We start from the raw sequence: 576,716 nt of genomic DNA on the forward strand, positions 1-576,716 counted from the left end.
TCAGTAAAATTGCAAGGTAATTGTTTTCAAAAGCTTGCAGTTATACATTGCCTGCAAGTCACCAGTCTAACATTGTTTCTGTTGACAGCACTGAGAGTCTACTTATGCTTATTAAAATTTTCTGTACCTCCTAAATTGTATTCATTTTTAATACTAGGATCAGAAATTGGAAACCATATTCAAGAAAACCCACACAAGTAACATGCAAGAATACATAAATTAAAATAAATAAGCAACGTTAAATGAGAACTTGAACTATTGCAAAGCTTCCAAAAGTTTTTCAGGCGTATTAACAAAACTATGTCTCAGATAGACATATATATTCCTTCAATTGCCTTATGGTGTATCTTTCTGATGAGAGATTGATCTTTTGTAATCTTTCATGAGAAGATGTGCTTTTTGATATTTTAAGGACTTCTATGGCTTTTGTCTCAAGCACATCCCAGATAATTCTGTCTTCTTTTACAGATAACTTAAGAGAAAAAGAAACCTTGAAATTTCTGACTCATCCTGTCATGTTATGAATTTATTCCTTTTCATACTAATTGTTTCTCTTAGACACCTCCTTTCTAAGGCATCCAGAGACCTATCTATCACTATACTGGATTTCCAGATTTCATTTCCATAAATAGAGTCAGAAAAATAATTTAATTGAAGACCTGTAAGGATTATAGATTTTTCAATTATTAATTCCTGGTTTATACTTTAAAAAATCTCCAGTTTTCATATCAACTTAACACCTGCTCTTCTTCTGGGCATGGGTACTTACTAACATGTTACTACCAACTGTATGACTTGTTTCTCTTTGTGTTCTTTTGTCATCTTTGTGATAGCATCTGTTGTGGGCCTTTACTGAAGAAATATTTTTTTTTTCATAACTGACCATTTGTTCTATCTTTTGTGGAATGAGAAGAATTTGTGATCTTTATTTGCATGGTGGCTGAACTGCCATGCAGAAAAGCTGAGTTTTGCTAATGACATGCAATTTGTCTTTTCCTCTTCACATCTTTCTTTTTTTTTCTCTCATGCAAAGTCAATGGCAGTCCTAAAGAAGAGAAGTAAAGGAATGCATTAATATTTTACAATTACATCTATGCCAAACCATTCATTTAAGGCTACACTTCCTTGAACTGTGAATGTTGAATGTTGAAGAAAACATTCCTAGTGAAAAAAGACATCCAGCTTTTCAAAGGACTCCAGCATAAAAAAAAATTTAAAATTTTTAAATGGCAGGAGAAACTCCTTTTCTATGCTCACATAACTCAAATAATTTGAAAGGATTCTCTTCCAACTTTCCCATTAAAAATAATCACCTTTGATGAACAAGAAGCAGGAAAATGCCAGGTGAAAAAGTAATTTTGGGGAGGTCATAAACCACAGAAGAAGCTTTGAACAAAACTATTGCCTGACCTATAATTATAGCACTCTGAGAACAATGCTGTACTAAAATAAACCTCACTGCCAAATTGTGAGACAAACTTGTTGTTATACTACTGTGGAAATCATTCTTTGTGCAATACCAGCAGACATAACATTTTGCTTTCAGTGCCCACCCACAGCTACTCAGAAGAGAAAGCACATGTACTGCACTTGTACAATTAGCCAGTCAGATAGATTAGGAAAAACTGTTCAGCTCTGCCAGCTAAGCAAAATGGCATTATAAATATGCCTAACAAGGGTATAAATATAACTTTCCATTCTCTGCATTTGCAGTGAATCTTCGTAAGTCCTCTAACACAGGACAGAATCAAAAGTCAAGAGTGGTAAAGTTACATTGCAGATTTCTTGCCCTTTAAAGGGCAGGGGATAGTATTTGGCATTAAACAGACTCCCTGCAAGGATGGTGATTCAAAGTGGAAATTAACTGAGAGTGGGAATTCACAGTGAGAAATCAGTCTTTATTTTCTCACCATTTATGGAAGGACCTAATGCCATTAATGCAGCAAGTATTTCAAGAAATGCTAATTCTGGAAAAGGGACAGATTTTGGTGTCTCATATAGCCACAAGCCTCTAGCAGTTATGTTGTAATGCCCAAGATAGGAAATTTCTTTAAAGAAATTATGAACCCATGAGGAGAAACTCAACAGTAATGACAAGTCTGCCACAAATAGCTGTGGAGAAGCCACTCCAAGATCTTGCTTTTTCAGTGTCCCAAAAAGAATGAGGAATTTTCCTTCCAATTACTGAGACGAGAAGAAAATATTTTCCATCTTTCTTTTTCCTTATTCCACTACAACACAAGTCTATCATGTGCAGAGTGAAATAATCAAAAGAGCACATTTTGACAGACTTAGTGCCTGTGGACTTAGGTCTCACAGTCTGACAGAGCAATGAAGAATTCACATTATCTACTGACAGCTGTTCAGTGCTGCTAGGTTGTGTGTCCTGTTGTCTACCTACTAGAGGTACCTTAATCTACGAACACCATAAGCTCTCTTAAAATTAGACGTCACAGTGTCTATACATCTATAGATGATAGAGCTGTGTTAAATGCCATTGTAGGGAGTCCAATTCTATAGATCTATAGGGAAGTTACAGCACATATTTATTTACCTTGCTTCATGGTTGTTTTACTTCCTGTGATGGCTACACTGTTGCCAGGACTAATTATTTTAAAATTAGCTTAATTTACACTGCTGTTCTTTTCACTGCCTCCGATATGAGCATACCTATAGTTAAAATACTCTCAGCAGAGTTAGATCTTTTACTGGCCACGGCAGTCTTCCCACTATGGGATAATATAGCTGGAACAGATAGCAGAAAACTAGTATTGTGTAATAAAGTCAGGCTCATGCTATTGGCTTAGAGAAAGTATTGCTATACTAGTAGGTCTAAAGGCAAGTTTCTCCAGGATCTGCTTGATAACACAGCTACTTAGGAGAATTTCCAGAAGTAAATTCATGAAAATCAGCAAATTCAGCATACAAATAAGACAGTCATTATGTTTCATCTGTTGTCCCTCTTATCCCAAATGAGAAGAAAAGAAACTAGTTCTGTGCTCATATACCAAGGTGCAATATTTGTTAACAGAACTATTGCAGGGTTACAAAATTATTTTTTTCTGCTGAATATTTTCAAGGGATCAAAATTATGGCTTTTTTGAAAGCAGTAAGTTATTACTTAGCAAAACTGGGAAGAAATTCCGATGACACTTCCATGTTTAAGGTCCATGTTGATGGACCTTGATGATGATGATGATGATGATGATGATGATGATGATGATGATGATGATAATCTATGGTTCAAGTTCCTCACTGCTCCATTAATGCTGGACAAAGTGCTTCTCATTGCTTAGAAGCTTAAATTTCCCAGCTGCTGGTTACCCTCCCTCACTTTTTTCTAATTGGATTTGAGTTTCACTGTTACTGAAATTGAGCTTAAGCAGTTCCTTTCTCACTTGAAAAAGCCTCTGCCCCCCCAGAATGTGTCTTGAATTTTTCTGGTTAATTTTGTTAAGGACTGTATCCAACCTGTCTTATTTGAGACATGTCCTTTGAAAGATGGGACTGTCTGCATGAATAGCAACTGACAGGATCAAATCCCTGATATGTAAATTCTTCAAGCTTTTGAAGCCAGTAACACTAACTCTATGAATAAGGGTTCAATTATGTCAATAGGGAGTTCACGGTCTGACCCAATATCTGCTAAACATCTCACAGGCAAATAAAAACAAAAATTTCTTGATGCAGTATTTAAAACCTAAGGTCTATAATATGTCTAGGTATAGTACAATTATGATGGGAAAGAATGGAAAAGGGTCAGAAAGAGAGAAGCAGAGCAGAAACTGCACATCCATTGTTCCACTATCCATTAAAAAAAGCTGCATCTAACTATTAATCCAGTACCAAATAAACAAACTGATAAAATAGGAGGCAAAATACCAGACAGGGCTGAGCATTGGTGGTCTCAGTTCTGCCTAGTCCCATGTCAGAAGGGAAGCAATGGGTCTTGCGGAAAACCAGTGAATATGCTGAAGGGCAAGTTCTTGAGGAACAAAGTCCCGAAACACCTACACAGATTAGAGGAATGTGCCAAGAGGAATTGCATGAATCATGAATTTCAGCAAGGACGAATGCAAATTCCTCCACTTGGGCAGGAGGATCTCCTTGCAGCCATAGGGTAGAGACAGGGATCTGACTGTCTAGGGAGTACCTCTGCAGTAAAGGCAGCTAAGATGGTCAACAGCATCCTGGGCTGTATCAACAGGAGCACAGCCAGTAAATCAAGGGAAGTGATTATCCCTCTACTCAGCACTTGTTGGACTGCATGCAGAAAACTGTGCCCACTGTTGGGCCCCCCAATACATGAAAGACTTGAGTCAGCTGGAGCAAGTTCAGTGGAGAGCCACCAAGATGGTCTGGGAGCTGGAACACTTGTCCTATAAGGAGAGGCTAAGGAAATCAGGCTTGTTCAGCATGGAAGAGAGAAGGCTTCAGGCAGAGCTAATAGCATTCTTGCAACACCTGCAAGAGGCTAGGCCAGTCACAGTGGTGCATGCTGGGAGGATGAGAGACAGCAGGTGCTAAAACAAGAGAGGTTCAGACTGGATAGAAGGGAAGAAAAATCATTATGAGGACAGTGAAATGGAACAGGTTGCCCAGAGATGCTGTGCAGTCTCCATTTTTCGTTCCCCTTTCTAGTAGTGGGGAGCTTCCCCTGGTACAAGAAAGATGTGAATTTACAGGAGCAAGTCTACTGAAAAGCCAGAAAGACAATTAAGGAATTGGAGCGTCATTCATACAAGAACAGGCTAGGAGAGTGGGGATTGTTTAGCCTAGAAAATAGAAGGCTTACGGTAGTCTTATCAATGTTTATAAATATCTGATAGCAGGGTTTAAAAATTAAGCAAGACTATTCTCAGTGGTGCTCAGTGATAGAAGAAGAGACAATAGGCACAAATAGAAATACAAGAAATTCCATGTGAACACAATAAAAACCTTTTTTACTGTGAGGGCAATCAAGTACTAGATCAAGTTGCAGAGAGAGGCTGTGGACTCTCATTCCCTGGAGATACTCAAAACCCAACTGGATGTGTCCCTGAGCAAGCTGCTCTACCCGACCCTGCTTTGAGCTGGGGTGGGGGTTGGACTAGGCAATCTCAAGAGGTCCCTTGAGACCTCACTGGTTTGTGATTCTGTACAATTTGGTTGGAATTATGACCAGACTGGATAAATCCCTGAGTATGACTCTCTGATGCTCAACTGTAGAAACCCCATGAGTTACTGCAACACTGCAAATAATTTAACGGCACAGTCATGTCTGAACTTTCTTTTACATCTACTACTGTCAAAAGATAACAACCACCAACTATAAAGCATTACACTTGGAGCCATGAGAAGCAACTGAGACAAGTACACTTATCAGTAGACTTCAGAGCAAACTTCACAGTAATACTATTTGATGAAAACATAACTGAAATAATGAAGTGAACAGTTTTACTTACCCTTATATGCAAAGCTGTGAAAGATATGGTTGAGAGAAGATGGAGAGATGATAGTAATATCTAAAGAAAAGACTACAAGGAAATTATGAGGAATATCTTTGTGAAAGTTTTTTATTTAGAGAAACAGTTTGTCTGCAAGCATAAAAATGAATGGCAATAAAATGTTTGTCACATATTCAAAAAGAAAAAAAAAAGAAAACTCCAATTGCTGCATACAACCTATGTATAAAAAAGGTACAAGTGGGCTAAATCTTGCTCAGTTATATACATCTGGAGTCCAGATTTTATAAAATATATCTGATGATAGAAACTATCCTGTATAAGGAAGAGCAGGCCCATCATGATTGCCTGTTCAGAAAGAGACAGACAGACATGTGCTCATCTAGCCTAGTTAATTGTTTTAAGTTAAGGAAAACAACTGAAAAATGACAAGTTTTCAAGTTTCCATCATGAGGGGACATCGACTGACTAACAGCTTAGCACACAAACCCAAACCAGTAACAGCTACCCTTCCAGCAAAGCAATAATTCTATATATAATTAAACACAAGCTTACAGGAAAACAAAGTCTGCATACCCATTTGAATGTCCTCCAAATTAAAAGGGCTTTGGAGAATAGCTTCTAAATTCTTGGTTCATCCTTGCTAGAGAGAAAAAAGGTTTGCACAAGCTACAGGGAAAAATCAGTCCCAAACACTTCTGAAAAAAAAAGCCACAAAATAGATTGATTCAAAACGGTAAATACTGAACCCATGGGAAAACCAAAACTGGTTTCAGTTAGTTTAATGTGTCTATGTTAGGGCAGCATTATCTGTGAAGGAACAATAGAAGAGAAAGCCATTACAAGAGAAGTGATTAACTGAAAGTTAGAGATCCTCAGCATCAGCAAAGAGAAGGAAATCCTGTGAAAAATTGAAGATGAGAAGGAAAATATTCAAAGTATTCTTCTAAAGGTCAAGGAAAATATCAAAAAAACTACTCAATGGAAATGTCATTAGCTTTAAAATCCTGAGAGTAGCAGCAAATAGAACTTGCACTATATGCTTGGTTGCAAACATACCCTGAGTGGCCCTTACTACAACTACATTTAAATGATGTATTGCAAATATGATTTGTTTAAAAAATAATTTTAAAAAAAAGTTGTCCACCACCAACATTGTTTCATATTTCAGTGAACAAGAGAGAATACGTTTCAATAGCCCAATAAGCTATACATTATAAAGCAAGAAAATCATTGTCTCAGTGAATATACATCTCTCAGAGATTAAAAGAGTTTAAACTAGAACCACAGTAAATCAGATTTATTTCAACGTTTCAAGTTTAGCCAGAAGGTTCAGATCTATTTTACTGGATAAATGTCAGCTCCTGCTACTGAATATACTTTCACTGAACATGGGCTTTGATCTCTTCTTGTACAATTGCTATAGTCTCTTTTAGAACATTTCAGTTTTTCTAGAAATATTTTTGGTTTCTACAAATCCATCTTTTTAAATCCTCGTGGTAATCCTCAGCAGCCATTTATCCAGATGAATTATCAGTTTCTGAATAGAGGAAAAATAAAGGCTAATATTTTCACACACTTTCATTTCCTGTTGGAATATGGACTACGTTTCATTCAGTGCAGATGAACAAAATGTCAGAAAAAAAAAAGAGAATAGTGAAAGAACATATCTGCCCCCCAATACATTTTAAAACATATTAGTACTACTACTGTCTAGGAATATATCAAATAGCATAAACTGCAGCTTCTGCATGGATTGGGAAATCCACATCCAAAAAAAAAAAAAAGCAAGCTATTTTTATTGAATATACTGATGCTGTAAAGCCTAAGATTTACTTCGAAAGAAGGATGCAATAAAACAAAATCAATTGGTTGCAATATTGCTTCTGTTATTTACAAGCTATTAGTAATATGTAGTAACAATTATAATACTGTAATTCTAGCAATTTGTGATTGCATGGTTTTAAAAAATTAAGGTTAAAAAAAAGCAGGAAAATCATATTAGTAAGTATTCTGGGTGACACAGTCATTAGACCTAGGGATCTCATGGTCTGTCCAAATCTGAAGAGCACTAGGTTTTAAAACAGAGAATGGAATTCTGTGTTTGCTGAAAACAGCAAAACTCATTTAACTTCACTTGGATCAATGTTTCACCTACATATAGCTCTAGTATCTTCAGTGGAAACAACTCCCTGAAGTGTAGGCTACAAACTATGACTTAGGCTTATTTTTTAACAGATTACAAAACCACAGTATATGTACAATTTACATCTGTGTAGTCCTTGCAAACAACTCTTTTATCTCCTACAGAATTTCACTACCCTTTCATTTTTCTTTAAACTCCCACAGTCTTTCAAACAGAAGAATGGGTTTTCCAGAGAGGCTGTCTGACTAGTGACAAAACACTGCTGCTATAAAGGTTGCTTTGGTTGACATTGTTTGAATGAGTATGGGCACTAACTTGAAAAGAGCTTGGAAAGTCAGGGCAATATATTAAGAAAAAAAAAAACCTTGATCTGCCTTAAAATATTGTTTAAAAGATTTTAAATCTTACAGTCTGAAGGAAGGTGATGAAGCACTGGAACAGGTTGCCCAGAGAGGCTGTATCTGCCCCATCCCCGGAAACATTCAAGGTCAGGTTGGACAGGGCTTTGAGCAACCTGAGCTATTTGAAGATGTCCCTGCTCATTACAGGAGGGTTGAACTAGATGACCTTTAAAGGTCCCTTCCAACCCACACCATTCTATGATTCTATGAATGAAGAAAAATTAGCATAAGCATTTTTCTTCTGTGCTCCCTGGCATATACGTCTGCCTCTTATGATTTCATTATACTTAGAAAACCAGAGCCATATTCTGGACAGTTTTCCATTAGAAAAAAATCTGTGTCCCATTTTTAAACTGGATTACATTGCCCCAATAAAGATTGCTTCTCTAGTCTACTCATGGACCCTTCTTTATAACTTTGACTTCTTTGAGAAGAGCATGCAAGCATACTAAAGAAGATACAGTCTTTGCACTATTCCCTATTCTATGGCCATTGTGGGTGAAGTGCCCAGGGAGCCTAAGCTGCTCCACAGAGGCAAAAAGCTGGCATTTCCCATAGCAATAGGTCAACATGGAAAGTTTTTTGATGTTCCTTGCAAACATTCGTTCTACAGTAGTCCTAAAACAATGTCCTGCCCCTTCTTAGAGAAGAATGTAAAGTTATGATCTACCCTAAAATTTTAATCAGGGATTTTAACATGCAGAGGAAAAACCTTCAAAAGGAGTCAAAAACTATCAAGCAGTTGAAAATATGGGTGTTTAGGCTACATTTCATTAATAAGGCTGCAATAAGGAATTATGTACATACTTGTGGGTTTTCTTATACATAGCTTACAAGCATACAATGCTTGATTTGTTAACCATGAATGAGTACTCTGAAATATTCCAGAATTTTCCTGCTTCAATTTGCATCACAGACTTACCTTTTTCTGTTTTCTATTCCCATTACTTACTCTCTCTGTGGCTTTTCCAACAAAAATGGTCCTGCTCCTCAGCAAATATTGTAGAATAATTTCCTCCTATCTTCCTCCCACTTCATGGCTCAAGACCATCTGCTGGCATTTTGTCTCCAAAGTACTCTGTTTTAGCAGGTACAACAGATACTAGCGAATGAGTATATGCTAAGACATGTACTGGAAAGGGAGAACAAGGTGGAAAATAAAATTGTAACGATATTGTATTTGCTCCTCCTCTTCTCTACCCTATGAAGACAGGCTGAGAGAGTTGGAGTTGTTCAGCGTGGAGAAGAGAAGGCTGCGGGGAGACATTATAGCAGCCTTCCAGTACCTGAAGGGGGCCTACAAGAAAGCTGGAGAGGGACTTTCTACAAGGCCATGTAGTGACTGGACAAGGGGTAATGGCTTTAAACTGAAAGGGGGTAGATTTAGATTAGATATAAGGAAGAAATTCTTCAGTATGAGGGTGGTGAGGCACTGGAACAGGTTGCCCAGAGAAGCGGTGGATGCCCCATCCCTGGAAGTGTTCAAGGCCAGGTTGGATGGGGCTTTGAGCAACCTGGTCTAGTGGAAGGTGTCCCTTGCCCATGGCAGGGGAGGTTGGTACTAGATGATCTTTCAGGTCCCTTCCAACCCAAACCATTCTATGAATCTATAATTCTATGAACTTTTCTGCCTCATAAAGTGACAAGAAATACAAGACAAGAAGGGTATTATAGATTAGGAACTACATTTTGTCTTTTATGCACTCTATTATTGACCCCCATGAAACCAAAGGAATTGTTGTAACCTAAGAGTCAAAGGTCTGCTTTCCAACATGAGCTGTACTTGATACAGCACTGCATTGGGTCCCAAGTTCTATATGAGTACTTTAAGGGATCAAAGTACTGAGTCCTGTGCTAAAAGAGAAGGCACTATGTAAACTGTTGAAGCTGCATCAAAGTGACAAAAATGTATGAAAAGTATTACAGGCCTGTCACTAGGACAATAAAATGGGACACCATCTTTCAGCCAGATCAGAACACAGTCAGATCTTTCAAAGGATCAGCTGTTCATGACCACTTCTGCCATGTAAGTGAATCTTAGAGATATTTTTTGTTTATTTCTGAAAGACTCAACCAGGGGAGAGATTTCCAGAATTCTACAGTGTCTACCTGATAGCCAGGTCAGTAAACAAGACAGAGTATTGGCAATATGCAAAGTTTGTCAATAGGTTAATAAAAATTGTCTGTAAGAGGTTTAATATATGTGTGGTGTTTGTGATTTTCACTAAATTGCATTTATTCTCCTGTGTCACATAAGTTTCAATAGCCATTACTAGAATTACATATGGGGTTTATTTTAGTTGCCAGACAGCTTGAAGAGAGAGAAATATGCCTGTGATTTTAGGTCAAGCCCAAACTTACAGAAACTGAGATCAGAATACATCCTTTTTTGAGGCTTATCAGAGACTGTAGGTTCGTTACATGAAGGAATGAGTAACAGTAAGTCTGGGAAAGACCACTTATTCTACAATGTTATTTCCACAGTTCTATGAGTCACTTTTATTATAATAATAATGTATGACTGTAGTGCTGAATTAACGACAGACAAGTTCACATAGCTACAGAATTATGATATTTAATAGTAATAGCAATAACGCTTGCCCTTATGAACTAACAAGAAAAATACACCTCTGTATTAAGAATGAAAGCTCTCTGGGGCTATACTTATTTCCTGAACAAAGTATATGTCCACAGTCCTCACTGAGAAGCAGTGTAATGATAGCACAGCTAACACCCAACAAGTTAGTCATGATAGTGTGGAACTCCATGCTACTGACACTGTACTATTTTACTCCTCAAAGCTCTTTCAAAGCTTCAGTACAATGTATTATGATGTGTATTAGAAACATATCCACAGTGTCAAACCCTCTTACACTGTCTCATTCATATTTTAACTACTTCTTCCTTGGGCTCACTTGGAACTGAAGACTGAGTATGCCTCATTCAGTGTTGCCTTATAGTTCAATAGAGGCAAGTCAATTTACCACTAAGGTGTGTTTTCTTCTTTTAACTTCAAACACACCATTTATCCTGAAATGTTCTATCACCTAGCATGCAATCAAACTGTAGGAAATAAGAAACCTTAGACAAGTGGTACCAATGCCAACAGTGTCCCAGATATCTTGCCATGTTTTCCCATATGGAAGGCTAAGTGACTCAGAGTAGGTCTAGTGAATGAGTTTCTATTGTAACAATTCTCCACTGGAAAGTGATGATTTGAAGAAATATCAGCACCCAAAATAATGTCTATTTCATCTCAGTTATTAACATGAATTTACCAAAACATGTGTTTTCACAGGAATTAGACCCTTTTCTTTTGATACGTTCATTTTGACTGTACAATAACCACTTGCAAACTGCTGTAACTGTTGTAAAGCAGCAACAAACTTTCTACCCCCAAACTAGTAAAACCATCAACTAAAAGCAAGAACGAATGATCACCTGCAAAAGAAAAATGTGATGTATAGTTTGGAAATCTGAAAAACTATTAATAGGATGAAAATATTTATGATGATTCCATTCCATGCTGATGACTCACAGGTGAAACTGTGACACAAAAAAAAAAACAAACCCCAAACAATTAAAAACTAATCCCCATATCTCCAATCTTCAACAAAACATAACAACATATTTAAAAGTTGGAAATAAAACTACACAGATGGTCATTTTATTAATTAAACTAATTAGAAATATTCCTTTTGCCTCTGAAACAATCTGTGTTTGTTATAGAGATACGCAGATCTCTTGAGACAATAGAATTTTATTCTGCAGCACTAAGTCTATTAGCTGTGGCTGAATGAAGTCCTGAGTGTCAACAATGAGAAATTAATTGTTATTGTGTATCATTTTGACAAGGATATAGCCTAATATGTAGAGAACTTAACCAAACCCTTAGGAGTCTAGTAGGAAAATAAGAGCTAAAGTGTTTCCTTCCCAGCATAACATGTAGTAAGTAAGTATTAAAGCCAAATATATCAGCATTGTTTAATGAGGAAAAAGGTCATACAGACTTAAATCACACCTTGTATCAGTAAGTCCTGAAAATGCAGGCAAATACGAAATGTGATGAAGAGTGAAGACGCTATTTCCAATGTCCTAGACCCTATAATTGTGAATGTTTGGAAGAAAAACATGCGTAAATACTTGTAAAAGTGGATTGTGTTCCATATTACAATGGGGAACAAAAACAGGCTAATGGCTGTTGCTGATGAGAGTGGAAAGAATTTCTGGCTGATCCCAAGTCTGGCTGATTAACCATGAATGTACAAGGACCACATATGAACCAGCTATCCACAGGTTATTCAAGTAACATACATATATATATGTACACATATGGACATACACCTTTATCTGTGATCATCTTTAATATCTGAGAGGATGACAGAAAAACATCTCCCTAAACTAAATTATGCACAAAGAGGAAAAGAATTATTTTCTTGTAATACGCCTTGCAGTGTGCGTTTAATATGAAATAAATATTATGCAAACAAAGAATAAATAGTCTTTTTATAAATCTTCTTGGAGATACCATTACAACCAATATTCTAAAACTTTAAATGTTACTTTTCAGCCTCCAAGCACTCTGATATTCTATCATGCAATCCTTCAGTAGTATACCAAATATAAAATAAAAAAGGGTAAAATGTAGTCCAAAAAATCACTCAAAAAGTAAGATGGACAACATGTCTCCTTCATGGCCAGAACAGAATAGTATCCATCAATGAGAAAACACCAGTTATGTGCCAAATCAGAGGTGATTTCTCCCATCTCCCAGCTGGAGTGTTCATTGGTTATTGTCACTTCTGACAAAGGAAAACACTGGTTGAGGTAAGATAAAGTCACAGGAAAATGAAAGGAGAGGACCATGGGTTGCACTAAGGACTATGACTACTCTAAGCAAATTTTTCTCAAAATTAGTCTACCAATTTACTTGTATTTCAGGTCAAGGAGATATGCCTTTCCATTATGCGGAATGGTCCTGAATTCAACTGATGGGTCCGGGTTTCTTTGCAAAGCTGTGATAAACTTGAGCACAACTAGCTAATTGTTTTATTCTAGCTGATTAGTTAAGTAGTATCTCTGGTAAATCCATGTCTTGCATGTTTGACTCAATCATATGTTTTCCTAAAATATATTTCATAAAATATCCCTGAACCCAATAGCAAATATGCCACCTCTCTTTCTGAATCTGTTGATATTCAGCTTTTGTTAGTGCCTGCCTGTTCTAGCTTTGACCACATCATGATAAAAGCATCTCATTAATACACAGTGTTAGATGCACTTGTAGTGACAGGAGGTGCTGGGCAAAACTGCAAGGCCGTTGTAGTGATAGGCCATGCAAGGCAGACTAGACAATCAGCCAACTCTTTCCTGTTATCATCTTCTTTACACCTATAAAGGCTAAATACACAAGATAAAACAGGTATTTTAAATGTTAACTACTGAAATTCAAAATATGTGACACAAATCTTCGAAACTGATGCCGGTTTCTGTTGAATTACAGTTCAGTCAAAAATCTTTCCATTTTCTTTTTATTTTGAATAGGTGCATAGTCCAGCTATTCCACTAGAAATATATGTTTACAAAACTGGAACCTCCAGTATAACTGCTGTTGTTGAGACAGAAGTTAGTTCAGGGGATTGAAATATATAAAATGTGATTAAATAAGACAAAAGTAATATCAGTCTGGATCCACAGAAATTAGCTTTTGATGACATTATTTGATTTAAAATGCCTGTTAAGAGACCAAGCAATAAAATTGCTATGGTCTCTTTTTTAAGACTTATAGATGCACTAAAGGGAAGAAACCAATACAGTATACAATTGGTCTAATAATAACATTAATAAATACTTGGCTTTTGGAATGCCGTGATTTAGGAAACTGGAAGTGGAGACTGCTAACAATGTTATTTTACATGATTGCACTGTAATTGCTTTCATGTCATTGATAGCAAGCTGTGCATGATTAGAGGCTATTTTAATTCTAATAACAAATAATGCATCTTTGTATTGCTAAAACAAAACTGTACAAAACTACTGTACAACAGTACTGTTGTTGTGACTAACAATAATTTTAGATAATAGTAACTAAAGTTACAAGCAAGCTGCTGTGGTTTAACTAGTTAACACCTATCAGTTTACATTTGCAAACTGTTCGTCTATGCACTTCTAGCCAACTGAGAGCAGAAAATTACCAGGAGAGGTCATTCAAGCTAGCGGAGCTGCCAGTGGAAGACAGGAAAGCTCATTAAAATGACTTTGTGTTTCTCAGTACACAGGCTAGAAGCATCTCAGACAACTTCTGTGAATTGCCTGACGTATTCTGATGTATTGCCAGATGCATTACCTTGAGACTCTTTGTCTCATGGTAACTTACTCATTTTTCTAAGCCCAGAGCTATAGTTTAATTTCTCCAACTAAAATATACTTTATTTTTTTAATAACCAATTTTTAGTCTGTGGCAAAGAAAATCAATCCCCCTAAATTTCTCCTCACAGCAGTTTTTCCCCAAAGTAAGACTTTTCCTTTATATTTTTTAGAAGTCATAAAAGTTATGGTAATTCTGAAATGTTCCTCTCACTAGCACTTTTTTTTCCACTAGCAGTACATGTAGAATGACTCCGTCTACATAACCCCTATTTAGTTTTGCTTCTTAAATTACCTGCTGGTTTTTATGACAGGAATAAAGGGATTATTTTATTCCTGCAAAGGAATAATGGGAGCATTATAAATTTATAAACAGCTAATATGAGAGAAAGGAAGAGCTTAGAGTAGAGACATTTAAAGGAAGTAAAGTGCACAACAGCATAAAGGGAATTCTATTTGTACATGAACTACAAATACCAATAATTTCTCCTTTTCTCCAATTGTTTTTTAAGTTGGCCCCCACAAACAGGTACTGTTTATGAGCCGGTATGAGCTGAAACCTTTTCCTGTTCTTTAATACTTGCCAGCTTCTGTCACTCTTGTTCTACAGGTGACAGTCCTCACAAAAGCAATAATCTCTGCCAATGCATTTCTCATTTGGAGAACCCTCCTCAGGTTAGTCCCAGTTTTAATCTTCTCTTAAACTGCTTCCCTTCTGTCCCAGACCTCTCTGGAATCCATGGAGCCTAAGGTATTAGAAATCTTGGAATCAGAATAATAATGCCTGAATGACTTTGACTAATTACACATATGCAAATAAAAAGACAAAAAAATAAAAGCATCATTCAATGGATCATTAATTTGGAGACAAATAAAGAAATAGAGAGGTTGCACAATACAACCATATGTTCATATGCATCCTGCCGGGCACAAAGACCTGTCCAGTCATCATGATACAGGTTCAATCGTACAGTATTTAGATGGATATAATGTCTAAACTATTTAGCCATTTGCTACACAGACATAGCCTCCACCTGGTCTACTGCAGGTCTAAACTATGCTTGCTCTTCCTTATACAACAGAAAGGTCAAGGAGTTTGATCATTCCCTCAAGGTGCAGCACCAGCAATTCTGCCTTCTCCATTCCCAGCCTCCTCAGTGCTGGGCCTCACCTAGTAATCACATTACCATTGGCATCACATCACTGATATTTTGCAGCCTCAAAGTTAAACCAGCAATGCCAATGTAACATTGATCTGCCAAGAGCAGCAGATCCCTGCCAACTATAAAATAAGGTCAGGTGTGTGCATTTGGTTTATGGTCAGTCAATGGTTGCAACTTCCTGATATTTTGACTAGTCCTGACCCTGGAAGCTATACGAAATTCAGCCAGCTGACTATGATGATAGAAAATCATACCCAGTTAGCAAGTAGGAACTCCCTACTCTGCCTCTAAACACATCAGAAATTTTTGTGAGCTAGGAAAATCACTAGATACCTATGCATAGGTTTCATCCACACCTACAGTCTATAGCTGAAGTTGAAGTGAAAGATTTCATTTGCACATGCTCTCGTCTTAGACACTCTATCTTAATTTTAAGGTCTGCTCATAAGTCACCTGTAGATGGATGGCTATTTATACAGTATTCTCCTTGTAAATATTATCATGCTATCTGATACATGGCGAATATATTTGGGCTCAGAAATAGTGTTTTCCTCCAACTTAACAACTTAACATGGAAGTACCTACAGGTAATTCCATTATTTTTTTCATAAAAATGTTATTATTCTGTAAGGTTACCTTTGTGTCCTATAATACACCAGTTAGTAGGCACCTATACATAGAAATGCGACCAGGATCACTACAGGTTTATGAATGAGAGGGCAGCGCAGTACCACTAACCCAGATGAAGAGAAGGTAGCCAGTGTTCTGCCCGCAAAAGCAGGGCTACCTTCACCTCATGAGTACCTCCCATCTTTTCATAGTAACCGTTATCAGCTCATTACGTGGCTGGTTTTAGAAACAGGGTTGCAACTAAAAATCATGACTGGTATCTTTAAAGTGGAAGCATCCAAATCATGACTGGTATCTTTAAAGTGGAAGCATCCACTATTTCTAATGGGTATTTCTAATGTTCCTTCAAGCATTCCCTGCAAATTTCACACAAAAGTTTTAATGAAGCTGTTGTTTTTGCACAGATGCAGACACAACATATTTTTTCATTTCTTGTCTCCCCACAAGTAGGTAAAAGAGAGAGCAAATATCAGAACAGTGGGAAAGAAGGAATAGTAAAGATTCTCTGTATTTAGAAAGATGGAGATATAGACTATGTAGTTTATGAAGCAAACCCCTGTGATCTTCCTTTTGAAGTCCCTAGCTTCTTCATGACATGGTCTACGTAGAAGTTAGAATTTCTTATTCTCTACAAAGGTATTTTTCAGGCTACTGATTTTCATGAAGAAGTGCTGCTGAGATTCTGTAGGGGTTCGGAGGACATTTGCAGCAATAAAGCCCTGTTGGAAGCTGATTATATTTGTGATTATAAGAAAAATTCCCCTAGAATCTTTGTAGGTGGAATTAGCAACCATAAAGACAGGAAGGTTTACTTATATGTGCTGTTCTTCTGCTCTGTACAATGTAATCTTGACAGACAGTGCACATTATCTGTAACATTTCTCTACCTTTTTTTTTGTTTAAATATATTTTCAGTATATGCATCATTTGCCAGGAACAAAAAAAGCTCCAAAGCTACAGCTAAAGATGTGGGCGAAGAAGAGAGGTGATACTGAAGTGCTCCTCTTTCTTTTGTAGTTAATTATAGGAGAGCCATTGTCTGCTTTGGGGCGTGAATGCCTTTAAGAATATAATTACTACTAAAAATCATAGCTGTTTTCTCATCTCTCCTCAAGGAGAAATGGCCTATTATGGAAGCACATAATTCACACTAGAGTTGTGACTTTGAGAAGGTGTTTCCATTGTAAGCAGAAATTTCATTCCATCACTAAGTGCCCCTCCCATGGGACTATTAGAGCCAGAGGATCCCCAGAGCATTTGCTTGAGAAAGAACTTAAGAGGCTTCGTAATGAGAATGCATGAAGACAAAAAAAATCAACCATTCTTCTTTCATTGCTTTCACAACAAAAATAAGAACACAGGAAACAACATTTTGTTCTCCATTTCATAGTAAAGCATGAACATAAAAAAACATGGCACAAAACATGAGGACCCATTTCAAAAGTTATTAATGACTTTCTATGGATCCCCAACAGGCGTGTGGAGAATCAGGTGCTTCTGAGCTGCAAAGCAGATCACAAAGTTTCTTCTAAATAACAAAAAGGAACTAACTACTGAAAGAAGGCACCAGTATACATTGCTGTATACAATACAGAATGTGCATGGTCAAGGCCCTCAAAGGCATTTGGACATGTAACTCCCATGTAAACTCTTAAATAGTACGGAATAGACCAATATACTGTAACATACAATCCAGACAATCTGTCATGAGTTTCTAGTCCATGTGTGTTTAGTTCTGTATCTAGCATCTTCTCAGCATATCACTTGTCAATTATGTCTTTCAAAAAAGAACCCATAGATTTAATTATATATTCAGAAAGTTTAGAGAACAAAAGAGTGTTACGCTGGAAATGAGTTTCTGTCCTTATTTCTTTCATTTCCTACATTTACTTCAAAAATAATGAGAGAAGATGATGGTAATAACAGATGTTGGAAGACTGCACACCTCACACAATATACGGCTGACTTCTATTTTAAATAGTAAATCAATGTTAATCAATTTGTGTTCCAGTAATACAATAAATAATAAATATCTTTCCATAATTTGGAATAAAGGGTGACATAACAATATCACTGAAGAGCCTTGCCCATTCTCCTGGAAGAATTTTAGATGGGAATAAGTGAAGCAATGGCAAGGAAAGTATGCGTTAAAAACATCTGACACAAAGTATCCCAAGAAGACAGTAAAAACTGTGCTATAGAAATACTACATGAACTTCTTCACATTCCAAAAAATGCACATTGAACTTAAACTTACCTCTTATGCATATAAGCAACAGCAAAAATATACAACATTTTTTGTTGCATCTGCTTGCTAGGTAGAGAATATCATCCTATTCCCACTCTTGTTCCTGAATAAAGTATCTACATTAGGAAGTTTTACTGGCAAAGCCATGTGTTTAATTACAATATTATTCTCCAAACGATACTGGGAAAATAACCAAGGCAGACAAGTCTTCCTGAAGGATATGTCTTCAGAAACAGACACGAACACATGACTGGGGGGGTTACAAATTGAACATGAATATGAGCCAGCCACGTGCCGTGGTAAGTTCCCGTATCCCTGCCATGGATCCAATAGACTAGTATGGAAGCTGACAAACATTGCAGTGTTACCAACTTTGCTTTGGTCATCAAAGTTGTACTCTTTGTCATCAAAGGAAACTTCTGCATTATAGTAATTTGTCTGTAAACAGCTAGAGCAAATTAAGGTCTGCCTCATATCAGCACATGTTGTTTACAGGCCACTAATTATCAACAGGCACAAAAGGAAGTTGGACATTGAGGAATGATCTGTCATACGAAAACACCATGAAAGTCCTCAGTCTACATCCATAAGACATATCTAAAGGAGGAGCTGTGAAATTCCTGGAAGTACTGTTAACAACACTTCTGAGTCATAGCATCCACAATACAATTTGGACTTCTGATAACAGCTCACTAGCTAGCCTATGTAATTATTTTAAAAGACAAGTCAAGCTATTGATGGAAAACAAAAATGCAAGCAGCAAGTTAAATACACCCATCACATTGTCAGACATATCAGGGAAAACACCACTGTTCTTTGACTTATCAAACCAGCAAACAAAACGGCCTGGAAAATGCCCTAAATATTTAAGTATATGTAAGGTATTGTAGGGAAGCCCATCAGAGCACCATGTGACTACTCTCTGTACTCTCTGTACCTATAAAATATTTTTGCAAGCATGAAGAAATTGTTTAGGGGAGACGATTTCTTTCAGTATTTCTAATTGGCACAATCAGCTCAACAATATTTTATAGTCCAGGCTTCCAGCAAGGTTTTATAGTGTAGGTTTGAGATTTTTTTCTTCCTCTTCAAGCACAGGCATGTAAATTTATCCTTGTACCTACAAAGACAGAGACTAACCAAACTGAACCTGATGAGGAAACAGGCAGAATTCTCAAATGATTGATATTTTTCATGTTCATAAAGATGAATGACAAACCTTTGAGATACATCCCCCTAAGAAAACTACAGTATGGAATTCAAATGGATATTAACAGAAGTGGTCCTGTACCGTGGCCATGAATATTCCCAAACCCATTCTCTCAGCTTTATAATAAATCCTAGACTAGAGTACGTGATTGAAAAGGAAAGACCAGACTTTTACACAATCATGCTTTAAGCATTGTTAGATGCCAAATTCCAACAATAACCCATATGCTGATACCACTTTAATAGGGAAATGATAGGTAATAGCTACCATATTTAAAACAGTGATGAGGTCCATTTTCATCACCATTTTCATAACCAACACTGTGCCTTGCTAGAATTGCAAAGTCCATCCAAGTGATCTCTGTGAGAAGAGCTGGAGAATATTCTAGAGATCAGACAAAATGTTTTGAGGCACACTCTGCAGAACTCATATGCACTTTGCAATAAGCACTAATATATGACTGGTCAATTCAGAATTTTTGAATCTTCTGTCTACCTGGTTTGAAATATTCTTTACTGCCACACAATGCATACTATGTCAGGGACAGCTGATTGGATACAGATGCATTTTTGTGATATAAAGTTCTGGATGCCCTAGGAACTTTTTCACAAAACCCCACAATTTAGTAGTGTGTTTTCTGGTATTATGGATTTCAGAAAAAGCTGTTAACTTTATTCTGCATACTGCACAAGCATATACACCCACTTCAAGATCAATTTTCTCTGCTTCCTAATCAGTGCCTCCCTACTAACTACTAACTAACTACTAACTACTAACTAACTAACTACTGCTTACTTAGCAAAATTCTATGTAGAAAGTTTGTAGCAGTGATAGCAAAATAATAATAAAAAAAACCCCACTGAAATCAAAAAGCTTTCCACTGATTTCCACATCATGAACAATATTTTCAAAATATTCAGATTGCAGTCCTTAGCTGGTGCACATTGGTAGAGTTTTACTGAAGTTTGTTTTCTGCATCCTGTTAAAATTACTGTGCTTCATGTCCCAGAGTTTACTCCTGTATGTTCTGTGGACTGAACCAAATTAGTTTCATAATCAAATGAATTTATGCTTTAGAAGTGTTTCATCTCATGGTTTTTAACATATTCTTCATCAACTTAAGAAGCTTTTCCTCACATTTTTCAGAGTTTATTTCCGAGATTTTAACCTGCTGTCTTTCCTAACATTTGCATTAGTGTGCAAATCTTTCTGTGGCTTTGCAGTCATAATAGTATTCATGTAGTTAACTGGTGAACAAACTTGATTTTTAAATAGAAGGGCATCAAATTTGCAAACGTTTCGCTCCTGTATCACAAAAATGATCCAGGCTATAATAATTTTGAAGCTTAATGCATGCTATATATAATCTCTCCTTGAGTGAAAAAATATATCTGACTACAATGATGTCCACACTAACATTTATTAGATGACTTGCCTTAAAAAGTCCAAGAAAATTAATAGTTTGAAATTTCAAATAGCTTCCCCTCTATTTATTGAGATACTCAGAGAAGTTAAAGGCAAATTTATTGCTTCAACATCAAAAGAAATTAAACTAATCAATGTTTTACTGAAGAGAGGCAATTACATTTAAGAAAGTAAAAAAGATGGTTTCCAAGCAACTATGTTCAACCTACATACATTGTCTATTCATAACCTCTAGCAGAGTACAGGAAATGACAGCCTGTCACTAAAGAACAGAGACATGCAGAATTATGCCATTTCTTTCCTGTGTTACCTCCTACAGGAGAGAGATCAATTATAACCTACATACATTTATTAGGTTAAATAACTTCAGTAAGTTTGAAATACTAGGATGTCTCAGAGTAGTCACATAATGCAGTGAGAATGCTTCCAAGAATATAGCCACCTACCTCTAAAACATCACCACCATCTATATGCTGGACAAACATTTCTTGCATAGCTCTCTGGGTAAAGATGGGACTGAGTTCCCCCAGAGGTTCAGAGGCAGAATTAACATTTCAGTTTGGCCCATCAATGTTGTAATTTACAAGTCATTGTCTTGATTCTGCAATTATAGCAGATGGGCAGATTGTTGTGCCAGCATGAAACACCATTAACTTCACTGAGACTCTGCATGGGTGTAACCTTCAGTCTATACACAGTAAATTACAGGACTAGGGCCTATGATTATTTTTTCTGGGTTTCTAATAAATGACAGCATCACACTTTCCCAATTGTCCATCCTTGGTGACTTTCTGAATACATGAAGCCTAAATGAAGTCAGTAAGAATTCCACCATTAACTTATATGACAACTTCATGAATTTCTTTATAATCTTTATGTCTAAAAGAACCATGAGATTAGGGGACATTTATTTTCAAAATCAATTTGGACCAAAAAAAAAAAATGAAAAGCTTGAAACCTTGAAAGCTGATATTGCTGCAATTTTAGCAATATGTCTGGGATAATAAGAACTGATTCCTCTGTTGCAATGATGACAAAAGTATTTGAGCATTTACTCAGGCAGCATGTATCTCACTGTCAGCAGCAAACAGATACTGTAAAATAGCATTTGAAGTTCTGTAAAAACATTTCATTTGACTGTATTGTCTTTTTCGTCTGTTTTCCCAAATAGATTCCTCTTGTTATAGACCAAAAGGAATAAAGAAATGTAAAAATAGTTGGTTTATTATTTGGTTAATTGAAGGAAAAGAAGGCACACACTTTCTTCTGTATTGCAGTAAAACCACAAAACAACAAACAGGATTAAGTAATCAGAAAGATACAGAACTAACAATATCAGTGTTTGCTTCTCTTTAGAACATAGACCTTATTCTCTATTTTCACCCATTTTTTCCCACTCTGATTGCAGAAAAACTCTTTAGAGTGTATTTTCTCTTCCTTATTACTGCATTCATGCCACTTTGTCCAGCCAGGAAAAACTTACCCGTCTTTGACTGCAGAAACAGAGGTATTGCTACTCTACTCTTAATTGGTTTAGTGGTGGACTTGGTAATGTTAGGTTAATCATTCGACTGGATGATCTTAAAGGTCTTTTCCAACCTAAACAATTCTATGATTCTATGATTTCCCACCTTGTTTTGTGCTAAATTCTACAGATACCATACAGAATTCAGGCTCTGTAAACATCACTATGCAAGGATATAGAGAAAGGCCAGGAGTGTGGGGTCTGTTTAGAGGAGCAACAGAAGGTACACTTACCCCAACACAAAATACTGTTTGCACAGAAAATCCATTTTCTTCTCAGATGGCAAGGAAAGCTGCTTTCTAGGACTCCGCACAACATTGATCAGTTGCTTATGTCGTGCATAGGGAGCAGACATCCTCTTGCACCCATATGCCATTTCAAATAAAAAAACAGAAATTGCCCTGAAAGCAATTTCTAGTTATCATGAATGTTGGGAATACTGTAACAAACAACTCTTCTGCAGCCAACAGACCAAACTATGAGGATTTGGGGCGGGGGGGGGGGGGGGGCAGTGTTGGAATTCAGTTATATAAGGAAGCATTACATTATGCTGGGCTTCTGAATTAATTACTGACAGCTAATTAATTAGTTTTAACTATTTACTAGTGATTATGAATCACTAGAATGCATCATTTACATATACAATTGTATATACTCCATGCTTCATTTATCATTCTAAAAACCTAAAAATAGTCTACAAAAGTTAATCACTAAAAGTAGACCTGAGAAATACCTGGCTTACTTGCAAGTTTTTAATCAAGTTAGTCATCATATATCATGAAAGCAAACAACTACAGTCATTTTAATAACAGTCCTTCTCATGAAACCAGAGGTGCTTCAAAATTTTGCTTGAGCCCTTGACAAGTCAAGGAAAGTGAATGGTATTAAATGAATGATGGTGTGTTTTTTCTTACAAAGAATAGGGCTGGATCCCAGGGAGGGGAGAATGTAAAGGAAAGGCAGTGGAATCAACAGTGGCTGCATGTTCAAAGCAAAAAATGCAAATAAGTGACAAAGGATGGGAAAGTAACCATTGACCATAGGGTGTAGAAGAGAAGTTAAAATGGCTGACTTACAAGATAACAGAAACAACTAGTTCATCATGCACAAAAAAATCCTTTCACAGCTACGTAAGTTTTTCTACAGTTTTTGTGATTTGTTTCTACTTCAAAAATTAAAAAAGTAAATAAACCATTAACATCTTCCATGTACTGCAAAAGTATTTTCCCTCCTTCTCACTAGTGGCAGTGCTTTACAGTCAGCTCCTTCTTACAGTCATTAAGTACATACAACATGCATATGACACAGTCACAAAGTGGAACACAGTCTATGCCCCGGAATGCCTCATCAGCACAACTCATGTTCAACTCCTGTATTCTTTGCAGGATTAAGTCATTGTGCAGATAATTCTGGCTACCCTGAAGAAGCCAAAATGATGCTCCTCAGCAGAAATACATACAACAGAGAGAGGATGCCAAATGTTGTCTTAAACCTAGGTATTTGCATTTTTTGCTAGTTTTGTTGTGATTAGGAGCATCTAAGGAAACTATTCTGAGGGTTAGTTCAGCCAAGACAGGTAACAACTCCATTATGACAAACAAATGACTAGTGTGCTTGTTTTTCTGTCACCAGTAAGTTGCCAATTCAAATGTAGTAACAGAATTACCTTCTCCTAACTATCAAAATAGCTTTAACATAAAAAATATTGTACCTTAGTTTTTATCACAGATTAATTACATAAAACTAAATTTCTTAGATTTGCAGAAATGTAGTGTTAACTCATAGTGAGGCAGAGGTGCAACCCCAATAGAAAACATCTGGGTAACAACTGTTGCTATGAAATGACCAGCAGAATAATTTTTTCAAGCATTTATTTAAACAGCGGAAGAATTCAGGAGGTGTACAAAGAACCTTAAAAAAAGAGAGAGAGCAAGAGTGAAGAGCAGGAAATTGGTCCATTCTGCGCTCTTATTATTATTTTTTTAAGTTATTACAGATTTACTGCTGCTGAGAAGGTCTTTTATTCTAATTAGAAATGAGCTAGTGGTGTGCGTCAGTAGCAGCTGTTGCTGAGTCAGTCCTGTTCCAGCCCAGGTGGTGAACTGGAGAAAAAAATAGAACAAAAGATCCCCAGAAGTGCTCTCCCTGCTTTTCTAAGTTTTTGAACACCATTTTTGTGGGGGAAAAAAGTTTTACTGGTATTCAACATCAAGCCCGTCTCACCACACTGGACCTAGGACTCAAGACAGACTAAGCATTAAGGCTTTTCAGAGTATTAAGTCCAGATTAGAATCAATTTCACTTGACTTGCAGGGAATCCATTTTATTGATAGGATTCTGAAGGCTAATAGTCCCAGATGGAGCTTGGGATTTCTCCAACATATAATGCAGACTATAAGTTTACAGGTCTGGAAGACAGATCTAACTATCTTGTTATCATAGCCCATTCACTCCCAGATAGCTAAGCTTCAGAAACAACATAAAATAGCAGGTGACAGCTAAAGTCATCCAAGTCTTTCCTCTTCTACATTCTCCTATTTATCTTTCCTCACTCTTTTTTTTTCCTCCCTAATTTGGAAGAGTTTTGAACAATGATAGAGACTTTTACGCTGAAAAATGAAGAAAAAGAGACTTTTGCACTTTTTTTGTATCAGCGTATTAGATTAGAACTGTCTTAACTAATTTAACAAAAGAAAGTTCCACAAACACACTTTCTCAGCATCAAACTAAGTAACAGCTCTGTAAGCTGCATCATGCATTTTTATCTCTAACAGGCACAGATAAAGATGCAGCCTCCAAAATATCTCATTCTTAGTTCGTTAATGGATCTGTAGATTTAAATAAGGATATTGATTCATCCCAAGAGCAGATGGAGAATATAAATCTTTCAAACATTCTGTATGAATGGATGAACTTTCTCATCATGCAAGAGATGGAAATAATTACATCTACCATTGTGCAGCGTTCCTCAGGTCAAGAAAAGCAGAACTCTTTTGAAAGGAAAGCCTTAGAAAAGGCACAATCTATACCGCCCAATCTATTTGTTTGGACTTTTCTTCTAAAGCTGATCAATAAACTGATCATAACCAACCCTTTCCAGGAAAAGCTTTCAGTTCTAATAAATTAACATTTTTTGACTAGTCACAAAACTGCACTGAAAAATTCTTAGGCAGCTTCAATTCTGAACCAGATAATAATTCTGAATAGTTTTCAGAAGTATCCACTACCACAAGACACTTAGTCCAACATAAGCCAAACACCAAGCAGGGATGGCTCTTGTAAGGTTCAGAATGGGAAGATAGGACTTGAAGTTGCTCAGTTACAGACAAAATAATCCGAGTTAACTATGTCTCTCTGAAACTTTAAAAGCAAAGACAAAGCCAGCCATGTTTCAGGTGTGAATAGAATAAGCAGGTATGTATATAAGTTAATTAAACAGTGCCAGGCATTGTTCCTGGGAACTGGAATTTGACCGTCTGTTCCTTTTGGTTGTTAGAATTGTGCCTGGACCTGTCACAGCTAGTACTTTTGCAAACAACGACAGGTTTGAGAACTATTACAGGCTAGAGATTATTCCTAGTAGATAGTTCAGATGCGACCACCCTGGTTTGGCAGGTAAGAGAGTTCAATAACATGGACACAGGCCACTCCATGCCAGTTAACATCACTGCTGAAGATTAGGGACAAGCATGTTTATTTTGCTATCACAGCATACATGGGTTGTATTTTTAGTAAATATTTGGATAGTAGTACTCGATGATCAATAATACTGAAGGCTGCTGGCAAGTCTAATATTTAGTATGAACATTTATACCACTCCATTGTCCTAAGTGACTCCACAATACCCAGGTTATTATGCATGTGTTAATTTTCAGTGTACATCTTTGAAAACCACTTGATGCTGAATTTGGCTTGCCACTGCTTTTTACCACTTTTTACCACCTTTTACAGAAAGACAGACTAGCAGCTTTAGCTTTAATGTTTGTTACCAACATAGTGTCTTTTTGAAGAAACAATAAACCACTTTTGATTAAAGGGGTTGAGAACTAGTTCCCCCCCTTCAGAGAGTGTTCAGCCACGGTTTGCACCATACCTTCTAGGCACTTGCTACTATTCAGGAGTAAAGACTGGTGAGCAAAAAGGCAATGGTGTGATGTCACAGAATTTGAATGTGGCAAGAATTCTATACAGTACACCAAAAAATACGCACCACAGGAATTTGACATTTGTCAAATACACACATCTCACACAAGCTTGGCCAAGATATTAATCTCACTCAGTCTCAAAAATGATGTGTTTCAAATTAAAACAACTTGTTCCTAAAGAACAAGATAACATTTTTAATACAAATAAAATGCAGTCATCAGAAGGTGAAAGAAGGGATTGGCGCAGTGACAGCCGTCTAATGTTCCAGGTCCAGGTGCTGTTTTTGCTTCTGAAATTAGTCTTTTACAGCTCTTTCTTCAATTCTTATGGTGATCTCAAGTAGTATGGGCAGGCCTCTGAAATCCACCTGTCAAAGGAATTTTATATCTGATGTTCCTTGCTCTAGGCTGCTGTTGTTACATGATCTGCTAAAGCAATACCCTTGTTCCCATAAGAGAAAGTAATATAATTCTATGAAAATTTGTACAGTTTATTCCATATGCTGCTTTCTTCTGATGTCATAAATAGATAAAGCCTGGAAGGGCACCGCTGGTTTTTTTTCTTCCTAAGTTCTATTCTCATACTTTTAGTTTGTATGGTGTTCTAATGCTCGACTTGTTTCCAAATGTGTGACATTACTACAGGACATGAGGTTTGCAAGCCCACAACAGCATAGGCTGCAACAGAATTTAAGCATCACATGGATGTTAAACTTAAAATTTCCTTGCCACTGCAGTGACCCATATTGTGAAAATGCTGTCTATCTCTTCTGTTGGCTTCCTAAAGTATGAGAGAGATGCCCTTCTCCTGTAAAACCAAGATCTGGAAAATCCTTCCCTGTAGGACTCTAGATCACAGATTGTCTTCTCATGGTTGTAATAAGGGCTACCTTTGGGCATGTTATTCATCCATCACAGAGGCAGATTTCACTCTTTGTCATCCTTAGAACACTTCATCCTGTAAAGTCTCCTCCTGATAAACAGACAATAAAAAATAATTTGATACATTTACAAGAAATTTTAAAAAATCCTTTAGATGAGTCATGTCCTCTTCTAACAAAATGTCACCCACTGTATTCATAGGAAAGAAGATAAATGAGTTTGTCAGTTCTTGAGGAAGCTGCTATCCATAAACATCCAATTCATTAGACACAAAGGAAAGAACTAGAAAGACAATCATCAGACATTTAGACAGACACCTTGTTATAAACAGCAACTTCATTTTAAGGTTCCATGGAACTGATACTTGCATATTTCACTGAAGTGAAAACACAAAGCTCAGCTCAGATGAACAACAGGAAGATATAGAAGGATACATGGCACAGAAAAAGAAAAGACATTACTGGCACAAAGCCAGCAATGACAGACACAAAATCAGAATGGTTAACAACAGATATGGACCCCAAAAATATTGGGTAGCAGAAAAGGAATTGCCAAAGGAAAATAACTTACTGAACTGTAAAATTTATGTGCTTCCCTTTGCAATAACTATTTTGATGGTATACATTTATCTGAGGATATCAGATGCTTTTAAGGAGTACCTGAAAATGCCTCTCAAAAACCTGGGTTTGACTTGGGTTTATTCTTTAATTTATGCAATATGAAAAACATGCAAATTTGTTCACCTTTATTGGCCATGATGCTTGCTTTTTCCAGAGAAACACCTTCACAAGAAGGTAAATTAAGGTGACCATTTCCCATCCAAAGCAAGAAGGTCTGAAATGCAGCAAAAGATTTGGAGCTTTTTAAACTGCTTATTACTGTATCCTCCTCCCTTTGGTGGCACCACCTGTCATTACCTAGTGACTTAGACTGGTATTGTGTGCATCAACTTGCACTCTGTGCCACAGCTGATCATGCCAAACAGTGTCCTAAAAAGTGGTAATCACCAGCTAGCACGGTAGCTTGTGGGAAATCTTTAGAAAATTGGAAGAATTTATTGCTTTTGTAGAACTAATTTCTCTCTCATTTCCCTTCCCTGGCTTCTTCTGGAACCCAGAACACCGCAGAAGCAGAACTGGAAATCAGGCTGTATGACTGCCTTCATCTGAGAATGAGGGACCCCACACATGCAGAGAAAGGAACAAATTATATACTTAAAGCCTCATATTTTCACAGAAAGATTATATGTAAATAATAGTCAGAAATAATGTTTTAATATGTTAGCTTCACAACAGCTGTGTTTTTTAGTATCATGGCAGCAACACTTTAAAGAGTGAAAGACACTCTAACGTTCGATCAGCTACAAAAATCAACATCCTTCTTTCAGTGCTAAGCAAATCCTGTCTTAGTATAGATCCCACTAGAACATTAAACTCCCCAAAACCTGAAAGATTTTGACTATATCATCTTCAGTACCTGAAAAAAATGTTCAGAGACAGCCCAGTAAAAATAGGAGCAGTTACATTTTAACAAAACCAATTTTCAGAGTAACAATTGCGTTGACCCTCTCACAGTCATGCAAACCATAGGAGTGGTGAGATTTATTTATAAGATTGCTATGAATGTTAAACCTAATAAACATTTCCCTGGTTTGATTTCTTCTCTAATATGCACTGGTTTTGCTCCACTTCACACAGAAGTGAATGCATAATCAGGTCTGTGGTCCATTTCCTCTGTAAAGACACGTGCCTTTCCTCAGGTGGCCTTCATTTCCCCCTGCATTCAAGCCAGACTCCAGCCAGGTTTACTACACCATCAGAACTGGAAGCATGAAACTAGGCCTACACAAGATCTCCTGGGATTAAATTTTGCTTTTACAAGTTTTTCAAATAACTTGCAGGACTGGACTGTAAATGGTAAGAATGGAATTAATGGGAAGAAAAAACTCATTCCTTACAACCAGTTAATACACAGTTTCTCTACTAGCTGCATATTAATCTTTTTATGAGTACTCCTGCACTACCTGACATACCTCTTCCCTTCTCCAGCTTTGTTAACATCATACTTTTTAAAGGTAAACCAGTCATCTAAAATGCAGCATGATACACAGGTAGGCTAGAAAATGTCTCTTTGCAAGGCATATGCTCCTTTGTTCATAGAAATTAAATGCAAGGACTGGCACTTTTTAAAGTACAAAACATTTCTACAGCCAATCTAATAATAGGATATTATTCCTCTACTCAGCAGTGTGCAAAAGGATAGTACTTTCAAAATAATTAATAACAAAATATGGAACTATGGTAACAAAAACTGAAATAGCAAGCACATACTGGATGGGACTAGGAATAATGCAAAAGCATTATTTTTTACTGTATAGTAACCTATACCAAAGGTGCAGGACATGTGAACATTCCTGAGTGCTGCTCATCTACATGTAGAACTTTGCCACCTCAAACCACAGTGGGGCAAGATTCAGGTGTGCATCACCTATCAGATCCTTCATGTTCCATTCCCTTCCTTCCCAGGGATGAGAAGGGATGAAAGGAGGCCTGTATGCAAGGGCCGGATGGAAAAGAACTGGACCATACACTGTCTTGTGAGCAGGGAATCAGGACCTCTGCCATTACATGGTTCCAGGAGATTCAGGCACAGGTCAGAATGCTGGAATGCCAGGTTCAGAACAGAGTGTGATCTTCACATGCACACTACAAGAACACTTATCTCCAAAGAATACTCCAAAAACATAAATGTTGAAGAAATCCATCTTTTTTATCAAAGTCAACTTTCCTCTAGACATTTCATGAACACATAATTACTTGAAAAACATGAGGGAGTAGTGTATTGTTATTGCTCTTCCTTAAATCTCCAATATTTATGTGGGCTAAATTAAAAGCTTATTTTCTTCAATGTTTCATCATTCCCATTACATAAGCACATTTCTGAACTTGGGTGGCAGGGAGGGAGAAGTCTTGTGATTTTTGTGACAGGTTGATCCAAATTCCTTTGTGGCAGAACTGCATTACTTCAGTTAAATCACAGGAAGGATGAATTTGGTTTGCTGCATTCATTCCTCCAAGTGGCAGCCTCAGAATTTCAAAATGCAGTTTCTCAGTTTCTCTGTCCCTGAAGGCCTCAGCCTCACATTGACTCAGGTTAACTTGGTTTTACCCTACATACTATAAAAACACACCTAAAATCGACACAAGTAACATGACAAAGTCAAGCAAACAATACATTTGCTTGGCAGAAAGAAAAGCAAAATACAATCTGTGATACTGTTTATAAACTGGAAAAAAATTACATCTAGGCATTGTGAAGAGGGTCACAACACAGACAGGAGAAATATGTACTACTAGCAGGACCAGAAAACCTTATAGGATTTTATATGGCACATGGATATTTTTCCCGGTAAACTTGCCAAGAGGTTTGTGGGGCTTTTTCAGCAGATTTGCCAGTATTTAGCAGCTACCCCCAACTGGTAAGGGCCTATGCTTTCATAGTGATCCAGAAAAATTAGATCCTAAACATATTATTTTATTATCATTGAGATTAGAAAGGAAAAGCTAGGGGAAAAAATGCAGCCCAACTTTTACTCTGGACTAAATATGAAATTAAATGAACAAAAAACATCAGGAGAAGAAATCTAGAGCCAGTAAATAAAATGCGGACCTGTTAAAACCAGAATGTCAGGCAAATCAAGTGCAATTGGTATGTAACACAAAGCTTGAAATCAATAGATAAGCTAGTTACCAGTATGAGTTATTTGATGGGAAGAGCAAGTAGTACCCACCAATATAAAATAAAGAGGGTTTCTCCTCTTCTAGAGGAATCTTCTCTCATGACTCAGTACAAGGATCAGTTAAAAAAAGTGACAGTTACAGTATATTTTCTTACCTTCAAAGAAGTAACATAATTTACAATTATGTTCTTTCCCCTATTACTCTGCAAGACAGTAAGAACTTTCCAAAGGAAAAAAAAAAAAAAAAAAAGAGAGAGAGAAATTTAATTATACAGGAGATAAGTATTTTGGTCCTTGTCAGTAAGATACTGTAATAATCAAATTTCCATGGGAAGCTGTACTCATTCTGAGTATTTCAAATCTTGAGACTGTGTAAACCAATTTTTATTTTAGATATATTCTGGCCAATGAGCTGATCCAGCTTGACTGAAAAGTGGTTCATAAAAATTTAGAAAACAGCAAAAAAGCAAAAGAAGAGCCTGGGTTTTAGAATCTGGACATGCCAAAGAATTCTCAGTCCAAACATTAAAGTTTGGGCCTAATTCTACCAAAGCTACAAATGAAGTATTTCTGAAAACTAATACATACTAATGCATCTGACCAGTGCACCTTGACAGGAGGCACAAAGAAATTTTTCCTGGGAATTGGACAACTGATGTCCATAACATCAAAGAGGGACTTGTTCAAACAGGTCAGAAGCAGGACCAGATAGCAGCAGAGGACCAGATGACAACTGAAGTATTTTCACAAACACATATTATTTTTGCTATTAGACACATGATTACATGGATATTTTTTTACCCTGTTCATGTTACTTTTTCTTTAAAGGAAACCTCAGGGCAAAATAAGCCCTCTGAGTGCTATAGTGTCAAAAAGATTAGCTGAACAAGTAACGACACTTTCCAAGTAAGACACCTTTTATACGTGTCCATATATATACTGCACAACCTGCAACAAATGGTTAGGTTGAAAATGAGGTAAAAACCATTCAAAACATGTATACTATCAAAACTAAAATGACCATATAAGACACTAGAGTCGAGTGCAGGGCTCGTGCTAGCCATGAGCAAAGTTTGGAGTTGACAAGTTCAGAAGAGGCAGTAAAATTGTCATAGTCTACTACTTTACCTCTATCAGAGTCCTGAAAAAATTTTTACTACTGCTGCCACTCCTGAGAGACGAATCAGCAGCTACTACTAGGAGAAAGATGGGAGGGAAAATGATGCCTTCCAGTAATCATAAACATCACTTTTGAGTCTTCCTTTCCCTTGGGGAATAGCAAGCTTGATTCTCCAGGACTCCCTCTTCGATGTGCAGACCAGTTTTGATCCTTCTCTTTCATTAAAGGTACCAGGAACAGCTGAATCCTAATTTGGTTTCAGTCTTCCACCATCTGGATGGCAAAGCTGCATCCCAGGTATGCCACTAAAAAGTTTTGAGCCAGACATTTCTAAACCCAAACTACAGTAGACAAATATAAACCTGGAAAAACTCTTCAGCACAGAGTCAAACATACTCATTAAATTCTCATTTTTAGAGCCACATTACTGAGTACCAATGTAATATTTAAGCTAAATTATTGCATGTTTTCAATAATCTCAACTATCTTCACTGACTATTTGAGCTAGAGATGACTTACTAAGTAAGAGGCATCTCCTGCTATCCTTCTTGTTAATTAATGGAACAAGCGCAGCTTTGTACCCAAAAGGATTTGCAAATCCAACGAAATCAACTAAAAATAGTGGACTAAAATAAGGCTTCCAAGCACAGATCAATGTCATGCATAAATAAAGAAGCAGGCAAAACAAATCATATCAGCTTCAAGTCCTACTAGCATTTCATCTCTTTAGAAATGAGGGATTTTTTAAAGGGATGACAAAACTTAAAATACATCCCTCCTCTTCCTGAGGATACATACATACTTTCAAGTTTTTAAAATGCATTTTGATACACACCAGAAGCTAGCAAAGTGCCAAAGCTCATACTTAATTTTAAGCATCTTAATTATAATCATTATATACATTACTGTATAATTATTTGTAATAATATAAATGATATTATAAAATATAGTCTGATAATAGAGGGCTACAAAGTAAATAAGGGTTGTTTTATTGCTTATTAATAAAACAAAAAATGGTAAGCAGCCCTTAGGAGCAGACATCACTACATGCTCACATGACATTGAAACTGCAGCCTGTAAGTACAGTGGATGAAATCTTAGCCCCATGTAAGTCCTGGGCAGATCTCTGTATCTTCGGTAAGGACAAGGTTTCATCCAGTATAGACAGTTTTGATATCAAATACATTCTTGAAAATAACCTCCATTGTCACCATTACCAGAACATTGTCTATCTTCTGTACCAGAAAAGCAAGTTACCTCAGCTTTAGCACTGCCAGAAGACTTCTGCAATGTTTGACATTGAATCACAGCTTTGCACATATACAATTTTGAGACCTATGTCCAATGACTTTCTGGTTACAGACTTGAGTTCTCATTATTTCACTGGCCTGAATATTGCTGGTCTGAACACTGTACGTTCATGGAAAAGATCATTACAGAAAAGAAATTGCTCCATCTCGCTTGAGGAAGTATTTCCTTCACAGACATCCACATGCTCCCAGACACAAAGAAAATACTTATGCATTATTTTCTTCTGCTAGAGTTATAATCATAGTAGGTTACCAACATTTTTACTGTTGCATCTTAAAATAACAAGGAAAAGTAATTCTCTTTAAGAAACATTGGAAGCCACAAAATTTAATGCTGATCTCAACTCTAGCAATTCCAGTCATATCTTCATCCCACTTCCAATCTGATAACTCTCCAGTTACATCCATACTCACAGATTTCTAGTATCAGATGGCATTATGTTTTATTTTCTCTTCATTCCTAAAGCTTCATACTGGCTTTCACAGGTCATTTCAAAATTTCCCAGTTATCACCCAACTTATTAATTAGAGAAGCACACTGTCAAGGACATTTAACCTGGACTGCTTTGCTTTAAAAACAAGTCAAAACTAAATAAACAAGCTGTCAAAAAAGGCAAATGAGACAAAAATCTAAAAAAGATTCCAGTCAAGGAATCCAGTTAAGAACCTGAATAAATCTGATCGCTGTTCAGCAAAATCCTGAGTCCTTTAAGCATATGTTTAACTGTCCCCAGCATGACAATAAGAATTTGTTCAAATTCTTTCCAAAGATAGTGATACAAATAATTTGCATTATTATAATTTTTGCAAATTTCTATTTAGGGCAGGTGATAAAATGGGAGGCAGAGATTGACTTGATACGCAACAGCATGAGATGTGTTTTCACAAGTGCAGAACCTCAGCATGTTGTTCTTTAAATTTTTCTCATTCATGCAATCAAATTCTTATCAGATGGAAGACTGGTGACAGATAGGCATATTTGAGCATGGTAGAAAATAAACAAAAACCTTCCTAAACATTCATTTTACAATTAATTTAAATGCTTCAGGCAAGAAATCATCACTTAGTTGGCTTCATACGTTGCAGAAGGTGACAAAGCCAATTTTGAGAAGACAACTGAGCCTCTAGTAGAAATGCTGTTTCCAACAGTTTTTTACAAGAAAGATATTAGACACTGGGTTGTAATGCTGATTTGAATGAAGAGTAGCTGACAGCTTCATCCAAAAATCAACTGGAAATGAACAAATTAATTCCTACACAACCTTGTTGCGAAGCTTCATTTCTCAGCACTAATATTAGGATTTTCTTTAGTTAACATTCTGTTATCGTTTCCTTTCTGTTAGAAAAAGGAAAAAAAAAAAAAGATGTGTCACAGGACTGTACATACATTTCACACAGTAAAGATCAGTTTGTGGATGGATTTCAAACACCAGTAATATCCCATGAAAGGCTGAAAGCAGCAGCACCTTGGATACTGTAATTTCACCACACCTTTTCTTCTTTCATTTAAAGCAAGAATTAACTTCTGCTGTATTTGCTACTTCTTTTTCCTTCTCAGCTCTTCCACCACATCAGGAATGTCAGAGTTTCAGTCATGAAAGAAACCCATAACCCATAAGTACACACTACTACAGTTCAGCGATTTAAGAATATTGCTCAGATGTCTGTGGAAATAGAAATCCTGGCTAAGATTTCCATAAAAAGTTTGCATATGTCAGCACTGAGAAGAAAAGATGAAAACTATATACTAATATCCTGCCCAGAATTTGGATGACAATGTCCTTCAGTTAGTACTGTCCATTTTTCTCAAATCTTGCCTGTCACTGTTGTCCAAAAAGTGGATTCATTGCCCAGTGTGTAATAAGCCAATTTCTACACACACAGGTGAGATACTGCTTTATTTCATTTCTGTGCAGAGATGGGTGCTAGGTGCTAATTCCACAAAGCTAGCACACAAACGTCTGCTCTTAATCATATTTAAGCAACAGATTCCACACGCCCTTCCCCTCTCATACATACATGCATTTTAATTTGCATAGATTATGTAATCACATAGATGTGTAACACTTAGTCTAACCATGCATGCTCCATAGGGGTCTCTGGTAGTCTTCGGTGGTCAGCTCAGCTTGTATACCCCATAGGCTTGTTGCCAAAGTTCAAGTTATGGTAATCCAAACTTCTTCTATTGTCCTTCATTCATCCATTGTTTGCCCAAGGTCCCGCAGTGTTCCATTATACTACACTCAGTTCCTTTGACTAGTACATCTACAATGAATCTTCTGCCATGTTCTGGCACGGTCAGGACTATACAGGGACCAAAAGCAGCTTAATGTTTTACTGATATCATCACTTTTGTATTTTAACCATCCCTGTACCTATAAAGGAAGAAGCTTCTAAGTTCATTGGTACTCTTCTACAGTAACAGTTGAAAATGTAGCCTTCCACCCTGAGTATGGAAAAAAACTTTAAACAAAAAAGCATGTTGAATTTGCACACCTATGAAATGGGCATTCAGTTCCTCATCTTAACGTCCATAAATGTTGCTGTCTTCTAGTAACGTAACATTTTCCACCATTACATTAATTTAAGAAGCACAGGTTTAAAAGTGGTTAAAAATGTCAGCATGGCTGTAGGTTCATGGCATAACTGGCATGCTTGCAGTTTTTTATACACAACCTTTTAAGATGGGATTTTTGACATTGTCACATGATTTGGACACTGCCACAGGTGATATAATTCACATCTCTAAAGTCTCATTTTGATGTTCTTCTCCAGTTTTCCCCTGATAACTGATGATCTGACTCCTGGCACTTCTATCTCAACTTCCTCATTCTGGGCTGTCAAACAGCAAACCCCATTGCATGCACCTTTTATTAGAAAGTATTAAAAGTTGCAGGAGCAAAAAAGATTGTGTATTACAACTGAGATTAGCTCACACAGAGCTATGGGGAACACATTGATGAAGTGAATTACAGCCCCCATCATATTTCAAGGGGGGGGCCTGGGGCGGTGTATGCATGCACACACACACACACATGCAACATTAATTTCTGAACAGGAAATGGCAGGGAGAGAAAACAGCTTTTGTTCCCTGAAGCTGGCTCCTGCTGCTGCAATCAGTACAGGCTTTCATAACACACAAGTATATACACACACTGCTGGGAGAAAAGCTTTTAGCATTCTGGACCCTTCTTTTGATTTCCAACCAAAAATAAGTGAGAAACGAGGAGGGAAACAGAGAGTAAGAAATGAAAGATTGGAAGCTCAAATTAACGTTTGATTTGCAATTTATACCCAATGATGTTTATCTTTACATTTCCAAAATAATGGTGGCATATTGCCAATGAAAAGCAAAACTGCTGCTTCTACCAAATTTACAGATAAGACTTTAGGTATTACACTGCTAGAGAACCAAAGACCGTCCTGAATGACTAAGTAGCAATCTTTGCTTGCTCTAAAGTTGGCATGATTTTTCTTATGGCTTTTCCTTCAATGCAGGGGAACCTAAGAGGGTATTTGACAGAATGGCTGTCAAAAGTATATGGCTGGAAAGCTCATGTCCCTCAGTACCACAGTATTTTTCAGCTGTCAACAGCAGACCCACAGTGGCTGTTGGAGCTGGGCACAACTTGGAATGGCCCACTACTTCCTCAGATGGACCACAAGGTGAACAGGGACTTGAGCAGCGTGGAAGTTGAGACAGAAAGAATAAATGTCACATAATGTCATCTTTCACAGGTGCTCAGAATACAAACAGGAAAGCTGACTACCTGGGTAAGTATTTGTAACATAAAAGCTTAACCTTTGTACATGCGTATGCTGGTATTTCTTGACAATATAGCATAGCTCAACTATTATATACCTGTAGTATTTCCTAATATTAAATGGCTCTATGTTGTTATTTGTATGGTTTACGTTGTTTCATACTTATGGTAATTATCAGAGGGTTTGTGATATAGAATCATAGAATCGTTTAGGTTGGAAAGGACGTTTAAGATCATCCAGTCCAACCATTAACCTGACATTACTAAGTCCATACTAAACCAATTAAGGGTAGACTGGACCAAACCATGTCCCGAAGTGCCACATCTACCCGTTTTTTGAACACTTCAGGGATGGTGACTCCACCACCTCTCTGGGCAGCCTGTTCCAATGCTTGACTACCCTTTCCATAAAGAAATTTTTCCTAATATCCAACCTAAACCTCCCCTGATGCAGCTTTAGCCCATTTCCTCTCATCCTATCGCTAACTACATGGGAGAAGAGACCAACACCCACCTCACTACAGCCTCCTTTCAGGTAGTTGTAGAGAGCAATAAGGTCTCCCCTCAGCCTCCTCTTCTCCAGGCTAAACAATCCCAGTTCCCTCAGCCGCTCCTCATAAGGCCTGTGCTCCAGACCCTTCACCAGCTTCGTTGCCCTTCTCTGAATACGCTCCAGCACCTCAGTGTCTTTCTTGTATTGAGGGGCCCAAAACTGGACACAGTATTCCAGGTGCAGCCTCACCAGTGCCGAGTACAGGGGAACTATCACCTCCCTGCTCCTGCTGGCCACATAACAAGCCAGGATGCTGTGGCCTTCTTGGCCACCTGGGCACACTGCTGGCTCATGTTCAGCCGGCTGTCTACCAACACCACTAGGTCCTTTTCAGCCAGGCAGCTTTCCAACCACTCTTCACCAAGCCTGTAGCGTTGCATGGCGTTGTTGTGTCCAAAGTGCAGGACCCAGCACTTGGCCTTGTTGAACCTCATACAGTTGGCCTCGGCCCATGGGCTCAGCCTGTGCAGGTCCCTCTGCAGGGCCATCCTACCCTCCAGCAGATCAACACTCCCACCCAGTTTGGTGTCATCTCCAAACTTACTGAGGATGCACTCAATCCCCTCATCCAGATCATTGATAAAGATATTAAACAAGACTGGACCCAAAACAGAGCCCTGGGGAACACCGCTCATGACCGGCCGCCAACTGGACTTAACTCCATTTACCACTACTCTCTGGGCTTGGCCACCCAACCAGTTTTTTACCCAGTGAAGACTACGCCCGTCCAAGCCATGAGCTGCCAGCTTCCCAAGGAGAATATTATGGGAGATGGTGTCAAAAGCTTTGCTAAAGTCCAGGTAAATGACATCCACAGCCTTTCCATCATCTACCAGGTGGGTCACCAGGTCATAAAAGGAGATCAGGTTGGTCAAGCAGGACCTGCCTTTCATGAACCCATGCTGGCTGGGCCTGATTCCCTCGATTGAGACATTTAGAAGGATACTCATTTGAAGGCTATATTTAGGGGGCTTCTTTGCCACACAGACTTCAACCAGCAGCATCACTTTCCATCACACCAGAAGTGAGGTATTTAACTCTGTTGTTAATTTCATTGTGGATAGAGAAAAATCAAAATTTTCTTACTAATTTCTGTTGCATGCTTCCACACAAAAACGGTTAAAAAAGCCTCTAAATCAAAGGACCAAGAATGGAGGTCTGTGGCGTTTACACAAACTTGATCTGAGCATTTGCATGAAAATAATCAATTACATTCTTATTCTCCTGTTTCTCACGTGGAGTACCTATCCCATTCCACACCAAATGGCTTATACTTATTTAGCAATCATGTATCTAGCTTTGTCTACACTGTTTGGTGCAAGACCCTAAATCTAATTTACACCATTCCACTCCAATATTTCTGTGATGTCCAAACCAGTATTAATTATCTGTTGGTTTTTTTCAGTATAGTCATTACTTTAATATCTGAGTGCTTTCCACAAATTAGGATCTCAATTCAGGTGCCTAAACATAGATGTCTAGTGCTATGCTACAGAAAATATGAGCTACTTGCACAAGGCTGTCAATGACACAGGGTCTGTACAAGATTTACTTCCTTCAGAATTGGCCAAGTGCAATAGTTTACAGTATTACAAACGCCTATGTTCATGTAACCGATCTAAACTCTGTAAAGCTTATTTTCATTATATCCCACCCCTTTACTACAATCCCCCTCCACATTCACAGGGAAGTTTTTGATTCATGCAATAAGTGAGGCAGAATCCTACAAACCCTAGGTCTCCATCTATAACAGAGTATCATCCCTTACCTGGAAAAAACAGGTGAGTCTGTAACTAAAGACTGCAGTACAGATTATCTGCAAAGTGGTAGTCTGTTTTTTTTTTCCTCTCTTTTTTTTTTTCCCCCCCCCCTCTTTTTTGAGATCTCATCTTTGGTACCTTTGTGAGATTGTAATAAAGAAAATACATAAACAACGTTTTGATGAAAGAAAACAGAAAATCCAAAATCCCTCATACACCATTTTAGTGACATCTCTGTGAGTCATACCTATACCACTTAAACAGAGTAACCTCAGACAGGCATTCTCTTAAGTGTCTCAGTGTAATTTACAAATATCTCCTGAGAGCATAGGAATTGAATTTTTCACCACCATTTCACAAGACAGAGCCAAGTTTTCTTCAATGGATGTATATTTTTCAACCCATTCCTCTAAATGTAGACCTTTTGCATTATTCCTTTCAACAAGTCCTTGCCCCAGTCCCAGTCTGGTTCTTATTCTCTTTGTTTAATGTGTCTGGTACTCAGGGTCCTCCTCCCTAGTCCAAGTCTTCTCATGCAGGCAGACTTTTTTCAACTTCACCCAAGTCCCGGAGTGCAATGTCATTTCGAGTTGCTTCTTGTCCTTGCTCTCAGTCTCCATACTTAATTAAATGTAATCCTTTCCAACCTCTCTCTTTCTACAGTGATGCAGACCCTGACCTGCAGACTGACTTACCAGCTTGACCTTGGACCTGCCTTGTCACCATGCACTTGCCTGATGATCTAGACTCTTGGTTGAAACTGGCTATCATCTCCAGGCATTCCCTGTGGACCTTACTGGGGACAGTGGGACAGGACAACAGCTGGCAAGACAGTGGCCTGCCATCCATGCTACTGCCCTTGGCTCCTTGTCCCTTAGGAACCTGTCAGACTGTCACTTTCCTCTACATTGTGCAGATGCCAACACATAGGTAAGGAAGACGTGAGGAACACCGGTTCCAACGCCTGGCCTCAACCTGCTGCAGGGCTGGCAAGAGACATTGCAGCAGACATAACTACTCTGCCTAAACATTTCATGCATGGCTTTGTCAGCACTAGGAGCTGTGTGAGACTGAAGACAGACAGAATTCTGACAGACCAAGATTTGCAACTTGAGTTCATTAATACTAAAAGACTTGTGCATATGCAAATTAGAATCCTTCATGGATTTATATAAACCTAATGTATTAAGAACAAAATAAGTGTATCCTTGGTGAAAGGCTGTTCCTACAGCAAATTTCAATACCATCCCAAAGGGCATGAGAGTGTCAGGTAACGGACTTTTTTTTGCCCTTATTTTAAGCACTGGAAAAAGGCACTTTTTCTCTACCTTTGTTCCTGAGAATGGCTGAAAACAAATATAATGCTGAAGCAAACCACCTACAAAAAGCCTTGAAACCAAACAATCAAAATCTGGGGCAATTATAAGCATCATAGGAAACACTGGACAATTTTAGTAAAAGGTAATGGTACCACTCCCAAATACTATATTGAAAACCCTGAATGAATGGGAACTTTATCATCAGAGCTAGACTCTGTTCTCCATACATGGAACATTTTACTGTATGCCTATCATTGCCAGTTTACTTGGTGCACACAAAATGGCACACAGTGTTAAAGCTGATACATCTGTGTAACTCAGTTAATTGAACAAAATTCTATGCTTCTATATTGCAGTGTTTTAAGACACAGGCCTTACAGTTCAAGATTTTTTTGTACTACAGCTATAGTATTAGACTACATAAATAATGAATCTTAATTGAGGTGCTTTTCAGCAGTTTACCTTTCAAAATTAATATTCCTTTAGTTACACTTTTCTCTCAAATTATGCATTTTTGTTATGGATTATGTGTATTAAAGCATAAAATTAAAGTATTTTTTAAAAGGAGCTTTTATGCCCAAGATGTCAGTGCTATTTACCTCCAGGACAGAAACAAATAGGAGTGTAAACTTTGTATTTGTCCTGGTATTTCTGGAACTACACGTTAGGAAGGCTCTCTTGCAATTTCACAAGGGAATATTTCTTATGTTAAATTTCAGACAGCAGGGTCCTGAATATCCAATGCATACATATGCAGTCTTCCTTAATTTTTCTCTGAAATTACAAACTACAAAACTGAAAATTTAATACATATGTAGTTATCTAAGGTTCATATCCAAACTAAACTAAAATCAGAAGCTCACCACAATGGAAATTACATGACAATCAAGTTTAAAAACCTTCAGTTGCCAGTGTTTTTTTACATATAGTATACATATGGATGCTACCTTACAAATATATTACATATATCATACATTTCCACAGACAAAATGGTTGATTCATATAACATGCATATTTCACAGCATTTCCCCTTTGTCCAGGATCAAACCTCATTAATTGTACAAGAAAATAATATGAAATATTTTACATCTATAGTAGGCTAAGACCATGCTCAGATGGCTCATGACAGCACTTTAAGCTGATCTTTTGGTCAATGACCATGTCCAATCCCCTATTCATTACTTTAGTATACAAGTCCAGATCATCTGGATCATATCTGAATCATATTTTCTAACAGTATTTAAAACCACATCTCCCTTGGCTTTCTTAAACTACTGCCCCACCACCAATAAATGAAGCCCCCATAACACAGTACACCTGTCTACTGTGTAACACACATTTTTTTCACTCTAGATCCTTTCCATTTCACCCAAATACACGCCAAATATAGTTGGTTTCAAGTTGTTACCCAATTCCCAATTAAACAAATTTGTTATACAGAAGAGGAAGAACAGGCCAGATAATTACTATGTCTGTTGCACAGTCAAACCATGCTGCAAATTAAATGCCTTGAAATCAAAGCTTACATTTAAAAGGACACTGTCAAAATATTTTCATAAAATAGACTCTTCTCTTTTGTTATAAAGAATTGAATACTGAAAATTGAAATCTATTTCTTCACCAAATTCCTGTCTTTCGTCCATGCATATACACCACATGTTTCTGTATGGTTCCTCAGTAATAATAGCTTGCTGGCAGGTATTCATTCTTTTTAGAAAACACCAGTAAAACATTTATTTTGGGAAGAATATGTAGATACTGCAGTTTGATTGTGCTTGTTTTTATAAAAAGAGAACTGCCTATGGCAATTCCCCATTACCTTTAGAAGTTCCTTTCCAGTCTGTAATAGCCACTACTCCTCAAGAGGGACTGCAACACTAATGCCAGGGACTCCCCAGTGCCTTGAAAGGAACAGGCTACACTTCTATGAATCCCAGCAGAATAATGCAGGAAAAGGATGCCCATGGTGATCCCTTGACCAGCTTCTTACCATTCAGCATCAGAGCTCTTGCTTTCTTGAAACTTGCTGCAATTATTTTTCCACTAAGCCCTAAGTATTTTCTCTTAAAGATTAAGACATAGCTGATTGTAAAAATACTGCATGAATTTCCAGTCCAGCAGTTGTGAAAAAGGCAGCCTACACAAAAGACCAAAGACATCAACCCATATTGTGCAAGGTCTGGAGCTGATTATAGCTCCGAGACTGTTAGGCTTGAGCCTATTAACTGCAGAACACATTGGTATTATTTCAGAGAAACAGCTAAAGATTTGAACTGTATGTGAGTAGCCCCTTGAAACCAAACTAACTTGCTCATTTCAAGTGAAACATATGAATGAGCTAGGCCTAAACTGGTAATCAGATCAACATTTCTGAAACTCATTCTTTCAGTATGCTTCCTTTGAACAGATCTATATTACACAGCAAAATACCTTAGCTTCTCTGAAGCTCTCCACAGTATACTCCACTGCACTGAGAATAGTGTTAATAGTAGAAAGGGCATGGAAAAACAGTAGAAATCTACTTCTGCTGCAGCTCTCTCAAGTACTATGATGAGACAGGCTGCTCAGCTGACATCCATTTTCGAGACACATCATCCCTCTGCGTTGAACACACATTGAAAACCACATAGGGCTGCAGCTTTTATCTAACATCCTTTACTACTATATTTATTATTTAACTTAAATCTGTCAATAAGCTTATGATCTTACACCAGATTTATGATCTACCCCACTGAAATCAAAGGAGTTAAAGCTCTTCAAAACAGGTTTGATCTAGCAGAAAAATATCAGGCCTCCAAAGCTACAGAGACAAACTTTCAGATCATGAACTCCATTAACTCTGAAGTTAAGATGAAAGGCTATTTATTTTCTGGCTTCTCTTCATGGTGTGCAGATTACATTGGTGATCAAGAACACTAATGAGTTAATAGAGGAATACTTCTCTGACATACAGTTTTGCAAAAATCTACTCCTCCATGGTGGAGTTGTTTGGCAGGGGGGTCTGGGGGGTGTTTTTCTGTTTTTTCAATTGGGCAAGTGAATCACTTTCAAATTTCCAGGAAATTATCATCACTCTAAAGGGAAGGCAAGCATCTGTTTTGCCTGGACTGGTAAATCTTCATGACAATTTTGCAAGGCTGCTTAAAGATTTTTTTTCCCCCTCTCACACACACGCAATTACAGCATCACATGTAACTAGGAACAAAGACTACAGGGAACAGAGTTTAATGGACTGTGATTACTGTTCTGGAACAGACTGAACCTCTTTATAGCCTATGAGAAGATGATGTGAACTGAATTCAAACTAAGAACTGATAATGGATTTTACCGAAAGCTACACAGTTAAAAAAGACACTATCATAATTCATAGCCATGGAAGGTATCTCAAAGCAAAAAGGGATTTAAAATAAATAAGAGATGTATTACATGTAATACAACAGACTGACACATTTTATCTTTATATAGTACTCTATTTCCAAGAAAGAAAAGGCAATAATATTATTTACTTTTATTTTAAATATTTTCATTAATAGTGTTGTGTTCTGGCTTTTTTGTGCTAACACAGTAACTATCCCTTCTTGTTGTTCACGCAGTTCTGTTCATGTTTCTATCTAATGCAAGTCCCTGCTGCTACCAAAGCAAATCAAATCAACTGTACTTCAACCAACACTTCAAAAATAAAGCATATTTCATGTTAGCCATTCTGTTTTGCTCTACTTCTTACTCCAAATCAACCATCCAGACATTTGCTTCTTCTACCATGAGCGAGATGAGGGAAGAGGCGATTTTTCAGCTATCCATAATGATAGTTCTTGACTTGCTCACAGCATGGGGAAGTGCCTCATCCCTGCATAAATACCTCCCTTTGTGACTATAGACGTCATTTCTGTTGTGCTATCCTTGGTGGCTGTTTTCTTTAATCTGATATCTCTCCAAGTAGTGGAGGAGTAGGCTGCCTATTTGTCAGTAAACAGCTTTGGAATTTTAGTCAGTAGATGAGAAAATCAATTTAAAATATATTTACTGTAGTACTATCTGCTTCAAATTCTACCTTTCATACAAGGAGTGTAACCCTGTTTGTAAACCAGAATATGCCCTATTAAATTCCTTACCAAATGAGATTGGAGGATTAAAACAATGCAAAAAGGTTGCTGTGCTGTTATCAATAGGACTGATGAATTAACACATAAAAATCACTGATATTACTAGCAGCCCACTTTCTGATTTCTGAAACACATTTTAAATACCATTTTAGTAATGTCTGTCTTAAGAACTGATCCAATGTCACACTGGGCACCAAATCTACCCCCAGACAGATGAATCTTTATGGTCCTTTTTCACTGTAATAAAGAGGATTAATTCTGCATATGAACAATTATTTCCATATCTTGAATTACATTCTACAAATATTTTTAAATGGAAATACTGGCAAGTGTGTAATAAGCAAGCTCAAGCTGAAATTTTTCTAATAGGTATTTTTCCTCTAACTTTGAATCCTCCTACAAGACGCCCACACTCTCCTAGTCTTTTTGTACTGCCTGTGTAACAGACATCTCCACAAGAAAAGACTCAAACAATTACCTAATGGTGCAGAACTAGCGTGACAGCCCTTGCTGCTGTGCACCCCATTTCAATGAGGACGTGTTTTGTATGACTCAGAATGAATCAGACTGAGGAAAGAGAACTGCAGTCCCAGAAATAATAAACAGCAGCATACAATTTGGAATAACGAACTTATGATGCTTGATCTTCACTGCCCCACAGCTAATTGCATTGCATGTTATATTGCACGCCTTAATAGGATATGTGTGTGGATGTATGATCATGCCTCTAATGAGCTCCACAAATATTAATCAATGCCCTTTGCTGAAAATATCAAGCCCTGATCAATCATAACTGGGTATTGACAGAAAGCTAGATGTGTTAGCAAAAGACATTAAGAACTCCATTCCCATACTCATGCTTCTGTCCCCACAAGCCAGGGTGGTGCCTACCTGTAGGAGGGGGGCACACCACTCAGGAGGCACAAAACCAGTTCTTCCAAGTATCCAGCACAAAGGCCAGGCATGATAAGTTGTGGACTCAAGATCCTTTCACACAGTCAGTCTGAAAGCTAGCAGAATGCTTACTGCTTTTAGTGGGTCAGCAGAGCCATCCTCCCAAGTCCCCCAAAAGAACAGTGAGATTGCTACTTAACTTAACAAAGCCCACGTGGCAGGTCTTCACAGCAAAACCACAAAGATATTATGAGGCTCTTAACAGCTTCTGCCCTTAGCCATGTGTGTGCAGTTCAGGCACAGCCCTTGGAGAGAGCTGGAGAAGGCGCTGGCAGACCCCTTACCACTGCAGTGAAGTCAGGTGAATCTTTCCCGCAGAAGTATACAGCTTACAGACAGCATTACACCAGAAACTTACACCAGGACTCTAACCTGTCATTGCAGCTGTGTAAGGCTCACTGCACTCCTCAAACTGGGTCAGATTCTTTTTCTAGAGTGATGTAAAAATCCATATAAGATCATAGAATCATAGAATCGTTTAGGTTGGAAAAGACCTTTAAGATCATCCAGTCCAACCATTAACCTACACTACCAAGTCCACACTAAACCAATCAAGGGTAGACTAGACCAAACCATGTCCTAAAGTGCCACATCTACCCGTTTTTTGAACACTTCCAAGGATGGGGACTCCACCACCTCTCTGGGCAGCCCGTTCCAATTCTTGACCACCCTTTCCGTAAAGAAATTTTTCTTAATTTCCAACCTGAACCTCCCCTGGCGCAGCTTGAGCCCATTTCCTCTCATCCTATCGTTAACTACATGGGAGAACAGACCAACACCCACCTCACTACAACCTCCTTTCAGGTAGTTGTAGAGAGCGATAAGGTCTCCCCTCAGCCTCCTCTTCTCTAAGCTAAACAATCCCAGTTCCCTCAGCTGCTCCTCATAAGGCCTGTTCTCTAGACCCTTCACCAGCCTTACATATACACACTGAAAGTACATCTTACTCCAGCCAAAGCTTCTGCTGAGTTCTCCTGCTGAGGAGTGCTGCTCTCTCACTCATCATCACATATTGCTCAGAACCCCACTCCCATCTCTTAAGCACAGATCTGTGGCAGCTGCTTTTAATCACAGAAAATCCTACTCTATTTCTCCATAAAACCAAAAAGAAACAATCCCTTGATTAAAATACTATCAACAGTACTTTCAGTAGAAAAGAAAATTAAGAGTTATCTTAGATAATACAAAACAACATTAAAATTACTGCATGCTTATATCATGTTCCTTTTTTTCCCTCCCTAATCCTCCTTTATTTACTTTCTGGTTTGGTTTGTCTAGCTTTTTCTTGCATATATTGATGTTTCTAAGATCAATGGCTATTTAATGGCTATTTAATCTCCTTCCTTATTAGATTTATGTAAAGATCTCCTTTCATTCCATTTTTTGCATAATGCTTCTTATTTTCATATATTTTTAGAAGAATAAATAGTTTTTGTAGATCAAATTTTAACAATCCACCATGGGGGGGAAATTAACCTCTGTAAAGTCACCAAGACCAGTTCCTTCACTTTTAGGAAGAAGTCTAATATTTAAAATCAAGACACACAACCAAAATCCTTGAGATGTCCTGTACCGCACCATCTTACAGTCAACTGCATTCGTTTAAAAGACCTGAAAGTAGTGCAGTGCTCCCTAACTTTTCAAAAGAGGATTACATTCCCCGAGGCAATGTCTCAGGGGTATCACAACTGCATAGTTTTCCTAAAAAAACTTTATTTATTTGTGTTTTCAGTTAATTACCTTTGGCATTAACAAAATGCCAACATGTTACATCCCTAGGGCTGGAATCTCAGGAAGGGCTTCCCTGAAAGTCTTCAGCCCTCTCCACAGGACAAAAGGAAGGCATGAACATGTTTCTTTGCCAGCTTTACTCCAACATTTATTTAATGTCAACAATTTAAATGTCAGCATTTTCTTAATCCCAAAGGTGGAAAAAACTGAATATACAGGAGTAATGATCTCAGCAGTCAGCAGCTACGCCTACTTTTGTTTTATAACCTCTTCAGCAGCTTTCTGTTCCATCAGGGATGACTGACTACTGGTTTTGGTTTCCTACCCAACTACTGTGCTGCATTTCTTTACAAGAGAAGAGAAAAGAGCTCTGCAATCTTCCCAGAGAGTGATAATAGCTCAGAGGCCCCATATGCTGTATCACTAACCTCCAAGTCATTTTCCCCCTATGGAAAATGGTAGAAAGAAAGAGGATATTGGAAGGAATTGCAGACAGTGTACATGCATCCTAACTTCATTTGTTCTTTTTTCTGTCTTTCACCTTTCTGTCAGGCAATCTCTGGAACACCCAAGTGCCAACTTTATTGTTCTGACTTCCAGCAGGGCAGAGAGCAGCTTGGGGAGCGCATACGTGATTTGGCCTTTTCTTCTGCAGACCTCGACTGAGAGCAGACTACAGGCTGTGGAGCACTAGCCTGCTTTCAGTGAGGCTCTCAGAAGCTTGCTTAAGGAGACAAACATTAAAGGTAGTAAGGAAATGCAGACCTGGACTGGCAGTGCATTAATTCACTGGGCTGTCTGGACACACAGATCCCACTGGGCTTTCACAACTGAATTAGTATTTGTAGTCTGGTTCCTGCATACCCTGTGAGCATGGTCTTGAGGACAATGCTGAAATTGCCCTGAGAAAAGAGTCTAGACACACACCCCCCCAAAGAAAAAAAAGTTATTTGTATGCTTTTCAGTTAAAAAGAGCCAATTAATTTAAATCTAAATAACTCCAATTATAAGATATTAAAGTGACCAAAGGCACAAATTAACCCTAGAGTTTTATGATCCATATACCCAGTCAAATCAATACTTTTGCGCGTCCAGGCCCTGAATTTCACAATAACTAATACCAAGAGAGCAAGGTCTGTATTTTCTCTGTGCTAAACAGAAGACAGGTTTCATGACTGAAGGGGACTATTATCATCAGACTTTTTGCTTAAGGCAGTTCATTGAGCCTCCTCAGTGGCTTTTGAGTTGAGCCCAGAACTTGTGTTTGAACCTTTTAGAAAGATATCCAAGTAACTGGGAAAAACAGAAATACTGTCTACTATGCTGAGCAGTTAAGCCATAAAAAATGCTGGAGAGATGTAAAACTTACAAACTACTTTCTCGGTTGAGATTTCTGATGGAATACTGAAAAGCACCCCCTGGCTCTGGCGTACAAATATTTCAGATTTCTGCAAAAACGGTGTCACTGACATTCATGCTGGATGATTTGTCATCTTAATACCACGTGTCATTATATCAGACTATATCTGCCTGTTCATACTATTTTTTTTTTTTATTTAACAGATTAAGTAAAGCTAATATTGAGAAAAACACTACACCATTAGCTACACACAAGGGGGAAAAGATTTATTTGTGCTTTAGGAAATAAACCAAGATTAAGACTGTTGAAATTTGAAGAATTACAATAGGAAAAACATTAACTATATATTAAAGATACTGTCACTCAGTAGATTCAATTCACAGGCAAACTGCTGTGAAATTAGTGATTAATGAACAAGTTTGAAAATGCACATGCTTTAAATTATGAACAAATATAATTCAGTGCGCCATAGTTCCAAAAGAGTTTTAAAAAATATAAAATTGAGAAAAAGCACAGCTTACACAAGGCAAGCATACATCAACTTTTATATTTAAAAGCCTTGAAGAGAATCTGATCTCACTGTTTGAACCAAATCTTCACGCCCTCTAAAACTCCCCTTTATGCAAAAGGTCCAGTCTAAGCCTATGAGCCCAGTGCTCCACTTAAGATTAAATTAAGGGATATGGAAAGTAGTATATACACTTAATGGCTGTAAAATTATGAATTTAAACCACTAAGAGCATGACTTGGTTAATTCTGCATGCCAGGAGTAACATCAAAGACAATGTACCATGGTGTTCATTGAGATACTGAAGAAGAGAACCTTTCGGTGTCTATTCAGTGGGTCTTCTCAGACCAGAAGTTCTTTGGAACATGAAATGCTGTTTCCTTACAGAAAAAGCCTTACAATATGAGTCTGTAGAAATTGCTCCAGTTACTGCAAGAAATCAGATATATCTAAATGTATCTAAAAAAAAAATCCATACGCAAATATCAGGTGACTGTAAGAATAAAGTCATTCTCCTAAAAACAGAATGCTCCTGTTTTTCATTAAGATGTAGTAATGGACTAGCCTAAATATGCTATCAACCAAGGATGAAACTTTCTTCCAAGGTGATGAATAATTGCCAATCCCAGAACACAACAGACTTCCTTACTCCACTGTAATGGCAATATTAAACAAAGGCACTGTAACAGGAAACCACGTAACTGTTCTATTTACTAGTTTCACTATATGCTAAAACATGCTTAAAACACGCTTAAAACATGCTTAAAACATGCTTAAAACATCCAGGGTTACACTTCTAGGAGACTACATCAGTTTAGAAGAAAAAGGAATCCCAGGTCTGGGTCTTGTCACAGCCAGTTGCTGTAGGTTGTCACAGCCAGCTGTATGTTGCCAGCTGTTTTCACAGCCAGTTGCTCCACTAGAGGCATTTCTATCAGCAGAGGTCTGGCTCATAATCAGAGAAGCTAACAGGAACTAAGAAAACAATTAGGCTGAATGTCACTGGGCTAGCAAACCTTACTTCTGATGAAAAGCACTGGGATCCTTGGCCTTACCGGCCAAGCTCTGGAAGTTAAGTTCCTTCACACGAGACTTTAAGACTAGCTATTTATTAAGCTAAAGAGTGCTTATTCTACATGAGCGAAGGAAAGGAATGGCTTGTGACTAGTAAACATTTCCAAGTATCCAATAATACTAGCTGACAAGCAAGTTCACACGTACTGTTCAGCTCCACATGTAGTAAACACTTACAGCTTCTACTGCTTTTGAAAGAACCTGAGTACTCAGCACATTTCAAGAAAACCAGCATGAAGTCCTATCCTCAGTGGAGGACCCCTCTATCAAATTCTTTCTTGTTTATCTTGTAGTCAGCACATCCAAACGGGCACATGCATAATTAACAGCTGATTTGAAAACTGTAAGATTGCAATTCTCTACATTTCAATTTCTTAGTTTCTTAAAGCCCAGCAACAGTACTGATGAATGATATTTAGCTACTTCACCATTAAATATTGGAATACCAAACCACAATTAAGACCCATCAGTTGTAGGAATACAAGGCTATCTCAAAACTTCCTCTCGAGCAGGCCTGTATTTGTTCCACTGAATCATCTCGTGATTAAAGGACACCATCACTTCCTTTCTTCATTCACTTTTCTCCTTTTTCAAAATGTGGGACAATATGTTTGCTGGAAAAATTCTTTTTGAAATTTCACATACCTCCCCCAGGAAAGCTGCCTTTCTCCAAAAATATCCCCAAAGTACCTAGAAATCCTAACCACAAAATTGGTCTCAAAAGCCTAAATAAGTTGGTATGCAAGATTATGTGAAATGAATTGGTAAACAAACAAACAGTTACACAGGCTATCAAGCAAAATAAAAGTTCAAAATTTTAAGCATTATTCCTCTCTGTACCACATTTTCAGGTGCTTACATATTAGCTATTTTGGGAAAGGAGACAACACAAAGCAAACTACACAAACACTAGGAGGATCTGGTTTTGTGTGAACATTATGAAATCCAAAGGAGACTTCACAGTGCTATCAATTTATGCAGACAGGGGAGGAGCATGACACAGTGTGAAAGTGTTAAATCTGCAACACAACATAACAGAAATACCCATGACCAAATTTGAAGAGATCATAATAATAAACATTGTGTAATGGGAAGATAAGTGAGATCAGATAAAAGGATAAAAATAGTTTTGACTTCCTATGAATGCTAAAATTCATGTAATCGCAAGAAAAAAAAATTAAAATGAAAAGATTGTAATAAGCCTGACAAGTATAACCATCACATTAGTACTGTCTACTGGGAGAAGGTGTATCAGAATATTCTGCCAGATGGTCTAGCACTACAGAAGGGTTTCCTAAATGTGAAATTAACTGCGTAAGCACTGGTCTGTTAAGGTAAGATACCACCAAACATTAGTAAAAAAGGAAAAATGTAACTTTTGGAAGATATTCTATAGCAATTAATCAATTACTCAGTCAAACAAATTATAACCCTGGACCCACTCTAAGGCTTTAGAAATGTAGGTTTCTGTGTGTGGTTAAAAAAAGAACAGAACAGCTAATGTCTCTCAAAGTCACTAATTAAGAATCCATATACCTTGTAGCTTTCCCAGCCATGAGCAGGGTAAGGCATTTGCTTGGTTTCCCTAAGCTGTCCTTTCAAAGTTACCATTTCTCATTATGTTGAGCTGCTGGTCTCATTGAATGCTTTTCATGACCTGAATGTATAAGGAGTAAATAAAAAGACAAACAGATGAAAAAGTATGTTGGATATGATTAGTTGTTATGAATAATGGCTATCTAACAAATAGGGATACTTTGCTGTACATATTTTCTAGCAAGATTTCAAAGTGCTTCACAAACATATTAGGATATCAAGCAACAACCCAGAACTCCTTAATATCAATTATTTTCTCTTTCAGGAACATTAGATCCTTCTCTTTATCAAATATTAGCATGGATAGGCAGGAGTATCTCAGGAAATCCTGATTTTCTGTGCACAAAAAAAAGAGAATGATGCCTGCCTAATGTTAGAAACAGATGTGGTCATTATAACAGAGAAATTGAATAGTCCATGTCACTGAAGGGTTGACCAAAACCCCCATCTCTGATTAAATATATAAAAAACATATAAATACTTTTGTATTTTAAACTGTCCCTTAGGTACAAGGAATAAGATGAGGTACAGAGCTGACAGCCTGATGTCCCATCTGCATTCAGCATACGGAAATCCAAACAGTACTCTAACAGTGTCTAGATGTGATATATTCTTGCTGTATAATACCAGTGATTATAATACTCTTCTGCACTGACGCAAAGCTACACCTGAGTGATCAGAGAAAAAGAAGAAAAAACTGCTTTTTGCATTAAAATGTGAGTTTTCTTAAGGCTTGCTAAGGCCAACAGCAAGTTAAGAGTCTTTATGCAATCTACTTAATATCACATTTCAATTGCTCCCTTTAGAAGTAAAGAAAAATATTCAAGACACACCAGTATCTTTGTAAAAGAACTAAAACCGAAAAGATAAAACAGCAGCATGAGGCAACATGAAGAAGAAAATTAAGATGCAATCTTGCAAATAATGTCTTAACGACTAAATATTAACTATTTGAGGATTGCACAACTGTGCTTCACAACTATGGCTAGGACAGTGCCTTATTTCCTCAAAGTACATTAAAAGTCTCAACACAGATCACAGTCTTGTCTTACTGCACACAGAACTTCGGGGCTTTTTAACAAAGCTCTATAAGATCAAAACCTATTCACACATAGTATCTCAAATGGGGAAGTTTGAAGCTTTTAGTCAATTAAAACTGTCACAACATTTTAAAATCTAGAGCCTATGAACTTGATACAAACTCTAGAAATGGTTAGAAATACTGAAACATATCTAACTGTCATCTAACTAAAGGAAATTTGATTCTATTACTCAGTGGTCTCTTTTATTTCCAAGGTTTTAATCAAGACATTGTCTTTGAAGAACCTGTTCATCACAAAACTCTAGAATGTTCCACTTCACATAGTCTCTCACAGGAAATGTTCTTGGCATTATTAATTACCATCAGCAATGCTTATTCTACTTCCCTTTTTACTTAAGTCATAATGAATGAACTATGCCCTTTCTTTCCTGAATTATGTTTCTTGATGAAGCTCCTAGTTTTAGAAGGATTCTGCTCTATCCCTCAAGACCTACTATAAGTTAACTGATATGAAACTAAGACCCTTATTTGATATTTTCATTGTATCTATAGGCAAAATTTTAAATGTATCAACAGTAGGCATTTCAGAGACTGGCAAGATCTCACAATAAATCAAATGCTTATTTATCACCTGGCTGTTAACTTTGCTATTACTCTACAGCAGAAAACTGTCCTTCTTCTGTGATGCTGTACTCCACAGTTGTGCTTACAGCACAGCAGCAGTAACAATATGCTGGCCTCAGAGTTCTTCTGCTAAACATTATACATTATTGCAAGGAAAAACAGCTCAGTTCACACCAAAACCAGAATTGAAGCGATTTATTAACAACATGTAATTAACCAGTAATCAGTGAGCTGTATATTTAGGATTCAGAAATACAAGTAAACCACATTAGATGCATACAAAATGTTAATAAACCACAATATTAGATGCATATGAAACGTTTATAATAAACACATACAAAAACAAGTTCCTACAACAAACTCCCAAAAAGCGTTAACCACACAGACATGAACACAGTTACATGCGTGCACCTCTTTCTCACAGGACCTGTGAGTAGTTACAAGCTCACACCCCTCATCTGGGAGCATCGGTTCCCCTCCTTACACATGTCCTGCTAGAGGTGTGGGTGCTGTAGTGTTCTGTACATCTGTGCAGCTCCTTACAACCCACTGAATCACACACCAGTGCGAAAGCACCCCACAATTTCATATATATGCATGCCCCAAGTGTGGGTACCTGCTGTTGCAGCCTGTATTGACAGTTCACTAGCTGGATGCAGGCACCTCACAGCATCCCACAGGGAGGATGTTTCTTGCTTAGACAGAGGTTTTGATGCCAGCAGAGCAACTTCTTACTGTGTCAAATCACATCCTGAGTACTGCTGTTTCCAGTTCAAGATCTCTCCCTCCTCATTACAAATTTCCATGCTGCTTTTGTACTTCTTTCCAGGCTCTCTCCTTCTTTCAAGAGTCAATACGTGCAACTACAATTCTGTTAAGCTAAAGAAGCTATAGTGATCAATCTCCCAATGTAACATTCTCATGAAAGCAAGATCATGAATATTGTGTCTCCTGAACTCAAATCTGAAAAAGAAACTTTTCTCCCCACTCATCTTCCTCTTCCTGCACAGCAGCACAGTAAGGGCACCCTTACATTGACAAAGAATGGAATACCTCTCACTTAGCTTTAGATGTCTGCATCTGAACTAGTCACCTGAGTCCTGTAACAGGTTTTAGATTTCCGCTTTAGGATTAAATAAATCACACATTAAATATGCATGTTTTTCTCCACTGATGGGAAAGGGAGTTTTGACTTCTAGCTCAGATGTAAGTCCGAGTTGCATAACTAGATTTATGCAAGCAGAATCTCATCCCAAATTTTTACAATATCTTCTAAATTGGCATGGAGCTGCTCCTTTTTTCTTTTCTTTTTTTTTTTTTTTTTTAAGGGAGAGGTTGTTTGGTTGCTTTTGCATTGGCTTCTGTCTTTGTCCAGACTGAGTTATAATTTTTAAGGTCTTCTAGTCCTCTGTTGCATCTCTTTCCCCACTTTTTCCTCCTGCTTCTAGCCACCATTCATCAAAGTCAACTTACAACCCAAAAAGAGACCAGCACTAACACATACCAATACTGTACTGGTCAGATACGTTACTGGTACTAACTTCTCTATTTCAAGAAAGTAAGACTTACTTAACCCAAGAGCTCGTCCATTTCGGGCATTCTTTAAAGGTCTGTTTCCTACTACAATCTTTCAGTCACTGATGACTATGCACATTTTGACAGACTCTTGACATGTTATTTTTTGCAGGTTGTCTGCTGAAAAACTCTTTTTCAACGTAACTTTGAGTACTGATTAATTATGTAATGGAAAAGAAAGCTGGGAGAACTTTAATGCCTGCCTACAGATGGGTAGTATGTTGCAAAGTACTGCAAAAAGAAAATCCCAAATGGAAGTATCACAATAGGTTTTAGTGAGTATGAGCTTGATGGCAGAGAAATTTAATCATAGAATCATGGAATCGTTTAGGTTGGAAAAGACCTTTAAGATCATCCAGTCCAACCATTAACCTGACATACCAAGACCACACTAAACCAATCAAGGGTAGACTAGACTAAACCATGTCCTGAAGTGCCACGTCTACCCGTTTTTTGAACACTTCCAGGGATGGTGACTCCACCACCTCTCTGGGCAGCCTGTTCCAATGCTTCACTACCTTTTCCATAAAGAAATTTTTCCTAATATCCAACCTAAACCTTCCCTGGTGCAGCTTGAGCCCATTTCTCTCGTCCTATCGCTAACTACTTGGGAGAAGAGACCAACACCCACCTCACTACAGCCTCCTTTCAGGTAGTTGTAGAGACCAATAAGGTCACCCCTCAGCCTCCTCTTCTCCAGGCTAAACAACCCCAGTTCCCTCAGCCGCTCCTCATAAGGCCTGTGCTCCAGACCCTTCACCAGCCTTGTTGCCCGTCTCTGAACACGCTCCAGCACCTCAATGTCTTTCTTGTATTGAGGGGCCCAAAACTGGACACAGTATTCCAGGTGTGGCCTTACCAGTGCTGAGTACAGGGGGATAATCACCTCCCTGCTTCTGCTGGCCACACTATTCCTGACACAAGGCAGGATGCTGTTGGCCTTCTTGGCCACCTGGGCACACTGCTGGCTCATGTTCAACCGGCTGTCAACCAGCACCCCCAGGTCCTTTTCGGCCAGGCAGCTTTCCAACCACTCTTCACCAAGCCTGTAGCGTTGCATGGCGTTGTTGTGTCCAAAGTGCAGGACCCAGCACTTGGCCTTGTTGAACCTGATACAATTGGCCTTGGCCCATCGGTTCAGCCCAGGTCCCTCTGCAGGGCCATCCTACCCTCCAGCAGATCAACACTCCCACCCAGTTTGGTGTCATCTCCAAACTTACTGAGGATGCACTCAATCCCCTCATCCAGATCATTGATAAAGATATTAAACAAGGCTGGCCCCAAAACAGAGCCCTGGGGAACACCGTTCGTGACTGGCTGCCAACTGGATTTAACTCCATTCACTACAACTCTCTGGGCTCAGCCACCCAGCCAGTTTTTTACCCAGCGAAGACTACGCCCGTCCAAGCCATGAGCTGCCAGCTTCCCAAGGAGAATATTATGGGAGATGGTGTCAAAAGCTTTGCTAAAGTCCAGGTAAATGACATCTACAGCCTTTCCTTCATCCACCAGGCAGGTCACCAGGTCAAAAGGAGATCAGGTTGGTCAAGCAGGACCTGCCTTTCATGAACCCATGCTGGCTGGGCCTGATCCCCTGGTTGACCTGCACATCCCTGTTGAGTTCACTCAATATGAACCTCTCCATAATCTTCCCTGGCACCGAGGTCAGGCTGACAGGCCTGTAGTTTCCCGGGTCCTCCTTCCAGCCTTTCTTGTAGATGGGCATCACATTGGCAAGCCTCCAGTCATCAGGGACCTCCCCTGTTAACCAGGACTGCTGATAGATGATGGAGAGTGGCTTGGCAAGCTCCTCTGCCAGCTCCCTCAAGTACTCTCGGGTGGATCCCATCTGGCCCCATAGACTTGTGAGCATCCAGGTGGCATAGCAGGTCATTAACTGCTTCCTCCTGGACTATGAGGGCTCCATTCTGGTCCCTATCCCTATCCTCTAGCTCAGGGGCCTGAGTACCCTGGGGATGACTGGTCTGGCTGTTAAACACAGAGGCAAAGAAGGCGCTAAGTACCTCAGCCTTTTCCTTGTCCTCGGTGACAAAGTTCCCCCCCGCATCTAGCAAAGGATGGAGATTCTCTTTGGCTTTGCTTTTATTATTGATGTACTTATAAAAACATTTATTATCTTTTACAACAGTGGCCAGATTGAATTCTTGCTGGGCTTTTGCTTTTCTAATTTCCTCCCTACATGACCTAACAAGATCCCTGTACTCTTCCTGAGTTGCCCACCCCTTCTTCCAAAGGCGGTAGACTCTCCTTTTTTCCCTGAGTCCCTGCAAAAGCTCCCTATTCAGCCAGGCTGGTCGTCTTCCCCGCCGGTTGGTCTTACGGCACACGGGGACAGCCCGCTCCTGCGCCCTTAAGACTTCCTTCTTGAAGAAGACCCAGCCTTCCTGGACCCCTTTGCCCTTCAGGACTGCCTCCCAAGGGACTTTCCCAACCAGTGTCCTGAACAGGCCAAAGTCCGCCCTCCGGAAGTCCATGGTAACAGTTTTGCTGCCCCTCCTCTTTACATGGCCAAGAATTGAGAACTCTATCATATCATGGTCGCTAAGCCCAAGACGGCCTCTGACCACGACATCTCCCACAAGCCCTTCTCTGTTTGTAAACAGCAGGTCAAGTGAGGCACCTCCCCTGGTAGGCTCGCTTACCAGCTGCATCAGAAAGTTATCCTCCACACACTCTAGGAACTTCTGAGACTGTTGCCTCTCTGTGGTGTTGTATTTCCAGCAGATGTCCGGCAAGTTGAAGTCCCCGACAAAAACAAGAATTTAGTATCTTTAAAGGTGTTCTAAATTATTGTCTTCATATTAATAGGTGTATGTAATTGAATATAAGCAGTTCACCTTCAACTGAATGCTAATTTCTGTATGTTACTTCTCACTTTCTGCATCATACCAGATACAAGATTGTAGGGCAGGTAACACTAACTACTTTTATGCTCACACATTCAAAAATTCTCTTAAAATGAAAATTACATTGAAGAGGTGCTTTTTCCGTCTCAAGTCTCCCATAGACTGCCACGACACCATCAAATCAAACAGTTGTTTGTTTCCTTTTACTTTCTTCTTCCAGGTCAAATTTTTTATTACTGTGCTGTTCTTTCCCACAAATAAAAGAGCCATCTGTATTCACATAACATGCTGGGAAGCATATAGTCTGCAATCCTGAAGATGGAAAGCAGGAAAATGTGACTGATTGCAGCACTTACCACAGATTTGGTACTACTGGTAGATATGCTCTCCCATAAATGGAAAAGAAACATACTGATAAAAATGGAAAATAGGACGTTCTTGGGTTTGGCACAACTATACTTACTACTCAGCTAAAGAAAGTGGAAGATATGAAATTAAACAAAACCTAGCAAACTAAACAGAAAAAAAGAAGCAAAATATGTATTTATGAGGAAAGGAACTAGAAAACAGCAGACTTAACGGTAACATGTCCCTTTGCCATTTATTCTCCTATTTACCATCTTCACTGTTTTTGCTACAGGACTGACATATTTAAAAACTTTTAACTTTTTCTTAAGCATGCTCCTGAAATGACAATAAGTCTCAACATAAATTACATGCTTCTGTTGTAAAACCATTTTAACACAGTCAGTTAAATCCATTATTATTTAAAATCAGCACTGTTTCTAGTGTAACTGTGAGCAAAGGCTAGTGATTCATCAGGCTTAGTATCCTGTCTCCAGAAGAGCACCCAACACAAAACCAGAACAATATGGCACATAGTGGGACTTCTCTCAAACGATTTCCTAACCTCCAAAAATACGTAACACTGGGACTTCCTCAGATATAATGTCTTTGTATTCAATAGGGATTGGCGGATTTTCCTTCCGTGAACTGGTCCACTTTTCTCCTGAATGCATGTAAACTTTGTAGAGTGAGTTTGTGAAGCTTCTTGCGAAAGATATTACAGATGCTAAAACAAGATGAAGAACTAAGTCTTCTTGCTTGCTTTGAATAAGGCTTCTGTTAGTTTCAATTGATGCTCCACAGCTTTTTTACTGGAAGACAGAGGAAAAAAGAAATCCCTAATGCACCAGCTTTGTACCACTTGGGTATTTTTAGCCCTCTACTACATCACCATAGAATAATCTTTTCTCTAGGCTGAAGAACTCTGGTTTGCCTAATTGTTCTTCCTATTGTAGCCACTTCATACTTTAGATCATCCTTCTTACCTTTCTTTGAACTTTGTCCAGTTTGACTGTAGCTTTTTTAAGAGGAAGTGATAACAACTGTTTAGCACCAATCTTATAAAATCTGTTGTAAACTGAAGACCTTGTTCCTCAGTGAAGATGGACAGCTCAAAATCCAACATATTATGTGTAAAGTTGGGGGTATTTTTATGTACATCACAACACATTTATCTACATTTGCCACCTCAACATCCAATCACTGTCTCAAAGTATTCTTGTAAAGACAATCAGAGATGATCTATGAGTGCTAGACAGTGTTTATTTTGCCCTGTACTGCTGGTCTCCTTGAAATAAGAAAAGTTTGCTAAATGGTAGCTTATGGACTCCAAAAATTAATAATTAAAACCCAGTTACTCTTGCAGGATTTCCAGAACAGTAGCCTCTGACTTTGCTGATTAATCAATTCATTGTAAAGTAGTCCCATACAAGCTTACATTCCACCTGGTCACTGATTCTGTTTGGCTTCACCCCAATGTCAAAGCTTTTGACATTCTGCCTAAAATGTTGTTGCTTATCCACACTCACATGCCTTTATCTTTCTCCCTCTCAGCCTCCTTCTTTCATTTAAGGCTGCAAAAATTCCCATAAGCACTTTTATTCCCTTAATTTCAGTTCATGTTCATGGATTAGATTTTGTCTATATAAATTCTTTCATATACCCTTTATCTTCCCATTCTCTTTCATAATACTATCTTCCATAAATGTCTTATTTTTCAGTTCACTTATCTGCATTTTACATAATTCACAAACTTTTATTTAACCACAGCTATGTTTTGCTTCTTACACTTGTTGTACCAACCTCACAGAATAAGCCATTTAAACCTTTAACAAAGACTCTTCCCTTGCATTCCTTTTACTATGTTTTTATTATTATAGAATCATAGAATGCTTTCGGTTGGAAGGGACCTTTAGAGGTCATCTAGCCCAACCCCCTGCAGTGAGCAGGGACAGCTTCAACTGGATCAGGTTGCTCAGAGCCCCATCCAACCTGACCTTGAATGTTGCCAGGGATGGGGCCTCCACCACCTCTCTGGGCAACCTGTTCCAGTGCTTCACCACTCTCATTGTAAAAAATTTCTTCCTTATATCCAGTCTAAATCTATTCTTCTTTAGTTTAAATCCATTATTCCTTGTCCTGTCACAACAGGCCTTGTTAAAAAGATTCTCCCCATCTTTCCTGTAGGCCCCCTTTAAGTACTGGAAGGTCGCAATAAGGTCTCCTCGCAGCCTTCTCTTCTCTAGGCTGAACAACCCCAACTCTCTCAGCCTGTCCTCATAGGAGAGGTGCTCCAGCCCTCAGATCATTTTGGTGGCCCTCTTCTGGACCCGCTCCAGCAGGTCCACGTCCTTCTTGTGCTGAGGGCCCCAGAGCTGGATGCAGTACTCCAGATGAGGTCTTAGCAGAGTAGAGGGGCAGAATCACCTCCCTCGACCTGCTGGCCACGCTTCTTTTGATGCAGCCCAGGATACGGTTGGCTTTCTGGGCTGCAAGTGCACATTGCCGGCTCATGTCCAGCTTTTCATCTACCAGTACCCCCAAGTCCTTCTCCGCAGGGCTGCTCTCAATCTCTTCATCTTACATTAACAGGGTGCTCTGGAATGGAGTCAGATAGGCCCTACCAGATTCATCCCTCACCTGATGAAGTGGCATTTCTGTCTACTTACTCCAAAAATGGATTAGAAATACTCAGATCAATATTTAAGCCAGGCTCGCAGAATTTGGGTGCCAAACTGACAAATTCTGGGTTTTAATAATCAAATCCTCTGAGAGGCTATAGTTCTATTTGAAGTACAATTAAATTCAAAAGATAGGAATCATCTGAGCAAATGCAAATGTCTAAAATGTTGATATCTGAACTAGATGTCTAGACTCTCTTTACAGTCACAACAGAGAGATAAGCACTTTTGTGGTATGATTCATCTGACCTTTTAGAAATGTATGAGATCAACTGAACCCTGCAGGCACTTGTTTCTCTGCTAGAACTATAAAAGACCAAAAGGCTTTTCAGATGAGGCTATCTCAGACGTCCCTTAAGCAACTATAAGGGGAATCCAGAATGAATAGCCCAGAAGAAGATGTCTGCAATAAAAATGCCTTAAGTTAGCAGGATGAATGCCACACGAAACATTGCAGCCTGAATGTCACAGACATATACAGATAGGCAGCCTTTCTGGACACCTGTTTGAAAGGCATTTTAATAGCAACTGTAACTTTTATTACAGTCTGAATTAGGGGTGCTAGTCTTTTAAAGACTAGGAATATTTCTTCATTAGCAGAAAGAACTTTTTTATTAACGAGGTGCCAGAAAATTTGAAAGAAAAAATTGTCATAATGTATAGTATTTTGCATCTTAAAATGAATGCTACCAATCCACTCTAAAACTCAAGAAGGTACCTTTGGTGTAGACTCTTATACCATCTAGACCATCCAATTAAGTTACTTTCTTCCTTTCAGTTAATGGCATTCCACCAGTCTTTGTCAACATTAATATAACACAATATTATATTATTATATCATTATGTAATCATTATGATTAACATTATTACATATTATGTATACCATTATATTTCATTATATTATATTCCATTCCACTATATTATATTCATAACAATACAAATTCCAGAAACAATCCGATTTCAAAAAAAAGGAAGGGATAGCAGAGCCAGGATATTGCTACTATGTTTGTGATTCTAGGAGTAATCAAGAATGGTTGCTTATATCAATATTGTCTTACCTTGTGGCTGTCAAAAGAACAAAAGTTTCCATTAAGCCCCAAATTCTAGAAAATTCTACAGCTCTAAAAGGTATACAAAACACTTGGTCATATTCTATCTTGTGACCTAAGAGAAAGGGTCTAAACTGACTAAAGTGACCTTTGTCGCTTTCTCGTCCTAGTGAGCACAGCAGGACAACAGATGGTGGCTTTTGGACATCTTTGTGTTTCTATACATCTTAAGCAATGCAAGCTCAAGCTTCAGCCTAGTGTATGTTCATCCTAGTTCACTCTGAGCCCTGGGACACACCTAGAGAGCTATCCAATAGCTGAATATCACAACACCTCTTGCGGAACGTCTCAAGCTGATCGGAGAGTTTTCAGAGCTCTTTAAAATGGCAAAGCTCCTTTAAAGCTGAATAAAAGAGCCAGGAGGTCAGGGGGATGAGAAGTGGATAGAATATGAACAGGTGAGGATTCATCACCTAAAGGTGACTTTCCTTTCGGTGCTGACTGAATTCTACAGACGCTGCATAGTCTGTTTCTTTAAATCCAGCTCAGGAGCAGAGCAGCATGGTATGTTGCCACCTGGTGTAGACGTGATGTAAAAATCCTTGCTGACTCCTGTGTGAGCAAAGGCTGCATCACTGCAGAGGCACATCTCTGCGTGGACCACCCCGGCTATGTCGTCAGCTCCCTTGCTTGCTGACTCACGTCTTGGGAGGAAATCGGCTCTGAGGGAAGGAACTGCCCTTTAGCCCACGGTGATGCGGAGCGGGCAAGCACAGGAACTGCAGAACTTGCCTTAGCAAGGCGAGAGTGTGATCGCTACGGGCAAAGGAGCTGGAAGCATTCAAACCGGAATGCAATTATACATGTTTACAGCTGTCAACAGCTAACGTGTTGATCCTGCCATAAGATGCTGGAGAGATGCTGAAACATTATGACTGTTACACCATCACTCATGTAAATGGGCTGCTCTTAGAGGGAGGATGAATGTCTGCTTCACATTAATCATTTCAAGCGTTTCTTGCACGTCCTTTGCCAAACGGATCTGTCCTTTATAAGGGAAAGCTCATTCAAATAACCTGCCTAGTATTCCTTTCCACAAAGAACCTCTTAAAAGTGGTAAAGCAAATACAGTGCACAGATTTTTCAAAGACAGCAATAAACACCACAATTGTTATTTATAAAGATTGTGTTTTCCTTAGGAAGAGCTCGTTAGTATAATCAAGCTTGAAAAACCTTTTACTTATTTTCAGAGAAAACAGTTTAATCGCAGCCAACTGCTTCCTACAGACCACTACAAGAAATATGGTTTTACCTTTCTTTAAAAGCCTATATATTGCTGTGAGGAACAATTACGAAACCAAAACCAGTGTTCTTTCTTCAGATATGATTTTCAATAGCAGATTTATGGGCAGCCTTAATGCTAGTCTTGAAAGAAGCTGATGCTGTGCATTTTATGGTCATTCAATACTATACAGCACAGTGGTGTTCCACTGCCCCTGCAGCAGAATATGTCATCACAAATATGTTGTACATGTGCACCCTGCCACGGAAAAATCTCTAGGGATGCTGATCTTTTGATTTCGCATCAGAAGATATTTAACTGATCAACTGTTCTTTACAGTTTAAAAGGAGAAAAGTAGCATTACCACAGAAATATTCCAGGTGCTTTTTGGCAAAATTGTTGACAGATCTTTTCTGGACCAGTTCAAGTGTGTTTCTTAGAGCAGGAACATACCCATGACCCCATGACTTATAATGCTGTTTTGGTTTATGCAGAGTATCCATGGCACTGTAAAACTTTATCAAGCTGCTTATACGTTTTTTTCAGTTCAGAAGTTTGCAACAGAAATTATTCTTTTAATTGTTAAAATTATAAACAATGCATTGCTATTAAGTACTTTATGTAGATGATTATTTGACTGAAATGGTATATTCTAGTCACTGTAGTGCATTATTTGCTACAGAGCAAGGGCTGATTACTGAAGTCATATATAGCCACTGAATAGAATTTAGAATACAGAGTACAAGTGAGAATACTCAGGCTTCTTCCATTCCAATTCTTTTCAATATTTGGAACAGAACAATCATTGAAACACCTTCCTTTTAATCAGCTGGTCTCCTATTTTTCCCACTAAAGACTAAACATGGCACAAGTTGCTGGTATTTCTCTAGCTTGAGGAAAAAATCTGTGAAAGGAAGATTTAATAACCTTGAGGGAAGCATTCTCCTTAAATTCACCCAAAGCCTATAGATCCAGTTTCATTTGTGGTATCACACTGGAAAAAAGTTAGAGGCTTGAAAAACAGGTGAACGTATTGTTTCTCAATCCACTGTAAGAGAAGCACTTTTTTCCATGTAACTGAAAATCTTTATCTAACATGCCAATAAGTCATTGTGGTAGAAAAACCTTTCTTGCAATCCATGCAAAATCCATTCATCACTTTAGTCATGATAGGTTCTGTTACTGATGGGGAACAGACTGACTGACTGATGTGGAAAAGCTTACTCAAGTGAAAAAATTCAGATGCCCTAGGAGAAACTTTTAAGTGTGAACACATTCACTAGGCCTATAGCATGTATAGGCTTATCAACAAACAATGTCCTTGTAAGTGCCTGTCAACCTATAAGCTGATATGTCTGTGAAAAAAACACGAGAGAATGTATTTTTAGACATAGCAAATACTATACTCCAGACTATTTTCAGTCTCTCGGTGGTAATTCCAATTCACATGTTTTCTCTGAAAAGGATATATACTTGATATATGCACTGTCCATTATATAATGGTGGTCAAAACAGCATTTCTGCAAGGGGAGAGTGGGATATAGGTAGAATAGCCCTTTAATACTGAGGTGTTCCATATTCACAGGATATGATTGTTACTACTATCATCATTATCACAAGAAAAGAATGCTGGTAGCTTCCAAAATAAGTGGAACTGCACTGTCACAGTGCCCATATGCATTCTCTTTAGCCATTATTTTTTGTCTAAAACTGAAAAATGTTTCTTTATTTCAGTTAGAACAAAAAATTTCATTTGAGTCTTGAAATTGGTGATCTGCCAATCAGCTATATTTATTATTTCAGTGCACATGACGGGAAAGGAATGGTCCTGGACCATGCAATTACAAAGGCCCTGCTGCACAAGGTGGTAGCCATAACATGACAGTCCTTTGAATGTAAAGCCCCAAAAGATGCAGCTTGGTGCCTTCTGCCTGGCTCTTCGCCTCCAGATGCTCAACGCTTCTGTCTGAGGCATGTGGAGCCATGGAGCAGAAGAGAAATTGCAAGACTATATTGCACAAGGCACAGATCTACCTAGAGGCCACAACTGTGTCTAACACTGTGCAGGAGAGGAGACAGGTCTTGTGTTCACACAGTAAACAGCCAAACAATTAATCTGATAGAGACAAACAGTAATCACTCCAGTATCCACACTTCAGTTATTACAAAGCATCTGCTTTTCCATCACAGTAATCATGATAGATACGGGGGAAAAACAGAAAACACTGAAAAGGTATTTGAACAAGCGGACAACACACCCGGAATTACAGACAACACTAAAAATTCATGAACATTTCATATAAACTAGACTATGCTTACTTTGCACTTTGAATCCTTCAAAAACTGTTTCAAAGAACAAAGATGACCTTTTGTAGATGTGCTAATGCTATTAAATCAGTTCAACCTTCTTCCTCCCTTCTCCCTACTTCCTTCAAAAAAGCACAGGATGGTAACAGTTCCAGAACTAATTCCTAATCTGCACAGATGACTGTACGTTACCTGCCTCCAATCACTGCTGTCGCATTTGCTTGGCTAGAGCAGTGTATGAACATAAGGGGTCATAAAAGCATGGAAAAATGTCCTTTCCTCTGTGAAAATACTTGTACATTGTATTGTACTATAGAATCCAACATTAAAGATGACTGGTATTTTTGATATACAATTCAGAATCAGAAAGTTTCAACAGAAGGTTTTATCAGATACTCCATAAAATCCATGGTGTGGGAGTAGGGTAATTATTGTCATTTCATTGCTCGCTCTCTAACTATCTACAATTATCTCTTTATACTAGTAATCAGCTTTATACCATTTGATCTCCTTTGCTTTTTATCCATCTAATTACAAAGTAGCAGCAGATGTTTACATCACAAAGACTGGTTTGAGTACCCATTGCAATCTCCTTCAATTTTCAAACATCTGCAATTTCCCAAAGACGTAAGACTGAAAACTAAACACATATTTAAAGGCTACGTCTTATGTGCCAATGGCAGTCATGTATTTAAAAACTACTTTATGCGGAAAGATTCGTCATATTTTTTACACTAGCAGCATGCAACACAAATTAGCATGAACAGCATGATAGAAGCATGTCATCTCTCTATTTTGAATGATACTCTTACATTATTGGATCGGAGACAAGAAACGTGTGCTCTATTCCACTAATGTGCACCAGACAAACACAAGCCTTGCTGAAAAGTTAGATGTTGACAACATTTTCAAAACATTGCAGTATTACTATATGCACATGACCTTATTTCAAACTCCAAACAAATACCTAAATTTGGAGTTTGATTTTTAGTAGTTAGAGGGGTCAGAAAAGCTCATTTGGATTCAGTGATCTAAAATTGCTCTTTGGAGGAGCTTTTCTCTCGATCTTAACTATATTGCCTCTTAAATACTAGAGATATGGGTAGAGGAAGTCCTGCGACCAGACATCCTGCCATGCTTCATGATTACGAATGCCACTGTGCCTCCTGCTCTTTGATACAGAGGCCAACTCAGTCCAGGGACAAACAGTATTATTCCTCATGACACTTTTTTAGAGTTCAGGGATGGTCCAATCCTACAAATTCATGTTAGGATACAGTAACAACCCTACTCCCCTTTGTCCAGGAATACTTTGGTTTACTAAAAAATCCTCCTTCAAGCTGTGACCTTGCAGAAAAGCCAGTTGTAGCAAGGAAAAATAGATTATGCCTTGCTTTGGTGTAGGCATTGGTCACCAAGATATGATTACAGCCGGATATTACGTTCAGTTTAGCATTCAAAAGAAAGGAATAGTACTGGGACAAGCTCCGAGGCCAGCACTCTTCTTATTCATGCAGACCTTACAAAATGCAGTTCCTCTTTACCCCAATTTTAACCCTAACTGGAACCAAAGACCCTATCATACATACTTACAACCAGATCAATTTAAAAAAGATGTTTCTCTGAAACTACCTGCTCCTTCATGCTTACTACAATCCATCAGCAAATGCAGTCCTTCCATTCTGCTTTTCTGGAAACTAACCTCAACAAGCATCATTGTAGGCCTTAATGAAACACAATGACTGCACGATGAGGAGTCACTCAGACTGGAGTTTTTGCTCATCAGATCATGCAGACCTTACCAGATGCTGCAGTTAAAAACAGCCCTCTGTTGCCACTTTCTCTAAATCCTAACTCCGGATATGTCTCCAAGCTATTTATTCTTAAACAAATTCCATAAGAACTACAAAAACAGTGACCAGCCAGTCATTTCTACAGATAACAGCCTCTATCCCCTTCCTGGATACCTCACAGTATCCTGGAATGAAACTCATCTTCCAACCCTGCTGGGTTCAAGACTGAACCTAACCCCTTTCCCATTTTCAGTCATAACCAGAGTCTAATAAAGCACAGGTGCAGCAAACCCAATCACACCTTGACACTTCTGCCAATGGAAGGACCTGTCCTATGTCTCAGACAATAAATGCCATTTATGACAATATAACCAATTGTTTGTATTTAGGTTTTGCTGCAGACCTTGCTAACTTGGCTATGGCCAACACTAAAAGCAGGGATGTTCTTAGGGCCAAGTTTTGTAAAAGGAATGACTGAATGCCTGTTTGTTGCTCAGTTCTGAGTATGTACTTGGCTAAGATGGAAGCTAACACAGGCAAGGGTGAATATATTATGTTTCAGTTTGGAACACATATGGATGTACTGGTTAGGACTTAGACAAGATTTAAGGTTGGGGCTCGATTATTGTTTGTTCAAGAGCTGAAGTGTTTGGCTGATTGCAGGATCCTCAACAGACCACACTGCTGAACCCATAGTAGTATTAGTAAGTAGTATTAACAGGTAGGGAATGATTTAAAATTAATTTTAGAAGATGCTTATCTTATTTTACTATAACCTAGGAAAGATTCTAGGTTTAGTTAGGGTTACAAAATTACAGAAAAATATGGGAAATTTGCTTTATTCTTTGAGTTCCTAAGCCTAAGGAAAAGCCTAATGTTGCTAAGTGCCAATTGCTACAGCATTCAGTATTAACAAAGTCGGCACCTCTCTTTAGCTAATGTTAAACTGAAATTATGATTAAGTCTTTAGAAAAGAAAAACAGAATACCTCAAGTTAACAGATGGTTACTGCGTAGATTGCTAGAATGGAGAATCGAGGCTGATAAGGAACAACGCTGTTAATTTTGATAGTCCTTGGTCACTTGCTGTAGATTGAAGTTATGACTGGGATTAAAGATAAGGTTTCAGAAAAGCAGGAATGAAGAATTTAGTTTACTGCATGAAAGCATATGGCTGGGGTAAGGAAATGTCTTATATTGATGCCTATACAGACATCAGCCACCTGGCTGTGATTGGGGCTGAGCTTGAGGCAAGATTTGGGCAATCAATTTTGCATCAAAAATACAAACATATTATAAATACAACAGAGAACAATGTTAATACATAAAAAATATATAAAAATGGGGAAGTTATGAAAATTTAAAAAATATACCTGAAAGTTGCCATGATAAAAGATTTATCTTAAAATCCCTGAAAAAAATCTGGTTAAAAAAAATGCTCTAAGATCATATTTCTACCAGCCTACTAATTTTACCAAATCATTCCTGGGATAATTTAAAACTATTCATTGAGCTAGAGGCTGTGGTGGTCTTTTTTTCCAGAGACGACCTAGAAACTAGGTCTATTTAGACCTATCTAGAAAGTATATTAATGCAACATTTTTGCATTAATATATCTTACACAGTTTGAAAAGTACTCTAAAAAGAGGAACTGAAGTCTTGGGTTTGATCATGTTCTGTATGGCTCAGACCTAAAAGTGGGAAGCAGCAGAAGCAAAACCACTCCACATGAGTGAAGTTTCACATGAGGTAAAATTGGCAATTAAGTGGATGCTGCAATAGCCAAGAGTGTTGGGGAAAAAACCTAAATGTTGAAGTAGGCTTTTTATTGTGGAAAAAGGCTTACTTTAGGAGAACTTAATGCCTCTAAGAGAGGTGAAATTTTGTGATAGTTTCTTTACTTAACAGTGTTTCACAGTTGCAAAAGATTCTAGAACAAGATACATATATTGCTGTAAGCGTTTATAAAGGGCAAATTATAAATTATAATTTTGTGAATGTTTGGATATTTTATGTCTATGCTATCTTCCTCATGTTATCAGAAAAAATGTTGCTGCAGCATAAGGTATATTCATATATTATGGAGCTTGAGCGGGATGTTTGTGGTTCTAGGATACCAGATGGTACAGCTGTAGCCAGAGTTTAGTGCTATAGGTTATTTTGAAAAGATTTTCTATGTCACAGCTTACATTATAAAAAGACCAATTAAGATGGTATCAGGATAAACAAAGGCTAGCAAACAGAAGGACTCTCTACTCCCGAATGCCTGATAGAAAATCTTTAAAACTTGGTGTTGAATTTGCTTATTATAGTCCTGAGATAACAGCAATAAAAGCAATTCTCTGCAGGATCACACCAGTTACTGCTCCAAGTGCTGACCCAGCAGCTTTGCCATAGGTGGGGTGGGCTACACACAGCTCTACCACAAGAGTACACCAAATTTAACACCTGAATTCATTTAGCGTGTCTACCTGTAAAAGGTTTTATAGAAAGGCTGGCTTGGAGAGAAATGCTGGAACCGACGAGCCCAGAGCTCCTTCTGTAACATCACTGCAAAAATTATTCAAAGCACCTACTTGGGGAGGTTTTCTAGCTTCATAATTAGCATAGGTGGCAATGTTTAAAAATGAAGTAGTTCAACCAAAGAATCCTTTTTTTAAAAAAAAAATCTTCATTCTCCACAGGAATGCCTTTCAGCAGCTGTTCTCCAACACGGAGAACACCACGCTCCCCCACCTTAGAATCACAGAATCATAGAATGCTTTGGGTTGGAAGGGACCTTTAGAGGTCATCTTGGCCAAGCCCCCTGCAGTGAGCAGGGACAGCTTGAACTAGAGCAGGTTGCTCAGAGCCCCATCCAACCTGACCTTGAATGTTTCTGGGGATGGGGCCTCCACTACCTCTCTGGGCAACCCATTCCAGTGCTTCACCACTCTCATTGTAAAAAATTTCTTCCTTATATCCAGTCTAAATCTATTCTTCTTTAGTTTAAATCCATTATTCCTTGTCCTGTCACAACAGGCCTTGCTAAAAAGATTTTAGGCTGGCACGGTCCCCTACGCCCCCCTCCCTCCCCGCACTGACAGGGCCATTAGCCACCGCTTTGGCGCTCGGTAAGGGGCGCAGGCCAGGATGACAGAGCCACCTTCGCGGGGCCGCAGGACCGACCGCAACTCCCCCGCTCCACGGCCGGCCCGCCCGCCACCGCCACCGCCACCACAGGGCCGGGCCAGGCTGGGCCGCCCCGCCCCACGCGCAGCCCCCCACGCCGCCGCCAACGGCCGGCCGCGGCCCGCGCCCCAGCCCCGCGAACGCTGCCGCCAATCAGCGCGCGGCAGCCGCCGAGAAGCAGAAGCCGGCGGGAGGCGGAGCGGCCGCAGGCGAAAGAGAGACGGCGATGGGGCGGGCTGGCGCGCCCGCCCTCCCGGCTGAGCAAGCTAATTGGCTAGTTTGCCGCCAAACTGCCCAATCAGAGAATACATTGTAAACGCGCCCTGAGCCTATCAGGGAGGCGCTTCTTCTTTTGCTCTGGTAGTTTGAAACGGTCTCGCTCGGCGGCCGGGGCGGCCGGTGCCCGCAGGTGAGAGGGGGGCGGCGGGGGGCGGCCGGGGGTGCTGCGCCCCAAGGGGCCGTGACCTCCACAGTACCTTCTCCGGAACCCCGGTGTTCCTGCCCCGTGGCTTACCGGCAGCCCCCCCCCCCCCACCCCGCGCTTCCCACCGCCCTCTGTGGGGGCCTGCGGGTACCCCCTGCTCCCGGGTAGCTGGGCTGGTTGTCTTAAAGACCCTACTTAAAAGAAAACAGGAAAATCTCCCCTTCAGATACGGAATTGCGCTCCTTCCTGGCTGTCCACCCGTGCGCCTACCTGGCTGTGCCTCTCAGGTGTCTGTATGACACCCTTGTTGTCGCTAGTTGACATGACAGCGGTGCTCACTGTAGTATCAGCTCTGCGGGCGTCAGGGGTAGTTGCAGAGATGCTGTAGGGAGAAGCTTAAAAACTTGGACTTGAGCAGTGCTGCTTTGCAGGGGGTACAGCTATGGGGAAAGAATATGTCCTGTGTGTACTGGGAGATGGAATAGTTCTCTTTACTAGGTGTTGAGGGCTTTCATTGGAATGCAACATTAAATTATTTGGAAAGCATTGGGTTTAGTCAAAAACAAACCAAAAAGCGCAAAATCCTGAACACAGCTCAAGCAATTAAAAGTTAAGGATGAGAACAGTCATGGTGAGTCAGACCAAAGATCTTTATAGTTGCATCGTGTTTCTAAAAGTAGCTGTCTTAGCATTGTAGTTGTACACTTATAGTTTGGAAGAGACTACTGTTAACAGGGGTCTCTTTAATGGTCAGACAGATGTTTTGGCAGATGCTCAGGGAAGATTAGAAGAACATGGTAAGAATGAAGATGCTTCTCTCGCTTGTCTTTCACCATATAATGATTTGCAGCTTAGCAAATCAACTTGTTGACCCAGAGGTGGTGTCTTAATATCCCTTGATATCTCTTTCAGAAACTTGTCTGCTGTTTTCTTGAACTTAGTGCTTGTTCATTGAGATCAAAGCAGACAAATCATTACTAGCATGACATGGCAATGATGTCTGTAAACATCAGCTTAAAAGAAGTGTATTTATCTTAATTTATCATAGTAATCCAATCTGTTGTTCTGTACATAAGCAGATTTCTAGAACTTTAGGTTAGCTGGGATTTTCACTGGAATGTTGCAATAACCGAAATGCAAGGTTACTCTAGACACAAACATTAGAGGTACAGACAGGCAAAGCATAGAAATGTGGGGAAAGCTTGAACTTTAAGTAGTAACCTGTTAGTGGAATCTAAAGCAGCATTCAAGTCAGTAAAGGCAGTCAGGTGGAGACTGGATGGACAAACACAGTGGAGGGCTAGTCCACAGGTATAAAGAAAAGGGATGGGAAGAAGAAGCAAACACTGAGCTTGAGGTGACAAACAGGTAAGCTGCAGTTACAGATTTGAAGGAAAAGTGGCCTGGAGTGGAGGGGTAGCATCACTTGTGATGAAGGAACCTTTTGAGTTTTGGAAGACCACAAATTGAAAGTAGTTTCAGTGATAAGCAGAGAACTAGATATGCTAGACTGAGTGTCAAGGGCATGATCTCAGAAAACTGAAAAGAGAAGTCAGGACGGTGGTCTTAAGTTATTGAACAAGCTTTTCAGAAGAAACCTTTCTCTTCCACTTCCTTGGACTCCTCTGTGTTCATGTGAAACTCCATTTGTCCTCCTGTTCCTCAGAATTATTGATGGTAGTTTAGTTCTTTTTAAATGGACTGAGAAGGAAAGAGAACAGCGTTTTTAATCTCTGGCTGCAAATACACCTTTAATTCCTGTAAGTGCTACATAGCTGGTCCTTTGTGATCCTCCCTAATGCCCCCCACCTCTCCCCACGCACATGGTTGAATGCCTGCAGGACTTTAAGGGTACTCAGGACGCACATTTTGAGAAATTATTAGTAGGAAGGCACATGGAGTTGAAGCTGACTTTTTAAGATTGCTGAAGAAGTCTTTTTGATCAACTAAAGGAAGGGGAAGTGCTAGTATAAAGTTATTTGATTAGGTAGAGAAGCCAAAACCAAAGGAACAGATAGGGAATAATTTGTTGGGGAGAGGAAAGAAGAAAATTATCAGAGCAGGAAACAATGAAAACGGAAGAGGTGAGGAAGCTAGTATTTCTTCTCTCATCTATCTAGTATTTCTTCTCTCATCTACACACTGGTATACAACAATAAAAGTATTTAGTAAACCTCCCCAAGACTTCATGTTTTGTACTTAAAAAACATGGTCATTATATTAGGGCTCAGCGCGAAGTAGGGAGACAGTAATCACATCTTTTGAACCTTGGGCTATAGGAAATCTCAGCATTTAAAATTGTCTTTATACCATTTTTAAAATGTCCATCTTCAGTGAAGAAACAAACTTCCCATTCTGAAAGGTGTAGATACCTGTGGCAGAGACAGCTCTTCTGGTGCGGGAAGAATCAGCATCTAGAAAAATAACAAAAAGACAATTAATTACTATCTGTATTCCTATATAGAGAGCTATGAGATTATTGCATTTTTTTGCCATTTTGAAAAAGATGATAATGCTTAAGGAGGATATTCCTGCCAATTTAATGACAGTACAACTAGCAATTTAAAAATAACATTTCTGTCAGAAAATGCATCTGTTTAAAAACCAGCTAAGAATATTATAAATGACAGTTCTAAAGGTCTCTCTAAAAATAAATTTTCCTTGCATGGTTGTTTGCTACATTGCACAAGCAGTCAGTTCCTCTGGTTATTGATAGTCATCTTCCTGTGCTTTCTCTCTGCTGACAACTCCCTGCTCAATGTGTCTGATGATTGTTTTTCATGTTCATCAGGCAACTATATCACTCTGCCGTTCATTCATTAAAAAATTCACCTTGCTTAATACTCAGTTCCTTCTCATTCTGTAATTCCTTTCATTCCCCCCTAATATCCTTCAGAGTTCTTTTTCCGCCCATATCCTATCAAGTTTTGTCACAAGAGCTTCAGTTCTTCACTGAAGGTCTTATTCAAGGCTGCAGTAGATTAAAAGATACATCTGTCTTTCAGAAAGTCTTCAAGTTTCTTGTCAGTTCTACAACATTGCCTACTTCCCATATGTTCAAAGAATACCTCACTATCTTCCTTACAAATTGCTGGAATGATTGACATTACCTGAACCTAAGGTATTACCTGTTCTTCCATATCTGTTTGTTGTCCTGGGCCTATAAGGCAAGAAGAGTCGAAAAAAGTGGAGGGAGACTGATGTTGACCACTAAATGAAGGCTTCAGGGGACTGAACTGGACTGTTCAGGGCATCATCTCAGCTTGAGCTGTGGTTGAGGTAGTTCAGGGGGAAAAAAATTGCAGTGTAGCTTAGCTTCCTGTGTCACTCGATGGGAATTTTGTGCTGAAGCAAGCTGATAAGCTACAAAACAATACAGTGTGAATAAGAAGGAGGCATTAACATAGGAATGTATCCGGAAATTAAGGCTTCCGTTGTTCTTGATATATCTGTTTCTTTTTTTTCTCTAGCAGTGTATTTTACTCAGCATTGATGCAAAATTTTATATTGTATATCATGAAGCATTAGGTATAAAACTTATTCAGTCAATGTAAAAGAAGAGAAAATTTTTATGTTGTTGCTTTTGGGTCTTCCGCTGTTTTCTTTAAAAGTCAGTTGAAGTCTTTTTATGGTTTTGAGTATGGTTTGGATCAGGCAGCTTCCTACCTAGCATTATATAATGAGACTATATGATCAGTTTAGCCCACCAAATGGGCGTTGATGTAGTTTCTACAGCAGAATTATTTCTGGGGAAAATATTGGTGAACATACGGTAAACATGTTGAAACTGAAAAATGAAGTTCAGCTTCTACTGTTTTATAGACTAACTTTGTGCAGAATGTCATCAGATGAGGAGAAAAGCACAAGTCCAGTTTTGCCAAAAGACTCTGTTCGGGGCAGTTCTGTTTCTTCAGATCTTCAGGTAGGAAAGAGGCAACCTCATTTGGTTCACTGTCATGGAATTTTATCTGGCAAAGGAGAATTGTGAGGAAGTCTAACAAAATTTGCATCTTTTTTACATTTTACCTGTACAGGGAAATAATAAAATTATTAGTGGAAAGAAGCAAAGTGGACAAAAAAAAATCTGAGATTAAAATATCTTCACTTGGATTCCCTTTTGTGCATTTCACAAGAAATTTCAATTTATGTGAAAATTCTTATCTACACTTAAGAAGTTGATCAATGACAGCTACACGTAAAATAGCACGGTTTTCTTACTTTTTTTCTGGTGTTATTTTTTATGTGTGTTAAGTCTTATCAAGAAGCATAAATTTGACACAGTAGGATAGGAATTCATTATTTCTGAGCGATGAAGTGTAACTATGTGTTAGGCTTCTTACATGACGTTGTAAAAACTGAATTTTTTTAACGGATTTATTTCCCTTGGAGTGGGATTGTGGCCAAATTAATCTCAGAAAGGAAATGCTTTTTTTTTTTCTCTTTTCCCCTGCATCAAATATGCCAAGATATGCTGGAACTAAACCGGTGGTTTTTCCTTTTCTGTGCTCAGCATTCTTTTGGGACGATGCAAAGATACTGGATAAAGTCTTTGTCCTATTCTTTTCAAAGCAGCAGATTTTCATCCTTTAATAATTGGTTATTCCTATTTGAGTAGTGGGTGGTTTTTTTTTCCTTTGATAGCATTCTATCTAAAACAGGCTAGTTTTGACAAAAACAAGTTTTTCTAGTTGCCCTGTAGAAATGCATGTCCACTTTTGTCACCTGGTGGAATGGGCATGTACAGCAGAAGTATTGTTAAATCAAGGTGTTTTTTCTTCATGTGCTTTGACTTTGTCCCTTTTAAACTATCTGTTTATGGGTGATTCATTTCTGCAGTTCATATGCTTCTCTATTTATGGTCATGTCTCATGGATAAGTTTTCTTAATCTTTGTTCAGCAATAGTAATTGGTCTGTTTCCAGTGCCTTTTGTAGTTGGAAAACAGAATGAAGGCATTGTACAACAAATTTTGAAAGAACTGAACTTTCTTTTATGATCTGCTTGATTATCAAGGAGATTCTAAGGCCACCCTGTAGAGAATGATAAAGTAAACTAATATTAATGAATGACTGCTTTGCAACTGAGAACACATCTAGAGCAGAATAATTCCAGTTGGAAGGGACCTACAACCATCACCTAGTCCAACTGCCTGAACAGTCCAGGGCTGACCAGAAGTTAAAGCATATCATTAAGGGCATTGTCCAAATGCCCCTTAAATGCTGACAGGCTTGGGGCATCAACTACCTCTCTAGGAAGCCTGTTGCAGTGTTTGACCACCCTCTTGGTAAAGAAATGCTTCCTAATGTCCAGTCTAAACCTTCCTGGTGCAGCTCTGAACCATTCCCACATGTCCTATTGCTGGATCCTGGGGAGAAGAGCTCAGCACTTCCTTCTCCACTTCCCCTCCTTGGGAAGCTGTAGAGAGCAATGAGGTCTCCCCTCAGCCTTCTTTTCTCCAAATTAGGCAAGCCCAGAGTCCTTCACCACTCCTCATAGGAGACTATTACTTTTGAAAAAGAAGAACAGTGGTGTCACAGCTGAGCAATAGGAATATTGACAGGGAAGTACTCTACTCCTTTTAGATAATTTTGAAGGGCCTTTTTGATAATTTGATGCTTTTAAATAGAGGCCAGATTATTACCTTTTCCTTATAAAAAGAATCCACTGGCTCTTAGAAAATGTCCATTTACTTATAATTGAGTTCTGCAAGACTTTGTCCACTCAATCCATTCTTTCTGTGTTTTTTAGTAACCTTGACTGCAGTCCTAAGGACAAATTCTATGCAGCATCTGTAGATTTTTATAATGCTTTAAGAAGGAAGAAAAAAACCCCAAACCTCTGAATGCTCTTGTGCCCTTTGCTCATTGCAACACTAATTTATTTACTTCTACAAAACCACAGTAGTACGCATTAAATGATCAAAATTCCTCTGACCTTCAGGCCTTAGAACTATATTACTGTAGCTTTGTCCTCTAACAAAACTTTTGTAGTTGACAGAACAGCTTGAAAGTTTTGTTTAAAATGGAACAAAGATAGGAAGTAAACTAAAGATATATTGGTAATTGTATTTTATTATGTTTTTATTTGAAATTTATTGGTCAATATTGTATTCCAACTGCAGCACCCTTGTTATGGAATATTTAAGATTGAGATAATACACTTAATCAATGTTTCCATTTCTCTGTCTTACCTGTTCCTATTGCAGTCTCCAGGATTTTTTTTGTGTGTGTGTGTGTCTAAGTTTCTGGTTACAGTTGGGATACTGTGGGTTTTTTTGTATTGGCTTTCAACTTCATTCCAACAGTGTTGTAATATTGTAATTTATAAGCATTTATTTCCAGATTTTTCATGGGATGCTGTTGTTTGACACTTTCTGTTGGTGCACAGGAGTGTGTATTCTTGCACAGAGTGCATTCTTTGGGTTTTAATAAGAGTGTTAGAACTTGGAAGACTATATAAATTTCCTGCCATAACTTGATATGTATATTTTGAGTGCTGAGGATGTCTGTAGTAAGACAGACAGCATGCAAGTGATTGAGTGACTCAAAATGAGCCACCTACTTGCACCTAACCACTTAAGTACTATGTCCCTTGAATTGGATAAGGTAATCATGGAAGTAGCTGGATCAGCTCTGACTGAAAACTAACTTGTTTGGGGGGAAGAATTAGGTTTAAGTTGCTATTTGGTCACACAATCTCTTTGAAGAAGACAGAGAAGTGATCTAATGTCTTCTGCACAATCATTTAATTTCGATAACATAAAGGCTAATATATTGGCTTTTTTACTGTGCTGAAATTTTGCTGCAGGGAGTTTTGTACAGTTCTATGTACTTCCTGGTTGATTAACTCATCTGAAGATACCAGTTTTGTTCTGCTGATATCTGACAAAATCTAAACTATTTATTTAGAAAGATAAGGAAAAATTGATAACTTGTTGATTTGCAACTAACTATACCTTTTATGTGGAATGTGATACATCCTTTTCCTTATCAAAAAGATACACTAGGTATTTGTTAGTAATTATATAGCTTCACATATGTTTATTTAGCCTTTTAATTTTAACATGATAGGCTAGAAGATGGGAAATGGAAATTTGAAAGGAAACTAGAATTCAGCTAAAACATACAAAACTTAGCTTCTTAAAATGTTCACTAATTAGTTGAAACCCACATAAATGTAAGGGTTGCACTGAAAGTTTTAAAACATTATCCTTTTCAGCTGGTAGATTCAGAAACATATTACATGTAATTGGTACCTGTGATTGTTTCCACTCTAACTTTCCCCAGCTAGAAGAGGAAAATAATTTTTCAATTCACAATTGGTTTCTGAGGTTTGACCTCATTAGGATACTAAACAAAATTAGTATGATAGTATTAAGTGAAGAAAAAATGACTGCTAGTGGCCTGGTTTTGTCCTTTCCAACTAGCATTTTTTGCCAAACATTTAATTAATGGCTTTGATCGGTTTCAGCTTTTAACTGCTACTGGAACTTTTTAAATTAATTACTGGATTGCATGTTTAAGCTACAACACAGATTGTTCACAGTTTCAATTGAACACTAAATACTTTCATTCTGAAAATCTATTTAACTAGGAGATTTAAAGAAAATGTTAATTGGCTTACTTTGGTACATAGTATAATGCCACATACCAGTTAGATATGTTTTAAGATAACTTTTTAACAGGAAAGCTTTTGTATTAGTTATAGATACACATTCCCTATACCTATTTAATTTAAAAAATGCTAGTACAAGGTGAGAATAATTATATCTAATCTAAAGAAAATACTGGATAATCAAATGATAATTAGCTTCAAAACTCCCACTAAAGAAATTGTAATGTTATGGAATGTGAAATGGGACTGTGTTCAGTAGCATCTTTGTCATGGCTATAAAAATACATTTCTTTTTTTTTCAGTAATAGTAATACTTAGAAATAATATCAGGTGATTAATAGCTTACATGATCTGGAACTTTTTTTTTAGTTCATGTTTTTGTTTAACGTGCCTATTACAGTATCCATTTCTGGCATCTAGCAAAGTCTGTGTAACTATTATAGCGCATCTAGTTGTAATCGGGATGAACGTGAACATGAACTAAGAGAAAGATAAATTATTATGCGCATGGCTGGAAACCAGCTCGCTTTTGCAACTTTAAGGGAAATCCTCTTAGTTTTTACCATAATATTAACAAGAATAATTAAAAAACTCTCAAAAATTGTCAAAAACTATTTCCACTCCTTCCTACATATGCCTAGTTTTAAGAAATGTAATTGTATTTTTGTAATTATTCATCATCACTTTGTGACAGGATGAATATGAAGAGCTGCTTCGTTATGCTGTAGTGACTCCGAAGTTTGAACAGTGTGTCTCGAAGTGGTCAGAACCTGCTTCAGAACTGAGAGCAGGTGGCGGATTTTCAAGTGTAACAGATGATGCCATTCACCGTAAGACTCCAGGTAGCATGTGCAAAGCTATGCGTTGAGCTTACAATGCACGATACTACAACAATGATATAACTTTTTTGACTGAAGTTTTCTAATAGCTTCTGTTTGAAAAATATAGGTAGCTCATTTACATTTTGCACAACAAGAAGTTTAGGAAGGCATATTCACTGAAGGGTTCTCTCTCTGACATCACTTTCAGATGACATTATTGATGTGCTGACAGTTCTCTGTGTTTTGTGATGTAGATGTTTAAAGTGGTTGGTGTAATAATGCAAAAGGGGTGCCCTTGCTTACAGTGTATTTCATCAACATTTGGCAGGTCACAACTGGTTTTGCTCATACCTGTGCTGCCATGATAGATAAATGAGTATTTAAAATATGATTATTTGGAAGTAAGAGTTACCTTAAAAGGGCTTTGTGTAATGGCTAATCATGTCACTGTATGAATGTCCTTCTCGCTCTTTTAGTTCAATCGTCCTATTCTAATTTTACTTTATTGCTTGGTATTTAGGACTGTATAAACTTGGTGTCTTATGATGCATTAGTAATCTGGTATTTATGGTTATAAGTTGTTTGCTTTTGTCACTAGCATTTAGATTGAGGAAGCTCTGTTAATTTTGCTTCAGAAGAAAGAGTAAACAATCATACCTGCATTATTTCTTTACTAAGGAGCTCAGCTTAATCAGGAAGAACTTACTTTAAACTAACTTCTATTCTTTATCATGCTATTTCATGATAACAATATTTACCTTCAGTTTTCTCTTCACTCCTCTTTTTGTGACTGTTGAGGATGGGTTTATCTCTAGAGGAGCATGAGGTATAAAATGTGTAGATAACTTTACTACTAGAGGCTAAGCAGCCTTGAAGTGCTAATCGTCATCTTCGAGTAAATGTTGTTCTTGGCTAATGTATGCAAGAACTCTTGTCCATGCTGATCAGAGCTCAATAACTCTCTGCTAGCAGGAATTTACCAGTGTTATTGCAAAGGGCAATACAGACACTAAAAGTTGTTGTTTACTTCATATTAGAAGAAGAATCATGAGTGAAGATAAATCTATTTCTTAAATTGTATGTGGTTTTCACTGGAATATAAAGCAGTCTTAGTAGGCTGTCAGTTACAATTTAGTTAATTCATGTTAATACAATATAATAAAAAATTATCTAGAAACAGGTTCTCAAGGATTGTGATTAAAGTGGGGGTAGTAGTCTTGGGTATGCTCTGTATCCTTCCACAATGAGTCTGTGCACTGGAGTTTAGGTATGCTCAGACACCCAAGCCAATACCTCTCTTCCCAGTATGCCATAAGGAGAAATGTTTATCATTTTTAGAAACTAATGGAGAATCTTAGTCCTTAAGGACATAATATCTGTAATTTCTCCCCATGCAGAATTAGTGTGGTGGTTGTTCTGACTATCAGACTGCCATAGGAAACGTAGAAGGCATGATTTGGGGTTCACTGAAAGCATGAGAATGGAGATTTGGAGAGAGAATATTCTGTAATGGAAGTAGATCTGGGATTAGAATGTGAATAATGCTAGCAAAGTTCTGCCAACAGAATAGTTTCAAGTGGAGCCTTTGCATTTTGATTTTTACAAATTGAAGGTTATTAACTTGATCCACTGTAGTTATATCCTGTGTGGGATTTGTACCGAGTTGCATCAGATCAGTAGAAGCTGCTGGTATTTTGTACTATGTCAATTATTTTTGAACAGTCAAACATTGTAGAAAAAATTCCACCATAGTAAGAGGTATTCCTGCAACTCCTAGAATGAGAGTAGTTGCGTGAGGCTTAAAAAATTATGATACAAAATGTTTTCCTTGGGGGAATAAAATATCCTTGTCTGTTATATCAGGTTGAGGCACCAAAAATTACAGTCTGATAGATTCAGCTAAAGATAATGTTTAAGCTGTCTGTGATTTCCACAGCTAAAGAATGTTCTGTTGGCTACTGTCAAAAGTCCAATACTTTCTGACCAGGTTCCTTTAGATATTGCACATGAGGAGGGTTTAGTCTTCTAATACCAGTTTACTCATCTGAAGATATTTGCTGTTACATGGGATCTTGGTTTAGCAGAGTAACAGAGTAATGTACTGAAATTGCAATGCAAGCACATGTCACGGTCTGTTTGGATCTCTCAAATTTACAGGTCAGCATACTCTGTAAATTAAACTTTTTTGCTGAGCTCAATAGGAAAGAAAACAAACACATCAAACAAGGGCTCAATTTCCTTTGTACAGACTAGTCTAGCATGTGAATTCACTAATTCTTCCTTTAATTCATCAGGTTTCTAACTCACAACTTTTCCCATTCATAACTGGGAACTCAAAGCTCACACCCCTGTGAACAAAGTAGTTGCCTGAGAGAGACCATCCTCCTCCATCACAGTGCAGGCCTCCCTGGTATCACACCGGGAAGCACGAAAGCCTCAGCAGCCTGGCTGCTGTTGGATACGTTTCAAAAGCTGTTTGGGTAAGCTGACTTACTTACACCTTCCAGATTGGAAGTTCGGTCTGTACTATTTCTGTAAGTTAGTGGATTCTGAAGGAACTGCCAGACAATCAGCATGCAAGGATTATGGCTGCAGGAGACAGCAAGCTGCAGGTAAGGGCTGTGTAATGACCTTTAGCCCTTCTGTCCATCACGTCCTGCCTACATGCTGCTCTTGCCTTGACCTAATGGCAGTACTCCCAGGATACAGTAGGCCTTAGCATGAGCCGTGTGTTAGCCAAAATCTGAGCAGGACTTGGTGAACAGTCACAGCATGGAAGAGTCATTGTAATATATAGTTAGATCACAATACAAACCTGATTCGTGTTATCGGTCTATATACACTAACCATGATGACTTGGCATCCCCAGTTGCCAGGAAGGACTATGTGGGTTAAAGCCAGCTCAAGCCCATTGCTTTGTTGAAAGTTGATTTTGCTGATTGTTCAGTTTTTATACTGTGTTGGGTTGAGCCAACACTTCCCTCATGCTCATCTGGCTAGCACAGGAATGCATTCATGCTTCGTGGTTAATTAAGGCCGCTTATACAACCGGCTGATCCACTCAACTGAACAGCCATTTATGGAAAACAAAGGCCACCCTCCTGCCCCTCCCTTTGTTGAAATAAGTTTAGATTTCTTTACAACAGGTGTAGTCACTCCCTGTATTCTTCCCTGAGCTTTGTGAGCATAGTGCTCATCTCTGAATGTTCTTCCATTGTAGCAGGCTGTTGATCAGTCACACTAGCAGATTGCCAGGATTCTAATACACTTAAAAAAATTCTTGAATGGTAGAGCAGTGCAGGTTAGCTGCTGGAAGCATTTCTCAGCCTGAGAAGTTGCTCTTAAAAGGAGAGAACATTTCAAACCCAGCTATGTGGAATTATATTATGGAGTAAATCCCACTCCAGGTCTTGTCCCCAGTGCTCTCTCTGCTTAGAGTTTTGTCTCCCAGTTTGAGTGGAACACTGGTTTTGTAAGGGAATATTTGTGATGTGTGATACTTCTGTTCATAAGAAAGATCAGAATCAAAACACTAGACTTGTGCTTTTTTTTTTGGTAGATGACTGTATACTCCATTTTCAGTCATCTTTAACTGAAGAGAAGATTTTAGCCAGTACTGTCTGCTGTCTCTCTTTGACTCTGTGAGAGGGGTTATGCTCTTACTTCCCCCTCACCCCCCAGGGTACAAATGTAGCCTATAAAGTCTTTGTTCCTTTTTACTGCCTAAAGGTGTGCAATAGAAGTGAGAGGACAAATTTCCATTCCCTTGATTGCTTCTCTTGAAATATTTGAATAGAGTTATCTTTTAATATGCAAGGTATTACCAAATAAGAATAGTCATTTGCAAGCTGTAGTTAATTGTCATGGGACAAGGGAAAGAAATGCTGTTATACTTGATGGTGATCAAAATTTTGCATTGCAGTTTTATGTATTGCTCATTACAAGGAGCCACATATTCTCCTCAATTATAGACATTCAGATGTTTATTATCTTTGCAAAGGGCAGCACCTTGCAAAATACAATTTGTCTTTTCTTTTCAAAATGAAAAAAAAGGTTAAAAACAGTAAAGAAGGTGCTCTTGATCTTCTCGGAGGCTGAAGCAAGAAGGACATTTACACAGCCCCATCATGCTTCTATTAACTACACACTATAAATAAACTTGTGCTTTGCTGCTTTATCAAAACATAGGTTTGCTGTTCAAAATGTCACTACATCCTGTCAGTCTAGGAAAGAGATGTCTTATATATCCTTGAGACAGAACTTGAAATAATCTAGTTGTAAAAAGGTTATTTCAACTTTTAAAAAAGGATCTGACCAAAATCTGTTCAACTCTTCTTTATAACCTCCAGTACTGATCAAGGGTGATTGCATATTTGAGTGGTGTTTGCCACAGTGTTAATAGCCTCAGAATACCTTTTTTTAACCTGATACTATTAAAAAGACTTTGGATGAACAGTGAGAAAGTAGTTAAATTCAAGTTCAATACTATACCTCTGATACTGATCAGATAGGATAGATTAGCAGGTTGTTTCTGAAGGACAGCTAATTTTTTTTGTGTAGCTCCATTCTTTTGGCATTGCTACATGTTCATACTAAAAATTCGGGCTCTGACATTTGTTCTTTCCCTGTCCAGCTTTAACGCTGTTGCTGTATTAAAATAACAAAATCATAAATTATTAGGGTTGTGTTCTATAACTTTGTAAAACAAAATGCATGTCTGTGCTGGGTAGAGAGTTAATACCTAAAATTTGCTCTTCTGCAGAGCTTCTCAAGTTTGCAGTGTTTTTTCCCCTTCTCCACCAACATGATGTTGGTATTGAGACCAACAGAGTTTCCAATGCCACGTGATGCCTTCTGAAATGAAGTTCTGTTTGTGGATTATCCTTTGGTCTGGCGTTTTGACTTTCTCCTCAGGTTTTTTAAAACTGAAGTGAATGTTCCACTATGATGGTAGAAGTCTAATTGCTGGTAATCTCTGTTTGTTGCAGTAAATTTAATAATACATAGTATCTTTGTTGTCCCAAATAGGGCTCGCTTACCTGGTGTGCAATAAGCCAATCTTCACACACTGAGACAAGATACTGTTTATTCACAGAGTTGCGCAAGTTTGGGTGCTAGGTGGCTTTCCACAAAGCTAGCACACTGAATCATCAAGTGGGCATCTATTTATACACATTCATTACCATATTCAATTCCCTGATACATATGCAGAGCGACGATTGGTTAAAATCTCTTCGCCTACTATTTAAATTAATGAGCATGCTCAGTTGTCCTTCAATTTGAGTCTGGGGTGTAATTGTGGTAGGGGGCTCATGAGTTGGTGGTCGCGATCTCCCCCTGCCGGAGTTACCTTTCCCCTAATTTCCTTCTTGGCAGATCTCAAGCAACTTCTCATGGTTTATTGATCAAGTCAGTAATACATCACCTAGACTTCTACTCCTGGACAATCTGTTAACTAAACAAAAGCATATTGTATAAAAGCCTTAAACCTAGTACACTGACTGCTCTTGGACAATCTGTTCACCAAACAAAAGCATAGTTAGGGTAGGGCCTTACAATGGGCATCTATAGCAGCATCGGTTTTGGACAACATCTTCACTAAAAGCTTCCAGTCAAATAAGAAAAATAATTGGAATAAAACATGCTATACTATTCAATTCAATGTCCAAATGCTTTTAAACTTTGAAATGTAATACTTAATTTCCTGTTCTCATTACCAGTTTAGTTGATTGAATTTGAAAATTACTAAGACTGGAGCAGTAAATTATTTGTAGCAAAGATGTATAATGATGACTCATACCCAACCAGTGGGAAAATTCCTTCTCTTCAGGCTACCAGTCCTCAGTATTGATCCATTGAGCTGCTCAGAAGATTTTTTTTTAAAACTATATATTTTAGCAAATTACTACCCTCAGCTTGGGCCACTGATAGCAGATCCTGTGTGAGAACAGTCTGTCAGAGCTTATTTACCTAATAAAAGCAGAAGTCAGATACTAGAGGAACACAGTAAAAAACCAAAACAATAGTATTGGGATAACAGACATCTGGAAAAACATCTGATTTCATTACCTCTACTATAAACAAGAATACAGTCTAGAGATTTGTCAGAGTAAATGCATGTGGGGATTATTTAATGAAGTACATTTTTATACTTTATCGTATCCAAATGGTTCCATGTCCTTGGTACCTTAGTGCACTGTAACTAAATGGCATCATGTAATGCAGTGGAAGGAATAGAGGTGACAGAAAGAGTGCGTTACGAATAAGAATGAAATTAGGATGCATACAACTAGAAAATTATGGCAATACTGGAAGGCCAAGATAAATTACATGAGATGATGATATAAACATGTAACAGAGACACTCAGTGATTCAGTGAAAGGTACATCCTGTGGTAAATGAGAAAAATGGAAGCTGAGTTAGGATAATATGTACACAGGGAGTATTAAGGGGAGAAGAGCGATGAACTTGTAATACTACAGTCTCAGACTATGGCAGTTGCCAGTCTAGCTTAATATCGTGTTTTTATTGGTTACATTTTGTTCTGTTTTTTTCTTTGTAAATATCTTGCAAACTGTGCTGTGTAAGTTGGATATCTTTGTAATCCAAGCAAATAATAAAAGTTTAAAAATAAAACCAAACCTTCACACCTTTTACAACAACGTCGCAATTGAAGGAAGAACCCAGTGACATGCAGGAATGGGAACAGGTGGTGAAGGACAGAACTGGGAGCACTTGACAATAGTAACACTGCCAAATATTTTATATTGTGAAAGGCCAGCCAGATTCTTCATCACTGAAATTAGATGTATTTCAAGTAGTCTGGGTCATCTGTCTAGCATGTCATATTTTTTGAAGACCTTTACAAGCAACAGATATTCCAATTCTGCCATTAGCTAAGCAATGCTTCTCTCATTTGCAGAAGAAACAATGACAAAAAGCTGAAGTCTGATCTTAATATACTGGTGTGATTGGGAATAATCTGTTTACAGTCTTCTGCTTATGTAGTGGGGTAGGGAATTCAGTCTATAGAAATGGTGTGTTAGATCGGGCTTCTTTAGCTCAAGCTGATGTTAATTCCATGATATGTAGTTGTATATGACCTTGGGAGAAACATCAAAAAGCAGTTGTAACTGCCTCTGCATCACAGTTCTTCCTTATTTGCTTCCTGTTTTGGAGCATGGGTGTAGTAGTTGCAATTCAGCCTGTTTGGTGGGGGGGAATATTAGCCAGACAACTCTTCTTAATTCCTTTGGACAGGAGACCTGACAGTAACATAACTGTAAAGAGTGTCAACCATCAGGCTTAGCCTTGAATAAATTAGAAACATACATTTGCAGTGTCCACTGAAAATACTGCTTTGTGACAAACAGTTAAGCTTATCTCTGCATGGTTGTACCAAAAAATAGTACCCATCTGCTATGAAACCAATTTTACAGACAATATTTGTTTTCAGAAATGAAGACTAAAATGTTGGAGGTTTCCTCTCTCTATTTATGAAAGGAGGAGAGTATTCTTTTGAAGTTGTACTGATTGTTACTAATACCAGGAATCTGCTAATCCCTCTTCTTTCAAAATTTTTTATTCAGCTGTCAACTCGAATAACAAATTTTCTGTAAGGAGAAACTGAGTATGAAACAATATTTAATTTCCTCTGTTTACTTAAGTATTAACTTCTTTATTAGCTCATTTTTTTCTTCCCATGAGTTGGAACCCAAACGCATGCCCATTAGCTTCTGGGCATGGATTAATTTTTATTGCAGTGGTAGTTAGCCACACCACCTGAAAGTGAGGCCTTATTGTGTAAGGCATTATATAAAGTTATAGTAGATATTTCCTTTCTCAAAGAGTTTAAAATCTAATTAGATGGGCAAATTAAAGGATGTAAGGAAAATGGATGCAGGTACATACCAACGTTGAAATATACCCACAGGCTGCATTGCAGATGCACAAGGGAAGGCCCCTGGCCTCAGGAGTTTACAGACTCATTAAGGAAAATGGCAGAACTTTTTAGATTTTGGATCTGAGATGTTAACCAACAAGAAGTCTTTACTGAGAGAGATGCTTTTTGTTTCTGGCAATGCTATTTTTTTGGTACTTGCTGTGAGCATCCTCTTTAACATGAAATGACATTAAAAGTTTCTGTGCTTTAAGGGAGCTGCAATTTTGATTTGACTACTATTAAAATATGAATGTTGGTTGAAATATACTTGTATCTTGGAGGCATGTATTTTAATTGGTTGGTTAGTTTTACATGGGGACAGGAGGTTTCCAATGGCACAAGTATTTGGAGGGTTTGGATATTTTTAATGCCTGGCGTCTGACTTCCATCCAGAATGCAAACCAATTAGACTTTTCAGCGTATCAATCTTTATTCTCTGTTTCATTTTTAGTCTTAATATCAATGAAGGAGCCTTCTGAGGCTAATATGGAAAGACTTTGCCCTGTTCTTTCAGAAGAGCCTTCTTCACAAGGGTCCACACGTGGTCCAAGAGAAATCAAGGAAACCATAGCAACTGAATTAACTTTACCTGATGAAAAAGTAACTCAAATAGAACACATACTTGATCTCTGGAGTGGAAGTCTTAAGGTATTTTGCATGCAATCCTTAAAAATAATATACAGATGTCAGTGTGTTGAAAAATAAGTGAGAGGGCAGGAAAAGTTGTGGTGTGATTGCACTGTGAAATGGTGGGTTTCTTAATGATTGTTGTTGTTGTTGCATATTGCATATAAGTGCTAGAATATCTTGTTTCAAGAACTTTGGAATAACTTTCTCCATTAGGGATGTTCAGTTACTGTCATTCAATAGTTCATTATGTCTAGCAATATTTATAAACAGCCTATGTAATGAAGGCATCACTGTAAATATTCATGTCTCCTTAATTGCTAAGTGTTTTAAGATTAAAAGATTAGGGAGGAGGGAATAATTTTACTAATTGCACTGCTGTCATCCCTTTAACTTTTCAGACAAATGTTCTGACCGAATTGAGAAAATGGAAGCTTAGTTTGATCGAACATCACAAGCTTCAAATGAGAGAAGAAAAAGAGAAACATGCGGTACATGTGAGACAATTGAGCAACGAGATGGAAAACCTGAAGGAGTTGCTACATACTTATGAAATCTCCCTTGGCAGAAAAGATGAGGTAGTAGTTCAATTTCATAATCCAACACTTCCTCTCTTTTTAAAAATAGCCACACTGAATTTTTGGGTCTGTCTCTTTGAATAACATAATTCTTCTTGCAGCAAGTAACATAGAGAAGTAAATAATACATTTACACTGTTTAGTAGAAAAAGAGCCGTTGCTAAAAATGTTGTCCATACTAACAATGGAAATTTAACGTGTTGTGTGTACATATTTTGCATTGTTTGCTTCTTAAATCTGGGGTCTACTGTTGTTCCTTATTTGTTTCATGAAGGTCACACTGGCTTAGATAAGTCTGTTAGCTTACACTTTAAAAGCCTTTAATTTTTCAATGATTGGATTGGTTTTCTTGAATTTTAAATGAGCATCAGTCTCCTAAATGTTAAAGAGTCTCTATTTTAGGATTCTTAGGAATTGTACATTTGTACAAATTCTTAGGCTTGTATGTTTGAGGTCTCTGACTTATGCTTTTCTGCTATCAACAATATCAACAAGTTCAAAATTAACTAGAATTGTGGAAATGGATGTAAAATTTTGGCAGCCCTGCAATCCGGTAATGTAATTGAATCCTGAATTTTTAACCTTCTATGTGAGAATACTTAATGGACTTTGGGGTTTTAATTCCTATTTACCTTTTTTTAAAAAATGCACTTAGAGGGAGTTAAAATATGGAGGAAGATGATGTTCTGTGTCTGTTTGGAAAGCAGTCTAATCTTAGAGACCAAACAAATATAAATGTTATAACATTACAAGAACAGGATTAGTATATCATTTCACTAGTACGTATGTGCAGAGAACTGGTTATTTCAGTGTATACCATTCAAACGTATCTAATTCTGTTGGATATCACTGTATGTCACTCATGCTTAATGCATCATAATTCTTGATGATACTTTGAAAACAGTTTTTTTTTCCTGCTACCAAAGAAATTATTTCTTCAGCCAACTTTATGGTTCTGTTTCAAAAAAATGTTTTCAATAGAAAAGTATTTGACTTAACAGTAGGTGGCAGTGCTTCCATGTATTGCACCATATTTATCAGAACTTCTGTATTCTGTCATGGGCATAACCCAATCAGACTCACAAATGTTATGAATACTGTAGATTCTTGTTTTTACACTGGAAATCTCACAAATGTTTTATAATGGCAAAAATATGTTAATTAACAAACATGGATTTGGGCTAAGACTTCTAGTGTGTATTAACAGGTATGCAGCATTTAAAGTTGGTGTTTTATGTTAGTATATGACACTTTTTCAACAAAAGTAACTAATTATTATATTCATTTCCTTTGCTTTCTATTTTCTTATTGATTTGTTGACAATTTATGCAAATTTACTTCTAAGTTTAGATAAATCCATTGTTATTTATATAGCTGAGACTATTCAGTTATTCTGAAACTGTAAAAAGTTAGAATTAGTCATATATAAGTAGAGAAAAGTAGCTTATAACAGATTAATTAAAATACAGTATTACAAAGAACTCATTCTTAAAAATATAGAGATGAGTCAGCTTTAAATTACTTTAGATGTATCAAATTGACCTTTATTTGTTTCTGACTTTGGTATTTTGAACACCTTAAAGAAACCAAGCTTTTGCCTAGTAATAGTTCATTAAACATTCTGAAGATCAGCTGGAAAGGTTTGTGTGAAATTCTGTGCTGAAACAAAATAGGAGTTTTGTACTGTTTGCTAGATAACCTTGTTGATTTAAGGGTAAATTTATTTTAAGTATCATTCATTTCATTAATGTGTATTCAATAATTGTTGTATATAACAGATGCAGTATAACATTAACATGCGTTAGCATGTAACATCATAAAATATTGTTCTTCACAATCTTTATGCAGCAGTTAAGTTACTCTGAAGAGTCCCAATATTTGTCACTGTTGCCCATTGGAGTTGCTCAGATATGACTGATGGCAGAATCTAGCTTAAGAAGTTAGGAAAAAATATAAAGAAGTACTCAGTGATTTGATGTACCCGATTTGCATCATACCTGGCCTAATTCTTAATCTGGGAACTTCAGCTGTTTCTGTAAACTAATTAAAACATATTTAGAGGTTAGTGGTGAAAGTCCCTGTTGTGTTCTCTGTTCAGCTGGCCACCTTACCTCTCAAATGGTTTGATTGCTATAGGCCTATATGGTATCTCTCATGAGATCTTTTAAAGAGAATAACAATTCTTAATTGGATTTTTCTAGTTCTTAGCAACTCCTTAGCTTGTTTATTCTGTTCAGAAAACTGAATAAGCTTTCTGCAGATAAATCGTTTCTTTACACTTCAGAGAATTAATAATGCACTGAAGGACACTTTTAATATAAATGTTCCGATGTATCAAAATTGTCTTTGCAAGTAAGTGATTCTTGTGACCTTATGCTACGGTAACCTTTATTAGAAAGTAGCACAGAAGCCTGAGATGTAGGATTAAAATACAAGTCAGTTGAACTTTTCCTAAAACTATACAGTGAAAGTGCTGCAGTTGAAGCCACAGGAATTTTACTCCTGATTTGAACTCTGATTATTGTTTCCTGCTTGATTAGACTAAGGGGAAGATTTAGTAGAAAGCATCTGTTAAAAGCAAATGCTTTAATTGAAAAATAACTGATGCATAAAGTACATTTTATTTTTTACAAAGATCATAGCTATTGAAATAACATTAATAAATATTTTTGCAGGTGATTACTAACTTGACCCAAGCATTAGAGAGGCAAAAGGAGAGAATAGAGTTGATGAGAAAGTTTACACTGTGGCGGATTCAGCATGTTAAAGCCAAACAAGAGGTATGCGCGCAAAATAAAAATGTGATGCAGATGAAACCCCTGAACTCAAAAGGGTCAGAGTTGCTGCAGTTCCTGCTACAGTTTGAAGAAATGATGGTGTTTCTATTTTGACATGTTTGACAATGTCAAATAACAGTTTGAAAACATCATTTCTAAAAAGAATGCTGCTGTGAGGATACTCTCTGGGATAGGAAAAAAAAATCAAACCTATACTTATCTTATATTGCTCCAATTACTGGGATCAGCTCACAGCAAATCAATATAGTTTACAGTATCTTCATTTTGAAGTAGGCACCAAGGGAATAACTATCTAAATTTCAAACACATTACGTTTGAACAGTGATACAATACAGTATCACATCTTTTGAGGAAGCCGCTTTCACAATTAAGACTTCAGCTGCCCACTCTTTTCACATTGCCAAAACTTGAAGTAGCTATGAGCTAGTCACACACAAAAGGCTCAAGCTGCGCCAGGGGAGATTTAGATTGGATATTAGGAGAAACTTCTTCACGGAAAGTGTAGTCAAGCATTGGAACAGGCTGCCCAGAGAGGTGGTGGAGTCACCATCCCTGGAAGTGTTCAAAAAATGGGTAGACATGGCACTTTGGGACATGGTTTAGTGGGCATGGTGGTGTTGGGTTGATGGTTGGACTGATGATCTTAGAGATCCTTTCCAATCTTAATGATTCCTAGTTTTTACTTCCATTAAAAATAATCCAGCCAGGAAACACGAAATTATTACTCTACCCTTAATTGGTTTCGTGGTGGACTTGGTAATGTTAGGTTAGTGGTTGGACTGGATGATCTTAAAGGTCTTTTCCAACCTAAACGATTCTGTGATTCTCTGATACTATGAAAATGTGGGGCATTGCATCAGGCATCTAACAGTAAACAGTCTACTACGTGAAGTATGACAGAAAAGGAGGATCCCATGTCAAGACTGCAAACCTTTCCTGTTCCCATATTAAAAAGGATTCATGACCTTTGTTCATTGGCACAGATTCCGGGCTAGACTCAAGTTCATTGATGCTATGCAAAACTCTGCTGATTTACAGAGACCTTCCTTCCCATCTTAGAATTTACTAATAATTTGGAGCTCTTCTTATTTTTTCTAATAAATTTCTGAAAAAATAATTTAATGCTGAAATGCATTGTCCAGTGACTATTTTGAAGTAGAGTAGAATAATAGAATTGTCTTAAAGGATTTCTTAAAGCATCCTGAAGTCCAAATTTATTAAAAAGGTAAGGTGTTTTATGCTAATCATCTGCAAACTTTGTGACTGCAGGTTTTATATGGTTCCTGCAGTGAATCAAAGTGTGCCACATACCCACTGAATGGCTTCACACAGGCATGGTTACACCATATATGTGAGGTTGTTTGTCATTAAGCTAAGAGTAAAACCACTGTTTTGGGTAACCTAGGAATTCGCAAATATGGTTTCTCAGTAACACTCCGTTACATGTGTGCAGGAAAAAACACTGAGCTGCTGACGCTATGTTTTGTACCACTTCACTGCGGCACGTGTGACTCAGTTTAGGTGTTCCTACTGTGGTCTGTGTAATAAATTGTAAAACGATCATGCATGCTCTCTTGAGTACTGAAAATTTTAGGAAACCTGAACTTGCATATCATGTGGTTATATGTGTTTTCTAAGGAATATGCAAATAGAATAGCAGACAGACAATTCCGGACAGCTTTGATGAAGAAAGTATGGGCAGCATGGCGCTCTCTTAGTGAAGAAAAATGGAAAGAAAAAGTAGCGAAAGCCTGTCAGTTAAGGGCAGAAGATGTCTGTGTTCAGCTCACCAATGATTATGAAGCCAAAATTGCAGAGGTAAAATAAGGTTTCTTTTTTTTTCATCCTTTCTCTCCTTCAGTCCCCCACGCCCCATCCCTCCAAAGTATCTCTTTCTCGGCAAACTAGAAAAACATGAGGACTTTCCAGCACAACAGAGCTCCCAAGTACATGAGAAGATCTGAGGAGATCCAAGATCTCTTCTATGGGTTTGAGATGTGACTTAACATCAGATGCAGGGGGGAAAAAAAGTGTTGCTGATCTGCATGCACAGGTGAAATAAATTGGGCTCTTCCTGAAATGAGACAAATCTCTTATTTGCCCACCAATAAGGGATGGTATTTGTTTCCTAAGAGCACGCTGTTAATACTGGCTATGCATTTTGAGGTCTTACTGAAGAAGACAATGGAAATAGAAGACCATTATTATTATGAATGATCATGATGAGTACAATATTTTTTCCTATAACAGCTACTCTGTTAAAGGCTGCATTTAAGTTGGGGTTTACCTTCAACTTGCTGATTAAGCTTGTTAATTTTAGGAGCTTAAGGTGAAGTTATCAATGTATGCATTGGTGCACAGTGAGTAAATAAAGTTTTAAAATACACATTTTAAGAGTTATATTTTAACAAGAAATTAAACTAAGAATGTTAAGAACAGACTTACCAAATGTGGTTTGCCAGCACAAAAACAGTAAGTAGTGAGTTACAAAGGTAACTTGGTGTGTCTTTTCTCAGCATTTTTAGTTTTTTACAGTAGTGAGGAAAGAGAGATTGCTGATGACAATTCACCCTATGCTTAAACAGTTTTCTGGGAACACTTATTCTTCTGTTGAATGAATCCATGTTCCAGTGTCTAGCTTGTGCCAGATGCCTAACTTCTAAAAGACAAAAACTTGCAAGATAAATCTCTGCTTAGCTGGTTAGGTAGGGTCTGACAGTCCCTTTGAATCCACTTGCCCTTGGTGTGCTCTAGGACAAATAATGTGCTGCAGTACAAAGAAATGACAAGTAGCTGTTCATCTCTGGTGAACCAGCAATTTTGAAGTGAACCAGTTTGAAGTGAAAATGCATATCTTTGTAAATGTAGTAACTGGCTTTTAAAGTTAATAGAGGAATATGTTTGTAGTTGGCATTCAGAAATACAAGACAGCTGTTTTCCTTATTCTCTTTTGTAGCTAACCGCTACTTTGGAACAGACAAAAGCTGAGATTCTGCGACTGCACAGTGAAAGAGAACAGTATGAAGACACAATGAAGAAAGCTTTTATGCGTGGTGTATGTGCTCTGAATCTGGAAGCAATGACCATGTTTCAGGGCAAGGACGGTAGGATAGATACTGGTCGGTCTAAAAAGCAGCTCTAATCTGATGGGGGGGGCGGTGTTGGGTTTGTTTGTTTAGGTTTTTTGTTTCTTTGTTTTAAAGGATTCTCCCTTTTCTCTTGGGTGTTGGTTTGGGTTTTTTTAATATGAGGACTTGTGGCAATACAGAGGTTATCAAACTCTTATTGCTTTAAAAAAATCCTGTTGAATATGTTGAGAGAGATTCTGATGCTGAACTTTGTACTGCAGTAGTTGAAAGGTGGAACATGTTCTGTTCATCCTGCCTTGCTGTGAGGGTGGTAACCTGCAAGTGAAGGCAGAACAGGAAGCCAGGCATGGAAAACTTAAAATACTGTGAAAGATTACCCAGAATTCTGTCAGCACCCAGGTTGTGGGAGAGGGGTGAGAGGGAAATCCTGGAAAACCTCTGTTCTCTGGGATCTCAGCATGCAGTGAATCTGCCTTTCCCAGACAGCTCTTCCTTCTTTCTTAATCTTGCTTTTTGATGCAAAACAGGCAAGTAAATCTCCCAGGTTCTGTATTTAGTTGGAGTTCTGTGCCACAGCAGGAAACACCAGTGTAATTACATCAGCAGCACACTTGTAAAACTTCTGCAGCTACACAGGAAAGAGCTGCACACCCTTACTGATGTAATGAAACCACCCTTTCAGAGTGAGACAATCTATAGCAGCAGGAGCATAATCATGCTGGTGCAGCAGTCTAAAGAGAAAATAGCTGTGCCAGCAGAAGTGTCACAGCTGTACATGTTGCTTAAGAACCAGCTGTACTGGCAACAGTTGTTAATGGCCTTAGAGAAGTGACTTCAGTTGCTAAACTTAACAATCATATACCAGAAGTTTCTGAACTATTTCAGAGAAATTCATCCCAAAAAACATAGATATGAAGAGGAAATAAAAACTTGAAGAAGGTGTAAAAGAATACTTATCTGAGCAGCTGTCAGCCTGTTAAACGTATGCCGTATTTGTGCAGTTGCTTAGCAAACTAGAATATGACATTGGCTAAGTGCAGTAGCTATGTGCTAGTAAAAACATAGGATCCGATTTTTGGGGAAGGTCAAGAATGAATGATTTCTTGAAGATACTGAGTTTGGGAATAAAGTTATAGGGCATTGCCCAAGTACTTTATTTTTCACTGTAGTATAAATTAAGAGCTACTCTCTCTTGAAGCTTTATCTTATATTTGTTTGTTTACTGTTTTCCAAAAACATGCCACAGACAGTGGGTCTCCCAGGTGATGGTGGGTAACTGAGTGGTGTGAGATAGGAAAGCATTGTTTCTGTAAACTTGTAAAGAAGAGGGTAACTGTGGAGGAAATTAAGAAAACTGAGCTCTAGAGCTGCCATGACCAACACCCAGGGTTCATGGACCAAACATTTTGCTAGATTTTTACTGTGAAGCAGGAGCTGATACTCTATACAGGCACAGTACCTAGAGATTTTGCTGTGTTGGACAACACTGGGGTACACATACCCAACTTTTTGGGTGCCCAGCATCATGATTTTTAATTTCCTGTGTTCACTGTAATCCTCATCAGGCTTCATAACATCTTACAGTCTCTGCTGCCCTTGGTCCTGTGCCTGCCATCTTCCTCCACTGCCTCTTGTACCACCTCCTCCCCTGCCCCAGGCACACTCTCTCTTTCTTGCTGCAGCTGGACAGTGCTTTTAATGTAGCTACATAATTATTTGATAAGGTTGTATAACCATTTATTTGCATTCTTCCTCGGGTATAACAGAACAGTGATCAGGACATCAGGGGACTTAAAACATCAGATTAGCTGATTATTGTCATTTGTTCTAGTGTTGTAATCTGTGGACATTAAAACTTCCATGTGCCAGAGTCAGTCAGTGATTATATATTTATATGAACACTACAGTGCCACCTACTGTCATTGGAAGTAAAAGCAGAATTTGGTCCATTTAGAGATTTATTATCATTAGGTTTTTATAATGTATATTTAATATACATACAATATACGTATAACTTACATACCATATACATTATAATGTAGGTTATTAATAGTGTTCAAGTATCACAACCTTAATGGGTCCATACCATTTGGAGTCAATGTTGATTGATGGTCTAAAATCTATCTGGCTGGTTTACTGACATACTATTTTTTTTTTTAAGTATTAGTATATTAAGATTATTTTTAACCTCTTTATGTGTTTAAAGGAACATTGAAGCCAGAAGAATTCATGACTGTTTACTTAAAAAAAACCCTAACACTGCTTTTTTAAGTAACATAGATCAGATCTGATTGGTCTGTAACTATGCATTGGTCCTGTCAATGCCTAAGCTTAATGTGTGAGTACATACATATACATGTACAAAATGCATATTCTGGTATACTTTCCGTCTTGAAATCTTTGAGTATTGCACAAATTTGAACTACCTTCCTTGTATTTTTCCTGCTCACTTCAAGAGAAAAACAGAACACCACAGCTACCACGTGGTGTCACTGTAGTTCCTGGAATGAGCGAAGTTCCCTTGTCCTGGAACTGCTGCTAGCATTATCTGCTTCAGATATAGGAGAGTAAATAAGAATACCTCTCTCTGCTTCCTTTAAGGAAGTTTGTGTTCTAAAGGAGAAGGCTGAAACTGCTTGGAAAAAATATTGGGCTTAGGTCTGCAGATCTGACCTCCCCAGGATGTCTGCATTGCAAGACAAAAGTGTCCTGAACGGATTTTGGCAAGCTCAGGCTCACCCAGCTGGTGGGGGTAGATCGTCCCAGTCCTGCAGCCAGGATGTTGCCAGTGTCCAGCCATTGTATGTGTAGATGAGATGCTGCTGAGCATGATGTATGACTCTTTGAAATTGCAGTATGTTCTCGGGAAAGTTAAAATAACATTTTCTTTTACTGACAGTGAGCCCCCTTAAGGATCTTAATGCCCTCACAGAAGTCCAGTGTGCTGTGTTTTGCTGCTCTCTACCTGAACTGGATTTTGGCCCTTAGCATAGGAGCTGCTCTTGCATACTGGATTTAGTATTGGCAAGCGGTACAGAGAACTTCAATTCTTTGCACTTCAAGTATGTGACAAGTGCCACAGGGATGTTGAGGCATAACACAGAAACAAGCCCCTTGGAAAATACCATTTCCAAGCATCTGAAAAGGAAGGTCAAATACAGAAATGTTTTTTTTTTTATACGTATACACACACCTATAAAGAACAGGCTGATTCTTTTAATTAAATTATACAGAAATCCCAAAGGAATAGTAAAATTTTTACTGTCACTTATCTCTTTTTTTCCCCCTTAGGCTTTGATAGATTATGTGCTGATCCCATTACTTTGTGTTTCTAATAATAGATGTAGGAAGTAGGAGAAATGATAATGGTACCATTGTTGCAGGAAGGCTACCTCCGCAATATAATCCCCCCTCACCACCAACTCCACCAGCAAGTGCTCTTCAGCTGGAAGACATGGTAAGCATGTAGCTGGAACAGAAATGTATTTGCTAGTGACAAAAATGAACTTTTCAGTTGGAACTTTTTGAAGATGAATGCCATAGCCCATGAACTGAAGGAATTTGAAGACAGTCTAAGTGTAAAAGAAACCTATGTGTAAGTTCAGACTGTGTTGTGTAAATGAAGTGACTGGGGCACAGCTGCTGTGACTTGCTTCATTAAGCTCTGGTTTTTATTTTAGTGAAAATGCATTAAACTAATGGAGACAAGGTCACTATAATAAGCAGAATTTGCTCTCTACGGTTCTTTCTGGAAAAAAGCTGTTAAAGAGGTTTTTGGAAAAAAAAAAAAAACTGAGCTTAATATAATCTGAAAAGAGAAGCTGGCTTGACTGGATGCTTCTTTTTAAAAGTGTAACATATATAGACACTGAGGGAACTCAGCTTATTGTCCTGTCATGTTAGCTTAGCCAGATCATTATCCAGTAGCTTGGATGTTCTGGACCTTCCCTGGAGTCATGCTGAAGACATTGCCACTGTAAAACAATTTGATGCTAGAGTACAGGTTGGAAGAGAGAAGATGTGCTTGCCTTTCCTCCTGATTTTTCATTCTAATAGTATCAAATGTTAGTCACACCATTTCTACAAGTTTTAGACAAGTATTTTTAAATTATCCAGAAGACAGTAAAACTAGAGATAAAATATCTGCAAAGAAGTTAAATTTAGAAGGATAATTGGAATACTCAAAAAACTGACTCTCTGAAGACTAAAACTGTATTTTCTATAAAGTTATACTTATTCTTCATAAACTCTGGTTTCATTCACAGTTTTCTACCCACCTGGGTCATGCAAGCACTTCTCAGACCCGGCTAGATTCTGATTCTCCAGTAATCGTCACTAGCACAGCTGCAGGATCTGGTGTGGCGTCAACTCAAAAACTGGTAACATGCTAAAATTAATTTTTTTATTTTTTTATAATTACAACAAATATTAGTTTGGGCATCATTATTTCCACATTTTTTCAGAGCAACACAAGTATGTAGTTGAGGAAACTGCCAGAGTTTACGTAGCTGCCTGAAGACACTAGCTAGCTCATTAATGTTACAGAAACCTATTTCTGTTAGGAGCAATTTTAAATAATTTTTGGAGGGAGGAGGGGGAAGTGTGACAGAATGAAGAATGGAAGAGTGCATATACACTTCATTGTAGTGCAACAGGAACAATTGGCATTTTGCATGATGCATGATTTTGTCCTGGAAAGAATATGCTTTACATTAGCATCCTGCTGTTTGAAATGTCTCTCTTATTCCTTCTTCTGTATTTATTGCTAAACTGTCCTTTTTACTTTTCTCCACTGTCTTCTGCATTGCTCTCCTTTCTTTTTCCTATCTGATACAGTTTACTACCAGCTGTCAGAGAAAGATGCAGCATTCTATTGCATGGATGCTTTTTTGTATCTGCTATGTCACTGCTAGACTACTTTCCAGGGTGGAAGTGCTTGCAGCTGTCAGTCAAGTATGCAGCCAGTAAGCAAAGCTAAACTATGCATGCTGCTTGATTTGTGTCAAATTAGCCTTACTCCCCTCAGGACAGAAGTCACTTGCTCAAAACGCTATTTCATACTTACAGTGGAAAAAGATGGAAGAAACCAGGCTGCAACTAGGTGGAGCAAATTCAGTCCTGTATAATATAAACTGACTGCAACATCCAATGTTCCTTTTATACAGAATATACTAGAGCATTGTAAATAGTATGTATAGAATTTTTTACCAACTAATACTTAATTTATTTGTAGCCCATGGCAAAAGTAATAACGTCTGCTCAACAGAAAGCAGGAAGAACAATCACTGCTCGAATCACAGGCCGAGCTGATGTGGGACAAAAAGCCAGAATTTGTGGTGGTTTAGCAGTGATGGGAGTTGTTCCACCCATGAGTTCAGTCATTGTTGAAAAACATCATCCAGTCACTCAGGTAAGTCAGAATCATGCTTGTAACAGTATTCTCATTACAACATATCTGGTAGTAATTTAAAGAAAAATGACCAGCATGAAGAGATACTAGGCAAGGCTCAGACTTGAGTATTGTTTAAAGTAACAAACAGTACTGTCTTGGGCTGGGTAGAAGGCACTGGTGAGGAGAGGAAGTAAATATTGCCACTTCAATCTACTTGTCTTGTTTCTGTAGTCATTACTTCACAGGTATAGTAGTCTTGGCTGTCTTTTCTTGGCCAGCTCTTCTGTGAGTCTTCCTCTTTGTAGAAGTGGTCAGTTGGTACGGCAATGTTTGGTGTCATCACCATGCAACCACAGTTTAAAGACAAGCTTCATGGTGTGTAGCAGGAAGAGTGACTCAGCCAGAGGTGGTAGAGATACAGATTAGGCTGACAGGCTGACTGTAGCAAATTACTGGGGAAAAAAGTCAAACCTTTGTCCGGAGGCAATCAAATTCATCAAGCCTAGCCTGCTCCTGTTGTATTTTGAGTCTTACCCCTACCATTTATCCTGAAGAAAACACTGAAATAAGTGCATTAATAGGGTATGAAACCAACATATAAGACGACTGTGAACAGTGGCCTAAATGGCCTAGGCAATTGCTACACTTTTAGACTGATCTAAGCAAAAAATCATTTTGACTGGAGGTGTATGAAACAGCTGAAAATGTTTTGTTTTTTTTTTTTTTTATATTTTAACCTGTAAAGTAGGATCTGAGTTTTCTCTGTGCTATCTGAAAGTCCATTTTCTCTTCAGTGAACAAGCAGAACTACATTGATCCCTTCATTTCAGCTGGAGACACTGGTAACTGTCTGTGTAAGGAATATTCTGCTTTCACTCATTTCCTGCAGTGAATCAGAGCCCTGTGGCAGGCTGCATGTAGCTTTTGAGAATCTGGGCTCCTAAGCAGAAATTCATATTTAAATTGAATGTCCTTAGGGGCTTAGAGGTTTGGTGTGAGACTTCTTTCATTAAGAACAATTTCTGGATTCAGATTGTGTGACTAGTGTGACAAGTAAAGTACCTGAACTACTGTACAAAAACCTGACTTCTAAAAGTAAAATAAATGTGACAGTCCCAGAGATATATTCCATATACCCTTTCTGCAAAGAAATGCCTAAGTGGAATTCAATCAGATTGAAGTATTTCTCTTGAATTAATCTGACAGAGGAGAGAGTTTGCCTTGACTAAAAGCAGAATGACTACTGTTTGTTGCAGTAAGGTGGCTAGTTTTTTGGGGAGAAAATTCATTGTTGTTAAATGCAAACATTTTCCTTTCAGAGACCAGTGACCTTTCAGAGACTTCCTCATAGCAAATACTGAACTTCAAAAGGAATATTGGCATGATTAAATTAGCACTACAGAAGGAAATTCTGAACAATTTGGTAAATGTTGAAATAAGGTTGATGTGATAAAAGCTCAGGGTAGCTAGTTAATTGGAAGTTTAGCAGTTTATGTTCTAAAAGTGTATTACAGATAAGAAGAAGAAAGCATATTACAGATAAGGAAGAAAATTACTCATTCTGTTAAAGTAAGCCTTTTTTTTTTTAAGTGTGTTTCAGTTTGCTGGATTGCAAATCTTTCTGTTTAAACTACAGCTCACTTAGAGCTATTTTAATGGGATGATTTTTTTAAGTGTTTTGATGTATCTGATTACTTTTCAGCAAACCATATCCCAAGCCACTGCTGCTAAATATCCTCGAACTGTGCTACATTCTTCTGGTTCTACCACTGTGAGACCTGCAGGACAAGTTGGGCGAATGCTTCAGGGCCAAACTCATACCAGTGTTCAGTCAATAAAAGTTGTTGACTGAGTGAATGTCTTTTTCACCGGGGGAGGGAGGCGGTTATCAAGGTACAATTTAAACCTCTTCCCCGTGTTTTCAGACTTGATATAGCAAGGCCATGTATCATGTTTTTACCCTTTTCTAAAAAAAATATTTTTGAAGTGAAAGTGCTTTTATAGTAAACATCTGGAGGGGAAAAAAAGAACTTGAAACGTTGTTCTACCTCCAAACTATTTGAGAACTTATTTTATTAAGATAAACACTTTTTATTTAAGGAATCTTTTGCACACTTTTAAATAAAGGATAGAATGTGATTTTTGTCTGAATCTCTTTGTTTAGTTCCAATGTTACTAACACCTACGTTCAAGTGAAAAGTAAATTTATTTTTGTTACATATGCTTTTAGTTGCTTATGCAACTAAGTGTAGTTGACATGCATTTTAATTATATCCTACAACAGCATACCTAAATGAAGAATAACAGGGTGGTAGCCTTCACACCCAGGGTGCAACTTGAACCAGGTGAGGTACCAAGTCCATCAAATTGTTAAACATTCTCATTTTCCAAGCTGATGTTACAGAACTTGATGCATACCTGTCAGCATCTAAGAATTTGTGATCTTAGATCACTGATTCCAAAACCTGAGGATTTACCAGTCTGTTCTGCATAGTGCTGTGATGCTCTGCAGCCGTGTCAAAACAGGTTGCACACAAGAGGGCAGTTAGGCATAAGACTTCAGACTAAGATACAGATCATCATCTTTTTAGTACAAACAATAAGATTTAGTACAAAATAATGCTAGCTATATATAGATAGATGAGGCAATTCAATTCTTCCATTACATGATAAAACTATTGCTATTTTCTTATAGAGAAGACTACGAAGATAGACATTTTACATAATTTTCCAGATGTGAAATGTATCCAGTAATGAGAAAACCTTTAAGTGCATTGAGCAAGACACTACCAAATGTTAATTCGACATGAAAAAGAAATAGGTAAATAATTGTTAAATGTGTTAAGTATTAAATATTAAATGTTCTCTTTTGAATATGTATACAAGGTTATGCCATGATAGAAAATTCTGCAGCCAGCCACACATGGTTTTAGGCGTGATGTTTTTGTGTATTTTCCCTACATGAATCAAATGCTGAAGAAGACAGACTTGTCCTAATCCTAGCACTAATTAAACAAGAGAAAAGCCCTAGAAATCACTCTGCTGAGACTTTATAAAAACCTGAATCCCAAATGAAACCTATTTCTGGAAGTGTTGATTTATACACGTAATTTTTGCTGCTTAAAGTTAATTTCTTTCTGGTACAAAATATCTTATTTACATTTCATGTCAAACACAAAATAGCTCAGTTTGCAGTTCCAATACAGAGTTAGTGAATCAATGTTAAGCCAAGTGCAGAAATTGTAGGAGGGTGGTTTTTGCTTAGCAGTATAGTCATAAATTACCAGCCAGCCATTCAATTCTTTAAATCATTGTATAGCAAGCATATGAGAAAGAACTAACCAATATTTCAGGAGTGCAAGTTTTTCTAGCTTGGAAAAAGTCATACAACTTCAAAATAGGTTTTTGTTTCCAGAAAAGATATTATTTGTACTTGAAAGTCACTATTACATGCCATCTGACATGTAATTCCATCACATATGCCAGGTTTTATTGATGAACTCACGAAACTGCACATTTTCTGGAGTCCAGGTCAGTGCTACTTGCAGCTCTGATCTTCTCTGTAAAGTTAGAGGAGAAAACACTAGCTTGACATGCTCTACTTTTTACAAGGTCAGACTAATCTAACTGAAGGATGGCCAATCACATTTTAGCCTTGTTTGCAGGAGAAAGGAGGAAAGCAAAGGTTGCACATTTGTATCTTCCTTCAGAAATCTCAAGTCTCACTTAAGCTCTTTTCCTCAAGCAACCTCACCCCCCAGCAAGGGCAGATTCCTGAAAGGAAGAGAGTCCTCCAGCTCTGCCACAGTCACACCTTCCCAGCCCCAGCAGGGACCTCGGCACCGCACTGCAGTCTCGCAGGGGACAGGGTAATGTGCTCTGTACACCACAACACAACTTACCAGCTAAAGGCTGAAATCCTGCTTCCACCAGATCCTCATAGATGTGCTTGACAGGATTCTGATGAGCCAGCAATATACCATGTAACCAGATGAGCAACATTCTGTTTCCATGTTCCTTATAACTTTTTTTCCCTATGCAATACACAAAGCATTTGTCTGTTCCATATGCTGGAAACAGTGTATTTTGTGGTTTTGCACTTTTAGAGTTCCAAGAGATTTTAAAACCTACTCATTTAGTCTTATTTCCTTTCTCACCTAGAAGCAAAATGAAGACTGAGACTTACAAAGGTTTAAAAAACCCAAACAAAAATTCTAGTTTTATCCTAAGAAAACTGTAAAGGTGGGGGGAAGCTAATACATCTTAAAATTAATTTTTTCTTTCCATTTTTGCTCAACATGTGGTAATATACCCTGGAGTAGTAGTAAACAAGTACAATGCGTGCTATAGAAATACTGCTTTCCCAGCACTTGAGATGCCTGAAATCAGAAACTGCTGTTTCAGGGCGGCTCTGAAGACAGAGCATGAATAAGGTCTTCCTGTGTCACGAGGTTCCCTGGGTCCTCGCTTGCAGCATGACCTGCAAGACTCTTCCATGCTGCTCACTGCTCCTATTTTTGATTTCCAAAGATGAAGGTTTCTTCAGGCCAAAAGGGAGAACAGAAATGGCCCGTACTTCTACAGCACCACTTCCCAGGAAACAGGGACAAGGCTTGTATCCATTTACTACTCTTTTTCATAATTTAAATAAGAGCAGTATGGCCAGTGTGTGTCTGTGATACTCACATAGTTTAAAAAAACGCAACTCTGCCTTGTGCTTTTTATAGCTTATATATTATGGCTAGCCATTCAGATATTGTTACCTGTCCATTGTTCTTCAATAGCTTTAATTTGTTCATCCGTGAACTTCCAGAACAGGGCCATTTTTTTCCATTCCTGGGGTTTTAACTGATTGTATGCTAGATTCCACAGGGAAGAACGGATTTGCTTGGTCTGTGTACTATGATCTTGTTTGAAGGACAAGCTTAAGTCTGACCCATCATCATCACTATGAGCTAGATGTTCCTGGAAAAGAAAGCACATGATAAGTTTTGTAATGAAGCTGGGAACTTTTGCTTAGCAAGCAGTAAATGCTGTGTCCATCCAGCTATATGTCCATACAGCCCTATGTAGCTACTGACACATGATTTGCTCAGTGCAGGTAAAGGAACCATGTTTGGCTAGTAGAGTTCTTTGGTGGAAGATGTCTGAGCATGGATGATGTTATTACAGTCTTAATAACAGAACAGAAACAAAGCCCTCCTGTGTCTATTGCTATGTTTTAAGTTAAATGCAAAATAGACCACTTAATTCCTCTGGTACTTGATACACAATAATAACAGCAAGTACTAGGCCTGCACTGCTGTGCTCCTTGGCTCTGTCTACTTTATGTATCACATTTTGAATGTGGTTGGGGTTCACAGTTCTTACTCTTTCCTCTTGAAGTGCTAACCTCTCCCTGAGAGGAGGGTAGGTACCACCGGCATGGCGCTTGCTCAAGCTGTTCCCACCTCTGCCCCATCAGCTCTGCTTGGCTGAAGCGGGGACTACCAGGTCATCTGATGGCAGCATGCAGAGCCCTGTTCAGCAAAGTGTCTAAGCACCAATAAGCACATGCATGTTGAACCAGGATCTAGTTTTACTGCCTGCATAAGCAAAATCAGATAGATACCAAAAGTGCAAGATTAAAGTGATGTTGCTACCCTATGAATGACTCCCCTGAAACAGGAGTGATGGGATTGCTTCTTGTTTGGTCACCCCTGCAAAAGCCACATCTAGCAGTGACTTCAGCCCTAGCTGAGCAGTGCCCATGGTAAACCCTCATTCCTAGTGTAGGTAAGCTCAAACTACTTCTTTCTCTCATTTTGTTGATGTGCTAGTCCTGTTTCAAATCAGTCTCCAAAGTGAAAAATGTCTTCAGAAAGTTGATACAGGATTACAAAGCAGGTACTAAGCAAAAAAAAAGGAAATGGCAGCATGCCTCATTTTAGAAGTGCTAGGCATAGAATATTCCATTCCAGATTAAAATCAGAAAAAATACAACAGCATTGCCAGGGGAGGTTTAGGCTGGAAATTAGGAAAAATTTCTTTACAGACAGGGTGGTCAAGCATTGGAACAGGCTGCCCGGAGAGGTGGTGGAGTCCCCATCCTTGGAAGTGTTCAAAAAACAGGTAGATGTGGCACTTCGGGATATGGTTTAGTCTAGTCTACCCTTGATTGGTTTAGGTGGGCTTGGTAGTGTAGGTTAATGGTTGGACTGGATGATCTTAAAGGTCTTTTCCAACCTAGACGATTCTATGATTCTATGATTATTTCCTAACCTTATGAGAGTCTTGAAGAAAAAAAGAAATTTTAGCTCAGTAACTAAGCATTGTCATCTATGTTTGATTCCATTTCTCTGGTGCAGACTTTATTTCATGCTTCCTGATGCATGCAAGGTGAGGTTTAGGACATTCTACAGGACAGCTTCAGGCTCTTCCTGGTTCAGTGTTTCTTCTGAGGTTTAAAAAATAAAACCCACAAACCCACAAGCAAACAAACAAAAACCCCCTTTTTTCTCCTCCTTTTGCAGCAGCACAGCTTCTCTTTGCTGCTAATTGTGTGTCTAGGCAATGGCAGGGTGGAACAGGAACAGCAGCCCTCAAGAAATGGTAAATAGAAAAAAGGGCAAATGGGGAGAACAAGATAGTCTCACACACATTAGTATCACATGCACTTCTTCACAGCAACACGACATTCCCATTTGTAACTAATGCCTTGTCACAGATGATGCCAGCTCAATGTATGAAAAAGTTCTTACAATAATGGTTCAAAATGCTGGAGTTTCCTATATGGTAGTACCACCTGAACAACGTCATATTCCATAACTGTAATATCTAAGCTGCTCCCAGAGACTGTGCTCTTAACTTCAGGTAATGGGATACAGACACTTATGTTTCTATTTCACAACATCTGTGGAGCTCTTGCAGAAAACTGTCTGCTTAAACATCTTTTCTTCTCCTCAGGCAATTCAGTAAACAATGCCAAGAGGTTGGGAGCATTACAGGCTCACTGCTGTCAGACTTGTCATGTCTTCTCTGGCAACAGATGACTTCACTTGTAATTCCCCTTTAAGCCAAAAGAAACAGTAGCATACAGACAACTCGAGCTGAACTGACCCAAATCAAATATGCACAACACAGGGATTTCATGGAGGTGTTTTTCAGGATAATTAATCTAGACCTGTGATTTATCAGCACAATGCCCTGCAACATTAAGTGTCACGGATTTGGACATGCAGGGCCAGGGTGGGTTGGTAAAAGACCGGCTAATTCATGTGCCGCACTCAGGCAGGATCAGTGTGCTTATACTGCCCTGGGAGGCACTTGGCTAACCTGGTAAAACAAGCACTCCCTAACAGGAAGCAGGAATGAGAATGAAGTTACAGATTTGTGTGGCAGCTCAGCAATGAGCACAAGAGCTGACAGTCAAGTGAATTCCTTTCACCAGTCCTTTTGCCCTGGTTGCTACCTCTGGTGCTCACAGAATTACTTGCTCTACATAAATAAATTGTGTTAGCATCTTCCTTCTTGCAGGTTTTTACAGTGGATGCTACAAGATATATCTTTTACTGCCTCACTAGCACCAGTCTGCGAACAGTGTATCTGAGAGAGCTTGAGGACTTTAAACTGTACTGTGTCAAAACCCAGCAAATTGACTCAATTCTCAGGGAGCCCACGTAAACTTATGGCTCCAAACAAGAAAAACTGAGCAAGCCAATACAAGACTGATCTATGGAGCATTAATATGCCCTAAAATGAACCTTCACCATCCTATGAAATACCTCCCTTTCATCAAGTGTGTAGGTATAGCAGGTTCTTTGTGGCTCATTGCTACAGCTGACATTGACAGAATAAATAAACTTTCTCAGAATTCTAAATGATCCTAGTTAAGAGCCCGTGACATGACATGACCTGAATTTTCAAGATGCATTTGAGCTGGGTCTGAGTTTCAAGGCATGTCTCTAGAATGGGCCTTACCAGCAGCCCAGCTCCAAATACTCCTTTGGTTTTAAGAAGTACTAAGCTTAGCTTTTCTTGTTCAGACACTTAACTGCCTATAGAGCATGTACAGATTCCTAAATCATAGAATCATAGAATCACTTAGGTTGGGAAAGACCTTTAAGATCATCCAGTCCATCCATTAACCTAACACTACCAAGTCCACCACTAAACCAGTTAAGGGTAGAGTAGCAATTTCATGTTTCCTGGCTTGGTGGCTGGATTATTTTTTAATGGAAGTAAAAACGAGGAATCATTAAGATTGGAAAGGATCTCTAAGATCATCAGTCCAGCCATCAACCCAACACCACCATGTCCACTAACCCATGTCCCAAAGTGTCCCTATTTTTTGAACACTTCCAGGGATGGAATGACCATGGGATAGTCAGCGCAGGCCAAAATAATTGTCATCTACGCTTTAATACATCTGACCATCAGCCCTTTCGGGAGGGCCATCACTAAGCAGCCTACGTTTAAATAACAACTGGGGAAAGAAGGTTAGAAATTCCGACAATCTGAGGTCAATCTAAGCCATGTCCTTCACACTTGTTGCCTCGTTCTTTCCCATTTTGTTGATTGCATTTTATAATTAACACACATAAAACAGAAGAGGGAGCTCCTGGCAAAGCAGCTGAGCCCTTACTAGCAAAGGAGTGACAGACACCTGTACTCCTCCATTTTTCAGCCATGGATTTCACTATACCGAAGGACAGACACATGGTTCAGTGTGGATTCAGGTCATCCCAACCTTGATGCTGATGGCACAGTTTGAATTTGGTTCAGAATCTCTCTCCACCTCTTTATCTCTGTGTGTAGAGCATGATGCAGGAAAACAGTAAGATCTGCCTAAAATTTTACAGCTAGTCAGGAATAAAACCTGGACGGGGTAGAGACCTTCCCATTTCCAATCCTAACCTCAGTTTATCAAGGCCAGTCCTGCAACCTGCCAAAAGGAACCACCACACACAAAAGGTGCTTCAAGATCAGAATTGGCTTTTCCCTTACAGTTCTCCTCAGTGTAATGAAAGATGTCTCTTACCTGTTTCATGGCATAATACCTTTCTGCTTTAATGATCATATCTACAATCAGGGCATGATTGCTCCTTGATGCCACAGCTAGCGCAGTTTTTCCATGCTGAAAGCAGAGATGGTGAATCAGAACATCTCATATATATGAGGATAAGTCTATCATAGAAGAAACACAGGAGCTTCGTTTACAGACCCCTATCCCTTTTTTTCAAGAAAACATATTACTACAATTTCATGGCTTCAGAGTAGCTACAATCAAGGTTCTATGCTTTGCATGAGCTGTATCCCCTCAGCTCAGAGGTGGTAATTTTTTTCCCACACTGAACTCCCCCTAAAGAATTTCTGGTGAGGTACAACTGCTTTCAAGAAACCTCCAGCACTCATACTGCTGCATACTTCATACCAGGTTGCGCTCTGCAGTCACTGCTTCCAAGTTCATGCAAGCCCAGGCATCCACAGGCTGAAAACTATCACAAATACAGTTCATTCCCATGTTATGGTTAAACTGGCATTTCAGATGGATAGGCTGGCAAAGTTGGAAACCTCCAACTTTAAGGGCAAACCTGTGTCTTGTTTTGGATGATAAGAGAAGCTGGCTCACAGAATGAAAAGAGGATGTGGGAAAGGCTTTCTCATGACAACTGAAGGGAGCACAACTGAAGGTGATGTTTCATGGGTAGAACAGGCAAAGGAATAAAAAGCCATTTCTTTAATTGCAGCTGCAGAGGACTGCTCGGTCTAGCTGAACCCATCTCCACTATCAGCACTTTGATGTAAAGGCATCCCAGTGGCTCAACAGCGTTCTCTCTGCAATTGTCTATTTTTAGCAGATTTGCACTGAGTGGAGCTGCCTCAGATGTAAATATTCAGGGTATTCTCCACATATCAAGTGCTAGGCATTCTAGAAAATTATACCTAAAAGAAGCCAACCCTTTAATTAGAAGGTTCAGTAATTAAATTATAAGGCATTTAAACTCCCCAGCTATTATAAAGTTCCCTAATATATGCCTTTTGCATTCTAGCTCCTCGCTCTGCTCAAGATCATTCTAATTAGCCTGTTTTTAGGAAAGATTCAAATTGGAAGCCAAAGCATTGACATTTCATCAGATCTTTATAGCACAGACATACTTTATATGTGAAGACTCCAGAGACCACAAGAGCTTCTTGGGTCCCACCTCTGGAAAGGTTCTGTGCATTTTCCAGGGAGGTGGAGGGGTAGAAAAAGGGGGTGTCTCTGGCCTCCTAGTGCAGACACCACTGGCATCCTGCGTGTACACATAGCACAGCAGTCTTGCACACAGGGAGTGCTCTCTGCACTATCAGTCACAACGAACCACAATTATATCTGCAGACGGGAGGAAGAAAGAGCTCCCAAGAGAGCATTTCCTGAGCTGTAACAGCTTGCAACTCATGCAGATACATGCCAAGCTCTGGAGACTGAGGACCTTTGCTGCCGGTGGATGGAGGCCAGGAAAACACTGTGCAGTCAAAGCAGGCTCCCCTTTTTCCTGCCTACTTTTCAGTAGGGAAGGACGGGAATATTTTTGGCATCTCAGCACCAATTCAACTCAAAGAGGGCTGTACTTGCAAATGTTCCCAGTGGTGGCATGGCCTCAGGGGTCATCCAGCAAACAGACAAGGGAAGAGCTATGCCAAGAAATAAAACCAATGCAGAAAGGTGACAGAACTTGTGCTGGCTCAGAGCCATATTCTCATAACATGCCCTGAACTCTGCCAACACTGCTGTAACACCAGGGCACTATGCAGCCCAAAAGCTTGCAGGTTCTTAAGGTGAAAACAGGCAATAAGAAGTAATTTTCTGTGATTGCCCTTGGAATACGAATAGGCAGAGACAATTTTTGCAACAGCTAAAGCACTGTCTGAGGTGGACAAGACTTCATTCTGCGTTAGCCCATATGAGTACTGCAGCTCTCTGGCTACTGTAGGCAAGATTCCAAATGGGAAGGCTTAACTGCAATGCAGCATCTTACCTCAGCCTCCTAAAACACATCAACCATGTCACCCACACTCAGAGCCCCAAGCTTCACATCAGGCTAGGGAAAAAGGAGATGATCCTTGTTCCATAAAGCTTTACTCCTCAGAACAGTTTCATACATGAAAATTAATTTTTTAAATCACTAAAGAGCTAGATTTTGCTCATGATAGACAGCAAGTCTGTCAATTCAGTCATACATAAAATCAATATAGTGGTAACAGTATAGAAAGGGCAGGCTCAATCTTGAAATGATTTAGCAAAATTCCCCGGAAACTCTTTGCTTTGGTACTTCTTCCAGCCGTTGCCATTTTTGCCTCAGTCTTTCCAAGCTGAACATGAGCAACAGGGTCTAAGCACCCACCTGAATGGATCTGGGATGGCTTCCCAGGGACATGGCCCCACCATTTCCAGATGGCCCAGAGTGCTAGAGGGCAAACTCACCATTGCTGCAATTAGTGAAGCTGGCACTACCTGCGCCTCTCCTGGCAATGAACCTGGCTGCAGGTGCACAGCTACAACAGCCGCAGGCTGTTTTCCACTCTGTAAGCCTAGTCCTTTTTTCCATCAGAGGTCTCTGGCGGTGGGGTTTACCCTTCAAACTACGGAGCTTGGAAGTTTTACATTTTTCACCCCACTGGCTTTCATCACATCTGAACTCAAAACCAGCACTTCATTAAAACCATTTCAGATTTCTTCAGGCTGCAGGTATGTCAATATTAAAAGGAGATCTCCTTTGTAACAACTAACATTTAGCTTTACTTCAGAAAGGTGACTGGAAACAAGTGCTTCCTGCCTCTCTGGGAAGAAAGCTATAAAATAAAAAATGAAATCACGTAATGTTTGCATGGGTGAGGAATGCAGTCTACCTTATCCACAATCTTGAGATCACAGCCTGCCTTCAGCAGCACTTCCGCCAGCTCCACATTGCCAAGATCTGCAGCCACATGTAGAGGGGTTTCCTGCCTCTGGAATTAATGACACCAAATAAATACAATAAGCCAAACTCCCCCTCAAAAGCAGTGCGCTCACAATCTAAATCTAAAGAAGATTCAGAACAAGAGATGGCCTTGGCTAGAAAACACTGAACAGAATGAAAGCATTTAACCGAGTGATCTACCTGCCAGTTTTGTTTCAGGCAAACAAGAGCATCTGGGATCTCTGCATGAAAACCAGACAGGAGTTCCAGATGGCTCAGGAAAAAGTTGCTGTCATGCCCTTTTAATGTACCTAATGAGCTCGCTCTCTTCCCTCTTAAAACAAGGTGTTTTGGGCAGAGTGCTTCATGCAACTGCCAACACCCACCCCACCCCACCCCCTGCCCCCTGCCATACTATCATCTCAAGTAACCTTTTCCCTACTGAAATTAAAGCAAAGACATCTGGACATCCATAATTTTCAACAGTACATTGTGCCACAGTCCACAACAGGGTTTGTTAGCCAGCCCTGCCACAAAACAATGATATGGAGTGGAAGGTAGAACAGAAGTTTACCTGCTCCATAACGGCTTCAGTGAGCCTTAAACCACACACAAACAAACAAAAAAAGGATGGGGGAAAAAAAAAGCATTAAACAAAACCAAACCATTAACAAGAAGTACAGCTAAAGGGACATTCAGCTTCAGTTCTAATCTTTGGGTCTCAAATGAGGGTTGTGTAGTCTCTACACAGTTGTATGTACCCAAATAAAACCTATTTATTCATTTACCTTTCTACAGAATATTAGACTAAGAAATTCCAGATGTCTATGGGTGTAATGCAGCAGCAAATAAGATATGCTGTCATTTGTGGAAACCCTGCATATCTGGACGTGTTCCTTAGTGTGTTTCATGTGACACAGCATCCTTTTAAGTTGAAGGTTTGTGCCTATGGTCCTATGATGTTGCAAGTCTACATTCCGCAGGTCTGGTTAGAGAATTTTTTTGGCCTTTAGATCTTAACTTAAAGGTTGCGGAGTCAAACACCCAAGACCTTACATACCAAGAAACACCAGCCTCAGGGTTCCACATTAGAGTCTCTCATCCACTCTTTTGGGAATACACACTATGATCACATGACCTCCGAAATTTCCTACAAAAATACTTTCTTTCCTGCAGTAATTTAGAGGTATGTATGTAGCTACTGTATATAACTTCAGATATGCTAGAGACAAAGCATGAAACATTTCTAAAAGATACATTCAAGAAGTTTACAAAATTCTCGATTTATGAGACAGAAGAGCTTATCATAATTATTTTGACTCCAGCCACAAATGACAGCCTCTGTCTCCCACAAAACTGTGTGGAAATTAATCTTTAGCAATAAAATGATCAACAGCAACAGGGAAACTACAGATTTCTCAAAGACTAGTCCTTGCTACTATTGTGGGGATCATCCTCACCAGTCACATGGGAGACCTGGGTGCATTTCCGCAACAGGGAGCCACAGTGCCCAACATGGGACTCGACAGATCTGGTGGGACAGTCTCGACAGCTGAGATTTAGGGTCAATGGGGAGGGGGAAGAAAGATTCTCTTTGAAGCACCGTAACTGGCAGACCGGTCTATACACAGTGGTGTGTTGATGTCTGCCCAGTCCATTATGGCCAGGGTGCTGTTGTACAATATCTGTAAGCTCCATAGAAAATTCTGCCACACAGACCATGAGCACCGGATATCATCTGGATCTCTGGAAGCCCAGCTGTTGGCCAGGTTGCTGTAGACCACCTCTACCACCATTAACTCCCTCAGATACTCTCTGTGGTAGTCCACTTGCCTTGCTGGTTTACAATATCATCTATGAAGAGATACCTTGCCTTCACACTTGCTAAGAGCCACCTCCAGAGGCTTGCAGGTGGCTGCCTCTCTTCTGATCCCTTTGTCATAGTCCCTAGTGATGGACCCCAGCTGCTGGGTTTCTCTACCTTCCCAGCACTGGAACAACCAGGTAGCAAAGCGCTCACCTTGCTGATGGATGAATACTTGCTGCCTATCTCACAGGTTGTTCAGGATGGGGACCAGGTAGTTTTCGCCTCTTGTCATTCCTGTCTCTTCCCTTTCCTGTCCTGCTGCAGGTCAGGCTGCCTCTTCTGCTTCTTTCCCCTTCTGCTCCTCAGCTGGAGCTGCTGCTTCTCTTACTAACCGAGTCAACATCTGTTTCCATCATTTCTTCTTGACTACAGGAGCAACTATTAGTACTTGAGGGTTGGGTCTCTGGTTAAGCCACTGTGCATGCCCTCAGACTGAGTGGCCTTTTCAACGTCCATATGGGTGGTTTCAGATCAGAAAACCTTCTCAGTATCCCTTTGTGTGCTCCTTGATCAGAAGACCCTCCTCCTCTTTCGAGGGCACTGGATGGCAGCTCAGTAGGCATGGGCCAGGCCCCAACACAGCGTTAGAAGTCGCTGTGTTTCACTGGGACAGGCAAGGCTCCCCTCCTTCAAATGGTGTACCAATTACCTGGGACTACATGCCTGTTCAGGTGTGAAATCCCAAGCTATTAGAGGCAATAGCAGCCCCAATAACCTGCCCAACTCCTCCCACACACCCTGCCATCCAGGGACCAACCACCTCTGGGCACATTCCTGTGTGGCATTCCCCATTAGTTGTTTAACCTTATGAACAATAATCAAAATCAGGCTCATGATACACACTATTATGAACAGTCTGATTACACACGGATATTCAAGGAACTGAGAGGCCATTACAAGAAGACAGGAGAGACCTATCCTGGAGGAGAAGGGATAGGTGCCATTCATTCCTCTCTCCACAGAGACTCTCTCCAAGGTGAAAAGGGGAAAGGTGTAATTGCTGATTTTCTCCATGAGATGGTTCTCTGAGTACCCAGATAGCAGCAGCGTAGGGCCCAAAAATACCAGATTAGGCTCAAGGCCAGTGTTTTTATCATGGCTCTCCCAGACAAAGCAAAACAAAGTGATACACAACACAGCAAAAGCTGAAAATGATCATTAACCATTATAGAAGGTTTTGTACAGCAAAAAAGAGATCAAACAAACCAGCACCAAAGTAAATACGTCAGCATCACATTCAGCAACAAGTGGACTTCCATAGCGAAGGGTATCCAGTACCTGAGGGGATTAGCAGTGGTGCAGGTGGTCTACAGGGAACTGGCCAACAACCAACAAGTCCTCCAAAGACCACTGGCACCAAGCAGAGGCCAAACAATCCTGGTAAAGCTGGGGAAAACACATGCTGGCATCCCTGGGTGGGCTCAAACCACCAACCTTTTGGTTAACAGCCAAACGTGCTAACTAATTGCACCACAGAGACCTGTGGCCTCATTGTTCTGTGTAATGTGGCCTCATCACTCAGTATGATGTTGTATGGCACAGAGCATCACTTCAGTCAGCTCGGGTCATCTGCTTGGTTGTGTCCCCTCCCAACTCCCTGCACACCCTCAGTCTATTCACTGGGGGGGGCAGAGTGTGAAACAGAGAAGGCCTTGGTGCTGTGCAAACACTATTCAGCAACAGTGAAAACACTGGTGCCTTACCAGCATTGTTTTGGTCACAGATCTAAAACACAACACCCTATGGGTTGCTATGAAAAAAATTAACTCCATCCCAGCCAGCTGACACTCTGCACTGGGTTCCCCTCTGAGATCAAATACCTGTTGAGACATTTCTGTCATTTATTATGCATGAATTGTAACACTCAAACAATAAATTAATCAAAATATTTTCTGAGTATATAGCATTTTGCTATCCTTATCTTGCACAAACAATACGAGCACAGCATGTACCAGTGACTAATACACATGCACACATGCAAAAAGATAAGGAGAGAACTGCCTCTTCCTTCCTATTTTTTTTGTACCCTGAGCTCATAAGGAAAAAAAAAATATTTCAAGCAAAATCCACATAATCTCCTCTTTACCAGTGAAGTTATGTTAATTCCCAGTTTTTCTTACGTGATTTAAGGAGTTTATATCATGATTGGCATCCAAGAGGCTTTTTACTACTGGTAGATGATTATTGATGACTGCTAAATGGAGAGGGGAATTCTTCTGCTGTGGAGGGAAAATAATAAACTATTATACTTGGGTACATTCATTAGAAGTTCACTGAAACAAGAAAGAGGTTCTTGTTAAAATTTGCCCCTTGCAAAGATAATATGCTCCGACAGAGTTTGAGACTGCAGAAAACACACCTCAAGGTGCAGAGTTATGCCAGAGATGGTAGCCTGCTCTTGCTCCTGCAAGACCTACAGCAGCAGGTAAACAAATACAGCTGACAAACCTGGAAATGTCGAGTGCACTGGGTGCGTATCAGCATATCACCGCCTAGGAATGCAGCAAGGTGCTCCTCTTACGTGTTTATACCTGGGATGTGCTGCCACCCTTGGCTGACAATAGAGAGCTTAGGGTAATGTTTCTGTTCCCTTAGAAAACTGGGTGTGCCCTTAGCTGGACAGGCTGGAGACAGAATACAGCTGTCAAAAGCTACTTTCCACGAATAAACTCTTGTCACATATTGCTGCTGTAAATATTCTTTATACTAAACTGACTTGCTGTCATATATATAAAAAGCAAATTATAGCTAGAAAGAAATTAAGGTTTTTTATTTGAGTGATTATTCATTAAAATAACTGGGGCATAGGTCCAACATCAGTCATGATCCAACCACTAGATTGGCAAGATCACTTTGCATGTTGAACCCGTGACTCATCAGTTTCTTGTTAAATACAGCTAGAAAACAATTCCATACCAGTGCCGTTCATGGGTGCCAAGCACCAGTTCATTAGTGTCTTTATAAACCACAGCCATTTCTTCAGGGCTACAGAAAAATAAAGCAAGCTCTTATGCAATGCTGCACTGGAAATATTTCTAAAACATAAGTTACAATTTTATGAGTTGCTTCTGCTATAGAAAGCCAGTGAGAACTAGCAGCACAACAACTGTCTGATCTTTAAAATAAATCATTTCAAGCACATCATAAATCATTGTTCCTTAATAACATTACGCAATAGGCTAGTAATCATGGCAGGTAAGTCACAAAGTCCAGATTCTAATTTTCATCCTGTACTGTAGAAGTGGAAAATTATTTCCTATTTACAGAAAATCTCAGATATAACAAAAACTGTAATATCTAAATTGAGACAAGATTTGAATATTAGGAATACCTCCTTCTTTTTAAACCCCAAAGAATGGTCGCATGCAGATTTTGAAGGCATAGGCATTGAGAGCAGAGGGTGAAAGCACTTGAGTGTTTATTTACCTTTCATTTTCCTTTATTCAGAATCAGTTACAAGTGTTAACTCTTTGCCCATGGCACACAGGGAGGCCTGCATTACTGCTGCTTAGTTCAAGCAGGGTACTTCGCTCGCCTTCTCCTAATGCCCGGTCCTTGGCTTAGCCTGGCCACCTCTACACTGCACTGCACCAGTCTGCACAGGCACTTGCTGGGTTTGTGCAACAGGACCTTGCCTTTATTGGTCCATACATATTGCTAAACACTATCCATAAACCACCTAATAATGTGTATAGTAAAAAAATAAAGGAACTAGTCAATCTCATTCAGCTTTCTGAGTTCCCAAGAAAGGCGATAAAAGCCAGGACATGCTGAAAAACAGCAGAAAAGTTCTATTGATATACACTCACCTCGGGTTTAGGAACCAGGTCAATACTCTTATCAATAAGAAAAGTAACCAAGGATAGATGTCCATTCTGAATTGCAATCTGCAAAGCACTGCTATTTTTCTGAAAGAAATGGTGTAGACAGCAAAAACTTAAATTTTTGTGGCTGAAAAAACGGTACTACAGAGAGCTATCAGTGCAGGATAATCTTTTGTTTAAATTTGTGTTACTATCCCCTCCCAAAAAACCCCTCCCTTTGATGAAATGATACAAAAAATGAAGTTGATCAGCAGTTAGCATGGTGTATTTTTTGTAAATACTGACGGAACCTCCCATTTTTACTACATCACAACAGACATGCTAAAACCACCAGTAATCTGTAGTGCTTTTCAATCTCTCCTAAGAAAGAGAGAAATCAGCATTGCTAGCTATCCTGCACCGTGGATAACAACAATGCCAACATATCTCCTAGTCTGCTAGCTCAGTTTGACCTTTAACAAACAAACTTTTAAAAATAAATCAATAGAAAATTTTCAGCTAATAATTCTGCTAAAACAAACAAGTTCTCAGTCTGCTGGAATCATAAAGTTCTTGCAGGAGGCAAGCCAAGGCCATTCAACAGATGTGAGCTGGATTGGAGTCCAGGAACCAGATGTGGAGAACAGGTTTGTCATCAGCTCAGTCATATATGCTGCCAAAAAGGAGGATTTTCAATTACCCTACTTGGTTACTTTTCTTAGTCATATGTTTTACTATTGAACATACAGTAAATAAAAAAGCTCCACCACAGAACTCTGTCAAATAAATCTATACTATGTTTCTTCCACCTCAGTTTTATTATGGTTGCGCTCTCCACATTCCCAATTTTTTTTTTTATCATTTCATAAAAATAAGCAGAGAAAATATACTGTTAGTACACCCAGAAAAGAGAAGATAAGGTCTTTCCCACAGCCCAGAATGTCCCAGTACTTGCATGCTGGAGGGATTCTGTGTACATACTAGAGTTAAAATGTTGATGTCGCTCCCTGCTTCCAGTAGGAGTTCAGCACATTTTTCATGACCTCCTTCAACAGACAAGTAAAAAGGAGTTTCTCCATTCTAGACCAACAGAGAGAAAATGCCTGTTCCAATTTAAGCCATGTGACTGTGAGAGTGTGACACAAAACCAGGTTAGCTCAATCAGACTCATCCAGCTCAACAGAAAAGGGGAGATGGTCACAAGAGAACACAACCTGAATGCTCCTAAATTAACACTTAAGTGAAATGGCAACTCACCAACACTTAAGTGACAGATGACATTTCTGTTGACAGATGTATGGTAAGGTTTACGATACAGATAACTATTTCGTAAATATTAATTGCGCTGTTTTCAAAGAAGATTACTGGCAACAGGCACAGAAAAAAGATGGTGGGTAGCAATTGCTGCCATTCAACATCAGGCAACACCACTAGCATGCTAGCATATACCATAAGTGCCAATTTCTGACAGTCCAATGCCATGGATTTGTGATGCATTCCCAACTCTAGCACTAGTTATAAGGAGCACTTTTAGCAGAAATAGTCCTGCTGCATATTTATTTCAAATCTTTTCACCCCAAAAAAGTCTCTATGTCTCCACAGCAAGTCTTTAAAATAAGTTACAGCAGCTGCACAATGATCTAATCCCTGCTTCTTAACTCCCGAAATACACAAAGGTTTACTGGAAATTAGTGTTTCAGCATTCACAGAAGCATCAATAAATTCTGACTTATCCTTGCTTGAACTCCTGCCACCATCATTCTGGTAAACTTAATATATTTTTGTACTTTACTTATGCTGGGGAAAGAGAGACCTGTTCATCCACAGACCAGAACATCACCGGCTGGACAGGAAGGTCACACCATTAGCCACAGCAAGGCAGGGGCACAAGCAGTACCACCTTTGTGTGCAGAAGCAACAACATTGTCAAACAAGGCTTGGAAACACGAGGGCTTTGCATTTCAAAGGGGCTCATGTGCCTCAAAGCTTGCGCAGCTGGAAATAACAGACCATCTGGATAAGAGAGAACCCCTCAACCCATAAACCTGTTGCTGATTAAAGAAGAGAAGGGCCTTAGGTAGGAATGGGTGTCCCTTACTCATGTCGCCTGCTGGGCCAGAACAGACTGTCAGCCACATGGCAGGTTTTTGCAATGGGCATGCTGGCCCACAATGAAGTGAATTACCTTTTCCGGTTCATTCCAGCTGCTTCACAGAAAAAGCAGAAAACAAAAGGACCCTTTGCAAAGCAGGAATGCTGAGCTGAGTACTTAGCGTGCATTTCACTCTGCCACCCCTACTTTAAGCCTTAAAATTAAGCTCATGAGTGCATCAACTCAGGGATCCAACCTTCACAGGTAATACGCAATTTATGAATATGCTGGCTGAACTCACCAACACTAACTTGGGAAAGAAAAAGTGAGTAGGCAGTGACTGCAGCCAATTCTGCGCAGCCAGTTGGGATCAGATGAACAAGGTACAAATCTAAGACCCCTTTGCTGAGGTGCCTGTGATGGTATGTGCTGGGTATGCATGTTGAACAGGCTCAGGGAACAGCCTGACCAGAGACAGTAAAAGGAATGGGATCACATGGCAAGAAATGTAGGAGGACAGGAAGCAAGGCAGAGGTTAGGCCCTCCTGTTTCCTTCCACCAGTATTTAAAGCTTGCAAGAAGGAGGGGAGACCGTTGTGTGAGGAACAGAGGACAGAGAAAGACACATTGAAGGAGATAATGGAGCTGAGTTTATTGGAGGAGGAACAATGAAACAGGATGCAAAGAGAAAAGCAACAGAACTAATGAAGTCTACTCAGTGCAACATTTATTCCTTTAAAATGTTATTTTTTAATTGATTTTTCAAATCTCAAACTTTATATCCTTCAGTAATTTCTGTGTCCTTACCTGATTGAGGTCATTTATTTCCTCCCACTGTTCGAGCAGAATTTCTACAACTTCGCTGTGACCATTTTTGGCTGCTAGATGCAATGCTGTGTTTCCCTCCTTGAAATTAAAATGTCAAATAAGATATTTTAAAACCCAGAATAAAGTCAAAGCATTAAGTAAAACCAACATGCACTTAAACACAAAGCCTTTGGTCTTTCCATCTCTCTTTTACATACAAGGAGGAGTCGGCAGATCTACACAGCATGTTCCAAGATCCAGACTAATCCAAAAGGAACCCTTTCATATGTATGCAGACATGACCTTGGTCTAGTTAGTTGTCTCGTATTCTGAAAACTGCAGTGTATTACCAGTGAAAAAGACCTAAAATTCTAACTCCTAAAAAATGAATCAGCAGAAAACTTTGGGCACTGGTTCCTACAAGGATGGGGACATCAAGCCCTCAAAAGTACTGATTTAAAGATAAACGGCCAAAACCTAGGTAAGTATATATAATCTTACAGTGGCTTTCAGGCCAATGTCACAATCTTCAATCCTCTTCACCACCAGTACCATTCCTCACTAGCTAAGTAAGAAAAAAAAAAATAGCGCACCAGCAAGCAAATAAAAACAAAGAGCAAGCTAAATGATTATCAAGAAGAGCAGCAGCTTTTGAGCTAAAAGACAATGCTGGCACAAGAACAAGTATAAAACTGGCTAGAAACAAACTGAAGCTGGAAATTAGGAGAAGGATCCTAACCTTCAGGGAAATGGGGATCCAGAACACTTCAATCAGAGCACTGTGGGGGTGGAGGGGCAGAAAAGACAAATACATTTCAGGAAAAGGTATGTTTGTTAATTGATGGCTACAGTGCGATTGCTTCCAGTGACCCATGACATGAGTTGCTGTCCTGGCTTCTTACCTACTTACTCTTTAGGCCACATCATTCACCTCCCAGCCTTGATGCTTTACACGTTCAGCCTGCTAGATGTCTGAGGCAACCCTGTTATTTAACTGCTGCTGATAAACTACTTAGGACACCAAAGCTCCAGGTTGCACTGCAGCTTTTGAAGTATAAGTAGCACCAGAATTTAAAAAAAAAAAAAAAAAAAAGCATAACTTCCTGGGTGCTTGCTTATATGGTTCTATAAACGCATTATCTGACCATTTTACACTTTTAAATGTATTTATCCTGCAGTGCCTCAGATGCAGAGAAAGACTAACATGCATTCCCCAAATAGTGAAGTAAGGAGTAAGGAAATTTAAGGGTGGACTTCAAAAGTTATTTAGACACCTTTAAATGCAATGTCAAAAGCAAACTCAATCAGACTGAAGTGTTTAGATGCTTCTGAAAAATCCCCATGGGTGTTTATTTGCACCCTGAAATATTGAAACAACTTTGAAAAATTAGTCATGTGGGACTTCACAGTGACACACAGACACAGCTGAGCAGAGCAAAAAACTGGGAAACACGATCTCCCAGTACAGAGACTGGCACGTTAATCACCAGACCTTCCCACTTCTCCCAAGAGACAGCATATGCTAGTCTTGCTTTACATGAATTATTAATGCATATGGAAAAGTCTCATGGCAATAAGACCAGAAGTTCCACTGTCCTCCCTTAATTACTGAAAAATCATCATCCTTGTATATTTGTTGGTCCAGTATATATCACTGCCAGCACCCTGACATCTGCACAGCTTAACTCATATCGCTTGGTTATGTAGTAACTACACTGAAACAAAGTAATCTTTCACAAGCGTGATTTTAGTTGTACTTCTGTGGAAAAGAGATATTTACCTTATCTTTTTCAGACGTAAACAGCTTCAGAATAATCAAGTTGTTTACCATGTCAACATGGCCTTTTTCAGATGCCAGAAGAAATGGCTTTCTACCTTTCTAGAAAAGATTATGGAAAGAAACACAGTGTTATTGAAAGTAAAAATACTTTGCTTGCAGTTACTAGATATGAGACATACATATGTGTATGTGCATTCTGTATAAAAATTTATATATCATATGACTAAGTAGATTAACAAAAAAGCAGATCTACACAAGATGAGCAAGAATTAAAGAAAGATGCCATCCTTAGTTAGTGTAAAAAAACAGATTATGCATCTTGTATATCCTGAAGAAAATATTTGAAAACTGTTTGGAAATGGTAACAAGGTAGGAAATGTGCTCAAAATATTTATTTCTTAATTCTTCTCAGTATGAAAATATTCATCAAAAGAGCTGTGTCATTAAAAGTCTGAGGATGCTCAGAAACAGGCAGTGAAGAAGTTGCAGGATTTATTTCCATGGCATAACACATTTGATCTGAATTCTGCAAGCACAGACCAGGACAACCGTCTCTCTGAAGTTTCATCCAGGAGGCCTCAATTTAGTGCTGTACATTGTGGGGGTTTTTTGGTGGTGGTTAAACTAACAAAAACTTTTCCAACTGTTTACAACTCAACTGCAGAAAGTCATCTTTACATAAAACCATACCACTGGTCAAAGAGTGAGGCCATTAACCAATTAGTTAGACAGCCTCACTGTCTGAGAGTGGCCTATATTAAATGTCTAAGAAAAAAAAATGCAAGCAACTAATAGATAATTATGACATAACCTCAACATAAAGAAGATTCTTCTTCACCTTTCTTTTCCCAAGACCTAAACCACAAAGGTTTGTTCTGTTAAATTAACTCTGTTTTGTCAGTCTTGTCACGTGTAGAAAGAATTCAGAATTTTGCAGCATTGGGTCAAGACAATTCAAGTCTCAAAAGAAAGAATGGGGGAGCTTTGTTCTTTTGGTGATAGATCCTACAGGAATAAATATTCCTCACGTAAATACAAAATATCCTACTTAGCTAAGTAAACCTTCAAAGCAAGATCCCAACATTGTGGGAAGGAGAAATAAAAACACAGCAAACTTGATGAGGACAAGGCCCTGGCAGTGTTGAAGAGTTGGTGCACCTCTGTAGGACGACTGCACATAGTTTTATGCTCTACGTTGGCAAAATATGCCCCTGTTGGCCATAACTGGCAGGTTTTGGTAAGGGCAGGGGGCTGTAAGGGTGAGCTGTGTGGCAGAAGGCCAGAGACTTCCCTGCGCTGGTCACAGCTATTTCCAGCTGGCTCCACAACGGACAAAACTGACCCACCATGTGTCAGCACTCAACCTATCACAGAAGCACATGACACCTCTGTGAAAACATATTTAAGAAAGGGTGGTCACTGCTACAGCAAGGATGCACAAGGGGAGATACAGGAGACGTGAGAGGATGCAAGGGAGGAGACACAGGAGGAGGTACACCTACAGGGTGACTGCAGCTCACTGAAGAACCCTTGCTGAACCAGAGGAAAAGAGTAAGAAACAAAGAACGGGGAAAAAAAGAAAACCACTGTGGTCTGACCCCAACCTCCTCTGCCTCCCATCACCTCACCAATGGGACTGAGCCTCACATGCAGCAAAAGCAAGGAGCGCAGGGAGGAGAGGTGTCTGGAGTTCAGCTGAGACAGGCAAAGAGGGAGGAAAGGTGTTTCCCCTAAGTGCTTGTCTGGCTGTTTGTCTTACTTGTTTCTCAATACCCAAATTAGTAATTAAATGTTTATATAATTGGCAATACACTGAAATTCATTAAAATTCCCCAAGTCAAGATTGTTTTGCCCACAACAGATGCCTCATGACATCAAAGAAATAAACAGAAAGAAACATACTGTACCCCATCAGGCTTGTTCAAGTCATTCAGATGAAGATCTTGGAGAAAATAATCAACTATTTTAACGCTGTTGTTCTGAGCTGCAAAGTGCAGTACATTCATTCCTTCCTGAAAAACCGTAAGCAACTCTGTAAGAACAAGTTTGATTTTTTTCCAACACAAACACCTTTAAAGTTGGTAAAAAATTGTCATCAACAAACCTCATTCTTAGCCTTTTGATCAGCGCCTGCTTTAACTAATTTTCTCATTATATCCAGATTTCCACTCCAAGCTGCAAGATGAATCACTGTCAGGCCATGCTTCAAATAAAATGATAAAGGCAGAAATTACCACCAAAATACCTCAAGCCAAATTTCTTTAAATCTTTTTGATTAATTCAGTGTATGAGTGGGTTCTGCTCTGCAGGCTCTTAGAAAATCAGTATTAACACCTAGCAGTGTGAGTGGGATTCATCTCACTTAAATTAAGCTAAATGTCATGCATCAAGACCTAGCTAAATGTTCAGGCTGCCCCTCTTCTTGACAGGTCTGACATCTCCAAAGGACTCTGCATTCTCCCTTTATGTAGCTGTAGACAGCCATAATAAGGTCTCGCCCTTACCATTCTCCTCCCAAGGCTGAGCAGACCTGGCGCTCTCAGCACCTCCTCGTACACCACGTGCCCCAGTCCTAGTCATCCTAGGGGCTCTGCACTGGACTCGCTCCAGCTTATCAATGTCTCTCCTGTATTGGGGAGCCCCGAACTGGGCACAGCAAGCAGAAATTGCAGTGGAAAACAGTGGAAGGCAATATGGAACATGCATCTGCTGTACAGGCTACAAGAATAAAGCTGGGCTTGGGCAAAATTTGTGACTGTGGCTCAAAAGTCTGCCCTGAAAAACCTCCCAACTCTGACCAAGGAGAAAAAGTAACTAGACCCGATAGCCTTATACAATGAAAAGACTAGCCTGGTGGATGAGGGGAGAGAAATGAGTGTTTATCTCAACTTTCATAACAGTTTTGACACTGTCCCCCATGGCATCCTTGTACACAAAATGATGAAGTACAGGCGTAGACAAACAGATATACCAAGGTGTACTGAAAGCCAGGTGAACTGCCAGGCCCAAAGTGTTCTGATCAGCAGCACAAAGTCCATCTGGAGACCAGTCACTAGCAATGCACACTGGGCATTGATCCTAGGTCCAGTACTGTTTAACATCTTCATTAATGACCTGAATGATGGGGCAGAGTGCACCCGCAGCTAATTTATAGATGATACTAATTTGGGAGGAGTGGCTGATGGACAAGATTGGTGTGCTGCCATCCAGAGGGACCTTGATAGGCTGGAGAAATGGGCTGACAAGAACCTCATGAAATTCAACAAGGGGAAATGCGAAGTCCTGTACCTGGGGAGGAGCAACCCCAGGCACCAGTACTGACTGGGGTCCAACTGCCTGAAAAGTAGCTCAGCAGAGAAGGACCTGGGGCTCCTGGTGGACACTAAGTTGAACACGAGCCAGCACTGTGTCCTTGCAGCACACGAGGCAAATGGCATCCTGGGCTGCATTAGGAAGAGCACTGCCACCTGGGCAAGGGAGGTAATCCTTCCCCTCTACTCAGGTGAGACACACCTGGAGTCCCATCCAGTTCTGGGCTTCCCAGTATAGGAGAGACATGGACATACTGCACAAGAGTCTAGCAAAGGGCCACTGCGATGATTAAGGGACATCTGACATATGAGGAGAGGTTGAGAGATCTGGGACTGTTTAGCCAAAGAGGGCTGAGGTGGATCTTATCATTGTGTATAAATATCTGATGGGAGTAAAAACGATGCAGCCAGATTCTTCTCAGTGGTGTCCAGTGACAGTGAAAGAGGCAATGGGCACAAACTGAAGTACAGAAAGATTTACTTAAATATAAGAATTTTTTTTTTTACTCTAAGGATGATCAAACACTGGAATCAATTGTCCGCAGAGGTTACGGCGTCTCCATCCTTGGAGATAATCAAAACCCAACTGGACCTAGCTCTGAGCAACCTGCTTTTCATGAGCACGTTCTGAGCAGGAGGCTGGACTAGGTCATCTCCAGAGGTTCCAACCTCATACAGTCTGTGTGATTCTGTGCATGGACTGTTTGGTAGGGAGGAGTCTGGGAGGAGAAAAGGAGGCATAAGGGTAGCAAAAAGGTGGGTTCAGGAAAAGAGGGAAAAAAAAAAAAAGGCAAATAAGCTGGAGAACAAAAAGGGGAGTATCTTGTGATGTCCATGATCTTGTGATTGTGGACTCCTGCTGATGGTGGTGAAGGTGATCTCTGAACCCAAGCTCCTGCTGATATAAGAAGGGACCGCCTTGGACTCTCCTGCCGGACCCTCCATCAGGTCCATGTCTGAATGAGCTGGGATGGTAGGATGGATAAGAAGGGATAAGTTTGTACCTTGATATTAAGTGCAGATGGACAAGCAATAGAATTGCAGATTAGTAGTATAAGATTTCTTTGCAGTAATGTAATTGTGTATCAATGCTAATACTGATAATAAGCAATAGAACTGTAATTCAACCACTGGAACTTGGAGTGATATAATTGTGAATTAATACTACTAATAATAGTGGTGTGTTTATTAGCCAATTAATGTATTATTGGTTTCTTAGAGATGTGCTGCTTAATGAATAAACATCTTAACTATCTCCATGAGTTATGTCAAGTCTCCAACATAATGGTGGAAGAACCACACATCTGCTGCTAAGAATGCTATTGTGTGGTTTTAATCAGCTTCCTTTTTGTACTGAGAAATGTTAAGAATGCTTAAGACCTTACACTTATTAATACAAGAATTATGTCAGAAACTGAAACGGAGTAAGAAATAAAGTCATAGTATCTTAATTTATTTCTTGACAATTGCAAGATCAAACCGATTGCCAGAGAGTACATGAATCACTGTCAAATACAATATGTAATGTCATAATATTTAAGCTCTGTAAGCTAATTATGATGGATTGTTTCCAATGGTCTTTCAAGAAAGATAATTAACAAGATCTAAGAATTAAAGACAACTAATAATTAAAAGGTAATCCTTAATTAGAATGAGATTCTGAGTGTTTAATAGAACTGCAACATGGGGGGAGGGTCTATATTTCCAAGCTGGCTTCAATGCACCCTATCAGGGTAATTAAAAAGACCCATAAAATGTTTTGAGTCACCTTATTGCCTCAACAAATCTGGAAGATAGCCACTGAAAAATAATTTGCCATAAAGAGTAATTTACAATAGTTACAGAATAAAATTACATTAACACTATACCCAGTGGTACTCTGTAAGATCCAGGGATCCATTTCTTAACTGTTGCTATAGAGAGCACTACTACTTAAAGAAAACTGTCCACTTCTTGCAGAACCACCCTATTAGCATCTATATCACAGACTATTAATTTTGGAGCACTTCGTTTAGGCAAAGTCTTCCAGCTTGCCAGACAAAAGGGAAACATTTCTTGCAACAGTGCAGGATTTGCTTAGGAGGTGATAGGGTCCGGAAAGATGGCCGTACTTCTTCAAAGCAGCATGTGAGGTATTCACTGACAGGGCAGCTTGGGAGAACAGTTCACAGCAACTCAAGCAGCACTAACGAGGAGGTGGTAACCTACACTGCAAGCACATGCCCAAGCCAGGAGCTGCTGGTAACTGGAACTGACAGGTCTCTCTCCTCTTATTTCCATTCCAACACAATGTGAAAACAAGGCAGCTTTCTCTCTCCACCCTCCACAACCTGGAATTTGTCTTACTTACAACTTAAACACTGCTACATATGGTGGATAAGGAGAAAGAAACAAACAGGGGGAAAAAAGGTAAATGATTCATCTATTTTCATTAATCACTTCATTGGAAAACTCCTAGTTTGAATAGCCTGTTTAAAATCTTGCACTGTGGATCACCATCTGGCCCAACCAAATCAGCCATGCACTGCTAAACTCTTTAATGTGTTGGAGGCTGCAGAGTAGCTGACAGTTTTGCATTAAGCGACTCAAAAAAGGAGGGAAAGAACACAAGGAGTTACTCTCTGAGCTCCTACTAATCCCCAGAACTAACTTTTACTTTTAGTGATTGCTTCCCTATAAACTGGCCAATGATTAACACACGACTACCACAGACAGAGTATTTGCACAAGTAGCTTCAACCTTCCCTGCTGCTCATTCAAGTATTCATCAATAGCCAAAGCTCTGGGCAATGTGTTTTTCCTCTAACAGTATGCAGCCTTCAGACAAACTGAAGCACTTAAAGCAAGCACAATACTTTGCAAAACAGGAAGCATAAAGGCAAATACCTACTTTTACTTTTCCCCTAAGGTGTTCCTATACTGTGTGAATCAAAACATGTAAACCAGCTTACCTGATCTGCCATATCAAGTCTAGCTTTGTGATGGAGAAGAAAATCCACCACCGACATATGACTTCTTGCAACAGCAAAATGGAACGCAGTGCGCTTCAGCTGAAATAAGCAAAGCTTTGGTTGTTAGGTCCATAATACAGTTCTTTTCCTTGTGCAGGTGATCAGGATTTCTGAAATCTCTGACTATTAACAAATGTATTTGTTTATATATATACATTTGCATATTTCTCCTTCAACAGTCACACTTGATCTTTATCTGCACTTTTGTTCCCTTGGATAGAATTTAGGTATTGATCTTAAAAGATTTTTTGCAGAACCAGAACGATTTATTTACTCTGCATAGTATCATCCCTTCACTGAAATTCACTGAAATGTCAAAGTGGGATTAAGTAATCATATACTGCCTAGAGGAGATGCATGCAGTACAAGAAGCATCCATGTTTACTATTTTATTATATGGTTTGATTTGAAAAGCTGAGGACTAGACTTACACAATTAGATTTCCTTTTGGTATCCTCCTTGCTTTTGACTGTATCTCTGCAATGCATGATGATATTCCTCCCTCCCTCAGTATTAGTCACTTTCCCAGACTGAGTCATTATCTATGTAAATGAAAGCTTCCACCTTGCAAACAGTGAGTAATTTTACACAGGTGAATACGCTCAATGCTTATCAGGAACACTTCATTAATTTTTCATTAAAGTAATTAATGGTGTGAATTTAAAAGGGATTGGTTAAATTGAATTAAACTTTAGTGGAGTGAGTTTTGCTTCCAGTTAAAGTGAACATAACTGGGTTTAACATAACTCACTGAGAGTTTCCATACAAGGATATATAAGTGATTTAACCAATTAACTTTAAAAGTCAGTTTGGATTTGTTCTCTTATACTTCTATGCAGATCAGCTGACTTACCCATGTATAAGTCTAAATTTACAGCTATATGCATTAAAAGCATAAAAAGGTGGGATTTATGACATGCATTTATGCCAGAAATAAATTTCTAGCACAGAAATAGTTCCATCAACAAAACTCACCTTTTGGCAGCCTTGCCTGTTTGGCTTGGGAGTACAGGGGCAGGAATGATCAACATGAACAAAAGAATGGTTTTGCCAGTATAAGGTACATCCTCACTAAGAGAACCAATCAAAGCACAACACCCACGTAGCTATGCTAGTAAATCTCTTATACTATAGGTCTGATTTAAAGATGACAGAGTAAAGATTCAAACTGCTGGACTGGAAAAGTATTTAGTTTAATTTCCTGAATTCCGGAAAGCAATAAGGAAGCAAAAACTATTTTTAAGTGACTTTTTAGAGCACTGTGTAATTGATGGGAACACTCCCATTGTTCAAGAGATGTTTACTCGAAAGAAATTTTTGTGTCCCTCTCTTTTTCACAAACAAACCAAGGAATGCACCTGTACTATTGCCTCAATTCTGCAGTGGGGAAAAATGCACGTGGGCATGGGAAGCTATTTTTTTTCAGAACCCATGATTAAGTAATATTGGATGTTCATGGGTGGATGATTTATACGTAGGCACTGAGGGCAAACTATTCTCCACAACTCCCAGATTAATATCACAACTGCTCCATTGCTGTTGAACTACCTCTTATGTGGAACACAGCACTATATTTTGTTACTGTGAAGCATGTATACATCCTCAGATTTTACGACTAGAGCTGATGTCAGCATAAGAAATGCATTTTCATCTGCCTAGGGTAAATATGAACTCTGATCTCAGCATGGAGGCAGAGGACGTGGTAGAATGCTCCCTTGGTTCCATACAAACTGAATGGTAACACTTAGTGCTTGAAATTTGTATTGCTAGCAGCATAAATTCATTCTCAAAGTGACTCTGATGTTAAGTCCTCCTGCTCTGAAAGATGGGGAACTCGAGAAATTAGTCACCCAGGAACAAAGACTAAACATTAGAGCACGGACCACAATTCACAAGTCCTTAGTTTCGAATGTGATGTACAGGCTAGTGGCTAAATACAAAGACCTGTGAGTTATGATGCACAAATTCTATTGCCCACACTGGATGTGTGAAATGTTTCTTAATCAGGTCCTAGAAGAGACTCCCGCAGCCTCACTGCTTTGCAGTTGACAGGGCTAGCACACTGGGATTCCACCACGCAACCCCGAGGAGTCACATTTCAGATCAGTGATGTGTCAGAAGCTTCATACTCACAGTATCTACAGCATTTATATTAACATTCTTTTTAAACAGCTTTTCCATGGTTTCCAAATTGTTCATTTTAGCGGCATATTGAAATTCTCTCTCATCTGGCAACACTGCGGAAAAACATGATGAAAAAATTGTATTACTAAAAAACCAGCCATAACCAACTTAAGGGATGATGATACTGTTCTTAGCTTTTGTTATTTGTCCTCATTTCATATGTTGTGAGAATCATTTGTTTCTCATCACAGAAGTGTTCCAGGATTACATTCTTCTCCTCTAGAGAAATCTGGCTGATGTTTCTAGTTTCAACTTTTAAGTGCAAATAGAGGTAGACTTTTCACAGTATGGATTACCATTATTTGCACTGCTCACAGGAACAAGGGTTCATTTATGAAGCTCTTGCCATCTAAATGGGTCCCAAGGATTTTACCGGCATAGCAGTGAACAGTACAAACTGCAGCATTTATGTCCTATTCTTGGAAAAGTTGCTCTGTTTCAAAACAGAAAGCACCACCAAAATACATGAAAACGTATAGCAGTAGCCAAATGGTATGACCCAACTGAAAAAAAAACCAAACAAAAAACAAACCAACAAATATCCAGGAGTTTTACAGGGAGGGAAGAAAGTGTGTACTTGAACTCAAAATTTGGCCACAACGTGGAATTGGGACTTTCCTTTAATGTCTCAACCCAAAAATGAATATCTGTTTGGTCAACTAAAGCAGCTGCAGCATGCATTTAGACACCTAATATTCAGTAACTTTGGAAAATAAAATTCCAGTGTCTGATAACTGGTTTAGCTAACTTCGAGGTCAGAGTATTTGTCATGTTTCTACCTTAACATTTAATTAATCACTTAAAAGAAATTAGTGTAGCAGTTAAATCAGTTGCAAAAATGCTCGTAGATATTTTTAATTTCCTAGCATATCACACTTAGGAAGTTGATCAGTTGGACATCTTCTGTCTAGAATATTTTGGCCTGAAAGCCACTTGTCCAGTGATATCACCAAAGAGGACAGCACTCTCTGTTGAACTAGAAACTGCAGCAATTATCTGTTCCTTAGAAGCCTCTCATGCAAGTTCATCCTCCTGCATCCTAAGTTCATTAATGCACAACGAGAATACAGCTTGAGGCAGTATAACTGCAGAGCATACTAAGGAAAATCAGTATGGCATTCACATAATTGCATTTTACATGTTACCTATTATTAGAATCTCAGTGGGAATAATCATAGTTGTACTGTACAAAACGAGCTAGAAATTAAACTGGACACTTGCAAAGCTATTTCCAGTTTTCCTATGACATTATCTAAACACCTCAAACAACAGAAGCATCCACTCAAAATTCTCTGGAAATCGCAGAATATTACTTGCTTGTTTTACAACACGGGGGCACAGCCAAAAAAAAAAAAAAAAAAAAAAAAAAAGCAGCTGCAAATAAAAATGCATCCCTGGCATCTGTGACAAGGAACATGGCCAACAGCAAAATCAGCATCATTAACAGGGATCTTTGCAGAATAAATGCCTCACTCATAGTTTTCGTAGTCTACACTCTTAAAGACGTACCCAGCAGAGCTTTCCACTACCTTGATTTCAAACACAGGGGAACCAGTGATGGTAGGATATCTTGCTCAAGGCAAATTTGTGGCATACATGGAAAAGAAATGTAGGGCACCAATTAGCTGCAATAAGTTATAATTAGGCCACATTGATTCCTACTGACTGCTGATGAACGCTCACACATGTATCTTGTATGAGGATGCAAAGGTAAATGCTGTTGCATCTCAGGACATTCAGCAACAATCCCAACAGTTTACTTGCACTGCCTTCAAGAAACAAGAGAAAATGCTATTTCTTTACTGTATCTGCATCGGCAAGGACAGTTTTGCTGTAGTTCTGACAAAGAATTAATGGCTGATCCTTTCTCTCCTGTCCACAAGTCATGGATTGGCTGTATGCTGCTAAAAAGACGACCTTTTGCTCTGGGTGTGATGTTTCTTAATAATTTCTCTCTCTTAATACCTCTTAATTCAGGAGTTAAGAACAGTGGCAATCCAGACACACCACGGCACTGACTTGCTGCACAACCTTTTGCTGCTTTTGCAAAATGATTTTTTCATGCATGAAGTTACAGGAGTATAGAGCTGTCAGACTACAGATTTATGGAAGCTTCCTATCCAAGCTGGGGTTTCCAGGATTTGGCACTCCTTGCATTATTAGCAATCCCTCTATTTTCAAGTAACAGCAGCAAATGATTATCTATTTGTGGCTGTCAATCTTTTTGGGGGGTTGTTTTCTTTGGCTTCATTCAAAATGTCTGGCTTATTACCCTACGGGTTAAATCACAACTATGTAATTATATTTATATTATAACTATAATAGTTATATTTTATCAGTTGATTTCCTTTGTAGAGAGCCCTGTCTGCGGTGTATTGAACATCCTAACAGTAGTCCTCTCTTGGAAGGGCAAGGAAGTAAAAAGATGCAGAAAAGTAAATCGCTTTTTTTGACCTGAAAACAGAGTCTTCCTCAACAGAAACTCAAGCTTTGAGGTACCTTCACTTTTTCTTTCCTCATACTTAAGTCTTATTTTAGTGGCCTCAATCTGTCTTTCAGGAACACCACAAATAAGGATGGCTTCCAATGAAGTAAAAAAGTGCACCAGGGGTTTCAGTACTCACAGGCAATGGAAATCTTTCCACCCCCCCATTCCCCTTATTTTTAATTTCCTGTTGTGGTATCCACAAGATTAAATCTGTCATTGTCTCAAAAAGCACATGGAAAAAACCCAGGACTTTGAATTGGCTGAAGAGTTCCGAGGAGGTAAAATACAAAAATAATAACAGTATTCAGATTCAAATGACAACAAAATTATTTTTACTCTATTGTTTCTAAAAATTAAACCATATATTTAATGGTTTGGTATAATTTTCAATGTTTTCTCTATGTTTTCTTGTTTGTTACCAGAAATAAAATGACTAGGGCGAAGTAGTCACGTTAAGTCATGTAGTCTTGTTAAGTCACGAGAATCTTTTTCTAAAATAAATGTTTTCCAATTCAAAGAAGTCATGGGAAAAACTACCTATTAAGTCCAAGAGCGATATTTTATTCATTTCTTTTCTTTATCTGCCCTCTTTGCTAGCCTGGAAGCAGGAGGCACGGCCCAGAAGAACGGCTTCTGGCTGTCACGCTGTAATCACAGGACAGGGCTGTGGCAGGGTTTAACCATTACCGCTCGGTTTCCACAAATAACCCATTTTCAGTAATCGCAGCCCACGCCCGAGCAGGCTGTTCTTTCACAAACCCATTTACAGGATGAAAGCTGGAGACCCCGTCACTGGGAGGCGTGCCACTTGAGTACAAGGTGGCCAGAAGGCCCTCCCGATTTCTGTGTGCCCCCAAAATGGGGGCCCCGATCGGTTGTGAAACTGTCGACAGGTGCTGAGCCCCCGGTGTGTGACTAAGGCCAGCAAGCCCCCTCGGACAGCTCCAGGGCTGAAGTTAACGCAGGGTGCCGGGCAGTTTGCAGGACCCATCTCTTGGAAGGCGGACGTGCCAAACCCCAGCTCCCCATCCCACATCCGCAAGTCCTCACTGGTGTCTTTTACTACATATAACGCAGCTCACGTTTCACCTTCTCCTCTTCCCCCCACCGCCACTCATTTTGTTCTTTGGTCAAGGCAAAAAGGGGGCTCGGGTGGGCCCCACCATCCCGGCCGCCCCGACGGGGCCTGGTGCGCTGCCCCCGGCCGAGGCAGCCCAGGCCTGTGCCGGCCGCAGCGCGGGGCCCGGGGCCACCGCCGCCCGCTGGCTCGCCTCGCCTCGCCGCCGGCCCCCGCGCACTCACGGCCGTCGTGGCTGGCTGCCGCCGCTCCCGGCGTGGCGTCCTCCCCGACGAGGAGCAGGCGGCTGAGGGCCTTCATGGCTGCCATGGCTCGGCTCCTCTTCCTCCTCACACCCCCCGGGCCGGGGCGCCGAGGGAGGTGCCCTGTGCTGGCCCCGGCAAACCGGTTCCCGGGGCTGAGTGGAGCGGAGCACACCCAGCGCTTGGCCACATCAGCCGAAGGGGGAGAGGCGCAGAGCACCTTTCGGAGTTTGCTTTAAAAGAAACCAGGAACTAAATACACAGAATTCTCTTGATACTAGCTAGGCACCAAACAGGGTCATCCTTGCGCAATCCCCCCCCAGGTCTTCCTGGGGACTGTTTCGGGGGGAAATTCCTCTTGGGGGTTATTCCCACTGCTGTCAAACAGTGTTCACGGGACTGGAAAGGGTGACTGTCCCTGCTTGAATACTGATAGTCCTGCATTCTTGGAGCTACTTCTCCAATATTTATTTTGAAATGCTAGCAATCTCAAAGGCTGTTTTTTACAGTAAAATTTAGCCTAGTCACTTTAAACAATTTTTATGCCCTGTCTCAGAAAATCAGTAGATGGATACACCTTGATACTTGATACACCTCGGTCTGATAAGACAGTTTCATCAACTGTACTTCCAGTAGATGGAAAGCTTGACGCAGCCTTGGGATGCGAGAGACTGAGGTGCTTCTGCCATAAATTTGGGCAGAAATATGCACGTGCAGTAGCAGTATTGATCCAGTCACAAGACTCTTCACCTTTAGGTAGACAATACTTCCATTTGCTTTTGTCCGAGTCCAGTCAAAATCAATACACGCATCCCCAAAGGTTCAGCTGTTGTGAACTGACATACTGAGATCCACCTAATCTACCTATTTCTCAGTTTTTCTTGAAGTCCACTGTCACTTTTGGTCTACTGAAGCCAGCATTGATATTTCATTTCACATAGACAATGATTTTCTGAGACAGGGCATAAAAATTGTTTAAAGTGACTAGGCTAAATTTTACTGTAAAAAACAGCCTTTGAGATTGCTAGCATTTCAAAATAAATATTGGAGAAGTAGCTCCAAGAATGCAGGACTATCAGTATTCAGCCTTACACAACTGAAGACAGACTTGAGTTCCTTCACTATATTTTTTCTTTGTAATTAAGTTACACAGTCATCTTAACTTCCAAGATTATTAACACTGTACATGTCCATGGTAAAATTAATCCGAAAGACTCAAGACTTTGTAAATTGAGCAAATTTGGATACAAAACTACTTGCTCAGATTCTGCTTACCACACGTGAAGAGATTTCACAGTTCTTTTCTCCTTTAAACATTTTTAATAGAGTCAGGCTGTGATATATAAGAATCTTTACACTTGATACACCTCGGTCTGGTAAGACAGTTTCATCAACTGTACTTCCAGTAGATGGATGTTACTCAGCTGAAAAAACTGTGAAAATAAACCCAGAGTGAGAAGAACAAATAACTTATTTAGCTCTAGCTGAATCATAGAGGTTTCACTTTTACTTGCTTCCTGTGAGTCAAATGTTCCAGCAAAACTTACGAGTTTTATTTCTGTATGTTGACTGGGCTAGTAATACAGACCCACTGTTTTCAACATTAGTGCTCCTTTTCGAAATGTGAGACAACTGACAACTGTGGAATGATTAGGTCTGCCTACAAAGCTGGCACCGAAGGAGGAACAGGTTTGCAGCCTCACACAGAGCACGCGTTAATAGTGTGAATCTTTAAACCAGGATCATAATTTTTCATACAGTCTGGAAACACCAGCTGCTAGTTTCCACTTCTAATTACTATCACACAATACTATTTCAACTTTGCCAATACAACTATATTTTATGTGCTCAGACTTTGCAAATAGCAAGTTTACCACAGTCTCTAACCACTTCCCACAATCTTGACTCTTTCAAATGGCGCCAGCAACCTGCAGAAAAAAGACTCATGCAGAAACTAACAGAGATGCAGAATCCAGAACAAGGTGCAGAGCAAGGGAGTACTGGAACATCTTCCTCACTTGCCTTCACAAAGCCCTCTCTCTGCCAGGAACCCAGAGCATTTTTTTAATATTTAAAATAACAGTAGAAATAAATACATAAACAAGTAGAACCAATATAAAGAAAAAATGTCAGGTAAGACAAAAGCATGTTGAATAGTACATAAAGAAGAAAGAGGAACAAGCAAAAATTATGTCCTGTAACCAAATGTGAGATTTGAAGATGAAGTCAAGGCAGTGAGTATTATGTTTTTATTAAACTGTGTATCAATCTGTACAGATTTTACGTTAAGGTCAATTATATAACACACACTAAGAAAAATGCAAAACAAAAACATTGCTTACAGAGTCTTCTCCATATGAACTGAGATGAAAACTCGTATCACGGAAGTTTATGACAATACTGAATTGTGTACTGAAGCCCTTCTTCAGATAAAAACAGTAATAAATGTAGTATAAGAAACTATAAGGAATAGAAAAAAAAAAGGGCTTCTGTTTTGCACTGAATTAAATTTACATGGAAAACATTAAAACCATCTCACCAAGCACTTTCTGTAAACACAGAGAATCACCTTTCCAAAAGGTGTATTTTTACACACAACTCAAAAGACAGACATTTCTGGCCTTAGAATCATGCTGTGAGTTTTATTTCCACATTAACTCTAACCTACTCCACAACTTTAACTTCATGACACTCAGATCACTCTATGACGCTTTTTTTTTTTTAAACAGATGGTAAGAGAACTTCCAAGGCTAAGCCAAACTAACTTCATTTGCTCAAGCACTTACAGTGGTTTACTTTTTGCTAAGTAATGCATATGTAAAAATACACATTTTAAAGAAATACACACTGACAAGGTGATACTTAGATTCTACACTTTATTGAATCAGACAGATACAAACTAGTAAAGGGTCACATGTTCACTTTCTAAACAGCAGTGGTAGTTTAAGTTATTGTTCCCTCAGTTGTTTTTATGTCTTTCTACCAAGTTTCCAGCTCCTACCCCTGTCAACAGACCAGCTCATGCTGAATGCTCACTGACTTGGCTTAGAAAACAGTCAACTGAGTCAGCTTACATAGTCTGAACTAGTCCAGCTGATTTGGTCCAGAGCAGATAAAGGAGCACTGACATGAATTCAAATGACAGAGCTGTGGTTACAGTGGCATCTGGCAAACAGATGAGCAGGTAGAGATGGTGAAATCATACCAGCAAGTCTGGAAACAAAAAAGCACGTTCCGGACTTAGCCTGGGCATCTAAAACATACCAGGTACACATTTGTTTGTTTAAAACCCAAGCAAACCCCAAAGTAATTCCAATACAGTTAAACAATGAAACAGATGCTTCTACAGTAGCCACTTCTTTTAAAGATTTTGCAATTAAAAAGCAGTTTATATTTCATACAGGGTTTGACATTGTTTGTATAACTTACAAGAAATATGCTGTCATCATAAATTATTTGCCTGATAAATACTGAATTACAATAAAATGTCTACATTCAAGCAATCTGGTGTGAACAGAAAGCATCTAAACAGAGTATTTTAAATATTTGCACTTTACAACTTCCTCCTTCCACATATGCACTCATAAAATATCATTTATTCAGAAATACAAAATAATTTTAAAGAGAAATATAGGTAAACAATAAGAAGGTTCAGCATCTTGCATATTTGCACATCATTCATATTATTATTGCACCATGAGACCTTTTACTTAGAGTAAATTTAGTCCTACTGATTGGTAACAATTTCACAATTGCGAAGAAAATTTAAGTTTTCAGTCTCTTTGGAAAGGCCAAGGTTCAAACAGCATTTGTCTGACTAACCTGGAGGAATCCTTCTCTCATCAACAGGTTTATAAACATTTTTAAAATCAGTGAAGTCATCCTGTATCTCATCGCAATGAGTCCTTCAGGGCTGGTCCAGCAACTCTTACTGAAGTAATTTTCCGTGACAACAACGAAAGCTTGACTGTGCTCTAAATTCTTGCTCTTTTCCTTTGAAACTGCAAGACTGGTCAATTTTTGTGTCCACTGAGAAGACGGACGTTCATAATCAAGCAACTCAGCTCTTCCTTGTTATCACACAGCTAATACCACAATTAAATTTGGTGTTGAATTGTCCAAGGAAGTGTCAGCCTGAGCTACTACGGTTACCATGGCCAATACAACCAACAGAGAAGACGGCAGGTCAGGTGTGGGCACAGTAAGGTGTGGGTCAGTAAGCACAGCGTTGCACCCTAGCTAATGATTCCTGCTTTCTAGGGAGCTTGTCCTACAGGCTTGCTCAATGGCAGCTCTAATCTCCCTGTTCTGCTTGTTGAACAGCAGAGAGAATTCATGAGGCTGCTCATGACTCTAACAAAGCTCCACATGTTCAATATAAACAAAGTCAAAGTGCTAGTGAATTTTGATTCTCGGGTATTATTTGCAAAAAAAAAAAAAAAATTACCTCAGTTTTACCTCCTCTTCTACCTCAAACTGCATGTTCTTTTTACACAGGCACGCAACGGCTCCAAAGTGACAGGCACCTGAACCCAGCCCAGCACCAATGCTAAATCAATTTGCAGTCATAAAACACTATGAAATACTTCATATAGAATATCTTGCTACACAGTCATTTAAAAAACATTTCAATTGTATGCTTGGAGTTGCTCGACTTGGCCTTTTTTGATACCGACTGTGAAGTTTTTAGTCCAGACCTAAAGTTACAGAAAGAAAAAAAACAGTAAGAGGTTAAAATATGCAATGCATACCTAAACAACTTGTACAACACTGAAAATTTTTCTAACCATTATTGTTTTAAAATGAGTTGTGTACTCAAGTTTCCAGAAAACTCTTACCTTTTTGTTCCTTGTGATGGATTTGTGCATTGCTGTCCTCTGCTTAAACCTCCTGAAAAGTAATTGGAAACAACCAAAATTAATTACTTCAATAAAGAAAGAATGCTTCAGAAATTACATACACGGCAAAACTTTTAAAAGAACAGTTTTGGGTAAAGATTTGCTTTCCTTTTTTTTTTTTTTAAAAAAAAACCCAAACCAAAACAATGAATTTAATCTGTCTCAAGGAGTAGATAACATTTTATTATCTGCAGTTTGCATACTGTAGTTTCTATTAACATTTTTAAAAGAGAAAAACAAAAAGCCTTTAGTTTATTGAATTCTAAGGGATTAATTTGAACGCTGTTGTAGTTTTCTGAAATATTTCAGCATAACGAGGTTGATTTTCAAGGTGGTTGTTGAAAACTATATTTTAAATTTTTTTATCCTGCAGAGGGGAAAAAAGAATCTCTGCCAACAGCACGTTTTTCATTTAAACCAAAGCCTGTTTGCACATGTAACAACAGTACTGCTTATAAAATTATCTGTGCAAGAGATTCATTTTGTAAGTCTTAATTGTGTTCTGATAATTCTAACACACTAGCATATTAATTTCCTCTTATAGGGCTCCCAAGCAAGATTAGGGACAAGGTACTTCAAGCAGATACTTAACTATCTGCACTTGTCCTCTAATCTGGCCAAAGATTAACTGTTCATCAAAAAGAGAAACTACTTGAGTAAATATGCTACTAGTTTGGCATGGTACAGATGCAGTGATGAGATATATTTTATTAGATGTACAACAGGCTTGCAAGTTTCTGCCTTCATGCTTTAGTTCACCACCTCTCTATTTTTGCCAGCACATTACATAATGGAACTTTTCTGCCAACTGAACCTCTGAAACAATCCCGGTTGAAGATGTTTTCATTGGTTTTCACTTAAAACTTCAGTGGCCTTACAAACACCTTTCTGAACATGGCTGGGGGGTAGCAAACATGCAATTTACAGAAATGAGCAGTAATTCCTATGTCACCATTGTGGTAAATGAGAATGCACTGTGTAACTACCATCACATTCATAAATCTAGTTTGTCATGAAAACTGATTTTATATTTTTAAAATAAAAATGTTCACTCTTACACAGGCCTTACTCAAATGAACTTGTTGCAAAAATCTCAAAGCCCTGAAAAGTTCAAAGTATACCATTACCAAATTATTTTAATTATACAAGCAGATATTTTGAATAACCAAATATATCCTAATGCGCATACTCACCGACTCTATTTGAGTTTTCCATATTACAAGTCTTAGTAGGAAAATCTTTTTTTTCTGTCAGCTCCTGGATAAGGCCTTTATTTAAGCAGATATCCACATGTCTGTTAAATGACACAAGACTGGTGGTTTTCTGTTCTGAATTACAAACTGGACAAACCAGAACACTGTCATCTTTGGCTTCAAAGAAACAGGATGAACTAGTTTCTTCTGTATGCTCAGTCTTTTCACAATGGTCTTCATTGGCTTGTGAAATTCTTTTGGGGAAGAGACACTGCTTCATACACACATTTCTAGCAATATCACTGAGATTGCTAGGCTGTCTTTCTCTGTGAGGTTTATCAGATATTATCTGAGTGAATTTTTCTGTGCTATTGCTAGTAGAGTTGTCAGATATACTTGCAGACTGGTATGTTCCTGCTAATTGATCTGTTTTATTTTTTTGATATTCATCAAGATTTTCATTTTTAAATTGTGGAAGAAAGTTAAGAGTATTTTCTCTTGAACTGTCATTCTTGGCTATTTCCATGGTATCTTTAACAAGACTCCCACTGAGGCACTCATCAATATGCCTATTAAGCTCTTCCAAATTATTGCTGCTTTGGTCCTCAAAGCAAACAGGGCAGGTGAAGATCTTACACACATTAGAATTCTGTAAGTCTGTGACTTTCTTTGTTTCTTCCACAAAATTTGCTGCTGATTTCCTATCATGAAAGAGCTGCTTACCTACAGTGTCATTTGGAGAAAGATTCTCACTGTTTAGTTGCCTTGCAGCTCGCTTTTTATCAAAAAAACTCCCTCTGGAAGATGTTTCTGAATTTTTTGTGAAATATTCTTGGTTGGACTCCCCTTGCTGAAGCCTAAGAAAACCAATTTCCTTTCCTGATTTTAAGAAACTCGTAATGCTTTTTTGTTGGTACTTCTTCTCTTCTTCACTTAGAAATCCTGATACTCGTACACCTAATGATGAAAAACAAACTTATAATACCAATTTTATGAAAACTTTACACTAATTCTTAATTAACACCTTATGAGGTATACATCCACTCGATAAAAGTGCATTTTATCTCTACATGGGGGCTATACTACCTACAAATGTTAACAATGGATCACAAGGTCCAGACAATTTTATCAGACCCAAACACTTCCTCAACCATATAATTTCAATACCGATGAAGTTTTAACTGATTGTACCATAACATGAGGCTATAAACTTAATACAGTTATATAGAATTCAGTCTGAAAGAGAGTTTTACATGAAGTTTCCCAACCAAAACACTTCTTCAGCACATTCTGATACCATAGACAAGTAAGGTTTATATATCACTGAATAATTCAAGCAGAATGCATAAGCACCTGAAGCACACAGGTCTTAGAATCAAAACAGAGTTAACTTTTGACAGAAATTTTTAAATTTCTTGCAGAACATAGCATCTTTAAATCTGTAAGCACTTTTATTTAAATCATTTGTTTCTAAAAGAGGTTATGGACAGAAACTACCTGTTGCTGTGGCGCAAAGCAGATTTAAAAGCTCTTTTAAGGCAGCAGAATTAAGCACTGCTATGTGTTAAGATTCTACTTTCATGCCAATGTGTATGTTGGGCTAAGGGCTAAGAGGTGGTAGGAAAAATACAACCTCAATTAGTAAAGCATTCCTGAGTCACCATTCAGCACTCCATTTCACTTTGCAAAATCTACCAGGGTAACAGAGAAAGGATAAATCCACGTATACCAATTTTACCTTAGACTATGGTCTATTACTTTGATACATTGTAAGAACTAACTCTGAAAAGGAAGAGTGAGTTTGAAATATTTTACCCATAAGTCTTATCCGTAAAGGGTGAGGAGCAACACTATCAATTTCTGTTCCTAACAAGTCTTTTGCAACAGCAAATATTTCCTCCTCAGTAGAAACAGAAGACAGCACAGTTGAAGCTCTTGTTTTTACTTCAAAGTTCACATTCTTTAGCTTCAAGGTAACAGTTTTACCCTAGGCAAAAAAAAAAAAAAAAGAAAAAAAGAAAAAAAAAATTTTTAAAAAAGTTAAGCATGTCATATATGTAGCATCTAACAATTATTATGTAGCAGCTATATAAGGGCCCTAAAGCCACATTCAAGACTGTGTGCTTATCTGTGTACAGCAAGGGGCACTGCCAAGAATCTGTCTGCAAGATTCTGCACTTACTCCTAAACTACTGCCAAAGTTGAATTCTCTGAACTGGGTCATTTAGCTATGGTTTCCAGCAGACCATCTGCCACCAGTGCATGTTCAGTAGATTTCATGGTTTGGCTACAGTCACAACTTCTACCCTGTCTAGAAAAAAATATTTCCTTACTTGGAAGCTTTCAGCACCAGATACTTTTACTTTGCTGGGAAAACTACTAAGGATGCACAAGTGATAACCAATTAATGATTCGCTGAAAATTCCTTCCTCCTGAATGGTGCTATCAGAGCCATGCACAGCATCTGTGTTTGGCACAAACATTCCCCTAGCAACACCCTCCAAACCATTTGTGTGATTTAGTGTGTCCATCCCAATGTGAATAAATGGCACTCCTTTTGTTCTGGTGCCTTTTTAAGCTTAAGCCTTTGTCCTTCTTAGCTGATGATCTCCCTTTCAACCTGTCATCTTTTATGGCTGAAGAAGACTAATGACAATTATTTTAGGTCTTGAATGTTATTCCCTGCTTTACCATAAAGACCTCCATAGAAAATATGAACTGTTCTTTCCAGATAATAGACAGAAATTTGGGGAGAAGGAATACAGGGACTGTTCTTAGCATTCATACCACTGAATGGTAACTTGTCATCAAGTTTGGGACATGAACTTCTTAAACTATACTACTGGCTATTGACTGGATCCTGTATGAATACAGGAGAGAACCACAGTGTTTTAAATACATTAGTATTACATGATTGACCAAAGCACAGCTCACAGACAATCAGCTTTATTATTTGTATATAAACATTGCTTTTAGCACAAAATGTTTATATGCTAAATAACCTGGTTAATTAGTTTAATGTCTTCCATGCATATTATTAGATAGCCATCTGAACAATATCAAAATGCTGCCTAAATCATTCTAAACATCTGCAAATTAAAGAATGGAGACATCTGAAGATAGATTGCATGGTATGATGCTGCTGAAAGCATTCACACTAACACCGCATTTAATAAGTTTGAGTACAAAGTGTTGTCTTTTTGCAGGTAAACAGAGAATAATATAAATACCTTAAGTCGCTCTTTCTGTAGCTCTTGAGCGAGGTCTCTGCAGAGTTCTCGACACAAGCTGTACTGGTCTTCTGCTGTGTTTATTTCATTGAATGTTCTAAGATAAAGATATGATCTTTTTTTCAGTATGAATCCTAAAATTTGTTCAGTAGCTGCCATCTAAAAGTATTTTTTGTACAGTTAAACAGACAAAGGTTGTATAGGTTTGAGTGTTTACTTCAAGGCAAAATTAATACGAATATTATACAGAAAGGTTTGTGCACATCTATGTGTTTCAAAATGTTTGCAAAGCCCTTCAAATAATGAAATAATTTGGCTTCCAATTTTTCATTCACTATTTGAAAATGTATCAGATTTAAGGTCATTAATGCTTAAATATTTGCAAGAGAGAATACTAACACCAACTGAATTCACAGAGCCAGCCAAGTTATTTTTATTTAATCTCCTTTGTACAGTGCTATGTAACATCAGAAGAAAGAGAGGATTAGAAAGTCAACATCAGAGCCAAGAATCAGAAATAAATAATGCAGATGCTAAGAAAAAGATGCCAGCTAGGATAATTATGTCTAGCCTCAGAGGAGGAAAAACTATCTTTCTGCCAAAAATGTTGCTGACTGCCTTTGCTAGAGCTTCTTAGCAGGGGAATTACAGTATTATTTTTTTTGTTGTGCATCTGCTTTCTGGTAATAACATGAGAGGAAAGGCAACCTTCAGTTAGTAGTGGTTTTAAGAGAAATGGGAAGCAAAACTTACAGCCACCAGATGCTTTTGGAAAGGTCTTTCCAATGTTTCATGCCAGGCTTTATATTTACAAGTGTAAAGTCCCTATAGTTACACTGGATTTCACATCTCTAAGTTATATTCAGGTTTATGTGATCGTATTGAGAAGTCATCCTCTATTGGGATTCACATTCCCCTAAGAATGTCTGCATGGTGCCAGATAAGTATTTTACTGTGGGTCCCATGCCATTATCCAATGAGTAACTCGTGTTATCCTGGCAATGCTGCAGTGATTGGGAAGCTGTGAAAGTCCTGAGTTTGGAAGGGGCAGGATAGAGAGAATGCTATTTCAGGCCCCATATACACCTTTCCCCCATATAAACTAGTTTCCTGATCTCAGCAGCCCATTGACATGTCTGGTCTAAAACCATTTTCCTCAGGGGAAAAAAGGAGGATGAAAGAAAAGCAGAAAGGTGCAATAGGCTACTTAGACTACCTGTCTGCCTGCAAACCAGCACAAGATTACAGCCATAAATTTCTCAGCTCTGGTGGCACCAAACCTTATGGGACTTACTTAAGCTGCCCACAACTATTAAGTCTCAACAGGAATAAGAATCTTACTTTTCTAAGAAGAAACAACACATGAGGGTAGGGATAATTATTACGGTGCTCTACAGAGTCTCCTTGCAGTATTTCCTTTTTAAAAATAAACTTTTGGAAATTACATACACCACCTTCTTACAGAACTTCACACTGGTAAAAACTTAAAAGTTAGGAAATGTAACTGATTTTAGTTAACTATGCAACATTATTGTCCGCTTTGCAAGTTTACCTTATGCTATACTTACTATGCATGTGACTGCAAGCTACTAGACTGGTAGACAGTCAACTGGAACGTACAAAAAAATTCAAGTCCTTATGTATTTCCACCCTATATTATGGCTTAAAGACCCCTTTGATGCATTAAAGGGATTAGGAGAATCAGATGACAAGAAAAGAGAACACACAAACTGACAGAAGTACCTCCACAGTATTCTGAAGCCAAGGAAAAAAAAAATAATGAAAGCTCAAATCTAATTTAGTGAGCTTGTTGTGTATGCATATTTTTTTAACACATATAAATACACAATGAAATTACATGACTAAGAAAAGTATACACTACTTGGCATTAACTAGGTTTAGCGATTAATGAAATTTTTTTCAATATCGAAGAGGCATACCTTTCAGTGCTCATACTTTTTCTTTCTCCATCCCTTTAAAAAGAAAAACAATTTATTATACTCAGTTTACCTGGAATTGTTATCTTTTCAATAAACTGTGAGTCAACCAATCATGCTTTAATAACTAACGGCAGTCTACTCCATAAAATCTGCATGTTAACTTTTTCTACAAATCTTGTACATCAAGTTTAAGTTAGTGCAAAATGGAGAATGTTTTTTTAAAAAAAACCCTTCAGCTACTGTAGATGAAGTAAAGACATAGATCAGCCACAGACATCAATAAAAATGAACAGTTTGTTTAAAAAAAAACCCAAACAAAACTCCCCTCTCATATCAGAAGGAGTCTTATTTAAAAACAAAACTAACTACAAATCCTATGCTGTCTCATCTAGCTATAACTGTGAAGCACTGCCACTAGAATGCTCAACATACTATGTATATTTGAGTACGTTTATCTGAGGTATGATTTTGCTTTCTGTCTAAATTATTGCCTACGTTAAATGTGATGTGTTAAGGCTTTTTTTGTTTGTTGGTTTGTTTGGTTTTTTCTTTCCAGTTTTGATTGAGCATCCTTTAACAACTCTTCTGCATCTAAGGAGAACATTTTTTTTAGGTCCTTCTTCTGTTTGTAAGTATTAGAAATAACAAATTTGGTATCCTCAGGTTTTCCTAGAAGAAGGTGGTCAAAGACAATGACCAGAAGATAAACCATTTACTGAGAACTCATGTGTTGGTATGTTACGGGTTTGCTTTCTCCACAGTAAAATCACTGAAATGAAGTTGGTGCTAATAAAAACAAACCCAAGAAATAAATTTTTTAGACAACACCATTAAAAATGTGTTTCGCTTCACAATGATAAACTTGGCTTTTGAAATGCTCTTTTTTCTTTTTTTAAAATGTACTGGGAGACTTCCCAGACAGTACAACACCTAAACAGGGTGAATAAGGGCAGAGGGTGCACCAATTATTAAAGGACCATTTCAGGTTGCATTATCTTAACAGAAAAATGTATTTGCAAGCCACATTTTATCTTTTATCAAGTCACCTTCACAAAGTCAATCTTCCTGCATATTTTGTTTCAAGTCAACACACTTCTGAAAAAAAAAAAAGAACTACACAAAGATTTGTGCTAGCATATTACTGGTCTACAAACTGCAAACTGCATATATTACTTTGTAGTCAAATGGTAAAAATGTAAGATCTATTACTGTCAGAGAAGTAACAGAAATAATACAGAATAGGTCTTTCAGAAGGTACATAAGACACTTCGGAAGTCCTAATGAAACCAAATCATTGTCAAGCCATTTTTAAATAGAATTTCAGCACTTTGGGAAGGATAGAAGGGTATGTAAGGAAGGAATATTTAAAAGGACGGACTCAATTATAAATTAAAACTCTTGGTTACACAAACAGCAAAATGCTATGGTGGGTTTTTTTTTTTTAAGAACGAGTGTTCCATGTTTGTATCCAGGACAGGCTTAGAAATGACACATATTATTAAAAAGATGTATTCACTAGTAAGACTGATTTCTCCCCTCCCAAACAGGAGGATAAAAAGCCATTAAAGTAGTATGAACCTTAAAGGAACAGATATGAAGAAGGATATAAAAATCTTCAGTTCTATTCCAGCAAATTCACAAGTTGATATTACAAATACATACATAAACACAATAGGAGACACAGAAACTTCACTTTACTTTCACTAGAAATATGACAATTTATCACCAGAGAAGATCAGATACCAATGTGATTTTCATTACAATCAGATAATAAAGAACAATGAATGTATATTGTTTTTATAGAAGAAACGAAACTGAACAGCTCTGCTTAGGGTAACTCATTTCTGTTTAGCTATTTTAGTAATTATGAGGTTATCCTAAATCATACTGACTTGATTTCTTGATATACACTTATGCACAACTTCTCTGACAGACTTTTTGGATTTCATATATTAGACATGGCTGTACAAACTTTTGCTTTTTAATGTTTGGCTGTTGTGTGTATCTTAGCCATAAATATAACAATAACAGGTATCAGAGAACTTTTTAAAATATATTAAGCCAAATTTTCATAATATTTGTCAATAAAGTCTGTCCTAAAAATGTACAGTATGTAACATACACAAGGAAGAATTTAGAAAAATGTAAACGCAGGAGAAAAAACCCCAAAACATACTTTTCCAAATGTGTTGAACCCAAACCAAGGGAAATATCCAAGAAATTACGCCAGGATGCTTCTGAGAAAAGAAGAGAAAGCAGTGCCCTCTGCTGGTAAAGTTCTGAGCAAGTCACAATTCCAAGGGCTTTTAACATCTTCTCTGTTACTTTTCCTATACCTGGCACCTGAAAAAGAGTTAAGTATCATTATGTTGGAAACTTTCCATTTGTACATCCAACACCAAGAACAATTTAAATCAAACACAACTCTGTTTACCTAGAAAAGTATATTTCTTCAGTAGAAATCTTGCTTTTAGAACATAAGGAATATACATGATTGCATCGTAAGTGTCACGGTATCTCTTACCTTTCTAATGGGCAAATCTTTTACGAAGTCTAGCACTGCATGCCTCTCAGGAGTAATTCTGCATTGACCATTAGGTTTATTACGATCACTGCACATTTTTGCTAACATTGTATTTGGCGCTATTCCTTAAAACCAAACAAACAAAACCCATATTTTTAAAAAATACAAGACAATGTTTAATTTCACCCAGTATTTAAAAGCACAAGAGTAGCCTACACATTTGGCAAAGACTAAACATAAGCAAAAGAATGACAATAACTGATAACCAGATTTGTTACAATTCCGCAAAAAAATTTTGTAATAGCCATGTGAGAACATAAATACGTATGGTAGATTAAATATAACGGATGCACCAGATAAAGTGTACCTACTATTTTAAGATAGTCAGGGTAACACAACATGCACTAATCAGTCACGAGGGGTTAAATACCAAGGGTTTAAAAATAACATCAGCTACATGATTGAATGATTTTATGACAGTGATTATGGTAAGACAAAAGGAAATACTTACAACAGCAGTTGTAATGAACTCTTAATGACATATTTCTTCCTTGTATTTCAGCAAAAAGACTAAATTAATTTTGACAAAATTTACCAAATTAAAGTCTTTTGTGGGCTACCACTGCTATGTAGTAATTTAGAAATATATTTCACTGATAGTGGTAGGTATGAGGAGGGATTGCTCTTTTCTATCAAAGTAACTGTTTTTACAAATGAACTCTGGAATTGGTTTAGCAAAAAAAAATAGAATTACTCTGTGCTACAGCCCTAGGAGTCTAAATTTTTATTTGTTCACTGATATAATGTATTATTCAAGATGGTAGAAGTAATTATATTTATTATTGATTATCAGTATTTTTTCAATTAGTCTTCTAACGGCTTTTCATTTTTGGGCTTAAAACCCCTGATGCACTTATAAAAGCTATGTCTGTTTTCTAAACACTAACTTATTCTTAGGAAAACAAAATTTCAGTAGAACAAAATTATTATTTCGCTACCACTCATGAGATAACATACACGGGAAGGGGGTCTCATCCTGCTTCTTCCTACTAGCTGTTCCTTTACCTCTGCTTACGTTCAACCTTCCCTGGCTTTCCACATCTGCTTCATAAAGCTCAGCACTCCCTGATGACTCACTGACCTGGTTCACAAAGCAGTTTGGATGGCATCCAGACTAAGTGGCTGGGGACATACACTTTTCATAGTGACCTAATCCAGATTATTATCAAAACAGTTGAGACTTACAGGTAGGTTGCCTTAAGTCAAAAGACATAAAACTTGCATGGTAAAGATTAAAAAGCTAGTGAGTAGTTTATTAACATCAACACACATTTACTTCTCTGAGAACTAACTTTTTAATGAATTTTGATACTGCATTAAGCAAGGAACACTGTGGAGAACTGTTAGAAATACTTAACAATATAGATCTGCTATTCAAACTAACAGCAATTTAGCAACCAGTGACAGATTTCACTATGACCACTGGCTTATGAAAACAATTTACATGAAGCACTAAAACAACAAGCACCAGTGCTAAGATTAGCTCCTGAGTGCACTGGTTGTTCTTCCATACTACTTGTATTTCAAGAAGAAAGATGCAAAAAGATGATATAACTGTTTCTATGATTAATCCCCCCCGCCCTGCCCCAACCAGAAGTGGCCTTGATAGCCATAACATCTCTTGAAACACTTAAAAGTCACAGTCTTTGCAGACTTGCAAAGACAGCGTATTTCTCTGCAGCACAAGAATGCTGTGGCAATGCTAATTTCTTAATTAAAGCCCTCTGATATTAGAGTAGAAGACATTGTGGAAATACAAAGCATTATTATTATTCATATGTGTCTGAATACCTGCACTAGCAGTCAGTTGAGTTTTCTGCTCAATCCTAAAGCGAATTTCCTTCACAGCTTCCTCTGCAGAAGTTCCAAATACAACTGAGTTTTCCACTGATTGATCCCTTTGTTCAGGGTGGTCATACATCAGAGGTGTGTTGTCTTCAAACAGTACCGGTGAAGAAGAGTATCCATCTTCATTAAATTTGACAGATGTATTTATATCATCTTTATCTATGTTAGATAGAAACACAAACAATCAATCCATCCATATGAAACACATACTTTATTGACTTCCTTCTGCAGTAGCTGAAGAGAGTTCATTAGCAGTTTTCTTTTTTTCTGTTTGGAAAAAAAAATATATAATTATTTAACCAAAGCAACTGCATTGCTTTTTTGTTTGAAGAAAGGAGAGTCGTAACTGCTTTGCTCTTAATATGATTAGAGCTTGGCTGAGATTGGAAGAAGTGACTAGGAGACTGGACATAAATTCCAGAAAAGCAACAAGGTTTAATGGCCTGTTGCTGTAGCAGCAGAAAAACATCAAAATTTTGGCATTATTTTTGTTTCATATGAAAGTGAAAGCCAGATGCTCCCTTTTTTTTTGCAAATAAAAATCTTTTGCAGAATTTTTTTCAATATTCTCCAAAGAAAATAAGGGTTCTGGAATATCTGCTTCTAGAACCATCAGCCTGGTGAGCTTCTTGTTTTCAACTGCAGTCATGGTAGAAAAGTAATGTCAGCAGCCTGTTGTCTGACTACAAATTTTACTATTATGATTTAACATTCAGAGTGCTTGTTTGTGTTTCAGAAGAACAAAGATGTCAGAAAAGTATGAAGAGGCACATGACTACACATCAGTGATACCTATTTTGTAAAGACTATGCCAATGTGTTTCCTTCTACTCTACTGACGTTTTTCAGTAGTAGTGTATCCTTGATTATCCTCTTAATGGTTATTTAGATAATTTTTGAATACTGATAATATAAATGTTCTAGTTTGTGCATCAACCAACCATTTGTATTACTCCTCCTTTTTTATTATTCCCAATGGGGTATACAGTTGTGGATGTGGTTCAACTCCACCTTCGAGAGCCAACTGAAATCCAGTCGTATCTTAAGCATTACTGTAACTCCTGCAGTGCTCATTACTTTATACATTTTTAGTCTTGTAAAATAATCATGTAACTAGAGCTTATGCACACTGTTTTTGCAGACAATTTCTCATGTTTCTGATGTACAGGACTCACTACAGTATTTTAGGAAACATCTTTGCAAAATACAAATAACCTTCAGAACAGTAAGTTTATTTATTCTACACCTCCATAAGTCATAAGATTATTACTACTTATTCTCAATATTATAATGTTGAATTATAAAGGAAAAATACACACCTATAATGCACAATTGGGTTTAGTAAACTCAGCACCACTTTTCACACAATTTACTCAAAAAAAAAGAAAAAAATCCTCCAAGTCCTTATCAGCAGCGGCATACCTTTTCTGCATGGGTGAGTAGTAGAGGAAGTCAACCTGTAAACTAACAGATCAGAGGTAGAGAGTATCTGGGAGGATGAATTATGCAAGGACTTAAGTATCTACACCTTCAATGGGTGCAGCTTATCTGAAGCTTACCGTATATGCATGTATGACTGGTATGCCCCCCGCTCCTGACCCCTGGTAATGTGGTTAGCATAACTAACACCGTTTTATAAGGCAAGCAGCCATTCTCTGGGACCGAACAGGTCACGTATTCATTCCCTTTCCCCTCATTACGAGGCCCTGAAGGTCCTGTGCACCAAGTAGACAAACCAAACAGATTTCTTCTTCCCCTCCCTACTGGCCTCAAGGTTTCTGGGCACCAGGCCAATTACTCCCTTCCTTGCCAGCCTTGAAGGTCCCAGGCACCGGGCCAGCCGGGTGTTGTTGACGACTCTGTCACCGAACAGAGAAGTGTAACAGCACCCAGAGCACTGTCTGTGAAACCAAGCAGCTAGAAGTTCTAAGGGGGAACTTGGACCAGAACTGCTGCTGGACAGTGAGACTGGGACACCCTGGTGGCCAGGGACGCCTCCACCATCATCTGCTTCCTCCAAGGATCTGGGAGTGACTTGTATTCTTTCATACAATTTTCAAGTCTAGATTGTTATATTGATACAGCAAGCCATGTATTAAGATTTGACCCGATCTGCAGAGGGTCCAAGTGATTAGAAATTATAAGTTAAGTTGTATTATAAATTCCGTGTTACTTAGGTGATTAGAAATCATAACTTAAGTTGTATTATAAACTTTGTATTATGCTACTTATAGATTGTACTACATTAATTCTACTTGTAGAAATCCTGTGCTATTCTAATCATAAATTCTGTGCTATACTAATCGTAATTTCCTGTTAAGAAAATAAAGCTTAAATTGTAACTATGATTTAGTGCCATCATCATTCTGCCAAGGATCCCTAAAGGAACCTGTCTGTCCCCTCAGTGTCATGTGACTGCATGAAAAGGGAGTAATTTGCTTACCTTTTTCTGTAGTGCTTTCTGTGTTAAAAAAGAATCTTCTTTTATCTTCAGGCCAGTTCAGTCTTTCCTCCAAGTGCTCTGTTATGTTCAGGTAGGCTTCATCTAGGCCCACAGGCAGAAAATTGGGATCGTATTCGGTCAGTATTTCTCTAACCTTGATAAACACATAGTGAAAGTTTAAAGCCTTGCTGCTGTAAGAAGAAGTCTTGACACAATTATGAGGTGAAAAAATGTACTATGAAATTTCAAGATGACCAATGAAAATTAAAGATATTTATAGAACAAATTATTTATTGATATTGGAAAATTACAGTACTGCTTCTCACAAGTAGCAAGATATTGATAATATGTGAGAACTAAACAGATTTTGAGCAGTGTATTTTACTGTAGAGGTCATTAAGATCAGTGTATTAAGGCCTCCACAGGTACTAGGTTCACGGACACTGCAGTAACCACCTGAATAAAACTCTAGGGACCTGGGTACTCAGCACAGCATGTGAACTGATGCACCTTTTTGTGCACTGTGTGTCAGACATCACATATGCAAAGGATAAAAAAACCCACCACCTAAGTCTTAAATTACATTCAAACTAAAGTTAATAGCCAATGTTTTAGAGCACTGGTTAAGGCAAAACTTGTTAGAAAAAATTTCAGTGGTAAGTGCATCTTCCCAAAAGGCAACATAATAAATTAAAATGGTCAAAATAAATATCTACCTTTTTTCCTGTTTTTTTCCCCTCTCTTTTTTTAAACAATTTTTTTTTTTTTTAAATTTGACTGTGTCATGTTTTCTCTATCAGTTTTGGTCAAATTCTTAGGTATCACAACATTTGTTCACATGCACTTCATCCTTCTGAAACTGGTTAAAGATAGGATTCACTGCTCAACTTCTAAGGACAAAATTAAATAAATTTAAATATTTTCAATCCAAATACAAAGAGAACAACATCTTCCCAAAACTGCAAAACTAAATCAACCTGAACCTTTAATACTTTATCCCATCAAACTAATGAAATACGTATCATGAAATCCAAGATCCTTAACAAGTTCAAACCCATTCTGAAATACTCATATTTATATATGCTTTTTTACAACAGAAGTGAGAAAAATCAAGTAAGATCAAAATTAGTAACTAGTTGAATTTATTTATGTGAACAGATTGAGGCTTCATAAAAATAAATAAACCAATCTTGGCATATTGATTTAGGACCTACAGAAGACCTTTTTCTTTTTTTTTTTTTAAAAAAAAACCCAACAACAACAAAAAACCCAAACTGGATTTTGGGTATCCTAAGTATTTCTCCTGGCACTAAGTAAAATTACTTCCATTAAAACAAAATGTGATTTCTTTTCTCCCTAATTTTGTTCTTTATTTCAAGTCCCTTCTTTTAAAACAAATGAATCTGCATTAGTACTCACTAATGCTCTTAGCTTCTCTTTCCAGTAATTAGCATTCAAAATGATGATTATGCATTGTATCAAATTATTATCTCCATGTTTCCTATGTACTTGCAGCTTCCTACTAATTAGATTATGCTCCATAGTTTTGAAGTTTTAAGAATAATAAGGCTCAAGTGGTATCACTAGCTCACTACAGTTTTGAAAATCTCTATCAGCATCACTACCGAATTCGTTAAAATGGCAAGATAGGTGAATGCAATGCTTTTTCATCTCCTTGCCCAAAAGCACCAATGTTTTGTTTAACTTATGTTCAAAGCCACATCACTGAAGAGTTTAATAATTAAACTACCACTTTTCATATTATCTAGAACTGATGTACTGATAAAGTCTAAAACCAAGTATACAGCCTTTTGTTTAAAGAGCACTTTCGGACTTACCTCTTTACTCACTTTGCCATATTTTTCAAAGTTTAATGGTACTATAGTTAGGTGTGGACACAGCTTTTTAGCAATAAATCCAGGCATGGCTGCACGTACACCAAATCTCCTAGCGTGGTAATTAGAGGTGGACTTAAGAGAGATTAAGTAAGTTTAGTGTTCAGTAATCAAGTTTTTCTTGAAGTTTAGCATTAAATAATCAAGTTCTAATTACATATCTCCACACAGAAAAGACTGACAAGGCTGAGAGTTTATATGCATTCCCGCCACCCACCTTTCAACCTGTTTACATCCTTTAAACTTTCATCAGTACACTTTTTACTGAAAAATAAAATCCAGTTTACACGGTCTAGTCTAAGAACAGATACTTCCTCTATTATTTTTGTTATTTTTTCCACACTTACAAAAAGTCTCTATATAACAGTGTCATTACATGATTATTGTATGGTTTATTAAGCTTTAGATTAATGTAATTGATTTCTGTATTAGCTTCACATTTGGCCTTACCAACATACTCATTGATCCCACTGCTATAGGCTTTTCCTTCAGCTCTGGATTGTCTCTCATTTCTACAGCTGCATAGAAGGCATCCATGTCAATGTGTACAATCGTACTGCTAAGGTTACGGCTCTCTTCCAGTTCTAGGACAAGTTTGTCCACCTGAACAGAATAAACAAATAATTGAAAAACTACTAACCTCACAGAAATGCAACAGCACAGATTATCCTAAAAAACTCAAATGCATCTGGCATATCATTAAGAAAACCCAACAAAGCCAAACCCCAACAAACCAGCACCAACCAGAAAAAAACCCACCCAAAAACGCAACCAAGTTCCTGATGAACCTTGCTCTCAGAGAGAACACTGCTGCAGCACATGGTACAAAAAACCCTTCAAACCCAATGAAAAAACCCGAGCCCAAACAACAACAAAAACCCACCTATGTGAAAAAAAAAAAAGATACATCATCTGATTCAGACAGAAACTTTGTAAGACCATTCAATATACAGCTTTAGCTACTGCGATACAGGTTACTTAAAAAAAAGATACTATTAGCAAATTTCCAACACCCCTAAATTAAACTATCACACTTCAGAAAATTGGCCTAGACAGGTGAAGAGAAGACCAACAGCTCACAGGGCAGATCCATCCGTCTTGTCTTGTCAGAAATAAGGTCTCAAACAAACAAGTTCATTTACTGCTAAGTAAGCTACTGTTAATCCTTTCATAAAATTCCTCAACATTTGTTACAGGAATCCATATGATATAAAGCTGGATTGCTAGCAAAACTGCAAGGTGACTTTTAAAGAAAAGCCCATACACAGAAAATGCATTTCACTCCAGGAGTTAAAGATTGTGAGCAGTACTCCTGCTTCCTCAGCTCCATGGTGTTGTGAGGCAGAGGCCAAACACAGACCTCTCCATGAACTGCTTTAATTGTGCTTAATTTGCTTGCATTCTTTTACCAGAAGACTTGGAGATCATGTGCTTGTTTCTGAAATATCTTTCAACTATGAATGAGGTATGAACTGTGTCATCAGAAAGCATGAGTGCATTATTTGACAGGCGATTCTTAAGGTCTTCTGATTTAAGATGACTATATTGGCAGTATCACACATCATTCAAGAAGCGAAAGAGAAAATATAAACAAAAAAAAGCAAGCACTATCAAACTATGATTATCTAACCACACTAATGACTATGCTAACCTCTATTTACACAACAAAAGGTTGCTATTGCTTGGGGGGGGGAATCAACTAATAGGCATAATAGAGCCCAAGAAATGCAGGTAGTGAAAAGGAACCAAAGTTTCATTTTGCTTGCAAGCACAAGGGGACACACACACATTCATGACATCAAGGTACCATTACAGAAATGTCTCTGGCTCAATTGCAATGGGTTTATGGTCGTGGAGAGGAATGTTTATGTGCAATTTGCACAGTTACTTGAAGAGCGTTTCTCTTTTTCCCCTTGACAGAGCTGCTTAACAAAAAACATAAAAACTTTACCCAAAAACCCATCTTTGGAGCTGAAGACACGTGAATGAAGGCAAGTGGCTATGAATGTTCTAACTAAATTGCTGAGTAATGATTTATAAAGTCTTTCCTCTGTTTTGTTCCAAGTTGATTTGAGGGATGAAAGGCTAGAATGGGACCTCAAACTAGGCTGTTGCATACAGAAGAGCACAGTACGCTCCCTGAGGCTGAGAAAACTGGTTTATACAAATGAAAAGCACAAGGGGAAAGCCATTCAAACAACAACAAAAAAAAAGGGGGGGGAATTTACATTATTTTCATTATGCTACTAATTCAGCAGGGGTTCAAGTCACACTTATAATCATGAAAAGCATCCTTATTTTAAACTATACAGATAATTTTCAGGTTATTCTCAAATTCAAATTGCTTAATTAATTCTGTCAATTGCTCCTCTAGTTACATAACTTCCGTATTTCAATTTATCATGTTTATAACGAACTACTTCTTGCTTTTTCTCCCCAAATGTATTTCTAATGTGATACTTGCTGATTAGCTAACATATGCATCTAAAGAATGAAGTAAAATTACATTAAACTAATCAGAAATACAAAAAGATAACTCTTCAGCAAAAGCAACTGATACAAGTAATATGCCAAAACAAAACACACCCAGACATACTCGGAGAATTCTGGGCACCTACAAATGTTTCTGTAGTAAGATAAGGAAAGTTACGGAATAGTTCCTTAGAGGCAAGCCAGGTTGGTAAGTTTTTAAAAGCTGGTTTCAATTTTCCTTTGAAGATAAAGAGATACTAAGGTTTTTTACTTCTAAGCTAGATTAAAAAAAAAATAAAAAGTACAAATTGTAATTAGAAGATTAGTTTTGCTTATAGTGACTTTTAGACAATTTAAAGAGTTCATTCTTTCTTATCCCATGCTGCAAAACAAGCTTTCTGTCTTAAATTGCTTTGTCAAAGTAACACAGAAAAGATTATTCAAAATCTCTTTTATATTTGTGAAAGCATTTGACAAGGTGAAGAGGTAACAAACAGTGATACTGTTTTAAGACAACAGTAACTATTTACAGGGTAAACATCTGGGATTAAACCCACATGGACAAAAATAGCAAATATCAGTACAGCAGTTTGTAAATCTGGTAGCAGCTGGATACTTTTGAAAGTATTATTAACTACTGCTGAATTTCAAGCAATTCCACTCTAGGTTGTTAGGATAATCTGTTACAGAAAAGTTTTCAAAAATTTAGAATTACATGATACTGTACAGTACATAATTTCCCTTAAAAGACAGCAATGACATTCGAAAACTTCAAACTACCTTTAACATTCCAGGTTATTAAAAAGGTTATTAAAAAAAAAACAACCACCAAAAAAACCCGCACAAAGAAATATTTGCACAGAAATGGCAGTTTTAACAAGATTTACAAGTACTTTCTTATCTCCAATATTTGCAAAATCAATGGTGGTAAGTGCCCTTCTGCAAAGAAGGCCTTCTAAGGAAAACTAAAAATCAGAAATGCCCTCACAAATTCCTTGACATACACACATGCTAGTGGTGAGAAAGACAGCATTATGCTGCAGATTCTACATTTTATTTATATTACTGTTTCTTCCATGTAACCAGGATTTTGTCCAACAAATCCAGCAAATGGGAATTTTTTTGTTTGTTTGTTCTTACAGTACAGCACTTGCATCAACTGCCAGCTTAGGAAGCCATATCTGAGCCTCTAACCATCATACAAACAAGACTTGATCTGCAGATGAGAACTTGCAGCATTCATAGAAGTAGATATATGGATACCTTTGTAATTCTGGAGTACCTCCCACTTAAAAATTTTAGGAGAACAAATTCTCTCATGATGTATCAGAAGGTAGTACTAAAAAGAAGAGTTAAAGAATTCAATAGACAACAATGATAAGGAGAAGATAATGAGGGCTGACTGCATCTGTATCTGAAGACCTAGAGAAGCTGATTAAACAACACACAGCACATACTAAGGAAACCAAATAGGACAAGACTTGCAAAGTTAAAGATTACGATAATGGCCTGGGGAAGAGTAGCTGACGGGTAAGTGATAGGAAAAGGGAGAAACATTTAGGATGTCAGTCAGAGACAGATCAAGACTGGCTGGGCCAGGAGACTGGGGACTTCAGGGGGGACTCTGGGGACAGAGACAAGGACTGCTTTGGAAAGAGGACTGATGGTAATCTGGGAATGTGGTACAAGAAAAGGAAAACTCAGGATAGGAAATATTTAAAGAAAGGAGAGAGTAAAAGGGTCAGAACTTGTGTTGAAGAAATGAGGGCAACAACAATTATGAACCAGACCTTATTTGCATACAGAGGATGGAACCAAAATCCAAGATTTTGAGATTTTTTTTTTAATAGTGGCAAGGATCTAAAATTAGCCACAAAAAAATCATGCATGTTATCCCCCCTCTAATGACAGTTCTCATGCAGTATGGCAGCTGACTTAACAGTTACTCCATCGGAAATAAAGACGACTGCTATTTGAGCAAGTGGCACAAAGACTTCAAAGATGTTGTTTGAAACTCAGGTCCCAGTAAGACCCACATGAAAGAACTTCTCTCCTTTTTTAAGCTTCTTTTTTCTTCTACAGAAAGCAATTTTCATACAAAACATTAAGAGAAAATAACATTATGTTGCAAGATCAAAGAATCAAGTTCAGAAAAAGACAGCATGAGGGTAGTCAAAGCAATTCAAATTTATTGGCTTTTGCTATATGCACTATATAGTCTTTAATTACATAACCATACACTAATTTTATAGGATGTGTCATTCATGTCATTCATTTTATAAGAAAGACTGTTCTTTGTAAAATGAAAAGTTCTGTGATGAAGGAAGGATGGAAATGGAAGTATTTTTTCATAATTAAATGACTTAAAAGCTACCCCAGAAAACTAAAGGAAAAAAAGGGACAAGCAGAGACATAACTGATCCATGTTAAAGATTAACTAAAACCAGTTGAGGCATACAGGCTTACAACAGACTTTTCAGAGGTACTCGGTAATTGCAAGCTTTTCTGGGCACAAATCTGAGACAGGCGTCTAATTTACAGAAGTGATTTGCAAATCCTAAATGAACAAAAAAAGATTGTACACCAAAGCTCAGGACCTATAATCCTCATAATGGCATTCAAAATTAATGGATGTGTTTAATCTTAATCTGCTTCAGCTCCTCATCTACAAAACAAAAATAGCACTCTACTTTGCTGGAGTATTGCAAGCATAATTTAAAGAATTCACACTATGTGGTGTACAACATAGAAAAGCCTATGAGGAAGTCAGTAATTCGGCATTCAAAGCTGGATTAGACTGGTGTACAACAAATAAAGCTTGGGGCCACCCACTGAACAATGAGGACAACAGTAAATATTGAATAATTGCCCACTCAGTGAACACTGTCTGCACTGTGCACTGAATGAAGCAGGAATCCTGTTAAGGAAAAACAGCAAGCAACCATGTAATTAAAGACTGAATCACAGTACAAATGAAAAAGGAAAGGAATTAGGCTTCTACAAGAAACTTTAATTCTGTTGTGCCTAAGAATGTTTAGTGTGCAACCTTGGTGCTGTTTTCTTTTAACAACCTTTCATACACAGTAATACTCTGGATGCTATTATCTATCATTCGCATCTGAGAAGAGAAATAGCCTCTTCGTCTTCCTAGCTCAGGACACTTGTATTTCTTGTGACTGCTTGCCATGATGATTTTTTCATTAATTAGCATAAATAAGGAATAAATTTTATCCAGAAGAGTTGACAATTGTGATCCCCCTCATCTCACTGCAGGCCATTAAACACAACATACATATATTACAGAAACAGAAAGTAAACTCAAGACTGATAGGATACTTATTAACAAGGTATTTAACAAAACTTACCTAAACCATAATGACATCCCTTTAAACTGATCAGACTTAGAAGAACAGGAACTACTTTGCTTCATTTTACCCATTTAGAGAACATTTCGGAGTGATTTTACAATCTATTCTGCTAGCGAGTTTTTATTAAGATTACATCATCAAAACATTGTGCACTTTTACTTGCATGACTAACATCAAAATTAGTTAGTAATTAGGTAGTTAGCATTGTGCTTATCACCAGAATTTAATGCAATAAACTAGAACACATCAAAATGTTTATCATTCACCATTTACTCTAAAAAGTCTTTACAAGATTAGTACCTGCAGCTGTGCTTTCAAGAGCTGTTGTGTTGTAATTTTCTCTTTTAGCTGCATCATTTTCTCAATTCGTTGGTTAACTTGTTGATCTTTTTTAAGTTCATTTTCATAAAATCTAGAACCCTAGAAGAAAATTGCAAAACCAGTAAGGTTTTTATTTGTCTTTTCCTATAGACAACCACATTTGATCTTTAAATACAGAAAACGTAAAACAGAGTAACAGTTTCTAATGCATACTTTGGATTTTCATATAAATGATACACAAGAGAGACCAGCGGTGCTCTACATCTCTCTCCTCAAATGACACAAATATATTTTTCCTTCTCAGATCCCCTATACTCAGATGAATGTAAGGGACTATTTAGAGAACTTACTAGGTTTATTTGTTACTTGACAACAAAAATTCCAAAATAGTAGATAAAAGTCAAACCATTCTTTGCAATACCTCCATGCTAAGGCATATAAAACTCTAAAAAAAATTTATTTAGGTATTTAATCTACATGGAAGTAAATAATGACACTGTAAAAGTCAAATCCACTTATAATGTTGAGTATTCCATTGACCGTTTAATCTTAAAGGACATTGCAGAATTAGAAGCTATTTGGAAGAGGATGATGAAAAGCAAATGGGTATAAAAAAGCCCTCTTCCTCTCAAGTAAGTAATTGTTCCTTCAAGAAAAGGAATGAATAAAAGGAGATGTAACGAAAACATAAGACGACAACAATCATGTAGAGAACTTAGGATGTGACTTCCCCTCCTGACTCATAACAAAGAAAAGAGGGCATACAGTGAAATAGAAAAGAGGAAGATTCAAAACTAGGAAATAAAATATTTTTCTTGCAACTTCTGCTTAGTTTACAAGAAAATAACATTTCCAAGAAGAGGTAATGTCTTTTGTTGAACCACCTGATAAAATCTGCAAAACTGGACAAATTTTTAGCTCAAAGGCTCTGACTACCAAACTGTCACTGATGCCAAGAATTCATCCATAGTCAAAGAAGAATCAGGCATTTCTATAAAAAGCAGAAACATCCACTTTTATAATGATAAAAAGGATGAATGGCAAGACTGTGTCATGTCTCATTGCTTAGAAGAAATCTCTAATTAGAAGAAATTAGGGTGTGTCTTCTTTCAATATCAGACATGCATTTCATCTTTTCTCCCCTCTGCAATCAAACATGACTTGTTGAGACTCATTGAAAGAAATAACTACCAAAATGTTGGTGTGGGAAGCAACCCAATACATAAAAGATTGTTATTAAGCTGTGTGGTTTTTACATCTCCTGCAGTACTTCACAGTTGAAATGCTATAAAATCTTGTTGTAATACAATTGTGGGTAGTGTTTGTAGGTATAATTTTGTAGACTAAAGAAAAGCCCAAAAAAAAGAATTAACACTTCTTTTCAGAATTCTCGAGCTGTATCTGGTATGTATACTCTTCTGCTTTTTTTGACATAAATGTATTCCAGTAGATAGATGCCTGTATATCAGTTTTGAAAGCCTATTTTACAGTTTGTTCTATTTCATACCAGGAAATGAAACAGTAACTGTTCTGATGAAATAATTTATCCAAATATCGTTATTAGGGTTATGTCTGACAAAGCATTAAGTTTTCAAGAAAGAGTGAACAGAATAACTAGAAGAAACATCTCATCAGTAAGGGGCTTGATAACATATAAAGTATCATCAAAGTGAAAATGCAAGCAAAGTGAAGTTTTCCAAATAAAAGCTGTTTGTAGTACGTTCTTTGCTTCCCCCTCTCCTCCCATCCCCCTTTCCCCCGCCCTCCCCCTGTAGTTTACCACAGAGCAACAGCAGTCAACACAGAATTCATGAGCAAAATATCAAGCACATAACCTAGGGCCATAGCACCACCAAATGAAATACACATTTGTGCAAAGAGAAGTAGGAAAACCCAGAGTTGCTCAAATAAAGTATTGTCCCCATATAGTTCTATGTGAAGACTCTCCAATAACAAGTAAAAGGACTAGTATTTCAATGATTTGTGGGGTCCTCTGTTGGTCTTTGGTACAAAGTTGCACACTACTGACCACCTCTCCTAAATACTGAGAAGACAGTCAAGACAACAGGCAGTAAGCACAAAGAAATTCTGCTGAAAGTACCAGGAAAACCTGATTACACCAAATTCATCAGTTACAGGAAGGTGACCAATAGAGGTAGATCTGCTTGGCTCATAAATGATGGGGCGGGCAAAAGGAATGGAAAAGGGGAAAAAAAGAGGCCTAAGGAAGCTGAAACCTTCACAATTACCTCTGGACAATGGTGTGATATTTATGTACTGCTTCAGGCAAAAAGGGAGCACCTAGGGTTGTACTCCATTGTGTTCCTCTATGTCCCTGTGGATGAATCCAACAGTACCCTATGGTACCCTAAGCTACAGTCCCTCCGCTTCCTCCCCACATATGGATTTCTTCTTAGGAGCTGCCCTCCATTTACATGTGAGGGATAAAATTGGGGAAGGGAAGAAGAGGGCCTTACGATACTGGACAACAGATCAAGCACCAGGAAGAGTAATCAAACCAACCTTGGTAGCTTTCATGATGATTTTATTGATTTTCTCTTTATCCAAACCTTGCATTCCAGCTTTGTTATCATTGAGGCCCATTCTAAGTAGAAGTCCATCATTGCAAGAGCTGTTACCAGCTTTTTCCATGTTGTCTGTAGTACTTCTTGAAAACAAGTACCTCTTTTAAGACTTAATACCTGGAAAAAAGAATTTAAATCATGTATTTGTTTATAAGTTCCAGTTGAACAATACAAAAAAAAAATTATGGAATTCATTTGCTGTATTTATTGAATAAGCATTTTATACTTAATTCAGAAAACAACATACTTATCACAAATATGAGGAATTGTATTCCTGTAAAGTGGCTGAGCTGCCACACTCACCATATACAGACACCTGTAACTCTATCAGCGTCTGGAGACAGTAAGATTTTACTTTTTTGTTAACTTAAAAACATACTCTTTTAAAAGCTCCCTTACAGATATAATTGAGCACCACCAACTTCAGGTAAAGGCTAGTACCTTACATACACACATGAGATTTATGCCTGTATGTTTTCCTGTCAGATGAAACAATATTGCCTCAAACACAAAATACTGCTGACTAGATTATTACATTAGAAGAAAAGAAATGGAATGATTTTTAAATTGCAGAAGACCATTGTTCATGAAGTCCTCATTCCTGCTTGAGACAAGCCATAGAATCTTTCCCAGTAACTTCTAGCTCAAATTCAAAACGTGTTTGTGTTAAAGCTCATCTTTTACAAACAGATGGCTTCAATTAAATGTTTTTAATAAAATTCTATTGTTTAATTCAGGGTAAAATTAATGCATTCTTTTTGTCCATTAATTTGTAGACCTATGGTATCCAGCTAACAGAACTTACCAAGCCTTTACTACTCAATGACTGGCATCAGTAATTTCTTATACATGCAGGTACTTCTGATATGTGAACTTCTGACATCTTCCCTTGTTGCTTATAAAAGTAAATAGCTGAATCCTTTGATAGGCTCTAATTACATGGTAAATTGCCTAGTTATTAAATTGATCTTAAAAAAAACTAAAGAAAGCAAATTTTACCCTCTGTAGCACGAATCTGTGGTCTTATTTTTGCCAGATTAAAACAAGCAGAATCCAAGTGTGATACTGCCATAAATTACTTAACATGTATTTATTACTGGAAAAGCATACAGAAAGAATTTCTTCCTACCCTAAGTTGCTGACTCAAAAACCACTTTGACTTTACTCTCATGCAGGAAGCACATTCACTCCTAAACTTCCCCTTCAAACTGCTCCTTGTGACAGGAGCCCTTCTTGTTTGGAGGGGCCACACCCTTTCATGCACATACAGCAGCTCTATTAAACAGCCACAAATTACACAAACTTAAAGTGTTACATTTTTTCTTTAAATGCTGTTTTCCCACTCCAGGACATAAGTGGGCCTCATTAGCAAGCAAATTGAAGGTGGTCATTATGCATTTTTGCATTTAGAGATAAATTTTTGCTATTAAAGAACATACATGGGTAACTTCTAAAAATTAATGGTGGCAGTGTTCACATCTTCCTGAATATCTTCTCCTCAAACATACTAGCCAACTGCAAGATACTAAAAAAAGCCACCTTTAAAAAACAACGTTCTGACAAAAATATCCCAATTTTAGTAATATTCTATTAATTCAGATCATTATTTATGATGTCTTCCAAAGATGCAAGATCAGGTAAGTAATGCTGTGTTTATCTCCGGCTTGTTGTATTTCAAAGAACAGAAGGTGATGCAGGGACCAGAACTCCTCTCTTGATCCTTTAGTAGCACTTGAGCTACTATAATGGCAACTAGGAATGGGAGTGGCTCCATAGCTCTTAGGTGTAACTATCAAATAAAAGACCACAATGACGAACATTTTCATAAATTTTTCACTTACAGTAGGACAATCTCTTACAGTTAACATACACATTTACCAGAACAGGTTTGCTAAACTTCAGCCAAAGGTAAAAGCACTGCATCCCACACAACATTTCAAGTTTCATCTCAAGCTCATAAGCACCCCCATATCAACTGGCTTCACAATAATTCCATTGTTACTGGCAATCTCTGGTAAGTAATGGGCACAATTCCCAATAAATACTTTCCTCAAGGTAAATGCCCCTCCACTATTCCCCCTGGTTCTTTTATCACTCTTTCCCTTCAAGAAGCTGGAATGAACACAAGATTGCTTCCATTTCCTTTTCCAGTCTTTGCAACATTTTTAGCTGTTCCTTATTCCTGAAAGTGTCTTTATCCCTAGCATATACAAATCTTTCCCCTCTCCTCATTCAGATCACTCTTAAAGGCTGTTTTATAGCAGAGGCTTCAAACACTAATTCATGTCAGTCAAAAGCCTTCTCTATCACACATCCAGTGAGAAGAAAATTACCATGATGATACCAGTGATGGAAAAAATAATTGCCTTTAAAAAGGTCGCATAAATGGTGGTCTCCTGATGTGTTTTATCTTTTCAGCTTCTTGTGTGGAACAAAATACATTGCTAGTACCAGATGATAAAGTGTATAAATATCAAACAATACCTTAGTTGGAATTAAGAAGAAAACATTTATTTGAGGACATGACATTAGTTCTCCACCAAAGCTTAAAGGTGTACAGAAGGGAAAACATGAATAACAACTGATACAATTTTCAGGCACTTAACATGAACAGAACCTGAAGATTATCTTGGTTTCAGATTAATAGGCCTGAAAAAAATGAAATTAATCACAAAAGCTATAATAAGACAACAGATACAGTGCTGTCAGATAAAAACGGTGGATCACCTGCCATAGACAAAATGAAAATGGAAATATTTAAAGGAAACACAGGAGAAGCAGTTTGAAACACTATGCAAAATGTGAATAAAATGTCAGTGTAGAAACTGGTAAGAACAAGTACAACTTTTAATAAAAAATTCACCTAGAGAAAACATTTAGCTTGTGGTGACACAATCTTATAAAATTTTTGCTAAAACAACTTGGAAAAAGTCGGTAAAGGTTTAGAGTCTAATGAAACACTAACTCAGAACAGTCTAGGCGAAGAGTGACATATTTTTGGCATGCTGTCACCTCAAAAAGCTGCTGCAAGACTGAGCTGTCTAACAGAACACGTTAAACCTCTCTCAGCATCATACTGAGTCAGTAGGGTGTGAAATCAGAGAAGTCTGTGAAAGCAGTCGACAATTAAATACTATCCTCTTATTCCTGTGATTTGGGAATGGGGGGAAGGGAGCAGGAGAATCATGTGTAAGTGGAGGAGGTAACTTTCCAGTTGCTACTGGAAGTACTTCTAAAAGTAAAGAGGAAGACTTCAGCAGTGGATGCCAACAGTTAATGCCTAACAAAAAAGTGGAGAGGAACCACAGAACACCATTATTGTGTAGGAAGCTTTGTTAGTAACCTGGGATGCTTACAAGAGGAAAAAGACCACTGATAAAACCCCTATCAAGCTCTTCTAGGAGCAGGCGCAGAAACTCAACTGAACCAGTCAGACAGGGTTACTTCCATATATTATATATCAAGAGACTGAAACAGCAATAAAATCAGAGCAAAAGTTTAATTTCAAGTGCCTCTACCTTTATTCAAATTTAGCATATTTTTGGACAGTTGACTGAACTAGCCTGAAGGAAATGGCTTGTATTTGATCCCGTGCCACTCCTCCAGCCTGTCTTTGGCAAAAATCCTCCAATTCCAGCAACAGAATTGTTGTGTGAAAACTTAAATGCCTTCATATTATTATTTTCATGTAATAAAATAATACATAAGATAAAAAATATTTCTAATAATATTCAGTTCAGTGGACACACTGTTATTATGCAGGTTATTAACACTTACAAAGTATGTTAACAGTTTGCCTTCTATTGATAGCGTTAACAACTTGTTGTGAAGAAATATTAGGACTGGAAAATGACACCAGTATAGCAAAGCTTGAAAAAGAATTTATTTATATACCGAAATACGATTTGATGCATGTAAATTGTGTACCAGTCCTCATAAAGAAAATCATATTCTGACATCTTTGCTATCACAGATGCTTATGCCAATACTGAGATGCAAAGAAGTTACTAAGATACACAACTGCCTACTTCCCCCAGAGCTCAAAAGCTAAGCATAGGAATCAAGACATGTATTACAGATGTAAAGGACCATCTTTTACACCCCAACTGCCCTGAGTAAGTCTCCACAGTGTGGAAAAAAATACCAATGTTGCAGATAACACAATTATTAAAGACTGCTTTCTGTATGATTTTTTAATTATTATTTTAGGGTGGCTAAAACAAGGATCTAAATTAAAGTTTCTTTAATTTCTCTGAAACTCATAAAAGCCTCCAGTAACATTTAATCAAAATCTGACACCTCATTTATTGTAGTATGAGCCCAAAATAAACTTCCTATTTTCCTTCAGTTAAAATGTTTTAGAGATTCCTTTATTTAAACTCTTCTATTCTTACTTTAGCAAGAACCAAACAAAATTGTAACAGCTAACTTCATGTACAACTGTAGAGAGTGGATGAAGGGATAGCTTCAGGAATGCTGTCGCTACATAGACTACATCAGAAGAAAATCAACGTTACCCTTAATTTCATTGACAAGGTCAAGATATTAATAGGAGTTCTGTAAAAGCAGTGAAGGCACAATAACCAATTAACAAAGTTAGGACTTACTTCACCTAGTTTTGACCACAAAGGATCACTTCTCAGGCTTTTGGCTAAAATCAAGTGTGGTGTAGTATGGGTCATTCTATGTTCAAAAGATAAATGCCTCTGAAATTAGTACTATACCAAAACCAGCAAAGAGAAGACAGAAAAAACTTCCTTTCAAGTATCAATGGATATACACAGGAGATTCCCTGGTCTTTTATTTTTCTTATGAAAACTTTACAAATGACCCATTATGAATACTACTAAAGTTCAGAGCACTCAGTGCAAGTGTGGGATGGAAAAATTTCTTCCATAAAACAATTATTAAAATAATTGTATCCATGTAGAAGATGGTTGTGAATAATATGAAACTCCTAGAACACTTCATAAATGTTCATAAGATCTTCAAAAGTCAAATATGAAATATCCAGCTTTAACACATCTTCAGTTTAAGACTCTAAAAGACACAATTTTAGTTACTTCAAAAAACACGCCTATCATAAAACTTTGCTGGGCCACCACCTCACCATAATACACACATATGCCAACCAAAAACCTTGTAAGACAAGACAAGCAACATGAACAAAAATAAACAAGCTGGATAGGTGTGTTTGCCTACTGAGAATGCCACAAAAAAGTCACTAATAACCATTCTTTGCAGTCACTTTAAGCTTAGTGTTGTAAGCAGCTTCCTCTACCAAAAACCATAAACTAATGAGCAGTAACTGTTCTAGATCTCAGACACGACAACTCGTACCCACCTATTTGCAAAAACTTTGTTTATATAAATGTAAAACATAAAATATACCCCAAAGAAGTAATGTAGAAAGTTATATACATACTGAATCAAAGGGTCAAATCCTTTTAAAAAAAAAAAAACACCAAACAAAACACCAAACAAAACAACCTACTGAAAATTGTTTTGACAAGAGATGTGAAAAGGTGTTGAACTCCACTGTCAGTAAATGGAGATACTCTTGGGCAGAAATTAAAATCACTTGTACCAAAGACTATACTTCACAACTAAGTATGAAATACTTTTTCGATCTACTTCATTACTTTTTACCAAGCATTGAATAATACTTGAAGAATAAAGAATTGAAGAGTGAATGCAAAACAAACAAGCTGACCAGCCTGGTTAGCTCAGTTGGTTAGAGCGTGGTGCTAAGCTGTGCAGACTGATTAAAGAGTAACTCTCCATCCCAACCTCTCAAATGTCTCCCTTGCACTGGCAATTATTACAACTGGAAATCACATCACAGGCCACCTCGAAAGAAAGCCTCTGGGTACTACTGAAACAATACTGTAAGTAATAAATAAAAGAGACTATACAAGACCTTCCCAGTAAGACCACAACTCATCTAACACAACATTTTTAATGGACACCACTTTGGTTTTACTCCAATTGCTAATTAAGATTGAACTGGTGGCCACATAGCTACACTTCTTATTCCATTCACTGCACGGAAGTATATTCATCTGGGCTGTACATGCAACTGAGTCACCATCGTTAAAGAACTAAAATCCAGCTAACCCACCTTGGTATAGAAATTCATGAACCAATAGTCAGGCCATTTGAACAACAGGTTTCCCACAAATGCATTCCTTTATTTCTTGAATTTCTAAGACAAGAACAAACATACATTCAACAAACTAGGAAAAGTGAACCCCACTAGAATATTTTTAATGTTTCTGATATTTAAAAGGTTACACTGTGAACTCCAATAGTGCATTTGATTTCAGACTACTTGATTTATCCATTACTTGGATAAGGATTTTATCCCAAACCAGTAACATCACATAATATACTTTCCAACAAGCAGTGCACCTGTCTTCTCTGGGTATTCATGTGGCAAGGAAACATTCTAGCTGACAGGATCAAATTTAACAAACTCGTTGACTCATTTCCTTGTAAAAACATGTTCCTCCGATAATGATTTAAGTATCAGCTGCTCTAAAGTCTCCCCTTCTCAGCAGGATAAACCACCAACAAAGACATGGGCAAGCAAGCACATCAGACTGTCCTTCTGAACTGTTACCTGCTCAATTCTTTTCAGCCACAGGGGGTTGGATATTTACTAGCGCCCTGGTTTCCAAATAGCCCCTAGAAGAGGACTCCTGTCAATTTTAATCCTGTAGTGATTTACAAGAAAAGAACTGGCAGGAGGAACTGCCAGTGTTACCAGCATTTAATATACATGCTGTTAACCACCTAGGTTCCCTACTAGTGCATTCAAAACTGCTACTATTTCACTATTCTGTGTCGCTCAATATAGAATAAAATCTAGTTCCCTAGAAAACAGAATCTTCGAAAAAAGATGTAAGTATTTTTACAAATGTAATACGCCAAGGTACATGATAAATTAATACTGAACAGAAAACCAGGGTAGGATTTATGGAAGTGAAAATTCCAAGTGCCCAAGCTGACACAGCTGAATGGGATTATTTTTCATGTAGCAGCTGACTCAGCATTTTACAAAAACATGGATTCCATACAAGCACCTAGAATTAGCCTTCGAAGACCAAAGCCCTAGAATTACGTCTTTTCTGAACTCACTGGCTTTAAGATATAACAAATAACAGACAATTCAATCCTTTTAAAAGTAAATAATTCACACTGCAAAGAGACTGCTTCTGACAATGCCCAAAATTAAATGTCAAAATATGTATTTTATGCCATTCATCAAACTGTTTGAATAATTCTTCACTTATGTGAAGAGCGATACCAGTGAAACAAGAGGAATACTCATCCCCTATTAATTTTCTGCAGGCAAGATGCAGTACAATTCTGTTGTAAATCCTGCTTTCAGCTTCTCTAAAAAACCTCATGTCTTTAAGACTTCAAAGTTTACTCAAAGGGCAAAAAAATGTATCTTCTTCTGTTACTATTCAGCATTTTACAATACCTTTTAAACTGAAAGGTTTTTCTCAAGTTTTTAACCAACTTTTCCTTGTACTTCTAGATTACTGAAAACTAATGTTTTAGCAGTTTAATCCATAAAGAAAACAATGAAGAACTGAACTATTATTAACAATATTCACCAGTAAAAACTACACCAGGAGTGGTGTGGTTATCTGCAACCTCATTTCTAGAGATATGTGTTTATTGCAAATATATTGATAAATAGCAGTACTCTTCTGTTTATTTTTTTTTACTTAGAAGAAAAACCTTAATATAGTGATTCACAGAGATCACAATTGTTTTAGAAAAAACTTCTCAATCATTTATATTTCAGAGCCTATACTATTAGGCAATATGCTGTAGCATGAACAAAGCTCCTTCAATGAGATCCTCTTAAGAAAAATAGTCTTAAATTTAAGAACAAACATAACCATGAGCATGAACATACTAGAAAATGTATATACACTAGTGGTGACTGTGTTTTAATAACGTACAATGAACATGCTAAAATAGAAGGTACAGTAGTGGAAATAAGACATACAAAAAGGGAAAGAAAAAAAATTTGTAAAGGTACCCACTTCATGATGTTTATGACTGACATCTTCAGAAGTAAAACTCAAAAAAACATTTCTGTATTACAAGTAGTACATCAGCAATACAGAATAACAGTATCTGTTCCACTGTTCTACCAAAGATGATGACTCCAGTTAAAACAATAATTTGTAAACTTCTCGCAATCTCTAAGACACTGGAAGGAGTACAGATTGAGTACTGGGGCTTGCGATGGAAGAATAAACACAGCAGTGAAGTGCAAAATAAAGGTCCAGTGGAAAAGGCATAGAAGGAGTTAGAGAGGAGTGAGTGGTCTACATCAGCGTATCAGTTTGATCTTCTCCATTTCCTGCGCTTTGGTTTGCATCCCGGATTGGTCTTGGAGGAGGCAAACCAGATTCCTTTCAAACTAAAACTGGAAGATTATGCTTTCAGAGAACACCTGACACATTACAATTGCTAATGCAGGTGCCCTCCATGGGACCAGACTAGTGCTAGTCAGAAGAAACACCTCTTAAGGCATATGATGAACTTAAGGTCCTCAGCACCGAATCCTTCCTTAACAAATCTACTCCCACTGCACCACATTCTTGCTATTGCAGATATGGCTTGATCTCATTAAGAGTAACAGACAGCAAGTTATATATGAAAAAGAAGGCCAGAACATTAGAAAGAAGAGGTAATTTATGTAAGATATTCACAATCGCAGTACACCTTTTGGAAGAACATAGCTGTTGACATTGTGGAAAAAATAAGACATATTACGAGGATGTGGCAAATGTAAAAAAATCTGTTAGCACAGACAAAGCATTATATGAAAAGTTTAAAAGGTAAACCTTTTATCATCTAGTACTTATTAATTTAAAGTTTGGTTATAAAATATTAGCTAGAATTAACAATTAAACAAATATTCTCTCGAACAGGGATGAATAAGCTTGTTGAACAACATGAAAGAATATCTACCCATGGCATTTTTATTTTTTAACACTGGTTTGAGTCAGTCTATATTCTGGAGAGGAGAAAAAAAAAAAAAAAAGAAAAAAGAAAAAAGAGCTACTTCTGGAACTAGGTGAACAGTCCCAGACCAAAAGCATGACAGCACATGGCTATATACTACACATCGCTACCAAAAGATTTGCTCAGACACGTCTCTTCACCTCCTGCTCTCTATCAGGACAGAGAAGTTCATTCAGAGTTAAATGGGGAAAACACGACTGGCCTTACAGGTGATACCATTTAAGTTCATCAACATACTCCAGAGAAGAACTATAAATTATTCTCACACATATCAATATATATAAAACTCAGCCACTCTGCTTGCTTAACAGATGCAGTACATTGCAACAGACACTAAGAAAAAATATCTTGCTTGGTTTCTTTCAAAACAGCTGGTGAATCAAAGAACATAGTTTCTCAATATTTTATATATTAGAAAATTGTCTAAAATAGCAACAACTCATAAAAAAATTTTTCTGTGCATTCCAGTGATTACACAAATATTAAGATGTCCGTGACTATTCTTAATTTCTAATTGTTTAGGACAATGATGCTGCTTTACCAATCACTCTCAGCGCTGCATTCATTGTAAATATCTTTATACCAGCAACTTTGAGCTGGTACTAATATTATGTAAGTTTTAGCTGCTACATATATAGCGAATGCATACAAATAGCTGTGTCAATGCTAAGAACTCTTTCAAAAAAATAATAAACCCTCAATGGAAACTTTCAAGCAGCATAACATGGAAAAATTACACAACGATTTGTCGTAAGGAGGAATTCAGAGAAAATACAGTTGTACAGCATTGCTCTTGTGATATAACCAGAAGCGTGTGTTCCAAAACTGAAGTTACCTCAGCCAACACTATCACTTTTTTTTTCCCCAAGAAATCACGAGGAAGATGAGCCAGCACAAATCTTAAGTCCTTCCCAACCCACTAAATCTGTTCATAAATTGTGAAGTGACACGTTCAACTACCTTTTCTTTCCCTTCTGCAACTATTTCTCCACCCATAAATATCGGCAAGTACACGTATCTCAGACCTAAGTCTGAAGAAAAAAAAATACCGTTTCGTTCCCTGAACTACGAAAATACTGGGCAAATAAAAGACAGGAGACCGCCACCTCGCAGCCGAGGCAGACTGCTGACCGCCACTTTCCGCTCAGCTCATCACACGCCTTTGGGCACAGCCGCGGAAGCAGAACGAAAGCGGGCAGCGCAGAAGCGCCCCGCCGGCCGGGAAGGAGCGGGCTGCCGAGCCCGCCCGCGGCCGCACGCCGCGCCTCACCGCGACGGCCATGCCCGCAGGGCGGGGGCCTCGGCAGCCCCTTCGCCCCGCGGCCCCGGGGAGCGGCGCAGGTGCCTGCCAGGCCCCCGCGGGCGGCCGAGACCCGTTACCTGCGGCGGGGCGGCCCGCCCTCCCCTCACGACTCACCCGGGAGCCGGCAGCACCTCCCGCCCCTTCCTGCGGCCGCCGCGGCCACCATTTTTGTTACGGGAAAGGTTTGGCGCTCGCCCCCCTCCCCCCCGCCCCCCCGCCCCGAGTCCCGCCGGTTTGAGGCAGGGAAGAGGAGATCACATCTCTCACACTATAAACCGAGCAGGGCCGGAGAGACGCTTCACCTCACTAAAGAAAGAGCCCTCCCTCACCCCGCAAAAATAAAGCGCACACCGCCCCAAGCAGCGCCGCTGCCCCCGCCCGGCGGCAGCGGCGGGAGCGGAGTTCCCCACCTCATCGGGGGCACGGAGGCGAAACCCGCTGGTAGGGCCACAGAAACGACGAAACCAAGATGGCGGCCACCTGCCGACGGGAGGGAGACGGCCGCCGCGGCGGACTACGCCTCCCAGCAGGCCGTGCGGCACCAGCCAGCGCCAGAAACTACCTTTCCCGAGAGGCAAGGGCGGCCGGGCAGCGCGCTGCGCGGGGCAGGACTACAACTCCCGTCAGGCGCCGGGCGGCCCGGCCGGCGGGGCCGGGAGCGAGGAGGGCGTGTGGGGCGGAGCTGGTAAATAGTGGCACAGAGCACCCGCCGCGCGTAAGATGGCGGCGGCAGCGGCGGCGGCGGCCGGAGCGGCGGGGCTCTGAGCGGAGCGCGCGGCAGGCGGACCCGCGCTCGCCCCTCCCTCCCTCGCCACCTCTATGTCGTGGCTGCTGCCGCGGGCGGGGGCCGCGGAGCTACGGTGAGGGGGAAGCCCGAGCCTGCGTGCCTCGGCGCCGCGGCCGGTCGCTGGCAGGGGCGGGCGGCGCTGGTGGCACCCGCGGGCTTGGAGCGGTGCCGCTCAGGTAGCGCCCGCCGCTCCCGTCGCTTCGGCAGGAGGAGGCTGAGGCTGCTGTGGGCGGGGGCCGCTCCGGCTCTTCCCTGCTCGGCGGTGGCTGCGGCTCGGGTCTCCATGTCGGACAACCAGAGCTGGAATTCCTCCGGCTCCGAGGAGGACCCCGAGACCGAGCTCGGGCTGCCTGCTGAGCTCTGCGGGGTGCTCAGCAAGGTAAGCTGCCTCTCCCCTCCCCACAGCCCGCGGCCTCTCGCTTCCTCTCTCCGCCCTCGCCCCCCCTCCCCCCCCCCCCCCCCCCCCCCCCCTTCGCGGCTGGCCGAGGGCTGTCAGCCCCCGTCCCCCTGTCTCCTGCCCGCCCCGGAGGCTCAGGCCGAGGCGCCCGGCGCCGGCGGAGGGGCCGGGAGGCTCCGCGGGAGGCGCTGGCACGGACGGGGCAGCCGCCACCTGACGGCGGGGAGCCTGCCAGGCAGCCGCTGCGGCGCCCGCCGCCAGCCGCCCGCGCCCCCTCCCTCAGCCGCGGGCGCCGGCGCATCCCCGCCGCCGGGCCCCCCCGCCTCTGCGCAGCTGCCGCCCGCCTCTCCCCACCCGGGAGGCAGCCCTTCCTTGGGGGGGGAGCCGCGGGCGCGGCTTCAGCCCGGGCCGGCGGCTGGGGGAGGCGTCGTTGCCGCCCGGCCCGGGGGTGCCGGCCGCCGCTGGCCCGCGCCCCGGAGCCCGCTGGCTGCCCGGCGTCAGGTTCCGGAGAGCCGGGCCCGGGAGGAGGCGGCCGGGCGCGCCGGGGGAGGGCGTCTCCGGGAGCCGGAGCCAGCGGCGGGCCCGGGTGCGGGCTGGGGCCGCGGCACCCCGCTCGCTTCCCCGGGAGTTACCGAAAGCAGGCGCAGCCCGTGGCCGCTTCCCAGGAGCGGCACAGCCTTTAGTCCAAGTATCAAAACAGGGCAATAAAATACTCCTGCAGCAAGAGATACTGGAGATGCGGAGGAGCGGAAGGAAAATGGCCCTAAAGCTTGTTTCCCCTTTTAAAAATAAACATAATTGTTTGCTTTTTTATCACTGAAAATAAGATGACTTGCAAGTATGCGTTTTGTGGTACTGGGAAATTTTATTTTTAGGAATACTTTAAAGTTCAATGTTAAATTGTGAAGTTTGAATACAGATTTTGTTTTTCATTACAGAAAGAACCTTCAGAATAATGTTGAACTATCTTTAGAATTAAAGCGCTGTGTTTTGAATTTTTTTCCTGCCTTACGTGATAAGGCCAGACACCAGCCAGCTTAGGAGGTGCAGGTCACAGGATACAGAGATCATAAACCAGCCCTGGATGCTGAGAAAACAGCCATAATGGGGCTAGCACTCTGCTTTTTGTGAGGGACTTGGTCAACTCCTTCCACCCTGAGAATGTTTCTAACCCCAGAGGTGAGAGGAATGCGTAGGAGAAAAGAAGGGTCTCTGCTTTCATTTGTAAGGTCTTGTTGTCTGATAGTGGATGGGGGAGAGAGAGGAGGAGATGGATGTGAGATGTTACAGCAGTTGAAATGCAAGGTTTTGGGTTTAATGTAGTTTTATTGTTTTGTTTTTTTTTTTTCCTTTGAACTTTCCTTCAAAGTTTTCCTTTGATTAGATGCTTCTATCATTAAAAACTTTAATATTTGTGGGATGTAATTGATTTTTGTGTTGTCAAATTAAACACTTTATCAAGTCCAGGTGCTGTTTCTTACTAGTGTAGCAGGTGAAGCTGTGGCTTCTGACATTCTATAGCTTAGGTATGTGCAAACTTTTTCTTTGGATGATTATGTTGAGTGTAGCTGACGCTGCCTTTCCTGTGAGAACACGGGATGTAATCTGAATAGTCAAGTATGGTGAAACTTGTTGCAGTGAATATGCTTGAGGCATAAGTTTACCTTTTGTTAGTTGATGCTTCAGTAATACTTGAGACAAACTAGTTGAAATGGTACGATATGAAACTTTTTACTAAGGAAATATCTATTTTTAATAACTTCTTGTGTATAGTTAAATTCTGAAGCGATAAAAGTAGGCTGCAGTTCTCTGTGTGCTTAGTAGTGTTTCAGTTGTTCTGCCCTTCAGTAAAGAGAGAAGCTTTGAAGCAAACAGAATAATTTGGTGAGAGAAGCTTATTAGAAGTACGTCCTGCTGCTCTCTTTAAATGTTTCAGAACTCTAGGCTTTTTTCCATTGTATTTCCTGCTAACAATTTCAAGGTAGGTATGAAGGAAGAACTTCAGTGCGGAAGACTGTTTCTTGAAGCACAAGCATCTAGATGCTTGAAAAAACAGTGGTCTCTTCTTTGCCGAAACCTTGTGCCTACCCAGTATACTTTAAGGAGTCTCTTAATTCATGGCACATTTTGATCGCAACAGTGAGTGTTGACTGCAACAGCAAATGCAAGATTGAATGCTATATTTGCCTCACCTAACTCTGTTAAAGAAGGAAAGGTGCTTTCCTGTCCCTTGTTCTTTTGCCCAAGATAGCTTTGAATTCTGCCTTCCAAATCTGGGAGGGGTTGGGAACATGAGAGACAGGAAGAGAGGAAGGCAGGAAATAATACACCTCCATGACTGCTTGTGCTACCGTTCATGTACTGACCACAGCTGAGCCTTTCTTTAAGAAATACTGAACTTAGCAATTTGATGTATTAAGAGATCAAAAAGGGCTTTATCTTTGGAGAGCAAATCAAAGTCTTACCTATGCTTAAAAATTGTTAGGAATTTCGCAGCTACAGAATTTGTTTTCATTAGACCCTATCTTGTTATAACTAGAGTTACCATGTAGTTATGGGACATGTATCAACTAATACATGTAGTATAATGTGGAAGCGAGCCTGTTAATTGCCTTTCTTCCCCCCCCCCCATTTATGTATTATGAAATGACAAATAATGGTTAGACATAAATGCTAAAACCAGCTTATTTCTCACAGCTTTTTGACAAAAAATGGTTGTCATGATAAAAGAAATATTTGCATGATAAAGTTATTTTCAATGCTTTTGTTCCATTTTTATCTAATTTATAATTTTTGCACTGTGATTGAAGACCAAGCTCCAGTGTATAGTCAGAGTTACAGAACAGTCCTGATGCTCTTATCAGTGTTGTATGATTCTACAAAGTGCAGTTGGGAAGATGTTGCAAATATAAGATAAATAACCAGAACTTTTAGTCACTTCTTACTAGATCTCTGTAGGATGAATCCAGGACTTGTTTGTGGAGTATCAGTTTCATTTCACATGAGAATGTGGAGTCCCTAGAAAAATCTGAGTAATGTAAGGATGATTGGGTGTCTGCTGATAAGCAAGTATCTTCTTAATGAGAAAGTGATTAGGAATTAAAACCTAAAGCAATATCTATGGGCAATATTAAACTGATAAAGAACTAATTACTCTAGGTACTGCAATAGTTACATACTATACCGTGGGATAATGGCATGTTTGTATTTATATGAAGAGAACTAGATACTTTAGTAAAATAATTTTTGTAGGAATTAACTTCTATGTAAAATAAATTATGTCATGTTCCACTTAAGTTTGGCTTTTGGTCTAACTCCAGATTTTAAATCAGGTGGCTAAACTCACCTTAGTGATTAATGTTTGATTTTTTTTCTCCCTCCCTTTCCTGCTCCCTTTCCTCAATTTGTGTCATCAGTATGTTTATTACCTTTATTTTAACTGGCCTTGGCAATGCAGTTGCAGTCAAGACATCAGTTATCTTATTGTTCACTTGAAACAACTGGTTTTTAGTATCTGTAGGAGTTTGTAAAATTATTTTAGGAGCTCTGAGCAGAATAGAGTTCTCAACTGGAGAGAACTTTTAAAGATAAGTTGCTTTTTTTTTTCTCCTGGTGCTTGAAAACATGAGAAATATCAGCCAAACTGTCTTTTATTGTTATTTTTCTATTAGCTGACCTTTGGATTTTTTTTTTTACAGTGGACCAACTACATTCATGGGTGGCAGGATCGATGGGTAGTTCTGAAAAGCAACATACTCAGTTATTACAAGTCTGAAGATGAAACGGAATATGGCTGCAGAGGCTCTATCTGTCTCAGCAAGGCTGTGATTACAGTAAGTACTATTTTATTATTGCCATCTTTTCATGTTTTGGGGTGTTACATATTTGTAGGCTAACGTCTGGTGAAAACAAACATGGGTATGGCAAATTCTATTAGGTCATCTATTATGAAAGTTAGTGCTATTGGTGGAACACTGTGGAGCAGGGCAAGGAGTTCCTAATAAGAAAACAAGCTGTTCTCATTTGTGGCTGCAGTAAACAGCTTTTCATCTCTTATGTTAGAGATTTGTGGGTACAGATACAGTTTGCCTCTGGAGGCTGCAAAGTTTTCCCAGGGGTTGGCCTAAGACCCCAGACCCACTTCCCAAAGGAGGTGCCATCCATCACAGTATTTACACTTTGCAGTAAACAGAGGGGGTTATTGCTCTTTTTGTCTAATGCTAAAAGATTCAGTATTATACTGGTAAGAATAAAGAGCCTGCATATAAATGAAATCTCGTAAAGATGAATTGGCCTTAGAAAATAAAAAAAATCTGCTTTTTGTGGCTTTCAGAATTACGGTATGTATTAATTATGACTAATGCTTGCCAAAAAGCATGCTGTAGCTTTTCTGTGTTACTGTTTAATAGTCAGTCCAGTTATGTGATTTAGGGAAAAAATAGCTGGACTTCTGTGTAGCGCACAAGTTCCTAGAGTAGTAGTGTTAAATCTTACTATTTATGTTCTTATTCCACTGAATATGTTTTTTTTCAAGCTGAATTAAGGATGACAAATGAGAAGTTTTCTCTTTTACTAGTAGTCAGCTTACAAATAGGATTTTATTAAATGCATCTTGGTTTGAAAAAAAAAGACTGCATTGATTACATCAACTGTATGCATTTTGGAAAAAGCTTGTGAAGAAAAAGCAGATTTCTACATTTAGGTGTCTGACAGGTATTGCAGTCATCTAAAAATTAAAACAGATCACGTCATTTATTTTAAAGCTCTTTTTAAAACTGCTTGAACTTTTAAAACTTGCTTTTTAAAACTTGCTCAAGATTTGACTTACCCAGGAATATATGGTGCCCAACAACAGTCTGTAGGAATTCTGACTTAAGTGAACTTTTGGCAGTCTGTAGTAGTACCAGGCTCTGGTCAGGACTTCCAAAAAGGTTTCAAGTTCACTAGCAAGAGGCTTAACATGCCAACCAGGCAGAGACAAGAAGGTGATGGCAGGGAGGTAGGCCAAGGGACATCTGGAAGTAAGCTGTAGAGCACATCTCAGCAGCCTGAATTTCAGTTGTGGTGGCGGAGTGAGAGATTATAGTGATGCTGCTATTGCTGCTGGAATGTTTTGGTACATTGCGCTTTGTGAAGGGAAGTTGGCTAGCTTATCTTCTGACTAGGAAGTGTGTAACACTGGGACTTCTTACAGATAGATTTTTTTTTTTTTCCTCTTCTGTCTGGCACTTGTTACATCTGGTAACTTGGAGTTGAATGCATTTTTTCAGTTCTTGAGCTTCTTGAGTACATTGAGAAAGAAACTACGGAGTTGGAGAAAGAATAAAAAGTGGGCAGAGTTCTAAAAGTTAATCTGATATTTTAGTTGTTCCATTTGCATTCAGGCTCATGTTTTGTGAGTGGTATTTGACAGTTTACTTGCTTGATTGTGATTTGAGGTGGCATCTCTGAAACCTAGTAAACTCCTGTTAATTATTTTTAGCTGCAGTCAAAGTGATTGTTGTGTAAGTTATTAAATTAGAGGTTCAGGAATACTATTGGATCATTTCATGTCTCTAGGATATAAAAATTTACTTTTGAAACAGTCATGTGATTATTCTCTCTCTTCTTTTTCAGAAGTTACTCTTCTGAGCCAGAGTTTTAACATGAATGCTTCTGATTTGATAGTTGTTTGGTAGCAAATTGAATATTATTTTCAAACCTATGTTTTCAATAGAAAATTAATTATGCTCAAATATAAATGTTTAAAATATTCTTCCTGAGGTACACAGTTAATCTTTACTTTCATATCCTTGTAATGTCTTACTAACTATAAGCTTACTAGCACATATTTAAATGCATAGGAGAACACCCATAGCTGATAAAATAGATGTTGAAATGATAATGTGTGAAAACTACTTCTGCTATCAGTGGAACATACTCTTTACTGTATGTCTTGTGATTACTTTGTTAGAGAGGGGAAGTCAGGTTTCTTAGTGGTTTATGTTTGGTAGCACTGATTTGATGTAGTTGGGATCTTAATCTTGAATGTTTTCCAACAGTCTTTCACTGTACTGCAAGTTTAGTTTTCCTTGATCTTGCTGATTCGGAGTCAGGCATAGTAACTACCTATCTCCTAATGTGGTGTATTTCAGTAAGTTTTCCTTCAGTACAAAGCAGGACATGAATGGTATGAGATGGTATTGATGGCTGTAATGTTTCCTTGTAGTAAAGGGTGATAGGATTTTCATGAAGCTTTCTTTTAGGCACTCAGATTAGGTATGTATGTTTGGATTCAGTGGGGAATGTAATGATTTTCTGTGTGTAATTAATGCTACTAGTAGTATAGAATGTCCATGTTTTGTTGGTGTATAAGCATAAATTTGGAAAGATGATGTCACTGAGTAGTCTTACTGTACTTCCAGCAATGAAGATCAGCCCAGTGATAAGTCATAGTATTAATTGAGACATGAATGTTGTGTTCAGAAAGCAGCAGTTGTTTCTGCTCTTGTTTTATCATTCCTATCACATTGGGCAGAGATTGATAGACAGATAATTCTACAGGGATATTTTATAAGACACTCATCTCTCCCCTCTGTATTTAATGAGAGCAAGACTAGTTAAATTAGCTTGATAAATAGCTTCTTCAGGTATTTCAAGTGTTGAATTATAATGTCATCCCTCCAAAACAGATAGGTTCCTGTGACAATAGTCTGTAATTGAATGAAAAAGATGGGGTGTGGTTGGACTACTTGCTGTCTTAACCACTGGGACTAAAAAGAGGTGATCTTTCTGGAATAGAGGAATAAAGGATGAATATTTATTGTATACTCACTGGATTACATCAGGTAATGACCTGTTTAGTCATGGTTTAGCAGCCATAGTGGTGTTGGTTGATGGTTGGACTGATGATCTTAGAGGTCCTTTCCAACCTTAATTATTATTCTAGTTTTACTTTCATTAAAAAATAATCCAGCCACCAAGCCAGTAAACATGGAATTAATTATTACTCTACCTTTAACTAGTTTAGTGGTGGACTTGGTAGTGTTAGGCTAATGGTTGGACGGGATTATCTTAAAGGTCTTTTCCAACCTAAATGATTCTGGGATCCTGTTAAGAACTGGCCATGTGAATTAAGTTACAAGGGAGAACAATGAAAGTCAGTACATGATGCTAACTGAGTTGCTTTTAGCCAGATAAGGATAAACACCTTGAAGGTGTTTAATTGGTTTATTGGTGCATGGTATTGGTACATGCATGGTATAACTCAAGTTAAAAGTTCTGCTGTGTGGTCAAGGGATGAAAGGAAATTATGGTATATTACAAAAATTCCGTGTATGTATGTTCCAAGCACAGATTTAAGCTTTGCTATATTAATCTAGTCTGGACAACCTAAATTACTGCTGTAATTGGTTGTCAAAGCCATACGGCATTTAGTAATGATAACCTTTCCTTACCATAAAGTTTTGTAGTTCTTTCATTCCTATGGTCAAACTTTCAATGGGGACTTCTGCATACATGACTAGGAGTGAACGTTGATGGCAGTTCTGTAGTGGTGGATTTGTGGGATTCAGCTTTGGAGTTGGAAGGTCTAGGGTCTGTCATTGAAAGAACAGAAATGCTCTGCAGAGCTGGAAGTCTGACTTCCAGGCAAACTGGCCTTTCAGCTGATACTATCTTTGCCTTGATTACTGTGTCTGTTCTGATACTGCCATCGCTGCTTTTGTACAGTGTGACTTGCACTAACTCATGCAGTTACAGCGCAATATATCAAGAGTAACATGGTATGCATAGAATAACTTAAGTTGGAAGGGAACTCTTGAGGTTATCTCCTGTGCCCCCCACCTCAGGCAGTCCCACAGAAAGGCCAGCACAAATTTAATCCTGGTGGTAATTTATATTAATGGATTTTCAAACCTGTTTACAAATTCTTAACAACAAAGTGTTTACCTGATGAGTTCTGGTGTTTTTCCGGAAAGGATTTGGCTGGCCAGGATAGTTCTTCTGCATGGATCCATATGGAGGATCTTGAAAAATGCTCAGAGAAATGTCATGCTTGATAAATTTTAAGAATGCTTAAACTGAGCCATGTGTGAACTTTGTATTTTTTGTCACTAGAGGTGACTGCCTATACAGGAAGAATTCCAAAAGCTTATGTTCCAACTTAACGTTCAGCTTTTCTTCAGATAGGTATCATACTTTCCATGTTATTTTAATCCAGTGGTTGGTCTTCATCTTCTTTTCTGTGTATATTACTGATGTAGAAAAACTTATTGATATCTAATTTGGTAGCTTAAACAAGATGCAATAACTGTGATGCAATGATTTCCTTGGTTTTGGTTATACTGTGGTGATGCGTACTCATGTCAAAATGTTAATGGAAACATGCTATTGGTTATTAGTCTTTGCTTTTAGAACACTTTGTTGTTATTGTGTTGTAAAGAGACTTTTAGACAGTTCAGTGGAAATGCCTGGACCAAGATTGAACAATAAATTCAGTTTGCATAATGAAGATATTTTCAGTAAACCAGTGGCGTTTTTTTTTCCCAGAAACAGTAATTAAAGCACTGTTGTTTAATGAAGGCAGTAATGATATTTTATATTAATATGCAAGTTGCAAGCCATTCCCCTTCAGAATGGACTTGTGAAAGGGTGGATTTCTTGAGTATCTATTGTGAGTATGTGGAGCTCAGGACAGGCAAGAAGATAGAAAACTGAAGTCTGCTTGAGAGATGGTTTAGTGAATTGTCATAGCTTTTTTTCCTCAATAACAGTAAGTTGCTATTGTGAAGAACTTAATAAATATTCATGTTATAAATTAGGGTTGGTATAAACCTGTGTTAGTTCCAGTTTATGAAAAGAACAGCAGCACTGTACATGAAAGAGCTAAACTGGCAGTTTCCAATTTTAAGCTTCTCATTTCCTTACACAGTCTGAAGAGTGAGATGGTTCTTTCCAGTAATCATCCACTAATAACAAAAAACTTACCTTACATTTTAGAGATACAGTTAGTTGAAGAGCCAGCCTTCCTCACTCTTGCAGTATTTCTGGTTTATTTGTAGTATGAAGCTAGCCACCATTAATAATTGAGCACTTGTGAGGGGAAGTATGGGTTGACATTTTTAAAAATAGATTGACAGGTTAACAGAGGATGCTTCATGCATTTGTCAATTTAAACAGATACAGAAGCTTCCTATGAGAGCTTTTTCACAGAAACTTTAAACTCTACAAATATTTAAGTTTTAGAAGATGTGAATTTTTAATTGAAGAAAATGTCAATGCTAGACAAATATTCTTAGTAGTATTGTTTAAAACACTTTAGCATGAAGAATCGTGTCTTGCAAAATAGACTTTCAAAAAATTACCTTGACATTGCATTGGTTTGTTTCTTTTAAATATTATAAAATATGAAATGTAACAGTATTTCAGAAGCAGTTGGAGTGGTAGTATATAGAAGTGGACCCACTTGGAGGACTAATGTGGATAAACTTTGGATTTGCTTTTTTCTAGCTACTGCTCTGAACCTTGAGCTTGCTAACAGACCTGCCTATGATAAAAGAAGAATGATGTAATTGCAGCTTTTATCTACTGATAGGTTTGATTCAATCTATTACTAGTTAAGTTGAATGGGAACTGATAGCTTTTAGTTGGTGAAAGCTTTTATTACAAAAGCTGAGCTATAAATCCATGCCCTGGGCAGAAATACCATAGCAGTAAATCTGTAATAATTGCTAATTGCATTGGAAAATATTGTTTCCAACTGTCTGAGGTTGGAAAACAATCTATTTTAGTATGAAGTGATGAGCATTTAATTAAATAATTAATTTTCTGTAATTTGATAAAGTGCTTCTTCAGCCTTAATTGCTACTAAAAAGATGACCTGAGTAAACTAAGACATAGAATACAAGCCCTGACTAGATAGGGTTTATTTAGGACTTATGGCAATTAGTACTTCTAGGCTTTGGTGTGTGCCTTAAATAATCAAGTAGCTAAATCTGGACTGGTGGAAAATCTTGGCTAAATGGGAGAGAAGTCTGAACGGATATTCTTACAACTCACCAAGTGTGGTCAGGAGTGCTTACTCATATGTGAAGGGCCCGAGGTGATTGTATTCTGGAAAGGAAAATGCCAAAGAGCAACAGGAGAATGAGGAAGAGAAAGGGAGTTGATGCCTAGGAGATAATGGCACCGGGCCGGTGCTGGTGCAGCAACCAGAAGTTGCTTGGAACGTGGGATTTTTCTGGACAATTATTTTTAGCATTCACATCCTCTGTACAAATTTGTATACGTGTTTGAGTTATCTGAACCAGCAATGGACGGGTTGATGTTCAAAGTGAAAATGTCAGGATGTTGCCGTGTATTTATCAAAGTGCTATAGAGTAGCTAATATCCTTGGCAAGCAAAAAGCAATGATTTGGCAGGGTGGAGAAATAGAAGATTTCTTCCTTAGTATGTACTGAGGAAATTGAGTCAGAAGTGGAAAAATACGCATCCAGATCAGCTCAGGTGAGACTGTTCTTCATATTATGATGAAGAATTCCATAATGATTAAGATGTGAAAAAAAATCAGTAATGTGTATTAACCAAATATTTTAGGTTTACTTAATATTGCTGAAGGTTTAGTACTTGAATATAATCATGTGTTACCACACACTTGAAATTAGGGCTGTAATCCAACAGTACTTCTGTCAACTTTTTATTATCAATTAGAATCTCATTCCCTCACTATTTTTTAAGAGAATTAATTAAGTTTTAACACTGTTCATGATTTGACATTCACTTCAGGATCATAATTCCTGCCCATGGTTTATATCGGAGCATTTTCTTGCTGCGGAGCATTTCTCATGGATGCTGTACCAAGCCTTAAATAATTCCAGTGTTTGCATTTGGTGTTAAAGCTATGATTTTATACCCCAGTAAATTTTCTGTGGTATTTGCAGTACTTATTCTTGCTCAATCTGAATTTCTGTGCATCTTCATAAGATTGATTTATAGTTGATTTATTTTTCATGGATACAGTTGGTTCATATGTCACCACCCTCCGGGGTTGTAGTATTGCTCAACAATCCCTCTAGGCAACCTGCTGTTGATTATCTGATCTGTCTTGTGATAGCCATTAACGACATTTTTAACATCTCTATTGAGGATTTGTACAATACCAGACCTCACTTTCTGATACGCATTCGTAGAATGCTAAGTAAAAAGGTCAGAATACTCTTTTTTTTATCTACTAATATGCAGCTGCACCAGGCCATCTCCTGTTTTGCTGTCTCCTAAAGTTGCTAACTTACCAGCCTTTTGCTTCTGTTTATACATTCGGAATAGTTCTTCACAAATGAGTACTTGAGCATTGTTTCTGCTTCTCCCAGTTCATCTTTTTGCTGCCTCCTTTAGGCATACACTTCAGTTGCTGCTTTTGCCATGTTCCGTGTGAATTCTAATCAATGTGAATTGGATCAAATATTCTGGCTGACTTAAGCCACTTCTTAGTCTGTTGGGTGTATCTTTCCACTCAATTGAAGTCCACCATTCCTCAGTTGAAAGGACCAGTTGGAACAGAATTTGCTACCCCATGTCTCCAGGTCCTTAACCCAGATAGTATTGAGACTAGTGCCTAATATATTCTTAAAGCTTTTTAAGTTGCTCTCTTAAGGAGAAAAGTTGCTTTTTTCTCTTAAGCTCTTTTTAAGCTCTTTCACAACTAAATACGTGTGCCTATATAGATATATATGTACACAAATACAGTTATCAAGGAATTAGAGATAGCTGTGATGGGAGAGTTTAGACTGACAAATCAGGTCAATTTTAAACTTTAGAATGAAAGCTTTTAGGCTGACATTCATTAGCAACATGCCTTGTGCTTATAATTAGTTCTTACACATTGTTAATTATCACTGTACCTTTGTTCTTACACACTAATAATTATCATTATGTATTCAAAGCAGTTAGTCTTAGATCTGACTTATATCCTAAATTTGCTGTAAGCGTGCAGTACCATGTAGCCAGTACCATATAGCTAACGTGGTATTTTTGTTCTTGATGGTCCTAGTTGCTGAGGTCAAGGTGACCTGATGGAAGAGCTCTTCAGTAAGGGGTGGGGGGAGATGGGTGAAAGGACAGGGACAGAATTGAAGTAGGCATTGTCTGCCAAACCTGTCCCTCCTCGATTTAGGATCTTTTGTAACCATCTTTTATAAAATGATTGAGGCGGTGTGATGCTGGGGATGTGTTACTTTCCCAGGCTGTAGTAGCAGGTGCCTTGTCCTGCTGCTCAGCTGTTTGGTTTTTTTCCCTTGTGTAGCTGCTGCTACTTAGAGCAAAAACAGCCTTCCCAGCTCTGGAGGTTGCACTTTTTCACTGACCACTGATTGACCATTAATGAGTTGTTTATTGGTTCTGGGGCCTCTGCTTTTAGTCTGTGTCCATATTTTCAAGGCCTTTGTTATCTTGTGCTTAAACTGTGTGTTGTAACAAGAGACACCTGGTACCAAGGTCTAGTTCAGAGAGCCAGTTTTCATAACAAGTTGATAATGAGCCTTACAGGTCAGGACTGGGGCCTTGCATAGTTAGCATAAGGTCTGTTGCTAGTAATGTTAATGCTGTGTTTATAGAAATGCTTATACATGCTTATACAGTTGTACTGTATCAAGTTGTTTATGTTTGGGTTAATACACAGCTAATCTTAAGTCTTAGTGTGCTGCTTTCACAGGTACAGCAGGCCTCTGCTTTAGCTGTAGCTCAACTGCTCTGATAGCATGGGAACTCTCCATTCCCATCACTGTGAGTCTAAGTCCAGGGTGCTCTGGTCTCTTTGCTGGCTCAACATAGTGCTGCAAAGCATGGCTTTTTTCTTAGGGTAGAGTGTCTTCTCTGGGTGTTGCCTCATGGTTTTCTTGTGAAATCCATATTGTACTGTTGCTGCTGGTGTATGTACAGCTTTTGGGCTTTCCATGGCAAACTGTAGTACTAGTATAAGATACAGCAAAGCTAATAAATACACAGATAGTGATTTTAGAGGTGCAGCAGTATATATGTGATTCCTGCTCCTATATTTAACTGTCCTATAAAAACAAACTTTTTAAAAAGTGGCATATGGTGTTTCTGCATTCTCTAAAGTTGATAAGAAGTTGCCTTGCTGTCATGATCCAAACTGGGTTGCCCAGGGAGAATTGTGCTGGTTCTTTGATTCCCTTGGGCTAAATTAAGGTGAAGTGACACCAAATGATCGATTAAACACCCTATTGATGGTAAAAAACAACCTTAACTTGGCAAGCTTAACGGTAGGCAATGTGGCTTCTAATTGGAATCCTTGCAAGTAGAAAGGAAAAAAGAGGAAGAGGGGGGAGAGAGAGAGTGATGGATCTCACCACCCTTGGATCCCATGATGTCGATGGCAAATGTGGCAATCCTGTGGTGATGGGGGCACATGTGGCTCCTTGGAGTTGTGTCTTTTATAGGCCAGTCCCTGCCTCTCATCTTGCCCCCTTGACGACTTACATGGTTCTTGTTCCAGAATGTTCTTCATCTTCTGTGCAGGTGCTGTTGTGGTCATGAGGGGTCTTTTGGGTGGTCGTGAGCCCCTTCCTCAAATGAACTCTGTATGACCTCTGGCCGTATATGGTGAGTTGTAAGGCTCATCAGAAGGTGGAACTGTGCATCCTTCCTGGCTCCGTGCCTATCAGCTTCTCACCTGTGGTTTAGTGGTGCTATGCAGACCCTAATTTGTCGCTATGGAGACCTTAACTGTCTCTATGCAGACCTTAACTTGTCTCACCACAATGTTTCAGACATCAACATACATTAACTCTTTCAGTCTCCTGCACTTGCTTCCTGCTTAGTTACTACTCTAGCTTCTTGCTGTGTATGGTGGGGTTAGTAATGAGTTTCACTTGGTGGTTTCAAACCAATTCTAAGCTGATGTTTTTCCAGGTGGTATAATTCTGATTTTTTTTTTTTCCCCATAGCTGATGCATGATGCTGGGGGATAATGCCAATATTTTGCTCCCAGTGGATACCTGAGAAGCATTATATGCATTTTTCTGCAGGGGACTCAGTTTTCTAGTTTGGTTCCCACCAAAGCAACAACATGCACGCTTCCATTTCCAATATCTTATATCCTGGAGTCATTAACTGATAGTTAGCGCTAAAGGCAAGTTGTCAGGACTTCAGTAAAGTTTAGGATTCTTCAGACTGTGTTCAAACACGACAGGCCCATTAGTTAGATCCTGATTTCTCATGGTTTGTATCTAAGTCTGTTAATACCCCATCACTAATCCGTGGAGCTCTTTGAGTATCCACAGTCACTAGTAGATCACTTTAGGCAATGGCTGTGTGCACATGCTGTTTTACAGCTATTTCAGTCTTGCCCTTATTTCTTCTAAATAACACAGTACCATTCCATGTCTTTGACCAAAGTTTGGCTGATATTTCAAGTGCACATTTGTTATACTCTAGATCTTGCTATTACAAGTCATTGGTTTTTCAGTAGGCAGTTGGGAATAGCATGTGTTGGAGGTGTGTTTACATATAAACTGATAGAGCATGACTCAATACCACGTAGTAATTACACATTATTAACAGGGAAATAATTGGATAAAATATTAATTAACAAAATGGGTGCTGTAAGACTACAGGATAGTTGATTTCCCCACAGGCAATCTAAAAATTATTTTTATGTGATCACTCCTGCATCTGAACCTCTCTGCAGCACGTGCAGAAAACCAGATTGACCAGGTTTGCTGTTGAGAACTGTAGATTTCAAATTTTAAATGTGGCCTCACTGCTGAAGTAACACATACAATATATGGTTGTTCCAGACTTAAAAAGGCGATTCTCAGATGAGAGAGCTTCTTTGCAGTGGATTAAGCAAGCTAATTGTAAAGTTTGCATAGCATGCTAACAAGTTAATGTTAAATTCTACTTAGCATGCTTCTGCTTTCATGGGTGCAGTGGGTCCTCTACTTTAGCTAGGTTTTGGAAAGATAAGATTATTATTTAAAACAGAAAGCAGTGTTGAAAGGCATTTTGAAGGGCAAATATCCTAACCTAAGACCTGAAGTGAGATATCTGGGTAGTAGCAAAGAATGTAATATAAAAATATTTACTAGGCTTTTATATTTTCAGGCCTCTTTTCTTGATAAGATTTTTCTACATGTGTAAATGCGCCATTATGAGAAAGTTTTTCTTTTTAATGTAGTAATGGGCAGATGACTAGGTGTCCCACATTTTGCCACCTAAAAGGATCATCACTGTTTCAGTAGGCATAAAGCTGTCTTGTTTACTTGCTTGCTTGCAATAAGGTCTTCCTATATCCTGTTTAAAAAAAAAAATACAGCCAGCTGATGTAATTAAAATTCGGTTCTTACTGTTTAACAGCAAAGAAAGGCAAGACATTCTAGTCCAATGTTTCTATTAGGTTTTGCCTGGATTTTGGAATTCAAAAAGGGAAACCAGAATTTTGTCTTGTGAATTTTGGCTGCCCCTAGTTCCCCAGGTTTGTGGATCTGCTTGCATTTTGTTTCCAGGGCGAGGGGGGAGCATTACAAATAAATCAAATTTGAACTTAAGACATCTCTTGGTTTTTTTGGTACATTTTTTAATAAAATGTATTATAAACAGTGAAGTATCATGCTTTCTCTTAAGTTGTTCTACCCTGAGAGTTAGATCTAGGATAGTTAATGATATTAAAAAAAGTCCTTGCAAAAATGAGGTAATGACTTTAGTAACTTTAATGTTTATACTTCCAAAGTGAAGTGTCTTCAAAAATAACTTGTAGAGACACAAGGATCTTGATGGACTTCTATAATTGCACTTGGTGTACCTGGCAAGGGTGGCAGCTGCCAGGCAGCCTCTGTGAGGAGAGGCTGGACTGCCCTGTACCCGCCATGGCTGCTGCCAGCCGGCCCCAGTGGACCCACTGCAGGGCACAGCTGAGCCCCTCAGCCACCGTGGTGACACCTCGAGAGAAGCATAGTTAAAGAGCAAAAATGCTGCTCAGCAGTGTGTGAGAAAGAGGAGCGAGGAAGAAGTGTGAGAATCCGCACTGCAAGCATCGAGGTGAGAGCAGGAGGAGGGGGAGGAGGTGCTGCAAGCGTAGACAGGAGATTCCCCGCAGCATGTGGACCTGTGGACGAGAGCACTGTGCAGCAGGCATTTCCCTGCAGCTGTGGAGAGGACCACACCAGACCAGATGCCTGTGCTGCAGCCTGTGGAGGACCCTGCCAAAGCAGCTGGATATGCCCTGAAGGAGGCTGCAGCCTGTGGAGAGCCCATGCTGGAGCCAGTTTCTCCTGAAGGACAGCAGCCATGGAGAAGATCCCTGGTGGAGCAGGGGAAGAGTGTGAGGAAGGAGTGACAGAGTTAAAGCATTAGGAATTGACTGCAGCCCTCATTCCCCATCCCCCTGTGCCTGTGTTTTTAGTTTTGTCTTTGTTTCTCACCATCCAACTCTAATTGCCAATAAATTAAATTAATTTTCACCAAATCAAGTCTGTTTTGCCCATGATGGCAGTAGGTGGGTGATCTCCCTGTCTTTATCTTGACCCGTGAGCTTTTCATCCTATTTTCTCCTCCTGTACAGCAAAGGAGGGGGACTGAGAGAGCAGCTGGATGGGGGTCTGGCAGCCAGCCAGGGTCAAGCCACCACAGTAGTCCAGAGTCATTATAGACATAGCTTGTGATTAATGTACTTGTTTGAAAGAATAAGAAGGGCCAAGGATTGTTCTTAAGCAGAGGGAGGATTTTGCTGTGTGTACTCAAACTTTTGGAGAGGAAATAGTGTCAAGGAAGGATACAAGGAGTAGACCATTTGGAATAGAAGTGTTCAGGCTGTATTCTGAAAAATTAGCAGTGACTCCAGAAAGAAATAATGCTAACTTGACTAAATACTCCTCCTTACTATTTAATAGGGCACAAAAGACCATGTTTTTAGACCTATCTTGTGTGGTAAAATTCTTACAAAGCATACTATTCATTGGTAAAACACATATTTTTGATTCAGCTGATTGAGAGGATTTTTCCATTGAGGATTTTAAGTACTATTCGCAATATAAAGTACATCTTTAAAATCATCTCTGTGGTACTTCATTTCACTGTCTTTTCTGTTCAGTGGTTTTCATAAGTTAGTATGTTTTCAGCCATTTTAAATTTTGTAGGGAGGGGACATAATTCCTCTACAGTTTGCATCTGTCATGAATTAAATGCTTTAGAAAAATTATTTTAAGATGTGCACTTTTTAAAACTTGGCTAAGGTTTTTCACTTCTTCTTCCTAGCTGAATAATCACAGCCTTTGCCAATTCCAAACTGGTTTTACATGAGAGCTGAAACACAGTTTTCATGTGTCCTTTTAAAATTAATTCCTTCAATCATACAGCACAAATCTTAAAGGTAAACTTTTTATCTTTGGGTTTTTGTTAGCACCTCAGCAGAAGTACATACAGAAAGTGTTCATAAAACTTTTCCTTCCTGGCATCAGATAGGTTCTTTATTTATTTGCTCCCACAGTCAAAATACACACTTTGATGTTAGCATCTCTTCTCAATAACTGCAGTGTTTTTCTTATTTTGATACGTGCTGCTTACTGAAAATGGTGAAGAGATGTTTTTTTAATTTGATTTTGTTACATGTGACTTTACATTGCTTTCACTGGCTTTTCCTTTTTCTATTGCATCGGATAAGCTACTTCTTAAGGTCCTTGGCATCATGTTTCTGTAGATCATTATATAAGATGTTATGCCTTCTCTCTGTTTAACATGTGATAGTGTTTTTGTACATTACTTCCTAAACTATCAAATATGTATCTCTCCCTTTGTCCAGTTCACTGCCTGTTGTTGTGAGGAGGTTCCCTTGCTTATGTGTGAACACAGTCCTCTTTTTAACTTCTGTCTGTTTCAAAAGTAATACCGTGCTATAGATGCAATTCAGTGTATTCTGATAATTACTTGTCCCCCTCTATCCTCTCTTGTCCTATACATATTGTCATGGAATGATCTTCTGGATTTCCTGTTGGAAACTAGAGAGGATAGAAGGGTTTTTGGCATTTGAGTGAATACGTCCAGGTCCAGAACCTGTTGAATGACCTATGAGACTATAGAGGCAGATCTGTAGATCTTGTTGTCGTAACTGCTCTGAACTCTCTCTCTTTTTTTTTTGTGTGTGTGTGTAGGAAGTGATAGTTTGTTCAGGTACTGTGTAACTGGAGGATTTCAGGAAGCTCAGAATGATGCAGAAGGGACACTTTTTCCTGAATTCCACGGGATGGTGGAAAAACTAACCCACAAACCAGTGGATAAATTGTACCTTGTGTTGTGGGAAAGTGACACCATGCACGTGGAAAAGATTGTGTATTCAGCTCTGTTGAGCTGGCAAATGCTGGTTATGATAGCCTGGCTTGCATCTCATCTTCCAGGGTATAACTTTTCATGTCTACTTTTATAAGAAGTATTTAAGTTGCAATTAGTGGAGACTGCTATCTTTAAAAGATTTTTTCAGGCTTGTGAATATGAAAATGCTTGCAGATAAACATCAGAATTCCAAAGTGATATTCTGGTACTGTCCCATCAGATGAAGCAAGAGGCAAAAGGCACCAACTCATATTCTGAGTGGAGAAGTGGTGATCTCGGGGTGGTTTGTCCCTATACACATCCTACTTGCCAAAAAAAAAAAAAAAAAATCTTTAAGCATGGGTTACAGCATCTGCATCAGTGGAATATATGCAAAACACTTTACATTTATATAGGAAGAATAATCTTGTGTTAAGTCAGCTTTACTTACACAAGGCATTTTTTGGTTTTTAGAGGCTGAGAATTAGCATTTTTAATCACTTTAGATACTCTGATATAAGGCATGTAAGTTCAGGCCATTTTTTAAGAGAAACCTTTCAGTTTGATTACAAAAATTATAATTAATTTTGTCAATTTTCAGTTAAGTACCTTTTGACTGACACCATCCTCAAGCCTACCTGGAAAAAAGAATGAGAAGTTCTGTTAACTTGCTTTGAGCTGCACTAAGAGAAGGGGGGGAAACATCAGGTTTCATGTTTTAGCTTAAAGCTACTACTAAAGTCTTTGCTAATGATTGAAAGCTAACTGATCATCAGAGGAATTCAGATCATTCGAGCTTTTTTCCTTAAGAGAATTTTGTGGAACCTAATTAAAACAAAGTGCATCACTTTGGAAAATGCCTTTTTTAAAGCAATGATTTCTCAGCATTTTGCAATAGTTTTATTAGAGGGAATAAAACAGGTAGTTCTTAATATTTGCCTTCATTGTAACATTACATTTTCATTAATATAGTTCTCTTACAAGATTTTATGGCTGTGATAACTTAGTCCACAGAAAAGTAAATAAAGTGGTGTTCTAGCAGGATGAATTAGAGGTTTTTGGAATCTGGCTTAAATATGACTGGAATTTAGAAATTCAGGAATTGTATTCAGCAGCTGAACAGGTTTTCACATCTAGCTGTGGGCAAAATCAATGTGCAGCTATAGTAAATATTTCTTAATCTTGTATAAAAAATGACTTGCATCACAAAAAACCAATAAAAAACTGCTATGTCAAAGCTTCAGGGATAAATAGCTTTGTACTGCTGAATTAGGTAAGTACAATGCTTGATTTCACTCAGTTAATACATGTTATTATACTGTGTAACACTGGTGAATTTGTAAACTCCAGTTAACTTCATAGCAGTATATGGCATTGTTTTGTTAATAACTGTGAACCGGTGGAGCTAGGCTAGATAACAGCCTCTGTCACATTTATGCTAGTGACTTCCGTGTCCGAGAGAACTAAAGAATGGTGGTTCTCATTTTCTGTAGGCCTCTATCATTTGTCTTGTCCTTGTGCCCTGCTCGGTATTTTCTCAATACAAAAAACCTTCAAGATTTTAAAATAAGTTAACCATAGATGACTTTTAGTTCTGCAGTGGGAATAGCAGCACAAGCACACTTTAATAGTCATGATGTGTAGACTTGAGTTGGATCTACTGTGAACTCGCCAGCTTTTCTCTGCAGGGAAAAGAAACACCACCATTTGGAGTAGTGAGAGAGCAAGCAAAAGTTTTTGTTGGAAGTTTCCTCCCTCCCCATGCGGTACTCTTGAAGGTTACAAAGTATATAAAAACACTTAAGCTTCTGTGTGCGATTTGCCTTAAGCACTTCAACTGATGTTTTTCAAGCAGATACTCCTTTGAAGCTTGTTTCGAGAATACCTCAGGCTCGAGAGCTGTATAGCAGGAAGGATTTTGTGGCAATGCAGTCAGCTATGACTCATGAGACCTGAACTGGCTACAGACTTCCTCAGTAACTGTAGCCAAGTAAATGTTTCTTCATGTAAACTGTTCTTGCTTGTTTAGAATTTGAGCTAATATTGGTTGGTTTTGTACAGAAAGATCTGGCACACTTGAATACTTGCAATTGTCTTTATTTTGGCAGGATTCTCTGCAGGTGCCTCAGAAGAAAGCTTAGGAGGCATACAGAAGGGGTGTTTGGGGATCCTGGAGGCCTATTTCTGCAGCATATTCTTGCATGGAATTATGATTTAGCTGTTTTTTTGTTTGTTTGGGTTTTTTTAAATGCTGGCTCTGGAAGGGAGCCCTGGGTGCACACACAGGCTGCCTCTGCCACAGACTCCAAGTCTGCCCAACTCATCTTTGAAAATGCTATAAAGGTTTTCCGGTGGTCCCATTCACAGTGTAATGTCAGTCTGGGTTTTGTTCCCGAGTGCCCTCTCAATTTATGTACATCTGCTGCTTGAGGCTGCTGCAGGGTGGGGGTGTTAGGAAAAATCAGCTGAAATTCTCTTAACAGGCTTTAGGTTCTGAGGGTAGACAGTGAACTCCTACTTGCTTCCTGCTTCCCTGCATGACTAAAACATTCTTTTTTCTTACCTTATCTTGGTTGTGAAAGGGCAGTAGGACATATTCTAGCCTCAGCACAGGTCCTTAGCTTGTTACAGATGAAGATCCCTGTTTATCCTCGAATGTCTTGTCAGTCAGCTGGCTAAGAACTGTACCATTTTATAATTGCTTTGAGCCATAAGGAAGAAAGTGAACACTAGGCTAGTAACAGTGAACCTCAGGAAAAAGGAGATCTAAGTGAAATGAGTAGAGATCTACAGGAAGAAAGTGAAAAGAAATGGAAAAACTTCCAGCAAGTGTAAGGAGAGGCTCAAACTAGGCTGAGGATGTTAGAAGAATAAAGGACAGACCTGGGAAGTGCTGAATAACTCTTTGTGGTCCCTGCAGATACAGCTACAGAAAACAATAAAAGCATTTATAGCAAGAGGGAAACCAAGGAAGTTTGTCCATAGCTCAGTGGGTAGGATGTAACAGATGATACCAAAAAGTTACATACTGAAGTCTGCCAAGTTGTCAGTGAAGATGAAATGTGAATTTGTTCCTGGTTGAGAAAAGGGTTAATCGACAACAACTTGATTTGTTCTGTGTTAAGAAAAGAACACGTTACACGTGATTCAGGTGCTCTTGGTAAAATGTGTATTAGAGAACTTGCGTTTCACATTCAGTTAATTCAGGGAGGGAAATGATGAGTCTGATTTCAGGTGCCAAAAAAATATGGAAAATAGGCAATTAATATGTACTGTAAGATGGTAAATAGGTAACATGCATCTGTCAAGAGCAAATCATGTATCAGCTGCCTAACTTTCTTTTGAAGCAATATTTAGCCTTTTTAGTGGATATTTCTTATCTTTAAGCAACTTGTCTAACACGATCACCTGATCAGCTCGCCTTTTTGTAACATGGAACTGCACAGAGCTGCGTATAACCCTAGACCTGATTTTTAGATGGCCTGGTCTCTTAACTGTAGGTAATGCAGAAGTGTGCATGCAGTGAATGTCCCAGAAGAGTGTTTAAAGGTTTTAGCTAGACGTTGAGGAAAACATTTGCCTTCTCTGTCTTAGCAACAAGGCATAGATTTTCAAGTATGTTAAAAGTTGCTATGCAAAGAAAGGGAATATATAAGCCTGCCTTTGGAAGGAGCAGAGAGGTGATGGTCTTAAATCACATTAGAAGATGTTTAAGTTAGGGATGAAGGGGGGTGGAAAAAGCAGGTGGCTGTACACTGGAGTAAGTTGTGTATGGAAGTGTGGAATCAGTAGTACTGCAGGCTTTAAAGATTAATTTTGGCAAGTCTTTTTAACTGTGCAGGATATAATTGCTTTTAACTCCTCCCAAAGGGCTTCAGAGAGAGAGATTGAGCAGAGGAATGCTGTAATGGCAGGAAAAACTTTGATAGCTGATTCTTGTACACTTGCTTTTTGGGTGATTTTTAGGAGAATCTTCCGTTGTTGTAGATGCATGTCCCCCACCACACAGCTAAAGGAGGGCCTGGCAGAACAGACATATAAGCCTGACACATTGATGTGGCAGGCTTCCTACCCTAAAGCAGATAAACATCTTTCTCATATATAGTAATAATAATGTAGCAAATGCAGTTTGAAGAAGAGGGGCCTGGACTAGAAGACTTGATGTACTGTGTTGGGTTTACGTGGCAAGGTTTTGGTAGTGGGGGGTGCTACAGAGGTGGCTTCTGTGAGAAGATGGTGGAAGCTGCCCCCATATCTGACAGAGCCAGTTCTATCTGGCTCCAAGATAGACCCACTGGTGGCCAAAGCTGAGCTAATCAGTGATGGTTGTAGTGCCTCTGTGATAACACATTTAAGAAAGGGTAAGAACTGCTGCACAACAGCAGCTGGGAGAGAGGAGTGAGAAAATGTGAGAGAAACAACTCTGCAGACACCAAGGTCAGTGAAGGAGGACGGGGAAGAGGTGCTCCAGGTGCCGGAGCAGAGATTCCCCTGCAGCTTGTGCTGAAGACCATGGTGAGGCAGGCTGTGCCCCTGCAGCCCATGGAGGTCCACAGTGGAGCAGATACCCACCTGCAGCTTGTGGAGGACCCCATGCCAGAGCAGGTGGATGTGCACAAAGGAGGCTGTGATGCCATGAAGAGCCTGTGCTAGAGCAGTCTCCTGGCAGGGCCTGTGACCCTGTGGGGTCCCACACTAGAGCAGTCTGTTCTTGAATGACTGCATCGCATGGAATGGACCCATGCTGGAGTAGTTAATGAAGAACTGCAGCCCATGGGAAGGACCATGCTGGAGAAGTTCGTGGAGGTCTGTCTCCCATGGGAGGGACCCTACACTGGAGCAGGGGAAGAGCTTGAGGAGGAAGAAGGAGTGGCAGAGACAACATGTGATGAACTGATGGCAACTCCCATTCCCTGTCCCGCTGTGCCACTTGGGGGGAGGAGGCAGAGAAAATTGGGAGTGAAGCTGAGCCTGGAAAGAAGGGAGGGGTGGGGGGAAGGTGCCTTTAGTTTTGTTCTTATTTCTCATTATCCTACTCTGATTTAGATTGTCAATAAATTAATTTATTTCCCCAAGATGAGTCTGTTTTGCCTGTGATAGTAATTGGTGAGTGATCTTCCCTGTCCTTATCTGAACCCCTGAGCCTTTCATCATATTTTCTTTCCTCTGTCCAGCTGAGGAAGGGGAGTGATAGAGCGGCGTTGGTGAGCACCTGGTGTCCAGCCAAGGTTGACCCACCACATGTCCCTTTCTTATATCCCTGTGTTCTGTGGTTCAGTTGGTGGCAAAACAGGGTATAGAACCAATTTTGAAAGTTGTTTGAATTTCATTGAGGTGGTCAGGTACTAAGTAATTAGCTGCAGTTGATTGACTGAGGGGAGACCTTATGGCTCTCTACAACTACCTGAAAGGAGGTTGTAGTGAGGTGGGTGTTGGGCTCTTCTCCCATGTAGTTAGCGATAGGACGAGAGGAAATGGGCTCAAGCTGCGCCAGGGGAGGTTTAGGTTGGAAATTAGGAAAAATTTCTTTATGGAAAGGGTGGTCAAGCATTGGAACAGGCTGCCCAGAGAGGTGGTGGAGTCCCCATCCCTGGAAGTGTTCAAAAAACGGGTAGATGTGGCACTTTGGGACATGGTTTAGTCTAGTCTACCCTTGATTGGTTTAGTGTGGACTTGGTAGTGTAGGTTAATGGTTGGACTGGATGATCTTAAAGGTCTTTCCCAACCTAAACGATTCTGTGATTCTGTGATTCTGTGATTCTGTGATTCTGTGATTCTGTGATTCTGTGATTCTGTGATTCTGTGATTCTGTGATTCTGTGATTCTGTGATTCTGTGATTCTGTGATTCTGTGATTCTGTGATTCTGTGATTCTGTGATTCTGTGATTCTGTGATTCTGTGATTCTGTGATTCTGTGATTCTGTGATTCTGTGATTCTGTGATTCTGTGATTCTGTGATTCTGTGATTCTGTGATTGACTTGATTGTCAGTTTTGTCAGTTGCTAGTGTTTTTTTTCTGTGGGAAGTTTAAATTTCTTTAAATTGAAGTTAGGTTCTGATGCTTGACCACGTATCTGAAGCTTTCAAAAGAAAGAAGTGAAGCTTCATGTGCTTTCATTAAACTCTTCCTAGCTGATTTTTATTTGGTAGTTTGGCTTCTGTTGTGCTTTTATTCCTCCTTAGCATATTTAAACAAGAAAGACTGTGTGTGATGTGTAAGTAGCTTCTGATTTCCAGATCCTTTGAAAATAATTCTCACTGACACTGGACTGTTGTGTATGACAACAAATGAGACTTGTTTTTGGGTTTTCTTTTGTGGAGTGTTTCATGAGTGATGCACAGTGCTTTAACTTCTGCAAGATTAATATATTTTCAGAGTGATTGTCATATTGTAAAGGATATTACTAACATGTATAGACTTGCCTTTAGCATCTGGAATCAGTATTTGTGGTCCTTATCACCATGTTCCAGTATTTAAAGGGTGGCTACAAAGAAGATGGAGAGTCCCTTTTTACAAGGAGTCACATGGAAAAGATGGGATAATGGGTAGAAGTTACTCCTGGGGAGATTTCTGATTGGACACGAGGAAAATTTTTCACAGTGAGAACAATCAGCTATTGGAATAATCTCCCCAGGGAAGTGGTGGATTCCCCAACATTGGACACTTTTAATATTTGGCTGGACAGGGTGCTGGGCCATCTTGTCTAGATCATGCATTTGCCCAGAGAAGTTGGACAAGATGACCCGTGAGGTCTCTTCCAGCCTGGTATTCTGTGATTCAGATCGCATCATTTGCCGTAACCTTAGAGCCTGTTAGCTTCTTATGGTTACTTGCATGTTTAACTTTTCTTTGTATTCAAATTCAAAAAGGTATTCAGCTATACCTGTATTATGTTTCTTTAAGAAGAGTTTTCGGGGGGGGGGGGGGGGGGGAAGGAATGTTGTGCTCGGTTGGATGTTTGCTAAGGAGTAGATTTGAACTGGCAGTGTCAGGGCACAGGGCAGATTAGATTGTTGTTTTGTTTCCCTGTACTTTCCTCACCAGCTTCATTGTAATGCAAGTAAAAGCTTTTTAGTATTTGAGATGTGAACTAAAAGTTAGATGCATTCAAGTGGTGATATTGGAAGGGACTGCATGTTGCTCCCAATTATCTGACAGTCCTGTCTTACGTGGTGAAAACAGTTGAGGCAGAGCATGCCTTTAGTTCCTGCTCTTTCTTGTAATTTTGTTATAGTCTGCTTTTATGGTTCTATCCTGTTGCTTTTTGCTATGATGTATGTATTCCTTCCATCTAAAATCAATACTGATAGCAATAACCTTAATTATTTTTTTCCTGCTTTGAAATAAAAATATATATATAGGTGTATTTCCTGGCTGTGTCTGGTAGTTATTTTGCTAAAGGATTTGTTTTGAAGTATGAAGTTTTGGTCAATGTTTGTGTGGAACTTTTTTGTGACAGTTCTGTTTAGTAAGAATGTATTAAACAGGCTGCTTTATTTCAGAAGACTGGCATTTTTCATTATGAAAATATATGTTCATTATTTGAGACCACTACATAAAATGGAATTTAGAATCTAGAATGAATTCAAGACAATATAGACCAGGTTTTCTAACTACAGTGTTTTAGAGTATCAAAATATTCTGTGAAGTATTGTTGATCATGTTGCTAATTTTAGCTACTCTTACACTCTTTTCTGTCACAGCCCCATGACTTTGATGAATGCAGATTTGATATCAGTGTAAACGATAGTGTTTGGTATCTCCGAGCTCAGGACCCAGGCCACAGGCAACAGTGGGTAGATGCAATAGAACAACACAAGGTATGTGGGTTTTTTCTGATTTCCTTTCTCACTCCTTTATTAGATCTGGTGGTGCTTGCAGAGAGTTGTAAGCTTCCCTGTACAGTCATTAAAGTACTCAAGGTATTTATGACAGGTAAAAGCTGCAAGATTGAAGCTGTGTGTTAAATATGTTTCAAAGGAATTGACTTGCTTGTTCTTCCTAGATAAAAGTTTAGAGAACCGGGAGCTAACAACTGTGAACCTTTCTTGAGCTCTCTAGCTTGAAAAAGAAAAGGCATGCATTATGTTTGGGTGACTTTTTAATGGTTTTGTCCACCCTCTCTCACTGATTATTGAATTGAATCTTATCTGTCCTAGATGTTAAACTTGTTAGTCTCAGAGTCAATTCTCCTGGGTTATCATTCTGGTTTTAGGCTCCTCTCTTTCATCATTTGGCTGCTTTTACTGTGTCTGATTACTGGCTTTTGTCTACTTGTCTTTTAAGGCCCTACTCTTCATCAGCATTTTGGTTCAGCTTTCCTGTTCTACTCCTTATGTCTTCCAATGAACTTGGCTACTTTCCTTTTGCCTAAAGGGCTTGAAGGTCAGGTATTTTTAAAGTACATAGCACATGAAGCATCCAGTATGTTTTAAGGTGCAAGATAGGCACTGCCCCAAGGTGTTGAGTTTAACTACAATACCTAGCATAATGCAACTTTTGCATCTGGGTTATACAGGTGTTACAGGAATTCAAATTAATAGATGTCTAAAGGTAGGTATTTTACCTTGAGCTTCTTGAAGTATTGCTTATATAAGTACTACGTGTAATTGGGAAGTTTCACACTTTATTGGGCAATCCTTACAATAAGCAGTACGTGCTCTTAAATTTAAAGAGCTGCCTTTTGATAATGGTTCTCTTAAAAAAAAAATCATCTCAATTACAGTATTAGTCCATTTATAGCTTAGCATTTTGCCTCCACTTTGATGCAAAGGTAACATTAAAACATACAAAATTAAGTTGCAAAACCAGGATTCTTTTCTGTAGTCTAGTGAAAAAATACAAAGTTAACCATGGAGCAGTCTTGAGACAAAAGTACTGCAGTTTTTTACTCTTGCAATACCTGAGAGAAATGTCTCAAGAGGATACACTGAACAAGTTGCTGGATTACACATCCATAGAGCTGGCATTTCAAAAATTTTTACAGGCATGGGAGTCTTCAGGTATGGAGTTGTGGGGAGATGGAACTTGGTAACCCTGGGCTAAAATTCAGACTAGGTTTGGTGAGTGGTTTAGCTGGTGAAATGCAGAACTTAACCTGACGTCTGGAGAAGCAGAAATGCGGGCTGGGTCATTGCATGCTGCCATGCAGGAATGCATGAGGAAGAAACCCAAATCCTGTCTTAAACTCTGCTCTGCACAACCTGAAAGGGAAGTCTTTTTCATGCTGTTCTTTTCCCTCTTCTAAGGCTGGCTACCTAAGGCTAACTGTTGCTTAGTTCTAAGCTGACAATTTTATGGAACCACCTATTTATAATACGGAAGTATTCAGTGGTAGTAGTTTGGAGTTTGTCATTGTATGTGTAAATTTGGAGTTGTTTTTCCTGTGTCACAAAAAAAAAATCTTGTATTTATCAACACATCATTTTCTTCTCCTGCTTTACTGCCCAGCCCCTATCATGAGGTATCTGTTTGCTTTTCTTTTTATGTCTTGTATTACTGGTAAATGTAAGTCATCTTATTCAACCTCTTTTTCAGATCATTGAGTGTTGAGGACCATGAGTTCTAGCATTCTAAAAGTGACCTCCCTTTTTGAAGAAGCCTGATTAATTATGCAGTTTTTCCACTTTAAAAAAAAAGGCTGCTTCTAATATTGATTTCTGTTTGGACAATTTAAACTTCAATACTTTGCAAGAATTTGGTGGTTCTTTTTAGAAAAAAAAAAAAAAAAGATACTAACTTGTACCAGATCTCTGTCTCACATTTCAAGGAATGGAATGAGAGGTTTCTTGGATAATTCCACTACCCATTTTTTTCAGTATTTACTTAGAGTTAGTATTGGAATAGAGGTAATGAGTGCTTTTTTCATTTAATTTCATTTCCATTAATTTTTTTTTCCAAAAAATGTGAGTCATGTTCTGCAATGTTATATAAACTGAAGAAATGTATGTCTACAAGTAGGAATTGGAAATTAAATTCTTTCTGTGTATGCTGAACTGACAAGAAATAGTTCAGTTTGCATCTTGCCGTCCTAATGTAATAACACTGACTTGAGTGTTCTAAATCTGATGGCTTTTTCAGTACGTGTAGTTTGCAGTTTCATGGCTGTTTGACATTTTTCAGTTCCTTGCATGCTCCTTTTTATTCTGTAGTGTTTACAATATTCAAGACAAATAGCAGTTGTTTTCATTCTTAAATGGAAAGGGAAATGTTATGGCACCTCACTTCTAAATAAACCATCAAACTGTTTAGTATATTAAAGCAGTACATTATTTAAAAGCACTCTCTTTGTCATATGCAACTAAATACCATGATCAGGACAAGACAAGGCAAGGAAAACAGCAAAAGATAATGCAGCCTTCTAACAATAGCTTGGACTCAAAAGTATATCATTAAATCTCAGAAAATCATTAGTTACTAGCATTTTTTTCTCGTGCAATATTCTGTTGTTTTTAAAATACAGTAGCAACTTTGTGTGGTTAATATTGTAGGTGTGGAGTACATCTGTTCCTACTGGCTGTTCCTGCTAAAATACACAGAAATCTTATCACCAGAAGCCTTGGAAAAGTGCTGTATGCACATAAATAGGTGTTTGATGTAATTAAACATAAACCAGAAATGTCTAAATCCAGTTCTCAGTCTGGTTATCATTGATGTTTCTTAATGAATATGTCTCCAAATGTGTTGTTTCTATATTTTCCAAATTGAGTGGTTAGTGCTATATCCCATAATTGATAACACAGCTTTGTAGGAAAAATGTACTATTGCTTAATGACTTTGATAGGATCTGAAAAATAGATGTTGTTGGACTCTGTAAGTTAATCCCATTTTTCATTTGAATTTGTATGAACAACACTTCAGTGAGCCTTAGTTTTAAGTAACTTTTTACCCATCCTTTAATTTGTTTAGCTCTTGTGGAAGTTTTATATCTAAACACTTGATTGAGAGTAGGAGAACATGGGCTTTCATTAAGAAAAATATTCCATTTCACTGAAAAGTTCAGATTTTTGCCTGCTTGCTCTGAAATTTTCTGAAGCTACTTTCCTCACCAGGTTACCAAAACTCAAGGAAAAGTTCCTTGACAAGCTGTTGCTACCAGATAAAAATTGTTTTTGTTTGAGAAGTAGGTTCTTGAACTGACACACAATAATTTGAATAAATTGAGAGAGGAAATAGTTTCCTTTACAAAGCAGTCATTTTGATTAACTTGAGTCTACTGCTATATAAAGTACTTTTTTGTTTGTTTTTGAAGCCCTTTGTTGCTTACTGAGTGGGTAGGTAGTTCTGGTAGGCTGCTTAAGCTGGTTGCTAACAAAAGTATGCTTGTGAGACTTACTGTAGCATGTCACAAGGTTGTTTATCTTTTGAGTATGAAAGATGGACTGAAACTTTGTGACTGTTTCATTGTGCTCCAAACAGAGAAAACACTGATTTAAAATGAATTTTGTATTAAATTTGAGTATGAGCAGACTTTCAAGTACAGCTTCTCAAATGCTTAGTAGTCTCCCTGAACTGGAGGAGGGGAAAGTCTGAAACAGTGATAAGACCATCAGTGAGGCAAATATGGAAGTAGTTCATGTGTAACCAGGAGTCCTTTATTCTACTTAAATGTTTCATTAAGTGTACTGAGCAGACATTTATCTGTAAAATATCTGGTTGTAATGGTGTGTATCATTAGGAAGCTTCTCTGTTCCCCTACCCTAAGAGATAGTCAGGTCTAGGATGGCTGATGACCTTTTCTTAAGATGGAGCTAATGGCAATGTATATTTCTGAAGAACTTAAGACCAGACTAGGTTTCCACATTTCTCTCATGTAAAAACATTGAGGATGCATGAGCACCAAGGTATCGATGCTTTTGAAAAGTTGCTCTCTTCTTAAATAATAACATGAAGGACTGATGCCAGGTCTCTGCCGTGGTTTGAAAATGGAGTATGGAATTTCTAACCTAAGATTAGAGAAACCAGCTTAAATGTTAGTTCTGTGCTGTGAGGAAAATGTCTGGGTTTACCTGTAGCGAACATGGACTCCTGCAGCATGTAACTTCAAACAAATAAAATGAATGTGTGCTATGTAGTATGAATAAACAAGATTTACTTTTTCACTGAAGTGGAAAGTCTTCCTTTAGACATACTAAACTTATCCAAAGTTTTCATTCTTTACACTCTGCTCTGGTAGTCGATATGTTAACTTGCAAACTTGCGTTACTTCCCAGAAGTATAGATGAGGGAAGTGAATAGCTGTTTGCTGTGAGAACCATCAGGATAATTAAACTTATTTTGAACAAATAAACTTGAACTCCTGAGATTCAGATAATGATTTCTTGTAATGTTAATCTAACACCTGAGTCAAACTGGCTGAGAATTTCTTTAGAAATGAATGTTTTGCAGAAACTCTGCATCCGCTTAGGTTTGTCCCATTTTGTTCCATCTTAGTTTTAATTTTACATACAGATTCTGCATGCGTTCATTATTGCCTTTGACTGTTCAGCAAAATAAATTGACAGTGGTTTAAGTCTTGGATTTTCAAAATCTTGTGTTTATCAAACTGAAATACTGTTTTAAGTCTTGCTGAACTTCTTACAATACCTATCTTCAGTGTGTCAAACTGTAAAAGGCCATTCTCCAGAGAGATATTTAGATATCCAACATGTTGATGAGCATAGGTAGGTTCCCTTTTTCATTTTGAAGTGATATAGAAGGTGTTTCTATCTAGAGCAGGAGGCATGCATTTCAAAGTCTGACTGTGAAAGGCATCAAAGTCTGACTGTGGCTACGGTGAAGGAGTGACTACTTTATTGTTTTACTGTAGATTATACACTGGGAGAGGAGTCAGCTACTTAGAATAGGGTTATACGGAAACATCAGGAAGAGTAAAATTTATAAAATGTCTCTCTTCTAGCAAATAGCTTGGGGGGAAGGGGCGTGGCAGCCTTGGGAGGTCAAAGATAGTTTTGCTTGTCCGGAATTTTAATTTTGTGAAACCCTTAACATACTACAACTTGTTTTTTAAATTTTCAGTTGTCAAACTCAGTAAGATGCTTCGTATCCCAGTTTTTTGCATTTGTTTAAGTACGGATCTACTTAAGATGGTGAAAAAACAAAAAGCTGGATTTGGCAGGCTGGTGAAGTCAAATTCAGGCATAAGTATTCAAACAGTTGATTCACTTCCTTTATTATACACTGATACATTTCCAAACAAGTAAGCTAGAATTGGGACATTTAGTTTAGAGATTATTATTTTCTGAATGTGGATCCTGTTTCATAGATTAATTTAGAAAACTGCAGAGCAAACTTTAAACAGAATAATTTTTGTTGCAGGGCACTTTAGAGTACTGTTGTGGGGAAGAAAAAAAACCCTATCAGCTTGAAATTTTCACAAAATGCTTGTTAACCACATAAAATGTGGTTCTTTTTTTCCACATAACCTAAAAAAAGTTAACAGTTACCTTATGCACAAAATACTAAGAGTCATTAATTTCACCCTTAAGGTCATCTACATGTTGCATTTTGTCTTGTCAATGTCCTGTTCCAAAGGAGTTACTGAATGTCCTGTTAAGCATTGAAAAATACTACCAACACTAATTGTGATGTTGAAGCAGAAAAGGCAGCCAGGTAGGTGTCTGAGGAGAGGACAAGGGGTGGAAGTGGGCTTTTGCTAGTCTAACATGAGTGAGACACCATAAAAAAAGCAAAACTCACAGTGGCTAAAAACAGAGCACCATAGTGTTGTGCACTTGAGAAACATCTTAAATATAATGAAATAAGCCACAGAGTACTCTTAAAGGAGCTCCCTCAAACTGTTCTAGTTGTTCCAATTCTAAAAGGTTGAGTTAATGTCAGATTGCTTAAATCTGTTGGTAATACAAATCAGCTTCTGGATAAATAGTATGACGGACATCAGGTAAAATATTAAAGTACAATATTAAAGTATTTCTTAAAATTAAACTTGACCTTGTCTCTTTGTGTTATTACTCTTATGAACTCAAGTGTAAGTGGTTATGCAGGAGTAACTTTTTTCAGACTCAGAGGAAACCTTAAATTTCACTTCCAACTTGATGATAAGCACCCAGAGTATCTCAGTTCCCCTTGTTCTGTAATTGGAATGCTTCATGTTGAGACTAAGACCCAAGTGCATCTACCCATTCCTTCAACCTAATAGCTGCCTACAGAAATTTCATGTTAGCAGTACTTCAAGTCAAGCTTTTGTTCGAATACTGTATGTAAATATTGATGTATTATATTATTTTTAGTTAGCTGTGCTAAGAAAACATTGAAAAATGCTAATAGAGGTAACTTTCTCATACTACTATTTTAGTAGCAGTGGATGCCAGAGCAAAAAATTTCTAACCAGTTCATCTGGTCAGAAACCAATATCGGGGTTTTATTTTGTGAAAAATAAAGTTCAGGTTATCAACAGGAAAGGGAGAGTATGGAAGGGTACTATGTATTTAACTTGTCCACAGGCTTTCAGCAATTGTGAGGAGAGCTATAAAATTCTGTGAAGACAGGGTCGTTTTCTCCTTTTCTACACCTCTCAAATCCTCCCCAAGATTGAACTAATATACCGATAATGCCAATAAAGACATGCAAATAAATCACTCCAAATCTGTTGTGTGTCTGGACTGAAACTAGTATCAGTAAGATAATTCAGAATAAATTGGAAAGTATATGCAGAGAAGGTATGCTATAGAAACATTTTGATTCAGTGTACTGACATAACAAACTTTTAAAATACAGATTAAATGAGAAGTATAAATTTCTGACATCTGTACATAGTTTGTACATTAAACTTAATTTTCCTGTTCTCTGGCAGATTTTTGTGGAGCCACTTAAATAGTAGTTTGGATTGCTGATAACTAGGCACTGTAAATGGTATGTGTTCTAATGTTGATGAGTGAATGCTAATTATAAATGCAACCTTGTTGATTATTTTACAATTAAAACTTTCCAATAGTGCAATTTCAGATATATTATACAGGAGGGAGCAATAGCGTCTGTTGCCATTTCTCCATCTACTTCCTCTCCTGGAGTTAAGGTGTTTCAGTAATGTGTGATTTTTTTTTTTAAATTATTTGCTTCCTGAGCAGTGTTTGCTGAGGTCTGAAAAGGAAAAATGTGGCTCCCTAATCTGTTCACTTTTTTTTGTCATTTTATCCTAACACCAGTTCCTCTGTCCCTACTTCTCTGTACCCCTTCACAAGTAAGACTGGCTTAAGTGGAAGCAACAGTGCAGATGAAGGAAAGCACAGGAGGTATGGGAGTAGGTAAATGCTGGTTAACTTTGGTTTTATTTCTCAGGTTCATAGTGAAGATTGTAGGAGAGTGATGTTGAGGCCTCCTTTTTCCTCTGTTGATATTGGTGGTGTAAGTGTTGGAACAAGTGTCTTAAGTAGTCTTTGTGTCAGCTGTTGTTCCCTGTCAAACTGATTTGGGTTGCCCTGTTCTGTTGTCTGATGCTCTGCAGCATAGGAACAAAGTCTAAATTTTTCTGTTTGATGCTGACACTTCAGATTGTATAGAATACCCTATTAGTTTCTGTGATACTGCATGTTGCTCCAGAAGCTACTGCCTGACTCTCACTGTGGCATTGTGAAGCACTGACTTGCAGCAGCAGTGCAGCTTGCCTGAGAGGAGGCTGGAGAAGAACATTCAGGTATCTGTGTTAAGCTGTAAAAAGTTGTTACCTGTTTAACAGACTTAAATGTGCAGGGAAGTTGCTGATGAGCGGTAGAGACACGTGCTTAAAGGTGTTGGGAAAAATGCTGTGTGCTGGTTTGAAACTAGTAAACCACGAACTGTTGCTCAAGATTATGCAGGAATTTAGCTCTGCTCTTGTTGCTGTTCTGTCGCTGTTGTATGCTGACATAAAATGTGTAACTTAAGTTCTTCCGTATTCACATTTGACATCTCCTTCCAAAGCTGAATTTGAAGTGTTTGCAAAAATACTCCCTGATAACTAAACAAAAAATTAAGTCTAAGCATAGTCTTCTGAATGCTGCAGTAATAAGCTTACTTATTTTGGGTTTTGGCCTGAATCTCAGACTAAGGTGGGAAATACACAGGAGAAGGATGTAGCTGTCTCAAGTCCAAGCACTTGTCTAGCTTTTCAAGTTCATTGGTCCTTTAACTGTGAATACTGGCTTTTCCTTTTTGCTCTTCAGTGACATCTGACTAGTATATGTATCAGAGGAGAAATAAACTGAAGGGCCCTCCTGAAGGAAGAGTCATAAAGTTCATCTTAATTCTTCCCCTAATATGAACTACACTTATCCTTATTAGATGCCATGTTTCATTATAAGTTAGACTGGTAAATGTTGTAATGTGAGGGGTTGTGGAATCATTTTAGCCTGTTTCTGCTGTTGAAGGGATTTCTTCTTGCCGTCCTCATCTAATCTGAGTTTTCCTTTACAGAGCAGTATTAGTCATAGTCAGTCTGGAGAGGAGATTCTTCCCTTCATCTTTGCAACACTTAAGATTTCTTGTCATTTTGTGTTGGCCTGAACAGCTCCCCATGCCTCAATGGTTGTTCATGTGGACATCTTTTTCAACTTTGATACCTTATATGGCTCTCTGGAACTCAGTCCTCCTCTTTCTTTGAGGTACAGCACCAAAATTAGACTCAGTATTCCTACTGAGAATCTTACAGATGTATAGAACGTAGGATTATTTTGTGGGACTTGTCAACTAGCCTGTCTTGCGACACCAAGATTTTTTTTTTACTTATTCAGCTTGAGAACCACTAAATCTGATTTCATCTGTAGAACTATCTGCAAATTGTTACCTGTCCTGTACTTGTGCAGTACAGTATTTCCTATAACCAAGTAAACCTTGAATTCCAGTGTACACAAGTGTTCAGTTCTTCCTGTTTTTTGTCAGCTTCAATCTTTCAAACTCTGCTGTCTTAGGTTTTGGTTTCTTTCCAGAAATAATTCCTTGTGCTGTTTGGGTTGGGTTCAGTTTCTTAAGTGATTGTGCTTTTAGTACTTTCTAAAGTATGGAGACTGGCTGGGTGAAAAAGGCTAGATCATTTAGCAGTATCTTGACTGATGGCTGAACTTGCTTGCTACTTTGGGAGCTGCTTACCTGAGTCTGAAGCTGTATAAGTATGTGCACTTAAGATAATCTTAAATCTTTGTGCCCATGAAAGCTGTGATCACTGTCTGCCATATGTTCCTAATTAAAAAGTTTTGTCCTCCATCTAGTCAGAGCATTAGTAGGTAGTCTTCTAGTTTTAGTAGAGGTCTTGAACTCTCTTTCTCTCAAACCCCTGCCACCAAAAGGTAGTGAACTTGGTTGAGATGGTTTACTCCTATCTTTCCCTTAAATTAGCTAAATATATGAATTGACTGAAGATTGAAAAGCACATAAAGATTAAAGCAACTTTTTGATCACTGTATAGCCAGCCTGGTGAACCAGGGTGTTCTGAGATGTCTAAAGAATGCCTGAAAATTACAGGCCAAAATGCAAATTAGCAGAGCATTGCCTTGTGCATTGTGGGTGCAATACCATGTGAAAGGAAACACTTTGAGAAGTGCTAACTTGCTATCAGATAGCATGAAAGGCTTGTGACACTACAGCTAAGCTGTTAAGAATATGTCAGTCAATATTTTTGTAATGCTGTTTAATGAAGGGTGATGTGCATGGCTGAATTAAACTTAGTGCCAAGTCTAATGCTGAGTCTTGAGGTGACTTGGAACTAAGCTACCAGAGTCAACATGCAGCTGGCTGTGCAGTAAATAACCAGTCTCATTTCTATAAACAAGTGGGATTCTAGTAGTAAACTCAAAGTTGTTATTCAATCACTTTGTGAAAACAACTGTGGTAGATCATTTTGATAGTGTATACTTTAATAGGAACAAGGGGAATGTCAATGTTTGTAACTGGCAGAATGTCACATGGTAGTTCTAGGAGTCGAGCTCTCTGTGGCAGAGTGGCAGCATGTTTTTGCATGGTCTCCTTGAAAACAATATTGTTCATTGAGAGAGACCTGTGTCAAGCCTGACTTTGATAAATGCCCCTTCAAATGACGGTAAGCTCTCTATATCAAGAACAGAAAGTACAGAGCTGCAATGTGGAAGTAGTGAGTGGTTAAACAGTTAAAAATTGACCAATAGATTGCCAAATAGATCTGCATGCTGTTTACTCAGAATTACTACGCATCAGCTCAAACAGTACTGTGCATTAACAGTTTAATAGAAGATGGATACTCTGTATGCTGCAATCTGCATTTACCAAATGCAGTCTTTTTTTCTTTCTGAAAAGGCTTTATAAGGGGTGGTTTTTCCTCCAGTGAGCTTTCATTACAGTGAGACTCATTGAATTGGCATTAACAGACCAGAGTTGCACTGTAGCCATGGGTAGTAGATACTGCTCAGCCACATGGGTGGGGTGCACAAGTGGCAATGATACATACTCTAACATTCAGCAGAGTTAACTTTTTGGTTCTTTTGAAAGAGGCAGATGCACACTCACACCCCACCACCACCCCCCTCCCTGCACTCCTCCTGAAAAAGAAAATAGCTGCAGGAGCTAAGGTGACTCTAAAGAGCTGGGGGGATTCTTTTAAAAACACAAGAAGACTTGGGGCATCTGCTGCTTTTTTAATTCTGTGTCCACGTGCTGTTATTGGAAGCTCTTAAGGTAATTCTTCTAATGTAATTCCACTGTAGGACAACAAAAAGATCCTTTCCTCTCTCTGAAAACAGATAATGCTTGAAAATATGCATTTGCTATCACTTTAGTGTCATCTCAATGAATGGATTTATTGCAGGGGAATCAAAATTCTGTGTCTTGAGCATACCTGTTTTAAATGGGAGGGGAGGAAAGGAAGAAAAGTTTAATGTTTAACTGTTAGTATTTAAATGTCATATATTGATTGGTATGAGCACAGGCATCAGAAAATGTTTGGGGATGTGGGGAATAAAGAGAGAGATGCCCGTCTTTCTTCACCCCTGGTAATCTGAAATAACTTGTGGGGATTTGTGTATTACCTTAAAATTGCTGGTTTAAGCAAGCAATATAGCTGAGGCTGCTCAGCTGATACAAGCTACTTGCCCTGATGTATATTATGATGCTGGTAATGAAACTTGTAGATGTTGTAGAGAAGCTGTGCTTTCAGGGGAATATTAGATGGATTGCTTAAGTTATTAGTTGTTTACTGGAAATAACAAAAGTTTTTTTCTTTAAAACTGAATCAAAGATGCCCTTTCAAGAAGGGAAACTAAGATTGGGTATGCCTTACACATTCCATTATTGTAGCACTATTATCAGCAGGAACTCTTTAATAGGTATGATATTGCTTGTTACTCAATGTTACTAAATTTGCTAAGTGCACTTATTGCTGGAAACTGTGTATTTCCTGAAAGAAGACTTTAGGAGAAAGCCAGTGAATCAGCAGTTTCAGTTGACCACACAAGTGTGTGCTGCAGCAAAGCTAAATGCTGTCACTTCCAAACTGTTGAAACTTCCTTTTCAGGAAGAAAAAAACCCAGTTCTGTCTTGCCACCCTTTTGACACTCTTGGGCCTGTGTTTGAACAGCAGCTGTCAGTTGCAGCTTTGTTAATAAGTAGTTACAGTTAATCATAGAATGATTTGGGTTGGAAGGGACCTTTAGACATCATCTAGCACAACCCCCCTGCAGTGAGCAGGGACATCTTTAATTAGATCAGGTTGCTTAGAGCCCCGTCCAACCTGACCTTGAATGTTTCTGGGGATGGGGCCTCCACTACCTCTCTGGGCAACCTGTCCCAGTGCTTCACCACCCTCATTGTAAAAAATTTCTTTCTTATGTCCAGTCTAAATCTATTCTTGTTTAGTTTAAATCCATTATTCCTTGTCCTGTCACAACAGGCCTTGCTAAAAAGATTGTCCCCATCCTTCCTATAGGCCCCCTTTAAGTACTGAAAGGCTGCAATAAGGTCTCCTTGCAGCCTTCTCTTCTCCAGGCTGAATGACCCCAACTACCTCAGCCTGTCCTTGCAGGAGAGGTGCTCCAGCCCTCAGACGTTTTTGTGGCCCTCCTCTGGACCCACTGCAACAGGTCCATGTCCTTCTTGTGCTGAGGGCTCCAGAGCTGGACATAGTACTCCAGGTGAGGTCTCACCAGAGTAGAGCAGAGGGGTAGAATCACCTCCCTCGACCTGCTGGCCACACTTCTTTTGATGCAGCCCAGGATATGGTTGGCTTTCTGGGCTGTGAGCGCACATTGTTGGCTCATGTCCAGCTTTTCATCCACCAATACCCCCAAGTCCTTCTCTGCAGGTCTGCTCTTGATCCCTTCATCCCCCAACCTGTATTGATATCAGGGGTTGCCCCATGTCAGGTGCAGGACCTTGCACTTGGCCTTGTTGAACTTCATGAGGTTCACACAGGCCCACCTTTCCAGCTTGTCCAGGTCCCTTTGGAGGACTTCTCGTCCTTCTGGCATGTCAACCGCACCACTCAGCTTGGTGTTGTCTGCAAACTTGCTGAGGGTGCACTCAATCCCACTGTCTATGTCATTGATGAAGATGTTAAATAGCATTGGTCCCCGTACAGACCCCTGAGGGACTCCACTTGTCACGGGTCTCCATTTGGACATCGAGACATTGACCACGACCCTCTGGATGTGACCATCCAGTCAATTCCTTATCCACTGAAAAGTCCACCCATCAAACCCATATCTCCCCACTTTAGAGAGAAGGATGTTGTGGGGGACTGTGTTGAAGGCTTTACAGAAGTCCAAATAGATGACATCCACTGCTTTTCCCTTGTCCACTGATGCAGTTACTCCTTCATAGAAAGCCACTAGGTTGGTCAGGCAGGACTTGCCCTTGGTGAATCCATGCTGGCTGTCTCAAATCACCTCCCTGTCTTCCATAAGCTTGAGCGTAGTTAAGACATAGTTAAGACTGTTTGAAGCTGGCCTAAAGCTTTCAGTCCCTTCCAGCCCAACACACTTGATTAATTGTAAACAGTGCAGATTGTTTCACTTTGACCAGCCCAATCTTCCTTCGCCTGTGTGTTCCAGTTATGTTTCATAATAATCACTCTGGCTTTGAAAATAGATACTGTAATTCTCTGAAGAATGCATCCTTATGGGCTGGAGGCCTGGGTATCTAATTGGACATGTTCTGAGCAGGTGGTGGTACTAGAGATACCTTGCAACCTAGTCATTCTGATTCTATGATAAAACCACATGTCTATATAGAAGTTCAATTCCTTGCTCAAGTCATAGTATTTTCTACTTCACAGCAAAAGGATTCCTCATTCCTGTCTTGAAATGGTCCTTTCTTAACAAAGTGAAGTTTTATTGCCTCAATTTGCTAGTTTTCAGACTTTGTAAAGATCTGGTTAAACTCCTCTCCTTGAAGTTTTGCTTTATTCTTGCACTGTTTGAAAGTGCAGCTTCTACTTACTTCTATTTGTGTTTCTACCTGCCCCCAAATATGTTAAACAAGGTTAGGCAGAAAATGAAATGCCTATTTCATGTGTTTAGATCTGTTAGGTAAACCTGCCATTTTGAAATGTAAGAAGGAAGTGCAAATATAAGCAACAACAGCTATTTAGACTACACTTCCCATAATCTAATCGAACAGCAGATAGGACTTCAGGTTTGTGCAAGTGTATCTAACTGATCTTCAGAGACTTGCTGGGCTGGTTTGTGTTTTAATTCTTGAAAAGAGGCCATCATGGCTGCTAGGCATGTATCTTTAATAGATTGAGAGTGTTCAGCCGGCAGTACCAGTCATACATAGCCTCTCTTCTTGGAGTATCCATGTGAGTAGACAGGTGATGCACCTGGAGTAAAACCATGCTCCATTATGTGTTTGGGTTTGGTCATATGAACAGGAAGTCTGCAATATGTGACCTGAGGCTGCAATTAGAAGCAAAACTTGTGTGTCACCTGGCTGGAAAGGTTTTCTGCCAGCTTCATTGATTTGTAGTGTCTTGATACCAAATGCTTCAAGAAAAGTCTCATCTTTTTAGAGCCCTGTGATACACAGGCAATCTACAAAGTTTTCCTTCACTATCCTAGACTGTGGGGCAGCTTTGAGTCTGGAGTGCTTTTGGATGGAGATACCACAGCTTCACTTCACTGCCATTTTTATGGCTGCTCCTTTGTCATGCCTGAACTGGACTATATGCAGATCTGTCAAAATATGATGACCTGGTGGCATTTTGTCACTGCTGTGCAGAATGGGCAGGGAACACCTTGCCTCACCTACCATGAGGTGGGAGTCTCCCTCCCCTCACTTAGCAATGGTGTGAAGTCACCTTTTAATGTGTTGCAATTCAAAGCAGATAACAGCAAGAATATGGCCATTCTCCTTAAGTCTTACACCACTCTCCTATACACTGCAGTGTCTGCAGGCAATAGCAGCAGTGATTAAAGTGCTGTGTGACCTCTTAACACATGGGTGGCTTTCTCATGATGAATCTTCAGCGATATACCACTGTAACAGAACCAGCAATGGGACTGGACTTCAGCAGCATGTAGAGAATATGTGGGTCTACAAAATAATTTATTCTGAGGACATACATATTGAATTTCTTTCTGCAGTTGCCTGGACTTTTCATAGCATGGTGTGCAGTTAAGGCGCAAGTTCTTGCAGAAAGTACTCTTACAGCTTGTACAAAACACAGTGGTGCTGTAATGAAACAAGACATTTAGTTAGTAGAATAATGAGTTAGAATAGGCTACTAAACTGCTTGTTTTATCGGTGGTATGCTATTCACTAGCTGCTGCTTATTGCTGGGACGTTTTTGTGTTGGTACCCAGCACTGCACTTTGTCTTGTTCATATGTTTTTACCTGTGTGGAAAGCAGTAAGAACAAAAAAGGTGACCCACAGCTTAATGCACAACCTAGTGATGGCCAACAGTATTACAGTCCTGTATAAAACTGGTGATAACGCTTATCTTAAAAGTCCTGAACATTTTAGAGCCTTGATCCTTTGGTTTGCTTTCTTCTGGTGCACTAGAAGCAGTGTTTTGTGAGCTGTTTCTCCACCAGTTCCCAGGTTTGCCTTGAAGGGCAGGGTAGGTCAGTTTATGTAGAGACCTGTGCTGTGCTTGAAGTTGTTTTTCCTATTGTCTTGCACAGAGGGTGTTGGCTTTCAGCAAATAAAATCAGTCTGTTTCTTTGCACATGAATGAGTAATGATAGTGTGTGGGGTGTTTTTGTATTGGCAGATTAAGTTGAATTTAATATTTTTACTGATATGTTTACTGATATTGTGTGTAATGTCAGATAACATTTTAATTATTAAGGACTAGCTTTCTGAAAGCTACATTGCATAGAACAGTTCTACAAACTCCTAAGCATACTTAAACTTAAGCATTATGAATAGCGTAGATAAGTTATTTCAAATGAAGTGTCTTTGTATCACTGCTGCATGACTTTTTATGGGTTTGGAAGGGTTTGAGTAGAACTTTGTTTTTTCTGATGCTTCTCAAAGTGCATATGCATACAGGGAAAACTAGTTTGAGAACCTACTTAATGCATACACTGTACATGAAGAAATCCTGTGCCTGTTCATCTGGCTGGTATATCAAACTTTTCATGATGAGCTATATATTTCACAGCTGCAGACTAATGGCAGATCAATTGAATGTGAAGAAAAGTCTTCTACTCAGACATGGTACTTGAGACAGAGGTGCCCAGTTTTCTGTAGGTCACATATTAAGCATTCTTTTTTTAAAGCTCAGTTATATTGAGCCTAACTACTTCATGTTAGATGAAGTTTTAAGAAATCTGTGCCTAAACATTTGTCAGTGTTTAATTTGGTGCTAATGACTTTGGACAATCTGAACTGGAAATTAATGTGTTGTTGGTTTACTGTTTTGAACTGGCTGAGAGGTGTGACTTCAGGATAATTTCATTAAACTATTAAAATTTATAATTCACTGTCATTCTTTCAGCAATAGAGGTCATTGTTACTTCTTGCATACTGTGCAGAAAACTTTATCCTCACTTATCAATGTGTCTCAAATGTAATTATAAAGGCTAAAGGTAAAACTGCTCTGTTTCTAATTGTCTGCCAAGGAAAAGTTTATCTGCACAGGGACTGAAGCAGAAACAGGATGAGGGTTACTGTTGGGCTATGACCAATAGTAACCTTTAGACGTGTCCGTTTCCTTTTTGCTGTTTCCCTCTAGTGGTCACACAGGATATTGACTTGGGAGGTTAAATACACGAACTGCTATCTTTTCAAACGCTTGTGCATTTATAAACTAACACAAAAGTAATATGGGGTGTATGAAAACTTAATTTGCCCAGTCCTGACCTGTTAGAACACAGTGTATTATGATATCTTGCGATGGGAGGACATACTCTCATGCTTCAGGTTGGTGATTCAACAAGCTTTTGGAAATAATCTGAATTTTTATCCTTTTGGATATCCAGATGTGCCCTTTACTTGAAACTCAATTATATAGAGCTCTCACCATAATCTAAGTTTGCTTTAAAGTTTTTTGGGGTGGGAATTGCACCATATGCATATCTTCGCCCTTCTGTATCTGGGACTAGGTCTTATGTCTAAACAGTTGAAGTGTTAAAGATAATTTATCATTTCAGCATTTTGTTTTTATCATGATAGACTTGTCCTTGACACACAGACTAACATGTGAATTACAGAATCAGGTAGTGCCAGTCTTTGTAAACCAATTCATGTTTCATTTAACTTTTTAAAAATGTTGGTACATCCATTTTGTATCAGGTTTTTGACTTAAGGTCTTGCAAAGGTTTCTTATTGTGTAAGCTCTTTTCTGCTTGTCATGCAGAACTGTTCTTTTTCTGTTTATACAGTTATCCTTTCAGAACTTTATAATTGATACTTTCTATCTAGTGTGTTAGTCTTTTGTGAAAAAAAAAAAAAATTACTTTTGGACAGAATTACTGCCTAGTTAGTTGGAGCTTAAGATGAGAATCTTCATATTGCCAAACTGACGTATGGTTGGAAACTGGTGTAAAACTTATATTGATGGCAGGATTCTGTATACATAAAGAGCTTTGAAACCAGACTGGGCTTCATTTCTAAACACACACAATTTTGACAGAAATAGAAGGACTGTTTTTATGAAACTTAAACCCTGGACAACTTATTCATAGAATCATAGAATCATTTAGGTTGGAAAAGACCTTTAAGATCATCCAGTCCAACCATTAACCTGACATTACTAAGTCCACACTAAACCAATTAAGGGTAGACTAGACCAAGCCATGTCCCAAAGTGCCACGTCTACCCGTTTTTTGAACACTTCCAGGGATAGGGACTCCACCACCTCTCTGGGCAGCCTGTTCCAATGCTTGACCACCCTTTCCGTGAAGAAATTTTTCCTAATTTCCAACCTAAACCTCCCCTGGCGCAGCTTGAGCCCATTTCCTCTCGTCCTGTCGCTAACTACAAGGGAGAAGAGACCAACACCCACCTCACTACAACCTCCTTTCAGGTAGTTGTAGAGAGCCATAAGGTCTCCCCTCAGCCTCCTCTTCTCCAGGCTAAACAACCCCAGTTCCCTCAGCCGCTCCTCATAAGGCCTGTGCTCCAGACCCTTCACCAGCCTTGTTGCCCTTCTCTGAACACGCTCCAGCACCTCAATGTCTTTCTTGTATTGAGGGGCCCAAAACTGGACACAGTATTCAAGGTGTGGCCTCACCAGTGCCGAGTACAGGGGGACAGTCACCTCCCTGCTTCTGCTGGCCACACTATTCCTGACACAAGGCAGGATGCTGTTGGCCTTCTTGGCCACCTGGGCACACTGCTGGCTCATGTTCAGCCAGCTGTCTACCAACACCCCCAGGTCCTTTTCTGCCAGGCAGCTTTCCAGCCACTCTTCCCCAAGCCTGTAGCGTTGCATGGGGTTGTTGTGACCCAAGTGCAGGACCCAGCATTTGGCCTTGTTAAACCTCATACAGTTGGCCTCGGCCCATGGGTTCAGCCTGTGCAGGTCCCTCTGCAGGGCCATCCTACCCTCCAGCAGATCGACACTCCCACCCAGTTTGGTGTCATCTGCAAACTTACTGAGGGTGCACTCAATCCCCTCATCCAGATCATTGATAAAGATATTAAACAAGACTGGCCCCAAAACAGAGCCCTGGGGAGCACCGTTCGTGACCGGCTGCCAACTGGACTTAACTCCATTTACCACTACTCTCTGGGCTCAGCCACCCAACCAGCGAAGACTACGCCCGTCCAAGCCATGAGCTGCCAGCTTCCCAAGGAGAATATTGTGGGAGACGGTGTCAAAAGCTTTGCTAAAGTCCAGGTAAATGACATCCACAGCCTTTCCATCATCTACCAGGCGGGTCACCAGGTCATAAAAGGAGATCAGGTTGGTCAAGCAGGACCTGCCTTTCATGAACCAGTGCTGGCTGGGTCTGATCCCCTGGTTGACCTGCACTTGCCTGTTGAGTTCACTCAATATGAACCTCTCCATAATCTTCCCCGGCACCGAGGTCAGGCTGACAGGCCTGTAGTTTCCCGGGTCCTCCTTCCAGCCTTTCTTGTAGATGGGCATCACATTGGCAAGCCTCCAGTCATCAGGGACCTCCCCTGTTAACCAGGACTGCTGATAGATGATGGGAAGTGGCTTGGCAAGCTCCTCTGCCAGCTCCCTCAGTACTCTTGGGTGGATCCCATCTGGCCCCATAGACTTGTGAGCATCCAGGTGGCATAGCAGGTCATTAACTGCTTCCTCCTGGACTATGAGGGCTCCATTCTGGTCCCTATCCCTATCCTCTAGCTCAGGGGCCTGAGTACCCTGGGGATGACTGGTCTGGCTGTTAAACACAGAGGCAAAGAAGGCGTTAAGTACCTCAGCCTTTTCCTTGTCCTCGGTGACAATGTTCCCCCCCACATCCAGCAAGGGATGGAGATCCTCCTTGGCTCTCCTTTTATTGCTGATGTACTTATAAAAGCATTTTTTATTATCTTTTACAGCATTGGCCAGATTGAGTTTTAGCTGGGCTTTTGCTTTTCTAATTTCCTCCCTGCATGACCTAACAAGATCCCTGTACTCTTTTGAGTTGCCTGCCCCTTCTTCCAAAGGCGGGAGACTCTCCTTTTTTCCCTGAGTCCCCGCAAAAGCTCCCGATTCAGCCAGGCTATATCAGGAACATGACGAAAAGATTAATGTCCTGGTGAATGTCCCTTGTTTTGTACAATCCTTTTTGTTCAACTGTGTAATGGTGCAGTGAGCCTCCCTTGGTTTTGAGGGAAATGGGTGTTGAGACCTGATAAAAACAAGGGTGACAGCAAGAATGAAATAAGAATAGGGAATAGGTTTTGAAAGTCAAGAAAAATGTGTTAGATTTGATAGTGTGTGAGATGCAAAACAAGCACTGTAATGCAAGTAAACTTTTCTTTTCCCCTGCCTTTACCCAAATTACTGTTGTAAGATTGCAGTTTAAACTGAATGTGTTCTCACAGTTCTCCTTTGGGTGTAGGATCAATTTTTCTTAAATCCTCTGTTAGACATAATACAGACTTTTCCATCTTTGACAATTCCAACTCTCTTCATCCTCCAGTGCTTGCTACCTATTGCGTATTCTGGGGTATGCCAAGCATTTAATCGAGATTTCTTTTCTGATGGCTAGGTAAATGTCTGAGGGTGGGGGGCAGGGGAGCAGCAGGAATCCATTCCTGTGTGTAGTAGTGACAAAATAATGGCACTAGGTAAACAAGAGATTTAATGGTCTTTGTGTTTTTGCAGAAGCATTTGCTTTGATAGTTTTTCTGCTTATTGATAAGCATGCTGATGGATTTGTTCTGTGTTCCTGTAAAGCTTTTTGTAGTCCCTTTCCTCCTGTGCAAGTAAGAACCTTGCCTGCCACCTGTACTTTGAATTCTAGGGTTTCCTCATATAAAAATGTTTCTTCTGAATAAGCAAAGTGTAGGCTTCTCAACTCCAGGACCAAAACTGGCTCAGACTTGAAACAAGTGTCCAAAGAAGGGCAATGAAGCTGGTGAAGGGTCTAGAGTACAAGTCTTAGGAAGAGCAGCTGCGGGAACTGGGGTTGTTTAGCCTGGAGAAAAGGAGGCTCAGGGGAGACCTTACCGTTCTCTACAACTAGCTGAGAGGAGGTTGTAGCAGGTGTCGGTCTCTTCTCCCAAGTAACAAGTGATAGGACAAGAGGAAATAGCCTCAAGTTGCACCAGGAGAGGTTTAGACTGGATATTAGGAAAAATTTCTTCAAGGAGAGGGTTGTCAAGCACTGGAACAGGCTGCCCAGGGAAGTGGGCATCCAGGAAGCCCCCATCCCTGGAGGTATTTAAAAGATGTGCAGATGTGACACTTAGGGAGATGGTTTAGCAGTGGACTTGGCAGTGTTAGGTTAATGGTTGGGCTTGATGATCTTAAGGGTCTTTTCCAACCTAAATGATTCTGATTCGAAGTAACTTTCTGTAAAGGTGAAAAGAAAACTTCGTTGTTTAACTGTGGTCTCTCCTTTGAAATCCGATTATAATCTTTAGCCCAAGGTTCTTCAGTGTAACACTGATTGTGGATGTGTTTTTCCACTTCTACACAGAGGTGATATATTAAAATACTTCACTACCTTAAATAGGTCAAAAAAACCACAGCCAAGTGGAGCAAGAGGCAATCATTCCTTCCATGCCACTTTGAAGGATAAGAAAAATACGATCTAAATGTCTGTTAACTGTGAACGCAGCATGTCATTCAGTCCTGGTGGCTGTTGGTACACGCTGGGCTGTTCCTGCATGCTCTCTCCTGGCATGGCGCAGGCTGTCCCTCTGCCTGGTGGGCATTCCTAGGAGAGCACTTGGAGGCCATTTGGTTCTTGGGGTCCTGCAGCAGGTGTCCCTGGCCTGTCTGCCTGCTAGCACTAGTGCAGTGCTAGCACCAGTGTTCCCTGGCAACACTCCCTTTTGAATTTTATACGTAATGATGGTGTAATAATATTTAATATAACTACTAAATGCAATTTAACTATTGTGTAATTTTGTATAACTATTAAAAAGAACGATATGCCAAGTGCTTCCAGTTAGGATCGGAACTGGTCTTATTTTTAAAGGCACAGTTGCGCAAGGACTGTCCTTAAGCCAAGATCAAGCAGTATGTATTTGAATGAACTCATTCTTTGAAATCTATGACTATTCCCTCTAGCTTTCAAAGCATTAAAGCAAGTAAGAACACTTCAGTGCATTGGGAGCTGAGGCCAGAAGAGTGCTTTTCGTGACAGTGTCTAATAGCAGAATGGAGATTTCTAGTCCTTGTGTAGCTGTACAGATCTTACTTGTCCCTCTCCTGACAGCCCCAATTCATAGGAGGGACAAATGTAGTCCTTTCCCAGTTTTGCTCTACCCTCGTGGCCCAGCAGTACACACTGCTGTAGTTTTATTACTAAGTCAGTATACAGAGGGGTGCAGTTATTGTCAGCTTGGGTTTTGGTACTTTTGCTCAGGGAATAGTTTTATTCTGTAAAATCACACTTTGACACAGTGGTTCCCAAGCCTGAGGAGCAGGATGGTAAAGGCATTCTGTTGCTCACCTTCTCCGTGGGCTCTTGGGTGTCTTCCTGGTCAGCATCCTGACTGTTTTTCATTCCGCTTTTGGAGCGTCTGCCTCTCCCTATTTTAGCATTTAAAGTTGTTGAATAATATTTGGTGAATAGTTTTCCTGTGTATATTTACAGTTAAGAGGATTCATGGAAAAACAGTACACATCCATGTAATTAAACATGGGTGTGAACTACATGGATAAAGATTATCAAAGGGCAGTCATTTGCCTTTGGTTGCCTCTTCATCAACCTGCATTCTCTTCTCTCTGCAATGATTTGTGTTGATACTGCTTCCCGGCCCTTTCCCTTTCTTTAGAAAGCAGCATGTGGTTCCAGGGCTTATCAGCCTGTGTACTACTCTAGCTCATGCAGCTGTTAAGGAGGCTTATTGTCTGTAGGCAGCACACAGTGACTCACCAGAAGTATATGGATTTTGAGAAGTAAAGACCCAATAAGATACTTCTTTCTCACTTACTCAGATTGGACAAGTGATTATAGGAGCTACAATAATCTTTGGGCTATATTGCTGTAGTTTCTATTTTTTCAGTTGTCTTATACATATTTTTCAACTCAGGACCCCTGGGTTTTTTCCTCCTGTGCACGTAGTGTGCTTATTTACTATGGAATTGCAGCATTTGTTACTGTTGGAGGAAAAACGTGTCTACATTTCTTTACCTGTTTTTGCAGTTGCAAAGAAAGGTCACATTAGAAGCTTTTTTGCTTTCAAAGTAGTCTCCTGCACTGTGCTTGGGAGGGCTGTAGGCAGGGGAATCATCATCCAGCTGCTGTGACCTGGATTATGAAATTCCCATTGCCTTCTTGCTAATAACTACCTTGTTTTTGAAACCTTAAATTTCCATTGTCAGCTGCTATAGAACAATTGAAAAATCAGACCTACAGACACATGTTAATTGTATCTTTAACTTCAGTCCTCAGAAGTGCAACCCAGACTGCTCTACCTGCAGTGTCTGTGGTATTCTTACTGTCTGCAGCCATCCCTAGGTAGCCATTCCTTGGCTTATCCTAGCAGTAACCCTTCTTTCTTCAAGTATATGTTGAAACACTCGCAGCAAGTCTAAAAATTGCCCTTGGAACATAAATGTTTTGCAGAGCTTGTCTGCTTAGTGTCTACTAAGTCTTTCGTAGTATCTTCCATCTCTTTCATTTTGCGTTTTTACTTTTTTCTGCATTCTCATTTTTCCACAAGATATTGTGGTTTGATCTCTTGGATGTTTTAGTAGGATTTTTCACAAATACTGCAGAAAACATGATTAGAGTCACTGTATCCTAGCGTCTGTTTCATCACCTCCTAGGGTGAGCCGTATGCCTTACAGGGAGGAGCTGCCTGCTGCTTGTGTTATGTAAAATAATAAATAATTTATAATACTAACTGAAGATACCTGCCTTGGTGGACAAACATATATGGAAGTGCTTACAGGCACTAAATTGAGACATAATCAAAATAATTCCTTGAAGATATGGGAGAGTAATTTGCTTTATTTGATTTGTTTTTTAAGCGGGGGAGCTTTCTTCGGAGTCTGTGCATTACTCGAGTATTAGTGACCCACTTTACAAAATCCTTAACTGGCGGATCAGTGTGAGCCATAATGGAGGTCTGCAATATGATTCTGCAAATACTTAGCTATTTTACTGAAAGCAGCTTTTCTGACATACTGCCTTATTGCTGATAGCATCACCTGCTCCAGTAAAGAATCACATGAAGCTTTGGATCATGTGGCTCTTCCCCCACGTCTATCATGACGAAAAAGCATTTTGAAAGGATTAATGGATTTTGTGCACCGCCTTAGAAAGCTGAAGGTGTTGCGATGTACTAACAAATGCCAGTTTTAGTGCAGCTTTGAAGCTATGATGTATGCATGGAATTTCAAAGAACTGCATCTATATACTGAGCATGGTAATTTAGCATTAGTGCTTGATGGTATGAATTGATACAACTTCTGCAAGTTATTTTGTTTTCAAGCAGAGACTGTTAGCTTCTATCATATGGACTCTACCTGCTTTTCTGATTTTTATCTTGGGAAATTAAAAAATATGTGAACAGAAGACGCTTATGTCAACGTTCCTCTTCTCAATGTAATTGGGTATTTCTGCAGTGAATTGTTAATGATGATCTGCTTTGCAAGACATAAATGCGGCAGTGACCTGCTCTCATTTAGATGTTGCGGTACTAGAATGGTGGGGCTTTGCATGATGCATGCTTTCATTGTCTGTGTTAAGCTGTTTGCATGTGTCTGCTGTGAGCTGGTTGGCTTGTCTCTGCATCAGTCATAAAGGAATACTTATTTTCTGTTTCTTCTGATGAATAAGTATTCTGGATGTATTTTTTAGTTTTTTTTCCCCTTGGCTACTAAAACATAATTGTCTGAGACAGTTTTGTGAACATGATCTGTAAATGCACATGCTTTGGATTCGTGTTGTGTGCTGTTCTGTCTGCTGAATTTGCTCCTTGGTTGGAAATAGTTAAAACTGCCTAAATGCTTTTTATGGAGCACTTTTTTGTTGGTAGGGTTTGCAAGCTGATAGCTGTATACAGCTGATGGCTGTATATGCTGTCTTGTATACAATTCTGAAGCGTGGATAAACTGTTTAGTGGAACGATTAATCACAAGCATAAATGACAGTCAAATAAATATACTGCTGGAAAGGTACTTTAAAAAAGACAAGCTTACATATTGATATGGAAAGAAGTTGTTTTTCTTTCACCCTCAGCTTTTATTTTGTGAACTAAATTAACTGAGCATTGACTGTATGGGTAATATTGGAAGAAAAGTATCTATATTTATTCAAATAGAGACTATAAGTCACCAGATTTTCTACTTCTAAGATTACATCTATTCTTGTAAGACCTAGAGGAGTACTATTGAGATGTGACTTTGATTAAATTTCCAAATACAGAAATTCAGAAATTTCACTTCCTAAGCTTAAATCCAGGTTTTGCATGGGTGTGTCTTTCACACTTAAAGGAGAAAGTAATCAGAAGACATTTGCTGTTCTTAGTTAAAATGCTCTGACCTCAATGCCATGGAAATTTTGGCTACATTTTAAAATTGATCTGTTTATTAAGTCATATCCTAGTGAAATGAAATTTTACCTTCTTTCTAGCATGTACAACTTAGAGAGGAAATAGAATGAGTCCCCACTGTTAAACTGACTGTATGAAAAGCACATTCAGAGTCATCTTAATATTTGTAGCATACAATTGAATAAACACTGAAGTTAACAGTAAAACAGTGAAGTTGTTTTAGATTTGCATTTAGAGGAAATCTTAAAAGAAATGTTTCATGCTTCAAAGTGTTGTGTGACTTATAAAATGCTCCTTTGAGGTTTATGTTTATTAAACACTCCTGAAACAAAATAATTGTATGTCCAAAGCTCTTGTCCTTTTAAAAATCCCTTTATTCCCTTACCTACTTTGTTTTTACTTGTCAAGCCTTTGGAGGACTTAAAGTCCATAAAAACAGCCAAAAGCCCTTACTTGAGTATTTGCAAAAAACCTAATCAAAGCTTCATTATTTGGTTTCTGTTATACTTAAGATTACAACCCAGTCAATTAAGGTATAATCTTTGCACTGAATTGCATTGCAATTCAAAATGTGGTCCTGTATCCCAAATACATTACTAAAGCCAGGTGTACTGCTTAACATTTGAACTGATATTCTTAAAAAAGTGCCATGTATCCAATATGAATGTTTTTAACAAAAAGCCTATTCCAATAGATATTTTAAAGCCAAGCTTTAAAACAAATAGTAGGACTAATTCTTTAAAAAATGAGCTTTTAGCAATTCGGTTGCTGCACTTATGTAGCTATTTTTCTAGGACTCTTGCTTAGTATAAAATAGGTTTAAATGCATGATTTGTAGCAAAAATTACTAAATGATTAATACATCCTTATAGTATGACTTAATAAGGAGACTGTCTTGTGTTCTATCATTTCTCTCTAAGCTGTCATTAAACATAAACTTCTATTTCTTCTAGTTCAGATAAGTTGCAGTATTTCTAATTTTTTGCTAAATTAAGCAGTTAACTTAAGATGTGCCTTATTAAATCTTTTGAATTTACAAGTCCGTCCCCTTTTTTTTATTTTAAGCTGATAATCACTTAGCCTTCTTCCACCAAGACGTTCAGAGTACCGTTTTCGAACTACACTTGCATTTCTTAGTCATATTCATTTTCCAGCTCCACTTCTACTTTTGATATTCACCTTATTTCTCTTCTGCTTCCTCAATGCTTTCTTGTCTTCCACCTCATTCTTCAAGTAGGCCAGACAGAAATTGACTCTTGGTGCCTTCTTGCTTGGTTTTGCTGGATGATCTCATTCAGTCATACTCATTCAGAAATTATGTTGACAACTCTGGGACTCACATTTTTCTTTTCAGTCATACCTTCATTTCTCTTAAACTTTGTTTCTCTGCTACTGCTCCTTTGTAACCCAAACATACATACTTTGTCCCGCACATTGCAGTATTGTCCAAATCCTCCTGTTTTAATCAGAACTTCAAGCAACTTTTTGTCCTTTCTTGTTGCTTTTAATACTCTTTAAGTTAATTTGCATCTTAATTTATCAGCACTCTCCTACCTTCCCGAAGTCTATGCAGTTTCCAATTTTTCCATAAAAAGTACAACAGCTGGAATTTCATCATTGCTTCTTGTTTGTTCTATACCGTTTGTTTTGTTGCCCCTTCTTCCTGCCCCATCTGAATTTGTATGCTACTGCAGAATTTCTTTTTTCTGTCAAAAGTCCTTCACAATGTTGTCACTGTCTACTTGATCAATCTAATCTATTAACAGAATTTCAAATATTACTCTGAACCATCAGTTTATTTGGTACATTCTCTTTCAGGGTTTTTCTTCTCCTTTACCATGCATAGGCCATTTACATCAACCTTGAGGGAAATATTTTTCTTCCAGTTCCTCAGTAGCTGCTTCTGTTCGATTTGTGAGGAAATTTCGTCAAACTTGATATTCTTAGATCTTTTTAATGTTATTTTAATTGAGATGTTTTTCTTTTTGTTTTTTTTTCATTATTTAATTAGTTACTGTTATTGTCTTCTCCCTCTTTCTTTTAGTATCTTGCTTTGTTTTATGTAGAATTTTGTTCTTTGTTAAAAAAAAAATAGTTTCAGTCTAGTATAAAGAATTTTGCTGAAGAGGCCTGGAACAAGGGAAAAAACCTTGATAGCAGTAATTGTCTGGTTTTATATGATCTCTATTTTGTTGCTTTTAAAAATAAATGGCACTATTTGAATGATGGGAAGGATCAACTGAGGCTGATTGTCTTCAAACTGAACAATGTTAATCCCCTGATTAATTGTAGACTACTCTAGGTTTTTGCATGCTGTGTGGAAATTGCTTGATAGGGATTACATAAGCCAAAATAATGCAACATTGTTCCTTTTTTGAACCCTTAAATATATGTTGCCTTGTTCTTTTGAGGGCACATAATAGATTGTAGATAACTAATTTTTTACAGATCATGATGAAAACAAAATAGATTTATAGTAACTTTACACATGCTGCATTAACATCTTAAATATGCAGGCACAATTTGAGTTATTAAGCCCCTGCTGCTTCCTGACAAGAAACAAATGGACTGGTTTCAGAGGAAATGACATTAATTTTGCTTTCATGACTTCTTTTTTTATTAAAAGCCTCAGCACTCTAGTTTTGTGTGTGTTTTGTTTTTTAGACTGAATCTGGCTATGGATCAGAGTCAAGTTTACGACGCCATGGCTCCATGGTGTCTCTTGTTTCTGGAGCAAGTGGGTACTCTGCAACATCCACCTCTTCGTTCAAGGTTAGTGAATAAAGTTTTCCTAGTATTGGTGCGTAAATAACACACACAACTGGAGAAGAAATAACTTACGTAAAGACTGATTCACACAATTATAGAAAAAATACAAAATATTTGGTTTACTGTAAGCGATAGTAATTCATCATATGAGATGAACAGATCATACAGGGAGGTCTCTTTTGCCTCTGTGCAGTTGTCCCTTGTAAACTGTGGTGTCATCTTCCAATGGCAAGAAAATCAAACTTGTGGGAGCATTTATTAACCTTTCCTAGTTTACTCCTCAGAATTTCAGGGCCTCTAAATGAAAAGGAATGCTGATTCTGTGACTTAATAAATTTGATTAAAATTGATTGACAAATGATGGCTTTCCTTGTCTCATATACATAAATATTTGCCATATGAACTTGGGTGGGTTGTACTTCTCAGAGAGCAGAAAAGGAGCAATACAAGAAAGGGGAGTAAAGATTGGAGCAAGGATCTTAAACTAGAGCTGACTGTTTTCAGGCAAATAGGCATAAAGTTGGTGGCATGCAAGATTGCATTTTTAATAAGCTTTTTTTTGAATGCTCTAAAGTAGCAGATGCAGTCAAGCGGAAAAATTGATACCAGTGGACAAAATAAGTAGGGAACACTTGTTACAGGTTCTTACATTCATAGAATTATAGAGTGGTTTGGGTTGGAAAGGACCTTAAATATCGCCTAGTTCAACCCCCCTGCCATGGTCAGGGACACCTTCCACTAGACCAGGTTGCTCAAAGCCCCATCCAGCCTGACCTTGAACACTTCCAGGGATGGGGCATCTACAACTTCTCTGGGCAACCTGTTCCAGTGCCTCACCACCCTCATACTGAAGAACTTCTTCCTTATATCTAATCTAAATCTACCCTCTTTCAGTTTAAAGCCATTACCCCTTATCCAGTCACTACATGGCCTTGTAAAAAGTCCCTCTCCAACTTTCTTGTGGGGCCCCTTCAGGTACTGGAAGGCTGCTATAATGTCTTCCCGCAGCCTTCTCTTCTCCACGCTGAACAACCCCAACTCTCTCAGCAGAGGTGCTCCAGGCCTCTGATCATCTTCGTGGACCTCCTCTGGACTTGCTCTTGTAACGTATTTCATAGCTGCTGATACCTAAAATGTCCTTAGTGTACTTGAATTTGTTCTTCATAGCTGCAGAATTTTTTTTTTTTTTTTAATTTATGCATTGAACTATTGCTGAGTATGTAGGAGCATTTCAGGCTTTTTCTCTCTTGTGTTTTCAGAAGGGCCATAGCTTACGCGAGAAGCTTGCAGAAATGGAAACCTTTAGAGACATCTTGTGTAGACAAGTTGATACTTTACAGAAATACTTTGATGCCTGCGCAGATGCAGTTTCCAAAGATGAACTCCAGAGGGATAAAGGTAAAACTGTAACTGAAAACTCTTTTCTCCATAGAATTTAGCTTTTTACACAGTAATAGTCCTTGAAATAGTTTACTATAGCATTTGATGCCATATAAATAAAATATGTATCTTAAGTTTACTCTTTAGTATAGGGATCAATCATAGATATTTCTGCATAAAGTGTTAACTGTTTTCACTTCAAAAGGTGGATTTCCATAAAATTCTGCTTAACCTAATATTAACCTGTGTCAACTGTACAGAAGAAATGTTTTTTTAAATATTTGATGTTATAGAACAATAATTGTTTACCCTTATAAGATGAATCCAAGTTAGTTTATCGCTGTGTCTCTTACCTTTTATTTTGAAAAACCAATAGGATATTAGTTTTGATAGAAACAATACATTCATTATGGTAGCACCTTTGACTTTTTTAATGAATGCTCCTGACATGTATTGGCTGGAACTAGAGCACTGAGTGCATGCTTGAGGCCCTAGTAGACTAGGGTGTGAATGTCTACGTATTTCTGAATTGCTACTGTCAGAGCACAGCTTGTTGTCGTATCCATGCACTCTCCTGAGGCATCTATATTCATCCCTGGGTTTGTTCTGGCAGCCTCAAACTTTTGGTAGTAAGAAAACAGTAGGTAAGTACAATTCCACTTCTTTGAGAACTTTTTAGTGTAGAAGAGTAGATAGTTGCTGAATTGTGGCTCCCTGCTTATCCAGTTGTAATGCCAAAATAATGTTGTTCTTACCATAAAATGGAGTGCTAAACTGCAACACTGAGCAAATGTTAGTCTCCTGATGGTTTCTGACAGTAATGTGGATAGTGGTCTTGTGTTAAAAAAATAGAGGGGTTCATGACTATTATAGGGAAAAAATCTTAAGTGCTGCTTAGCCGTGAAGATGCTCTCAATTCTTTCTTGCCCACTAAAGAATTGGAAATGCTTTCTCACTCCTGTAACACACTCTCTCTCAAATCTAGTGGTAGAAGATGATGAAGATGATTTCCCTACAATGCGTTCTGATGGGGATTTTTTGCATAACAGTAACAGCAGTAAGGAAAAATGTAAGTGTCCCAACTTTTTCACTGAAAATTCATATGAATGATATGATGATAAGCCTGATACAAGATGGGTATTTATATTCTTTTCTAAGCAGAAAATGGCAAGAATAGTTATTTAAATGTATGTGACAAAGTTCTTATGTTATCATTCATTAGCTGCTTTTCATGATTCTCTGAGTTATTCTTAATTCACACAAATATTAATGCAGGCTTGTCAAGCTGGAATTGCCTATTCTGTGTCCAAAGCCATTTTGACTATAAAATTCTGTTGAAACAGCTGTTTGATTCAGATATTGGGAACTGAGATTTGTAACAGGCAATTGCAGTTCTTCTTGCAAGTGTTACCTGCGTTAGGAGTGTGGTGGAGCATGATGCTTTTCCAGTTAGGTATATCCCAGTATGGTTTTTCCAAGTTTTATGGCTGTGTAATGTTAAGTCAACACCGTTAACTGATTCTCACTCATCATAATTTTGGTACTTTTTTACTGTATTTTTGATTGTTATGATGAACAGCATTCTGATTTTTTTTCTTAAGTGATCTAGTTATTGTACTCACTGCAGCCATGCAGTAAATGTGAAGAACTCATGCAAGTCCTGCTGTTCTTCTAGCCTGGCAGAAGTTGTGTATGCATTTAAAATCTATTTGCATTCTTAGACTTTCTCTTGTTTCCTGACTGAAATATTTTAGTGTTTACGTTTTCTAGCTGTTGACAGTTCAGTTAGTCCTAAGGTATTTCTTAGGCTTTGATTCACAAAATTTTGAAGTTGTACTACCTCCAGTTTCAAACCTGCTGGAATTTCCCAAAGAAATATTCACCAAAAGTGTTTTTAAAAATGTAAACACTTTCATCAAGAACCTGGAAAAATTATAGGCAAAGTAAGCCTTTTCTGTGTCTTCTGTTTTCTTTTTAATTGGCTATTGTCCCCATGTGTTACGTCTTCCCTTGTTGTATTTAAGTGCTCTTTCTAGACTGTAGCCAAAACTGTTGCAAGGAAAGAGGAAAGGAAATGGAAGGAGCTTTCAGCGTACTTCCAGAATTCATCATATGAGTAGATTTTTTCAATTTTATGAAGTGCTTGCTCTGCTGAGGATTATTCGTAATGCTGACTTCAAAGGTTAAGTAGTGTATAATTCTGATGATAAGGGGTAAGATAGATTTATACAAAACTTCAAAGATAAGCAAGCTTGCAATACTCACATGTAAGCAAATGCACAATTCCACTAACCCTATTGTGTACATAAAAGTGTACATTTTTGGAGGACTGTTACGTCAAAAAAATTCAGAAAACTGAAAAAGCCTTCTTTGAAAAATGTTAAGGGAGAATTTAGTTTTACTGCATGATTCATTTTGGAAGAGATGTCTTTGTCAAACTTAATTTTTGTAGGATCATGTAGGAGTTTCAGCTTAATTTACCTTTAGAACATCTCTTTATCTACTTTTTTTTGGTGTATCCGCTATATATACACATATGATATAGGAAATGTCATTAGGAAAGTCTATATTTTTAGTAAATCTGGTCATCTTAGACCATTTAAATGCAAAGTAAGTGACTTTGTGTTTTTTCATCACCTGTTTAACAGGAATGTGAAGTGATATCCATATTCCTCTTGTAAAAAGTTCTGTATCAAGTCTTTGGGAACTTACATGCTAAGAAATTGCTATATATTATGGGAACCTGTATACAAACTTACTATAGCTCACTACAGAAAATAATTTCTGCAAACCCTTGCTTTTTGCAGAACTTCTAATTCCAGTTGTTATGATTCTTGATTCCATTAAATTTACTTTCCGTCAATTATTTCTATGAAAAGCTTTATCTCCATTTTAGTTTTTCCTGTGCCTCAGTTTGATTTCTAAGGGCTAAAGCCATTAAATATTTAGTAGCTGAGTGCTGTAAAGCTTGGTTAGAAATGAAAAATTAGTCTTGGCCCTAAAGTGGAGTCATAAGTGATGCAGTGGGGAAGTAGATGTCTCAGGTTGAGACAGCCATGCCCATGTATTGGGCAGAAGACTACTCAGACTAACTGATAATGAAAGATTTGTCTTCAGCTTCACCCTTTTCTAAAGCTTGGCCTCAGGGCAGCTTTTAAGATTCTTTGGTTTCTCAAATTTCATGTTTCCTTCTTGAAGTCTCTATCCAGTCCTGGAAGGACTAGGTCAATCTTTTTAACTGTAGCTGAGAAGTGGTTGCCTGTTTATTCTGGGGCTGTTCTGCAGTCAGCGCTCCAAGAAGTGAGGAACGTGGGTTCAGCCTCTTATTTAACCTACTATGATAAGAAGGAGTGTTTGAGCCTAGTGTTCAAACCACTAGTACACCAATCTAATGCTCAAATCATTAGATTTAATATTGTCTTAAGGGATCGTATTCACATTTTCTTTTGAAATTTATTCCCTTCTGTACCTTTCCTTGGTGGGAGGAGAAAGTTAACATGACTGTAGAGATTTGTATATTACTCTGAAGATGATGTTTTGGATAGGGAGGCTTTTTCTTGTCAGTGTTCTCTAGGATCTTTGAATGAGGAGATAGGAAGAGTACTATGAAGGTATGTAAATTTATTGGTCACTTTCCAATTAAAAAATCTGGTTAACTGAAACAATGATCATTTGTATAAAGCACGAAAGGAGAGTCTGGCTGATGCATGTTTACCCACTGGGATCTTGTATTTTAAGAATGTAGAATCTTGATCAGCAAGTGTTTCCATCCATCCACTCTTGAAAATGAGCATATTTGGATTAAAATGATGTAAGAATAGGAAGAGCAGGTGAAACCTACTTAAGGAACCTCTTTGAAGACAGAATGTCGTTTTTGTGCTGGAACTGTAAAGATGGAAAGCTACAGAATCTGAAGGAGAGAAACTTGACGTAAAACACAGTGGGATTTATGCTGGATTTTTTTGCTTGAATGGAGGAAGAATATTCACCAGTGTATTGCTGAAATAATAGTGGTGTTCTTAGAGGAAAACTAATCACATTGATCCTACTGCTATTTTCAGAAGATCAACAACAGTAGGTATCAATAAATGTGTCATGCACCCAAACATTTCTTTTTCACTTAGAAGTAGTTAGTGACATAAGATGTTAAGGTGGCATAAAATGGAAAAGATAAAGGAACTTCTTTCTACTTCTTTATACTGTCTTTAAAATAATTTTCTGTTTCACTGGAAAACAGATTTGATCAAACGGCTGATATTTGGGACATCTGGGAAACTTTTACAAACAGAATCTTAGGAACAAGAAGGGAAAACTGGCCTTTCCTAACAGACACAGAGGTGTAGGAGAAGAAGGGCTAAAGAGCTGTTAAAGGCTAAAGCATGGAATGAGGAATCCTTTATATGAAAGGCAAGAGAAAACAAATCAGAAATAAAGCAAAATGCTTAAAAGACAGGGTAATTAAAAAGGAACTACTTGGAAGATGTTGAAGTTAAAGTAGGAGAAAAATCATCCTGCTGCTTTTTTCACTTGGCTGCATGCAGTTTGATCACTGAGCTGGAAAAGCAGTTGCAATGGTAAGAACACTTTTCTATTAGTCTTTACCTTGAACCATATAGATCTCTTGATGCCAGATGTCATTTTGAAACACTCAGTCTTGTAGCTGACATGAAAAAAAGCGTAAAAAAGGAATAGGAAAGATGTTCAGGCTCTTCAAATAGAAAATCTCCTGACAAATACTTCTAATGTGCTGAAGCTCAACTTACTGAGATGAGGCTTGAGGTCGTCTTCTGACATGTTCTGGGAAGACAAATGTCTCCAGTGATTAGCAATGAATCAAAATACTCCTGTTCATTGTAAGGAATCTCTTGAGTGACCATCTCTTCAAAGAAACAGGCTTTGCGTCTTTCTGCAACAAGTTCGTTTTTGCCCAGAATTATAATGGCTGAAAGGAACTATGGACACTGACTTTAAAACAGCAAGCTCTGAATGTATCACTGCTACTTTGAGACCAGTCATTGAAGAATGACTTAGAATTTATGATGACTGAAACTGTATGGAAGTATTAATGAGCTGTAGTTGAGACCTGAAGATATCCAGGAACAAGAGCTGGCTTTTTTCCTGGAGATGAGGCTGCGTTGCTGCATCTCTCTCGCAATCTGCCATAGATATTTCTGAAATGATTTTATAGGGTTGCAGCCAGTGGTAGTTTCTTCTGCATGTCTAACGTTGCATAATTAAGGGAGAAAAATCAGATCTATAAGCGTTGTAGCTGTGCTGGTAAGCCTGCACATGAACACAGTCTACACCAACAGGACAAATTATTAGTATAAACTGTATTTTTCCATCATGAAGTGTTATGGGTGAAACTCTTGTTGTGTAATTTTCATTATCCTCAGTGAATCCACTGCATCGGCTCCTTGCCAGCTTATACCACTTTCAGTCTCAGCCTCCTCCGTGTTCCCTCTGCAGCTGTTAGGGGGAGGGCAAGCTGCTCTGCTCATTATTGTTTCTGAAACAGATTTTTCTTTCTTTTACTTTCCTTTTTTCTCCAGCCCCCATCATCTTTACCTTTTAGGGAGTATTCTTGATTAACATGAAACAAAAAATAAGCTGTATTCTACTGTAGTATGTATGCTTATTGAGGTATTTGAAGTAGTGTGTAGTCTGTAATCATCTATTTGAAAAATAGTTTGATTCCTTCTGAAAGGAGGGCGTATAAAACCTCTAGAGACTTAAACCATTGCTTAAGATCATGTGATGATTGCTTTCTGTTTCTGAAGTGTAGATACTGTGCTCTACCATTAGGGAACAGCAATTGCATTTCTCTTCCCTACAAGAACTGAACTGCTTGAAAGCTCTGCTTTGCCCTTGCAGACAGATACTGCATAAACTTACACAAATATTTATTTGTACTTTTTAAACTACAACAGTGGCATGTTGACAAACTGACAGACTGGGGGGAAAAGCGATATCCAGCTAGGTGATAAGTCATTAGCTTGCCCCATAGCATAGCAGGAGTTACTTTAACTTGCTGGGCTCAGTCAGCTTCAACATGGGTGTTACTTCTGCTTTCTAATATTCTCTGACATTAATGTGTAGCATTTGATTTGTTATTATGTCAACCTACATATGAGTTTGACATATAATAGGTACTTTTTTTGTCACACATTTTAAGTGATTTGTTTAAATAGCCTTAGCACCAGATGGCTTGGTTGACAGCATGAAGTAGTTGTTGGAACTGCAAAACCCACAGTACTTGGATAATTCGACACATTTGATACTTTTATCTTATATCATACCTTTTTACTTTGAGGTTTTAAAATCTATAATTACCTGCTTAAAGCAACCTTGAATGTTACGTTTTGGGTTTGATTGCATTTTGAAATTGTTCCTTTCTTAGTGCTGTATCAGATATGTTTTAAGGTTGCTTTGTGTTAATTAGGCCCCACTTCAAGCTGTCAAACTGCTATTGTTACAAAGTATTACCACTCCCTCCACCCACATGATTTGCAGAGTGCAGAGTAATACAGCATTACAAGCAGACTTGAAATACAGTATAGCAAGATGAAGCTTAAGGGATGTGATCCTACTTTTGAATCTCTCTCCTTATCCTGTGGATAGCTGAAAATTATTAGCACTTTTGGTTTTTATTTTAAGTTAACTTTCTAGTCAGTCTATTTTCTTCAGTTGTAATATAAGCATACATGTAAAATGCATGTTTGAGTTAAAGGCAGCTATCAGTGAATGATTCATGTTTGGTTTTAGTGTTTCCGCTTGTGACACCCAAAGGAATTAATGGCATAGACTTTAAAGGAGAAGCTATAACTTTCAAGGCAACCACTGCTGGAATCCTTGCTACGCTCTCTCATTGTATTGACCTAATGGTAAAACGTGAAGAAAGCTGGCAAAAAAGGCTAGATAAGGTAAGATCATTTTCCTTTTGCTTTTGTTGGGGAAAAAAAAAAAGTTTATTTAGTTAGAAACTGAAATTTTAAATGAGCTGTTGTTAACTTTTTTATTCCAGGTATTGCTTTTATTCTTAAGTACAGCTTTTATTAATTTTAGGTGCTTTCATTATTACTGCTGTAATGTTATAGCCTCATCCTGACTGGTGATATAGTAACATTACTCATCGTAGTCTTTCTTTTGCCAGCCCTTGTTCAGATAATATTCCTATATTTTTTATATCTATAGAGAACCTGATAGTATTCTGTAGTAATAAATGTATTGCTTGCAGCCTTCTAAAAGAGACCTAACTATCCATGCTTGCAAAATGATGAGCAAATCTCTGAGATGGTGACAATACTGAGGAGAGCAACCAGTTCTAACTTTAAATGTCTCGTTAAGATACAATTATTTCACTTTCCTTTAGGAGATTAGAGAGATTAAGTTTTGTTTTTACTAATCTGTTAATTTTTTTCAGGTGCATGGTATTAGAATATCTGTTATTCTAATAGCAGTGATAGTTCATGCTAAGCCTGCTCAACCACTATAGCAACTCGAAAGGTGCAGTGTCTTCTCTCATGAGATGTGCTGGAGGCATGGCTGGGTTGTACTTCAGCTTTGATTTCTAGAATCCTGCCATTGCTGGCTGGTGTCCTTTGCAGTCCTCTAGTTGTTGTTGTCTCCTGTTTTTCATTTAACATGTTTCCATGTGGTGTATATCACACTTCAAATCCTACTCTGTATGTTTTAGTGGTACACAATTCAAAGAGTGAACGTATTCAGACAAAATACATCCATATTTGAATCCTTGCCCCTGTCTCCTGGGTTTTCTTTGTCAGTATGTCAAAGGCCTGGCCCTGCCTAACTGTATTGTGACTTCTATCAACACTTAATTTGTTACTGCTTCATCTAAGTAGTTGGAGGAATTACAGTAGATCCAAGACTTGAAGCTTGTTCATAGAATCATAGGGTACTAAAGGTTGGACTAGAGACCTCAAGAGGTCTCTTTCTCTCCAGCCTCCTGCTTAAAGGAAGGATAGTTTGAGATCAGACCAGGTTGATCAGGGCTTTGTCAAGTCTGATTTCAAGTCTCCAAGGATGGAGACTGCACAGCTTTTCTGGGCAGCCTGTTCTGCTTCTCAATTGTTGTTATAGTGAAACGGTTTTTTCCTTATATCCAGTTGGAATAACTCTTGTTCTAGTATCTGCCCATTGTTTTTCATCCTTCTACTATAGACTTCTGTGAAGAGTCTGGCTCAGTTTCTTTATGACTTTCTTGGAGGTATTGGAGGGCTACTATTAGGTGCCCCCACAAAAGCCTTCTCTGGGCTGAGCAAACACAGTTCACTTTTGTTGACCAGACTTTGCTTAGAGCATGGATGAAGTGAATTTTTCTTGTCCCTAGGTTAGTATAGGTTATTACAGAATAATACGTTAATATAGAATTTGAATTTGTTTAGATTAGTTAGTTGTCGCCTTTTTCTTCTTCTGTGGACTAACTTAAAAGTACTTGTTTTTAGCTGCAAGTGGTTAACAAATTCAAACCTAAATTTAATTTTGGGTCTTGTGTGACTGATACCTCATACAGCATGAGTAAATACATCTTAAAGGGGATCACAAGCTTATTTGGACTTGTTTTCCCAGAAACTAAAATAGCAAAAGCTTCTAAAAACTTGGAGGTTTTAAGATGCTCTGCTTTGTTAGACTTGCAGCTTTTTTAAAGTCACGTTTGTCAATTAAATTTTCTGGGGTTTACAGCATACTCATGGTAAAGTACTTTAATTCTAATGTAAAATAATTACTTTTTATTTGTATTCCTCCAATTGCTAGCCTTTTGGAAGAGGAAATTTGTATTGAATTAAATAATACAGAATTGTGGTGGGCTGGCCTTGGCTAACAGCCAGATGCCCACCCAGCTGCTCACCACCCATCCAGCAGGACTACGGGGAAAAACAAGATGAGAAAGCTCATGGGTCAAGAGAAAGACAGGGAGATTGCTTACGGGTTCTTGTCATGGCAGAACATTCTTGTTTTGTTTGTTGCTGATTTAAAATAGATCTAGTTAAACCAAAAGACAAACACTAAAACAGCTTTCTTCCCCCATTTCCTAAGCTCAACTTCACTCCTTCACTGCAGACCCCTCTACCCGCTGCTTGCTAGTCCTAAGCAGGGCATTGCAGTCAGTCCAAAACACTTCATCTGTGCCACTCCTTCCTCACACTTTTTGCCTGCTCCAGTGCAGGTCCTCTTCATGGGCAGCAGTCCTCTGGGAAAAATCTGCTGCAGTGTGGGTCCTCCGCAGGACATGGTTCCTTCAGGAAATGTCCCTCTTCTTTGGCGTGGTGTCCTCCAGGGGCTGCAGTATGGATATTTCTCTCTCCCTGGGGCATTTTTTGATCTTAAATGCATTTTCAGAGAGGTGCCACACACATGGTGGATGGGCTCAGCTGTGTCCTGCAGTGGGTCTGTTTCAGAGCTGGCTAGAGCCACCTCTGTCTGACACAGGGCAGCCCCTGGCCTCCTCCCACAGAGGCCACCCCTGCAGTCCCCCATGACCAACACCTTGACACCTACACCCTTAAAGACAGCATTTGACTGTATTCAGACCTCTGCTAACACTATTCCACTTCAGTTGTAGAGCTTGTTTTGTCTTTCTTTTGTTGTTTTAGTGGTTAAACACTGCTTTATAAGAGTATCTGCTCTAACTATGGACCTGAGCAAAAAACATTGTGCTCTCATCTGATAAATACATGTGGGAGGAGAATGGTGTTGGTCTTTGTACTTTTGGTTTTCTTGGATAGATGTGTAAACTGCTCTGAAAAGGAAGTCAGTATTGTGAGGTGATAAAGTTCAGACTACCTTCTCTAAGAGAGATTAAAGGGGAAAATTACATGAAATTCAGCAGCTGTTTATGTTCTAGCTGGGAGGGTTTTACAGCCCTTACAAGTCTGTCCAGTGCCTGTAAAAGACTGTCTAGCAGAGTTGAAAGGGGCAGAATCAAGTTTGTCCTTTTTGTGTTAGCAGACTCACGCCGCTGGCTCTGCACTGTGCAGGTTTGTCATGGGAAGAATTAAGATCTCTGTCAGTAGCTAAAAATCAATGAGTGTTTTACAAGTACTATAAATGCCACTGTAATCTAGCTCACTATCCTTTCCTCTCCAGCCTCCTCACTCTACTAGCTTCAGAACTGCCTTTTACTTAACAGCAACACACAAGGTGATTAGTAAAGGTCCTGCTATCTCACAAATTATACAGCCTCCATCTTGTAGAGGGCTAGCTTAGCCTAAAGATGCAAGATAGATTTACATCTCCTAAATCTGAAGCAAATACATTCCAAAATTATAGCTGTCATAAAAAATTTCTCATATTAAAAAAGGTCAGTCAGTAGAGTTTGCTGAATCTGGAGGTGACTACAGTTTGACTAGAGGTGACTACAGTGTTATGAAGTAAGTATCTTTATAACACCCCCCTTCTTTTTTAATAAAAGCTTTTAAGTTACATTCTGAAGTTTGGAAACTATTTCTAAACCTTTGAAAACAAGAAATTATTATTAAAAACATCTTTTAATTTTTAAGGAGACTGGTAAAATAATGCACTTAACGATTGTTATTTTAGAATTCTATATTGAGTTTTCTTTCTGTTACCAAAACAGTCAGATGGCCAGAATAAAATTAATACAAAAGCATGTAATGCTATCTGAAGGTAATTGTAGTTACAGCTTTGCTTTCAACCTTTTACTCGTAGTTGTTCAGATCTTGGCTTTTTATTTTTCCAGTGCAGTATATTTTTCAGTGTGAGCCTCTTGAATGTGTTTTAAAATAAACTTTTTGTAAAATGGGTAAAAAAGGAAAGAATTTAATCTCTAGTATTTGGCCCATTGTTTTATTTGCAACAAAATCCTTGTGATGATGCTTTTCTTGTTGTCTTGACTACAGCAACATTTTTCTATTCTTGTTTCCTTTGGTTTTACTAATTGTTACTAATGAGCAAACTTATATTCTGAACATTAAATTTTACCTTAAGATTAACATGTTTAGGTAGCTTATTTTGTTCACCTTTGACAATTGTAACTTAAATGTCTCATTTCCAGAGTTTTAATGAACCAGTAATTTTTCTGCTGTGCAGTCAAACAGTTTCCCAATTTCTGCCTTATTTAATGTTGTTGCCAAGAGAAGCTGGCAGATTTGGAGAGTTGTCTTTTGACACATGTGAATTATCACTAATTTGCAGATTGAAGTACAGAAAGTGTGGGAATTTGGGGCGAGCGGGAGAAGGAGTTGAAGGGGTTGTTTTGGTTTTTTGTTTTTCATTCCAAGTGTTCTGGTAAAACTTCTATGCTTTCTCTCAATGACTTACACTCAAGTCATGCTTTATGCATCTTCAGGATGCTCCAGTTACTTTCAAAAAAGATAAACATGCAAAATTTTGTGAAATGTGTTGTCAGTTATTGCCTCTTTGTAGTAGTTTCAGAAGGGAAAAGCCTACATTCACAGATAAAGACAATACTGTCTTCATCTAAGTGCTGCTTTTTTTGCTAAGAATTTTCCTGTGGAAAACTAATTGTTTTACATCAAAACTATTGCTTTACTTTTCAAACTTTTCTCTAGAAACTGGAAAATATGTTCCAGAGTGAATGTTACCACCAAATTCCCAGTTGGTAAATTCAGCCTTTCAGTATTGCTTAAGGGTTTTCCAATGAATCTTTAAAGTTCAAATTGGGTTGCTGAATAATTATACTCATATCTGCATATGTAGTGTCCAGTTGTCACACATAAGACTTAACTTTCTTCCACCTGAAATGGTTCTGAAAGGGGACAGAGAAACATCTTGCGTATTAAAGCTGAATTCTGCAGGAATTTCAGAATTGTTTATAGCTTTTTCACTGAGAATATATGGCAGTATGTAGAATTTGCAAAAGAAATATTAGACTTAATCTGATTCTGGCATTACTACTTTTTTATTCAAAATACACAGTGATACAGACATCATCAGTGGCTCTAGTACAGTCACACACCTATTATGGGAGAATGATGTTGAGTTGTTAGTCTCTGCATGGAGTTCACAAAATGATTCATGTTGATCCTATGCCAGCTAATTATAGAAACAAACTTGCATGCTGTGACTGATTAGTATCTCACCACATTCAACAAGTTAGTTTTTTACCAGTCTTACTTTTCACCCTTTGTTGTCACTGCCCAAGCATCTGTGTCAAGGAAATTTATATAAACTATCAGTGAGATACAAAGTCTGAGCCTCAATGAACCATGAAGAGCTATGCTTAAACTAGGTAGCAGTTTTTGCTTGCTGATCAAGTTTCTTCCATGTGACTTAAAGAAGGTATCCTCAAGTTAGCTTGCTCCCCAAGTTTTGTATTACATCTGCATGTATATGGCCACATATAATGCATGCATGCAAATAAATTCAGAAAATCAGCAGCTTTGCAATTGTTACTTGGAAAAAAACTATACTGGTCATTCTGTTTATTGGCATGTTGACTATTATCAGTCAATTAATTCTCACTGCATCAAATGGTCATGTAATTTTACAGGAGATAGAGAAAAGGAGAAGAATTGAAGAAGCATACAAAAATGCTGTGACAGAACTGAAGAAAAAGTCCCACTTTGGAGGGCCGGACTATGAGGTACAAATTCTGCTTTTGAAATTTCTGAAGATGCTATGACTTAGATTCTTTGTTTCTCAAAGGGGGAAAGGGATGTGTAAATCAAGGTGTTTGACTTGTGCAAGTGCGTTCATGCCACTTTCATTTTTCCACCTTCAAAACTGAAACTGGTAGAAGAATCTCAGTCCTTAATTTTTTGAGACTGGAAGTCTGTCTTCACCTCAGGCTTCCATGTTCTGCTTTTGTCTAAAGCATTTTGCTTGTAGATATTTCTGCTGATTTTTGATTATTTTTCTTGTACTTTTGTTACTGCTTATATGCAATGGTTTTGCACTTTCCCTTTTTAATGGTTCAGCTGTATAGATATATGAAAACCCTGACTGCAGAGGCAGTCCTAGAACCTGAAGTTTAACTTAAATTGATTTTTAATTTGTCACTGCCAGTTGAAATTTTGTGTTGACAAATTCAGTAATTTTAGGTTTCTTTCATCTATTAAATAGCATATTTCAACAGCTTCCTCCTCAGTGAAATATTTAGTCAAATTCTAAGATGCTTAAAGCACCTTCTGAAAAAGTGTAAGCTAATGTACCTATAATGCAGTTTGCATAATTTTTAAGAACTTGACCCTTTCATGTACATTAAATCAAACACGTTTATACTTAACAAATCATAGCCTGAGAAATAGTACTACTACACCGAGATATTTAGAAGATACTTGAGCTTAGATTCTCTGCTGTGACTGAGGCATACACTGTAAAAGAAAAAGATGGATAGGAAGTTGGACTCTGTCTACCTGGTTGTGAGACCAGCTGCTTCTCCCAGATATCCCTGTTGTAGTTTTTTGAAATTTGCTGGACCGGCTTGTTTTACAATACAGTAAAAGCAGTAAACCTAATTTTCTGAAATTACCATTTTATTTAGTAGACTCAAGTTTTTACTGGTTGAATCAACTCTGCCTGCTGTTTAGTGTTACACTGTTCTTTCCAAGAATTTTCAATAAGAGATCCCCAGAATTTTGTCTTCTCTTGTTACGTTTTGAGCACGTATCTGAAATCCACCCTGAGGCACTGGAATACTCGGAAGGAGTCTAACTACACAATTATGTTAATATGTGTACTTTACTGACACACTGTAAATATTTTTAAGAGAAGATATGTGTTAATCAAAACCTAAGTCTGATGTCAAAACATGTTGACACTGTTACTCAGTTTCCTGGCTCTTTCTTTCTTTTTATATAAACTATGCCTAAATTGTAGTTAGAGGGACTTCCTTCCTTTAACAAGTAGGGTTTTCAGAGGAATTGTAATCTAAGAATATTTGTGAAAATATTTGAGGTCTATAGAAGAAATTTGCTTCCATCAGTTTATATGCATAATATATGTTTGTATTTCTAATACTAAACTTAAGTGGAACGCTTATATCTCCAAAATTTTGAACTACTTTTTTTCTTATGCTCTAGGAGGGCCCTAATAGTCTGATTAATGAAGAAGAATTCTTTGATGCTGTTGAAGCTGCTCTCGATAGACAGGATAAAATGGAAGAACAGGTATTGACACTTGAAAAATGCCCTAGTGATAGACGCTTCATGGAGACTTCTGTGACTTAAACTCAGTCCCAGAGTGCATCTCCTGAAGCTCTAGATATTTTGTTCTGATACTGATAAGAATTCACTTAATATTTTTACAGTTAATATTGTTGCTTAATACTACTTTTGAGAAAGTGTGTTCACAGCTAGAAAAGGATAGTATAAGTGTTAAGCTAATTGAATGTGTCTAGTTTCTAATTCCTAAGTAAGTGTCCTGTATAAAACTTATCTTTTTACATAATTGATGCACTGTGCAAATAAGAATATCAAACACTGCAGCTATTTTTCAAAACTTAATTATTGCTCTGAAGTTTCTTTTGACTCAAGCAGTATGTGAAATAGGAAAGATGTAGTGCAGTTGGTGTTTGATTTTATTTAAAAATTCTGTAGGTTCTGGCTACTTCTCTAACTTGTTTCTTGAATACACTTCAGTGACAAGGATCAAAAAGGGGTAAGATGCTTGGGAGGAAATATAGAGTATGAGAATAACAGTATATAACATGAGAGGAAGTAACAGTGGTGCATTGTGTCTTAAAAATGTTTAGGCTTATGAATATAGTGAATACAATGACTTGGTTAAGAATTAAAAGACTTTCTAGTGGACATAAAGTACCCAACAGAGTTTACCTGTGTTGGGATCTCTTAGCAGAGAGTGAAAGTTTTGAGTGACTGTTGTACTACTACTACATGGATCCTTAATGCTGCCAATCTATTTTCCTTAACTCAAAAATACACTTTGAAGTGTAGATGAATTCAGTCTCCAGGCCCATTCACTTACTGAGAATTCCAGCCAGATGACAGCTTCATGCCTGTCATGGACAGCATGAGTTGTTGTAGCCACTATGTAGATTGAGGATGACTCACTCTGTTTCATAGTCCACCCAGTAGCAGCTGACTACTAATAATTAAACCTACTTTGTTGCAGTCACAAAGTGAAAAGGTCAGATTACACTGGCCAACATCCTTACCTTCTGGAGATGCATATTCTGCTGCGGGGACTCATCGGTTTGTCCAAAAGGTAGATATTTCTCATGATCTCCTCTGAATAATGGGCTGACCTATGATATTTCTATTCAATATTTTTTATGGGTAGGTGAGATTTTTTTTAGGTGTTTCTAGTAACTTTCAATGGTTTAGTCATTTTCAAATGAAGTAGCTGGAATTGGAGGATTGTTTTCTGTCTTGGCTCAAAAAATACTGATTTGAGTATCTATTTAGAATACTCGTGACTTGTATCAAGCTTGTCAGTTGAATAATAAAGGAAGAATCCCAACTTGCTAACCTCAGTGTTTTTAAGGTACGTTCATCAAAATTCATTGAATTGATTTTATTTAAAAAAAAAAAAAATCCAGTCTTTTGTATCAGAATTGGTTGACTTTTTAGTGTTACTGGAAACACTATGCTTCTCTCAGGGCTACACTGGGAGCATAATACATAATAGGTGCATGAAATCAGCATTCGCTGCTGTGCTTGCTGCTTATGGTGCTTTTGTTTTCCTTTTCTTCATTATCTTGTGCTTGCAAGTTGGTACTGAATGCTCTGTTGCGCCTTTGTTCTGATTACTTGGTTTTTTCTTTGTCTGTCTCTGGTAGCCCTATAGTCGCTCTTCCTCCATGTCTTCCATTGATCTAGTCAGTGCCTCTGATGATGTTCACAGATTCAGCGCCCAGGTACTGTATTAATGTGTAGAGTGGGGGTTGCATATCTTTGCTGTATTTCATCCTCTTCTCTAGAACCTGGGTTTTTTTGTTACATAAATCACTGCTTGCTTTAAATTAGTACATTGAGACAAACAAAGGAGTTCTCTATTCCTGTACTAAATGGTTGTCTTTTTACATTCTGCTTGCATGCATATCACTTGCAGAGGCCCAAATCTTGTGAAACTGTTGGATTTAATTCAGTAGCTTTAATAAAAATGCTTACAATTTGAAAATTTTGCATTTCTGATTATAATGAAAGTAGAATAACACCTGTTTTGTGTGGGCTGGAGATGGTCTTTGCTTCAAATTGAACAGTTTTTCTTTTAAATCAAAGGTTCAATTTTTGTCTTTAACATTTGCTTGCAATGACATTAAGGTACTAAATGTTAAGGTTCACTATTACTGTTTTTTACCTCTGGAACTGGTTTTATTACTGAAAGGTCATAAAGTATGTAGTTGACAAACAAGATTGGGGGTATGAGAATTTTTACTGAAAAGTTTCAATATATTCACTTATCCTTCAGAAAATGTCTGACATCATGAATATGTCAATGTAGTCATAGTGACATATTCCAGTAATGTAGAAAATTACTCCAGGTGCTTGCTCTGAAGATCATAGGTTAGAGTAGAATTAGATAGGTCAGTTCATGTGTTTGCTCTTTAGTCTCAAAAAAAGTTGTTCAGACATGGCATTCATGCCATTAGTTTCCTTCTGCTGTGGTCCACATGTGGCTGTGAATATGAAGCTTCCTTCTGGGATCTGTTATTTTGGAGGTTTTTTTAAATTATTACCTAATGCTGCAAACAACCTGCTTTTTTAAATAGAAGGAATGGACTGTCTTTTGATTAAGAGCCTGGAATCGTACCACCTGCAGACCTTACTACCAGCTTTATGAGCAGGACCCTAACACTTAAGAACGTGCTTATTGGACTGAATTCCCAACACTTGCCTTGACCTTTTGCAGTCAGTTAATTTCTGTTTGAACTTACCGGGAACTGAAGGGAAAAAGTATGCAGTAAAAGTACTCCAGTAGTCAAGTTAGTTTTTCAAGTTTGTTTTTGTTTGGGAAGAGGTAGGGAAATCAAGTAATACAAAACAAGTTTGATTCGAAAGATAGGAACTGGTTGTCTGTCAGGCTATGAGTACATGGGCAGTTCAATATAAGGGAAACTCATAGTTGCTGAAATATGCGGGCCTCCTCGTTTTCACCTCTTTTATGGATGTGATAGCATTTGTGCATTCATGTGATAAACTGTGGCTGACAAACTAATTGAAACCTCCATTTAAAAACAAATTGGAGGTTGACCAGGTCCTTGCCACAGTAACACAAATTGAGGTTAAGGATCAGGATCAAATGGACTGGAGTCAAGTTGTTTCTTTTTTCAGCTGCTGCATGGAATATATACTGTGTAGAAGTTACTACTGAGTGCCTTTGAATGCAGTTTCAAGTTAATGGACTCACTGCAGAAGGGATGATCCTAACTTATAGGAAACTACTGTCCCCACACACACCCCCACCTTGCCAAATATTTTCCCTAGAACAAATTTTTGCCAGGTCAACAGCTCAGTCCACCTGCTCTGGAGCTTCATTGCTACTGCACAAGCAGGTGAAAGACAACTGAGAGCATGAAGAGAAAAGCAGCTTACCACCTTTTGGTGGCAACCTGTTCTGGACCTTATTAAAATTAAATTGGCCTCTGTCCCGAGGCTGAGGATTTGGCTTTTGGAAAGGCAAGCTAATATGTTGATTCTGAATAAATGTGACTTGTTTGTAGACTTCATTCATACGAAGGTGTCATGGTTTAGCCCCAGCCAGCAACTAAGCACCACACAGCCGCTCACTCACTTGCCCTACCCTGATGGTATGGGGGAAAGAATCGGAGGAGTAAGAGTGAGAAACACTCCTGGGTTGAGATAAGAACAGTTTAATAATTGAAATAAAGTAAAATGGTAATGATAATAACAATATAATAATGATAATAATAACAATATAATAATGATAATAATAATAATAATATACAAAGCAAGTGATGCACAATGCAATTGCTCACCACCCGCCAACCGATACCCAGACAGTTCCTGAGCAGCAATCGCTGCTCCCCAGCCAACCCCCCCCGCCCCCAGTTTATATACTGAGCATGACATCACATGGTATGGAATAGCCTTTTGGTCAGTTTGGATCAACTATTCTGGCTGTGCCCCCTCCCAGCTTCTTGTGCACCTGGCAGAGCATGGGAAGCTGAAAAGTCCTTGACTAGCATAAGCAGTACTTAGCAACAACTAAAATATCAGTGTGTTATCAGCATTCTTCTCATCCTAAATCCAAAACACAGCACTATACCTGCTTCTAGGAAGAAAATTAACTCTATCCCAGCCGAAACCAGGACAGAAGGGAATTTTGGTATCAGTAAAAGGTCAAATAGAAACTTGCAGCCTTGTTTTTAAGACTGAGAAGTATAAACATATACTCTGATGGGAGCTGGTTCTTCAGTGTGCCTCTAGAAAGGCATTGATTTGTCTGCCAGTTGAGTGGGAGGTTGTGGGCTTAAAATGCTGTAGATGTTTTGCAGATCACTTTCTTTCAAAGGACTATCATATTTGAAAATAGATTGAGCTGTTCTGAGGGCCTTCAGAGTGAAGAACTTCCCACTTCATGTTCAGGCCAAGGCTGCATGGCATACAGGTTACAAGTTACTGTAGCCTGCCAGGAACCCAGAGGTAATAGTGTGGCCTTCCCAGTGGGAAAGAAGCTGTGAATCTTGACTCTGTGCCTCTGAAATATGTGCAGGTTGATAGACAGCAACCAGTGTGTGGATTACATACAGTTTGGACAGGTAGATGCACAAGGCAGTCATAGGTACTGCAAATCTTTGGTGAAGCAGAAGAAAGAAACTGTTCAGATTGCACTCATGTGGATGCCTCCTTCTCTTCTTCCCTTGCTATTCCCCTCATCCCTCTGCATTTAGCATAAATCAAAAAGCAGCAAAACACAAAACAAACATAAAAGCTAGCTTTATCCTTAATAGATTAGGAGCTAGGGCAGAAGAGACACAGGGACCTGAAGGTGTTGCAGGTAAATGTTGGGAGCATGGTGAGGATTCCTTTCTGAAGGAAGTGTGTGACCTAGAGATAGTAAGTTGAATATTTAAATAGCCCACATTCTTACCTGGTTTGGATTGTACTGTCATTGTTTCACTGGGCGGGGGCGGAAGAAGAATCTTTTGTAGGAAACCTGCTAGTAACTGCCAGGAAAAGATGGTCACCTAAGAGCAGAAACACAAATCTTGTAGGTGTTTTTAGTTCATTATAACTCAAACCCAAAAGAAAACAACAAAAAAAAAAACCCAAGAGAAAACCCCAAAAACTGGACTGGTAACTTTTGCTTCTGTAGAGTAGTCTGTAGTTAAAATAAGATAAACTAGAATTTCCATCCAATGGATTTTATTTTCATGTTGTACTTTGAGGATTTTGACTTGATTCAATTACCTTTTTTCTTCCTGGTCTTAAGTGTATTGTCCATGGAGCATATAGTACAAACAAAATTACTGCCTTAAATTAAAAGCAAATAACATCTTTCAATTTTATATCGTATGAGAAAAAGATCATTAAGTATTCTTTAATTTTGCTTTCTACTTGTATTACTTGTGCAAATATGCTTTATATGTTATTTTATATGCACACTAGGCTTCATATTTTTCTAAGTTGTGCAAAACTACTTATGGGTTCAAGCTATTAATCTTGTGATTGTGCACTCCTTAGACTAATCTTTGTGTTGGTCAATTAACTAACCTGTGCTGGTAGTGCTTTTCCTTTTGAGGGGAAAAAAAAAAAGATATTTCTAGTAATTCAGGAAAATAGTGTCAATCAGATGAACTTGTTTGCTGTGACAAGTGTTAGTTATTAATTAAACTGTTTCCAGTACTTGTAAACATTACGCAGCAATGGATACCTTGTATTTTTGCTTCTGTTTTTATTTGGGGGAGAGTGGGATTTGGAAAGGGGTGGGGAACCAAAGAAACAGAGTAAGATTGTAGATTTAAACTAAAAATCCATTTCCTGTCCCAGTACCCATTGTCATGCACATTACATGGAATAAAAAAAGGGGTGTTCACATAGCTTGATAAAAATGTATCAAATATTTGGCCTTTAAGAAAAGCACACAACTCTCTAGCTAAATAATTTTTAAATTAGTATTTTAAAATAGTAGAGTTTCTGTATCATTATAATTTTTTTGAATGTAAGCGTTTCTGTTCTTTTTTTCTAGCTGGCAACTGTGCAAAGATGCCAATGAAACAGAATAGGTGTGCTTTGTTCATGACTGTTTCTTTCACTGCTCTTCCAACATGACTTTTGATATGCATTCACTTTTTTAGAGCTTGCCTGTCTTCTTCCCCATCCCCCCACCTTTCTTCAGCTTTTTAAATGCTCTTTGGTGAATATCTTACAGTGCTTTGTAATTGTATTTAGAGATACCTGAAGTAAGTTCCTGTATGTTGAAATAAAACTGTCTTAGGTAGAAATAGTGAGTTTTGACTGTTTAGAGGTGCAAAGGAAGGATAGGAAGTACCTGTAAAGAATGAAGTTGGAAGTTGAATCAACGTTTTGGCTTTTTTCTGGAGGCCAGAAGTTTCTGCTTGTTCTTAACCTGCAATAGAAAGCTCTGTTGTCCAAATTCAGGTCCTGCGCAGGATTTGAAGTATTGACTGGTGGCTTTGGATACTGTATAGTGTCTGCCCAAGAAGATGGAAGGAATGAGTTAAAAATGTGTATTTTTTTTCCTTTAAAGGTGGATGAGATGGTGCAGAACCATATGACATATTCTTTGCAAGATGTAGGAGGAGATGCCAATTGGCAGCTAGTGGTAGAAGAAGGAGAAATGAAGGTAAATATTTGGGTTATTGTTTAATTGATATAGGATGATATGCTATGAAGACAGATACTTTCAGTCTGGTGGACTTGCCAGTGTTAGGTTTACTGTTGGACTCAATGATCTTAAGGGTCTTTTCCAACTTAAATGATTCTATGATTCTCTGGGAATACTATCAGTCAGCAAGTTATGCTGTTAAAACTTCCCTCTGAAAATACCATTATTGAAGTTAGGACTGGAGTCCGCAAGAGCTGTGGCTTCTAATATATTTATTCATACAAAATCCTATGTAACTCTTTCAGTAGCTTTATCTTTGCTGATTCCTTTCTCATTCTCTCCTACTTAAAACTTGGTATGAAAATGATGTGTAAATTCAATGTACAGAAATGTTAGAGTAGCAAGTTACTGTGTTGGCTGCTCTGTTGTGCTTGTGTGGATCCTTATGCATAGTGATAAATAAGGTAGCTTAATTGTTTCTGCAGTAGAGACTCTTAAAATACTGGTATTTTAATGTGAATTGCCACGTAACAATATCTGCATTGGTAGTTACCAGAGAACACTGACATGGCAAATTATTCATGTGTTAGTCTTCTAGGTGTTTTTTTTTTAAAACCTTGTAAAATTTTAAACAATTAAAACATGAATAGTTTTGACAATTTCTGTTTTACATTTCTTTCTCTGTATTTGGCTATAGGTATACAGAAGAGAGGTGGAAGAGAATGGTATAGTTTTAGATCCTTTGAAAGCAACCCATGCTGTTAAAGGGGTAACAGGGCATGAAGTTTGCCACTACTTTTGGAACGTCGATGTTCGTAATGACTGGGAAAGTAAGGAATTTTGAGCTTTGCATGTTTATCAGCAAGTATATTATTTATAACACTGACGTAGTGTCTGTGTTTGCTAACTGATGGATTTTATCTTCCCTCCCCCTCTTTTAGCAACAATTGAAAATTTCCATGTTGTGGAAAATTTAGCTGATAATGCAATCATCATTTACCAGACACATAAGGTAATTACACTTCAGCCATATGCATATCTTACTGAGATAGTCTGAGGCATATATGTTTTAATGTTACTCTGAAATACTTTAATGGCTTAACAACTTAAAATGCTGTTCAGAACAACAGTTCAGAACAAGTTCTCTATTAAACTGCAACTTTGTCAATTTTTCAGACTTGTCTTCATAGCATAATTGCTTGTGTGCGTGTGTGATAGAGCTTGTAAGAACAAATGAGGACTGTTTTTAATCTCTAAATATATCACTACCAGCAAGCAAGAGTCATTTAAAGCAGACGGAAGCAGTAGGTAACACTGACTACAAGGAAGAAAGCCATACCACTGTATCATATGTTTTATTGCAATAACACAAGCTATTGTTGACCACACTTAGTTGACATACACATTTGCATTATGAGGTGGTATAATTGCTGGTACAACATTTTTTCTTGTAACTTCATTATGTTTTTTCCCCCCACAGCCAGTCCTGGTGTAGCTTTACTAAACTGTTTATCTGAATTATAACCCAACAACTGCCATTTAGAGGTTCAAAAGCAAAGGGAACAAAGTGTGCAGATTCATCTTTAATCTAGCATGATTCCAAGTATTAGTATACTCAAATATTAAACCAAATAGTTTTCTTTGGCAATTTTACCAGTAATGCAGTTACCTTAAAACTTCTGTAATAGAGGACTCATGATTATAAGACAGTTGTGTAAACTGTATAGTGTTGTGGTAAAAGCTAGACTTTTTTCCCCCTATTGAGTGTCAGGAAAATGGCTTTTGTACATTTTCTTATTTATCAGACATTTTGCTTCTGAAATTTTCTCTTAGAAAATACTAGTTTACAATATCTGTCTTACTAAGTAGTAGCTTTTTGAAATAATACTTGTTTTAAATATTTCACTCAGTCTCTGGAGACCTAAGTAACTGTAGATGCATCTATTTATACTTAACCACTAGTTGAGTTTGTAGCTTACAAGTATTAACTAAAATGTAAACCTGAGGTTGAGGGAACAGGAGGGGAACTGCCTCTTCCTGTTAGTCTACTGAAAAAGTCATTGCAGGTTGGCTTCCTGCATTTCAAAGGCCTTAAACTTTTGCCGTTTGTACAACAGCTATGTTCTGTTTCAGTTTTGAAAATTAAATTACTAACTTGAAGGAACTTTTACTTAAATAACATTACTGACCAGTTTTGTGTTGCTTGTTTTTTTCCTTTATCTAAGAATAGTAAGTACTTAAGCCTTTCGAGTTTTGCAAATTACATTCAGGTGTTTCTCTACAGAGGGTGTGGCCAGCTTCTCAAAGGGATGTGCTGTATTTGTCTGCCATCAGAAAGATAGCACCATTCAGTGAAAATGATCCTGAAACATGGATTGTGTGCAATTTCTCTGTGGAACATGACAGTGCTCCTGTAAGTAGTATTTTCATTCTGTCAAGTTCTGCTTTTAAGATAATGTCTTTCTGTTATGTGATAATGCATGTGCAGTACTAGTATGAGGGAGGTGGGGGGGTTATGCAAAATACAGTTTCTTTAAACCAGGTGATACAGTGATCTGATGAAGGCATTCTGAGCCAAAAGCTTTCTTGCCTTATCTCAACAGTTGGCAGATCTAAGGTGTTGCAGCAGAATGGAAGCAAAATTTCTGGATAAGTGAAAACATTTTAAAGAATTGAGGTTATTTTGTATGGAATCAAAACAACTCTTCAGTATTGTCAGATACAGGAGTAGACTTGTACAATAGTGGATATGGAATCTGTTAAACCCCCATCTTACACAGTTCTGCCTTGGTTCTGTCAAATAGTAGCAATGATTGTTTTCTTTGGAGTATTTCTGTGCTCTTTGGAGTATTTCTGTGCTGATTGCTATGCCATAGCCTGCTTACAAGGGAAAAGTTACTGATATTTGTAAATGCTGATACATTATTCTTTAAATGTTTCCTTATTCATTTGTCACAATAATAGAAGTAATTAACTTGTAATATGCATTAAGCAAGCAGAAACCTGAGATTCAGGCATTTTCGTTTAACCCTTTGCCTATTCACCATGTACCTTTTTATTTAACTCACATTTATGTTAAATCCATGTAGTGCTAGAATGCAGACTCTCAGAAACACAGCTTCTGGAGTGTCTTAGACTTCATAGTAAATTAAAATGTCAGCAGTCAAGTATGCCGAAACAAATTTGAGGCTTACAAATGTTTCATTTCTTTGGCAGCTAAACAATCGCTGTGTCCGTGCCAAAATAAATATTGCTATGATTTGTCAGACATTAGTAAGCCCACCAGAGGGGAACAAGGAAATAAGCAGGGACAACATCCTATGCAAGATTACATATGTAGCTAATGGTAAGTCAAAAATTTTTCAGTATGACATTCATGATATATGCTAATTCTGGGGAGCTGAATACTGGCAAAAAAAGCTTGATGCACATTTCTGTTAAATTTATATATAGCATCATGCTTGTGGTCTTAATGTTCAAAAAGACTCAAATTAATGTGCTACATGAATCAGTGAATGGCATCATTCATTGTGTGGCATTCTGGGAGGAATAAATGGAAGTGGTGTGTAACTCAGTCCTAAGTAGAGAACTTTGGGTGGAGGAGGGTGGGTGGAAGAAATGTCTGCAACTGGGACGACTTGACATAGCTTTTAGTTTCATTAATAGTATGGTTTTTTTCATGGATTGCTGTAAATTCCCCCCTCCCCCCTCCCAATTCATCTTGTTAGGCTGAAAACAAAGCTGCTGATAGTGAAGATACAGTTCTTACCCTCAGTATTAAGGAGCAAATACATTTTGTATGAGGATATTTGCAAGCTGTATAATCTAGTTTACTTTTTATTTTTTTAACTGATAGAATCCTTGGTATTGACTGAAAAGTTATCAGAGCCAAACTGTATTGGTACTGTGCTCAGTGTTTAGCAGTGTATTGTAGTATTGGAGTTACATACTTACTAGCTCCTCTCCTGTAGCTGCAAAACACTTAGAGTAGCTCGCCTGCTTATTACTTCTAACTACCTATTGCATGGCTTACTAAAGAATGAGAGTCTGAAAAATTGGTTCGGTAAATCTTTTCCATATAGGAGTGATGTAATTTAATATAAATCCTGTATAAATAATACTGTGTGGTGTTAAACTCTGGGGTAAGCAGCTTTGTTTCCTTTCTAGAAGTTTCTCAATTACTTAAAAAATACATTTTTGTTGATAAATTATGAACAGTGATTATATGGGAAGTGGCAGCTTTTTCAGCAAAATACTTGCTCTGTGAATTGAAACATTTTCAAATCGGTTTGAGCTTTGTTTAAAGTGCTTTAAAATAATTTGTAACACATTGGCTATGTAGCAGTTCTGCAGAGAAACGCAGCAGTTATTGAAAAGTTAAGACTGCCTTCTATTTTCTTTGAAATAAGAAGTAACTCGAGTCTCTTTTTCTGTTGTTTCCTGGAAGTCCTTAGAGAATATCACCTTCCATTTGGGTATTCCCCAAAGACTTCCAACACATCATGTTTAATGTTTTCTAAATAGTGGCATCATAGAACTGGACTGAGCTTGAATACAAGAGCAGAAAGCGCTACAATACAAGCTGTAAGGACATAAAAAAAAAAGTCTGATCATTGTTCTTTCCTGTTACTTCAGAAAGAGTTGCAAGAATAATTAACTTAAATCTACTTTTCTAGCCTTTAGCAGATTTGCTTTATTTTCAATGTCTGTCTTCCTCTCTAATTCTAGTGAACCCAGGAGGATGGGCGCCAGCATCAGTGTTACGGGCAGTGGCAAAACGAGAATATCCAAAATTCTTGAAGCGTTTTACATCATACGTCCAAGAGAAAACAGCAGGAAAGCCTATTTTATTCTAGTATTAGCAGGTACACATTCATTTTTTTTCATTCTTGATTCACTGTTGTAAACTTAAGGCCAAACAGAAGTACACAATCTAGAAATGGCTTATAATTAGCATGAATTCAGTGTTTAGTTTTAGTGTGTGTATGCAATACACTTTTAAAAAACATTCATGTAATTCATGTGTATTATTAGCATGAAAGATAAGGGCTGCAGAAGTTATCAAGTATTAGTTTTTGTGGACTTTCACTAGTTTATTTTGCAAGTTTGTGCATACATGTCTAATTTATGTAGAAGTATAAAAGGATGAAGTATTGTTTTTTCTCAGCTATCGCAGGCATTTTATACTTGTTTTGAAAAGAACACACACTGAAGTTTCTCCAGAACCTCATGAGGTTTTGATATCTTAAATTCTACGTATAGTTGCATGTTTGATAGAATATTATGAAGGTCGAAGTATTCATTTATATTAACAGAATAGTTTTGATCTAGAATTGTTAGTAATGGAACTTTTCTGACAGACCAGTGTTAATTACTGAACTGTTTAAAAGAGTGTGACTTAAATTTTTAGCCTTGCTAATGAGCCTAAGAAAGAAAAGGGATTTACAGGTGCTTTCTGAAGTCAATGGATGTATTTTAATGGTATAGGTCATGGGGCTAATCTAAAATTAATTTAACATTTAAATGATGATATGACATTAGAAGAGGATTTCTTGATCACTTTGGGGGCTGTCTGAATCTGTCAGACAAGCCTTAGCACTAAGTAAGGCTTCACTTAATCTTTGTTAGTGTAGACTCTTGCTATATGTTTCATTATGTATAACTGTAGTGTCAAACCATCAAATTCCATTTGGTAGTTCTAGTATTACAGCATGATCTGAAAATAAGTTTTTATCACTTTTTCTATGCATGACATAGGCTACCTCTGGTTTTGGGTTCTATTTATTATGTCAGACTACAAAACTCTTAGTCATTTGATCCTTCTGCAACAGATAGCACTGTAATGGTTCACATTTTTAGTTGTATGTTTTATGTTAGAGAACTAGTGTAGGTGAACCGTTAAAAACACAGCTGTCATGAGCCAGGAGTTCAAACGTGATCATAGCAGTGCTGATACTATTTAAGGTGTTTAACAAGTTCTTGTTTTCCTCTTAGTGTTTAAACTTTTCAGTGCTGTATTTTTGTCTTTGCTTACCTGCAGCAATCGGAACAAGACTGGGTGAGCATTCCACATTGGAGAAGTGACCATGCATAGAGCTCCATGCTGGAACGAAGGATCTACAGTCTTTTTATGGCCCAAGTTCTAGGCTTTGTATACTGAAGTGAAGAAGTGTTGCGATACCATGAGGCTGAATATTTAACACTAGCGCTCTCCTGCTACCTTTTCTTGCTGAATCAGTGTGTAATTATAAATACATGTATTGATAACATGTATATGGCTCTGTTTTTATTTGCTTGCTTTAGAAGAGGAAGAACGTGTACAACTTTGAATCACCAATGTGGGTTACTGCTTTAATTTTAAACAACTTGCAGAATTTTCACTGTCAACCTTCCTAAGATAATCGCACAGTTTTTGTGCATGTCTAAAAAGCACAAAAGACAAATGCACATATAGCATACTGTATGTGCTTTATATGCACAAAAATCTGTGGCATTTGGCAGGGGGAGGAACTTCAGTAAAGCCTAGGGGACTTATTGGCAGGTTTTGTTTTGCTTTGTATAATCATAGTTCATTGCTGCTGGTTTCTATAATGAATCATCTTGTTACATAAAATGTCAGTTAATAACTGAGGGCTGTCAATATCCTTATGACTTTGCCTTTTCTATTGTCTTACTCTTATGAAGATCTTTGGTTCTGAAGGAGTAAGAGTGTGAAAAGCTTTATTTTTTTCCAGATATCTTTATATTTCTATTGTATTTTTTAGTTATGTAATATGTGGTACAGAATTTTTGTTATTAAACATGATCCAGAAATATCTAGGAAGATTCTGTATGAGAGGGCAAGAGACTGCCTGAAAGCTAGAAATCATCTGTCCATGCTATATGTGGACTGCTTTCTTGCATGATATCCAGGACTTTCCCGAAGCTGTGAGAAGGTACACTATAATATTTATTGAACTACATAAGACAACATTCCCAGTCTAGAATGAGGATGAATACATTATTTTCAGATCCTGCATGGGTTTTCCTCATCTTAATAAAGCCATGCTATGAGGTTCACGTAGAAAATTACTTGCCTTTTGATGAAAAACCTGTCAGAGCTATAAGGATGTGTAGCTCTTACTGGAAAGTTCCCTTTAGTTGCTGTGAGAATTTAAATGTCAGATATTTGCCTGCCTTTGATTCTGGAGGTGCTTATTAGGAGAGGACTGTGGCAGACTGGTACTGACTTCGACATCTTTTATCCATGTCGTGTAGTTGGAAACTCTTCGAAGACTGCTCAGTGTTTCACTAACCCATGTATCTTGAGAAAAAAGTTTCAGATATATTTTTTTCAAAAGAAAGCTGAAAGTCTTTTATTTGATATAGTATGGTAGGTGCCTGAAAATAAATATAATATAGTAACTTAAGATTTGGTAAACGATTCAATGTGATCTGCACAGTGTTGAAAAACTTTATCTGTTCATCTTCTCTGTAGAGATGAGATCATACATAACATGATTACACATGCATGCAGATTTCATGCTCCATAACTCTTCCCTTTTTATTTGCCTTTCTCTAATGGTGTGCATGGAATATGCCTTATTACAGAGTTATTCTGTTAATTTGAATATGTAGAAAAGTGCCTATATGGTAATACTAGTAAGGCAAATAAGATGAAAATTTGTACATGTTTACTGTATCACCAGTGAGCATTTTATATAATGATGTTTAAAAAAAAAAAAAAAAAAAACTTATACCTCAAATGTACTTCATCTTTTTACAATCAACCGAGCAATGGTTCATAGCCACTGATGGGAACTTAAAAAAAAAAAAAAATCCAAAATGTAAAGAGTTTAACTCCTTATTTGCCATTTCTGGTAATTGTTGGAACACAGGCGAGTTTATTAATTTAATTGGAAAGCTTTATTTTACAAAGGTATGGAAAGTTTACAAGGCAGTATATAAACTTATATCATTAGTTGCATTTGCACTAAATGTGATGTACTTTTGCAATTTATTCTGTAAATAAAATTACACTACAGATTACTATTTGTAAAGAATACGTTTTACTTTTAGATAAAGGCACTGGTACTTCACTACAGCTAGCCCTGCCCAATCAGAGTTGTAAGAGGCTTCTTAAAGAATATGGAAGGACTTGCAGGATTGAGAAATCGGTATTAATTGACCTCTTGTAAAAAGAAATGAAAAAAGGCCATTCTCTGTAGGCCTCTCAGATTGTCTGTGTGCAAGTAGCTATTAGATCCTTTCTTCTGGAAGGGATCTTGCTTTTGTAATTTTATAAAATTTGCCCTGTGTCTTGAGCCCATCCCTCTTTTTAGCCACTGCCATGTATCTCTGCACTTCTTCCTGTTAATGGATCGGCAGTATTTATATAGCTGTGGTGGTCTTTGCAGAAGCAGCTCATGACTCTAGAATGGATGTTTTTATAAGCTGAACCGATTTGAAGGGCTGAGAATGCAGCAATCTTCTCCATCAGATAGCGTTCTCTGAATATCTGTGTCTGTTCAGAGAATTTGAATGTTGCCAAACTAGATCTGAAGGAAATGACTTGATAGAACTTGTATTGGTAATGAGGTTGAGATGGTCATTGTTATCCTGTCTGAGAATCTGAACATCTTTCTTTGACAAATTTATCTGTGAAAAATGTGATGCACTTTGGGGGAAAAAAAAAAAAAAATTACCTTTTACTTAATTGGGCTGAGCTGGCTTATCTGAAGTTGTGCAGATCCTCTTTAAACTAATCAGATTGTCCACCTGTATTTTTGTCAAGTTGTACAGATAATGCTGTATTTGAATTGCCACTGTTCATCTACAGACTTAAAACATGAATCATATTTTTGAGTACCTTGAGTGTGTAAAGTGTAACTGTTTGTTCTATAATAGCTTTATGATCCTAATGATAAGTTTTAAAAATTAAAAGAAGTTGGCTCTTCCATGTTACAATCACAAATTTAAAACTAGTATTTAAAAGTGAAAAGTATTAAAAATTATGAAGAAAAATCCTGGTTTGTAGTTATTTTTAACTTTCAGTGCTTTGGAGAAACTTATTTAAAACATTTTACCTTTTAACCAACTTTTAGATGATGTATAAAGCTATATACAATATTATAATGTATGGAAAACATTTAACAGGAAAGCAATTTGTATTACTGAGGTTACTGAGATGAAAACTTGAATGCCACATTAGTTCATATATCAGAAAACTCAATTTGTGCTAGCGTATCAGAGGCATGTTAGAAGATATTCCTGTAGAGTCTAGTCTTAATATAGAGCACTTCCTAAGTATTTCAGCTCTTGTCTTTGTACAGAATTAACAGCATTGTGGAAGCTTCCATGGGAAGAGTAAGAGATCAGGACTGAGGAGTGCCAGAGGATAAACTTGTGGCTTTTTGTAAAGTATGAAGAATTTTTAAGAACTGAGATGAGCTTCTGTAGAGCAAGCTTTCTTAATAGCCGAAGTAGCTGGTGCCTAATGTATCAGTAACAATCCTGCCTTTATTCATTACGCAGGGATTTCTACTTTTTATATGGTAATCAGTAAAGTTGCGGAAAACTTACAAGTATGCAGGACTGGAGGAAAAGCTTGAAATAATAGAAGGCATTACTTGCACAAAAAGAAAACTTACCTTAAGCTCAGCTGCATCAGGCCTGGGGTAATACATTGCAACAAATAGAGAGTCCTGAACTAAGCCCTGCCTTTGAACAATGCAACTATTTTAGCTGGCAAAAAGAAATCCCCCAAAATAAAATGAATACTGTCACATTCTTTGTCCCATATGTTATGTGTGTAATTTAAAAAATACGTACTTTACAGTAAGGAGAGGTTGAGCATTTCTGTAGCTGTCTGTATTGACCCTAGATAATGAATGATAACTAATTGGGGTTATGCCATGCAATTTACCAGTGTGTATTACTAATAGTACTGTTATTATCTTTAGTCTCCAGCTATAAAAGCTAAGTTTCATAGGAGGAGAAAAGTACATTTCATTAAATAAAAGAAAGGGATACACTTTTTGAGCATTAGGTGCCTGGAAGTGTCCATTTTTCTTCAGCTGTAGCCGTTTTTTTTTCTCTGCATACCTGCCTCTTTGTGCATGCACTGCAGCTAGAATAAGAAAGGCCAGTAATGTGGATTACTGTAATTTTTAAGGCTGAAACTAATTCTCCTTAAAAAGAACTATTTTAAATTATTGGGTTTTGAGAACTTAGACCAAGCAATAGTCAGACCTATTGTCACCTAAACTATAAAAACTTCACTTCAGTTATGAACTTCCCATTCAATTCTCCTTTTGCTTGAGCTTGTCTGCCTGAAATTCCATGGGGGATTTTCCTCCCTATCGTGACTAACATCAACCTTCCATGATTTGCTTGCCCCTCCACTGAGAAAGAAGTTTGGAAGGTGAATTACCAAGTGAGTTCCTTTCAGATGCAATGGGAAGGACCTGCATACTTAGTGTTTTCTGTGCATCTTTGTACTTAAAACTACGTTTTTGAAAAGCTGGCACACAATGTTCAACTCTTCTGATCCACTGGACTTCTTTCTAAAATTTCATGTCACAAGAGACAAGCCGTGGGTCGTGGAAGTCTCTGGCAAGTGATTCCTAACCAGTGTTACGGCGGCAGGATACAACAACCCTGAGGATTCCCACCCGCCAGGGTGGGAGTGCAGCTGAATCGCAGAGCAACCCAGCATGTTCAGCTCCCGGGTGCAGGCAGAGCTTGGGGACCTACCCTGGAAGTTACAGCCTGTAACAGTAATCCTAAAGAATTCCAGACTTGGAGGCCAAGGTTAGCATGCTGTCTGAGGAGGGTGAGTCATGCCTGCGCATGAACAGAAGAATTGTAGGTGTGTCTGTATCCTCCAGAAAATATTTCAAGTCTAGGTAATTAGTGGTCGCACAGGTCCCCTCACAGCTTGTACCTATTGGAAAATCACTTCTACGTGTTCAACGTAATGGTGTTCTCCAGCCAGTGTTAAAGTACGCAGTTGTCCTGTGCCCCTTGTGTAGGTAGAGCCTGCATCAGTGGAACACTTGAGACTCTGCACTCTGTGAGCACTAATGCAGTTGCTTATCCTGTCCAAAGTCCGGTGTTGAAAATGTAGCTGTTAAAAGGCTTTTTTTGAAGATTTTTGTGGGAGTGGTCATTGCCTTTAGTTGTTAAGAGTTGTGTGGTGCTAAAGGGTGGCAATGTCTCTGACAGGTTGGTGCATTTTTGTAATGGGTAAAATGGTTGCCTTCTGTAAAGAACTTCAGAAATTTAAATAAGCTTCTCCATCTTTGTTGGTATTTGAAAACTCTCAAACCTAATTCAAATATCATTGAAATATAGGGAAGGTAACTAACCATCCTGCTGTCAAGAGTGGTGCTAAACCAAAATCATCACTTGTTCAATTAGCATCTGTGTGATGCTCTTAATTGTTTAATGTGACAATTTTCAATATTGCTGTCAGGTGTGAGAAGTCTAATAGTAAAAAAAAAAAAACATGTAATTTACTGCTTTCTCATTAACTAAGACTGCTGTACCCAACTTCAGTGGAAAAAGATGGAACAGCATTAAGATTAGAAAACCTCTTGCAATTGTAATACTGCTAAATTGTTTTCCAATTCTAACTTTGGTTATATCAGAAACAGTTTCACTGAAGTACCTCGAGTCCTTGCTGTTCCTGTTACATATACTATTACTTTACTATTCTGTTGTAAATAGGTGTACACTCGCTCTTTTATACTATGTAGTTCCTGGTTTTATGCTTGTGTTAACCTTTAATGCAGGAGGTGTTTATTAACTTCATGTATTACCTAAAAGAAAAACAGATGACTGGGTAGGATACATGAATGGTGCTTTAAAAAAAAGAAGCAAGCAAGCAGCATTGGGATGTGGGTAGACAGAAAGATGGATTCCAGCAAGTCTGACACGTTTGGAGTTAGGCAATATGCTTTCTAACAGACATCTCCCCAACAGGAGAAGGAAGACCAGCAATACTGATGTTTTGAATAGGATTAATTTAAAAAAGTGTCCACTTTTGTTCACATGCACAAGAGAAGGAAAAAACACTCAATAACTACAGTTGACAAAACAGTGATATGTAGTCCTTTATTCCCCTCAAAAGGCATTTTAGAAAAACACCCTCTGCAGGAACACTAACAAAACCAATGCCTTAACTGCCCAGATTTTTAATCACATTAGCCTTTTGGGGTCAATTTTTTCCAGGTGCACTAGAGGCTTCAGTTGCTCGGCAAAGTTCCTCATGTCGTCAGAAACCACATCCTGTCCTGCTGGCGCTACCACGTTGAGCTCCACCAGGTAGGAGAGGGAGAGTGGCTCAATGCTCTCCGTGTTTCCCGGCATTAGGATGCGGAAGATCTTGTACACCACAATCTTCATGATGCCCTTGCGGAACACGTGCCCTTTGGCCACAAACTCGTGGTCCATGCGGAAGCCCATCTCCACCAGAAAGTCCGTCAGGTTGTCCGAAGTAGCGATGTCCACGCAGTTGCGCACCAGCGCGTGGCGGTTCTTGTCGCCTATTTCTGGCTGGCCCAGGTAGCGCAAATGCCAGGGCATGCCGCTTTTGTCCATGGACCGCCGCGCCCGCAGCACGAAGGGGCTGGCCTGCTGCCCCTTCAGCAGGAACACCATCTCGTGGTCCAGAAAGGTCTCCGGCTCCATGTTGTCGCACAGGCCGCGCAGGCGGTGCAGCAGGCTCTCCAGGCTCTGGTCCAAAACGCTTCCTGCGGCGGGCGGAGACGGGTTACCCCCTCCCCTCCTCTGCTCTCCCCTCCCGGCTGAGCGGGGCTTTCAGCGAAGCCTGGGCGATCGCAGCCCTCCCCCAGCCCGCCTGTGTCCACCTCCCCTCCCCAGCCCCCCCCCGACCCGGCTCCCCGGGGGCTGCCCCTCGGTCGAGGCGGCAGCGGCCCTGCAGGCCCGTGGCCCCGCCGGGCGCTCTCCTCGGCGGCAGGAGGGAGCTGCTTTGCCGGCCCGCCCGCCCGCCGCTTACCTTGGAGCAGGTACTCCATCATGTTGATGGTGCCGCCCGTGACGGGCATCATGGTAACGGGGGGCGCCTCCATGGTGCGGACCCGGCCGGGGGGCTGAGGGCGGGCGGCGGGAAGGCGGAGGGAGCGGCGGGAAGGCGGCGGCGCGAGCGGCGGGAAGGCGGCGCCACCTGGCGGCCCGGCGGTGCCGCGCCGGCCCTGCCCGCTGAGGCGCGGAGGGTGGCGGCCGTGGCCGGTGGCTGCGCGGAGCCGCGGGCGGCGGCCCGCCCTGCGCGGCCCTGAGGGACGCCGAGGCTCGGCCCTGGGGGACGCCTCGGCTCGGCCCTGAGGGACGCCGCGGCTCCGCCCTGGGGGACGCCGCGGATGGGCGCGGGGGAGCGGGAGGCCGACGGGCGGGCCCGGCCCTGTGGGGTGACCGCTGCTTCAGCGAGCGGTGGGCAGGGGCCGGGGCGGCGGGAGCAGCCCCCGCTGTAGCTGTACCCACAGCGCAGTGCCTGCCCCCGGGTTTCGTAACGCCGTGAGAGCCGTACGCCTAACACGGTGCGTAAAAGCTTGGTCAGCAGTACCCGGTTTGCCTCTTGCTGCCTGTCAGTGGGTGCGTGTCGGTCCGCCCCTCTACCAGAAGGTGCAGGGCGGGGAGGTCGGGCAGCGGCGCGCTGCGGCCTGGCTCTCCGGCACCGCTGGCGACCTGGGTGGCAAATTGTTCTCGCGGGGGGGAATGGGAGCCGTACATCGGCTTGGCAAGGCAGAAATCCCGCCGGGCGGGTTTCTCATCTGGACGCTGCAGGTGCTGCACCCTTCTTTCCAGATGGAAAAGCCTCCCTTTTCAAAACGCAGCAGAAGTGCTCAGTATGTATCAGTTCAATCAGGTCCTCCAGATCCCAAACCTAGAGTTATAATTTTTTTTTTTTTTTCCTTAGCTGTTTTTATAACAAGCCTTCATGTCACATGGAAAGTAAACGATATATCTGTCTTCCCTTTACGGGTAACTCCACACAGTGGTGGTGTCCCCTGCCTCCCCCACATAAATTATATAAATATTAGCACAAGCCAAACACCTGCAACTGAGAAACGGCATGCGCATACTCTCCCAGCGCAGTAATAATTTGCATCAGCCCTGATATATGGGAGCTAGCTTGGAGTACAGCTACGCAGTTGAATGGGGGTGACTTCAGGGGCACGGTGCGGTCCAGGAGGGACCTGACTGTTGCTGCAGCTGGAAGCACACCCCAGGTAGCTGCCACAGCGCATACACATTGCACACACTTCCCCGATTACAGGTAAGAGGCCTGTGTTCAAATAAGGAAGAAAACAGTCAACAAAATGTTTGGGTAATGGTTTAAAAGCTTCCTCACGCTTCTCAGAGCAAAAAACAGGTTTTCTCTTGTACACAGATCAGCTTTAGTTAATGTGCTTGTAATACAGTTAGAATGAAAGAATATAGAGAAAGATAACTAGGAAAAGTAAAAATGAGTCAAAAATGCACTTCAGTGTTTCGCAAGGGATAGTTTCTCAGGTTCACTTCTTTCTGTGGTGATAGAATCATAGAATCATAGAATCGTTTAGGTTGGAAAAGACCTTTAAGATCATCCAGTCCAACCATTAACCTACACTACCAAGTCTACTCTAAGCCAGTCAAGGGCAGACTAGACTAAACCATGTCCCAAAGTGCCACATCTACCCGTTTTTTGAACACTTCCAGGGATGGGGACTCCACCACCTCTCTGGGCAGCCTGTTCCAATGCTTCACCACCTTTTCCGTAAAGAAATTTTTCCTAATTTTCAACCTAAACCTGCCCTGGCGCAGGATGAGCCCATTTCCTCTCATCCTATCGCTAACTACTTGGGAGAAGAGCCCAACACCCACCTCACTACAGCCTCCTTTCAGGTAGTTGTAGAGAGCGATAAGGTCTCCCCTCAGCCTCCTCTTCTCCAGGCTAAACAACCCCAGTTCCCTCAGCCGCTCCTCATAAGACTTGTTCTCCAGACCCTTCACCAGCCTTGTTGCCCTTCTCTGGACACGCTCCAGCACCTCAATGTCTTTCTTGTATTGAGGGGCCCAAAACTGGACACAGTATTCCAGGTGCGGCCTCACCAGTGCCGAGTACAGGGGGACAGTCACCTCCCTGCTTCTGCTGGCCACACTATTCCTGACACAAGGCAGGATGCTGTTGGCCTTCTTGGCCACCTGGGCACACTGCTGGCTCATGTTCAGCCAGCTGTCTACCAACACCCCCAGGTCCTTTTCTGCCAGGCAGCTTTCCAGCCACTCTTCCCCAAGCCTGTAGCGCTGCATGGGCTTGTTGTGACCCAAGTGTAGGACCTGGCACTTGGCCTTGTAAAACCTCATACAGTTGGCCACGGCCCATCGATCCAGCCTGTCCAGGTCCCTCTGCAGGGCCATCCTACCCTCCAGCAGATCGACACTCCCACCCAGTTTGGTGTCATCTGCAAACTTACTGAGGGTGCACTCGATCCCCTCATCCAGATCATTGATAAAGATATTAAACAAGGCTGGCCCCAAAACAGAGCCCTGGGGAACACCGTTCGTGACTGGCTGCCAACTGGATTTAACTCCATTCACTACAACTGTCTGGGCTCAGCCACCCAGCCAGTTTTTTACCCAGCGAAGACTACGCCCGTCCAAGCCATGAGCTGCCAGCTTCCCAAGGAGAATATTGTGGGAGACGGTGTCAAAAGCTTTGCTAAAGTCCAGGTAAATGACATCCACAGCCTTTCCATCATCTACCAGGCGGGTCACCAGGTCATAAAAGGAGATCAGGTTGGTCAAGCAGGACCTGCCTTTCATGAACCAGTGCTGGCTGGGTCTGATCCCCTGGTTGACCTGCACTTGCCTGTTGAGTTCACTCAATATGAACCTCTCCATAATCTTCCCCGGCACCGAGGTCAGGCTGACAGGCCTGTAGTTCCCCGGGGTCTTCCTTCCGGCCCTTCTTTTAGATGGGCGTCTCATTGGCAAGCCTCCAGTCATCAGGGACCTCCCCTGTTAACCAGGACTGCTGATAGATGATGGAGAGTGGCTTGGCAAGCTCCTCTGCCAGCTCCCTCAGTACTCTCGGGTGGATCCCATCTGGCCCCATAGACTTGTGAGCATCCAGGTGGCGTAGCAGGTCATTAACTGCTTCCTCCTGGACTATGAGGGCTCCATTCTGCTCCCCATCCCTATCCTCTAGCTCAGGGGCCTGAGTACCCTGGGGATGACTGGTCTGGCTGTTACAGATACAGATTACCTCTTCTGCCTAGCTTAGGTGCATGGTAACATTACTACAAATGCCTAAAAAAAACCCAAGAGGATGTCTACATTTCTGTTTTGAAATGCAAATTCTTTCAAATTACTCGCTTGCAGCTACCTCACAGAGTTCTGCCCTGTAGTCTGAAGAGCTATGCAATAGTGCAATGCAGGAAACAAACGTTACACCAAACAGGGCAAACCCCCTGTAGGACTGGATGAAAAAGGTGAGCAAAAGTGGCTTACGCACACATAGAGAACACGAGTTATGTAAAAAACAGCGATGACAGTCTTGCAGCTGCTGAGCTGCTTGGAGGCTCTACAGTGCACTTCCATGCCTTAAAGGTATCTTAAAAAAGAATCTTTTTCTGCACTTGATGAAGATAAAACGCAACGAAAGACAGTTGGTCAGACAGGTGGAGGAGGTAGAGAAAAACAGAGACAGAAATAGAGGGTAAACGCATTATTCCCAGCCACCTACCTAAGTTCTGTTTGGCTCTCTGAAAGCCGCCTTATACACGTGGCTGTGTCAGGGAAACGGGATGGCTGTGTGGGACCAGGCCTTTGTCTCAGCTCTGTATCACAATATTTCAAGTGCACAGAGCAGAGCCCTCCCTGCAAGGGCCCTGCAGGGGAACGTCTGGTGAAATGTGTGATCCAGCCATGTTCACACATTGAAATAACATGAACAGTTAGGGAGGGTCAGTTAGATATAAACTGGATGTAAAGTTTTTTTCTTCCCTGTTACTAAAACTTGGATTTTTTTCCTCACTTATCTCACAGGCTTTGGGTCTGAATCCTCATTTTGTCACCTTTGTCGATCAAAATTTCTTTCAGACTAAACACACAGCACTCTCCATTCACTGGTGGTGAATTAATAGCAAAAAGCCTTCCGCCCCACAAATACATGTGTGAGCTTGTTGAAATTAATTACTCCACTCAGTTATATAATAGGCAATTCATGTAATGAGTTCATTGCATAATTTACATCTTAAAAAGTTGTTGACAGAATTTCAAGGCTAGGATTACTCCTTCAGTGACTTTCTGTCTTAACAGGTAACTCAAGGATGTTGGGTTGTTCCTAGCCATTTCACCACAAGCAGTGATGTGTCAGTAGCTGAGGGACTATCTTAAATAGACTACATAAGCTTACAGCACAATGACAGAGAAGAAAACAGACATCAGGTAACTGATGTTAACTGAGCATGACGTCATATGGTATGGAATACCCTTTTGGTCAGTTCGGGTCAGCTGCCCTGGCTGTGCCCCCTCCCAGCTTCTTCTGCACCTGGCAGAGCATGGGAAGCTGAAAAGTCCTTGACTAGGGTCAGCACTACTTAGCAACAACTAAAACATCAGTGTGTTATCAGCATTATTCTCATACTAAATCCAAAACACAGCACTATGCCAGCTACTAGGAAGAAAATTAACTCTATCCCAGCTGAAATCAGGACATTATATACTCTTTACTTTGCAAAGCAGGAAAATTTTTCAAGTGTTAGAAGTGTTCAAGAAGTTAGTTCAATGAGCTGGCCAGCCTGGTGGCTTCCAGGCTTGGCCTTGTTCCTAAACTTGTATTACCAAAGCAAAAACTGAAGATGCATGTATTTTTCTATGTTACGTGACTGTGTCCCCTGGATTTTAAATGACCACTTTAGGGTGCTTTGTTAAATATTAAAGAAGCTGCTGTGAGAACACTTCTTTCGTGAGTGTCCAACTCTTCAGACTTAGTTACCCAGAAATACTTTGCACATGGGAAAGCCAAGATTATTCCTGAAAAATGCAATTCTGTTTAGCCAGAAACTGTGCCAACAGTGGTGTCTCTCTCCATGTGCCTTATAGACCTCCCCATTTTTTTCACTAATTAGGCATTCTTTGAGAGCCAATATTCCCAAAAGTTGAACAAATTTTAACTGTTTTAGTGCTGTTAAACTGGGCCAGCTCTCACATATAAAAGAAGGGGAATGGGCTGGACTGCTGTATGTACTGTTGTTACACAAGTACTTGGCTTGTTTCAAGTACCTTTTTTAAAAAAGCTTTATCCTTGGCAGCATGATTATACCCCTGCACAGTGCATAAAGCAGGCTTCATTGGGTGTGGGCTATGGGTGTAACACTGATTAAGCAATCAGTGCTGGGCAAAAGAAGGTAGCAGCATCACCCACTTGTTTTGAGGGTGAAGTAAGGTTTTCAGGGCAACTTTACATGGTGACTGTCTCCTTGGAAGACCACTTGTCTGAGATGATTGTGGATTGATGATGACGCAGCCTATGGCATATACATACTGTAGGATTGCCTTCCATTTGTTCTTGGAAGCCAGTGTTTCTTTACAGGGAAAGTGAGAAGCAATTTGGCAAACCGTGTTGTGGTACCGAGTGGAGAGCTAGAAGCTACAGACTTATGTGACTAGTCTTGCTCTGAGTTTGATAGACTTGCCTAAGTCTGGTCTTTCACCTAGTGATCCTAGGAGAGACTCACTGCTGGCATAATTTTTATGGCATGGTTATGTCGTCCTGGTGTTCTAGCTTATGAAAAATGGACTGACCTTGTACAATTCTTGTCCAGAAGAATAAAGTAGGTAAGGAAGAAATTTTTTATGATGAGGGTTGTGAGGCACTGGAACAGGTTGCCTAGAGAAGTTGTGGATGCCCCATGATTGGAAGTCTTCAAGGTCAGGTTGGACGGGGCTCTGAGCAACCTGATCTAGTGAAAGGTGTCCCTGCCCATGGCGGGGGGGTTGGGCTAGATGATCTTTAAAGGTACCTTCCGACCCGAACCGTTCTGTGATTCTAAGAACTGGTCTTTATTTGGATGTTGTGGATCTCAGCAGATACTGGTGCCAAGATCTAGATTTTCTTTTTCATACCGGCTGTGGCTGGGTTGCAATTAATTGTCTTCCTAGCAGCCTGTATGGGGCTGAGTTTAGGATTTGTGACTAACAGTGTTGATAACACACCAGTGTTTTAGCTATTGCTGAGCAGGGTTTGCCAGCATCAAGGTTTTCTTTTTGTGCTTCTTCCTCCCCTGCACCCCCTGCAAGTGAGTAGGCTGGGGGTGGGCAAGAGGTAGGGGATCCAGGTGGGACAGCTGATGCCAACTGACCGAAAGGATATTCCATCCTGTACGGCATTGTGCCCACCACTAAAAGCTCAGGGAAAGAATGAGAAAGTGGGGACGTTTGTGATTATCACATTTGTCTTCCTGAGTAACCGTTAGTGTGCTGAGGCTCTGCCTGCCAATGGGAAGTAGTGAATAAATTCCTTATTTTGCTTTACATGTGCAGCTTCGTTTTACCTATCAAACAGTCTTATCTTGATTCATTAGTTTTCTTGCTTCTACCCTTCTGATTACCCTTTCTGCTGGGGTGGGGGTAAGCAAGCAGCTGGGTCAACCCACCATGTTGTTCTAGATAGCCTGAGTCCTAGTGGGAATGCTGCTGGGTTCTGTAATTGGAAAGAAACTATGGAAGCTGAGGCTAAAGCTCCTAGTGTCCCCCTGGGTAGATTAAGAAGCAGACTGAACATAAATCAGCGGTGAAGGTGGGACAGTAGGTAATTTTGCATTGTGTAGCAGACTGCAAAAGCCCTCAAGCACTGTAGGGGTAAGGTTAGTTTCAGAGGCAGGCTTCCTCCCAGGGGCTGGTACACCAAGGTGAGCCTGGGGCCAGCAGTGATCTCCAGGCAGGAAGGCAAGGTACAGAACTGTCAGTGTGAGGAGTTTCACTGGATGCGCAGCACTCCAAGTGCCTTGTGTGTAAGGCAAGATGCATCTGCCAGGAATAGAAGCTTTCCCTGAGGCAACAGAGGATCTGTGGAGCAGAGAAACTGTTGCTGTAACACGGACAGCACCTGAAGCCCAAACCATCGTCTCCTTGTTTCAGCAGGTGTCGTCATGCAGTGTAAACCTTCCCTAACCAAAGCGAAAGGGAGAGAGGGAAGAGGACACAACCTCAAAAATGGTAAGCCATGTCCCAAAAGCGATGGAGATGATAATGTATCTTAAAAGCACTGTGAGTAAGTAAGAGCTCTCACTCCACCTCCAAAGACAGCTGAAAGGAGTGGGAGGATGGACCATCTACCACAGCTTTTCTCAGAACTGTATTCACCTTATGAGCAAGGTTCACGCCAAGGATGAAAATTGTTCCAACAGTGCTGTGCATAGACACACCCCGGAGCCCAGATACACTTGCACGCTCCTGTGAGGAAGCAAGCAGGTCTCATCCACGGTCTTTTCTGATGTGCCTGCTCAGCAACACCTGTGCAGGGGCCCTTGCTGGCACACCCCCATCCCATCACCAAGGTAGCATATGCTACCAGAGGTATCATACAGCATGAACATGGTTTGCATCCCTGCGCTGCGTGAGCAGAAGCCGCTCGTCCCGTCAGGAAGATTAGGTAAGGCACACTTCACTGACAATGTCTTATGCTGGCTGGGAGAAATCAAAGTGGACAACTGTGTAACTGGAGACAGCTGGAGCTCCAGAGCTTCCAAGCTGCACAGCTCTGAAACTTGCACATCAGAGAGCAGGAAGGGGACTGGTGGGTAGGGGGGGTAAAGTAGACTCAGGACACAAAGAAAGGAGGTAATCTAGGTAAAGAGAAAAGCAAACTAGTTACCAGAGTCAAATACACAATTTTTACTATTTTTATTTTTTTTAGGGTTTTAAAATCTTTGGAAAACTGTATCAATTGTAGTTGTATAGCATTTAAGTTGCAGCAGCTGTAGCAACTTGATTACAGACAGCTGGTTTGGTTTTGCCAAGGACTCAAAACAACGAGTACAAGGCCATTTCTTGTACTGAAGCAATCTCGCTACACAAAATTTTCAGTGTGTACGCAGGGAAACAAGAACCCTTCCGTTGCCTAAGCATTCTAACACATACGAAACGTTAACCTCTGCTTCTGGTATAAAAACTGTAGTTCTGAGGAGACTGAAAAAGGAATGCACACTGCAGTGTATGTCCGATGATAGACTGATGGACATTACTGTGACCACACATGAGAGCTGGACTACAGGTGAGGAGAAGAGGCAAGGAAGGGGAAACTTCTGATAAGTTTCCAGGATTTGTAGTGGGGTACTGACTGAAGGCTTAACCACGTTGCTCTTAACATGCACTATGATATTAAAAGCTCTGATAAGAATTTCAAACCCTTCATGTGGTACTGAAGGGTTCTTTTACTCTTCCAGCTTAACCCTTCTTGCAAGAATATGCAGTACCGTGTATTTTCATAAAGTTGCATTTTCCCGGTGAACGTGGTGTTTGAAACTCAGGTAGCAAGTTAACAGATTAAAGAGCACCTTTGAAACTTTGTCTTTGGTGGACATGTGAGAAACTGCCACAAGTATAATTCGACAGTTTTCTGGAAGATAGGAGAAATGCCCAAATAGGCCCCAGCAGAAGGCATCACTAATGCTGCAGTGAATTCGTTCTCCCACTTGGGCAAACCGCGTAATTCAGCTTTGAGGCAAAGTAAATGAGTACAGGCTTCTGCATACAAAGTTGAGAAGTTCTGGTGTCATAGCCCCACTATGTTTAGTACTGGACGCCGGTCATATTTTCCTTAACCCTCTTATTTTATGTTGTCTACTAAGGTATGTCACTAAGTCATGAAGTAAGCTTAAAATATCACAATTAAGCCAATACATTTTCCATTGTTTTACTGAAACTGAAAAAGTAGTTCTGTACCAAAATGTACACAATTTAGTAATAATACAAAATGTTAATTCTGCAAGACAGAATGTCAGTTAAATCCACCAAAATGAACACTGAACCACCATTTACTGCCAGAACAGTGTTACTTTAAATAAGATTACTGAATGAACATAGAAAGAAACTAGTTCCAACTTTCCTTAAATAAAATGGTAGATACTAGCAACAATACTGCAGGAAGATAAACATTCATGATACTTACATGTTATCATAACATATGCAGCATGTAGTATGTCTTCATGCTTGCACATTAGCTTTATGAGCTCATTTCGATGATATTAATGTATTGATGTACTACAAAACAACCCATCAGGATTTATAGCAAATTTGCACATTAGAAGAGCACTTCTGCTAGTCACCCCTTTAGAATGCCACTGCATTCCTGCAAGAAAGCCAGTCCAATCCACTGATTCCCCACCCCACCCCCCAAAAAACCAAACAAAAAACCCCCAAACCAAACCAAACCCCATCAAGTGTATTAACAATTCTCCTCCTGTGATTAACTAGGCAAGGCGACGCATTTAGCAATATTCCCAAAGGTGCATCAAACCAGAATACACCTGGGTTTTCTGTATTACATTAAGAACACCTGAGACTGGTTCACTGGTCCAAGTACAGTATTTTAATACAAAAACTGCTTGTTGCATTAACATGTCATTTCACTGAATTCCCTTCATTAGTACTTTTCATTGAAAAAAGGATAAGATTTCTTCTTAAAATAAATACTCCCCCCTCAAAAAGAAAGTTTAAACGGAATTAAAACATAAAAAAACCCAAGTGTTAAAGAACAGTGTGATTTTCTGGCTTCATTTTATCTCAGCTTATGCAGTGGATACACACCTATCCCTGGGGAATAAGTGTCAAACACTTAAAAAAAAAAATTGGGAATATACAAACACACTGTACCTTAAAAGACATCTTTTAAAAGAAGTGTAAACATTGTTCTTGACTCCTGTTGTTTGAATGCACTATCTAAAACACTTTGAGAAACTGCGTTTGTGTAAATTACTAACCTGTCTGACACATAACTGGTTTTGGACTTACCAGTTTCAAAATCTGTTTTTTCTACCTGAACAAAATAACAAAACAGTTAACACACTGTTTTTCCTTATTTCAGTACAGATTATATTTAACAGCTCAGAACTTTATAGGTCACAAGTTTTCCGAAAAGGAATAACCTAAATTGTGGAGTTAAAACACTGAATGCTGCTTAGCTGAAGCAGCAAGCAAATGAAGTACTATATATGAGGTTTCTATAAAACTAATACAATTCAGTAAAATTGTCTCATAGCCTAAGACCTAAGTTTTACATGTGAACAAAAATAAAACTGGGAGTTCACAGAAAGTGATTAGGCTTGCTATCACTTTAAAAAACATGCCTGTCTAGCCAGAAAATAAAGATGGCAAGGACCAATGCATTCAAGCCAAGTTTAGACCAACTTTTTTTTTTTTTTTTTTTTTTTTTTTTTTAAAATGTACAAAGTACATTACATCACTTTTCAGCTTGGTAGTTTACCAGGAGCTTATCAGTCAAAATAATCTCAACCTGTAAAAACATAAGACTGACCCTTTAGAAAATGATGTGTAAGAGTAAGTTCCAAAGCCATGCCCAAGACATCTGATAGGACTTCTTTCGTGAAGTCATCTCTAACCGCTGAAGAATGTCAAAGGCATAAGTAGTCTCACAGAAGTCCCTTGATCTCTCAGTTTATCTTACACAGACGTCATTGAGTTGAAGGTCTTCACTCTAAACTTCAGATTTTTTTTTTCCCCTGTGCACCTGGTCAGTTGCTAGAATAATTCTTCATTTCAGAGCTGTTTCAGTATTCAAGCCACCTTCTTAGTGCAGGTTTCTTGAAGATCTTGTAGATTTATTTTTGACCTAATAAAAACAGTAAGATAACTACATTAGATAGTTAAAATGTTACACCGCTATACGTGTTGTGGTTATTCATGCAATTATTATTGAATCTTGTGTACTTGGAAGAAGGGCAAAACAGCAGAGAAAGACAAGAATTTTTCCATTTCTCACCTGTTGTGGATCATGTGGCTTTTGACTAGATGCCCAGCTGCAAGAGCTGCCATTAGTGATAATTCCCCTGCCATCACTGTAGCACAAACAATTTTAGCAAGCTGACGGGCATTTTCACCAGGGTTATCTTGGCTTGCACCTTGAACTCCTAACATCTGGAGAGAAAAACAGGCCATATTATGCTATGAAATCTAAGTAAATATATGCTAAATTTAGTATTAAAATAAGTCTTTCCAAATTATATCCTATCAACTAGCTTTAAGTCTCTTTAATATTAAACATCTTAAGCTTTAGAAACTAGATAATTGAAAACAATTCATTAATTCTAAAATTTTCATGTCAAATCCACCAAGTTTCAAGAGACCCCATTCCCACAACACTACTCAGACACAATATACACAACATGAAAGCAAGCTTTGATTTAGGAAGCTAAGTTGCTTTAAACTTTCTGACTCATACCTGCAAACAGGCCTGCTGTGGGAGCAAGTTGGTGCCTCCACCAACGGTTCCAATTTCTATAGAAGGCATTGTGCAGCTGATGTACAGGTCTTCATTGGTGGAACCAGTTCGCTCCATTAAAGTGATGCAATTAGAGCTGCCCACATTCTGCGCAGCATCCTTCAGATCAGGAAGCAGAAACAAAATAAAACCGAAACACCCAACTAAGTGTTTGGTTAAGAATTACTGAACTAAAGAAAATCTGAATTGGTGTAAAACAAACCTACCTGACCACAGGCAATGTAGATAGCTGTCACAATGTTTGCTGCATGTGCATTGTAGCCACCTATGCTACCAGCCATTGCAGAACCCACCAAATTTTTGTTTATATTGACTTCAACTATATCTTCTGTAGTCGTCTTCAATACCTAGATAAAGTGATACACTTTTACTACACCATTCCTTAGGCAGGAGTAGAAATACTCTATTTATGGTTAAAAAGCCCTCGCCCCTTGTTTGCTGCCATATGGAATTTGACTCAATCATTGTCCTAGACACCTAGTTTTATTTTTGTTCAAAAGGAGCCCGTTCAAATGCAGGCTGCATTGTCCAAGTAACAATAGGAAAAAGTCAGTGCAAAGGGTCAAGTAACAGTGGAAAAGTCAAAGGTTTGGACTTGCACAGGCCTTTAAGAAAAGCTCACCAGCTACCTTCTCTGTTTCAAGTTCTCATTTATCTTCAGAATGAAACAAACAAAATCAGCTTGGCAGAAATATCCCATTAATTCATCTTGACATGACAACAACATTCCTCCCAAGTTGATCCAGACACTAACCCTCCCCAATTTTGCTCTGCATTAAGAATACAGTGCTAAACTGAAGAGTCAAAACACAAACCAGTGTGCTACATTGGTAAATAAACATTGTGCACAGTAATATCAAATTAAACGGCATGTTTATACTATACTGACTGTATTTTGAAACCTTCAGATAAGAGATTTACACTGAATTTAGTATAAAAATGATCAAAGGGAACAAAAAAACAGTGCTGTGAGCAAAATTTAAGACATTCCAGTGTAGCAGGAATAACAACTGCTGAAGAGATCTGCACAAAGTCTACAAGACTGACAAAAATACAAAGTTTACGTATTGGAGTTCAACATAAGTCAATGTAGTGATGTACATGGCTTAGGGCTGGGGAAAAACATCCCCAATTTACCTAAAAACTATCCATGCCCACTACCAAAGGACTGGCTCCCCATTACTAGTCCAGAATGAAATCTTGGGGTTATACTAGATATTGCCACTGAATCAGCTGTAAAAATGCAAACAATTTGAAAATTAGGAAACTACTAGGAAGCAAACCCAAAAGACTTAAATTATGTCAATGTATAAATCCAGCCTGCACACACACTTTGAATACTGTGTCCAACTCTGTACCCAGAATTTTAGAAATTTGAGAACTGAAAAAGATGTAGATATAAGGATGTTCACAGACATACTGGAGTAGTCTTTTTACTCATTCCTCATAGAGAAACTAGTACTTTTCAGTCTGAAAATCAGAGTAGTTGGGAAGGTGGAAAGGCTATGTTACAGCTATAAAATCTTGGGCAGTAGAGTGAAGATAAAAGTCTTAAGTATCTCTTCCAGCACAAATCATCAAATGGAATCAACGAGAAGGAAGTAGTTCTCACACAGTGTAGCTGCACTGTGGAATTCTGCCCAGAATACTAGTGCTAGAAGTTTACATAGTTTCTCAAAAGGGACTGGACAAATTACTGGGGGAAAACAAACAAACAAACAAAAATCCATCAAATACATAAGCAGCAATTCAGAAAATCCTGAACAAGCTGATGGAAAAGTATGCTGAGTATGGTGTAGTAAACTCCTCCCTGGGTATTGTCTCTCATGGCCGGTGCTGGCGACCAGGTAACAGGAAATGGATTTGGTCTGACACACGTAGCCAGTCTTCTGCGCTCAGGTGGAAGAGAATCTCAGACAGCTCTTAAGACATAGGACAAGTTCGCCAGGGGCTGGCACTGGTTATAAAGGTTACCTTTCATCATGCAAGACACTAAGGCAGCTTTAGAATTAAATGAAGCACCTGATTATCTGTTTTTATTGTAGTAGGAGGCATATAAACTTTGAAGAGAACGTCAGGTTTGTGCGAGACAACAAATGAGTGAAATGACCAAAATGACTGGGTTTAATGACAGGCAAAACCCCATGCGTAAAAATCTGTCAAACTGTGGCATAATTTTTCAAAGGTAGAAAGTGAAAGTCCTAATGCCTTCAACTAGATATGCATCATTAAATATATGCACGTTATTTCAGAAGAGATGATGAAAGGAAAAAGTATCTACTGTGTCAGGAAAAATGGCTTATCCTACAGCAGTATCTGAAAACACATGTAGGAATTATCCTTACCTGGAAAAAACAACTTACAGTTAATATTTATGATGTAAGATAGGTATCAGTTTTGTAAAATGTATGCATTTTTATAAACGAGTAAAAGAAAGCAGACACTTACTTCTCGAACAACCTTGGCTGGAATGACTGCTTCACAGACTACAGACTTCCCTCTTCCTTCTATCCAGTTTATAGCAGCAGGTTTTTTGTCTGTACAATAGTTACCGCTAATAGCTATAACCTGGAGATCAGGAAACTCTTCATTCAACCTTGCCAGTGCTTTTTCAGTACCCTGTTAGAAGAGTATATAATCACGGTTGTGAAACAAGCTACTCAAGGACAGTGGAACAGCAAGATTTGATTAAGTCTAATCAGATCATCAGTTCCAGCTGAGGAAGAGAACGTAATTTCAGGAAGGAACCTGAAACAGGAAAAAAAACCCACCCCAATTATCACTATCCTTTTTCTAACCACTTTGGGAATTATATGGGGAATAACTGGTTCTTCTCAGTACATATGGACTCTCTGGATACATTCTAGGTGAATGGGCATATGCTTACCATACTGAAGATACAACATGAACCAAGTCAAACACTACAGGTAAGAAATTAATCCATTTTGGAGGTAGTGCAAAGAGCTTCTCTACACTAGGAAATCAGACAAAAGGTCTGCTATATTTAGTATCCGTCTATGACCAGACCCACTTATATAATGGTTCTGATAGACTTAAATTTTCTATAGAATAGGCAATCAGTGTTAATCTCAAACAGCGCAAGGCATCTCTCCAGTCTATGGGTCACATCTCAGGTTCTTCCACATGTCTGCATAAAAACAAAATCAACCACACAAAACTAGAGAACACCCCTCTGCTGCCATTCACCAGATTCCTAATATTTTCTTTACAAGGAAGTGATAAACACAGTAACAGATTAATTACTGCTGGATAAAATCTTTGGCCCAAAGCAACAGAGCAACCAGCTTAACTTCCATATTATCAACAACAGTTTCTTTAAATAATAGTAATTAAAAAAATTAAAATACAATGTTACTTTTTTCTTTCATCATTCTCATCCTATTCTTGTTTACACTTGACAAGGTCAAACACTTTTATTGTTTTATAGCACTGCAAACAGTGCTATGTCTTATCTTTCTGTCTTCACATGCCACGTAGTCACAGATTGGTAGGCTATAATTTATTTATTTTTAAAAGAAATACGCGTTTTTTAAAAAGACTTAACGGGACTGGTCCTTACTTTGGAAATCATATTCATTCCCATTGCATCCCCTGTTCCAGACTGAAAACGGATATAAAGGTTACGACCAGCCAAACTGATGAGAAGTTTTTGTAGGCGGGCAAACCTGCAAGAAAATTTAACTATTACTTACAATCCTCAAGGGAAAAGATTAAATTAGTTTTAAGTGGCAAAATGACACTAAATCATTGCAGACAGCACTGTTAACTACACTGTGTTCCTCCTCCCTCAGTGCAGGAAAATACCTTCAGCTACCATGCACATATTTCTCTCGAGTAAATACTTCAAAAATGTTCACTTTAAAAGTGTTCACTGCCTTTTTGTGTTTTCTATCCCTGGACTTAATGAAATAAAATATCCTGAAGTGCTAACATAAATTAAATTCATTTGTATTCCTTAAAACATCTGACTACCAGGGATAAACTAAAAATGAGGCCTGTGGAAATTCTTATGTCAGTTTTACAGCAAAGCAAAACCCATGCTATCTTTCACAACAGTGCAAGCTGCACAAGTCAAAAAACCCTCTGGAATTACTGCATTTAAACAACAGCATGGGTTGATTCTGGCTGAAAAACATGTATGTCCTTGGCTGACACTTGTAAGATTGGTAAGAAACAAAACTGATAAGGAAATCTCTCTCGGAATCTTCCTAAAGAAAGCAGGTAATCATAAGCCTTAGAAAAAACTCCAGGGCTTGAAATAGAGTTATTCTTAATACTGTTCTACAGTTTTTAGTGTTTCAGTTATAGCATTAGTTTATCCTGTATTCTCTGGAACCTCACAAATTAATTATTAACATTAGTCATATCATCTGAAAGGCTAGATTCCAAACTTCGAATTACTCTTTGCACAGTAACTACTACAAATCCAAATAAGCTTTTGTATTTATTTTTAAATGCTTAGATAAAATAAATAATGTATTAAGTATTATGCAGTGTGAATGTATTTGTTGCTAAGATGCAGTGTTTACCACTTTTCATTGGAAAATGTTTATTACTAGCCTTGGTACATAGCCAGAATGACTTTTGTTCTCTTAGATTCACACTACATGGCACAGCCAAAATGAAAATGTAATTTCCTGTATTGCAGTACATCAATAAAAAAAAAAAAACCAATTAGGAGCTTTCTACCATCCACAGAAGTCTTATGGCAGGAAATAAGGCTGGAATAGCCATTGTACTAACCTACTTGTGCTGTCAAAAGCTTCCTTCATTATTTTAAAGCCTTCAGGGCTTTCAAGCCAAACTTTCACTTCAGCAGCTTGGCAAGCAGTGGGCAGCCTTACAACAGGTCCTCGAGTCATCCCATCTGCCAGAATGCGGCTACTTGCTCCTCCACCAAGCTAAACATCAAAGCAGAAGGGAAACAAAGCAAGATTACTAAAGTGAATTTTAGTGTTTAGGAAATCAAAACCATGCCTTATTATCACCCCAAATATGTTTTATAATATAGAATGTTTTTCAAGCTAGTCAAACAATACTTACACATATTGCTCTACATCCTCTGTTTGTGCTCGCTACAAGACATCCTTCTGTTGTTGCCATTGGCACCTGAAACTCTTTGTTATCCAAAAACAGCGGTCCTGCTACGCCTACAGGAATAGGCATATATCCAATGACGTTTTCACAGCAAGCTCCCATAACCTTACAAAAATAATACAAAAGGTATCATTAAGGCTACACTACAGTGGTATGGTACAGCATGTTACCTACTATGCCTCTGACTACCACAAGGTATCTTAGCAAAAAACCCACAACCCTACCCATAAAGCAACCAATTCCTGACTTCAAAAAGTTAACAGCTACAGCTATCAACAGCTAATACTGTTCAAGTCTAGTATTTGGCAGACATATTGGATCTTATTAAGTCTTAAACACTATTAAAAAAACCTAATACTGTTAAATTAATTTTAAATAAACTTCCATTTTAACTTGAGCTCAAGGTAATATTATCATTCAGCTGAACTCAGGCTCAGTATTAGTAGAATTCTAAATTTCTGAGATAAGGCAGCTGCATACTTTGGTAGGAAGTATTTTTTGGGTAAGCTACAAAACTTACCCACCTCCCTAGGTCTAAAAACATCAAACCCAATAAAAAGTAGTGCCTTATGTTTGCCTTTTTTTTTTTCCTTCTACATCAGTTTTGACCAAGCTCATTGTTCATTCATATACATCACCTGGAGCATATCTCTGATATATTTGGAAAATGGTTTTACAGGGAGTTTTGCTTGTCTGCCTTTTACTTACCAAAGAATAATTATAATTCCTATAAGGAAGATATTGCAAAGATGAAGGTTCGGGGAGTTTCTTAGATAACATCTGTCTGCGAATGGACACACCTCGCTCCTGAGTTTCCATCAGGGTTTCCAGTTTGTATGCAGGAATATGCTTAGCATTAACTAAGCTGATAACCTCAGCATCAGTAAGAAATTTTGCTCCTTTCTGGCAATGTAAAAGGGTGGGGAGAGAAAGTACAGATTCTCTTGGTGAAAAAAAATCCTTTTAAATGTTTCCAAATGAAAAAACTAACAACTTTACTTTGACATTACCAGAGTACCTCTAAAGGAACCAACTGCCAATGGCAGGTTCTATAGCAGGCCAGGATATGATCAAAACCTTTTTACTCAGACTCCCACCTACATGCATACACGACAAAGCTTCAATGACTTGGTATGTCAGGAATGATGAAGCTGCTCCTCCCTCCCCCCTGTCCTGACTGACTGGAAGAGAAGTGATTGAAGAAAGGGGTTTGTTTTAGTTGTGACCCCCCACCCAAGTTACTAAAGCCATGTAATTTTCTGAATTGCAATCAACAGGATCATTTAAAAGCTGGAAAATTACTGTAATAATTCTTAAAGCAGATGTCGCAGTAGAGGCTAAAAAACCAAAACAAGTTATTTTAACATACCTCTGCATTTCCAAGTATACAAACACATTCCTCAATAGAACGTGGTTCTTTAGGTAACTCAATTTCTTCCTCCTTTTCATTAAGAAATGAAGAAGTTTCCACAGGGTTGCAACTGCCAACTACAAATGCAGCCTTGGTTGATGACTCTGCTAATACAGGCTTTATGACTTCGGCTGCATAAAGACAATTAAAATGAGCTCTGGTTTACTAAATTCTGAAGTTTTGATTCCAAATACAACACGCTAACACAGATTTCACTGTTCGTTCCAAATATTCAGGAATAGGTTCAGATTTTAAAATGCTAAAAATTACCATTTCCATCTTTGGCAACTAAAGCTTCTTCTACTGTGTTAGATTTCTGATTGTTTTTCAGAAGTCCAGATTGCTTCCTGCAACAATTCTGAGGGACCTTTTTCTGGGCCATCACTGGAGATGTTATGGGATTCTTCAGTGAGAGGGTGGATTCAGTCTCTGCTTGCTCAAAGAAAATATATTTGACAGCAAGGAGAAGGGCTAATCCAAGAGTGATCACTTGTTCAATATCCATACTGGCCATTCTAAAACAGACAAATCAAAAAGTAAACACACGGTATATGCAATTCGTGGCTTATAACAGCATTCTGACATCCCTTTGCTTTAAAAAGGGTAATAGTTTCATCATAACTTATACAGTTACAGAAATTCCAGTCAAAAGACATTTTCTACCAGGACATTAAAGTATGCTAGGTTAGGGTAGAGAAATAATTCTTTGTATTATTAACAACATAAGAATTTTCAGATGTCATTAAATAGTTACTAAATCTTAGCTAAAAAGCATTCCTGGTATGACTGTAAAATATTCACCAACAGCTACACTAAACTGATTTAACACCTATCTCCCAATGATAAAGTAGAAAGTTTCAATTATCATCCTCTACCAATAATGACTACTATGATGCAAGCTGAACTGCTAAGAGGGGGGAAAAAGCCTGAAACAGACAGTTCTGAGTATACAGAATATGGAACCACAGGTGCCACTAACTTCAGTTGAGCTCAAGGTGAGCAATAGGGACATGGCTTTTGCACTTGCGTGTGAATTCTCAGAAGCTCTGCATAAATGATTACTGTAGTGCAGTCAGAAAATTTATTTTCCAGTGTGCTCTGAAAGGTGTCAGTGCTAATGGGAAAAAACAGTGTTTTGATGCATACAGGACAGCTGGCTCCTGATCATGTTCTTGATTACTTCAAGGAGACTAGACAAACAACATAATATTGAAATATTTCTCACAAAATGCCATCTCTGATTCCAGGAAATCCTACAGTGGTCAGATCTGCAAGTTTACAAGTGTTTTACCCTAGGACCATAGCTTGGCAGCACTGGAGAATACACCTTAATCAAGGAAACACACTTCTCTTCTGCGAGGTCGCCTACCGAGAAAGGTAGAACTGCCATAATGAAACATTAGGTTCAATTCTCTTTGGTGCACTCTCATCCAATCCCAGTGAATTTTCCACAGTACTGTTCTGAGCAGCTGGTTCTGCTATCCAACGACTGTGGGCATGAACAAGAACCAAGCCCAGTGACTGTATTAAAAACACAAAACAAAAGAAATATTAATTTTTCAACTGTAACTAGGTATCTAACCATATCTAACTACTAAGATTAAACATTTTCTTTTTTTTTTTTTTGGTTGTTGGGGTTTTTTTGTTTTCCATACCTCAAGAGTCTAAAGCTAAAGGCTGATTTTTCACACCTCTCATCAACACCCTTTTTGGCCTTCTATAACACTCATAGCTTTGAAACTGTCCCACCCCATCCTTCCTCTTGCTCAAATAATAAGCAAAGGAAGCTGAGGGTACTGTAGGGGTAAGAGGGAGGGAATTAGTACACATGAAAAAGCCCTAAGTGTTTGGCACAGAAAATACATACGCAGGAAGACTTTAGGTGTAGATACAGGGGATGTTATGAAAAATTACCACAGCAAACTAGACTAATGGGATGCAGAATACAAGTCTATAGAAAACAAAAGCTTGATTCATTGCATCAGGACACCTTACTGATTGCATAACCACAGGTGAAAAAGAGCCACAAACCATAATCATTTTGACCCTCTGTGTCACAGGATTTGGTTTATTTTCTTCTTCTTCCAGAACACGAGCAAAATGGCTAAGCTGCCATATAGGGCGCCCTTCACGACTCTCTCGAGAAAGCTGCAAAAATAACAAAATTTAAAAATAGGTCCTATTTAGTACATATTAGAAGAACCAATAAGTGAGCTTCAACATTGTATTTTTATTTGATCATTAAGAAACTACCAACAAAAGAGTTAGCCTACAATCTCCTGTTTAGCCTATGTTAAATAGCGAAAAACCCTGGATAGCCAATAATTTACAATATAATTTGTTTACTCTGCTTTAGATCAGAACTCATACTATTGAGTATGACTCATTTACAGTGACATTAACAAATTACTGTTATCAGCTGAGCCAACGTAACTTTTTTTGCACATTTCCTCTGTTCGCTTTGAAAGGAAGACAAGCATGCTGGTGTTTAACTCTGTGAAGAAATGTATAGCCTACTAGAAGCACAGGGTTTGAATACTAAGCTTGATGTTGTCTTGAAGTTAGTCTTACCTCTAATACCAAGGACACACAAGCTGGAAAGAAGGTCATGAAGACAAAGTAGTTGGCAAGAACAGACATACAGCCAAAGCAGCACATAATTTCAAGTTGTCGTACACCTACATAAAAAAAGGAACATTTTTTTACATTTGAATATGCAATGGACTTTCTATGTACTTGAAGTGTTGCAGAACTAAGAAAGAAACCATTAAACTGAGACTGCAGATTATAGAGAGAACTGTCTAGATTAATGAAAAACAAGCACGCTAAGCCCTAGTCATTGTCTGTCAGCTTATTCTAAGCACAGTATGTATTTATGGTATGGTATTTACAGAAAACTCGTAAGTGTAATTCTAAATAAATACCAATAATTACAGTTCACAGAGATTCTAAAGCTTCACCCTGAAAGCTTGTAACTCCTCACTTATTTAAGCAAAGAACAATTAGACAACGTTATGTATTGAAATCCCTTCTAACAGATGGCCAATTAAGTGTTCAGGCAATAAGAAACAGTATATGCCCCACCTACTCTTTCACAAGCCTGGTATCCAGAAAAAGTCAATTAGCCATGTTGCACATGCATTACAGAACTGCCTTAGTAAAAATGAAAGAACTAACAGTATAAATCATTAAAAAAAAAAAAATCAACAATACACTACACCAAAATGAGGGTTTTTTTCCTAGATGTAAACAGAAAAACAGCTTATCAATACACAATATCCTGAAAAGGTCCAACACAATTTGAAAAGCAGGTGCTTTGAAAGATGCCTTTAAGGTATGCAAGATAGTTTAAAAAAAAAACCTGCACATAAAAACCAACAGACAAAAACAAACATGCTGACAAAACCCCACTTTACTCCTAACTATGGAACATAAATTTATTTTACAAAGAAATCAGTTAACTACATATGAAAATCCTTTGCTTTTTACATTCAGCTGTTGTCTTAAGGAAAGACAACTGCTACTGTACACAGAACTGATGAAGATCAAAAGATGGGGTGGGGAGGAAAAAAACCAAACAGTAAAAGATCGGTTATTTTTAATTGAACTAGATTAACTTTCCTCACCTGGAGTAATTTTTAGAAATACTCATTTTTTGCAAGAATATGAACTCATTTTTAAGAATGCCCAAGAAAAGAGTTAGCAGCTACTTTAAGATGTTAACAGGAATGATGGGAATCATAGAAGGTCTTAGTTTTATAAAAGCAGCTGCACAGAAGTCCATTCCTACTGCACAATGCTCAAGAAAGCTGCTATCTGTACTTCAAACTTCTCTTCAACATATACATATTATTCATATCTGCAGGAAACTAGCAATATAGGCTAATTAGGAAGGTAGGTAAATAGATTAAGTCACTCCACTCTCATCAGTAACACCTCTATTTGGAACTCTCAACATCCCAACATCTTTCAGATAGTCTTTTTTAACTGGAAAGATTTAGACCCTTTGACTGTATTGCGCACCTGACATAGTACCAACACCGATCACAAGACACTCCACAAGTGCATCCAGTGTAAACGTAGGGCCTAAAATTGCCATTCCACGTGAAATATTTTCTCTTACTTCATCCTAAAAAGAAAGATTTCTGTACATTAACATAAAAACAAAAATCAAATTAAGGGAGTACACGTAACATGATTAGTACATGATTAGTAAATTGAGTAGTATTGTGGTGATAAGGCCTTATGAAACTATTGAAAATGAACTATTATGAGATAATAAATTCTTTAATTGCTTTATTTCCCATAACTTACTATACCTTGACAGTCTTTATTTACACACAATTATTTAATTTTGACTAATTTCTCTACCTTTGGCTCATCGGTATTCTAAGCTCCTACAACACTGATGGGCACAGACTTTAACTACAGTACATTCAGAAGAACAGGACTTCTACAGTTTAAGACATAAATTAGAAGCCACTTACGTCATGGCATTTCAGAAGTTCTTGCAACCACATATCTGTGCCCTAACTTTTATTATTTTATTAAACTCTCTAGACTCAGGTGACAGGAAAGAGGACATAAAAGACACTAAAACTTTCCCCTGGGGCAAAGGGATTTCACCCAGAAGCCAGGCATGGCGAACTCTAGAGAGTCTGCTGCTGTTTTGGTGGTGGTGGTCGTTTTGGGGGGAGGAGGAGAGAATCATAGAATCATAGAATGCTTTGGGTTGGAAGGGACCTTGAGAGATCATCTAGCCCAACCCCCCTGCAGTGAGCAGGGATTGAACCCGTGACCTTGGCAGCTGTAGGGAAAACCTGTTTGTGAAATACTCTCTTGAAAATGAACAAAAAATTCTGTACTCACAATTATTATAAAATAATATACAACACTATAATAATATTGCATATATAGAAAATGTGCAATATACTCTACAATATACTAAAATACAATATACAGTATTTTGTCACCATTAGTATGCTTAATTACCATGTGCAGTATTTTGTAGGTATAAATTAATTTCACTAATATACTTTTACTTCAGAACTTAGAATAGCAGAAAAAAAACACTACAATGCATGACAAGCAAGATATCCTGTCAGTCCTTCCTGTTGTGCTGTGTTAATTGCATTAGACCATGAATGTTTCTGTCTACACATATGCTACGTTTGTTCTGCTAAGATTTTGTCTAGAAATATGCTTTTCCAGTATCAGCCTTGTAACATTAGATGTCTCTTTATACACTGTTCCTGAGACCTAGAAATTAACTTTTTTCTGTCAATAACTGTTCTAGGGAAGACTTTGGTCTAGGAGCTCTAGCCTCCTCAACAGTGCCATAACCATTGCTAGTTTAAAGTTATGAACCTATAAAGTACTCATACTTAGCTCACATGATTATGCACACTAATTTTACGGTGTTATTCACTTGAACACTGATGTAGATTGAAGACAACATAGAATCTGGATAAAATCTGATCCTTTTTATATATCACCAATACATTATTCACCCGTATGTCTCTCCACCTGGATTATTCACAGAATCATAGAATGGTTTGTCTTGGAAGGGACCTTAAAGATCACCTAGTTCAAACCCCCTTGACATGGGATAATGTTAATCTTTGAACATTCAATTCAAAAGCTCCATTGCAAACAAAACAAAACACCAAACAAACAAACAAAAAACCCCAAACCCCCTGACCTGTGAGTTGGAACTGAGCGCAAATTTGGCTAATGCACTTGCTCTTGACAGATCAATGAGAAGCAGGAAGAATGGTAAGGCTTCACTGAAAGAAAGAGGCATATGTTAAAATTCAAGGTTTATTGTACAGGAAAAAAAATTCAAGCAGAAAATCCAGAATAACAATTCATTACTTACTTTAAACCTGTCAGTTCTTTATCCAAGAAGTGAATTACTACTGTACTAAAAACAAAACTTGAGAAGATTGTGAAGAGGCCAGCAATACCTTAAAAAAAAAAAAAAAATATATTTTTGAAATTCTAGTTTTACATATATTGGGAGGGAAAAAAAAAGAAAAAAGAAAAATGATACCTTAGATCAATCCTGAAGCAAACAAATGACAATTCTAATCTCTCAGAGTACATTAGCAGCAATTGAGATACAAACTGAAGTAGATGCTATTTTTATACAGATATTTAAATGTAAAATTTGTACTGCACTCAAAGTAAAACTCTAAAAAATAAGAGCCATAAATCTTCTCATTATCAGCAAAAATGAAAACTGGTTTAAATAGCTCTATATTTTTAAGTGTTTCACACTATAAACAATTACCTCAAGAATTACATTTCCAGTGTTTATATAATCCCACACAATCTCTCTTAAAAAATGCACTTTCATCTATGCAGAACATTTATTCTGCAATCCAGCAAATAATTAAAATAACCCTGTTCTGTACATAAGTATTAAAATTCTAGTATTTATTACCAATTTGTATTAAAAAAACCCCAATTACAATGCATACAGCAAAGACAAAAATCAGGTACAGTACCTAAGATGTATTTTGACCCAAGCTGCCTTAGGTTCTGAAACTGGAAATATATATAAAGGATTGCTATACAGCGCGTGATTGTCAGGATGATGATGTCACTGCTCAGAACATCCTGTTTGAAATACAAAACAATTTAGTATAATAGTACTTATAACAGTATTTTTAGAATAAAATAGGTATCACTGCTAGTCTGTCTTAAAAAATTAAAATATTGCAAACAAATATTACTATAAAATCCTTGTTCACTAGATACTGTGCAACTGAAAGTTAGGTCTAATGAAGACCTTCTGTAGCACATTACTGCTTGCATACAGCTTTAAAATCCACAACGGGAAATGAAGGCAATAAAGAAGTTTCTGCATAGCTACTTTCCTCCTAATACATCACACAACCTGATCTTATTCTACAGAAAACCCTGGGTCTACTGATTAACAGTAAGTACTATAACATGAATTTAAATCCTTACTTCTTCAAGTTTGGGGCACTCGTAATTCCAGCCACAGATCTTATCATTCCCAGTGAACATCTTCATGGACATCATACAGATGGTGAGAGTCACTGTACCCACAATGACTTCCCATGGATGAGAGGCTACAAAAAGCCCATGCATTCGAAAGAGTCTGGACAACATTTTCAAGATTGTTTTTCTACACTTAGCAAACCTGCAACAAAAGAATATTTCATATAAGCAAGTACGAGATTCAGGGAAAAAAGACAGAGCTCTATAAACTTCTGCAAGTCATCCCTCAGAAAAAAAAACCCAAACCAGTTAAGTAACAGTTGTGTAAGGAAACTAATCTTTACCTTTCAACTTCCCATGTAAAACACATTTATTTCTAATCTTCTGAAATATAAGGCTCCTGCCTTCTCAATCTTCCTTTTTTTTTTTTTTTTAATACACATCTCCCTTGTTTCTTCAAGGTCTTACTAGTAACTCTCCACCACTCTCACATTTCTTAGTATCTTCCTGTCACACAACTTTGATACCACTTTGACTCCAACTTCTTGTTTTTACCACCTATGTAAGCACTCACGGAATTCTGCCACTTCTTTCTACTCACCCTTCCTATCAAAAATATTAACTTTATTTAAACTATATAAATTACCAACTATTGAGCATTACCAACCATTGTTGGTAATGCTCAACTTCAACAGCAGGAATTGCGACGTTCCTCTGACTGTGTATTCTCTCTACTTTCTGATCAATATTCTTCAGTGATTCAAGTTAATCACATTCAAAACAGTTCTTTCTTCATCTCAAGCATGAGTCCTTCTCACATACAGTATTCTGTGACATTGTTCTCTTGTACCCGTAACTAATTCCCAGGTTACTGATGCATTTCATCATCCCCTTTGCTTTCAACAGGTAACAAACATTCGACAGAAACTCTTACACCTCTCTTCCACGCAACTGAGAACATGGATGTTCTGTATATCCTTCAGTTACAAAAAACGCACCCTAGTCTATTTGCTCTGTGTCGTACCTTTAGACAAGTTCATCAAGGATGTTTACTTATGTTTTACAGCATAGGAAAAAAAATGCCATAAAATTCTCTCTTAAATATGTTGGTACTGTGACTTTGCTTTTCTCATTGCATAAAATCAACAGCTTATAAAACTCTGTGATGAATGTTAACTGTGTAACTATATCATAAACTTCAAAAGATGCTTAAATAGTAGCCTAACAGAGACAATCTATAATTCAGTATTTACATGTATAAACCTAGCACTGTAAAGACTTCCATAGAGGACTGAGGGCTCTACACATTGTCACTTTGAAGTGGGGGGAAAAAAAGCCCTTCATGTTGCCTTGAAAGTAACAATCCATCTATCAGGCTTGTGGGAAGACAGCCTTTCTAGTATTATTTCTTCTGCTTGGATATCAGAAATGAAGCTGTCATTCAATGCAGAAAATAAAAGACAGGGCCAATCAAACTGCTTAGTGTTCCTGAAGATACCAGAATCATCTTGGTTTCCTACCAGTGCCAACTTCGATCATATGAGCACCAACAGCACCAATCTACTTTTCTTTACCCTTCCACAGTGAAGGTGTGGCAGGATTTTTGTGGCTCATGGAACCAAATGGGGAAAATCATCGGGAGGACTGCCTTCCTTATGAACAATTATTTCATTTCCTGACAAAAAGCTTTTTTTCTAAAAAAAAAAAAACAAAACAAAAAACCCACCAAAAGCCCAAAAACCTGCAACAAAACACTCCCTTTAAAGTCAACATTATCCTTTGTTTTTCCCTGTGTAATATAATTTACATACTGTTTTGTAGATTTTGAAACAATGCAAAAAATAGAAGAGGCACAGCAATGTCCTATGAAAATAAAAATACTTTTGAATACCACAGTGTTTCAGGAAAATCAGAATTAGTACTTACTACATGAGTATACAGAGTCCTACCAGTCCTAAAACTAGTAATGCAACTGCTAAATTCTGACAGTTGGAATTACTATCTAGGCAATTAACAAATTGTTAGTAGAGCTAGAAAGATTTCAAAATCTTTCCTCAGATACTATTTTTCCACATTTCTAAGCAAAAGTAGTAAGTGTAAAATGGCTTCACATAAATCAATTAGGGCAAAATGCATTAATTTGATTATGAAAATAATTACCCATAATATCTATTATTCATAGAATCATAGACAATTATTAGATTAGATTGTTACACAATGTTTTATCATTAACTGCTGCTATGAAATACAGGATGCCTCACTGCTGATCTTGGGGTTGAGAGGCAGTAACTCCTAACCTAAAAGGATTCTTTAAAGCCTTCGTGTTTATTTAACCTGCCTGAAGTGCATGGGGTTTTTTGCTATGCGGTTGACATTTCTAGAAAATACTGATGAAGATTTCATACACTGATTCTGCATTACTGAGTCCTGCGAAAAAAATTTCAATGCAGATGATCAGCTCGTATTTCTAATTGTTTATAATATTTGTATAGCGACACTGACTCACAGCTTGAAATTAGCAAGACATGTTAAATATAAAGCTAAAGTTTATCATTAATATAGTTTTGTTAAATTTGTTCAGAAGGGATGCTTTATAAATCCTATCCACTTCCTGTTTGCCAATCAAAAATTTCCAGGAGACTATATAAAGTAAAGCAATCCGTTCTGGGAATCAAAACAAAATACACACAAAAACCAAGTGCAACCCCTTCAAAAGCTCAGAGCGTAAAAAGCAAACTAGACTGGTTGTGTGCAATGCTTTAGAGTGTTAATCTGCCACGTAACTGTACGACTATTCGCTTATACCTACGGTTTGTCACACAGCTCTCGTTAACCTCAGAGCAGTCATCTGCAACACCATCCATTATTAGATCGGCACAAACTCCCCATCTCTTGCCGGCTGACTCAGCAGGAGCTACGGTATTACTTAGGAAGCGAGTGGCAAAATCAGCCGAGCGAAAACCTGTGCGGAGCTCACCTGAACAGCACATGACGCCACCCAGGCCCTGTCACACCGTCAGGAAGCGTTTTTTGCCCTCGGAAAGGGAAGCCGGCCTCCGGGGGCCCAGGGCCGCAGCCCCCGCAGCCCCGCGGCGCAGCCTCGGCCGCCCCGCCCCGCCCCCCCACCCCCCGCCGGGAGCCGCCGCGGGGAGGGCCGTGACGGGGCGCCGCGCACGGCAGGTGGGGCGGGCGGCCTCCGGCGGCCCAGCCCGCGGGGACGCGCCCTGCGGCGCCCAGGAGGCACCGCGACAGCGGCTCTGACCTCCGCCGCCCACGGCGGGGGTAAGGCGGGCCGGGACGCGGGGCGGCCGCCGCTCCCCAGGGGCAGCGACGGCGGCGGCGGCGCCCTCCCCCGCGCCGCCGTTATCCGGCCGATCTCCGAGGAGCCGCTCGCAGCCCCGCGCCGCGGCCCTTCCCCGGCCACGGAGGCCCCGTGTCGCAACGGCGGCCCCGTGTCGCAACGGCGGGGCTGCCCGCACCGCGCCTGACCGAAACGCGGCCCTCCTGCCCTCCCCTGCCCCGCCGGCCCCCGCTCACCGCCCCGGCGCTGCCCCGCCGCAGGCAGGCGACACCCTCCTCCTTCCCGCCGCGCTGCCGACTGCGCCGGCCGCTCCTCGCCGAGCAAGGACACCGGGGGCGCGACGCGCCAGCCGCCGCCATCGCCCGATCGCGCAGCCAATGGCGAGGGCCCGGCACGCCCAGCCCGCGGCGCGTCACTCTCCGCGTCGCCGGGGCAACCGCCCAGCGAACGCCGCACAGCCCCAGACTCGATCAGGAGCGGGGAACACGCCATCTCGCCATGGGCCGCCCGCCAATGGGCCATCGCGCTGCCCTCTCCGTATTGCCTGATTGGGCGGCAGGACGCGGCTCATCTACATATGTTGATGGCCCGACCGGCCCGCCGCGCCGCCTGCGCCGAGCGCCACGCCCCCCGCCCCGCGCTGCCTGGGGCGGGCCGGCCCGGCCCGGCCGGTCGCGCGCTGCCGGCTGCCCCCCCCTCTGCCGGCGGGCTGTGCCGCCCCGGGCGGCCCCCGCCGCTCCCCACCCGCTGCCTGGGCGCGCTCTGCCGAGGCGTTCAGAAACGGGGTAACAACCCAGAGCTCTCCCGGCTGCGGAATGCAGTGCTGCCCCCCTCCCCCACCCCCCCACTCCGGGGAAAAAATGCAATATATTTGTACTTGTGGCTTTCGGCCAAAGAGGAAAATTCGAGCGAGCAAAAAATAGCAGGAGCACGGGAGGCTCCTTACTCTCTTCGGGCACCGGGTCGGGTGCGACACGCTGTTCTCGGTTACAAGACACCGCTCCGGTTTTGCATGGCCATTTTGCGTTTCTGGGTCTGAGCTTGCAGGTTAACGTGTTTAAATGCAACAAAATGTAATCTGCAAGGATTTTGCTGTGGGTGATCTACGCTCCGGCTACTCCAAAACTTTCTTAACATTGTCCATTTCAGTTAGAAAAACTTCTAGCAGCTCCACATGGTACGGTGCTCTAAAGCTTTAATGTGATTCTCAAAACAGGGTACGCTGATGAAAAGACTTCCTAAGAACTCCACCCAAAGTAGTTGTTGTCAATGACAAAATTATTTACGCCAGCTCAGCCTTTTAACATGTAAATACACTTTTCATTGTCATCTTCAATGCGATGCTTATAAATCCTAATAACTTACTCCTGTGTATCCATCTTCCCTGCCAGCTTCTTTCTTAACGCCCACATTTTCTTGAGTATCTCACCTTTATTGCCTGAAGAGAGTAAAGTATTACGAGATTTCTGGAGTCATTCAATAACATGCACAGCAATTGCTGTAATTGTATATGGGAATGACTAAGTCAAAGCAAAATAGCAATTTGTACACAGTTGCAACAATTATGTGTAATTGATATGTAAGGCAAGATGACCCTTAGTATCTTGCTCTGTTTTCCACTTTTTCCATAGCAGAGGGTGATGAATATGACTTGGCCAAGTCCTAAAAATCCTGATTTTATCTTCAAGTTCACTGGGAGCAGGAGGCACAACAATGATTTGCAATTTGCAGTCTGTGCGAGTGTATGACATCACACCTTCTGCCATCGAGTTTTCGTACCTGTAGCTCTTGCGGTGGCCTGCCCGCAGCCCAGCTGCACCCTGACAGAGGCCACGGGAGCGGCGCTCTCCCCGCTTCTGCAGAGCCAGGAGGCAAAGCTGAGGCGGAAAGGGCCTGCCCGAGGAGAACGTTGCCGTGATGAACAGACGATGGCTGGGCTATGTACAAAAGCGCTATCGCAAATACTGCGGAAATATCGGCAAGTGGTAATTCGGTTACCTCAAACATGTTCCTACTCTTGAACACGTGAACCATGGTGCTCAGGACAGCACATGAAGCTGGCTGCTTAAACGTGGCCATGGAAGTACACAAATTAAGGAAAGGGAGCGATTTTGGAAGACTCGCAGGTCGGTACGTCAAGCGCTCTGCGGCTCTGCTGAACGATGCGCGCGGCAGGGCCAGAACCAGGAGCCCAACGCTAGCGAGGAGGCACCGACCCCTGCCGAAGGTGCGGGGTCGGCATCGCCGCCCCAAGCAGGCCAAGGCCGGTCGCGCCGGGGTAGACCCATCCCAATGGCGCTGAAGGGAGCGCTGCCTTTAACTTCTACCACCAGCCACCCCAATCGTGCCCTCGCTCGAGGGGCTGCGCTGGCTGCGGGCGGGCTCTGCCCGCCTCTCCCACCCTGCCGCTCCCTGCCGCCCGCCCCGGCGGGCCGCCGTCACCCGAGGCGGAACGAGGCGCCGCGGGGCTGAGGCCTCCACGAAATGGCCGCCGCCGCCGAGGGGAGCGGCGCGGCACGCTGCGGGGAAGGGCGGCCGCCGGCGGCGCCCCGGGGAGGGGAGGGCGGCGGCGGGGACAGCGATAGCGGCGAGACCGTCGTGGAGGGCTCTGTGACGGAGAGCGATGTGGAGGAAGAGGAGTTCCTTAGGAGGAGGTGGTAACGCGGGGCCGCTGCCAGCTGTGCGGGCCCGGCGGCAGGTGTGGGGCAGGGAGAAGCGAGCGGACCGCCGCGGCGGGCTGAGGGGGCCGCTCCCGCCCGCCCTGAGGGGAGGCGGGCCGCTGCCCCCTCTGCCCGGCTCTGCGTTCGGTGTCTGGGAAACGCCGGCCACACGCAGGAGCCATCCCTGCCTGCCTCTGACATCCCGGAGTGCAGAACTGCTCTTCTCCATTATTTCATAAATGTGCATTTTTAGGTTCTTATTTTTATTTTAATCGGGTTTTCCCCCTCTGTTCAGGCCAGTTTTGCATGCCCCATTCATTTTACACACACCTTGTAGGCCTCTGAATTTGTGCCTCAGGGCCCTCCTGAATAATTTTTTAGTCAGTGGAAGTGAAACGCACCAGAACCCAACTCAGAAAAAAAAAAACCAACCCACTATTAAATACGATTGCTGCTGATGTTATTTCTCTACAAATTTAACTTGATGTATTTTCATGACATTATCTCTTCTTTAAGACATGGCAAAGAACTGAAACGACGGAGCAGCTGCACTTTGTACTGGCGTTGTGGCCTGCTATTGCTTGGAAATAACGTAGAGCGGTGATGTACCTCCCTGCTTAGGGTTTCTGTGCAGAGTGTCAGGTGTATCCTCATAGTTTGCGTGTAACTGTGAACACCTTTACTGTTGGTGTTAAGAGGTGTGCTCGCCCAGCACGTGGTTGGCAGCGTCCCGACAGCAGAGGCTCAGACAGGTGCCCTCGGCTGCCCGCAATCGCCCTTTCAGTTTATAGGACTGAAATGCAGAGCATACAACTGTTTCATGGCCTATTACGTATTTTTTTTACTTTTGCAAAGGTTGCGTTTTCTTGCTAAGGACATGGCTTTAACAGCTGAAATAAGAATTAATGAAGGTAGGACAGATTGTTTTTTCCGTCTGTGTTGGTTTTTTCTATGAACTGTTGCTGTGGATGTTGCCTCAGTCCATGTTATTTAAACTCAAGTGTTGCATGAAGTTCATTCATATGAACTGTATGTGCTTTCTTATTATATCCATATAATAAGTTTAGCTCATATTTTAGAATAATGGTCAGCACATTTTTAATATTTGAAAAACAGGTTTGCTCTTAATTTCTCCATTCTTCCTATATACTATAACTGAGAATGCCTGGCTTGGGAAGCGTTTGAACTATATATAGGGATATCCTTTTTATTGAGATATGTGTATTGTGTTTGAGCACAATAAAATATATGGAATCTAAACATGTAATAGTCATAGAATGGAATCTATACACAAAATAGTCATATGTAACTATAGTTGCATGTAGTATTTTAAAAAAAGGTTAATATTGCTAATATATCCATTCTGTTTAAATTTAGCATACAAAATTTGTGTAGGGATATTTAAGTGTATTAAGTGTATTATCAAATTAACTTTAAACATAAATGCATGCATGCTCATTTAAAGCCTTAAAATCTTCCCTAATAACTCCCTTAGAGCAGGTTGCATGAGCAAGCATGTTGTAGTTACATAATAGTTTTACTGGTACCTCCTTGGCATTTTTATATAATCTATTTGACTTGCATCCTGTACATTTTATTCCAGCAATAGAGACTGCCTATTCTTTAAGTGTGACGCAAGGTGTTCTAAGCATTCTTGCAGGGTTTTTTTTTTGTTTGTCTGTTTGTCAGTTTGAAGACGTGAGTGGACTATAGCTTTTTATCAGCCTTCTCTGAGTTCATATAAATCTTATCTATAGCCCATTGAAATCTGCAGAAACTTTTCACATGGCTGTGATTTCCTGATGCTGAACCTTTCATAGTTGCTTGATAGTTTTGTCTGAGGAGAGAAACATCATCCCATTTTGAACTTACCTGTGGTTATCCACTGGAATTAAAACCTGGCAACATTCAACATCCATGGTTTAAGGCATGTTTATTTGACTCATTGTTCAGTTTGTGGAGTGGAGATTTGTCTGAGGGTTGGGTAGGGTTTTTTTGTCTTTGTAAATGTTTTCCTATAAATGTAATAGATTATGATATTTTTAGCATTCTGCCTGCAGCATTTTATATTCAGTAAGTTGGAATTAATATTTCATTGTTACTGTATTTGTGCATACTTGTATAGTAGCAATTTGGTGATAAGATACATAACATAAAGATTAATTTGATGGGTATTTTATTAATGTCAGTAATAGCATTTTAGTTTTGAAACCTAAGTGTCCAGCCTAAGGGTTTCTCTCTTTTTTTTTCTCCAGAGAGAAGTTCTTCCTTTGCATAGTCATTAAAGGAAGTATTCCATATAGGAGCATGAATATTTTTAGTCAAATGGACCAAATGGACCAAAATTACTCAGCTACTGAGTTATGTAGAAATTTATGTAGAAATTCATGTAGAAATTTGTGGAGCTCTGGGAAGTTATGTAGAAATTAAGGCAATCAAAACTTCCTTTAATTGCTCCATTTTTCTTTTTTTTTTTTTTCCTAGGAGCTCCCTCTCCAGAAATCTGCTTTATACAGAAATTTTGTGATCACACAAATAGTCAGAAGGAAGAACAGATAAATCCAGTAGGTACAGAAATGATACATCTCCTGCTACACTTATCTAGCTATTAGCTATTAATAAACTCACTGGGCCTGCCATTCTTTATGTGCAGAAGAGCCTGATGGCCTGCAGCTGAAATTAATTTTATGGAAAGGCAGTTGTCCTGTGTGTAGCACATTCTCTCCAGGACTGTATCTAAGTCTCTTCCCTGGTATTTTATGAGGGTATAACCTTTCAAATTTGAGCAACAAACCCATGACAAAGAGGAGGAAGTTGTGGACCACAAACTTTTTGGTATGTTCCCTTCAGGAGCTGGAATACAACCATCTGGGTTAACCATGCCAGAATACACCCTCTGTTTATTGTGAGATTAGCTGTGATCCAATGATTGGACAATGGTTTCTTTGAAACAGAAATAAATAATAAGCTGAGATACGGAATAAAATGCCTGATTGCGTGATGATTGGGTAGTTATTCTACTCTGTGGATAATTCTGCAATCCCTAATCTACCAATCAGCTTACCTTTTAATATGTTTGCCACAGTAGGTAGCTAGCCCATAAACTTCTGTTCAGTTGAGCAATCAGCTTTGCACATGCATATGACACACTCATGAAACAATTGGAAACAAACAGGTTTCTACTCTTTAACTGAGATTGTTTTAAACCTGTGACTGTTACACTGTCTTTAGAACTGTGGATTCACCAGTCCAAAGACCGCTATCTATGTATCCTTATTCCAGTATAAGAGGGTTTTTTAAAAGAACTAAACTGCATCCTAAATGACGAAAACTACATTGAAAAAAGACACGCTTTCTGCTGAAGTGAATATTTTTACACAGCATTACAGAATTGCAAATAAATTTGTTTCAACTGACAGTGCGGGAAACTGAACAAAATCGAAAAGATGCTGTTATTTCAAAGGCTTTTCTGCGTAAGTTTATTTTGCTGCTTGCATGTCCCAGGGTTGTCTTGACTGAAGTTTATCACAGTTTTCTAAGGACAGAGGGAGTGAGGAAAATGCCCATTTACTCTCTACCTTTCTCCTCTGGGAGCTGATCTATCTGCTGCCTAACCTAAGACTTTGGCTTCATGGCTCTCACCAGAGTAGCTAGTGTGCAATCCCAGTAAGGAATTCTTCCAAGTCTAAGGACAAATCCCCTATCTGCAAAAGAAAAAGTCAGAAAAGCAAAGAAACCTAGTACTTTTCACCAAATAGTTTGGGTAGCTCTAACTATTTTTTTTTTTCTGTGAGACCTGTATAGCATGCTACTGGCAGCTTGGTCATGCACAGCATGGGGGCTGTATAAAATTTAAATCTTCACTGAATGCTGTAAGGAATGGTATTGGCTTGTCATCCTTTGCTTGCATGTGTAGATTGCACCAGTGTGGCTCTCCTTCAACCACTCTGAGAGTCGACATGGAATTTGCTTAAACAGAAGCTTTCCTTCTGCTGTATCCTCAGAAATGATCTGATGTGAATACAGCATCTTGATGTGATGTGATAGGAGGGTCATGCAACCCGGAGTGGCTGTGAATTTTTTCAGGAAACGTAAGATCTGTTCCAGTTGTTCCAAAGAGTCTGGGCTTTCTTTCTACTTCAGGTGGGTTGGGGGAGGCTTGGGATATGAAGTTCTATCTTTGATTTTACTATGTAAGAGATTGTAAGTAAGACTTTTCTTCCACCAGAGGTGTGGTAGATATACAGACAGATTTTGTAGGATTCAGGTTCTTTCCAACTGACAAGTCAAGGTGTTTCCATTATGTACATCCTATTCCATGGCTTGTTCAGACAGTTGTCAGCTAAGTTCCTTAATTCTGCCTTTTCCAGGGGTATTGAGAGTTGTATACTAAACTCCACAGTCTCTGGAGCAGCACCCTGTCTTATTTAATGACAAGAGGGAATTGTTACAAAAAAAAGATTAAAACTGGGAGTTGAAATAAAAATACCTTGTGTTTTGGACTTTTGATATATAAAACACCTGAAGTTTAAAGCAGTCACAACTTACTTACATAGGTATGTTTTTCTTCTGTGTTGTCTTTCATAATCTTCATTTATTTTTCAACATTTTTCTCAAATAGCACAACTGAAAAAAAGATTTAAGTGGAATGGCTTTTGTATCTTATTAGTGATGTATGTAAAGATAGGATCTAAAAATTCTGTTTCCTAACTCAATTACAAAGGAAGAAGATAAGCATGTAATAAAGCTGAAAAAATGAATAGTGAAGTACTTTGTTTACTAACTTGTTACTTTTTTTTTTCATTCAGATACCTCAAGAGCCATACGCATCTGACCAGTCTCAGTCTCTACTGCAGTGAGTATAATACATCACACAGGAATTCCAGTCAGGCATACTGTAATTAAACAATTCTGTAATACCTCCATTTGTATGTTATTTTATTCTCAGTGTTCCATTGTGAAGCAGTTGTTTTGTTTGCTTAGTGAAGGATCTATATTTATGTCAGAGGTCATTCTGTGTCCAGTATGGGTCAAGCTGTACCTGCATTTGTTTTTATTGATGATACTACCTTTAATGGTATAAGGGCATAAGCAACAGGAATGACAGTAAACTACTCAGGGAAAACCATTAGACAAATAAACAAAAATTTGTAATAATACTAGACCTTTACTTCTTAGAAGCTATGGAAAGATTTCAGTAGAAGATGGATTTGTAACAGAAATACAGGAAGAGGTAATAAAAAATAGGAAGGGCCATTTTTTCACTTGAGAGCGAGCGTACAAACATAGCTAGCTCCACTTAGGAAGTCTGGAAGTCTTAGTTACTGCATGTCCTTGTAAAGAGAAGTATGCCTCTAAAATAACTGCAGTTGTTTCCACAAATAATTGTAAGTACAAAACTGCATAAATAAACTCTTAAGTAGTGTAGAAATTTTCTTATGCTGAGCAGATTACAATTCTTTCTGAATAAGAACTTTTTATTGTATTACTTAATTCTAGGGGTTGGATAAAGTGTCCATCACTTACTGAAAATATTTCTAAGCCTGGCTTTTCACTAAATGCTGCAGTAGAGGGGCAGCAAAATAATTTTGCAGGTATGTTGTGTTTTGTACAAAGCTGAAAGTTGCTCTAGCTGTGGCAAAATCATTTGAGAAGCTGAGGATGAGTATCCATGTAGGTTTATTTAGAATCTGACTATATGTGGCCTTTACAACAGTCATTTAGTTTTCATAGTTGTCTTAGACTACAAGTTATGTTTTTGTAAGTATTCTGTTAGGATTGTTTGAAGAAATGACTGTTTTCCCAAGCCAGTGGTATATTTCCAGCTTAAAATTATTTCATTGCTGTGGAATCTTCTGACAAAAGTTACAGGCCACGTGGTACTCAAGTGCCATACAGATGTGTAAGGTAAGCATGGATGTAGGGTTCCTACATGCTTCTTACTAACATATCCAAGAATCAAAAGCATCTGTAAGAAAGGAGAAACAAAAATGGTACTGGTCATTCCCCAGGTCTGTCTGTCATCTGCTCCTACTTCAGTTGTACTTCGTTCCTCTGTGCTCCCATCAGTGCAGGACTGACCCACCTGTTTTGCTAACCTAACAGAAAACCATTCACTTTATTTCTGATTAGGAGATCCCCAGGGAGTCACATGAATGTGAAAACATGGTGATGGGAGTAGGGGGGTTGGGACCAGTCCTTTTCAGAAGCAGTAAATTATTGGATTGTTTTAGCTGTATTGTCTAATTGCATTGTAATTACAGAGGGCGGGGGATGGGTGGAATGGGCAGCAATCCATCTATTGATAGTCTTTGGAAGCACAGGCCTCTAAACCACAGTGAAGAAATGTGACAAAATAGCCCTGGCATATAATTTGGTGACCCACAGAGCCTAACTAGAAACCTTATTGTCAGTTCCACTTAGGGAACATGACTATAGTAATTTTTAAGGTTTGAAACTCCAGCATTACTCAGGAAGTGAGGCCATTTTATTAGAGGTGATGAGAACCTTCAGAAGTGGAAAGTAAAACTGAAATATTTGTTTACTCTCCTAAATTTAGATATCAAACTGAATGGATTTCAGAAAGAATCAGAAGAAGAGGTTAGTGTATTTTTACAACTGAATGTACATAAAATATCGTTTAATTTAATTAGCATTAGAGACTATTTTATTGGAAAAATACCTGGTTCTTTCATTTAAAAAAGCAGGTGCATAGCTGTTAAAACTGACACTGAGCGCATTAGGTGAAAACAACTTAAGACATAATCTTTATTTTCTGCTTCTGTTTTTTCTGGTAGGAACTGCAGTTATTAAGCTTGCAGGGCACAAGGGTAGAAGCATAGCAGTAACAGTGAGGTAGGAAAGACATCACCATGACACAGAATCTATAAGGGCCCTTAAGCTAAAGTAATGAAGACTTTTAGTAGCTTAGAACATATTTTCCACCAATGAAAGTTGTGGGAGAGGCATTAGGAAGGTCTTTGAGAAGGAACAGAGTATCTGTAACTGTCCTTCTGTTTGGGAGTAATGACATACGTGTGACCGAAAATAGGTAGTACCAGTCTCTTTGATACATCTCTTTGGTAATCCTAAAGCTGCTCATGAGTGACAAGTTTCACTGCTGATGAGGTAAAAATGAGGGAATAGCTTTGGAGCTACCTTTTTCCCCATTTGTCAGCTCCTTTCTGAGCGTTGGCCTAGGCAGGTGTACTCTTCGCTGGGTAAAAAACTGGCTGGGTGGCCGAGCCCAGAGAATTGTGGTGAATGGAGTTAAATCCCGTTGGTGACCAGTCACAAATGGTGTTCCCCAGAGCTCTGTTTTGGGGCCAGCCTTGTTTAATATCTTTATTACTGCAGTAAGTTTGCAGATGACACCAAATTGGGTGGCAGTGTTGATCTGCTGGAGGGTAGGATGGCCCTGCAGAGGGACCTGGGCAGACTGAACCAATGGGCTGAGGCCAGTTGTATGAGGTTTAACAAGGCTGAGTGCCAGGTCCTGCACATGGGTCACAACAACCCCATGCAACGCTACAGGCTTGGGGAAGAGTAGCTGGAAAGCTGCCTGGCAGAAAAGGACCTGGGGGTGTTGGTAGACAGCTGGCTGAACATGAGCCAGCAGTGTGCCCAGGTGGCCAAGAAGGCCAACAGCATCCTGCCTTGCATCAGAGATAGTGTGGCCAGCAGGAGTAGGGAGGTGATTGTTCCCCTGTACTCAGCACTGGTGAGGCCGCACCTGGAATACTGTGTCCAGTTTTGGGCCCCTCAATACAAGAAAGACATTGAGGTGCTGGAGCGTGTCCAGAGAAGGGCAACAAGGCTGGTGAAGGGTCTGGAGCACAGGCCTTATGAGGAGCGGCTGAGGGAACTGGGGTTGTTTAGCCTAGAGAAGAGGAGGCTGAGGGGAGACCTTATCGCTCTCTGCAACTACCTGAAAGGAGGTTGTAGTGAGGTGGGTGTTGGGCTCTTCTCCCATGTAGTTAGCGATAGGACGAGAGGAAATGGGCTCAAGCTGCGCCAGGGGAGGTTTAGGCTGGAAATTAGGAAAAATTTCTTTACGGAAAGAGTGGTCAAGCATTGGAACAGGCTGCCCAGAGAGGTGGTGGAGTCCCCATCCCTGGAAGTGTTCAAAAAACAGGTAGACATGGCACTTTGGGACATGGTTTAGTGGGCATGGTGGTGTTGGGTTGATGGTTGGACTGATGATCTTAGAGATCCTTTCCAAGCTTAATGATTCCTAGTTTTTACTTTCATTAAAAAATAATCCAGCCACCAGGCCAGGAAACATGAAATTATTACTCTACCCTTAATTGGTTTAGTGGTGGACTTGGTAGTGTTAGGTTAGTGGTTGGACTGCATGATCTTAAAGGTCTTTTCCAACTTAAATGATTCTATGATTCTCTGATTCTATGATACTGAATCGAGGATGATCAAAATCCAGTGGAGCCTATCTACTTGGGTGTTGCAAGGTACTGCCCATTTTCTTTGCCATGCGCTTCTGCTGCTTCCTTTGGACCAACGCTAGCGCTTATTAGACCCCCAGCATAAAGCAGGTTTTGGGGAACAGCTGTCAGGTGCTCTTCACTTTTTTTTAGTTGGCTTAGTTTTCAGCAAGGTTATCTTTTCAGTCCAGCTACCGAGAAGATTAGATGCTGCTGTGCCAGTGCAGCACAAGAGAGGATGTGGAAATGCACAGCTGAAGGCAAGTGGAAGGATGGGTACTGTACCAACACTAATTTAGATACGTTTAATGCAATCTGAATGTTACAAGTGTAGCTCACAAATAATACTATTTTAGTAATTCTCTGCTTGCAAACACTGCTTTTGCTGTTAAAAGAAAGCAAACTTTGGAGGGAAGAAGGAATTCCCTGACAGCTTCCAGAAAACGCAGTAGCAAAAATTCAACATTACATCCACGTGAACCATCAAACCCAGAAATATCTTAGCAAGAGTTGAAGGTTCTGCAACCACTGACATAAACATCCAGTGGTCAGATGTTCCCTTGATTCCAGTTCCCCTCTCCCCATTTCCCTTCTAGTGCTCCCTCCATTCTTGGTTTGCAGTCAGTGAAGTCCAAGCAGCAGTGAAGGACTTGAGCAGATTTCTCTCCAGTTAGCAGAGGAAGTGCTAGCACCATTTAATGAAGGGGTTCTTGGCCTTTGCCCCTGTATCATCTGTCTGTATGCAGTTGTCTGCGACTGCGATGTTACTTATGTCTGCTCTGCTACCTCTGCATTGTTATCTTCTTCTGTTGCCCTTCTGAGGCACAGTGCCCTCTTTGTGCTTTTTGATATCTAGTCTCAGTTCATCCCTGACCGGTTCATTGCTTTCAGGTCTATGTATGCCGGACAAAGAAACCGTCATTGAAAATTGCTCTGTTGCCATTTCTGCAGCAAAAAGTAACTGCTATTACCAACTCCTGTTGCAATGTCATGGACAGTTTTGAGGATTTCTGCAGCACTAGTGACATCAACTGCATGGGTCCTTGAGAAGCGAGAGGATCTTACTGGGTGCATGTAATGCTTGCTGCCATCTGCAGCTTCTTAGGAAACCTCACGTTAACTTACAGCAGGGTAGCACTTCCAGTATTTCTTCTCTGACATTCCAGTGTGGAGCAATTTACAGCAATATGCAGTGTAATTATCTGCTGAAATAACCTGCTTAATGCAGAGATCATAGCATTATGACTGTTCCATCTAGTCCCATAGATTTGTACCTATACATAAAAAGTTAGAATTCTATATAGATCGGTTTTACTTTCCTTTTTTCAAGGAGCCTGATTAAGGTTAATGTTGGGGAAAAAACAGTACTTGCTGAAACTTACAGAAGATAAATTTGAGACCAGCATGGCAAATTGTTCGTGTCTTGTAGAAGATACGATTGATTACATGGACAAGTATTCCTTGTCTCAACAAAGGAAAAAAATGAAAACCCCTAGGCTATTCCTTTTTGAAAAATACAGAACTACTAATATACAACTATAATACTGATTTTATTAAATGAAACATTCTCATTGTACAGAATTAAATAGAACAAAATTGAAATGCCTTGAAACAAAGATTACCTATGATTAATAGCCTCTGGAGAATAGACAGATTGAGTGCATTGAGAATATCTCCAGAGAGGATATTTTAGGAGCCTGTAGTAAGAAGGTTGGGATTAATCACTGCAGTGAATTATACTTTTTGCATACTGTGTGATGTTGGCACTGGCAAGATCTGAGTGCTGCAGGAAGACTTCTTGTGAGAGGAACCAATGGCCATCACAGGCTTCTGTGTACTGATTTGAAGAAAGGGCAGGACAGACACTTTGACAACCAGCAGTGAGTCACTGGGCATGTTAGTTTTGTGTATCTATTCCTGAAAATACAAAAGAAATTCATTAATTAACATAATCTCTGCATAGAAGTTCTGACACCATAAAATGAGTCTTGCTGGGTTTTCTTGATTTTGATGATGTAGCAGCTCTGATTTCTGTTGTGGTTAGGCTGTTAATAATGGGACCAATACTGTACAACATCTTCATTAATGGCCTGGAAAATGGAACGGAATGCACCCTCAGCAAGTTCAGAGATGGTACTGGGAGGAGTGACTGATGCACCAGATAGTTTTGCCATTCAGAGGGACCAGGACAGGTTGGAGAACTGGGCAGAGAAGAATCTCATGAAGTTCAACAAGAGGAAGTGCAAAGTCCTGCATCTGGGGAGGAATAACCTCAGCCACCAGTAGATGCTGGGGACCAACTGGCTGGAAAGTAGCTCTGCAGAGAAGGACCTGGGGATCCTGGTGTACAATAAGCTGGCCATGAGCCAGCGATACACCCTTGAGGCAAAGGTGGCAAACAGTATCCTAGGCTGAATTAGGAAGAGTGTTGCCAGCAGGTCAAGGGAGGTGATCCTCTTCTCAGAACTGGTAAGGCCACCTCTAGAATACTGTGTCCGGTTCTGGGTCCTCAGTACAAGAAAGATACGGACACACTGGAGCGAGTCCAGCACAGGGCCACGAAGATGATCAAAGGACTGGTGTGTCTGGTTCTGTAAGGCCTTTGACACAGTCCCCCACAACATTGTTCTCTCTAAATTGGAGAGAGACAGATTTGATGGATGGACTGTTCGGTGGATGAGGAATTGGTTGGATGGTCACATCCAGAGGGTAGTGGTCAATGGCTCGATGTCCAGATGGAGGTAGTGATGAGTAGTGTCCCTCAGGGGTCTGAGTTGAGACCAGTACTGTTCAATATCTTCATCAATGACATAGACAGGGGGGTTGAGTGCATCCTCAGCAAGTTTGCACACAACACCAAGCTGAGTGGTGCGGTTGACACACCTAAGGGACAGGATGCCATCCAGAGGGACCTGGACAAGCTCAAAAAGTGGGCCCATGTGAACCTCATGGGGTTCAACAAGGCCAAGTGCAAGGTCCCACACCTGGGTCAGGGCAACCCCTGATATCAATACAGGCTGGGGGATGAAGGGATTGAGAGCAGCCCTGTGGAGAAGGACTTGAGGGTACTGGTGGATGAAAAAATTGGACATGAGCTGGCAATGTGTAGTCGCAGCCCAGAAAGCCAACCGTATCCTGGGCTGCATCAAAAGAAGCATGGCCAGCAGGTCGAGGGAGGTGATTCTGCCCCTCTTCTCTGCTCTGGTGAGACCTCACCTGGAGCACTGCATCCAGCTCTGGAGCCCTCAGCAGAAGAAGGATGTGGAACTGTTGGAGTGGGTCCAGAGGAGGGCCACAAAAATGATCCGAGGGCTGGAGCACCTCTTCTCCGAGGCCAGGCTGAGAGAGTTGGGGTTCAGCCTGGAGAAGAGAAGGCTGCGAGGAGACCTTATTGTGGCCTTTCAGTACTTGAAAGCAGTTTATAAGAAAGATGGGGACAGAATTTTTACTAGGGCCTGTAGTGACAGGACAAGAGGTAGTGGTTTCAAACTAAAAGAGGGTAGCTTTAGACTGGATATAAGGAAGTTTTTTATGATGAGTGGTGAAACACTGGAATAGGTTGCCCAGAGAGGCGGTAACTGCCCCATCCCTGGAAACATTCAAAGTCAGGTTGGTCGGGGCTCTGAGCAACCTGATCTAGTTGAAGATGTCCCTGCCCATGGCAGGGGCGGTTGGACTAGATGACCTCTAAAGGTCCCTTCCTTCTTCTATGATTCTGTGATCTTTTGTATGAGGACAGGCGGGATCTTACCAATGTGTATGAACACTTGACGGGAAGGAATGAAGATGAGGGAGCCAGACTTCTCAGTAGTGCCTGCTAGGACAAGAGGCAAAGGACACAAATTAAAAAGAAAGAAAGCCTATCTGAACACAAAAACCCCCTTTTTAACTGTGAGGGTGGTCAGACACTGGAACAGGTTGCCCAGAGAGGTTGTGCATTCTCCACCTGTAGAGATACTCAGAACCTGACTGGACATGGTCCTGGGCAACCTGCTGCAGCTGACACTGCTTGAGCAGCAAGGTTGGACTAGATGATCTCAAGAGGTCCCTTCCAACCTCAACTGTTCTGTCATTCTCTGTGCATCCCTCATGTCCCAGTATATTGCAGTAATCTTCAGCTCGGCATTCTCACAAAAGCTGGTAATGTCGTTCCTTCTGAAGCCTTAACTCTTTTATAGTGATTCTCTCACATGTACATATTGAAAGGCTGAATTTCTTTGCTGTTGTTTGACTCAGAACTAGCAGATAATAGGAGTCCACCTAACATTTCCACTCTGCTGTTATTTATGCCTATTAGTCCAGTTTTATCGTAACATTTGTAAGCCACAGTCTGTGACTCCAAATAGCCACCAATTTCTCAATAACTTTTAAATTGTTCTCAAACACAGGGAAAATAAATCCTTGCATGTCAAGATTCACCAAGGGGATGCAAATGCACTGCCATGTGCTGGAACTGGCAGTCCAGAGTTAAGCTTGCTCATGTAGTGCACAGGGAGAGGTAGACATCGAAGGCTTGGCTAAGCCTGACTCACTCACTGGCCTTTGGTGCAGCGAGTTTATTAACACCCAGTTTTTATATCCGCAGTCAAGTAAGTTGTTTTTTTTTAGATGAGACCTCTACTTGACTTCCCTGTCCACCTACTTCCTCTGGCGTGAGGTTCTGTTACCCAGTGTGTGCTTACTGGGTAAGATGGGGAGACAAGAGATTCTGGGCTGATGCTAGAAGGCCAGCAGGATTTGTGCCTGGATTAAGGAGCACCTTGATTTGGATTTGTACGGATTTGTACTAATTGAGACATGAGGATAGTGGGATTTAAATCAAGGTTTTTGAAGTAGTGTGCTCATGCTCAGTGGAAGACATTCACAGATGCCATGAGATGGTTGACATTCAAACCCTAAAAAGAATTAACAGCTTTATGACATGGAGATACCTTTTTCTCTTTGGCATTCTTACATAGGAACACATTTTTTAAATGAGTTGACTGAAGCATAGCTTTTCTGGTGGAGGATGGACCTGAACCTGCATTTACCACAGTGTTGATATTTTACTGCTGAGCTACTGAGTGAGCGGGGAATCCTGCTCCTCCTTTGAGTGAAACTTCAGTGTATTCAGACCATATTTACCAGACTGGGGGCCACAGGAGAGAGAACTCCCTGTTTTGGTTCAGTTCCCCGCTGTCTCGCCCTTTCTCCTTCAGCAGCTCCTCTGTTCTTTTTCAACAGACAATTGAAGGTACAGGGACCTTGGGCACTGGGGCTTTAAGTGTCTTTATGTGTAAGTGGCAGCTGAGGATGGGTTTTAGGGATGGAAAGCTTTGACTTTTATTGTGTTCTGCAGATTTTAATGGCTTGTAGAGCAAGTCCCACAGGATTTTGCCAACAGAAATGAGTGCTAAAGAAATTTAGGCACCTGTAGTTGGATGGGGTTTTGAGAACACCAGTCACATTTAAGTGTTGGATTTCAGTTGGCATTTGGGTTTTTAGGATCTTGCAAGATTAGTCATTTTTGCCTGCCTGATCCTTCTTCATTAATATAAATTTAAGTTTCACTTGCCTTTCAACAAATGCACCAAGCCTTTTTCTTAGGAAATTTGTAATATACATAGACGCTGTTTATACCACAGTTCTTCAAGTACAGAAAGTTATGCCAGTGGGGTTTTTTTCCAATTGTTTAAAATCTGCACAAGTTAGAGAATTGGTCTAAAAAGAAACCAATTCTTGAAGGTAATTCAATACAGCAAAATAAGAAGTAGTCAGTACTTTAAAAGGAATAGTTAGGTGCACAGGTACAAGATAGGAAACAGCAGACTGGGGAATAATTGTCAACAATCAGTCAGGGATTTATGATGGCTTACAAACTGAATGTGAGTCAATGCTGCAAGATTTCTGCCCTTTCTGTTTTTTCTGTGTGAGCTTTATTAAAATTATGTTACCAGTGGTTAACAGATTCTTGCAGTGCCCGGTATAGCCACTTGCTGGCAGCAAGAGTCTAAAAATGTATTGAAAGAGATTTTCTTAAGATCCAGTATTACTAAGCAACAGCACTATTATATACAAATGTTATACAGAAAAAATATGTTTTAGGTCTGCTGAGGCATCTGATTTTCTTCTGCAGAAGCATTTGAAACAGGCATCAGGAAAAAAACCGAAAAGCTGTTAATTAGTTTAAAAATGGGTACATCTGTTGAAAGTGGCTCAAAGTTATCAGAAAAACAGTAGCAGTGTTACTTTTCCAAGAACAGGTATGGTTTTGTGGTTCTGTACTCAGTGTGGAAGCTCAAATGTGCAGCCTCCAAACATACTCCTAACGTTTTGAACTGAAGCTTGTGAGGCACATATGCTCCATACCTGTGTGGGATCCACATAAACACGTAATCAAAACTCATATATTGTATTTTACTAACTATGCTTTTTATATTATTGTGAATATGTCCACTTTCATTACTTCTGGATGACAGAAATTTTTAATGTCTTTCTTTTAAAGCCCTTAAACATCGTCAGGTCATTGGCAATGGCATAATATCTTTGACTTTATAACAGATTTAGTCTCTCTTACTCTGGATTTTCACTGCTAGGGAAGTCAACAGCTGAAGTGCTCTACTTTTGAAACTGAGATCTCAGTCTAACCCTTGTTAAGAAATTGCATGAGTTCTTAAGAAGGTTTTGAGTCTTGTAGTTTATGCAAAAATTGCAAATAAAATATGTGTGTGTATATATATAGATGACTTCTAAAGCGAATGTTAATTGCATACTTTTTAGAAAGTTGTTCCATTCCTTTTTGTAAACAATTTTTTTTTTAATGTTTAGATTTCACAGAAATTAAGTAATGAAGATCTCTGTCCAGATATAAGCCTCTCTCTGGATGCCCTTCCGGAGGATATAATAATAGTTCCAAAGAAACAGACACCACAAGATATATTTCTGCATGTTTTAGAGGATTGCCAGAGAACATGCATGACCATCATTGACACAGATAACACAGTAAAAGAACATTCCCCTACACATGATACAGATCTTTCACTGTCATCCCCAGGGAAGATTTTCATGGAAGCATTCACTGAACAGAGTATAGAGAGTGGTGAATTTGAAATCAGTGATTTGTTAAGATCCCTCAGTGATTCTGAGAGTCTTAAAATGATAAACCCATTGCCTGACAAGTTAGAGTGTCAGGGTCATGCCTTTTCCATTGATCCATCAGCAGATGAGAGCAGTGATGCCCTGCCAGTACAGCTTGTGACAGCTCTGAACGCCTTGTCAGGATCTGTCATACAACCTGTCCCTCCTGTAGTGCCAAATGAGAGACAGCTTAACATTGAGGGAGAGCCGCTAAATTCAGAACCCAGTATTCCCCAGTTAGATGATGACTGTACACAAATAAAAAACATGATTGAGCCTCAGTTTGCTACAGTTCAGGTGGAAGAAATAAAAACCTTAACAGAATCTAACTTTCAGAGGATACCAAATGAGCAAGTATGTACACAGTTTAATTAATATTTGAAAATTCATGTTTTTCATAAAATATTTTATAGAACATGTTTAATACATTTCAGTTGTTTTTGTTTTAAAAGTCCAGTAGTGTTTTTCTGTTTTGATATATCCATGTTATGAAAATGGCTGAGCTTGATGGGATGGGAAATCCTAGTAAAGTTAATTCAGTGTCTGCTGTGGAAATCTAGAATCAGCATGGGAGTTTTAAAAACTCCTGGTCCCCCTGTACATCTTCTGCGTCTTGCATTCTCTCCATGCTTTGCAAGTATTACAAAAGAAATTATAGCTACGTCTTTCCTGTAGACTAGAAAGATTTCTGACAGTGACTTTTTTACATATATATTTAGAAGTGCATTTATTTTGTTTAGTTCTGCCTATACGAAACTTACTGAAAAAATTGAGGCATAGTTTTATGTTCATGTGCCCCCCTGAAGCAGCCAGTGTGTATCGGTACAACGTATGATCCTTCTTTCTATTTTCTTCTCTTACCCTGTGCTGTTCTCTCCACAATATTATATCCTGTGCTTAAAGGTGATCTGGAATAGGTCATTTAGACTCAACAACACGAATGCAAAAATCTGGAAAGGAACATGAAGTGACGCTAAAGGAACTAAAGCAATGCTATAGACCCTTCCTGTTTAGGTTATAATAAGGGAAAGAGAAGGACACATAGGAGACGTATGTTTATGCTGTAGAGTGCAGTAGACATCCCTTGTAAACCTGGAATCAGCTACTCTGCTCTGTTTTGTCTTTGAATAACCTGGAGCTGTAAATCAATGATCAGCCACATATAACTAGCTGTTTAAGGTGGTTTTACAGCCACTTTGCTTCCCCACAATGGCATAAAGCATCCAAAGACTATGAGTTAATTCTGTCTTTCACTAGTAGTATTAACTGAATAGAACTGTACCTAATAAAATGTACCACAAAGGTAGCTAATTTCAAGGTGCCAAAAGGTCTCTAGGCTGATTGTCTTAGAATCATAGCAATTTACAAAGCTCTTTCAGTGAAGTGTTGATTTCTGAAATTTGTAACACAGCTGTGTGAAGCTTAATGTATAGATTTACTCAGCATTGCAGTTAAGATTGTGAAGCAGGGTCCTGTGGGAATGGGGATCTATAACCTCTTGTCAATTAATAATTGATTTTAGCTTTTTTTGTGCCTCCATCTGCTGTTCTTGAGGGCAGAAAGTAGGGAGGCAATTTAATGAGGGAAAAATCCCAGTTAATTTTTTAGTAACTGTTGTGTTCTAACACTATGTTGGTCACCTTGGTCTTTTCTCATCCTTGTTTCTTCAGAGTATCCTTGTTGTGGTGAAACAAGTACCCAAAAGAGGAGAGCCTGTACTGTCTTGTAGGTGCCATCAGCATGCTGGATAGCCCATTTTTTTAATATATATGGTTCCTTATAAAGCAAGTGGCTTTTTTTTTCTCTTTGAAATGTTTTCTTCTTCTCTAACCCTCCTCCTGTAGCAGATGTGATGCCATGGAAAGTACTGCATTGATAGTTTTGTAATCTGAAATACTTGGTTTTCCCCAACTGCCATGTTAATATGCATCATCTCTTGACACAGAGGGACCATTTCTAGGAATGCAGTTCACTTCTTCATTAGCCTCTCTGCTGAATATGTCAATTAAAAAAATTAATCAGAGAATCCTGTATTTCCATCTGTGTCCCAAGAAAGGACTAACAAGTTCTCCCACACACCATGAAAGAATTTGTATGCATGTGTGCTGAGGATGTGTCCTAAGAGCTTTCAGCATTACTCAAGTGTGTAAGAAGCTAATGAGTACCCAGGTTTCAGCACCTTGAGTGATACTCAGCCGCATGTCACACTGACTTGACTAAAACAGGGAATAAACTCAAGTAACTCAAATTAACTGCCATGTGATGACATATCTTTAGGGTGGGATTTCTCTCCCTTACTGTTAGAGTTAAGCCTTTGGTATACATAAATTATTTAGGTTCCCCTTTGCACAAATTAGGACAAGGTGAATCACCATCATCTCTGAAAGTAGGTGTTCCTCTTCACCAACAGCAGGGGTAACAAGAATGCCTAGTGTCCTCTAGATGCCTTGCTTTTAGAAGGCTGAAGGTAAGTCAAGTGAATCTCATCTGTGGTGGCTGTAGCTCAGGGATGGTATGTCTTTAGAAATAACTTCTCAGCTGAGTGTTACTGAACTCAGGTGAAACATGGTTGTTGATCTTGTGCATGTTTCTAGGCTTGTGCAAGAGTGAGATAAGATAAGCTAACTTGAGACATCTTAAACATCACTTTATTTTTTAGGACAGGAGCTCGTGTCCATAGGAAATGAATGAATCTTTAAGTCATTTCATATGTCTGACCAAACAACTTTCAGATAGTAACAACTTTTGTTCGCTGTCAGCCAGCCTAGATTTTTTTATTTAAGTTGTGATTCTGAGTATCCTAACTCCCTTGGCTAATTCTGCCAGGGGCACATGGTAGGGCATACTACTTTAGGAGTGCCCCTCCTATGGCAGTCTGTCTCTCATATCTGTAGAATTCCAGTTATTTACTTAAGCAACACCTCCATTGTCTGTAAGCACACATATAATTTGTAAGACAATGTTCTCGGAGCTCTTATATATACAGCCCTTGTTTTAACTGCATGCTTACCAGTTGCTTGTAATATTAATTTTTTGTCACAGCCTGTGGGTGGTCAGCAGAGAGAGAAAGAAGTAATTTCAGATTACTGGGCTGCCACCTCTGGTGACAAGCAAACTGGTGAGGGAAGTTCACATTCAGTGGAGGCGGCAGCATGTGCAGAAACAGCCCAGACAACATCAAGGAAAGCGATGCAATTAAGAGAGACCTCAAGAAAGGGCAGAGATCATGTTTCCAGTCATCACAAAATACTAGAAGAGACTCAGCAGAGGATGTCTCACAGTGGCAGTACAACAAGAAACAAAGCTAAGGATTTTGAGTATGACAAAATCGTGCATAATATTCTTAAATTCTTTTTTTTTAAATTAATGTAACAAGTACAATGCATACAGAGTACTCATTCCTCAAGTGAATGATTTAAATTACCAAAAGGTAAAGTTTTTTACCTTTTATTTAGATATCTGGAAGTTAGTTTCTCTCCTGATCTACTCTTTATTCAGTACTACCTGAGTTAGCCTATATACTTCCATGCTATTAAAGACTTCCTTTTAAAATCAAATATATTCACATTCTTAGTTCTACTATAAACATCGATTTATGTAGAGAAGAGAATATTTTTGTTGATTCTAAGCAAATCTCTTGTCAGTAAAATTCAGAAATCTACTTCTAAAGACAAGCAGGATCTAGAAACCAACATATGCCAAGAAATAACTCTAAATGAGGATAGAAAAGCTAAGCAGAGAAGAAGGAGCAAGAGAATCGAAAACAAACTGAGTAAGATATTCTCTGATGTTTATCGTACAGACTATTTTTTTATTTAAACAACTATACTGAATCAAATATAATTTGTAACCTTTCCAATATATTGTGGCATGGATTTATTTTAAAAAGGTGGTTTCAACGTTCATTTTAATAATTAAAATTATTGATAATTTACCTCACTTGTTTAAAGCCTACATATTAGCAACCTAACAGTTGACTTGTTTGCATAAAGTCCTTAAGAATAATGAGAATTTTTTCAGGATGCAACTTTTATCACAGTGTTATATATGAAAAAATTATGGTGTATTCTGAAAAGCAGAAGAAAAGTGTTTTAATGCAGAGTGAAAGTGTAGATCCTGATGTACATTTCTATATCCTTCTGTAGTCTAGTATTCTGTGTGCAATGTCATTCTGAGGGCAGTGCCATCCCCAAGAATTGACCTATACAAAACAGCTTATTCTATTTTGAATGCCTGCTGTTGTTAGCCTGTCTTTTAAATAGAGGATTATAGGCCCTTCACCACCACAGTCACAGAACACTCTTTGAAGTATTTTTCCTTGCAACATACTTTGTCAGAGGGAAGGATTGCCATTTTTCATCCTTTGAAGATGCACGCAGAGAAATTCTTTGCCTCGCAGAGGAAGTGTGTAGGGGAATACAGAATTTCCTCACTTAAGTGCTCACTCCAGCACCTTTAAGATTGGGGTCTTAAAAGGGTTTTTTTTTGTTTAAGCCCACTCAGTCTAGATTTATCTGTGCTCTTACAATCATTTAAACAGCTTACAAAGATTGGAAGTATTTGAACTGTAACAGCTACATTACAGATCTTACAAAATATGAATAATTCTACCTCCTATTAACAAACCTTCTCTTTTGCAGGATTTTAATTATTCCCAGTGGATGCACCGTTCTTATGATATTTAAAGCTGCATGACTAACTGCTCATGTATTTCAAATTAACTTACTAGTTTCCACTCAAAAAACAAGCTGTTGTTTTTTTAGCGTGATTTCTGCAGAAAGAGTTGCCCTGCCTATAGAGGTAGCTTCATGTTAATCCAATCTAGCAAGTTTACCTGCCTTTTGCATCAGACCTAACAATCAAGAGTCTGTGAGTCATCTTAGTTTGGTAATTCACTGAAAAAATGGCCCCACAAGAAGTTTCGGTTTGGATCAGCAAGCATCGCTTGTTTCACACAAGGTCAGACACAAGGAAGGTGCTAGGGAAGACAGGGTGAAAGTGTCAGCAAATAGGTCCTCTTGAAGTAACAAGTTAAATTGGGGTAACATAAAACTGCACCTTGTTCTGTGTATGTCTGTGCAGTTTAATCCCTCCTGAACTGCTTGGCTAGTTTAGACCAGCTTTGACTAGGCACTGCAGTATCTTAAATGATTAAGGTCTTGCAAGGCTGGACAGGATAGAGGAGAGGGACTGCCCATGTGCTCAGCTGAGGGAAGGTCCAGGGTAAACATGTATCCATTAGATTCTGAAAATCTACACAGAGTCAAGAACTTAAGAAGGTTGGGATTAATCTGAGCTCACAGTATATCACCATGCACAAAACAGCAGAGACATCAGGCTTTGTGAGTTACAGCTCTAGGAGAACAATGTGTTTTAAGGTCATACTTAAAATGTCTATTTCTGACACCCAGGTGGATTTGTAGCGCCAGTGAGCCACATCTGCTACAGCTTGAGGAGAGGAGCAGTGTGTATAGCCTGTTGTCCCAAGGTTTTTCATTAGTAGATCAATTAATGGCCTACGCCATGCATTGTGCTTTCCTGGAGGTGATCCTTCTGTCCTTCCCTTCCTCCCTTCCTTCTTCCCTCCCTGTTCTTCAGAAGAGGCAGTAGCCAGGATGCTTTTCTCCACAGTATGAAGGGATGCTGGGATGGCACTGCTGGTGAAGTACAGAACAGCTCACCTGTATATTGGAAATAATTTCACCCAAGCTGAAAACTAATGAGTGCATAATGGGAGATAGCATTTGTTTTGTAAAACAATAAACTAAAAATTTGAAATAGTATCTTTTATGTTTTATTTTTTACATTTAGGCCTCATATTCCCAAGCAACTGTTCACCTTTTGCTCATTGCAGGAATGGCTGAGCTGGTGGTGAAGTAATGGGGAAGAGTAATCTGAGGGAGCTCATCTCAATCACTGTCCTAGTGTAAATACTCCCTGCTCATGAAGCGGAGGTTTTAAAACGTAAATGAGTACACAAGAACTGCTGATAAATTTGACTTTTAAGAAAAAAGAAATTATTGAATAACTGACTAGCTATTGAAACACCCATCTTGTAATGAATTGTAACCTAGAATAGCAGTTTTATCATCCAGTGAGAAACAATGCACTTTGCAAGAATGTCGTTAAAAAGGAAAAAGTCTAAACACACTTTTACAAAGTCATATTCCTGTGTGTTGAACTTCAGTTGGAGTTTGTGTCAGAATTCACTATGGCATCTTTTATTGAATATTATTACTTAATTGGTAATGTGGTTTTTTTGAGATACTCGTTTGTACAAGATTGAATGAGCTTTTTTTCTCCAGAAAGCTTATTTACTAACTGTAAAGCAAAGTGAAGCCAAAATAAGAGAGGAAAGATATTTTCCTGTTCAACACATCTTTTACGTTATTTTTCAGGACAAGAAGCCTTTGGTAGGAATGCTATAAATCCTGTTTGCCCCATTTCACTTTCAACAATCAATAGGAGGAATATTTGTGGTGAGACCTTACTGCACAGAGCTGTTGCTCGTCAAGATGTAGACCTTGTACGTAACATAATAAAAGCTGGTGGAAATGTGAATGTTCAGGATTATGCTGGTAAGTTGCAATTGTATTAAAATACTATTTTCAAAACAAGTATCTGCCCACAACTAATAGAAGTGCATATTGTGAGTTTGTGCAGAGGACAAGACTGTAGGTTTGTGACTACTCAGTACATGATTAAATTTTTATTGGTTTAACTTGGTAATTGTTCATGAGAAAATATATAGACCTATGTATAAAAGTATATTAAAAAAGAAAATTTTGCAAAAAAAGTAAGCACTTAAAAAATTACAAAGTGTTGCAATTAAGTTTATTTAGCCTTAATTCAACAATCCTTTTCATGCTTATCACAAAACAGTCCCTTAATTAAATAATCAATGTAATGGTTTTTTAAAGATTTTTTTTTTTGGTCCATTTCAGTGGCCAACTTGAGACACCAACATTTAGATTTTCCAGTTTAATTTTTCAGAGACTCTGATCTTGCCCCTTGCATCTTCGAGGAAGTTGTAGCGGCATAATTTAGCACTGCTTTGATTTTGTAAATTTGGAAGTACTTGGTGTTTTGCATTTTTACTTTGTCTTGGGCACCAAAGAAAAAGAATGACAAATAGTGGCCAGCTGTGAACGTTTTGATTGAAGGAATTCACCTTATCCAGCTTCATGTGTGATACTCTCTATCAAAGACATTGCCACACCCTAAAGTATCAATTGGTTGTTTCAAATGTCAGACTCTTCCTTATTTTGTAGTTTCCTGTCTCAGCCATTAGGCTCTGATAAACTTCCATAACAAAAGAGAAAATGGTTTCACAGATAGCTGGCTCATTTGGTAGAAAACTTCTATTCATTCTTAGAGTGTTTCCATACTGTGCAGTGCCTAGGATTTCACAGCTGTTCTGTGGAAACAACAACAAAAAAAGCATTCTGCAGTTAAAGGCAATTGCATAATGCAGGCATATAACAGACCAAAATTAAGGTAGAAATTCTCTGTCTTCTGGAATATATTGAGAGATAGATTGGGTCAGCAGCGAATTTAGGACTTTTACAGTATAGGACTCTGGCATCTGAGCTAACAGTGACTCGTAATGTGTGTTAACTTGTGCTAGAGGTAGATGAGATAATATTTTGTTGACGGGTTTCAAAGCCACCTGCTGACAACAGAGAAACGATAGAATGGGTGCAGCAGCAGCCTCTGTGGGCAAGTGTACTAAAGTGCACTGGTTCCAGTTTCTGGCCTCACAGCTGCTTTCTCTTTCTGCCTTTGCACTTTTTGCCAGGCTGCTGTTTCTTCATGCCCCAGACTCTGGCTGCTATTTTTTGGTGCAAAAGGAGCACAACTGCACCAAATGTGTTTTAGTTGAACTCCTTGAAGAGATGAGAGGCTGACCTGGTCCTACTTCTTTCTTTTTTTAGTGAGGGAGGTGTAATCAGAAAGAAGTAGAGTTGCCAGAACTGTGCCATTTTGAAATGCACTTTCATCTCTCTCTGGGAATCATTGTTCTGATGATTATATTCTGTCTCTGTGCCTTTTCTCTTCCTTTAAAGCCCTCCACCAGTGATTATCCATGTCTTAGCCTAGTATTTTTCCTTATTGCTGTGCTATATTACTCTGCTTTGGTACCTTATTGAGTTCTTGGGTTCTTTCGGGTTTTTTTTTCTCCTTTTTTGTTTCCTGGACATCAGCACATAGGATATGGATGGCATGGTAGACATACTGTGTGCTCTCAGTTTGAGTCTTGATTCACAGGGCCTTGAGGGAGCTGAAAAACTGTTGCAATGAAACTTGTGTTTCTCCTTGGTCTGGAGCATGCACAGTGTCTTTGGAGAATCATGTTGCTAAACTCTTATGATTATCAGTTGAACATGTTGCAGGTCCAATTTTTCAGGAGCTTATTAGTGTATCAGATAGAGGATACTTTTTACTGAGGGACAAAACAGTACTTTCCCCTGAGCAAGCCTTCTTTATCCTGCCCTTAACAGATTTCAAGCTTTTGCGGCAGAATATGGAGTTACTAGAATTTCTTAATGAAATAGGGTCTGTAAAACCCAAATAAAATGTTTTACAGATGATACCGTTAAAAAACATTCATCTTGAAGCACTGTCAACATTAGGCAGTGTAGTTAAAACTTAGCTGAGTTCCAAGCATTCAGGAACAAAGCCTAATAGCACAACATTATTGGACAACCTGATGCAGCATGCTCTGCCCATAATAAACCCAATTCTATACAAATATATAATATTCTGGGTTGGGTGGTGTATAAGAAAGCCTGAAGAGTTTCTCTTTCCAATGAAGTTAAGATAATTTTGCTAAATGGGAGCAGAACAGTCTTAATAAGCTTAATTCACATACTAATTGACATATTTAGTATGTGATTTAGGTCCAGACAACCTTCTGATAGTGGGAGATGGTTGAAGAGTAAGGCTGTCCATCAAAATGGTCTTCTGGAGGGCATGCTGGTTTGAGAGCTTACAGATAGGAACCAGATCTTCTGACTTTTTCGCTTACTTTTCTCACCCTATAAAAAACTGTCACATAATGAATGTTTAAGGAGCTGATGCAAGGTTATGCTTAACCCACTTCAAAGACTTACATTCCATCTTTTTTTTTTTTTTTCAACACCTCCTTCATGGAGTAGAATTGTTCTGTGGGTCATGAAGCTCATATCTTGGTTTATTCCATATAGCTGGGAATGGATATGGAATTTCAGTAAGGAGTTTTTACTGCTTTCTTTGGAAACGCAAACCGTTCTTGAATAGTCTTTAAAAACATTTTTGTTTGGCAATAAGATGCCAGGCCCTCATTTTGTCTCTTCTTTCTTACTTACCCTCTCCAGCATGGCTATGTAAGTAAGAGTGCCATGAAAAATTACCTTGTTTGTAAAATAGCATATACCTTTTATTTGGAGATAAATTACTAAGGTGTGGGTGGAATAATTTTTATTCTCTTCTTTCATAACAGAACTATCAAATCTAAAACTAATATTGTTACAGCAGCACCTGGTTCTTCAGTAAGTGCAAATTTTGACAAAAGAATGAGGTCTTTCAACCCTTGTGACTTTTTCATAAACATTTCTTCATACAACTTACTGTGAAATGCATGAGTCTTTACCTTTTCAGTATACTCTCTGAAATATTTATCAAATAAACAACCTAAAACTGACATAAATTTTTATAAATTATTTCACCCAAATGTGAAATACAAGTTTTTCTTTTTCATAGGCTGGACTGCACTACACATAGCAAGTGTGGAAGGCTTTTATGGGATAGCAAATGAGCTTTTGAAAGCAGGAGCTGATGTTAATGCTAGAGGAAATGAACAAATAACACCATTGCAAGATGCAGTTAAAGAAGGCCATTATAAGGTACATTCCAAATTGAACACAAATTATTGTTTAGGAGTAGAAATGATTGTTGTTGGGTCCAGAAGGTCACCATCCCTGGAGGTATCTAAAAGACGTGTAGATATGGCACTTAGGGACATGGTTTAGTGGTGGACTTGGTAGTGTTAGGTTAACAGTTGGACTTGATGATCCCAAAGGTCTTTTCCAACTTAAACAATTCTGTGATTCTATAATCTTTTTATATGTGGCTGGTCTTTTCAGATTATACGTAAATTCAGGAGCTTGCAAGTCCTTTCTGCCCTACTTCTGTTCAAACCATTCCATGCTTTACAAGATTTGTCCAAAAGCAGAAATCAATTGTTTTTCTAACTATTTGGGACAGTGGCTGAAGACTGAGGAGTAGATTGCTACTGTTTAATACTACTTGTTTCACATATTTTATAATCACCTGGAAGAATAATTTATGACCTGAGCAGTCTTACGGAGTTTTAATGACTTTTTTCATGATTTAGTAGACATGCGTGTATGGTGTGCAGCCACAGCCATGCACAGACATTTTTTGTGTATTAACATATAGCATGGAGAGTTATGAAGACAAGGCTTCATATTTTGCATGGTCTTAAACAGAAGGTCAACTGAATAGTCAATGTGAATTAATTACATGTTTTGTTGCCAAATCCTGTGGTTTCATAAGCCTCTGTCTGAATTGTGGATCCTCTTTCACTCTGGCAGTGGTTGCCTCCTCCTGTCTGTGCATGTTTCTAGGGTGACCCAGATGTATGTAGGAGTTCTGCATGTCCCTTTTACCTGCTTGCTGTTTCTTTCTCTAGAAGTGCACATATGCTGCCTAATATTTATTGGTTTCCAAGATTTAATTTTTTTTTTTGTAGGGTGTAATAAGTTTTGTCCCTAAACATTTGCTCTCTTTCTGGTTCACAACTGAGATAAAACTTGATCTGTTTCTCCCCAAGTCTCCCTGGAGCAAAGAGGAAGGGTGGACTTTTGGTTAATAATTTTCTCTGAGACTTGAAAGCCCCAAGCTTGGTTTTCAGCTTGTGCATCACAGACTCTTGAGGGTTCATGAAATATTTCCGAGTTCTGTGAAAGTACCTAAGACACCACCATGTCCATGGTTATGCATGAAGGACTCTGCATCTCCACAAATAATACTTAGGGGTCAGCAACTTGAATGATACTAGAAGAACACTGATCTCAGCTAGGTCACTTGGGGCACACCAACATCGTTCAACACAGACCCGTGTTAAAGTTGTGTGAGCTGGTATATCCAGTGGAACGGTACTACATGGTAGCGCTGGATTTGCTCAAGAGCAATATAGTTGTATCGCTGCAGTGGTCTGTCAGACTTACTTTTTGTTGCTTCTGACTAGCAACAAAGTAGTGATGGTGATTCAGTAATATGACTTTCGGTAACGTGGTATTTGGAGCTGTTTCCTTCAAAGCTACCTTCTCTGCATGAAGTTGTTATTGTAGATTGGAAACACACCTTTTGACTTCTTTATCCCTTTCTGCACCTGCAATATGCAAAATTAATTTCTTATCTCAGAAAAATGGTAAGTATATGAAAGACTTTCTGATAGTAGAGTTAAGAGGGAGAGCATGCAAGTGTGATGTGTAGCTAAAGACCTCATTAAAGAAGAAGAGTTCTCAATATTAACATTAGGTTCAACAAGGCTAAGTTCTGGGTCCTGCACTTGGGTCACAACAACCCCATGCAACGCTACAGGCTTGGGGAAGAGTGGCTCGAAAGCTGCCTGGCAGAAAAGGACCTGGGGGTGTTGGTTGACAGCGGGCTGAACATGAGCCAGCAGTGTGCGCAGGTGGCCAAGAAGGCCAACAGCATCCTGGCTTGTATGAGGAATAGTGTGGCCAGCAGAAGCAGGGAGGTGATTGTTCCCCTGTACTCAGCACTGGTGAGGCTGCACCTTGAATACTGTGTCCAGTTTTGGGCCCCTCAGTACAAGAAGGACATTGAGTTGCTGGGGAGGATCTAGAGAAGGGCAGCGAAGCTGGTGAAGGGTCTGGAGCACAGGCCTTATGAGGAGTGGCTGAGGGAACTGGGGTTGTTTAGCCTGGAGAAGAGGAGGCTGAGGGGAGACCTTATGGCTCTCTACAACTACCTGAAAGGAGGTTGTAGTGAGGTGGGTGTTGGTCTCTTCTCCCATGTAGTTAGCGATAGGACGAGAGGAAATGGGCTCAAGCTGTGTCAGGGCAGGTTTAGGCTGGAAATTAGGAAAAATTTCCTTACGGAAAGAGTGGTCAAGCATTGGAACAGGCTGCCCAGAGAGGTGGTGGAGTCCCCATCCCTGGAAGTGTTCAAAAAACAGGTAGACGTGGCACTTTGGGACATGGTTTAGTGGGCATGGTGGTGTTGGGTTGATGGTTGGACTGATGATCTTAGAGATCCTTTCCAAGCTTAATGATTCCTAGTTTTTACTTTCATTAAAAAATAATCCAGCCACCAAGCCAGGAAACATGAAATTATTACTCTACCCTTAATTGGTTTAGTGGTGGACTTGGTAGTGTTAGGTTAGTGGTTGGACTGCATGATCTTAAAGGTCTTTTCCAACCTAAACGAGTGCATGATTCTGTGATTCATTGAAAAAATTCATAGATTTGGGACAACTTATGAAGCCCAAGAGTGTTTTTGCTGTGGATTAAATCCTTTTTTATTTGCTCTGTTGTTAGGAGAATGTATGAATTGAGAAAACTTCACTAGCAATTTTCTCAGTAGCAATCTGGTTAGAAGTAATGAGGGACTTCAAGGGCATGGGTGAAGGATGTGAGTCAAGCTCACTCTGAAATGATAACAGATGCTGAAGAGACAAAGGCAGAGGTACAAGTAAAACCACATTAGTTCTGGAATAAGATTTCAGGGTTACCCACAGAAAGGAAATCATCAGATTGTAAATTTCCCATGTCTTAAAAAAGTATTCTGCAAAGGTAGATGGAACATTTTGCTAAAGTGATAATTTCTTGAAGAACAACAGAATCAGGCCTTATATTTGTACAGAAATCATGATGTTGGTAAGACTATCCGAGTGGGTTTCACTTGACCAGATGTATGTTGTACATCTGAAATAGTCAGAGCTTCCCTTTGCAGTCACAGGAGTCACAGTAGACCACCTAGAGCACAGTTTATTTTCTCCTAAAATAGGTATCATAAATAGATAAGCTGACTCATACCCTCAAATCACCTGTTATTTTCCACCTATTAAGAGCTGTGGAGGGATGAATCCTACCCTATATTTTGGGACATCTTGGCTTAATGGCATCAGGTTAATAACTGGAATGAATTTAGGAAAATGAAAATAAGAAGACTATACAATAATGATGCATCTAGGGGAATGCATGGAGTATATTAACTAGAATAGAGAGGGATTATTTGTTATAGGCCTTAGATTTGGTTTTAGTTGCTCATATTGTCAAGTACAAGAGAGAGAAGCCGGTGGAAGAAAGGCGTATGGAAAATACTATCAGAAAAGAAACAATCTGAAAAACTTATTTTTGTAGGTGGCAGAGTTATTACTTTGGTATGGAGGTGATCCCTTACTAAAAAATGAGATGGGAAGGTGTGCATTAGAAGAAGATTCTGACCCGTCTATGAGGAAACTGCTTAAAAGCTATGTAGAAAAATCCAGAAGAGAGTCAGTATCAGGTAGGAGAGAATTATTCTTATATATCATCACCACTAAATGGAGACATTCAGAACATCTGTTGCACTATATTTCTTTAATTACTGCTAGTAATTCCATGGGCTTCACTGTCTGATGCCTGAGTCATGGTTAAGTGCTCCTTACCCAGCACTGTTGCTGTACGTTGGCAAAGTATGAAAGACAATAATGTCCAGCTTTTTCTTGGGCTGGAGCTACCTTTAAATTTGAAATGAAGATGTGAAGCACAATAGTTGTTGCCTATCTAAATGTAAGATCAGGCATGGCTGGACTTGCTGATGGTTGAGGTATGGCTTAGTGCTAGGGATCATATTGCAGCCTTTCAGTACTTAAAGGGGCCTTATGAGAAAGACGGGGACAAATTTTTTATCAGGGCCTGTTGTGGCAGGACAAGGAATAACGGATTTAAACTAAAGAAGAATAGATTTAGAATAGACATTAGAAAGAAATTTTTTACAAGGAGGGTGGTCAAGCACTGGGACAGGTTGCCCAGAGTGGTGGTAGATGCCCCATTCCTGGCAGCATTCAAGGTCAGGTTGGACGGGGCTCTGAGCAACCTGCTCTAGTTAAAGCTGTCCCTGCTCACTGCAGGGGGGTTGGGCTAGATGACCTCTAAAGATCCCTTCCAACCCAAAGCATTCTATGATTCTATGATTCTAATAAAAAGCTTATGGCTTGATAATTTTTCTGGATAGCTAAATGTGGTAAGTACTGTTACACACAAGATTGTGGACACAAGATGGTATATGTGTGAAGTGAAGAATTACGATCTCTTTTCAATTCTGGTTTCTTTCTGTCTTTCATTTTCATTTCAGGTGGAGATGATTCAAAGAAAATGTTAAATACGCAAAGTGCAGAGGATACAAACCTGCCCCAGGTACATCTTTACAAAGAATTGTGATGTTAATTTGATGCTGAACTGTTAAGAGCTTGCTAGCAGTCTTCACTAAACTAAAGCAGATGACTATTTCTGAAATGTGTCTCAAAACCAGCACATAATGACTGAAACACAGTGATATTGAGTGTTAATGCCAGTTCTTTGGCAAGCAGTTGCTGATCCTTACTGGTACTTGGGATAAGCTGCAACCTCATGAAGATGCAAGACAGAGGCAATCACTGCCTCTCACGGACAGTGGTTCTTGCTGAGTTTTTGCAAGTTCTGCAGAGATATTTTACAAGCATGGTACATCAGTGCCTCTTTGTACTTGCAGAAATCTGACTGAAACTGCAAGATGTTGCCTGGCTTGTAGCAGTAGGATAGCTCCTTGCCTTTGTGTAGTAGGTTGTGTTGGGTTTCGATAGGAAAGGTTTGGAGAGCCACTGTCTTGCACAGGGGTTGCACAGTTATGCTGTGAGACCTCATTAAGATGCAGGAGCTGGAGCCTCACATGAAGACAAGACATCAAGGTCAGTCACTTGGGTCATAGTTTGTTTGCATATAGCACAACAGCTTTTGGCATTAAAAGCTGTACTCTCCCCCTTTCGTTTTCTCCCCTTTGAACAATGATAACTGGTAGTATCTGAAACATATAATGCAGTGTGTACAGACACTTTATTCTTGCTTCCTAAAGTTTTATGTGATTATAACTGTCCTTGTCACTCACAGTAGCGCAGCCTACAGTGTACTTAGAAATGTTACGCTATAACAGCATCCATGGTGTATAGTCTTAGATTACACTTTAAAACATTAGTTGATTGATGAAGGATATTCTCCAAGTATAAAGTGTTGTAAACATTTAATTGGGAAAACATATTACTGTGGCTGTGTAACTGGTGATTTCAGTAGTTGTGTGAGTCGTTGCAGTATTTATGTTCTTGTTCTATCTCCATATAGAAAGTAATCAAGAGCATAGTTCTAGTTAGTCATTGGCCTTTGGAGCAGTTTGTGAGATTGCTATGAGTTAATTCTGCATGTTTTTGCTGCGTTATTTCCCATTCTTTATAAGTTCCTAGAGTCATTGCAGACAGGTTTGACAGAAATGTGAAACTGTAGCTCTGGTATATGACCACAGAAGCAATGTAGTTTTAATTCTTTAAAGGTGGAGCATTAGTTCAAAACCAGTTCAATTTTCGTAAATAAATAAAAGTGTACAGCACTTCAGTAATATTTATCATTTATTTCACCCATTAATTTTTACACTTTTATACACATATTTCTTAGTTCCTTAGTTTTGTTGTCCTGCTGTCTTAAAAAGCTGCACAAGCAGAGGAAATCAGTTAAGTTTATAATAGCACAGTTTTCTTTTTGTATATAATAAAGCAATTTATCAGAAAATGAAATGAAGTATATGTCCTGTTTTGTAGATAGAATTACATGCAGGTGGCACAGTTCAACGTGGTAATATTAAAGCATCATAGGAAGTTTTGCTGAAAACGAGCAAAGCAGAAAAACAAATTTGGTGAAATATACAAAAAATAAAGTTCTTCAGGATTCTGAAGGCAAAAAACTGAATGAAAAAAAAATACAAGTTCAAAAAAGACAGGCAGATCTGCTATTCTTATAGCAGAGGCTACAGCCAAGAGTAAAACTATTCAGAAATAATGTCTCATGTTAGATGGGCCTCATGTTTAGGTCCACTTACAAACCAAGGAACAGTTAAATTACAGAAAACTTATTTCCCTGATGCTGGCTGAAATGGGGCACACTGTTACTGTTTCTAATTGTAACTGTTGCCTCCCAGCTAATGTTGTAAGGAAAACTGAGCTAAGTCAGAATTGCAACAGGAACATGAATTCAACAGTGGTGGCAGTGAAAATCCATTTAGAGAAGAAGAGGGCAGAACTGGTGGAAGCTCAGCAACTTCTGTTTTAACAGGGGAGATCACCAGTTTGCGTTGCCCCACATCAGTGGTTTCTGGAGAAAAAGTGTCTGCACAGCATTCTCAGACTACTGATTTAACAGAACTTGATTCTCAGTCAATACTTACTTGCTTTGACTTCTTCTCACAATGTATCTGTTTTAAAGTTACAACAGAGAGTCAAGAGTTATGACTGATCAACATAGTCTCAAGCAGAGTCACAGTAGTAGTTTGAGTGACAGGAATCTAAATCCTGACATGAGAATGCCTTCAGAACAAATTATTTCTTTGCAAAACTTGACAAATCAAGTTAAATCTGATGTTGATGGAAATAAAATTAATGGATGGGCTCTAAGTTTAAAACTCTCTGCCTTTGTTTGAACTGATTTCTTTACAGACAGATGAGTCAGAACCAGCATGGGCAAATCTTACGGATTCAAACAGCACGGACACATTGCAACAGGCTATTGTAAATGAGGTGCAAAACATTTCTACTAATATATCTGAAGCTGGGACCAGCTGCACTGAACATACACTTCAGGCAAATGCAGAAACACTGTTAGCACATGAGCTTTTAGCACCTATTAATGGAGAAGGGGTTTCTGGAAGTCCTTATGATTCTACCCGTGGTGTATTACGCACTGCTGAACAAAAGGCTCCACAAACAGAGAAAGGAGGGAGGATCCTGCTTAATGCAGAAGAAAGTGTTGAAGGATGTCACATTGAAACTGAAAATGCCAGTAGTTTAGAGATCAAGCCTATACCTTTACAACTCCATGAAAAGAACACACTTCAAATCAGACGAAAGAGAGAGGATCTTCAGGAGACCAACTCAAAAGCAGATTTGCATTTTGGTGGTAATCCAGACAGCAAGTCTCCTTATTCATTTCAGATTGTGGAAAATATGCATAAAGAAACCTCACAGAAAACAGGTGCTATATTTTGTTTGAAAATAGTTATTTTATGAGGTTGTTTTAAGCATTCTGTATATTTTATTAAAAAACAGCAGCTGGTGGTCTCCAGAGGATGTATTTTGCCATAAATAAATAGCAGACACATGGAATGTGTTGTGGCACAGTCCACTATGCCAGATTAACTAGTTAGTAATTTTTGCTTTGTATTTTTGTGGGCTGTTTTATATCCAAGTCCCTACTGTATTTACGAAAATGTGACAGCAATGGTCATGACAATAATTAGAATTAAATTCTTAAGTACCTTATTTTTTTTAATACCTAAGAATCAATAAAGGTCATATTTTCACAAAAGAATCTTTGAATTGTTTTGGATTCAGTCTCAGTACATTAACATATGGTGAATAGTGGATAAAGGATTTATTATGTTAATGTATTTTCAAAAATTGAATGAGTTACGGCAGGCATTTTTTAACCTATGCTAGGTGGTGATTTTGACATTCATTTTAATATCAGTTATAATTTCTGACATTACTGAATATTATGCCATAAATGCTCTTAAGTTCTTTTGTTAAACCAACAGATGAAGGAGTGTTTGCTGGAGTAAGTGGAACAGAATGCACTGAAAAAAATGGAGAAGAAATAAATGCAAAGACCAACATGCTTTCACAGTTTATGGAAACAAAAGAAGTCCAAACTAAAAGAGTAAGATTAGAGCCTCAGGAGGCAAGCCAAAAGGCAGCCTCATGTTCCAGTAGCAGCAAAAACAAGCTTTCATCCAATCAATCACAATTCAGTCAAGCATCAGAACAGCAAACATCCAAGAAATCAGGTGAAAAGTTAATACTATTTTATAAAAACAGTGGAGCTGTTTTCCAGACATACATGAAGAGGGCTTTTTTAATACATGAGGGAAAGTTTGGAAAAATATATTTGGCATGTTGAGCAAATACTCTAGTGAGTTGCAAATACTTGAAATGTTTCCTGAACATCTGTACTGTCTTTTACAGAATGCACATAACTTAAGTCTGTTTTGATTATGTTACCTTCATTGGTCTTTCAGCATTGTGGTTGAGGAGATGCAGGATCATAACTGAGAGCTTAAAGTAACATTAAATTGACTCTTAGTTAACTGTTACATAAACGACAGTTTAAAATAACACTAAATTGGTCTTCAGTTAACTATTTTACGTGTCACAGACCAAAGGAGAAAACCTGGCTCTCTGTATATTTGGCACAAATATATCCACTTATATTTTATAGACTATATCCTCATCAGACACAAATCAGCATAGGCTCTGATGGTACTGGTGCATTTGGTTTTAGCTGTAGTACAGAAACAAACCTACTTATATGAGGACAAGGATCTAGCATCCTTCAGTAGTTATATTCTCTTCTGCATGCAGATACAGCTTTCTGTTTAGCATTTTCATCCCATGTCTAACATTTGCATTTATCTTGTCGCCTCACCATCACAGTAGAGCCCTGGTCCAACTGATTACTCATCATAACTCCCAAGTATTTTTTGCTTACTGCTTTTTTCATAAAGCTGGCAGTCATCTTGTGTACTTTGGTTCTTTCTGGAACCAGAGAGCCATAGGACTCAAGACTTACTAAAACCAAAACCTGTATTTCTCATGGGTTCCCTCCTCTCTTAAAACTTTTAAATGTAATATATCTGGACTGCTGATTCAAAAATGTTTATCCTCATATCATCTGGCATTCTCCTTCTGTTGAAATGAAAAGGACTGTGTCATTAGATGATAGGAATTTCTTCTGTAGCTTTGCCTTGATACGGAATAGAGGATTTGTCTTTTCTGATTATCATAGACAATTCTGTGATTTCTCTCTAGTAATTAAAAGTTTGGGAATTAGTTTTTCTGGTTTTGATAGATTTTAAAATACTGCCTTCCTAGGACCTTAGCTGTCTGTGACTATCTCCTTGTATTCTTTTGTTTTCCACAGCAGTTTTCTACAACTCCTTATTTATATTTGCTACCATTCACTTCCCATTTTTTGATTTCTCATTTACTGTTGCTCTCTAATTCCCTTCCTAAGCCAGGTTAGTTTTTGAATCAGTGCAGCTTTTATTCTGGAGTGTCGGATATGTTGTGAAGTACTTCATAGCCATTATTCATATTTCTCTGATGACATTTTTTCTTCAAACTGTTTTTTATTTATAATTGTTTCCAGCTTTGTGAAACTTTCCCTTTCAAATAACTACTGTGTCAGTGTAAATGTATGCTTTGTATATACATACATAGGAAAAGGTGTTTATTATATAGAGAGATTTATAGAAGTGTGTATGAATGCATGTGTGTTTGTGTGTGGGTATAACATTTGATTTATTTTTTTAAGAGTGTGCAGCAAAAAAATTTAGTTTCTTCCTTGGAGTGCAGTTACGTGTTGCTGGGGTCTATTGGTCAAACTTTGGTTGTGTTTGAGTAGGTTGTAAATGAATGCTAGCATTAAGTATACCATATATATTTTGAAAATCAGTTTGATTCATGCTCCTACATCCATTAAATGCTTTTAAAACCAGCATACATAACAGCATGTGTACTTAAAATCATATGTATAACAAATACACATGCCTGCCTGTATACACACGCACAATATGGGTTCACGAAAGGCAGGTCCTGCTTGACCAACCTGATCTCCTTCTATGACCTGGTGACCCGCCTGGTAGATGATGGAAAGGCTGTGGATGTCATCTACCTGGACTTTAGCAAAGCTTTTGACACCGTCTCGCATAATATCCTCCTCGGGAAGCTGGCAGCTCACGGCTTGGACAGGCATACTCTTTGCTGGGTAAAGAACTGGTTGGGTGGCCGAGCCCAGAGAGTTGTGGTAAATGGTGTTAAATCCAGTTGGCAGCCAGTCACGAGCGGTGTTCCCCAGGGCTCTGTTTTAGGGCCAGTCTTGTTTAATATCTTTATCAATGATCTGGATGAGGGGATCGAGTGTGCCCTCAGTAAGTTTGCAGATGACACCAAAGTAGGTGGGAGTGTCGATCTGCTGGAGGGTAGGATGGCCCTGCAGAGGGACCTGGACAGGCTGGATTGATGGGCCGTGGCCAACTGTATGAGGTTCAACAAGGCCAAGTGCCGGCTCCTGCACTTCGGTCACAACAAGCCCATGCAGCGCTACAGGCTTGGGGAAGAGTAGCTGGAAAGCTGCCTGGCTGAAAAGGACCTGGGGGTGTTGGTAGATAGCCGGCTGAACATGAGCCAGCAGTGTGCCCAGGTGGCCAAGAAGGCCAACAGCATCCTGGCTTGTGTCAGGAATAGTGTGGCCAGCAGGAGCAGGGAGGTGATTGTCCCCCTGTACTCGGCGCTGGTGAGGCTGCACCTGGAATACTGTGTCCAGTTTTGGGCCCCTCACTACAAGAAAGACATTGAGGTGCTGGAGTGTGTCCAGAGAAGGGCAACAAGGCTGGTGAAGGGTCTGGAGAACAAGTCTTATGAGGAGCGGCTGAGGGAACTGGGGTTGTTTAGCCTGGAGAAGAGGAGGCTGAGGGCAGACCTTATCGCTCTCTGCAACTACCTGAAAGGAGGTTGTAGTGAGGTGGCTGTTGGTCTCTTCTCCCAGGTAGCTAGCGATAGGACGAGAGAAAGTGGGCTCAAGCTGCGCCAGGGGAGGTTTAGGCTGGAAATTAGGAAAAATTTCTTTATGGAAAGGGTGGTGAAGCATTGGAACAGGCTGCCCAGAGAGGTGGTGGAGTCCCCATCCCTGGAAGTGTTCAAAAAACAGGTAGATGTGGCACTTCGGGATATGGTTTAGTCTAGTCTACCCTTGATTGGTTTAGGTGGGCTTGGTAGTGTAGGTTAATGGTTGGACTGGATGATCTTAAAGGTCTTTTCCAACCTAGACGATTCTATGATTCTATGATTCTATAATATGGACAAATACATCTACACACACACTATCAACATACTCATTTGTTTACCTCTTTTTGTTGTTTGCTCAGTACCCTCCTTCTCTTTGGGGACTTTGGATGCTCCCCAGTCTTACAAGTTGAATTAAGGAGTCATCAGCCAATCTCTGCAATGTTCTGTAACACATGACAAAAAACATCCAGGAAACAATGTGAAGTTCCTGCTGATCCTTTTCTCTTTCATAGTCACAGTCTTCTTGTCCTCTTCTGCCTTCAGCTGTACAGAACACTGTTTCTTCTTCCCGTCTCAGGTGGTTGCTAGTTTTCCACCCATCTTAAGTTCCTGCTCTCTTGAGTTTCCGGACTGCAAACTTGTAGTTTCTTTTGGAAGTTGAAGGGAGAAGGAAAGGAGTAGGTGCTTCTTGTTACTTACTGCTCTCCAGTATTTGGCAGTGTCAGTACTTAGCTTTCCTATATCCAAATTGGTTCCTTCTGCTGTAGGAATGCATTTTTACTTCATTCTGGAAAAAAATCCATGACATATCTGATACAGGTCATCATCCGCTGCTAATTATTGGAAGAATAAACATTGAACATAGAAATTATTCCTTTCCCTAGAGTTGTTCTTTTTTGTAGCTCCTATATTCTGCTCAGTGTTAATCATAAGGTCTATGTGCATTAATACATTTTTGATTTTTTTTTCCTTTATATTTTTTGCCTCGTATATATAAAATTATGATTTTAAAAAACCTTTTTTTCAAACATGTGTCTTACATTCTGGTCTCGCCTGGAGTAGCATTTCACATATTACTTTCCCCCTGAAGGAGAGTCTTCAGGTAATATTTTATTCAGCTAAAATGTAATTATTTCCTTCATCCCAGGAGAACATTGCTGTTTGAGAGGTGATGCGAGAAAGTATAGCCCTTTGTACAGTTGAAGGCATCAATAGCTTTGGAGACTGGGACAATGGCATTCAGATTGCAGCAGAAAAAGGTGGAAGATGGGATAATGTTTTCTGACTTGCAGGGTTTTCAGGTTTTTTGCTGTCTCATGCCTTCTCTTCATTAACTGGCTTTTGTATCTCATCTGATTGTTCCTGTGTCCCAGTGGTCTTCCTTATATTATTCTATTCTTGAATAAAAATCATCTCCTCCTAAATGACGCAGTCTCACTTTCATCTACAGTCAGTCACTTACTAGGCTCTCAACATGCCTCTTCTGCTTATACAGAAAGAAAGTACAAACAGCTTGCTTCTTTTTTTATAGTTCAGTCTGTGGAAAGAATTACTCATAGACCAATGTTGAAGTATTCAAATGTCTTTTTGAAGGAGGATGTCCTTGAAGTTGCTGAGGTATGGCAGCCTAATCTAGTCGGATTGCTGGTTACTGTAATCTCTCCATCTTTGTATGCATGCCGACTGTATTTGCCAAATTCCTTATCCTTCCTGCTTGTGACGCACCTGGCAATGCATTCCGTGGACAACTAGTATTTTGTGATTCACATACCAGCGTTCCATTATGCTTTTGCAAATGTTTTGTAACAACCATGAAGAAAACTGTTATGCATGACAACTTAACTGGAAAACTTTGCAATTATTTCTGTTCACTTGCAGACAATATTGCTAAGAGTCATTAGCTTAATGGGCTGTTGTGCGCCTTTTTTTTCTCCTACGTCTCTAAAGAGTCCCTAGGACATTCTCCCATGAAGTGAAGGGAGGAACCAGAAAGTGGATGATTGCTTTGGGAGTTCAGGCCCAGAAGCTTTTAGACAAAACACAGTACATTATCTTACAGAAAAGTAGGTCTCAGATTGGAGGAGTATTTCAATATTATGACCTCTCTGTTTGCTCTGGAATCTCAGTTTTCATTTAAAAAAGAAACTCTTTAGCTCTTCTGATTGCCAATACGGTGTGGGCCAAGCACCCCCAATGCAAAGAGGGCTGCCTGAATGCTTTCTGACAGGTTAGAATAGCCTACAGTAAGCTCCAGTCTGGCTGCAGCAATACCTGAACAAGCTGGTTTAAAATTAGTATGGATATATCCTCACTATATATCTGTCTTTAATATAGTTGCAGTATGACTTTCATGTTCTTCCAAACAGTCTGGATGACAAGCTCAGTAGTTTACCTTACAGGAAACTTTGGAAAAGCTGATTTTCCAGAAGGCAGGAGGAGCGTGAAGAAAGGCAGCTGTCAAATCATGGAAGATGTTTGATAGCAATGGATACTGATAGCTGAAAATATTTGAGAAGACAGCTTGTCTGATGAGAAGAGGAAATGCTTGGGATGCAGCAACTAACCATTCATAAGAATAATTAAAAAAACATGGATAAGAGTTGCAAAATGTTTATTTAAAACCTATACTTTCCTTTTTTTGGACAAACTACAGATTTTCAAGAAATCAGAGGAAGAACACAGGGAACTTTTAAAAAAATCTGATAGCACAGTATTATAACAGCAGGAACAGGAGTTTAAAAAAAGCTAACATGCATGGTAGAGCTTTTGAAGATTTATACACCCTGTCTTTTTGGTACCAGTTTGGGGGAGGGGGAATCAGTACTTTTTAAATCTGTTTTTTTTCTTTGTATCTCTTACAATTTGATGTCTGTTACCTGAAATGTTACCTGAAGCCTCACAATTAGGACCTGTCTGATGATCACATGATAAAATTTAAAGTGGATGTTGTTTGCTTTGTGAACCAATAAGAGAAGGATTAAATCAAGTTTATTTACAATTATGGGTCCAGTCCTGCACAGGTATAATTAAAAGACAGTTCAGCTGTGTCACTAGACATTAATCAAAGATTTGTAATCAGTCTACAGGACTTTTTCACATCACAGCTGTAAAAATACCTTATGTAGAAACCTATCTCTTCCCTGATACAGAATTAGGAGCGGAAAAGAGGTCATGGTCAAGTCTTCACTTTCATATATTTTCTTAAATACCTTTATATGTGTACTTTACATATTTAGCAGGCATGCCTGGTAACTTGAAAGCAGTTCACAGAGAAATGTAACATACTCCCTACCTCTATATAGTATAAAACTTCAACCTTGTTACTTTTTGCATTGATCCCTAATTCATCGTACCCTTGTTAAGTCATCTGGTTTGAAATGTAAATTCTTTTGCACAGGGTCTGTTTGTTATCTGAGCTGTTATGCAGTACCTTCTAACCTTTTGATGTAGTCAGTTAATGTTATTGACTAATTAAGGCAACAGTATTGCACACATTTACATTAATTCAAGTGAGTTATGAAGCTTAATTCTTTGTTTAGAATGTAACATTTTTTTGTGGTTCCTAATGAATACTCAATATGTGTTTAGAATCATCCCTATCTACCAGAAAAGAAGCTGCAACTTTACATGGTACCTGTAATACAAGAGCTGGGAGAAAGAAGAAAAAGAAGAGAAATGCAAAAGGGGAAACTGAGCTGCACATTGCTGCTAGGAGAGGAGATTTGTCTTTGGTGAAAACTTTAATATCATCTGGAATTTGTGTCAATGAACAGGACTATGCAGGTTTGAAAATTACTCTCTTATGGGCTTGTTTTATGATGCAGTTTTATATAATTTATAGTATATATGGGTTTATATAATTTGTAATTTTAATATAATTATGGATTCTTGATTTATGATATAATTGTGAGGAGGAAAGGAAGTAATTCAGCAAGTACAAGCACAATCAGTGAATCCCTGGATTTTGTGTCTCAGCATGGAGCTAATGCAGCCTTTTTCTCAGCAGGGGCATTAATTGGGTCTTGCTCCTCTGCTGAAGAGCACATTTTCAGAGATATGTACAGAAAGTGGACTTCAAAGTTCGGTGGGAGAACTAATGCTTATGCACCTGAATATACACATGTGAAGCACATTCACACAAATCTTATTTCCTTAGCAAATGAGGACTAAAATCAGACAACATGATTTTTTTTTTCTTTTTTCTACCTAGATGTATAACACTTCTGGTTTTGTAGTCTCAGAATGGATGGTATGCTATTCTGGATGCCTGGCAGACTTGATATGATAAAATGCCACTGGGATTAGAAATCAGACTATTAATATTATGCTTCTGAGATTTTAGAGTCTACTCTATTGTTTTGTTTCTGTTAGTTTTAGTAGTGTAGTAGAAAAGTAAACAATATTTTTCTGCTTAATATTGGATACATTTTTTTCTCTGAAGTAAACTGAATTACACAGGAAATAATTTACCTTAGCATTTCAAGGTGTTTTTTTGTATAAGATTTCTTTTAAAGAGAGTAGTCCATTGCTTATAGTACAGCAAATGCAGTAAAATGTATGATCACTCATTAGTGATATGTGTGGATCTTTCCAAATCAGATACATGCTGTATGTGTCATCTTGCTTTTGTTAGGTTGGACAGCAATTCATGAAGCTTCCAATGGAGGATTTACTGAAGTGATCTTAGAATTACTGAAGGCTGGTGCTAATGTTAACAGCAGAAGTCTGGATGGTATTTTGCCAATACATGATGCTGTGTCTGGCAATTATTTGGAGGTACCTTTTTCTTTTCATTACATTTCCTGAGCCTGATTTCCATCAGAGGGTCAGCAAAGCAAAATACCGGTTTAAATAAGGAAAATCAAAGTTGCTAATACAATTTTAGGGTAGACTTGCATTTAGGAAATAAACACATATTCTTTGAAGTGATCAAAATTAGAGAAAGAAGTATTTTTCAATAATGACAGTTGAAATTGTATGGTTAGTTGACTTTTTCAGTCCAGTGGACAAATCAGAAAAATCCAGAAGCTCCCCATGGTGCTCTCCCACGTTTTGGGCTTTTTCAAAATAATACTGAAATTGAGCATTCTCAATTTGATCATTTAGTCCAAAGCCCCTGCTGTGGGCAGGGACATCTTTCATTAGATCAGTTTGCCCAAAGCCCCATCCAGCCTGACTTTGAACACTTCCAGTGATGGGGCATCCACAACATCTCTGGGCAACCTGTTCCAGTGTCTCACCACCCTCATTGTAAAAAATTTCTTTTTTGTAAAGAAAAAAACCCTAGGTCTGCTGTTTAAAAATCAACCATTTTTTTTCATTAACTGGTCCCTTCCAACCCAAACTATTCTATGGTTCTATAGAATAGAATAGAATATTTCAGTTGGAAGGGAGCTACCATGACCATCTAGTCCAACTGCCCGACCAATTCAGGGCTGACCAGAAGTTAAAGCACGTCATTAAGGGCATTGTCCAAATGCCTCTTAAACGCTGACAGGCTTGGGGCATCGACCACCTCTCTAGGAAGCCTGTTCCAGTGTTTGACCACCCTCTTGGTAAAGAAATGCTTCCTAATGTCCAGTCTAAACCTCCCCTGATGCAGCTCTGAACCATTCCCACACATCCTATCACAGGATCCCAGAGAGAAGAGCTCAGGAAGCTGTAGAGAGCAATGAGGTCTCTCCTCAGCCTCCTTTTCTCCAAACTAGGCAAGCCCAGAGTGCTTAGCCACTCCTCACAGGACATGCCTTCCAGCCCTTTCACCAGCTTTGCTGCCCTCCTCTGGACGCATTCAAGGACCTTCACATCCTTCTTAAATTGTGGGGCCCAGAGCTGCACATAAATAAATAAAATGCTGGTTTGGCACAGTGAGTTCCAGGGAACTGAGTGTAAAAAGGTGATGCCAGATTGGCTCAAACATACCACTTCTATTCCTGCAGAAGGGCTGATATTTCATCACATTTATCTTTTCTGTGAGCAAAGATAAAATGAAGGGGATGATTTCACTGGTGCCAAACTATCAGCAGGTTTCTTGAAAACATGTAAGCTTTTACTCAGTATGGTGGGAGAAAACTGATGGAGAAGAATCTGAACTTGCAGAGAGTATTCTCTTTCTGATACTTTCTGATACTTAACAGCACTCTGAATGTAAGAAAGAAGAAGAAATGCTAAAGATGAGAAACCATATGTATGAAAATTCTTTACCATCCAAGCTCTGACCTCATCAACACTTCCATATGATCTGAATTTTAGGGGGTAGATGATTCCACTGACACCAGTAATCTCATTTCCACATTTTACAATTAAGGAGACTTGCAAGTGATTTGGAATTAGGAAAAAATAATCAGTGCATGTAACCAAAAAACAAGACCACTATTAAATACTTAAAGAAAAAAAATCCACGTCTTTTCTGCACTTTGGTCTTAATACAGTTGACCAGTTCCTTTTAATTTAGATATAGGAAGTTTTGTAATTGCTCTCCCTAACAATACCATAAAGATGGTAGGTTTAATGACAAGTTGTGAAATATTTATTTTAATGGAAAAACTATAAGTGCAAGATACAAGTCTGTGTTGATAATAGCCAGTTAAGCTTGTTTGTTTAATTAGGATTGCAAGTGTGACAGGTTTTAGAGTATCTTATTTGTACCTTTATTATTTGTGATTTATGATAGATACAATGCATATAGTTGTACTATAAATCCACAACAAGAATTATCACAATGCAAATAATAATAATATGACTGCCTATGTAATAGGCAGTCAAGATTCTACTACAGCATGGAGCGAATCCCTGTGAGAGGGATGGTTCAGGGAAATGTGCTTTGGATGAAGCTTGTGATGATGAAATGAAAGAAGTGCTGAAGTCTTACAGTGCTATGAACTCTGTGCTTCCTGTTGAGACTATTGAAGTTACAGGTATGTTGGTTTCATAATGTAAATCATAGGATTAGCCTGTAGTCTTAAGGAAAAACTGTACATTAGAATGTTGCTGATTTACGCAGCTGCATATTGCCTGGCACTGATGTTTTTAACTCTATTAACTACTGAATTTTATTTATTTATTTATTTATTTTCAGAAAATAGGATACATAAGGGTTTGGTTTTTTTTTTTCCTGAGAGAATGAGGTATAAGGACATATTTTGCACTTCAGATTTTTGTTGTTATCCATATTTCCCTTCACAGGAGCCTTGTGTTGTTGAAAGTGGTAGCTTTGGAGACTTACTTCCTTATGCTACCTAAATTTGATCTTATTTGCATATACAAGATATTTTTTCATGATGTGATCTGCCATTGCATCTTTGTAACCTATAGTAGCTAATCGAACCTATTATGCTTCTGCAAATTCATTTTAAATTCTATTTATTTTTCCTTAATTGTGGAGAGAGGAACTATCGTTCTAGGTCAAGGAGAAGAAAACTTCATTGTTGCAACTACTGTAAAAATGATGCAGCTTTGGAGCCACAACATGAGAAATACAGTGTGGTAAGTATAGATAATAGAGTTTTGTTAAACTGCTTCACAGTGTAGTACAGCATAGTGTCATTTATGGGCTGAATAACATAAAAATATCATTTAAATAATTAACCCCTTAGAATGTATGTAAAAACCAGCATCATGCAGAGGCTTACAGTATATAAGCTGTGGTTTACAGTATGTAAGTGTGTATATTATCACTTCTCTCTGTTCATGATTCTTGTGCACTTACATTTTTTGTGCAAACAGTAGTCAGTACTTACATACATTTCTTATAGCCTATATGAATAGAAAAAAAGGTCAGGAATCCTGAGGCTTTTCATTGCATTTCCAAAATGGCTCTTTGAAAGAGTAGTGATTTTTCTTCATGATAATGAAGGTATTTAGAAATTGTTTAATCTTAATTTAAAACAGCCAGGAGGATTTTTGCACAAGTTGTATGTTAGGAGAGCTCTTGCTGGTATCTGTAGGCTATGTCTACATTGTCTAGGTGATGCTGTCATGGTGAAATTCACTGTCTAATCCCTGCAGTGCGCTCAGAGGTGGGACTCTGAGCATGGACTAGTTTGAATGCGTGGGCAAAACCAGGCTGTGAGAGCCCCTTGCAGAGCATACCCTTGGCACTATGTATGTCTGTCTTGCCAGTGCCCCCATTGCCTTTACACAGTAATTCCCTGCCTGGAATGACTTAGGTCCACCAATAATTATCCTGCAGGCCACACAACATGGCCTGTGTTTTATATGGTGCACTTGACTCTACTTCTTACTATCATTTCTGTGTTTGTTAACAGGAGTCTGTTGCTGCCATACAAGATGCAGAAGAGAAGCAAAAAGAACTGCTGCTACTTGAATTGAGAACTTCCAAAGATGCAGGTAGACATAGGTTCAAATTGTTTCACTTTTTTTGGAGGGGTAAATATCTTTGATAATATAATTGTTTTTAAAATAGTATTGCACATAATGTATTTTAAGATCTCCTTTGGAAAATACAGCTTCAGAGAATAAGATTTTAATAACAGCTCCCAGGTATGATGACAAAAAGGGAAGCATGCCACTTGGAAGCATGTGTTTCAAGTCAACCTAATCATATAAAAAGGCGTCATTAGATAAGAATTCACACCGTTGGCAACATCATTCAGTTACAAGTACATGAGTCCCTCCATGATCAAGAACAGCTATGTCTCTATGTAGAGTAACAGATCCAGCATTTTCATTCTAGTGTGGCTGGACTTTCAGGAGCCTGAAATAATTTATGAGGGGAAAAAGAGAAATCTTTAAGGCAGGCACTGTGGATGATGGGCAGTTTCAGAAATGCTGGTGCCTGGAGGTGTAATTTGTCTTAGGCTATCACATCTCAGTTCAGATTAATCTCAAGAGCCTACTAAGTGACACTGACTAACTAGGAGATCATGGTGCTGGTGCTGTGTAGCAGTTCTGAGTCTACTGTGTCTGTGCCATGACTGTTCAAGTGGCAAATCTTGCTGCAGGAATGCCTTTGACCAAAGTCTCTTTTCCTGGCTGCCCTTGCCATGTAGGAAGGGCTGTTTACGTTGGAGCAGCTCATGCCCATGAAACAGTTTTGCTTCCTGACAGAACGGAAGGGGTTTTTTAAAGTTTGTTTTCCTGAATATAGGGTGGAGGTTTCAAATTATATTTAAAATAGTAAATTTATCCCTTAAAGTATAATTTTAAAAGTCAATTTTTAAATAAATGTGTAATATAGAATTATGCAGATTTATAGCTTCCATCTCAAATTTATGGTGTATGAACTGTTAATTAAAAGCAATATGTTTTCTTGAAAAATATTTGACAAGCAGGTAAATGATACTATAGGCAGAAACCTATAGACAGAGATCAGTGCAATTTTATAAAAGAGCAAAATAAAACTATCAGACTTTGCCTGTTTAGGGCTATGAGAGAAATGAACGTGGTGATCTGTTGCCACTACTGATAAAAGCATTAATAATCTAGCACCTCTTAAACTAAATCATTGTTATTACTTGCGAAGAGGCACAAGACTGAACAAGGACATAGAAGTACATTGACAAACCTGTACATAGAATAAAATCCTTAAGGTTTTTGCATGCAGTACAATCTACGGTAAATAATAGATTCAAATTCCCTGTTAAGGTGCCTTAATAAGATCAGCATTTTCATATTTTTCTATTTTAATAAGTAAGGGAATACTGGTAGATACTATGAAACAGGTTTGGGGAAACATTTTATAAATGTCATTTTTATCCTGTAATTTCACATTTTTCATGATTATGGAAAGCTCATATTTCCTGTTTTAGAATTTCAGGAATTAGATTACGTGTTTAGCATACTTCCCCAGTGGTATCTGCTGGTCATGACTTCTGACATCTCCCTTATGTTGTATGGTTAAGAGATAGGGCATATAAAGAAGAATTTATAATCGCTCTTCTTATTTTAGGAAAATATAGCTAACAAAAAGGGACAACTTATAATTCATTTTCTTTTGTAATATGGATTTGAAACTATATAAAACTATGATACATATGTCTTACCATTATATGTAACTTGGAACAATCTAAGCTCATTAAACTATTTTATAATATTCAAACGTACAGGTTTTAGCCACCTTCTTAAGATTGTGTAACATCTGCAGGTAGCCTCACATATAATTGTCATGTTATGTAGCTCTTTGCAACACAAGGAACTTCAAAAGTTTCAGTACTTATCATCCATAGGACAGTTCTTTAATCTGTGCTGTTCTCTTAGTAATTTCCTAGACAACGCACTTGCACTTCAAAATTTTCCAGTACTCGGGCTATTTCCTTTTAAGTTGAACTTGCATTTAATTCTTTCTATGAAGAATGTCATTTAAAGTAGTCTGCTTGTAAAGAGCTATCAGTGTGCATGACAGTATAAGGTACTGCTGTAACAATATTTTCATACTTTGGCTGTGTATTTGCTACATTTAAAATGTTATTACTATAATTATTTTCTACTCTTATTGCCGTCATCAATTTTAATTATATCAAAATACTGGACAGATGTGTATATCCAAAGGCTGTCTCAGATGCAAGATACTTTGAATGAATTGCTTGCAAAACAGAAAACAGAAAGGGATACCCTTGTTAAAAAATACAGGTAAGTAGAATACAAGGGTTGTATTTATAGGAAGCTTTTATTTATAGCAGTAGTGACAGAGGTTGTTAGGAGGTTAGCATACAATAGTGTGAAAGTAAAACTATGTGGTTTTCATTCACATTTTGCAGAAGCATCATCCATATTGGCTTCAGCTGCCTCCAGTGTGTGTTTACATTGAGGAAGAACTTCAGAGTTTAGCTAACACATACTAATCAGTTACTGTGCACACAGTGAGCATTGAAATTAGGTAGTGAACCTACAAAAGGTGTGGAAAAATACCCAAGCAGAAATTAGGAAATGGAGGTACTGAGCAATTAGATTACTTTTGCAGCATCATGGAGGAAAGCAGTAGCAACTTAGACACTCCTTTTAGTGTCCCTGCCTCTGGTTTTGTTTCTTTAGCACCCCTAGATTGGGAGTGTTCAACCAACAGCCCACAAGAGCCATTTAGAGCAACAGCTTGAAGCATGCTTGCAGACGTTACTTTTTTGTGAGGACATGTCAAATGTGAGCTGGGAGTGCTCACCTCATTATGAGCGTGGACTATGTGAATTGTCAGCTTCCTGCTCTACTAGTTCTCACAAGGCCTCTATTTACTTCCTTTAAGAGGGACTACCTGAAGGCTGGTCATGTGGTGAGTGGTCAGCTAACAATGTAGCATTGTGTTCAGTGGATGCTTCTAGGCCATCTGATGAGGATGTCTACATATTGTTTGTGTGAGCAGTATTCATTTGGTTGTGTAAAAGCAACAGTGTACAGCTTTCAGGTAGTTCCATGGCAAAACATATAGGCTGGTTGAGCAAAGAGACTGAAGCATTTCTGTCACAGACCATTTTGCCACCTATAAAATGTAAGATGCATACATGACACACATAATAAAAAAAAAAAGAGAGGGTTTTATGTGAAGATAAGTTAGTGTTCCACATCATCCCTGTGAACAAACTAGTGACTGAATTAAGAAACAAGAATGGTAAAACTAATATCTACACAAACTTATCTGCCTCCTGATATTGAAAGTGAAACTGTGTTCCAGAGCGAAGTGATAAATATTTCTGGGTATTGCAGATACCCTGCAGCTAATGCAACAGCTATCCATCAACAGTAATGAGCTACATGCCAAATTACATTAAATTTCTTTTTTATTATTTATATGGTGAACATTTTATTTTTAACTAATTAGCGTATAATCTTTCGTGACACAATACATAAAGGTACAGAAGATCAGGAGGCATCACCATATTTTCCATATTTCTGTTGTTCAGTTAGTTGGCCCAGGGAGAGATAATACTAATGCTTTTCCATTTCTGTCTGTTCTTTTGAAGGTATTAAGATGTATCTCTCACCTAAGAAAAATGAGAAAAAAAAAGCATCATATTTGTTAGTGACTGTAGGTTACTTTGCCTTTGTCATTTTAGTCACACTGTCTTTGCCTCTTCAGTTGCAGCTGCTTCTGTACCTGTATAGCAATAAAGCAAAAAAACATCCCTGAGGAAACACTGCTAGAAAAGTGTGTGGAGCCTCACTGGCCTGTGTAGGAGTCCATAATTGTCAAGGCTTACTCATATCAGTCATCGACTATATGCTGCTATGTTGATCGTATAATGGATTCTAAACGCATGTGATAGCAAGCAATATCACAGTACAGACACCAATACTGCCACGCTGTGGTTTGGCTGTCCTTTTCTTGCACCAACTAGTCTTGCTGTACCTTTGTCCTGATCCCATCAACAGTCTCTGTTCTGGGACTGGGATGTTGTTACTTGCATGGCAGCTCTGCTGTGGGTGGAGTTAAAAGCAAACCATGCTGCTATTCCTTTTCCTGCACCTTGTGGTACTCTTCTGTCTTCCCAGCATGGTGCCAGAGTGGTAGTGCAATCACTTGTCCCATGAGGGGGAATTAGCAGAAAAGAGTATTATGCTGGGCTGGTGGCTCTTGTGCCAGAGGAAGTGGGGAAAATAAGGAATTCCCTTCCAGCAGGAAGGAGGTAGTCACCCAGGGAAGGAGTCTCACAGGGAGACCAGCTCAGCTAGGGAGCAGGGTCTGATGAAGGGAGAGACATTCCCAAACTAACAGACAACATCCTGAAGTGCTCTGTCCTCTTTTCTTAACGGTCATGTGGTATTATAGTTGAGGCTTCACAAAACGTTTTGTTGTGTACACAGTAAAAGCTTTCTGATAGTATCCGTCCTTCAGTAGCTCATCCTGAGCTCATTTTAAAAGGCTCCAAATTAGAGCTGCAAAGGCATTGAATTCAGTGAACTATTGTGATTTGTGCTGATAAAAGAGCAGCCAGTGATAATACAGACCCAGTTTCAATTCTGTGAGTAAAGGATGGTATAGCAGGACAAGGCTATTACTGAAGTTTTGGTGCTTTGCATCTTACTTCTAGACAGGTTTCTGCAGTTTGTTGTGCATAAGCCTGGGATTTGAACGATAAACTTTACACATGATAAAAAGATTGTTCAAATTTTAGGTGTTGGCAGAGTCCTTTGAAACATATTCCTGTTCTTAGTGGGTTATGTCCATTAAACTGTTTTTATTTCATGTTTACAGTAACTCTGGTGTCCTTATTATTACTTTTTTTATTTTCTATAGGGCTTCAGTGGAATCTTTTAAAAAAGGAGCACTGAGGAAACAACTAGTTAACTTTGCTTCTAGGCAAAAGCGTCTGTTAACTGTTGCCGAAAATCAGGAAGAATTAGTCCAGAAAATACAGAATTACAGAAAAACAAGGCAATTGTTCAGTGCATCACGTTCAGAGAAGCAAATCTCAAACTTGGTTATTTCCTGTGGAAATGACAGAAGACAAAGTTTAACTGCTGATGAAATCATGTGTCCTGATGTAGTTACATTTAGTATGGGGCTTGGTGCCAGCATGCCTAATGGAAACAGAGTAGAAGCACATCTCTCTTTAGAAAATAGATTTTCAGCTCAGGAATGCAGCCAACATCCACACATCTGCTTGGATGAGACAGGAGCAAATAAAGAAGCAATTAGAAGCAAAGAGGCTTCTGATCATGCTTTGGCATCCAAAAACAGCGTAAGAGGATATCCCTTCGACAACATGTCAACACTGACAAATGCTGTAGAAATGATGACATTGCCTTCAGAACCTACTGTTTCCACTGCTAAAACAAACTGCTCACAGCAAAAAGACATTGATTGTGTAGCAATTGCACAACAAGGAAACAAGTCTTTAAATCCCACTTCAGTGACCAATGCATTAAACATTGTAGAACCCCGAAGCACTATTGTCGATAACATTGCCTGCCAGCCAGGCAGTGACTGCCAGCAGGTTCTTACAGATGAGGATCTACACAGATACGTAAATAAGAAAGAAGCTTTCCAGCAGCAACAGCAAGTAGTTTTGTCAACATCTACAAAGAACTTCCCTAATACTCTGCAGCAAATGATCTGTAGCAGTAGTGTGAAATCATTTAATGCTAACTCAGTGCTTACAAATCTTGCCTCAGATACAGATTATCCAGTGAACCTCAGTGAGAAATCTTCCCAGAGCTATAGTAATCAGGGATGTGAACAAAAACAAGTGAGGTATGGAACAAAAAATCGGAGAAAGCTTCAGTTGATAGATCTACTTGAATTGGGAAGGATTAAGCCAGGAGAAAATGTTTTAGAATTCAAACTGCAGGTAATTGTTGAGATATAATAGTGTTAATATTAGCATGTAATGAAAAAAACCCATGACTAAAATGGGAAAACAGCAATTCTCATTGTTTATTCTGCATCTTCAGCACTTACTATTGAAAATTTTTATTCATTGGTTACCGATAATCTTTTATGAGTTTTAAAGAAAAATGCTATGGATGATGTCTTCTGTCAGCCCATAATTTTAACACCCAGAATACTGTATATGTAAAATGTGTGTTTAACTTTGCATTATCAGTTTGTTAACATCTCCTATTGCTAGAACCAGAGTGGAATTGTTGGTTGGTCTACGTTGTGTAATACCTGATTTTCATATTGGAAGGAGTGGGAACATTAAGGTTTTTATGACTTAATGTGATTCTTGGAAGCGCTATCAAGTCCCTCAAATAAAGAACTGTGACAGCAAGGATTTCATAGTGCTTGATAGACATGAATATATGCAAAATTACTTGCTTACATGCCAGCTGGTTCTATAGTTTACAGTCTTTACATGTTTCGGGGGAAAAAAACCCCAAACAACCCTCTTTTTTTAATACGAGAGCGTGTCCCTGTGCCTCCAAATACACAGCAGATTTGCAAGGCAGCTGCCAGGTGACTGGCTTGGTATTGAGCAAATGATGGAATTATTGACTGAATTCCCAGCTGTGAGCTAGTCAATTTCCAGGGCAACATATTGATTAAAACATGAAAGGTTCTTTTCGGCCAACTCACCAGGTGTAGTTAATGTAGAAAAGACTCCTTTTTCTGCACCTATAATCTGCTCGGGAGGGCTTTTCTGCTGAGAGTGGCCATTTCATGTGGTCTTGTGTTTTGTAACTTAAGGCAGCATGAGTAAGTTGCAAGCCTCTATGTTGGGCCGTATCATAGGTATATACATACACTTCTTCAAAGGACATGTAATATTCCTCTGAACCTCAAGATGACTGAATTGAAGGATGAAGAATGCAGTATGCTTACTGTCATTTCTCAAGACTGTTATCTGTGATACCAGCTTGATGCATGTGGATCTTAAGGAATTATAAACTCGTACTGAAATGTTGATGTTTGGAGTGTAGAGAGGTCAGTGAGTTTTACTAGAATGAAAATGACACTCATTTATGTCTTGGAAGACAGTGCTAGAGAAGCTGAAGTTTAGAAGTCAGTGTCTATTGCATTGCAGAGAGGAGGTGATCAGTAAAGTCTCCTTCTTTATGATTTTAGAGATGTACTTGATGACAACATACAACTAGCACATAGTCCTTACTTAAGGTTAGCTTTGGGCAGGCAGAATGCAGTGTTTGAATGCTGTAGACCTAAGCTATGAAACTGTGAACTGGATTGAGCATTCATTAAAATCTTTGGGTTAAACATCTTAATTTAGATTTTTATAGACACCCCAAGCCAGTGGATATGGTAGGAGGAGGTTGCTGGTGGATCATTCTCTTATTCGGATTGTTTAACCTTGCTCATGCTAAGCAACCTTACTAAGTTCTAACATACTTTACCAAAGGCTAATTTTTGTGTTATTTAGCTGTGTTAGCCTAACTGAGACCAGTGTAACAAAACCATAATTTACTGAACTGTAAACAGCTATAAGCCATGCTTCTGGATGTGCATATATGTTTGCAGAACTGGGCTATGTTAGCATTATCAAAGAGGCAGTAATAACAAATTCTTTTATACTTAATTTTGCATAAGATAAGGCTGCCACATTCCTCCTAAAACACGTGAGTGTTGTCCCTTGACATAAGTGAAGTTTTTATGCAAATATGTTTCATCTTTAAATCACTGCTGGAATTTCACTGTGACATACTTTGTTCCACACATGTAAGACAGATTGTGTTTGAGTAACAGTGTCTTGGTGCACAGACTTGCCTCTTGTGAGTTTCTGAGTTCACTATTGCAAAATAATTTATGTGCAGCTTTTTTACGTCTAAGAAGAACTAAAATGCAAGTACAGTTCTGATAAACACACATAGGGAGATTTGTCCTATGACAGTAGTGCTGTGTGGCCAAAACATCTTATTCTGGTGGAATAAATCCTCTTATTTTACATACCACAGTTTATGATAGTGGCATTAAATTCTTTAGCTTTTTTCAGAGAAAAACAGAATTAGCTGCAACTTTTCAGCTATATTGTTCTTCAGCACTTTTTCATGTTTTAAGGATGTTAATTCAGATATTAATTTATGAGTTGAAAATTATTTCTTTATTTATCTTTTTCAGGAATTTAGTCATAAAGCCACGCTCTTAAACAATGGCAAGATCAGAACCAGTAAGAGACAAATACTCCAGAATCCAGTTCAGTGGATTAAAGACCTACTAGGAAGTGACATTTCTGTGACATGGAAGTATGCGTGGAATAAGGTAGCCCTGATTTTAAAAATAGCAATAATAAATGGCAATAACAAATTTCATGAATCTGGATCTCCTTATTGTTCTTAAAGCAAAAGAGGGTACAAGCCTAAATTTTAAAAAGTCTTCTTACTCTAAATGAATAAGTAGCAAAGAGCTACATAACTGTGGCTCTACAGTGATGAACTAGTCATGAGTGTTGAGAGAATGTGGAATGCCCACTCTGTAAGCTGTCAGTGCTTTGAAAGAGTGGTTTTAAAGATGATTAAGAGACTGACGGACAAAGCTGAAAGGTAGTTAGAATAAAAAGGAGAAGCTTATTGAAATGTCAGGGTGTCAAGGACAAATGTTGCAAAAATACTGGCAGAGTTTAGAGGGCTTTGCAGATGGGTTATATTATGTTTTTTTCATTTAGAATTCAAATTGGCAGAATTTCTGCTTGATCTTGACAGACACAGGTTAGACTGTGAAGTGTGTAAACTCAGTTTTGTAAGAAAAGTGAAATTTTTACACCTATCAGAAAAAAACACTAATTAAAATGACCAGTTAGCCATTTAGATTTGTTTGTACAGGTTACATATCTTGGGACACAGTTGTCAAAATTTCTTGTTGAAGAAGTGTCAGTTTCTAGTGACTTGGAATTACCATCACAAGAAAGAGAGCCTTTGGGTATGTACCACTTAAAATCTAATATTCACCATGACTGAAAGCAGCAGAAAGTGATTTCTAAAGAGCTCAAATTCCCAAATTCCTCTATTGCTTTCTGATTTTTTTTCTGAGCTACATGCTTATCGCAGATCTTGGGCTTGAAAAATAGTGCCAGAACTTACACATGATTTCTGAAAAAGTACGTTTCTTTTCTTCCATAAATTGGTTGTGTGATGAGAATAATTACTAATGACTCACTGGTATGTAAAAAATATTTATGTAACATTTTACATTAAAAATATTTAATATATAAAGTGTTTAATAAGCTAATTTAATGCTTTTTTGTTATGTTGGCATCTCCGATACACTAGCCTAAGTTTTAATCGCATGTACCTCTTAAAATCACATTAAATAATCTGTGTTGGTGGAAATCCCAGTATGCCCAAGCAATAGTAATAACTAGGGGAGTATTTAATTCTCTAAAAATAAACAGTTTTAAGATACAGAGTGCATTGATATGACAAAATGACATTGAACAATTTTTTCAGAACTGCCCGGCAGACTTAAGAAGTTCAGCCTAATTTTGATAAGTAATATGTTCCCAGGGAAACCCAAGTCCCTTTGACACCCAGTTGCACTTGGAGTCTGAAAAGCTTTTTGTGACTGATTCCGTTATTTTGATGAGACACTGCACCTCACATGAACTGGGGTACCAGGCTTGGTCTGTTCTTAACATACTAAAAGTAATTTAAAAGCTAATAATTTGAAATAACTAATTTGATATTCAGACTACCATGTTCTACTGGTATTTGCTTCAGGCTAAGAGCATCTAGATGACAAGTTTACGTTGCCCTACTTCAGTAACTTAAGTTTATACCAGGTATAAATGACTTGAAATGGATTTAGTCTCCTAACTTTTTAATAGGCTTTTGAATATTTCACTAGTTCTTGTAAATTACTCCTTTTGTGGAAACGTTATGATAAACATTGTAATTTCTAAAACAGAGAAATCCATTTATTCAAAAAATGCTCCTGACAGACAGAAATCAGCCTGAAGATCAGTTAAGTGGGTTTTTTTTTCCCCCTGTTTTTCACAAATAGCCCAAAGTAATCTTGGAAAGAGTATTTAAAGAGGTTCTTTTGTCACCTGTAATTTAAGATCACAGTAATGCCTAACCATTAGCCCTAGGTTAGAAATTGAGGGAGGGAAAGCCGGTGTGTTCTCAGTTTCAGTTCCATTTCAGGTATTATATGGCCAGATATATAGTAGGAAATTAAACTGTGCCTTAAATCATTCCAGGAGAGGATTAACCTGCACTGGTGTATTGTGAGAACAGTTGTAGGCATTGGGCAGCTCCCAAACGGTTTCCAGGCCAGCTTCAGGAGTTGGCTTGTTCCAAGGGCTGTTCCCAACAGGCACTTTGCCTGCAGTAAGCCTGCTCGAAAGCATAGGAAAGCTTGTTGGTGTGGATGTGAGCTATGCTGTGATGTTTGCCTGGGGACATTCCCAGGCAGTCTTTTATCCCTTTAATATAATTGCAGCCTCTGTGTATTTTATAGTAGAAGTTTATCCTGCTTTTGTAAAGAATCAGTCTTCTTTTTTTCTTCCTGTATTAATGAATTGAATTTTTTTCTATGCATCCCAGAGCATCGTTAAAAAAGAAGACTAGGGCATGATAATTTGAGTGGTTTTGGAGGAGAATGCTATTATTTTAAATACCCCTCCCCCACACTCCTTCCAGCTTCCCATATCTTAGCTCAGTGTTCATTGAGCTACTGTATGAAGAGGATGGGGAAGAGAGAAGAAAATGCTACAGGCAATGGCTTTATCTAGCTGTCTTTTAACAGAAAGAAGCAGCTACCACTGAACTTTGTATAGAGCCTAATTTAGGAAGCATGCCCTAAGAACCGCTACCCTAATCAAGTTCCCTAGGCAAGACAGGTGAAGGAGTTGCTGTTCTGTGGCTGCCAGCATAAGAAATGTCCCAGCTTTTCAGCTTGGTTGAGATTAAGGTCTTTGCAGGTTTGTATGGCAGCAGAATTTTAGGTACCTAAGGAATATTAATGCAAAAAAACTTGAGGAGCCCATGAAGTAAAGCAGTCCCAGACCAATGCAGGTATTTAACACAAGCTTTGAATATTACAATTTTGGAATTAGTCATCTAAATCCTAACTAAATTTCACTTTATGTCCCCCCTTTGAGTCTGAGCCTTTAGTCTCTTCTAGGACCACAGTAGCAGAAAGCAGGAATTAATGTGTTGAAGTCTGAGTGAAAACTAAATATTAAGAAAATAAACAGTACTTTTAGACTATCTGTATGAAGGAAAGCAGAAGAAACAGTGATTATATGGCTTGGAATTTATTCCTCTGTGCTTTCTGATACATGTAATGATGACATAATGTTTACCGAAAATGACCAAGAATAACAAGGATTCAGAAGCAGATGTCAGCTGAGGAGCAGATGTCAGTTGCAGAGCAGATGTCAGTGTTAGATATTTAACATTGAAATTCCAGCAAAGTGGCTTAAAATAAAAGCATATCCAGTTGTTACAGTAAGCATGATATGTACGTTCATTTTGCAGATGGCAATTTCAGGAAGATGGTCTTTGGAAAATGACATGACTAGTGCAATTCTTGTGCTCTGTCAATCCCTTACTGCCTTTAATAACCATCAGCCACCTATAAAGATTAGAACAGCTCTTGCTCACCTTTAGTTATGAAAGACCTCAAAGTTGTGTGGAGTAAAGATTGTTTTCAGGGGAATTCAGATGATTTCTTAGTGGCTGAACCATGGGAGCTGTTTCAGAAGGTTTATGTTAGTTTTACTTCAGGTATCTAGCATACAATGAGCAGCTGAGCTCAATAAGGTTGCATGAAAGCAAATGAGAATAATTTTACTGTGATCATATGTGATATATCTTATGTTTCTGTTTTCCTTGAGACAAGCAGTGAAACACACATACATTTAGTAGGCTACTTCTCAAGTTAGATTTGTGTGGCATCTAATGTAATTTTGCCAAGGAAGACATCTATTTTAAAAAAAGAGAATGTCTCAATCATCTTACAGCAGCTACAGCTGGACTGGTAAAGGAGCAGAGGAAAGTCTGCCCTTAACATGTTATGTGGTGTAAGGCTAAGTGAAAATTTCAGCATTTACCTTTAAGAAAAAGAAAAAGCGTAACTGCTCTGAGCATTAAACCATTAAACCACCAGTGTTAAATGATACTGTTTGTTTTTAGGACAAAGTTGTCTTGATCTTTTTATGTTCTCAGGAAAGAATTTTATCATGAGGGACCCCAGCAACCACAACCAGTACCGTCAGAGTCCCAGTACTGTCTCCGTTGCTCAGCCTCTTGGGAGCTTTGACCTGAGCAATATGCAGCCAAAAACCTCATCCTTGCCACAAACAGAAGTTGTGAAAACATTGCTATGCACTGAAAGAGAAGCAGCTGTTACCAGGGAATTTAAGAGTAAGATTTTTTTTTTTTAACTGTCTAAAAAACCTATGGGGTGTGCAAGGGCTATGCAACAGATACAGAAGGAAAAAGAAAGTAGGTGACATGGATTTGATTTGTGTGGGGAGGGAAAGAGTGCTGGGGAAAAATGATGACTCTGCTGATGGGTTGGATAGATCTAAATGACCCAATTATGAAGCTTGTCAGAGCTCAGTATGTTTGACTTTCCTGTGTTCAAATTTGTTCAATTTGAAACATTTTTGTTATTTTGATGTACTTAACAAAAAAACTCCATATAGAATCATAGAATCATTTAGGCTGGAAAAGACCTTTAAGATCATCCAGTCCAACCATTAACCTAACACTACCAAGTCTACCACTAAACCAGTTAAGGGTAGAGTAATAATTTCATGTTTCCTGGCTTGGTGCCTGGATTATTTTTTAATGAAAGTAAATCATTTGATGTACTAAGTTAAATGTTTCCACAAAATAATAGCACAGACAAATGTCTTCTGGATTTAGACGGAGAAATACGATACAAAAGCACTGCTGAATAATCTCATGTATTTTAAAGAGAAAAGTGTAAATGTTCCTGAAGGTGCTCTGATCTTCGTGGAGTTGACTGAGCCAGTAACTTTGTGTTTTCAGTATTACATTTTTATGTTGATTGCACATTAAACCCTCTCCATAATATTTGCACAATTTGAACAGTGCTTACTGCTCTTTGACCTAGTATTTTTGCCTCTACCACCTTTGATTACACCACAGAGGGATGACCCTGATTGACCACAGTGCAAAGTCAGAGTTGTCAGCTCTAACCCCCACTGTGCCCAATGTCAGGTAACACTTTGCACTGAAGTGGGTAGCAGTGCTGAGTCGGGTCTGCTGTGGGAGACAGTAAGAAGCAAATCAGAGGTGAAGTGCCTAATCAGTGTCAACCATTGTAAACCGAAAGTGTGTCCACGCTACAAAGCAATTCTTTTTGCTTCTGCAGTCTATACATAGGCCCTGCAGCTACAGTGCAAAGGATTAAGTAAACCCCAGAGCTGAGAATCCTATGCAGAAAATGCTTTGTTATCCCACCTTTTTCTTTTTCTTTTTTTTTTTTTAATAGAAGCAAATAGACTTAGTATCTTCAATGCCAGGGCAGAGTATTTGGAGGGAGGTGGTCTTTAAAGTTAAATAGATTGTGTAGTAGATTGTATTCACATTTATGTACCAAAGGTCCCAGGTTGAGCTGCCCTTTGATATCATTTGAAAAGTTACCACAGGTTATGGCTCATAGGACTTATGTTTCTCTGCTGAACAGATGAACAGCCATGTTCATGTTTTTTCAAATACAGTTACTAGTTATAGTTCTGCTTACCAAGATAATGGTCTTGTAGCACGTATGGTCCTTGCCACCCTATTATCTGAGTGCTCAATCCTGTCTGGAAGCAGGAGTGTAGAGTCATTCTGTAGCAAAGATAACAGCTAATAGACGTGTGGGGATTGTACAAAATTAAATATTCAAAATACAGTAACAATAAGTTGGAAATTTACAGAAATGTTCTTCCATATATACATTTTTGTTTATATCTACTACAATTACCTTGTAAATTGAAGGAAGAAACTGTTTAACATGCAGTATAACCTTTAAAAAATTTAACCACCAGCCTGGTTTCCACATCTCTAGCTTATAGAACCCAAACCTTTTGCATCCAGTTCTGAGGAGAAGCTTTTCAGGTTTTGTAGTCTGACCAAAAATATTTTTTGAAAGCAAAGTATGAAAATCAAACTCCTACTTAAGAAGGATATTCCTTTAAAAACAAGTGTCTTGGGGTGAGTATTTCATTGAGTCTCTTAAATGCAGCTTTAGAAGTGACATGAGAATCCTCATAGCCCATAGATAGATTTGCTGTATTTGTTCGCTCTCTACATTTGGTTCCAAAGAACCACTCAGATACGCAGTGCCATTGCTGCTTTACTTCACACTAAATACATTCTGAATGTAAAGCTCAGCTGCATAAATTGGCTTTTAACTAGTTTACTTTCTGGGCTTCACTAGTCCTGGAAAATGGTAGAACAGTAACTAATTCCAGTTTTCTTGCTAGTCAATCTTATCTTCTTGTCATGTGCACCAGTACAAAGTTGTGATGCTGAAACTGCTGACTTGGCAGGAGAACGTTTAAATCCAAATGAATTGCTCCAGTAGAATGAAACCAAGCTATTAAGTATTTCAGTACCTCCTAGATAGGTGTAAAATTGGGCTACTAGTAAACATCTCATGTGTGTATTTGCAAGATTCTTCCATTAGACTTTAAATTGTGAACTCCTCAGAAGAAGGACCTCATATGCATCTTTGAACTGGTTGAAGATACTACTTTGGTATTAGTCCAAACAACAAATCTAGCCCATTGTAGTGTAATTTTCCTGTGATATGTTTAAAGCTCCATGTAATTATAATGCAAAGAGTTGTTACCCATTCTTGAAAGCTTGCAGTGTATTTTGTGCTGCATAGTGCTCCAGTTCAGAGCCCCAGATTCTGCTTAGGCTCAGACAATTATGTCAGAAACTACTGGAAAACACTACTATTCTTATCTTCATGGTTTTGGAGGAAAGCTGGAAAAGATGAAGAATGTCATTTAATGATTCAAAAGTCAAGATATAAACTTGAGAACCCCAAGTTTAATTTTATTTGTATTTTTTAACAAAATGGCATGACTTAAAGGAGCTTGATTCCATGTATCTGAATTTTTTTGATTGGGTATTATTGAACTAGTGGCTTATTGTCACCATGAATAATGGCGATAATAATATAGAAGAGAAGTACTTGGAGTGCTTAAAAAAATCCCAACAAACAAACCACAAACAAACCCCCAAAACCAAAAACCCCACAAAACCAAAATCCTAGCATCCACTATATGTGTTTTCCTTGTTACCTATAGCGGAATATTCACCAACTACACAATGTCCCCATTTATGTGACTGTAAAAGGGAGATGAACTATATATTTTTTGTATTTTGTACTTTGGAAGCAAAGTGAGATTGTAGACAAATACTTCTATTCATAACGTTTTTCCATCTCAGAAGTATCTCAACGTGCAGCTATTATACTGTTTTCTCTTCTTGATGGCTTGCATACAAAATATTTAAAAGTATTTTCCAGTACTTTAAAGTTCCAGGCATTTGCTTTAGGTAATTACCTACTTTACAAAGAAGCACATAGTTCTGTCAGCAGAATTTACAAAGCTATATTTTCCAGTAACTTTGCATACCATAACTGAAGTATAGGCTTCCTCCATCTGCACAGTCTTCCCTTCCAAAATCCTGTACCTGCTCTTATTTGACTATCAGCAAGGTAGAAGGTAGAATGTCACATCACTGACTCAAAAGTTGAGCTATGTGGCCAGCAAGAGCCAAACAAAATTCACTTTTTGGGAGGCCAAAAAGGAAAAGGAAAAAAAAAAAAAAAGCAGTAGCTCTCAAGGACTGCATGCCATGAAAGTGAATTCTAACAATTTAATGTCTGTATTTCTTATCTGTCAGTCAGGTTTTTCTGAAACTGGCAAATCACTTCAGAAGTAACTAGGTGACAGTGTGATTGCACAGAGCCATAGATTAGGTAGGTTAGGTGGGGCCTGTGGAGGTCTCTAGTCCAACCTCCTGTTTGAAGTAGGACTAACTTCCAAGTTAGGTAAGGTGCCTTGTCCAGTCAAATTCTGAATATCTTCAAGGGTGGACACTCCACAACATCTCTGTACAATATATTTGTGTGCTTAACCATGCTCATGGTGAATTTTCTTTCCCCATAGTTGGAATCCTGTTAAAACTTGTGACCATTGTCTCTCTTTGTTGCGTACCAAAACCTTGTTTTCTTAAGAAGCCTGGCTAAAAGTAAGTAAGCTGACTCCTAGTCAAGAGATTTAAACACTGACTTTCTGGCCTTTTGACTTTGTGAAACAAGTTGTAGAAGAAATCCTTTGATAACTGACCCATCTTCTCAATTCATCAGCTGCACTATAATGTTTTCATCTGCTTTGGTGGTCCCATGGAGTCCGAGACAGAGAAGACTAAGACAAACAGAACTGTTGTAAATAATCTTCCTAGAACACATCTGTCTTTTCTTGTCTTACTTATGAAAGCAAGAGATGAAACCCAATGTGATAAACAGCAAGCTTCAAGAGGCAGTGGCTTCACCTACTGCTTTGCTTGAAACAGAGAGAAGACAGACTTTTTTGACTCCACACTCTGGTAATGTCAAATGAAAGCATTTAGGAGAGTACCTGATGATCTTACCTTGGTGAGCATTCAGATTATATTATGCTTCTGTCTTATTTTTTTCAGGAGTGACTTTTAACAAAATTGGGACAAAGCTTCTAAACAAAACAATTTAGTCTTTAAATCACCATATGATAGTAGCCTAGGAGAAGGCTCTAGAAGTTGCTCTGAGGCTGTGCATAAAACCCACCAAATGAGTCACAGCTCCTGTAGATTTTGCCAGTGCATGAAAAACATGAGCTATTGTTTTTTCTATCATATAGGTGTTCTGACCTGAGCTGAAACTTTATTTATACTTTGTCTTCTGTTTCTTCCAATCTGTATCTCAGCATGCTATAAACAGAAAGAATTTTAAAGTGTTCTGGTTTTAATTATCCAAGGTCGGCCCTGGAACTGCTTCTTATTCACTATCTTGGCACATTAAATTCAGGTTTTCTAAAGTGGTTAGAAATAATTGTAGAGAACCATGTATTTTCCTTCCAAATGTGTATACAAGTGAATCATTCTATAATCAAGTATACAATAATAATAACTCAAAATAGCAAGTTTTAAAAGAAACAAAGTTATGGTGGGAACGTGCACTCTGCTAGTCATAGCAAGAAATAGTCCCCTATGAATCATTTTAAAGCAATCTTACTGCCTTTTAATAAAGGATACTAGTGAATGCATTTGTTGTTATTGAACTCGGTAATTTGATATTTAAATAGAGTGATTGACTTAATCCAGAAACTGAGAGGCCATCTGGACAGCCGTATAAAAATGTATGTGTGAGAAAAATGGAATCAGCCATTATGTTTTATTTTTAAAGTACTTATTATATTTTATTTCATTTTAAATTCAATCTTGAATATAGTTACTTTCATGGGAGGCTGTATACATTAGCTCAGTTGGTTAGAACACAGTGCTAATAACGCCAAGTTCACAGGTTCAATCCCTGCTTACTGCGGGGGGGTTGGGCTCAATGATCTCTCAAGGTCCCTTCCAACCCAAAGCATTCTATGATTCTATTATTTCCCGATTGGTGTTCTCATGTATGTCAATCATACTTCTCTCACCTTTTGAGGGAAAAATGATGTTACAGCTATACTAAAGAAGGTGAGAGCCACTGAGATTTAAATTGTTCTCTTGATTCCCTGATAGGTTATTGTAACATTGATGGATTTTTGTAACAGATTGGAGGTTTTGAGTTCCCCACATTGCGAAATTAAAAATTTACAATATCTTAATACACCAGTCCAAGGACTGTGAAGAATAATAATTCAGAATGTATCATATCATATAAAGTATTTGTTACTGGCTAACAGGCATATACCCAATGTTATCAAGGAGAAGAGAAAAAACAGTTACTGTATAAGATTATGATGTAGGCAAAAGTTTTGATGGGGAATAATATATTGTATTTATATGACTTATCTAGGAAATGCTTGCAAGAAAGCTATAAAGTGTTATTAATATTGTACATTTTTCAAACATTTAGAAACAGAAAGATTTACTATTAACTGTATCTCTCAAAAAAGTATAACTCTTCAGGTCCATGTTGTGAGAACATTACTACCTGCCACATGAAACATAAAATAATTAAAGAGATCTCAGCATAAACCTTGAAACTGATGCTTTGGAATAGAAGGCATGAATTCTTGATCTTTAATCATGCCTGTGAGTCCTTTGTCCATGCAGATACACAGAGGGTAACAAGAAAGGCCACTGTTATGAAATAACTTTCAAAGAAGAGTTATTCTAGACACCTCATCTTTTCTTCTGCTTTATGACATTGCGTTTGCCAATCTCACTGGAGTACAAAAAGGAAGATTGAACTTCTGAGGAATACCTTTCTTTATTGAGTGTAGGAGGAAATGTTACTTTCTCAAATCTGGCATTATATCTAGAAGCAACAGCATAGAATAATTATTTGTGAAAGTATGAATTAAGTTCCATGTTATTGCTATACAAATTCTAGTTGAGAAAATGATGAACTGAACCTACAAATGGTGAGTCATGTCTGATATGTGAAGGAAAGAATTGTAGGCTAAGGGACTATTAGAAGGTGCTCTAAGTCCTTTTGGTACTGTTATAGCTATGCTATTAAGTATCTGGTCATTCTAGTCCATTAGGTAGCTTCTGAACTAAAATTATTTATTTATTTCATAAGATGTTATGAATAACCTTTGATTTTTTTCAAAGGGTCGTAACTACCAATACCAAAAACGCAGCATGTGTAATTTAGGATCATTTGATAAATTAATACTTAGGGAAAAAGTACTTTCAAAATTGGGATAGGGGTGGACACAAAGGATCAGAAAGCAATTAACCAAAATCCCTGCTGGCCTGTATCTTTTAGGGGATGGACACCTTAACTTCAGGTGCCTGACTGGCATGGTATGTCTGATTGTTAGAAAAAGATCATTCCTTACTGACTGGCTTGTAAAGGCAGAGACCTTGGACTCCAGCATTCGCAGGAGGAAAGAAGAGTTAAGATCTGTATCACATGAAGTGAATCAAGAACTGTGGAGAGACCTGGAGAAATGCAAAGGCATTTTGAGTTGGGGGCGGGGGAGAATTACCAGGGAAGCATCGTATTTTGTCAGAGACAGATACAGTCTTACAATCCACAGACATCTCTTTTTCGAAGATGCCAGGTCTCGATCAGCTGAAAGAAAAGTTCTTTTCAAAATTGCCACTAGCATGGACAGAATTCATATGCTCTAGTTGAGTAGCAGCCTTTTAAAAGGAGTCGGAGGATCCAAAAATGTTGTTTATGCAAGGCGCTGGCTGTCAGTTCTAAGACCTTACTTGGTCTGAATGGACAGTGCCTTTTGGGACTCCTGGATTGTGACTGGTCTTCTCTGTTTCTAAGTTCTTGAGAGGAGCATGGATAAGGCGCAAGAAACTTGAAAGCTCTTAAGACAGATTTTTATTCCTAAATACTCCCTTGTGGCCCTCTAGATCAAATGCTGTCACCTTTAAGTGTGTTGTTCTTAGATCTTTTCTTTGCTTACACATCTGTAGCCCACATCCAGACTAGCTGCACTGAACCTGATCTGTTTGAGTCAGAAGAATAACATTTCCTCTGATCTTGCCACAGATACTGCAAATCAGTTCGGCTTTCCCTCAGATGTGATAATAATCTTTACCCGTTTTACAGAAGTATTGAAACTGGATTTACTGATACCTGTAAATTGACTCAAATATGTGGCTTAAACTGCAAGAGCATTTAAATTCCTTTTACAAATAATTTACAGAAGTAAAATAGTTATAAAATGCTTAACCATATCTCTAGATAGTTCCAGCACTTTCTTGCTTGGAAAAAATAAGGAGGGTACTGGTAGAATAGCCATTTTCTAAAACTGATCTTTCAGGGGCTATTGGAATGATCAGAGAATGGTGTCTCTGCACAGAAGTGGCAATCTTCGGTGACTAACCTTCATGCAATGGAGATTCTGGTCGGACATTTATATAGTTGCGCCACTAACAGGAATTCTCCTTAAATACAATTTCCAAGTTCTTATCTGCCACAGAGACAGGTCTTGTGAAGGTGTAACAAAATGGAAACACAAGTTGCAACACATTTAGAATGGCTTAAAAACTGTAAGGGTAAAATAGATGCCAACAAAGACAGAAAAGCTATTGGCAAGCAGGATGGAAAAAGTACCGAGAGTCAACATGTGTTGTCCCCAGATTTATGGAAAAAAAAGTTCATTCTGATACTGTAACTGATTGATACTTTATCTTGTAGTTCATGAAGATGGCAGAAAACTGAGACCACCTAACAGGACAGCAAGGGTAGGAAAGCAGAGAAAGATCCTGCCTGTGTGTTCTACCTTGCTAAGCTTTCTTCTGTACCTGAGGCACTAAGATGAGTTTTGGATAGCAGTATGGGAGCCTTTCTCTGCTCCTTACAGTCTGTAAACTGCTGGTCTTTTGTAAGGGGATGAGAGTTAACAGACAGCAGAAGGGAGGATGGAAACATCAAAGTGGGTATTAAAAGATTAATAATAATAGTAAACAAAGGGAGAGAGAAGAGGGAAAAAGAATTGAGAAAGAAAAATGGAAATGGGGAGGACATTAGTCAGCTGTGTCAGAATATGGAGGAAGAACAGGGACTAAATGTTCAAATACTGATCCATCCCTGCTGGGGAAAAAATATTGTCTATGGATATGGAAACTTTGATATCAAACAGTGATGTCAGAACTGAGCAGGACAGCTTTGGGATATATAAATTACTGTACTTTTGCTAACTGTTGACTGTTCTCTAAAATTAGTGAAAGGTAGAGATTAGAGAGAGTCGAGATTTTAATTATTCACTCAACTAAAGTTGTATTTATGGTAGAATGCTGATACTGAATCTACAAAATCTTAATCCCAATAGGCAAAACTTTAATTTGACCCAAAGTAATTGACAAAGCGAGCTGTCAACTGCTGAAAAAAGTTATTTCAATAGATTTATTTGGTCATATCTTTATTACACTTTCAAATGAGTTGAGAATTTTTAGTAAATAAGGTAGAATATTGCAGTGAGAGTGCTGAGAGGAGCATTTCCAAAGTAAGAAATGAATGTCTTTTCTCCAATTATGGTCTCTCAGAACAGGATGTTATATGTACTTCAGACCTTGCCAAGAAATTTTCCTGTACTTACATACAAAATGTCAACATTTCAGGACAAAAAAGCTTTTTTCAACAAATCAGAAGAGGTTGAAGTCATGCCTGTCGTGTCACTATAGACTCAGTATTAATGACAATGTTTCAACTCAGTTTCTGACAGTTTATTTTATAAAAAAATTCCCAGACTTACAAGTAAGATCATTGTTACCTGAAGGTGTCCTTAAAACTATTTTGTGACTTCCCATCCAAGCATTCCTGTTTATGCCCTTTGAAACATCACTTCAAGATGAGTGTGTATAAGTTGACTTTTTCTGGTGTGACTGACCGCTCCTTTGTAAGAGATAAAGACTCTGTGCGGAACTTCATGATATAACTTCTCGGGTGGGACTTGTATTCAGCCTGCCCATCTTTGTTACAGTCTGAGGTACTTTCATATACCCTAGACATCAGATCATGCTTTTTGTTCCATTATGTGCTGTGTTATGGCACAAGCATACTGAAGATGCACTGAGGGCCTAAGATACTGCATGCAATTGTGTTCTCACTGGAGTCACAAGTTTTGCTGTGAATGACATGGGCGTGAAACAACATGCATCCTCACGCACAAGACTCTGTATTTGCATTTCTGAACACAGACCTCATGCTTCTAGTGGCAATTTGCCACTTTGCTGCTTTGGGTGGTGAGCTCCTGGAAGTCAGGAAATGGCAGGGATATCCTCACCGAGGCATGGAATCTAATACCTACAGGATAGACTGATAGTTTTAGCATCGGGACCTAACGATGATGTCAGTTTAGCGAATATATTTTGCATTTTGGAATCAGTGTAGGTGACACAACTGGAAAAATGTGGTAACATAGAAAGACAAACTCTTGGGATGGCACATGGTAACCATAAGTGCAAGATAAATGACCAACTGGTGTCCCTTCAGACATCTTTTCTCTGCATTTTGACAAGGATTTATCTTGACTGATCTAATCATCCTGAAATACCTATCCTGTTTTGCTTCTCAAGACATTTGAGTGGTGTCTGAGCACTGGTTTTTGTTTGGGTTTGTTTTTTTTTTTTTAAACAGAGGCTGCCCCTACTTTCATGACAGCCCTCCCTCTCTTCATAAGGTCTGCTGCTACATGTGACAATTCTGCCCTCACTGTCAGTTTCTGCGTGGGGCTGGTTGTGGCAGCTCAGCAGCTCTGATATTTTGTGCAAGGGTACCAAAGGGAGAAAGCGTGGATGAAAGAGGAACAAAAGCAAGTAACTGAAAACAACAGTGGCAAGGGCCTTTTGGAGTCTGTGCTGTTATGAGAAAATGTAACATTTTTTACTGCTGGATCTTTACTGTGTTACTTTGTTACTGATTTTAACAGTGAAAACTAAAAATTCAGCTTCTCCTGCACTGTCACAAGTGCCTGAAGTTTATGTCTTACAATAGTTGCTTCAGTCCAGCAGATATTTAAATATTGCAAATACCCATTGTTCAGTCCTGCAATTTCTTGTATACAGGTGTACACCTTACTTTTATATGGTCTTTTGGGGGCTGTAGAAAGGGCATTCCCTGTGAGAAGCATTCCTTAATTTTGGGGAAGTACACTAAACTTAACCCTTCGTAGACATAATATGTGAAATTTAAGCAATGCTGAAGAACAGCGGCATTTTCCTGTTTCATAATTGGAAGCAGCCAGGATGGTTGACTTCTCACCCTGAGCACCACAAAGTGTAGTATTGCCCTTGTCTCACTGAAGTTTGGGTGCAAGTGAGAGATACTGGTAAGATGGCCGGGGCTTTACGCTACAAGATTCTTAGGACGCGTTACAGATTCCTAGGGATCTCTAATGCTTATGTGGTTCTAATGAGCTGTCAAAACCTCTCTGGATAAGAGTGCCAGTGATTGCTTTCCATTACTCTAATATAGACTGTAATCATTTGCATTCATTCTCAACAGGCTCTTCTGTCCAGTTCAACTCAGGTGGAAGTCTGACACATTTTCTTCAGTTCAGTGAGATAGTAATGGTATGTAAAGAGGAGTTTCTACCATGCCCTGTAATGGAAAAGCACTGGAGTTTCTACAAAGGGTGCGAAGGTTTTGGATTCTAAAGACTTCTTGAGTGGTAACATTTTTTTGCATTGTTATATTTGAGCATTGTTACATTTGAGCAAAGTAAACATTTGAGCTTTTAGAACTAAGTGCTTTGTTACTGTCATTTTGATAAGTCATTTGCCCAGCACTTGGAATGGACTGAAAGATTGTTTGGGTAAACAAGGAACTGGGGATTACTCTGTAGCAGGTGATGATAACTGTCAATATTGAATTTTGCGCTGTAAGATTAAGAAATGGGAAAGTAGATGAGGGCTGTTATACACTGGTGCTTATTGTGAACTATATTCCAGGCTGATAACGTTGTATGAACCAGATAGGTACCAACACTGATAGTCACTTCCTACGCCTAAACCTGGAACTGCTCTGCCTGAGCATGTGCTATCAGAAATGGCTGTACATGTTTGTGTAATAACATAAGCTGTTAGGTTAGGCAAAAAATCAAGATGGGCAGCCTTGAAAATCACCAGTAGCTTTGCTTTACTTTACATGGTGCGGATATATACAAACATTTGAGAAGGGGGCGGGTGCTGGGAGATTAAAAGAGGAATCTTAGCCATTGGAAGTGCTCAGGGAAATTCCATTCATGTTCCAGCCAAGTCTTTCTGATAGGCAGAAAATGTGCTGGCATATGGCAAGAAATGCAGTTAGCCTGTTTGTGGAACACGAATTTTTCAGTCTAACAGCATCTTAGGTATTCACCCCAATCTCTGGAGGATTTCTATTTGTTTTAATTTTACAATGTGTGAATCTGCCTCAGTAGCGTATTTATAACACATTTGACTGCCGTGAGAGTTATCTGCATTCAAACAGCATTCTTGCTCTTTCATTCTCTGGATTATAAGAAGAGATGAAATAATAACACCTGCTACTCGTAACTCCCATGAATGGGATGAGAAATATGTCCTGTCAATACATAACAACCTCAGCTAGCTATTTGGAGTGCAAAGAGCTGTTCTGCAGAGATTTGATTAGTGTCTTAAACAGAAGGCGGTTTAAGGAAGAGAGAGGGGTCTGATGTGCAGAGAGCTAATACTGTGCCCTAGGATGCATGAGCAATCATAGCCTGATGGGCTGTAAGGATAAAGAAATGCAAACTGCCTGGAAGTCAAAAAAAGTTAAAAGCTACTGAGTGGCAGGTATTTAGTAAAGGTCACTTGCCACACAGAAGGAAAATGGAGCAGTCTCACGGCTGCTGCAGCAAAACAAACCTGAAGGCATATTGGTTTAAAGGAAATGTTCATTCAAATATTACACTTTCACTGAAAAGTGAAAGACTTTTGACTGTTAAAATGGCTACTGAATTACTTATACATTTGTTTGGCATTTTTTCCTTGTTACAAGATGTCTAATAAAATTAATGTATAAAAACTGGGAGGACTTGACAGTAATATTAATTTCATCCATTATATTAATATGATTGCATGACCTAAGGCAATCCTAAAATACAGTGACAATCTGATTGATTCAACCTGGGCAAAGAGGTAAAAATGTAAAGTGTTACATGAGGAACGATGTCTCTTACTGATACTATATGTAAAAGTAAGCTACCAGGGTTTTTCCCAATATTTGTATTGTATATAAGCATCTTGAGAAAGGTGTTAGCTTGACGACATGTGTTTTAATATGACTAACAAATGTAGGATTCTGCTTTCCAAATCTTACAACCGTGAATTTTCGCTATTCTTCCTACTGGAATCTTTTTCTTAATGTAAAGATCCATTAAGAGATGGCAAAAAGTCAGACCGTCATGAATAGGGCATTCTGTTTTCTCTGTTTAAATTTATGCTTTCTAAGTGTACTTTTGCATAAAAATATAAGCTGTTATCACAGGTCAAAGATAGGCAGCTAGTAGTGATCCTAACTACAGCAGAGCAAAAAAGCTTCCGTTCACAAGTGGCAAACAGCAACATTTAGTCCTCCCAGCCTCTCCTGCTCCTTTCATGATTTGGTTCTTTTATTTAGTAAACACCTTCTCCACCCTTAGGCTGTGAGTTAGCACATATTTTGTGTGGTGCTGGCTAAAGTAAAAAGGACATAAAATGCAAAGAATACCAACCCTCTGGCATTCTGCCTGCGGTTCATATTCAGATGGGGAATAAGAGGAGAAAGAGATGATGCAGTGAACAAAAGCCACGAATTCAGATTAATATTTCCACAGATTTGTTTATTGCCAAGATGCAGTTAAAAAAATCAGTGGGAAGATTAATACCAGTGAGGAAGAACGCGAGGCACAAAACAAAAGAATGAGAGTGAGAAGGAAGATAAGCAGCTGGGAGGCAGACAATACAAGACAAGATTCATAGATTTTAAGGCCAGCAGGGACCAATGTGATACGCTGACCTCCTGAATAACGCAGGCCAGAGGTTGTGAAAAGGTATGAGCAAGGGAGACACGGGGAAAAGAGAAAAGACAGACAAAGGTGCAGATAGAGCTAAATCCACTCTACGCGGAGGGTCGGCACAAACAATCGCACCTTCTTTCCAGGCAAAGCTGAACTGTAACCAGCAAGAGCAGTTGAGGTAAGAGGAACATGGGAATGAAGGCCAGCTTTGGAAAGGTATTCAAAGTACTGCAAGGTGCAAATACGCCTTGGGTTTTTGATGGCAGAAATGCAGTTAAGGGCGGAGGGGGGGACACAAAAGGGAATGCTGCCATAGGAATTTGAATAAATTGTTGGAGCAGTTGCAGTTGGTGAGTGTGTTGTCATTAAGACGCAGAGGCAAAGACTTTTTTTTCTGGTTTTCCAACCTTCATGTTAGCTGGAGGAAAACACCTTGTGTAAACGATTGAGAGAATGAACAGCTGCATACATGAAACTCAGGCCCTTTTTCTGGTCACCAGTAGTCAAGTAACCAGTCGGGTAGGAAATCATATAGATGATCTGGAATTTGAATGATTGAATTTCTGGCCGTATCAAGAAAAGAAGCTTAAACATGACACAGGAAGGGAGTATAACGTTTCAAAGATGGAACGGGATTCAAAGAACTCCTAAGTTTTTCATACATACACGTTTTGGGGGGTTGGGTTTTTTTTGGTGGTTGTTCGTTGGGGGGGAGGGGGTGTTGTTGCTAAGGCTTTGGCTTTGTTTCTGGGAGGGTTTTACCACTTACACCATTATGATAGAGTAACCCGCAGGTGAGTTATCCAGCAGCTGTGTCCTTTTGATGTCACTTACGTTTCTGTGGAAGGAGCCCAGGCGTACGGTTACATCTAACTCGGTTACAGTGGCTTAAGCAATTAGCAGCCTTCAGCCCAGCTGTTACAGCCGTGCCCAGCTGCGAGGTCTGCGCTAGGGGAGCAGACAGATGCTCTCCGCTCCGGCGGCGGCTGCCAAATTTCCCACCGAACCGGCGCACCAGGCGTGCGGGCCCTCGGAGAGCAGAGCCTAGCAGCACAGCCTGACCTTAGAACACTGGCCTTCGCCTGGAGGTCGCTGGGGAGCTGCACTATTCCAGCGCAAGGGCAGGTTATTTCGCTATTAGCAGAGGTTTAAAGCCAGACCCGCAGTTCACGAGTTCCAAACAGCGGCCACCGCCGGCCCAGCCGCCGCTCGTCCCGGGGCGGCTGCCGAGCGGCCCGTTGCACGCCGCTGCCCTCCCGGGGCCGCCGCCGCCCCGAGGGGGCGGGCGTGGAGCCGGGCGTGGAGCCCGGCCCGTCCCGTCCCCGGCGGCGGATACGCCTCGGCCGCGCCCGCAGCCGGGCGGGAGGCACCGGGGCCCGTCCCGGCCCCGCCTCCTCGCCCCGCCGAGCGGGCTCCCTCCCGGCCGCGGCGTTTGCGAAGCCGCAGCGCAGCCCCGCGCTTCCCCCCCGGCCGCCCCCGCCTCCTCGGGGGCGGCAGCGGCGCGGCTCGGCGCCGCGCCTGCAGGAGGGGCAGCGGGGAGGCTCCGGGCTCCTGCCGAGCCCAGGTGCCGGGGACCCCGCGGCTGCTCCCTCCTCCCCCTGCCCGCCAGGTTGCGGGGCGGGCGGCGGCCCCTCCTTTTCCCTCCACGTCACGGGGTGCCGTGTCGCGCACATGCCGGTGCACACACATCACACTCACACACGCGCGCCCGGGCGGAGAGGCGAGGCGCGCCCCGCCCGCAGGGCCGGCCCGGGACGGCCGCGCTCCGCCCCGCCGAGCGCGCTGCCAGCGGCCACCTCCCGCGGCGGCGGCGGCGGCGGCGGCGGCGGGGCCCTCGCTTCGGCCGCGGAGCGGAGCGGCGCGGCGCGCTGGGGCCGCAGCGGCCCCCGCTCCCTTCCCGGCGGCTCCGCCGTCGGCGCAAACTTGGAGGCTCCTCCGCGGCGGCGGAGTTTGGGGAGGAGGAGGAGGAGGAGGAGGAGGAAGAAGAGGAGGAAAGGTGCGGCAGCAGCAGCAGCCGTGCGGCTCCGCGGGCGCGTAGCGGGGCGGTGGGTGCGCGGGGCGGGGCGGGGCGCGGCGCTGGCGGCGGCGGGGGAGGAGGAGGAGGAGGAGGAGGAGGAGGAAGAAGGTCAGTGCCGGCGGGGAGCTCCGGTAAGAAGGCGCCACGCTCCCTAAAAGTTAATTGCGGGGGGGTTTTGCGTCTCGGGGAGGGGAAGAGGCAGCGGTTAAGAGGCTGCAGGCGCCTGAAGGCAGGGCGCACACCTGCCTGCAGCCCGGCTGTTGCAGCCACGCTAGCTTTTCTTGAGGAGCAACAGTTATATCAACTTAACGTGCGGTTTGGTAACAGGAACTGGGGTTGTTGTGATGTTGGCTGAAGTCTCTTGGTGGGTTTTTTTTGGTCTCTCAGTCAATCGCTAAAACCGTACACGTTAGTCTGTAGCTGTGTTTAATTTGCCGAGCGCACTTGCTTGTTTCTTTAGAATGGAAAGAGGCTCTTTTTCCTTGTGAGGAAACAAAAAGTAACAGAACAGCAAGGATCTGTCAGAAAAAAAACGGGTGTTTTTCCTCCAGGAGAGATGGTAGCGGCTTCTTTCTTGCTATGCGGTGAACAGACTTACTAACATCGGAGCAAGGCTTGTGGAAGGAGACCCTACGGGGAAATTCCTTTGCAGTTAACTCATCCACTGTGTCCCACCTGAGGATCTGCTCCATTGAACATCCTCTGATGTGTTCCAAAGATCTAGTCCATAAACCAGCCTGTTTCATTTTGAGTTAGGCAAATTTCCTTAATAGTAACCTTTTAAAATAAATAAACTTCCTTAATAATAATCTTTTTGCATTTGATAGCCTGGGAGAGAAACAGCTGAGGGGTAGATATGGTAGATAAACTTGCGGCTGGAGTGGAGGCGGTGAACAGGAAAGAGCTGCTTGCTCTCTTTCAGACCAAGAACTGCAACAGCCAAGTGACACTAGAAGGCAAAAGATTGAAAACAGGCAAGAGAAAGAGGGTTTTTACACAATACTCGGGTCAGCTGTAGAGGGTTTTGTCCTCACCCCAGTCTACTGGATGTCAGAAAACTTATGTGTGTTCGAAAGTAACTGGGTGGGAGAAACTGAAATTTCATGATAAGTAGAAAGTTACAACCCCTAGGTTTGGAAACTGCTGAGCTGTAATGGAACAGAAACCAAATGAACATGCGGAGAAGATGCTGGAGAGTACTTGTTCCCCTTCTGCTCTTTCTCCTCTTTCCAAGCACATGCTTTTGGGTACTCTGAGGCAACATCCTGGGCTGGATGGGCCCTGTGCATGTCCTGTGGTGTGCCTGTTTCTCCATGCATGTAGCTTTTCTGAGATAGTCATAGAAAGGGAAGTGAAATGCTACTATGTTTGTGCACCTGTGGTTTTTGGTCTTATATATCTGATACTGGTGGGGTTTGGTCCAGTTCTTGTGTATTTTTGCGTACACTGCCCAGCTGTAAAGGCATTTAAAGATCACTAACAACCCTGGCTAATGCTTTTTGACACATGATTCATATAAATCAGCAATTCTTAAGGACTGGAGCTTTTTTAAAAGCAGTAATGACGATAAGGAATACATTCAGGTTTGAATTGCTTGTGTTGGCACAACCCTTGTGCTGGGATTACACTGGAGATGCAGGAAAGGGGATGAGGCACTGAAAACCACCTGTGACTGGGTTCTGTAGATTTTGTGGATGATAACCTATACTGTGCATGCTATTTTGTGGCCCAATAGGTGCAAATTACTCTAGTTAGCCAACAGACTGTCTGTGATCATCTTAAACATGCCTTGGTGGCTGACACTAGATCTCTGAAATTCTTTAGAGGTAGTCCAGGTGAGCTGGGAAGAATTAACCAAAGGTAAAATTAAAAAAGCACAAAGGGCCAAAGCCATGTGCTATCCTTAGGTATAAAGAAAACAGTTAGTCGTGATGTATAGGACTCAGAGAAGCCCAGAAAATGTTGAAAAGTTGTTCTCAAAAAAACAGGTAAGTCCAGAGATTGTTGATCACGTGCATCTTGTCAGCCTGGCAGGTCTCTCTCCTGGCCAGGTGTGGCTGAGGGCCTCAGCAGGTGTCCACAATGTACAGTACGATTTCAAGAAGCTTTATGTCCACTAACAGGAGAGAAACAGAAAGTTTTCAGATGTCAGCAGAAAGATTTCAGGAAAGGGCAATGCAGGGATTTTGGAAACACGTTAGCTGTTGGTCAGAGCTAGCAGTGGAGCACCAGAGAGGTGCTGATGTGCCTGCTCAGCCATTAGTCTTGGTGGTTACTGTGTACCTGTGCGACAAAGTGACCTCAGGTAGGAAGTGGTAAGGAGTGTTGGCTGTCCTGATATGTGCTGATGAAGCAAGTTTGGTCTCACTAACAGATGTTGCTTAAGAGGACTCTACCAGGAGCTTACGGCATTTGCATAGCTGCTACAGCTATAGAAAGGCATCAGGAGTCATATAGTGACTCCAGCTTTTGAGGTCTCTCAGGAAGTATTGATAAAGGAACTAAGAGACACAGTAGATGAGTCACAAAAAGTTCATTTCTGCAACATAAACTGCAGGGCACCATATTCAGCAAGGGAGAGAAGTTTTGCGTAACTCTGTCAACAAGTCAAGCCTTATCAGACCTCTCACTAAAAAACTTAAAAATGAAGAAGGCTTCACCAGAATTTGCAACGTGACCAAGTGCAATGTGCAGGTCCCTCTACTTTGTACAAAAGGGACAACTGTGAAGAAAGAGGAGTTCTGTAATTGCATTACACCCAGACAGATGCATCATTAAGCATATGACAGGATACATACCAGCCCATCAGAGACCCACACATCCTCATGCTCTGTCATATTGTTTAACTGCAATGTGGCTTGTGTGGTGCATCAGGAAGCTAGCGGCAGGCCCAGGCAGGATTCCCTGGTGCTATTGAAAGACCTTTTCCTTTTGGATTGACATTGAGGAGCACCATTGGCCTGTGTGCATTTTTGTGGTGCATTATTGTTTGATGGGGCAGTCTTTCTGCATGCTTGCTTTTCAGGCAAGGACAAGACAGCACCCTAAATATTATGCAAAAGATGCACAGCTGCCTGCAGGCTTTTTCCAATTTTGCATATACTGGGAGCTTTTGTCTCACGGGAAATTCCCATAATCTCTATATTTCTATGTTCTTAACTTTTTTATCAATTAATAACATTTGATACCATTACCCACTGTACCCTCGCCATCACGCTGAAAAGGGGTAAAGTTGACCCAGGTACTGTCATGCCACATTGCATCTTATGCATACAGGGAATGCCAACTATTAAGCGGGGAATTCAGAAACTGTTCTCACTGTAAGAATTTGCTGTGCTGGGCCCATCAAGCTAAGGCAGAACTGCGGGATCCCGTGGATCTGTGGCACCCAGACCTCTCTTTGGAGCTTATGAGATTCAGCCTGCTCCTGCCACACTGGAGAATGAAGTGCAAATAATAAGCTCCACAGTACAGAGATATGCAGTTTACAAATGTGTATGAGCTGGAAGGCTGATGATGATGAGGAGGCTGGTGTGCAAAATACTTTGGTCAAAATGTGGAGGGAGAGAAGGAGAATGGTACATATGCCTTGGGAGTACTGCTGCTGTGCTCTCCTCGAGGAAAAATGCTGTGGTATTTGTTTGCAGTAATATGCAAATAGTACAATGTTTAGTTCCTCAAACTTCTTTGTAACCATCACACACACAAAGCTTAGGTATAAAAGCAGAAAAATACATTTCTTGCCATGTAAGAGACATTGTATACTCTATGAGGTACTTAGGTATAGGTGAACTTGCAATGCAGATCATTGTCTCTGAACAGTCTCAGAAAGTATCACCAGGACTGTGAGGGTCATACTGGTAGCCCAAATTTCCAGCCTTGGCTCAGTGGCAGAGCTATTTGACCTGTGGAGGGAGCAAGGCCTCCGAGATCTGAAGTCTCGGTACCTGAAGTACTGTGCAAGTTTTGAACTTGGTGAGGCTTTTGACAGAGACTCGTCACATCTGGGCGCTTTTCTGCCTCTTTGCAAGTCCTCGTCACTCTGCTATAGAAGGAAATAAGGTTGCTTTGATGTGATCTGTTCTTTTTATGGTGTTTTTTTCCCCCATCTTCTTGGCACTTAGAAATGCTATAGGAGTAAACAAAAATATATGCTTGTCATATAGATAATGGCTCCCACAGCTTATCACACAAAGCCTCTATACTCACTGTTTTCAGCTAATATTTTACACTTTTCTTTCATAATCTGTGCAAGCAATAATGTCATCCCTGCTACTTCTGTACATCCGACTTCATACACGCTTGAAACGCCGATAAAGCTGAAGGCTGCAGGCACCAGCAGGATGGAGCAGACATCAGGACTTTGTTCAACCACTGAGCTGGCCACGGCCGTGCCGATCTTCTGGGACAGAGCGTCCTAAAGAACTCTGCAAGGGGAAGAGACAACAGCAAAGTCCAGGAGGTAGGTCTGCAGCTCTCCTTGAAATGATCTTGCTGATGTGACAAGCTGTGACTTTGGCGGTGAAGACTTTGACACGGGGGGAATTGACTCAAAGGGTGTGTTTTACAGCGGGGACTCGCAGACGGGAGTCTGCAGGCAGCTTGGTGGAGAGGTGAAGGAAATGGAGAAATATTTTGAGCTGTTAACAGGAGCTTTTCTGCAGCGCGGTGCAGTTTCTCCTGCCTCCCTGTCTAACAGGAAACTTCCACCCTCTTTTTACGGTGCTACTGCTTGCCAATGTATACAAGTTCCAGTCCTCTGGGACCGATTTTTATGTTATGTGGTAGTTTGGGTGTAAAAGTTAACCCTCTCTCCACTGTAGTAGTAGTATTATTTTAAACTCTCGTAAGAGTTGGAATGAAGCTGTTAAACTCTATATTGACCCAAATTAGAAGTGAGTAAACTATTTACCAGGGTTTGTGGGTTTTAACATTTTTTTTTTTTTTTTAACATTTTTATCTTGACTCCTGCCTTTATGGTGCATTAAGTACTTGGCAACCATGGATACTCCCATCTCTTAAAGTCAGAGAATTGAAATACTCAATGTATAAGCAATCAGGCTTGAGAATTTCCATGGCTGACTATCCCCGGGCTTTCTAAACACTTCCATGCTTTAACAGGGCTGCAAATCCTCTGACTGGCAGGACAGAATAGTTTGGGATGTACCAAGGGATTTGCCGAGACATTTTTCTTTTCAGGCCTCCACTAGAACAACTTCCATCAAAAGTTATTGTAAAGCAGTTCAGATTAGTTGGGGAAGCAGAGTAGCTAGGTTCTCTTCTCTCTTGTGAACGCATGACCCTGCAGAAGTTGCTTGCCTCTTCTCCTGGCCAGAGAGCAGAGACACAGACTTCCTTTACCTCAGCATATCTCTGGGTCATGGACATGCAGGAATTAATGCTAGATATTTTACTGCAATTATGAGGATCACTGATGTACTGGAGGCAACCAGAAAAGACCATCCAGCATTTTCTAAAGAACATATACAGAGTTGGGACTGTATGGCAGACAGACAAGAAAAACAACTTACTCTCAGCACAGCAGGTTCTGTTAGGAAACACAGATCTATGTATCCCATGTAATGAAGAGTCCTCATGTTTAGCACTAGGAAAAAGTTATATGTGATACCCATAATTGCCAAACCTTTGCTGAACCTGTGTTTCCCACTTATGTGGCAAGAAGCTGTCTTTCCTCTTCCAGAAGCACAAAACAGGCTGTGGTAAACTGTAGACTTTTTTTTTCTTTTTCCTTGGGGCACTGTGTTGTTTTAAGTCTTCAGGGTCTTAAAATTAGCTGGCTTATAATTTAGTTAGGCTTGGGTCTAAAAGTAATGGCGGCTTTTTTGGCATCACGCAATTAGAGGTCCGTAAGGCAGCATGTGAGTAAGTGTAGTTACTTAGGTCTTTAGTTATCCATCACTTAAAGGAAATCTAAGTATTACATCAGGCAGGCCAAAACAAGGGGGTGAGCTGTGTGGAACGGGGCTGGTAGTGGGTGCTGTTATGTTACAGGGGCATAGGCTGAGGCTGCAGTGCAAGGAAAATAGGGGGAAACAAGACAAACGTGATAGAATCAGCTGATCTAGATTTAATGCCAATAAAAAGTACTCCTACAGAAGATCCACAATCCTTATCCATAGATAATTTTGTGATGGAAATAACCAGCTAGCAGCAGTAAACACTAGCATATGAAGAAGTTAACTTTCCCAGCTAACAGCATTGAATAATCAAGTAGAGTTAAAAGTTTAATACAGACAGACAGTTTACTAAAAAAAAAAAACCCCAAAACAACAACAAAACCAAAACAAACCAAAACCACACTTAGCAAAGCACATTATTACTTTTCTCCTTCCCCAGCTTCCCAAGAACATCATCCCCTCTACCTTCCCCAGAGACCCATCAAGTGACTTGATTTGTATAGAGCAGAGGGAAAACCAGAAGGGGAACTAACTGTGTCTTTCTGCAGAGCTGGTCATGCAAACAGCTTGACCAAGTTTGCATTGCTGTGTGAGCCGGTGTATATTAAGCAAACACAGATATTTTATCAGGGAGACCTTTTCCCAAAGTGTTTTTGCCTGGAGGAGAGGGAATTGTTCCCATAGCTCCTGCTATTATATGGTAATAGTGTTGGTTGCTGAAACACACTGTGACCTGGTTTCCAAGGAAAGGTGTAGACACTGGTTTTGCCTCAGACGCCTTTGAGGGATGGGGGAGTAGCACCTGTTTTGCTGCTCTCTTTGATTTTTTTGGTTGTTGTTGTTAATGCTACCTACATGAAAACACTTACCCTCATTGATCCCTTTCTCCGTTCTCCTCTTTCATTTCCCAGCCTCTGTTCTGCTGCTCCTTCTGAGCACACATTCCCTTTTCAGTTTTTTAACCTAAGTGATAAGCAAGGAGCCTGGTTCGTGCTGTGTGTCAGCAGAAGGGCTTCTGCATGGGAGAGAGAACAACGTGGTGGGGTAGGAGTGCTCCTGCTCTCCTGCGTTCGCTCTCTCCATTTCCTCTCCTTCCACAGACTTGCATTCAGACTTGACCTTTTCACTTCAATATTGCTCTGTGGCAAGCACAAAAGCACGACGGTATCTGTAGTGAGTACTATGTATTTCAGATCCACCGAGGAAAGAGCACTGCCTACTCGCAGCCTGAGTTTTCCAAGAATTGCTATTCCGGTAGCAGCTAATGTGTCTTGACATTCTGTACTCTGGGTTAACCACACCCAAGCTAACAGATAAAGAGATGGTTTCCATCAGCTGGCCATCTCGCACGACACCAAAAATTGTTTGTGGCATCTGTAGCCAACTGTAGAGAGTCACAGACCTCTTTGATGGGTAATGCCAAAGTAGAAAAGAAGTAGTATAAATTCTATAGGGCTACATGTTAAGGGAGAACATGGCTTTTGTTTTTCTGTAGCTCAGTGTAGTTGTTGGTTGAGCTTGGACTTTGCTTACATACTGAACAGATCCTTCAGGAAGGACTGGCAGAGGGCAGAGTCGGGGGGGTGGGGCAGTGGGCACTGGCTGATAGATACCTTGCATTCCTCAGGGAAGTTGTGATGCATTGGTTGTTGCGTGCAGACAGGTTACAAGCTTCCTCAGGTAGCCCTGCCTGTGTGTCCTGCTGCTGAACCTGTTGCTTTCAGTGTTATCTGGAGTGCCTTTCCCTCTCCATGGGGCCAGCCTGCTCTGAGCAGAGGTCCCTCCAGCCACCCTGAACAAAACCCAACCTTCAAAGCAAGATTTTCATCCTTCTGCCTGTGGGGAAGCTTCTGGTGCATCTTGGACCCACCAGGCTCTGGGCTTCCTGTGATGGACCTGGGCAATTCATGACAGCTCCACCCCGTGGGCAGCATCCAGAGAGCTGGTGGGCTCTGTAGATCCACCTGGCAGCTTCTACCTTCAATCACTGAAGTGTTTGTGTTTAGCAGAGCACAAGCTATATGGGAAAAGACACAATGAGGAAAGGGAAAGAAGTGCTGGGGAGTTGCAAAATTCCTTGTAGGCTCAAACAAAGTGGTTGACAAGCTGTTAATATATCAGCGCAATCTGAATACAGACACACCGGGAACACCTCTGCAGTGCATAAGAAAGGTTGGAAGAAGACCACAGGTTTTGTTGAGGCCAATGACATATTTTCCCTTTTTGGACTGGTTAAAGAAAACTCTTAATTGGGTACTCTTTAGTTACAAGTGGTCTGTCGTGGTTTAGCCTCAGCCAGCAACTAAGCACCACGCAGCCACTCGCTCACTCCCCCTACCCTGATGGGATGGGGGAGAGAATTGGAGGAGTAAGAGTGAGAAACACTCCTGGGTTGAGATAAGAACAGTTTAATAATTGAAATAAAGTAAAATAGTAATGCTAATAGTAACAGTATAATAATGATAATAATAATAATGATATACGAAGCAAGTGATGCACAATGCAATTGCTCACCACCCGCTGACCGATACCCAGACAGTTCCCGAGCAGTGATCGCTGCTCCCTGGCCACCCCCCCCCAGTTTATATACTGAGCATGACGTCATATGGTATGGAATAGCCCTTTGGTCAGTTTGGATCAACTATCCTGGCTGTGCCCCCTCCCAGTTTCTTGTGCGCCTGGCAGAGCATGGGAAGCTGAAAAGTCCTTGACTGGCATAAGCAGTACTCAGCAACAACTAAAAACATCAGTGTGTTATCAACATTCTTCTCTTACTAAATCCAAAACACAGCACTATGCCTGCTACTAGGAAGAAAATTAACTCTATCCCAGCCGAAACCAGGACAGGTATCTATGAAAAGTAGCTTGTCTGAACCTTTACTGTTTTTCATGGTTGAGTTTGCCCTGCGAGAGTTTTTGGTAGATGGCAAGGAGATGAGAGCATATGTTGAAATGTAAATACCCATAGGTCTTTGACTTTTGAGTTAAAGAAAGTTTACCTTGAACAATGCAGCTGTTACTTTAAAGGAACAGCTTTTTAGAAACTGCTTTATTCCCAAGAAGGCTGTTTCCTATAGCCATAGATGAGTCGTTTGTGAAACAGGAACAGAGGCTTCTGGAGGGGCTGGGGCTGCTTCTTCAGTGCCAGGGGCATCTGCTATCTTTTTTGCTGCAAGGCAGTCAGTTTTCATATTTTCCGATTTGTACTGCCAATACAGGGATGCAAGAGGCAGTTGACTGTGTGGACTGCAGGCGAGACTTGCCGTGCAGAGCAAGAGGAAGATGAGAGTTGGTAATTTGTTCCTGCTCAGGATGAAGGGAGCTGCAGACTCCTCCTGTGCAAGAATGACATTGGCATCACTGAGTTGCCCAGACTGGGAGTTGCTGTTATTCTGGGTACATGAGGCTTATGGAAACAGCAGAAATAATAATGTGAGGAGATGCAGCAAAACCCTGGGCTCTCTCTGGAACCAGGGTTCTCCATATGTAAATCATTAGGGTCTTAGTAAAGTGGAAACATGCCTTCAGAGAGGCAGCATGAGCCCAAAGCCTGCCAGTTTCTCTGTGCTGCTGAAGGGAACCTGCCTGTTTCTCCTGGTTGCTTGAATCCCTCCTTAACCCTTTATAAAGGGGTGGCCACAAAGAGGGCTGAAGCTGCTGTAACCCTGGTGGATACAAGCCGTTGGAGGTCAGCCAGAGTGGGAGCTTGGTTCTCTGGGCCAGCTCAGGCTTGTGCTGACAGGAGCAGCTTCCAGGCTGGCTTTTCTCCATCGCTCCTGAGCGCCGCTCTGGGACGGAGGAGTTGCTGGGGTGTTACTGGCAGCGGATCAGGGTCGAGTGCAATGCTGCTACCCCTGGAATGCTTCACACCAGAGGTGCACCAAGGCTGCACCATTGCAAATGGAGCTGGCAGCACTTGCATTGCTGGCGCAAAAGCTGGGCTCTTGACCTGGCTTCTGTTTGCTGGGGCAGTGACTTTCCTAGGGATGCCTCATCCAGCTTGTCTTTGCGGCCCATGCTCTGGGATGAACTGATAGTCCTTTGCAGTTCCTTGTATCTTTCCACCAGGTGTGGAGGAACCTCAGGTGCTTAGTTTCACAAACATTGGGCAAGGTGGGTCCTACATGTGTGGTACAACAGCTAGGATACAGAACAGGTTGTCTGCTGGTTTTCATCAAGGCCAAATGCAGAATCACTATGGGTAATATAACCACATTGAGTTCTGCTCCCTGGCATGGAATATTCCTACATGTTGTGGAACAACCTAAAACAGCCCAGTGGAAATGTCCCTGCCCATGGCAGGGGGGGTTGGGCTAGATGACCTTTAAAGGTCTCTTCCAACCCAAACCAGTTTATGATTCTATGAAATAATGCATGGAGGTGTGGCTATATGGTTTCTCAGTAGGAGTGGTGCTTTAAACTTGCTTTTACTCTGAAGGAATGGATGTATACCTTGTAAAAATGTTATTCCCAATAAATTAATTTGTGAGCTCACAGGAGGCTCTTCAGAGCAGAAATTTGGACCGCCACATCTAATAATGTACAGACTCAGCTGGTTAATAACTGATTGTTCTGTTCCTCCAACACACAGCATCAGCAGCTCCTATTTTTCTTTCAAAGGCCATGGGCTTACAGGATGGTGGGCACAACTTCTCCCCACTCCTCTTTGTGTATGTGTGGTCCACTTCCCTCCAGGGAAGAGATGCTGGGCCGGTAGGAGGTATCCTGTGCTACCCCAGATATGCAATTCACCAGCTGAACCGTGATGATTTATTTGTCTGCATAGCACTGAGAAGATGCAACAGTTAAAAAGGTCCACTTTTGTAGTGGTTTGGTAAATAAAACAAAACTTCAGGTAGGCACACTCAAAGCTAATTTAAATCTAGCTTACACTGATTGGTGATGTTTCCCCAGCATCTTAGATTATTTAAATGATATAGGCGGGTTAGAAGTTTCACTTGCAATGACCTTGCTGCCTCTGTGATAGTGCACAGTGGCCTTAGCCAGTGTGCTTAGGTCAGAATGCAACAAAAATTACACAGTATTCAGGTGAAACTGCAGAAGACCTTCTTAGGCAGGCAGATCATCACTCCCTCTTAGGCTGTGCCTTGGAAGCCAGGATTGTCACTGCTAGGTTTTACAAATTTTTACAGAAGAGAACACCTTTTTTATTATGAGAAATGCAAACGAAGAAGCAAACATTGCTCTAATCCAGTTTTGATGAAACAAAAAGGCTAAACTGCAAAACAACCCAAAACATAGATTGTTGCCAGCTCTGATACTTTGTTCCCATTCAAAATTGGGTTTCTTTTAGCACTTTTTTCAGTTCAGTTTAAATAAAAAAATCCTGAAATAAGAAATGTTTATTTTGAGTTTGAAAGAAATGTATTGACTTGAGGCAACGTTGATGTTTTTCAGGAGTGCCAGTGAAATGCAAAAGCACCCAGTTGTTCACATGGCTTATAGAGCAGGATGTTTAGGGTTTTCTGACCAGATTGCACCTGGTGTTAGCAGCACACCTGACCCTTGCTTAACCCTTCTCAGGGATCACCTTTTAAATTTCAATATTGCGGAATGCACACTAGAGCCTTGCTGTCAGTCACAAGTGTTGTAATTAATGCCTGCAGTTCGTGAGTGGAAGCTTTTAGCTGGACTGCACTCTCACCTGAAGCCTGAGTGCCTGGGGAGAGGATTTCCTCCTCTTCCAAGCAACTTCACCCATTTTCATTTCGTGATTGAATCCTGAGCAGTGTGCATGGCTTTATGAATAAAGAAACCTTCGACATGGCAATCTTTGCAGCTGAGGGCATGATCTTTGAGAGGCTAAGAGCTGTAGTCGGTGCTTAGGGGATGGATGCTCTGCCTTCATCCATCTTCTCTGAATGCAAGCAGCAGTTGTAAAGGGAGAGCCATTTCCTAGATTTTTATAAATTTTTTTTGTGTGTTGCATTATGGTGCTAGCAACAAGCGAAATGCAGATTTCTCCAATGGAAACCTTCAGATGAATTGCTGTGGATTAAACTTTGATGTAACAAGCTGATAATGGGTCTGTTAATCAGACTGATACAAATGCAGGTGTTTGTTCTTGGCCAACATGGAGACGGTAAAATCTGGAAGGTTTAGCAAAAGTGTGGTGCAGATTGAGGAGAGGAGGATTTCCCTGGGAGCCAGGGTTCGTGAAAAGGCTGTATAACTCAGGAAGGATCTGGGCAGAAGTCCTATGCCTGGTGAAGACCCAGGGCTCCTGCCCTCCTCAAGTGCCTGGCCATGCAAACTCACCCCCATTCCTGTTCACAGGAGTTGGGTGACTCCTGGAGGGGTGGGATGGTGAAGGGCAGGCACTGGAGAAAGTTACCAGCCGGTGGCTGTGCTCTCATGTCAAATCCTGTTCCATCCCCCTCTCAGCACCCAAGAGCAGAGTCCTGGAGCCCCGGCTGCACAGGGGTTGGTGTGGGAAGGAGAAGGGGAGGGGTGGGGTGCTGTGGGTGTTGCTTCCTTCCGATCGAGATGCGCCCGGTCAGACACACACATGATGTGCTGCAGTCTTTGCTCATGACAGATCTGGACTAGCCGTGCCCCAAAGGCAGAAGTCCACAGGGTAAGTGCCTTGTGGTGTGTAGAAATGTTATGAGTCAGCTGAGCTAGAATTAAAATTGTTTTAATACTTCTTTTTCTTTCTTCTCCCAAAAGAAGCCTAAAACCAGGCTTTAATTTACCTTTAATTAACCTTTCCTTTGGTTTCACCTTGCAAGCAGTTAACATTTCAAGCAATTACGGTCTCTCAGTAGAAATTCAACATTTCTGTGTTGTTATAGTAATCTGTATTGTAAAAGCCAAGAGAAATAGCCACTGGTTCAATTTGCTTCTCTGGCCTTATAGGTGCACTTTTACTACTGTATAGGTGTTCCAGTATGAGTTTGGATATCAAAGTGCACTATATGATTTAACCAAGCAAATTGCCTATGGATGGTACAGGTGCAAACGCTGCTTTTCATATTTGTGATGTACTGACTGTAGGGGTTTGCACACTCTTGGGTAATCTGCAGCTTTGCTAGCTGTTAATTTATGTTTATAGATTACTGGAATAAGATTCAGTAGTTTGCAAGCAGGAGCAACAATTTTTCGCAGGAATGTGAACTTTTGCACATGTGGTGATAGCAGCTGGAAGTGACTATTGAGGCAACAGGTCTTCCACAGATATTCCCCTGTGATCAGGCCATACGTCACTTCCCCAAATCTTTGCTGTGTTACCCAATATATATATATGAATGTCTGTAGACACATATGTATTATTTCCTCTGTTCTTATTTCTACATTCTCCCTCTCTTCCCCAGTTGCTGCAGGTCTCTAGAAACCAAGGTCTAATTCTAGTGTATGTCCTATATGCATTTTCTAGCATGCTTTTGCCTTCAGCTTGGCCTTCCTTCCCAGCGCTTCCTTTAGCTAGCCATAGCTTGGTTCATAACTTTCAATGCTTTCAGTACACAGGGGAAAAAGCCTATCCTCTGGTTTTGTGGGTTTATGGCATTTTATGAGTGTTGTGTGAGCCACAGGAGAGCTGCAGAATTCTTCCCTCCCAAAAAATAAGACATGTGCACTGGATTAAAGCATGTAGGAGGGAGTGGAGCTCCACTGCCTGCTTGTAAGAGTGCTGTGTATTTTCTGGTCCTTCTGCAAGCCCAGCATCATTGCCTTAGGCAGACACAGACAGCTGAGCCTAGCTGGAGAGTGCCTTGGAGGGGAGGACTGAGAGTTTCCATTTGAGAGTGGCAAAGCTCAGCCTTTGCTTGGTCCCCTCGGGAGCATGTAGTCTGCTAAGGCCAACACAGTGTTCAGCGAGCAGAATGACTTGATCAGCGGCTGAACTTTTTCAGGAGGGTGTGAAATTCTCCCACTGCCCTCCTTGTTTGTCCTTTTTGGTCAATAAGCAGCTTGCACAGTTGCAGAAAGTGAATGATCTGAAGTGTTTGAAGGTGTAAAGATGCCCAAAACAGCTTCTTGCAGGGAGGAAAACACACACAAAAAAGGCAGCAAAATACACCAGTGGAAAACCTGGCCGTTCTCTGTGTGGGATACAAATATTGCCGTCATGGATCTAACTAGCAATCCCTCTTTTGGTCCAGCAGTAGATAAAAACAGATTCAGAGAACAGAGTGATGGTCACAAGAAACATTTTCATTGGTAAAAATTTCCAGTCAGAAGTCTTGGCAGCTGGTAATTGCCTGATGTCGTAGTTCCAGGGAATTTAAATTTCTGGCCGTATTTATGTATTGGCAAAGGTAACTCTGGAAACTCTCAATAGCCAGCTGATTGCCTAATTCCTTCCAGAACCATGCTGAATTCATGGTCTTTAAGGTACCTTATGACATGCTATAGTTATGTGTTGTGTAAGAACATGTTCTATGTGTTTTGTTACACAACACAAATGTGTTTCCCTTGTATTTGTTGCGTATTTGTTTTCTTCAACCATCTCTTGTTCTTGCATTGCAGATGCAAAGGATAAATAAACCCACCCATTTACCTCCTCTGAATCAATCAGTACTTTGCATTGCAGCTAGTAAGTGCCCTGACCAGATTAGGCGCTGTACATGTATGTATATAGACCAGCTGTGCGATATGTGTTGGTTGCAAGATGAGATCAGTCTCCACTAATTTCCTCAGGACTCTTAGAATCATAGAATCGTTTAGGTTGGAAAAGACCTTTAAGATCATCCAGTCCAACCATTAACCTCCATTACCAAGTCCGCACTAAACCAATGAAGGGTAGAGTAGACTAAACTATGTCCCAAAGTGCCATGTCTGCCTGTTTTTTGAACACTTCCAGGGATGGGGACTCCACCACCTCTCTGGGCAGCCTGTTCCAATGCTTGACCACCCTTTCCATAAAGAAATTTTTCCTAATTTCCAGCCTAAACCTCCCCTGGCACAGCTTAAGCCCATTTCCTCTCGTCCTATCGCTAACTACATGGGAGAAGAGCCCAACACCCACCTCACTACAACCTCCTTTCAGGTAGTTGTAGAGAGCGATAAGGTCTCCCCTCAGCCTCCTCTTCTCTAAGCTAAACAACCCCAGTTCCCTCAGCCGCTCCTCAGGCCTGTGCTCCAGACCCTTCACCAGCTTCGTTGCCCTTCTCTGGACACGCTCCAGCACCTCAATGTCTTTCTTGCAGTGAGGGGCCCAAAACTGGACACAGTATTCCAGGTGCAGCCTTACCAGTGCTGAGTACAGGGGGACAATCACCTCCCTGCTCCTGCTGGCCACACTATTCCTGATACAAGCCAGGATGCTGTTGGCCTTCTTGGCCACCTGGGCACACTGCTGGCTCATGTTCAGCCAGCTGTCTACCAACACCCCCAGGTCCTTTTCTGCCAGGCAGCTTTCCAGCCACTCTTCCCCAAGCCTGTAGCATTTCATGGGGTTGTTGTGCCTGAAGTGCAGGACCTGGCACTTGGCCTTGTTAAACCTCATACAGTTGGCCACGGTCCATCAATCCAGCCTGTCCAGGTCCCTCTGCAGGGCCATCCTACCCTCCAGCAGATCAACACTCCCACTTCTCGCATGTAGAAGAGAAAGTGCAAACATTTTATGAAACAAGGCAAGATGGCAATGACAAGCTCCCTTCTTAGTACAAAATCTTTGTGCAAAAGAGGGAATGTTGGTCCTGCATATAGTATGGAAGCACCCAAGAAAAAAAATACTCATGAGCAAGATAACTGGAGGTAGCATCTGGTCAGTGATATCCCAGGTAGATACTTCAGGCAGCTCTAGGTGCCTGTTCCTGTCTGCCACATGTCATTCATTCCTTCCTGCTCCAGAGAGGACTGTGTGTACAAGTACACTGCTATGTAGTCTGAGTGGGGCTTCAAGTGATACATGTGGTAAGAAATGTGTACTTGAATCAAAACCTGATGAGATTTGTGGTGGCCCTTCTGTCCTGAGGGGTTTAATTCACTGGTCTTTACTGTTCCTCAAGAAATCCTGGTCTTCTGCAGAAACTAACTTCATCCTGGTTAGAAAAAAATTATTTGCTCCTAAAGAGCAAAGCTGTTATCCTTGTACTGATATACTGAGCCTGGCTGTGGAGTGCCTCAGAGGTAACAACAAGAGAGTATGAATTTCTTGTGATATGGATGGAGCAGGAGGGACAGTGGGATATTGGTAGTGGTGAGCTGCACTGCTGGAGAGATATTAGAGTGCTTAAGAGTGGTTGGGATCACACATGGCCTGATTCTATCTGGACCACTGTGGTGATGGTGATATAGTGTGTGTTGTAAAAAACCCCAACCGAACAACCAAACAAACCCTCCCCCAAAACCAACAAACAGATGGGGCTGTGGATGTAATTGCTGGCTCCTGATGCTCTCATCTGACCAGATGCTGGCTGGGATCAGGGGGAGATCCTCCATAAATAAGGGATTCCTCCTGTGGAGGAGCTGAGATTTCTCACCAGTGCTCCTTAATTCCTTCCTTCACAGGGAATCTGAACCATGTCACCACAGTCTTCTGGATTTCTATGACCTCTTTATACAGCATAATAGTGTCTTGCATTTGGCAGTGCCGAAAACCATGGGAATATTCAGGGAGCTGAGTGTGGATCCTTTGCTCATCAGCTGCAGAGAGGGAGTCCTCAGTGCTGTCCAGGTGATTTCTTCCATATCCTGGTCTAACTCCGGACTGCACCGGGCTCCAGTGGTCTAAGCTGGTAGTTTCAGGCAGGGAAGTGTGGTGCAATGGCTTTTTTGTTGGTTTGCCTAGAAACAGAATGTTTGGCACTGGGTGGAATCTGGCCAGGATACCATAGATTGGGGGGGGGTTGGAGCAGTGGATGACATGCTTTTTTTCTCCCCTCCTTTTTCTTTGTCCAGGCTCTCTTCTGCCTTTTTGAAGGAGGTAGAGGAAGGGAAGATTCGCTCCCTGGATGAGTCAATGCCTGTTTGGCCAGGAGTGGTAGAGGTTGTCCTTGGTAGCCAGGGAGACCACGGGCAGAGGCACAGGGTGGGCTTCACAGAGAGATCACACCACACAGGTCTTCTCCCTCCAAAGAAAAAATGGGGGCAAGTTAGCTGTGTTCCCCTCCGCAGGGCTTCCATCACATGGCTGGAAATCTGGCTTTGGTTAGGAGCAGCTTTTGAGAGTGAATTTCCTCCAGGAACATAGGTACAGGAAAGAAGTAGGTAAAGGGAAGAGCTGGATTAGACATTGAGCTGGGATTAGTCTAGAGAAGTGGTGAAGGAAAACACCTGCTGGCTAAGGGGGAAGGTGAGATTTTTGGCTTCATGGGGAGACAGATCTGTTTTTTCTCTTTGTTAGCATACGTGGAGGCTGTTTGTAAAACCTGCAGAGAGCTGCTGAGGTCTGGCTTCTACAAAACAGGTACATGTTGGCTCACCCTGCTCACTTCCCTGGTCTATACCTGGTACCCCTGGGTGAAACAAGGAGGTGGCATTTCCTTCTCTTTTCTGTTGCCCCCAGAAGAGAAATACCAAGGAGAAAGACACACAGGGAAAGGGAAAGTCAGGAATAAGAGACTAAAGAAGCAGCTCTGCCTGACAGGCTGCATTTTAACTGAAGCTTTTTAACAGCTTGCAAGACCTGACATTGGTGGGAATGCTAAAGATGCCAAAGTTAGTCTTGCAGTAAGTGTTGCATACACACCTCAATACTGGATTTTACACGCATATGTGGGATCTGCAGATGTCTGAGATGCTTCTGGTGGCCCCACCATTTTATTCACTCTGAAGCATTCTGGAACAGCTTCTTCTTGAAAGAAAATATTGGGAGCTGTTCAATTTGGAGACAAAGTAGAGCTTAGTTTAAGCTAAGTAGAGTTAAGTTTAATGCTGCACCTGAATGTGGACTCTAGTCTGATTGTAATTTGGGAATAGCAACAATGCTGCTTGCACTCAGCTGGTAAAGCAAAGCTACGTGGAAAGAGGATCACTGTATTTAGCTTTTATTGTGCTAATACCTCAGTTGTTAAGTTGCTACACAGGAATGCTATTAAATACCCTGCTGCATAAAAAGAGGCTGTGTGTGTTTTTGCAGTAACATTCGAGGTTGTGTCACATGGCAGAGAACAGGATAGATATGCTATTGCTCATCTACTACTACTACCCCTCCTGCCTTCAAAAGGTTACATTTATATACTCATTCCAGCAGATGGAAGTGCTATGTCTTTATCCATCTCTGTCTTCAGGGCAGGTTAGCAGTATTTTCTAGAAGAAATCTGGACACGGGGAGGACTTTGGGCTTGTCAGACCCTGTTGGGAGAGGATGGGAAGGAAAATCATTTCCCCTTGGACACTTTCATGGGCCAGCCCCAGTGTTAGAGACAGGGAGGATGCCCTGACTGAATTCTAAAGTGTTCAGTTAAAAAAGCTTTTTCCAAGTTTATTTATTTATTTATTTATTAAAATACTAGTATCTACCATTAAGCATACATTCTTTGCACACTCACAAGAGATCCTCTTGCTGCTCCCATTGAATCCCCTGGAGTTACTCAGGAAAATAAACAATCCTTCCTACTCCCTTGGAGGACAGTCATGTTTCTGCCAATGCAGGGGTTACTGTACTTCTGTTTGTGACTTATAAGAAATTTAAAAAATGTTTGGAAAATAAACAGTGGGAGTCTTGTTCCAACACTCTTACTTAGCTGGAAATAATCTGAAATCTGAGTTGGTTTTTTGCCTTCAGGCAGCTAATTCAGGGGCATGAAATCTTTGCCTATTATTGTGGTAAAATCTGTCTCTGAATTAACATGATGATTAAAAAGAAACTGTAGATTTCCAGTGCCCTGTCCTGCTAAGGTGGTGCTTATGCTGTAGACAGACTGGTGTGCACATGTCTTTGTTAGAAGCTGGAATTGTCTCTGATGCTTTGTTCCTGATTTAAAATATGATCATGTTTCTGTTTTCTTACAGAATGAAGAGATACAAGTGTCCCTACAAATGTCCCGCACGAAGGAAGATCCTGATCCTGTGTGTTACAGGGTGGCTGATAGCACTGCTGAAGCTCCTCCATGTTGAAAGACATTTTTTTCCCTCCAAGGGCATTTATTTGGTTGAGCACTTCTTGAGCACTTCTTCTTACGTTAGAAACAGGTATTCCTACCTTAGAAATGAGTTCCAGTATGAAATTAATTGTTCATCTATATATGAACAAGATCCCCAGGAAATTGGCAAGAGTTTAGAGATAAGAAGAAAAGAGATAATTGATTTAGCTGATGAAGATGTCGTAGCAATGACAAGTGATTGCCACGTGTATCGTTCACTTAGGAAATACCACCTAAAACCTGTTTCTCCAGAGGAGGAGAGTTTTCCAATCGCCTATTCTTTGGTTGTTCACAAAGATGCGGTAATGGTAGAAAGGCTCATACATTCACTGTACAGTCATCAAAATATTTACTGCATCCATTATGACCAAAAAGCTGCAAAAAGTTTCAAATCTGCTATGAACAATCTAGCTAAATGTTTCCCCAATATTTTCATTGCGTCGAAATTGGAGACAGTGGACTATGCACATATTTCACGGCTGCAAGCAGATTTCAATTGTCTGTCTGATTTGGTGGACTCTTCAGTTCCCTGGAAGTATGTTATTAATTTGTGTGGCCAAGATTTCCCTTTGAGGTCAAACTTTGAGTTGGTTGCTGAACTGAAGAAACTTGGTGGAGGAAACATGCTGGAAACTATAAAGCCAAGCAGTAGCAAAAGAGAACGATTTACTTATCACTATGAGCTTATGAAAGTGCCTTATGAATACATGCAGATGCCTGTAAAAACCAAGATTTCCAAGAATCCGCCACCTCATAATATTGAGGTATTTGTAGGCAGTGCCTATTTTGTTTTAAGCCGAGAATTTATTCAATATACCCTTGAAAGCTCTGTTGCAAAAGATTTTTTTGAGTGGTCAAGGGATACATACTCTCCAGATGAACATTTCTGGGCCACTTTTGTACGTGTTCCTGGGGTGCCTGGGGAAGTTCCAAGGTCAGCCCAGGACATAACAGACCTACAAAGCAAAACTCGTCTGGTGAAATGGAATTATCTTGAAGACCATTTGTATCCTCCCTGCACTGGTACTCACCTTCGCAGTGTCTGCATCTATGGGGCCGCAGAATTAAGATGGCTTCTGAATTACGGACACTGGTTCGCCAACAAGTTTGACTCAAAAGTAGACCCTGTCCTGGTAAAATGCTTGGCAGAAAAACTGGCAGAACAACAGAAAGAGTGGGTATATTTGTCCTCTGATAAATACTTTCTGCACATAAATTCTGTGAATGCCTCGCTATAGCAGCACTGTCTTCCCTGCTGTCAGTACTGTGTACTGTTACAGCACAGCACCTGCAGTTCCTCTGCCTTGACCTGCTGCAGGATGTTAGTTAGTGAGCAAAGTGTCCATTCTGCATGAAGTTCAGGGCCCTCGAGAGCCAGGTGCCTGGCCATTTATTTATGAAAAGTCCTGCCTCTCTGATTAGCTGTTTTGTAACTTGCCACAGTAATCCTGTAATTGTTCTTCAGGGTGATTCTGAGAGGGTGAGGTTTGCTTTTGGAGGCTCTGGCGCTGTCTATCCCAGTGAAGTATTTCAGAAACATGTTTTACATCAAATGTGTTTGCATCTTTCCTAAGAAACTCCAACACATCTGTCTGCCAGTCCCCTTCTCCTTCACTTTGTTTTCCTTAAAGGTATGAAATAAAGACCTCTGTATCTGCTACCTCAGGAAAATTGGAAGTGCCCAGCTCACAGACAAAACCAAGAGATCAGCATGACACCAAATGAGGTGTGTGGCCTCACCTGAAGTCCCAAACTTCCCATCTGTGGGAGCTAACAAAGATCTTTGCAATGTGAATATGACTGGATGATATAAGGGAAAGAAGATCCTTAGATACCACATTGTCTGTAGCATCATTCTCTTCTCCTCGTTCATCTGTGCATTGCTTTTCCTTCTGTGAAACATGTGCTCAGGTGCTGTGCCATGCCTGTGAAATCAGTGGTGGCTGATTGAAACAGAATTATGCGCTGTTACTCTTCAAAGGCAGTATATGAGTGTGCCCTAAGGGCAGTGTCTGCAGCCCCTTAGAGTAGAGATCCATGCCAAGGGAGGTTGATCTTCATTTCTATCTCTGCCCATAGAAATACCCTCCTGTGAAATCCCAGTCATCTTGAGACAGTATGTCTACACACAGTGGATAACAAGTGCTATTTCTAATTAGTGTTCAGCAATGTGGTGCTATGTTGAAATGCACAACTTGCGAAGTTGAGCAGTAGTCATAAGAATAGCCATATTGCAGAAATGTGGAGAAGTGTCTTTCAGTGCAAGTCTCGTGGCCTTGCGCTGCCATGATCCCAGGCTGATGGGTGCCTGGGCAAGCCTGGGTTCAGATGTAGAGCAACTCTTCTCCAACAGCCTCTGTTTCCCATGGCCCTGCCAGGCCTCCTGGTAGCCAAGCAGCCTCGGAGCCTTGTCGCAGCTGGGCTCCCCATGCTACAGCGTGAGGGATGTGCTTTGTTAGTGCAGCGGTCTCTGCAGAAACTCTTGCAACCCAGAAATGCCTCTTGGCATTTTGGGGGTTTCTCTGTAATGTTGCTCTGCCACAAGTTTGTTTTTTCTGGTTCCAGTGGACACTGGGGTCTAGCTTGCTCCATGCTGCTGTCCTCTTTCTACCTATCTGGCTTTTATTAAGGGGCCTCTTCCCATGAGTGACTTTGGGATATCTGGTCTTATCAATCCATAAATTGCTGCAATAATGACCATGTCTCGTAGCCATGAGAAATCTTTGTTTGTTATTTGAGTTGAAACAACCAAGTAATTTTTTGGTCTCAGTTTTTGTTTATACATTTAGTTATGGTCAAGCCATCTGTGGCTTAAGATTGGGTTTGAGGAGTTGTGGGCCTTTTTCCCCATTTGTGACACTTCCTGTGAGACCTCAGACAAGTAATTTGAGTTTTCTGTTTCAGCTGTTCCAGCTGTAAAATGGGAACAGCGATGTTCTATTATATTGCTAAGCACTTCGAAACCTATGGGTGTTTTGGGTTGGTTGCACAGTACTAATTGCTTATCAAAATATTTATGGAGTCTATGGATACATAGGTCAAGAATTTCTTTGATGTACTGTTTCTGAAATAAATGAGGATTATTTTTAAAGTGTGTGTTGCTTACTTCAGTGACTTGCCATGTCTGCCCAGGGCTGTCCTGACTTGATGTGATTTATAGACACTTTGTAGAAAATGAAATATTGACAGTATTTACAGATTCATACTTCAGTACTTGTATATAAAGTAGAGAGTTCCCATGTGGAAAAATGTTAATAGAAGAGGTTGTTAGGATCCCAGAGGGCCAAGCCACAGCCTTCTGTACACATAAATTGATGTTTAATGATGTATTTAAATTTTTTGATTTAGTTAAAATGGCTTTATGTATGTATATACACACATCCCCATTTGTGTTTAATCTGAGTGGTTTGCTCTACCATAAATTTATAAAAATAATCCAACAGCACATTAAACTTAACTGAAGTAAATAATTTTAATCAACATGCAACTTTCTGCTACTTTCACTGAATTGGGTTGAATGATACCTGTAATTTAACTAGTTTGAAATAAGGCAGCTCACGCTTCCTAGGTAAGTGAAGAAGTGGATCCAGAGATGGCACAGCGTGAGGCAGCATCACCCATTACAGCAGTACGTTTGCTAGCTGGGGAAGTACAAGTTGTACAGGCATAGCTGCAACTTTATGAAGTGCTGATTTTCTAATGAATTATAGATATTTCTGTCTGTTTTTAGAAGGTAACTTTAAAGGCTATTTAAGCTTGTAGAAAGACAGTTCACAAAAAGCATAGGATCACTCAGGCTGGAAGATGATCTAGCTCAGCCTCTGGCTCACAACAGGATTGACACTAAATTTGGGCTGGGTTTCCTGGGCTTTGTTCCGGGGACTTGTGCAGATCTCTAAGGAAGATTCTGCAGCCTTCTGGGGCAACATTTTCCAATGTTTCCAGGAAAAAGAACAGCTAAAATATAAGTTCTATAACTTTTGAATAATTTTCTCTCTGTTTTTTGACTTTGCATTCAGCAATGTAGATGCCATACAGGTGTCTGTATCATAGTTAAGTGATTAGACTAAGGGGGTGGGTAACAACATTATTTACCTTTGACTTCATTGTCTTTGTTCTTTGTTGAAAATGGACCTGAGGCATGATCCACAAACGCCTTTCTCTCTGTGAGAAAAGTGGCTGAATCTAGTTTATGGCAAAGCAAATATGAAGTTTTATTTGGGCTGGAACTTAGATTATAGGCAGTTATCTGCCATTCTTCTCTCAACAGGATTTTTTTTTTTTTTTTTGGCCTTAGTAAAGCTCAGACATCCCTTTCCTCTTCCTCTCTTCCCCTTCATCACTTCTCCTGAAGAAGATTCCTCTTGTAAATTTTTTCACAAATTTGAATTGCATGTACATTTGCACATATTACATGGTTCTCTCTGTCTTTGTTCTGCTGAAGAAGACCCATGCTGTCTTTTTTCCACCCACCCTGCCCCAGGCTGGCCTCATGGAGCTGGACTATCAGTCAACCTGATTTTCCCATTCAGGAAGGATGCGTGGGCAGGGGGCTAGTGCTGCTCCTGGCTGTCAGCACTGGTGTATGGGTCCAGCCCACCATTTTGTTAGTGGCTGAAAACAGCAAAAATGCTGAATGGGTTCTAACACAGAAAAGTTAAGCGAGGAAGAAAAGGAAATAATGAGCTTTAATGAAAGGCATGCAGAGACAACATTTGTACAACTTGTTTCACTAATGAATATATTAGGCTGGACGTGGAGTCAGGAGAATAGTATATATAAACCTAAATGCCTCACTATGTATTTTCTTTGACATTGGAATAAAAGGATGTGAAAGGAAAGACTAGAAATTAGACATCTAGTCTGTAACTGTAATTTAAACAGACTTGGCCTGTTGAGCATTTCTATGGCTGCTGTGTCATTACTGTGGCATTTGAATCAGAAAGTATAAACATGAGAAAACCAGTATTTGGGCAGCGAATGTGGAATATATGTGGCATGCTAGGGTGTGTTTACAGTGTAACCTTGATTTTTTTAGTTCAGGTATAATACCTGTTTCTATTTGGTGTTTTTACAGAACTTGCATCATTCTTGGTGAATGATAATTTCCACTCACGTAGAAATGATACTTCAGAACAATGTGGTCTGTTAGTAAGATGCAGTAAATCTGTACTGCATCTGTACCCCAGCACTGTCTGCTATTTCAAACTGATAGCCGAACACTCTATCCTGGTCCTGTTTTTTCAGAACTACTGGGCTCTTTGATTATTCTATGGCTAAAGTATACTCGTCTTTATACTACCAATCCTTCTTAGAAAAGTGAGAAAGAGAAAGCCATGAAACTTTGGATGACGCATTTTCTCAGGTGTGACTGGAAGGAGCCAGATGATGTAGTAAAGGGAGACAGGGACAATACGTTTTCTTGCTACAGAGCTGCCATGTATATGTCTTAGCAGGGATTTGCTTAAGTGGAAATGCTTGCATATAGCATGGTTGCTGCTGCCATCTTTGATCGACATAAGCTAGACTTGAGTTAGTACATTTTGAAAATGAAGATCATTTAGGAAAAAATGCCTGGAGCCTGTATCTGTTTCTCTTCTTGCAAAAAATAGGTGCCCTGCAAACTCTTGAAAATTTACTGCAGACTAGGGGGTTACAAAAAGACTCAGGAGACTGTGCTAGTTGCATCAGAGGGGGCAGAAGATGAAGCCTCTGATTTTTTTGCTCAAGGCAGGTCAATGGTTTTTAATGATGCTTTCTGTGTTATTTGTAGAAACCAATTTAAAGATGTGCTAATTTGAAAAACCAGTAACTGACTCCCACCTTGCATCTCAAGTGTTTGCTATAACACATATGAGTTTATTTAAAAGACTCCTCCCTGGGCTACAATTAGAGACTTCATTGTAATTTAATTAAAGGCAGCATCTTTTCTATTGGTGAGCCTCTTTCCTCTGCCTGAGTTTGTTCTTGTAGATGGAAAGGATGGCAAGTCTAAGCTTTACCTGGGGCGATGAGAAGATTAGAGAGTATACAGAGATGCTGCAGGTGGCATTATTACCACCCTAGCATAACAGCTGGGAAATAAGAATAACTGCATCTTATACTGTGGAAGTTCAAGTCACTATTTATTCATAAACGTAATAGGAACTGGAAATCATACAGTTGGAAATAACTACATGCAAGTATTTTAGCACTAAATTGCTAGGGGCCATAGGAAGTAGGATGAAAATACAGGTGGTATGTGCATTTTTATCTGATGCATGGAAAAATTAGCTGTAGATGAATTGCAAGACCTTTCAGTTAGCAGAAAAGTAGAAGTCCTCCTCCTACAGAAGTTCAAAATGGCAGAATAGAAGGCATCAGCTTATTTTCTCCAAGAAAAGTTAGGCTTCCTTTTGTTTCCTGTGGTTGTTTCTTACCTTTTAATACAGCAGTCCCAGCTCCTTTATGGCCTTAAGATATGCATATCAATTAAAATTTATCACTTACCTCTCATTTACTCTAAGTTGCTTTGGAGCCCAGAACTTGCTTTCTGTCCTCTAGCAGGTCTAAGGGGTCTTAATAAAATCAGCATGTGGCATGGCTGAATTTGCATTTAATTGGCTTTAGTGGGGCATGTGCATGTGCTCAGCTACTCTGGGCCTGAACTGGTACAACAGTTATGAGCTTCCATCACTAGGAGATTACCCATATTTTACTCCGCTTGTATTTCAAGGAAAAATTACCAAAGGTATCCTTTGTTCCTATGCTAAACTTAACTTGTCTTGAATTCTGCTTGGTACAGGCTATATATAAAAAAGTTGTGTCAAGAAGATACATCCAAAGGAGTAAAATTATGTACATTACCAAAAAGGGGGAAAAAGAGTTGGTTTGGAAAAGTCATTTCAAGTAATTGAAAAAAACAGATGATGCTGGGACTGAACAGTGATAAAATACATGCAGCTGTTATCACAGCCAGTTGGAGAGTCACTTCTCTGACTTTTGCATTGCTAATAATGTTATTAAAAATGCACTCTTATTTCCTACCTTTTGCTCAGCTGGGAATTGAATGCCTGCAATTGGTAAAGCTTCATCCCTCTTCTTTGCAGAACAGAGTTGTACCCTGTGAAACCACGAGCAGGTTTAGATGGTTTATTTCTTTGCCAGGCCTCAGATTGCAGACTTCCTATAAGGTAAAGGAGAACCAGAAAAGCATCTGGCTTTTGGCACACAAGTGATTGGACAACACAGCTTCCCAAGGATGGAGCTGCCTCCAGAAACTGAGCTGGAGCAGCAGTCAGCCCACTCAGCCAGCAGAGCAAATGCTGCCTCTGTTTCATTTCATTAGAGCAGATGAGCACTATAATTTTCAAGACCAGCCAGCTAATTGTGCTATCTGTGTTGTTTTCATTGGCTGAAGAATCTTGGAATTCTCTCTTATGGCTTTCTTAAATGAAGATTTATTTAAAATCTCTGTACATATATTTTGGAAGCAGACACAGTATGTCTTCTTGTACTGCACGCCTTGTCCTCATTTGAAACCAAGGCAGCAAAACCAGGTTCTAAAGTCATAAAGCCATAAAGAATCGAAGACATGAAGAACTGAGTCATGCTAAAATTAAGTAGCCATAGCATTTTGCTTCTCTATGGTCATTAAGTGGATAGTTTTATATTCAGTTGCAGAAACCTGAGGCATTTCATAAATTGGAATAGCAAGAAGTGGAGATATTAAAGAAAAATTTACCTGCAGGACTCACCTGGAAGGTTTTGTTTCAGTCTATGTGAAGTGAGTTGCTTTCATCTCAGTTGCTGGACAGTCACGCACACCACAGAGCTGCTGCTGGCACCATGGCACCCTTGCCATCTTCCCCAGTGCCTCGGAGGCTGCACTCTCCCTCCAGTGAAGCACTGCTCACTACAGTCACCAGGTGAGGGGGCAGAAGATGTGGCCTCTGTCCCACAGCTCTAGAAATAACCCTTTGGGCAGTGATCCTACCTAGCAGCATTTAAAGTCTGTTGGAGTAGATAAACATGACAAATGATGAGCTTCAGTATTGTAGCCTTGGGAAAGAGTGGAGACAAGGGCTGGGCTGCAGTGGATCCCAACAAGAAAAAACATTCAGGCTCAGGGGTGCAGAGATGTTTCCTTCAGATGACCAGATGCAGAAAGGGGAGGTTTGGGTTGCATTAAGTAAATGCCTTGCACTCTGCAAGCTAATTTAATCTGCTGCAGGAACTCACTTGCTTAGTCCAAGAGTATTTGGCCACCATTTCATCTAAACAGAGTTTTCTCTGCTGTCATGGTTCTACTGTTTTTGCTTGGTTGGGTTTTTTGACAGATTTTTTTCAAATCTACTTCAATTTTTTTAACAATTAAACTGCTGAGTTCTGTATGATGTTCAAGTCCAGCTGAGGGGTAGAGTGACATGAACTTGATTTGACAAGGATTTCAGCTGCCTTAGAGGCTTTCCACAATTGCCAGGTTAGCTGATGGTAGCATGAAGTTTGGGTGTTGCTCACAGACAGTTTAAAATTAAACTGAAATGCTTCCTGTTAAACAAGTGGTGCTTTGCATTGTGTCCGAGACAGATGGCTCTGAATATCTGTTCTCCTGGTGGTTGGTGACTTCTCTTTTGATGGAGGCAGGATGAGGCAGTGAACCTTTGTGCTCCAGGAAGTGCAGTGACTGCTGGGTTATAAGGGGAGAGGGTCTGTTTCCTCTTTTGGGTGCAGTTAATTGAGCTGAGTGTCCAAGGTTGGGTTAGCGGCAAGACTGGTGAGAAGATCATGTTTGCCCACCCAGTCAAGGCACAGGGATGAAGGAAGTGCCTGTTCAGACTGTTCAGTTAAGATTTGGCTGGTTTTGCACAGAGTCAGAAAGTGATCCAGTCCTGGAATGCTATCAGTCAAAGGGTATGGCACCCAGCAGCTTTGCTTGTCTCCAAGGCTGGGATGGGGCTGTGTTTGAAGACTGGAAAACCAAACCCTGGGGGGCTTGTGTAGCTGTTGAATCCACCCCTGGGTGATTACATTGCTTCACAACAAACTGGTCCTGAAGTCTTTCTAAGAGTGGATTCATTCTCCTTTCCTCTGGCTGCTGGGTAAACACTCCTGCAAAATCCTTTTATTTCTGTTTTCTATTAAGTCTATTGTTCTGATCAATCATTTGATCATGTTCTTCATTTTTATGATATGTACAGAAAAGCAAATCCATATGTGTCTCCTTGCTGAAGAGTCCTGGAAGGCACAACCGGGACATTGTTCATCACTGCAGTTGACCCTGCTGATGCAAACAAACCATGCGCTGAATGTTTAATGGAAACTGAGTTATTGATGAATGACTTGACCAGATAAAAGTAAAATAACACCCAGAGGGAAGGGAAAGCAGCCAAAAAGAAGTTATGTCAGTGCTTCTAATAAATGGAGATACCTGCCTTTTTTTACCCCCAAGCAAAAAAGCAACTTGATCTTGGGCCATAAATGCAGAAAATGAACAAATCAGCTACTATGGTATTGCTTAATCTAGCAGACAGAAATATAATGGAGTTCTAGGGGCTGGAACATGATGCCAGATATTAGCAATAAAATACAAATTATAACTCTTTTTCAGCAAAGGAATTTGCCTTTGGAACAAATTGCTAAGGAGTATGTTTGATCCTGTGTCAGTTGAAGATATTGGTAGTTTAGCTGTAACTTCAAGGCTTGATGTGGGAATTACTCTGATTATTCATGGTCTGTACTATGCAGAAGGCAGGCTGCATTTGATCAAGGCTGCAGATAAAATCATAGAATCAGCTTAGGAAAAAATACAGCTAAATTCAACTGGGATTTGCTCATATTGACCATTACAAACATAAAGGGCCCTTGCATTGATTAGCACCAGTGATGGTGGTCTATACACAAAAGTGGCTAGCTTTAATTTTTCTGCTCTTGCTGAAACAGCTGAAGCCCTACTAGTAGAAGTTACACCTGTTTAACAGTGCTTATCCTTACGTAGTTTATTCTTGTTAGGAAGGAGAATAAGCACTGAAGGGGAAGATCATGTGTACAGCACATATACAAGCAGCTACATAGCAACAAGTCATAAGCCAAATCAAAGATATTAGACTGGTACAGACACTTCAATGTAAAGGTCTGAAGACCTGCGATCAGGGAACCTGGTGTGGACCCAGCGATCCAAAACAGTAGGCCCTGGGACTTGAAGAATTGGGGCTCAGGTGTCAGCTGCAGCTAATGATGCTCCCTGCTCGGGGATGTGGGAAAAGGCTGCAGCTGTCACTTGTGATTGCTGGTCCTGCAGCAATAGCATGTTGTACGTCAGCTTTCATGCTACAGCCTTCTGCGCCAATACACCTACTCAGAGTCTTGGTTTACAAGCTAAAGGAAAGTTAACAGCCAGTGATGCAAACCCAGTCTAAAAGCCAAGTTTTTAGTGGGTCATGTGCTACTGAAAAACAACATCTGCAAGTGAAGTGAATGAAGAGGTGCCGCTGCTGCACAGTCACACCTCGAATACTCCTTGGTGTAAGGTAACCGCTTTCTCTCCCAGCACAATCCCAGTTCAGACTTCAAAGCGTTTTCCCCCACTGCTCATTGCCTCCACATGAATCCCATTCTTGCCACCAGGTTGCTTTAAAAATTACAGATGGGGCTTGCTCAAAGGCTTTCTGAGAAGCCTAATTCTTGACAGTTGCAAAGCAACTTTTCCTGTTCCAGAAACTTTTTTTCCATTTCCTGAAACAGAGTTTTAAACTCCAGTTTGCCGGGCTCTGAGGGGGGTCCCTCAGAGGAAGATTAAATTTTAATTAAATATTAGGAGGAAAGAGAAATAGTTGAAACATGAATGAGCCATGGAAGTAAAATGTAATTTCTACTAGTAATTCTGGCTGTCGTCTCAGGAGCCTGTGCCCTCAGCATCGAGGGACTGATCCCTTCCTGCTGTGGCTGCAGCAACTCATCTTGGGTTTTTGCTTGTTTTCCAGTGTTAGGAAAGGCCTCTATGGCAAATGAGTTTTACACTTCTGCTGGCAAATATCTTAAATATTTAATGACTCCAAAATGCATTTTGATGTGTTAGGACAACAGGAGTGTTAAGAAGTAGACCGTGGTCCTGCAGCTGCATTGGACTGGTCAACCAGTTTGTCCCCGTGGACAAACTACATTACGCTACATTTATGAAATATTTGTTTTATAACTAAATTGGCTAAAAAAAAAAAATCTGTTTGTAGATACTGCTCTGGGAGCAGGGCTGCTTTATGAAGACAACGGTGTCTTCTGGGGCCAGTGGCAGAGCTGGAGGACCTGCTGCTGCAGGGGGGTTGTGGGAGGGATGCAGGGAGGGATGCTCCCCCGGCTACAGCCGTGCCAGGCGCAAGCAGGGGGAACAGGGAGGTCTGCAGCCCTCTGTTACTGCTGTGGGGCCAGCTGAGGAGGCTGGGGGTTGCGAAGGATGCGTGGGATCACTGATGCCATGGGGGAAAAGCGAGGGCTCGGGAGAGGCAGCGAAGGGAGTGTCTGCGTAGAGGCAGTGGGGAGGTCCTTGCAGAGGAGATAAGATCTGGATGGCTTGAAGGCTGTTTTTTTTTTTTCAGTACGCATTTTGTTGGCTTAGCTTTTGTCAGTATTTTTCCATTATTACTTTTATTGCTTTGAAAAATGCAGGTTATCTAAGATGACCTCCAATTTAAGATCCAGACCAATGCCTTAATCACATGCCTGGGGCCTTACCTTCTTCCTGGATTCATATGTAAAGAAACAGCATTTTTTGAGGGCCTGAATATAGCCAGAATAGTGCCAATGCATGTGTGCTGGCTTTATGGTGCTCAAATGACCCATCGTTTAAGTGGTATTGCTTTTGTCTCTGTCCCCTCCCATGTCTGTACAAAGACGTAAATTCAGGCAGCCCCTGAATTTGGTGGTTTTGATATTGCTAGTCACCAGACGTGAGAGCAAAGCATGAATGATACTATGAGGAAGAAGAGACAAGACACCACAGGTGCAGAATGTTTCTGGGAAAAAAAGCTTAAAAGTATGAATAAATTAATTTTGCTTGTGTTCTGCCATGACAAAGCCATTTAAATAATGTCAGTTGGATGCTAATTATATTTTGATTTCAAGCAAAGCTCTGAGATTGATACTGAATTACTATGAGGCTTTGAGGAAGTTATCAGTAAACTTGTCAGCAAATATCTACAGAAACTGCTGTTCTACAGAATACTGGACTTCTGATTAAGTTATTTCTTCTGTGACCATTCTGACTTCCTTTGAAAAAAATTAAGTTTTAAAGATTCCCCTTGGCTTTGTTGTCACTTGAATATGAAAAATTCAGGTTTTCAGATTAAATACTTTCCCAGCTTCTCAGTGAAAATACATCTAGTTACTGTGAGGTTTTAATAGGTAGCATGCTATTGGAAGTGAATATTTTCTGTTTGCAAAATGCGTTGAAGAACAGAAGTGCTAACGAAAGTTATGCAAACAAATCTCCAGGAGGGTTTGGGCACATATTAATAACCTGATGGCATGTATATACTCTTCAAATCCTCTAAAAAAATACATTTATCCTTCTGTTTGCTCCTTTTCTCCACTTTCCCTTCTGGCTTGTCCTATGTGGCACCCTCTTCTGCATTTGTAGCTGGGTAAATTCTACTCTGCAGCCTGTCCACGATACCACTCATCCTGATAAACTGAAGGAGAGTGAATTACCAAGGTGTATGCTGCCTTTGACTGGGGGAAAGGAAAAACCTTGTCATATTCTTCAACCCTGTGGTCTAAAATAAGCAAGAAAGCAATAGGAACAGGAGGTAAGACTTTTGGCCACCCACCCACACAGGACTGGAGCATTCAGAATATGTACTGAAATTCTGAGACTTGATGTCACATTTACTATTAAAAGTGTAAATGATTCTTCCAAAGCAAGCTAGCAGTAAATAATAAACAAGTGTGGTACCTCTATTAGGAAGTAAGCCTCCTGCAAACACCCTGTGGCTCTGTCTATGTTTATGTATGTCCTTGTTACCTCTCTGCCATGAATAAACATTTGACTTGCTGCTTGGCACATAGATTTTCAATCAGCCCATGTATGGTGAATAATGCAACAGTTACCAATGTGATATTTATTTCTAGATGCTGAAAGTTGTTTTTGGTTCAATAATTTATGAAAATTAATCATGCTGTCTCCATCAGCTTTGGGAATGTCTGCAGCATACATCAGCCCAGAAGGTCACTCTGAGGATTCTTTTCCGATTACTTTATACCGGCTTCCTCCCACAGTATTAAAGAAAAAAACTCTGCTCAGTATATTCTGCCAGTTAATATACACAGGTATAAATAGATGAATGTGTGCATGTACATGTGTGTGTTTTCACTGTGATCTCATAGATACTGATCAGGGGCTTCGTGTCCTTATTTGACCTGTCCATTGTTTATTTTGTGCTTCTTTCCTTTCTAGCCTACATAATTGCCTTGCAATGACCAAGAAACCTGCAGAGCAGTTTTTGTGCTGCTTGTGAGGACAGAGCAGCTGAGCAGCAGACTTTAATAAGGCTGAACTTGGCTAGAATAAACATGATTTTATGCTTCAGAATCTGGGTCCAGCAGAACTTGGGAGCATGAGGTCTGTCAGGAAATGCAAGTAAGAGAGTAAATGCATTAAATACTGCTACAACTGCACTGCACAGGCAGATTCTAGAGGCCATCTTTAGAGAGCTAATAAAGTTATGGCCAAAGCAATTTCCTAATGGCAATTTGTTCATTATCTTTCTATATTAGCTTACTTTCAGCTTACTCATATGCATGTCTTTTAAAAGTTATCTGTGGTTTTATAGCCTAAAAGGTACCACTCCTTCTCCTCTCCCCAAGGATGTGCTTATTGATTGAGGAACCCATTCTGTTTCCCTGCAGATGCAGATTGTAATGACAGGGGTCTGTCACCCTTCTACCTATGAGCCAGGTGCGCCTTATATTTCTTTAGACTGTCCTTCCCTTGGGGGCCAGTAGTAAGAATGAAACTTATATATTACAAAAAGGAAGAGAGAGGAGACCTATGAAATTCACACATTTGTCCAACACACTTGGAGGAGCAGGAACATCATTATGTTTCCCAAGGGTTGTAATGGACAGTGGTTGTATCTGGAACACACTGTTTTCCCAGAGCAGAGGAGCAGGGATGCTTTATAGTCCATTCGAAAAATGAAGACCAGTTTAGGATAGATAATAGAGAAATAATAAGGCTGTGGTTTAGAATTTATTTAAAAAAAGGAGTGCCTGAAGAAATGCAATACTGGTATTGTAGCACCAAAAAAGTAATGAGCTTTTTACAGAGCAAGGGATTCTGACCATCCTGATTTGCAATGCTAAAGCAATCCTTTTGGACCAAAGCTATCTCTTCCTTTCCAGTACAGGTTATGTGTCTATTTGCTAACAGCATCAGAACTCCCCATTTTGGGAATACAATGACTGTGGGGCTCCAGGGTAAGAACTATCATTGAATCCTAGCCCTTTTATGAGGCCCAGACACAGTAGTTACCATAAGACAATATAGAGATTAATACATGCTAACCATTAGAGGTAGAACAACCGAGCAATTTAGCACATATGAATAAACCTTACAAGGAGCCTAGATCAATTTAATGTTAGGCTAACAAATGACAACCAGAAAATGTCAGAGGTGAACAACCTGACACAAACCTGAGCCTGGTTTCCACAAGCAGTATGAAGCAGCAGCTTGAGTACCAGGTTCCCAGCAAGCTTAATTTTTATCTTACTAAGATGTTGTGATCATAGTTGGACTTGATGATGTTAAAGGTCTTTTCCAACCTAAATGATTCTATGATTCTATACAGTTACCTGATATAAAGTAATAGATATTATTAATTAAGATAATAAATAACTGGTCTGGCACCATGGTTGTATTCCTCTGTCTTTGAATGTAAAAGTTCATATCTTTGAATGTAAAAGTTCATATCTGCACACAACAAAACCCTTGCTGAAGCTTAGATAAATTTAGTAAAATTTCCACCCTAAAAGGGGATTTCCCTTGCATGCTTTATAATCTTTCTTCTTGATTTTAAAAATCTGTTTTCCTTCTTTTTATAGTCGTTGGTATTTTCATTCCATTTCAACATCACCATCATTTGCATGTTTCCTACCCCTGTAGCAAATCAATTTGTCATGTTATATCCATATAGGGGTAGGTTCCTTGCGCTCTTGTGATTTCCCAGCTAATATCTGTAGGCAGTACTGCTTTTTATCATGTAAGAAACAACATGCCTAGAAATCTTGAACAGGAATATAGTGCTTTCTTTCAAGTTAATATAACCAGTATCTTATTGAAAGGATTTTTTACTCTTTAGTACAATGTGTGTTTGGAGTTTGCTGATAACAAGTGGCCTGCCATGCTGCAAAGTTAGCTGCTGCAAAGTATTGCAGCCGTGTAGTTCAGGCAGTGACGCTGGTGGCTGGGCCAGGAAGCAGTGCAACTGGGCTGAAAACAAATCTTGGAAAAATTACTACACCAAGTGCAGGCAAAGTGATATGGATAAACAGTAGAGAGAAGTGAAAACTATCAGAAAGTTTTAATTCCTGAAAACTGCTGACTTAAGTTTTGTGTATAATGCTCCTGGGAAATTCACATGAGGTGGTGGACATGACACACAGCATTCAAGGCAGTTTGCATAACCACAAACTGCAAACAGTAGAATTTGCAGCAAGGAATAAAAAATACATGTGTAATTCAGTTAGTTTGCTGGCTTCTGTAGCAGCAGTAGGACAGATGCATCATGGATCTGTCTACTGCCTTACCAAGCCTAATGATCCACTTCACTTTTGATATTAGACAGCCCTGATATGAAAAGCTATTGGGAAAACTCCCTGAAAAACAACGTGTCATATTTTGTGCAGAACCACTTGAGGAAAAGGTACTTACCACGCCTTCCAAAGTGCATGGTAATGACCTGAATGAGCTCCTGAAAGATTGTTTTAGGCTCAGCCTTATTGCAAAGACAACAAATAGTGAAGGTCATTATGTACTCTGTGTTATAGGGATGATGTTATTCTTTGTTGATGGTTCGTGAGAGCTCTGGGAGGAGTTTTGATACCTAAATCTCATCTAGTCATTTCTTCAGACAGTGACCTTCAAAACAGTGAGTCAGCCAGTGATGGAAGCAATGCAGAGACACAGCCTTCCTTTTAACAAAATCATTGCCTTTACTTTTGTGAGTGGCAGTGCTTTATAAAGGATGAAAAACCGTGGGATTGGACACCTGAGGCATCGCTTTTGAGTGGTGAGCCTGTGACTTGCACAAAGCACCCATGTGGTTTTCACAACAATTCATGAAGAAGGTTTGTAACTGCAAAGTTTGTGGCAAAGGGGAAAAAAGTTCTTCTTGTAGCAGCTTCCCTGCAAGATGGCGGGGGAGGGAAAGGTGGCCATATGCGTGTCAGTCACCTTGGTGATTTACATAGGGCTGCCGTTTTGGTGGGGTTTTTTCAAGCAAAATTGAAATTCCATCATTTGGGCTGTGGTTTCCTTGTGCAGTACATGACCTAGCCACTCAGATCGGTCATCAGGGCTGCTTTGAGGAAAACTTTGTGGCTCACCTGAAATATTGATGTATATACATCAATATCCACCATTTATCCAGCTACTCCAAGCTGCTTTTATGGATGTTGTCAAATGGAGGAAAAGGGTGGCTGTGCTTGGCCAGGCCAGGCTGCTCAAATTTGGAGATACTTGTTGTGCCAGGTCCTGTGCTGTGCTGTCATGGCTCTGGCTTGCTGCAGGTTTGCCTTGGCTGGGCCAGGCCCTGGGAGAGCTCAGACTGCTGCCCTGGCAGATCTCCTCGGTTCTGGTGAAAAGCCTCTTCCCTCCTCTGCCTCCATGGACTTGAGCCTTTGCACTTTTGCTACCTACAGTAGTTCAGAGTAACCCACTCACCCCACAGCACATTTCCTCAACCACAATAATAATGTGCTGTTCCCTAAGCAAAGAATAAAAATTATAACCACAGGGAGAAAACTATATTTCATATAAAGCTTGTTTTCTCCTTTTCCACCACAGTTAGAGCATTGAGCTCAACCTCTCTTAATTTTCTAGTTTCTGGGGTTTACATTAGGGCTTACCACATGCTTCCATGTGAAAAAGATATTGGATCCTTAATGAGCACAAGTGCTATTGTCTTTGATTTTCTCACCTGAACAGCTCTGCTGCATCTTCTTTAGTAGGACAGATGTGCAACATCTCACGGGAAAGAAGTGCAACCTACTGAAGTCCCAGCCACTATTGTTGTGGTGGTTGGTTATTCCTAGCACGCATTTGGTTCAAACAGTGATACGGTACCACTCACAGTCCAGGGTGCAATTGTTTCAGGAGAGAGAGACTAAGGCAGTCTGCCTTAGCCAGTGGGAAAATCACTGTGATAGTGGACATTTTGTGTAGGCAAGCCCTGGAAGCTGGGAGCAGGATGTGATCCTATTTGCATTAGCTGTTGCACAAGCAAACATTAAGCTCCAGCTTTTAATATCAATTTGTTTCATACAAAAGCTATTACAATATTGTGTAGAGTGTTTTCAGGACACTTTTATTTGCAGAGATAACTAGTGACCTAGGAAAATCTTCCTATTCTGCGTAATCCAACCCATGGTAATTAGGACTTCTAACAAATGAACCAGAAAGATATGATTAATTTCATGAAAAATTATGTTAAAATTAGAACAGGGTGCTGTAATATGGGCCAGCTAGTCATACACATTTATAATCACTAAGAAGATTTATGTCAAATGACATGAGAATTTAATTCCGTACATTTTCAACAACTCCCCTTCTCCTTCCCAACACAGAAACCCGTTCACTGGTTGAGGATGAATGATACTTCATGTTTTTCATGGAGATAGCTCTCAAAAGCAATCTGGTGTCCTGCTGCCAGTGATTGTCAGGCAGTGATAAGTAAGTGACATGCTGTGTGATGCACCAAATAGAAAGTGTGATCACTGGTGACAGGCAAAACACCAGGAAGGTGCTGCCTGCATCAGTTAACCATGACCCATCAACACCGGCCCATTAAAAGCAACTCAAATGATGGGAAATAAGGCTGTGTTTAACTGGATAACCAGGGGAATATGAAGAATAATTCATATCTAGGAGAGATGAGTGAGATTCAAGCAAGCTACTATCTGCAAGAAAATGACTGGAAGCTCAGAACAGAGTTGTTCTGGGAAGGACCAGGACAGTCAAAGGTAGCAAAGTAATAGCAAAACTGGTAACAGAAATGGGCAGGGGTGGGATAAACCTGAAGAAAAGGGCAATGCTATCTGGATTGTGTGCACATGAGGAACTTGTCAGAGAATGATAGATGCCTCTGTAGAAATTGAGGAAGCCCAATTTTCCACTATACAGTTGAGTTAATCTGGATTTTGATAAATAAATTGGTATCCAGCAGCCTGTGGTTTTGTCTCTTGTAAGCCCTAGCACTGAGTCATGTTTGCTGCTACCCAGAAACCTGATTTGCTGGCAAGGGTTCCTTCCCTTGTACTGAAGACTGTTGTGGTTGCTTCTGCAAAGCAGAACAGGAGATCCTGTTTCAATGGGCACTCATTTGATGCTCCTTGGTGAAAGTGGCTCGGGCTCTGCAAGGTGCCTGAGAACAGCATGAGACCAGAACTTCTACAGGCAACTCCATACAGAAAAATCCTTGAGGGTTTGGCAGGAAGCAGTGTTTCTGATGGGTGGCTGAAAAACATCCTACAGAATAAGTAGCAGATTATCCTACTGTAAAACTTAAAGGCAGTTTTTTTCTAATATTCACAGAAATGTTATCATTGCCTGGGACAGAGCATTGGCTCTGGAAAAAAAAAAAAAAGAAAAGCTCTATGTGTTTGTTTTGTCAGTGATCAAAGCACTTATTTTTTGGGGTGTGCTTTATACCTTCTTCATTTACCAAATTTGGCTTTAAATAGAGATAATGTTCTGTAGGAGCCACAGCAGGGAAGACAGGCAGGGTGATATTAGTGTTAAAGACACTGTCCTCTGGAGGGATGTATCTGCTTCTAGCGGTGGATCCTCACACAAGTGCCATTGCGGTGCTGCTCTTCTGAGGAGGACGGGGGGGATGGCTTAGACACTGCAAACCTGCAGAAGGAAGGGGATGCTTCTGCATATTCCCCATGAGACTTCAGGCTGCTCAGCTCCTTTAATGTGTTGCTGATTGCTCACAGTTTCAAATACTGCCCTTTCGATTCTCTAAATAGATGCAGGTGCTCAAAAGCACATCAGCAGTAGCTACAATATTGCAGGATGCAGTCTTTGCTCAGCTAGTGCTTGTCCTTTGAGATGAGTGAGGTTTTTGCTTGGAGCTTACAGCAAGGGACTAAACTGTGTTTTACAGGGTGAAGAATGCTCTTTTAGGCAGCAGGAAAAAATAGAAAAGAGGAAGCAAAAAGGCTTTGATTTGCACTTAGTGAGTTAATTTTATTGCAGGCATGTAAGTGTTATGCACATGAGAAGGTGATAAAAAAACTTAGAAGCTGGGCAGCAAAATCACAGAAAATCCTGAGCCTGTGTTGCTATTAGTGGTCTCTCCTCGCAGCTGTGTGCATAGCACCAAAGAGGCTTAAGGATGGTGAAGAGACGATGTCTTGACAGGCAAAAATGTTTTGTTTTGAAGCTACATTCAGGTGGATGCACATGATTGAAAACTGTATCCTTTGGGCTGTGAAGGCAGCGGGGTTGCTTCTGAGCTGTGAGTGACAGGGTCACAGGTTGCACACTGAGAAGTGGAAGGCTGCTCAAGCCCCTGGATGAGCCCCAGGGAAGCTGCAAGCTCAAAGGCTAAAATCTGAGGAAAGAGATAAGGACAGGAGTTTGCAATGCAGCCTGAGGAGGAAGAATTAATATAAATGCCAGGTACGTTTTCAAAGAAATCCCCCAATGGAAAACCCCCTTGTGTTTTCAGAATTAACAGCCTCCAGGAAAAAAAGGAACTTTGCAAAGGCTGGCTTTTTTGCAGGGTCTCCCTCAAACGGTGGAGCAAGTCTGATATGTCCTGGGTAGAGAAAATGAGGAAGGCTGCAAGGACTGCCCTTTGTGACCAGCTGCCTCTATTTCCCTCTAGCGATTTTTTTTTTTTTTTTTTTTTTTTTAAATAGAATTGCTTCTGTATTACTGAGAGTGGTCTCTAAGGAAGCCTACTAGGAAGAGAGCTCTAACAGTTTTGGAGAAAACGGGTAACTTTCTTCCAGCAAGCAAGGGTTTTTGTACAGCAGAAAGTTCTGCTGCTCCCCTTGGCTTGGTGGGCTCTGCCACTTGGCAAGCTGTCACCAGTGTGTGGTAAGAAAGGCATCAGAGGGTCTTCTGTGCCAGCTACTGTACGGAGATCTTCAGGTTTCTGCTCCAGCTAACACAGGGTTCAAAGCAAGTTATGTTTCTGCAGCAGGACTTTTTGCACCCGGTCACTCACTGGAGGTGGAATTTAGTGGGACTGCCTCTGGCTGCTCGCTGTGGCAGAGACAGCAAACATGGCATCTCTGTGCAAGCATGTGTACATGCATAAATACATATATATATATTTCTGTGTGTATTTATGTAGGTGTACTTGTATAAATACACACTTTAATGCAAATACAGACATAAAATACATATTCTAAATGAAAGATTTTGTATTTGCTTTCCTGATTCACAGGTAATTTTGCTGTTGTACCTTTCAAAAAGAAAATACTGCAAACAGCCCGTACAATTTGTGTCTTTCTCTTTGGCATCTGCTCTAAGGCCTGTCTTGTTGCCCTCTGTACTTAGGTAGATGCTTTCATCAGTACAAACTGCGTATTAATGACTTCTGGCCAATTTCTTCCCATTTTATTGGTGTGGCCATTAGAGCATTTTATGGTAGTTTGCTCAGATATGAATGAACTCACCCTTTCTAATTTTCCCTTACTTCTACTGGCTTTATTAGGACATTGCTTAGATTTGATCTTTCAGATCTCCCTTTGATGCTTTCCAGAGCTTTCCCTGGGTGTTTTGAAAGCATGTTAAAAAGAGAAGAAGGAGGGGTATGAATTTGGTTGCATTACCCTGACTGTAACAGCAGTATTTGGCCCAGTCACTAGGCAGAGCATATCACTTCATGTCTTTCTAGGTTGTTCCAGACCAGCACAGCCTGGCCCAGCAGGGAGAGCTCAGGACTTTTGCTGCTCTCCTATCCATCCTTTCAGGATTCAAAAATATCCCCATGCCAGGGCTAGGACATGGAAATAACATAGGCTGCATAAAATGTGGGCAGGTTTTCTGGCAGCTGGGAGATCAGCATTCAGAATCTGCTCCTTTGTGCTTTTGCTGGTCCCGCACAACCCATATCCACAGCGCTTTGCCCCTGCTCCTTTTTGCTTTGCTCTGCTCTGGTGTGTCAAAACCACTCAATTATTTCTTCTTCTTCTTTCTTCACATCTGCTTTCACTGTGTCCCAGATAGCAGAGACCTCCTTCCTTGTGTCTTTAAAATAAAACATTTCTTCCATGAAGTCCTGATCATCTCCTCAGATGATAAAAGTAAATCTCCCAGAACCTTCAAAAGGTTGTCATTACCCGGCACAACATCTATAAGCTCTTGTTGCTGACTATATTGTCTTTTCCTAACAAATGCTTTCCTGCCACAGTGTTTGTTCCTGCCACTCATCCAATAATAGTTTAATGTAAAGTCTTGTGGGCCTTGTGGATGTGAGCAGGCTTTATGTGTCAATGAGCTGGAGAGAAATTGGTGATTGAATTTTACAGCAAAGAAATCTACAGTAGCTCTTTTCACTCTATTGGATCTGCTGTTTTCATAGTGCTGGAGATAAGAACCTGGTCCAAAGACATTAATTCTTCAGAAAAGGATTGGAGGAGCACAAAATGCAGCCATTGGACTGTAAATTCATCGATGCATAAATACCTACAAAGGACCTTGGAAAATTCATCACCTCCTTATGTGTACCAGAAGGTGAAAGATCACAAAACATTCTTTTCAGTGTTTTGAACAGATTTGTTGTTTGGACTCTGTGTATGTGTGCATGTATGGGTAGTAGTAATACTAGGAACTAAGCAGAATCAAGAAGAAACTATCTGATTACAATGCTACTACATAGGAGAAAATGTAGAAGGGGAAAATCAATAGATTAGATTATCACTGAAGCATTTGTAGCTCGTGCCCTATTAAAAGCACAGGCTGTCTATTTGACATACCATGAAACTTAAGCCTCTGTATGAATGTGAGCAGTTCTGATCGTGGAGATGTAACTACAGGTTGCAATTGATCCACTGTGAGTAGGGCAGACAAATGGTTTTCCAGGCAAATGTTTCACAGACCTGTCTGTGAATGCTGCATAGGAAACAATTTTTCCTTAGTCCTTTTGGATCTCCACAGAAAAGAATCACCAGCTGTATCAAGGGTTTGGAGCCCCAGTCTTGGTGCATTGTTTGATGTTAGGGTTTATGCTGGCTGTTTGCAAGACCCAGGAGAGTACTGGAACAAGGCATGGCAGTAGAAAATTAGGATATATAAATTTTCAGCCTCCAGAACTTGCATATCTGTCTGATTGCATAGTCATAAACTTCCAAAATACATTTTGACTATTTATCAGGAACAAAGTTCATTATCATACTCACTCTCAGGCAGTTGTCAATGGGGAAAATACTAATTGCTTGTAGTGCTTTAATATACTGAGTTTTTTATTACGGGATGCAGTTGCAGTGAGCTCCATGCTCAAAGGAGTTCTGCATTTAGCTGCCTCCCTGAGGTCCTGTCTGACTTCTCCTGAAAGCTGTCATACTAACATTAATTGGTGAAAGGAACAAGTACAACAAAATCTGTCTCACTCAATGACTGTATTCAGTGGGAGGCCATTAAAGTGAGCAGACTCCGTCTGCTGGATGTGACCTTTGCTGGCAGACCTCTACGTTTAGTATCACCCTGATTCATAGTTATCATGGTTTCATAGGAAGCGTACAGCAGGTGGAAATCAGACAGAAAGGGGAGAGAGGACTTCCCACACTTCAATTTGTGGCTCAGGGCACATGCAATGACAAAATCAGGCAGATGAAGAAGCGCTGCAACACTGGAACCTCATACTGCACAGCACCACCTGCATCACCGTCCCAGGCATATAAGAAAACAGGGCTAGCTGTAGTCAAGTCAAAGAAAGAAATGGCTCAGGGCAGCAAAACAGCAATGACCTCATTTTAGCCTGTGCCAGATAGTTGGGAAGCTGGGCTGGGGGTGCTGCTTCTGCCAAGATAAGGGGTTTAGGTGGGCAGAGCTTGCTCCTCCTGGTGGCAGCACACCTCTTCCCAAAATCTCTGACAGCTGATGGTAGAGGAGCATCAAGATTAACTCCCCACAATCCCTTTTCCACTACTTTTTCCCTTCCTGGGTGCACTGCAGCATGACCTTAGTCCAGCTCTGGCCCTTGTTGCTGATGTGGCCAGACAAGCCTCAAGGCAGCTCTGCAGCAAAAATGCACAGCTGAACCTGCAGCACTGGTTCTCCCAGGCATAGGGTCAGGTAGGTTTGTGTTCTCTGAAGGGAAAAAAAAGGCAAAATATAACTCCTTTGTGCTCGGGCACATGGAGTAATTCTGAGACTCTTCTCTCTATCCATGTAACTGCTGGTCAGAGGCAGACAGAGAAATCTTCACAGTTCCTAGACCACAGAGTCAATCAGAAAGGCTGAATCTGCCTATTATTAAGAATATTTTGTGTTGCTGAATGTCCAAAGCACTTGGCAATGCCTTCTGCAATCCAACCCCACTGGCATTAGCACAGCAGGCTCAAAGCAAGTCCGTAGCCAAGGAGATGGCTGCATCCAGGAAAACAGGGCCATGTTTGCTCTCAAATGGTTTAGAGATACCCTATATTACACTGTGGTGCAAAACAAGGCAATCAGCTCTACCACTGCCAACAAATAAAACCCATGCACTAAATCGGGACCCATTTGGCTCAGTGGCCAAATAAGCCAAATCAAAACACTTGTGATTACTGGATCCTGTTTAGACAGCTAGTCTCAGGTGGGCTGGTCTGTCCCGGTATCTTGTCTCCCTCTCTATAGGGAATGTAGGCATTCACTTTAGGAAGATGTCTTTCCTATGTACCTAGAATTAAGGTATGACTTAAATGTTTCAGTCAAGCAGAGTAAAGCCTACCGTGGGATCCAACAGAAAGTTGGTGTCTTCTGGCCAGTGGCCAGATTAAACCAAAATGGGTTTGATGGAGCTTCTATACTGACTCATAGAGAAGATGGTGCTTGCTAACAACCAGGAAGGAAAGGCAATGAGGAGAGACAGCAATCTGGAATGGTTTGTTTTTATTGACAGAAAAGTCCTGGATGCAAATTAGGTTCCTTCTCAAATAATTTACAAGTAACCTTATTTTACCTGCCTTTACGTGAGAATTGCAAGCTCTGCAACACGCTATAGACTGATACCATCAAAACTTGCTTTGTGATCTACAAATACCTGTGGTCCCTTCTCATTATGAGATTATGCACCAGTTATACCATATATATACCAGTTTGTTATGCCTAACCCTAATACTCAGTAGGTCTCAAGAGGGTTTCCCCACCTCTAATGCTTTGCCCTTCTCTTTCACTGCTGCTTTTGTTACTGTAGTGTAAGACACAGAAACATCTGGCTTGGCCTGATTCTCAGTATTTTCTGCACTGATACCAATGAAGCAATACCATTATATGGTGGTCTCCAGTGAGCAGCGCAGCATCTCCTGTTATGAGTGTTATCACATAGATTCTGGTGGGAAGAATTACGTTAGGGTAATATTTAATTGCTTTTTTGTTTTTTTGAATTTCCTGCTCACTGTTGATTGAAGTGATAACATACGTAACCAAGGTGCGGGCAAATTGGTTCAGAAGAGGTGGGGACAGAAAGCAGTTAGAACATGCGCAGGGCAGAAATTGTGGTTGCTTTTTCTTAGTAATTAGGGAAGCATATTTCTGTGACTGTAGCTACAAAGCCACAAAGTCAGATTACATTAAAAATTTTCACATCATATAAAATACTGAATTGCTTCTGGAGGGACCTCCTCAGACTAACTGGGGAGCCCAGTGCTCCTTACTTAGGCAGCAGTGTTTATTGCCAAAAAATAAATGGTATGGCTCTTCTGCTGGCTTCTACCTCAGCCAGATGGGAACCAGTCATATGTGCTTTGTGAGGTATGGTGCCGTGGAGCAGATGAGCAAGCATAGCTGTGCCAGCTCCTTACAAGCCATGTGATTCTTCTGCTGCTTCCACTACTTCTTGACATCCTTTCTGTGGTCCTCCTACAAAAGGAGATTATAATTTCTTCACAGATGCATTGACAAAACCAGAAGACACCAGACATCCAAACATGATCGAGAAGCTCAGACTCCACAGCACACAGATATTAATATCTGTCTCTGATAAACCAGTCTCCATTGGACTCTGATTAAGTGTAACAAAGAGCAGAGATACAATTAATCTAAGTGTAGGGCATAGTTCACCTGGGCCTCCATGACCACCCTGGAAAATCAGGTGGTGATCAGAGATTTGAGCCCGCAAGACCCCAGTATAAGATGCTACAGAGGCTAACAAGATATGATGGACTCAGAAAGTACAATGCAACAGATCCTGCAAAGAAAATGAATCAAAGTTTTCTTTAAGCCACCTCGTGTGCGCAGTGCTGAGTCAAACTGGCCTTAAGGGGCAATTGCGAGTCCCAGTTGCATAAAAGGACCCACAGGAGCGGTATGGCAGCTTGCGCTTGCCCATGCTACCTGCTTCATTTTGTACCCTTCACATCTGGAGGCTGAGGAGAGGAACATGAGAAGATGCAGCAGGGCTCCTCTAAACTCCTTCTTCCAGCACCATCTCCTGGAGGTGTCTTGAGTTTTTCTAGGCATCAGGTCAACCATATGGCCACATGCTGGGGGAAAGTATACAAATGCCCTACAGCTTTCCTACCTTACTGCTGAGGCTGGGGGCAAATGTGAACATTAGACAACATGTAACTTGATTAGGGAAGCAAGTTTCACATTTCTGCAGCAACGCAGACAAAACCAAACCAAACTACCCTCCACTTTCACATTCATTTTTTGCCTTCTGAGGAAAGCCAGGCGTGTATCTCTCCCTGAGGGCAGCAGTGTAAAAAGGAAGGAATTTTCATCATTCATCAGATTTCCTCTCCTCAGAAGGTGGTTGCTCAGGTCTCTGCCTCCCTCAGGTTCTTCCCAGCCCTGGAGGAGAGGGAAGCCCTATAAGCTTGTGGGTTTTATGTGGTGTACTTTGGGATTGACTAACAAAGGTCATTAACCCTGCTGTAATCTATAAATCCCAGGCAGCTCAGCAAAACAGAACAAAGCTTGGGACTCTTCTGGACTGGTACCTTTGGCAGACAAGCAGGGCAGCTGACACCAAGCCTGTTCAGGTTTTCGTCTCTTACTGTCTTGGTCTGCTGGGCCAGACAATCTGATCAGACAATCATTTTCATTAACTATTGCTAAAAGAAAAAACAGAGTCAAGCTTAATATGGCGAGCAGCCACTGTAGTTTGTTAAGAAGCAGTTCATTTGGTAGATGAAGGCTTTTCCAGCTGTATTTTTTTCCTAAAGGAGGAAATACTCAAAAGATGTTCACACTTAATTGATCTTCACTTCTAAAAAGACAGCAAGACTTTACCCATGTTTTACCATCTCTCTTCTTTTTCTCTCCAGTGTCTGTGTCCCTCATCACCAGGAGACAGGCACAGAATTTTCCCAGTGCTGAGTATCTCTGCAAATCCTGCTTTTCATCTTCTATCTCTGGGTAGGGATATGGGAACCAGATCTTGAACTTTAATTACTGTTAATTTATGCATGTTACTTGATCTCTGTGTGCCTCTAGTCTAACTATCTCTAAGGCTAAATGAAATGAAAAAAATAGTTCTCATAAAACACAGCTCCCCACTTGCTTTTCTAACTAACTTCTTGCCTACCGTAAAGCACAGCAGCTGTGGGAAAAGATCAGCTTGAAAAGGTAGACATCTATCGAACTAAAAAGGAGACCAATTAACTGTGAGTAGCTATGGATGCTAAGATCAGGCAAGACAGGGACCCAAGATCAAATACAAAGCCAGGATACAGCACTTTGCAATCAGAAATTTGGTGGTGGTTGTGAGGATTGTGAAGTGGACCCATTGAGTTTAGCAATGAGGGTTTCATTGAACTTGATGGAAACAAGAGCTAGACAACAAGGGCAAGAAGCAAGCAGGAGTACAAAAGTGGTTAAAATCAGCTTTGAAATATACATGAAATTGATGAAATAAAAATTTCCTCTGAAATATTTGCTCCTTGATGACAGGACTGTGAGGTTTTGTGGCCCCACCACAGCAGAGAGGAGCAGCTGTGTGCTCTGCAGCACAAGCTGCTGGTCCCAATCCTGCACAGGCAGCGCCCACACGTGCCTTGCCCTGATATGCAGTCAGCGTGGGCAGCCACGGGACTGGCACTGCAAGATGCACCACAGCCAAAGCTTGCAAGGCACTCCAGGTACCTGGCTGTAAAGCTCCTCCATCCCCTACCTCATTTCAAGGATCAACATTTACAAAGAGCAGACTGGGACAGAACTGCATCTGTGGGGAATTCGCTCTGCATGTGATCATTTACAGACTCTTCCCTCAGCTCTTCACTGCACAAGTTTGGGATGGGGACGCTGCTGATGCCAGAGTTTGAGGCAGAAAGAAAGGCTAAGGCTGTGCATCTTGTCGGGTGTGGCACAGAGTACAGATGGACAAAGCCGTAGATATTTTTTTTTTGTGTATAAGGAGTCACCTCTGAGTCCTTGTGAAGAAATGATCCTTTGATTTCAACAGGGTATTGTCAATGTTGCCTTTACAAGCAATGTTTATTTGGTCTGGGGCTTTGTCAAAGCATGCTTTAAGCTCCAGTGGAAACTTCTGTTTTGCTAAGTTGCCATGAATATCCACAAGTTATTTTAGTATTAAAGCTTAAATGTAGTTCTCTTCAAAAGGCATATTTATATTCAGGTGCTGCAGCTCATCGTAATTGGTTGAAAGATTCTCTCTAGTCTAGATGAAACACCTTTCTACTTTTTCAGTTCATCTGATATTCACCTGTCATTTCTCGGAGCTCCAGGCTGGGAATTTTTAATCTCACGTTCCAAATATGAAACCTCAAGCAAACATTTTAGGTGGTCAAAGTTAACTGGCTTTTTTTGTTTTTTTAAAGCCAAACCATTAGAAACAAGAAGGGATAAGTTACCATTTAGTTTTGTTGGTGGAACACTAGTGGTTGGATAACCCTCTGGGAGAGATTGGGTAAAGAGAAAGGTGAAGCCAGTGTCTGGAAGGCAGTATTAACTTTAGGAGGGGGCTAGCAAAGGAAATTAGAGAAGGGTTGGGACAAAGTCATAATGGGAGATACGGATAAAGCTTTGTGGTCTACATGTGATGCCTTTTGCTCTTATCTTAGAAACGTGGGTGGGAGATGTCAGCATGCCTGCTTTTTAGCATAAACAAAAGTAGGCAAAGATAGTGCTTGTGATTCTTGAACTGTGAATTGTCTCAATTTCTAATTGCAGGGATTTTTAAATGACTAACTCTGCACTGTGCTGTGCTTCATATCACTAGACTTTTTTTTATTACTTTAGCTGTATTTTTTTAGGTCTGAGACCCACCATTTTTCTATTTGTTGGAATGCCATTTTTCTTTACGGATAAACTCTATGTTTTCTTCGCTCACATATTCTATGTTCCACTGAAATCAAGAAAAACTTAACATGCTTGAAAACTACTAATGCCAGTGGTAATGAAGCATGCCCATACAGACTAAGCACACAGTTGTGGCACTGTTTTCTGCTCTGTGTCTCTTATGTTACACAGGTCTACTCCCCGTCCCAAAGCATGTATGCAATGTTTCTGTATGCTATTGAAACCTGCTGCATTCTACCCCAGAGGTGACTGCTTGTGACTGCCATTTTCCCTCTATGGGGAAGATTATGTGAGGTTATTCAGCTGGATTCTTTTTCCTCTCATTTCTGTCTCCTGTGTCATATGCCTGACATGACTAGAAGTAGATGAGAGGAATTACTTTGCAATTATATAGCATGAAAGAGATGCATATGATCCTCTCATGGGTTTGCTTGCTTATTTAACACTGTGCTATGTGCTGTAAATACATAGATGCTTTTGACCTTATTAGTAGCTTACCTTTGTGTTCAGCCAAACTAAATCCTCCTTAAGCATCTGCAGAAGCAATGCATAAATTGTTAAATATTTGGGTTTCCAAGCATCTTTCCAAATGTACTGAATATTTCAGCTGTCTTGTCATGTTATTGCTATTTGCCTTTCATTGGGCTCAGCAGAATGTATCTGGTCCAGATTTACAGCAGCTTAATATTAAAGCATCTCTGTGCCAACACTGTGATTTGCTGACTTTATAAATTATTAAAGCATCTGGGTGCAGGAATATCCTTCAGAGAAAGCTTTGCAGGCCTTTGGCATCAGTAATACTATGACAAGATAATCTGTGGGCTTTGGTATCTTGAGGAACACAGCTTGCTTGGGGAACCCAAATGTGTTCATTATCTGAACTGCAGCGAGCAGAAGGCCTGAAGGATATAGAGGTATGGGGTATGGAAACAATGTGAGTTTTCCGGATTCATGTACCAATACTTGCAGAGTGCTGATAGAGAGGAATCCATGAAACGGTTTAGGAGACAGACTTGCTACTTTCAGCCCCTCGGCCCCAGCAGTGACAGGCTCACCAGAGCCTGCTGCCATGCCCAGCTGCCTTGGGGCTGCGTGGTCACTGTCTGTAGAGCAGGCAGGGCTAAGGGGAGCTGAGAGCCTCCAATCCTGATGAGATGACAGGGTGCTCCCAATGTGTGGAGATGTCCAAGGTAAGGAAGCAGACACAGAAGCATTCATGGGAGGGGACACAAAGGACAGGTCCCTAGCTGAGAGTCTGTCATGGTTTAACCCCAGCCAGCAGCTAAGCACCACACAGCTGCTCACTCACTCCCCCCGCGGTGGGATGGGAGAGAGAATCAGAAGAGTAAAAGTGAGAAAACACAAGGGTTGAGATAAAGACAGTTGAATAAGTAAAGCAAAAGCTGCGCACACAAGCAAAGCAAAATGAGGAATTCATGCACTGCTTCCCATTGGCAGGCAGGGGTTCAGCCATCTCCAGGAAAGCAGGGCTCCATCACACATAATGGTTACTTGGGAAGACAAAACGCCATCCTCCAAATGTCCCCCCCTTCTTTCTTCTTCCCCCAGCCTTATATGCTGACCATGATGGCATATGGTATGGAGTATCCCTTTGGTCAGTTGCGGTCAGCTGTCCCAGCTGTGTCCCCTCCCAACTTTTTGTGCACCCCCAGCCTGCTCATTGGTGGGGTGGTGTGAGAGGCAGAAAAAGCTTTGACTCTGTGTAAGCACTGCTCAGCAATAACAAAAACATCCCTGTGTTATTAACACAGTTTTCAGCACAAATCCAAAACTGCACTATACCAGCTACTATGAAGATAATTAACTCTATCTCAGACAAAACCAGTACAGAGTCATTGTGCTTCTAGCACTTCCTGGGGTGGTATAAGGTCTTCTGTTATTTAATCTGCTGTTTGCAGCAGACGTCTGTGGAAGAACAAGTCAAGCAAAGAGAGTCAAGCAAGTCAAGTCAAGCAGCTGTTCTGGGGAGATTTGGATTTAATCAGCATTGAGCAGCTTGTGCCAGGCAGCAACCTGCTGCTGGCCTGACAGCGGTTTTGCTTTTGCAGTGTCTCCCTAGCTGATTTTCAGCCAGTGGGGTCCTGTGCCAGGTGTTGTAAATGCCAAAAGAGACCCAGCAGTAGATCTTCAGCTGGGCTGTGTCCAAGCCTTCCTGTAATTTAAAACTGTTTTGTCTGGTAAGGTGTGTGAAGGGAATTATAGACACCTAAGCAAAATCCGATACAGATCCTAAGAGTCAGACTCCAGGGTGGAGAATATTGAACATTCTACTTTCTGTTTCATATTTTGAAACATGATCCCATTAGTGTACTGATTAAATGCCACATTAGATATTTAATTTCAATATTAAAATTTTAATTTAATCTAGATTAACTATGGAAACTATTTAATTTCTATATTTAGCATCCCTTCCCTGCCACATAACCCAGAAGGGGTTGTAGATGTGACGTGCAAGTTGAATTTCCATCTTGCTCTTGTACAATTGGACTACATCTTTGAATGATGCATGTAGTCAAGAAATAAATTAGTGCAATGAAAAGGGAATAGATTTTTCCATTTTATATTTAAAAAATAATGAAGTTAGATGAGATTTTAATAGAAGAGGCTGAGTACTAGGAGGTCTGGAAAAGGGGTATGAGGGGGAGACCATGTCTGTTCAATGCAGGGTTATAAAAAAGGAGGAGGGAATGCAAGTGAGAGATAATGTGCAATCAGACCAAAAAAATGGAAATTCATCCAACTGCAGAGAGGGTGTTTTTGTACTTTGGAAAGAAACAGCTCTGTTTAAGTACTAGCCAGAAAGTTATGGAAACCCCTCTGAATCATGTACTGCGGTAGGCTTGCCATCCCATGCCTTTTCATAGTAAGCCTATTTTAGTACATCCTTTTTGTTGCTCATTTCCTCAGAAGTGATACTGGAAGGCACTTTGGTACTTGGCTGTTCAAACAATGAGATTTACTTGTCCTGTGTCCAGAAGGCAACTATTGGCTCAATAACATTAGGAGGTGCATTTGGTGGCTAACACTAAAAGGCAAGGTTCCTGGCTCTATTCTCAACTTCTCTGTGACTTGAACTAAAGCCTGTTGAAGTTACCAAGGGCATATGAAGTCACTAGGAACAGAAACTACAGGCTGGTCAGCCTCCCCTTAATTCTTGGGAAGGTGATGGAACAAGCTGTCCTGGAAAACATTTCCAGGCACATGAAGGACAAGAAAGTAATCAGGAGTAGGCAGCATGGGTTCACCAAGGGAGTATTCACAAACTGAATGATGGGAGCTTCTGTGTGAATGTTAGGAAACACATTTTTACTGTGTGGTGTGACTAAGCACTGGCACAGGGTGCCCAGAAAGGTTGTGGAGTCTCTGTCCTTGGAGATACTCAAAAGCCATCTGGATGTAGTCCTGGGAAACTGGCTCTAGGTGGCCCTGCTTGAGCAGGTGATTGGACAAGATGACCTCGAGTGGTTCCTTCCAACCCCAAACATACTGTGATTCTGTCATTCTGTGAATCATGGTATGATCCGTCATAGGCAAATGACTTAGCATGTTAGTGTCTCAAGATATTTATTTTCAAAATAAAGATATTACCCACTTTGCAGAAGTCCTATATTGGTGCACTGGTGAAGTGTTCTGAGACTAGGAGTACAAAGTTGCTGATAATAATTTCTGTGCAGCTTTATTAGCATTAAACCAAGATTTCAGTGCGAGATTAAACCCTGCTGTCTTTTACATTCCTATGCTTCTGTTCCTTGTGATCATCTCTGATGAGTGTTAGGCAGTGTTTGGGACTTTCTGGAATGGGTATAGTGGATGTCTAGTAGGTGTAGTCCTTCTGAATCAATTGCCTCATAAATTTTCCTAAGCTTGTGGGGGACTGTCTTGATGGCCCTGACAGTCTCCTCCTGTCTTATGTTCTTCTGTGGTCTCCCTGAGGAGAGAGGAAGGCCCTTGTACCCCTCCCTGCTGATGCATTCATATCTCAGGTCAATGTCGTCTGTCGACAGAGGTGTCATGCCCATTCTGGGAAGCAGATCCATAGATTTGATGACCAGACAGAATGAACTAGGGGACAGGTATTTTTAGAATCCAGTATTTCAGTGTTCTTCCATAGGATTGAGAAAATGGTAGACAGCCAGCATTCAAAGACAAGTCAGAGACAAAGGAGCTGGGTATCAGGAGCTGGGAACCACATACATAAATATGTTTGGGACCTCACTGTTGACCTGACTTTTTCTTATGTCAACACTATTTTGGACTAAGTGCATTGGTTCACTATTTCAGACATGGAGAAACTGCATGCTGGGAGACTTTCAGAAGCATCTGGAGGATTTATGATCCGAACATAAGGCCTGCTGGAAGTAAGTAGGGCTTCTGTCCCTAAATCTTTCAGCTGGCTTTTAAACTCACTCCTGTAAATGGCCAGGGTAAAAGGAATTAGCTTATTGCCAGTTGTGTTAGAAGTCAGCGACCATGCTACTGAGAGGGAGAAGCTACATCGATCGGTTACATGCAGAAACCTCTGAACACTTTGAAGCCTTTGCAGCTGCATTACTGCAGATTGCATCTCAGGAATTCATTCAGTGCCAACCCACTGTTAATTATTCAAGAAGTTATGTGACTGGAGAGGACCATATCTCTTTGAGTGCTGTTAAATGTGAATTCCCCGAAGTCAGTCTCTCTTGAGACAGAAAAGAAAAAGTTACATGTCTCTTCCCTATGAGTACAGGCGCTATGGTCAGGTCAATGCGCATTGTGAGTAGGGCTCAAAGTGGCTATTGTATATCCTGTTAGATGGAGAAATACAACTCTTGGCTTAGAATTTCTCTCCAGGCAATGTCAGATGACTGACTGACTGCAGGTAAGATAATCACACACAACCGCTGATAACGTTGAGTTTGTGTCAGAACAACCAACCCAAAATTATTGTGTCTCATGTAGCAAAGGCAAAAGTTGCCTGGCCCAAACCATCTGCTATCAGTTTAAAGCTGCATGGAGCTTTTATTTGATTTAGAGTTACATTTTCCTCTCAGTTTGTTTTCTAAATTATTTTCATTCATTCAAGTTCTTTTCATCAAAAGTATGTCCAGAAGTGGTTCTTGAACACAGAAACTAGCTGAGTTTCCTGAGCCTGGATAAATCCAGTATGATCATAATGACCTTTTGACTACAATTCAATTGAATAAGCTTCATAATAAGGTAAGTCATAATAAAACTTCAGGTCCATTTGAAATAGAGATAATACTCAATTTCTGGAAAATATTGAACAGAGACCTTCCTTTCTTAGTCCTTAGAAATGAACAATTTTCACTATTTCTCAAGAACTATTATTTAGACACTGGGACAGGCTGACCTCTGTTGAGTAATGACTCATGTTTTGAGGACATAAAAAAATTAATTTTGAAACTACAGAGAGGCAGAAGATAAGTTACAAGTCTTTAAAGATCCCATGCTAGGTTTCTAGGGAAATGAACTCTCTCTTCATAAGGAGGATTCGGTCTGTTGTTTAGTAAAAAATGCAGTAAAGCCCTGTAATACAAGTCACATGATAGAAAATAGATTGGCATAATCAAATTTGTCTAACAATTAGATCAGGGTAAGCGTTTAACAGACAATGCATAAAAAGGGCTGGAAGTGGGGGTCAAAGGAATTCTAGGTGTGGGGGGAGAAGGGAGGGCTGCTGGCTTGCTCTTACTAGTGACAAGTATTAACTATTTGAACAGCTTAATGTAATTTTTTTCTCTCCTGGAGGAATTTTTTATCCCCATTTGTGGGCTTCACACCAAGATGGGAAATGTTTTGAAAAAATGCACTATAGTTGAGCAAGGAATTTTTGGTTTGGTAGCTACTTGTGGAATTTTGTACTGTAGAAGAGATCATATTATAGTAATTTTTGAATCTGTGATTTTGATCAAAGTTTCTGTTAAGAGTTTAAAAATGAGAGATTAAAAGCAGTCTCCTTTTTCTCCTTTTTCTTGGGTCTTGCACAAAATTTTCTCTGGTATGGTCACCTGGCATAAGCTTTGCCATGAAGGTGAAAGACAAAGACAAATTTGTTTAAAGAATTGGTCTGTTGGGAGTTTGGATGGCTTGCAGGCATTAGATGAGAAGGCAGGAAATTTGGAATTAAATTTTGGAAGCAGATGCAGAAGAAAATACAGGAAGAGTTAGGAATGCATGGACCATTGTGATATCGCTGACTCTGTTTCATAGGTTGTGCCACAGTGCATGGGAGAGATTTTCTGTCTGTTTACTTCCTTTTGTGTAAGTCAAATCAAAGCCTAAAGGAAAGCATATCTGGGCTTTACACTTTCTTCAATGCTAAAATCTCTTGAGTTATTCCACTTAATAATGTAAGTATTTTTCTAATACTTTTCTAGTATTGTTCATACTATATTTCCTATAAAGAAATAGTTGATAAATGAAATAGGTAATCCCAATGTTAACATGAAAGAAAGCTGAGATTTCACATCAGCTCAAAATAGGATGAAGTTTATTTGTATGATCATTATATTTAGGATTGGGGCTTTTACCACAATAAAGGTCACTCTCCTCATTGATTCTTTAAGACCAAGGCTTAATGGTTGACTCATAGCATATGTATTAAAGTCTTAAGCACCATAACAAAAGAATGATGCTTCATTTCTCAAATGAGAGTGGTTGCTAGGAACTTTTTAGAGCATCTTAAATATAGATCATGATCAGTTCACAGTTGAAGGTAAATTAATTCTGAGCAGTTCAAAATTCAGTAGCGTTCAGATGCCAAAAGATAGTCAAGCATTAGATGTTTCCTCTGGGCTCTATCTTCTAGGCATTTTCTTCTTGTCTTTGAGGAAAAGCTCTCAGCATAAATATCTGAAAAAGCAAGAAGAATGCTTTCATTGTCCCAGCATGTTAATCATTGTCTTAATTTGACAAGGTAGACTAGAATAGCCAGAGGTCTCGTGTTCTACAGGAGGAGCACAGCCAGAATTTCTTCATGCCCCTGCTCCCCTTTTCATCCCACTGCCTCCATTCCTCCTGCCCCATATACAACCTTTGCCTCCCAATACCTCAGTGCATATATAGTCCCCTCATTTCCTTTAGATGTCTCTGGTACTCTTCTTGTATATCCCTCCCATGTATATACAGCATATCCAGTTGCTGACTCTGTCTTTAGGGTTAGGTTGTGAGAAGAACAAGAGAAGAACTCGTGGTGGTGCTTTTCTTGTAGCCTGCACATCTGAATACCCATTGTCTCTTCCAAATACAAAGAAACAGAGCTGCCTAACATTCTCAGAGCTAGGGACTCTTATTCCTGTGCTTACTTTCTGGTGTCAGAAAGCTCATTTCAGATCTCTTCTCATGGCACCTGATACTGCTGCACATTGTAGCAGCTGTATAGAAATACTGGGAGGACATGCAGAAAGTACAAAAACAAGAAATAACATTCACTTCCATCAATCTGCATCTATGTGGCATAAAGAATGGTAAATTCTGTAGCCTTTGTAGGGATGAAATAAAATAACTTAAAAATGGTGCAGGCATTATTTTTGTATAGTTGAATTTAATGTATTTGTATCTCCAGGTGTCCAAATCTCTCTGAGAATCCTGGAAAGTTAGTTAGTCTTTCTAAGGATGGCCTAACAATTTTTCAAATAGTTGTATTTGTGTAAAGTGATTCCATGAGCAGAGGAATTAGAGGACAGGTTCGCTCCAGATTTCTGTTCCTTTCCCTCTCCAGCTCTCCTCACATCCTTGGGACCCTAGCCCCAGGGCAGTGTTAGGTCCTTCTTATGCTCCTAGACCTTTTCACCACCCCCAGCATCTTCAGTTCCTCCCAGAGCAGCTCCAGCTTTTCCCCTCTTCCCTCTGCACCCCACTGTAACTCCTTCATTTTCTTCTCATGTACCTTTCTGATTTACCTATGGCTAGTTTGAAAACTGCTGCACAAATAGGCAGTACCTGCACACATGACTGATTGGCCAGTGCTTTTTTTCAATTCTGTTAATTTTGGGAAAATACGTAAGAACTTCATAGAACTATGCCCCTTTTAAACCTTGGATGAAATTGGCATATAGGTCTAAAATAGAGTTAGAAGACAACGTTAAGGGGACCCTGAGGCAAACAGGCTATATGAAGTGGAGGTTTTCAAAAGCACAAGGGAATCTAGGAACATTCTCTGGTTTTGGGGAACTATACATAAAAAGTCCAGACTTTTACCAGATTGAAATGTTGGCTAGGGGAATTATTTTACTTTATATTTAGACATGTTTATTCCAGTGAAAGCAAGTTGCATGGATGCTGTTGGGGCAATAAAAGTCTTGCTGGTACAATTTCTTCTATTCAGAAACAACACTGACCCAGGCAATCTTTTATATTTTGCCATATAAATTTTCTACAGTAGGAGAGCCTACCAGTATCTCTACACTAGCAAACCTTATCTGGTGTATGGCTGTGCTCCTAAACATTTTCAGTATTTCTAGACCATTTCCTGTCCCTGTTTTTTGTATCACCTTGGGCTTCTGTGAAAGCATCAAAGATCAGTCGCTGTGGCATCTAAGTTTCATTTTCAAAATCAAACATTTCACTGAGATAAGCCTTGTTATCATATGTAATGATGAGTGTTCAGCACCAGCAGCTCTCGGACAGGTGTGAGGGATTTACAGAGAAAAAATTGCTGGGGAGCTGCTGGGGCTGGAGCAAGCAAGGTGGCCAGGAAAATATCTGAGCTGCATTTCTTGCACCTGCCAATTCCCTGCCTTCTTCAAAAACGTCCTCAGTTTCACAGTGTCATATGGGGATTCCAGGAGAGTTTCCCTACTCATTAGCATCTGTCTTGTAAGGTTAAGCTCATACCATACAACTACAGTTACAAGAAAAAGTAATCTTTTTTTTTTAATATATTACATGTAAAATTTAAGATTTCATTTAGATTACATATCAGCAGGCATTCTGCACAAAAAAGGCATCTTAGGATTTTCAAAGAATTTTTGCAGTGCCATCAATTTACAGTTAAACTGATGGCAAAAGTGGGCATTCGTTGCTGTTCTTAAAGCCTCAGATGCAGCAGCTGTGTGGAACCTCCTTGTTTGTGGGGGAGGAGTTAAAACGCCAAAGGCTGAAAGCCCCCAGACCAGAAAGCAGGCATAAATATTCCCTTTTGTTGTGTTTTATATCACAACTTTTTAAAGCCATTCTTCTTGTGAATAGGAGGGCCCAGATAAGCTTTTTCCCTTGAACCCATTGGTGGCAATAGCACTTTGTGTTTATTCACTCTGTCTCACTGACATGTTTGAATGCTGCCTGGTGGGTGTCTGTCATGGTGCCATTCATCGAGACCCGCCCTGGTCAGACCAACCAGTTAAGCTTTTTTGATACAAGAGAAGCTGTCCAGACCAGACCATCCCTGTTCCTTCATTTTGCACTGTACCTCTTTCCTGGAGACTAAATGAATGGCTAGCAAGTCTAATGGGAAACCATAAAAGCTATTAGGTTGCAAGCCAATATCTGATAAAGGGAGCAGCAATAGATTATTTATCGTCTGTTGGTTTCAGACTATGTTCATGGTAGCGTCTTGGCATTGATCTTAGTATGTAGTTGCAAAATGCATTAGGCAAAGGCCCCATTGTTTAAACATCCATTACAGAGCAATGAAACATTTCACCAATTAATGCAAACCTTAGTCAAAGCATGTCTTTGGAAAGAGCCTCGAACAGCCCCTGACCAATTCCTTCCTGGAGGAAGGGATCTGGGCTGCAAAGGGCGGGCAGGTTTGTATTAGCTAGAGAATGAGAGCTCAGAGAGTAACACTACCCTCCAACAGCACTTGTGTTGTGTCTCATTGAGCTGCATTTGTCAACATGTGTGACCTTTTTAGGTTTTCTGCTCTGATGGAGAAAAACACATCTCAATTCTGAACACAGAATCACCTGAACTTGCCAGAAATTTTTATCAGGGAACGATTACCTCCTGTGTATTCTACTAACAACAGCATGAGACTTAACTGAATAGTTGAGGAGAATGATCCTTCTAAAAGCCCTTTTGTCCACAAACACCTTCAGACTATTCTGTTTAATGCTATTCAGAATTTTCTGTCTCTCTGGATACTGTTACTTTATTTTCAGTAAATCCAACCCTAGCTCCCATGTCCAGGGATTGACACACCAGACTAATTTGTCTCTGTCCCTTGAGGTGGCATGGAAGGAAGGATTTTGCCTCTGGTAAAATTAAGCACAGGACCACAAGTTATTTTTGTAAAGATTTGTAACATTCATTATTGCATTTTTATTGCAATATCCTAAACAATTCTTAGTTATACCACCCAACTAACTAAATTTGATGGGCTGCTCCCCAGTGAAAATGGAGAGACATCTTAGTCCAGGCAGATATCACAATATCTTTGGTTTTGACATCTATTAGCTGCATTATAGCTGAATATTATTTATTATGCATCATAACAGTAGGATTTCTGCTGTCCCCTAGTGGCTAGTTCATTTTCTGAGTTCCGCGTGTCCATTACTGTTTCTGTCATCCTATCAGAAATTATAAACTGCCTTGCAGTTTGATTTACACCAGAGAACACACACAAACTTAAAAAACTCAGTTAAAATATTTTCCAGCATAAAAGCTGACGGCCTGATGAAAGCCTTATGAAATAGCCAGCAATTGTATCTGTGTAGCTTTAACTTTCCAGGAACATGCCAGAGACTGTGTGGTGCCCTTTCAAACAAGCTTACAGTGAAAGATAAAAGCAATGAAACCTGGAAACAGCTAGAGAAAGCAGATTTAGTTTTTATTGAAGCACTTAGTGATGTTTTGACACTGTGATGAATTTGCTTAACTTGTTGATAGACTGAGATACACCAGACAACATTTTTAGAGGGCAGGAGTGGCACAGAGAGACTCCCTGTCCTCTGCATCCTGATGTCAAACCGAGCTTATGCACCCAGACCCCATCACCTGCCAGTTTAAAACCATTTTTGCACCAGCAGAGCTAAACAGATGTCAGCGCTGCTTGATGTGTGGCATGAAGACTTCAATAACTTCACAGGATGAGATTAAAAGGATCTTTATGAGCGAGCCTAGTGTCACATTACCTGTCCCAATCCATACAACTAGTCCCTCTGCTGCCGCAATGAGAGCAAGGCTGTGCCCGGCTTCAGCAGACTAAAGATGGGGATAGTGTGTGAAGTCTGTAAAGTGACTGCAGAACAGAAATGGTTGTTGAAATGTAGTTTGTGCATTAAAACTCATTTCAGACCGCTCATGTAGAATGACCAGGTCTTTCTATAAGACTCTGTAGAGTGAATCCAAGAGGAGCATACGGTGGCCATCCTGTTTCAGCATCTTTTATCTTCATCAGTTAATTATAAGAATAAAGAATACCCCACTGCTTAAAGATTTCTTTGTTACTTCTACAATGCATAAGCATGCTTTGAGGGTCCTCAAACTTGTAGCAGGGGTTCTGGCCTCCAGAGAGCATCCATAATGCCCTGCTACACTTCCTCCAGTCAGGGAATAGTTCACATGACTTGAAATACACTGTGTCGGAACTTCAGCTGACGGGAGGAGTCTGTTAGGGCAGCTTTTTGTATTAAGCTTACAGAGCAGGGCTTGGAGCCAGCAGTACAGGTCTCTCGTGAGCTCTGCTCTGGCTCTGAGAAGCTTCAAGTACCATCAATGTCGCCAAACCTCAGCATTTCAATGCAAGCCTGACAATATTTGGCATTTTTCATGAAGCCTTCACCTCCTGGCATCACATTGCATTTGACTGCTGGCCAGCACAGGAGAGCGCTGGTGTCCATGCCTATGGAACAGGGGGATTCAGGGCAGGGGTGGCTCCACTTTGGTGAGGACTGACCTGTGACAAGGAAGACTGACTGGAGTTTGAGTCCCTTGGGAGTGTACCTGCTTCCAGGTCATGAAGGGTCCTGTTAGCTCAGACTCAGCACTGGACTCACGCTGGTCCCATACATTGGAATGGTGGCTCTACATTGGGTATGTTAGCCTGTGTCCAAAACTTGGAACAAGAGGAGGACGGTGTGCTTGTTTTTCTCCTTAACTGCTTTGATTAGAGTAAGCTGTGCTTTGGGGAATGAGAATGTGTAGGTAGAAATGCAGAAAGGTGTTTGCTAGGCATGTGAAAAATCTGGCCAGCAGCACAGCAGAGGGAGCAAACGAGCAAAAACGGAAAATGGAAACAATTTTGCAGTTCTTACCTATTTGCTTGGGGCTGGAGTATGTGGCATACAAGGAGGGGGTGAGACATTAAGATCTGTTCAGCCTGAAGAAGAGTGGGCAAAGAAGACACCATTTTCCTCTCCTCAGCTACCCAATGGAACACTATGGAGAAGACAGAGACAATTTTTTCTTGGAGGTACCCAGTGTTGGGACAAGAGGCAATAAACACAAGTTAGGTACAGGAAATTCTTACTAGGTATAATGAAAAAAATTTCACCACAAGGGTGGTCAAGCACAGTAACAGGTTGCCAAAAGAGGGTTTAGTCTCTGTCCTTGGAGATACTCAAAACTGAACAAGGACTTGCATAGCATGATCTGCTTGGACATGCTTTGAGCAGGGGTTGGACTAGATGATTCTTAGTTGTCCCTTCCGAATGAAATTTTTCTGTTGCTATTATATTTTGCTGTAATTTAGCTAGTCAGTGTTTCTGGGTCTGGCTTTGAATCTTTATGTGCAAACCCTGACATGAGTAGCTAATAAGCAGGATGCTGTTAGGACACAATAATGATTAACCATTAAAAATAGAGATTTTTTGAAAGGGCTGGGCTGGCCCCGGTTTCAATCAGATGCACAGGTATTCAGATTACAGTAGGGTTAGGGGAGTAGTGGTGATAGTATAGTTGGATTTCTTGAACAGAGCTTGTTTGTATAGCTTGCAAATAGGTGTGTCATACACACATTATATTTTCTTGTATGTAAATCTGCAGCTCGTCAAACTATTTCCATTATTAGTGGAAAAGTCTTAGCTGGAATTAATACATTCAAGTTCAATGGAAGTTGCGCCTGAATCTCTATGAGGTGTCACTGAAAACAGGGCCAGTTTTGCAAAGAGGTTCTAGCCTAAAGGATAGTACCCGGCATAAAAGAAGAGGTGTCTCAAGATCTCCCACATCAGTGGAAGTTCTGTTTATTGTAATGGAAGTCCTATTTACTTACTAGACCAATATGTAAATTGGTGCAAATTGGCATAAAATGCCCAATAAGGAGGGGAGAGGTGGGGGCCATAATGTGGGCAGGCACCACGTCTTTCCAGTATCTCCACACTTTCTGGGTGCAGAGGGTCCTGAGAAGTTTGTGCAGGTGCAGTTTTTCCCTTTAGTGTTGTGCATTGCAATACTGGAACTGTAGTACTTGCATACCAATGTTAAATGTAATATTTAACAGATGTCTGCTGGCAATGTTTTTTTCATACAATTCCCATTTTTGCAGTAGATTCTTTTATAGAGACACTAGTTAATTTTTTATATTACTTCTTAGTACCAAAAATGAACTTTGTGCAGAGTGGCTATAATGTTTTCCATCTGCTAGCCACATCAATAATAAACAACAAACTCATTTGTTCTTTAATTTCCCCATAACGGCACAGAAAAAAAACCCAAAAGCTTTGCTCATTCATCCACTGCTTTGTTGTTGATACAGAGCCCAATGCAGTCCTTATTTTTAAGTCAATGGAGCGACTACATGGATGAATTTAAGCATATTGAACAAATTACACAAAACAATTTCTTATTTTGTTTGCACATATGCACATGGTGTAAGGAGCAATAGAACAGAATAACAGATGCTTCTGTATTCTTTTTTTCAGTAAGTCTTCAACCAAGCAGTGAAACTATTTTTTTACAACACTAAAACCCAACGCAACTAATATATTCGTAATGGATTTTTATGATCTACTCTTGTATCCCCAATGGCTCATTTGCAGAGCTTAATGCAATTTTCCAAAAGCTGAAAAATGTAATTCAAAGCAGCTTCCTGGTCTAAAATCACATTGATTCACTAATTCACTGTTTATAGCTTCTTGTTGCAGACAAGGCAGTTTTTTGCAGACAAGACCTTTCTCAGTAAGTAAAATATAAATGAGCTAAAGACCCCAATTCTTTAGCTGAAATCATCAGGGAAGTGTTTAACCACAACTGCAACAGGCCTCAAGTACATTTTAAAAATTAAGTGTATGCTTAAATATTGTCCCAGAGTATAGAGACTTTTCTAAACTAGTGCCAAAAACAGTTGAGAATGGCTTGTCTACCAAGAAACCAAAGAAGACAACTTATAATGAACCGAAATGAAAACATTTTTAACTCTTCAGTGCATTTTTTTAATTAGGGGAACAGAAGCCAAGAATCTCTGTTACACATACAAAACAAACAGCAGCAAAAAATGTAATGAATGTAACAAAGAAGTGACCATGAGAACACCAGACCATCTGTTTGTTTATCTCCTCAAAAAACACTCAGCCATAAGGCACTAAATGTCTATGAACTACATGTGCATATTGCAAAAGTTTGTTCTAACACTGGGTCTGGTGAAATCTCCTTGGCCAAAACCAATGATTTAACCTGTTTTAAAGGCAAAAATGAATTGAACTTCTCAGACTTTTTGTAAAAAGAAAAGCTGTTGGTGTTTGATAGTTGTGGAGTTAAATATAGTTTTCTTTAACAGAACTAATGCTTGTGACTTTTCAACTTTAGGTGAAACTACACACAGTCTATCCTTCAGAGCCTGAATACTGCAGGCAAAAGAAAGTCCTGGGGCTCTGTTCCCCATGAAACCCAGAATTTGGATCTGATCCTGCCACCTCATTTACTTGAGCAGTCCAGTGGCTTTAGTAGGATTGGTACATTATTCAAGCATGTCTTGTAACACCCTAAGATAAAAATTACTTCCCTTTTTACAGCTGAATGATGAAGTCTCAGAGAGATCAGAAGGTTTAGGCAGTGCCGTCAAAAGTCTAGCTGCTCCCTTGTCTGCTGTCTGAGCCTGCCAGAACCTGAGATTTTGACATTCAAGTTCCTCTGTGTCCTGGTTTCAGCTGGGATAGAGTTAATTTTCTTCCTAGTAGCTTGCACAGTGCTGTTTTTTGCATTTATTTTGAGAAGAATGTTGATAACACCCTGATGTTTTAGTTGTTGCTAAGTACTCCTTATGCTAGTCAAGGACTTTTCAGCTTCCCATGCTCTGCCAGGTGCACAAGAAACTGGGAGGGGGCACAGCCAGAATAGTTGACCCAAACTGACCAAAAGGCTATTCCATACCATGTGACATCATGCTCAGTATAGAAACTGGGGGGGTTGGCCGGGGAGCAGCGATCACTGCTCGGGAACTGTCTGGGTATCGGTCAGCGGGTGGTGAGCAATTGCATTGTGCATCACTTGCTTTGTATATTATTATTACTGTTATTATTCTATTGTTATTATTGCTAATACTATTTTACTTTATTTCAATTATTAAACTGTTCTTATCACAACCCAGGAGTGTTTCTCACTCTTACTCCTCCGATTCTCTCCCCCATCTCACCAGGGCAGGGGGAGTGAGTGAGCAGCCGCATGGTGCTTAGTTGCTGGCTGGGGTTAAACCACAACACTCTGATGCCTGAAGGAGTTCTCCCAAGCACATCTAGAGGCTCTCAGTTCCTACTGCTGCACAGATCAGCTTGCACCTCAAGCCCAAGCCTGCTGGGATTCACAAACCTGCTGTTTCCTCACCCAACCATTTCAAGGACTGTTTCTCATACATGCCCAGAGACACCTGCTGCTTTGGCTTCCACGTAAAATGCAGGCTCTTCCTGCTGGAGCAATGGGTGAGGCACCAGCTTTGTCTTCTTCATGGCTTGAGGTGGGAGGTTTGGCCTCAGTTCCCACATGTGCCTGACAGCTTTGCTCTAACCACCAAGCCACAGATTCTTTGGCTTGAAGCCCAAGTTGGGGAAAATGACCTAGTTCTCCACATGAAGCCATGCTGCTGGCAAAAATAAATAAGATGGAGAATGATGTAGGCTGAGAGCAGGAACAGGACTACAACCAGGTGTTTTGGGATCTTCTCTGGGAATGGGCATCCTTGCTCCAAAGCCTACATGTGCAGTTTTAATAACCAAGTCTCTAACTTCCAGCTGATTTCCCTAAAATTTAGTTTTAGCCTTTGTCACAACTGTTGCTTGATTTAAAATGGAATACAAAACCAGCTTCTCTCCTGAAAAACAAAGAAGTGTCTAGGACACTTTTTGAAGATGTGTTGTTTATTATCCTCAAGCAAAAGCAAGAATAGGAGCTGAGTATTCTGCAGCCTGTAACTCTTCTGAGTAGTAGCCATTTGGTATTGAAAAGAAGGGCATTCTGGTCCCAGGAGCTGTGTTGGAGGCACAGGAGTGACCCACAGCACAATGCAGGTGGTGAAGGCTTAGTGTGGACAAGGTTTTCAGACACACTCTTTTGGATGGCATCACCTTTTCAGGCTACTTTCAGCAGCTCCCTGCCCAGCACACTGCCTGTTGTGCTTTCCAGTCAGAAGCCGCCAATTCCCACAGGCATTTATTTGTGAACTGAACTGGGAACTGAGGATTTCTCTGCAGAGATGAGTGGTTATAGCTTTGATGCTGTGAGACTGAGTGTCCCACTCCCATTATGGATCTGGGCTTAAATTTTGTGTTTAGAATAAAGCACGAGGGTTTGATTCTGGAGAAGAAAAGCAAAGAACAAAAACCCTGAAGCTCATTCTCTTAAGTTTCCCTTTCTGGTGGAGACTCAGAAGTGATTCCCTCCACATGGGAATCCTCCACCCCAAGGAGGCATCTCTGCAGGCTGATGGCACAGGGCATGTTGCATTGCAATTCAGGAACCTAATCAAATTGGTGGTTATTTTAATTATAAATGATGCAAACCTGGAACTTGCCAGGGAAAGGCAGGCAGTCCTCTGAACCTGTTCCCTGAGAAGCTGCAAAAGACTTGAGAATAGCACCATCTCCTGGAAATTCCTCATATAGCTTTGCTTTTCTAAGTTGGCTGAATGCAATTTTTTTCCTAAAGCTACTGTCATTCAAACCAATAGTTTGGTTAATATATGCCCTAGTGCTACCAAATAGCAGTTTGGTGAAGGTATCCCCATGCTTCAGTAATAATTGAACCACCACCTATGCATGTTTTTTTCCCCGTGAACCCAATGTGACAGATGCATAGGGTAGTTTTGTCAGCATAAAAATTGAGGACACACCATATTTGCCACAGAGGCATGCCAGGGTGCCTCAGAAGGCTACCTGAAACCCTTTAGGATAGTAATCTGCAATCCAAGCTAAACTAACTTTTACATTTTCTCCAAAGCCTTCATCTGAAAGCTGATTTTTCTCAAAGTAACAAAGAAAAGAAAAATCAAAGTGTATTGGGTTTATATGGCAAGATTTTGGTAGCTGGGGGCTGCAGGGGTGGCCTTTGTGAGAAGATGCAAGAAGCTTCCCCCATGTCTGATAGAGCCAATGCCAGCCGGCTCCAAGACAGACCTGCCGCTGGCCAAGGCCGAGCCCATCAGCCACAGTGGTAGCGCCTCTGTGATAACATATCAGAAGGGGCGTGGGGGAGGGAAACATGGCGCAACTGCAGACGGAGAGAGGAGTGAGAATATGTAGGAGGAACAACTCTGCAGCCACCAAGGTCAGTGAAGAAGGGGAGGAGGTGCTCCAGGCACCGGAGCAGAGATTCCCCTGCAGCCCGGGGTGAAGACCATGGTGAGGCAGGCTGTGCCCCTGCAGCCCATGGAGGTCCACGGTGGAGCAGATATCCACCTGCAGCCCGGGGAGTGGAGGACCCCACGCCAGAGCAGGTGGATGTACTGAAGGAGGCTGTGATCCCATAGGAAGCCTGCGCTACAGCAGGGTCCCAGCAGGACCTGTGCACTCATTGAGAGGGAGGAGCCCATGCTGGAGGCAGGTTTGCTGGCAGGACTTGTGACCCCGTGGGGGACCCACGCTGGAGCAGTCTGCTCCTGAAGGACTGTGTCCCGTGGGTGGGATCCATGGTCTTCACCCCGGGCTGCAGGGGAATCTCTGCTCCCGTGCCTGGAGCACCTCCTCCCCCTCCTTCTTCACTGACCTTGGTGTCTGCAGAGTCGTTCCTCTCACATAGTCTCACTCCAGTTGCAGTTTGTGTCCCAGTGTTTTGCGTTTTTTTTCCCCCTGTTAAATACGTTATCGCAGAAGTACTACCGCGGTTGGTCATGGGCTCGGCCTTGGCCAGCAGCGGGTCCGTCTTGGAGCCGGCTGGCATTGGCTCTATTGGACATACGGGAAGCTTCTTGCATCTTCTCACAGAAGCCACCCCTATACCCCTCCCACTACCAAAACCTTGCCACACAAACATAATACACCATATTATGCGTTTTCTCTATCTACTCAAACTGCTGCATGAGTTTGAGTGTCACAATAAGAGTTTTTTCTTAAGGAACATCAGTATTATCTCACTTGAACAGACATGAAAGTAGATAACATTTAGATAGTCACATATTTTAGATAAAGCCTCTGGCAAACTTTTCCACACCAGTGCTTTATCACATATAAATTATCATAGAAACACATACCTTTTGAAAATTAGCTGATAGCCAGTTAATTATTAAACATGTGAGGATAATTTGAATCATGCAATTGGAAATGTTATAATTGGCAATATGGAGAATTTTACTATTGAAATCTAGAGTTGCCTATATTCCTGTCAAGTGTTGCATTCTGCCTTTTGTATTTATACCACCTTAACTGAGGACTAGCTAAATGCACACTTCGCTCACTGCGAAAAAATAATTTTCCTGGTAGTAAACTGATTTGCTACAGTTTTTTCTTTTGTAGTTATCTTAATCTTTTAATTTAACATCTTTGCCCACTCTCTGAATTGAAGACCATTCCTTATATTACCCACTAGACTTCTTAATGCTTGAGACATGACTGAATCTTTTTCTCTCCAGATGAAACCTAGCCTGAAGATGAAGCAACTGGCTGCAGCAATAGGACAAGATACTCTACGTTGACAGCTTTAACACATCAACCAGGATGTGTTTCAGGTATTAAGTCACACAGGTCTGCATGTGGGCTTTGCATGGCCTTAAATAGTACCTTGAGAAAACAGAAAATCCTTCTGTATCTTAAGACCTATCATTAAATATTGTCAGCTCTTTGCTTCTTCTAAATCAGGTGATAGAAAAGTGCATAATTCCCAGCATAACTTTTTTTTTCCATCAGTCATTATTGATAAGTGGGTACTAGTTCATTTGGGATCTCAGCTTACATCTATAACTTTCAAGTCCGTACTTTGATACTGCACCTTCTTTCTGTTTCTCATTATTCTGATTCTGTGAATCTCAGCCTGACCCTTCCCAGAAGACTTTTGCCTGCATTCTGATCTCTCACATCTCTCCCACAAAACATTACATTACTGAGCACAAATAAGGGAGTTTCAACAGAACTCGCTTTTGTTTTCTTTCAGGAGCATGGGAAGCAGTTTTGTTTAACACTCCAATCAGTGTCATCCTTTTATTTTTTTTCCTGAAGTCAAGCTCAAACTATCTGTCTTTGTTAAATCCAGTTAAGACTAAACCCAGGGTCAATTCAATTTCAACTAATGCTTTCACTGCTGTCAGTCATATATGCTACACTTGCTTCTGCTAATAAGCCATGGCTTACAGAATGAAGAAGAAAGAAGATTGCTTAATAAAAGAACACCCTTCACATTCCACTGGTGATGGAAAATAATTTGCTACACTTTACAATACACGGATGCATAGTGGGTTGAGCATGCAGTTCAGACAGCTGTTTGTACAGGATAAGAGAACAGAGCTCAGTTTCACTGTAAGTGAAACAAAAATATTTCAAAGGAAACATATCCAGTTGCTATACCCAAAGTCTTTCTAGAAATTACTGCCCTTTCTTGAGGGGGCTAAATGTATAGTTACTAAGTAAATAAATGTGTGTGTTAAAAAGAAGAGAGAAATTGCAGTGGCTGCCTGGCTGCAGAAAGTGACCTGTGTGGCCTCTGTGACCTAGCACCCAGATGACAAATGGTCCCTCTCACTGTGTCTGCTCTGCGTGCCTTCCTGTGTGGCATTTGTCATTCTCCTGCCCAAGCATCCTGATGGCACTGTGTCCAGGCCAGGCTTAGAGACACCTAAAATGGGGACACCAGTCACATCAATGTACATCAAGATACTCAGGGAGCTAACGAGTGCTATCATGTGTTGCCTGTTATTGGTAACGTCTTCCATCCTTTCCAATTAGCAACCGCTGAGACTGTCTCTTCTCAATTAGGGACCTTTCAGTGTGAGTGATGGTGCATGGAGAGAAGTACATTTGAGATTCCTAGAGGACGAGCAAACAGAGGGATGTGATGAGTGATGCTGGTCATTAATGTCTCTGAATGCTCTTGGCTTCATGAATTCTGTTGCAGGATATGTATGGCTGGCTTGCTCTGAGACAGGGGAGGCAGGGAGAAAAGCAGAATGAAGGTTGAAACTACCTCCTTCTTGTGTGTACTAAGCAAAGGTAGTTTATCTAAGGGAGCTAAGCACTTACACAGGCAAGACCTCTCACTGGAAGTCCCTCCTGTCTTCAGGCAATGGAGTGAGGTGGAAGGTGATTGCTCTTCAGATGAGTGCAAAAAAAGATCATCTTGGTGACAAATGGCAAACAACCTGGCTTGTTATCTCTTCAGCATTGAAAGGCAGTCCCAGAGGAAGGTACTATGTAACACGTGCCTAAGCACACTGGTAAAGCTGGTGGTATTAATGGAGATTGGTGCTTTCAGCATGACAGCTGACCCGCAGACCATGAAGCCACAAGGCTGCCAAGTGAGAAAAATGAGCTGAACAGGCCTGTACCCACAGCACCTGCTGGGGATGGGCAGGAGCAATCAGCAGCAGGAATGTGGAAAAGTAATTTCGTCCTTTCTGTGGTACTTTTAATTTCTCTCTTCCTCCCTACATCATTACTTACGTACAGTGTGAAGTGACCTATATAATCCTGGAGGCTGTTCACAATTCACTGTGTATTTATTTTGGATTTGGTGCAGAGGGCCATAATAGACCACTGTTGCCTTTTCAAGACGTTGATTAGCGATTTCAGTTGTCAAACTGGTCAGATTTACATTGCAGGATCCTTACTCTCTGCTAGCCAAACTGCTTTAGGGGCAGCAGGAGCAGAGCAATGGTTGGTGCAGGAGTCAGCTGGGAGAGACAGCGAGCTCTGGCTGGAGGACACAGTGCGAGCTCCAGTGTAAAGGTGAAGAAACTTGGATAGATTTGATGTTTCTTGTTTAGAAGAGAGGGACCAGTGAGCTGTGTCTCAGGAAATTCCCCTGCTTTCATGTAAGGTTATCACACTACAGGCATTGGTATATCCTGAAGCTCTGGCAATTTCTTGAGACCTCAACTGACATCAGGAATGATCAGCGAAGTACAGAAATCAGCAAAAACTATATGCAGGCATTATGTCAGATTTATGTATAAGTATTTGAAAGCCTTGGTTTAGATCTACTTGTAGTGTTAAAGACAACTTTACTACTATGTTCGATCCATAAATATTGATTAAGATAACATTGACCTACTTTAAAAGATCATGTTTGGACATGGAGTTAAGCAAGAGTAATATTTTGTATTAATACTTACCTTTCATTTTTTTAATTTGAGGATTAACTTTGATCAACATTGAACTTTCTAAGTTAAATTTAAGCATATCACTTAATTTAGGTTGTAGATATCTGTTTTGTAACACACTTAATTTTAGTTAAGAAAACTATTATTATCTTCTTGAATCGGTCTCTTTAGACAGCTCACTGTGACTTTCAGATGAGCTCTAGATACAGAAGTAAATGGCAAACTAAAACTTTTAACTAATGTGTTTCATACCTGCATTCATTTAAAAATCTGTGCAGTACCTCAGAAAGCTAAAATGTCCTTGGAAAAATCTAAAATCTAAAAGCAGAAGCAAAGGTCAACTTCTTTTCTGCCATCTTTACAGAAGCTCTTTAGATGTCTCCAGATCTTCCCTGGGAAAAAAATGGCTGGTTTTTTTCTTACTGGTCTGCTCTGATACTAGTTTGGATAGCTGAATTCTGCCTGTCTAAATTCTGCCCTCCAATTCCAGCTGGATAGGATGTTAGCCACCTCTTGTCCTAAACTACTGCACAGTACCCTAATCCTCCAGTTCCAGCAGCAGCAGGAGGATATTGGGTATCCCACTGTGTATCGGTCCCCATTCAACAGAAATACAATATCAGAGCGGGCTGTTCCTCATTTATTATAGTACAAAAGGGTGTTGTAAGAGAAGAAATTTTCACTGGGACTAATGAGCAGAGTCTTAATTGCAGTGGAACTAGGACAACATTTCAATTGCAGCATAACTGATTGAGGTAAAATGAGGATATTCTCCTCAGGTCATACTGGGCCTTTTGAAATGATCAGATGCGCAGATGACAGTACTTCATAACTGTACCATGGGGTTGTTTGCACAGTTCAATCTATGACAATTCTTTCTGATTTCAAGTATAGCCTAACAAGCATATACAAAAGCAAAATTTCTAATAATTTGTTTACCCTTGCTGGAATTGCCAGAGCCTCTCAGACATACAAGTGATGAGGAATTACTTTTCCCCCTTTAGAAATTCTATATTTGTGATTCTTGTTCTTCTGAATTGTAATGACAAGCCAAACTCTCTCCCAGTCAAAGCAGTTTGAGACTGAGGTAAGCTTTTATTATTATAAACAAATTAAAAACTCTTCAGTTGCAATGAGATGAAAACCACGTTCATACGATGTCAAAACCGTGTAATGGAGAGGACACATCTGGTAGTCCAACAGAGGTGAAGCCATCACAGCTCCACACTCCCCGGCGCATCCAGGAGTGAGGTTGAGTATGTAGTCCCAATAGAGACACACAGAGACACACATATACAATACAGATATACAAATACACATAGCTGGCCGCACTGATGGACATGGACAGAAAATGCACCACTTGCACAAACACCAGCTGTACAAATGGCCTTGTCCTGTTCCCTTCTCTGGCTCATCTGGATGAAGGTCAGTTGGTGTGAAACGTATCTATATGTATAAACAAAATATGGATTACTCCAGTAACTGACTGAGACCCTCACTAACTCATCCTGGATCCTCAGTTTCCACAGTTGCTAGCACCTATGCACACAAGCCCACAGCGCCTGCAGCCTCACAGGCATAAGCACACTATGGATCATCCAGTGTCACCTGGATCCTCTTGTCTCCAGTTGCTTCACACAGACACATAACGATACAGATGCAAATGGTTCTCTCCGTTGACCCCAGGCCCCATGGTCGGCCTAGACCCCCAGTTCCTCCAGTAGCCAACTCCTTCCGTGGGCTTGCTCAGAGACAGATGCACCCCCAGCTCCCACACTACCTGTGCTTGCCTCCTAGTCCAGCATGATCTTGCTTGCATACCTGCATCCATGCCAGTCGCTGGCACCATGGATGGGTGGGCCCCTGTGATGTGTGGTCCCTGCTCTAGTTGCTGGCACTCAGACACCCACACCCACACGTGCACACAGGGTAGGGAGACCCTCACCCAAGAAATTGCTTAGAAATGGATTTTAGTGAGAAGACAGGAGAGACTGTGGTGACCAGGCGCAGGACATGGCCAGACAAGCGTGCTGAGCAGCAACATAGAATCACAGAATCATAGCATCATAGAATGCTTTGGGTTGGAAGGGACCTTTAGAGGTCATCTAGCCCAACCCCCCTGCAGTGAGCAGGGACAGCTTTAACCAGAGCAGGTTGCTCAGAGCCCCATCCAACCTGACCTTGAATGTTTCTGGGGATGGGGCCTCCACTACCTCTCTGGGCAACCCATTCCAGTGCTTCACCACTCTCATTGTAAAAAATTTCTTCCTTATATCCAGTCTAAATCTGTTCTTCTTTAGTTTAAATCCATTATTCCTTGTCCTGTCACAACAGGCCTTGCTAAAAAGATTGTCCCCATCCTTCCTATAGGCCCCCTTTAAGTACTTCGCAGCCTTCTCTTCTCCAGGCTGAACAACCCCAGCTCTCTCAGCCTGTCCTCATAGGAGAGGTGCTCCAGCCCTCAGATCATTTTTGTGGCCTTTCTCTGGACCCACTCCAACAGGTCTATGTCCCTCTTGTGCTGAGAGCTGGACACAGTACTCCAGGTGAGGTCTCACCAGAGCAGAGTAGAGGGGCAGAATCACCTCCCTCGACCTGCTGGCCACGCTTTTTTTGATGCAGCCCAGGATTTGGTTGGCTTTCTGGGCTGCAAGTGCACATTGGTGGCTCATGTCCAGCTTTTCGTCCACCAGTAACCTCAAGTCCTTCTCCACAGAGCTGCTCGCAATCCCTTCATCCCCCAGCCTGTATTGATATTGGGGGTTGCCCCATCCCAGGTGCAGGACCTTGCACTTGGCCTTGTTGAATCTCATGAGGTTCACACAGGCCCACCTCTCCAGCTTGTCCAGGTCCCTTTGGATGACATCTCATCCTTGTGGCGTGTCAACCGCACCACTCAGCTTGGTGTCGTCTGCAAACTTGCTGAGGGTGCACTCAATCCCACTATGTCATTGATGAAGATATTAAACAGCACTGGTCCCAGTACGGACCCCTGAGGGACTCCACTTGTCACCGGTCTCCATTTGGACATCGAGCCACTGACCACTGCCCTCTGGATGCGATCATCCAGCCAATTCCTTATCCACTGAACAGTCCACCCATCAAACCCATATATCCTCAATTTAGAGAGAAGGATGTTGTGGAGGACTGTGTCGAATGCTTTACAGAAGTCCAAATAGATGACATCTGTTTGCTTTTCCCTTGTCCACTGATGCAGTCACTCCTTCATAGAAAGCCACTAGGTTGGTCAGGCAGGACTTGCCCTTAGTGAATCTGTGCTGGCTGTCTCGAATCACCTCCCCGTCTTCCATGTGCTTGAGCATATCTTCTAGGAGGATCTGCTCCATGATCTTCCTAGGCACAGAGGTGAGGTTGAGAGGTCGGTAGTTCCCAGGGTCCTCCTTTCTTCCCTTTTTAAAAAAGGGAACAACATTTGCCTTCTTCCAGTCACCAGGGACTTCACCTGACTGCTACTGTTTATATGTCACCACTCCTTTTATCCCCTTATTCCTCTATTTCCCACACTTGTTCCTCCCAAAACCACCTTGATCCCTTGCTTCCTCAACCCTTGGTTTCTCCCTTAAACATCCTTCAGTAAGTACTAAACAATCTCCAAATGCTCTTCCTGGTATCCCTGTTGTGGGTTAACCCCAGCAGGCAGCTGAGCCCCACACAGCTGCTCGCTCACTCCCCCCTGGTGGGATGGGGGAGAGAATCAGAAGGGTAAAAGTGACAAAACTCATGGGTTGAGATAAAGACAGGTGAACAAGTAAAGCAAAAGCTGCACACACAAGCAAAGCAAAATGAGGAATTCATTCACTACTTCCCATCAGCAGGCAGGGGTTCAGCCATCTCCAGGAAAGCAGGGCTCCATCACATGTAATGGTTACTTGGGAAGACAAAACGCCATCACTCCGAACATCCTGACCTTCTTTCTTCCCCCAGCTTTATATGCTAAGCATGATGCATATGGTATGGAATATCCCTTTGGTCAGTTGGGGTCAGCTGTCCCAGCTGTGTCCCCTCCCAGCTTCTTGTGCAACCCCAGCCTACTCGCTGCTGGGGCGGTGTGAGAGGCAGGAAAGGCCTTGACTCTGTGTAAGCACTGCTCAGCAGTAACTAAAACATCCCTGTTTTATCAACACTGTTTTTCACACAAATCCAGAACATAGCCCCATACCAGCTACTATGAAGAAATTCAGCAGCATCTCCTTCTTGTTTTGGATTCTGTTTGGAATTTAGCTGGGTAATATCTTTCACTGAAGTATTTTTCCTGTTTTGTAATTGATAGTATGAATTAAAGTCAAATTGAAAAATATGCAAAAAATAACATTTCTCAGAAAAAATAGAATCTTGCTGAAGAGCCATTACTTTTCTATCTGGATAATATAACTGCTATTTGTACAAAGAGTATAACATAAAGAATTAACACAAATATAGGTCCTGGTCCTGCAGGAACATTCACAGGTATGTAATTACTTAATATTATTCACTCTGAACAACTAGAATGCTAAACACAGGTAGTAAATCTCTACTTGCTCCTAGTAACCAAGAAAGAAGTTGATTTTGTTTAGCTGGCTGTGAATATTGACTACAGAACAAATATTCCTAAAGATTATCCTTGTTTTAAGGAAAAAAAATTTAATTCCTTCGTCTGTAGACAAATTGAAGTTTAGGGTTCTTGATCACAAATGTTCTAAAGCAGAACAGTTTCTCACAGATCAGTGCCCTCTGAAAGCTAAAAAATCCTCCTTGGCAGGTGGTGAGATCTGCCTTTTCTCAGGTGAGGAGGTTCTATTAAAAGCTTCCTTAAGAGTTTGTCCTTAAAAAATGATGACCTGAATTAAAGTTACAGGTATTACAGCATTTTAAGGTAAGACATGTTCAGAGTCACTTACCCAGCAGTTTAATTTCATTCTGTATTTGTATTTGGTCATCCCCTTGAATGTTTGATTTTGCAGGGCAAAATTCTCACACTGGTATTTGGAAATGTTAAAGGATGTGTGTAATCTGAAGAAAATGGAACATGAAGATCAATTTCAGACTGGAATTCAAGTTGTCGCCTTTGAGACTGGATCAATGAGCCCATAGCCCCGACCTACCTGTGAAGATATTATTGCTTCTCAGGAAACTCCACAGGACATCCCAGGCTGAAGTATCCCTCCATTGTTGTGCTTCAGGCCCTTCCAGACCCGCTAAGATGACTTAGCAAAAGGCTTGCAAGTAACATGGTGCAAAAAGCAGTTGCTCTGCAGTATGGGAGAAAGCTCTTAAAAAAACTAGTGAGTGATTCTTGCAAGGAGATCATGCAGTAGCAACAGAATGATCAGTGCACCTCAGAAAAAGCAAACATCAGCAAACTTAGGAAATGGCAGAGAGGAATTCTTTGGCAGTGATGGTGGGAGGAACAGGCACTGCATTTGGAAAGAAGAAATCAAATGCACACCTATAACATAGGGACTAATGGGGCAGGTAGCAGTCTTTAGAAAAGGACCTGAGTATTATAATACATCACAAACTATATATGGGTCAGCAATGGTACCTTACTGACAGGGAAGCAATTCTTTTCACAGGACCATAAGGTAATTCAGGTTGGACCTCAGGAGGTCTCTAGTCCAACTTCCTGCTCAAAGCAAGGTATGACCTAGGAGGTCAGACCAGGTTGCTCTGGGCCTTACCCAGTCTCACCATGAAAACCTCCATGCATGGAGACTGTATAGCCTCTCTGGTCAACCTGTTCCAAAGCTTGGCTGTCTTCATCATAAAAAAGTCCTTCCTTATATCCTGTCAGAATCTCTTGTTTCTGTTTTCCAGGATGCATTAACAGAAGTAATGATGACTATGGTAATTATTTTGGTTTGCTTCCACTGGTGGAGTCTCAGTTTTACACTTTGTAGTTTTTACATTTTTTCCAGTTTGGTGTACTGCACTTAAAGATATACTGAGAAGTTGCAGTGTTGAGAGAAGAACAATAAAGGGTGAAAAGAGGATTGGAAACATAACCCTTGAGGCAAGCATGAAAGGATGGGGTGGTTAGTGAAGAAAAGAAAAAACAATGTACAGCACTGCACATAAAAATGTTCTCTTAAGCTGTAAGGGGACTGTGATCAATCATGCTCATGGACACAATGACAAGGGACAAAAAATAATTGACTTACACTGATGTGAAGTTTGGTTAGGCATCAAAGAAAGTTTTTTTAAAACTACAAGGCTGATGCTGTGGATTTTTCTTCACCAAAGGTTAAAAGAGCAAGTTTAGACAAGTATCTTCCCCAGAGTTGGGCCTAGGCTCAGTCCTCCCTCAGTACAAAGAGATGGACTTGGGGTCCTCCTAGTCTCATGTTTCTGAGAGAGGGCTTGCTGCTGATGGAGAAGAAAACAAAGATGTAAAAAATAATACTAGATTGTCAGACAGCCTCTCTGTCCCTCTTACACCCCCACAGAGGTCTTAAATGCTTACCTCTGTGACCTTACCACTCCCTGCCCGTTACTAGAGCTGCGGTGGGTTTCTTCATGACCATTGGTGATTTTCTGGCCTTTATTGGGCATTCCCCTTCTGCAAAACAGTCTTCCCTACCTGTTGCCATCTAAAGTGCTTCCTCTTCAGACTGCTGCTGAGGGAGATTCCCTGGGTTTCCAGACACAACTTTAGAAATTCTTCCTACCATCTCCCTAACAAGTCCTCCTTCTTCTTCCTCACACAGAACGCCATTTGACAGTGACTGAAAGAAATGAAGACTTGAAACTTATATTAGTTCACTTCTGAAACACACTGTAGCAGCTGCTCTCCTTACATGGACACTTCCTCTGGAGTGGGAGAGCATAGGTACAGTCACATGGCAGTGAGTGCCGCTGCCACCACTGTCCCGTGCATCAGGATGTACAGACACAACCTCCCCAGCCACAGGGGAATCAGCACAGAGAAACAAGCAGTACACAGGGAGAGCTGCAAGTGAATTTTAAAAGAAATTTTTGCCATGAATTTTGGGAGTAAAAAAGCAAAGAATAACTTCTTTCTGAATGTTGTGGTTTCGCCCCAGCCAGCAACTAAGCACCATGCAGCCATTCACTTACTCCCCCTACCCCGATGGGATGGGGGAGAGAATCGGAGGAGTAAGAGTGCAAAGAACTCCTGGGTTGAGATAAGAACAGTTTAATAATTGAAATAAAGTAAAATAGTAATGATAATAACAATATAATAATGATAATAATAATAATAATATACAAAGCAAGTGATGTACAATGCAATTGCTCACCACCTGCCGACCGATACCCAGACAGTTCCCGAGCAGCAATCGCTGCTCCCTGGCCAACTCCCCCCAGTTTCTATACTGAGCATGATGTCACATGGTATGGAATAGCCCTTTGGTCAGTTTGGATCAACTATTCTGGCTATGCCCCCTCCCAGCTTCTTGTGCACCTGGCAGAGCATGGGAAGCTGAAAAGTCCTTGACTAGCATAAGTAGTACTCAGCAACAACTAAACCATCAGTGTGTTATCAGCATTCTTCTCATGCTAAATCCAAAAGACAGCACTATGCCAGCTACTAGGAAGAAAATTAACTCTATCCCAGCTGAAACCAGGAGACTGAAAATGTGACTGTCCACTAGGTCAGGTCACTACTTTTCAAGTGAAAAAACACCTGAAGAAATAAAGTGCTGAGAACTAATCAGAACAATGATCAAATTCATGTTTTGTAGTAATAAATACACATAGATATCTAAGGATGAAAGAAGGAGTTTGCTGTTTTCTAACTCTTTGACGTTAAAAATGTGTTCAGGTAGAGCAATTGTTTCACTCTTTCCCACATTGCAGATCTCTGCTTTGCAATATGCACTTCTATACAGTAAAATTAAGACAAGAACAGCAAGCTTGCTTTTTTTTTAGTTATCCTTCAGAAATCCTTTAAAAGTTATCACAACCCCCCAGGGATACATATCCATGTTAAAAATCACTGTATTAGACAAGTGAAAAGATAAGGCTGTGACACATTTTTACCTGCAAAACCATATAGGCAACATTCCTGTCACTTGCACAACAACCAATGGTTCTTTTGGATGTGCTGAAGCTATGGGATGAAATCCTGGCTTCAGGACTACCATTTGTCTGTGGTAATTAGTGTGTGGTATTTTAGGACAAAGGCTGTCCTTCCATTTTCTCTTCTGCCATAAGATATTAATCCTGCCATAGATGGGGAATGGTCTTATCTATGATCAGAAGACAGTTCCTGCTCAGAGAATTGAGAGTCTCACGATGAGAAAGGAAACGTAAGTGTTTATGGGCTGACAGAAGAAGCATGAGGTAACAGGGACACAATAGTGACCAGCCTTACAATGAGTGGTTCAAGCACATTAGTGGCCTGCATCTACCCATCTGCTACCAAGTGTTTGCAGCTATCACAGACAAAAAATGTATTAAGAAAGGATCTGAAGGGGCCATGGAGACCTGCTTTGGTATTTATTGAAGAAAATCTCTGAAGTGCAAGGGAAGTGTGTGCATTTCTGCCAGAAGTTAGGGTGAAAGTGCAGTAGAAATTTGTTTTGTTTTAAAAAAATGAAAGGGGTAACCCCCTTGTAATTACCTTATACTCATCACTGGGTAAAGGTATTCTCATGGGTAGTTACTACAGATCAGTTAAATCCACACCAAGAATTGCTTCACACTAACTTGTTTTTGTCACTACACATTGAGATAAGATAAATTGAGCTTGCTTACCTTATTTTTTTCTGCTCTTCATCATTTAAGTAGTATCTTGTAAATTCAATTTAAGTTTTTCAGTGCAATTTAACTGCAAAGTTTTCCATCTGTGTCTCCTCCCTCTCCCTTCCCATGTGTGCCCTGCACAGGGCCTCTCTAACTCCCAAAGACTGTGACTAGTGAATGCCTGGTTGACTTTTTGCTGCACAGAGCAGATGGGACTGCTGCGGTACTTCATTTCACACTAGGAAAGCTGTGAAGGGGCCATAAGCCTTGGGGCCAGAAGGAGCAGTAACTTATGGGGCCAGCAAGAGGCCAGGGGCCACGAGGCCAGGTTTCAAATTAACTGCATAATAAAAGCATTGTACAGGGAGATGGGGGAGGGGGGGGGTAGGGGATATGCATCCTGCAGAGGCCAGACTACTGGTTGCAGGCAGTCCTAATAGTGGAAGACGTGGAGGGTGAAACTATAAAGAATCTACATCTTTGAGCAAGCAAATTTGGGCAGTCTTAGAATGGTAAAGCTGTTTTGCAGCCTTTGTAAAGTGTGTTCTCTTGGGTTGCTCTGTGATGGTAGAGCCCTCCTAGAGAACTTTCTACATCTACAATTCCATGTGGCATCTTCTGCAAACACACTTACAGGTCTCTGCATTACTAATGCCCTTTTGCTATGAATAGCAGAGCTGACATGGTTAAAGGCCTGTACCATGTATGCACATTAATATGTCTGCCTGTGTGGCAATCACACATCTGACTGCAATATCAACACAGCGCCAGAGGAGGTCTATGTTGGTGGCTAACAGTGCGGTTCCAGTTGTGTGAGGTCAGAAGATCTCCACATATATGATATGACTGCTCAAAACAATGTAAGGAGGAATTATCCAGATTTTATTCTCACTTTCCCATTTTTTTAACAAGAGAGAGCTTTCCATTTGGCTCATTTACAGAACCTTTGGTTTATTTATAAATGCCCATTCTGTACTTGGGGAGTAAGATTTTGTCAAGAACTGGAAGATGCAGATGAAAGAAGCTTATGAAATAATCCAAAAATGCTCAAAAATTTTCATCTCCTGGTAAAACTTACTAGAACCACATAAAAATGCTTTCATACCAGAAGACAGAACATGGAGTCTTTGAGAGAGTAGTGGCTACATAAAATAAGTTCAGAGTGGGAAAGCAAAACTCATACAGTACTTGGAGGGAAAAGGGAGATTTCAGGCTGTAAAATTGGAAATTGAAAAGGAGCTGTTAACTTAGGAACTGTTATTTCTGTTACATGCAGTTGGATAATGAAACTTCTGATGACACAGAAAAATCCTTTGGCATGTGGAATAAGCTGACCAGAAAGGGAGATGTTTCTAGCTTTATTACAGGAATATAAGAAAAGAGAAACAAACTTTGTTATTGTGGATTGTATTAGGTTTGTGTGGCAAGGTTTTGGTAGCAGGGGGGCTACAGATGTGAGAAGATGCCAGAAGCTCCCCCCATGTCCAAAAGAGCCACTTCTAGCTGGCTCCAAGACAGATCGACTGATGGCCAAAGCTGAGCTAAACAATGACGGTGGTAGCACCTCTGTGATAACATATTCGAGAAAGGATAAAAACTGCTGTGCAGTAGCAGCTGGGAGAGAGGAGTGAGAAAATGTGAGAGACTCTGCAGACACCAAGGATGGTGAAGAAGGGGGGAAGAAGTGCTCCAGGCACCAGAGCAGAGAATTCCCCTGCAGCTCATGGTGAAGACCTGAAGGCTGTCTCCCTGCAGCACATGGAGGTCCATGGCGGGGCAGATAGCTACCTGCAGCCCGTGGAGAACCCTAGGCTGGAGCATGCTGGAGCAGTTTGTGAAGAACTGCAGCTTGTGGGAAGAACCCACACTGGAGAAGTTCGTGGATGACTGTCTCCTGTGGGTGGGAGAGTGTGAGGAGGAAGGAGCAGCAGAGACAATGCATGATGGACTGACCGCAACCCCCATTCCCTGTCCCCCTGCGCCATTCAGGGCCAGGAGGCAGAGAAATTGGGAGTGAAGTTGAGCCCAGGAAGAAGGGAGGGGTGGGGGGGAAGGTGTTTTAAGATTTGTTCTTATTTCTCATTATCGTAATCAAATTTGATTGGCAATAAATTAACTTCCCTGAGTCGAGTCTGTTTCGCCTGTGATGGTAATTGGTCAATGACTCCCTGTCCTTATTTCCACCCACAAGCCTTTTGTCATATTTTCTCTCCCTGTCTAGTTGAGGAGGGGGAGTGATAAAGGAGCTTTGTGGGCATGTGGCAACAGCCAAGGTAAACCCACCACAGTGGAACACACAGACTTTTGCTAATAAGTCACATGGATGGACCAAATAGCTCATCAATAGAGATGACAAGATGACATCACTTTTACTGGAGTGAACACAGCTCTGCAAAGAATGCCAAGGCTGTATTTATCCATGCTGTGGAGGGTGGTGGGAGAGGTTAAAGAAGAGAAAGCTGGAGGATAGATGTACCTGACATAGCTGCTTGATGTGCTCTAAAAGAACCTGTCAGTAAAAGGAACTGCAAGATGCATGTTCCTTTCTTTACACCTTTCTTTCTTTAGACCTAATTTAGTAACACCCCTAAGACTGCCCTTTTCTAGGAGTGAAAAGAAAGAAATGCAGCAAGATGGTCAGTAGCTGTGATTTTGCGTGTTTTGTATGTTTGGTTTGTTATGCTTTGGTCTGTTATGTAAATCTGGCACAGAGCTGGTTGTCCCTTTTTCTAGATGGGTTAGGCACTCCTGAGTCATTAGCAATAAACGACTAATTCCTTCTTGGCTGCCAGATCTTACTGGTCCTACCTGTGCACTTCAACAGGTGTGTAGCCACCAGAGCTCCCCCAGCAATGTCTGCTACTAGTTCTTTACTTGTCAAACCCATGTCTCCTACTGGTAAACCCCAGTATTTTGCCTGTTAAATTGTTGATTTTCTCTAGTGATAAGTCCCAGGATCACTAGCTGTAACATCTGCTAATGAGTATATTGCATTGAAATTTTTTACGACGAGGGTGGTAAGACACTGGAACATATTCAGAAGTGTTCAAGGTCAAGTTGGACAGGGCTTTGAGCAACCTGACCTACTGAGAGATGTCTCTACTCCTGGCGGGGGGGGTTGAACTAGATGGTCGTTAAAGGTCCCTTCCAATCCAACCATTCCATGATTCTATGTTTCTAAGTACATCATATGTCAATGGAACATAAGTTTGGAGTACAAGTCACAGAAGCTGTGCTGAACTCATGGTCAGATACGCATCTTGTAGCGACACAGCATGCTTGTACTCAGCATGCTACATAGCGTGCTTGTCATTTAGCGTACGATATTCATGACCATGACACCATGAGAACTTGCTACCTTTCCTTTTACTCCTTCTTTATTGGAAAAACCTTTAATGTTGAAGTCCACCTAGGCAGGCTGTGGGCATCTCCCTCAATGGAGATTTAAGAAAAATGAGCTTAGACAAACATCTCGCAGTCTTGGTCCTGCCTCACTGCAAGATGGGCCAGACAATTTGTTGAGGTTCCTTCCAATCTGACATTTCTTGGAAAGTATCAATTGCTCTAAGATACCAGACACAGATGATGTGAAAATACAGGGTAAGATGCTAGACCTTCCACTTCTACATTCTGTCTTTAATGCAAAGGTTTTACAAAAGTACTTAGTTGTGGGAGCATCTCCTTTTCCTGCACACTACCACGGCTGCGATGGTGTATGGTCTCTAATATAAAAATTACCATGGCAATCCAAAATGCCAAAAGGGACCTAAAGGCCCCTTGTGGCAGGTGGGAGTGTGTGTGTGTGTGTGTGTGTATAATCTATTGCACACATATTCAGCGGATCATCCCAGTTCTGTGTAATGTAATCTATAAGATCCCCCACTGCATATATTTAATGTTATTGGTGTGAGTAGTCATATTAGTAAGGCTGAATATACTTCTAAAAATTTGCAATGTAAGCATGATATAGGAGAGAAGGAATGGATACATAAACTCACAGTGAGATTAGTATGATTACCAGAAAAAGCACTAGTCATGACCAAGCATTTTTTTGTCAAGATTTCTGTAAGCTTCACAACCTAAGTTAAAGAGAAAGCAGAAAGTGAATCTTATTTGCTGGTTTTGCATGGAGGTTCTTCCAGACATAAAAGATGGCATGAAAGAAGTAATAACAGTAAAAAAAAGGAAAATGAAATGCAAATCTTTTTTTAAACAATATTGGAGGTGACCTGTGAAGGCAATAATTTAATGGAGGATTTCTGTCTGAATTTATTTTTCTGCCTTAAGATCATACCTGTCTTTGTAATTCTTCTCCTAAAAGATTTTATGACCAGGATTTTGATAGCACATCCATATCCTAAGCAACTAAGAAGGTGTCCTTGTTTCAGCTGAGAATTTTTTTTCTTCTAGTAGCTGGCATAGTGCTGTCTTTTGGATTCAGTATGAGAACAATGTTGATAACACACTGATGTTTTAGTTGTTGCTAACTAGTGCTTACACTAGTCAAGGACTTTTCAGATTCTCATGTCCTGCTAGCGAGAAGCTGGGAGGGGGCACAGCCAGGACAGCTGACCCAAACTGGCCAAAGGGATATTCCATACCATATGATGTCATGCTTAGTATATAAACTGGGGGGAGTTGGCTGGGTGGGGTACCACTGCTTGGGAACTGTCTGGGCATTGGGTGGCAGGTGGTGAACAATTGCGTTGTGCATCACCTATTTTGTATATTCTATTATTATTGTTATTATTATTATTATTATTATTATTCCCTTCCTTTTCTGTCCTACAAAACTGTCTTTATCTCAACCCACAAATTTAACTTCTTTTCCTTTTTTTTTTCCAATTCTGTCCCCCATCCCACTGAGGAGGGAGGGAGTGAGGGAACAGTTATGTGGTGTTTAGCTGCCTGCTGGGTTAAACCACAAAAGAAGGGAAATATTTTTATTAAATTACATTGTGTATGTTAAAGTCTCCTTACCTCCTTTAAAATATCCAGTAAATAACCATGACAAAAAAATGGATGAAAAATTTTTCACCAAAAAAGGCCCAAAGATTCTTGGTCCTTCCATGAAACTGTCAGCAAAAATGAAGGTAGAAACCCACATGCAATTTCTAGGTTCTTTCCTTCATTTGTCATGAAAGCAAAAAATACAGGGAGCGGCATTACTAATTTTAAGGATTTCCTGACACGGTTAAATTCCAATCTTACGCCATTAACGTGTCTTGTTTTCTACTACTATGTATTGCAGAACAATTTTCACTATGTAACACTGTGTAAAAAAAAAAAAATTCTGTCTTTGAAATGCAAGTGCAAAATATAATCAGTATTACTCTAATTAGGAGAAAAAATTTTAAGGTACAATAAACCTTGGTCCTACTACATAGAGCTTTATGAGTTGATCTTAGAGCTCACAAGACTTCTTCATGAAGTGTGTTTTAGTATGACCCAAAGGATATTCCCATATTAACTCCTTTTTCCATAGCCAACAGACCTTTGTCAAAGCTTGGTCATAAATAGGTTTTTAAGGCAATCACTGAAATTAAAAAGTTCTGTTCATGCTGTCTCCCCAAACCCCTCTTGTAATCTGATAGTTTCAGCAAAGTTACATTATTTTGGGCACACATATTCGTCATCAATGCACTGAAACCCTGCTCCTCTGGCCCCTGGGGTGACAAACTTATCTTTGGCAGATAGCTCTGAGAAGTCCACGGAACAACTGCTGTCCCTCTCATGTGGCAGTGACCCCATCTTGTGCCCAGCCTCCTCTGTCCCGCTGGTCACCACAGCTGTGCACCTAGTACTTCCCCAGCTCAGAGCAAAGGCTCATACGCTATAAAGCAAGGGTACATTGCATAGCCTGAGTCAGGGACGAGTGCTGTCCTCTCACAAGAACCCTCGTTTGATTTTGTTGGTTTTCAGCTCCTTGGCATGCAGGTCTTCTCAGGGGTGGATGCTCAGGTGCCGTGGCCAGTGGTGGTCAGTGCTGGGGAACAGAGATGGCCATTTTCCTTCAGAAAACGCGCTCCTGCCAGTAATTGAGTTCAGTCGGCCCCCCAAGCTTGGTGACCAGGAGCAGCGGTGAGGCCTCGGGCTGGCCCGCGGTGTGGGTGTTGGAGACAGGCAGGCAGCCCTTACCGTCCGGGGCCATGAGGCCACCGCTCTTGCAGAGGGGCTGTTTCACCCCCAGCCTCATGGTGAGCTGCCCAGTGCTCGGGCACTACGTGCGGCCTTGCTCCTTCCTGCCTGCAGGTACCACCGATCTCCACGGCAGCCCCAGGCTCCCTCCGTGTGCCAGGGCCGCAGGGCAGGTACCACCGCTCCCACTACAGTGGGCGGCAGCGCGGGCACCCCCCGGCCACCGAGGCAGGCCGCGGAACCGCTACCAGGGCTGCCGCCGCGGCGAGAGATGGCGCAGGTACCACGCTGCCCGCCGCGGCGGGGGGCGATGGCGCGGGGGGCCCGGCCGCCGCCATGGCGGGCGGTGCGGGGCGAGCGGCGGCGGCGGCGGCTCCGGGCGTAGCAGCGGGAGTGCGTCAGCGGCGAGGGGCGGGGAGGCCGCCGGGGCAGATGATATCAGGCGCCGGGCAGTAGGACCGGGCGAAGCTGGAGGTGAGCTGGGGAACGCTGTGAGCGCTGCCAGGGAGCTCGGCCGCTGCCTCCTCCGCCTCCATTCATCCCCGCGCCGCCGCCGCCCGCCTCCTCGCCCGCCGCCGCCCGCCTCCTCGCCCGCCGCCGCCGCTGTAGGCTGCCCGGCCGGCAGAGGTGAGGCGCGGCGGGGTGTGAGGGGTAACCTGCTGAGGCGTCCCGCTTCTCCGCGCAGCCCAGCCGGGCCCGGCCGGGGGGGCTCGGCGGCCGCCTGCAGAGGCCGGGGGCAGGCGGGCGGGCAGGCCCGGCTCGCCGCGCCGGGGGGCGCGGGGCGTGCTGCCCGGCGGGAGGCAGGTGGGCGGGCCGCTGCCCCGCCGCCCCTCGTCCGCGCCCGCGGCAGGCCCCGGCGCCAGGTGTCCGCCGGCATCGCCGCCGCCGCCACCCCCCGCGGGGGCCGCGCTGCCTCCCTGGGGGCAGCGCCCGGCTCCCGCCGCCCTCCGCGGCCATCGCCGCGCCGAGCCCGCTGCTGTGGGGGCCGCCGCGGCCGCGGGAGGGGGGCGGAGGCGGCTCTGTCAGGCGGCGGGGCTCGCCGCGTTCTCCCGCGGCCGGCGCGGCCCGGCCCGGCCCGGCCTCCCCTCGGCCGGGCCGCCACCCCTCGCCTCGCCTGGCCTCCGCGGGGTGCGGGCTTGCGCGATGCCAAGTTTGGTGTGAGTTTTGGTCCAGGCCGCTCCGTGTCGGCTGGGGCCAGCCATCTTTTGTGGGGGCTTCTACCGGAGCTTTGCGATTTTCGTATTATAGCCGTGCACATATACAGGATCTATGATACATACGTATACCTTTACACATATGTGAAAATAATAATTGCAATGCCACAATAGATGACTCCCACGGAAGATGGCTCCGTGTGTGTGTGTATGTGCAAATAGATAAGGACACGCACAGGCGTGCATGCACGCATCCCTGAACCCTCTTCTGTTTTCCTATATGTGATTTGTCAGGTTTTTTGAATTTTATTTTGAGGTAGGATTGATTTCCCCCCGCCCCCCCCCCCCCCCCCCTTAAAACAAGGGGAAGCATCTTGCCTAAGGAGTCTGCTGACGTACTATTGCTGTCCTGCTTATGGAGTGTTAAATCCAGCCTGAGAAAGTGGGTTGCTGTGGGAGCTAGGGCAAAAGGTTTTACTAGCATTAATGGAAAACAAAATGCACTAATTCACAGATTTTATATACATATTAATGTCCTATTTAGAGGAAACCATTAAAGAGTGATCTTTAAGCTCTTCTGGGCTGTGGATTTTTCAGTATTAATAATGAGAAATTTGGAAAACTAGCCTGTGGTGTGGAGACACTGTCCAGCTGATACTTGGGTTTTTTGTGTATGTGCATGCAGGAGAGAGGAGGGAACTTTTTCTTCTTTCTGCTTAAGTGCAGATACTCAATTTTTGTCTTGGGCTGCACCATTGGTCACAGTCTGGTATATAACCCACCTGCTTTTAGGGGAATAAGTATTGCGGCAGAGTGATCAGCATAATAAAATCACTACTGCCTCACTGGAGGACCTAGAAAAAAATGCTGGAGATCAGAGTGATCATGATCTCACTTCTCCTTCAAACTCTTTCTGTAGGAACTGAGTGCATCTTCTCTCTGTTTGCTTAACCACACTGGCACCTTTCTTGTTTAATTGACCTCTGTTTGATTTAGATACTTGAGAACTTCTTGGTTTTTGCCATTATGGTGGCTAGTAAGAAAACATTTTAGCACCTGTTTCATACAGGGAAAACAACAGGACAGAGAGTGGTTTATACTATAAATGTTTAAATTCAGGTGTTGTTGACTTCAGTGATTATCTCAATTTCAATACTCTTCCAAATGAAAAGCTGCTGAGAACTGATATAATAGGTGTTTAAGTTTGTTTTCCCTTCCTCTTCCCCCAGTCTGATCTTACTTAGCATCTGCTCTGTATGGAAGCAAATGTTTTTCAGTGCCTTTCTTTACTGTTGTGGGAGACGAGTAATTAAAATGGGATTCTACTGTACTTTTCCAATATACTCTCCAGCAACGCGTGATCCAGACACACGGTACCAAGTCTTTTTGGAGTGTTTCGTAACTAGCTCCTTTAGAAAGAGGAATTACTCTGAGAAGTGACTTGGAAAGTACTCTTAATTTCTTCTGTATGCATATTAAGGTAGATAATGTCTCTTCACTTTAATAGTTAAAAACAGGTTTCTTCTGTGGTGGGGTTTTCTTTTACACCTATTAGTATTGTAAAGATAACACAACTCAGAATGAACTTAAAACTCTCCTTACTTACCCAAACATCCTGTCTGTGCAGGTTGGTTTAAATAGTTGTAATTGCATTCCTATTACAGTACAGAATCCTTGCTAGTGAAAGATGAGGAAGTTCACTTCAGTGTTAAGGCTGACACTTATTAATGCTCTTGTTTTCATTTTTAAATCTGAAAAATGGAAATGTTTGATACAAAATCACTAAAAGAAGAACTTGGAATTCAGTGGTATTAGAGAAACTCATTAGAGTAGAAGAGGCCTTCACTTGCTTATGTTCTTAGTTATAATAAGGGTTGGTATCAATCTCTATCTCATACTAAGCAATGGATATCAAGTAGTAGTAATAATCATTTAAAGGTGTTACTAATTATGTTTCTAAAGTTCAAATACAGATAGTAATATCAGAGCTGAAGTAATGTGTACTTAGGCTTATTTTCACATTGATATTCCTTAAAATTTCTCTACTTAAATTACTAGCTTCTCATTTATTCACAGATAAATACCTTTCTCCAGCTCATGAGGTTGTAACCTAGTCATCAGATTGTATCAGCTATACATTCTAGAAAGCCACAGTCATCCTTTGATCTGTGAAATGTAGAGTTTGGGGCAGCTATGGTAGAGGTGCATGTTTTTCTTTCAACAGCTTTCATCAATGAATGTCTCTTGGGTAATCATTTCGTAAACTGTTTAAAAACAAAAAACCTTTGCCATACAATAGAAATGGGTTTAAAAAAAAAAATCAAGCGAGCAAAATTCAACCCTTCTCTCAAACTTTTGCTTGCAGCTATTACAGTATAAATTAAATAATCCTGAGTGGAAAAGCCTGCTTTAATGTGTTTCTTCTACTGCATTGTTTTAACTATGACTGAAATGGCGTATGCAGTGTCTTGATAGCTCTTCTCTGGCATTCTTGCAGTTTTGTCTGCTCTTGCTGACTTTTTCTTTTTCTTTTTTTTTTTTTTTTTCTTTCCTAACAATGGGATGTGACAGCATATATTTATTTAATCATTATAAAGTTACTGGTATTCTCCAGTGAGCCTGAGATTTCAAAGAAGCTTTTAAATAGCTCCCTAAAATATGTAGAAGAATCCTGTCCCAAAAGAGTGATGAGCTTTCAGATCTTCCCTAAAATCTCACTAAAATTAGCAAAAGTAGGCAGGACTACCATATCTCTTGCTTTGTTTTCAAAGTTAACTGGAAAACCTGCTAGTGTTTTAAATGGTACATCTATATGTACTAAATGATTATTTGAATTGAAAATATAGGAAGATGCATTTGTCTGAGTTGTGTACAGAACTGTGTGTTGTACAGCTATTCAAAATAACATTTTAGATTTTTAATTTGTTTTCAAATCTGAGTTGTTACTCTCTTGGTCCTGTACTTTGTTTTGTAGTAAATAACATCTTATGATTTTATTGTTACTGTAGAACAGGGAACCTGTGTATTCACAGTGCCAGTGTCTCTCCCTTTTGCTTATGGTTAGAAATTGTTTATGGGCCAGGATGAACTGAATTCACTGTTACTCTTTCTTCTAGGCTTCATCAAAACATGTAAAGTAAGGGTGGTTAAATAGGTTTCTTTAATTCTGTGGATCCCTGAAGAGGAAGAATAATTGGTAAAGGTGTGGTCTCTGTCAAATCAGTAGCCCTCGAGGCAGCGCTAGAAGAATACACCCTGTTCAGGTGTTTGAGCATAACAGTGGTTATGAGCCTGTTACTGCACCAGCCTTTCCCCAGCACTGAGTACTGATGAACTTTGAATGGTATGGAATGCTGCGTTAACCCTAACTGACTTTATACTTCTAATGCACTGGGTGTAAAAATGTGAAATGTGTTTAGATTAGCAAATGTATTGCTAGAAGACCACTCTTTTATCCAGCTCTCTTGCAGGTAGCAAATCCTGCAAATAGAAAGGCTTTCTAGCTTGAATAGCATTTTTCACAGCTGTTGTAGTATTAGCCATCAATAATCATAACTTTGGGGAATTTGAATGATTTGTGAGTTGATAATGATAAAATAGTTGCAGGTGTTAACAGTAACAATGTAAATGCTATTACAGTGCAGCACAGACAACTGAAAAGGATTTTAGAATGTTGGAGTATTTTATTTCTTTGGATAATGCAGCATTGAGAGTTTATGTTGTCAGCCTTTACTCTGAAGCTGCAGAAAGGAGTTTTCTGAAGAAGCAGGAAGTAACAACCTGATGGCTGCATCTGAGGCTTAAATCTGAACACTAATTTAGGGTTAATAGCATGAGTTAGCAGTGCTAATACTGTTAGTTTTCTATATGTATGGCAATATGTTCAGAGGTATGATTAACTTGCTTATCTTTGTTCTAAACCCATCCCTAACAAGCAGGTAATAATGTGTATTTCTAGAGAAGGTAAGTTATTGAAACTTTTAAGTAATTTTTAAAAAAATTCAAGTACATCCATAATAGGACAGCCTAGGCACTAGGAGGTACAGCTTAGAAGTTTGAATCTTACAAATGTGCATTACAGTGAGAAGCGGGGGAAATGCAGTATATTCACAGAACCGTGTTAGTTCTTGGAAGGATGTCAGGATGGTTGATGATGGAGATAAGGACAGGATGACACCAGGGAGGAGGTTGTGTGTGAATTCCTTTCCGCCGTTAGAGATGTTCTTGCTAACATTCTTGGACATAGAACTTCAGTCCTGTGGTAACATGTTTACTGATAGCTAGTGAATGCATATTAATGAATATTGTTTATAATGCAGCTGTGATAGGTTGGACTAAAACAGCAGTGGCTATACCCAGGCAATTGTGGGAAACAAAAATGAATGATCTACAAGTACAAGACTGCTGAAAGCAAAGGCAAACACAGAGCTGCTCAGGAATGTGCTCTATCTGCTAAGGAGTTTGCTAAATACTGGTTCTGATGGCAGTAGGTATGGACAGTGGGGAGAAGCAATTCACTTTGGGGAAGATGGTGTGCCCTGTGCTGCTGCTTATTTGTGTGGTCCTGTTGGAAAGTTTAGAGAAGACGGATGTAAGTCAGTTGATGTCTGACCAGATTCTTGAGGGCTCTAAGCAATGAAATACTCTTTTGATGTTTTATTCTTCCTTTGTTTTGGGAACAGAACTTCTACATAAACAAGAAATACCAGACCTTGCTACTTATTTTTTTTCTTCTAGCTGGAACAGCCAACAAGATGCCTGACTGTTTCCTAGCTTCTTAGTCATATTGATGATAGGTTTGAATTTGTGTTTCTTGAATGCTTATTTTTCAGAGGATGGAGTTTACTTGCAGTCTTACAGTTTTAGTTCATATGTGCCTTTTTTCTATCCTTCTGAAGATGGGATGAGGAAGACAAACATACTGCTGAGTCCAGCTGTGAGCTAGATTGGTGTAGTCTGTGTGGCCTTTGTAAAGGTGAGGAAGTATTGGTGCTGTTTTGCATGGACATATAGAAATGCTTACACCTACCACTGTATTTGTGAGAATAGTGTCTGTCACCTGGGACAGTAGCTTGAAATACCTTTTCACAAAATGACTGCACTCGGACTGACACTCAGTAGTGACTTCCTCATCATGTCTGTGGCCCAGGCATGGTGTCTGAAAGCCCTGATTACTTCCTTTGAACATTGTTCTTGATGTCTGTGGTATTCTTGTCATCTGACTTTCACCCTGCCTTTTGCTTGAGAAAGGCAAGGTGAAAGTTCTCTGTAGTGATCTGTGTACCTAGCTCTTTTGTGTTCTTTGACCCTACCCTGTTTTGGTAAGGCCACAAACTGCATTGCCTGTGAAGTTCATCATTTTGTTGTACATTGTCAAGCCTGCAGCTGTTTGCAGCTGAAAGAATTTGCTACTGTAGAATACTGAGTGCAAATAGCAGGTAAAATTCAGAATTCGTTTTTATTAAACGCTGTATTTTTAAACATCTGTCATCTTCTGAAGATAATTGTAGTAACAGTTGGGGATAGCTGCCTATTCCCTTTCTGGAAAAAAATGCAATTCTTAATCTACAGTAAGGTTTAAATTCTTACTGCTCCAAATATGTTAGATGTACTGTAGCGCTGATTTCCAGATTCTGATCTTCAAGCTATTGTATTGTATTGTAATGGGCCATATAGTCAGACTCTGAACTTTCTCAATTCTGTGTGCTTGCTGGTCTGCAAGAAAGTTTTAGGGTTGACTGACAGGGATCTGTTATTGCAGTGTTGTTTATTTGCTTTCCCTGCTTCACTTCTGTGACTCACTCGTTCTCCTGGGAAGATCCCATGTTAATTTCTACCCCCGTTTCTGCATTTTCATTTGAATCACCCACAAACCCAAGGCAATTGTTGCTTTCCTAGTTATAGGTGTCCTGCTGCACATGACTTTAAATTTAAAAAAAAAAAATCAAAACCACCTACAGATAATTTAAAAAAGGCAAAGAGAGCTTAAATACTATTTAACCCTTGAGTTTCCTACAGCTCCTCTGCTGAAAGCCATGACATCCACAGACTTCAAGTGGCATAGTTGTACCTCAGGCAACTGTTCTAGTAACTCCTTGGGTATGGAGGGTATGACTGCAGAGCTTAATGACCTGCTGTGCACCGTTAGTAACCATGGTCACCATCACATTTGAATTTGCATGTGGAAAGTTCTAGAAGCAGCCATAAAGAGCGTTGCTGTTGTTTGGCTGATGAGCAATAACTCATTAGACTGTGTTAACATGTGCCTGCAATTGGCTGACCTAATCTGTGCAGCTTTGAAATCCACCCCAGTTGCAGGGATAGGGGAGATGACAGCAGAACCAAGCGTTTTAAAAATAGATGCAAATGCGTACGTAGGGTTACTGCAACACCAGCCTCACTGTGGTGTTAGGTTAGTTACCTTAGGCTTGATAGGCCACCAGCTGGCTAACCAGATTCAGTGAGTTTTTTGTAAGTATGGTCAAGATAAGAGCTTTCTTTGTTCTTGTTTCTGAAATCACTAGATGTATTTGAGGTGGCTCTTCCAAACCAGAGGGATAATGTTAGAGGAAGCTATGAAGCTTTTAAAAACTGAACAAGTTGCCAAGAAACATGGGCACCAAGTGGGAGTAGGAGATGGTCTTCTGATAGCAAGTGGCAAATAAAGCTGCAGAAAATCAGAGAGGAGGCGTATCTTACTGCCTTGTTGAAGAGGTGCATGGAGAAGCAGGAGGCGAACCTAAGGATGCAGAGTTGTGGAAGACGAGCAGGGGAAAGCGCAGCATGGCTCGGTGTGTCTCAGGTGGCTGGCCAGCCACCTGAGGAGGGAGGCTGAGTGTGGGCTACAAGTGCTGAGCTATAGGAAGGCCTTTAAGATCTTTAAGAGAAGATGCTATGGGGTATAAAGTGCAGGAACAAAATTGGAGGGAGCTGAAGGTGGAGCTGGAGAATGGCAAAACAGCCACTCTAAACTGCTGAGGCAGGGGAGTGAGAAAGAGTAGTGACCAGAGAGGGTCATTTAGGGGTATCTGTGTGGGGTTTGGTGTTATTTTTTTAAGACCCTAAGATGGTTTGTCTTGGGTGTTGAAGGGGAGATAGAACAAAGTGGGAGATTAGAAGGAGTGAGTGGTGAGCACAGGAGAAATCACAGAATCATAGAATGCTTTGGGTTGGAAGGGGACCTTCAGAGGTCATCTTGCCCAAGCCCCCTGCAGTGAGCAGGGACAGCTTGAACTACATCAGGTTGCTCAGAGCCCCATCCAACCTGACCTTGAATGTTTCTGGGGATGGGGCCTCCACTACCTCTCTGGGCAACCCATTCCAGTGCTTCACCACCCTCATTGTAAAAAATTTCTTCCTTATATCCAGTCTAAATCTATTCTTCTTTAGTTTAAATCCATTATTCCTTGTCCTGTCACAACAGGCCTTGCTAAAAAGATTGTCCCCATCTTTCCTGTAGGCCCCCTTTAAGTACTGGAAGGTTGCAATAAGGTCTCCCCGCAGCCTTCTCTTCTCCAGGCTGAACAACCCCAACTCCCTCAGCCTGTCCTCATAGGAGAGGGGCTCCAGCCCTCGGATCATTTTTGTGGCCCTCATCTGGACCCTCTCCAACAGGTCTATGTCCTTCTTGTGCTGAGGGCTCCAGAGCTGGATGCAGTACTCCAGGTCAGGTCTCAGATCTGTATGTCAAAGAGAGGCGGATCCAGGAAGTAATAATCCCACTTAGTTCTGTCTTTTTGTCTTCTAGATGTTAATTATTTTCAAACACAACTGGAGTGGATTTCATTTTGTGCATGGATATATTCACCTTGAATCTGAAAAGCTGGAAGGGAAGGCATGAAAGGTTCCTTTAAGAAAAACTCATTATTCAGATTCATTAATTCTGGCTATTTTGAGTAGTCTCAAACACAGAATTTTAATTTGGTAAATCTCTGGCACACTTTCCTGGTAGGAAACACTTGTGCATATTAATTTCCCAAAACTCTTTACTGAAGAAAATGCTCTCCAAGAAACTGGATGATAACCTTATTAAAATGTGAGACTGTAGAAAAATGTAAATAACAGGTTAGTAGTTTGTATATGCAAGGAGTTAGTCTTTGATTAAATAGGCTGCCTAATCACATACCTAATTTTAATCACTTGAGGAAAATGCCAGTGCTGTTATACAGGTGCTTAATGAGGTATATGCTTGAGAACCTTACCTACCTAAGGTGGGTTGGAGAGTGAAGTTGCCTAATACATTCTCCTAATAATACTCTGTCACCTCAGTTTTGATAACTGGTAAGTTTTCTGTCCTGTTTTCATTAAAGCCATATAATTGTGTAGTTGTTAACAGAGTTCATGTTTTCTGTAAATCTAATCAGTAGTTGATTAAAAGCAGTCTTTAATGTTGTTGCGTATACTTAAAGAGTATCTGGTTTTATGTTAGTACATTTTGGTTGCAGTTTAGTCTTTTAGAGCTGCCAAATGTTAATTTTTTTATTACATGTTAGAACATCCTGGATATATTTAATTGTTGAATGAACTTTTTGATACTTTTTTAAGACTGTATTTTGTTTTAATGAAATTAATGTACTTTCTTCAAACTTTAACTATTTTTTTTTAAATTGAAAAGAAATTATGTGCAAATACTTTTTTAATGTGGAGGACTCTTTCCTTCCTTGTTCATGTTTCATTTGCCAAGAGACTGGTTGAACCCAGTCACATAGACCTTTTGACCATAATTCTTGCTGATCTCCACTGCAATGGTGTTTTATACTAGGACTGGGGAGTTGGATCCTTTATGTAGAGTTCATAATTCTGTGTTATACAAGTAAATTAAAGTTAAATTGTGGTGGCTAATTAGTGAACGGAAAGGATTGATTATTTTTGTTTGTTTATCTGCATTTAAATCAACAGCTTGATTTGTGTCTCTGATAGAAAACGAAAGCCGCATAAGCGGCTTCCAGCAGATTACGGATAATGTGGTTGGTATATTAATCCAGAGCTCTTGGTGGGTGTTGACAACCATTTCTAGACCACTGCCCTGTGTTTCCTTAAGAACTTTGTGTTTGGGATTTTGTAGGGTATGAGTAGGTGTTATTTAGGGGTTTATGTTCCTTCAAAAAAAAAAAAGACTTCTTTTTCATTTTGGGGGAAAAAAAACCCCCTAAACCAGAGTAAATTTATCTGAGTTGGCAAGAACTTGTATTTAAGATTGATGTGTCTATAGTCTCTAGAAATGTGAAAAAAGCCACACTGCAGGCAAGTAATATTTATATGCCTTAGTGCTATGGTGCAGATAATGGTTTGAAGACCACTTAGGAATATACAAAACCAAGCTTTTTTAATTAAAACCCAAGAATACTTGAAGTATGCTGTTTTCTACTTTTTGTCTGACTAGGCCAATACTTCATCACAGGACTGGACCTGATGTGTGTCCTGCAGGCTGGGGCTGAATTAGTTGTCCTGGTTTAGCAGAAAAGTTCTGCAGGTCATAGCTTGAGCACGCCTGTGTCTGCTCTCTAAACTTCAAATTTTAATTACACCCACCTCCCCCAATTAAATTATAAATATTTATTGTTAAACACAAACTTAAATTTGAAGGTTGTTCACCTGCTATGTAGCTGTTGATTTAGTTTTGCACATATTTGTTATACTAGGCATGTTTACCTGTCCCAGTTATTTTATGTTGAAAAGTCCTTGGTGGATTGATTGTGAATTTTTTTTTTTTTTTTTTTTTTGAAAAAGGAAAACAAGCAGTGCAGTTAAGTTGTGCTGTGGAAGTAATTGTCCACTTCCGGTACTTGTCAAGTTTTGGTACAGTTTGTATTTCATGATCTCAGTAGAGTATTTCTCATACTGGTCTCTCTGAGGTAATGATTATTTGCATTTTGTAGATGAGGAATTGGGGCAGATCACATAACATGTCTGTGCTCACTCGAAGTCTGTGCTAGAGCTGGAAATTCATCCTCATTCCTCTAAATCCTTGGCTGGCAGCCTAACGACTTAGGCTTCTGTTCCCCTAAGATGAAGGCACCCAAAACCAGTTCTAAGCTGCAATTAAGCCCTCGGACGTGCTGTAAGAAACAATACAGCTTTTGGCTTCCTATCTGTCTGCTGTCTTGTGGCACTCAGTATTGAGGGTCTGCAAGAGGATGAACAGATCTCGATGCCTGCTGAAATCCACATGTGAGCTGGAAGCTGCATGTACTGTGCATCTCTCTTTCAATGCACTTCTAAGATGAAATAGTGGTTGCAGCTATAATTTATAATTAAATCAATTTGCAATGTTGTCCGCTTAGTCTACATTTAATTTTTTTTTTAACCTTAATGCTTATAGTAATAAAGATTTTTGAATAAGGAACATTGCACAGGCATGCGTTCACTCCTCCTGTTAAATGTGGTTTTTGTTGGTGTTCCTTGAATTGATCTCTGTTACCCTCTGGTGCTGCAGCTGTTACGAAAAAAAGACGTGCCATTTCTCGCGTAGTAGCTTGCATTAATGTTGACAAGGGGGAAAGTCATACAATTCCACATAAAAGCAAATGTTGCTCATGTGAGTTTATTACACACAATCTTTAATGCTGTTATGTGAAATGATATGGTTATAAAGAGTGTAAGATTTATTTTCTTTCACTTGAAACATGAAAAGCATAATTTGCCTAATTTTAAAAAAAAAAAAAATCCCCCCCCCCCCCCCCCCTTCTAATACGTCTTTGTATAAATAGTCGTGATGAGTTCAGTTGCTTAAGGCTACATTGCATGTGCTGGGTCAGCCTGACTGCTAACCAATTGCAGTGGTACCCCATGAGCAGAGCACAGTCCCACAATGTGTGACAAGGATTTGACCTGACAGTTTTACAGTCATGCAACACACAGAGGCTTAGAGCAGCAAAAACGGACATGAGGGACTGTGTGGCAGAGACCTGTGCTTTTCCTGCTGCCTCTGTGGAGAAAAATGTGTAATGCTCTTGTCAAGAAAAACTAAAAAGCTATTTTCTCTTTCCCTTTTTCTCTCTCCTGCATTACTTGAGACTGGCTAGATGTGCAGCCATCTGTATTTTTACTTTGTTAAGGACACTGACAAACCAGTTGTGTTTTTGTGAGGGAAATGTATTAATTTATTACTACTGGAAGCCATTTGGTTTGTCTTTGGTAGGTTATTTTGCCTTTCAAGATGAAGATGCTTGCATTTTGGACTGTTGAACTACTTCCTTATGCTCTGCTGTAGATTGGCATGGGACATTCTCCTTTCATCACCCATTTAATGCTTTTAATGTAATTTGATAACTTTCTGTGTGTAAGTTACTGATTTCTTCAGCGATCTAGTGAACTTGCATGTTGTGAAATATTTCTGATCTCGTCAACACTGAGACAAATGACATCACACAAGTGTTTGAGAGCTTGTCACTTTACATGTTTAATCTGTGCACCGTACAAATGATAGATGGTTATTTAGCAGGGATGCTGAGTAGGCTTTCTTTGGTTCAATCTTGAACTTTGCTCTGTATTGGTTTTTTTCTGCACAACCCGTTCTCTGTAAATGATACAAGATGAAAAGTCAAAAGTAACTAATGTGAGTTGGGAGTGGATAAAATCAAAGTGTGCTATATGAAAGTGTTAAGTAACCCAAACAGCTAAAGAGAAAGGTCTTTGAATGATTTTGAGGGTAATTCAATGAATTTGTTAATTAGCAGGAAAGAGGTTTTTGTCTTTTTTGCTTATAAGCAAAGGTATGGTTGCTTATTTTTCATAGTGGTGTAGTGGTTGGAATTCGGATAATCTACTGAATTTCTTATTGCATGTTTTCTGGTTTGGTCCTGCATTATTTTGTTCTAAAAAAACGTCAGGAATTACTACCTAGAGGCTTTCGGTTATAGCTTGTGGCTTGCTTGTCTGTTTGTCATGTAATAACGAAAGCTTAGCTCAATTTGTCTGTTATTCGCAGAGTTATCCAAGCACTTAGGTATTTCTTTAATAGTGGAGGGGGGTTTCCCCTTTCTGCCAGCATACAGAAAACTAAATTTAGTGTTTTTCATGTGTTTGTATTCCCTTACAGCAGAATTTACCTGGCTTGTTGCAGCAAACTGGATGCTAAAGCCTCATCATCTTGTAGAAGCAGTGACATGTAATCTCATGCTTCACCTCTCTTCCTGTTCCTTTTGCCACATACTTGTATCAGGCTAGTCCGTTCATGTGTACTGCAGTGTTGCTGGTGTGTTTCAGAACTGTAATGTGGGTGGGCAAACGATACCTGCTAGAGGTGAGGAGACCAGCGGTGGGCGAATTGCTTCCCTGGCAGCAGCTCCTCTGGCTGCTGTGCATAGCTGCCGCATTCAAAGGCACACACGCCTCACCTTTGGCTCTTGAAGTCCCTTCGCTTGCAAACAGGAGGAGCAGATGGAGTTGGCTGGTGTCAGCTGTCTCTTGCCTGCTTCTGCCTTGTTAAGGTTGGACCTGGAAGCGGGGAGGAAACAGGTGGAGAATTAAGAGATGCAGCTAAGCATCTGAAAGGGGCAGGGAGCAATAGCAGGAGGAATGTGAGAGACTGGGAGAGAAGGCAAGAGAAAATCCAAATAACAGATAAGGGGAAGGAATGAGCTGATTTGAAAGGAAATGGCTGTGGGGAATGTGTGTGTATATCTAAACAATAGCATTCATGGAAAGCATTAGTTTTCATCGCAAAAACATTAAAGCTAGCAGTTGTAAATGCCAATGAAGTTATGTCGAAGTTTGTTTTTTGATTTTTAACAGGAAAACAAAAAATCTCTCTTGTAGAAGGAGCAGCCTTTATCTATTCAAGCAACTTAATAGTAGTATATTATTACTGTTAAGCTTTTAAAATGCAGACTTTTTGATTGCTACTGGGTGAGTCGAAATAAAAAGTTCTTTTGCATTTACCTGTGTCAGTACAGCACTGAATGGTGGATTAAAAGGAGGAGACCGGAGATAAAGGGGAAAAAACAATCATTGGAGACTAGGATTTTAAAAAAAATTCTTTTAAAAGACTCCATAGTGGAGACTAGGAATTATAAGTCCCCTATGAAAAGCTTTGTGTTTTTGAGAGTTGGGTGATAAATTCCTGGGGGATGTGCGAGACAGATCAAGAGATCCCTGTGTTCTGCCAGATAAGATTCTCATGAACTTGTAGCTCATGCTGGTGAGAGTTTGGGCTGTAGCTTGAAAGGAGCTGAGGGATCTGTTTCTGTATATAGTTTTATAGACCTGGAAGAGCCTTCGCTGAAGAGCACACAGTGGATTCCAGGAGCTCTTGTTCGTCTCAATTTGACACTGCTTTGACAAGGAAAATTTCAATCTAAGAGCTTTCAAGGAGTTATTGCTATTATGGCTGGTCTTCAGTGCTTTAGTTTTTGTCTTGTCACCTCCTTAAAGTGCCTCTAATCTGTTGTGGGCTATTGTTTTTGACAAGCTTGTAGCATCACCTGTTCACAGTTGAAATGCTTTTGGAAACAACCAGCTGGTAGGCACACTAACTTTAGGCCAGTTGTTGAGAGAATTTCTGAACAATGCTTTGGTTTCTTCAGAGATGGATTTAGATACAAAGTCTCTAAAATAAATGAACTCCTCTTTCTTGTTGTTATCTTTTGGGCTGTTTACTTTTTATTTGGCCACTTACTGCTTAATCTGTGGCCTCAAAAACATCAGCTAGGAGGGAGATAACTGAGCCTGCCACCTCAAGGCAGCCTGTGGTCTATTGTATGTGTGCTGCAATCAGGGGGCTTGTATGTCGGAAATCTGCAGTGGCTGGGTTTAGGGGGATCTATGGGCTAAACCCATCCTTTTCTGCTTATAAACACAGGTTGGGTTCATGTATTGTTTTACAGACTGGGTGTTAATAGGCACCATCCTAATTAAATGCCTGGAGCATTTCTCCTTTCTGGCTTGGATATAAAGGGATCTAGAGAGCAGCTCAGTGTGTGTGTGCACGCGTGTGTTCAGCAGTCTTGGTTACATGTTTAGTAAGAATATGTGATAAACTGTACATCATATCTCTCAAATTATGTTTGGTAATAATGTTGCTTATTTCTCAAGAGGATGTCATTCCCTGTGGATATGTTGAACAGCTACAGTCATGAGGACTTGGAGAGCTCAGCAGAGGACTACTTGTCCAGCCTTCGGTGTGGGAATCCAGACCATCCTGAACTCTTGTCTCTGCCACGCCATGGCAAAGTAAGAGCCAGCAAATACCTTAGTCCAGGTTTTCCTGATATACTTGTAGATTTAAAAGATTTATCTACTCCATAACTGTTGAATTACATAATTAATTTAGCAAAGCTTTTGTATTTTCCAAATTCCTGTTTGTGTGTTGAGCTCTATTTTTTTCATTCTGTAATTGGGCATCAGTGACTATTTGCTGCTTCTTACCAATGGATCTGTATGCATTAAGTAATTTTTAAAAAACCTTAAAATTTCAACTGAGTCAAACTTTTTCCTAAAAAGCACTAACTCACACAGTCACAAAAATCTATCATATTAGCTAAGGGGTTTATGGTTTACTGAAGCTAACTGGCTCTTTTTGTAGCTCAGTCCTTCAGTGTTCTTCATGGTGAGTTCAGTTCTTGATCAGCAAGTTTCACTAATTTCAGAAGGGATTATTTTCTTTTTATCTGATGTATTCCCTGCTGTTGTTGGGAGTTCTGGTAGAGGTGGGCTGTGATACTTTGTTTTAAACACTTATCCTTCGTGTGATAAGTTGGTCAATGTTGGTTCTGCTTAGATGAACATTTCTATTAGAACTGGTACCAATAAAAGCAGTGGTGTATAGCTTTAATGAAAAGTGAGCTGAGAGGATTCTTCGTGGGAACAAAAGGTCAGTGCTGCAGATTCCTTGGCAGAAGCAGAGTCTTGAGTACTTTCCTGCATTTCTGCAGGTGCTGTATGCCTAAGTATTTGTTTGTATTAACATCCCCATTTGTGGCATAGGATATCATAATCTTAAAGTGGGTAAGCAAGTCTATTTACTACACTGTTAATGTCTGTCTAGTTTTTATGCATTAATTAAATATTGAAAATTTGTGAATTTAAATATCAAAATGCATTTCCACAAAGGTACTCAACTCCTGAAAGGTAGATTGATTTGACTGTTCTCATGTTGTTCCTGAGGGGACATCAAGGAGACAACTTTGGAATTTCTAAAATGTGTGCAATTTAAGGGAAGAAAACCCTTCTGAATCCAGCCTTCCCACCTTAGCACACTAGGGCTCGTGTTAACAAACAGCAATTTTGCTGTGCCAGTTTGTTTCTGAGCTTGACTGCCTGCCTTGTTCTTCTGTTGGCTTTGACAGCTTGCATAGCTGGGACAGTTGAAGTGAACATACTGCTGGCTCTTTGCACAACTTACTTCAGTTGTGCATATAAATGCAAATTGCTGACAGCAGAGAACTGTTACAGTATAAATTATTGTAGCTAAATCTGCCAGAGCCTGAGAGTCAGAGCTCTTTATAGTGCAGTCTGTCTTTAGGAAGAAACGTCTGAAGTAAGGGCCAGGGTCTGATGCTTGTCCTTTACAGTTAACTATTAAGCACTTAATTTTCAACATTCATCTTGCTTACCCTGCTAAACATTCTCTATATATTTTACTAATGTTGTTTTAGCAACAGTCTATTGAAGTATTGTACACTCTTGTTTCAGGTTCCTATTAGCTTGTCAACTGTGGGCTTCGTTCCTCTTTATGGTGAAGAGCAGACACACAAAGTTCTTGCTTTGTTTGCACGAGGGGACTCGCTCACAGGTTTTAAGATTTTAATCTCCGTGTTGCTGGGGTTTTTTTCTGTGACAAATACATGTAACCAGGCCCTTGCTCATTCCATGCTAGTGTAGCTCATAACTTTGCCAGTTTTTCATTTGTTGTTCACTGCATTCTTGTTCCCATACTATTATTTTTGTTGTGGATTCATATACACAAGTGATAGAACTTGGCACACTAATCAGAGTAGAACTGGACCGATTGAATTCAGAAGATACATAGCAAAATAACACGGTGCTTGTCTGAATCCAAGTAAAACATGTATCTCTTGATCTTTTTATGTACACCTTGCCTCTCCAAAAGGAATTTATTGAGCATTCATAGAATCTGTTAATTTGCCCATGAATTTTGATGCTTTTTATTAGCAGTCATTGATCAGCATCAAGTGTAAATTTGTCTTTAGCTTTAGGTCCTAACATAGCTCTGGCTAAGATGACATCTCACTGGTTTTGGTGAGATGGGTTTTTTTGTCTCCCTTCCCTTTCAGTCCTCCATGTTTCTCTCTCTTACCGTTTAATGCCATGTGCATGATTGCCAAGTTTGCCACAAATGCCCATAGATCAAACTCTTCTTGAGTGTTAATCGCATGGCCATCAGCCTTTTTACATTCATCTGACTGCCTAAAACTTGCACAGTTTCAATATCAATATCCATTAGCAAAACAAAACTAAAATACATGTATGAATGAGACTCCTCTTGGCAGGCCCAGTTTATAGCGGAAGGAGGTGCTAGACTACAGTGATGAAGGATAGTGCTTATGTCTGAAAAACAGTTCCTGTATGCCATACTGCACAAAATCTGCATTTGGGTTTTTTGTTCAGTTTTGGACTAGGGAGCATTGCATATTGGGGGGTGTATAGCACCACATTGTTATGCTAGGGCAGTAAGAGCTGCATTAACGTGCCAGCTAGAAGATGCTTAACTTGGTTACTACAGTGTTATTTCTAATTGTTTAGCAGCTTTAACGAATATGTTTCTTTTGGAATGGTAAGAATAACTAACTTGTTATTTCCCCTTGTTTCTTTCAAGCTGTAGCCCTGTATCTTGCTGACCAGTGGTGGTCAATTGATGACATTGTGAGAACATCTGTCCCTGCTAGACAGGGGCTTCATCAGGTAAAGCACTCCAACATTCACCTAGCAATTATTCTTATCCTTCAAGATAATGGCAAGTAACGGCAAATAGCTAGTGTGTGAGATGTTACGTGTTTTCATTTCATTCAGAAATTAGTTGGCTGTCTCAAGTCAAAAGCAAGGTCAGTGGGAATAGAGGAATAGGTACTAGGAGGAAGGGAACTTGGTTGTGAAGATAGTGTCTAGAGCAAGAGTGACTCTTGTACATTAGCTGCATATGTAAGCTATTTAGATGTTACCAATGTTAAGAGTTTTTTCTTTACTCTTTAGAACATTGTATGTCTGGTTGTATTGAAATGTCTTAGTAGAGTGGTGCATTGTATCATAGCAGTACCTCTTGGTCTTATCAGGAGACTAGTAAGATAAAAATATTGTCGGGAACCTGTTTGATAGAGGCGAGTTGGAGCTGGTGGCTTGCAGTGGCAATACATGAGGTTTGGGAAAGTAAATTGCCTGGTATCTGCTTTATTGCTCATCGTTGACCTTTGTTACCATTACCTGTGTAGCATGGAGGTTTTTTTTTTCCCAAAACTGGAAGTCTGTATTTTTCTAGGAGTATAATTTATATCTGCTCAGGAAATCTGGGCACTCATCTTTGAGTTTTCTATTTTTTAATTTGCTGTAGAGAATTTGGCATGTAGTCTTATTTTTCATGTGCTTCTTAATGGTAGGATGGTCATTAAATCGGGAAAGCTGAACCTTTTATAGGTAGGGTAGCTGAGGCTCTGGGCATTGGGAAAAGAGGATGGTTCCTCCATTCTTCCTTCACAGTGGATAGGATAGTGGTGAACTTAAATTTCATATGTAAAAGGAACCCTGCAGGACAGAGAAAAGGATATTGAGTTCCTTGTTTCATGCCACAGAAACTGTTGTAACTAGTTCTTCCACTGCATCATGTCCTGTTGTCTGCCACTCTGTTAGCCGTGATTGAGTGTGCCAAGTCCTGCTACTCCATGAGGCTCACCATTTCTTCTTTGTAGGACTCCAATTACCAGCTAGCCTGGGAAGTGTGAGGCTGGTGTACTGCTGTTATTTGGTGAATGTTTTCGAAATCCAGCAACAGTTTTGAGTAAAAATCAAAACATTCCTCCAACTGCCCCACTCCCAGCACTTCTCTCAGCTTTTACCCATTGCATTAGGAGTGACACTGAAGTTATGAAATACCCTCTGTCTATGGTGGTGCTCTATACGCAACCTATTGCTATGGCTTCCAAGCATCTCCTTGCCCTCAAAGCCCAGAGCTCCATCCTGCTTTTATCACTTAGAACTTCTCTTGACTTCATCTGCAGCTGTGTTAACTGGCAACTTTGAAAAATAAAGTCCGTGATGGGTGAGTATTAACTAATCTGACCACTGTTCTAAAATGTTCTTCTGTGTTTCCTTAGGTGAAGTCAGTTGGAGAGAGGGTTGTTCTCTATGTTCTGAATAGAATTATCTATCGGACACAAGAAATGGAAAGAAATGAGATCCCTTTTCTCTGTCATGGTAGCAATGACTATGCTAAGATCATGTGGAAAAAAGGAGAGGCTATTGGTTTCTATTCTGTTAAGCCTACAGGTAAAACACTTGAGTATTGTGGGATTTGGGAGGGTGGTATGTAAAGGCGTGGAGGTAGGAAGCTTATTTGAAGAATATAGTATTTAGTAGACTTTACAAGCCTTGCAGGCCTAATGGGTTGGTGTTTTCCTGAAATCATAAGAGGACAGATTGCTGTTAAAATTTCTAGCTTAAATGCTTACATGCTTTAGCAATCTAAGAAAGTTCTTAGATTTCTTCATATTCTGCAACATATATTTAAAACTGTAGAAATGAAGTATACCTGAAAGCTTTTTATTTTTTCTTTTTTTCTGTAGAGCAATTGTTTACAGTTGGATTGGGCTGTGCTTGGTTTTTTGGTTTTTGTTTTGATTTTTTGGGGTATATTTTTTTGACCTAGCTCCAGAATGCAGAGATCCTGTTTATCCAAAATTATTGTAGAATCAGATGTCATTATCACTTAAGCATTTTATAGCATGACAGCATAGAAACTTTGCTCTCAAGCATAAGATTCAGCTACACCTGGTGATAATAAAAAGAGATTCCCTTTCCTTCCGCACATGCATTCCCTCAAAGATTACAATTGAGCTGGCAGGTTTACGTTATTAATGTTACAGACTTTCTGATGTTTTTCTCTTTCTAAAACATAATTTCCCTTTAGTTATTTTGGAATTTATTGTGTTTTTCATTTTTTGCTGAATAAAATTTAGTATTTAGGTAGGCTGTTGAGCATATTGATAGCACTTTGTAGAATATCAATATTTGGATGAAGGAGAAACAGTCTGGCATTTTTGTTTCATTTCTAGAGGGGTTTAACTAATTCAGGATTAATGATGGTACTGAAGGCTCTCTGGAGACTTCCCCCATTAACATACATACATGCGTTTGCAAACTGTTAAAATGGCAGACTGTCTGGGTCACTGACGTATTCTGGTCTGGCAATCAAGACAGCAAAGCAATCAGTTATTTTGTTCTGGTTGTTATCTTTTTGTGGTTTTTTTCCTTTTTAAAAAGAAATTATGCATTGCATATTTGTATGTCTCAGTATTATTTTTAATGTAAAAATTGCTGTAGTGTGGTGGTCACAAAGTAGTATTTACATTGCAGTGATTTCTGTTGTGGGCTTATAAAGCTGGAAATTAGAGTAGTGATTCTTTTTTTAGTCTAGAATGGGGACACTTCTTTATGTGGCACTGAAGTTTTGCTGTACTCAGGCTCACTTGTTATACTTCTCATGATGGCCTCTCATTTACTTGTCCTGAGTTAGCAAACACTGAAGGCTGATCTTTCTAGGCATTATCAATATTTCACCCAGGTTTGACTGTGTGCTGTATTCTCCAAATGAGTAGTCTACGTGGAAAAAGACAGCTCTGGAAACAGATGGTTAGGAAAGAGTGGTGGAGTTTGACTGGTATCCCAAAGGGTCTCCAAGTAATGTAACCTCTCTGCCCGTGTTTTCCTTGCTTGAAAAATGAAGATAAGTATGTTCTACAAGGCTGCAAAAACTGACTATGTTGTATAGACAACTGTATGCTTCTCTCTGGCCTTGTTAGAGGAAAGGGCAACTTTTTGGCATAGTTCACACTGACTCACAAAATGAGGGCCTAAAAATGGATTGGATAGTTGATGGGCTGTCATAATGCCATTATATGGCATCCCTTTGTCACCACTGAGTCCATAGCTACCCTTTGAATCTCTGATACTGAAGTACCTATGTGTTATGACAGTCCATTTAATCTTTTTTTAATTATGAACGATGTGGTTTTTATGGGAGAATTCCAGTGTAAAGTGCCCTAGGACTTTTTGTGGCTTTATTTAAAAAATTGAAATTATTGTTTAAGTCTTTAAACAAGAGCTGAATTACAGTCTTCATATTTGTCCTATTGTTCCTCCCTCTTCAGCTTCATTTTTAGTATAGTTTTCCTATGGAATTCTATTGTGGGATTTCAAAGTGAGCCTTTCCTCTCTCTCTCTGCTATTCTTTTCTGGTACTACAGACTTTTTCTAACATATTAATCTAGTGATATATCTTGGCAACATTATGAAACTTGCCCAAAGAGCCAATAAATGGCTGATAGCAATTATTTATTTTTAATGACCTTTATAAATTATTTTTATAATTTTAATATAATTTTATATGACTTACAGTTAATAGTTTGGTATAACTTTTATAAATTATAGAAGTCTTTATTTGAATATGCTAACATCTATGCTGCAGCATGTTAATGCTGAAGTACGAATTTTTTCCCCTCCTATTATTGCAGGAAGTGTTTGTAGCTCTCATCTTGGTCAGCAGTATAAACTGCCGGTGCTAGACACAATGTTTGTAAGAAAGAAACATCGTGGGAAAGACTCTGGGCTAATCATGTTGGAGGACTTTGTGGATTCCTTTGCTGAAGACTCTCTTGGCCTACGATACCCGCTGTCATCCTTCATGTACACAGGCATGCTCTTTAATTTATTCTTCTGATCTTCTTTTTGCATTCTTTACATGTCCAAATGAGTGCTGTCATTCAAACTCCATGTCTGTGGCTGCGTCCTCAGTTTCTGTATTAAATGTTCTGCTCTTCAGTGAAGGTTAAAAATCCTGATTTGTTTAAGATGGTGAAGTAGTTCCTGACCAGATTTTTAATCCTCCACATGAGATTAGATTATTGGATCTCTGCTGGCTTTTTGCTACTGTGAAGTTTACCACTGTCCCGCCCTGCAAGCCTCCAGAATGGTCTGAGGTGTTTCTGTGTGTGATCTGATGCATATCTTCTTTGTAGCACCTTTTTCTTGCTCACACCTAAGCCTCACAGGGTCATTTCATTCATGCTTTCTCAGAACTTCTGGTCAAATGAACATACTAGGCTATGTTTTAACTTGGGTATAAGAAGGCACAGTTGTAATGCAGAAGGAACACACGGCTCTTCCATTAGCAACCCAAGAGGGCTATGTGATCTAGGAAATGACATGTGTTCTGGAAATGATGTTGCTTGGGACTGCGTTCAGACAAGAAGCATACTTCCTTTGCCCTGTTTTTCAAGGCTTGTCCTACTCTTAGGCCATCTGCCAGGCTTCTGTCTGTGAACATTTTGATCAGGCCACCCTAGCCACTGGAAATTTTCTGCTTTTCCAAGTACCGCTGTCTGTTGCTGGATCTGACAAGACCTGGTCTGTTAGGCTTCAACCAGCAAACTGTCTTGAGCAGAATTTAATGACTAATCCATTTCCCTGGTCAAGGAGTGATATGGCAGGGATCTTGTCCATTGAGATTATGCATTAGTAGTGAATCAGGTGCAAAATAGTAGTTTTCCTGGTAGCTACTACAGAATAATATCAAAGCATACCTCTCCACATAGATGTTTAGTATGTGTACTGGGAGAAAAGAGGTGGAGGGACAGCAGAGAAAAAATATTCCAGAAGTGAGCAGTGAGTGGGTGATAAACCACGCAATGGTAACGTGTTCGCATTCCCAAAGAGTGCTTTTCACAAGTGCCTGTAATGACATGTGGTGACAAAGATCAGTTGACTGTATCCTCTGCTTAAGAGCCCTTCCATCCTGGGTTGTGTCTTGTGATTGGCAGGGACAGTGACCAGTGAAGTTGTAGAACTCTCAAGTGGGTGCTTAGAGAAGAATAATAAAATCCCATCCATCTTCGTTTGCAGTTTAAGATAATAATGGAAAGTGTTTAAACATGAAGAAAGGATTTATTGAGAAGGATGAGTAGGATAAAGCAGTATTACATTTATTTCAGACTCAGCTGTTTTGTTGAACAGTTCTTTCTGTGGTGGTTTATGTGTGTGATGGAAGATTGCAAATTAATTTGATTTCAGATAAACTTTAAAAATTGGGGTACAGCAGAGTATATAGTATATATAATATACTGTTTTTTCTTATGTTTGTTCAGCTTGTAAGCAATATCTTGAGAAGTACCCTGGGGATAATAACCTTTTGTGGGAAGTGGAGGGAACAGGATATTGGTTCCAGAGAACGTCTATTAAGTTTTTACTGCAAAGGCAAAAGCTCACAGTTGCAGGTATGGATGCCTTGTTTAGTTGTTTTCTGACACTTTGTAAAGATGAACACTCTGCAAGTACAACAGTGACTTCTGTGAACACTGCCCATGGAAACTAGCAGAAAGATTTTTATTTGTCCTGAGATCTGTGAGATCATATTTTGGTGGTTAATTGTTGTGTAAAGGTCCTATAATTTTCCATTTCCCTGTTTCCTCTTTTAAATCTTAACAGCAGAGGCCTTACAGAAAGAAAATAAGAGTTTCCAAGCAGAGGATCATTTTCGGCAGTCTGCAGCAGTATCTGAAGCAAGTGGACAGAAGTCTGAGCTAGAAACAAAGCTAAGTGTAGGTACACAGACTGTGACTTCTTTTTTTGATTGCTTTGTTACTAAAAAACAAAGTATGAGAAATGTTTTTGTCCATCTCATTATAATTGGCTCAAGTCCATACTATATATAAAAGACAAATGCTTTTTTTACTTTTTTGGGTAGATGTTATGCTTTCCACCGATGTAACACCAATGACTAAGTTGGGGTTAAAAATACCATTTTTTTGTTTGGTGGTTGGGGGTTTTTTTGGTTTGTTTTTTTTTTTTTTTTTGCGGGAGGGCGGGGTGGTGGTGTGTCCCCATGAATGTACAGGGTCTATGCCACAGCTGTCAAAGTCTGTAATTTGAGCTGTTTGCTAGCAGATTAGATAAGGGAGAATATTTCAACTGACTCTGAGATTTAAACTGTCTAGAAAGGCTGTTGAACAGTAGAGTCATCATAAGAGTGGAGAGAACAAGGAAGAGTGTTTGTAGAAGTGCACATTCACATCACAGTTCAATACAATGGGCAGTGTTTAGTTTGCAGCGTTATACATTGTCCTTATAGAAGGGCTGCAGCTTTCTTTGTACGTATTTGAAATATCAACAGATTTCAGCTACGTATGGCTATATATGTGTCTTCTGCAATGCTTTGAAAACTGTTGGACCACCAAACAAAATAAAATACCCCACCTTTCCCCAAACCAGGAAAAAACATTCCCCAGCTTTCATTTTCACCTTTCACTTAGTGAAATTTAATTATGTGGACACCTGTTATAAATGGAATGGTTAGGAAAAAAAAATTGGTAGTGTTGTTTATAAAGACAGGTTACTTTCAGGTGTTATCTTCTAGTTGAGACCAGAACTAAAATACAGAGAAAAATATTCATCCTTGTAATAAAGATAATTAAAAAAAAAAAAAAAAACAAACTGAGAGATACATGTAAGTATCTTAAATTAAGAATGGTTGTAGCTGCTCTTCCATAGGATCATTACTATGAAATAGTGCTTTAGAAAGATGCAGATAGGGAGATGAAGGTATTTCAATCAATTCACAAGTTTTTGGAATAACATTAGCTTTGCTCTTGCTTCACAGGCTGACTCTCAAAAACATGAAGTATCAATAGATGTCCATGAAAGCACATCTGAAGGTAAAAATAACCTTGATTATCAGTATTGTGATTACTGTGGATTAATAGGTTAGCAGGCTCTTTTACTGCTTTCAGTCTTAGCATATTCATCTGCAAAGTATATAAAAACACGCCTTCCTCTAAGGTGCTGAGGCTTAGCTCATAAACCTTTTTGAGGACTTCAGATAAAATTGTTATGAGTCTTGGTAAAGATATTATGCATGTGTATTCAGAAAAAAAGTACCACAATGAAATGCTGTTTTACTTGCACTCAGTTTCTTTAATGAAATATTAGAGGGAAAAACTTTATGCAGATCTTGGACTGCCAAGTGCCGGGTCCTGCACTTCGGTCACAACAACCCCATGCAACGCTACAGGCTTGGGGAGGAGTGGCTGGAAAGCTGCCTGGCCAAAAAGGACCTGGGGGTGTTAGTAGATAGCCGGCTGAACATGAGCCAGCAGTGTGCCCAGGTGGCCAAGAAGGCCAACAGCATCCTGGCTTGTATCAGGAATGCTGTGGCCAGCAGGAGCAGGGAGGTGATTGTCCCCCTGTACTCGGCGCTGGTGAGGCCGCACCTGGAATACTGTGTCCAGTTTTGGGCCCCTCAATACAAGAAAGACATTGAGGTGCTGGAGCGTGTTCAGAGAAGGGCAACGAAGCTGGTGAAGGGTCTGGAGCACAGGCCTTATGAGGAGCGGCTGAGGGAACTGGGGTTGTTTAGCCTGGAGAAGAGGAGGCTGAGGGGAGACCTTATCGCTCTCTACAACTACCTGAAAGGAGGGTGTAGTGAGGTGGGTGTTGGGCTCTTCTCCCAAGTAGTTAGCGATAGGACAAGAGGAAATGGGCTTAAGCTGCGCCAGGGGAGGTTTAGACTGGAAATTAGGAAAAATTTCTTTACGGAAAGGGTGGTCAGGCATTGGAACAGGCTGCCCAGAGAGGTGGTGGAGTCACCATCCCTGGAAGTGTTCAAAAAACGGGTAGATGTGGCACTTCGGGATATGGTTTAGTCTGGTCTACCCTTGATTAGTCTAGAGTGGGCTTGGTAGTGTAGGTTAATGGTTGGACTGGATGATCTTAAAGGTCTTTTCCAACCTAGATGATTCTATGATTCTATGATTCTATTTATTTGCATGCATTTATTTTGTTATTTTCTTTTTTTTCTTCCTAAGACCTTAATATATATCCCATTGCCAGTTGGATGCGAAGCAGTCATTTAAAACGCCCCAGGATAGGAAAAAACAGCCAGGAACCTGAACCTGAAACTTCCCAAGGAGATAAGGCAAATGCTCTTCGTGTGTCAGAAAACAGGTAGAGGAGCCCTTATTTTACTGATTTCTTATTTTGTTGCTTGGGCAGTCGCAAACTACATCAGTGTCTTGCAGTGTGCTATTTGGTATTTCCTCTCCTTTCTTCCTACTTGCTTGATTTAAAAATTACTAAAAATAAAGCGTGATGTGAGAAAGAAAATTGAGACATCACCTGAAGAGTGATTGCACCAAAACGTAGTGTCTCTGAAAGCTCAGCAGATACTGGAAATAACAGTAGGAAAACAATGAGGGCTGAGGGTGTCTGTTTATAACTGAGTCTGCGTGAAGGTAGAAACATCTGTATTCGTATGGCATAGTTTCTTGTGATAATATAACTACACATACCCACAATGCTATGTGTGATCTTTAGAGAGGTGTCCCTTCCTGACATTTTGTTATGGTGGCATATTGCAGTATAATAAAGTCTGACTGTTTAGTTTGGGAGCTGGTTTACTGCTTGTTGCTTAACAGAAGAGTTATAGGGAGCCACCAGTCTTCAAAATAGAGCCCTTTGTTTAGACAAATTCTGATTTAAAACCATCATATCCAAACTTACATCCTGGAAAAAAAGTCATCTCCAGTTTAAAGGATGTTATGCTGTGTAATAATTGTCAGATGGGGAGGTGAAGAGTTGTACCACTTGTGTGCCGTAACAATTCATACAAGACAGGGCCTGAAGTACTAATTTGCGCTGGCTTCCATCCAGAAAGCAGAACTGTGGCTATTTTAAATAAATAACTAAATTGGTCCTTCCTTTTCCTTCTTCTATGTGAGTATATGTATGTTCATAGACACATACCGCCCCACCCCGTGTCCCTCTCGTTCTCTTCTAAAAAAAACCCCACTGTAACCCCAAAAACCTCTTTTGAAGAACTGAAGATAACCTGATAGGAAATCCTTCCAACTTGTTCCATTAGGTTTCTTTAAACAAAATTAGTGTGTTTCCTTTTTATGTGAAGCCGAGGTCTTCAGCTAGATACAGCCTAATTTTTGTGTTTAAGTTGCTCTGTGGAACTACAGAGATACAGCACTGCTGTCTTGCACTGTTAGTGTGCTGCCCTACGCTGGTTCAGACAGGCCAAATGGCATGGTTTGACGCTGCCACAAGTTGAGAAATTTTTTGCCCTGTTACTACTAATAATTAGCTAGTTGGTATGTGAGAGGACACATGACACTGTTATTGAATGTCAGTATATTGGGCCTTGCCTTGCTTCATTGAAGTCAATGAAGTGCCACTGCTCCTTTGAGCAAGATGTGTAACATGGTGTTTGTGAGTAGAACTAAGGGGAATCCTGATGGCAACAGGGTAGGATATCAGCTGTAGGATATGAGCTTGGTTCTCTTATTCCATGCACGTTGGCAAAGGCAGCAGGGTCTTCTTTCAGGGACTTCCTCCTACGGAGTGTCTTCATCTCAAGACTGGCACCTGGCACTATGAGATTGTGAAGCAGCCTCCTCCAAATCTATTGCATGTACTTTTTCCTTTGCTTCTATCTAATATTTCCAGTTCATCTAAGTTTTACAGTCTCAAAAATGAGAACTGAATGTTTGAGATAGTGGTACTACCCATCAGGTGCATCAGAGCTTCATTTTTACCTATTTGCTAATTTAATCTACAGCTGATTGAATCATCTTCAGCCACGATGTGTTTATCGCCTTTAATTCTTTTCCAGTCATGGTCTTTGTAATATATGTATGTTCAATGATTATACAAACATACTTGCTTTTATAACTCTGTAATTTTAAACTGTTTATACAGTGGGGGTGGGAGAAGTTTCCTTTCTTACCCCTTTGTGGCTTCCAAATATGTAATGGATTGCTGCTTTCAAAGTTTAAAATAACAAACTTAAACTAATTTCTGACTTTTATTCCCAGAAAATGGAAGTGAGATAGGTGTCTTCATTTTATAATTGCCAAAGCAATTTTTCCTAGTTGATTTTTTTTCCTAATGAGAAGTTAGTCATTTTTAGATGTATTTAGTTTTATGGATTCTTATTTCCTATGGCAAGCATGTGATACAGCACTTTATAATTGGTCATGGAAGAATTTCCCTGCTGACATCACCAAAATTATGTTTTAATCTAAAAGATTAAAGGATATGTCTTAATACATGCTGCAGGCTGGAACTTCCTGCCCACACATCTGAAAGCTCTGAAGACTTAGTAGAAGTACCTGAGGAGAACACTTTTGAGAAGAATGAGGAAATGATTGTTGAAAATGAGGGCCAGTCTGTATCAGAAGCAGAGCCACATGCGTTCCCCCCTGAGAAATGGAGTGAAAAGGAGGTGAGCTGGATGTGATAGTGATAGCAGATAAGTTTGGAATACAACTGCAGTTTCTGTTAAATATGGTCCTTGCTGCCTCGATCCATGTGACTGTCAACTCTTTGATTTTCATACCAATGCTTCATTGAGAAGTGTATCTGAGAAGCTAAGGCTAGTATAGAACTAGTTTCAGGGAACATTCCATTATACTTATTTTGAACAATAGGGTTCACAAGATCTTGAGTAAGATGAATTTCTAGGTTGTCTACCAACCTAATTTTCTTAATCGATTTCTCCTACTCAGATATTCTAGAGAACTGGAGTAAGGTCAAGATCGTTTCCAGCATCTCTAATTTAAAAAAAAAAAAAAAGTTTCTTTGAAGAAGCCAATAGCTAGTATGCTCCAGTGACTACTGTTGGGTCTTTTTACTTCTCCACTTAAAGCTTGCTGGCTTTGACGTTTAAATCCAACTTTTATCTACAACTTGTTAACAGCTTGAACTTAAATCTGAGTATCCTTTGTACCTAGCGATGCCTCCAGGGTTTTATGTTCCTAGTGATTAATGAGAAAGCAGATCTTACACTATATTGGGTTCAAGGAATGACTGCAGCATGTATGCTTGTGAGATGCATAAAAACTGCTTGGCTTGGTTCCTAACAGTGTAAGCTGTGGTCAGAAATTTAGTGCAGGTGACACCACCAACCTAATATGCTGGTTAAGTTAGCTACTCTGCACTAAGCTCTGCCTTTTTAGGACACATTTCTAGGTACCCGAGCTATCTGCTTCTCACATTAAGCTGCAAATTTGGATCACAAGTACACCCACAAGTGTTGGGAAACAATGGCTGGGTGTAATCTTGACTTGGAAATGTGATTTTTTTTTTTTTTTTTAAGGGAACTCCATCAGAACCTCTTAATGGTGAGGTAACAGAAGAAACTGGTAAGACCTCACTGATGGCTGAAGAGGAAACAGCAAATGAAGTTCTAAGTGCTGAATCAAAATTGCAGTCTGAGAGTCAAGGAGAAGAACCCTTAACACTGTTTGTTCCACTAATCATTGAGTCTCCAGCAAAACCTTCAGAAGACCCTGTATCAGAGAAGGTGAGAGCATTGAAACAAAATGTGAAGTCATCTTTCCTTCAGAGTGTACAGATCTTGCTGGGTTTTTTTGTTTGTTAAGTAACAGCAACCTAGCTGTTGGTAGACCCTACCATCACATAAAATTAATGGGAGAAGCAATTATTAGGCCAGGTGATGTAAATCCATAAACAGAGTATACTAATGTTTCTGTTCTAATATGCAGAAGTGGGGCATATATGCATGTGATACCAAAAAGAAAGATACGTTGCTCCAGTTTGTCTTGGCAGTAATGAAACAGCTCTTTCTCACTAAAATATTCGTTGGATATGAGTGAAAAGCCACATCCTTATTTTGTCTAGTAATATTGCCCTGATGAAGTGTATAAGCAATTAATTACTGGTAAAATGCGCTTCTAGAACACATTATTTTACTGGTTTTTACATTATTTTACTGGTTTTTGTTTATAGTGCAAAAGCAGATTGTGATATGCTAGTAAAATGATAATTGTGTATGTCTAAAATAAAAAAAAGGTTGTGGTTTTTTTTTTTACCTGGGATTAATTTCAGGATGTTTTTCCTGTACCTGAATAATCCCTTGAATAATTTGAATTTGAAAACAGGAGAGCAACTCTGGATATCAAACATACTTCACAAAAGTCTTGGGCAAAAAGGAGGAAAGGACTGTACAAGTAGTATTAAAAACTGCTGAATGTCAAAATACCCTCCAAGGTTGATAGCTAGGGACAGTAGTTTTTCAGCCTCTTGTATCTTCAATTAATTGGCCCTTTGGTTGTTTTTGCACCCTTCCCTTCCTCCGCAGGTTTTAAATGCAAATAATTCCGAAGTGCTGACTGAAGAAAGTACATCAGCAGAGAAGGAGGGCACTGAAGAACAGCAAGAATCTGAAAAGACCACCACTGAAAATGCAGCTGCTTTGGCATTGAAGGAAGAGCCCTCTGACAATGGCCTGCCCAACTCTATGGTATCTGAAGCAGTAGAAGAATCTGTTTCTGAAAATGTATCGCCCAAAACAGCTTCCTCATTGGAAGATCAAAATGAGGAAGCAGGGCACAACTCACAGGAGGCCCCTGTTGCCTTGAGTCAGAGCTCTTTAATAGTGGTTGAACTTGAGGGTGTTTCTTTTCAGCAGCCTTCTGTACAGGAAGGACAGAAGAATCAGTTGGAAGAGCACTTAGAAGAGTCTGCTGAGCAGACGGATCAATACATGCAGACAGCAGCGGAGCGGGCTGCTGACAGCAGCTCTGAGGAGGCAGAAATTGAGGTACCCATTGTAGATCGGAGAAACTTGCGAAGAAAGGCCAAAGGCTACAAAGGTCCACCCAAGAAAAAAGGAAAGCCAGCTTAAAAATGAAATACTGATTGTTAATTCATCTATTTATAAGAAAGTTACTATTTTCTGTAAAACACTAGGGTGTAGCTAAACCATATGGGACGCGGGACATGTGTTTAAAATTCTGAGTTGGACCTCCTCTTGGGATTCATCACCTTTCCTCAGTTTTCTTGACTTTTTAACCACTAGACATTGAGCTTCATTAGAGTATGAAAGTAAACTCCCAGTCTCCTCCTTTTGTAAGGGATACATGCTGAATAAAAACAGTTGTGCTAGCAAAGGGAATAATTTGCATATTTGAGGTTGCAGTTGTGGAAGAAAAATGCAGCATGAAATCCTGGCCCTATCAAGGTCCCTTAAATTCCCATAGACTTTCATGAGGCCAGACATCACTCTAGTATGTGTTCCCTACTGTGGAGAAAAGCAGAACAAGAAAAGTCCTCGCTTCTTGTTCCCTCCCCATAGATTTTCTTGGATGAGATTAAAAGAATGAAAGATTCTGTAATTCTAGGTCTCAAAATACAGAAGGTATAACTCAGTAGATCAAAACAACATAAGCAGCATCTGTCTTTCATGAGAATCACTTGAAACAGCTGAGCCAGTAGCAGCATGGTCAGCACACTATCTGCCATAGCGCATTCTGATAATGAAGTTCTTTATGAAGATTAAGAGATGCCTGCTGCTATTCGTAGCTTCCAAAGCATGCATCTCTAAGCCTGTATTTTTCCAGAGTGTATGGAGTGTAGACTCAGTACGTACACAGAATCGTTTGAACTGCCTTCCTAACTACTTGCATGTGTTGAGTGGATGCTTGATTACCTGTTACATTACAGGGAAAGGATATGACAACTTTTGATCTCATTTTGGTCTGAATGGAAGTGGTTCTTTGTGTTTTCCAAATACTTGGCTGGTGCTGTGGGTTAACAAAATGTTGTGTCTGCCAGGTGTATGACTCCTGTGAGTGCTGGCATTTCAGGTCGTTGTGACATTCATTAGTGTGAATATTAGTGAGTGTTTCAGCAAATGCTTGTTTGCCAAAATTCTGTGCTTTTAGTTTAATTTTACAGTAAGTTACTCCTTAGTTTGCTGTGTGTTTCTTTCAATAAATGAAGCTCCTCTTGTAATGGGTTAAAAACTCAGGAATAACAAAGAGCAATGGTTCTAAGAACAGGAAATCACACCACTATTTGTCCTGCTATATGCCTTTTCTAAGATAAGTGAAGTAGTATCCCACAGTGACTCAAAAACAGAGGTATCTAGAAATTGCTGTTCAGGACTTCAGAGTACAAGGTTCACTTAAATAGTTGCAATGCTGTCTTAACTTTTATCCCTCTGTGAAGCTAATGTAAGAATCTGGGTTTGGATTTTATGCTTATACAGTTTAATTCTATTTATAAGGTATTTTAACGTGTAAGATACATTTGTACTATTTCTTTCAGCTAATGAAGTACCATCCTCCTCTTTAATCTGTTAAGAGCAGCTTATAGACAGAAGAAAAAAAGCTGTTTTTAAGAAATGTGTGTTACCTAAACTTTAGATTCAGGGTGCATGGGATTACTGAGTTAAACCTGGGTTTCTTGAAGTATTGCACACAGCTGTAACTTCCTATCAATGTATACATACAGGTACTCCTTATGAACCCCATGACTGGTAAATGTTTGTTTGTAAACATATTCAAGTAAACCTTAAGCATTTCTAACATTAATCAAGCATTTTCTATAAAGGACATAATACAAAACTTCTGTTATCTTCTGTATGGCTTCTCTTTTACTGCTAAGATTTATCGCGTTAAAGAGTGGCTAGGAAACACATCTATTGCATTGCTAAGAATTTGGGATTTGTGAGGGCTGGTGGCTTAAAAAAGGGTGGTTGTATACAGTATATTGTGACTCATCTTCCATTTTTAGAGCAAGCTTTACAAAAGATTAATCTGCCAAATACTTCAATTGATACAAATGTATCCCTTTTCAAAAAGTTAAGGATTCTTTTGCTTATGGAAAGTGAGTCCCAGTTATTTCAGTTACTTCTGGGTGGATTTTTGAAACATGTTTATTACTTGCATTCCCTGTGAAGTCAGAAAACAGTGTTCCTGAGAAGGTAGTGTCACTCATCTGGCCTTTACTTTTCATGGTTAGGTTGGAACTGGTGTTGATTAGTATATTTCTTTTAATATATTTGCGTATTTGATACATAAATGTTAAAATAAGATTATTAGATTAGGTCAGTCTTGGTTTCTACTGAGAACAATCAGATTTCTGATCTCATTTCAGAGTCCATTTTAAATACTGAACTTGAATTCACATATTTAAGTACAGTCTTGAGTACATACCTCTGTAAATCTGGGGTACCTGAGCTAGTAGCTGATGGCCAGACTGTTAGGTGCAGAATGTGGGCAGCTGGGGTGCAATTAGCAATTCTGATAACCCGTACAGACTTGAAAACACAACATTGTTCTAATTGTGATCACAGCAGTATTTTGAACTAAAGGGTGCAGTTTATTTCTGTAACACCTTCTTTGGCATTAATCATCTTGCAGTAAATATGGAGTAGCAAAATGAAAATACTGACTTTAAATAATAGTTTTTATTGCTGTATGGATTGTCCCATTGGAACAGCAGTTTAATAGTCTGTATCTTCTGTTACATTAATGCAAGGAAACATATCTGACAACTGTATTGACTGAAGTGTTTTACCTTGGGAAAACCAGCATTTTTTAGGCTTGGCCAATTTTTTTTTTTGTCTGTTAACTGTCTTATTACCATCAAGCTCTTAAAGAATTTTTAAGATCTTACTGCACCAGCAACAATTGATTAAAACATCAACTTTATACAAGTTTGTACCAAATGCTATTACAACATGCTGTGGAACTACATGTGTACAGTGAAAGCAAGCAGTATTATTTTTAAGCTTTATTTAGTCTAGGAGTAGAGTTTAAAGAACATTAATTTGTGACTTCAGCCTTGCACTTAAATGGTAAATGGTTTTGTATTTGAATCCAACATTTGTTCAAATGTCTCTCTTGTACTGCTTGTTAATTTTTAACAGGATTTGCTGTGCTTCTCCCACATCTCTTCTACTTTCATTTCATGCAGAATTCATGTTTGCTGTTCGTATGTTTCATAGCCCTTTACATGAAAATGTATACATGTCTTATTTCAAAAGTGCTTTTAACTTATTTGAAATTGACCTTGGTTTGTTGGATTTTTTTATACCATTTCATTTGTAGATGTCAGTAATCAAATTGATCATTTACAATGTCATCAACACTACTAAGTTAAACATAGCAACAAATAGGCCTAAGTTTCAGCTGCTCTGCTTTAAGTGATGATACCGGAATTTTACTTCCAAGAGGATACATGTCTAAACTTATTTTCACAAATGTGGTGTTAGATGTTTTCTAAAGTAGTGATGCCCTGTTTATAAATCTTAAGGAAGATGTGTTGCTATTCTAGAGTACTGTACTTAAGTCTTGTTACAGTGTTAGTTTTTCCTTTTAGTACTGTCTTGACAGCTTTTGAAATGTTTTGAAGTAGTAATTAAACTTCTATTTTGTGAGGTTTTTTTTTTCCTTGGTTTTTAGTATTTGAGTCCTTTCTGCTATACAAGAGGCATGTTTTAAAGTGGTTCAGTTCACTAGAACTAGCATTATTTTACAATCTGTCTGCTACCAAGGAGCTTTAAAAGCTTGAAAGATTATTAATTGAAAAATCTTTTACTGATTAAAACACTTTAGTGTACTTCATTAGCTTATGCATCAGACTCTTACAGAAAAAGGTGTAGAATAGTAGAATAGGCTGTTCTGAATGTTACAGCATGTATTCTGCTGTTTATACCAATTATGTAAGATGACGTAAACTTAGCACTTAATAATAGTTTGCTATAGACAAACCAATAAGAAATGCTGTGATGCACTCCCTAGAGTGTGGTACATTAAAAAGTCTTAAGTGTGACAGTTGTGTTATTCAGCCAACAAGTCATGTATTTATAGCAAAAAATGTAGTAATGTTCCTGAGACAGCTGTAGAAAATTAAACTATTCTGTTCACGTTATTTGTTAATGTGCAGTAAAGGGTAAGGCAACAAGAATTTAAACGGAGGCTTATCTGTTTTGACAAAATGCCCTCTCTCCAAGCAAAAGGCTTACTGGCTTGTGACCCTCTCTTAGTTTCAAATCACTTGTCACTATACAAAGAAGTAAAAATCATAGTAAGTTATTAAATCTAGACTAGGGCAATTTGTTAAACTAACAAAATAGCCCGTAAGAGGAGAAGACCTTGGTATAGTTAAAGTACTCTTACTCTGTCAGGTAGTGCAAGAGAAGTTAGAGAGCTGGTACAAAAGCAGCCAGCTTGACATCCTTGCCAGAGTTCCAGATCTGAAACATGGTCTGGTCATGAAGATGATTAAGGGATTGGAGCATCTGTCATAGAAGAGGCTGAGAGCTGCAATTGATCAGCCTGGAGAAGAGAAAGCTTGGGAGGCTCTTACCTTATGTACAAATACCTCTGGAGGGGTATAAAGAAGATGGAACAAGACTCTTCTCAGTGGTGCCCAGTGACAGGACAAGAGGCAGTGGGCACAAACTGGAATATAGGAAATTCTATTTAAACATAAAACACTTTAAACCATAAGATGGTCAAACACTGGATGAGGTTGCCCAGAGAGGTGGTGGAGTCTCCATCCTTTGGGATACTCAAAATGTTGACTGGACACTGTGCTTGGACACTTGCTGTAGTTGACTGCTTTAAGGAGGGGGCTTGCACTACAGTCTCATGAGGTCCCTTCCAACCTTAACCACTCAGTAATTCTACAGTCTGCTGCACAAACAGCTTACTGCATGCATGACCATCTCTAGCCTTAAACTTCTGTTAATACAAAAAAACCCAGTGCAAACCTATTCACATTCTGGCTTCTGAAGTATCTTTAGAGTTTTGTTTGAAAGTTTCCTTTTTACAATGTTGAGGGCTAAGAGTACCCTTAGAAACTGGAGAAAGATTATAAAGATTTGACTTGGAATTTGTGTTAAAAGCTCCTTGGCTTGAAATTAAGTATTACTTAAGAGTAGGAATATAAAATAGTGAGTATGTTTATTTGTAGTGATAGACTGTGCTATGTTTTTTTTTACTACCAAATTCTTGACTAGATTACCGATGCAGTTACATACAGCATCATGGAAAGCTTCCAGTTTAGAAGCAATTTTTGTTTCTTGTATTTTGAGGATGCAAGCTAAATATATATTGATCAGTTGATGCTTGTGACCTTTAGTCTTGAACGTTTCTTAAAGCCACCACAATAGTTAGAATTAGTTGTAGTATTAGGGTTGACACACCATTCTCAAATTTCACATCTTAAAACCCCTACAACTTCATACATTTAAACTTTGGAAACTGTTCTCCTCTTGCCTGGAACTAGAGTGCTACACTCTTCAGCCCTTATTCTTTCCATTAATGCAGTCATGGAGGCAAAGTGGAGAAAGACTTGGGGTGACAAATAGCTGCCCTGCTAGTTATCTTCCCCCCCACTGTATCCCTATGCTGCTAATGTGCTCTCGAGCCCCTGCATCTGTAGGGGCAAGTATCAACCTGAGTGTTTACTTTCTGATGTCGCTCTGCAGTAAGATTCTAGCTGCCTTCTTCCAGCTCTTCTGCTTTCCCAGAAGCAGAATAAGAGTTAGTATGTTCTTCTGTACCTTTAGCTATTACAGTAGGCCATCATGGCAGACAGTGGCTGTATTTCCCATCACACGTGTGTGCTGAATTAAGTATTTATACAATGTATCTAAGCCACAAAACTGCTATTGTAACACCACCAAGGTGGTTTAGATCAAATCCACACTATGTTAGCAAAATATGAAAATTGAATCACTTTATTTGGACAGTGTTCAGCCAAGCAAACATAATAAATATAAAAACCCAAGCAATCATTTCCGGCACACTTAAGTTCCTCACCAGCTTGTGGGGTCAATGTTCTTGAATGGTTGAGTGTTCCCAAGATCTTGAAAAATTGTTTAAACTGCACTGATTTTGCAGGAGCCCATATCCAACGTTTAGTATCAGACATGACTTAAACAAGTAGAACTGCATTAATACAGCCATCATTTTCTGGATTGTTTGTTACTTGTGCATATTTCCCTAAAGAGAAAAGGGAATGAGATGTCAACAAAAGCTTGAAGTAGTTCATATAGTAAGTTAGATATTTTTTATCTTTGCAAGTTCAATCCATGAGTCTCTCAAGTGTAAGGAATTGCTGTTCCAAAACTGAAATGCATTCTGAAATCTAAATCTACCTTCTGATGAGCTGCAAACTTAGGTTCTCAAAATATTTTATTCAGGCTGTTTTTTTATAAATGGATCATTCAGAGTTCTGGGTAGATTTAGGAAAAAAACCCAAAATCATATGTTCTGCTATTGCCCAAGTCAACCCCTCTGTTAAAAGAAGTCAGCATGATCCTTTGAAGATATTCTACACAGAACTTCCACAGAGAACATAATACAATTGTTCATAGTTCACATGGTTAGGTCTTTATAGACTTGTAGCACTGCTTAATGTGAGACACAGGCAAGCAAGTTGAGTCTTTGTTCTCAACTTCACCTAATTTGAAAGTGTGAACAGAAAGCCCAAGATTAAAACTTAAAGCTTGCATTTGAGAGTTGCCTAGTAGTTGCTTCTGCTACAGCCCAAACCTAACATTTAACAATAGATCAATTATGATGATAGGATGTGGTCTTAACAATACATCAGACAATGAAGACTTAAAACTTTTAAAAGTAGTTCTGCAGTATAGCTAGTTTAACCACTTACCCCAGATAACTTTGCCCCCTTGCGTCACCAGGCCGAGCTCACTCACATTCACCTCAATGACGGTACCCTTGGTAATTACACCCAGTGTTGTATACAAAGGAGAGGAAGGATTCTTTTTTACACCAAGGATAGGTAGGCAGAAAGTTGCTTTAAGTTCAGGATGTGTCACATGTGCCTTCTTGAAACGTAAGCCCTGTTGCATAAGGAGTATTAGAGTGAGTTAATACTTGCTTTAAGCCCTCACAACTCATCTAGTTTAACACTTTCAGCATTATGTCCTTAGCTTTATATGTTTTGAGAGACTGGGAAGAATGAAACAACTTAGAACACAGAAGCTATCTGCCTACTATAGAATGCCAGATTTGTTTAAAAACCTGACTAATGGCAAGACAAAGCTTTCCATGTATTTTTTCAGGATGCCAATTTTTAATAGTAGTACAAGAATACTACTTGCTACCTTTGATGGGTTTTGTTCCACAAAGAAATGAGGCATTTATGGTAACACATTTAACAGTGCTACTGGTTTTTAAGACTAGAAACTTTTCCTTTTTTCTTGTAAAACTGAAAAACCTTTCCAATATTGTAAAAATACCCATCTCTTACAGCACTTTCTGTCTAGCAACCTGTGCTTTGTAAAGGGTACTTTACCCATTAAGTACTATAAACTGTTCTTGCATCAATAAAAATCTATCCAAGGCTTCTGTGTAAGATGACCATCAAGACAGTAATGAGGTACAATCCAACAGGCAGCCTGCATATTGATTCTGTTGATTCCTGTGAGGAAACAGGAATGGGTATAGAAAAAATACGTTGTCTTAGTGAATCTAGTTTTTCCTCCTGTGCACTACCAGGCTGCTAGAGCCCAGGCACCGTTCCTGCAGCTGTATAAGAAAAGGTCAGGCTGGAGGCACAGCATTTCCCTTACATACAGTCATGACTGTCCTTCAAGCTTACTTAACAAGCCAGGAGGGAGTTCTGGAGTCCTAGAACAGAGTTGGATTCTGCAGCTGACAGAATGACAGCAGCTTGAAAAATAAGCCTCCAACTTTAAAGGCTACTCAAAGTGCCTTTGCTAAAGACCTTCCCATGCTAAATCGATAGTTCGTAGCTTTAACTTGCTGGCATCATCTGAGTGATGGGCGTAAGAGCAGAGATATTTCAACACAGACTGTGACTGCACGGGTGCTTCCCCACCCTCAGGCTATTAGACTTCTGCAAAGAAACTAAGAGGAACGTCCTACATCAGTAGTAATCAAGTGCATTATCATAGAAGAAAGTTTCCTCGCAACAGGAACTCAAAGCAGTAAGTCAGAAGAATTATTACTTAAACATTCTTTATGGCTCAAGAACATTACCATTGGCCGAATGAATCGCTCGTATTTAGGAGGCTTCCTAGTAAAGCCATCTCCAACAAAACAAACTTTTGTAACCATTCTCTTCCAGGCTTTCTTCTTTCTCTTTCCTGTACGAATCACTTTTAAAACTTCTGTTTCTCCTTGAGCACGGACCTTTGGCACAGGAACCTCCCATTTCCCCTGGAAGGGGGGAAAAAAAATGTCAATAGTCTTACATGCCACATTGCTAAGTGAAAGGGGACAACCAAAGCATAAAACAAAATTTCCCCAAAGAGTATTGGTAGACGATACTTTTTGTACTGCTCGTAACTACTTATTTTAATTAGCATTTAAACTTATGAAAATCAAGATATTGCATACACTTACTTTGTCCTAGATTGCTCAGTTACTCAAGGTTTTGGGTTTTATTTAGACTTTGCTTGTAGGCTGTAAGTCACCGCAGCATCAGCAACAACAAGTAGTCATTGTCACAAGTAACTGTAAATATCTGAATCTTAATAAAGTTACTTACGGCTTTTTCTTTCCTTTTCTGCTTGATCATGTTAGAGAGAACCTTAGCCCGGGACTGGCCCTCTCTGTCCAGCAGATAGGCTGGTACAGCTCCTTTAGGTGTTTTTTCATCATTCTTTTTCTTTGTATTTCTCTTTTCATGCATTTTAATGCTGCAAGGGAAGAAAACCAGTATTAAGAGTAGAAAAAAAGAAAAGGCTCATTTTTAGATATATCCTTTTAACTTAGCTTGTGCCTAGTCAAAATTTTCTTTTTAAGAGATATTCATAAACAAGTACACATTTATACTGAAGGAATAATCCTAAATAATTTTCAAGGTAAACTAGTGATTTCACTTATTGTAACAACTCACAGACTGCATAGTGCATAAAAGCTTGTCAGTTCCCATCAAGACAGGAACACAAGACATGCATCTTATTAAGGAGTTTCTGAATGACTTAAAACAAGTAGCCAAGCTCTTTGAGAGACAGTAGTCTTCCTCTCTGACAAAAAATAACATACGACTCCTCAGATTTGATGGCAGTGCTTACAAGTCTGAGGCACTTGTATGTGTAAAAGGGGTCCTGTTTTGTTAATTTGGAGGCCATTTAGTGGGGAAAAAAAAAAAAAGGACCCACAAACTGGTTAACAAACCCAACACCTTTGCAAGTAGCAGAGGAAAATAACTGTTTACACTTAGAAAACAACAAAACCAACATGGATAGATACTACGTTCACTAGCAATAAAGAATATTCTTAACAGCTTTGATTTCTATTTCTGAACAACAGAGAAAATTGTTTATCTATGCTTGATATTGTAATTTATCCTGGAAGACAAGCCTCATGTTCTGCTCAAACACTGTGTACATGACTGTAGTTTTTTTATTAACACTGTGTAAAAAAAACACCTGCTGCCTCCTGCTACACTAATACAGCAGTTGATGTAAATGCAGTCATATTTTTTGTCATAATTACGTTAGTCATTGCCATTGCTAATTAACACTTATCTTAAGGAATGCTTTTAGGAGCAGAACTGTTAACATCCATCGAGAAAGAGGGTAAATATCTTCACTGTGACAAAACCCACTTTCTCCTACAACCTGAGCACTATTTAAAGGTATAACGTATGATCCAAGTAGTTCTTTGCAGCGATATTAAGGTCTCATCTCATCCTTCAAATGTCAGGGTGACCGGACGGCGTCAGAGAAGCAGCGGGTACTCACGTCTTCTTCATCTGTATCTTCTCAGCGTGCCGCTGCTTGTGGTAGAGCTTGGCCTTCAGCCCGATCATCTTCTTGGCCTTCCGCGACCGCTCGTGAGGCTCGCGGCCCTCCTTCTTCCTCCTCCGCTCGTGGTAGTCCAGGCGGTAGCCATAGCGCTTGCGGTGCAGCTCAATGTACTCGTTCTGCGGCTGTGGGCACAAGGCAGCGCGGTCAGCGGGTATCGGCGGCCGAGGACCGGGCGGCCGGGCCCGGCGCCGCTGGGACACGCGGCGGGAGCCCGAGCAGGCCGCGGTCCGACGGCGGCATCCTCAGTGCGGGGCAGCGTGGCCCCCTCGGCCGACTCGGCCGCCTCCACCCCCGCCCCGTCCTGTCCCGTGCCCCGTCGCCCCCATCCCGCCCCGCCGTCCCGGCTCCCACCATGGCGGCGGCCCCACGGCGTCTCCCCGCGCCCCGCCGTGCCCTCCGCCCAGCAGCCTCCTCCGCAGCGAAAAGGGCGGGCGCGCCTGGAAGCGGCCCCGGCTGGAAACGCTCCCCCGCGGCGCTTTGGTTCCTCCTGGCGGAGAGGCGGCCGTCCCCATCCCTTGAGGGCTGCGCCCCCGACTTGGCGGGCCGGGAAGAGGGGAGAAACGGAGGGGGAGAGGCCGGAGCGGCGCTTTGTGCCGCCTGGGTATGCCAGGTCGGAGCGGGAGGGCGGAACCGCAGGAGGGCTGTTAGGTGGAGGGGCTGAGGGGGAAAGGAAGAAGCAGCGCGCCTTCCGGCGGTATGGCGGCTGTCCCGGCCGGGGCCGGGGCCGCGGCGCAAGCCCAGGCTTGGCCTTGTTGAAGCTCTTCATCCGGAGGCGGAAGAGAAGGCGGCGGCCGGCGGAGTACCGGCCCTGCGGTTCGTAAGGCGGCAGGCAGGGCAGTGGGGGCTTGCGGAGCGCCGCCGGGGAGCGGCCGCCTGGGCGGGTGGCGGGGCTCGGCTCGGCGGGCTCGGGACGGGCGGCGTGGGGCAGCGCTCCCGTGCTGCGCTCCTGGTCGGCAAAGGGGCGGCGGCGGCTCCAGCAGGCGGGTGTTCGGCTCGCGGGGGGGTGGGAGTGGCTCGTTTGGCTAAGATGAGGGGGTGGAAGTGAGCCCCTGTGCAAGCTTCTTTCCCTCTGTTGTGAAACTCTACCACGAAGCATAAAATGACTGGAGCTGGATATTGGTGTGTCGCGGTTTAGCCCCAGCCAGCAGGCTCAGCACCACGCAGCCGCTCGCTCACTCCCCCTGTCCCGATGGGATGGGGGAGAGAATTGGAGGAGTAAGAGTGAGAAACACTCCTGGGTTGAGATAAGAACAGCTTAATAATTGAAATAAAGTAAAATAGTAACGATAATATTAACAATACAATAATGATAATAATAATAATAATATCCAAAGCAAGTGATGCACAATGCCATTGCTCACCACACGCTGATGGATACCCAGACAGTTCCCCAGCAGCGATCGCTGCTCCCCGGCCAACCCCCCCCAGTTTCTATACTGAGCATGACGTCATATGGTATGGAATAGCCCTTTGGTCAGCTTGGATCAACTATTCTGGCTGTGCTCCCTCCCAGTTTCTTGTGCACCTGGCAGAGCATGGGAAGCTGAAAAGTCCTTGACTAGCATAAGCAGTACTCAGCAACAACTAAAAACATCAGTGTGTTATCAACATTCTTCTCCTACTAAATCCAAAAGACAGCACTATGCCTGCTACTAGGAAGAAAATTAACTCTATCCCAGCCGAAACCAGGACATGGTGTCTCCTTCAATAAGCAGCAGCCAGCTAGGAATGCTTTTAAAGCTTCGGCAGCTGGGCTTTCGGTCGCAGTGCTTTTGGCAATGCTTAAAAGCTCGTAGTAGTTAGTATTTTACTTTATTTCTGTCCCAAATACATGGTTTTCCCTGCCCCACTCTTCCTCCAAGATCAGAAGAACTATTTACACTTCACTGCTCAGTAATCGGTACTCTGGAGCTTATCTCAGCATGACTGTAAACTCTGGTATTAATTTTCCTGCTTTACAGTTTGCAGGTTGCTTTGAGAAGTACGTTTAGTGTTTGTGGGCATGCATTTATGCTGCATTTTTAAGGCTTAATAACATTATTTTTACAGATCTGATACCAATTTAACCTGCAAAGCAGTAACCTGAAAAACAGTAACCAGATCTAACTTGAAAAGCGATTAAGTTTCATGAGTGATTTATGTAGAAGTAGTATAGTTACCTGTTTCCTGTCATAAACATTTTGTACAATGTTTACTTACCTTGGCAGGGAACAGCTTTAGAGACGAGAGCCAGAATGTTGCGAATTACGAGGAAATTTTCAGTGAATGCATTGAAGTCATCAAGTTTGTGCGATGAGGTAAACTTTTTCCCAAACTTTGATACTTCCTCTGTGAGCACAAGAAATATGCGGGTTACTCTGAGTAAACTTTTTTTTTTTTAATTTCCTTTAAAAATTGGTATCCAAACAGAATGTGTAATTTCATGTTGGAATTTGACTTCACATAAGTCAGAATCTGGAAGTTGAATTTGTAATTTTTCTAGTAAACGTTTTTAGTTATCTGTGATTTTGATTACCTAACATTTGTCACTGTTAAATTTATACTGTTTACACAAATAATTAGACATATTTAAAATATTGTGGCTACAGACAACATGTTTTGATGCTATCATAGATTTTTACTGGACTTCCCAAATAATACTGAGGTTGGACTTGGTTTAAACCTCGGTGCTACCGTCTTCATGCGTTTGCTTCCAAATAGCTGGTATCTTGAGCTTGTGTAAATATCTAACAACAGTATCGGTTTCCGTAGATTTTTTTTTGAGTTAGTTTTCTACAACTGGCAGAAAATGAATATTCTGTATTTTTTTTTTTTCCTTTTAAGCATGTGTATTTCAGGAAGACAAAAATGAGAGTCATAAGTGTGACACAGCAAAACTGCAGTCTAAGAAACTACAGTTCTCCACCAGGTATAAGTTTAAACTATTTTCTTAATAGTACGGATTACTCTAAAAATGAGTAAGAATACTTCCTAAATTGTGTTTTATTGTATTCTTTAGGTCACTATTTATAGAATTTGCTGTATGAAGCACAGAGCAGTTAAAAGGTTCAAGGAATGAAAATAAGTGTTTTGTGTTGCTGCTCTTTTCTCAGTAGATGTATGGTATAAAGCCTTTAGGAAATAAGAAAGAGAAAAGATACAGATGTGTAAGAAGTCAGGTCAGTTGTGAAGTGATCTGGAACCCCTGTCGAGTTGCCTGAAGTATTAATTGGTTATCAAGTAACTGATGATAGCCAGCATGTTGGACAAGGGGAGAAAGACAGGAATCTGATTAAATAGAAGTTTTAAGTTATCATTAGTGTATTTTCTTTGCAGATTTGGGATAAAAAAGAGTAAAAATAAGATACTTGGAAAAAAAGGAATTTTTGCTGGGTTTTGTGTAGCTGTACTGAGATTGAATGGAAGTCAATTGACATAAGGTAGTGTCAGGAGTCAGGGACACTTTTTCAACATCAGGATGGAGATGGGAAGAAAATATTGGTAACTGGTGGGTAACCAACTTCTTTAAAAAAAAAAGTTAATGGATTCATCACTGTGTATCTTAGCAAAAGTATTTAACCTGCAGTCATGTACCTGAGAAGAAAACTTACTCTTCTCAGTCGCTCATGTCAACACAGTCTCTGTTGCGACTTACCACTGTTTCTATGTAGTTGTCTATGCAATGTCCTTGCTGGCTACTGTATTTATCTCCAGTTTTGCTGTGCTGAATACCTCGGTGTGTCACATGAAGGCAGAGCTTCATTCTGTACACAGGAAGATATCATGACTTAGACTAGCAAGAAATCACAAACATACTAATGTGTTATTTTCTGGGTTATTTTAGAAACTGGAGGGAAAAGGGCAGCATTAGATGGAGTTTTTATTTGGGGTGGGGGTGGTGGGTGCTGGTGACTTTCCAGCCTGCTACCTTGCTTATCCTAAGATCATTCTCCTCATCTAGATGTTAACCTATAATATGCCTCTTTAATGTCTCTCTGATAAGAGGGATGATCTGTAGATGGTGAAGGAATGGTAGTTTAAATATTGTTTAATTCTGTTTGCCCTATCAAAGATAAACTGAAGTACTAGGAAAGTGAGTTCCTGAAACACAACTTAAATGGCTTAAGTACCTGAAATGTGGATTAGTTTCATAAAAATTTAGTTTGGTTCCTTCTTTTCCAACTAAATAAGGTATGAGAGAAGAAATATCTTTTAAGAAAGTACGCATTTAAAACTCCTTAGTCCCATGTTTTCTTAACCTAGGTCAGTTTACATTTTCTCCCTGAGAATTATGCTGTCTAGCTTCAGTGTTTAAAGGAGAAATGACTTTTGAAATTTGTTATCTAATAGCCAGTTCAGATGAATGTCAGCATTACGGTTGTCTTGAACTGTGGCATGTTTTGTTATTGCTTCTCCAGAGTAAGATTTCACTACGCTGATGATAACTTTTCTGTGTTGTCTTTTTCCTATTGTTTCTAAATTACAAGTGTTTTGAAGAGGTTCTGTTTTTTTAAGAGAGAGAGAGAAGGGCTTATTGAAAATTAAGTACATATCGTTAGAAATTTGAGGTGGTAGGGATTTCGGGTTGTCATGATTTGTGTCTCTGAATTTTTTTTATAAGCTTTTTAGGAATTTTCTTAAGTATATTTAATTTTGTTAACATCTATTATATCTACATTGGGGTCAGTTTACAAATTGTTTTGTTTTGTTTGTCTCCAGGGGATGTTAAGTCTCTGCGTTCTGTCATTAATCCTCATATATCCAGGTGCGTCATACTAGCTTATTTTTCGGATGTAACCAACAGTCAAGGCAATTGATACGATAAAAAGTCATGGGTTGTTGCTATGCCCATCACATGTATAGTTAATGTGCATGTTCTAAATTAAAGTTAATACTTCTTTGCTTTTACCTTCTGACATTTCAATATAGAACAGTTGTTGGGTGTCAGAGAGGTCTTGGTCTATCTCCTGTTCATATCATGAGAACCAAAACTGGGCTCTTAGGGAAGTGTCGTGGTTTAGCCCCAACCAGCAGCTAAGGACCACGCAGCTGCTTGCTCACTCCCCCTGCCCTGGTGGGATGGGGGAGAGAATCAGAGGAGTAAGAGTGCAAAGAACTCCTGGGTTGAGATAAGAACAGTTTAATTGAAGTAAAATAAAATATAATAATAATAATAACAATATAATAATAATAGTAATAATAATATATAAAGCAAGTGATGCACAATGCAATTGCTCACTGCCCACCGACCGATACCCAGACAGTTCCCCAGCAGCGATCGCTGCTCCCCGGCCAACTCCCCCCAGTTTCTATACTGAGCATGATGTCACATGGTATGGAATAGCCCTTTGGTCAGTGTGGATCAGCTGTCCTGGCTGTGCCCCCTCCCAGTTTCTTGTGCACCTGGCAGAGCGTGGGAAGCTGAAAAGTCCTTGACTAGCATAAGCAGTACTTTACAACAACTAAAATATCAGTGTGTTCTCAGCATTCTTCTCATGCTAAATCCAAAAGACAGCACTATGCCAGCTACTAGGAAGAAAATTAACTCTATCCCAGCCAAAACCAGGACAGGAAGCTCCAAATCTATGGTGGTTCCTGGGAGCTCAACAAGGGGGAAGGCATGTCTTGGCAACTAGACCAGCGCTGTGGGCAGGGCCGTATATTTTGTGTTCATGGGAGCGCTCAGCTGTGTTAGATGAGGGTCTTAGTAACAAGGGCAAGGTAATTAGGGGCTGAGCTGCCACAGGAATGGCTTGGGGGTGAAGTTCCCTTGGAAGACTACTTCTGTCCCAATGGCAAATTCAGCTAGCATTGAATGATGAATGTGGGAGCTGATCACAAACCTGGCATCCGCAGAGCCAGTGAAGCAGTTTTGGAAGCTACTGGCGAGGTACTTCAGAAAGGAAGACTTGGCTGAACAGAATCAAGGACAGTTTCATGGGAACTTGGATGCTAGATTTGGGTTTGGGATATATATGGAATGGGTTGTTTCAGGCACCAGGGGTTAGGGATTGGGATGGACGAGAGGGTGGAGGGGCTACTTCTGTCTGTAGGGAGGGCAGATGGGTGTGGATGAGGCCAAGAAGTGCCCTTACCCTGAAATGAAGCATGGAAACCTGTTCCAAAACTCTTGAGTACTACTGATCTGAAGAAAATCCACCATTTCAATACTAACGTACTTCAGTATCAGAATGTACACTGTATCAGATATGCAACAGAGGAAAGATGTTACTCATCTGGTATGCTATTCTTAGTGAATATTAATTGTTTATGCAAATAACAATATCACTGAATTAAAAAATTACCACAGTAAAAGCAATGTTTTTGCTTTATGCAGAATCCGAAACATTGGCATTATGGCCCACATTGATGCAGGGAAAACTACGACAACAGAGAGAATGCTGTATTATTCTGGATATATAAGAACACTCGGAGGTTAGAAATACTTTTTGTATTTCAGTAGCTTTGAGAGATTTAACAGTATACAATAACATGCAATGCAGTTAGAGGTTGCTGGTAGAATACTTAGAAGCCAGTTGTTTCAAAGTTGTGCTGCCATATAATGAAATTCTAATGCACATTTCATTATGTTCTAAGGCAGTTGTACTTTGAGAAATAATAGATTCATAGTTTTCTTTTAGTGCATTATGTTTTGTTTAACATTTCCTTAGAGGGTCTCCTTGTTTTACTCGTCATTCATTAGCTGCTCTGGTAAAGCTGTTTCTTCAGTTTTCTTCTGACCTGTAAAGAAACCAGATTAACAAAAAGTAACCATTTCTTTTGAAAGCCATAGCACAAGAATTCCTTGCTTCAACAACTCTCACAGAATTCTTCAAGGTTGAAAGGGTGACAGCAGCCTCGATTTGTGCTACTTTTTGACATTTTAAATTTCATTCCCTGTTCTCTACTGTGTATGAGAATGGTAGAAGATGTTAGGCTTGTGGAGTGGTTGAACTTGGTAGCCTGCTTGTTTATAAATGTGGAACTGCTTTTCTTTTTATTAAAAATTAAAAAGAAAAACCACAAGCAAAACCCAACCCCTTACTTGTTTGTTTTGGGGGTTGTTGTTTTTTTTGTTTTTTTTTAAGTTTAGTTTTAACTTAATTACATTACTACGTTTTAAAATGTCAGTCACATTCCATAGAATGAGTGCAGCCAGGTTTTTTAAAACTAGTTTGTTCATGATCTTGGACTTTGCCTTAGTTTTTAAGTTTCTCATGGTGTTACTAGTTTTAAGAACAACAGAAAGGTTGTTGGAATTGCTTGTCTTTGACTTACAGAGTGTTTGTTCCCTGGAAAGGCGAGCCTGGGTAAATTAGTTGATGTAATTTTCTGAAAAAGGCTAGTTTTCATAGCTTATACATATATAAAAGGGACAGTATTTCCAGATCTCTCTTGGCATCTGTATTCCAAGACAGTTTCAGCTTTTGAATGATTTACCTACCCAACTGTATTCCTGCTTCCTGTTCACAGATGTTGATGATGGGGACACAGTGACAGATTTTATGGTACAAGAGCGAGAACGTGGTATTACCATTCAGTCTGCTGCTGTTACATTTGACTGGAAGGACTACAGAATCAATCTGATTGACACCCCAGGTACTACACTTCAGCAGTACTCACATTATTAGGGGAGAGTAGATGAGGTGGGCTGTCATTGAATCTAAGTCTTAGTTTTAAATATGGTGCAATATTTAATTGGTTTAATTGCGTCAGTAAAATGGCCTGTACTGAGCTCTGTTTAGCTTTGACTCATTCATGTTTGCTGGTGCCTAATCTAGCTTGTTTAAAGTGAGCTCAGACATTTCCACACTAAATTGCTCTCAGTTCTGGGATTGCAATGTAACAGTCTTGCGTGTTTAAAAGACTGACGGGTGTATTTCTCTGCAAGTGAAGACAGGGTTGTTTTGACGTGGTTTAAAAAAAAAAAAAAGAAAAAAAAGAATTGTAATGACCTGTTGATGTTGCCGCTTGAATTATGATGGTATAAAAGGAGGATTGTTTTTAGGTCATGTGGACTTTACAGTGGAAGTTGAGCGTTGCTTGAGAGTCTTGGATGGAGCAGTAGCAGTGTTTGACGCTTCGGCTGGTGTTGAGGTAAAAATAACTGGTAGATATTTTTTTGTCTAACAACTTAGTTCAGTCTGAAATAATAAGAATAGTACAGAGACATTGCTCTGTATTATCTCTTGCAATGCTTTGATCAAAATTCAGCTTCAGGAAGCTGAGCATTTAATTTTAAGTCCTGTAGTGTACAGGAATTTCCATGGTAATAAGGGGCAAATAAGTGGGATTCCTGTTAAAGTCTCGGGGGGTTTTGTTGTTTTGTTGCTGTCCTTTACAAATGTTGATTGAGGTGAATGCTTCTGGCTAGCTCCACAAGTGGAAAGAAATTAATATCTGTTCATTTCTCATTTTCAGAGTTTATGTAGAAAATGAGTCATTTTCAGCCAGAATTTCTCCCTCCCCAGTGGCCTTTTTAACATGTCCTTTGGGGCATAGTGCAGAAAAGGTGGAGTCAGGCTGGAATTTGACTTTATAGCATGAGATGTTTTGAGTAGTTCAATCCTGTAGAAAAGTTACATGATGTGAAATCGCTGTGTTCCATGGGACATACCTTTTTCCTAGATAAGGGGTGAGAGAACTCTTGATCAGTGAGAGTCACGTTATTTAACTTGCTATTGCCATCATATATGAACCTGAACTGAGTAACAGCTCCCACTCACAACAATAAAACAATTAGATCTGCTTGTGTTTTTTCTAAAACTGTGTAGGAAACTCTTGCATTATTTCCATGTATTGGTAAGAGACTATTTCTGAATCTGAACTGATTTTCATATATACCTGTTTTAACTTTCAAATAAAAATGCATGTCATAAATGGCTCAGTAGTACACAAATTACTAGCAAAACCACCGTAGTTTTTAGTGTTGTATGTGTAGCCACAGAAATGCTTGCCTGTGTGTGCTTAAGTGACTTTGCAATAAAGTCTTAAGTCTCTGCATTACTGAGTTTTTTCTGTACATGTCCCCTGTAATGCTTAGTTTCTCTCCATGTTCCCTTGCCTGTATGCTGGTGTGCCCTTAGTGGAGGAGAGGGAATGATGACAGCTGAGAGACAGATGAGACAAAGCTGCTTGCGGAGTTCATCTGTGCTGCTAGATACGGGATCGTCGCAACACTTTCAGCACGGTTCCCTTCTGTACTCTGAACTCAGTCCCTCAGCGGTATTGGGGAGTGTACGGTTCAGCTATTGGCACTAATGTTTACATTTTGTCTTTTGCTTTAGGCCCAAACACTGACAGTGTGGAGACAAGCGGACAAACATCAGATACCACGAATTTGCTTTTTGAACAAGATGGACAAAACCAGGGCAAGGTATTTAGACAGTTATTTTAATCATTGCTAAAAACCTTGTAAGATAATGTATCTAATCAAGTTAAAGTTTTTCTCTTAAGCATAGAGCAACCCAGTTATGTTAATACTTACTATATACATCTTTGATTATGCAGATGTATATTTTTGTGTAATTGTAGGAGTAATTTTTGCAGTAAATAAGGAATGGTAAAGCTGTTTTACTATGTCATTAAGTTTTGTGTAACTTAGTATCTTTTTTTAATATAGTTTTACATATGCTGTTGAGAGTATCAAACAAAAGTTGAAGACAAACCCTTTGCTTTTACAGGTAAGCTTAGAAATTAAATGTTTATTTGTTTTCCTTCGAATGGAACTCCTTTCTTAATTTTTTGCAGCTGTCTAAAATCTCCACTCTATTTGCAGTTGCCCATTGGGGAAGCCAAGACCTTCAGAGGACTGGTTGACGTTGTGACAAAGGAACAAATAATTTGGAAACCTACTTCTGATTTGGATGATGGAAAAAATTTTGAGCAAAAGCCGCTGCTGGAGGCTGATGACCCCAGCCTGTTCCAAGAAGTCCAGGATGCCAGAAGTATCTTAATAGAACAAGTAAAGTTCTAAAGTAAATACATAATATATTTAAAACTGTTATTTAGAACAGTAGAAGAAATAGGCTGAAAGGGGCCTCTGGAAGTGTCTGGTGCAGTGAGCTGCTCAAAGCAGGGATAACTTCAGCATTAGATCAGGTTGCTCAGGCCTTGTTGAGTTTTCAGGTCTCTAAGGAAGGAGATTACAATCTGTCTAGGCAGGCTGATCATCCTTGTAGTGAAATGTTATTTCTTTTTGTGCAACGGGAATTTACCATTTTGCAACCTGTGACAGTGCCACTTGTTCTTTCCTTGTGTGCCTCTGAGAAGAATCTGGCTCTGTTTTCCCTGAAGTAGGGCCACCAGCACCACCATTTCAAGTAGTAAGAGATAGCATTTGCATCTTCCCTTAGCCCCTCCCAAGTTAGAAAAACCCATGTCTCTGGGCTTCCAGCTGCTCTCCAAACCACTTTAGTGGTTTTCCACTGGACTTCCCACAATTTGTCAGCCTCTCTTGTGTTGGGGAACCTGAAAGCAGACTGTTTTAGATGCAGCTTCACAAGTGCAGGGTAGCGACCACTTGCCCTCATCCACTGGATATGCTCTTGCTGATGCAGCCCAGTATGCAGATAGCCTTTGTCACTGGAAGGGGATGGGGCTGAATCATGCTCACTTTTCCAGCAGCACCCTCTGGTTGACTTCTGCAGAGCTGTTTCCTAGGTAGTTGATCCCCACTCTTTATCAGTGCAGCAATTTGTTCTGTCCCAGGTGCAAGATTCTGCATCTGCCCTTATTGAACTAATTTCACATTTTCTTCACTTCCTTTCCATCCATCAAAGATGCTTAATGCACATTGGAAATGTTAATATGTGATGGCAAAACATGCTGAATATAGAGAGTTGGACTCCCTGGCCGTACAATATGTGTGTAAAAAGGAAAATACTCCCTGCTTTATAAATAGGGAACTGAAGAAAGCAGACACCAGGTTTAGCATTCAGTTGGCTAACATGGCATCTTGTACTGTCTTAGATGCCAGAAGATACTTGGGACATTCACATGAGGCCTCCAGATGTGACCCAGAACCTACAGGGTAACTATACCCTTCTGGAGTGGCAGCTAGAAGCTGGATGGGATGTTGCAGGCTGGTCAAAATGGCACTAAATACTGTGTTAGAGGCAGCTGAATCCCACCATAAGTCTTGCTCCAGATCCATCCAAAAACTGCATGGGAGAGATGAGAAAAGAACAGCATAAATATTTCTTTAACATAAATTGTCATACTGTGAAGCTAAGAAGGATAATAGAAACTTAATCTACTTGATACCAGGTTTTGCACAGCTGACAGTTTAGAAGGCGTGAAGAATGGAAGAATAAATGGAAGTAAAAAGAATAATCTGTCTGTTGACCAGAGCAGAACATTTGAAATAGTTTGTCCAGAGTGTTTTTCTTCTCCCCTCAGCTGGCATTTTAAGGTCCCACATCATTTTGTGTCATTTATATAATTATATTGGAAGAGTTGGTTGTACTTGAGAGACTCTGAGCAAGTCTTCTCTCCATGAAAAAATTTTTCTTTTTTTTTTTACATTTGATTTGTTTTTGTACAACTTAAAAGTGTAGTAGTGATTACATTTGAATGCATACTTTTGTAAGCAAAAATATGGGAGATTAACAACTATGTTTATCTCGGATATTGATCCATTTTGCTGGAAGGGCTGCCCTCCATACAGCTTTGAATAACATTGTGCAAGCACATAAACAATTGATGCTAGGCTTTCAGTTTCCCTTGAAACATCAGAATCGGAGAGATCTATTTTATATTGCTCTGAGTTCAGTAGAACACAAACACAATCTGGTTTTCAAAATTCCCAGGTTTTAAATGGGGATGCTATTACTCAGCCTCTTGTCTTAAGAAATGTATTGTCAGCTAGAAAGCATTGTAAGAACAGTGTTGGGGTTTTTTCCTGTGGTTTCTGGGCCCTTCCTGAAGCAGGAAGGGGTGGGCAAGTAGTGTGGTAATTGAGATAACCTTGTGTCCGTAAAATATTTTTTTATATGCTTTCTATCCTATTAATACTCCTTACCAGAAGCACTGTCAAATGTAGTAGTCTGTATACCAGCCATCTTGTACACTTTGCTTTAATTAAATGAATGCTTTCTTTTATCTCTCGTGTTTTAACTATTAGCTTGATCAGACTTCTAATTGCTTATCAAGGATTCATTTCACTATTTGGTCAATTGCTGACATAGCCACTAGAGGGGGCAAAGAGCCTTTCTGCACTTAAGGCGATCGGAGTCTGTGACAGTGCAAAGGGGATGTGTGAGACGAGGTTTAAAGAGTAGTTAATTTATTTGTCAAGCTAAGTGGTACAGTTTGAAAACACAGATGAGCTCTTGGACCTACAAGCCTTTGCCATGAAGAAGGTCAAAATGCCCTGAAGGCTTGTCTGTTTTTTCCAGCTGTGTGTCTGTTGGCTTGCAAAGGTTACTTGCTGCTTACTTCAGACTTCGCCTTGTTCGCAGATCTGAAATACATTCAGTTATACCCTTCATGGCTGTCACTGTACGGCCACAGGCTCTTTCAGTTTCAGGGAGAAGTAGAAGCATTCTCTCCCCCACTGATGTTTTGCGTGACAGCAGCTTTATGAGTAGATTTCCCCCGCCCCCCGTCCTTTCTTGAAACTTTCATTTCCGTATTTTTCTGTGCCTTGAGTTTATGATCTCTGATGTCTTTAAAGGTTTTGTTCCTGCTCTGTTTAGCTGTATTTCCTAAATAACTAAGATTGTGACTTATCTGTGAAACTGCTATATGCCAAATAATAAAGAACTATTCTGTTGAAGGTTGCAGATCTGGATGATGAATTTGCTGAACTGGTTCTAGGAGAATATAGTGAAAATTTTGACTTAATACCAGCTGGCAAGGTAATTTTTACATTTCATTATTTATAAACAAGTTTTTGCTAGCTGTTACTCTGAAGGGCTGGGTTTTTCTTCCTTTGGCACATGCAGATTATGATTTTGCAGACATGCATTTTTTATCAACAAAAAAATCACACCAGCTTTTATAGTGAATTTACAGTACTGTGAAATTAAGAAAAAGTCTATTCAAGCTTAGGATGAATTTTATACAATAATGCACTATGATTCTCAGACATGCTAGGCACGACTTCAAAAGTAGGGTACCTTTGTTCAGGAAGACTGTTGGGTTTTTTTGAAAGTTAGGCTGCTGTGAAAGCGTTTAGGGAAAGGTGAATGGAATTTCCAGGTAGAGTCAGTGCAGTTTGTGTGTAAGCTGCTAATTCTTACAAACAAAAGATAGCATTTCAACCACTATGAATTGGTTGGATCATCAGACACTGCACGTTTTAAGTGGTGAGGTACAACATTCTGAATTAAAAGGACTGTTAGAAAAAGAACAAGAACAGCTGCAGATCTGCATGAAATGTTTAGAAATCTTAAAAGCAGTGTCTTCTGTTTCAGCATCTAAACATTTGGGTTTATGGTTTGGAGCTCATTAAAAAGCTCATTTGGAGCTCATTAAAAGCAGTGAAAGGAGTTTGGATGAGTGATATTGTATTTGCCAACATACCTCAACTTTTGGGGATTTGTTAGCAATATCTGATAGCTGGAATGCAATTTAAGGGTAAATTGTAGTTCACATGTTAACAGACAATAATTCTTTTTTGCAGTTACGGTCTGCTATCCGCAGAGCCACACTAGCTCAGAAAGCGGTACCTGTACTCTGTGGCAGTGCGCTGAAGAACAAAGGAGTGCAGCCATTACTGGATGCTATTACTATGTACTTGCCTGCGCCTAATGAGCGTTCATATGAGTTTCTGTAAGTACAAGGAGAAAAGGAGTGTCAGGAAAAAGGAAAATAAGTAGGAAAGCTTAAAAGGAGAAAATGAAAAATATCAAAAAGCATTCATATCTTTAAAAGTGTTTACTGTTTCTAGGTATTTAATGACAGTAAAGATGTGCGGACATAAAAACCCACTTGAGTACTGAACCCGCTTTGGTCAGTGCAACTGGAGTTGTATGCATTTATCACCAGTTGTCAAACTTGCACTTTAGAGTTCTAAAGTCTATTTTTAATCTGAGGATACTGCCATTTTACACAACTGGAGTCTAATGATCATCTCTAGTATTGGCTGAGTCACATGACTTCTTACATATCCTACTGGAGCTGGAACTGCTTAGGTTAATATTTTTTGGTATAAATTATTATTTTTAAAAATATGTCTCTATCAATATTACGATAAGAAACATTGTTTCTTAAATGAGAGGAAATTACAGAAAACTGAGTTTGAGTGGATTAATCCTACAAGTATGCTTTTTGTTGTGCTTTTTATTTTGCAGACAATGGTACAATGGTGACCTGTGTGCCCTAGCATTTAAAGTTCTCCATGATAAATGTCGTGGACCACTGGTTTTTGTTCGTGTTTACTCAGGTTCACTGAAACCTCAATCAGCTGTATATAATATTAACAAAAGTTGCACGTGAGTAAGGTAGAGGTGTGATTTAGTGTAGCATTGGAATATCTGTTCAAGTCCTGAGTAATTCAAAAATTTCATTTTCAGGGAGAGAATGAGCCGTCTGCTCCTGCCTTTTGCTGATCAGCAAATTGAAATACCATCACTAATGCCTGGCAACATTGCCCTTACTGTTGGGTTAAAACAGGTAATGGAAAATACTGCTACTATAAGGGAGCTTGTTTCACTAGCATGCTTTCTACTTCTGTGGTGTTGTATCTCAGACGTGTTCTTGGTTGTTGTGACACCTGTGAGCATACTTATTTGAAGTACACGTACATGTACTTTCTTCTAAAATGAAATATTACAATGTATACATGTCAGTAATTGACCTGGGAGATGCAGTGCTGATTACGTGGAAAGGACTGAAGACTGAAGGTGTATTTTAGTAGGGTTCTGAGCTTGTATTTCTATTGTAACTCTTAAAATACAATGTAGTGCCACGGAGAAACCTATGGGGAAGGAGAGTGATGTTCCAAGTAAGTTACCCAAAAGCAACAGTTTAACTGAAGTTCAAATAAGTTTGTTTCATGCTTGCTTCTATTAGTTTACTAATTCAGTGTTTATTGTCTGAACAGGCTGCATAGATCTCATTTTCACAGATTTTCTAAAATGTAACCAACTTCGGCATGCATAAGCAAATTTTCATTTACCAGTACTGTTCTTTGTGGCTTTATACCTTGACTGGTAAGTTCGATTTAAAATGCAGTGAACTGGACAAAGAAATATTAGTCTAAATTCGAGGACAGTTTTTCCTCTTCCAGATCATTTTTGTTATTTGAAGAGAGAAGTTACAGTAATTGTTTATAAATAAGTAAATAAGTGGAGTTTAGCACAAGTGATTTTGAGAAAGAGAAGTGGTCAGGGTTTGTGTTTCTTTTTTCATATCCCTTCCTCTTCCCCTCCTGTGTCTTGTGGGTCACTGGGTGTTTATCTGTAGAGTGCCACTGGAGATACCCTAGTGTCATCAAAGGCTTCAGCAACAGCAGCAGCACACCGAGCTGGAAGGGATGCTGGGGGAGAAAAGAGGTCTACCAGTGACATGGAGAGCCTTCTGCTGGCAGGCGTTGAGATCCCGGACCCTGTCTTCTTCTGTACAATTGAACCTCCTTCAGTGGCCAAACAACAAGGTACAACGTAGCTACCTAAGAATGTAAGATATTTTACAAATGAGATATTCAAATGTAACCATATTCTACTATGTAAGGAACAGTGCTTGTCCCCAGTCCATGCACACCTGGTTGACATGAGTAAGTTGCACAAATTTATCAACAGGGTGATCTAGTAAGGCCCTTAGGTGTTTTACACAGATGATATATTTTAGATTGTAATTGTCAGTATGCTTTGCTATTACTACGTCAAGCAGTACCAGTTACAGTAGTTTTCCAGGTTTTGTGTCTAGAACAGTAGTAGTTCTTCATTTTGAAAGAAGAGATGGAGCCAACTTTCACTTGTACTGTCATGCTTAGTTTTGCTGCAGACACGCTGGTGTGCTGTACATGGTGTCCTGAGTACAAATAACCTTGAAATGTGGTTGGTTTTTTTTTAGCCAGCCCTCGCAGTTTCACTCTATGGTGTAAAGTCTTCACTGACCAAGACTTCTGTTGTCTAGTTAGGGTTCACCCATGCATTGTGACCTTTAATCTGTACCAGAGAACTTGGTTCCATTTGACTCTTTTTGGAAATACGTACTTTAAACTCTGTATCTTCATTCCAACAAAGCTGAGCTTGCTTGAGGGTGCAGGGGAGAAGGGACAAGTACCAGTGTAGTAAGATGGAATGGAGCAAGGTAGAACGCAGATTTGGGGCAGGGCTGAGCCACTGGGTTGTATGTAAGGTGTTCCTGTTTTTTGGGGGTTTGGATGTTTTGCTTTGGGTGGGTTGTTTTTTGTTTTTTCAAAGACTGTAAGAGAGATAGATGCAGTCTCAGCTGTGAGTTTATTATTCTATAGCTGCTTTCCTGCAGCTGTTTTCCTCAGCAGTTAAGATAATGGGGAATCAGGGAAAAAAAATTACATTTGAACCTTTTCATGCTGAACTCATGTTGAAATATTTAGGCAAATCATATAAGATTAGCTGACAATTTTTCTTATTTGTAAAAAGGGAGCAGTACTTTTTACTGACTTGATGAAGCACTTACAGGCTCTATTCTGTCTTCATACAAGTACAAAATATCACTCTGAAAACCGTATTTTTAGTAATTAAACTCAGGCACTCTGTAGCGTGCAGTTAATTGGTTGGAGAGAATCAGAAGTTGCAAGTTGCTTGTAATTTGAGTTGACTTTGTTTGCCAAAATCTATGCTTCTCTAGGGTCCTTTTGATTCCTTCTGAGAATAAGATTTGACCTTATGAGGCAAGTGATGTTTAGACACTCGTAATGATTCTCAAATTACTGAAGTCTCTTTAGACACAATGTTTGATATTTATGTACAGACTTGGATAACGCATTGAGCTGCCTTCAGCGTGAAGATCCAAGTTTAAAAGTGAAGCTAGATCATGACACAGGACAAGTAAGATGAATCTTCTATTGCTCACCTGGTAACCAAGCTTTATTTTAGAACTGTCAAGACCACCCTTCAGTTAGTTCATTTGCATACTGTGATTTTCTTGAATACAAATGACTCTCTAAATGTTCATATCATATATGTACAAAGTTCTGCACATCAGACTACAATGGAGCCTTGTGCACTTATGCTTTATAGAGTAGAAGTAGTTATCCTGTGCTCTGCATGTTTTTGCCAGTTCTGTATGTAAAAAAGTTTGAATGAGAGAGTCTTTAAGATACTGTAAGATGACCTTTTTTATAGTGGTCACAGTAGTGGTAATTACCCTCTCACTTATATGGTATTTATGTCAGATGACCTAAAGCAGTCCTGTTTTCTCTCTAGGCTCCTTAGAATTTGAAGTATTTCTGAAGACACTATTAAGAGCATGCAAGTCCTTGCTTAAACAGTTTGTATTAAAAACTGAGTTGTGCATGTTTTTCCTCTGCTCTCTTAACTTACTTCTTACTAGACTATTCTTTGTGGCATGGGAGAACTACACATAGAGATCATTCACGACCGAATCAAACGTGAATATGGAATTGAGACTTATTTGGGACCTCTTCAAGTAGCATACAGAGAAACCATCCTAAATGCTGCCCAAGCTACAGGTAAAATGAGTGAATGGAAGGAATATCTTGTTTCTGTTTTCGTAGCTTGATTTACTTTAAATGATGAGTAAATTTCAGATGAATTTTATGTATTAGGTTTTTTCCCAAATGGTTGTTTTGCATTTTTTTTTTCCCCCCTGCAGATATATTGGACAAAACAGTAGGAGACAAAAGACACTTTGTAACTGCAGAGTTAGAAGTGAGGCCCAGGTTAGGGGAGAGAGCAACAACAAAACCTGTCATCGAGTATGCTGCGAGTGTCCTTGAAGTGCTACCTAAAGAACTGCAAGGAGCTATAGAAAATGGAATCACAAATTCATGCATTCAAGGTAAAGGAAGTGCTGTGACAGCTATACTGGTCTAACATTTCTGTAAGAAGCAATTTAGTATGTTTCCAGGAGGAGAAACTCCTTGGTAGCTTAAAAACCAAAAGATAGTACATATTAACATTAGATGCAAAGGAAAGTTCTGAAATTTCCTTAACTACAAAAATTGCCAAATACTCCTTTCTCTATGCCAGGAATAGAAGTCAGCATGCTTTTGGTTTTGAGGTTGATTTCTTCTCAGTCTCTCAACAGTGACCTTGGGGTTCTTTTGGTTTGCTTTTTAATCTGGTATAAGAGATAACCTGATGACATCATGTAAACCATGGTGATATGACAGAAGTGGTTTTGGAGGCCAACATGTGCATACCACATTGCTATTAGAGTTACTGATGTTTTTTTTTTTTAATTTTCAAATATCTTAAACCCATGAAAGTATACAGTAAAAAGACTTACCTGATTGCAAAGTATAAGCTTTCTGAAGGACTAAAAGCGTCCTTTACATTTGATTAAAAATAGGAAGTATTTAATAACTTGTGGACGAAGAACTCTCCCTTACAGTAAAATTAACAGGCAGTGGATTGATAAATGAGAATTACTCTAGAAGCAGCAGCATGAAGTGTTTTTTCCGTGTTGCTTTGTTGAGTTGGAAAGGATCTCTCATCTCTGGCTGTGGAATGAGTTTTGACTGTGCTTTCTTCATGCTCCTTTCTTCATGCTACCTGAAGACACTTCAGAACTGTGCTGTCTCCAGCCTAAAATTCATGCCATTAAGTGCTTTAAAAAAAAAAAATAGATCTGGCCATCTTCTCTGTAGGAAAAAAGCTATGTGTTTTTTCTCAGATGTGATTCAGGCCTTCCACCCAGTCAAATACAGCTTTTGGTCTGGTTGAGAGTCCTGGGTTGGAGGGAGATAACCTACCTAGGACAGTAGATGTAGTTCATCCCTCATGGAACTGAGTTAACCCTGCACTTTCGGTAATGAGTTAGTATCAGGCTTTCCTGTGATCACATTGTGTTGAAAAGGAAAATACAGAAGATATTCTGGCCTCTGGTTAAACAAAAGGTTTCACTACTTTTTCACATGAGGTCTTGTTTCAATAGACAAGTTTTAGATATTATAATGTATTAAAAAATAACTTCATTTTTGGGAACAGTTGTATGGATGAGCACACTTGGGAACTTCTGGTTCTGAAAATTATCTCTGCTTTTGGTAGAGAGAGTAAGAAAGTATGAGTCTGCACTCCTTTGTCTCTTTTGGCAAAGCTAGGTAATGAAAAATCACAAAATGAGGAACAAGACCAGTAGTCATGCCCTTGTGGGGAGGAAGGAGAAGGAGAGGGGAAAGAGGAAAGTGAGAAGCTCCAAATTAATCCTGAAACTTTTTGCCTATGTCTTAATATTCTGAAAAACAAATGCACATTTTTCTTTTTCTCTCCTGCCCTTTCCCCCAGGACCTTTGCTTGGATTCCCAGTTCAGGATATAGATGTGACAGTGCAATCACTGACAGTGCATCCTGACACCTCCCACACAATGGTATCAGCCTGTGTCTCCCGTTGCATGCAAAAGGTACAGTGAAACTGTAAGCTGCTGTAGAACACAGTAGCATAATATACTATTGGGAAAATATATGTGTATCAATATCTGGTAATTGTACTTCTCTGACAATGTACTACCCTCACTGGGGACTTCGTAGCTTTTGGGAGTAGAGAATTTGAGAGGCAGTGCTAGCCTGAGTTATGCAAGTACTTAGTATGTCAATTTTTGGGGGGGGGGGGGGGGGGGTGAGGAAGAAAAAAAGAGTCAACATAACTCTCCTTCCCTTCCATGCAGGCTTTGAAAAAAGCTGGTATACAAATACTGGAGCCCCTGATGAACCTAGAAATCACAGTAAGTGAAGATCATCTCAGTGCAGCACTTGCTGACCTTGCACAGCGGAGAGGTAGCATTCAGGAAATCCAGAGTCGTCAAGATAACAGAGTTGTGGTTGCTGCTGTGCCACTAGCAGAAACAATGGTATGCAATTATCTTATTAATGGTAAAATCCAAATCTGATCTGTTTTTATACGCTTAAAAATAATTAGGCTTCAGTTCACTTTTTCTGTTGTGGATGAATAGGTTTGGAATGGATGTCTTTTATCGTATTTTAACACTGACGGGTCTGAAGCAAGTGCCCACAAGTCTAGTAGTGTTTTTGTGCCTGATTCAGGTTTGTTAAACCAGCATGTTTTCAACTGTAAGTCAGAGAAGTAGTATACTACTAAAACAGGTTTTACAGAGAATAGGTTTTTTTAAAGTATATTATTAGGTCAACTCATACATGTATTGCACTTTTAATACAGTAATATTAAGAAATTAACTTACTAGTGTGTTGCAGTATACTTCTGACCCTGTCTCTGTCTCTCTCTGTGACCTAAGCAGCTTTCTGGTGCTAACTTATCTTCCCTTTATCCTAAATTGAGTGACATGCGTTGTCCGTTTTGTCCAGGGCTACTCAACAGTTTTGCGTTCCCTGACATCAGGCTCAGCAACCTTCACTTTGGAGCTCGCCAGTTATCAAGCCCTGAACAGTCAAGAGCAAAGTGCACTTCTTCAGAGGAGGATGGGGTTGGTGTGATTGTTTTGCTCTGTAGAACAATAAATGTATATTCTACCCTCCCTGTTAAATATTTTCAGGAGCCTATTTATGTACACCAGTATGTTCTTCTGGGACCAGCTGGTTGTGGTAAATGAGGAATTAGCAACTGTATAAGCAGACTGTCCTTTTAACTGTCCAAGGGAAGGTTCAAAAGACTGTGTTCTTCTGGCAGAGCCTTGTAATTGCAAAGCAGCTGAACCTGAGATGCAACCAGTTTGCTACTTTGCAAATTCTTATCTGACAGGTACCGGCAATGAGAAGTGATGCAAATCCTCTTCATAGAAATGAGCACTAAGTACACCTTAATGTGCCATTAGGACTGCTTCTTACTGTAGTAAGTAAAGTTTGTGAAGTTTATGTCTATAAATGAAATAAAACTTTACAGTTTTGGCAGTCTGTATCTTGATTTGTTTCCAGCTGAATAAAAGAATATGGCTAATAACTATTTTAAACTGTACAACTGTCCATATTACTTCCTGTATTGTTAGAAACAAATTTGAACCAGAGTTCAGGACTGGGTGTAACTTCTACCTGAGCCTGCTTTAGCAAGTAAGTGGAATGGATGCTTCTGCAAATTGAGTAAGATCTGTGCAAAAAATACAAGAAAGGCAGAGTTCTCCAAGGACAGTGATCTCTACCTACCACCTTGGAGTATATTGAGGGAGGATTTTTTTGACCTTTAGGAATGAGTGATTTAAGCTGTAGTGGTTCTGATTTACTATGTGTTACACAACAGTTCTGATTTGCAATTATCTCATTACATAGAAAAGTTGCAAATATTTAAATGGTGTCTTAGTTTTATTTTCCCTCAATTTTAGAAAATTGGAATTAGTAACTCTATGGCATGCAGTTTCAGGATTTCACAGTGGAGAATCCCTATTTCTAGTGAAGGCTAAAACCCATCATTTTTACTTCAACAAGAATTTCAAAAACTTTATTTTAAAAGTGAAAACTGTGAGTCTTAGTTCAAATATCAAACTGCATGTACATATATTCATACCCCAGAGGCACTTCAGGTTGTTGACTAGAAGTCTCTGCAGTAGTTACTGGACTCTTGCTTCATGGGCACAGTATCCAACAAACACCGGTTCAGCTGCTATGCCACGGCTGTTAAAATAAAGTGGAACGTGTATGATTATAATCAAACTGGCTGGTTGCATAGGCAGGAAGAGAGATACTGGCACTCTGTTTTAATCTTTGTGTAAACAAAACTACTTCCAAGAAATAACAGATGGCCTATATTTAGGGAGTGAAAAAGGGCCATATTCTCCCATTGATTGTACTTCAGTTAAGTACAGTTCCTCATTTCAATCGGATGCACCAGGACATTAGAAGCAGGTTGAAAAGCTTAAATTCAGGGGCTAGTTGTCTCAGTGTACTGTAAAATCTATTGCTTTTATTGAAGAGAAGTCATAAGAATGTGAAAATATGAATCAGTTGACATTTGTACACTCTCCCAACTCCAGCTCCAATTATGTAATTTTCATTCTTTTCTTGAGGGGAGCCAGTTTTAGTAAACAGGATTTTTTCCAGCTACACTGATGAATTATTCTGTTCTTATGTGGCTTTAAAAGCAAACAATCACCCCCCACCCCCCCACCCCGTAGCTTATGATGGTGCAGTAGCATAGTATAAAAAGATGTTTCGGAGTTAATGTAGTTGTAGTCAAAATTCTGCTTCTTGGATATTTAAGAGCTAGATAGTACTGCTACAGTGATTTGTAGGATTATACTGGTGTTCAAATTGCACTTGAGAGCTGCAGTGGAAGAAAGCAAGTAATGAAATAGCTCAGCTGAACTATAGCTTGCCCCTAAGCAAGACCTGCTCTTAGTAAAAGACAGGGTGGTTGTCTAGATCTCTGGAATATACACCCACCTTTTTGTTTCCCCTCTCCCATCACCACTTCTCTGCAATTTGGGCTGCCATATCCTACAGAAAGCTGAATTTACATCTGAACAGCAGCTACTGCTTTCATGTTACTATTTCAACAGCAGTGGCCTTTGGCTTTGGATAGGCAGAGTTACTGTTCTTCCAGTGACCACACTCTAGCTGTTACAAAGTTCTACCTACCCATTCCCTCACTCCCTGGTACCCTGCTGCAGAGCAAGCCAGGGCTGTTCATTCTACTTGGAAAGGCTCCTTGACCTGCTACAACTGCCATGGTCATCTGTATATACCATGCATAAAAACATTAGGGACATAGTCCTTTGCCCACGCTCTAAGACTTTACAACAGCCTGAACTGATTAAATCAGCTCTTTGAGTTCACACAATGCTAAGGAAGCCCTGTATACATGAAAGGCAATAGAACTATGGCTCCAAAGAATGCTTATTTAATCAGTGGAAAGGGAATGGTTTCTCCAGTGTTTTTCTGGTTCAAAGCCTATATAAAGGAATCCTTTTCAGGAGGACATGTCCTTTTATTAAGGTAGTCTCTCTCTCCTAATCAGGAATTGTTCACCATAAGTTTATATGCCAGCAAAGGAGTTTTAGCACCAGAAGGTAGTTTAAGGAAAAAGCATACAACAAGTACAGCGAGTAGTCCTCAGTCTGCCTCTGCATCTCCCATGCTAGCACTACCAGAGCAGCTGCGGTCATCTAGATCAGCTCCCTGTACAGCAATACAAGTGCCAGTGTTAAGGAAGAAGATGGAGATGCCGCAATAGTTAATCAGGGCCAGGAATAGCATGGCTTTGTTCACCCTAGAGGTATAGCCCCTGTTTCAGTTTTATCAGTGTTTTCTCTGAGCCCCATCAAGAGATGCACCATCCTGCTAAGTGATACAACATAAGTTTTTAAAGCCCTTTAATCTTGTTTTTAACATGTAATTGTTAACTTGCTCTTAATATATCTATTTTTCTCATGACTGAGGGAGGTAACACAATTTACATATAGCTATTTTCCTATTCCTATAGCATTATTTTAAGCCAGCTTGAAATAAAACCAACAAGTCAAAACTTACAAGTCTTTCAGTCACTCTTAACTTGATTAATTAAAGAGCTACTTTATACTGTAAGCTAAAAGTCAGTGATTCCAACAGATAATCATGCTAAGACATGTACAGGAACCTGAGCAGAGTTCTTGAGTTTTAAGTGCTGACTGTAACTGCCATTTTATCTTGTTCTCTGAAAAGCCGATTTGTGTCTAGCTTGAAATACTTCTTCACACAGTTGGGATTTTCAATGACTTGCCATAAACTTTTGTAGAGAAATTAAATGGCATATTGCATTCTTGCTGCAGTCCAACTTTGCAGCAGCACTTGGGAAAACCAAAAAGGCTCTCTCCCTGTATACTGTTAAAAGTGGAGTCAAACTTGGACTTAAGACCTGGAAATCACTCATTTCTGTAACTGCGAATATACAGAGACAGTACTAGCAATAATTAACCAGTAACTTGTCTAGGTACATTTTAGGAAAGAACTGCAGAGAAGAGTATGTTACAAACTGACTTTGTTTACAGTAGTCATAAGTGAATTAAAATTTATCAGGGACTCTATCCACCCCTTTCAGTCCCTACACTAAGGCAATACCTGAAAGAATAGCTTGCTCAAGCTCACCTCATGCAAACAGCTCCACTTGATTGCCTGTTACAGGTTGTCCTGGTTTCAACTGGGATAGAGTTAATTTTCTTCCCAGTAGCTGGCATAGTGCTGTCTTTTGGATTTAGTGTGAGAATAATGTTGATAGCAACAACTAAAACATCAGTGTGTTAATTACTGCTTATGATAGTCAAGGACTTTTCAGCTTCCCATGCTCTGCCAGGTACACAAGAAACTGGGAGGGGGCACAGCCAGGACAGCTGATCCACACTGACCAAAGGGCTATTCCATACCATGTGACGTCATGCTCAGTATATAAACTGGGGGGAGTTGGCCAGGGAGCAGCAATCGCTGCTCAGGAACTGTCTGGGTATCGGTCAGCGGGTGGTGAGCAATTGCATTGTGCATCACTTGCTTTGTATACTATTATTACTATTATTATTATCATTATTATATTGTTACTATTATCATTACTATTTTACTTTATTTCAATTATTAAACTGTTCTTATCTCAACCCAGGAGTTTTCTCACTCTTACTCCTCCAATTCTCTCCCCCATCCAATCGGGGTAGGGGCAGTGGGCGAGCGGCTGCATGGTGCTTTGTTGCTGGCTGGGGCCAAGCTACAACAAGGTCTTTAATTATTATAAATAATAAATAATTAACAACAACTTTTTTCAAAGTCTACTTTTTCTCCTGTGTACTCCTCCCACATACCCTTTAACATCCTTTTTGTCTGAAATAAGTCAATCATGGTGTTCATTTTTTTCTTTAGAGGGAAGAGACATATATGAGTTCTCGTATTTCACTGAAGAAAGTTAATGAGTTCTGAAAATGTTAGTTGCAAAACTGTCTAGAACTCCTGTTTTAGCATGTCTGTTCTTCCTGTTCTGTGGATACAAAAACACATGGGATGACATTTACATAGTCAGATTACACTGCTAGCTCTCCTCCCTTCATTTCCAGGCCAGCAGTTTAAGCCTGTACTTGAACTCCATTGGTTATAAGGCATGAGAACCAAGCTTTACTAGAGCTATTAATCTTACTGGAGCATGCGGCATCGATGATTAGTCAGTCTTCTATAGGCATCCTGCAAGTTGGTCACATTCCTGCTGCTCCAGAGTCTTTCCCCTACAGCACTTGCTCGAGGCCTGCAAAGATATACCAAGATTTAGAGTAGGTATGGTATATAACCAAGAATGGATTCAAGTTTTTAATACCAGATCTTATATATCCAGAAGCATCAATTTTTATAGCTGCTCAGGTTCAGCACAGAGCACTGTTACCAGTAACATGATTCTGTTCGATTAATTAATGCTCCTTGTAACTGGCTTTCTAAAATCTAGCAATAAAGCAGTTCATACCATAATCTTGGTGTGAGGTTAGTTGCATCCACAAATTCCCCCCACAGGCAGGCTTCTCCACCTATTAAAAGCTTTTTCTGTTTTTCAGATCCTGAATTCAAAGCAGAAAGTTAGAATTTCTATTTGCCCAAAAGACAGGCATATATCAACAATTTTATTTTCCAATCCTGAGAAAGGATTGATGTTCAGATGTTTGTTTTATCATATAAAATATCTATCCTGAGCACTACTAACTTAATGTTTTGGTAGTCTTGTTACTGAATGTGAGAACCACCAGGCCATTTGTCCAGAGATCCCATTTCCTTTCTCTGTCAGAAAGGATTTTACCTTTTGTCCTCTGAAGACATTCCTCAGCTTTCTGACATTCTTCAGAGATTTCAGTCCTGATTGAAACTGCTCATGCTATCACACACAGAACATTCCTTGAAAAAGCTATGAAGTCAGCTGTGCTTCCTAATCAGCTCTGAGAGCTACCCTGCACAAAATGAAAGCCCCAGGGAAAGCATAAGATGTTTCCATCAGCTTTAGCCAGAGGGAGAGAACATGTCTTTTTCTAGAACAGTCTTAACCCTCTAGAAGCTTGCTAACATAAGAATTCAATGTCTGTCTACCAACAGCCATTTTGCACAACTCTGCCCCTAATGCATGATGCATCTGTCCACCTAGTCCAGCATTTTGTCTCACACAAGCACCAGTACCAGATGCTTGAGGAAGGTAACACTTTTCCCTGTGAGAAGTGGAAAGCTGCGTTTTTTTAATCTGAGAATTTTCCAGAGTTCTAGCTGACATTCAAGTCCTTTGATTACAGCGCATCTGATCATAGTGACTGCATAACCACTCTAAATAGCCTTATTCTTTTCATTTACACCTCACTATGAACCAAAGACTTTCATGTACAGAACATGCATATAGAAAAAGTAACAAACCAGGAAAGTTAAGTGGTTCAACGCTGTAGTATTTCTTCCAGTCTTGCCCATAACTAATGTAGTCTAAGTACCAGGGAGCTGCCAGGATAGCAGTGAACCCAGCTCCAGTGACACTGCTCAGTTCATGAGCATAGTTGTTTGCCATCCACACTTGAACTACAGTGTCTGGTTTCAGCTAAAAGGGGGAAAAACCAAACCAAAACAAACAAAAACATTAAAGACAATCCTAATTGCTGTTATAAGGAAAAAAGATGATGGATTTCAAAACTGGGTATTTTGTTTTGAAAAGGAACATTTTGGAAGCTACCTTTTGTCATTTTTTTTTCCCCCCACAGTGTAAAGCTGATTAGCTCTTTGCTGGTTTTAAACAGAGTTCACACTAGAGTGAAGCCTAGGTAATACTACAGACAGTTAATGCCCTAGGAGGGTTCCTACATACACCAAGTTATCTGACCAGCCCTGAAAAGCTGAGCACCTGGTATTACTAGGCCAGACACACTGTTATGTGGGGAAAAAAAAAATATATATGGAAACTCAAAGAAAGTTCCCTACCCTTTACTCTGATGCTCTAAAGCATATTATCTGTGTTCACCTTTACAAAGCACTTCAATGCTGGTGTTCCTGGTCCACCTATTTTACATGTTCAATAAATAGTAATTTCAAGGCAGGCCCCACACCTGGGGAGACTTGTTAAAGTCCACAGACTTGCTTTAACTCTTAAGAGACACAACCATAACTACTTAATATCTGGAAGCCTCCCATAATATTGTGCTGTTATGCAAGAGCATCTTACTTATTTTCCCATCTTACCTGCGCCTTGTTATCAAACACTTCTTGCCAGACAATATATCTTTTGTTATAGGAGGAAACAATGTCCAAAATCCTAGAATTTAGAAATAAGATCATGTTTGTAAACTTCAATGAGATCAGTACAGGCACATGAAGTAACAACGTTTTCTACTCTAAGACACATCAGGCTTTTCCCAGCTCTGCATAGGGGACCAAGAAACAGCAGCTTTTTCTGGTTTTGGCCTTCAGTGCTCTGCCTCAAAGAGGATGTTCTCCCACATACAAGGGCATGCACGTGCAGTAACACAAACTGATGTTCAGAACTACCAGCAACTCATACAGGTGTCTAAATCCATGTTATTTAAGAATGAGAGAAATATTATTTAAGAATGAGAGAAATAAATGGCTGCAAAAACCTTAGGACTTTTTCTCCCGACCCTGCGTGCTGATGTTAACAGCAGACACCTAGTTGAAGATACCCAGTACATTCACAGTGTGCACAGAACTAGCCTACATGTCCTTGTTGTGTCCCACATTTTAAAGCTGTGAACTTTACATTCAGTGTATTTAATATTAAAGAAAGTGGGTAGTCCCCAATACATGACAATTTTTGAAAACAATATAGGCTAACCTAAATCAGCTTCAGCATCTGCACCTCAACACCACACTCAGATAGTGGCTGTGAAAAGCCGAGCAAGAATTAAAAAAACCAACATACTTCTGAATATAGTAAGATTCCAGTTTAGCATAGTCCACACCAAATCCTTGCTTCTCCATGAACACCTTCACTTCAGGGTTAGATTTCCTTCAACAACAACAACACCACAAGTAAAAAAGAAAAGAATAATTTTGTTTTGTTTTAAACCAGATTTCCTAACCATTTCCACCTATGCACAGCACACTAGCTGCATGCCTTAAGGTATGCTATAGCCTGGAACACACAACACAGCAGAAGCAGCAGGCTAACATGATTTAGTTATTTTAAAACAGTTTCATCCCGATTTGAAATAAAGCCAATAGTCCTACTTCTCTGGTAGAACTACTGGAGTCCCTGTTCCAAAGCAGTCTCCAGCAGGCTGCCTCAAGCTCCTAAAGAGCTCTGGGGTTCCTGGCTTCTCTGCAACTTTGTGGGAAGGTTGCCAGCAGGTCTGGAAACTGAGCAGCCACAGTACTAGGGGATCTGTGGCAGTGACATCAGGAATTTGGAAAAATACCCCAAAAGCAAACCAACACTTTTGTGATAGAGCATTTGCCAGAAATTTTCTTTTTTTTGTTTTAAGAAAAAAAAATTTTAAAATTTTTTAAAAATTAAAGCAAGTCCTGAATGTTGAGATTTGATGTTTCAAGAGAATGCACAAATATTAACTAAATCAATTTGATTACTCATCCAATTAGATCTGCTCCAAATTCTGTATTATTAGTTACTCCAGCAGAGGCACTCCAAAATGTTTGAAATCCACAACCAATTGAAAAACTCTATTAATACATACCATACTTTTAATACAAGCACACAAGAGTCAGTATTGTAATACTTAAGTGTTAGTAGATTTTCTGGAAGGCAGAACTCAATGGAAAGAATTGCTTTTCCTTTAACACAAAGCATTTAAGTGTTGATTATCTTACATAGTACTTTCTACCATACTAGTTCTCCTTCCTGCCAGGTTAATTTTCATAAAGAAATCCTTTAGAGTACCTGAACATTTGTGAAACTACTAGTCAAAGCAAAATTCTGCACAACATCACTTGCTTGCTGAGGATCACAAATGCTCTGCCTGTAAGTAGTTACAGAAGTAGGAGTGAACAGTGAAAACTGTCTCACACAACTGAGTTCCATAATTGATAGATTTAGGCAAGTTTAGGAGGCACTAGATATTTACTCTTTGAACTGTCACCATACCAACAATCGAAGTTCACTTCATCTCCTCCCAAATGAATGTATGCATCTGGAAATACACTGCTGATCTCTTTGAAGAATTTAGTCATGAAGTCGTAAGTTGTGTTCAAAATGGGATTTACAGGTCCAAAAGACCCTGATGGCTGTTCTCCATGGTAACAAGGGGTGAGAAGATTTTTTTGACCTAATAGAAAAAATTGATAAAGGATATTCAGTTCCACATTGGTATGTTAATTTTGCTAGCAGGAAGAGGCAGTTACCCATATTAAAAAGGTTAATGTTCATGACTTCAGTGCTCATCTACTCTAAGTATAATCAAACAGAGGCAGGGTGAAATAAAACAACTTGCCCCAGGCTGAAGAATGCTCTAACTGGAAATCAGGACTTTTAGATTTGTGATTTAACACACACTAATTTATGGAACATGTCACTATACCTGGAAAACAGCTTTGGGATGACTACTTGAATAAAAAAGCTTTAATGGATTTAGGAAGGAAGCCAATTAGAAGGAAGCCAAATATAATCAGTGTGTTCCAGAGGCCTCTTTTCTCTTTTTATTACTCTGCTTTATTAACACCTAAGTAGGTGGGAGGTATATGGCTCAAGGTACATGTCCTACCTCAGTCTGCTAGGAATTTACTTCTACACAAGAAAGAAAGGCTATACAAACATCAAAACTAAGCACTGGTTCTTCAGTCAAGATACCTGAAGCAACATGAGCCAGGATAACAAAATAGGAAAAAGTTATTATACATAGGTTGGAGATTCCTAAGTCCAGTTTACTTGGTAAACTGTGGTTGCAGCAGCAGCATCTTCCTGGCTGTATGTTTCCTACTCTGAGCACATTTCCCCCAAACAGGGCCCTAGTGGTAGATTGCTTCAACTACCCTTCTCACATGCCTTAAGAGTTCTCTCCAAGACTATCTTGAATTTGAATGCAAACAAAGGATAGCTACCCAGGATAATAGGCAAAGCCAGGACTGGCTCCTGTGCATCACATTTAAAAAAGCTATTATACAAGAAGCTATCAGGGACAATTGATTTTAGGCAAGGGAGCTGAACCTTGCTCTTAATATGAATGTAGATCACCTCACATATCACCAGACAAGCCACTGGCTTTTATTAGTGCTCTGTAACAGCAAAGACCACACAAGATGAAGGATGCACCTGGGACAGGACAACCCCTGATACCAATACAGGCTGAGGGATGAAGGGATTGATAGTAGCTCTGTGGAGAAGGACTTGGGGGGACTGGTAGATGAAAAGCTGGACGTGAGCCACCAATGTGTGCTCACAGCCCAGAAAGCCAAGCGAATCGTGGGCTGCATCAGAAAAAGCATGGCCAGCAGGTTGAGGGAGGTGATTCTGCCCCTCTGCTCTACTCTGGTGAGACCTCACCTGGAGTACTGCATCCAGCTCTGGAGCCCTCAGCACAAGAAGGACATGGACGTGTTAGAGCAGGCCCAGAGGAGGACCACAAAAATGATCTGAGGGCTGGAGCACCTCTCCTACGAGGACAGGCTGAGAGCTGGGGTTGTTCAGCCTGGAGAAGAGAAGGCTGCGAGGAGACCTTATTGTGGCCTTTCAGTACTGAAAGGGGGCCTATAGGAAGGATGGGGGCAATCTTTTTAGCAAGGCCTGTTGTGACAGGACAAGGAGTAATGGATTTAAACTAAAGTAGAATAGATTTAGACTGGATGTAAGAAAGAAATTCTTTACAATGAGGGTGGTGAAGCACTGGAACAGGTTGGCCAGAGAGGTAGTGGAGGCCCCATCCCTAGAAACATTCAAGGTCAGGTTGGATGGGGCTCTGAGCAACCTGCTCAGTTCAAGCTGTCCCTGCTCACTGCAGGGGAGTTGGGCTAGATGACCTCTATAGGTCCCTTCCAACCCAAAGCATTCTATGATTCTGTGATTCAGAAAGACTGTTTAGCAAATTTAGTTTTTGCCTTGTTCCTTTCCTCCTCATTTTAAATTAGGAAGAAAGAGCCTGAGGCATCTTCCAACATTATGGCCACATGCCCACAGGATGAGCACAAGACTTGCCCAATGGCTAAAGCTAAAGCTATGAAGCACCAGAAAAGTCTTTACTATTTCCAGTTTGGCCAAAACCATCTTACGTTAACTGCAGTGAAATCACAGTCAGTGCACCTTGAATGAAGGCACAAGGTTCCCTGGCCTTTGAGTACATGTAAACACCACCACTCTCAGGATTCAAGCATTCTCTTATCAAGAGAAGTATTACTCTGAAACCCAGAAGACAGCGAGTGAAGAAGCATCCAACTTTTGCTGTGTTTTGTACACTGGCAGATTACCACTTTACTAATAGACAGAAATGTCAACCACTTTGAAAGAACCTTCCCAAAGCAGAAATCTCTACTTTAGAGACAGCAACTCACTATTTCTAGCACTGCCTTATTACTCTAAACTCAAGAGTACTGGATGGGGGAGGGGATAACAACAACATCAAGTCTAAGGCAGACAGAATATATCTATGTCTTCGCTCACACATGCAGCACAGGAAGCGTCAGCTTTCTCTGTTCGCTTTAGTTCCTCTAACACGTAAAGGTCATGATCATCACTGAGTCTGCCCCTTGCTTACCTCTTATCAAGGGCCTTTCAAAGCACTTTAAAGGCTGCTTTTTAACAAGTTCCTTTGCTTGCTACACCCTACTTACCACAATCTTTTAATCATTAATACTTTCTTGGACATACCTCTTCCCCAAGACTGCGTGTGTCCTGGGGTATCAAACTCTGGGATAACTCTAATGCCTCTTAACCGGGCATACTCAATCACCAGATGGACATCAGTAGGTGTATAGATGTGGTTATAGGAGTACGCTCCCTGTAAAGTATTCACATTTAGAGACAGTTTTCAAAATGTTATACCAGCAGCTCACAAAATTAGAATTAAAGTAGTATAATTTAGACTGGAGAGCAGTTTTACAAGTTGGCCTTTTCTGGTTTATCACATGTACAACTGCACTGACAGAACGTTTTGGTTGACAGGTACAGGGGGGGAAGAACCCACAAAAATTAACCCCTTTTTCCACACTAAGACAAATCATCCTTTCAACCGTAGCTCACAGTTACTGAAGAAAACAGAAAAGCTAGTTTCTATTCCATCAGATTTTTGAAATATACATTTTTTGATTCTTCTGTACAGAGACAAGTTAGTTTTCCCCTCCACCTCTGCATCATTAGTTCTGAAACATAGGGCCCTTGTTACATAACATGCAAGACTAATGGAAAAATTCTGCCAAGTCAGAAAGAACGGCATCTTCTTCCAACACCTCCGCTTGTCTGTTTTGATACAACGCCCAATTTAGCATCAGGGTATGTTTGTTTTGTGATGCTGAATTTGAGCGTTATTGCATTCACACATGGCCAACAAATGTGACAAATGACCCAGACTGCTACAGTTTGGTAAACAGATGCTTGCCAAAGAGCCACACTACATAACAAAAGCATCATGACTCCTCATGATTAATAGCACCATAAGCTTCTATTTATCTGGAAATATTCCACAGCTGGGTTACTCAAAAAAGATAATGGTAAACAAGAAGCCTTTCAAAAAGAAGTCTATTGAGACAAAGGCCATCTCCCTCTCTCCAGCTGTCAGTGGGGAATAGGACAGAACTCCACAGCCATTACTAGGAAAAATTATCTGACTGCACCATCCAACATCTACAATTTTTGAATTACAAAATTCTTCACGGCATCTGCTCAAGCACTGTCCATATAATTTTCATGAGGGTCAGATTCTAGCAAGCATTTTAAAACAAAACCCATACATCTTGTGCTTAGGCTCAGTCTACTTAATTATTCAAGCTTGATTCGGCTACTGCTGTACCATGACTGAGCAAGAACCTCATGATGGCTTTCATTAATTAGCAAAATCTGCTGCGAATCAGGAAATAAAGAGATACATTGCACTGTATTTGTTTTAGAAACAATCTCTGACTTTTGGACCTCTTACAGACATGATGTGTTTTGTAAAGTTAACTAGATCTCAGAAAGGACAAAAGTACTCCTGCAGTGGTTCCAAACCCAGTGCTGACAGGAAACTCTTACATTTGAGTGGTGGGAATTCTACCAGTTAAACAAACAAACCAACCAACCAAAAGAAATCCAAGCAGTGTTCACCACAACAGGTTATTTGCACACCATTACTGCTTGAAGGGCTGCAAACACTGAGGATCAGTCACCAGCAAAGTTGCACAGAACATTTAGGAAAGTCATTTACCATGCATCTACCAAGGAAGACTTGAACATGGTCCACATAGATGCTCAGGTAGGATCCTAAATACAGACTTGCTGGTTACTGGTCCTCTGGTACTGTTTCACAATCAGCCAAGGCAGACTTATTCAACCATTGGTAGGCTCTGCATTTTATTTTCACAAAATATGTGCCAGATTTCTGCCCTCCCACCCTGCTCCAATGATGTTTACTCACCTTGTCACTTAACTCAGGGAAAAAAATACTCTGGTAAGGGAATGACTGATCATCTACTATATGCCAGTGGAGAACATTGAACTTGTTAAAAGCCATGGCATCCTGTAAGAAATAATGCAATACAGTCTAGTTAAGCACTTCACTCTCACAGAAAACCTATGCAAAAAAAGTGGTCTTGTCCCAGTACATCCTGCATGTCTAAAGCAACAACCAAAACAACAAAAAAACCCCACAAACCAAAGAAAAAGCATACTGTGTTTCACCAAATCCTAGAAGCATACACCAAAGTGCACCAGCTTGTTTATAGCACTCCTCCATTCCTCTGCCATCTATTTGCACAACTCCTGTCAACAAGCTCTTGATCTGATCATGCTACACTGGCTGGTAGAAGGGGAACTGCTATAAATGCTTATCAATTTCTTCCATTTCAGAATGTATCAGCTATTTCAGCTTACAGAAGAGCTTATACCATTCCACCTAAATATTTTGGACTCAAAAACGAAACAGCATGAGAGAGTTTCCTACTATTTAGTCCATCCCTACTTGCTAGCAACTTCTGCAAAATCCATTTCAAATGCATACAAAATCAATCATGCATGTTCCCTGCAGAAGATAGCATTCCCTTATGTTTTCAGTCATTACACTGTCAGTACTTCCTTTTTTTGAACTTGAAGATAATCAAGATAAATATTAATATGCTTATTTTAGAATTATGACTCCAGATGGACAGTTACACACATACCCTCAGTTACGCAAGTTTGTCACTAGAGTCACTAGAAGCGGTGTGTGTTGCGAACAGATGGAGTAAGTGTTCTCTACAACTGTTTGGGATTGAGCAATTGCAACACAGTTGCTTCCAATCCCTTGCCACAACACAATTATTTCCAGCCCTTCCCCTTTCTTTTTTCACCAAGCTGTATTTAAAGAAGTGACAAAATCTCTTCAGGAACTCCCACCAAATAAGCTTTATACCTTCTCCATTCCTCAAAATTATCTCATCTGTTTTATTAGATAGCAGAAGTTTTAATTACTGCATGTCTTCATGCATTTCTATCAAATACCATCTTTCCACATAGAAAATTTTATCTCCTGACCTTCACCTCAGCTACCAGCAAGAAGCCTTCCTCAAGATCAATGCCCTTCCTGGAAATATAGTACTGCAGCTGAACACAAACAAGAAGTATACTTGAGCTGCTGCCTTAAGTGTCTAATTACCACTTGTTAGTGAAGGGATTACTGATGCTTTTTATTAGGTTAGCCTAGATTCAAGAAGGCACAGAGATGGGAGGAAAAGCACACTTGTTCTTATAGCAGCAAAATGTCATAAAATGTAGCTCTGGGAAAGTATTAGAGCCACAGACATAATTTAAGGAAAGAAAACAGAACAGCAACAGTTACAGAAACATAAAAATGGTTAGAAATGCAAGTCTCAAAAGTTACTCTTTGGACATTGTTCTCTTTTAAAAAAAGACAACAAATATTGACACAAGTAACTACTTGAGCCTTTGAAGCACCCTCAGTTGTAAATGAAAGACTACACGAACACTACTTGCTGAACAGGGACTGATCTTAAAAGTAAATACAAGTGCTAGCTACCCATGGAGAGGCAAGTTCTGAGCACAGTTCAAGGATAACTTCAGAAATGGAAGACTGGTTTTACCTGCATTCTCTCCTGACCATCTTAAGCCTGCTCTGCAAAGTTCTTCCCATTGAAGGGAAATTTCTAACACTATCTCATCTCGGAAAAGCAAGACAGAGACAACACAGGAAACTGCATGTTCCTCTACTCAAAGGCTCCTCCATTTCAACCCACCAAATAAGCCCTGCTACAAGGATTTCAATGGCAGAAAAGGGGACTACAAAACAGAAAAACCCACAGCTTTGGCTGCTATGATTACACAAATTCATCACCTTCCCATCAAGGTAGGAGTATACAATTCTTAGTGTGCTTACTTAACCTTTTCAGAGAAAGTTTTCTTTGTGGGGTTTTTTTGTTTGTGTGGGTTTTTTTCTTTTTTTTTCCTTTTTGAAAGGACAGGGTGAAAAAAATCAGTAACTTCCAATGAACATTTCCAATTTCCCCCCTTGCTCTGTTCTACTTAATTACTGGCTTGCTCTTAGCAGCCTAAGAAAGGACTACCAAAGCCTGCTTAGCAAAAAGACTAGAATTTTCCTGCAACCACTGGCACTGAAGCCAGGACTTGCAAGGTCTCCCCTGTACTGCTTGGTGACAGTCAGATGTCTCAAAACATGCTCTGAAGAAATACGTGAGCTGGTTTAGGCAACACACAATACAGAAAACCCAAGGTACCACAAATCACAGCCTCTTTTACAGATTCACTAATTATTGTGTCCACCCACTCAATTCCTCTCCAGTGTATGTTCTGACCTTCACTTAACAAACTTCACTCTGTCCTTTTAGAAGTCAGCCAGAGGAGATGGGTTCTCCTTTCATATCAGCTCCAGTTGCTACCTACTTCAGGGTGCAAAACACAACAACAAAAAGCCTTCATTATTAATGATACAAACCTGCCCACTTACCAGGTTTGTAAGAATAGACTTCAATGGTAAATAATGCCTTGAAGTGTCTAGTAAGATTCCTCTATGAGCAAATCTTGGGAAGTCGTTGATTTCAGATTCATTGACAAGAAACTATGAGAAAGATTTAAAAATTAGAATTCCGGTTTCATACTCATCATTTCAAACACGAAATACTTACTTTTCAGTTTGTTAACAGCTTTCCAAGGATCATTTTCTGAAAAAATACTTAATAAAACTAGTAGATCTGCTGTTTCTAGAAGAGCATCTAAAAAAAGAACATGACTGTCTGTTGTCAGGACTGTGGCTTTAGTTAATAGCTATACTTACTCTTCCATAGTCATCTTCATGAACCAACTGGCTGAAGGTTTCCAAACCTGGAAAAAAAAAAATCCAAGAATGGGATCTAGAGTACAACCCAGTACTTGTCCTTAAAGTTTTAGTTAAAAACAGGACTATAACTATTTACAGGCATTCACATAGCTAGAAAGAATGCTTTGTAGCAGAGCTTCTTTCTCTCTAGCAGTTTCCTTAATTGCTCAAGAACCATAGTTAATGAAGTTCTGAAGAGACAACCATTCAAGCTCCCCATTATACACAAGTACTGAATACAGGCACTACAGCTCGGCTGCACCAAATTAATCCTTGAATAGTACAGAAGTTACTGAGAGTAAGGGAGGAATTTCTGGTGTTGTCCTGCATCTATTCCTGTCATTTCTGGAACTGGTGAAGTTTCTAATTCAGCATGAAAAATCTGCTAATTTTGACCAACATTCCAGTAAGAACAGTAGACTGAAACTTCAGCATTATGGTCTTCCTGGTGATATGTCCAGCACGTTCAGTTATTAGCTGCAGTCAGGCAATAATTTGTTCACACTTTAGATCAGAGAGCTTTTCACCACCCAGGATTTGGTTAACTTGGCTGATTTCAGGCACAGCAAGAGTGCACTTACAGTGTGCCACTGGATCCGAGATGCTGAGCATCTGGACTGAGGGTCTGACCGACACACATCTGGGTATCCTTCTGGCCTCTATGCCCAAGCTTACTTCCCATGAAGGACTGAATGAGAGCAAGGCTCAGTGGTCAGCTGGTTCTTAGCCTGGCATGGAGTGTGTATAAGCCCAGAACAAATAGCTCTATAGGAAAAGTATCAGCTTACCTCTTAAAGCACCCCATACTTCATCTGCTTTCAGTACAGCCACAGGCTCAGTTACAGTTAAATGATCTAAAGAAAAGAAAAAAAAAAAAGAAGTTATTCTTCAAGGAAGCATGGATTGACAGGACAATGCTAACAGGCATTAAAGAGATTGTTCAAGTGCTACACCTCCCTTTGGTTTTTTTTTTTTTTTTAATTGTAACCAACGCTGGTTTTAATGGTGATACTGTGCAGCTATTTTTCATTTACGTGCCCCTGAAATAATGCAAGCTACTAGTCAGAGAGACAACAGTTAATCAGTAAGATGAAAAAAATAAATATGCTGCTTAATAATGGCCATGTTAAATATTGCACATGGGCCAGAATTCCAGCCAAGTTTAATCCAACTGATTTAAAACAAATCAGATGATATTTTTGCATTTAAGACATAGGTGATAAGGATTGGGTAACTAAGCCAGACCTAACCATAGAAGTTTACTTCTCCTTTTACCTTCCTTTTATATAGATTATGCTTACATGCTTTTTTAGAGATATAGCTTGTCAAGTACTATTGTTAGGTGCTTACTATAAAGGACTAATTACAAAGGACCAGGGAGGAGGGGCGCGGGGGGTGGCAGAAATCAGACCCCACCATCTAATGAGCACATATACAGGGGCAGTGAAATAAAGCAAGGTAAGTAAAACGAAGAACAGTATCTGAAGGTATCCATAACCTTGAGTACTGAAGTACAGTACCAAGTACTGGGAAAAGAAAAAAAGCTAAAATAATTTTGGTTTTCCATTTAAGGCGGTTCAGTAAATTTTAGTGAGGAAACAAGTATTTTTTACATACGTTAATTTTTAAGAAGTCACATGCATATATATGTATAAAAAGACACTATATCTATAAATCTATAGATTGGATATTAGGAAAAATTTCTTCATGGAAAGGGTAGTCAAGCATTGGAAGAGGCTGCCCAGAGAGGTGGTGGAGTCACCATCCCTGGAAGCGTGCAAAAAACAGGCAGACGTGGCACTTCGGGACATGGTTTAGTCTAGTCTACCCTTGATTGGTTTAGTGTGGACGTGGTAATGTTAGGTTAATGGTTGGACTGGATGTTCTTAAAGGTCTTTTCCAACCGAAACAATTCTATGATTCTATGATTATATTATTATTTAAACATCAAAGCAGTAATAAACTGACCAGAGTCACGTATTTGAAGCAACAGAGAAAAAAAAAAATCAGAAGGGTGAATTGCTGTATAATGATTTATTGGATATGCCTCAGCATGGAAGAATGGTTGGTTGTAAGGTACACAGTCCAAACATTTGTCTAAACTGCCAGAGAAAAGCCATTCAGGGACATGAAGAAAGTACCTCAAGCTTCCATTTTAACCTAAACATGGAATTCATATACTGGAAGTTCTGGGTAAGAAACAGAACTTAGAAGACAACTGCAATCTCCATGGGTCTTTCTGTTGTAAACCGTAGTTCAGTCAGGGATTTAATACCAAGACAGCAGGCTTTTTTCTGAACATATATCATACCTTAAATGAACACAGAACAAGAAGTTTTGTACGGCTATTTGGAACCTTTTACACAAGCAGGCAAGAAGCCAGGGAAGAGAAGGGCAGATAACTTGTACTTTGATTATATATCCAATACTCTTGCTGTAGGATAGTCACCGACTGATCTATACCATCTCTATTAAGAAAAGGAGCCAAACCTCTCAATCCAGCAAGTGACTAATAACTGCATATTTCAGCATTTGTCCCCTGAACAAGTTACTCCATTAAAAGTAGACAATTGCTGAGGTCTGGAGAGCTTAGCTTACTACATGAGGAAAACTTCATGTTATTTGTAACAGAAAACTCCTTTCCTACAGCAGAGGGGAAAACTCTGACTCTTCTGAAGAGCGCAACCTAAAAATCACATGATCTCACAGATTCCATGACAGAAGAGAAGAATCAACTTAGGTTAAAATCTGAAGTTCACAAACCAGTTCAAAGTTCAACTAGTATTAAAGCAGTATAATAACATGACTGTGGCAGAAAAATTCTAAAGCATTAGCAATTTTGCTGCTATACCTCATTTGCATTGAAATGTATGATAAACTTGCACGCAAAAATTGCACTACTTGGCTAAATGTACCAAAAAGATTGAGTAAACTTAAAATCAGTACATTCTACCACAAGTCAGGTGGAATTAATCCTGCTGCAGATGTATGACTTAAGATTAAAAGGATCTTTTTCTAAGGATTGGTATCCTGGATACCAAACAACTGCCTTGCCTAGTACAGAAGATTATCTCAAGACAGAACTAGATGAATACATTGAATTCTGTGCTAACCTGCCCAGACAAAAAACAATACTATGAACTCATCTTTATTTCTGTTAAGAAACTTCTCTGGTGATTGGGACTTGATTTTAGAGTACTTCTCCCTCTGGACTTCAGTCATAGAACTAAAGCAGCATAGCAGAAGAAATCCAATACAGCCATCATGCTTTTAAATTCTTTCTTGTATCTACTGATAGAAAGAAAATGGATCCATAATACTGCAAGATGAATAACAAGAAGTTCATAGAATCATAGAATGTTTTGGGTTGGAAGGGACCTATAGAGGTCATCTAGCCCAACTCCCCTGCAGTGAGCAGGGACAGCTTGAACTAGAGCAGGTTGCTCAGAGCCCCATCCAACCTGACCTTGAATGTTTCTAGGGATGGGGCCTCCACTACCTCTCTGGCCAACCTGTTCCAGTGCTTCACCACCCTCATTGTAAAAAATTTATTTCTTATATCCAGTCTAAACCTATCCTCCTTTAGTTTAAAACCATTGCTCCTTGTCCTGTCACAACAGGCCTTGCTAAAAAGATTGCCCCCATCCTTCCTATAGGCCCCCTTTCAGTACTGAAAGGCCGCAATAAGGTCTCCTTGTAGACTTCTCCACGCTGAACAACTCCAACTCTCTCAGCCTGCCCTCATAGGAGAGGTGTTCCAGCCCTCAGATCATTTTTGTGGTCCTCCTCTGGGCCCTCTCCAACAGGTCCATGTCCTTCTTGTGCTGAGGGACCCAGAGCTGGATGCAGTACTCCAGATGAGGTCTCACCAGAGCAGAGCAGAGGGGCAGAATCACCTCCCTCGACCTGCTGGGCACACTTCTTTTGATGCAGCCCAGGATACGGTTGGCTTTCTGGGCTGCAAGTTCAATGAACACCTTCTGGTTTTCCAGGAAAAGCAGAAATACCATGTACATAAGCCAGTGTAGGTAGCTTCAATTCAAACAGTTAGTTCTAAGGAGAGCAGATGAATAAGCAAAGCCAGCCTTCACTGAACACCTGGTACTGAAAGAAAGGATGATCTCTTGACTACACACAGATCTCACCACACATAACTGGGTATAGCACAGCACAATACCTCTGATTCTTAATGATAGTTATTAGAAAGGATAGCTGCAGGTAAATGAGTTGAATGCTAGCTAAATGGCAGAAATCATAGGTTACACTTCTCACCAGCTTCATGATTCACTGTGGGCTGAGATTTCCTACAGGATTAAGAGCAAGAATTATCTTCCGGTTGCCACTGTTGTGAAGTGTTCTCGAGCACCTCAGTGAGCCTAGGATTTCCAGTTCCTTAAAAATCTGCTGACTTCTACATTGAACACATGATTGGAAAACAAGTGCTTACGACGCTGCATAAGCCGTGGAAAGAGAGAGGAACGCGGTGGCCAGCTGTGCGCGGTACTCACAGGCCTCATTGGAGGCGAGGTGCGGGTAGCTCTGACAGCCGGGGTCCCGGGACTCGATCACCACCTGCAGCTGCGACAGCTCCGGCTCTGCTGGGACGCCGAGCGGCCTGTGGCCCCGCTTCCGCCAGCGGGACTGCCCGAACATGTACTCGTAGTACCTGCCGGGGAAGCACAGACGCCGGTGGGGCCCTGAGGTAACCGCTGCCGCCCCCGGCAGACCCCCCGCGCCCCCGGCCCCGCCGCCCCTCACCTGCGGAAGGCGTCCTGCAGCAGACCGCAGGCCGGCCCCGCCGAGGAGCCGGCGCCGTGCACCAGCTGGAAGCGGGAGGGGGCCAGCTGCAGCTGGCGGCGGGACGTGCGGAGCCACTGAGGCAGGGGCCACAGCGAGTCTTCGGGGACGGCACCCGAGGCCAGCTCCCACTCGGCCGGCTCCGGCGTGGGCTCGGTCCGCGGGGCCCCGTGGCGAAGGCTGGTGCTCACCAGCGCGGCGGACACGAGGAACAGCCCCACCAGCAGCCCGGCCAGCCCCATGGCTCTGCCCATGGCACAGCGGCTGCGGCCGCTCCCTCAGCCCGCGGCGACCCGCTCGAAGGGCAGCGCGGCTCCGCCTCCGCCATCACGGGACCGGCAGGGGCGGGCCCCGAGAGCGCCTCGCCACCGCCCGCCCGCCCGGGGCCCCGCCTCCCCGCGGCCCCGCCTCCCCAAGGGCCCCCCAACGGCCCCCCAACGGCCCCACAACGGCTCCCCAACGGCCCCCCAACGGCCCCTCAACGGCCCCCGCGGCTGCGCGGCCGGGGAGGGGGCCGGGGAGGTGGGGACGGCGCCCCTCGCTCGGCCGGAGGGGCTTCCTGCTTCGGCTGGCGTCGTGTGGTCCTGCTCGTGAAACCCCTCACAGGCGTAACGAGGGAGCGTTGCTGGGTGGGAAATTTTGAGCGGTTTAATTTCTGTATACAAAGGTCTTGATCTGGGTTATATTTTTATACAGGGAAGACTAACACATCTCTTGTACTGCCACAAAACAATTTCAGTCTCAGCAGAAATTACTTTTTATCAGACTTCCTGAAGATTGTGTTATAAACTATGTTGTGCATAAGCAGAAGTCTGAGTTGCAGTGAAGTATTTCGAGCTTTAACCAAACAAACTGGGTGTTTTGACAGATCCAAGTACAAATTTTGGAAAGTTGTGAGGTGCTAAGAAGGCAAATCAAGCGTTTGAAAGCTGGAAGTCACAGTGGGGAGGAATTCAGCTTTTAAGCCACCTCTGATTGAGTGGATAATGCAAACTGAACTGGTGTTGCCGTTCCTTCGGCTGATGCACCAGTTAAACCCATAGCGATGAGGGAGCTGACACCTGCATGCTGTTACTGCAGCAAAACTGAGGAGCTGGTCAGCCATCGCTGTCAGCGATCTTCCTTGTGTGGAACGTTAACTCTGCAGTCACATGCTCTGGAATACAAAACAGATTCTTAAGTTTTTTTTAAAAAAAAAGAGTGTCTTCACAATGAAGGTTACATCTGTTTGCAAAGAACACAGGCATGTTCCGTATAATTACTAAGAAGCAAAACCCCTCTTCTTCGGTAGGGTTTGTCCTCTCTTTCAGCCTATGTTGCTTTGCAAGTTTGGAGAAGCAGCTCTTCCTACTGTCTGAAATGCTCCCGTGGGAAACACCGATGCCTCACGCGCTTAGTGAATCACCGCAGGGCTGGGCTGCGCAGCAGTTTAAGAGGAGGTGAGTCCTGGCTGTCCCACATCCCCAGCGCTGCTCCTTGTCAGGCAATCAAATTTATGTGATTGCATGCTCAGCAGGTCCAGGGAGCCGATCTAATCTTGCCCCCCTTCAAAAAAAGTGATGGCATACTGGAAAGAGGCAGAATAAACAGCAGGATGAGGGGAAGGTTGGGACTATGCCAGGCCTGTTTGTACTGCGAACTGCACCTGAAGGGAACAAATCGCAAAACATCCTGGTTTTGTCATTCGCTGTGCCCATCCATGCAATTGGAGCATGAAAGCTTGATGGAAGCTGTTTGATGCAGACTATCCATAGCAGAATGTTATTTAATCTTGTCATGCTATAAGTAAAACGAATGCTTTATTATCTGATACCGAACAGGCACGCAGCACGTAAGACCTGCACGTCTCCCCTCCTGCCGCCCAGCATGCCCTGAGATATGTGGAAATGGCAGTGCAGTCTTTCCTGGTCCTCTCAGAGGCCATTGCTACACTTCACTGTTCAAGTGGTGGCAGAGGTTTCAGGTTGCCTGTTACATACACCCTTCTGTTTGGCTGGTTTGACTACCTCCTCAGCTGTGCTGACTCAACTCTTCATGTTGCCTACCTCTGTTCGTCTTTTTAGGCATATTTAGAAAATCTGGATTATTTCATAGGTTATTTTGGCACAACTGAGACATCAGTAAACTCTGTTGGCGAAGCAGAGGGCAAGGATGAGTAGCTGAAGTTGCCGGGGGCTGTAAGATACTAAACTAAGTGCTGTTTACAGGCAAGTGTTAACCAGCCTGGCCATCCTAAAGGGCTGGTGGCTATGGACACGCTGAGCATTTTTGCTTTCAGTTCTCTTTTCAGTGGTTGTAGCTTCCATAGAGCAAGGCTGTTCTATACCAATTAAGTATGCCTATTTATTAGTCACCTAATAAATATTCACATATTTATTTATTACTATCACTCTTTAAATAAGCTATTCTGTGCACAGAAAACTAATTAAATAGATTTTGCATTTTTTCTTCTTCTTTGGGTAGATTATCTGATGATAATAAAAAGAGCTGCGGGTCTTTCCTTGTGTAAGTCCATGAATATAGTTTCTTGCTTTTACTCATTTGTATATTGTACAAACTTGTAGGAACTTGGTATCTCTAAGACATCTACGTCTCTGCCAGTTTTGCTTGAAATTGGCTACTGGGGTTTAAAAATTATTGGGTGTGTGGAGTAGGCAGACATGAACGTACTATCCTCATTTTCTGAGGAAACCTGACTGTAGTGTCTTTAATAACCACAAGCAATCTGAGTTTGCATTGGTATTTTTAGACATGATTATGATTGAAGTGCTGTAATGTAACCCAGTTTTATATTGCATCTAGGGACTGGTTCTAAGCTCACAGGGAAGAGCTAGAGGATAAGTAGGGAGCCACAGTATTTCACGGCAGGCTGCAGTCCTCCAGTACGTCAGTGTCTTCAGAGGCCTGCTGATTGCAGTGAGGTTTACACTGAGCATAGCAGACTGATGAAACTGCAGAGCTGGGACTGTAATTATTTCCCACATGGGCACAAGGAGAGAAGACATCAGTGTGATTCCTGCATGTCATGGTTTAACTGCTGCGGCAACTAAGCCCCACACAGCCGCTCGCTCACTCCCACCTGGTGGGATGGGGGAGAGAATCAGAACAGTAAAAGTGACAAAACTCATGGGTTGAGGTAAAGATAGTTTAATAGGTAAAGCAAAAGCCGCTCATGCAAGCAAAGCAAAACAAGGAATTCATTCACTACTTCCCATCAGCAGGCAGGTGTTTAGCCATCTCCAGGAAAGCCGGGCTTCATCACGCGTAATGATTACTTGGGAAGACAAACGCCACCACTCCAAACGTCCCCCACTTCCTTCTTCTTCCCCCAACTTTACATGCTGAGTATGACATCATATGGTATGGAATATCCCTTTGGTCAGTTGGGGTCAGCTGTCCCAGCTGTGTCCCCTTCCAGCTTCTTGTGCACCCCCAGCCTACTCACTGGTGGGGTGGGGTAAGAGGCAGGAAAGTTCTTGACTCTGTGTAAGCACTGCTCAGCAATAATGAAAACATCTCTGTGTTACCAACCCTGTTTTCAGCACAGAACCAAAACATAGCCCCATACTGGCTACTATGAAGAAAATTAACTCTATCCCAGCCAAAACCTGCAGAATGATCTCTCTCTCAAAAAAAAAAAAAAAAAAAAAGAAAACCTTAGTCGATTCAAGGAGCATATCAAGGGGAAATTTAAAAACAATAAAGAGACTGGGCTGGTACTGCAGAGATATGGAATCAAATCTGAGGTTAGACAGCAACAGGTTGATGAGTGTCTGCACTTGTCCTCTGTACTTCCTCTGTAATTTCAAGATCTGGAAGATTGAATGGATCCCAAGCACATACAGCTCACACTTCTAGTTCCTTAAAGACAGCTAACAAGGCAGAAAATAAATATTATGTGCATGACATGAATCAGTTGTCAATATGAAGCAACTTCCTTTTGATTAATTAATCCCCCAAACAAAATCTTTATTCAGTAGGGTAAGGAGAATAGGCACACTTAAATTATTATTAAAGCAAAGAAAATGACAGGATCCATGGCCAGACAGCATGTTTTAGTTACCTTGTTTCTTATGAACTTCATAACCACACCCCATGACTACCCAAAGGGCTTCTTTCCATTTCCCCCTCCCCAAGCAAACATGGTATGCCCCCTCCGCTGCATGAATGACGGACCCTGGTGTCAGTGATGGAAACACATCTACATGCACTAGCAGAACAAATGGTTCCTTATCTTCTCAGGGAATGGTAGGACACCAGTAGAAGGTATTTTATGTGGTGTGTTGTTCCCTATTAGTCTGTGGGGAGAGGTCTAGGAGAAAAGGGCTTTCTTAGTGGAAGTTATTAGTAGAACATGTAAGTGGCAAGATGTGGTATGGTCATTTCCTTCACCTGAAGAATACGCACTGTAGGATTTAATTCTTGAGTAACTTTTCTGTTTTTCACAGAATTACTAGTCTCTGACTTACCTTTTTTAGAGAATCAGATATGGGTGTTGGCAGTGGCGGAGAGAGGCAAGATGAGACATAGAAAAAAGAATAAATGCGGATGAAGCAGGAAGGAATCTTTTGCAACTATCTGTAGAAATGATGAAATGGAGCCGTAACAGTTGGGAACAATGATGGAGAAAACACCTCAGCTGAGACATTTTAACCTCATTTGTGTAAGGAGACTTTGACAATGGAGTAGATTGCAGTAAGAGGTACACCTTACTTTAGATAGTCATTACAGTGGGGTAAAGAAGTGTCACAGTTTGGGGGAGAATCGTTCTATTTTGTTTGTTTTTCTTTTTAAAATTTGTACGTAGGCTGATACATCAAGTGATAGCTAAGGCTTTAATGATAACAGATATGATTATGCTTCCAGACTGTACTATGATTAGCAAATGCTGTTTTAAAGTATCTGTGAATTGTTTATGACTTTACACCTCTAATTCATAGGACAACCTGGCAAAGCAATGAGAATATTTCTCAAAGATCACCATGCTCTACTATCAGCTCAAAGTCTTGGGTGTGGAAATGTATCATGCTTTATCCTTAGCCTGTTCTGTAAATTTGATGTCATGCTCCTGAGAGGAATGGATTTTCATCCTCTTTTGTTGTAGACTTTTTGCTTAAGTTCTAAACTGTGTTGTGAGAGAATGAAAGAGTTAGTGTACATTGATGTCTACAGCATTGTGGTGGCCGGTTGATGTCTCCAACATTGTGCCGGCTGGTTGATGTCTCCAACATTGTGGCAGTTGTTTGATGTCTCAAATGTTGTGGCGGATGGTTGATGTGTCAAACGTTGTGGTGAAACAAGTTAAGACCTGCATGGTGACACCAAACCACAAGTGAGAGGTTGATTGGCACAGAGCGCAGGGAGGCCTGTTGGAGGATGCATAGTTCCATATTTCTGATGTGCCTCACAACTCACCGTATATGGCCAGAGGGTCATACAGAGTACATTTGAGCAAGGGGCGCACAACCACCCGAAAGAGCCCTCACAACCACCCCCCACAATGATGCCTGCACAGAAGATTGAGAACTTTCTGAAACAAGAACCATATAAGTTGTCAAGGGGATGGACTTGACACAACCAAGAGGCAGAAACTGGCTTATAAAGACACAACTTTGAGAAAGCCAGGTGCGTGCCCACCACTGGAGGATCACCACATCTATCATCGTCATTGCAGGATCCAAGTGGTGATAAATCTCGCCCTACCCCCCACCCTCCCTTTTCCCTTTCTTCTTATAAGTATTTCAGTTAGGACCCACGTTGCCTACTGCTACACTTTCCAAGTTCAGGTTGCCTACCATAACACTTGCCAAGTTCAGGTTGTTTCTGCCATTAATAAAGTGTTTAATTGATTGTTTGGTGTCGTTTCACCTTAATTTAGCCCAAGGGAATCACAGAACCGCCACAATCCTCCCTGGGCAGCCCAGTTTAGATCGCGACGTGTAGAACAGGAATGTACTCCTATCTATGCCTATAAAGACTTACACAACTTTATAGCTAATACATACCTAGTGAATGAGTATTAGACGTACTATTTTGCATTTTTGTGGAAATTTTTTAAAACTCAGAAGTGCAAACATGACTTATTATTCCAATAAGGAACCTGCACCCCCTAGTTCTATCAGAGAAGGCTTTTCCATTCTTTAAGGTAAAAGTTAAGTGTCAATTAGTTATAGTCTAACCCTTTCTTCTGGGAGGTCTGAAGAAGGTTTCTACAGTGAAAAATAAACCATGATATGAATATAGCTGAGCTTGACTTCTACAACAGAATTGTACAGATTCCTTCACACACACATCCCTGTGTTAAATAGGATAAAAAACAAAAGCAGTTTTGGACATTAAGGAGTTGCAAAGGTTCATCTTGCTAACCAAAATGGTGGAACAGGGCTGGACAGCAGTATCTTTTATAGGAGGAAGTGGTAAAGGTGGGCTCTCAGTTCTTCTGATTCTGCTGTGGCTACAGCAGTCACGTCAAAGTGACTGGAGATCTCTCAGCAGTGTTTCCAGGTGTGCAAAGAAATTCAACATGTAGTCTCTGCAGTTGACGCCCTTTCTAACTTGACAAATAACAAAACAACAGAGAGGAAATAGTGACTTCATATCACCAAGGAATATTCTATGGCCACTGTAGTCTGGTCAATATATGCAGATGTTACTGCCCAGTAAACTAGGGTGCGAATTGACACCAGACTGGGAATTCCACATTGGTGTCTCTTGAAGACATTTTTGGAGTATGTTAAAGGCCTGCCCATTCATTTTTGAAGGAAATCTATCACAGTTAGCAAGAAGTGTGACTTTCCTATTATTTGGAAACCAGGTGATATTTTACTTGTATTTCCAAGCTAAGCTAAATTCCTAAGTTCACTGAAACTGACTTAAATTACAAGTAAATGTTTTCACCATGGTTGTAAGCAGTTCACCTGGAACATGTCCTTTAGTGTGAGGAGTACATATCCTTTGCAGATGAGCCTGAATCTTTACATGCAGTAGCTTACTCTCTAGGTAAGTGGCATAGGGTATCTCAGTTGAAGGGCTTGCCTACAAGGAGATGTTATGACTGAGTAAGGTAGGATGATAATTTCATACTACAAGTGGCTGCTCACACTAATTTCCTATAGGGAAAAGTTGTGAAGATTCTGCAGTTTGGAAATGGAATAAACTTCTAGCAGGGAGTCACTTGCTGCACTGTAAGTTCGTAACCTAGCTTATACGTGGTCTTCTGTGTGGTGATTGTATGTCCAGATTTTGCCAGATGTATGTTCTCTCTTATTCTGGCCACTTTGTACAGATTTATTTTTAAGGACATCCTTTATATATCAGGGGTATCCAGGCACCTATTAGATCTAGAAGGTTGGAAACCCTGACAGGCTAGAAATCCTGTGTGTGACCACGGAGTGCTTGAATTATGGGCTTAGGACCGGCTGAATTCAAGTATGTTTGTTGGCTGAGGAAAATTTCAAAATGGAAGAAGATTATACAGGAGCTGTGTGTGAGCTACACGCTGAGAATGCTGGTACTGATGTTGACATACTTAAGTAATTAGGGATGAGAACTAACCAAAACAGGATGTTTAACTGATGTCACTTGAAGAAAACTCACAGGCCAAAACTGCTTCAAACAATAGCAAGGACAGTTTGTGAATGGGTGCACACGCCAGACGCATGTAGTGTTAGTATTAGGAAGTGTTACGCATTAGTGTAAGTATGTGAACCAGCTACAAAGCAAACTGTGGACACAGCATATATAATATATACATATTGTTTTGTAAAGGGAATTGTGGTTGAGGCTGCCAGCCTCACTGTGTGTTACTGTCTGATTTGTGTTTCAGCATTTGCTATGTTGCTTGAACACAAGAAACTCTGAATTCTGATTCTGGTACTGAGTCAAGTCTGTGGCTTCAGTAATTAAGCCCCTAGAAGGTGTGAAAAACATGTTGGGAGGAAGGGCCAGCATATGCCAGATGCAGAAACGTTCTAGTCTACTGGCTGGCTATAAAACTCCTCATGGTCTTTTGTTGATTTGTCTTTTTGTTTCACAGCTGTCTGGGAATTCTGAGGTCTAGAGTGGTGCTGACTCTGGGTCTGGGGACTTCAGACTGATGGAGTCTCCTATTCTGGTGGAGAACTGCTGCTCCCAAATAGATTGCTCTGGGTCTTTAGTTTCATCAGCCCTGGTTCTTTGGTCTGCAACGATTGCAATGAGGTATCAGAGGTGGGGGAAAAGCTGAAGCGAGTAAGGGCTCTTGTACGGTCTGTTTTGAGTAATGATTTGTGCCCAATCATTACCTGCTGGTTTCTCAGACCACTGTCCATCACTGCACACACAGTTTGGCAGAGTAGGACATTGTAATGTTCTGGATTAGAAGTGAGGTAGTCAGCAAATGAGTCACTATTTTGAGCACAGAGGAATAAGGACTATTCAAGCAGAAGGAGAATTTCTTATGCTTCTAGGACCACTTCCTTGAATATCTCTAGATCTTTTACCACTATAGCCCAAACATTCAAGTAATTCTGGTCTTCTGCTGAATAAAGTTGTCCTTAAAAATAGCTCCAGTTATTGTTCTTGACTTTCTCCTGGGCAGGTTTCCTCACAATTATGCACTATAGTCTCCAGCCCCTTATCTATCTGGCTTCCTGCAGCTGCATTCCTTCAGTCATGGAACTATGTGCTATTAAAAGGTCTTTTAGTGCAAAACTTCTAATCATGTTAGGGCTTCTTTGTACATATAGAGAGAGAGTGCAATTCAGATGGGCAGAGGGGACTCAGACAGGACCACTAGTTTGTCCATGCAAGATAGCTATGATAGCAGTGCAAGACAGTAATTTCCTCAAAAGCTTTCTGATGTTAAGCATTTGGGGCATCCTGCCTCTTTGCTGCTTCCTGGGGCAAATAAAATCCAGGATCCCAGCATAGCTCCAGGTGACAACATGACAAGGCAGCATAGCACATAGACCAGGTACCGACTTCGCTAGTTCTGTCTCCTGGAAGTGGACCAAGCCCAGATGCACAGCAGCATTTTTTCAGAGAGGTGACATCAGGCTTCTAAGATCTCAAGAAAGCAGAGTGCATCCACATGAGCAGGCTGGTGAATCAGGAAGAGGTGTGGTACAGGAAGGCACCTGCTAATGTATTATGAACCAAAGGCAGACCCGTACAAACATAACTACTGTACATTTGTTTGAGGTTAAAATAGTCAGAGCATCTTAGTCACTTACCTCTTATATCATTATAGTAAATGACACAATGAAGGCACAGATCCTTCTACATCCCTTGCTTTATACTGGACTAAATTGCCTGTATCTACAAGCTCTAAAAGGGATGTTTTCTAGAGAAGCACCTTGTCAGCACTGAATATGAACGTGATACAATAATTGAAATGTCCCAGAAACACCTAGTAGGAGTCCCCACACAACGTCTGAGGCACAGAACCCTTGCAAGTTTTGCATGTTGGAGGCTTCTTTAATAATCGAAGAGGATGAGGTCTATACAGAGAAGTAATTCTTTTTTTTTTCCCTTTCTTTCTTTTTTTTTTTATTTTCTTTTCAATTAAACCTAGCAATATTACAGGGAAAGATGGCAAAAACTTTTCGTCCCTTCTGAAGCCTTGTCTTCGGCAGCAGATGGTGCTATGCTCTCACTGAATCAGTGTTTGGCTCTCATTACTGGGGACATCACCCTGAAAGTGTAACTACAGGCATGATGGAAACCGCAATTAGTCTCATCTGCACCTTTTGTTAGCTGATTAGAAACTGCCCCGGGATTCCACGCGCATAGTTTTATGCTCAGTTCCTCCATGCTGTGCATATATGGCAAAATAAATATTACTGCATTTTGTCACTGAAGAACTCCATGCAAATCTGATGCCTACTTCATGATTACTTGTATTCTGAGTAGTTAACATTCAAATTTACTGATTACAGATTGCAGAATAATAGTTAATTGTGTAATTGTTGCAGCTTCTGAGACAGGGCAAAATTCAGTACATAAGAGTAAGCCCATGCTCTTTAAGGACACTAAAAGAATTTTCCAGTAGCAAAAAAGCTAAACCAGCTATGTTTAGAGAGGTAAGAAACAAAATTATTATTTCTCAGGACCTAAGTGGACATTGTTTTGTTCCTACCTCCCTCCTCACTGTCACTGAGAATGTTAAACTTAGGATTAATTCAATTGCTGGGGCCTTAGAAAAGTTTTGGTCTCTTTCTCCTAATTATTTTACTCTGTACTAAGTCCCCACTAAACAAACACACACAGTGGTTTCCAGTGGAGTCCCAGGTCTCTAGGGAGGGTTATGCTGTGTCTGTTGTGGTGAGATGTCCAATTTGTGGACAGTACAATTTAGTAGGAGAGGATGACAAGCCTACAGGAAGAACTTCAGTTCAGAGAGACTTTGAGAAACATAAGGATCGGACTAACAGAAAGCTCATGAACTTTAATGACAAGAAGTGTGCGGGGGTAGAATAGCCCTCTGCATCAGTACAGGCAGATAACTTCTTTGGTGCAGCACTGGAACAAGCTATCTGGAGAGGCCATAGTGTTTCATCTATAATGGCTTTTGAGCTTGGCCGGGTAAAGCTGTGGCTGACCTCATCTGGTGTTGGTGTTAGTCCACTCTGCACAGAAGAAGTCCTTTTCTGCCAATACTCTTTGATCAATGCTGCTGTGGCTTAGTGCCAGCTGCAATAGATCTATATTACACACTGCAGTTCAATTAAGTATATGCACTGATTAATGAGGTAAATGTGTGTGACATCAAAGTTATTACGCACAGTACACTAATGATACTGTCTTCTGTCCTCCTTGGATACCCTTAACTAGGTTCAGCTGCTCTGCGCCACCTGGCCATGCTGTGCCTCTCCCTGCTGCAGCTGGAGAGAGAGAGACCCTGCAGCTTCATTGTGACCATGCTGTGGTCTGCTGGGGTAGGTGGGGTGTGGGAAAAGCTGACCTGGGCATGGAGCAGAGCTACTGCTGCATTTATGTAGTCCTGGAAGGGGAGTAAGTCTTGTAAGGAGAGCAGAAGAGAAGAAAAAGGGTGTCGCTCAGTGCTCCAGGTTTTCCATTGACGTAAAGTCCCATAAGTCAAGTTCTGGCTCAAGAACAGTCAGATCACCTAGCAAGAAAGGGGTTAGCAAAAGATGAAAGGCAGAGATGCTCCAAAAATGTTTGGGATGCTTGTGCTATGACATCTATTTGGTATCTGTATGTCCAAAAGCTCAGATAGTGTTGCCCACCACTAATGTGTTCTAATATGTTGCCAAACTAAATCTGGTGTATTGTTCACTGCTGGCAAATTGTTACTGATTCTCCATTATTTTAAAACAGGACTGTGATCCCGAAAAGCCGCAAGGTGCATGCAGGGTAGTCTGCTAAGAAGAAAATAATCTAAAACTGTTTTTTCAATGTCAAATACAAACTCCTTAATGCAGGATGGAGTGGATGGGGGATAATGAAGGAAGGAGGTATGAATTAGCCTCCTTAGGCTCATTTCATTTTTATCATGAACTTTGATTACAGAAGAGGCATGCTTTATGGAGCAGTAAAGAAGCCAGTGGATACAAACTCTTCCACTGGTCCTTATAAAATGAAACAAGAACATGTGTTAGGATTACAGCATGTATGCAAACAGGACCCAGAGTACATACAAGGCAGACATATTTTCTAGTCCAGAAAATCAAAGATAGATGGATATCCCTTTTTCCTTGGATTTCATGAGAACTGCATAAAGAATATCCTATGTTTTAGACAATAATATAGGTAACAGTATATTGAAAAATCCCCAGAGGGGCAAACTTTGAGGATACTGTTTTGTTTTTAACAACACTTGTCTTCCTTTTGGACAATAGAGTGTTGTAGTGAGAGCTTGCACATGCTTTCAATAAAAAATTGATAGCAGGACACAGGTGGATGCATTACTCCAAAGACCGAGGATGAGGCCAGTTCTACCTGCTATATACTTTGCAGCTGTTCTGATTTAGCTTGGGCTTGTTACATCTCTGTGACTTGGTTAGCATGTTTTTGGCTAGCATGTTATATTTTGAGCTGTGTGTCCTTTGTGTATCTGGAGTATAGTATTTGGAGGCCTCCTAACATAAACACTACTATTAGTATTTATAGTCCTTATGTTCTTAGCTTTGGAAAAGAAATCCATTTTGAGCATAAAGGTGTAAGTTTTGTGATGTTTGTAACAAGCTGCTTGTTTTGAATTCTCTTACTATTATGTGTTTATATTGCTGTGGTCAGTTGAGTTTAATTTCATTCTGTTAGATACACTATAGACATATTCCAAGTGACAGATTTGATCCCTAGAGGTGTCAGGATATTTAGCAGCGTAGAGAACCTGAGTTGGTTTTACTTTCAATAGCAGGAGTCATGCAGAGTCTCAAGATTAATTTAGCCAGTGCTGCTTTGTGGGATCCAAAAAGGAACAATTCACTTACATTTCCAACACAGAAACATTGCACACGATGTACAGGATATTTTTCTTCCAGCACTGCACAAGTGCATTGTCTCTTTCTTCTTGGCGGTGTTTGTACACAGGATATTTCTGCGTACTCTGTCCTCTTTGAGCAATCAGTTGTACAGAATCAGACATGCTCTCTGTCCAGATTCCTTTCTGTTTGCTATAAGAGAACAAAGAGTTTGAAAGAGAAAGGGGAGGGAATGCATTAGTGATGAGGCTGATACATACAGTAAGAAATATTGATTTTCTCCCTAGTCTTATCACAGCTATCTCAATCATTATACACAAACCTTTTGAGAGTGGGCATGAGAACTCTCCTGGCTTTGGCCACAGGCCACATTGAAAAGCCATTCATAGAATCATAGAATGCTTTGGGTTGGAAGGGACCTTGAGAGATTCAGCTGGCTATTCACTTCCACCGAGGGTTCTTGTGTTTACCAAGGATAATCTCCTGTGCTGTGCTACTCAATCTGTAAGTTTAGATGTCCTGGTCTTGTTGGCAGTACACTAAACCACAAGTTTTCTGACTGGTTTAAGGGGCCTGCTGAAATGCTAATCAGTAAGGCAGTCACTAGCTGCACTAGTCACATGGCTAACAGCTGCAGCAGGACAGGCCTTAACGTGAGAAGTAGGGTATGTTATTGATGATCATCCTAACTTGATTTCTGAGGAACTATCAGTGATGGTGGAGTAACTATCATATTTTTCATGGACAGGCTGATGAATATTTTCCCATTTTTTGAGTCCTGTCTAAGCCTTGGGTCATGTTGGGTTTCAGGTAAATACAAGTTATGGGGTCATGGTATTCATAGGACTGAAATTAATTTCACCCTCCCAGACATTATGTATCTCAAACAATTTGGAAATGTTTTCTATGTTTTTAGTGGATATAGTGTAAAACTGGTTTAAATGTTGGTGTTTAGTAAATCTGAAGAGAGGTGGTCAAATTAATCATTTAACTGGGAAGTCGACCTTAGAATCATAGACTGTAGCCTCCAGGTTTCTCTGAGACAGTATTAGGACTGCCTCCCTTTACCTGATCATTCAGATGTTTGGGGTTTTTTTAAATGGCTGTGCTCCTGCTCGGGATTTACTAAAAAAGAAGGTATGGTGTGAGAAATAGTATGTAATTTGAAACAGAACCCACAATGAATTGAGGAGAGAAACTTCTAGGTTTTCAGTGCCAGTATAGGAAATGTTACAGGACAGAAAAGAACCTGGGGTTAATGTTACTTCTTAGAAACAGAAGTTATGAGATCACGTTATAATGCCATTTTGAATGGGACTGTAAAGTAAATTTACTATAGTCATTCTAAATTTTTTTTCCAGGGATAAAATCAGAAATGTCACACTGATATGCCAAATATTCTAAAAATCAGTGTGTTTTCATTTGGTAATCTTCACGTCTCTGTATAGCTTGTACTTCACTAAAACAAATCCTGCGTTTAATGAACTGTACTTTAATTACAAGGAAAACTAGTGGCTACTGTCCAACCCTTATGTTACCACCTACTTTCTAGTGGCATTCTTAGAATTGCTTCATTTCTACCTTGCTCAGACTAAACCTAGCCCTGTCTCTTCTGACATCTTCGTGAAACGCCATTTTTATGACATAGTGTCTGCTGCTTTTCCTTTCCTTTATGCACTCACCTACATGCCTTTTCATCCCCTCCTCTACCTCATACTTTTACTATTGGACTAGAAACCTCGCTTTTGTGGGGGACCAAAACAAGCTTTTCAGATGTCATATGGCTCCTTGAGAACTGTCACTTTCATTTCAAATAATGTTTGAAAACATGTTTCTGTTCCTTACAGAGAAAAAAACCAAGAAAAGTCCCACAGCCAAATTCCAAATTGGAGAAATTAAAGGATATTAGTTTTCAATGTCTTCAGAATTTTTAGCTAACTGCTTGGTATGTTTTTGGATATGGTTATAGTTACCAGCAACTTTTGTACTAATGGTTTCCATTTCATTTCCATTAGTTGCTTGCTCTGTTTTTTGTAAACATTACATGCAATTATGTGCCATGTACTGCTGGAAGAATAAGTAAGTGCATACTTAAAATGCAGTCAACTGAAATTTTAGTCTGAAATTGAATTTTTAAGTGCATCTCTTTAAACATGATAGCACTGATGATTCAGTCACATGACTTGCCATGAACTGTATCACAACCATTTCCTGTAGCTTAACTCGCTATCCCTGTCTCTTGCCCTCTTGAAATAAATGGACTTCCAGCAACAGTTTTGACAATACTCTTGTCTACAAGTAATAAAACATCTGGAAATTAGGCTAGATGGATAAAACAGTTCCATGTAATAATACGTGTCTGGCAGTCATACAACCTCTGTATAATGCATGTTTTTTATGGACCAGATGTGGTATTTATGTGTTATGAGGAACAGAGGCATGTTCAGTCATGCTTTTTATTGCATTTAAATGCAAGGTATATTTTAATAACTCTCAAAGGGAATTGTCTCCTATTGATTAGAAACTGTCAGTGTGTTAGACATAAACCTGAAAAAGCAAATGAATCTGTCAGAAAACTGTAGATGTAATTTAAGTTGACATTAAGCTGTATACTTATTGTGAGCTGGCTTCAAAAAAAAAAAGAAAAAGGCAACTAATAAATTTCTACTTATTTCTCTAGTGAAGGTGATCTATGAATCCTTTGATCTAAGAGTTGTTTATTTCTTCTGTAGGACTGTGTTCTGTTACATTTACAGGTCTATGAAGTAATTATTCTTTTATGTTTATTCTTCAGCCTTTCACATTTTCTCATTAAGACAACAGCTTTGCATAAAAGCCAGCTGCACAGTCTCCATTTTTAGTCTTGTAAGGCATTTTCAAGTAAGGTGAATTGAACATCTGTTGGGTGGAAAAGGGATTCCACTGAATTCTGTCCACCTTGCTTTTGTCACTGTTACTTTCCAAACAGCCCTGAAAAGCACGTTAACTGAGCTCTTCTTTCCTCTACACCTTTTCTCTGGCTAAGTTTTTTACTATTGTCAGCCTGAATCATCACTGCTTTTTCAAGAATGGCACCTGTGACTTTCTTTCATTTACCATTCCCATTTCTGTTGAGCCCATTGAGCTCTGTCTACATGAGATGATCCTACAATATTCTGCATTTGCTATAATCCTTCTGTTCCATGCTCTTTTCCATGATTATTACCCGTAGAAGAGCTATCAATGTAAAATCTCCCTTACAGATTCTTTAGTTATTTTTTTGTACTCTGCAATATCTCCTCAAACAAATAAATCCTCGACGTGTATTTCCAAATATATGTTACAGGTTGTTTTAAAGCAAGTGTACTGAGGCCAGCCTTGACAGGTGTCAGTACCAGAATACCACTGTAGTTCTTCTAGTGCATCCCACCTTCCCTTAAATTTCATTGAAAGTGATCAAAAGCCTGCAGGGATGCTGGCTTGGCAGTTATGAAATCTTTTTTTTTTTTTTTTTTTTTTAACTTTGTAAGAGGACTCCAACTAATGCAATCATTTGCTTAATTATCTTCTGCAGTAGCGAAGGCCAGAAATTTTGGAGCCGTCCTTGAGCCTGAGCTGATTTTTAAGCCTGCTACCCTCCTCACAGTTTGCTTGTGTGTCACTGACCTCTCACAATCTCTACAGCACTGCCAGGCTTCTTCCTTGCTTCTGCTCTAGCTCTGCTGAAGTTCTTATTCATTCTTGAATCATTTCCTGTCTCAACTATTTCAGCTCTTTCTTTTATAGTTCTTCTAAATCCCTATACTCTTAAGCTTCAGGAGACCCAGAATGCTGTGCTTAGATTACTTTTTCATATTCTCCATCCATCCCTCCAGCCAGCATCTTTGAATTCAGGTTCAACATCAAGCTTCTGCTTTTCAGAACTCTCACTGGATTTGTATCTCCTTTTCCAATTTTGATCTGTAATGAGCAGTGTGGGTATGCATGCTTTGTTCAGTAACAAGATTGAGAAAGGCAAAAGGAAACCATGGCTTAGAGAAAAAGGCCTGACATTCAAGTCCAAGATTCAAACAGTGTTTCTGTCAACCCCTTGATTGTAGTAATAAGTAAACTGTCACATATGGATTTACTTATAATCTATAGCCCTGACAGAGAGGGACTAAGGCACTAGTATGTCTCAGCCTTAATGTGTAATTTAGGTATGAGGGACAACATGAAGCGGTTCCATTAGGAAAAAAAAAATCATTCTAGGCCAAAATATTAGAGTGCTCTCAAAGCCCAAATTCTAACCATTTTTTAAAAATCTGTCCCGCCCTGTTTTCAAGTAGACTCAACCTGCTTGTGCCTGACATCTTTATTGGCCAGTGAGGTTATCCCAATATGCAAGACATACAGCAGGCACCACAGGAAACCAGCATCAGCTTATACTACCAAGGAGGGGTATAGAAGCATCACTTGGGCACGCAGGGATGGAATTAGCAAGACCACAGTTTCTCTGGTATTGAAGCAGATATGGCATGTGAATTGCAACAAGAAGGGCTTCTGCAGGTATGCTGGCAGCAAAAGGAAGACCAGGGAAAATATGCTGCTGAATCAGGCAGGTGATCTACTAATGAAGGGCATGGAAGAGGCTGAGGTACCCGATGCTTTATTTATTTCAGTCTTTACTAGCAGAATCTCCTGCTAAGCCTTCCAGATTCTGCCAGTTCTGTTGATCTTTTTATCAGTGATCTGGATACAGGAGTTGAATGCACCATTAGTAAGTTTGCTGATGATACTAAACTGGGAGGTGCTGTTGACTCTCGAGGGACAAGAGGCCTTCAGAGGGATCTAGATAGACTGGAGCATTGGGCAATCATCAATGGCATGAAATTTAAAAAGAGCAAATGCTGCATTCTGCACCTGGGACAGGGTAATGCCGGACACAAGTATAAATCGGGAGAGGAGTGGCTGGAGAGCAGCCCTGCAGAAAGGGATCTGGGGATGCTGGTTGACAGCAGGCTCAATGTGAGTCAGCAGTGTGCCCTGGCAGGCAAGAAGGCAAACCGTGTCCTGGGGTAGATCAAACACAGTATGACCAGCTGGTCAAAAGAGGTGATTGTCCAGCTGTATTCAGCATTGGTGCGGCCTCACTTGGAGTACTGTGTGCAGTTCTGGGCTCCACAATTTAAAATGTCCTTGAATGCGTCCAGATGAGGGCAGCACAGCTGGTGAAATGGCTGGAATGCATCTCCAGTGAGGAGCGGCTAAGGACTCTGGGTTTGTGTAGTTTGGAGAAAAGGAGGCTGAGGGGTGACTTTATTGCTCTCTACAGCTTCCCAAGGAGGGTAAGTGGAGAGGGAGGTGCTGAGCTCTTCTCTCTGGGATCCAGTGATAGGATGTGGGGGAACAGTTCAAAGCTGCACCAGGGGAGGTTTAGACTGGACATTAGGAAACATTTCTTTACTGAGAGGGTGGTCAAACACTGGAACGGGCTTCCTGGAAAGGTGGTCGATGCCCCAAGCCTGTCAGTTTTTAAGAGGCGTTTGGACAACGCCCTTAATTATATGTTTTAACTTCTGGTCAGCCCTGAATTGGTGAGGCAGTTGTAGGTCCCTTCCAACTATTCTGTTCTGTTCTGTTCTATGCAAATAAGGTTTCTCTAACTACTAGCAAAGTTTGGAGGAGAGAGATACTACCCATAGTAGAGGAGGATCAAATTAGGAAATACTTAAATACTTAAATAATAAAAATTGGACATATACAAACCCATGGAATCTTGCAACCATAGAACAAACAGGAACAAGTTCAAGAACAACACGTGTGAAGTCTGCACTTGAGGGAGAAAAACCCCACGCATTGGTACAAGCTGGGCACTGACTGGTGAGAGACCAGCTTTGCAGAAAAGGACTGGGTCTCTTGGTGGACAGCAGGTTGAGCCGGAGTCAGCAGTGTGTCCTTGCAGCAATGAAGGCGAACAGCATCCTGGGCAGTATAAGCAAGATCACCATCAGTGAGTTGAGGGAAGTTAGTATCCTCCATTCTTGGAGATTTTTCAAAATATGCCTGGAGATTTTCAAAAGGGCCATGAGCAACCTGATTTAACTGCAAAAGTAACCCTCCTTTCAGCAAGAGGTTGGACTAGAGACCTCCAAAGACCCTCTCCGGCCAATATTCTATTATTTTGACACAATAAAGAAGATAATCTGATATACTTTAGTCAGTAGAGGAATCTCAGCTCTCAAAGTTAATTTAATCACTTAATCAGGAAATGCAGAGTAAATTCTATGGAATTTATGGAGTTTATATTTAAAAGTGCTGTGCATATAAGAAAGACTTGAGATTTGAAATATTTTTAACTTTCTGTGTATTCATAAAATAAATGAATGAATGATCCTTTAATACACCATCAATGTAGTTATTGATACACACACCTCCGCAAGCCCCTAACCTTTACTGTGAATATTTAATTTATTGTGATAATTTCATGTAGAAGTACAGTGTGGAGCCTGAGAGTTGTGATCTGAAAGCTATGACTATGGAGAGTCTCAAAGAAAGATATGACTAAACACTGATTCATGATCCAAACAGCTACCACAATATAACTAAAAGGCATTTGTAAGCAGTATTGCTCAGTATACTGAGTAAGACCCGTTGAAAAGAATTTCAAGATTTATCGTGAAATACTTTGGAGAAAAACTTTTTTTAGGTGATAAAGAAAACCTTACAAAATATCAAGTTTCAAAAAACAAAACCCCAATATATTTAAAGCGAACTGTGGATTTTAAGAGCTGCAGAATGGTTTTGATGGCAGTTAAACAGTAATATGTTCTTTGTATAGACCCCAGTAACAGATGTTGCTTTCTTTTTTGGCAGTCTGTAAGTAATCTGTTTTGTTCAGTGAGCTCTAAGGCTTGTGTATTGTATTTGCAGTATAATTTGTCAGAAGAAGTGGTCAGATCATGTTATTTAACTCCTGCTTCTTGTGGTCATTAGTTACTCATATTACCTGGGATGCTTTGTGTAGATGTTCTTCATAGTACTGCTATGAATAAATGGTATCAGAAATAGACTATACTCATCTATAATGCCTTTTATTATTATCATTTTCAACACTGTGTTTGATCAGCTGAAGAGTGCTGAGAAAGCCACCTTCGTTCAAGTCAATTGTGTGGATAGGGGGAACATGCAATAAAATGGCACCCAGTGCTTAGAACTGCCTCTGCTGACGCTGATAGGGCAAAATGGCTTTAAAGCAAACCCCTGGATGGATGAGACTTGTGCTACTCACATTTCATGTTCCTGAAGTAGCACACATGTACTGCCATTTTTCTACTTTCCCTCCCTGAGGGCTATTGAATGTAAACACTGTCAAAATAAGCTTAGAGGTGGCTTTTTGCCTTGGCCGTAGCGAGAACTGGAGAAAGGGAAACACAGAGAGGAAGATAGTTTAAAGCCTTATCAGTCTACTGCTTTCAGTTCTGCCAAGAGCGGCTGTGCCAAGGTGCCAATATGTTAAGAAGATTGCCTAATATCATTAGCCATATGTTTTGTCATATGTAGATTTATTATTTTTTTAAAATAATCAGACAGAAAGACACCTCTGCCAAAAATACATACCTCTAGGCAAAGAGTCTGAAGTAATAACTACACCTTTTTATAAAGCTCAAGTTGATTTTCTGATCAAAAATGATTGGGATTTTTTTATTATCTTATGTTTTCTTGATACTTCATATTAGTTGTGCAGATGATATAACATACTGGTATCTAGTTTACAGGCTTTGCTATTCAGAAGGAAATGGGAAAATACTTAGGTCTTGAAAGGGGAAAAAAGTCAGAAAATAGGCTTGCAGACAGGAGTTTGATACTACATATATGTGATGGCATAATGTTTTAGTTTATCAGTTCAGAAGTCAGAATGGTTTGAGGTCAGAATGGTTTGAAGTCGTTTAGAGTTGTGTCTTCCAACAAAAGAAACAGGTAGAGAATTTGGTGGTTTGCTGAAGGTGCACGATTCTGTTGCCGGCAAAGGCAAAGGGTAACTTGTCTCTACTTCACTGAAAGCATGATTGGATGCCTAATAAAATTACTGTGTAATACAGCATGATTGGCAGTTCCTGCTTAGGAAGCTAAGGAATAAAATAGCAGAGGCGTTGATGTTCACTGGCAGAACTCCCATTGACTTCACAGGAGCTGGGTTTTACTCTCAAATGAACAATGTTGAGAAAATGTGCTTCAGAAACTTTCAAGTTAATCTGTTGATTCAGATCAGGGTAGAGTGGACAACTATGCCTGCAGGCATTAACAGGTCAGACCTATCTTTTCATGGTTGTGGGATTTACTGAAATAAGTGGATCAGATAGGGGGTGTGGTACCAAAACCTATCGGGGTGGAATCTGTGCAGTCTTTCCAAAATCAGTCCATTACCAGGGTGTGACTGAGTATATTTTGGCTGTGCAATTGGCAGGCTCCCCTCTCTGCAGCTCCTTTTACCTTCATGGACAGATACTGCTAAGCTAGGAGGGCAGCTAAGAGAAATGTATGTTGTTAACAGTTAGGACACAGCCTGAATGGACTGTGCCAAGATGGAGCAAGACAGGAATGTGCAAAGAGAAATAACTATATGCAGAAAACAAGAAAGGAAAACATACCATTGTTATGAGTTCCTTCAGAATGTGTTTACCTATAAAGACTAAGTAATTGTGCCTTAAGTAATAGTAAAAGAGGGAGGAGGGATGTATTTAAAGAGGGAAGGGTGGAGTTAGTTTTACATTTGTGAGCGTAGGTAATATAAATGCATGTCTGTTTCACTAAGTATAATTGCCTAGCTCTGTAATAATTAGTGAGAGAAAACCACGTCTCCGATCATGTCTACTGTCTTCAACAAAGCCAGGATTCACCTGATTCCTTTTCAGATGTCTGATATTTGTTCATGATAAGGGATTGCCTAAACACTGATTTTAACATCATTTCTCATGAGCTTTGGGCAGTTTCTTGCCTTGCCTAGTGCCATGCACTTGTCTCCCAGCCAGAGACGGGGAGGGCGTTGGTGTCCTGCTCTGCCTGCAGAGGTGCCCACTTGGGGCAGGCATCTGCCACCTCACTGCGAGGGAGAGTGGCGAGGGATGGCTGCAGAACTCAGCCCAAACGTGATGACTGTCACGGTTTAAAAAGAGGTATCTAAAGCATTATACCTAGCAAGTACATGGTTGAACATGATGGTAATTCCACGGTACGAGTTGTGGTGCTGTAGCTGTAACACTAGAAGAAGAATGAAGGTTTGAAGAGATTTCCTCTTCTTAAAAACCTTGTTGTAGTAATAAATTATTAAAGGATCTTTTTCTTTTGGTCCCTTAAAACAATGGACTGGATTTTTTTGAGCTTATTTCTCATACAGAAGTATATTGGGGTATGCTGAAATATTCAGAATATTTAGGATATACTAAAAGGAAAAATTTGTCAAGCTAAGGAATCTAAAGATTAGTCCTTATTTGAATTTACTCTGAAGATCACAGACAAAATTTTATGCTCTATATTTGGATGGGCTCGGAGCCCTGTGTTTTAAATGTATTTTCATTTCTATAGTCTGTTTATTGAGATATATTAGCATGAAAAAGCTAAACCACATTGCATTACTTAATGCATGTTTTAAAAGTTCACGTTAATGTTATTTGGTAGGAAATAAGATGTAGGAACTCTAGAAAATTTTAAACTCTTTTGCTCTCAGAGAACACAGCTCTCTTGCAGAAACACATCTTCACTAGACCTGCTGAGAGAAGCAACATAATTTTATTTATTGATTTTATAAAAACTGTATGGAATCTGCTGTGTCACTTGTAAAGGAGAATTCTATGTTGTTTCTTGGGTTTTTAAAATATTTTTTTTTCCTTTTGATCTGACTGTGATCTGGGAAAATCAATGGCATCTGATGAAACCACTTATGACTTTTGTCAAATATTTTGTACCTCAAAGATTTCTCCTCATTTAAGATACTGGAATTTCAAAGACCCCCAGGAGAAGGAAAGCTTCTTGAAATGTACTTGAGCAGAAGAGAACAGAAGGTCTTTCCAAAGTATCTTAGTCATAGGAGTCATAGGAATTTTAGGATTCTGCTTGCATATGCATGCAGCTTTCATTTGCATGAAAATCTGGCAGTTGTATTAACACATACTGAGGTTTTTAGGTATTTTCAATCTTTGTATGAACAATGAACATGTCAAATTTGCTTGAGAAATTGTTGAAGCCAGGTTTCAAAATCTGATTAATTTTCATATAATTGGTCATCCATAAATTTAATTTTTTTGTTTGTAGCTGAGAAAATGAGACTACACATGTACAAACACAAGTTCTGGCTGGGCTTGTGCACACCATAGGCTGGGCTTGTGTGTATGCGTGCGCGTGCCAGAAGTGTACTGGCATTTCACACAAGCTACTGAGCATTTAGAGACATCTGATTAGATATTTTGGTGAACTATTACTTTTCAACTACAAAATCCATTTATGTGTGCTTGACAACTGCTATGTGAGGACCACTGTCTTAAGGCTGCCAGCCCTTGCCCCCATCTGCTTATTGTGATATGACAAAGCTTGCAAGTATTTTTCTATCCAGAATACGTGTGATATGTGCAGTTTATCACAATAAGCAATGAATTTCAAAGTGTGTAGAGAATGTACTAGTGGGAATCTTCTGATCTTTTAGTCAGCACAGGTTATGATTCCTTCCACAGCTGAATGTGCATTACTCCTGTAAGGAAAACTCAATGTTTCTTCCAATCAATTATTTGGATGTGGTGAGTCATGAGGCTTTGTTATTCTGTTTGAGCAAAATCTAAGTTTACATACAGATGAAAGTAGATTCTGAAAAGGAAATTGCCTGTTAACTAAAACCTTAAATACATTTCTTTAAGAAAGCCCAAGTGATCAGTTAGCTATCTTTCAACTATGCACTTCAAATTCTTTCTAATTTAATGTATTACCTCTTTTACATCTTAACACACGACCTGTTACAAAAGACAGAATCTGTCTTTTGTATTTCCAAACTACTGTCTTTTCTTTAAGCCAAAATATACATACGTTGACATGCCAAGTGGCTCCTTCTTCAGGTAAGAAAGTAAAAACATGTTCAGACATGTCCTGGAGGTTGGGAAAATCGCCAGAAAACATTTAGCTCAAATAAAGCATCAACAGTTTCATTTTTACTACTTTCAGCAGCAATCAGATCTCTAATTAAACTCCATTAGCCTAAAATAAAGCAGAGCTTTGAAGATGCAAATCAATAACCAGAGTAAATGCCACATTGACTGTATTAAGAAAGTTTTGAAGCTTTGCCCGCACTACACATTCTTCCAAGTTTAAGCCCTTCTACTTAAGTTGGGCTGAACTAAATCGTCCAAATTAACATTTAGAGTAGAGAGGTAACAGGCCTTTTTGGAATACAGTTCACCTAAGAAATCTGGCTTCCCCTCACTGTTGAATGTGAAACTTGCAAGGTTTTGCCTATTGCAAAGTTTTGCCTATTACAATGTGAAATTTCTTCACTCATAAACTAGTTTTCTTTTTAAAAAAAGGTTTTGCTGCAGATCTAAATGCACCAGCACTGCACCAACAGTGAATTCATCTTCTACAAAGGCTTGCTTATAAAAAAGATTAAAAAAATTCAAACCAACACCATGAAGGATTAAATCTTTGTATAATACATGGGTTCTGTGGCAGGATCCAATTCACTGGTTTCCTTTGTAGACAAGAAGAATACAGTCTCAAATAAAGGCTTCGAGAGAGTACATAAACAAGTCTTTTAAAACAAGCAAATGTGTCCTTTTAAGTCCTTCTCATTAGACATAGGCTGATGAGGCTACTGAGGCTACTTGTGCATATAAGAATGCCTGGGAAACAACCCCTGCTGTAGGCAACATGTTCAAAAGTTAGATCTAAACCACAGAAATACCAACTCCATAGGACACATTTCATTCTGTTAAAATGTCTGGTATCAGATTACTTAGTCCTCACAATCATCAAGCTTCACAGAATAAGACTAGGTAACTGAGACTCTATTTTAACCTTCTCATGTTCTGCCAAGAGCCTTCAAAAGTGTTCCTTTCTTAAGTGTTCTTAAGTATCTGTAAAAATGCTATTTAAGAACATCCAGAATTAATGTGGCCTCAAAACTACTAATAATGCTGTTCCAGATGTTTGTGGTTCAGCCGGAAAATTAATAAAGCCATACTTACACATACAAGCTTGCTTTAAAATACTTGTCTGGATCTGTCCTAAACCCATAAAAATCAGGAAATTCTGTACTCTCTGTCTCTTTAAAGCAGTGGTCCCCAACAAAGCATGTTAAGCTTCCAAATTTCTCATGCATTCTTATAATCAGACTTTTTGAATTGGAAACAATATAAACTTTACAGTTTATTTTGGTTCTGTGGACCACTTCCCATGACCTCACAGCCTGTAGTTTGGAAACTAGTCCTCTAAGATGTATGTATATAATGATGGAAAGCATGACTACAAGACATCTGTTTGCTGTCACTTTAATTTGGTACAGTGGATGATAGTAGCATTGAGACATAGACTTTTGGCAGGTGAGCAACCTGCTATTACACCCAAGGTCCTGATCTACCTATATATCCATACAGACATATTAGCTCAATGTCCCTTGGGCACTGAAAAACAGAAGGAGTGAAAAAAAGTTTTCCTCTCGTGTTTGTTCTTATCCACCTGAAGGAATCCAAAGCTCTCTCCTAAGTATGTGACGCAGTCAGGGCATTTCAACTCCCACGCATTGCCTCCTTTTTTCTGGCATCTGTCAGTGTATGGCTTGACTCTTCAGCAGGCCTGACGAGGTGAAGAGCTAGTTCCCTTCTGACTTGAGGGCAAAACAACATCTAAGCAAGGGCAACAGTGTAACAAGTCCCCAAGCTAAAATATAAATTTTTTTTGAGACATATGTGTCTGTGTTTTCAGACTTGAGTGACTCAAAGTTGCACCACAAAAAAGGATGTGTATTCCCATCTCATGTCAAAAATCCTTCTTCTTAAATACATTGAATAAAAGTCCTTAAATAGTCTTTAAGTATTAAAAGTCCTTAAATACCTTGGATTTAAATATGTACTGCTACTCATGACTGTAAGAATAGCTACTTAGATGTGTATTCCTGTTCTTACAAAGCCAAAGCTATTCATTTTCATGAATACATCTTTGTCTTCCTGCTTTCAATACTAACATAAAAGATGAAGACAAGCAAAAAGTCTCCATCATTTAGGGGTGTCCCTAGATGGCACACTGTCCTCTGTTTAAATTACCTAGTCCCTTCTTAAAGACTAAACAGTTAATGAATAATATAAAGGTACAGCCCTATTCTCAGAGGCTCATTAGCATTGGTCAGTTCCAAGCTTAGGTCTGTAGGGGCTTGAAGGGGTCAGGAGGAACTGGCCCATGGTCCCTGCAGAACTGGAAGATGTGGGGAACTCACAGGTCCTTAGGCCAAGTTTCTGGTACAGCATGGAGGCTTTTTATTACAGAGTGGGAAAACTTGGAATGAGAAGCCAGCTTAGCCGTCACCACTGGGGGCCACTGCTACTTAGCAAGAGAGAAGCAAAGAGAAGTTGCTGCAAGGCCTGGAGTCTGCACTGACTGGAGATAGCTCCTGGAGAGAAGCAACGAAGTGTCCCTTTGTGGAGTCACTGTTCAAAGATGGGAATAGCCAGCAAAGATATGCACAGGGAATTGAAATCTCCTGACAATTAACATATGAATGAGATACTAAGACTTTTGCTGAATGTCACCCTGAGTGATGGCAGAAGTGGCACCAACCATTCTTTAGAGCAGTACTGTCAGTCCTGTGCAGGTCCGCATATTTGTGGCAAATGGCCTGCATACCAGTAATAATTGGGACCCTTTGCTAATCAAACCTGGTTAAAAGTAGATCATCATTACTGTTGTCTTCGTTGACAAGGAATGACTTTTCTTGCTAAGAGGGAGAACAGGCAATATGGAATAGGCAAAAAATAAAGTCAGGTAGCAGAGACTTTTTGGGGAGTAACTAGAGAGCAAGACAAACTGGAAAATGATAAGATGGACAGAGGACTTATGTACAAAGGAGAAGTGGATGGCTTCTCCTTATAATCTAAGATGTATTTTTTCTCAATACTACTTTTCTGTATAAGCACATACTGCTGCAATAATGCAGAATCATGAATTCTGGACTAGATGGAATAGTCAGTCTTTTCCAAGGGTTTCCCCTAAGGATTAAGAAACCTCAGGTGAAAATTGTTCTCACTCCAGACATTATCCACATCTGTAACATTATTTTACAGCCAAATTGACCCTTCTGAAAACCCTTTATACAAAACCTACTCAGCCTTAAATAGAAACCAAGGCCTGATTTTTCCTCTCTCTTATGCATAAGACAATGGCATAACTCACTGACTTCAAATGGGCCAGTGTTCATATACTTTACAGGTGACGAGGGACTTACACCTCACAACAATTTGACACACTGATGCAATATAAATATTTTGGAGAGGAGCAGTTACATGTCACATACAACAACATTTGCCCCTTAGTGCTGCTAGTTTTTAGACAGCAGCAGGTATTATCTTTTCAGTCTGAGCTGCCATGCCATGCAGGAATGACACCTAACGGGCCAGCCTGACTGAATGTAATCCTTTTGAAAAATAAACATACATAGAGGTGAGAAAAGAACAGGGCAAAGAGGGATTTTTTTCCCCCCAGAACTAGTGGGCAAGCTGGCATAATTGTTGCTAAGAATTGTTGAATGTTGACCTCTCACCAAACACTTTAAATACATCTCTGGCACTAAACAAGCATTGTACCACATTGAGCTGTATCAACCCAAACCTCTGTTTGCAGGCCAGGCTGGAGAAGCCCGTCAAAGGCAAATGATAAGAAAAGCAGGTGTGGGTCACTGAGGGGTGTTCCTGGCCCCACCCTCCTGGGAGATCTCTGGCACTGGTACTGCTATTGTACAGTGTTAATTAGATCATTCTAATTAATTCATTCAAAGTGTAAATTAGGAAGGAATGAAGATAAATTACACTAATACATTTAACTCCATGCTGTTTATTTAGCAGTTGGACAAAATAATGTGGTTAAAAAGAGTCTAACAAGGCAAAAGCCCAAGACACAGCTGTTTAATAGCATTAAAAATGAGATCTCAGCCTGTGCTGTGGGCACCTACTGCTTGTTTGCATTTAAAAGTGTTGCCAAGATAGTTGCACTGGCAAACCCTGCTACTGTAGATGCAGCTGATACTAACAAAACAAAACAAAAAAATGTATTTCCATCTCCTGAATGAAATAACCTGCACTGGGAAATGAATTACATTGTTGGTACAGCTCTGCCAGTATTAGAACTCTCGCTGGTGTTGCTAGAGTAGCCTGGAAGATGTTTTAGCTACATAGGTATGCCTGAAAAACACTTAAGTGTCAATAAAGCCATATTATAAAGTTTGCTATATATTCAGGGATCCAAGAACTTGTCTCAACACAGAAGCCAAACCAATTTAAATAAAGTATGAGGTGAAACTCATTTAGTTAAACCAGCAGTGCTTCTCTGCATAGCAAGCTGGATTTGAGTTGAACAAAGAAGTTTTTGCTACCCCAATTGTTTCAGGGTCAAATGTGGCACTTATAATGCCAGGGACAAAAACTGAAAAAATTTGGCGTTTTACATGCTTTCTGTTTTTGAAGGCCACACTTCCATTTCACATAGTCATTTTTTCAGACTTATTAAAAGAAACATACAACAAAACCAACCGTACGAGATTATCAATTTCACATGACTCTAGAAGCTGGGGCTTTGAGAAAAGGGCCAATTATCTTGTGATTCGTGATAAAATCATGATATTTAGCAACACTTCAAAGATCCTATCTATCCTGGCATACGAACACTAGGAGAAACATGTTTAAACTAGTTCAGTGGGCATGTTAAACTATGTCCTGGGATAGGCTAGGCCAGCTTTGTTTTCAGCAGTGTCAAAATACAGATTGGCCCATCTACAAAACTGGCTTAACCGGAACTGTGTTTAAATGTGACCTTAGTTCTTAGACGAACATAAAGCAGGCCAAAGATTCAGTCTGGACCAGGTTAATTTCTTGAGTGTTTTTTCCATGCTAGCCATGCAAGCATTCTTATTCTAAATGTGTTTTCAGCTGTATTCAGCCAGAGCTACCTACTTTGAACTCCTGTGGAGAAAGGAGCAGAGGCACTTTGGATGCTCTTTGTCACCTGAGCATAAATAGGAGCTCCTGTGAGCACGTTCCAGAGAACCGCTGTTGTGGTTTGTAAGCGTTCCAGGTGTGGAATTACAGGCAGAGGACTATGGAGTTACTTTTTCTTCTCCCTCTCTCTCTGCTCCCACCAGTAGCACTGCTTTACACAGTGCATATGCGCTAAGTTACATGCACACAGAAGGGGCTGTCTGGCTGTGTAGTTGTTTCCCCAACAGATTATGTACAGCTTCATCCAATCATTCTGCCCTGATTAACTTCAACAGCTTCCTCATTTTATGGAGGACAAGGAGGATCCGTAGTCTGGTCACTCTCTTACAGGATTATTGCCTCATTCTAAGTCATGTACTTAAGTACTGCCCAAATCTGTGTGCTGTGGGCAGCTGTGTAAGCCTTGTATGTTGTCCTTTCTACAGACCTCATTTTTCACTGACCACTTCTCATAGCCATGCTCAAAATCAGTTTTACAGTTCAGATGTTGCTGAGCGATAGATTAGGTAGCATTATTCTACCATTTCTGTTTTCCACTCATGGTGATAATTCTGCCTGTTTGAAGTTTGTCCTGACACTGTATGAAGTGACGCGTCCCTGTGTTTTCAGTTGCACGGGATGATATAATCTGACTTTCTGACAGCAGACTGTGGAAGATTCACCATAATGGAATTAGCTCTAAGGGGACAAGATTTGGGTGGAATCTCTGCAGGTTTTGTTGGGGGAAAATGGGAGAAAACAGGATCAAGGCACTTTGTGGGAAATGTTATGATGAAAGGAAAAACCCAGACTCGTAACATGAACAATGCAATGTGCAACAAAGGCCGAACATTCCCAGTCTAATCCAAAATCCTCTAGAGCTACATGACTCAAGTGAGCACTGGATTAGACCCATGGTGTCCGTGAATACCCCTTGCGTAAGGGCGTTTACAATTTCCAACAGCTTCTCACACCTAAACAGCTTCAAACCACACTTTATTACATACAGATGTGCAGCACTTTTAGACCTTGCAATCTGCAATACTTCATGTCGTAATCAAACAATATTGTAAAAAGAAATAATCTATGAAACAAATTACTCTCTCATCTGCTCCCTGTTCGGCCTTTGCTCTGCAGCCTTGTGTATGCGGCCAGGCTCTCTGGAACGTCAGACGTGTCCTGCTGTACGCTCTCTGCTTATCTGCAGACTCTGGGGTCCGGCAACAGGAATACAAGTAACCCTCTCCATGTTAGTGAATTGCTTGCAGGGCTTTTTTTAACAGAAAAAATTTGGGTGACATTTCATTATGAGGAATGAACGAATTTTCCAAACTATTATATGCAGCTAGGAGTTTCCTGCTGTTGGGAGTAAAATAATTGTTCTCATCTTCATTGAAACCCCTTTAGACTAATACCATTGCTTTAAATGGTATTAGCAAATGGTAAATTAGCAATATGTACAATATTTAGTATGGTATCCTGTATTTTTTCTTGTAGAGAGCTGCACAATACCATTATGTAAACACTGCCGTTTTAAGATGTTTATTTTTGAAATCGGCCTTTTGCACAAGCGCGTTTTTCTCATACTTTGTTAATTGGTAAATAATTAAAGCCAGGCTTAGCTTTGTGCTGCTGTAGCCCTCCAGTGTGCAGCTACAATGCGGTAGCTCTCCGAAGGCCTGACGAGAGCCCAAGGAAAGCGCGGTGCGCAGCAGCTCCGCGGCGCTGCCGCCCGCGGGGAGGAGCAGCGCCCGGGAGCGATGCCCGGGGCCCCGGGCGCCGTCGGGCCCGGCTCCCCAGCTGCAGAGGGGCTCCCCAGCTGCAGAGGGGCTCCCCAGCTGCAGAGGGGCTCCCCAGCGGCTGCTCTGCTCGGCCCTTCTCCGGGTTCGGCCGCCGCAGCTGCCGCGGCCGGTGGGGCACGCCGTGCGGGGCAGGGGCAGCGCAGCCCCCCGGCGCCCGCAGCCCTCGGTGTCCGCAAAGCGGGGCGCGCCCCCTCGTTCGCTGCGAGGGCTGCGGGCGCCGGTAGCCCGGTCCCCCGCGGAACACCCGCCTGGCCCCGCGGAGTGCCGCCCCGCCGGCCGCGCTCGCCTTAGGGCGCGGGGTGCAGGCGCCGGGAGCCGGCAGCTCGGCGCTGGCTCGCACAGCGGGAGGCTGCCCGCCTAACCCCGCGGGGCCACCGCAGGGCCACCGCGCCGCCTCGGCACGGCACGGCACGGCACGGCACGGCACGGCACGGCACGGCACGGCCCGGCCCGGCGGGGGACGCCGGCTGCGCGGCCCGCGGGCGGGGGGGGGGGGCTGTCCTGCAGCCCCCGGCGGGGCGGCGCGGGGGAACCTCCGCACCCTCCCTGCCGCCGGCCGGGACGACAACCCACGGGAGAGCGCTGCCCGCGCCCTCCCGTCCCTCCCCCGCCTGTCACTCATCCGCTTTGCATAAACGCTCCCCCCGCCCCCCAGCGCATATACCCCTTCTCCGCGCCGCCGCCGGGGCAGAGCTGTGGCCGGCGGTGCCAGCAGCAGCAGCAGCCGGCCCCTTCTTCCCTTCCTTCCGTCCCTCTTTCCTACCTCCCGCCCTCCTTCCGCGGCCCGCCCTCCGCCAGCGGCACCACCTCCGCCCGGCGCTGCGCGGCTCCTGGCAGCGCAGCCTGCCCGGCCGCCTTTCCGCGGGACGCCGAGCCCAGCGGCAGCCGCGCTCCCCTCCCATGCGCGGCGCCGCGCCGCCCGCGGAGGCACACGGACGCCCGCGCTCCCCCGGAGCCGCTGCTGTAAGTCGGTGCCCGCCGACCTGTTGCGGCGCCGGCCGCGGTGGGGGGAGGCGGGCGGGCAGCGCGGGTCCGCGGAGCGGAGCGGGGCGGGGGGCGGCCCCGCTGGCCGGGCGCAGCGGCGGCGGGGGCCGAGCTGGGCGGCAGAGCCGCCGCTTGCTCGGGGCGGGCGCCGCCGGGCTCTGCGCTGCCTGCAGCGGGGCTCAGTCCGCGCCCGCCGGGCGCTGCCGCGCCGCTCCGGCTGGGGCCGGGCTGCCCTGCCCCGCTGCACGGCACAGCCGGAGCCCGGCCTGCAGCCGCTCCGCCCGCAGCACCGGGGGCCGTCGCCCCTTCTCCAGGCAGCGGGGCACTGAGCGGCCGGCGGGTGGGCGGCCGCGGTAGCTGTTGAGTGTCTGCGGTATGCGGCTGTCCTGGGAAAGTGCCGGCTCCTGTTGGGAAGGCTGCTGGCCTCCCCGGAGGGCTTCGGCTGCCCCCTCGGGGCCCCGGGAGGGCCGGAGCATCCCTCAGCGGGCGGGCGGGCGGGCGAGCGCCTCGCTGCTCCCGGAGCTGGCTGCGCTCCCTGCGCCGGTACAGAAACTTTTGCACGTGGCTATTGCTCTGTAAAGGAAACCAAGCGCGTTTCAACTTCTCATACCGTTTCTTTATCAGGTTGGGGAGAAACCCGGAGACTTTCTTTTCAGAGGCGGAGTTGTTCAGGCGTTATGGTGGAAGTGATCTGGGGGGAATTTAGAGTTGGGTTTCTTTGTCTGCATGTGGTGAGCAGTAGTGCGTTGCTAGCAGGAGCAGCGTGTTCTGCTTTCCATCTCGCTGCAGGTCCTAGGAAGCCACTGAGTTTGTGCTGGAGGACTTTAGGTAGGGTCAGGATTTGGCTCTGCAGAACTGGTAGTATCGCTGCAGATTTAGCAGTTGAAAGCGGTGTTAGTTAAATCGATGGGATGTTTAGCAGATTTCCTCTCCTTCAGCTGTTTCACTGATTCTTAAGCAAAAACGCAACCACCACCGTGTAATTACAGAGTCGTATTAAAATGAGCCTCCATCAGGGAAGTGTCACTAATCTGCAAATACTTAATTTTTCATTTGATTTAGGCTGAGACCTGCATGCTGCAGAGCTGGTAAGAATTAGGGCATGGAGTCTGTTGTTTAGTCTTAAAGTAGTGTTTACTACGGGGCTGCTGTGACAAGTAGCCTGTTGAAGTGTAATTATAAATCAAAGTCTTGGTTCCACCTCTGTTCCTAGATAAAATCTATATCTGTAATTTTCTGACCACTTCTTGTCTTTTACATACAAATATTATTATTTCTAAGGAAAAAAAAATGCCTGAAGGGAGTTGACTCATATTTTTCAAGATGAACATTTGCTCACTGACTGTAAATTACCTCTGCTGAAGTATTTGAGGCTTGCATAATTTCCAGCACCAAACAGAGGAATCGGAGATGTCCTTTACCCATTTTAATATTCTTTTAAGATTCTGGACTGAGCTAATTATCAGAAACTGCAAAAGGACATGTTTACAGAAACACTGCGTGCTAGTAAATTATGATAATTGCTTGTAAGGGTGTTTGTTCTACTAGTCCATGTGTGAGCTTATATCAGCAACGACAGTGAAGGAAAAAGATACGTATAGATAGGTATCTTTGTTCTGTTTGGGGAAATAAGTTAGCTTATCTTAAATGTGAATTGGCATACTTCGAATTCTTCTCAGTAGATTATATTGTGGTCATAAAGGCAATGTTACTGGAACAGTTAAGGACAAGCATACACAAAATCTGCAAGTGCTTCGTAAGAAGTGGCATTGGTCACTGAAAGACCAAGTCTTCTATTTCAGTGGGGTGAAACACTGAGTGCCTTATTCAGTAGTTGTTTGAGAGTGGCTCTTAAGTTTGGTGGTTTTTTTTTTTTTACAGCAGTGTTCATTACTATGGCTGTGGGTGGGCGTGGGTAACATGCAGTGATCTGTTCCTCCCCTCTGCGTATGGTCTGTAGCTCACCAGCCTACAACGTATGTGTAGTTGCAGGGTGGTTTTTTTATGTTTGCCTCTATTTTGTTCTGGTTATGGGCTCATTCTGAATGATGCTGAGCAAGTGATGCTTGCAGGAGTACAGAGCCTGCTGAAAGACCTGAATGCCTGTGTTTGTAGCCTCTGATGTGAACTTTACCTGCCCTATTTCTGAATTCTGTGTGCATGCTAAAAGAAAGTTTTCAGTATACTCTGAATTCCCCCTATATGTGGGGGGAAAGGAGAGGAACTGTGTTTCCATAGAGATCCTGACATGCCTAGACTATGGTGTCTACACGTTCACTTGATTGGGATGCAGAGTGGAGGGACAATGAGCATCTTCATATCCTGGTGACTCTCTTGTCTCTGATCAGTGGGTGTTTAGCTTCTGTCGTGCTCCCTGGCAAGGAAACCTTGCAGGAGTAGGTCCTCAGTGTGTGGAAGCCAATCTGTAGAGACCTGGTGAATACTTTGCACTGCATCATAATAGCATTTAAAATGGTAAAGTGCCTGGAAAAGTTTTAAAATTTTGCAGGGGGTGCTTTGCCGGAAAAGGGTTCACTTTCCCATCTGTCTCTCCAATCTGTTTATGTACTAGTATTTCAAGCCATGACCCTTTCTGTAATCCTTCAGTTCCAGCAGGTTTCAACCTGTATATGGTCAGTATAATCTTTGGCTATAGATTAAGTGGGTAATTTTAGTCCGAGATTACTGCTTAGGGTCCTTGAATGCTATCTGAGTCTTTATTTGCCAGACAATACAACTGCATTAAAGGTAACTTAATTTTCCTTGTAAAAAGATTTGTGTTGTGAAGACATACCAGCCTCCTTAAGTTGTTCTGTGCTTAGTGTTAGGGCATTTAATAGATTAGTCTAGGGAGCATTGGTAAAATAACCTTCCAAACTTTTGCATTGTCGAGTGAGACAGATACTCTGCCCTGTGGCTCTGATGAGAAGGATTCCTCTCTGTTTTGAAGATTTTGGATTGAGCACTGTGTACTGAGCTGTGTTGCTTGTTCTTTTCAATCCCAGTTAACTTTCATCAGCAAGTCATGCTTCAGATTAAAGGAAATGGGCTATGGTACTTTTGCAGTAAGGTGTCTCTGTTCCTTAATTGATGCTGGTTTGAGGGGCTTTTTTGCTGAAAGGAAAGGTGTATCACAAACTTGCTGTTTGATGTGACGAATCACTTATTCTGTACATTAGCACAGCTAGGGAGGAGGATGGTACTGTCTATGCTGCAGTTAATCTTCAGGTGTTGTATATTCTATATACATAAATTGGTTGTTCTGAAATGGAGTTTGCTGCCTAAATTAATCATGCATGGTTTTGATTTTGTTGAAGGTTCTGGTTATAGGAATCTAGAAAAACACACGTATGTATGTAAAAATGCCTTTTTTTTTTTTCCTGAAGCTCATAAAGCTCTTGGGTCATCTTGAAGCATGAAATGTGGGAATAGAGTTGTACAGTTCTGTACTGCTTAAACATGCTTAGTAATATGAAAATGTTTGAGTCTGTGAGAGAGGGAAGTATATCCACATAAAAAACATACACAAGTGGCCCCAGGTCATGCTCTGACTTTGAGCATTGGGCGCTTCCCAGGTAGGCTTTTGTCCCGTTCCTTATTTGAAGGTGCAGTAAAAGGGACTCTGGGCATGTGAATATAATAGTAATTAGGAAAGTTTGGTTCTCTTCTGTCTCCAAGCTTCCTCTGCAGTTTGGAGAGAGAGAAATGATATTATTACAGTAGCGGTCGCAGCCACAGCTTGCACTGGGCTCTGTATGCTTCATCTCCTACTACTTGCACTGTGGCTTTTTGGCTATTAGCTTTATATGGCTGCCAATATTCCTCCCTTTCCCTACACTCCATACTGCTTTGGCTTGACTCTTAATTAAATCTGGAAACTTGCTGCTGTAATCATACATAGACCTGCATGTCATGACAGATAACAGTAACATTCACCTCCAAACAGCATTGTGTTTGTTAGGAATAGGGTAGGATCTTGTGTTTTATTTGCCTCCAAACCTCAAAATGAACCGAGGGCTTGTGCTCTGAGTACCTGACTCTCGTAGCTTCAGAGGCAATGCCTCGGTGACTTCACTTCATACTGCAAACACATTTTTCTGCTGACTCTGCCTGTGTATATGCTGTATCACTATAACAGGCGGCCACTGGCAGAGTTCAAGATGTAATCTCTAAAATTCACTGGTCATTTTTTTTTTTAAAGGTTTCACAAGTGTAAAATTATGATTGTTGCTATGTTCTTATTTTACAGTTCCCTTTTTTCATTCTCTGCTGTTGCATATGGAATCACTATACCAAAGGGAAGCTTCCTAATGGGATTAGTAGGTTTTTGTTCCCCATGCAGCTTCTGACATTCCTTAGGTATTCTGTCTGGTAGCTCTTCCTGCTATGATTCAGTACAGGAGAATGTTTCAAGCATGTGCATGTGTACATATGTAATGAATCAGCTGGTCTAGGTTGGGGAAGGGTGAGAAAATCAGTCCTGGTTCCTTTTCTTTCTCCTCTGACTTACTTGCTTACTGTATTGCTGTGAAAGTTGGAGATCAGGTTTCCCAAGATAAACCTGCTCTTGGGCAACAAATTTAGAGTATGTCATTTATGAAACTCATCTTACAAAAAAATAAACACATGCTGAAGGTAGATGCAATTCTCTGTCCACTCATCTATAAATTAAGGCTTTTTTCCCATCTCATAGTGAATAATAGATACACTTTTTGGTATGTAAAACTAATAACGGATTGAACGGTCTTATTAATCTAACTAATTTTTTTTCTTTGTTTATAGGTGTGAAAGAAAATGTCAGTCAGCATGCATGAAAATCGCAAATCTAGGGCCAGTACTGGCTCCATAAACATATACTTGTTCCACAAGTCATCCTATGCTGATAGTGTCCTTACTCACCTGAACCTTCTGCGTCAACAGCGTCTCTTTACAGATGTACTTCTCCATGCTGGGAACAGGTCATTCCCCTGCCACAGAGCTGTTCTAGCTGCTTGTAGCCGCTATTTCGAAGCCATGTTCAGTGGAGGACTGAAGGAGAGCCAGGACAGTGAAGTCAACTTTCATAATTCGATTCATCCGGAAGTCTTGGAGCTTCTTCTGGACTATGCGTATTCTTCCAGGGTTATCATCAATGAGGAGAACGCAGAGTCACTGCTGGAGGCTGGTGACATGCTGGAGTTTCAGGACATTCGTGATGCTTGTGCAGAATTTCTGGAGAAAAACCTTCATCCCACTAACTGTCTCGGCATGCTGCTGCTGTCGGATGCTCACCAGTGCACCAAGCTGTATGAACTCTCTTGGAGGATGTGCCTGAGCAACTTCCAGAGTATCAGTAAAAGCGAAGACTTCCTCCAGCTGCCAAAAGACATGGTAGTGCAGCTGCTTTCCAGTGAAGAATTAGAAACTGAAGATGAAAGGCTGGTGTATGAATCGGCTATCAGCTGGGTCAACTATGACCTGAGTAAGCGTCACTGTTACCTTCCCGAGCTATTGCAGACGGTGAGACTGGCCCTCTTGCCAGCCATATACCTTATGGAGAATGTGGCCATGGAAGAACTTATCACCAAGCAAAGGAAAAGCAAAGAGATTGTAGAAGAATCCATAAGATGCAAGTTAAAGATCTTACAGAATGATGGAGTAGTCACTAGTTTGTGTGCCAGACCCCGTAAAACTGGCCATTCACTTTTTCTTTTGGGTGGCCAAACCTTTATGTGTGACAAGCTGTATCTGGTGGACCAAAAGGCAAAGGAGATCATTCCAAAGGCCGACATACCAAGTCCACGGAAAGAATTCAGCGCTTGTGCCATAGGCTGCAAAGTGTATATCACCGGGGGACGAGGGTCAGAAAACGGAGTTTCCAAAGACGTATGGGTGTATGACACCCTTCACGAGGAGTGGTCGAAGGCTGCTCCGATGCTGGTAGCTAGGTTTGGGCATGGCTCTGCTGAACTTAAGCACTGTTTGTATGTCGTGGGAGGACACACTGCAGCAACTGGTTGCCTTCCAGCTTCCCCTTCAGTGTCCCTAAAGCAAGTAGAACAATATGACCCTGTGACCAACAAATGGACCATGGTTGCCCCACTGCGAGAGGGAGTAAGCAATGCAGCTGTAGTCAGCGCAAAGCTTAAGCTGTTTGCTTTTGGAGGTACCAGCGTTAGCCATGACAAGCTGCCCAAAGTTCAGTGCTACGATCAGTGTGAAAACAGATGGACAGTACCCGCCACCTGCCCCCAGCCCTGGCGCTACACAGCTGCAGCTGTTCTGGGTAACCAGATTTTTATTATGGGTGGAGATACCGAATTCTCTGCATGCTCTGCTTATAAATTCAACAGTGAGACATACCAGTGGACTAAGGTGGGAGATGTGACAGCTAAGCGAATGAGCTGCCATGCAGTGGCATCTGGAAATAAATTGTACGTGGTTGGAGGTTACTTTGGCATTCAGAGGTGCAAAACGTTGGACTGCTACGATCCCACGTTAGATGTATGGAACAGCATAACAACTGTGCCCTATTCATTAATTCCCACGGCATTTGTCAGCACATGGAAGCACCTCCCCTCATAATTGTGTGTATGTTGCAATTAAAAATTATCAGGTAAGAAATAGCACCTTTGAATTCCACTGTAATAATGCTTTTCACAAAGCTTTTTAGCAGCAGCTCTGAGGTGGGTGAGTATATTCAATCCAGTTTTACAGCTGGAGCAACTGAGACACATATTCATGGGCTGTTGTAAGCCAGGCACTACATCTGTGACAAAGCCAAATGCTGGAAGTAGTTTGCCACATATCTTGCAGCCACTTCTCTTTATGGGACCTTTTCCTGCATGATTTCAGTGTTGAAAATGTTATTTTAGCTCAGTCCTTTACTTTTGTGGAGGTAATTTGGAAGTTTAATCCTGCTCTGCATTTACATACTAAACAGATGCTAAACAAGGCTTTGGTGCTGTCTTCCCGATGACAGAGGCCAGGTCACTCTGTATATCCAGTAATAGTGCCCCAAAAAGATACTGTGAATTCTGATCTGAAGCCCAATAGTGAATTCACTTGAATTTCCAGGCAGACAGCATGCTTTCTCCATGCAGACATCCTTTGGGGAAACTTGCTGTCTTACAAAAGGTGTTTTACAGGCACTTCAGGCCTAATTTTCCATCTCACCCAGACAGCATAGTTACACCTGCATGGACTGAGGTTGTATTTGCTCCACTGGTACACTTTAAAAGATTTTTCAAAATAGTTATGGTCATATATGTTGGACTAGATATAGTGTCAGGAAGACATATAATTAATATTACTGGCTGAAATAATTACCAGTCTATAGCATGCACTGTTCCAAAACAATTTAATTATACATAATGGGCCAAGCTCTTACCAGGTGCAACTTCAGCATTGTATCTTCTCACAAGCAAGTCTGAATTTGGCTTTGCTTGTTTTGGTGGTTGTGAATTTCTGATTTTTCGGAGGAGGGGAGAAAAGGTTCATGAAAAAAAACTAAAAAAATCTGCGTACCTACGCAAACTATTTTTCAAATCTGTTTTTTCATGCTAACTACCGTTACTTCAACTATTACTAGTTGTTCCTTATTTTTTATCTGTTTTAGAGTTACATCACTTAAAATAATTCACAGACATTTTCTAGAACTATTAATCTCTGTATTTTGCAACAAATCTGGCAGACTCCCCTTAGTGTTGTGTTGCTCTTTTCCCTCACTTCCCCCTTGAGACCTTAGTACAGAATCACAGTCAACACCAGCCAACCAAATATAGTGGCATGCTTAATCCTAAATAATCCACGCACTGTAAGTGGTAGTTTCTTTTTGGATTTGAACAGTGTGTAGTGTAATCATGAAGACGGTCAGGTTAGAAAGAACAAGGCAAATAAATACAGTTGCAGTAGATGTCTTTGAAGCAGAGTAGATAGAAGGATATACCTAGAAATGTAGGGTAGTCATGAAATTCCTTTCTGTGTAGTACACTGAGGATTCATCTTGTAGGTGCCTTTCAGCTGACTGGGAGCTTTGATTGAGTAAAGACTATGAGGTTGGGCCTGTGCAAAGCAGCAGGTCAGCATGGAAATCTAGTGTGAAATTGGGCTGTGTTGTGCCATCAGCTGCTCTTGTCTCAGGTGTTTGTTTGTCTTGAAGACACTGCCCTCTCTACTGTCCTTGCTTTGTTTTTCTCAGACTTACTCTTGGGAAAGCAGGGCAAACCCCCGAGACTTAACCAGATCCTGGGTGCTGGGAGTAATCGCGCCCCCCAACAGCCAGCAGATGGCTGTGCAATGGCTTCCTCCCTAGCTGGGAACAATGTCTTGACATCTTCAGTTAATTTCTATTATTACTGACTTTCAGCAGTTCTCAGTGTTATCAGAGCAGCAATATTGAATGCCTGGAATCAGGTCTGTGCCAAGAAAAATATTGACTTATTCTTCTGAGGCTGACTTAATTGTTCTGAAGTTTATGGTACATGAGAGGGAGTGTTTTATTTTGAAAGAGTCCTCACTCAGAATGTAACGGTGCAAAAGCTTTCCTTTGCCTTGCAGTATCTTGTTAAAAGCCATTATTTTAGCTTAGCTAACGCACAAGATAGCTGGCTTAACTAACACACAAGGTAACTGGCTGAGCACAGCTGTAGACTGAAATCTCTCCAATGCTGTGTGCTCATCCAGCAAGTAGTGGTTTTTTCCTACTGACTCCTGCTGCTTTGTCAGTGGGTGGGAGGGACAAAAAGGAAATTACTTCTGATTACCCTCTGTTTTCATGGTGCTGTGTGGCCCCAGTCTGACAGCTTTTAGGAAGAGTTCAGTCTGCTTTGTCCCATTGCTCAAACTTGGGGCTTTTGAGTAGGTTGGGGATTTTTTTTTTTCCCTCCATTTCAGAATTGTTTGTAATTGTTTTTTAAAGTTCATCCCATTATAGGGAACATTGTTTTGACTTCAGTGTTGATAGTGTGTTTCCGTGGAAAGAATGGCATACTATGCTGAAGAATATCTAGAAAACACTAATCAACACTAAGTGCAGAGGCCTTTTTTAAGACATAATGAAGATAGTGTGTTTCAAGCCCACAGTTGCAAAACGGCTTGATGCTCTGGGCTGTTAAGTAGGCTGTGGTGTTTCCTGTGAGTGTCCCCTGTTGTTCTTAGACATCACAGCTTGAGAGAGATGTGGTATGTTCAAATGAACTGTGAGTTCACTGCAGTTCCTTTGCATTGTAATGATGTAGGATTTGCCTCCTAAAATTCTAGCAGTGCTGTCAGAAATGACTGTGATGAGCTGATGATGGTTTGGAAGCTGGCATTTTAATACAGCTTCATACATAGTGAAAAAGCAAAGCAGGATCTCGGCATCCAAAGACTGAATAGCTCATTGAATAATCAATTTTCATAAAGGACTCTAGGATGGAATTACTGATGCATGGTACCTTGCTGTGTGAAAAGCAATGAGAGAGACTTCTGCTCTAATGAATAGCAGGTATGTTTTAAGTAAGGGGATTATATGTCCCTTTCCGTACTGTGAATAAATTCAATTCAGAATTTGTCATGGTGAATGGAGGCATTGGGGTGAGACACCTTCACCTCCCCTTCTGTGTTACTCTAGCCAGGTTTGCCTTGTCCCAGGGATAGAAGAAAAACTCTTTGCACTAAGTGTTCATGTGGGCTTTTGTGGAAGAGAAGTTGCACAAGGTTATGTTCATTTAAAACAAATCCAAAAAGCTTTAAGATTTTGGGGAATATAGAAATGTTGAAATACGCAGGCTGCAGAGCCCATCATACTGAACTGTATTGGGCCAGTTTGATTTAGGTTTGAAATGACTGAATTTATAGCCAAAAAATTAAAGTCTTTCTGGGGTCAGAGGGTGGTTTGCAGAGTAAAGCTAGTAGAATAATAAAGGCAGAATCTGACCCTAAATAATTATGCTCTTGACTGGCTCATTTATCAGTAGTTGGCCATCACACAGGGACACTGGGGGGGGTGGGAGGTGGAAAGCCCATCAACTGGATTGTGTCCTGAGAGTAGCTTTTAGGTTTTCTTTGGCATCTAACAAAAACCTTATGGTACATTGTCTCAGCAAAGCCCTTTAAGTCTTATTCTCTCTCTCTTTTTTTTTTTTCTTTTTCCCATGCTTTTAGTTTACTCCTTTATTTGGAGAAGAGAATTGGAACCTCAGATCTGGAGAAACGGTTTTAATGAAGAAAAATTGTTCAGCATCTCTTGCATTTGAAGAAAATCATCTGCACCTTGTAAATTATCGAACCTAGACATGAAGGAATGGGAGGGGAAAAAAATGTCTTCAGTGCTTCAGCACGTGGTTTAAAGATGAATGGATGAACCTATGATCTAGTCCTTGTGCTAGTAATTGTGGATTAATGCCAATATTAATCAGTCCTTCAGAGGAGAACTTCTCTGAGCTGTGCAGCACACAGCACTCGGTTTCTGTGGACTCTACTGTTTGTATGTGAAATTTGAAATGGTTGTCACCTCTCTGTGGTGAAGTGCCAGTGCCAGCTGCAGGGGAAGCAGGCCAGGTCTGAAACAACGAGATGCTGCTGTGAATGAAGATACAGCGGTATTGCTGCTGAACTCTGCTAAGCGGAGCACGCTTGTCTGTGGGCAGTGCCTACAGCATCTCTTAGATCCTGCGTTGCATTGTCCTGTGTGCAGTGAGTGACCTTCCGCTTGATAAGGAACAGCCTAGTGGGAAATGTTTTTGCTACAGTGGGGAACGAATGACATCCCCTAAATGCTCCTTGTTCCCTTTCCTCCCTGTATTTATAAGTAATTCAAACTGTCCCATTCCTGTTATGTTACTTGTTGTAGATAGTTATTTATTGTTCAGTGCTTGCATGCTGAAACAATGCCTGCAATTGTCTTCATGTTGCAAGGGCTCGTGTGAATTGTTGTATGTTTTGCACATTTTGTGATCGCTGACTTGCTCTGCTGCACAAAGAAAGAAAACTGTTGGGTAGCAGTTGGAGATGGGAGGGAGGGGTGGCTTCCTGGTCGGAAATGGAAGGATTACAAGGCAGGATCTTAAATTACATACGTACTAAAGGAAGAAGCCATGGAGGTCACTTTCTCAGGCCACCAGCTCCCCAGGTTGCATGTGGTGTGTCATGTAGATGGTGTCCTTGCTACATTTCATTTGTTGGTCATGCCTTTCAATTTCTAATCTGGAAATAGCCAAAATCCCTTGCAGCTCTTTCTTTGTGCAGCTTCCTGATTGCAACGCAAATACTGTGGAAGAGCTTCTGGATACCAAGCCCAGATGAAGTCATTGTCCAAAGTTATTTATTTATTTATTGGGTTGGAGGAGAGGTACCTACAGTATAGCCACATTTACCTGAAGGAGTGGAGTATGGTGATTCAAGAATAAAAACAAAAAGCCTCAAGACAGGTTAATGATGAAGTCTTAAAAAAAAAAGCAGCAATTTTGCACTGACTGGATTGCCTCATCCATCTGGATTTCAGATGATCATCTGAGTGGCCAGGTGTCAAAGACCCAAGTGCTCCAGCAAAATTC

At 40.1% G+C, this 576,716-nt stretch overlaps 13 protein-coding genes and 1 non-coding gene across 20 annotated transcripts; 7 read left to right on the top strand and 7 right to left on the bottom strand.

Moving 5' to 3' along the window:
• Positions 1-75,473: 75,473 nt before the first annotated feature.
• Positions 75,474-102,498, top strand: POC5 (POC5 centriolar protein). The gene is made up of 12 exons (XM_009479984.2): positions 75,474-75,557; positions 77,976-78,023; positions 79,943-80,090; positions 88,463-88,659; positions 89,040-89,216; positions 91,892-91,996; positions 93,653-93,832; positions 94,971-95,133; positions 98,445-98,560; positions 99,369-99,482; positions 100,337-100,513; positions 102,198-102,498. The coding sequence occupies exons 1-12, from the start codon at positions 75,474-75,476 to the stop codon at positions 102,345-102,347; spliced, it is 1,659 nt and encodes a 552-aa protein (XP_009478259.1). The 3' UTR covers positions 102,348-102,498.
• A 1,498-nt stretch (positions 102,499-103,996) lies between these two features.
• ANKDD1B (ankyrin repeat and death domain containing 1B) lies at positions 103,997-135,136 on the bottom strand. The gene is made up of 15 exons (XM_075726897.1): positions 135,061-135,136; positions 131,220-131,323; positions 129,027-129,125; positions 124,870-124,968; positions 124,673-124,777; positions 122,766-122,864; positions 120,986-121,084; positions 119,068-119,166; positions 118,093-118,191; positions 116,404-116,502; positions 112,367-112,465; positions 109,515-109,610; positions 105,259-105,460; positions 104,398-104,529; positions 103,997-104,055 (listed from the first exon to the last, which is right to left on the bottom strand). The coding sequence occupies exons 1-15, from the start codon at positions 135,134-135,136 to the stop codon at positions 103,997-103,999; spliced, it is 1,566 nt and encodes a 521-aa protein (XP_075583012.1).
• Positions 115,690-115,763, bottom strand: TRNAN-GUU (transfer RNA asparagine (anticodon GUU)). Its single transcript has one exon. It is a non-coding gene; the product is annotated as a tRNA-Asn (tRNA).
• A 2,804-nt stretch (positions 135,137-137,940) lies between the features above and the next one.
• Positions 137,941-174,704, bottom strand: POLK (DNA polymerase kappa). 2 transcript variants are annotated; one of them, XM_075727072.1, is made up of 15 exons: positions 174,622-174,704; positions 163,793-163,971; positions 161,249-161,368; positions 155,559-155,711; positions 155,052-155,183; positions 153,214-153,367; positions 150,715-150,930; positions 148,864-148,988; positions 148,516-148,682; positions 146,340-146,372; positions 144,400-144,496; positions 142,985-143,156; positions 141,170-142,126; positions 139,917-139,968; positions 137,941-139,775 (listed from the first exon to the last, which is right to left on the bottom strand). In XM_075727072.1, exons 2-15 carry the CDS (start codon positions 163,919-163,921, stop codon positions 139,691-139,693), a joined length of 2,592 nt encoding a protein of 863 aa, XP_075583187.1. In that variant the 5' UTR covers positions 163,922-163,971; positions 174,622-174,704; the 3' UTR covers positions 137,941-139,690. The 2 variants fall into 2 exon arrangements, with proteins under 2 accessions (XP_075583187.1, XP_075583188.1); XM_075727073.1 differs by lacking the exon at positions 174,622-174,704 and adding an exon at positions 164,660-164,924.
• A 533-nt stretch (positions 174,705-175,237) lies between these two features.
• CERT1 (ceramide transporter 1) lies at positions 175,238-260,100 on the top strand. 4 transcript variants are annotated; one of them, XM_075726630.1, is made up of 18 exons: positions 175,238-175,377; positions 179,094-179,228; positions 201,400-201,516; positions 228,904-229,011; positions 230,268-230,406; positions 231,374-231,457; positions 237,154-237,311; positions 242,882-242,974; positions 244,413-244,499; positions 245,464-245,556; positions 246,131-246,208; positions 251,026-251,121; positions 251,801-251,933; positions 252,045-252,115; positions 253,388-253,516; positions 254,320-254,449; positions 255,832-255,968; positions 257,144-260,100. In XM_075726630.1, the coding sequence occupies exons 1-17, from the start codon at positions 175,282-175,284 to the stop codon at positions 255,957-255,959; spliced, it is 1,875 nt and encodes a 624-aa protein (XP_075582745.1). In that variant the 5' UTR covers positions 175,238-175,281; the 3' UTR covers positions 255,960-255,968; positions 257,144-260,100. The 4 variants fall into 4 exon arrangements, with proteins under 4 accessions (XP_075582745.1, XP_075582746.1, XP_075582747.1 ...); XM_075726631.1 differs by lacking the exon at positions 246,131-246,208; XM_075726632.1 differs by lacking the exon at positions 201,400-201,516.
• Positions 260,101-263,262: 3,162 nt separating this feature from the next.
• On the bottom strand, positions 263,263-264,176 carry MED18 (mediator complex subunit 18). The gene is made up of 2 exons (XM_075727019.1): positions 264,104-264,176; positions 263,263-263,837 (listed from the first exon to the last, which is right to left on the bottom strand). Exons 1-2 carry the CDS (start codon positions 264,174-264,176, stop codon positions 263,284-263,286), a joined length of 627 nt encoding a protein of 208 aa, XP_075583134.1. The 3' UTR covers positions 263,263-263,283.
• Positions 264,177-273,498: 9,322 nt separating this feature from the next.
• On the bottom strand, positions 273,499-292,166 carry HMGCR (3-hydroxy-3-methylglutaryl-CoA reductase). Of its 2 annotated transcripts, XM_075726629.1 has the most exons (20): positions 292,087-292,166; positions 289,116-289,311; positions 288,650-288,761; positions 288,019-288,106; positions 287,842-287,926; positions 286,164-286,269; positions 284,712-284,818; positions 284,172-284,288; positions 283,510-283,661; positions 282,411-282,655; positions 282,099-282,271; positions 281,438-281,632; positions 280,676-280,834; positions 280,376-280,533; positions 279,192-279,297; positions 278,060-278,230; positions 275,818-275,958; positions 275,552-275,710; positions 275,093-275,247; positions 273,499-274,942 (listed from the first exon to the last, which is right to left on the bottom strand). In XM_075726629.1, exons 2-20 carry the CDS (start codon positions 289,278-289,280, stop codon positions 274,888-274,890), a joined length of 2,649 nt encoding a protein of 882 aa, XP_075582744.1. In that variant the 5' UTR covers positions 289,281-289,311; positions 292,087-292,166; the 3' UTR covers positions 273,499-274,887. The 2 variants fall into 2 exon arrangements, with proteins under 2 accessions (XP_075582744.1, XP_075582743.1); XM_075726628.1 differs by lacking the exons at positions 280,676-280,834; positions 292,087-292,166.
• A 2,728-nt stretch (positions 292,167-294,894) lies between these two features.
• On the top strand, positions 294,895-363,146 carry ANKRD31 (ankyrin repeat domain 31). Its single transcript, XM_075726433.1, has 27 exons — positions 294,895-295,064; positions 295,926-295,981; positions 297,555-297,634; positions 299,879-299,925; positions 300,570-300,664; positions 301,630-301,670; positions 310,325-310,978; positions 313,667-313,941; positions 314,269-314,396; positions 317,023-317,202; positions 320,366-320,508; positions 324,019-324,163; positions 324,995-325,056; positions 326,488-326,499; positions 327,375-327,909; positions 328,472-328,720; positions 335,088-335,282; positions 336,133-336,275; positions 338,257-338,416; positions 338,884-338,984; positions 339,770-339,848; positions 341,993-342,089; positions 344,686-345,739; positions 347,962-348,102; positions 348,663-348,759; positions 352,011-352,208; positions 362,995-363,146. The coding sequence occupies exons 1-27, from the start codon at positions 294,895-294,897 to the stop codon at positions 363,144-363,146; spliced, it is 5,289 nt and encodes a 1,762-aa protein (XP_075582548.1).
• Positions 363,147-371,769: 8,623 nt separating this feature from the next.
• On the top strand, positions 371,770-387,720 carry GCNT4 (glucosaminyl (N-acetyl) transferase 4). The gene is made up of 2 exons (XM_075726531.1): positions 371,770-371,970; positions 386,348-387,720. The coding sequence occupies exon 2, from the start codon at positions 386,349-386,351 to the stop codon at positions 387,714-387,716; it is 1,368 nt and encodes a 455-aa protein (XP_075582646.1). The 5' UTR covers positions 371,770-371,970; position 386,348; the 3' UTR covers positions 387,717-387,720.
• Positions 387,721-451,964: 64,244 nt separating this feature from the next.
• FAM169A (family with sequence similarity 169 member A) lies at positions 451,965-482,654 on the top strand. Its single transcript, XM_075726965.1, is given in 13 exon segments — positions 451,965-452,102; positions 466,817-466,954; positions 468,416-468,515; positions 469,560-469,645; positions 471,049-471,220; positions 473,464-473,643; positions 475,093-475,221; positions 475,436-475,545; positions 476,604-476,658; positions 477,808-477,946; positions 480,065-480,230; positions 481,104-481,310; positions 482,109-482,654. Coding segments are annotated over 13 exon segments (2,166 nt in total).
• A 5,834-nt stretch (positions 482,655-488,488) lies between these two features.
• NSA2 (NSA2 ribosome biogenesis factor) lies at positions 488,489-492,965 on the bottom strand. The gene is made up of 6 exons (XM_075726133.1): positions 492,924-492,965; positions 492,507-492,694; positions 491,306-491,456; positions 490,795-490,974; positions 489,440-489,632; positions 488,489-488,769 (listed from the first exon to the last, which is right to left on the bottom strand). Exons 1-6 carry the CDS (start codon positions 492,924-492,926, stop codon positions 488,702-488,704), a joined length of 783 nt encoding a protein of 260 aa, XP_075582248.1. The 5' UTR covers positions 492,927-492,965; the 3' UTR covers positions 488,489-488,701.
• A 338-nt stretch (positions 492,966-493,303) lies between these two features.
• Positions 493,304-513,918, top strand: GFM2 (GTP dependent ribosome recycling factor mitochondrial 2). 2 transcript variants are annotated; one of them, XM_075727204.1, is made up of 21 exons: positions 493,304-493,389; positions 494,780-494,869; positions 495,396-495,480; positions 497,271-497,316; positions 498,889-498,986; positions 500,025-500,150; positions 500,560-500,648; positions 501,839-501,927; positions 502,174-502,234; positions 502,330-502,515; positions 505,331-505,411; positions 506,179-506,327; positions 506,849-506,989; positions 507,071-507,170; positions 507,963-508,152; positions 509,457-509,533; positions 510,039-510,177; positions 510,321-510,506; positions 511,955-512,070; positions 512,335-512,517; positions 512,990-513,918. In XM_075727204.1, the coding sequence occupies exons 2-21, from the start codon at positions 494,807-494,809 to the stop codon at positions 513,116-513,118; spliced, it is 2,334 nt and encodes a 777-aa protein (XP_075583319.1). In that variant the 5' UTR covers positions 493,304-493,389; positions 494,780-494,806; the 3' UTR covers positions 513,119-513,918. The 2 variants fall into 2 exon arrangements, with proteins under 2 accessions (XP_075583319.1, XP_075583320.1); XM_075727205.1 differs by having other exon boundaries at positions 493,356-493,385.
• Positions 513,919-513,955: 37 nt separating this feature from the next.
• On the bottom strand, positions 513,956-534,065 carry HEXB (hexosaminidase subunit beta). Its single transcript, XM_075727207.1, has 14 exons — positions 533,773-534,065; positions 533,523-533,680; positions 529,803-529,868; positions 528,973-529,019; positions 528,646-528,756; positions 526,105-526,206; positions 524,364-524,493; positions 521,652-521,832; positions 520,473-520,559; positions 519,776-519,848; positions 518,966-519,140; positions 518,040-518,130; positions 517,722-517,826; positions 513,956-514,246 (listed from the first exon to the last, which is right to left on the bottom strand). The coding sequence occupies exons 1-14, from the start codon at positions 534,063-534,065 to the stop codon at positions 514,183-514,185; spliced, it is 1,683 nt and encodes a 560-aa protein (XP_075583322.1). The 3' UTR covers positions 513,956-514,182.
• Positions 534,066-569,994: 35,929 nt separating this feature from the next.
• ENC1 (ectodermal-neural cortex 1) lies at positions 569,995-571,764 on the top strand. The gene has a single exon (XM_009491777.2). The coding sequence runs from the start codon at positions 569,995-569,997 to the stop codon at positions 571,762-571,764; it is 1,770 nt and encodes a 589-aa protein (XP_009490052.1).
• The last annotated feature ends 4,952 nt before the right edge of the window (positions 571,765-576,716 follow it).

This window comes from Pelecanus crispus, chromosome Z (assembly GCF_030463565.1).
Source record: "Pelecanus crispus isolate bPelCri1 chromosome Z, bPelCri1.pri, whole genome shotgun sequence".
NCBI classification, from domain to species: domain Eukaryota; kingdom Metazoa; phylum Chordata; class Aves; order Pelecaniformes; family Pelecanidae; genus Pelecanus; species Pelecanus crispus.

What these genes read in the sequence shown, in the direction of transcription:
- POC5 (XM_009479984.2), top strand. Translation starts at nt 75,474, where the DNA reads ATGTCATCAGATGAGGAGAAAAGCACAAGTCCAGTTTTGCCAAAAGAC. An exon ending in CTTTCTGTTGGTGCACAGGA is followed by an intron (nt 78,024 to 79,942) that starts GTGTGTATTCTT and finishes ACTTTGTGACAG; the next exon opens with GATGAATATGAAGAGCTGCT. An exon ending in CCCTTGGCAGAAAAGATGAG is followed by an intron (nt 89,217 to 91,891) that starts GTAGTAGTTCAA and finishes ATATTTTTGCAG; the next exon opens with GTGATTACTAACTTGACCCA.
- HMGCR (XM_075726629.1), bottom strand. Translation starts at nt 289,280, where the DNA reads ATGTTGTCCAGACTCTTTCGAATGCATGGGCTTTTTGTAGCCTCTCAT. An exon ending in TGGGTCAAAATACATCTTAG is followed by an intron (nt 288,107 to 288,649) that starts GTACTGTACCTG and finishes TTTTTTTTTAAG; the next exon opens with GTATTGCTGGCCTCTTCACA. An exon ending in GCTTTTGACAGCACAAGTAG is followed by an intron (nt 279,298 to 280,375) that starts GTTAGTACAATG and finishes ATTTTCTTGCAG; the next exon opens with GTTTGCCCGCCTACAAAAAC.
- GFM2 (XM_075727204.1), top strand. Translation starts at nt 494,807, where the DNA reads ATGTTGCGAATTACGAGGAAATTTTCAGTGAATGCATTGAAGTCATCA. An exon ending in TAGATCATGACACAGGACAA is followed by an intron (nt 509,534 to 510,038) that starts GTAAGATGAATC and finishes ACTTCTTACTAG; the next exon opens with ACTATTCTTTGTGGCATGGG. An exon ending in CACAAATTCATGCATTCAAG is followed by an intron (nt 510,507 to 511,954) that starts GTAAAGGAAGTG and finishes CCTTTCCCCCAG; the next exon opens with GACCTTTGCTTGGATTCCCA.
- POLK (XM_075727072.1), bottom strand. Translation starts at nt 163,921, where the DNA reads ATGGAAAAAGCTGGTAACAGCTCTTGCAATGATGGACTTCTACTTAGA. An exon ending in GGAAAACTCAAATAGAGTCG is followed by an intron (nt 139,969 to 141,169) that starts GTGAGTATGCGC and finishes ATTACTTTTCAG; the next exon opens with GAGGTTTAAGCAGAGGACAG. An exon ending in CCATCACAAGGAACAAAAAG is followed by an intron (nt 139,776 to 139,916) that starts GTAAGAGTTTTC and finishes CTGTAACTTTAG; the next exon opens with GTCTGGACTAAAAACTTCAC.
- ANKDD1B (XM_075726897.1), bottom strand. Translation starts at nt 135,136, where the DNA reads ATGAAGGCCCTCAGCCGCCTGCTCCTCGTCGGGGAGGACGCCACGCCG. An exon ending in ATCTCAAGATTGTGGATAAG is followed by an intron (nt 109,611 to 112,366) that starts GTAGACTGCATT and finishes CTCTGCTTTCAG; the next exon opens with CATGGAAAAACTGCGCTAGC. An exon ending in TATTGAAGAACAATGGACAG is followed by an intron (nt 104,530 to 105,258) that starts GTAACAATATCT and finishes TGTATTGCATAG; the next exon opens with GGAAAAAAAGTTATAAGGAA.
- ENC1 (XM_009491777.2), top strand. Translation starts at nt 569,995, where the DNA reads ATGTCAGTCAGCATGCATGAAAATCGCAAATCTAGGGCCAGTACTGGC.
- CERT1 (XM_075726630.1), top strand. Translation starts at nt 175,282, where the DNA reads ATGTCGGACAACCAGAGCTGGAATTCCTCCGGCTCCGAGGAGGACCCC. An exon ending in TAACAGCAGTAAGGAAAAAT is followed by an intron (nt 231,458 to 237,153) that starts GTAAGTGTCCCA and finishes GTTTGGTTTTAG; the next exon opens with TGTTTCCGCTTGTGACACCC. An exon ending in TAGAAGAAGGAGAAATGAAG is followed by an intron (nt 251,122 to 251,800) that starts GTAAATATTTGG and finishes ATTTGGCTATAG; the next exon opens with GTATACAGAAGAGAGGTGGA.
- NSA2 (XM_075726133.1), bottom strand. An exon ending in AGCGATTCATTCGGCCAATG is followed by an intron (nt 489,633 to 490,794) that starts GTAATGTTCTTG and finishes CTTATGCAACAG; the next exon opens with GGCTTACGTTTCAAGAAGGC. An exon ending in AGGGGGCAAAGTTATCTGGG is followed by an intron (nt 488,770 to 489,439) that starts GTAAGTGGTTAA and finishes TTTTCTCTTTAG; the next exon opens with GGAAATATGCACAAGTAACA.
- GCNT4 (XM_075726531.1), top strand. Translation starts at nt 386,349, where the DNA reads ATGAAGAGATACAAGTGTCCCTACAAATGTCCCGCACGAAGGAAGATC.
- MED18 (XM_075727019.1), bottom strand. Translation starts at nt 264,176, where the DNA reads ATGGAGGCGCCCCCCGTTACCATGATGCCCGTCACGGGCGGCACCATC. An exon ending in GATGGAGTACCTGCTCCAAG is followed by an intron (nt 263,838 to 264,103) that starts GTAAGCGGCGGG and finishes CGCCCGCCGCAG; the next exon opens with GAAGCGTTTTGGACCAGAGC.
- ANKRD31 (XM_075726433.1), top strand. Translation starts at nt 294,895, where the DNA reads ATGGCCGCCGCCGCCGAGGGGAGCGGCGCGGCACGCTGCGGGGAAGGG. An exon ending in AGGAAGAACAGATAAATCCA is followed by an intron (nt 297,635 to 299,878) that starts GTAGGTACAGAA and finishes TTTTTCATTCAG; the next exon opens with ATACCTCAAGAGCCATACGC. An exon ending in ACAAGAAAGAGAGCCTTTGG is followed by an intron (nt 348,760 to 352,010) that starts GTATGTACCACT and finishes TTATGTTCTCAG; the next exon opens with GAAAGAATTTTATCATGAGG.
- HEXB (XM_075727207.1), bottom strand. Translation starts at nt 534,065, where the DNA reads ATGGGCAGAGCCATGGGGCTGGCCGGGCTGCTGGTGGGGCTGTTCCTC. An exon ending in AGTCTATTCTTACAAACCTG is followed by an intron (nt 526,207 to 528,645) that starts GTAAGTGGGCAG and finishes TATTTCTTACAG; the next exon opens with GATGCCATGGCTTTTAACAA. An exon ending in AACCTCACACCAAGATTATG is followed by an intron (nt 517,827 to 518,039) that starts GTATGAACTGCT and finishes ATATCTTTGCAG; the next exon opens with GCCTCGAGCAAGTGCTGTAG.